General features: G+C 48.2%; 4 protein-coding genes across 9 annotated transcripts; 1 reads left to right on the plus strand and 3 right to left on the minus strand.

Moving 5' to 3' along the window:
• Nucleotides 1-15,177: 15,177 nt before the first annotated feature.
• adprhl1 (ADP-ribosylhydrolase like 1) lies at nucleotides 15,178-51,186 on the plus strand. The gene is made up of 7 exons (XM_067992445.1): nucleotides 15,178-15,486; nucleotides 34,327-34,491; nucleotides 34,613-34,738; nucleotides 36,947-37,087; nucleotides 45,562-45,689; nucleotides 48,929-49,061; nucleotides 50,391-51,186. Exons 1-7 carry the CDS (start codon nucleotides 15,273-15,275, stop codon nucleotides 50,552-50,554), a joined length of 1,071 nt encoding a protein of 356 aa, XP_067848546.1. The 5' UTR covers nucleotides 15,178-15,272; the 3' UTR covers nucleotides 50,555-51,186.
• A 1,165-nt stretch (nucleotides 51,187-52,351) lies between these two features.
• LOC137327055 (pleckstrin homology-like domain family B member 1) lies at nucleotides 52,352-378,896 on the minus strand. Of its 6 annotated transcripts, XM_067992447.1 has the most exons (25): nucleotides 378,787-378,896; nucleotides 361,867-361,919; nucleotides 354,578-354,723; nucleotides 352,418-352,546; nucleotides 341,188-341,262; nucleotides 334,296-334,419; nucleotides 314,540-314,722; nucleotides 247,133-247,255; nucleotides 215,228-216,561; nucleotides 183,614-184,111; nucleotides 161,391-161,534; nucleotides 157,593-157,730; nucleotides 140,786-140,941; nucleotides 137,689-137,799; nucleotides 129,549-129,638; nucleotides 114,387-114,527; nucleotides 111,895-112,000; nucleotides 98,641-98,655; nucleotides 95,913-95,948; nucleotides 86,884-87,070; nucleotides 81,075-81,165; nucleotides 78,151-78,297; nucleotides 65,856-66,075; nucleotides 63,501-63,586; nucleotides 52,352-56,449 (listed from the first exon to the last, which is right to left on the minus strand). In XM_067992447.1, the coding sequence occupies exons 4-25, from the start codon at nucleotides 352,427-352,429 to the stop codon at nucleotides 56,309-56,311; spliced, it is 4,158 nt and encodes a 1,385-aa protein (XP_067848548.1). In that variant the 5' UTR covers nucleotides 352,430-352,546; nucleotides 354,578-354,723; nucleotides 361,867-361,919; nucleotides 378,787-378,896; the 3' UTR covers nucleotides 52,352-56,308. The 6 variants fall into 6 exon arrangements, with proteins under 6 accessions (XP_067848548.1, XP_067848547.1, XP_067848549.1 ...); XM_067992446.1 differs by lacking the exon at nucleotides 361,867-361,919; XM_067992448.1 differs by lacking the exons at nucleotides 98,641-98,655; nucleotides 361,867-361,919.
• Nucleotides 378,897-400,055: 21,159 nt separating this feature from the next.
• plcxd2 (phosphatidylinositol-specific phospholipase C, X domain containing 2) lies at nucleotides 400,056-426,066 on the minus strand. Its single transcript, XM_067992259.1, has 4 exons — nucleotides 425,689-426,066; nucleotides 411,794-412,257; nucleotides 404,646-404,887; nucleotides 400,056-402,136 (listed from the first exon to the last, which is right to left on the minus strand). The coding sequence occupies exons 1-4, from the start codon at nucleotides 425,885-425,887 to the stop codon at nucleotides 401,974-401,976; spliced, it is 1,068 nt and encodes a 355-aa protein (XP_067848360.1). The 5' UTR covers nucleotides 425,888-426,066; the 3' UTR covers nucleotides 400,056-401,973.
• A 2,905-nt stretch (nucleotides 426,067-428,971) lies between these two features.
• Nucleotides 428,972-429,439, minus strand: LOC137326878 (uncharacterized; the record flags this gene model as incomplete). The annotated part of the gene is made up of 1 exon (XM_067992260.1): nucleotides 428,972-429,439. A coding segment is annotated over one exon (468 nt), but the record flags the coding sequence as incomplete, so codon positions are not given.
• Between the last annotated feature and the right edge of the window lie 11,124 nt (nucleotides 429,440-440,563).

Genomic DNA, 440,563 nt, shown 5'->3' on the forward strand with positions numbered 1-440,563 from the left:
AGCATAGGCTCTTTTTTAATTCATTCTCAGGATGTGGGTGTCACTATTTCATTGCCCATCCCTAGCCGCCCTGAGAAGGTGATGTTGGGCCTTCTTTTGTATATGGTATCCAAAATCAAATCCCTACCATTATATTTGGGAATGGCATCACTGGTTGGGCCTCGGCTGGAGTATTGTTTCCAATTCTGGGCACCACACTTTAGGAAGGATGTCAAGGCCTTAGAGAGGGTGCAGAAAAGATTTACAAGAATGCTTCCAGGGATGAGGGACTTCAGTTATGTGGAGAGACTGGAGAAGCTGGGATTGTTCTCCTTGGAGCAGAGAAGGTTAAGGGGAGATTCACAAGATGGGAAGTACCGAAGAACAAAATAATGATCGATTTTGATAGAGTCGATAGGGAGAAACTGTTTCCAGTGGCAGGAGGGTCGATAACCAGAGGACACAGATTTAATATAATTTGCAAAAGAACCAGAGGGGAGATGAGGAGAAATTTATTTACGCAGCGAGTTGTTATGATCTGGAATGCTCTGCCTGAAAGGATGGTGGAAGCAGATTGAATAGTAACTTTCACAAGGGAATTGGATAAATACTTGAAGGGGAAAAATTTGCAGGGCTATGGGGAAAGGGCAGGGGAGTGGGACTAATTGGATAGCTCCTTCAAAGAACCAGGACAGGCATGATGGGCCGAATGGCCTCCTTCTATGCTGTATGATTCTATGATTTAATTCGTACATTGCGATAGGTTTGCCTCAGTCCATCAAAAAGATTCATTTGGAGGCAATTCCCTACTAATTAATAAGCAGGTGGGATTCGCAAATCTTCATGAAATTTTAATTATTGGGAAGTTAAATTATAGAAATATCAAGTAGCTTCAAACATCTTGAAAACAGATCCAACACTGATCCTATTTCTGACATGACCTAGCAATGCCCAATACAGACAACACAACAAGGTAGGAGGTACCGAAGAACTGCTAAGAGAGTCAGTGCTGAAACAAACAGCTGCCCAAGTGATTGGGGTTCCTGGGACAATTACAAGCAAAAGTAGATTTCTGTGATAGAATGGTTACAGCACAGAAGGAGACCATTCGGCCCATCGAGCCCATGTCGGCTCTTTGTAAGAGCAATCCAGTTAGTCCCATTCCCCCGCTCTTTCCCCGCAGCCCTGCAAATTTTTTCCCTTCAAGTATTTATCTAATTACTGTTTGAAAGCCATGATTGAATCTGCTTCCACCATCCCCTCGGGCAGTGCATTCCAGATCATAACTACACGCTGCGTAAAAAAGATTTTCCTCATGTCGCCTTTGGTTCTTTTGCCAATCACCTTAAATCTGTGTCCTCTGGTCCTCGATCCTTCCACCAATAGGAACAGTTTCTCTTTATTTACTTTATCTAAACCCTTCATGATTTTGAACATCTCTATCAAATCTCCTCCTAACTTTCTCTGCTCTGAGGAGAACAGCCCAGCTTCTCCAGTCTCTCCACGTAACTGAAGTCCTTCCTCCCTGGAACCAGTCTAGTAAATCTTTTCTGCACCCTCTCTAAGGCCTTCACATCCTTCCTAAAGTGCGGTGTCCAGAATCAGCTCTCTTAGAGGCCTGAATGTGGGAAAACTATAGTATCGACAAACATTTTTTGCCCTCGTTCCAGTTGCCTCCAGTGGATGTAGCTGGAATCAGCAAAGGATTCATGTGAACTGCATGCTTCGTTTGACTTCTGTACGTACGTGGATCTCAGATCATCTGCAGACCATATCAACATGTTTCAGAAACAAATTTCATACCATAATTGCACTGCTCTGAGTTTCTCCTCCCTGATTAGCTCCTTGATGAGATCCTCCTCTTCTTTTGAGAAAAGAGGTGACAGAGCAAAGTCCTGATGTAAGACATACCAACCTCTGGCTCAGTGGTAGCACTCTCGCCTCTGAGTCAGAAGATCATGGATTCAAGTCCCACTCCAGAGATTTCAGCACATAATCTAGGCTGGCAATCCCAGTGCAGTACGAAGGGAATGCTGCATTGTTGGAGGTGCCATTTATCAGATGAGTTGTTAAACCGAGGCCCGGTCTGCCCTCTCATGTGGACGTAAAAGATCCCATGGCACTATTTTGAAGAAGAGCGGGGGAGTTCTCTTTGTGCCCTGGACAATATTTATACCTCAACCAACATCATTAAACAGATTACATAGAATTAAATGAAATGTACAGCACAGAAACAGGCCAATCGGCCCAACAGGACCATGCCGGTGTTTATGCTCCACATGAGCCTCCTGCAGCCCTGCTTCATCTAACCCTATCAACATATCATAAGAACATAAGAAATAGGAGCAGGAGTAGGCCAATCGGCCCCTCGAGCCTGCTCCGCCATTCAATAAGATCATGGCTGATCTGATACTAACCTCAAATCTAAATTCATGTCCAATTTCCTGCCCGCTCCCCGTAACCCCTAATTCCCTCTACTTCTAGGAAACTGTCTATTTCTGTTTTAAATTTATTTAATGATGTAGCATATCCCCAATTTGGTTATTGTCCGCAAATTTTGAAATTGTACTTCCAACTCCTGAGTCCAAATCATTTATCTAAATTGTGAACAACAGTGGTCCCAGCACCGATCCCTGTGGAACACCACTTCCCACCTTTTCCCGGTCTGAGTAACTACCTTTAACCCCTACGCTCTGTTTTCCGTTTTGTAGCCAGCTTGCTATCCATTCTGCACCTTGTCCCCTGACTTCACATGCTCTGACCGTAGTCATGAGTCTACAATGCGGTATCTTATCGAAGGCCTTTTGAAAATCCAAATATATTACATCTACTATATTGCCCTTATCTACCCTTTCTGTTACTTCTTCAAAGAATTCAATAAGGTTGGTCGAGCATGACTTTCCCTTTTGAAATCCGTGCTGACTATTCTTCATTATATCTTCAGTTTCTAGATGTTTTTCTATTACATCTTTGAGTAAGGATTCCATTATCTTTCCTATCACTGATTATCTTGTCATTTATTTCATTGCTGTTTGTGGGACCTTGCTATGCACAAATTGCGTTTCCTACATTACAACAGCGACTTCAACACTACTTAGAATCATAGAATCATAGAAGTTTACAACATGGAAACAGGCCTTTCGGTCCAACATGTCCATGTCGCCCAGTTTATACCACTAAGCTAGTCCCAATTGCCTGCACTTGGCCCATATCCCTCTATACCCATCTTACCCATGTAACTGTCCAAATGCTTTTTAAAAGACAAAATTGTACCCGCCTCTACTATTGCCTCTGGCAGCTCGTTCCAGACACTCACCACCCTTTGAGTGAAAAAATTGCCCCTCTGGACCCTTTTGTATCTCTCCCCTCTCACCTTAAATCTATGCCCCCTCGTTATAGACTCCCCTACCTTTGGGAAAAGATTTTGACTATCTACCTTATCTATGCCCCTCATTATTTTATAGATTTCTATAAGATCACCCCTAAACCTCCTACTCTCCAGGGAAAAAAGTCTCAGTCTATCCAACCTCTCCCTATAAGTCAAACCATCAAGTCCCGGTAGCATCCTAGTAAATCTTTTCTGCACTCTTTCTAGTTTAATAATATCCTTTCTATAATAGGGTGACCAGAACTGTACACAGTATTCCAAGTGTGGCCTTACTAATGTCTTGTACAACTTCAACAAGACATCCCAACTCCTGTATTCAATGTTCTGACCAATGAAACCAAGCATGCTGAATGCTTTCTTCACCACCCTATCCACCTGTGACTCCACTTTCAAGGAGCTATGAATCTGTACTCCTAGATCTCTTTGTTCTATAACTCACCCCAACGCCCTACCATTAACGGAGTAGGTCCTGGCCCGATTCGATCTGCCAAAATGCATCACCTCACATTTATCTAAATTAAACTCCATCTGCCATTCATCGGCCCACTGGCCCAATTTATCAAGATCCCGTTGCAATCCTAGATAACCTTCTTCACTGTCCACAATGCCACCAATCTTGGTGTCATCTGCAAACTTACTAACCATGCCTCCTAAATTCTCATCCAAATCATTAATATAAATAACAAATAACAGCGGACCCAGCACCGATCCCTGAGGCACACCGCTGGTCACAGGCCTCCAGTTTGAAAAACAACCCTCTACAACCACCCTCTGTCGTCTGTCGTCAAGCCAATTTTGTATCCAATTGGCTACCTCACCTCGGATCCCGTGAGATTTAACCTTATGTAACAACCTAAGTACTTCATTGACTGTAAAGCTCTTCGGGACATCCTGAGGTTGTGAAAGGTTCTATATAAATGCAAGTATTTTTTTCAAGGTTGAAAAGTGTTGAAACAGGTGTAGACGGTAAATCATAAAGTGATTTTCGGGAAAAGAAGAGTTTGTCGTAAAAGTTGAAACCAAGCTTCTTAGAAGCAGCAGGTCCAATGCTGTGGCCTTTGGTGACCTGAACAGTTATAAATGTAAGGACTTGCACAACATCAGGTTATAGTCCAACAGTTTTATTTTAAATCACAAGCTTTCGGAGCTTACCTCCGTCGTCAGGTGAGTGAAGGGTTCTAAAAACGCATAGCATATATAGTCAGAGAACAATGCCTGGTGATTACAGATAATCTTTCCAACTGCCCCCTATCACATCTCGGCTGGGAGACGATCACAGCAATCCCCCACCATCAACATCCTGGGGGTTACCATTGACCAGAAACTTAACTGGACCAGCCATATAAATACTCTGGCTACAAGAGCAGGTCAGAGGCTGGGTATTCTGTGGCGAGTGACTCACCTCCTGAATCCCCAAAGCCTTTCCACCATCTACAAGGCACAAGTCAGGAGTGTGATGGAATACTCTCCACTTGCCTGGATGAGTGCAGCTCCAACAACACTCAAGAGGCTCAACACCATCCAGGACAAAGCAGTCCGCTTGATTGGCACCCCATCCACCACCCTAAACATTCACTCCCTTCACCACCAGCGCACCGTGGCTGCAGAGTGTACCAGGATGCACTGCAGCAACTCGCCAAGGCTTCTTCAACAGCACCTCCCAAACCCACGACCTCTACCACCGAGAAGGACAAGGGTAGCAGGCACATGGGAACAACACCACCTGCACGTTCCCCTCCAAGTCACACACCATCCCAACTTGGAAATATTTAGTCGTTCCTTCATCGCCGCTGGGTCAAAATCCTGGAACTCCCTTCCTAACAGCACTGTGGGAGAACCTTCACCACACGGACTGCAGCGGTTCAAGAAGGCGGCTCACCACCACCTTCTCAAGGGCAATTAGGGATGGGCAATAAATGCTGGCCTCGCCAGCGACGCCCACATCCCATGAACGAATAACAAAAAAAGTATGTTACACACATTTATATCTTGGGTATAGCACACAATTTAGGCCATCACTGAAAAATGAATTTCATACCTGATGTTGTCACACCTCAATAACATTACAGAGCAAAACTCATGATTGGTTGAAACAAGCAATTGACTAAATGCGACACAAATTAAAACTATTTCCATTCCCTAAACGAGTCGGAAAGCCACTGATTAGCCACTAATGAGAAGACGCCACAAAATCACCCAGTCAAATCATTTGAATTTTTCTGAAACCCAGTAATCTAAAAACAGCAACCACCACAGAACAAAATCATTAAATTGGTCAAACAATATTTTTTCAAATTGCTTTCACATGTTGTTGTCGTTGCTTGCTCCCAACTACAGGCGAATCTTGATGTGTTGGGAGATTGGGCTCGTGACGGGCAAATGATGTTTAACCTGTCAAAGTGCGGTGTTACGCAGTGGGCAGGGAGAATGCTGAACATACATAGGAACACAGGAACAGGAGGAGGCCATTCAGCCCCTCGTGCCTGCTCCGCCATTTGATAAGATCATGGCTGATCTGTGATCTCGCTCCATATACCTGCCTTTGGCCCATATCCCTTAATACCTTTGATTGCCAAAAAGCTACCTATCTCAGATTTAAATTTAGCAATTGAGCTAGTATCAATTGCCGTTTGCGGAAGAGAGTTCCAAACTTCTACCACCCTTTGTGTGTAGAAATGTTTTCTAATCTCACTCCTGAAAGGTCTGGCTCTAATTTTTAGACTGTGCCCCCTACTCCTAGAATCCCCAACCAGCGGAAATAGTTTCTCTCCATCCAACCTATCCGTTCCCCTTAATATTTTATAAACTTCGATCAGATCACCCCTTAACCTTCTGAACTCTAGAGAATATAACCCCAATTTGTGTAATCTCTCCTCGTAACTTAACCCTTGAAGTCCGGGTATCATTCTAGTAAACCCACGCTGCACTCCCTCCAAGGCCAATATGTCCTTCCGAAGGTGCGGTGCCCAGAACTGCTCACAGTACTCCAGGTGTGGTCTAACCAGGGTTTTGTATAACTGCAGCATAACTTCTGCCCCCTTGTACTCTAGTCCTCTAGATATAAAGGCCAACATTCCATTGGCCTTATTGATTATTTTCTGCACCTGTTCATGACACTTCAATGATCTATGTACCTGAGCCCCTAAGTCCCTTTGGACATCCACTGTTTTTAACTTTTTACCATTTAGAAAGTACCCTGTTCTATCCTTTTTTGATCCAAAGTGGATGACCTCACATTTGTCTACATTGAATTCCATTTGCCACAGTTTTGCCCATTCACCTAATCTATCAATATCGCTTTGTAATTTTATGTTTTCATCTACACTGCTTACAATGCCACCAATCTTTGTGTCATCGGCAAACTTAGATATGAGACTTTCTATGCCTTCATCGAAGTCGTTAATAAATATTGTGAATAATTGAGGCCCCAAGACAGATCCCTGCGGGACTCCACTAGTCACATCCTGCCAATGTGAGTACCTTCCCATTATCCCTACTCTCTGTCGCCTTTCGCTCAGCCAATTTCCTAACCAAGTCCGTACTTTTCCCTCGATTCCATGGGCTTCTAACTTAGCTAACAGTCTCTTATGTGGGACCTTATCAAATGCCTTCTGGAAGTCCATATAAATAACATCCATTGACATTCCCCTGTCCACTACTTTAGTCACCTCTTCAAAAAATTCAATCAGGTTTGTCAGGCACGACCTCCCTTTCACAAATCCGTGCTGGCTCTCCCTGATTAACTGAAAATTCTCGAGGTGTTCAGTCACCCTATCCTTAATTATAGACTCCAGCAATTTCCCCACAACAGATGTTAGGCTAACTGGTCTATAATTCCCTGGTTTCCCTCTCTCTCCTTTCTTATTAAGCGGAGTGACGTGCAATTTTCCAATCGAGAGGGACAGTTCCTGAATCTAGTGAACTTTGAAAGATTATAGTTAGGGCATCTGCAATCTGCTCACCTACTTCCTTTAAAACCCTGGGATGGAAACCATCTGGTCCTGGGGATTTGTCATTCTTTAGTGCTATTATTTTCTTCATTACTGTTGCTTTACTTATGTTAATTTTATTGAGTCCCTGTCCCCGATTCAATATTAGTTTTCTTGGGATTTCCGGTTTTCTACTGTAAATCCTGACGCAAAGTAATTATTCAACATGTCCGCCATTTCCCCATTGTCAATGACAATATCCCCACTTTCAGTTTTTAAGGGGCCAACACTGCTCCTGACCACCCTCTTTTTCCTAATATAACTATAAAAGTTCTTCGTATTGGTTTTGATATCCCTTGCAAGTTTCTTTTCATATTCTCTTTTTGTAGCTGTTACTATCTGTTTTGTGACCCCTTGTTGATCTTTGTATCTTTCCCATTCGCCAGGATCTGTGCCATTTTTTGCCTTTTTGTATGCCCTTTCCTTATGTCTTCTACTGTCCGTTACCTCTTTAGTTGTCCATGGCTGTTTTTTTTGGCAAGTAGAGTTCTTGCCCCTCAGGGGTATAAACTGATTCTGTATCACGTTAAATGTTTCTTTAAACATTTCCCACTGATCATCAGTCGTTTTACCCATTACTAGATTTGCCCAGTTTACTGTGGACAGTCTCTGTCTCATCCCATTGAAGTCGGCCTTACCCAAGTCTAGAATCTTAGCAGCTGACTCACTTTTTTCCCTTTCAAACACTACATTGAATTACATTGAACGTTACCCCACCAGCGAACAAATGTTATCTGTTTTTAATATAACGGGTCAGTTGCTGTCTTTTCTATGTTTCTACCTCTCTATCTCTGTTTTTTTTTGTTTGTTGTTTTTTTTTGGTGATTTGTATATTCTGAGACCTGGCAGGTAACACCTGTCTGTCTGCACACTGATTGCCTTGGCAACGGGCAGTTGAAAAAACTGTCTGTACTCACCAAGCATTGTTCTGTGAATTATAAATGCGATTTCATTTCGAGGATTTCATTTCCACATCGTTCACCTGAGGAAGGAGGTAGCCTCCGAAAGCTTGTGAATTTAAAATAAAATTGCTGGACTATAACTTGGTGTTGTAAAATTGTTTACATTGAACTCGATCATGTTATGATCGCTATTGGATAGATGTTCACGCACAGTTAAGCTGTTAACTAAATCTGGTTCATTACTCATTACTAAACCTAATATGGCTTGCCCCTTTGTTGCCTCTAGGACATACTGCTGCAGAAAACTATCCCGGACACACTCAAGAAATTCACTACCTTTCTGACAGTTGCTAGTCTGCTTTTCCCAATCTATGTGAAGGTTAAAGTCCCCCATTAAGACCACTATGCATTTGTTACATGCTTGTCTAATCTCTGCATTTATACAATCTAGCACTTCAGAGCTTTTGCCAGGGGTCCTATACACAACTCCCACTATAGTCTTAGATCCTTTCCTATTTCTCAAATCAACCCATAAGGTCTCTGTTGGCTGCTTACCTCTCGTTATATCCTCCTGTATCATTGAAGTGATTTCATCTCTAATCACTAAGGCTACTCCTCCCCCTCTTCCATTTTCCCTATCTCTCCTGTCGACCTTATAACCCGGTATATTTAGTTCCCAATCCTGACCATCCTGCAGCCATGTCTCAGTAATAACTATCATGTCATACCCTCCAATTTGAATTTGAACCTGTAGTTCATTTACTTTATTCCTTATACTCCAGCATTTGTATATAGAACTCTTAGTTGGGCCACACACCCTAGCCTGACCTTCAGCTTTGATGCTGGGTTAATTGCCTTACGCCTTCTAGTTTTCACTTTATCTGTAGTGCCTAAAGTACACTTTCTTTCTGCTGCTCTACGCTTTTCCCTTTCAATTGTTCTTGAACAACTGTTTGCACTATTTGTATTGTAAATTTCCCCTGGGTCTTCCCCTCTCTTGCTGCTCTCAACTTTACTCCCTTCTGACTCCCCGCTCAGGTTCCCATCCCCCTGCCACTCTAGTTTAAACCTTCCCCAACAGCACTAGCAAACAACCCCGCGAGGACATCGGTCCCGGTCCTGCTCGGGTGTAACCCGTCACGCTTGTACAGGTCCCACCTTCCCCAGAACCGGTCCCAATGTCCCAGGAATCTAAATCCCTCCCTCCTACACCATCCCTGCAGCCACGCATTCATCCTGTCTATTCTCCTGTTCCTATACTCACTAGCACGTGGCACCGGTAGTAATCCTGAGATCACTACCTTTGAGGTCCTGCTTTTTAATTTAAATCTTAACTCCTTGAATTCACCTTGCAGGACCTCATCCCTTTTTTTACCTATGTCGTTGGTACCGATATGGACCACGACGACTGGCTGTTCACCCTCCCCCTCCAGAATGCCCTGCAGCCGCTCCGTGACATCCTTGACCCTAGCACCAGGGAGGCAACATACCATCCTGGAGTCACGTTTACGGCCGCAGAAACGCCTATCTGTTCCCCTTACAATTGAATCCCCTATCACTATAGCCCTGCCACTCTTCTTCCTCCCCTCCTGTGCAGCAGAGCCACCCGTGGTGCCACGAACTTGGCTCTTGCTGCATTCCCCTGATAAGCCATCTCCCCCAACAGCATCCAAAGCGGTATATCTGTTTGAGAGGGAGATGGCCCCAGGGGACTCCTGCTCTACCTGCCTAGTCCTTTTACTCTGCCTGGCGGTCACCCATTTCCTTTCTGCCTGCGTACTCTTTACCTGCGGTGTGACCACCTCACTGAACGTGCTATCCACGATAGTCTCAGCATCGCGGATGCTCCACAGTGAGTCCACCCACAGCTCCAGCTCCGAAATACGGTTAGCCAGTAGCTGCAGCTGGACACACTTCCTGAACACATGGTCACCAGGGACACTGTTAGTGTCCATGACTTCCCACATAGTGCAGGAGGAGCATATCACGGGTGCGAGCTGTGCTGCCTTCACTTGCCTTAGATTTACACTGCGTTCACCTCTCAGACTCTCCTCCCGCTCTCGGTCTCTCCTTTTACACTGTGCTCACCTCTCGGACTCTCCTGCCTCACCTGCGACGTCGCACAGTAGTTGTCTCTTGTTGCAGGTCTGCTGCTGCTTCTATCCCCACTCTCAGTCTTCTGCTGCTCAGGTCCAACTACAGGCGAATCTTGATATGTTGGGAGATTGGGCTCGTGACTGGCAAATGATGTTTAACCTGTCAAAGTGCGGTGTTACGCAGTCGGCAGGGAGAATGCTGAACATACATACACCCTTCAGGGAAAAGTACTGAAGCCGGTGCAGAAAGAAAGAGATCTGGGTGTTCTAGTGCATAGATCGCTAAAAGTTCATGAGCTACGCTGTGAAGCGATAGCTGGGGCAAATCGGGTGTTGAGGTGCATTTATAAGACATAAGATATACTATTTTATCCTTGAACGACCTTGCGGTGTGGCGAGGGCTCTCTAATGACGGATTATAAACTATGGATCAATTGCATTCTAGATTTCTCATGTTGAGACTCATTACTGTTACACTGGGCATTTCTGGTTGATTGAAAGTGCTTCCAAGTGTTTTTCAATCTAAATCATTTTTAAAGGTACATTATTATCTGTGATTTAATGTGAAGTGATGGCAGAGATTAGGCACCTCAGAAATGCTATTACCAATTCATATAAATGTGATTTATTATAAGAGCCAGATTTAAAGAGATTTTGGTAAGATAACGGGTTGGTGTGAACAGTATTTGTACTTCATTGGTTAGAAGGACCTCATAGGTCACTGGCGCCAATTAGTTGCAGTCCTCTCATCAATAAACTAGACATTGATTAACGGAAATCAGGAAGTGAGTTAAAGGGTAGACTGTGTGACATTTTAAATACAAGATTGAAGTCCAAGCAGTTTGCATTTCAAATAATGGATATTAGCCTGAATTCTCCGATGCTGGTCAGTTTATTCAATGACGGTAAGAAAATACACTCACAAGCAAAGTTTCGCTTATTCAAAGTTTAATCCTCTTAATGAGGTGAAGAACTTACAAACTAAGTGAACCTGGGACACAAGGTCTACCAAGTATACAACGCTTCAGGTCAAACAACCTGGGTCCAACCCAAAGTCCCGTTACAATTCGCCACCTTTTTATACCTTTCTGAACTACAAATCACTCATCTAAATGTCCTTATTAGGCATGCAACTACCTCTCTAAACCACAGGATGTGTATATATAGCTAATCTATATTCAGCAAGCCACTCAGTTGTATCAAACCACCAACAGTGGTTGAAGAAGAAGGCCCACCACCACCTGCTCAGGGCAACCAGGGATGGGCAATAAATGCCTGCCTTGCCAGTGATGCCCACATCCCGAGATTGGAATATATAAAAATACACTGTTGCAGATAAAATACTGTGACGAATCCTACCTTGACGCACCATCCACTGCACAGCGATTCAAACGTTACAATCAGTGCATTAAGTACCTTGGATCCTATTCTGTGGAGAACTGTACACTGATGGGCTCCAAATGGCTCCACTGAACAGATGGTGGTAGCAGAGTGTTGTAGTGGAGGACGGCTGTACGGCCAACACTAGCAATTCCCTTGGAGTTTCTCCTGCTGTATGTTTGGGTATAAACCTCGTTTACACACAAGCTGATGGTGGAGCAGGAGAAGCCCCAGGGAAATTACCAGTACAATATTCACAAGCCTGACAAGGGAGATCGCGATGTGGATTGGACTTGGTGCATTCCGTTCATGTGCTGTTCTCTATGGAGCAAAATGACTGTCATTTCTCATCTGCACAATTATTTCTTGGAGTTTATTACATTACATTAACCCTGCCTTATTAGAAACCTGAGGGTCAGGAGATTGAAGCAGGCTAGAAAATTAGGGTTGGACGATGCGTAGATTATTCCAGAAGTTTCTGTAGTGCTTTGGTCACATACACTGTTCTCCAATTGTCAGTGGGAAGGATCCATATTTTCCTTCTCTCTCCCACTTTCACATTTGCCAGGGGCTCCCCCTTCCTCAACTATTAACACACTCTCTATTTTGTTAATGCTTCAGACCAATTCTTGATTTGAGATGATCTGTTGCACCATTCATCATTCACCAACCGTTCCACTCTGAATTCCACAGTTTCTGTCCAATATAATCTCCAATTTCTGATTGTTAATCTGCCCATCAACCGCTTTCAGTTCTGGAGGATCTATACCTGAAACATTAACTTCAAATCTCTGTCATCACTCCCTCCTCAAAAAACCCACCCTTGACCCCTCTGTCCTCGCAAACTCCCACCCCATCTCCAACCTCCCTTTCCTCTCCAAAGTCCTTGAACGTGTTGTCGCCTCCCAAATCTGTGTCCATCTTTCCCGCAACTCCACGTTTGAATCCCTCCAATCAGGTTTCCACCCCTGCCACAGTACTGTAACGGCCCTTATCAAAGTCACAACTGACATCCTCTGTGAATGTGACCGTGGTGAACTATCCCTCCTCATCTTTCTCCACCTGTCTGCATCCTTTGATACAGTTGACCACACCATCCTCCTCCAGCGCCTCTCCTCCATCGTCCAGCTGGGTGGGACTGCCCTCGCCTGGGTCCATTCCTATCTATCCAGTCGTAACCAGAGAATCACCTGCAATGGCTTCTCTTTCCACTCCTGCATCGTTACCTCTGGAGTCCCCTAAGGATCTATCCTTGGCCCCCTCTTATTTCTCATCTACATGCTGCCCCTCGGCGACATCATCTGAAAACACATCAGATTCCACATGTACACTGATGACACCCAGCTCGACCTCACCATCACCTCCCTCGACTCCTCCACTGTCTCTGATTTGTCACACTGCTTGTCCCACATCCACTACTGGATGAGCAACATTTCCTCCAACTGGATATCAGTAAAACTGAAGCCATTGTTTTCGGTCCCTGCCACAAACTCCATTCCCTAGCCACTGACTCCATCCCTCTCCTTGGCCAGTCTGAGGCTGAATCAGACAGTTCGTAACCTTGGCATCCTATTTGACCCTGAGAGGAGCTTCTGACCCCATTATCCTCTCCATCGTCGAGACCGTCTACTTCCATCTCCGTAACATCATCCGTCTCCGCCCCGCCTCAGCTCATCTGCTGCTGAAAACCTCATCCATGCCTTTGTTACCTCCAGACTGGACTATTCCAATGCTCTCCTGGCCGGCCTCCCATCTTCCACTCTCCTTAAACTTGAGTCATCCAAAACTCTGCTGCCCATATCCTAACTTGCACCAAGTCCCGTTCACCCATCACCCCCTGTGCTCGCTGACCTACATTGGCTCCCGGTCCGGGGAACGCCTCGATTTTAAACTTCTCATCCTTGTCTTCAAATCCCTCCATGGCCTCACACCTCTCCATCCCTGTAAGTTCCAGCCCTACAACCCTCCGAGATCTCTGCGTTCCACCAATTCTGGCCTCTTGCTCATCCCCGATTTCCATCGCTCCAGCATTGGCGTCCGTGCCTTCAGCTGCCTAGGCCCCAAGCTCTGGAATTCCCTCCCTAAACCTCTCCGCCTCTCTACCTCTCTCTCCTTCTTTGAGACGCTCCTTAAAACCTACCTCTTTGGTCACCGGTCCTAATATCTCCTTAAGTGGCTCGGTGTCAAATTTTGTTTCGTAATCGCTCCTGTGAAGCGCCTTGGGACGTTTTACTATGATAAAGGCACTATATAAATGCAAAGTTGTGTTGTTGTTGTTTGGTCTGTTGTCCCCACGGTCGCTGACTGAACTGTGTGCTTCGTACAGTTTGTTTTTTTGCCAGATTTCCAGCATCTAGTATTTTGCTTTTAATACCATCCAGATTGGCTTTCTTTCAGGAACTGAGGGCAAATTCATGGCAACTGGTTTGCGAATGGATAACATTACAAACTAACATGACACCTGCCCAGACCCACCTTTAAAACTATCTAAAAGAATTTTAAACCCGAGAATCCATGATTAGAACGAAGAGATTCACACTGAGTATTAAACTGTTTTAAATGAGCCATGCTTTGTAATTCGCTGGTTTGTTTTTCCACTCAGTGACAGAACAAAAGAATTCAATTGAGATTTGAGTTCCTATCCCTTTTGAAATAATTAATTTTGATGGAACAGTTTCCTTGTTAAAACGGCTTGTTCAGATTCCACATAATTAGCGTTCAGAGACAGACAAAGAATATGAGATACCAAAATAACGGGCAGCTGATCCATCGAGCCTGTCCCAGACAGTCACGTTGTAACTAAGCATTGGGACTCCCAAGGCTGTCATGTACCAGCAGCCATCTAATCTCCTGGGAGAGGCAATAAAACAGATTTTAAAAAGACACCCTATGCCAATTCAGGGAAAAAAAGATATTTTGGGAAGTTCCTCTCTGACTCCCGAAGGTAATGCTGCAAGAGACCACCGTCACCATGCAGTACATCACCTGTAATCCCCCCTACCTTTTGTACGCGGTGATTTCTGCCCCAGCCAGGAACCCACCCAGCTCCCTTTTGAACACTTGCAGTGATTCCGTGCCATCGATCATTGTCACAATCTGTGAGCAGTCGCTGGGGCATGCTGTGGAAGCTATCTTGATCAGTTACCTGCCTGTGCCCCCCAGTGAGGTGGTACATCTGTACCCAATACTGCACCCAATGAATTGGCTGAGATGGGCAAACGTAGATAAACCTTAAATGAAAATCAAAGTACAGGTAGAGCAATCCTCGGTTTATGGCCTGAGCCGTTATCGTGGTGCTCGAGTTGTTGAGGAAGATAAGCTGTGTTATTCTCTGAGTTAGCCTTTCCAAAAATAATCCAGCATCATGCAGTACCCAGAGAACGCTGATAACAATTGCCAATCCACATAAGGTTGACGCTGCCTTTGATTGAGACACTATATATAAACAACTAACCAGTACAGAGAGCTGCTCCCGAGGGACTGTCTGCAGTGCCCGATACAGTGACCAAGACAAAGTGTCAGCAAACGTCCCCTCACAATGGAACATTACAAGGCTGCCATGGTGTTGGGGGGAGTCGGGGACGCTTTGGGCTATGGGAACTCCAAGTGGGAGAACTGTCCTTCAGGTGTGGTAATTGTAGCTGAATTGAAAGCGCTGGGTGGATTGGAAGGGATTACATTAACGGAAGATGACTGGCCAGTCAGTGACATTACAGTCATGCACACGGTAACAGCACAGGCACTCGTATCAGGTAAGAATTGCTTTATGTTTCATTGACTGTTCATAAGAACCAAAATGTCCTGTCAAACAGTTGGAATTCTGTCCAGAATACCAAGGTTTAGTAAATAAAATACCCACTTGTGTAAGACTAGAAAGAATGAACTTGCATTTATATAGCACTTTTCACAACCTCAGGACGACCCAAAGTGCTTTACAGCCCATGAAGTACTTTAGAAGTGTGGTCACTGTTGTAATGTAGGAAACGCAGCAGCCAATTTGCGCACAGCAAGATCCCACAAACAGCAATGTGATAAATAACCAGATACTCTGTTTTAGGTGTTGGTCGAGTGATAAATATTGGCTGGGACAACCCCCCTACTCTTCTTTAAATAGTGTCGTGGGATCTTTTACATCCCCCTGAGAGGCCAGTCGGTGCCTCGATTTAACGTCTCATCCGAACGACGGCACCTCCGACAGTGCAGCACTCCCTCAGTACTACACAGGAGTGTCAGCCTGGATTATGGGCTCAAGTCTCTGGAGCAGGGCTTGTAACCCACGATCCTTATAAGCTCAGAGGCGAGAGTGTTACCACTGAGCCAAGGCGGACTAGTGTTCCCTGTATTAGTGTTTGTTTATTTATAGCAGAGACAAATACTGATGTGCTTTACCCATAAGTACCTATTTAAGGCCTGTCTGTGATTGCACGAGCTGATTCATTATTGCACTTTACCAGTACAGGATTGCAGCGAGATGATCTTTGAGAGCCTCGTGCCCAGGGCATCAGCTGGTAGAGCATGGGGCCAATTTTCCAAAACCCAGTGAGAGCCTGACCTACAGGCGAGTCGTCGGAAGTGAGCCTACAATCACAGTGCTGATAAGCACAGTCATTGCGGAGACTCCTCACTGGCAGCGCATATCAGGAAAATCGGAACCTAACTCTTGACGTATTCCTGGCGAGTCACTGCAGTGGGTCTCAATCCGCACTCACCCCCATTCAACCATGGAGGTGGATTTCCTCGGAGGCTCTCCCCTTCCGCTGCGCTTCCAGCAGAGTTACGGCGCAGAGGGCAGGGAGTAACTGTGAGGAAATTCCCCCTCGTGATTCTGTAGCTTCATGGGATTATTGCCATTACATGGGAGAGGAAGAGTGCACTGCAATACAGGAACGATTGATCTCACTGCGCTCACACTGGGATCTATTTTGGATTTATCGGCGAGCCCGCTGGTCGAACACCCGTCCCGGCAGTGACGAGGCCCCCCGGCCTCGTTTAAATCTGGCAGGCGCCAAACAGAGGCCTTAAGATCGGGCCAGGGCAGGCGACCAGCGCGGTAAGTCGCGGGGGTGGGGCGGTGGTCACAATCACGGAGGTGGGGGTCCGGGGAGGCAGCAGCCCAAGTTATTTACTCTCCTCCGGGGCCCACAAAAATAATTTGACGCTCACCTTTGGCGAGGCCTCTTCTCCTCCATCACCCATGGGACTGGTGGGCGCGGCGCAAACTCCGCCCAGTTCCAATCTAAAATGGCAATCGGGGTCCTATTTACATCACTGGGCCCCGATTTCCATATTAAAAGGAGCCCATTGCCTGAAATTACTTTGGACACCTGGCAGTAGGCCCCCTTTCAGAATGGCCGTGTTCACGGGACGGTGAGGAGACCAACTCCATTCTGAGGCCATCACGGCCCCGTTAACGGAGGGCGAAGATGGCGGTGTGTGAACACAGTGTAAGTGCTGCCGTGACATACTGTGAGTGCCGTGTGCATTTGCAGTTCGCACGCTGTATCCACACTGTACTCATGCACCACCCGCCCAGTGGCCCCCATTGTGGTCTATGGTGCACACCAGGTGGTCGATGGGCCGAGTGGTCACACCACTGCCTGATGTTGTTGAAAGGCCTGAGCCATTTTGTCGGTGGTTCGGTGATCTGTCATTCACATAATGATGGGGAGCTTGCCCTTTAGGAGGGTGAGATATCTAGCAGCGCTGATGGGTATATAAAGGGTGCCTGCACCTCTCAGCGGGAGGTGCGATTATTGAACACGCAGGAAAACGTCGACTGCCAGTTCTCCTCAAGTGTCACTGGAGCAAGGTACGGCCAGGTGGGAGGTCCTCTCCCCTTCCAATGGCGAACATGTCAGCAGGCATGGAGAGAGGCTGTAGAGCTTCCAGGAGAAGAGCTCCAACAATGTGACCCGGACAACCAAGGTGAGAATTTGATCTCCAGCTGCCTTGATTCTGAATAAAGCCTTGCAATACCAAACCAGCACAGCAGACCCACTCCCCTGCTGTACGTGCTTCTCCTCCGCTACTCCAGCTCCTCCTGCTTACAATCAGACACTCACAAGCTGCTGCTGCCCACAGAACTGGCACCAACTACATTCTGCTGTTACCTGGTTGCAACTGGAATGTGTTTCCCTGTTCTGTAAACAACCACAACAACTTGCATTTATATAGCACCTTTAATGTTGTAAAACATCCAAAGCCGTAATCAGGCAAAAATTGCCAAAGAAAGAGATATTAGGACAGGTGTGCAAAAACTTAGTCAAAGACGTAAGTTCTAAAGAGCGCCTTAAGGGAGGAGAGAGAGGTTGAGAGGCGGAGAGGTTAGGCAGGGAATTCCAGCGCTTAGGGCCTAAGCAGATGAAGGCACGGCCGCCAATGGTGGGCCGAAGGAAGTGGGGGATGCGCAAGAGGCCAGAATTGGAAGAGGGCAGAGATCTCGGAGGGTTGTTGGGCTGGAGGAGGTTACAGAGATAGGGAGGGGGCGAGGCCATGGAGGGATTTGAAAACAAGGATGTGAATTTTAAAATCGAGGCGTTGCCAGACCGGGAGCCAATGTAGGTCAGCGAGCACAGGGGTGATGGGTGAACGGGACTTGGTGCGAGTTAGGAAATGGGCAGCAGAGTTTTGGATGAGTTGCAGTTTGTGGAGGGTGGAGGATGGGATGCCGGCCTGGAGAGCATTGGAATAGTCAAGTCTGGAGGTAACAAAGGTACAGGTGAGGGTTTCACACTTCACACTATAGAATATTTCACGCATACAGACACCTCCCCCTCTTGCTCACAACTTGCAGCTTCTCCTTGCACAGTAAATAAAAGTTGCATCATAATTCTGCACGACCCTTTCAAGGCTCACACACGAACCTACTCCCACGCCTCTTGCAGGACAAGCGGGCGAGCAACAGAAGGGAGAGGACCAGAATGGAGGGAGAGGCAGCCACAAACCAATGGAGGAAGCTGCCTTGGGCACAGATATTGGGGATTACCAGGCTGGTGGCCCAGTGCGGTCGGGTGCTTGGCTATTTTCATTTGCTGGTGCTGCATTGCGATGTTATTCAGCTGCCACTGCTGACCCTTCCCATGACCCGCTGACCCTTGTCCCTCTCTTTTTCTAGGTACATCCTATGACTTGGGCCCGACAACCGCATAGATGGAGGGGGACAGCCCGCCTGAAGATGAACTGTCACCGTGCTTTTATCTTTCCTAACACCAGGACAGAGGTTGGCACCCCAGGTGGTAGAGATGGTGGGTTAGAGGGGTCTGCACTTTATGTTCTTATAAAGGGAATTAGGGGTTACGGGGAGCGGGCAGGAAATTGGACATGAATTTAGATTTGAGGTTAGGATCAGATCAGCCATGATCTTATTGAATGGCGGAGCAGGCTCGAGGGGCCGATTGGCCTACTCCTGTTCCTATTTCTTATGTTCTTATGTGATTAACTGAGCACCAGTGAGATAGAAGAGGAGTGACTGGACAGCACAGGAATCAGCCTGCCGGAGAGGAAGCTCAGGTTCGAGCTCTGCTGCAGAGGACGGAGATGCAGATTTCAGGAGCCCGGTCTTTAAAAACAAAAGATCTCTCAGGTGCAGCAACAAATGCTCCTGGCATCGGACAGTCTGCCCAAGAACTGACGCACCATGTTGGGGAGCGTGGAGGAATCCTCTTCCAATTAGTGTGGGGTTATGGAGCATGGCATCAACACGCTACAGTCAACCCTGGAGCGTGCGGTCACTTCACTGGACTCTGCAGCTGGGCCGTCCCTGTAGGAGTCTGTGGCACTAGTCATGGTATCTCGCAGTGATGCTCACGTTGGGACTATACCGTTCTCTGGGCACCAATCTCTCAATAACAACAGCAACTTGCATTTATATAGCGCCTTTAACATAGTAAAACGTCCCAAGGCGCATCACAGGAGCGTAATCAGACAGAATCTTACGCCAAGCCACATGAGATATTAGGACAGGTGACCAAAGGCTTGGTCAAACGGGTAGGTTTTGAGGGGTGTCTTAAAGGAGGAGAGAGAGGTAGAGAGACGGAGAGGTTTAGGGAGGGAATTCCAGAGCTTAGGGCCTAGGCACTGAAGGCACGGCCGCCAAAGGTGGAACGATTAAAATCGGGGATGAGCAAGAGGCCAGAATTTGAGGAGCACAGAGATCTCGGAGGGTTGTAGGATAGAGGAGGTTACAGAGATAGGGAGGGGCGAGGCCATGGAGGGATTTGGAAACAAGGATGAGAATTTGAAAATCTGCTTCTCCTTGGACAGGCCAGAGGGCCGAATGGATAGGGGCTTCATTCATGTCACAAATCTATCACCTGCCGCCCTCCCTCAGCTGATGAATCAGTCCTCCTCCATGTTGAGCACCACTTGGAGGAAGCACTGAGGGTAGCAAGGGCACAGAATGTACTCTGGGTGGGGGACTTCAATGTCCATCACCAAGAGTGGCTCGGTAGCACCACTACCGACCGAGCTGGCTGAGTCCTGAAGGACATAACTGCCAGACTGGGCCTGCGGCAGGTGGTGAGAGAACCAACACGGGGAAAAACCTACTTGACCTCGTCCTCAACAATCTACCTGTCGCAGATGCATCTGTCCATGACAGTATTGGTAGGAGTGACCACCGCACAGTCCTCGTGGAGACGACGTCCTGTCTTCACACTGAAGACACAATCCAACGTGTTGTGTGGCACTACCACCGTGCTAAATGGGATAGATTCAGAACAGATCTAGCAGCTCTAAACTGGGCATCCATGAGGCGTTGTGGGCCATCAGCAGCAGCAGAATTGTATTCCAGCACAATCTGTAACCTCATGGCCCGGCATATTCCTCACTCTACCATTACCAACAAGCCAGGGGATCAACCCTGGTTCATTGAGGAGTGTAGAAGAACATGCCAGGAGCAGCACCAGGCATACCTAAAAATGAGGTGCCAACCTGGTGAAGCTACAACACAGGACTACATGCATGCTAAACAGCAGAAGCAACATGCTATAGACAGAGTTAAGCGATCCCACAACCAACGGATCAGATCAAAGCTCTGCAGTCCTGCCACATCCAGTCGTGAATGGTGGTGGACAATTAAACAACTAACGGGAGGAGGAGGCTCTGTAAACATCCCCATCCTCAATGATGGCGGAGTCCAGCACGTGAGTGCAAAAGACAAGTCTGAAGCATTTGCAACCATCTTCAGCAAGAAGTGCCGAGTGGATGATCCATCTCGGCCTCCTCCCGAGATTCCCACCATCACAGAAGCCAGTCTTCAGCCAATTCGATTCACTCCACGTGATATCAAGAAACGGCTGAGTGCACTGGATACAGCAAAGGCTATGGGCCCTGACAATATCCCGGCTGTAGTGCTGAAGACTTGTGCTCTAGAATTAGCCATGCCTCCAGTCAAACAGTTCCAGTACAGCTACAACACTGGCATCTACCCGACAATGTGGACAATTACCCAGGTATATCTTGTCCACAAAAAGCAGGACAAATCCAATCCGGCCAATTACTGCCCCATCAGTCTACTCTCAATCATCAGCAAAGTGATGGAAGGTGTCGTCAACAGTGCTATCAAGCGGCACTTACTCACCAATAACCTGCTCACCGATGCTCAGTTTGGGTTCCGCCAGGACCACTCAACTCCAGACCTCAATACAGCCTTGGTCCAAACATGGACAAAAGAGCTGAATTCCAGAGGTGAGGTGAGAGTGACTGCCCTTGACATCAAGGCAGCATTTGACCGAGTGTGACACCAAGGAGCCCTAGTAAAATTGAAATCAATGGGAATCCGGGGGAAAACTCTCCAGTGGCTGGAGTCATACCGAGCACAAAGGAAGATGGTAGTGGTTGTTGGAGGCCAATCATCTCAGCCCAGGGCATTGCTGCAGGAGTTCCTCAGGGCAGTGTCCTAGGCCCAACCATCTTCAGCTGCTTCATCAATGACCTTCCCTCCATCATAAGGTCAGAAATGGGGATGTTCGCTGATGATTGCACAGTGTTCAGTTCCATTCGCAACCCCTCAGATAATGAAGCAGTCCGAGCCTGCATGCAGCAAGACCTGGACAACATCCAGGCTTGGGCTGATGAGTGGCAAGTAACATTCGCGCCAGACAAGTGTCAGGCAATGACCATCTCCAACAAGAGAGAGTTTAACCACCTCCCCTTGACATTCAACGGCATTACCATCGCCAAACCCTCCACCATCAACATCCTGGGGGTCACCATTGACCAGAAATTTAACTGGACCAGTCACATAAATACTGTGGCTACAAGAGCAGGTCAGAGGTTATGCATTCTGCGGCGAGTGACTCACCTCCTGACTCCCCAAAGCCTTTCCACCATCTACAAGGCACAAGTCAGGAGTGTGATGGAATACTCTCCACTTGCCTGGATGAGTGCAGCTCCAACAACACTCAAGAAGCTCGACACCATCCAGGACAAAGCAGCCCGCTTGATTGGTACCCCATCCACCACCCTAAACATTCACTCCCTTCACCACCGGCGAACAGTGGCTGCAGTGTGTACCGTCCACAGGATGTACTGCAGCAACTCGCCAAGGCTTCTTCGACAGTACCTCCCAAACCCGCGATCTCGACCACCTAGACGAACAAGGGCAACAGGCGCATGGGAACAACACCACCTGCACATTCCCCTCCAAGTCACACACCATCCCGACTTGGAAATATATCGCCGTTCCTTCATTGTCGCTGGGTCAAAATCCTGGAACTCCCTTCCTAACAGCACTGTGGGAGAACCTTCATCACACGGACTGCAGCGGTTCAAGAAGGCGGCTCACCACCACCTTCTCAAGGGCAATTAGGGATGGGCAATAAATGCCGCCCTAGCCAGCAACGCCCACATCCCATGAACACATTAAAAAATATCTCCTGCGGTCTGCTCTCCCACACATTAGTGGGAGCAATGAGACGCAGCCCCAGGGGAGTGGCACGTGTTGTCCTCTCTCAGGAATGTCAGTGCGTTTGTTCCCTCACCACCCCCTCAGTCAATGCCCACCATGGTGCCAGAAAGCCAGCTGGGCCAGACTGCCCTGGCAGCAGCCGAGATGCTGCAATCTGCAGGCCGGGTCCTCTCAGGTTTGGGATCCTGCGGGAGGTCACCAGACACGAGTGTCTCAAGGGCATCTCTCTGAACCACAGCAGTGTCCCACCTCCCATGCTGAAGCCAGTGGGGAAGCACCTTGTAGGAATGATAGAGTAGGGGAAAAAAATATTTTAAAATCCTTTAGGCTCACACCTGGGTTAGAATTCTATTTAATGGCGTTTGTGTAAGCCATTGAAACGTAAAATGCAATTATTATTTTGTGTGTGGAGTGTTTCTGATCCTGGTGTCATGGACATCTTCTGCATTCTCCCAGACAGAAAGAGCCCCAGATCATGGGCATCTGCTGCATTCTCCCAGAGAGAGAGTGTCCCAGATCACGGCCATCTGCTGCAATCTCCCAGGTCGAGCAGGGTGGAAGGACTGGGAGAGATGTTGTTCCAGACTGTTAACGCTCAGGGGGCGGGACTATTTTAGCTAAAGTGCTGCATCTGCTGGTGCTGGGCTGGTGCCCACCTACTTCGACATCATTGTCATTGAGGTCTTCCTCACCAAGAGGCAGAAAGTCTTCATCCAATGGTGGCTCAATGTGTTGTCTGCACTGCAGAGCAATGTTGTGCAAAATGCAGCAGATGGCCATGATCTGGGACACTCTCTCTCTGGGAGAATGCAGCAGATGGCCATGATCTGGGACACTCTCTCTCTGGGAGAATGCAGCAGATGGCCATGATCTGGGACTCTCTCTCTCTGGGAGAATGCAGCAGATGGCCATGATCTGGGACACTCTCTCTGGGAGAATGCAGCAAATGGGCATGATCTGGGACACTCTCTCTGGGAGAATGCAGCAGATGGCCATGATCTGGGACACTCTCTCTGGGAGAATGCAGCAGATGGCCGTGATCTGGGACACTCTCTCTGGGAGAATGTAGCAGATGGCCTTTATCTGGGACTCTCTCTCTGGGAGAATGCAGCAGATGGCCGTGATCTGGGACTCTCTCTCTGGGAGAATGCAGCAGATGGCCTTTATCTGGGACTCTCTCTCTGGGAGAATGCAGCAGATGGCCTTTATCTGGGACTCTCTCTCTGGGAGAATGCAGCAGATGGCCTTTATCTGGGACTCTCTCTCTGGGAGAATGCAGCAGATGGCCATGATCTGGGACACTCTGTCTGGGAGAATGCAGCAGATGGCCGTGATCTGGGACTCTCTCTCTGGGAGAATGCAGCAGATGGCCATGATCTGGAACACTCTCTCTCTGGGAGAATGATGCAGATGGCCTTTATCTGGGACTCTCCCTCTCTGGGAGAATGCAGCAGATGGCCGTGATCTGGGACTCTCTCTCTCTGGGAGAATGCAACAGATGGCCGTGATCTGGGACACTCTCTCTGGGAGAATGCAGCAGATGGCCTTTATCTGGGACTCTCTCTCTGGGAGAATGCAGCAGATGGCCGTGATCTGGGACTCTCTCTCTGGGAGAATGCAGCAGATGGCCGTGATCTGGGACTCTCTCTCTGGGAGAATGTAGCAGATGGCCATGATCTGGGACTCTTTCTGTCTGGGAGAATGCAGAAGATGGCCGTGATCTGGGACTCTCTCTGGGACAATGCAGCAGATGGCCATGATCTGGGACTCTCTCTGGGAGAATGCAGCAGATGGCCGTGATCTGGGACACTCTCTCTCTGGGAGAATGCAGCAGATGGCCATGATCTGGGACACTCTCTCTCTGGGAGAATGCAGCAGATGCCCATGATCTGGGACTCTTTCTGTCTGGGAGAATGCAGAAGATGGCCGTGATCTGGGACTCTCTCTCTCTGGGAGAATGCAGCAGATGGCCATGATCTGGGACACTCTCTCTCTGGGAGAATGGAGCAGATGGCCGTGATCAGGGACTCTCTCTCCGGGAGAATGCAGCAGATGGCCATGATCTGGGACTCTCTCTCTCTGGGAGAATGCAGCAGATGGCCATGATCTGGGACTCTCTCTCTCTGGGAGAATGCAGCAGATGGCCGTGAACTGGGACACTCTCTCTCTGGGCGAATGCAGCAGATGGCCATGATCTGGGACACTCTCTCTCTGGGAGAATGCAGCAGATGGCCATGATCTGGGACTCTCTCTCTGGGAGAATGCAGCAGATGGCCGTGAACTGGGACACTCTCTCTGGGAGAATGCAGCAGATGGCCGTGATCTGGGACTCTCTCTCTCTCTGGGAGAATGCAGCAGATGGCCATGATCTGGGACTCTCTCTCTGGGAGAATGCAGCAGATGGCCGTGAACTGGGACACTCTCTCTGGGAGAATGTAGCAGATGGCCATGATCTGGGACTCTCTCTCTCTGGGAGAATGCAGCAGATGGCCGTGATCTGGGACACTCTCTCTCTGGGAGAATGCAGCAGATGGCCATGATCTGGGACTCTCTCTCTGGGAGAATGCAGCAGATGGCCATGATCTGGGACTCTTTCTGTCTGGGAGAATGCAGAAGATGGCCGTGATCTGGGACTCTCTCTCTCTGGGAGAATGCAGCAGATGGCCATGATCTGGGACTCTATCTGGGAGAATGCAGCAGATGGCCGTGATCTGGGATTCTTTCTGTCTGGAAGAATGCAGAAGATGGCCGTGAACTGGGACTCTCTCTCTCTGGGAGAATGCAGCAGATGGCCGTGAACTGGGACACTCTCTCTGGGAGAATGTAGCAGATGGCCGTGATCTGGGACTCTCTCTCTGGGAGAATGTAGCAGATGGCCGTGATCTGGGACTCTCTCTCTCTGGGAGAATGCAGCAGATGGCCGTGATCTGGGACACTCTCTCTCTGGGAGAATGCAGCAGATGGCCATGATCTGGGACTCTCTGGGAGAATGTGGCAGATGGCCGTGATCTGGGACACTCTCTCTCTGGGAGAATGCAGCAGATGGCCGTGATCTGGGACTCTCTCTCTGGGAGAATGTAGCAGATGGCCATGATCTGGGACTCTTTCTGTCTGGGAGAATGCAGAAGATGGCCGTGATCTGGGACTCTCTCTGGGACAATGCAGCAGATGGCCATGATCTGGGACTCTCTCTGGGAGAATGCAGCAGATGGCCGTGATCTGGGACACTCTCTCTCTGGGAGAATGCAGCAGATGGCCATGATCTGGGACACTCTCTCTCTGGGAGAATGCAGCAGATGCCCATGATCTGGGACTCTTTCTGTCTGGGAGAATGCAGAAGATGGCCGTGATCTGGGACTCTCTCTCTCTGGGAGAATGCAGCAGATGGCCATGATCTGGGACACTCTCTCTCTGGGAGAATGGAGCAGATGGCCGTGATCAGGGACTCTCTCTCCGGGAGAATGCAGCAGATGGCCATGATCTGGGACTCTCTCTCTCTGGGAGAATGCAGCAGATGGCCATGATCTGGGACTCTCTCTCTCTGGGAGAATGCAGCAGATGGCCGTGAACTGGGACACTCTCTCTCTGGGAGAATGCAGCAGATGGCCATGATCTGGGACACTCTCTCTCTGGGAGAATGCAGCAGATGGCCATGATCTGGGACTCTCTCACTGGGAGAATGCAGCAGATGGCCGTGAACTGGGACACTCTCTCTGGGAGAATGCAGCAGATGGCCGTGATCTGGGACTCTCTCTCTCTGGGAGAATGCAGCAGATGGCCATGATCTGGGACTCTCTCTCTGGGAGAATGCAGCAGATGGCCGTGAACTGGGACACTCTCTCTGGGAGAATGTAGCAGATGGCCATGATCTGGGACTCTCTCTCTCTGGGAGAATGCAGCAGATGGCCGTGATCTGGGACACTCTCTCTCTGGGAGAATGCAGCAGATGGCCATGATCTGGGACTCTCTCTCTGGGAGAATGCAGCAGATGGCCGTGATCTGGGACTCTTTCTGTCTGGGAGAATGCAGAAGATGGCCGTGATCTGGGACTCTCTCTCTCTGGGAGAATGCAGCAGATGGCCATGATCTGGGACTCTATCTGGGAGAATGCAGCAGATGGCCGTGATCTGGGACTCTTTCTGTCTGGAAGAATGCAGAAGATGGCCGTGAACTGGGACTCTCTCTCTCTGGGAGAATGCAGCAGATGGCCGTGAACTGGGACACTCTCTCTGGGAGAATGTAGCAGATGGCCGTGATCTGGGACTCTCTCTCTGGGAGAATGTAGCAGATGGCCGTGATCTGGGACTCTCTCTCTCTGGGAGAATGCAGCAGATGGCCGTGTTCTGGGACACTCTCTCTCTGGGAGAATGCAGCAGATGGCCATGATCTGGGACTCTCTGGGAGAATGTGGCAGATGGCCGTGATCTGGGACACTCTCTCTCTGGGAGAATGCAGCAGATGGCCGTGATCTGGGACACTCTCTGGGAGAATGCAGCAGATGGCCGTGATCTGGGACTCTCTCTGTCAAGGAGAATGCAGCAGATGGCCATGATCTGGGACACTCTCTGGGAGAATGCAGCAGATGGCCATGATCTAGGACTCTCTGTCTGGGAGAATGCAGCAGATGGCCGTGATCTGGGACACTCTCTCTCTGGGAGAATGCAGAAGATGGCCATGATCTGGGACTCTCTCTCTCTGGGAGAATGCAGCAGATGGCCGTGATCTGGGACACTCTCTCTCTGGGAGAATGCAGCAGATGGCCATGATCTGGGACTCTCTCTCTGAGAGAATGCAGCAGATGGCCATGATCTGGGACACTCTCTCTCTGGGAGAATGCAGCAGATGGCCGTGATCTGGGACTCTCTCTGTCAAGGAGAATGCAGCAGATGACCGTGATCTGGGACACTCTCTGGGAGAATGCAGCAGATGGCCATGATCTGGGACTCTCTCTCTCTGGGAGAATGTGGCAGATGGCCATGATCTAGGACTCTGTCTGGGGGAATGCAGCAGATGGCCATGATCTGGGACTCTCTCTCTCTGGGAGAATGCAGCAGATGGCCGTGATCTGGGACACTCTCTCTGGGAGAATGCAGCAAATGGCCGTGATCTGGGACTCTCTGGGAGAATGCAGCAGATTGCCATGATCTGGGACTCTCTCTCTCTGGGAGAATGCAGCAGATGGCCATGATCTGGGACTCTCTGTCTCTGGGAGAATGCAGCAGATGGCCGTGATCTGGAACTCTCTCTCTGGGAGAATGCAGCAGATGACCGTGATCTGGGACTCTCTCTCTGGGAGAATGCAGCAGATGGCCATGATCTGGGACACTCTCTCTCTGGGAGAATGCAGCAGATGGCCATGATCTGGGACACTCTCTGGGAGAATGCAGCAGATGGCCATGATCTGGGACTCTCTCTCTGGGAGAATGCAGCAGATGGCCATGATCTGGGACACTCTCTCTCTGAGAGAATGCAGCAGATGGCCATGATCTGGGACACTCTCTCTCTGGGAGAATGCAGCAGATGGCCGTAATCTGGGACTCTCTCTGTCAAGGAGAATGCAGCAGATGACCGTGATCTGGGACACTCTCTGGGAGAATGCAGCAGATGGCCATGATCTGAGACTCTCTCTCTCTGGGAGAATGCAGCAGATGGCCGTGATCTGGGACTCTCTCTCTGGGAGAATGTGGCAGATGGCCATGATCTAGGACTCTGTCTGGGAGAATGCAGCAGATGGCCATGATCTGGGACTCTTTCTCTCTGGGAGAATGCAGCAGATGGCCATGATCTGGGACTCTCTCCCTCTCTGGGAGAATGCAGCAGATGGCCGTGATCTGGGAGTCTCTCTCTGGGAGAATGCAGGAGATGGCCATGATCTGGGACTCTCTCTCTGGGAGAATGCAGCAGATGGCCATGATCTGGGAATCTCTCTGGGAGAATGCAGCAGATGGCCGTGATCTGGGACACTCTCTCTCTGGGAGAATGCAGCAGATGGCCATGATCTGGGACTCTCTCTCTCTGGGAGAATGTAGCAGATGGCCATGATCTGGGACTCTCTCTGGGAGAATGCAGCAGATGGCCATGATCTGGGACACTCTCTCTCTGGGAGAATGCAGCAGATGGCCATGATCTGGGACACTCTCTGGGAGAATGCAGCAGATGGCCATGATCTGGGACTCTTTCTGTCTGGGAGAATGCAGCAGATGGCCGTGATCTGGGACACTCTCTCTCTGGGAGAATGCAGCAGATGGCCGTGATCTTGGACTCTCTCTCTCTGGGAGAATGCAGCAGATGGCCGTGATCTGGGACACTCTCTCTCTGGGAGAATGCAGCAGATGGCCATGATCTGGGACACTCTCTCTCTGGGAGAATGCAGCAGATGGCCATGATCTGGGACACTCTGTCTCTGGGAGAATGCAGCAGATGGCCATGATCTGGGACTCTTTCTGTCTGGGAGAATGCAGCAGATGGCCATGATCTGGGACTCTCTCTCTCTGGGAGAATGCAGCAGATGGCCGTGATCTTGGACTCTCTCTGGGAGAATGCAGCAGATGGCCATGATCTGGATGCTGTGTCTGGGAGAAGTTCCCCAGGACTGTCCAGTCGGAGGAAGCATTGCTGGACCTCTCCAATGGCCTGCTCAGAGATGCCTCTTTCCTACACTTGGCTCTGGTTGTATCGAAGTTCAGCCAGTGATCATGAGTTTGATTGAGGTGTCATGAGCGTGGGGCGAAGGGACAGCCCTGGCCCCCAAACAGCCAACCTCTGACTTGCTGAGCAGGATCAACGATTGGGAGGGACAGAGGACTGGCTCAGTAAGAAGTCATCATGACAGCGGCCAGGAGGGTGGGCACAGACCTGAACGATGCATTGGTTGTGATCACACACTAGCTGAATATTAAGGGAATGGAAGCCCTTGTGGTTCACGAAGGCTGGTGGCTCGTTGCCTGGAGCTCTGTTGGTGACATTGGTGCAGTCAATGATGACCTGGACTTGGGGGAAACCTGCAAAATATACAAACCCCAGAGTCCGAGCCTGATGTTTCTGGTTGTCCGTGGGAACGTTATGACTTGTTGACAATTTGAGAAGGCTGTTATCCTTATAAATAGATGCATAGTGAACAAAGGCAAGGAAGTTATGGTAAACCCTTATGAATCACTGGTTGGGCGTCAGCTGGAGTATTGTGTTCAATTCTGGGCACCACACTTTAGGAAGGATGTGAAGACCTTAGAGAGGGTGCAGAGGAGATTTACTAGAATGGTACCAGGGATGAGGGACTTCAGTTACGTGGAGAGACTGGGGAAGTTGGGATTGTTCTCCTTCGAACAGAGAAGGTTAAGGGGAGATTTAATAGAGGTGTTCAAAATTACATGGGGTTTTGATAGAGTAGATCGGGAGAAACTGTTTCCACTGGCAGGAGGGTCGGTAACCAGAGGACACAGATTTAAAAGAACCAGAGGGGAGATGAGGAGAAGTTTTTTTACGCAGTGAGTTGTGATGATCTGGAATGCTCTGCCTGAAAGGGCGGTGGAAGTAGATTCAATAATAACTTTCAAAAGGGAATTGGATAAATACTTGAAAAGGAAAAATTTGCAGGGCTATGGGGAAAGAGCAGGTGAGTGGAACTAATTGGATAGAACTTTCAAAGAACCGGCACAGGCATGATGGGCCGAATGGCCTCCTTCTGCGCTGTATGATTCTATGATTCTGTGACTTGGTTTGCTTTATCAAATAGGGCATCAGTCACCTGCTTGATGCAGGCATGGACTGCAGATTGACTAATGCTACTAATATCCCCTGCTGCAACCTGAAAGGAGCCCAAGGAACACTATGGGCTGTTGTTACTTTCACTGCAAAAATGAATTGATTGCCAGCTGTGGCAGCAGGTTTCTGTGAGATCACTTAGTGTGAAGCCTCCCTGGGGAAGAGCACCATCCTTGCTGCTCCTCAGAAAGCTGGAGGTAGGTGACTCTGGGCCCAAAGGCCCTATGGGCATGGTAAGGGTGTCTACAGGCTGCCCCCCTCCTCTCTGGACTCAATGAGGCTATGCCACATGTTCCTCCAGCCAGAATGGAGTGACCAAACTGATTCCCATCTTCTGAAGTAGTCAGTACCTCCTTGAACTTTCTGAAGGGCTGTCAGTTACTAGAAACAAAAGTACAAACGATTTTACAGCCAAGAAGGACTGAGTAATGCAAACATGATGTCTCCCAGCATGATTCCAGCGAATGAGATGAGTGTCCCTTTAGATAGCACTGGAGCAGGCAGTTTCTGGCTGGTACGATGCTTGACTAGTGGGCGTGATTGGCATTGAGTGGGCACCTGGCTGATTGGAACCAGAATGGCTTCAGGTTCCTAACTACATCCTAGAACCCCGATTCGCAGAGAGTATTGAGGCTCCTGCCTTTCCCCGCCAGGAATGTTGTCTGTTTAAATCCAGAGAAGCTTGAAAATCACATTGGTCAGGAGAACAGGGGTGAGCTTTTTATTATTTTCATCTCGTTACTTCCCCGTTCATGCTGCAAAACTGGAAGATAGAGAGACGGAAATTGCCCACTATTCAGAGTATTGTCACAGTATCTGCAGAGTACTCCCACAGTATTCACACAGTATCTGCAGAGTATGCCCACAGTATTCACACAGTATCTGCAGAGTACTCCCACAGTATTCACATGGTACCTTCAAAGTACTCCCACAGTATTCACACAGTATCTGCAGAGTACACCCACAGTATTCACACAGTACCTGCAGAGTACACCCACAGTATTCACACAGTACCTGCAGAGTACTCCCACAGTATCCACACAGTACCTGCAGAGTACTCCCACAGTATTCACATAGTACCTGCAGAGTACTCCCACAGTATCCACACAGTACCTGCAGAGTACTCCCACAGTATTCACACGGTACCTGTAGAGTACTCCCACAGTATTCACACAGTACCTGCAGAGTACTCCCACAGTATTCACACGGTACCTGCAGAGTACTCCCACAGTATTCACACAGTACATGCAGAGTACTCCCACAGTATTCACACAGTACCTGCAGAGTACTCCCACAGTATCCACACAGTACCTGCAGAGTACTCCCACAGTATTCATACGGTACCTGCAGAGTACTCCCACAGTATTCACACAGTACATGCAGAGTACTCCCACAGTATTCACACAGTACCTGCAGAGTACTCCCACAGTATTCACAGTACCTGCAGAGTACTCCCACAGTATCCACACAGTACCTGCAGAATACTCCCACATTATTCACACAGTACCTGCAGAGTACTCCCACAGTATTCACACAGTACCTGCAGAGTACTCCCACAGTATTCACACAGTACCTGCAGAGTACTCCCACAGTATTCACACAGTACCTGCAGAGTATGCCCACAGTATTCACACAGTACCTGCAGAGTACTCCCACAGTATTCACACAGTACCTGCAGAGTACTCCCACAGTATTCACACGGTACCTGCAGAGTACTCCCACAGTATTCACACAGTACCTGCAGAGTACTCCCACAGTATTCATACGGTACTTGATGGTCAAATTGGTTAAAACATTTTTGGGTTTTGATTGTGTTTGAAAGCACTTTACACAAATCACTTTATTTGACTAATGTAAATGATCCATCATTGGACAGAGCTTATTTTAAGAGCTGAAAACAGGCATCACTCAAATGGCATGTGAGCTATCCTGTGAATTTGTGTTCAGTTATCAGCCTGGCAGCGGGATCCTGTTCTAGAGATAATTAACATTGTTTGAATATGGCTCTGGACACCCAGAATAGCATGTAGCAGATTAGAACCCAAAGGAGGTGAGTGCAGAAACTAATGTAACACAAAATAAACAGAAGCAAACTGGTTGTTGTGTATCATTCATTAACTATGAAGCTCAGTGACTGTAAATATTCACCCTGTTGAATCTTGCAAGCTGCCTGTCTGAAAACAGCCAATCAGGAACACATGCCGAGAAATTAGGGACAAGTGGCCAAAAGTGGAGACACCAAAAATAGGCGGAGAGGAAATTCACGTTGCCAACTGCTCAGGGATACTGGAGCCCGAAGGATGTCTCTCATTGGAACCTTGTCAAAGCCAACAGCTCCATTATCCTCACACGCTGGAGAGATCGGCTGTGGCTCACAATCAAACCCTGTGTCACTGGACAACTACAACCTCTGCACTTTCTTTTTTTATCCCCAACTTTCTTCTTTGTTACTCCTTTTTGCTTGAATCTCTTCCTCACAGTTGATTTATCTGTTTGTTGGTTGGTCTTTATTCCTCTCACTCCTGATTTATTTTTTGCGTTGTGTCTTTCAGTCCCGTTCGTTGCTTTTAACTGCTTCATCGCTCCACATTTTTCTGCTCCTGCTCCTGCTCTCCTTTCCTTGCTCTCTACACCTGGCCCTACTCTTTTTTTTCCACAATCACCAGCTCTTTGCCAGCTTTCCTTTCAATCCTCAGAAATTCAGTCCTTTCTATTCTCACTATTTTGTTCCCCTGCTGCAGAATGACACCAGGGGTTACGGGGTTCAGTTATGAGGACAGGTTGCATAAACTTGGTTTGTATTCCCTTGAGTTTAGAAGTTTGAGGGGTGATCTAATCGAGGCCTTTAAAGGCTCGAGGGGCTGAATGGCCTCCTTCTGTTCCTATATTCGTTTCTTCCATCCTATGTTCCTGCTCTCCTTTCTATCCTCTCTAGTTCTGCTTTTTTGATTTCATGTCTACTCAAGTACTTTGTTCCTTTGTCCCCATCACTCCTCTTGTGCCTCAGATACTCCTTCTTGCCTTCCATCGTGCACCATTGTGTCTGGACCCCCAGAATACTTCATGCACTGATTTCGCTCCCCGCTCCCCATGGACCTCGGCCGCTGTTATCATTTGACCACTCCTTATCTACCAATTTCTCACTTGAGTTGATCCCAGGAAATGCCTCCAAACCTCAGCTCAGCCCCTCGAACATTCCCTCCCACCCCACTGACAGGAAGAACTTCAATTAGCAACATCTCATCACACGGCCAACTTGTCTTCATGTACATTGTTCCATCAGTGATGTCTCATTAATAGAATATCCCTCCCTAAACCTGTCCAACTCTCTACCTTTCTCTCCTCCTTTAAGTCGCTCCTTCAAACCTACCTCTTTGACCAAGTCTTTGGTCACCTGCCCTAATGTGTTTTTACGTGATTTGGTGCTGAATTTGTCTGATTACACTCCTGTGAACATTTTTATTATGTTAAAGGCACTATATAAATGCAAGTTGTTGTTATTGAAGGTCCAACAACAACAACAATTTGCATTTATATAGCGCCATTAGCGAAGTAAAACATCCCAAGTTGCTTCACAGGAACATAATCAAACAAAAATTGATACCGAGTCAAAGAAGGAGATATTAGGACAGGTAACAAAAAGCTTGGTTTTAAGGAGCATCTTAAAGGAGGAGAGAGAGGTGGAGATGAGGGAATTCCAGAGCTTCGGGCCTAGGCAGCTGAAGGCACGGCCGCCAATGGTGGAGCGATGAAAATCGGGGATGCGCAAGAGGCCAGAGTTGGAGGAGCGCAGAGATCTCGGAGGGTTGTAGGGCTGGACGAGGTTACAGAGGTAGGGAGGGGCGAGACCATGGAGGGATTTTGAACATGCTTTATTCAAAGGGTTTTCAGAAACGTACTTTGTCTGTATTTGAATTCCCAGATTTTTGGTCCCTCGAAGACCTTTATCGAGAAATGGTGAAGGTTTACGTTGAGATCGTTGAAAAAATCCATAAGAGACGGCCAGATCCAGCTATAGTCGAAGGCTGTGCCCAGCTCAAGCCAGATAATTACCTCCTGGGATGGCACACACCTTTTAATGAGAGAGGTACGTGGACTCGTCTTCACATGTCACAGGGCGTTAACCTCACAAACAGGGGCACCTCGATATTTGATGACAGAACTGACTTCTCTTTCCACAGTTATGTTTTGTGTTCCTGTTTATGCAGGGTCAGGATTCGGTGCAGCCACGAAGGCCATGTGCATCGGGATGAGATACTGGCAACCTGAGAAACTGGATAATCTCGTCCAAGTTAGCATTGAATGTGGCCGAATGACTCACAACCACCCCACAGGTAAACTCCCCACAGATAATCTCCCCACAGGTAATCTCCCAACGGATAATCTCCCCGCAGGTAATCTTCCCACAGGTAATCTACCCGTGGGTAATCTCCCCACAGGTAAAGTACCCCACAGGTTATCTCCCCCTGGGTAATCTACCCCCGGGTAATCTCCCTCCGGATAATCTACCCCACAGGTAATCTCCCCCCGTATAATCTCACCATGGGTAAACACCCCATGATTAATCTCCCCACAGGTAATCTCCCTCCAGGTAATCTCCCCCTGGGTAATCTCCCCACAGGTAATCTCCACCCGGGTAATCTCCCCCCAGGTAATCTCCCCCTAGGTAATCTCCCCACAGGTAATCTCCACCCGGGTAATCTCCCCACAGCTAATCTCCCCCCCCCCCCCACCCCGGGCAATCACCTACAGGTAATCTCCCCACAGGTAATCTCCCCATGAGTAATCTCCCCACAGGTAATCTCTCTCCAGGTAATCTCCCCACAGGTAATCTCCCCCCAGGTAATCTCCCCCTAGGTAATCTCCCCACAAGTAATCTACCCCCCCATGTCCCCCGGGTCATCTCCCCACAGCTAATCTCCCCCGGGTAATCTCCCCACAGATAATCTTCCCCCCCCCCCCGGGTAATCTCCCCACAGGTAATCTCCCCCCAGGTAATCTCCCCCTAGGTAATCTCCCCCTAGGTAATCTCCCCACAGGTAATCTCCCCCCAGGTAATCTCCCCCTAGGTAATCTCCCCACAGGTAATCTCCCCATGAGTAATCTCCCCACAGGTAATCTCTCTCCAGGTAATCTCCCCACGGATAATCTCCCTCCAGGTAATCTCCCCACAGGTAATCTCCCCCCAGGTAATCTCCCCCTAGGTAATCTCCCCACAAGTAATCTACCCCCCCATGTCCCCCGGGTCATCTCCCCACAGCTAATCTCCCCCGGGTAATCTCCCCACAGATAATCTTCCCCCCCCCCCCCCGGGTAATCTCCCCACAGGTAATCTCCCCCCAGGTAATCTCCCCACAGGTAATCTCCCCCTAGGTAATCTCCCCCCAGGTAATCTCCCCACAGGTAATCTCCCCCTAGGTAATCTCCCCACAGGTAATCTCCCCCCAGGTAATCTCCCCCTAGGTAATCTCCCCACAGGTAATCTCCCCCCCCCCCCGGGTAATCTCCCCACAGGTAATCTCCCCACAGGTAATCTCCCCACAGGTAATCTCCCCCCCCCCCCGGGTAATCTCCCCACAGATAATCTTCCCCCCCCCCCGGGTAATCTCCCCACAGGTAATCTCCCCACAGATAATCTCCCCCGGGTCATCTCCCCACCGATAATCTCCCCCGGGTCATCTCCCCACAGGTAATCTCCCCCGGGTCATCTCCCCACAGGTAATCTCCCCACAGATAATCTTCCCCCCCCCCAGGTAATCTCCCCACAGGTAATCTCCCCACAGATAATCTCCCCCATGGTAATCTCCCCCTAGGTAATCTCCCCACAGGTAATCTCCCCCTAGGTAATCTCCCCACAGGTAATCTCCCCCTAGGTAATCTCCCCACAGGTAATCTCCCCACAGATAATCTCCCCCTAGGTAATCTCCCCACAGGTAATCTCCCCCTAGGTAATCTCCCCACAGGTAATCTCCCCACAGATAATCTCCCCCCAGGTAATCGCCCCACAGGTAATCTCCCCGCAGGTAATCTCCCCCCGAGTAATCTCCCCCCAGATAATCTCCCCCCAGGTAATCGCCCCACAGGTAATCTCCCCGCAGGTAATCTCCCCCCGAGTAATCTCCCCCCAGGTAATCTCCCCCTGGGTAATCTCCCCCCAGGTAATTTCTCCCGGGTAATCTCCCCCAGGTAATCCCCCACAGGTAATCTCCCCCTGGGTAATCTCCCCCCAGGTAATCTTCCCCCAGGTAATCTCCCCCCCCCGGATAATCTCACCACAGGTAATCTACACACAAGTAATATCTCCATGGGTAATCTACACACAAGTAATATCTCCATGGGTAATCTACACACAAGTAATCTCCCCACTGTTAACGTCGCCACAGATCTGTCCAATTCCCACTGCCCTGTTCTTTCCCCATAATCCTGTAATATTTCCTTTGCAAGTATTTATCCAATTATCTTTTGAAAGTTATTATTGAATATGCTTCCCCCCGCCCTTTCAGGCAGCGCATTCCAACATTTTTTCTCTCTGTCCGGGATAGGTTTCCTGGGATCGCTGTGCACAGCCCTGTTCGCATCCTACGCTGTCCAGCGCAAGCCCGTGGTGGAGTGGGGAAGGGAGATGTTGAAGGTTATCGGTGTGGCTGAGGCCTACTGCAGGAAAACCATTCGCCACATGGCAGGTAAGGGCTGTACTGGGGGAAGGAGCTGAAACTTCCAGCGTCTAAATTTAAGATCTGTTTTTGTGGGACTGATTCCATGAAACGTTTTTGCGGATTTTCCTCTGTTTATAGTGTGTGGGATTCGGGATAGGCGTGGGATTCGGGATAGACGTGGGATTCGGGATAGACGTGGGATTCGGAATAGGCGTGGGATTCGGGATAGGTGTGGGATTCGGGATAGGTGTGGGATTCAGAATAGGCGTGGGATTCGGGATAGGTGTGGGATTTGAGATAGGTGTAGGATTTGGGATAGGCGTGGAATTCGGGATAGGTGTGGAATTCGAGATAGGCGTGGGATTCGAGATAGGCGTGGGATTCGGGATAGCTTTGGGATTCGAGATAGGTGTGGGATTCGGGATAGGCGTGGGATTCGGGATAGGTGTGGGATTCGGGATAGGCGTGGGATTTAGGATAGGCGTGGGATTCGGGATAGGTGTGGGATTCAGGATAGCTGTGGGATTCGAGATAGGCGTGGGATTCGGGATAGGTGTGGGATTCGGGATAGGTGTGGGATTCGAGATAGGCGTGGGATTTGGGATAGGCGTGGGATTCGGGATAGGCGTGGGATTTAGGATAGGCGTGGGATTCGGGATAGGTGTGGGATTCAGGATAGCTGTGGGATTCGGGATAGGCGTGGGATTCGGGATAGGCGTGGGATTCGAGATAGGCGTGGGATTCGAGATAGGCGTGGGATTCGGGATAGGCGTGGGATTCGAGATAGGTGTGAGATTCAGGATAGGCGTGGGATTCGGGATAGCTGTGGGATTCGGGATAGGCGTGGGATTCAGGATAGGTGTGGCTTGAGTTGCTATGATGTGAACACTATGCGTGGACTTTCTATCAGTTCTGAAGATCAGCTCTGGCCACATTCACAACAACTTGCATTTATACAGCCCCTTTAACACAGGAAACTCACCCAAGGCGCTTCACAGGAACGTTATCAGACTTTGATATCAAGCTAAAGGAGATAATAAAAGGGGTGACCAAAAGCTTGGTCAAAGAGGTAGGTTTTAAGGAGCGTCTTAAAGGAGGAGAGAGGTGAGAGGTGGAGAGGTTTAGGGAGGGAATTTCAGAGCTTAGGGCCTTGGCAGCTGAAGGCACGGCCGCCAATGGTGGAGCGATGGAAATCAGGAATGCACAAGAGACCAGAATTGGAGGAGGGCAGAGATCTCGGAGGTTGTAGGGCTGGAGGAGGTTACAGAGATAGGGAGGGGGCGAGGCCACAGAGGGATTTGAACACAAGGATGAGAATTTTAAACTGAGGTGTTGTCAGACGGGAGCCAATGTAGGTCAGCGAGCACAGGGGTGATGGGTGAACAGGACTTGGTGCGAGTTAGGATACGGGCAGCAAAGTTTTGGATGAGCTCAAGTTTATGGAGGGTGGAAGATGGGAATCCAACCAGGAAAGCATTGGCATAATCAAGTCTAGAGGTAACAAAAGTATGGATGAGGGTTTCAGCAGCAGGGGCAGGGATGGAGATGGGTGATGTTACAGAGATGGAAGTAGGCAGTTTTGGTGATGGAGAGAATATGGTGTCGGAGCTCAGCTCAGGGTCAAATAGAACGCTAAGGTTGCGAACGGTCTGGTTCAGACTGAGACAGTGGCCAGGGAGAGGCACGGAGTTGGTGGCTAGGGAACGGAGTTTGTGGCAGGGACCAAAGACAATGGCTTCAGTCTTCTCAATGTTTAATTGGAGGAAATTGTGGCTGATCCAATAGTGGATATCGGAAAAGCAGCGTGACAAATCAGAGGCGGTGGTGGTGAGGTAGAGCTGGGTGTCGTCAGTGTACATGTGGAACCTGACGTGTTTTCTGATGTTGCCAAAGAGCAGCATGTAGATGAGAAATAGGAGGGAGCCAAGGATAGATCCTTGGGGGACTCCAGAGGTAACGATGCAGGAGCGGGAAGAGAAGCCATTGCAGGTGATTCTCTGGCTATGACTGGATAGATAAAAATGAAACCAGGCGAGGGCAGTCCCACCCAGCTGGACGATGGAGGAGAGGCGATGGAGGAGGATGGTGTGGTCACTGTGTCAAAGGATGCAGACAGGTTGAGAAGGATGAGGAGGGATAGTTCACCACGGTCACAGTCACATAGGATCTCATGTGTGCCTTTGATAAGGGCCGTTTCAGTACTGTGGCAGGGGCAGAAACCTGATTGGAGGGATTCAAACATGGAGTTACGGGAACGATGGGCATGGATTTGGGAGGTGACAAAACTTTCAAGGACTTTGGAGAGGAAAGGGAGGTTGGAGATGGGGCGGGAGTTTGCAAGGACAGAGGGGTCAAGGGTGAGTTTTTGAGGAGGGGGGTGATGACAGCAGATTTGAAGGAGAGGGGACAGTACCTGAGGAGAGGGAACCGTTAACAATATCAGCTAATGTGGGGGCCAGGAAGGGAAGTTGGGTGGTCAGTAGTTTGGAGGAAATAGGGTCGAGGGAGCAGGAGGTGGGTCTCATGGTCACGATGAGATCGGAGAGGGCATGAGGGGAGATAGGAGAGAAACTAAAGAAAGATGCAAGTTCAGGGCTAGGGCAGGGGGGAGCCATAGGGGAGGTTTGGCTTGGTGGGCTGGGGAAGGGAGGGAAGTGGCAGAGGCAGCTGAACGGATGGTCTCAATCTCAGTGACAAAGAAATCCATGAGCTTCTCGCACTTGTTGTTGGGGGTAGGATGGAGGAGGCAGGGGAGAGGGATGTTTGTAGTGGAGAAGAGAAGCCGGGAGTTATCTTTGATTTCCAGAATGGCCCTGGAATAGTGAATGGTTTTATCGGAAGAGAGCAGGACCCTATAATGCTTTATGAGATCCAGCCACATCTGGCGATGAATGGCTAAACCAGTTGTCTGCCATAAATGTTCAAGTCTGCATTCCTTGGACTTAAGGGAGTGGAGATGGGGGGTGTACAAGAGGGAATGACCAGGAATGGGAGAAAGTAAGTGTTTTACAGGGGACAAGGGCATCAAAGGCGGAGGTGAGGGTATGATTGAGCAGATCAGTAGCTGCAGAAATATAGTGGTGAATGGAGGGCCAAAGGATAGACGGTTGGGAATTTGAAAGTGCCGTTGTAAGTGAGTTGAGGCAGAGTTTTCTACAGTGGTGGACAAGGAAGTGGGATAGGAAAGGGAAAAGGGTTGAGGGATACAAGGACGTGATCAGAGATGGCCTTATCTGTGATTGACACAATGGGAGTAGAGAGGCCACATGAGATGGCAAGGTCGAGTGGGTGACTGTGAATATGGGTAGGCGTGTTTATATGGAGGGAGAGATTAAGGGAGGATAGGAGAGCAATGAACTCAGAGGAGAGAGAGCATGGTGATTTGAGATGGAGGTTGAAATCACTGAGGATGCGAAGTTGCTCAGTTCGGAGGTTGAGGGAGGAAAGCAGTGACGATATCTCGGTGAGAAACTTGATGTGGGCGATAGAGAATGAGGATTTTAAAGAGAGTTGAGAGGGATGGAACAAGGTGAGATGCTCAAAGGAGGAGAAGGAGCCAGAGGAGTAGGGAGACAGACCAAGGTGAGATATGGTGATAATGGCCACACTACAACTGTAGCGGTCTGGGCGGGGCATGTGGTGGATGGTATAGCCAGGCGGGGAGGCTTCATTAAGGGGAAGGTGTCATCACCTGTGAGCCAAATTTCTATCGAGGCCATGATGTCAATGCAATCATCCACAATAAGCTCAGGGATGGCAATGGCCTTGTTCACAAGTGAACGGACATTCTGGAGGGAGATGCGGAGAGGGGCAGTAATAGCTGATCCACTGGCAGAGTCCACAGGGTCAGCACTGGGAGAGGTGAATGGGACGGGGAGGAGGTTGGTAAGATTAGCCCCCAGCGGGCGTGCTGGGCGGGAAGGTTGGTGAGAGAGTGTACGATGGGGCAGTTGGGGTTGCTGCTCGTAAGGAGGCAGCGACGAGTGCCTCGATGGGCCCTTCAGAGGATACCGCATTCCCTACCAACTCATAACACAGAATGAAACTCCCACTGTGCAGGCACCGAGGCCTCCTCTGCTCTGGCCATTCTCCGCCTGGTCTTAGCAGCGGTTTACCAGACAAGGCCGGGGAGCCCACCTGAAATATGTACAATCGTCTGACCTTGCACTGTCAAACTCGAAAGACATTCGATCCATCAAATTAGCTGTAAGTCAATAGTATGAATAGAAAATGTGAGTCAAATCTAAGAGCATGGCTAAGGTTTCCTCTGAAATGGAAAATCAGGGCAGCTCCAAACTGACCAAAGAGAAGCTGTCTCACACCAACGGTGGCAGAGACTGTTGCTGGTCCATTGCACTGAACATGGGGTGACCAGGGACAGTTTACAGCCATCATCCCCCACACAGGAGGCAGACGCTGAGAATCTAAATAAAGGAAATTACGAAAGTATGAGGTGCGAGTTGGCTATGATAGATTGGGGAACTTTACTAAAAGGGATGACGGTGGATAGGCAATGGCTAATATTTAAAGAACGTGTGCAGGAATTACAACAATTATTCATTCCTGTCTGGCGCAAAAATAAAACAGGAAAGGTGGCTCAACCGTGGCTTACAAAAGAAATTAGGGATAGTATTAGATCCAAAGAGGAGACATACAAAATTGCCAGAAAAAGCGTCAAGCCTGAGGATCAGAAGCAGTTCAGAATTCAGCAAAGGAGGACAAAGAGATTGATTAAGAGGGGAAAGATAGAGTATGAGAGTAAACTAGCAGGGAACATAAAAACTGACTGTAAAAGCTTCTATAAATATGTCAAGAGATAAAGATTAGTGAAGACAAATGTAGGTCCCTTACAGTCAGAAATGGGGGAAATTATAATGGGGAACAAAGAAATGGCAGAACAATTAAAGGAGGACACAAATAACCTCCCTGAAATGTTAGGGAACCAAGGGTCTAGTGAGAGGGAGGAACTGAAGGAAACCAGTATTAGTGAAAAAAATAGTGCTAGGGAAATTAATGGGGCTAAAGGCTGACAAATCCCCAGGGCCTGATAATCTACATCCCAGAGTACTAAAGGAAGTGGCCCTGGAAATAGTGGATGCATTGGTGGTCATCTTCCAAAATTCTATCGACTCTGGAACAGTTCCTACAGATTGGAGGGTGGCAAATGTAACCCCACTATTTAAAAAAGGAGGGAGAGAAAAAACAGGGAATTACAGACCAGTTAGCCTAACATCAGTAGTGGGGAAAATGCTAGAGTCTATTATAAAAGATGTGATAACAGAACACTTGGAAGGCATTAATGGGATTGGACAAAGTCAGCATGGGTTTATGAAAGGGAAATCATGCTTAACAAATCTACTGGAGTTTTTTGAGGAGGTAACTAGTAGAATAGATAAGGGGGAACCAATGGATGTGGTGTACTTGGATTTTCAGAAGGCTTTTGATAAGGTCCCACACAAGAGGTTAGCGTGCAAAATTAAAGCACATGGGATTGGGGGGAATATACTGGCATGGATTGAGAATTGGTTGACAGACAGGAAACAGAGAGTAGGAATAAACAGGTCTTTTTCCGGGTGGCAGGCAGTGATTAGTGGGGTACCGCAGGGATCAGTGCTTGGGCCCCAGCTATTCACAATATATATCAATGATTTGGATGAGGGAACTAAATGTAACATTTCCAAGTTTGCAGACGACACAAAGCTGGGGTGGAATGTGAGCTGTGAGGAGGATGCAAAGAGGCTCCAATGTGATTTAGACAAGTTGGGTGAGTGGGCAAGAACATGGCAGATGCAGTATAACGTGGATAAATGTGAGGTTGTCCACTTTGATTATAAAAACAGAAAGGCAGATTATTATCTGAATGGTGATAGATTGGGAAAAGGGGAGGTGCAACGAGACCTGGGTGTCCTTGTACACCAGTCGCTGAAAGCGAGCATTCAGGTGCAGCAAGCAGTTAGGAAGGCGAATGGTATGTTGGCCTTCATTGCAAGAGGATTTGAGTACAGGAGCAGGGATGTCTTACTGCAGTTATACAGGGCCTTGGTGAGACCACACCTGGAGTATTGTGTACAGTTTTGGTCTCCTTATCTGAGGAAGGATGTCCTTGCCATGGAGGGAGTGCAACGAAGGTTTACCAGACTGATTCCTGGGATGGCAGGACTGACGTATGAGGAGAGATTGGGTCGACTAGGCCTATATTCACGAGAGTTTAGAAGAATGAGAGGTGATCTCATCGAAACATACAAAATTCTAACAGGATTAGACAGACTAGATGCAGGGAGGATGTTCCCGATGGCTGGGGAGTCCAGAACCAGGGGTCACAGTCTCAGGATACGGGGTATGCCATTTAGAACCGAGATGAGGAGAAATTTCTTCACTCAGAGGGTGGTGAACCTGTGGAATTCTCTACCACAGAAGGCAGTGGAGGCCAAGTCATTAAATATATTCAAGAAGGAGATAGATATATTTCTTAATGCTAAAGGGATCAAGGGATATGGGGAAAAAGCGGGAACAGGGTACTGAGTTAGATGATCAGCCATGATCATTTTGAATGGTGGAGCAGGCCCGAAGGGCCCAATGGCCTACTCTTGCTCCTATTTTCTATGTTTCTATATGTTTCTATGTTACCCCAAAGGGAAAGAGAAAAAAACTGAAGACCCAGTTGTCAGAGAGTGGTCTCATGGATCTTGTAACAGTCAGTCCTTGAGCAATGGGAGCCCAGGATAGATCTCCTGCCCCAGCCCTCACTAGAGGAGGCCCAGGGTAGATCTCCTGCCCCAGTTCTCACTAGGGGAGGCCCAGGATAGATCTCCCACCCCAGCTCCCACTAGGGGAGGCCCATGATAGATCTCCTGCCCCAGTTCTCACTAGGAGAGGCCCAGGATAGATCTCCCACCTGAGCTCCCACTAGGGGAGGCCTGGGATAGATCTCCCACTCCAGCTCCTACTAGAGGAGGCCCAGGATAGATCTCCTGCCCCAGCTCCCACTAGGGGAGGCCTGGGATAGATCTCCCACTCCAGCTCCCACTAGGGGAGGCCTGGGATAGATCTCCCACTCCAGCTCCCACTAGGGGAGGCCTGGGATAGATCTCCAACTCCAGCTCCCACTAGGGGAGGCCTGGGATAGATCTCCCACTCCAGCTCCCACTAGGGGAGGCCTGGGATAGATCTCCCACTCCAGCTCCCACTCGGGGAGGCCTGGGATAGATCTCCCACTCCAGCTCCCACTAGGGGAGGCCTGGGATAGATCTCCCACTCCAGCTCCCACTAGGGGAGGCCTGGGATAGATCTCCAACTCCAGCTCCCACTCGGGGAGGCCTGGGATAGATCTCCCACTCCAGCTCCCACTAGGGGAGGCCTGGGATAGATCTCCAACTCCAGCTCCCACTCGGGGAGGCCTGGGATAGATCTCCTGCCCCAGCTTCCACTCGGGGAGGCCTGGGATAGATCTCCAACTCCAGCTCCCACTAGGGGAGGCCTGGGATAGATCTCCCACTCCAGCTCCCACTAGGGGAGGCCTGGGATAGATCTCCAACTCCAGCTCCCACTCGGGGAGGCCTGGGATAGATCTCCCACTCCAGCTCCCACTAGGGGAGGCCTGGGATAGATCTCCAACTCCAGCTCCCACTCGGGGAGGCCTGGGATAGATCTCCTGCCCCAGCTTCCACTCGGGGAGGCCTGGGATAGATCTCCAACTCCAGCTCCCACTCGGGGAGGCCTGGGATAGATCTCCAACTCCAGCTCCCACTCGGGGAGGCCTGGGATAGATCTCCCACTCCAGCTCCCACTAGAGGAGGCCTGGGATAGATCTCCAACTCCAGCTCCCACTCGGGGAGGCCTGGGATAGATCTCCAACTCCAGCTCCCACTCGGGGAGGCCTGGGATAGATCTCCCACTCCAGCTCCCACTAGGAGAGGCCCAGGATAGATCTCCTGCCCCAGCTCCCACTAGAGGAGGCCCAGGATAGATCTCCCACTCCAGCTCCTACTAGAGGAGGCCCAGGATAGATCTCCTGCCCCAGCTCCCACTAGGGGAGGCCTGGGATAGATCTCCTGCCCCAGCTCCCACTAGGGGAGGCCTGGGATAGATCTCCAACTCCAGCTCCCACTAGGGGAGGCCTGGGATAGATCTCCAACTCCAGCTCCCACTAGGGGAGGCCCAGGATAGATCTCCTGCCCCAGCTCCCACTAGGGGAGGCCTGGGATAGATCTCCTGCCCCAGCTCCCACTAGGGGAGGCCCAGGATAGATCTCCTGCCCCAGCTCCCACTAGGGGAGGCCCAGGATAGATCTCCTGCCCCAGCTCCCACTAGGGGAGGCCCAGGATAGATCTCCTGCCCCAGTTCTCACTAGGGGAGACCTGGGATAGATCTCCAACTTATGTCGAGGAGTAATCAAGAAAATAAAATAGAGCAAGAAAAAGAATTGTCTTTGTTTAATAGTTGAGTTGGGTCCTGAGATTGTTTGTGAGAATGGACTCAATAAAATCCAACTTTTTCCTCAGAGTACCAAGAAAATTGGTTTTATTTCGAAACCAAATGGCAGTCGTATTTGAAAGAAAGAGGAATTGTAGAGGAAGGGCAGAACTCACCAACATTCCCTGACCGGTACGACGCAGAGACAAGAGATCAGGTTCGTGCAGCCACTTCAAAATTCTGAATTCAAGCTGCTCGTTTTTGAAACTCTACGGGGCGGATTTCACTTGTGCGGCTGCTCACAGCGGGCAGCTCGACCCACCAGCAGGGCAGCTCTACGCACCAGCAGGGCAGCTATACCCACCAGCAGGGCAGCTCTACCCACCAGCAGGGCAGCTCTACGCACCAGCAGGGCAGCTCTACCCACCAGCAGGGCAGCTCTACGCACCAGCAGGGCAGCTATACCCACCAGCAGGGCAGCTCTACCCACCAGCAGGGCAGCTCTACCCACCAGCAGGGCAGCTCTACGCACCAGCAGGGCAGCTATACCCACCAGCAGGGCAGCTATACCCACCAGCAGGGCAGCTCTACCCACCAGCAGGGCAGCTCTACCCACCAGCAGGGCAGCTCTACGCACCAGCAGGGCAGCTCTACGCACCAGCAGGGCAGCTATACCCACCAGCCGGGCAGCTATACCCACCAGCAGGGCAGCTCTACGCACCAGCAGGGCAGCTATACCCACCAGCCGGGCAGCTATACCCACCAGCAGGGCAGCTCTACCCACCAGCAGGGCAGCTATACCCACCAGCAGGGCAGCTATACCCACCAGCAGGGCAGCTCTACGCACCAGCAGGGCAGCTTGGGAAAGTGTGGGCTTACTGCCTACTATTTTGGATCATGGTTACCTTGCCTGTGATTGCCCACTCAGTCTGGTTGGGTACTGCTGGAGATGCTGGTCTCAGGGGTCTAGAGAAGGATAATCCTGGATTGTGGTGGACCAGCATTTAACGCACATTAAGGTCTTTGTATTCAGAGAGGCAGTGACACAGCCAAGAAACTATCCCTTCCCATCTCTGATTATGCAATCAGTTTACACATCTGTACATGTAGGAAGTTTACCAGCATAGCTCTGGGAATGTGGGATTGGTTGGTTTGATCTGTGATCTGGGAGTGTGGGGATTGGTTGGTTTGGTCTGTGATCTGGGAGTGTGGGATTGGTTGGTTTGGTCTGTGATCTGGGAGTGTGGGGATTGGTTGGTTTGATCTGTGATCTGGGAGTGTGGGGATTGGTTGGTTTGGTCTGTGATCTGGGAGTGTGGGATTGGTTGGTTTGGTCTGTGATCTGGGAGTGTGGGGATTGGTTGGTTTGATCTGTGATCTGGGAGTGTGGGGATTGGTTGGTTTGGTCTGTGATCTGGGAGTGTGGGGATTGGTTGGTTTGATCTGTGATCTGGGAGTGTGGGGATTGGTTGGTTTGGTCTGTGATCTGGGAGTGTGGGGATTGGTTGGTTTGGTCTGTGATCTGGGAGTGTGGGGATTGGTTGGTTTGGTCTGTGATCTGGGAGTGTGGGGATTGGTTGGTTTGATCTGTGATCTGGGAGTGTGGGGATTGGTTGGTTTGGTCTGTGATCTGGGAGTGTGGGGATTGGTTGGTTTGGTCTGTGATCTGGGAGTGTGGGGATTGGTTGGTTTGGTCTGTGATCTGGGAGTGTGGGGATTGGTTGGTTTGATCTGTGATCTGGGAATGTGGGATTGGTTGGTTTGGTCTGTGACCTGGGAGTGTGGGGATTGGTTGCTTTGATCTGTGATCTGGGAGTGTGGTGATTGGTTGGTTTGGTCTGTGATCTGGGAGTGTGGGGATTGGTTGGTTTGGTCTGTGATCTGGGAGTGTGGGGATTGGTTGGTTTGGTCTGTGATCTGGGAGTGTGGGGATTGGTTGGTTTGATCTGTGACCTGGGAGTGTGGGGATTGGTTGGTTTGGTCTGTGACCTGGGAGTGTGGGGATTGGTTGGTTTGGTCTGTGACCTGGGAGTGTGGGGATTGGTTGGTTTGGTCTGTGACCTGGGAGTGTGGGGATTGGTTGGTTTGATCTGTGATCTGGGAGTGTGGTGATTGGTTGGTTTGGTCTGTGATCTGGGAGTGTGGGGATTGGTTGGTTTGGTCTGTGACCTGGGAGTGTGGGGATTGGTTGGTTTGATCTGTGATCTGGGAGTGTGGGGATTGGTTGGTTTGGTCTGTGATCTGGGAGTGTGGGGATTGGTTGGTTTGGTCTGTGATCTGGGAGTGTGGGGATTGGTTGGTTTGGTCTGTGACCTGGGAGTGTGGGGATTGGTTGGTTTGATCTGTGATCTGGGAGTGTGGGGATTGGTTGGTTTGGTCTGTGATCTGGGAGTGTGGAGATTGGTTGGTTTGGTCTGTGATCTGGGAGTGTGGGGATTGGTTGGTTTGGTCTGTGATCTGGGAGTGTGGGGATTGGTTGGTTTGATCTGTGACCTGGGAGTGTGGGGATTGGTTGGTTTTTTCTGTGACCTGGGAGTGTGGGGATTGGTTGGTTTGGTCTGTGATCTGGGAGTGTGGGGATTGGTTGGTTTGGTCTGTGATCTGGGAGTGTGGGGATTGGTTGGTTTGGTCTGTGATCTGGGAGTGTGGGGATTGGTTGGTTTGGTCTGTGATCTGGGAGTGTGGGGATTGGTTGGTTTGGTCTGTGATCTGGGAGTGTGGGGATTGGTTGGTTTGGTCTGTGATCTGGGAGTGTGGGGATTGGTTGGTTTGGTCTGTGATCTGGGAGTGTGGGGATTGGTTGGTTTGTTCTGTGACCTGGGAGTGTGGGGATTGGTTGGTTTGATCTGTGATCTGGGAGTGTGGGGATTGGTTGGTTTGACCTGTGATCTGAGAGTGTGGGGATTGGTTGGTTTGGTCTGTGATCTGGGAGTGTGGGGATTGGTTGGTTTGATCTGTGATTGTGGGGATTGGTTGGTTTGACCTGTGATCTGAGAGTGTGGGGATTGGTTGGTTTGGTCTGTGATCTGGGAGTGTGGGGACTGGTTGGTTTGGTCTGTGATCTGGGAGTGTGGGGACTGGTTGGTTTGGTCTGTGATCTGGGAGTGTGGGGATTGGTTGGTTTGGTCTGTGATCTGGGAGTGTGGGGACTGGTTGGTTTGGTCTGTGATCTGGGAGTGTGGGGATTGGTTGGTTTGATCTGTGATTGTGGGGATTGGTTGGTTTGACCTGTGATCTGAGAGTGTGGGGATTGGTTGGTTTGACCTGTGATCTGAGAGTGTGGGGATTGGTTGGTTTGGTTTGTGATCTGGGATAATTTGAATTGAGAACTAATGTGTAACAGACAAAAATATAATATATTTGGTGCCACTGGGAAGGACTGAGGTGAATAATAAATTATATAAATTATGAATCTTAGTCAAAAGAATAATATGCAGTCAAATTAATCCATCAAAGGTGTACAAGGAATGGAGCTCAGAAGGTGTGGGTGGGAGGAGAGGACATGATGCTCCAATGATTGCCTACGATGCTCTCCTCTCTGCTGGCAGTCACTGGACAGAGCTGTGTAATCACGCCATATTTCATGGAGGTAAGTGGCTTCCATGCAATTATTTGAATTGAGATTCCCATTATAATAGGCATTTAATCAAATCAGCATTGAACCTCTCAGACTGAAGGACAGAAGTTAACTTTGGTGATCTCACTGTACGAATAATTAAATGAAATTCCTCTCCACACTGTTTTAATAGTAATGGCCCACTTAGCCTTTGTACACTGAAATCACTGATAGCAGGTTCACCAAGGAAAATGTCAAACTTACACCATACTCCTTCTTTACCGTCCTCTTTATGTATCAAAATTAAAGTTTGAAGCTATCAAATTATCATTTATGCTCATTAGGCACGGAACGTTTAAGAAAGTACAATCGAGGAAGTTTTTACATTTTTAATGCAAATCATTCTGATGCCATAGAGCCTGCTCCACCATTCAATTAGATCCTGGCTGATCTGTACCTCAACTCCATCTACCCACCTTTGCTCCATATCGCTCGATACCCTTACCCAACAAAAGTCTATCACTCTCAGTCTTGAAATTTTCAATTGACCCCCAGCATCCACAGTCTTTTGGGGTGGGGGGGGGAGAGAGTTCCAGATTTCCACACCCCTTTGTGTGAAGAAATGCTTCCTAATTTTCCTTCTGAACGGCCTAGCTCTAATTTTAAGGTTATGCCCCCTTGTTCTGGACTCCCCTCACCAGGGGGAATAGTTTCTCTCTATCTACCCTATCAAATTCCTTTATCATTTTAAACACCTCAATTAGATCACCCCTCAAACATCTAAACTCAAGGGAATACAGGCTTGGTCTATGCAACCTGTCCTCATAATTTAACCCTTTTAGCCCGGTATCATTCTGGTGAATCTGCACTGCACCCCCTCCAAGGCCAATATATCCTTCCTGAGGTGCGGTGCCCAGAACTGAACCCAGTATCTCCCGATGGGGTCTGACCAGATGAAATATAAAACTGAGGTCCCGTTTACCTGTTCAGGTGTTCTCCTGGCGTTGACTGTTATGCCCAATAAACCTTCAGTTGGTGTGGTAATGTAATGGCTGCTTTTATTTCAGACAGTCTGCAACATTCTCTCTGGATATAACATTCAATATGAAAGGAGACCCTGGTGTGTAATATCTACAAGATGCTTCTTCCCATCAGAGGGCCCACCAGTGCTTAATTAACAATATCCAAGTACAATCCATATCATTGGCCAACATACCTCACTTAACCAACGCCATCAAAACAGATTATCCGCTGTTTGTGGCATCTTCCTGTGCACAAATTGGCTGCCATGTTTGCCAGCACAACACTTCAAAACCGGCTGAGAACAAAGACTTAACCAAGCCTCTTACTTTATATCAACAGGTGAGAGTGCAGCCACTGGGTCAATTGCTGGCTGCCTCTACGGCCTACTTTTCGGAATGACGAACATTCCCAAAGGATTATACCAGAATTTAGAGTTCAGGGAGAGACTGGAGGAGCTTGCTGAAGAACTGTATAAAGCAGCAAATAACAGCATAACCCCTTGACTGGTATAACCGGGGGAAGTGAGAAGAAACCAGTCAATATGGTTTAAATTCCCTCAGATCGCCAGAACCTTTACATCGCTCACAAAGCTAGTCTCTAAACTATTAATAATAAATATTAATGGAACTAGGTTAAACAAGAAATAATAACTAGGAATGAGCACATAGCAGACAGCACTGTCTGTGGCTTTATAATGAACGTTGTGTGTACCTCATAATATACGGAGGGCACGAGTCTCCTCAGGACTTCTGCTGTGAGACAGAACTTTGCGTACGTGGAGTTTCTGCCCAACCTCCATTGAAGTTACAGCAGCAGATTGGGAGAAACACAGAGCAATGCACCCCTTAGTGTGTACTTTACAATATACATAATCTGTACTTCAATATATACATGGTGTGTACTTTACAATATACATAATCTGTACTTCAATATGTACATGGTGTGTACTTTGCAGTATATTTAGTGTGTACTTTATAATATACATGGTGTGTACTTTACAGTATATTTAGTGTGTACTTTATAATATAGTGTATACTTTACAGTATATGTAATGTGCACTTTCTAATATACATGGTGTGTACTTTCCAATATATGTAGTGTGAGCTTTCTAATATACATTATGTTCACTTTACAATATATGTAGTGTGTACTTTCCTGTATTTTGCTATAAACAAAGTGCTATGGCAGGAGTATGTTATAATCCCAGCCCCTCGATTACTGTTACCTGCCACACTTCCACCACATTCCACAATCCTGCCACATGACAGCAAGAACGATTTTTTAAAAATTTGTAAAACCAAAATGGCATACAGGGTTAGGTTATGAGGATGTGTTGTATAAACTTGGCCTGTATTCCCTTGAATTTAGAAGGTTGAAGTGGTGATCTAATTGAGGTGTTTAAGATGATTAAAGGATTTGATAGAGTAGCTGGAGAGAAACTATTTCCTCTGGTGGGAGAGTCCAGAACAAGGGGGTATAAACTTAAAATTAGAGCTGGGCCACTCAGGGGTGATGTTGGGAAGCACCTCTTCACACAAAGGGGAGTGGGAATCTGGAACTCTCTCCCCCAGAAGGCTGTTGATGCTGGGGATCAATTGAAATTTTGAAGACCGAGATTGATAGATTTTTGTTAGGTAAGGGTATCGAGGGACATGGAACAAAGACGGGTAAATGGAGTTGAGGTACAGATCAGCCATGATCTAGCTGAGTGGTGGAACAGGCTCGAGGGGCAGAATGGCCTACAATATATGTGTGGCCATCCTAGGCCCGTTCCTATGTAGCAATATACTAGTGCTGCAAAGAACTTAGATATCTGGATTTAACAGCACTGCACTCAACATCCACTCCCCCCAACACTGACCGTGGCTGCAGTGTGGACCATCCACAGGATGCACTGCAGCAACTTGCCAAGGCTTCTTCGACAGCACCTCCCAAACCCGCGACCTCTACCACCTAGAAGGACAAGAGCAGCAGGCGCATGGGAACAACACCGCCTGCACGTCCCCCTCCAAGTCACACACCATCCCGACTTGGAAATGTATCGCCGTTCCTTCATCATCGCTGGGTCAAAATCCTGCAACTCCCTTCCTAACAGGACTGTGGGAGAACCTTCACCACACGGACTGCAGCGGTTCAAGAAGGCGGCTCACCACCACCTTCTCAAGGTAACGAGGGATGGGCAATAAATGCCGGCCTCGCCGAGAATGAATAATAAAAAATAAATTTAATATCACTTGAAGCAGCATGTTTTACCGCACTTTCTGATCCTTAACTGAACAAAATGATAACTAAGAAAAGGAGATAATTCATTTTTTATTCAATCTTAGAGGATCCTTATAAGATATAACTGTATAACAAAGACATTTCAAATAGGAAAATAATCCAAATTGTGTAACATACAAAATTCCTTATATATTTGTAATCCTTAAATGTACTTTTAAAATAATACAGAATAAATAATGAACTTAGATGCATGTACGTAGGGGCAGCTGATCAACCAAATAATCTGATAACAGCAGCCACTGTAAGCTGATTGTGATATAATTACAGTTTGTTATATAACTCGACGATAAAATAAAATCTCCCTGACACTGTGACCCAATCGCAAATCTTTGGCCATTATACAAGAATAGGATGAGACAGTAAAAGTAAGATTTCCCATCTTAAGTGCTTTCCTCCTTTGTACAAAGTCTATTTAAATATCCTGAACTCACCAAGTCCCAAAGATCTGTGTTGCCTAATTGGCCCTTCTCCCCTCAAGTCTTGCTTTTTTTACAGGCGTAACAATAAAGAGACAGAAGGAGACAATAGGAATTTAGGTACAAATCTAACATTGAACTCCAGTGGTGGAGAGGAAGGAGGAAGGGAGGGAGGGAGGGAGCCTTGAGTGAGAAGGATGCATGAAGACTGTATAAATCTTCATTTAGAAAGGCATGGGTTTATCAAGGACAGTCAGCATGGATTTATTAAGGGAAGGTCGTGTCTGACTAACCTGATTGAATTTTTTTGAGGAGGTAACAAGGAGGGTTGATGAGGGTAGCGCGTTTGATGTAGTCTACATGGATTTTAGCAAGGCTTTTGGCAGATTGGTCAAAAAAGTAAAAGCCCGTGGAATCCAAGGGAAAGTGGCAAGTTGGATCCAAAATTGGCTCAGTGGCAGGAAGCAAAGGGTAATGGTCAACGGGTGTTTTTGTGACTGGAAGGCTGTTTCCAGTGGGGTTCCACAGGGCTCAGTACTGGGTCCCTTGATTTTTGTGGGATATGTTAATGATTTAGACCTAGATGTAAGGGGCATGATTAAGAAGTTTGCAGATGATACAAAAATTGGCCGTGTGGTTGATAGTGAGGAGGAAAGCTGTAGACTGGAGGAAGATATCAATGGACTGGTCAGGTGGGCAGAAAAGTGGCAAATGGAATTCAATCTGGAGAAGTGTGAGGTAATGCATTTAGGGAGAGCAAACAAGGCAAGGGAATACACAATAAATGGGAGGATACTGAGAGGTGTAGAGGAAGTGAGGGATCTTGGAGTGCATGTCCATTGGTTGAAAAGGCATTCGGGATACTTTCCTTTATTAGCCGAGGCACAGAATATAAGAGCAGGAAGGTTATGCTGGAACTGTATAAAACACTAGTTAGGCCACAGCTTGAGTACTGTGTACAGTTCTGGTCACCACATTACAGGAAAGATGTGATTGCACTAGAGAGGGTACAGAGGAGATTTACGAGGATGTTGCCAGGACTGGAGAATTTTAGCTATGAGGAAAGATTGGATAGTTGGGGTTGTTTTCATTGGAACAGAGGAGACTGGGGGGAGATTTAATTGAGGTGTATAAAATTATGAGGGGCCTAGATAGAGTGGATAGGGAGGACCTATTTCCCTTAGCAGAGGGGTTAGTGACCAGGGGGCATAGGTTTAAAGTAATTGGTAGAAGGATTAGAGGGGAGCTGAGGAGAAATGTTTTCACCCAGAGGGTGGTGGGGGTCTGGAACTCACTGCCTGAAAGGGTGGGAGAGGCAGAAACCCTCAACTCATTTAAAAAGTACCTGGATGTGCATTTGAAGTGCCGTAACCTACAGGGCTACGGACCAAGTGCTGGAAAGTGGGATTAAGCTGGATAGCTCATCTTCAGCCGGCATGGTCACGATGGACCGGATGGCCTCTTTCTGTGCCATTACCTTCTATGATTCCATGAAGACCACATTGATAGTTATTAGTGATGAAGGCAAAAGAAAAACTTAACAGCAGGTGATAGATTTGTTCAGAATATGGAGGTTGGAGCCTGGATGAGTGAAATATAAGGAACATGGGAAATCTGAAATGCGCATTCCCCTTAGTAGAAAGATCCAGAAAACACCAAAGGAGTTTCTCCAGATTGATGAGAAAGCGCCTGTGGTAAATTCAGTAATACCGCATTCCCAGTAGGGAGTTGGGCGTTCAGTGCTGTGCTCTGAGCCACACTCCCTCCGAGTGCCACTCCCCACAGGGAGGTTACAGAGATAGGGAGGGACAAGGCCATGGAGGGATTTAACACAAGGATGTGTTCAGTGGTGTTATGACTGTGTCCCACAGCATTGTGCCAGGGCCAAAGAAAGCACCCAAAAGAAATACTGGAAATGGGTAGGTTTCGGAGAGAGGAAATGGGTGGAGCTGGATTCTAAAACATTTTCTAAAGCAAAGGCAGCAGGATGGAGAACGGTGGTAATGAGAGGAGAAAAGGAACTGCAGATGAAAGGCAATTGGGGAAAGGATATAGATCATGTGGGGCTGATAAGCTTGGTGCTCTTAAAGGGACAGTGTCCTGTGGTGCTCTCCATTCTCGTTGCTAGATGTCCTTAGGACATGGAGGATGAATCAATGAGGGAGACTACACCCAGTGATTCCGAAATGTAGGATCAATCTCGGCCACAAACACATAAAGATCAGAAATAAATCCCAAACTTTTTGTCTTTTTCAGACCTCTGGAATCTTCCAGCAAAAGTCAGTTTAGTTTAAGATTTTCAGTTACAACTACTGGATATAACGAGGTCAGACGAGAAATTCATATGGTTTTGATAAATGCTCCTAATGATGTCAAGCAGTTTATGGTCAAGTTTTTAAAAGGATGAATTCTAAAGCAGGATTTTGCTGCTTTTGGGGAATGGGGTAGGTTCAAGGGGCTGAATGGCCTTCTCCTGTTCTTATGTTCCAATATATTTAAATACAATGGCCTTAATTTACGTTACCAGGTATCCTATTAGTCCGATCATGATAACAAATTTGGCTGTTTCGATTGAAGCAGCCATTTCCCTCCGTTATACATTACTATTAACGTATTAGTGCCAATTTTCTGAGCCCGCAGAGGCGGTGAGAAACCTCAGCCACTGCCAGCGGGTGCACCACCCGTGAGGTATGTGTGAGTGCTGGCAGTCAATATATAAGATTACTCCCATCATCTGACATTTATTTTAACAGTGCAAGTCCCCAGGGAGTACACTCTGTGAAGTAGGTGTTCCGAGATGCCTAGTGTAAGGCTCCTTACACACCCAGACCCCATCTCCTCATTCAGCAATATTTCAATATGCACCACGGGACATGAAAACTGGCTGATCACTTTGAAACGAAACACAGTTCTATCAATAGAAAAGGTTGAGAAATAAAGTGTTTGCTTTCTCAGTGGACAAAACGCCAACTTGACCTGATGTGGTACTCACAGAGACTCTTGGTAGTTTTAGAAACTGGGAATTTCACCCGATCGACCGCTGTAACTTTGGCGGAAACCCCTTTTACCCATCAATCTGGGGTTTGGCGCCCGATCGGGGACCCCTGAGGAAATCCCCATGTGGCAAAAGCGGATTATTAATTGAAATATATAAGCGTGATCTTATTATGTATAAAATAGACAGGCTAATGATCTAATGCTGTATCAAAAATAGACAAGGCTGCCCTTTTAAATCAGTCAGTCCATTTTGAAGTAAATTTTCCATCTTTAGTGTTCCTGGTGAGGGCCTCTTATGCCTGGGCCTGAACACTGGGAATAAGGAACCCTCTTGCATACCAGCATCTGCACCAGGTGAACTAAAGGCAGAAACCTGCCCCAATTTATCTAAAATAATTTGCTAATTTAATACTTAAAACTGTGTACGATTGTCACAAACTTCAAGATAACATAGATAAAGCTATGACAATGTTTTGTAGCAAAAGACTCTTGTTTCATACACATATATATATAAAAAAACTTTGCATGCAAAATGAGGTTACAATGATATGAAGTCCTCCTTTAAACCATGAACTGAGTATAACCTTCAGCTCCTGTCACAATGACATCCATCCAAATTCTCATCGTCTCAGGTGATGGTGCGACCATGTAGAAGATTCTGTCTCGAGTCTTTACACTGAACGTAAGTGAGGCATTGGGGCTCTGAGAAAAAGAGACAGTACTGTCATTACATGCCAGCATCGATAGATAGCACCTCCCAAACCTTACGACCTCTGCCACCCAGAAGGGCAAGGGCAGCAGGTGCATGGGAACACCACCACCTGCACGTTCCCCTCCCAGTCACACACCATCCCGACTTGGAAATATATCGCCGTTCCTTCATCGTCACTGGGTCAAAATCCTGGAACTCCCTTCCTAACAGCACTGCGGGAGAACCTTCACCACACGGACTGCAGCGGTTCAAGAAGCCGGCTCACCACCACCTTCTCAAGGGCAACTAGGAATGGGCACAGTCACCCGGATCCTGAGAATAAATATTTAAGAAAAACAACCCTTCGAAAGTACACCAACAGTAACTCCCAGACTGGAGACTCTGTGGTGAGAGGAAGGAATTGGGACACCTGTACGTAACTTAAGATGTGACAGTGTATGAAGCCCTTGAGATGTGGGCTTGTCTCAGATGGTCTTATTTAACTTTGTGCAGAGTGAGGGCTACTGGAACAGGCCTTATTATTTGCATTGTGAATACTGTTTCCAGTGTGACAAGTGGTCTGTACTGACAACCTCGCCTCTTGTGTTCCTGTAAGCTGATCTTTGCTTGATCCAGCACTCCAGAGTAACCAACAGATGATTGGGAATCTACTCGCCAAGAGTTATGTGCTTTGAACAAGCTTTCCCGCTCGCCCCCAAAAAAACAGCATTCCAAGCCTTAAAATACTTCATTTCTTTTTTGCAATGGGCTGAAGTCAGCCATTTTCTCGCCTTTCCTTGAGTCATGGTCATTAAATAATCTCAGTGCTGTTGTGGGTGTATCAGTGACACAACATTCAGAGCACAATGACTAACATGACTATCTTTCTGCAATGTTTCCACATTACACAGATCTATACCGAGCTCATATCCCAGAGGAATCTCACTGTCCCCTCCCTCGGCATGGCAGCCTGTTGCTTTGATGTTTATACACTTCTATCAGCATATTCCTGAATCCTGCTGCTATCTGTCCCCGTGCCCGGCTATCACTCTGGTGGTTTGTTTACTGGCAGTGATTTAAAGCGAGACTTTTAAAACAAAGGTTTTTGAAGAGACGCTGGGTTAAATTGAGGGAGGCTGCAGTCCAGCCGGCTGGACGGGAGCACAGCACAGGGAAATGTCTCCGACCCTCACTCCCATCCAACTCCGCTGGTGGCTCAACCTCACTGAATATGCTGACAGTGAATGAATAAGAGAGGTGCTCATTTTGACTCCAAAAATGCATCACGTTAACCCACTGTTTTCCAGTAGAAATTGCTGACTAGCCACAGGTGTTGCTATGGCGACACCGTTTTAGCCATGTGCACTAATTTTTAGTAGAAAACGCCTCACACACACTCACACAATCCAGGTAAAGAAGAACATAAGAAATAGGAGCAGGAGTAGGCCATACGGCCCCTCGAGCCTGCTCCACTATTCGATAAGATCATGGCTGGTCTTCGACCTCAACTTTCTGTGACTCGTGTACAAGAACACCTAAGTCTCTCTGAATACCAACATTTCTTAGTCTTCACATGTGTACATTTACTTAACAAACATTTACCACCATTCAGTAACCAAGGAAGTAAAGCAGCCACAACGATCAAAAAACACACTTGCACACTCTGCTTTTTGTCTTAATCATTTAACCAATAAATGTACAAAAGGGTTAAAGTTCACATGCACATGCCGAGTGAATCTGAGGATTGGGATCGCGTGCCCAACGATGGGGTCGATTACAGTCCCCACCGCTGATAGCGATTTGCCTGCTACACGCGATGGCCGGTATAACGGGGGGAGCGCTATTACAGTGCTCGACTACATAACAAGAATCGTCCTTCCATGGAGCGATGTTTTGCCCGGTTGTTTCTGACCTGCAGCTTTATTTAAACTCAGTCAGTGCTCGGTACAAACAGTAACTCCACGCCACTTCGAGGGGATTAGAAGGGCTTACTACACAACAGGTAATCGAACATTAACGAGGTGTTATTTACTTGTTTGTTCTTACATTCAGTGCACATTAATGCGGTGCTAACTGGTGAGTAAACACAGCTGTTTCTGCCCGAAATAAACAGAGCACTTAAGGTACAAGTTGGAAATTGACGTTAAGGCAAATTGCTTTAATTTAAGAATAAGGAGGCCACATACTGATTGGATAATAAGAGTCTAAATAGGATAGTGGAACAAAGGGATCTGGGGGTACAGATACACAAATCACTAAAAGTAGGGACGCAGGTTAATAAGGCCATAAAAAAAGCAAATCAAGCACTGGGGTTCATTTCTAGAGGGATAGAATTGAAAAGCAGAGAAGGTATGTTAAATAAAATGTCTTCACATGGTCCATCTCCGACTCGTCCCTTCCCTTCCTCGACTTTTCTATCTCTATTTCTGGGGATAGGCTGTCCACCAATATCTATTACAAGCCCACCGACTCCCACAGCTAACTTGATTACACTTCCTCCCACTCCACTTCCTGTAAGGACTCGATTCCCTTCTCCCAGTTTCTCCGTCTCCGTCGCATCTGTTCTGACGATGCCACCTTCCACACCAGTGCTTCCGATATGTCTTCCCTTTACCTCAATCAAGGATTCCCCTCCACTGTAATTAACAGGGCCCTCGACCGTGTCTGTCCTATTTCCCGCCATTCTGCCCTCGCCCATTCCCCTCCCTCCCAGAACCATGATAGGGTCCCCCTTGTCCTCACCTTCCTCCCCACCAGCCTCTACATTCAACGTATCATCCTCCGCCATTTCTGCCACCTCCAGCGCGATGCCATCACCAAACGCATCTTCCCCTCCCCTCCCCTTTTAGCATTCTGAAGGGACCCTTCCCTCCGGAGACACCCTGATCCACTCTTCCATCACCCCCAACACCCGCTCTCCTCCCCACGGCACCTTCCCGTGCGAGCACAGGAGATGCAACACCTGCCCCTTCTCCTCCTCCCTTCCCACCGCCCAGAGTCCCAAACATTCCTTCCAGGTGAAACAGTGAATTACCTGTAATTCTTTCAATTTAGTATACTGTATTCGCTGCTCACAATACGGTCTCCTCTACATTGGGGAGACCAAACGCAGGCTGGGTGATCGCTTTGCTGAACACCTCAGATCAGTCCACAAGTGTGACCCTGACCTGCCGGTCGTTTGCCATTTTAATTCCCCGTCCCACTCTCACTCTGACCTCTCTGTCCTCGGCCTCTTACACTGTTCCAATGAAGCTCAATGGAAGCTCGAGGAACAGCACCTCATCTTTCGTTTAGGCACTTTACAACCTTCCGGTCTCAACACTGGTTTCAATAACTTCAGATCAGAACCACTCCTCCCATTTATTTATTTTTTTGTGTGGGATTGCAGGTGCTGGTAATGATTCTGCTGTTGCCATTTACAGCTCCTCTAGATCCATCTTTTGTTTCTTTACTTGTCTCATTCCCACCCTCCTTGTCTTGCACCATCATCCCTTCTGTCATTTAATCACTCATGCCCTCCACCCCATCACAGACCTTCCATTTTGTTCTTATCCCCCCCGCCCCTTCCTCCTTTCCCTGGCTCTGTATTCGCTTAAAAACTCTTAACTCTTTAACTTCTTCCAGTTCTGATGAAGGGTCATCGACCTGAAACGTTAACTCTGTTTCTTTCTCCACAGATGCTGCCTGACCTGCTGAGTGTTACCAGCATTTTCTATTTTCATTTCAGATTTCCAGCATCCGCAGTATTTTGATTTAGAAGTTATGTTAAAGTCGTACTGAACCTTGGTTAGACCACACTTGGAGTACTGTGCACAGCTCCGGTCTCCATATTATAAAAAGGATACAGAGGCACTGGAGAAGGTGCAAAAAACATTTACTAGGATGATCCCAGAACTGAGAGGTTATAATTATCAAGAAATATTGAACAGGCTGAGGCTCTTTTCTCGAGAAAAGAGAAGACTGAGGGGTGATCTGATAGAGGTCTTTAAGACAAGGGTTTGATAGGGTAGATGCAGAGAAGATGTTTACATTTGCGGGGGAGACCAGAACTAAGAGCCATAAATATAAGATAGTCACTAATAAATCCAATAGGGAATTCAGGAGAAACTTCTTTACCCAGAGAGTGGTGAGAATGTGCAACTTGCTACCACAAGGAGTAGTTGAGGCAAATAGCATAGATGTATTTAAGGGGAATCTAGATAAACACATGAGGGAGAAAGGAACAGAAGGATATCCTGATAGGTTGAGAGGAAGTGGGGAGGGAGGAGGCTCGTGTGGAGCATAAACACCGGCACAGACCAGATGGGCCGAATGGCCTGTTTCTCTGCTGTAGACTCGATGTAACTCAATGTAATGGTTTTCACTTTTTGGCCGATATCAGTGACTGCCTGTTTTAAACCTGGGCACTTTAAGGGGTGGGGACTGTACTCATTTTTTGTTCTCTAATCAGAAAAGCAATTAGGGACTAGTGAGAAGGAGGAATTAAAGGAAATTAGTATTAGTAAAACAATAGTGCTGGAGAAATTAATGGGACTGAAAGTTGATAAATCCCCAGGGTCTGATAATCTGCATCCCAGAGTACTAAAAGAGGTAGCCATGGAAATAGAATCATAGAATCATAGAAGTTACAACATGGAAACAGGCCCTTCGGCCCAACATGTCCATGTCGCCCAGTTTATACCACTAAGCTAGTCCCAATTGCCTGCACTTGGCCCATATCCCTCTATACCCATCTTACCCATGTAACTGTCCAAATGCTTTTTAAAAGACAAAATTGTACCCGCCTCTACTACTGCCTCTGGCAGCTCGTTCCAGACACTCACCACCCTTTGAGTGAAAAAATTGCCCCTCTGGACCCTTTTGTATCTCTCCCCTCTCACCTTAAATCTATGCCCCCTCGTTATAGACTCCCCTACCTTTGGGAAAAGATTTTGACTATCGACCTTATCTATGCCCCTCATTATTTTATAGACTTCTATAAGATCACCCCTTAACCTCCTACTCTCCAGGGAAAAAAGTCCCAGTCTGTCTAACCTCTCCCTGTAAGTCAAACCATCAAGTCCCGGTAGCATCCTAGTAAATCTTTTCTGCACTCTTTCTAGTTTAATAATATCCTTTCTATAATAGGGTGACCAGAACTGTACACAGTACTCCAAGTGTGGCCTCACCAATGCCCTGTACAACTTCAACAAGACATCCCAACTCCTGCATTCAATGTTCTGACCAATGAAATCAAGCATGCCGAATGCCTTCTTCACCACCCTATCCACCTGTGACTCCACTTTCAAGGAGCTATGAATCTGTACTCCCAGATCTCTTTGTTCTATAACTCTCCCCAACGCCCTACCATTAACGGAGTAGGTCCTGGCCCGATTCAATCTACCAAAATGCATCACCTCACATTTATCTAAATTAAACTCCATCTGCCATTCATCGGCCCACTGGCCCAATTGATCAAGATCCCGTTGCAATCCCAGATAACCTTCTTCACTGTCCACAATGCCACCAATCTTGGTGTCATCTGCAAACTTACTAACCATGCCTCCTAAATTCTCATCCAAATCATTAATATAAATAACAAATAACAGCGGACCCAGCACTGATCCCTGAGGCACACCGCTGGACACAGGCATCCAGTTTGAAAAACAACCCTCTACAACCACCCTCTGTCTTCTGTCGTCAAGCCAATTTTGTATCCAATTGGCTACCTCACCTTGGATCCCATGAGATTTAACCTTATGTAACAACCTACCATGCGGTACCTTGTCAAATGCTTTGCTGAAGTCCATGTAGACCACGTCTACTGCACAGCCCTCATCTATCTTCTTGGTTACCCCTTCAAAAAACTCAATCAAATTCGTGAGACATGATTTTCCTCTCACAAAACCATGCTGACTGTTCCTAATTAGTCCCTGCCTCTCCAAATGCCTGTAGATCCTGTCCCTCAGATGACAACCAATAGTGGATGCATTGGTTGTCATCTTCCAAAATTCTATTGATTATGGAACAGTTCCTGCAGATTGGAGGGTGACAAATGTCTCCCCACTATTTAAAAAAGGAGGGAGAGAAAACAGGGAACCACAGACCGGTTAGCCTAACATCAGTAGTAGGGAAAATGCTAGTCTATTATAAAGGATGTGATAACAGGGCACTTAGAAAATATCAATGGGATTAGACAAAGTCAACTTGGATTTATGAAAGGGAAATCATGTTTGACAAACTACTGGAGTTTTTTGAGGATGTAACTGGTAGAATAGATAAGGGAGAACCAGTGAATGTGGTTTATTTGGATTTTCAGAAGGCCTTTGATAAAGTCCCACATGAGAGGTTAGTGTGCAAAATTAAAGCCCATGGGATTGGGGGTAATATACTGGCATGGATTGAAAATTGGTTAACAGACAGGAAACAGAGAGTAGGAATAAATGGGTCTTTTTCAGGGTGGCAGGCGGTGACTAGTGGGGTGCCACAGGGATCAGTGCTTGGGCCCCAGCTATTCACAATATATATCAATGATTTGGATGAGGGAACCAAATGTAATATTTCCAAGTTTGCTGACGACACAAAACTAGGTGGGATTGTGAGTTGTGTGGAGGATGCAAAGAGGCTTCAAGGGGATTTAGACAAGTTGAGTGAGTGGGTAAATACATGGCAGATGCAGAATAACGTGGATAAATGTGAAGTTATCCACTTCGGAGGGAAAAACAGAAAGGCAGAGTATTATTTAAATGGTGATAGATTGGGGAATGTTGATGTACAAAGGGACCTGGGTGTCCTTGTACACCAGTCACTGAAAATAAACATGCAGGTGCAGCAAGCAGTTAGGAAGGCAAATGGTATGTTGGCCTTCATTGCAAGAGGATTTGAGTACAGGAGCAAGGATGTCTTATTGCAGTTATACAGGGCCTTGGTGAGACCACACCTGGAGTATGAATGGCGGAGCAGGCTCGAAGGGCCGAATGGCCGACTCCTGCTCCTATTTTCTATGTTTTTATGTAGTCACATCTGGATTCCCAATTAGCCACATGTGGTCGACACTGTATGAAAACACAGAAGCCCCAGTACCTTGTGCGCACTCTTCAGGTGGTCGTAATAGACTTCTTCAATAGCTTGAAAATATATCACGCCTTTTAATTTAGTTTCATGTTTATCTGCAGAGAAATGAAAGTGAGCTGATCAACGCTGGCATTTCTCACAGTCACACACTTTAGCCTGGGTTTGAACTCCAGACGGAACTAGAGGAGGGGGCCGCCAGCCCTCACCCCTCCCACCCCCTCCCTACAACACCCTGCCCACACCCCATCCCCGCCCCTACCAACCCCTCCCACCCCCTCCCCACCAACCCACACCCAGCCCACACCCCCCACCCACTCCCCATCCCTACCAACCCCTCCCACCCCCTCCCCAGCAACCCACACCCTGCCCACACCCCCCACCCACTCCCCCACCCGCATGGGGAGAGTTTAACCCCCGGGCCTCATTTCCAGGTTGGCCTTCCATCTCCTGCCCCACCCAGTGGGAATCGCTGCCATGACCAGTGGGGGGGACAAGGGTCATCGGGCGGCAGGAGACCACCGCTGGGACCCGAGGGAACGGACCCCGCACTGAGGAAAGTGGTCGGTGGACAGGGTCTGGAGGGGGATCATGGTTTCAGGGGGAGGCCAGGGTTCCCCGGTGGGGCCCAGAGAAGCAGTCCTGCTCCCCCTATCCCACAAGGGAACCAAATGCAAATTACATTTATTTCCTTTTCTGGGTCTCCTCTGGCCCAGCTTTGACCGACAGGACAGGGCAGGACAGGGCGGGGGGCGGGAAACAGGAAGAGGGGGGACAGGGAGAGGGGGGGACAGGGTGAGGAGAGACAGGGGCAGGAGGGTCAGGGAGTGGGGGGACAGGGCGAGGGGGGACAGTGTGAGGGGGGACAGTGTGAGGGGGGACAGGGCGAGGGGGGACAGGGCGAGGGGGGACAGGGAGTGGTGGGACAGGGCGAGGGGGTACAGAGAGAGGGGGGACAGGGAGTGGGGGGGACAGAGAATGGGGGGACAGGGAGTGAGGGGACAGGGCGAGGGGGGGACAGTGTGAGGGGGGACAGGGCGAGGGGGGACAGGGCGAGGGGGACAGGGCGAGGGGGGACAGGGCGAGGGGGGACAGGACAGGGCGAAGCAGGTAATTTCTGGGCTGGCACCAGGAAAGTTACTATGGAACGAGCTGGATTGTCATAAAGCTCCAGCAGGGGATGAACCTGCGACAGGTGACTCCAGTCCCACACTGCATGGCGGACTCTCACGGGTCTGGGAAGTGGCCTGACAACTCACTCATTTGTATAAACATTCACTATTCAAGGAGAAGGCCCAACACGAGCTCCTCAGAGCAGATCAAGAGGGACAATAAATGACTTGGCAACATCACCCACATCCCGAGAACACAATAAAAAGTCAAAAGCCGATCGAAATCTTACACACTATATAGGAGCTCAAGTTAGAGTGTGATCCCATTAGAGGACAGAGACAGACTGGTGAAATGGGCAGACACGTGGCAGATGAAATTTAATGCAGAGAAGTGCGAAGTGATACATTTTGGTAAGAAGAACGAGGAGAGGGAATATAAACTAAATGATACAATTTTAAAGAAGGTGCAGGAACAGAGAGACCCGGGAGTGTATGTGCACAAATCGCTGAAGGTGGCAGGACAGGTTAAGGCTGTTAAAAAACCATATGGGATCCTGGGCTTCATAAATAGAGGCATAGAGTACAAAAGCAAGGAAGTTATGCTAAACCTTTATAAAACACTGGTTAGGCCTGAGCTGGAGTATTGTGTTCAATTCTGGGCACCACACTTTAGGAAGGATGTCAAGGCCTTAGAGAGGGTGCAGAAGAGATTTACTAGAATGGTGCCAGGGATGTGGGACTTCAGTTATGTGGAGAAGCTGGGATTGTTCTCCTTAGAACAGAGAAGGTTAAGGGGAGATTTGATAGAGGTGTTCAAAATTATAGAGAGTTTTGACAGAGTGGACAGGGAGAAACTGTTTCCAGTGGCAGGAGGGTCGGTAACCAGAGGACACAGATTTAAGGTGATCGGCAAAAGAACCAGAGGGGAGATGAGGAGAAATGTTTTTTTACGCAGCGAGTTGTTCTGATCTGGAATGCGCTGCCTGAAAGGGCGGTGGAAGCAGATTCAATAGTAACTTTCACAAGGGAGTTGGATAAATATTTGAAAAGGAAAAATTTGCAGGGCGATGGGGAAAGAGCAGGGGAATGGGACTAATTGGATAGCTCTTTCAAAGAGCCAGCACAGGTATGACGGGCCGAATGGCCTCCTTCTGTGCTGTATGATTCCATGAGGTGGAGCCTTTTACAAGTGGTCCTACAGCTGTTTCTGAAATGGAGTGGGTACAGTTGTAGAATGGTGCAGAGAGGAACCAACCTGCATAATAGGACAAGGTCCGCTTGGTTCGATCGAAAACAAACCAGCGCTTCTTCCAGGTTTTAATTTTGCCGCCCATTTTGACCAGGAAGCCTCGACACGTCTTCTCTGTGAGGGACACGTGGTAGCAGGTCTCCACAGTGTGGCCAGCTGCTTCGATGTGAGTTCGAAGGTCAAAGTCCTCTTTTCTGACCGGCAGGTAGCGAGTCAGGGGTCGGGCCTGCAAGGGGGGGCATCAGAAAATGAGCAGAGGTCACTTGCATCAAGTCACTGTGTCTTCCACATGCAAACAATTCGTTGCCTCACCTACATTTCGTGCAGGTTTCTTGCTGCGACATTACTCGTTTACAAGTTTTTTGCTTGAAACAGCAGAGTTTGTCAGAGAGAACTGCAAGCCCATCGGTCAACAAAGCCCACTGCCCCACCCTCTCCCCATAGCCCTGTATCAATCCCAAACTAATCCCACTGCCCCACCCTCTCCCCATAGCCCTGTATCAATCCCAAACTAATCCCACTGCCCCACTCTCTCCCCATAGCCCTGTATCAATCCCAAACTAATCCCACTGCCCCACTCTCTCCCCATAGCCCGGTATCAATCCCAAACTAATCCCACTGCCCCACCCTCTCCCCATAGCCCTGTATCAATCCCAAACTAATCCCACTGCCCCACTCTCTCCCCATAGTCTTGTATCTTCCTCTGCTTCAAATATTTATCCATTTTTCCTTTAAAAGATGCGTTGGTCTCTGCCTCAACCACTCCCTGTGGTAAAACATTCAATTTTCCAACAACCCTCTGTGTAAAGAATGTTCTCCTAATCTCTCTCCTCACTCTCTTAGTGATTATTTTAAATTAATGAACTCTCACCACTGACTCCTCAACCAGAAAAATATCTTTTCTTTAGTCACTCTATCAAACTCTTACAATTTTAAAAACCTTGATTAAATCTCCTCTTATCTTTCTCTGCTCTGGTGGAAATATTCCCAGTATCTCGAGTCTCTCGGAGGGTTGTCGGGCTGGAGGAGGTTACAGAGATAGGGAGGGGCGAGGCCATGGAGGGATTTGAACACAAGGATGAGAATTATAAAATCGAGGCGTTCCTGGACCGGGAGCCAATGTAGGTCAGCGAGCACAGGGGGTGATGGGTGAACGGGACTTGGTGCGAGTTAGGATACGGGCAGCAGAGTTTTGGATGAGCTCAAGTTTATGGAGGGTGGGAGATGGGAGTCCGGCCAGGAGAGCATTGGAATAGTCGAGTCTGGAGGTAACAAAGGCACGGAGGAGGGGTTCAGCAGCAGATGGGCTGAGGAAGGGGCGGAGACGGGTGATGTTACAGAGGTGGAAGTAGGCGGTCTTGGTGATGGAGAGGATATGTGATTGGAAGTTCATCTCGGTAAAATAGGACACCAACGTTGCAAACAGTCTGGTTCAGCCTCACAATGGTCGGGGAGAGGGATGGAATCGGTGGCTGAGGAACGGAGTTTGTGGCGGGGACCAAAGGCAACAGCTTTGGTCTACCTGATATTTAATTAGAGGAAATTGCAGCTCATCCAGGACTGGATGTCGGACAAGCAGCATGATAAATCAGAGACAGTGGAGGGGTCGAGGGAGGTGGTGGTGAGGTAGAGCTGGGTCAGCATACAACTCCAGCACTTACAGTCCTCTTTGTAACGGGGCCAATAATAAAACAACATTTTTTTTTTACAAACATCTCTCTTGTTCAGAGATCCATTCCACAGCCCGAGTCGCAAGCCTCCCCGCCCTGCCCCGGTGGGATCCACTCCACAGCCCGAGTCACGAGCCTCCCCGCCCTGCCCCGGTGGGATCCACTCCACAGCCCGAGTCGCAAGCCTCCCCGCCCTGCCCCGCGGTGTACACCCCATCTCACTGGGGTGTACCATCCTTCAGCCTAACACTGGGTCCCACGTAGGATGGGGAAGCGGGAACTCTCAGCTCTGGGAGTCCGAGCACAGGTTCCACTCCAGACAAAGTCTCCCAGGAAACTCCCAGCACCGTCCATCGGGGGCACTGAATATCGATGGGAGTTGGCCAGAAAACTTGTGAAACCTTTCTCCCCATTAATTCCCAATATCTTGAGCCGCAGACACAGTCAGATCTTGGGGCTTCGTTTGGGGATTTACCAACAGCACTAAGATCAGCCATTTCCAAACACCCAGGTCCATACGGGGTTAAACTGGTTAACCCCCAGGTGCAGGGGTCGCGGTGTGCGATTAATCCGCGCCTGGTCGTTCCGATGCAGGCAGCACAAGAGATTCACGCTGCCTGGTGATTGGCCTGAATCCAGCGCGAGCAGCCAGGCCTAGCCGTGCTGTTCAATAACTTCTCACCATCGGGGGGGGCCCAGATATCACGTGAGTGGCTCGCACCTCTCAAAGGCAGCCCGCACCTCTCAAAGGCAGCCCGCTCCTCTCAAAGGCAGCCTGCACCTCTCAAAGGCGGCCTGCACCTCTCAAAGGCGGCCTGCACCTCTCAAAGGCGGCCTGCACCTCTCAAAGGCGGCCCGCTCCTCTCAAAGGCGGCCCGCTCCTCTCAAAGGCAGCCTGCACCTCTCAAAGGCGGCCCGCTCCTCTCAAAGGCAGCCCGCTCCTCTCAAAGGCAGCCTGCACCTCTCAAAGGCGGCCCGCTCCTCTCAAAGGCAGCCCGCTCCTCTCAAAGGCAGCCTGCACCTCTCAAAGGCGGCCTGCACCTCTCAAAGGCGGCCCGCTTCTCTCAAAGGCAGCCCGCTTCTCTCAAAGGCAGCCCGCTTCTCTCAAAGGCGGCCTGCTTCTCTCAAAGGCAGCCTGCACCTCTCAAAGGCAGCCTGCACCTCTCAAAGGCAGCCCGCTCCTCTCAAAGGCAGCCTGCACCTCTCAAAGGCAGCCCGCTTCTCTCAAAGGCGGCCTGCTTCTCTCAAAGGCGGCCTGCTTCTCTCAAAGGCAGCCTGCACCTCTCAAAGGCAGCCTGCACCTCTCAAAGGCAGCCTGCACCTCTCAAAGGCAGCCTGCACCTCTCAAAGGCGGCCTGCACCTCTCAAAGGCAGCCCGCTTCTCTCAAAGGCGGCCTGCACCTCTCAAAGGCAGCCTGCACCTCTCAAAGGCAGCCTGCACCTCTCAAAGGCAGCCTGCACCTCTCAAAGGCAGCCTGCTTCTCTCAAAGGCGGCCTGCACCTCTCAAAGGCAGCCTGCACCTCTCAAAGGCAGCCTGCACCTCTCAAGGGCAGCCTGCACCTCTCAAAGGCAGCCTGCTTCTCTCAAAGGCAGCCTGCACCTCTCAAAGGCAGCCCGCTCCTCTCAAAGGCAGCCTGCTCTTCCTGTTTGCAGAATATAAGATACGGGTCCGCACGGATTCTGAATGGAGATCAGACATCGCACACGTAAAACACAAATGCTGGTCCCATCCCTATGTTTACAAACTGTTGTGTTAAAACATTGAATAAAGGATGTGCACTACTAAATCCCACATCCTCCGATCTGCCGATCTGAGTTTGTACCAGGCCTGCGAGAGTGCGTGCACCAAGGTTCTCTGCTGATGCACTAGAGACCTTGACGCAAGAGGTGGACAGAAGGAGGGACATCCAATAGCCGCAGGGGTGGGTGGGGGTGGGGTGGGGAGCAAGAGGCCCTCCAGACATATATCCAAAAGGCAGTGGGAGGCAGTGGGGGACGAAGTCAATGCCAGGTGCACAGCATCATGAACATGGTTGCAGTGCAGGAAGAAGTTCAATGCTTTGACACGAGTGGTCAAGGTGAGTGAGGTCAACTGTCAAGTGGTGTCTCCCACCAACTGCACCACACACTACACCCCCATCACCCACACACCAATAAACTCTTTCCATCAGCACTCAACTCTTCCAATCAGATGCTTCCTCTCAGCCTCACACATTACCACTGTTGCAAGCTGCCCACTCACAATTCTAAGATCACACACGCTGGCAGCTATTCAACCATGACAGGCACATCATCCAGACATTCTGCAGGACACTCACCGACACACGTCCCGCTTTCTTGCAGGAGAAGGTGGCGCATATCAGGAGGCAGCAAGTGGCAGTGGCATTTAGCCCCTCGAGCCTGTTCCACCATTCAATGAGATCACGATTGATCTGTGACCTAACTCCATATACCCGCCTGAGCCCCATATCCCGTATACCTTTGATTATCAAAAATCTATCAATCTCAGATTTAAAATTAACAACTGAGCTAGCATCAACTGCCATTTGCAGCACAGCGTTCCAAACTTCTCTCACCCTTTGTGTGTAGAAGCATTTCCTAACTTCACTCCTGCAAGCCCTAGCTCTAAATGTTAGGCTATGTCCCCGTGTCCTCGTGATCAAGTACAGGAGACCTCTAAAAACAGTTACAAATGCATCAACAGCCAGAAGCAATAATCCATCAACAGACCTGTAAATCCTGCATGGTCCCTTTAAATAGTGCTGGTTGGGGTCATCCAGGCCGTCTCCGACGTGTTCAACAGTTTGTGGTTCAGACAGTGCTTTGGCTGGAGCATTGAGTGCCAAAATGGTATCTATCCCTTCAAATCAGCATTGCACACCGATCGAACGCATATCCCCCCTACTTTACATGGTACTGGTGTTCGTTAACTCCACCTGGACAAACGCCTTTACCAAGATGGTGTCCGGCGCACTTTTGGACCTTAGAAGGCCGCGTAGCGCCTGAAAAACAGACGCTTTATAGCCCAAAGAGTCCAACCGGACGATGAAGCGAATAACATGGGCAGGCACTGGGTGAGAGGGTCCTGAGACATCGGAGGGTGTGCTCTCCTGGGTGAGAGTGTCCTGAGACTGGGGAGGGTGTGCTCTCCTGGGTGAGAGGGTCCTGAGACTGGGGAGGGTGTGCTCTCCTGGGTGAGAGGGTCCTGAGTCTGGGGAGGGTGTGCTCTCCTGGGTGAGAGGGTCCTGAGTCTGGGGAGGGTGTGCTCTCCTGGGTGAGAGTGTCCTGAGTCTGGGGAGGGTGTGCTCTCCTGGGTGAGAGTGTCCTGAGACATCGGAGGGTGTGCTCTCCTGGGTGAGAGGGTCCTGAGACATCGGAGGGTGTGCTCTCCTGGGTGAGAGTGTCCTGAGACTGGGGAGGGTGTGCTCTCCTGGGTGAGAGGGTCCTGAGTCTGGGGAGGGTGTGCTCTCCTGGGTGAGAGGGTCCTGAGTCTGGGGAGGGTGTGCTCTCCTGGGTGAATGGGTCCTGAGACTGGGGAGGGTGTGCTCTCCTGGGTGAGAGGGTCCTGAGTCTGGGGAGGGTGTGCTCTCCTGGGTGAGAGGGTCCTGAGTCTGGGGAGGGTGTGCTCTCCTGGGTGAATGGGTCCTGAGACTGGGGAGGGTGTGCTCTCCTGGGTGAGAGGGTCCTGAGTCTGGGGAGGGTGTGCTCTCCTGGGTGAGAGGGTCCTGAGTCTGGGGAGGGTGTGCTCTCCTGGGTGAGAGGGTCCTGAGTCTGGGGAGGGTGTGCTCTCCTGGGTGAGAGTGTCCTGAGACATCGGAGGGTGTGCTCTCCTGGGTGAGAGGGTCCTGAGACTGGGGAGGGTGTGCTCTCCTGGGTGAGAGGGTCCTGAGTCTGGGGAGGGTGTGCTCTCCTGGGTGAGAGGGTCCTGAGTCTGGGGAGGGTGTGCTCTCCTGGGTGAGAGGGTCCTGAGACTGGGGAGGGTGTGCTCTCCTGGGTGAGAGGGTCCTGAGACTGGGGAGGGTGTGCTCTCCTGGGTGAGAGGGTCCTGAGTCTGGGGAGGGTGTGCTCTCCTGGGTGAGAGGGTCCTGAGACTGGGGAGGGTGTGCTCTCCTGGGTGAGAGGGTCCTGAGTCTGGGGAGGGTGTGCTCTCCTGGGTGAGAGTGTCCTGAGTCTGGGGAGGGTGTGCTCTCCTGGGTGAGAGGGTCCTGAGACTGGGGAGGGTGTGCTCTCCTGGGTGAGAGGGTCCTGAGACTGGGGAGGGTGTGCTCTCCTGGGTGAGAGGGTCCTGAGTCTGGGGAGGGTGTGCTCTCCTGGGTGAGAGTGTCCTGAGTCTGGGGAGGGTGTGCTCTCCTGGGTGAGAGGGTCCTGAGTCTGGGGAGGGTGTGCTCTCCTGGGTGAGAGGGTCCTGAGTCTGGGGAGGGTGTGCTCTCCTGGGTGAGAGGGTCCTGAGACTGGGGAGGGTGTGCTCTCCTGGGTGAGAGGGTCCTGAGTCTGGGGAGGGTGTGCTCTCCTGGGTGAGAGGGTCCTGAGACTGGGGAGGGTGTGCTCTCCTGGGTGAGAGTGTCCTGAGTCTGGGGAGGGTGTGCTCTCCTGGGTGAGAGGGTCCTGAGACTGGGGAGGGTGTGCTCTCCTGGGTGAGAGGGTCCTGAGACTGGGGAGGGTGTGCTCTCCTGGGTGAGAGTGTCCTGAGTCTGGGGAGGGTGTGCTCTCCTGGGTGAGAGGGTCCTGAGTCTGGGGAGGGTGTGCTCTCCTGGGTGAGAGGGTCCTGAGACATCGGAGGGTGTGCTCTCCTGGGTGAGAGGGTCCTGAGACTGGGGAGGGTGTGCTCTCCTGGGTGAGAGGGTCCTGAGTCTGGGGAGGGTGTGCTCTCCTGGGTGAGAGGGTCCTGAGTCTGGGGAGGGTGTGCTCTCCTGGGTGAGAGTGTCCTGAGTCTGGGGAGGGTGTGCTCTCCTGGGTGAGAGGGTCCTGAGACTGGGGAGGGTGTGCTCTCCTGGGTGAGAGGGTCCTGAGACTGGGGAGGGTGTGCTCTCCTGGGTGAGAGGGTCCTGAGACTGTGGAGGGTGTGCTCTCCTGGGTGAGAGGGTCCTGAGTCTGGGGAGGGTGTGCTCTCCTGGGTGAGAGGGTCCTGAGTCTGGGGAGGGTGTGCTCTCCTGGGTGAGAGGGTCCTGAGTCTGGGGAGGGTGTGCTCTCCTGGGTGAGAGGGTCCTGAGACTGGGGAGGGTGTGCTCTCCTGGGTGAGAGGGTCCTGAGCCTGGGGAGGGTGTGCTCTCCTGGGTGAGAGGGTCCTGAGTCTGGGGAGGGTGTGCTCTCCTGGGTGAGAGGGTCCTGAGCCTGGGGAGGGTGTGCTCTCCTGGGTGAGAGGGTCCTGAGTCTGGGGAGGGTGTGCTCTCCTGGGTGAGAGTGTCCTGAGTCTGGGGAGGGTGTGCTCTCCTGGGTGAGAGGGTCCTGAGTCTGGGGAGGGTGTGCTCTCCTGGGTGAGAGTGTCCTGAGTCTGGGGAGGGTGTGCTCTCCTGGGTGAGAGTGTCCTGAGTCTGGGGAGGGTGTGCTCTCCTGGGTGAGAGTGTCCTGAGACTGGGGAGGGTGTGCTCTCCTGGGTGAGAGTGTCCTGAGACTGGGGAGGGTGTGCTCTCCTGGGTGAGAGTGTCCTGAGTCTGGGGAGGGTGTGCTCTCCTGGGTGAGAGGGTCCTGAGACTGGGGAGGGTGTGCTCTCCTGGGTGAGAGGGTCCTGAGTCTGGGGAGGGTGTGCTCTCCTGGGTGAGAGTGTCCTGAGACTGGGGAGGGTGTGCTCTCCTGGGTGAGAGGGTCCTGAGACATCGGAGGGTGTGCTCTCCTGGGTGAGAGGGTCCTGAGTCTGGGGAGGGTGTGCTCTCCTGGGTGAGAGGGTCCTGAGTCTGGGGAGGGTGTGCTCTCCTGGGTGAGAGGGTCCTGAGTCTGGGGAGGGTGTGCTCTCCTGGGTGAGAGGGTCCTGAGCCTGGGGAGGGTGTGCTCTCCTGGGTGAGAGGGTCCTGAGTCTGGGGAGGGTGTGCTCTCCTGGGTGAGAGGGTCCTGAGTCTGGGGAGGGTGTGCTCTCCTGGGTGAGAGTGTGCTGAGTCTGGGGAGGGTGTGCTCTCCTGGGTGAGAGTGTCCTGAGACTGGGGAGGGTGTGCTCTCCTGGGTGAGAGTGTCATGAGTCTGGGGAGGGTGTGCTCTCCTGGGTGAGAGGGTCCTGAGTCTGGGGAGGGTGTGCTCTCCTGGGTGAGAGGGTCCTGAGTCTGGGGAGGGTGTGCTCTCCTGGGTGAGAGGGTCCTGAGACTGGGGAGGGTGTGCTCTCCTGGGTGAGAGGGTCCTGAGTCTGGGGAGGGTGTGCTCTCCTGGGTGAGAGGGTCCTGAGTCTGGGGAGGGTGTGCTCTCCTGGGTGAGAGTGTCCTGAGTCTGGGGAGGGTGTGCTCTCCTGGGTGAGAGGGTCCTGAGACTGGGGAGGGTGTGCTCTCCTGGGTGAGAGGGTCCTGAGTCTGGGGAGGGTGTGCTCTCCTGGGTGAGAGGGTCCTGAGTCTGGGGAGGGTGTGCTCTCCTGGGTGAGAGGGTCCTGAGACTGGGGAGGGTGTGCTCTCCTGGGTGAGAGGGTCCTGAGTCTGGGGAGGGTGTGCTCTCCTGGGTGAGAGGGTCCTGAGTCTGGGGAGGGTGTGCTCTCCTGGGTGAGAGGGTCCTGAGTCTGGGGAGGGTGTGCTCTCCTGGGTGAGAGGGTCCTGAGTCTGGGGAGGGTGTGCTCTCCTGGGTGAGAGGGTCCTGAGTCTGGGGAGGGTGTGCTCTCCTGGGTGAGAGGGTCCTGAGTCTGGGGAGGGTGTGCTCTCCTGGGTGAGAGGGTCCTGAGACTGGGGAGGGTGTGCTCTCCTGGGTGAAAGGGTCCTGAGACATCGCAGGGTGTGCTCTCCTGGGTGAGAGTGTCCTGAGACTGGGGAGGGTGTGCTCTCCTGGGTGAGAGGGTCCTGAGTCTGGGGAGGGTGTGCTCTCCTGGGTGAGAGGGTCCTGAGTCTGGGGAGGGTGTGCTCTCCTGGGTGAGAGGGTCCTGAGACTGGGGAGGGTGTGCTCTCCTGGGTGAGAGGGTCCTGAGTCTGGGGAGGGTGTGCTCTCCTGGGTGAGAGGGTCCTGAGACATCGGAGGGTGTGCTCTCCTGGGTGAGAGGGTCCTGAGTCTGGGGAGGGTGTGCTCTCCTGGGTGAGAGGGTCCTGAGACTGGGGAGGGTGTGCTCTCCTGGGTGAGAGGGTCCTGAGTCTGGGGAGGGTGTGCTCTCCTGGGTGAGAGGGTCCTGAGTCTGGGGAGGGTGTGCTCTCCTGGGTGAGAGGGTCCTGAGACTGGGGAGGGTGTGCTCTCCTGGGTGAGAGTGTCCTGAGTCTGGGGAGGGTGTGCTCTCCTGGGTGAGAGGGTCCTGAGTCTGGGGAGGGTGTGCTCTCCTGGGTGAGAGGGTCCTGAGACTGGGGAGGGTGTGCTCTCCTGGGTGAGAGGGTCCTGAGTCTGGGGAGGGTGTGCTCTCCTGGGTGAGAGTGTCCTGAGTCTGGGGAGGGTGTGCTCTCCTGGGTGAGAGGGTCCTGAGACTGGGGAGGGTGTGCTCTCCTGGGTGAGAGGGTCCTGAGACTGGGGAGGGTGTGCTCTCCTGGGTGAGAGGGTCCTGAGACTGTGGAGGGTGTGCTCTCCTGGGTGAGAGGGTCCTGAGTCTGGGGAGGGTGTGCTCTCCTGGGTGAGAGGGTCCTGAGTCTGGGGAGGGTGTGCTCTCCTGGGTGAGAGGGTCCTGAGTCTGGGGAGGGTGTGCTCTCCTGGGTGAGAGGGTCCTGAGACTGGGGAGGGTGTGCTCTCCTGGGTGAGAGGGTCCTGAGCCTGGGGAGGGTGTGCTCTCCTGGGTGAGAGGGTCCTGAGTCTGGGGAGGGTGTGCTCTCCTGGGTGAGAGGGTCCTGAGCCTGGGGAGGGTGTGCTCTCCTGGGTGAGAGGGTCCTGAGTCTGGGGAGGGTGTGCTCTCCTGGGTGAGAGTGTCCTGAGTCTGGGGAGGGTGTGCTCTCCTGGGTGAGAGGGTCCTGAGTCTGGGGAGGGTGTGCTCTCCTGGGTGAGAGTGTCCTGAGTCTGGGGAGGGTGTGCTCTCCTGGGTGAGAGTGTCCTGAGTCTGGGGAGGGTGTGCTCTCCTGGGTGAGAGTGTCCTGAGACTGGGGAGGGTGTGCTCTCCTGGGTGAGAGTGTCCTGAGACTGGGGAGGGTGTGCTCTCCTGGGTGAGAGTGTCCTGAGTCTGGGGAGGGTGTGCTCTCCTGGGTGAGAGGGTCCTGAGACTGGGGAGGGTGTGCTCTCCTGGGTGAGAGGGTCCTGAGTCTGGGGAGGGTGTGCTCTCCTGGGTGAGAGTGTCCTGAGACTGGGGAGGGTGTGCTCTCCTGGGTGAGAGGGTCCTGAGACATCGGAGGGTGTGCTCTCCTGGGTGAGAGGGTCCTGAGTCTGGGGAGGGTGTGCTCTCCTGGGTGAGAGGGTCCTGAGTCTGGGGAGGGTGTGCTCTCCTGGGTGAGAGGGTCCTGAGTCTGGGGAGGGTGTGCTCTCCTGGGTGAGAGGGTCCTGAGCCTGGGGAGGGTGTGCTCTCCTGGGTGAGAGGGTCCTGAGTCTGGGGAGGGTGTGCTCTCCTGGGTGAGAGGGTCCTGAGTCTGGGGAGGGTGTGCTCTCCTGGGTGAGAGTGTGCTGAGTCTGGGGAGGGTGTGCTCTCCTGGGTGAGAGGGTCCTGAGACTGGGGAGGGTGTGCTCTCCTGGGTGAGAGGGTCCTGAGTCTGGGGAGGGTGTGCTCTCCTGGGTGAGAGGGTCCTGAGTCTGGGGAGGGTGTGCTCTCCTGGGTGAGAGGGTCCTGAGTCTGGGGAGGGTGTGCTCTCCTGGGTGAGAGGGTCCTGAGTCTGGGGAGGGTGTGCTCTCCTGGGTGAGAGGGTCCTGAGTCTGGGGAGGGTGTGCTCTCCTGGGTGAGAGGGTCCTGAGACTGGGGAGGGTGTGCTCTCCTGGGTGAGAGTGTCCTGAGTCTGGGGAGGGTGTGCTCTCCTGGGTGAAAGGGTCCTGAGACATCGCAGGGTGTGCTCTCCTGGGTGAGAGTGTCCTGAGACTGGGGAGGGTGTGCTCTCCTGGGTGAGAGGGTCCTGAGTCTGGGGAGGGTGTGCTCTCCTGGGTGAGAGGGTCCTGAGTCTGGGGAGGGTGTGCTCTCCTGGGTGAGAGGGTCCTGAGACTGGGGAGGGTGTGCTCTCCTGGGTGAGAGGGTCCTGAGTCTGGGGAGGGTGTGCTCTCCTGGGTGAGAGGGTCCTGAGACATCGGAGGGTGTGCTCTCCTGGGTGAGAGGGTCCTGAGTCTGGGGAGGGTGTGCTCTCCTGGGTGAGAGGGTCCTGAGACTGGGGAGGGTGTGCTCTCCTGGGTGAGAGGGTCCTGAGTCTGGGGAGGGTGTGCTCTCCTGGGTGAGAGGGTCCTGAGTCTGGGGAGGGTGTGCTCTCCTGGGTGAGAGGGTCCTGAGACTGGGGAGGGTGTGCTCTCCTGGGTGAGAGTGTCCTGAGTCTGGGGAGGGTGTGCTCTCCTGGGTGAGAGTGTCCTGAGACTGGGGAGGGTGTGCTCTCCTGGGTGAGAGGGTCCTGAGTCTGGGGAGGGTGTGCTCTCCTGGGTGAGAGTGTCCTGAGACTGGGGAGGGTGTGCTCTCCTGGGTGAGAGGGTCCTGAGTCTGGGGAGGGTGTGCTCTCCTGGGTGAGAGGGTCCTGAGTCTGGGGAGGGTGTGCTCTCCTGGGTGAGAGGGTCCTGAGTCTGGGGAGGGTGTGCTCTCCTGGGTGAGAGGGTCCTGAGTCTGGGGAGGGTGTGCTCTCCTGGGTGAGAGGGTCCTGAGACTGGGGAGGGTGTGCTCTCCTGGGTGAGAGTGTCCTGAGACTGGGGAGGGTGTGCTCTCCTGGGTGAGAGGGTCCTGAGACTGGGGAGGGTGTGCTCTCCTGGGTGAGAGGGTCCTGAGTCTGGGGAGGGTGTGCTCTCCTGGGTGAGAGTGTCCTGAGACTGGGGAGGGTGTGCTCTCCTGGGTGAGAGTGTCCTGAGTCTGGGGAGGGTGTGCTCTCCTGGGTGAGAGGGTCCTGAGTCTGGGGAGGGTGTGCTCTCCTGGGTGAGAGGGTCCTGAGTCTGGGGAGGGTGTGCTCTCCTGGGTGAGAGGGTCCTGAGACTGGGGAGGGTGTGCTCTCCTGGGTGAGAGGGTCCTGAGTCTGGGGAGGGTGTGCTCTCCTGGGTGAGAGGGTCCTGAGACTGGGGAGGGTGTGCTCTCCTGGGTGAGAGGGTCCTGAGTCTGGGGAGGGTGTGCTCTCCTGGGTGAGAGGGTCCTGAGTCTGGGGAGGGTGTGCTCTCCTGGGTGAGAGGGTCCTGAGTCTGGGGAGGGTGTGCTCTCCTGGGTGAGAGGGTCCTGAGACTGGGGAGGGTGTGCTCTCCTGGGTGAGAGGGTCCTGAGTCTGGGGAGGGTGTGCTCTCCTGGGTGAGAGGGTCCTGAGTCTGGGGAGGGTGTGCTCTCCTGGGTGAGAGGGTCCTGAGTCTGGGGAGGGTGTGCTCTCCTGGGTGAGAGGGTCCTGAGACTGGGGAGGGTGTGCTCTCCTGGGTGAGAGTGTGGACAGTCCGCGAGGATTTCAAATACCTGTGATCGCTGCTTCTCTCGCATTTTAACTTCCTTCTCGATGAGCTGTTGCCTGCGTTCAGTTTCCTCCTGTAACCTCCTCTCCAGCTGCTCCCTGCGACACCTCTCCTCTTCCAAAGCCTGTTTCTTTGCTTCCATTTCCCGCTCCTCAATCACAAAACAGAATTTTAATCGTACGGTTACTGCAGAAAATAACATTTTCTTTTGGTCCAAGAAATGTGGCTTAGAATTATAAAAAAATATACAAACATCCACAGGACAGAAACAAGTGACTCACTGTAAAACTACCTCCACCCATCAATCCCCCTCCTCTACCTCCGCCCATCAATCCCCCTCCTCCACCCATCAGTCCCTCTCCTCCTCCTCCACCCATCAGTCCCTCTCCTCCACCCGTCAGTCCCTCTCCTCCTCCTCCACCCATCAGTCCCTCTCCTCCTCCTCCACCCATCAGTCCCTCTCCTCCTCCATCCATCAGTCCCGCTCCTCCTCCTCCACCCATCAGTCCCTCTCCTCCTCCTCCACCCATCAGTCCCTCTCCTCCTCCTCCACCCATCAGTCCCTCTCCTCCTCCTCCATCCATCAGTCCCTCTCCTCCTCCTCCACCCATCAGTCCCTCTCCTCCTCCTCCACCCATCAGTCCCTCTCCTCTACCTCCACCCATCAGTCCCTCTCCTCCTCCTCCACCCATCAGTCTCTCTCCTCCTCCTCCACCCATCAGTCCCTCTCCTCCTCCTCCACCCTTCAGTCCCTCTCCTCCTCCTCCACCCATCAGTCCCTCTCCTCCTCCTCCACCCATCAGTCCCTCTCCTCCTCCTCCACCCTTCAGTCCCTCTCCTCCTCCTCCACCCGTCAGTCCCTCTCCTCCTCCTCCACCCATCAGTCCCTCTCCTCCTCCTCCACCCATCAGTCCCTCTCCTCCTCCTCCACCCATCAGTCCCTCTCCTCCTCCTCCACCCATCAGTCCCTCTCCTCCTCCTCCACCCTTCAGTCCCTCTCCTCCTCCTCCACCCATCAGTCCCTCTCCTCCTCCTCCACCCATCAGTCCCTCTCCTCCTCCTCCACCCATCAGTCCCTCTCCTCCTCCTCCACCCTTCAGTCCCTCTCCTCCTCCTCCACCCATCAGTCCCTCTCCTCCTCCTCCACCCATCAGTCCCTCTCCTCCTCCTCCACCCTTCAGTCCCTCTCCTCCTCCTCCACCCATCAGTCCCTCTCCTCCTCCTCCACCCTTCAGTCCCTCTCCTCCTCCTCCACCCATCAGTCCCTCTCCTCCTCCTCCACCCATCAGTCCCTCTCCTCCTCCACCCATCAGTCCCTCTCCTCCTCCTCCACCCTTCAGTCTCTCTCCTCCTCCTCCACCCATCAGTCCCTCTCCTCCTCCTCCACCCATCAGTCCCTCTCCTCCTCCTCCACCCATCAGTCCCTCTCCTCCTCCTCCACCCATCAGTCCCTCTCCTCCTCCTCCACCCATCAGTCCCTCTCCTCCTCCTCCACCCATCAGTCCCTCTCCTCCTCCTCCACCCTTCACTCCCTCTCCTCCTCCTCCACCCATCAGTCCCTCTCCTCCTCCTCCACCCATCAGTCCCTCTCCTCCTCCTCCACCCCTCACTCCCTCTCCTCCTCCTCCACCCTTCAGTCCCTCTCCTCCTCCTCCACCCTTCAGTCCCTCTCCTCCTCCTCCACCCATCAGTCCCTCTCCTCCTCCTCCACCCATCAGTCCCTCTCCTCCTCCTCCACCCATCAGTCCCTCTCCTCCTCCTCCCATCAGTCCCTCTCCTCTACCTCCACCCATCAGTCCCTCTCCTCCTCCACCCATCAGTCTCTCTCCTCCTCCTCCACCCATCAGTCCCTCTCCTCCTCCTCCACCCATCAGTCCCTCTCCTCCTCCTCCACCCCTCACTCCCTCTCCTCCTCCTCCACCCATCAGTCCCTCTCCTCCTCCTACACCTGTCGGACCCCCAGCATGGGCAATAACCCACCTCTGTTTTTTATGTTCTGAGCGGTTTTACCAGAACAAAGACCATCTCCTGGTTATGGAAGCAATGCAACTGATGCCCATTTGTCCCAATGGCCGCAGCGAGCAGGTTAATCTATCAGTCAATGCCTCCTCACTACCACACTGTGTATTCTCTGCACTTGATGAATCAGCTTACAGTGTTCAATATTAACCATGGAAAATGGACTGAAGATAATTGACGACAACAACAACAACTTGCACTTAAATAGCACCTTTAACGTAGTAAAACATCCCAAGGCACTTCACAGGAGCGATTATCAAACAACATTTGACTCCGAGCAATATAAGGAGATATTAGGACAGGTGACCAAAAGCATGATCAAAGAGATAGGTTTTAAGGGACCATCTTCAAGGAGGAGAGAGATGTAGAGAGGCGGAGAGGTTTCGGGAGGGAATTCCAGAGAATTTGGGCTAATGGTGGAGCGATTAAAATCGAGGATGTGCAAGAGGCCAGAATTGGAGGAGCGCAGAGATCTCGGAGGGTTGTAGGGCTTGGAGGAGGTTACAGAGATAGGGAGGGGCGAGGCCACAGAGGGATTTGAACGCAAGGATGAGAATTTTAAAATCGAGGCTTTGCCGGACCGGGAGCCAATGTAGGTCAGCGTGAACAGGGGGTGATGGGTGAACGGGACTTGGTGCGAGTTAGGATACGGGCAGCAGAGTTTTGGATAAGCTCAAGTTTACCACAGATACAAATGGCCCTTTTTGTCTCAGAAGGAAACGATGAAATGAATTTCATGTTTTTAATACCTTTCTTCCTGAGTTTTCAAACATGAGTTTACACCAAAAAAAAACATGTCGGAATAAAATCAATAAATGTAGGAAAAGGTGCAGATACACTGTTGACCTGTGTACACTGTGAAATCGTGTGCAGCAACCCCAACACCCAATATAAGACAACAGAGCTCACTTTGCTTTCAATTAGCCAGGCCCTTTCCGCCTGTGCCTCCTTTAACAGGCGTTCCATCTCTTCAAGTTTCGCGACATTAAACGTACTGGCACTGCGGAAAAACATACAAATCAAAATGAGTGCAGCGTATTCTTTTAAATGAAAAAGACTGAAACACGCTCTCTGACTTTGCACTCATGTAAACGTCATCCTAAAGTCAGTGATTGTTCTGCAAAGTTGCATAAACTCAGCAAGATAATGAAACAGGAACGGATATTTTGTAAGCCACAGTTTGATTGATTTCTTGTGAAACAGCTGTGCAGGCCATAATGTGTGATTTGGGGGAATTCCAGAAATCCTCTCCCAATACAAGTGTCACTTGGTCCATATTTAATCCACAGAACAAGACTTACTGATTCAGCTATGTGTCTGACCTTGGAAATGATAACTCAGGGTGATATTGGAAAGTCCGACAGTGTGCAACTAGATAACCAGATGAAAGGTTGTAAAATTAATGGCAGGAATCATGAAGCTGCATTAAGGAAAGAGAGAATAGAAAAATTTAAATTTTACAAGATTAAATTAAGAAAAGTGTTACTTTGCGGAGATATATTGAGCAGGGTGTCCCAGAGATCAGTATGGGGAGATGTACGGAGCTGCCTCTGTTGGGAGCACATTGGGTGCTGAGAGGGGAATATCTCTCCTGCAATATCCATATTGCTGGCTGTTGGCAGAACTGACTCCTGGTTAAATCTTGAATGGTGGAGATGGCAGGCAGTGGGTTGTGGCTCCGCATTTTGTTTTCTAGGGTCAGTTTGCGTCTCTCAGTGAGTCAGACCTGCCCCCTGACCCTTGCCCCCTGCCCTTTGCCCCTTCCCCCCGCCCTGTGCTGCCCTGAGTGAGAGGACTATGCATGAAACCAGCCTCTTTACCATCCAATCCAAACCCTCCTCAGCTACAGTGCGTTGCTGGCAAACCAGGTGATTCTGTGATGGTAAAAAACAAAAATCTACACCAAGATATCCCGTGGAAACTAGTTTCATTCAATAGTTGAGAACAAACCGTGAATACAGGGATTGTTAATTGACCAGTGGGAAAGATGGATTTTATGTGAGTTGCTACTTTACAAAGATTCTTATTGTCACGTTTGTGGAACAACAGACGTGTCAAAGATTGTGTCAAGAGCATAAATCTTTCACTGGACCTACGCTATAAAAGATAAAACTGACCAAAACAAAGGAAGCGCCCAGTGCCCATGCCCAGTCCCTGGTCCTGATCCTGGGCCTCTCCCCCATCCCGATCCTGGGCCTCTCCCCCATCCCGATCCTGGGCCTCTCCCCCATCCCGATCCTGGGCTTCTCCCCCCTCCTGATCCTGGGCTTCTCCCCCCTCCTGATCCTGGGCCTCTCCCCCCTCCCGATCCTGAGCCTCTCCCCCCTCCCGATCCTGGGCCTCTCCCCCCTCCCGATCCTAGGCCACCCCCCCTCCCAGTCCTGGGCCTCTCCCCCATCCCGATCCCGGCCCTCTCCCCCCATCCCGATCCCGGGCCTCTCCCCCCATCCCGATCCCGGGCCTCTCCCCCATCCCGATCCCGGGCCTCTCCCCCATCCCGATCCCGGGCCTCTCCCCCTCCCAGTCCTGGGCCTCTCCCCCCTCCTGATCCTGGGCCTCTCCCCCCTCCCGATCCTGAGCCTCTCCCCCCTCCCGATCCTGGGCCTCTCCCCCCTCCCGATCCTAGGCCTCTCCCCCATCCCGATCCCGGCCCTCTCCCCCCATCCCGATCCCGGGCCTCTCCCCCCATCCCGATCCCGGGCCTCTCCCCCATCCCGATCCCGGGCCTCTCCCCCATCCCGATCCCGGGCCTCTCCCCCATCCCGATCCCGGGCCTCTCCCCCATCCTGATCCCGGGCCTCTCCCCCTCCCAGTCCTGGGCCTCTCCCCCCCTCCCGATCCCGGGCCTCTCCCCCATCCTGATCCCGGGCCTCTCCCCCCTCCTGATCCCGGGCCTCTCCCCCCTCCTGATCCCGGGCCTCTCCCCCCTCCCGATCCCGGGCCTCTCCCCCCTCCCGATCCCGGGCCTCTCCCCCCTCCCGATCCCGGGCCTCTCCCCCCTCCCGATCTCGGGCCTCTCCCCCCTCCCGATCCCGGGCCTCTCCCCCCTCCCGATCCCGGGCCTCTCCCCCCTCCCGATCCCGGGCCTCTCCCCCCTCCCGATCCCGGGCCTCTCCCCCCTCCCGATCCCGGGCCTCTCCCCCCTCCCGATCCCGGGCCTCTCCCCCATCCTGATCCCGGGCCTCTCCCCCCTCCTGATCCCGGGCCTCTCCCCCCTCCTGATCCCGGGCCTCTCCCCCCTCCTGATCCCGGGCCTCTCCCCCATCCTGATCCCGGGCCTCTCCCCCTCCCAGTCCCGGGCCTCTCCCCCATCCTGATCCCGGGCCTCTCCCCCTCCCAGTCCCGGGCCTCTCCCCCATCCTGATCCCGGGCCTCTCCCCCTCCCAGTCCCGGGCCTCTCCCCCATCCTGATCCCGGGCCTCTCCCCCTCCCAGTCCTGGGCCTCTCCCCCCTCCTGATCCCGGGCCTCTCCCCCATCCTGATCCCGGGCCTCTCCCCCCTCCCGATCCCGGGCCTCTCCCCCCTCCCGATCCCGGGCCTCTCCCCCTCCCAGTCCCGGGCCTCTCCCCCATCCTGATCCCGGGCCTCTCCCCCTCCCAGTCCTGGGCCTCTCCCCCCTCCCGATCCCGGGCCTCTCCCCCCTCCTGATCCCGGGCCTCTCCCCCCTCCTGATCCCGGGCCTCTCCCCCCTCCTGATCCCGGGCCTCTCCCCCATCCTGATCCCGGGCCTCTCCCCCTCCCAGTCCTGGGCCTCTCCCCCCTCCTGATCCCGGGCCTCTCCCCCATCCTGATCCCGGGCCTCTCCCCCTCCCAGTCCTGGGCCTCTCCCCCATCCTGATCCCGGGCCTCTCCCCCTCCCAGTCCCGGGCCTCTCCCCCATCCTGATCCCGGGCCTCTCCCCCTCCCAGTCCTGGGCCTCTCCCCCCTCCTGATCCCGGGCCTCTCCCCCATCCTGATCCCGGGCCTCTCCCCCTCCCAGTCCTGGGCCTCTCCCCCCTCCTGATCCCGGGCCTCTCCCCCCTCCCAGTCCTGGGCCTCTCCCCCTTCCCAATTGCCGGGGACCGCCCCCAAGAGTCCCCAGCTGCGGCCTCCTGCCACTGGTTTTTCCTCCCGTGCGCCGGCCTGTCTGTCCATTTGGCCGGTTGTTGGGGAGGGGGGGAACTACAAGATGTTAATGAGGGCCTGCCGTTATGATCGACAGGACCTCCGCCTCTCGGGCCTTGCCGAGTTCTTCGGCCGATATCACCGTCCCCATAAATATCGGGGCCAATGTTTTTCACTGTCTACCTGATTTCTGACATTCGTGGACCCCTCTTGCCGGTTTTATTTTTTGGTCGTATTTAAGCCACCTTCCAATTCCTTCTGGGACTTTGATTTGTTCACTTTAGTGCTATCTCCACAATTAAACCTGTCTCACTGCCTACAAAGCAAATCTGCTCTGAAGAACTTGCATTTATATAGCGCCTTCCATAACCACAGGATGTCCCAAAGTACTTTACAGCCAATGAAGTACTTTTGAAGTATGGTCACTGTTGTAATGTAGGAAACGCAGCAGCCAATCTGCGCACAGCAAGATCCCACAAACAGCAATGTGATGATGGCCAGCTATTCAGTTTCAGTGGTGTTGGTTGAGGGATAAATATTGGTCAGTACACCGGGGAGAACTCCCCTGCTCTACTTCGAATACTGCCATGGGATCTTTTCCGTCCACCCGAGAGGGTAGACGGGCCCTCAGTTCAACGTCTTATCCGAAAGGCGGTACCTCTGACTGCGCAGCACTCCCTCAGTACTGCACTGGGAGTGTCGGCCTGGATTATGTGCTCAAGGCTCTGGAGTGGGACTTGAGATGAGTAAATTGGGAAAATCCTAAAATTACACTGCGCATAAGTGTTGAACATTACCCTGCAGTTAACAGGTTAAAGGATTTCAAAGTGATGAATGGAGCATGGAAGAATCTTCGTAAATGGCAGCATTGACCAATTGTAAACAAGAAACATACAGATGTTGCACGGAATCCAACAGGATTCTGGGTGAACTGTAATATTCCTACTGCAAGGGCACTTTTCAAACAGCCAGAATGGAAAAGACGGAATGAGGAAAACCTGCAAACAACATTCAGCACTTTACTCCCTAACTTAAAATTCAATGAACTGGAGCATCTCGCTGCCAGATACTTGAAACCAGTTATTACCTGCAGATGTTTTTGACTCGGTTTAGAATCAACAACCTTCTTGAGCATTTTGGCACCATATTTTATTGACTGATTAGAGACTTTTATCTGAAAGTATCAGATGTTTATCTACAAGAGTTAAATGTGCTGCTAAACTGAGTGTAGTGTCTAACACTAGTGTTAGTGTCGTCTGACGCTGGCTTTCCACAAAAGGTTTGGATGTAATTAATGGGAAGCACCTGGTTCTAACTGTTTATCAAAGGCAGGTTTCGATAACATCTGGGGTTTTAAACATCCCCACAGCTCACAACATCTCTTCAAGTCGCCAATGCCTTCTGTTCTTTTGTTTTGAACCTTCTTAACTGCCATATGCGGCCCATCAAACTGCCAGCATCGTTTGGTGATGGGACATTCGATTTATCACATTCAGCTGTGGGTTTTGGGTCTAATTTAATTCTCTCGTGCGCCAGTTTGTGTCAGCGTGAAGCAGTCTCACCTTGACAGCGGCAAACTGCATGGGGCTACACTTGGAAATGAGCTCAGTGAGATTGAATTCAGCTTTGCATCGTCTGCCCAGACAGAATACAACGTGTATATTAGCTGATATTGTTAAGGGTTCCCTCTCCTCAGGTACTGTCCCCCTCCCCTTCAAATCTGCTGTCATCACCCCCCTCCTCAAAAAACCCACCCTTGACCCCTCTGTCCTTGCAAACTACCGCCCCATCTCCAACCTCCCTTTCCTCACCAAAGTCCTTGAACGTGTTATCGCCTCCCAAATTCATGCTCGTCTTTCCCGCAACTCCATGTTTGAATCCCTCCAATCAGGTTTCCGCCCCTGCCGCAGCACTGAAACTACTCTTATCGAGGTCACAAATGACATCCTTTGTGACTGTGACCGTGGTGAACTATCCCTCCTCATCCTTCTCCACCTGTCTGCAGCCTTTGACATGGTTGACCACACCATCCTCCTCCAGCGCCTCTCCTCCATCGTCCAGAACTTAGCGTCTAGACAGTTGAAGGCACGACCGCCAATGGTGGGGCGAAGAGAGTGGGGGATGCACAAGAGGCCAGAATTGAAGGACCACAGAGATCTCGGAGGGTTGTAGGGCTGGAGGAGGTTGCAGAGAGAGGGAGGGGCGAGACCACGGAGGGATTTGAACACAAGGATGAGAATTTTAAAATCGAGGCATTGCCGGACTGGGAGCCAATGTAGGTCAGTGAGCACAGGGGGTGATGGGTGAACAGGACTTGGTGCGAGTTAGGATACAGGCAGCAGAGTTTTGGATGAGCTCAAGTTTACGGAGGTGGAAGATGGGAGGCCGGCCAGGAGATCACTGGAATAGTCGAGTCTGGAGGTGACGGAGGCGTGGACGAGGGTTTCAGCAGCAGATGAGTTGAGGCAGGGGTGGAGACGGAGGCGGAAGTAGGCGATCCTGAGCCACTGTTTGCTCCCATGCCTGGCCTTGTTAAGCAGGCAGGGTGGGGTTATTACTCCAAGAAGTTACTATTCATGGAGCAGTAGGACGGTCCCACAGAGAAAACTCTTACCTCGAAATATTGTCAGGAGAACAGGCGGAGAAGTTGGTGTCCGCACTGTCGGAACTATCAAGGCTCAGGGCGTCGAAGGCACTGTCCTTGTATCCATTGTCAGTGTAGGGGGAATGATCCGCACCAGCACTGGCATCGTCCTGGGCTCTCTGCCTCTGCTCATCATTGGCACGGTGATGGCGGGGTCCTGAGGGGAGCAAGGGGACAACATTTCAGTCAAACCCTTTCAATTTTCGGAACGAACTGCAGATACAAAAGCAGACCAACTGTCACACCAGGCTTGACGGGACACCGTATAAAAGAATTCCCCTGTGAGCACAAATAAAAACAAATCAGTAATAGGGGTCACGGCCCGGAGTCCATTGTTTGGCACAGATAATAATCTAACTACAATTGGAGATCATACCCATTATCCCTACTCTCTGTCTCCGACCTCCTCACCAATTCAGTGAGCGGCGGGAGAGAGCGAGACCAGAGCGGGGATAAAAACAGCGTGGAGAGAGCGAGAGTTCAGTCGGTGAGCGGCGGTAAAGAGCGAGACCAGAGCGGGGATAAAAACAGCGCAGAGAGAGCGAGAGTTCAGTCGGTGAGCGGCGGTAAAGAGCGAGACCAGAGCGGGGATATAAACAGCGCGGAGAGAGCGAGAGTTCAGTCGGTGAGCGGCGGGAGAGAGCGAGACCAGAGCGGGGATATAAACAGCGCGGAGAGAGCGAGAGTTCAGTCGGTGAGCGGCGGGAGAGAGCGAGACCAGAGCGGGGATATAAACAGCGCGGAGAGAGCGAGAGTTCAGTCGGTGAGCGGCGGGAGAGAGCGAGACCAGAGCGGGGATATAAACAGCGCGGAGAGAGCGAGAGTTCAGTCGGTGAGCGGCGGGAGAGAGCGAGACCAGAGCGGGGATATAAACAGCGCGGAGAGAGCGAGAGTCCAGTCGGTGAGCGGCGGGAGAGAGCGAGACCAGAGCGGGGATATAAACAGCGCGGAGAGAGCGGGAGTTCAGTCGGTGAGCGGCGGGAGAGAGCGAGACCAGAGCGGGGATATAAACAGCGCGGAGAGAGCGAGAGTTCAGTCGGTGAGCGGCGGGAGAGAGCGAGACCAGAGCGGAGATATAAACAGCGCGGAGAGAGCGAGACCAGAGCGGGGATATAAACAGCGCGGAGAGAGCGAGAGTTCAGTCGGTGAGCGGCGGGAGAGAGCGAGACCAGAGCGGGGATATAAACAGCGCGGAGAGAGCGAGACCAGAGCGGGGATATAAACAGCGCGGAGAGAGCGAGACCAGAGCGGGGATATAAACAGCGCGGAGAGAGCGAGACCAGAGCGGGGATATAAACAGCGCGGAGAGAGCGAGACCAGAGCTTACTCTGAGAGCGAGACTCTGAGACCAGCGGCAGAGTTCAGGGTGACGTCACCAGTCAGAAAGTGACGAGGCACAGGGGAGGCAGCTGATTGGTGAGTAGGTTCAGGTGAGTATTTCTACCATTTTACTGTAAGTAAAGTAATAAGAAAGGGAAGATCTGCAGGTTTTATAGCAGATAGTGTTTTTTTTTAGTGAACCTAGGTCCCTAGTATAGTTAACATTTTCTAATTTCAACGTAATTTAAAAGGGGTAACTAAGCTAAGGCAAGTCATGGCAGCAGACCTCGCACCCGTGATATGCTCCTCCTGCAAGATGTGGGAAGTCATGGACACTACCAGTGTCCCTGCCGACCATGTGTGCGGGAAGTGTGTCCACCTGCAGCTACTGACCGATCGTATCTCGGAGCTGGAGCTGCGGGTGGACTCACTGTGGAGCATCCGCGATGCAGAGAAACTCGTGCATAGCACGTTCAGCGAGTTGGTCACACCGCAGGTAAAGGGTATACAGGCAGGAAGTGAATGGGTGACCACCAGGAAGAGTAAGAGGTGCAGGCAGGTAGTGCAGGGGTCCCCTGTGGCCATCCCCCTCTCAAACAGATATGCCACTTTGGATGCTGTTGGGGGGGATGACTTATCAGGGGAAGGCAGCAGCAGCCAACTTCCTGGCACCACGGGTAGCTCTGCTGCACAGGCTGGGAGGAAAAAGAGTGGCAGAGCTATAGTGATCGGGGACTCAATTGTAAGGGGAATAGACAGGCGTTTCTGCGGCCGCAACCGAGACTCCAGGATGGTGTGTTGCCTCCCTGGTGCAAGGATCAAGGATGTCTCGGAGCGGCTACAGAACATTTTGGAGGGGGAGGGCGAACAGCCAGCTGTCGTGGTGCACATAGGCACCAACGATATAGGTAAAAAAGGGGATGAGGTCCTAAAAGCAGAATATAGGGAGTTAGGAGGTAAATTAAAAAATAGGACCTCAAAGGTAGTAATCTCAGGATTGCTGCCAGTGCCACGTGCTAGTCAGAGTAGAAATAGGAGGATATTTCAAATGAATACGTGGCTAGAGGAATGGTGCAAGGGGGAGGGATTCAAATTCCTGGGACACTGGAAACGGTTCTGGGGGAGGTGGGACCAGTACAAACCGGATGGTCTGCACCTGGGCAGGGCCGGGACCGCTGTCCTAGGAGGAGTGTTTGCTAGTGCTGTTGGGGAGGGTTTAAACTAAAGTGGCAGGGGGTTGGGAACCTGAGCAGGGAGAGAGAGGAAAGCGTAACAGGAAGGGACAGAAGGTATGGAGTAATAGGTAAAGTGTTAAAAAAGGAAAAAGCAGGAACTAAGCGTCACAAAACAGATTTGAAAGTTCTTTATCTGAATGCACGTAGCATTCGTAATAAAATGGACGAGTTAACGGCACAAATAACTACGTATGGGTATGATCTTGTGGCCATTACAGAAACATGGCTGCAGGGTGACAACGACTGGGAATTAAATATGCCAGGGTATTTAACAATCAGGAAGGACAGGCAGGAAGGAAGGGGAGGTGGGGTGGCTATGTTAATAAAGGAAGGAATCACTGTAATACAGAGAAATGATATTGGGACAAAGCATCAAGATAATGAAACAGTTTGGGTGGAGATAAGGAATAATAAGGGAAAAAAAACATTAGTGGGCGTAGTATATAGGCCTCCTAATAGTTGCAACTCTGCTGGAAGAAGTATTAATCAGGAAATAGTCGGGGCATGTAATAAGGGAACAGCCATAATTATGGGGGATTTTAATTATCATATTAACTGGACAAATCAAATTGGGCAGAGCAGCCTTGAGGACGAGTTCATTGAGTGCATCAGGGATGGATTTCTTGAGCAGTATGTAACTGATCCTGCAAGGGGGCAGGCAACCTTGGACCTGGTCCTGTGTAATGAGCCAGGATTAATTAATAATGTCCTAGTTAAGGATCCCCTTGGAACGAGCGACCACAACATGGTTGAATTCCATATCCAATTAGAGGGTGAGAAGGTTGATTCTCAAACAAGCGTACTGAGCTTGAATAAAGGAGACTATGATGGTATGAGAGCGGAATTGATTAAAGTGGACTGGGAAAATAGATTAAAGGGTAAGACGGTACATGAGCAGTGGTGTTCATTTAGGGAGTTATTTTACAACTTTCAAAATAAATATATTCCACTGAGGAAAAAAGGGTGTAAAAGAAATGACAGCCATCCGTGGCTAAGTAAAGAAATCAAGGATAGTATCCGACTAAAAACAAGGACATATAAGGTAGCCAAACTTAGTGGGAGGATAGAAGATTGGGAATTCTTCAAAAGACAGCAAAAAGTAACTAAAGGATTGATTAAGAAAGGGAAGTTAGATTATGAAAAGAAATTAGCAAAAAATATAAAAACAGATAGCAAGAGTTTCTATAGTTATATAAAAAGAAAAAGGGTGGCTAAGGCAAACATAGGTCCCTTAGAGGATGAGACCGGGAAATTAATGGTGGGAAACATGGAGATGGCAAAAATGCTGAACAAATATTTTGTTTCAGTCTTTACGGTAGAGGACACTAAGAATATCCCAACACTGGACAAACAGGGGACTCTCGGGGGGGAGGAGCTAAATACGATTAAAATCACTCAGGAGATGGTACTCAGTAAAATAATGGGACTCAAGGCGGATAAATCCCCTGGACCTGATGGCTTCCATCCTAGGGTCTTGAGGGAAGTGGCAGTAGGGATTGTGGATGCTTTGGTGATAGTTTTCCAAAATTCCCTGGACTCAGGAGAGGTCCCGGCAGATTGGAAAACTGCTAATGTAACACCGTTATTTAAAAAGGGTAGTAGGCAGAAGGCTGGAAATTATAGGCCAGTTAGCTTAACATCTGTGGTGGGTAAAATTTTGGAGTCTATTATTAAGGAGACAGTAACGGAACATTTAGATAAGCATAATTTAATAGGACAAAGTCAGCATGGCTTTATGAAGGGGAAGTCATGTCTGACAAATTTGCTTGAGTTCTTCGAGGATATAACGTATAGGGTGGATAAAGGGGAACCAGTGGACGTAGTGTATTTAGACTTCCAGAAGGCATTCGACAAGGTGCCACATAAAAGATTATTACTTAAGATAAAAAATCACGGGATTGGGGTTAATATTCTGGCATGGGTGGAGGATTGGTTATCGAACAGGAAGCAGAGAGTTGGGATAAATGGTTCATTTTCGGACTGGCAACCAGTAACCAGTGGTGTTCCACAGGGGTCGGTGCTGGGTCCCCAACTCTTTACAATCTATATTAACAATTTGGAGGAGGGGACTGAGTGTAACATATCAAAGTTTGCAGATGATACAAAGATGGGAGGGAAAGTAGAGAGTGAGGAGGACATAAAAAACCTGCAAGGGGATATAGACAGGCTGGGTGAGTGGGCGGAGATTTGGCAGATGCAATATAATATTGGAAAATGTGAGGTTATGCACTTTGGCAGGAAAAATCAGAGAGCAAGTTATTTTCTTAATGGCGAGAGACTGGAAAGTACTGCAGTACAAAGGGATCTGGGGGTCCTAGTGCAAGAAAATCAAAAAGTTGGTATGCAGGTGCAGCAGGTGATCAAGAAAGCCAACGGAATGTTGGCTTTTATTGCTCGGGGGATAGAATATAAAAACAGGGAGGTATTGCTGCAGTTATATAAGGTATTGGTGAGACCGCACCTGGAATACTGCATACAGTTTTGGTCTCCATACTTAAGAAAAGACATACTTGCTCTCGAGGCAGTACAAAGAAGGTTCACTCGGTTAATCCCGGGGATGAGGGGGCGGACATATGAGGAGAGGTTGAGTAGATTGGGACTCTACTCATTGGAGTTCAGAAGAATGAGAGGCGATCTTATTGAAACATATAAGATTGTGAAGGGTCTTGATCGGGTGGATGCAGTAAGGATGTTCCCAAAGATGGGTGAAACTAGAACTAGGGGGCATAATCTTAGAATAAGGGGCTGCTCTTTCAAAACTGAGATGAGGAGAAACTTCTTCACTCAGAGGGTGGTAGGTCTGTGGAATTTGCTGCCCCAGGAAGCTGTGGAAGCTACATCATTAGATAAATTTAAAACAGAAATAGACAGTTTCCTAGAAGTAAAGGGAATTAGGGGTTATGGGGAGCGGGCAGGAAATTGGACATGAAGCTGAGTTCGGATCGGTCAATGCCCTGTGGGTGGCGGAGAGGGCCCAGGGGCTGTGTGGCCGGGTCCTGCTCCGACTTCTTGTGTTCTTTAGATTTGTGGTTGGGATCAGATCAGCCATGATCTTATTGAATGGCGGAGCAGGCTCGAGGGGCCGATTGGCCTACTCCTGCTCCAATTTCTTATGTTCTTATGTTCTTATGTTCAATTCCCTACCCATGTCAACAGGTGGCCTCCAGTCCCATGCACTTCCATTTTTCCTAACAGTCTCTTATGTGGAACCTTATCGAATGCCTTCTGGAAGTCCATATAAATAATATCCATAGACACTCCCTTATCTACATCAGTTACCCCCTCAAAGCATTAAACTTACAGGACTTGCCCTTCACAAATCCATGCTGGCTCTCTGATCACTTCATGTTTGTCCAAGTGCTCAGTCACTCATTGGAACAAAGGAACTTTGTAATGGGCCTCACATTCCTCTGTGCCTGTTGGGAATCCACCCCTTCAGCTGGTGAGGTTAACTCCTGGGTGTGATCTCTCCGAACGGCTCCACTCGACTGCAGTTTGGAGAGGACATGATCACCTCACCTCACAGTCAATTCCATTTACAGTGGAGGTGCGGCGTTGTGTGCACTTTGACTTGTCGTGAGCAGCCCACGACAAAGCGATTGTGAGCAGCCCACCTTTCATCCTAGTGCATTAGTGTAAATGTGGGCCATTGCACAGCAATCCCCAGTGATAGGGCAGTGGGTCCTCTAGTCCCTCAGTGACTGAGAATCCGAGCCAGCTTCCATCCTCGGTCTGCACTGAGGTAGCCCATCTCAGATCTGGACACTACAACAGGTCTCCCTACCCCTGGGCTGGAGAGGGGAAATGGGCCTGGGTCCCAACCCTGGGCTGGGGAGGGGAAATGGGCCTGGGTCCTAACCCTGGGCTGGAGAGGGGAAATGGGCCTGGGTCCCAACCCTGGGCTGGAGAGGGGAAATGGGCCTGGGTCCCAACCCTGGGCTGGGGAGGGGAAATGGGCCTGGGTCCTAACCCTGGGCTGGAGAGGGGAAATGGGCCTGGGTCCCAACCCTGGGCTGGAGAGGGGAAATGGGCCTGGGTCCCAACCCTGGGCTGGGGAGGGGAAATGGGCTTGGGTCCTAACCCTGGGCTGGAGAGGGGAAATGGGCTTGGGTCCTAACCCTGGGCGGGAGAGGGGAAATGGGTCTGGGTCCTAAACCCTGGGCGGGAGAGGGGAAATGGGCCTGGGTCCTAACCCTGGGCTGGAGAGGGGAAATGGGCCTGGGTCCTAAACCCTGGGCAGGAGAAGGGAAATGTCCCCTGCTGGGTGCACATCTGCACAGATGTTGAGCGAGGCCAGAATTGGGCTTGGCTGTGATGCCTCCTGCAGTTGACTTGCCAGCACTCGATGGTGACACATGAATAATGACTGGGTGAGGGAAGATGAGAGCTGCACCCAGCGAGCTATTGCCTTGAGGGAATGGTAAATGGGGAAAATGTTTGTGGGATACGGAGACCATTCAAAAGCCATTGAGAATGTTCCAATAAAATGTGCACACTGCTGTGACATTCGAAAGCCAAAGGGCCAGATTTCAAATTAATTTACAAATGTATCTCTTAGTTGCGTTCTGGACAGTCCTGTCAGGGAAAATACAGTCCGACATTTACTGCAGCTCTTTATCATCTGTGAGTTTGATGGTTTCTTTTTTTTAAACCAGAGGGGGATTAGATGCACTTTGACTGATCAAACCTGGCATGGGGGGCATCACTGTGGGTTCTCACCACAAACAGCTCTGTTTGCCAGGTGTGTCATTGTGGTGCTGGATTCATGGCCTGATGATTTGACCCACCCTGTTGAACATGGCACGGAACAGCGGCAGGGAGCCCGAACTTTCCGTGTCGCTCCCACGGGCTACACCCACTGTACGGGGAGCTCCCCACACCCGTCTCACCCCGGGTAAATCCACAATCAGCAGGCACAGCACACTAAAAAAACTTTCGGCAAAAATCGATGAGGATGTTGGCACCATGGCCAAGCAGTAAAACTAACTGCTCAGGGACAGACTGACCCCAGGAGAGATGTGAGATGGGCAAAGAGAAAGGAACACTTGCTGTGTTCAGCCATCAGCTGGAGGCTGTCTGCGGCATTGAGCAATATCTAAACCTGCTTTAGACAGGCCTGTATCCCGGCAGAGATTTACGCTGCAATCAATTAGTCTGAAAACTCCAGGCTGGCATGGAATCTAAGTGTCCGAATAAACACCTTCCAGCTGGCGTCAATCTACCCAACTGTAAACAGACATCAGGAGCCCAAAACACAGTCACATGTTAAACTCAACAACCCCAACCTGGCAATGGAGGAGACAGCGAAGGTCAAATGGATAAGCAGCATATCCCAGCACTAAAGTCCAGGCACTGTCTAGTTGCAGAAAGCTCTAGATAGGAAATTCATCCAAATCTTTGTTTGCCACCAATCTCATTTCAAAGTTAATTGTGAGACTGCCTCCGAGTATAAAATGGACCCTCATGTGATAGAAACACATGGCCAGAACGAGGTCCCCCCCTAGAAATGATTCCACCTGTAAGACTCCCACAGCATGAAGAAAGACTAAGATTGAACTGTAAGACAATGTGTCTTAGTGTACGTCTCACACAAATCCAAACACACACTGAACTTTGAAATGATGCCAGTTTCATCAAAGACTCTGACGAAATGCCCATTTTGCAGCTGTCTGTAATGAGGTTTAGGAGCACCAATACCATTGCCCCTTCTCGCAAATATTTCCAATGTATAGAAGCTCCATCTAACTTAAATGTAAGGACTTGCACAACACCAGGTTATAGTCCAACAGTTTTATTTTAAATCACAAGCTTTCGGAGCTTACCTCCTTCGTCAGGCGAGTCACCGTTATAGAAACCCTCCCGTTACAGAACCCTCCCGTTACAGAAACCCCCCGTTACAGAAACCCCCCGTTATAGAAACCCCCCGTTACAGAACCCTCCCGTTACAGAAACCCCCCGTTACAGAAACCTCCCGTTATAGAAACCCCCCGTTACAGAACCCTCCCATTACAGAACCCTCCCGTTATAGAAACCCCCCGTTACAGAAACCACCCGTTACAGAAACCCCCCGTTATAGAACCCTCCCGTTATAGAAACCCCCATTATAGAACCCTCCCGTTATAGAAACCCCCCGTTATAGAAACCCCCCGTTATAGAAACCTCCCGTTATAGAAACCCCCCCGTTATAGAAACCCCCTCGTTATAGAAACCCCCCCGTTATAGAACCCTCCCGTTACAGAACCCTCTCGTTACAGAAACCCCCCGTTATAGAAACCCCCCGTTATAGAAACCCTCCGTTATCGAACCCTCCCGTTACAGAACCCTCCCGTTACAGAACCCTCCCGTTACAGAACTCTCCCGGTTCCCGTTATAAAAACTTCCCGTTTGTCACCCCAGGTCGTGAAGGCAAAAATCTCCCCAATCTTTCCAGGTGAAGGAGTTTACCTTTTCTGCGAGTTCCCTTGGAATGCGAGGCCAGCCCTAGAGAGGTTTCCAAAATAAGGACAGAAGATGGTTAAAAAAAATCAGAGCAAAACAATGAACTTTAACTGTCTCACTATTGAGAACCATTTAAAACACTGTGTTTTGTGTAATATCTGAATAACTTGCTCCCTATAAATTTCTGCTGCTGAATGTGAAATGCAGCGACAAAAATGTCAACATTTATAAGCCCAACAATATTCTTTACAAAGTCAGAAATTCTTAACTTTTGTGGTATCTACATTTTATTACTGATGAGGTCAGTGTCTGAGTTTTTCATAGTCAGAAATCATTTCAGATACATATTTTAACATGTCGCATTAAAAAATCATATTCATTTTAAATTTCATCAGATTTTATCCCTCTTTGTTTTTCCAAACGATTTCAAAATAATGAATTTTATAATCTTTCCTGAGGTAAGATTTCACAGGAAAGCTGTATTAAACTGCTTCTATTTTATTTCGGAGAGAGGTGCTCATCTCCAGCGAAAGAATTTACAAAGACGTTTCGAGGGATCCTGCTGAGAGGCAGTGTTTTCCGATAGGCTCCTGGAGAATTATTTGTGTTTCCCTTGCCCACTGTCACCAGATAACTGAACCGTTATGTAAACGACCAACTATTTTGAACTCAGTATAAACAAAATAAAGCACAGATGCTGTAACTTCCTGCCTCTGTATGTGTCTGTCTCGTTATAAACCTGCGTCACTCTGAATTAAAAAAATATATAAAACAGTTGAAACACCAAGTTTGTGATATTTAAAATAAAACTCTGATGAGGATATTGGTAACGTGCTATTTGTGTGTACAATACTGCTGGGATATGGAGGGCTCTTTAACAGTCAGCGCCCTGGGTAATAAAGTGACAAGTAGACTCCCATCACCATCTCGTCCCACTGACGTTTCCCGAAACCAACACCAGGGGTGAAAATCATATAAAAAAGGGGCGTTGTCCTTTCCCACGGACCGTGAAAGGTATCCACGGCAACCGCACCTGTCCCGTCACACGCCACCGCCTCATTAACGGTTGTTTGTGAAGCGTTACTGTCTTCCGAATCAAGATCTTCCTTCGAAACACCGGAAGAATGGATGAACTGGAAAAATACACGGCAGGTTCACACCCAGTCGAACAGGACTGTCTTAATAAGGAGAGATCTCAAGGTACGCATGATGTCATCATGTCAAGGGATGTTTAGAATGTTGGTCGTAACTCCAAGACATTTTTTTTCAACAAGGTGACAGATCCCTTTCAGGAACATAGGAACAGGAGGAGGCCATTCAGCCCCTCAAGCCTGTTCCGCCATTCAATTAGATCTTTGCTGATCTGTATCTTAACTCCATCTACCCGCCTTGGTTCCCTAACCCTTAATACCCTTACCTAACAAAAATCTATCAATCTCAGTTCTGAAATTTTCAATTGACCCCCAGCCTCAACAGCTTTTTCGGGGATAGAGTTCCAGATTCCCACCCCCCTTTCCATCACCCCTGAATGGCCTAGCTCTAATTTTAAGGTTATGCCCCCTTGCTCTGGACCCCCCCACCAGAGGAAATAGTTTCTCTATATCTCCCCTATCAAATCCTTTAATCATCTTAAATACCTCAATTAGATCACCCCTTAATCTTCTATATCCAAGGGAAGACAAGTCTGGTCTATGGAACCTGCCCTCATAATTTAACCCTTTTAGCCCCGGTATCATTCTGGTGAATCTGCACTGCACCCCCTCCAAGGCCAATATATCCTTCCTGAGGTGCGGTGCCCAGAACTGAACCCAGTATCTCCCGATGGGGTCCAACCAGCACTCTGTACAGCTGTAACATAATTTCCACCCCTTTGTATTCCAGCCCCCTTGAGATAAAGGCCAATATTCCATTAGCCTTTTAAATTATTTTTTGTACCTGTCGACCAGCTTTTAGTGATTTCTGTACTTAGACCCCTAAATCTCTCTGCTCCTCCACAGTTCCTGCTTCTCACCATTTAGAAAATACTCTGATTTATCTTTCTCAGGTCCAAAGTGGATGACCTCACACTTCCCCACATTGAACTCCATCGGCCCCAGTTTTGCCCACTCACTCAATCTCTCAATGTCGCTTTGCAACTTTCTGCTCCCGTCTACACTATTTACTGTGTCACCGAACTTAGTGTCAGCAAACCTGGATACACGGCTCTCTATTCCTTCATCCAGGTCATTTAAATGGGTATGTACTCACATCCTGTCAATTGGAGATCATACCATTATCCCTACTCTCTATCTCCCACCTCCTAACCAATTCCCTACCCATGTCAAAAGGTCGTTTTCAAATATATATGCTCTCACTTTTGTTAACAGTCTTATGTGAAAGTTCTGGAAGTCGATATAAATAACATCCATAGACACTCCCTTATCTACCACATTAGTTAACTCCTCAAAAATATCACCGAGGTTCATTAGACAGGACTTGCCCTTTACAAATCCACGCTCGCTCTCTCTGATCAGCTCATATTTACCCAAGTGCTCAGGCACTCTGTCCCTAATGATTGTTTTGGGGAAGTTACTACAAACTGACATTAGACTAATAGGCCTATAATTTCCTAGTTTATCTCTCCCACCCTTCTTAAATAACGGAGTGAAACAGAAAATTTAAGGTAATAGAAAAAGAATTACAGACCCGGGAGCGGAGAACCTAAGGAAACCAAGAGGGAAATCTGGACTCGTACCTTTTCTCGATTTCCCTGCAGACAAGACAAAAGTCAGACGGTTAGTCACTGATGTCACTGGGCGCTGGGTCAGATTAGCAGTGAGTTTAACCAGAATACAACCATCGAATAATGGCACACGACCAACATGCCTTGTTAAAAACAAGAGGCTCTTAGAAAAAGACTAAACAAATGCACAAATGTGAAATTCATATTGTCACATTAACCAGATGTTAGTAACATTCAGTCTGAGTACTGTTTTGTGTTGATAAAATCATCAGAACTTCCCCCAGATTATAATATTAAAACCCAAATCTGAATTAATTAGCCATCTGATAACGCACAGGAGGAAAGGATCGCAGATCCCATCAGGGTCGCCAACCCTCCAGGATTGCCCTGGAGTCTCCAGGAATTACAGATTAATCTCTAGGACACTGCTGGGAGTAACAGGAGAACATTCATAGGGACATTAAACAAAATTGGGCGTTTTTTCATTTTCTTTGAACACTTTTGTTTATTGGTTGTAAAAATATTGCAGGTGGGATCAAAGGCTATTTGAGCGGGCGAGGCAATTGGAGGTGAGAGGAAACCTTCAGGAATATGTTCAACCAGCGTTGGCAACCCTAGATCCCATGTTAACCCACCTCTAATTTATATCACACACAATGTGACACAAGCATCCCAGGGAGTCAGGAGTATAAAACCCATTGCGACTCTCTACTGGGTTTATCTTTGCCTCTTCCAGCGGTCACCAGCAGGTTCTAGTGAGTTGCTACAATAACCGTGTTGCCACACAGAATGAACACACCCTGACCCCACTCTCTCATGACACCCTCCCTCCAGTAAGCCTGACCCTATAATTACGGCCCACCTTGAGTGTTAAACATTGGCCGCTAAATTGGGCCGTGCAGCGCCCGTTGTTTCAGCGCTACACGGCCTCTCTGACATCCAAGATGGCGTCTTGGATGTACAGCCACGTTTCCAGCGTGACGTGCGCCGGACACCATCTTGGTACAGGAGTTAGCGCAGGCGCAGATAACGAACACTGGAATCATGTAAAGGAGGAAGAAAATGGCTTCAATCAGTGTGCAACGCTGATTTAAAGTGATAGACACCATTTTGGGACTTAACACACAGTCTTAACCCCGACATCTGAACGCGTCTTAGAGTGCCTGGAGGACCCCCCCACCGGCGCTATTTAAAGGGACCATGTGGGATTTACAGGTTAGTGGATGGGTTAGAGAGGTCAACTGTCAAGTGGCGTCTGGTGGTTCCAGATCAGCCATGATCTCATTGAATGGCGGAGCAGGCTCGAGGGGCCGATTGGCCTACTCCTGCTCCTATTTTTTATGTTTATGTTTATTGCTTCTGGCTGCCGAGACATTTGTAACTGTTTTTGGAGGTCTCCTAGACTTGAATACTAGGACACGGGGACATAGCCTAACATTTAGAGCCAGGACATGCAGGAGTGAAGTTAGGAAATGCTTCTACACGCAAAGGCTGGGAGATGTTTGGAACGCTCTTCTGAAGACGGCAGTTGATGCTAGCTCACTTGTGAATGTTAGATCTGAGATTGATAGATTTCTGTGAACCAAGGGTATTAAGGGATATGGGGCTAAGGCGGGTATATTGAGTTAGGTCACAGGTCCACCATGATCTCATTGAATGGTGGAACAGGCTCGAGGGGCTAAATGCCACTGCCACTTACTGCCTCCTGATATGCGCCACCTTCTCCTGCAAGAAAGCGGGACGTGTGTCTGGGTGATGTGCCCGTCATGGTTGAATAGCTGCCAGTGGGTGTGGCCTGTGAGTTGTGAGTGGGCGGCTTGCAACAGTGGTAATGTGTGAGGGTGAGAGGAAGCATCTGATTGGAAGAGTTGAGTACTGATGGAAAGAGTTTGTTGGTATGTGGGTGATGGGGGGTGTAGTGCATGGTGCAGTTGGTTGGAGACACCACCTGACAGTTGACCTCACTCACCTTGACCACTCATGTCAAAGCATTGAACTTCTTCCTGCACTGCAACCACGTTCATGATGCTGTGCGCCTGGCATTGACTTCGTCCCCCGCTGCCTCCCACTGCCTTTTGGATATATATCTGGAGGGCCTCTTGCCCCCCCTCGCGGATATAGGATGTCCCTCCTCCTGTCCACCTCTTGCACCAAGGTCTCGAGTGCATCAACAGAGAACCTTGGTGCATGCACTCTCACAGGCCTGGTACCAACTCAGATCGGCAGATTGGTGAGGTCTGGCGTGCAGATTGGAGGATGTGGGATTTAGTGCTGCGCAACCTTTATTCAATGTTTTAACATAACTCATCAGTGTGGAAACATAGGGATGGGACCTACATCTGTGTTTTACGTGTGCGAAGTCTGATCTCCGTTCAGACTCCATGCAGACAGTAGACTGTTATTTTCAGCAAATAACAGGTACCAGCTACCTTTAAGAAATGACTAAGAAACATCCTCCCTTTAAGAGATTGAGCTCCCCCTGGTGGTGGAAAGTGTGAATTGCATTGATTCCAGGTGCAAGGCCTGGAATGGAACACTGATTGCAGGTGGGTCATCGGGCCAGAGGAAACTTGGGGCCATTGGGCGCGGCATCACACGACCTACGCCCAAAAACAGCCCTTATCCAATTTTTCCCCCAATCTTTACTATGCATGGAGCAATTTTCCTTCTATGAGAAGAAAAGATTTGCAGGGCTATGTGGAAAGAGCAGGGGAGTGGGACTAATTGGATAGCTCAGGCACGATGGGCCAAATGGCCTCCACCTGTGCTGTAAGATTCTATGGGCCCAATATTGAAATGGAGGTGGGTTGGCAGCAGGGTGGGTGGGTGGGGGTGAAGGTGCTCGTGGCAAACCCGAATAAACAAAACTTATTCAGTCTGATTGACAGGCTGGCTGCCGTCAGGAGCTGCAACACCGAGGGGGAGGGGGAGAGAAAGAGAGAGAGCGAGATGTCATCCGGCATTGGTATGGAAGATCAGGGGGGAGAGGGGAAGATCGGGGGGAGAGGGGAAGATCGGGGGGAGAGTGGAAGGTCGGGGGGAGAGGGGAAGATCGGGGGGAGAGGGGAAGATCAGGGGGGAGAGGGGAAGATCGGGGGGAGAGGGGAAGATCGGGGGGAGAGAGGAAGATCGGGGGAGGAGAGGGGAAGATCGGGGGGAGAGGGGAAGATCGGGGGGTGAGGGGAAGATCGGGGGGTGAGGGGAAGATCGGGGGGGGAGGGGAAGGTCGGGGGGAGAGGGGAAGATCAGGGGGGAGAGGGGAAGATCAGGGGGGTGAGGGGAAGATCGGGGGGGGAGGGGAAGGTCGGGGGGAGAGGGGAAGATCAGGGGGGAGAGGGGAAGATCAGGGGGGAGAGGGGAAGATCGCGGGGAGAGGGGAAGATCGGGGGAGGAGAGGGGAAGATCAGGGGGAGAGGGGAAGATCGGGGGGAGAGGGGAAGATCGGGGGAGGAGAGGGGAAGATCAGGGGGAGAGGGGAAGATCGGGGGGAAGAGGGGAAGATCGGGGGGAGAGGGGAAGATCGGGGGGGAGGGGAAGATTGGGGCAAGAGGGGAAGATCGGGGCACGAGGGGAAGATCGGGGGGAGAGTGGAAGATCGGGGGGGAAGAGGGGAAGATCGGGGGGGAGAGGGGAAGATCGGGGGGGGAGAGGGGAAGATCGGGGGGAGAGGGGAAGATCGGGGGGAGTAGGGAAGATCGGGGGGAGTAGGGAAGATCGGGGGGAAGAGGGGAAGATCGGGGGGGAGAGGGGAAGATCGGGGGGGGAGAGGGGAAGATCGGGGGGAGAGGGGAAGATCGGGGGGAGTAGGGAAGATCGGGGGGAGTAGGGAAGATCGGGGGGAAGAGGGGAAGATCGGGGGGGAGAGGGGAAGATCGGGGGGAGAGGGGAAGATCGGGGGGGGAAGATCGGGGGACATTGGGGCGGTGAAGAAGGGGAGATTAGGAGGATATCAGGGGGGTGAAGAGTGGGAGATCGGGGATGGGTGAAGAGGGGGAGATTGGGGGGACATCGAGGAGGTGTCCGGAGAGGGAGACATCGGATATCGGAGCAGGGTGGAAAGGTGGGTTGATTTTGTGTTTTAACTTTGTGCAATGGTTTTTTATTTAATTTATTTTGTTTCTTTTTTCCTGATCTGGCCCTGGTTTCACCAGGTGTGAATCAGAAGCCGTGGGAAAGCCGCCCAGTTAAGTTAAAAATCGTTCTAACTACCTAATATGTCACAAGTAAAGTACCTTAAGTATCTCAATGAGGTACATTTGGTTCTTTAACTATCATCTCATCGGCTTTAATTGCCGGTGGGACTTCCGAATTCGGGAAGCGCATACACAGGCTCTTCTGTGGGGAACTCGGAAGTCAGCAGGTTGGAGCCGGCTTCTGAACCCGAATGGGATTTCCCCGATTTTCAGAGACACCCACCCCCAACGCACCCGCAATTTCCCAGGAAAATCGAGCACTATGATTCTAACGTTACACAAAGCAGGAACGTTATTGATATTACCAGCACAATGTCCAGTAATATTACACACAGCACAATGACCAGTAATATTACACACAGCACAATGACCAGTAATATTACACACAGCACAATGACCAGTAATATTACACACGGCACAATGACCAGCAATATTACACACAGCACAATGACCAGTAATATTACACACGGCACAATGACCAGCAATATTACACACAGCACAACGACCAGCAATATTACACACAGCACAATGACCAGCAATATTACACATGGCACAATGACCAGCAAATTACACACGGCACAATGACCAGCAAATTACACACGGCACAATGACCAGCAAATTACACACGGCACAATGACCAGCAATATTACACACAGCACAATGACCAATAATATTACACACAGCAGAATGTCCAGTAATATTACATACAGCACAATATCCAGCAATATTACACACAGCACCATGTCCAGCAATATTACACACAGCACAATGACCAGTAATATTACACACAGCACAATGACCAGCAATATTACACACAGCACAATGACCAGCAATATTACACACAGCACAATGACCAGCAATATTACACACAGCACAATGACAAGCAATATTACACACAGCACAATTACCAATAATATTACACACAGCAGAATGTCCAGTAATATTACATACAGCACAATGTCCAGCAATATTACACACAGCACCATGTCCAGCAATATTACACACAGCACAATGACCGGTAATATTACTCACAGCAGGAACATCACCAATATTACACACAGCAGGATGTTACTAATGTTACTTACAGCAGGATGTCACCAATATTACTCACAGCAGGATGTTATTAATATTGCTCACAGCAGGATATTACTAATATTACACACAGCAGGAACATTACCAATATTACACACAGCAGGATGTTACTAATATTACACAAAGCAAATGTTACTAATATAACTCAGAGCAGGAACATCACCAATACTACAGTCAGCAGGATGTTACTAATATTACACACAGCAGGAACATTACTAATATTACACACAGCAGTATGTTACCAATATTACACACAGCAGGATATTTAGCAATATTACACACAGCACGATGTTACTAATATTACTCACAGCAGGAACATTACCAATGTAACACACACCAGAATGTCATTAATATTACACACAGCAGGATTTTATTATTATTACTCACAGCAGGATGTTACTATTATTACCAACATTAGGATGTTACCATTATTACTCACAGCAGGCTGTCACTATTATTACTCACAGCAGGAACATTACTAATATTGTATGCAACAGGATGTTACCAATACTACAGACAGCAAGATGTTACTAATATTACATGCAACAGGATGCTACTAATATTACTCACAGAAGGAACATTACTAATATTGGACACAGCAGGGTGTTACTAATATTACTCACAGCAGGATATTACCATTATTACTCACAGCAGGAACATTACTAATATTGAATGCAGCAGGCTGTTACCAATATTACAAACAGCAGGATGTTACTAACATTACTCACAGCAGGAACATTACTAATATTACACAGCGGCAGTATGATACCAATATTACACAAAGCAGGATGTTGCTAATATTACTTACAGCAGGATCTTTAGCAATATTACACACCGCACGATGTTATTAATATTACTCACAGCAGGATGTTACTAATATTACTTACAGCAGTATGTTACTAATATTACTAACAGCAGTATGTTACTAATATTACTCACAGCAGGAAAAAGACCAATATTACACACAGCAGGGTGTTACTAATATTAATCACAGCAGGATGTCACCAATATTACTCACAGCAAGATGTTACTAATATTATGCACAGCAAATGTTACTAATGTTACTCACAGCAGGAACATTACTAAGAATACACACAGCAGGATGTTATCAATATTACACACAGCAGGATGTTACTAACATTACTCACATCAGGGTGTTACTAATATTACTCATAGCAGGAACATTACCAATGTTACACACAGTAGGAACATTGTCAATATTACACACAGCAGGCTTTATCAATATTACTCACAGCAAGATGTTACTAATATTACACACAACAGGAATATTACGAATATCACAAACAGCAGCATGTTAATATTATTACTGACAGCAGGATGATACTAATATTACTGACAACAGGAACATTACCAATGCTACACAGGTTAGGATGTTACTGATATTACACACAGCAGGATGTTACGAATCTTACTCGGAGCAGGATGTTAATAATATTCCTCACAGCAGGAACATTACCAATATTACCATTACCAGACAGCGAGCGGTGGGAAAGAGTGAGAGCAGAGCGGGGAGATAAACAGGGCGGAGAAAGGGAGAGTTCGGTCGAGGGGAGAGGGAGAGTTCAGTCGGGGGGATAGGGAGAGCTCTGTCGGGGGGAGAGGGTGAGTTCGGTCGGGGGGAGAGGGAGAGTTCGGTCGGGGGGAGAGGGAGAGTTCAGTCGGGGGGATAGGGAGAGTTCGGTCGGGGGGAGAGGGAGAGTTCGGTCGGGGGGAGAGGGAGAGTTCGGTCGGGGGGATAGGGAGAGTTCGGTCGGGGGGAGAGGGAGAGTTCGGTCGGGGGGAGAGGGGGAGTTCGGTCGAGGGGAGAGGGAGAGTTCGGTCGGGGGAGAGGGAGAGTTCGGTCGGGGGAGAGGGAGAGTTCGGTCGGGGGGATAGGGAGAGCTCGGTCGGGGGAGAGGGAGAGTTCGGTCGGGGGAGAGGGAGAGTTCGGTCGGGGGGATAGGGAGAGCTCGGTCGGGGGGATAGGGGGAGTTCGGTCGGGGGGAAAGGGAGAGTTCGGTCGGGGGAGAGGGAGAGTTCGGTCGGGGGAGAGGGAGAGTTCGGTCGGGGGGAGAGGGGGAGTTCGGTCGGGGGAGAGGGAGAGTTCGGTCGGGGGAGAGGGAGAGTTCGGTCGGGGGGAGAGGGAGAGTTCGGTCGGGGGGAGAGGGGGAGTTCGGTCGAGGGGAGAGGGGGAGTTCGGTCGGGGGGATAGGGAGAGTTCGGTCGGGGGGAGAGGGGGAGTTCGGTCGGGGGGAGAGGGGGAGTTCGGTCGGGGGAGAGGGAGAGTTCGGTCGGGGGCAGAGGGAGAGTTCGGTCGGGGGGAAAGGGAGAGTTCGGTCGGGGGAGAGGGAGAGTTCGGTCGGGGGGAGAGGGGGAGTTCGGTCGGGGGAGAGGGAGAGTTCGGTCGGGGGGAGAGGGAGAGCTCGGTCGGGGGAGAGGGAGAGTTCGGTCGGGGGGAGAGGGGGAGTTCGGTCGGGGGGGAAGGGAGAGTTCGGTCGGGGGGAGAGGGAGAGCTCGGTCGGGGGAGAGGGAGAGTTCGGTCGGGGGAGAGGGAGAGTTCGGTCGGGGGGAGAGGGAGAGTTCGGTCGGGGGGAGAGGGGGAGTTCGGTCGAGGGGAGAGGGGGAGTTCGGTCGGGGGGATAGGGAGAGTTCGGTCGGGGGGAGAGGGGGAGTTCGGTCGGGGGGAGAGGGGGAGTTCGGTCGGGGGGAGAGGGAGAGTTCGGTCGGGGGGAGAGGGGGAGTTCGGTCGGGGGGAGAGGGGGAGTTCGGTCGGGGGGAGAGGGGGAGTTCGGTCGGGGGGAGAGGGGGAGTTCGGTCGGGGGGAGAGGGAGAGTTCGGTCGGGGGGAGAGGGAGAGTTCGGTCGGGGGGAGAGGGGGAGTTCGGTCGGGGGGACAGGGGGAGTTCGGTCGGGGGGACAGGGGGAGTTCGGTCGGGGGGAGAGGGAGAGTTCGGTCGGGGGTACAGGGGGAGTTCGGTCGGGGGGAGAGGGAGAGTTCAGTCGGGGGGACAGGGGGAGTTCGGTCGGGGGGAGAGGGGGAGTTCGGTTGGGGGGAGAGGGGGAGTTCGGTCGGGGGGAGAGGGGGAGTTCGGTCGGGGGGAGAGGGGGAGTTCGGTCGGGGGAGAGGGGGAGTTCGGTCGGGGGGAGAGGGAGAGTTCGGTCGGGGGGACAGGGGGAGTTCGGTCGGGGGGAGAGGGAGAGTTCGGTCGGGGGGAGAGGGGGAGTTCGGTCGGTGGGACAGGGGGAGTTCGGTCGGGGGGAGAGGGGGAGTTCGGTCGGGGGGAGAGGGGGAGTTCGGTCGGGGGGACAGGGGGAGTTTGGTCGGGGGGAGAGGGGGAGTTCGGTCTCTGCCTCCCACCACAGTCTGAGAAAAATCCAAGTGAGACATCATAGGGAAACACGTAAGTGATTGGCTGGTGAGTAACTGACTCATTTCACTTTCAAAACGAGTGTAATTTAGTGATTGTCGGTTTTAGTGGGAGTAGAAGGTTTACTAGCAGTTGTAAAGCTAGTAGTAGTAGGGAGTTGTAGGGTTTATAAATTAATAATTTGATTAAAAAGAATAATAAATGAATGAACACATAATAAAGATGGCAGGGCAGGTGATGTGTAGCGACTGTGGACTGTGGGAGCTCCTGGAGCCCAGTGTGATCCGGGGCAAACACATCTGCAGTAAGTGTCTGCGGCTCGAGGAACTTCAGCTCAGAGTTATTGAGCTGGAGGCTGAGCTGCAGACACTGCGACACATCAGGGAGGGGGAGAAATACCTGGACATTCGGTTCCAGGAGACGGTCACACCATTTAAGATAAGGCTGTCTTAGTTGTTCAGTGTTCAGGGACAGGAGGGTGTAACTGCGAGCGAGACAGGTAAGGGGATCGAGAAGGTAGAAGTGGAGGAGTCTCAGCCTTTGCAATTGTCCAACAGGTTTGAGGTGCTTGCAGCCTGTATGGACAAAAGTGGGGGCTGCAGGGTGGATCAGCAAACTGACCGTGGCACCATGGTACAGGAAGTCATTCAAGCGGGGGGAGTTGGTCGGAATGTTGTGGTAGTAGGGGTCAGGGGGATAGACACAGTTCTCTGCAGCCGAGAACAAGAGTCCAGAAGGCTATGTTGCCTCCCCGGTGCCAGAGTTCGGGACATCTGCTCTGGGCTGGAGAGGAACTTGGAGAGGGAGGGGGAGGATCCAGTTGTTGTGGTCCACGTAGGTACCAACGACATAGGTAGGACAAGGGAAGAAACATAGAAACATAGAAAATAGGAGCAGGAGTAGGCCATTCGGCCCTTCGAGCCTGCTCCGCCATTCAATATGATCATGGCTGATCCTCGATCTCAATACCATTTTCCCATTCTTTCCCCATACCCCTTGATGCCTTTTGTGTCTCGAAATCTATCTAGCTCCTTCTTAAATATATTCAGTGAATTGGCCTCCACAGCCTTCTGTGGTAGAGAATTCCACAGGTTCACCACCCTCTGAGTGAAGAAATTTCTCCTCATCTCAGTCCTAAATGTCCTACCCCGTATCCTGAGACTGTGACCCCTCGTTCTGGACCCCCCAGCCAGGGGAAACATCCTCCCTGCATCCAGTCTGTCTAGCCCTGTCAGAATTTTATATGTTTCAATGAGATCCCCTCTCATTCTTCTAAACTCGAGTGAATACAGGCCGAGTCGACCCAATCTCTCCTCATATGACAGTCCTGCCATCCCAGAAATCAGTCTGGTGAACCTTCACTGCACTCCCTCAATGGCAAGTATATCCTTTCTTAGGTAAGGAGACCAAAACTGCACACAATACTCCAGGTGTGGTCTCACCAAGGCCCTGTATAACTGCAATAAGACATCCTTGCTCCTGGACTCAAATCCTCTTGCAATGAAGGCCAACATACCATTTGCCTTCCTAACTGCTTGCTGCACCTGCATGTTTGCTTTCAGTGACTGGTGTACAAGGACACCCAGGTCCCTTTGTACATCAACATTCCCCAATCTATCACCATTTAAATAATAATCTGCCTTTCTGTTTTTCCTTCCGAGGTGGATAACTTCACATTTATCCACATTATACTGCATCTGCCATGATTTTGCCCACTCACTCAACTTGTCTATATTACCTTGAAGCCTCTTTGCATCCTCCTTACAACTCACGATCCCACCTAGTTACGTGTCATCAGCAAACTTGGAAATATTACATTTGGTTCCCTCATCCAAATCATTGATATATATTGTGAATAGCTGGTGCCCAAGTACTGATCCCTGCGGTACCCCACTAGTCACCGCCTGCCACCCCGAAAAAGACCCATTTATTCCAATTTTCAATCCATGCCAGTATATTACCCCAATCCCATGTGCTTTAATTTTGCATACTAACCTCTTATGTGGGACTTTATCAAAGGCCTTCTGAAAATCCAAATAAACCACATCCACTGGTTCTCCCTTATCTATTCTACCAGTTCCATCCTCAAAAACTCCAGTAGGTTTGTCAAACATGATTTCCCTTTCATAAATCCATGTTGACTTTGTCTAATCCCGTTGGTATTTTCTAAGTGTCCTGTTATCACATCCTTTATAATCGACTATAACATTTTCCCTACTACCGAGGTTCTGCTTAGGGAGTATGAGCAGCTAGGGGCTAAAATTAAAAAGCAGAACCTCAAGGGTAATATTCTCTGGATTATTACCTGAGCCACGAGCAAATTGGCATAGGATAAATAAAATTAGAGAGTTAAATTCGTGGCTCAAAGATTGGTGTGGAAGAAATGGGTTTCAATTCATGGGGCACTGGCACCAGTACTGGGGAAAGAGAGAGCTGTACCATTGGGACGGTCTCCATCGGAACCGTGCTGGGACCAGTGTTCTAGCGAATCGTATAACTAGGGCGGTAGGGAAGGCTTTAAATTAAATAGTGGGGGCGAGGGATCAAGTAAGGGAAGATGTGATAAATTAAAGAAAGAAGACAAGGCAAGACAGAAAGGTAGCAAAAAGGGAAATGATAATCAGAGAGTGGCAGGAAGGGACAGAGCATGCAAACTTAAGAGTGCGTCAGCAAATAAGGCTCGAGGTTGCAAAAAAAGTAAAAAGACAGCACTGAAGGCTTTGTATCTGAATGCGTGTAGCATTCGTAACAAAATGGATGAACTGACAGCTCAAATAGAAATAAATATGTACGATCTGATAGCCAATACAGAGACATGGCTGCAAGATGACAAAGGCTGGAACCTGAATATTCAAGGGTACTTGACATTTCGGAAGGACAGGAAGCTCGGAAAAGGTGGAGGGGTAGCTCAGTGTTAATTAGGGATGACATGAGTATAATGGAGAGAAATGACCTTAGTTCTAAAGACCAAGATGTAGAATCAGTTTGGGTAGAGATAAGAAATAGTAAAGGCAAGAAGTCACTTGTGGGAGTAGTTTATAGGTCCCCTAACAGTAACCACACTGTAGGACAGGATATACAGGAAGAAATAATGGGGGCTTGTGAGAAAGGAACTGCGATAATCATGGGATATTTTAATCTACATATAGATTGGAAGAATCTGATTGGCAAACGTAGCCTGGAAGATGAGTTCATAGAGTGCTTTCGGGACAGTTTCTTAGAGCAGCACGTTCCAGAGCCAACCAGAGAGCAGGCTATTCTAGATCTGGTAATGTGTAATGAGACAGGATTAATTAATGACCTCATTGTAAAGGAGCCTCTAGGTAGCAGTGATTGAATTTTGCATTCAGTTTGAGGGGGAGAAGAGTAAGTCTAAGACTAGTGTTTTAAACTTAAATAAGGGCAATTATGAGGGCATGAAGACAGAGCTGGCTAAAGTGAACTGGGAACTTAGGTTAAGGGATAGGTCAGTAGAGATACAGTGACAGACATTTAATGAGATATTTCATAACACTCAGCAAAGATACATTCCAGTGAGAAAGGATGACTAGTCCAGTAACATAATCACTATGCTACCGTAGCCATCTCCCATTTAAGACGGTGATGAGGAGAAATTTTTTCTCTCAGAGGGTCGTGAGTCTGTGGAACTCCCTTCCCCAGAGAGCGGGGGAGGCAGGGTCATTGAATATTTTTAAGGCTGAGTTAGATAGATTCCTGATTAACAAGAGAGTCAAAGGTTATAGTAGGTAGACGGGAAAGTAGGGTTGAGGTCACAATCAGATCAGCCATGATCTTATCAAATGGCACAGCAGGCTCGAGGGGCCGAATGGCCTACTCCTGTTCTTAATTCATCTGTTTGTATGTTTGTATTACACACAGCAGGATGTTACTAATATTACTCACAGCAGGAAGTTTCTAATATTACTCATAGCAGGAACATTGCCAATATTACACACAGCAGGATGTTACTAGTATTACTCACAGCAGGATGTTACTAATATTATTCACAGCAGGAAGATTACCAATATTACACACAGCAGGATTTTACTAATGTTACTCACACAGGGTGTTTCTAATATTACTCACAGCAGGGTGTCACCAATATTACTCACAACAGGAATATTACTAATATTACTCACAACAGGAATATTACTAATAATACTCACAACAGGAATATTACTAATATTACTCACAACAGGAATATTACTAATAATACTCACAACAGGAATATTACTCATATTACTCACAGCAGTGTGTTTCTAATATTACTCACAGCAGGAAGATTACCAATATTACACACAGCAGGATGTAACTAATATTACACACAGCAAATGTCACTAATATTACTCACAGCAGGAACATTACTAATATTACACACAGCAGGAACATTAGCAATATTACACACAGCAGCATGTTACTAATATCACTCACAGCAGGATGTTACTAATATTACTCACAGCAGGATGTTACTAATATTACTCACAACAGGATGTTACTAATATTACTCACAGCAGGATGTTACTAATATTACTCACAGCAGGATGTTACTGATGTTACTCATAGCAGAATGTTAATAATATTACTCACAGCAGGAACATTATGAAAATTACGTACCTTTGTGCCCTTGTAGCCTCCTAATGTCCAGCTCCTTCACACTCGCTGACAGGTTGTGAGGTAGAATGTTACTGCAGCTGTTACTTTGCACCAGTGGTAAGTGAGACTGCCGGGACAGATAAAAGAAACAACTATTTTGTCACCAAGTAACAGGACGCATCCAAAATATTTCAATGAATGGCGTTTCTTTATTGGCAAGTGTAGTCCCTCTGTTCACATTAGTGGAGTTAGTGTTAGGAAATTAGATGGGGTCGGGCTTCTGGGCATGGCGTGGGATAAATTGAGTGGAGCTGCACTTGAAGGGAGTGTGTGTGTGTTGGAGACAGGGCTGCAATACCCTAGTCGTGATTCTTCGACCCTCATGCCCTTCAAGCAGAGATTCCCGCTCGGACTGCAGGACCAGTGAATTTAACATTGAACACTTACATCCTAAAATGATTACTTCGAAAATAAAATGATGAAAAAGTTCAAACATATCTTACTGCCGTTGCCAGTCTCACAATGGTAACTATACTGTCTGATGTGCAGTGGGCAGACGGGAGTTATATTGTAGAGTGTGCCTCGCTGCTGGTCACACAGAGATAGGTCAGAAGGGAGTGTGCACAGAGCCCAGCTCCCAGGTGGCGAATGTTAGGGGAGTGCGGGCAGCTTTAAAAACATCAGAAAGCACGAGGTAGAATTTCCGTGGCGGGTTCTCCAATCTCCCACTTCATCGGGATCCCAGCAGAAATTCCAGGCTTATGCCTGTAAACTGCTCAGGCAGCCGAAGAACATTCACACCCAGTATTTTATTACTGGAAAGGACAATTTGCCGGAAGTTTCCTCAGGGACATCTCCTGATCATCCGGCATAATCTCAGCGGAAAAGAAAGATTTACATTTATATAGCGCATTTCATAACCTCTGAACATCCCAAAGCACTTTATGACAATTAAATACTTTTGAAGTGTGGTCATTGTTGTAATGTAGGAAACGCAGCAGCCAATTTGCGCACAGCAAGATCCCACAAACAGCAATGTGATAATGACCAGATAATCTGTTTTAGTGATGTTGGTCGAGGGATAAATATTGGCCAGAACATCAGGGGAACTCCCCTGCTCTTCTTTGAATAGCGGCCATGGGATCTTTTACGTCCACCTGAGAGGGAAGGCGGGGCCTCGGTTTAATGTCTCATCTGAAAGACGGCACCTCCGACAGTGCAGCGCTCCCTCAGTCGTGCACTGGGAGTGTAAGCCTGGATTATGTGTCCCTGCCTCCAATAGGTGCGTGAATGGGGTTTCAATGACCAAGTGGGAGAATTCCTCAGGAAACTCCCAGCGATGTGTGTATATTGACGCAATGCACAACTGGTCACACACCACCATCAAAACTCAGCCAGATCTGAAAGGGGACAAGGCCACTTGTTCATAGCAGTGAACATGGAATAATTCACCGTGAGCCTTTACAAACAGGATCCATTTACAAGCCGCCCACTGACTGAAAACAAACTAAACCTCCCTCTTTCAGTTTTGCAGGGGTTCTGAGTGCATAAGCAGCAACAGTAGTCTGTATCCCTGCTTCTTCACCTCATATAGTTTGCAGAGTCACAGGCAAAAAAATATATATCGTTCCCCCTTAACATCGAGCTTTTGATTAAAGAAATGGCTTTCACCGTTCAACCCCAGGCAGTGAGTGCCCTACTGCCTTTGACTCCGGTTCGCAGCATCCTAACCTGGGTCAAATAGTAGGCCGGCCTTTAAATTAAATCCTCCTGTTCCATTTGCCCCAAGCCCCTGTTTCACATCCATGTGATAAATTAAACCAGGGCCCACGGGGTTATTTTTGATGTTCCCTCCTTTATTCCTGAGTTTGGAAGTTCTTTTAAATGAAATGTAATATATCAAAACGAGGCTCTCGAGAGCAAGTTTCCAAAGCAAGTGCTGTACAAGGGGATACAACAGCCGTCAATTCTTTCTAAAATTATTTAACACCTAAATCTATAATTACCATTCTAATTTGCAAAACAAAAACGCTGGGGAATTCTTGCTCGATGGGAGAGCAGATCGGAGAATGGTGTGAAGAGATGTGCTCCTGATTTTCGAGCCACTAAATTTAATGCTTGGATAAATTGCAGTGCGTGAATTGGATGCACAGGCCCGCAACTCTGAAAGGCACCGGACTAAATTTTCGGTGGAGGAGGAGCAGGAATACACCTCCCGTTCCCCCCCTCCCATGACTTCACAGTCCTGACGATAGCCACCACCACCCCCCCATCCCCCCAACTTCCGGAGGGCTGCTGCCCATGAGGGGAGCAGTCTGTGGGGGCTTCAGCCGAGGAGGTAGATGAAGCTCAAGGCCAAATTTCGGGCCTAGTCTAATTTCTACTCCAAAGAAGCACCAAATGAGTCTGTGCTATACAAGAGTCCGCTCGAGACAGGAGAATATCGCCACCATTTAGACCTTTCAGACAATCAGTGCCCTGTTTGTTAGCGGTTATTCCACTCGTAGACTGACCTTAGGGGCAGCACTGCGGCCCAGAGTCGCACTATTAAATTTGGATGCAGCAGCCGAGCTGGGCTTTTTCCTCGGGACCGTGTCGCTCAGATACAAACCCTCTTTCTGTTGTTTTTTCCTGTCCTCCAGAGTCCGGAAGTTCTTTGGAATGAAACGTAATATATTCAAATGAGTCCCTTGGACAAACAAGTGTCTCCGGAGCAAAATAGAACAGTGACTATCTAACATTCTAAAAGTACACACTTCCTGTCAGGATCACATTTACTTCCTGTAACACTTGCCCTGTCACACTTCATTGAAAATTTTCCGAGGGTTATAAAACAGCCCACTCTCCCATTCGCCAGGAGCACTGCCTCGGTTTAACGTCTCATCCAAAAGACGGTACCTCTGACAGTGCAGCACTCCCTCGGTACCACACTGGAGTGTCAGCCTGGATTATGAGCTCAAGTCCCTGGAGTGGGACTTGAACCCATACCCACTGAGCCATGGCTGCAAAACCACAAGACTAGAAGAGGTGACAATAGAAATAAATATGTACACAGCTCAATGATGTCCAGGTATTCACCATAAATATATATTTCAGAATAAAAATAAGTTATTCTCTGTATCCCAGTCTGAGAAATGTATGTGGAAATCTGTCCAGTGATGCTTTGGTCCTGTATTTGCAGATATCCAGAGGTTACAGCATATTTATTGATGTAGGATTCAAAGGCCCGAGGCTAGTCCTTCAGAGACCTATGTTGAGCCATGGAGCTCCCTTCAGGACAAGGCCTCGGTGAGAGAGCCTTGATTGCTGGATTCCCTGCTGGGCCAGTGCAGGAGCCACAGACAGCTGATGGTCCACCTCTCAATAATGGCAGTCATATTAATCGCTTCTATTACTTTACATGTACCACTTGTTCAGCAGGGGTAGTGGTCAGCAGTGGGCATCCCCCCCAACATTGGGGAAGCAAGTCAGCAGAGAATATATGGTGGCCATTTCAGAATGGCCACAAAGCTGCCAATTCTAACCAAATAACTATTAAGTTTCTCATGACAGGAAATGAAGGAGATCTCCATCGCTGCCTTACACCAACATCTAAAACTTCTGCTGGTGTGTTCCTATGATGATGTTGCTCTTGTCCTTCTCATTGATAGAGGTCACAGGGGAGAGAGGTGATGATGAGTTGCCGGAGATCGTACATACTGCAGCCACAGTGCGCCAGCGGTAGAGGGGATGGATATTGAGTCCAGGGACACCGATCAAGGGAACCGTTCTGTCCTGGATGGTGTCGAGCTTCGAGTGTTGTTGTGGCTGCATCATCCAGGTGAATGGTAAGTATTCCATCACACTGGTGACTTGAGCCTTGTAGATGGTGGAGAGGCTTTGAGGGGTCAGGAGGTGAGCCACTTGTCACAGAGTAGCCAGACTGCCGCTCTTGTAGCTACATTGTTGGTATTGCTGGTCCTGCTTCTGGTCAATGGTGACCCCCAAAATGTGGGTCCCATAAGTTTGCTCTTTTCATTTTGGCTGATCTTGTTTGAAGGAATGATTTAATTTTAAATATTTACAACAGACAAGTTGGGCCCAGATTTGCGTTGCTGCTGGGGAGATGGGTAGGACTGTGAAGCTGGAAACCTGATATATGATTGACGCTGCGGCAATGAGAATATGTTCCAGGCCGAACCAAACAGTATGGAAGTGGTTAGCACTACATGGGAGGCCAGGCCTGTATTCATCAGATTGCAGTTTAATGCATTCTTTGTGTGGCCAGCGTCACTTTGCATTTGAAACTTCTCCCTGCCTGTTTATTGGGTAATGTATTCTGAGTGAGTGGGCCAGTTGATTCTCTTTCGTCCATATGTATCTAAGAGATAATACACCAAAAAGCAGAACAGCAGAGAAAAGGTTAACTCAAAGGACAGAGATCATGGAAGGACTGTACCACCATCTGAGTACGATGGGGAGGTCTCCATTTTGACCTAGTGAGTAAACAGACACTCCAGCCTCATGAAACAGTCTGCTCATTGGGTGATTATAGGTAATATGTGACTGATTCTCTCGCTCGGGGAGATATTATATTGTATTTCGTGCCCCCACTCAGACAGGAAGTGTGGAATGAATGGTGATCTGGGACTTTTGGTTTACTGAGAAATGTCTATTTACTAAGTCGGTGACTGTTGATGGAATCATCTTGGTGCCAAATAAACGGCAAGACTCCTGTGTGTAACTAAGGGAGGGAGAGCATGAGATAGAGAGACAGACAGATACCTTCGAGGAAGGGAAAGGGAACAAATGTAGAAACACAATTGAATTAGAACCAGATAGATTGATGCTGGAGAGGCAGTGTATAAATACCCCCTGTAACATGCACCCTGTTTATCAATTCATAACCCCACACCAATCCAACAGATAAAAGTATTTCCCAGACTCATAGAGGAAAGGAGATGCATTAACACATTACCTGGTTACGCCTGCTATGTTTTTTAGCTGGAAGAGGAGGCGGAGTAGGAAGAGGAGGAGGAGGAGGAGGAGGAGGAGCAGGAGGAAGGGCAGCATCTACACAAGGTTCCACATCTTCAGGCCAATGCACCGTTGGTGGTTTAGGCACAGGGCGAGAGGAGAGGTGAGAAGGGGAGCCACATCCAGGACAGGGAGGAGATGACTTTGAATGCTAAACCAACAAAAGCAGGTAGAAAGACTCAGAACAGCGAAAGTGGGAGACAGTTTTAACACTGCTTGTCTACCTGCCTCAAATCATTTTACCGGCAACAACTAGGAGACTGTGAGTGAACTGATAAAGAAGGCAGCGATCCCAAAATTCCTCACGGCCTGGGGTGGTGTGGTGGAGGTGGGTGGAGATAGAGACGGGAGGGGGTAGGGGTGGGTGGGGATAGAGACGGGAGGGGGTAGGGGTGGGTGGGGATAGAGACGGGAGGGGGTAGGGGTGGGTGGGGATAGAGACGGGAGGGGGTAGGGGTGGGTGGGGATAGAGACGGGAGGGGGTAGGGGTGGGTGGAGATAGAGACGGGGGGTAGGGGTGGGTGGAGATAGAGATGGGAGGGGGTAGAGGTGGGTGGGGATAGAGATGGGAGGGGGTAGGGGTGGGTGGAGATAGAGATGGGAGGGGGTAGGGGTGGGTGGGGATAGAGACGGGAGGGGGTAGGGGTGGGTGGGGATAGAGACGGGAGGGGGTAGGGGTGGGTGGGGATAGAGACGGGAGGGGGTAGGGGTGGGTGGAGATAGAGACGGGAGGGGGTAGGGGTGGGTGGGGATAGAGACGGGAGGGGGTAGGGGTGGGTGGGGATAGAGACGGGAGGGGGTAGGGGTGGGTGGGGATAGAGACGGGAGGGGGTAGGGGTGGGTGGGGATAGAGATGGGAGGGGGTAGAGGTGGGTGGGGATAGAGATGGGAGGGGGTAGGGGTGGGTGGAGATAGAGATGGGAGGGGGTAGGGGTGGGTGGAGATAGAGACGGGGAGGGGGTAGAGATGGGAGGGGGTAGGGGTGGGTGGAGATAGAGATGGGAGGGGGTAGGGGTGGGTGGAGATAGAGATGGGAGGGGGTAGGGGTGGGTGGAGATAGAGACGGGAGGGGGTAGAGGTGGGTGGGGATAGAGATGGGAGGGGGTAGAGGTGGGTGGGGATAGAGATGGGAGGGGGAGGGGTGGGTGGGGATAGAGACGGGAGGGGGGAGGGGTGGGTGGGGATAGAGACGGGAGGGGGAGGGGTGGGTGGAGATAGAGATGGGAGGGGGTAGGGGTGGGTGGAGATAGAGATGGGAGGGGGTAGAGGTGGGTGGGGATAGAGATGGGAGGGGGAGGGGTGGGTGGAGATAGAGATGGGAGGGGGTAGGGGTGGGTGGAGATAGAGATGGGAGGGGGTAGAGGTGGGTGGGGATAGAGATGGGAGGGGGGAGGGGTGGGTGGAGATAGAGATGGGAGGGGGTAGGGGTGGGTGGGGATAGAGATGGGAGGGGGAGGGGTGGGTGGAGATAGAGACGGGAGGGGGTAGAGGTGGGTGGGGATAGAGATGGGAGGGGGAGGGGTGGGTGGGGATAGAGACGGGAGGGGGGAGGGGTGGGTGGGGATAGAGACGGGAGGGCGTAGAGATGGGAGGGGGGTAGGGGTGGGTGGAGATAGAGATGGGAGGGGGTAGAGGTGGGTGGGGATAGAGATGGGAGGGGGGAGGGGTGGGTGGAGATAGAGATGGGAGGGGGTAGAGGTGGGTGGGGATAGAGATGGGAGGGGGAGGGGTGGGTGGGGATAGAGACGGGAGGGGGTAGAGGTGGGTGGGGATAGAGATGGGAGGGGGGAGGGGTGGGTGGGGATAGAGATGGGAGGGGGTAGAGGTGGGTGGGGATAGAGATGGGAGGGGGGAGGGGTGGGTGGGGATAGAGACGGGAGGGGGTAGAGATGGGAGGGGGTAGGGGTGGGTGGAGATAGAGATGGGAGGGGGTGAGGGGTGGGTGGGGATAGAGACGGGCAGGGGTAGGGGTGGGTGGGGATAGAGATGGGAGGGGGTGAGGGGTGGGTGGGGATAGAGATGGGCAGGGGTGAGGGATGGGAGGGGGTGAGGGGTGGGTGGGGATAGAGATTGGAGGGGGTGAGGGGTGGGTGGGGATAGAGATTGGAGGGGGTAGGGGTGGGTGGGGATAGAGATGGGCAGGGGTGAGGGATGGGAGGGGGTGAGGGGTGGGTGGGGATAGAGATGGGAGGGGGTAGGGGTGGGTGGGGATAGAGACGGGCAGGGGTGAGGTAGGTGGTGCCCAGTGTCGTCAGTCTCTGCCTCTGGGGGTGGGGTTGCAGTGTTGTCCACTCTGTGACATCACAAAAGGAGGCGGGGCTGGAGGAACTCCCCGCGCCCCACCTCCCCCGCCCCAGAAGCACCTGACACAGGCAAGATTCAGTGGGAGAGCGCTCACGGGGCCTGCGAGAGTGTTCCGGGCGTGAGAGCGATCCGGAACATCCCGGAAGATATAATGCCGGCCCAAGTGAAATCGGCCCCAACTTCAGCCAGCTGCCAAGCGGCATTTTCCCTGGAGTGCCCATGAAGTGCCGACAGTTACAGGGGTCCCCGCCTGTATTATGGGCATTGCTTGAAGCTGGGGGCTCCGGGGAGCTGAAACGCCACAAGGTCTCTGCGGTCCAAGTTCCTTCGGGCCCCAAATCAGGCGCCAATCTGACGGTGCACGGCGACGGCCCGCCAGAACGGAGAGGCCCGAGGACTGAAGCAAATTCCTCAGAACAATTCAGGCCCCGGACGCAGCTTGGCAATCGGGAATTTCAGTCCAGGCCAAGGCCGGGGGGGAGAGGGGGGTGGGCACTCAAGAAAAGGGGAGAGGATGGGCTGGTAGTGGCCTGCGGTCGTTTTGTGGAGCCAGGAGGAGCATTCCCGCTCCTTCCAACTTCACCGAACATTAAACCTATTTGGGGCCTTTTTTTTTTTGAGCGGCCTCCAGCTATCCCTTTAATTGCCGCTGGTTAGGCTGCTCCACATCAGGAAATACCAATCAGAGCTTGCAGATCGCAAACCGCGACTGGGGCAAACCAATTTAGGAGTCTGGGCCTGAAACGAGAGCAGGGGCCTGATTTCAATATTGAAATGCAGCCTGGGCTCATTTCAGGCGGCCACCAGGGCACCTTAAAACAGGCCCTGCCCAATTCAGCAGTGGCCCGGACCGGGGTGGGCTTCTGCCCGGCTAAATTGGTTATTGTTGCACTCACTTTAGGCTCATAAAACGGGAGCAATAATGTTAGATTTACGCCCCTTTCTGTCGATAGAGCGGCCCATTTCCACTCTCTTCACCAGCCACGTGTTAATTTGGTAATTTGCCGAAACCAGATCAAGCAAACCAACCTCTCGATGATGAGCCTGGATTATCTGTTGGGGGACGGGAGCTTCACCGACTGGCTCAGGAGGCACAGCGACAGAATCAGAAGGGCAACTGGTCTTTGAGCTGCTGTACAACTGATTAATCTGGCTTACAGTAGTCACATAGTCCTGAAAAAAGGAGCCAAGGGCAGAAAGTGAAATGTTAAAAGGGGAAAGTACAGCGTAATAGCGACATCCAAGCAAAGCGTAGTTTCAATAGTTAAAAACTGCACGAGGACAGTATCAGAGAGAGAGAGAGAGAGGAGCTGAATTTCACCTCTGAATGGGAAATTAAAGTAGACAACCACACGGTGAAATAATAGAAGGTGACATGCTCACGGCAATTTCCCCGGGGAGTTTGTCCCGATCAGATGTTGTAGCTTCGGAGGAAGCCTCACTTATGCCGAACTTCCATCACAGTTTACAGCAGCCAAACCCTCTCCATCACCCCCACTCTCTCCCCCTCTCTCTTCCCCACTCTCCCCCTCTCCCTCTCTCTCCTCCATTCTCTCCCCTGCTCTGTCTTCCCCTCTCTACCCCCCTCTCTCTCCCCCACTCCCTCCCCTCTCTCCCTCCATTCTCTCCCCGCTCTGACTTCCCCTCTCTCCCCCACTCCCTCCCCCACTCTTCCCCTCCCTCCCCCTCTTCCCTCCCTCCCCCACTCTTCCCCTCTCTCCCCTACTCTCCCCCCTCTCTTCCCTTCTCTCCCCCACTCTGTCTTCCCCCTCCCTCACCCGCACTCCTCCCCTCTCTCCCCCACTGTCCCCCTCTCCCTCCTCTCTCTCCTCTCTCCCCCACTCTCTCCCTCTCCCTCCTCTCTCTCCCACTCTCCCCCTTTCCCTCCTCCTCTCTCCCACTCTTCTCCTCTCTCTCCCCCCCCCACTCTCTCCCATTCTCTCTCTCCCACCCTCTCCCCCAGTCCTCCCCTCTCTCACCCCCCACTCTCTTCCCCTCTCTCTCTTTCACTCTCCCCCACACTTTCTCCCCCTCTCTTGTAATCTCTCCCCCAATCATCCCACCACCTTCCCGAAGAAATTCCCAGCAACTATTTTTAGGGGTAAATTTTCTGAGTGAGTGGGGGTAATTTTAACCTAACTGACGGGCAGGGAACCCACTTTATCGGGGGCAATGCTGGTTTTACACCTCACCCAATATTGCTCTCCACTGACTTCAATGGAGGCTAAAATCAGGCAGGGTGTAAAACCAGCATTGCCCCCAATCCCGTCAGTTCCCCGACGGGCGGGTTAGGTTAAAATTGACCCCAGTGTCTCTTGCGTGTCTTTTATCAAGACATTCCGATGCTGGGAGTAGGACCTAACACTGGTGTCCTGACCAATGGCAGATGGTTGAGAAACAAGACTTCCAGATCTCACAGCTACCTGTTGAATTGGTGGAGTGAGATGTGCCCTCGCTTCTGTATGATATCACTCTATGAAAGTGAGGAGAGAGGTTTGGAGAAATGTCTGTGTGTTGAGAGGTGTTGGAGTGAGGAAGTGCCCTAAGACAGACACCACTGCATCTTTTAATTGGAGCTGAGAATTGATAGCTCCTCAACTCCGAGAGTTAAGCGTGCTGATTGGTGCCTCAAACATCAGCCAGTTGCACAACAGCAAAGCCCCACTGGATCAGCTGAAGATGTAGTGATTGGTGGACTGGAGACCGATGGAGGCTGTCGACGGGACAGTTTGATTTTGATATCAGAATCCTCAACTCTTTTAAAAAGTACCTGGACCTGCACCTAAAGTGCTGTGAGCTGCAGGGCTACGGACCGGGTGCTGGAAGGTGGGATTAGGATGGGCACCTGGTTGTTCTTCGAGCCGGCGCGGACACGATGGGCCGAATGGCCCCCTTCTGTGCTGTATCTGTTCCATGGTTCCATGGTTCTATGATACGAGCTGCGACGGTTTGACAGTGAAGGGTCCCAGATCGGCTGCAGCGCATCTCCCATTTGCTTGTCCTGACAGCTCTTTGGGCAAGGATATAGTGCCCTAAAAATGAGATGCATCAAGTCTCGAAGTTATGACTGGTGCTTGGGATGCCAGTCCAAATTAGCAGCTGCGTGCTTGATACCACTCCAATTGGCCAGGTCGCACTGCTCAAGCCTGTATGGAAGTGACATCATCTGCTACACTGTCCACTGGCCAAAAAATCTGAAATAGGATTTCCGGTAAGGTGAAAATATAAACAGCTCCCAGATTACTGTGGGAACTCGTTAGTTTAATTATTATTCCCAACTTAGAACTTACTTCAAAAATTTAACACTTTGATGAAAGGCAGCTCATAATGGGTAATGAAGAGACACCATTATCGATAGAGGGGAACAGAGGGTCGGGGGACGGGGAGAGGAAGGGTCTCAGTCTCGGGGAATGGGGAGAGGAAGGGTCTCAGTCTCGGGGAATGGGGAGAGGAAGGGTCTCAGTCTCGGGGAATGGGGAGAGGAAGGGTCTCAGTCTCGGGGAATGGGGAGAGGAAGGGTCTCAGTCTCGGGGAATGGGGAGAGGAGGGGTCTCAGTATCGGGGAATGGGGAGAGGAGGGGTCTCAGTATCGGGGGATGGGGAGAGGAGGGGTCTCAGTATCGGGGGATGGGGAGAGGAGGGGACTCAGTATCGGGGAATGGGGAGAGGAGGGGTCTCAGTATCGGGGGACGGGGAGAGGAAGGGTCTCAGTCTCGGGGAATGGGGAGAGGAGGGGTCTCAGTATCGGGGGATGGGGAGAGGAGGGGTCTCAGTATGGGGGATGGGGAGAGGAGGGGTCTCAGTCTCGGGGAATGGGGAGAGGAGGGGACTCGGTATCGGGGGATGGGGAGGAGGGGTCTCAGTATCGGGGGATGGGGAGAGGAGGGGTCTCAGTATCGGGGGATGGGGAGAGGAAGGGTCTCAGTCTCGGGGAATGGGGAGAGGAAGGGTCTCAGTCTCGGGGAATGGGGAGAGGAAGGGTCTCAGTCTCGGGGAATGGGGAGAGGAAGGGTCTCAGTCTCGGGGAATGGGGAGAGGAAGGGTCTCAGTCTCGGGGAATGGGGAGAGGAGGGGTCTCAGTATCGGGGAATGGGGAGAGGAGGGGTCTCAGTATCGGGGGATGGGGAGAGGAGGGGTCTCAGTATCGGGGGATGGGGAGAGGAGGGGACTCAGTATCGGGGAATGGGGAGAGGAGGGGTCTCAGTATCGGGGGACGGGGAGAGGAAGGGTCTCAGTCTCGGGGAATGGGGAGAGGAGGGGTCTCAGTATCGGGGGATGGGGAGAGGAGGGGTCTCAGTATGGGGGATGGGGAGAGGAGGGGTCTCAGTCTCGGGGAATGGGGAGAGGAGGGGACTCGGTATCGGGGGATGGGGAGGAGGGGTCTCAGTATCGGGGGATGGGGAGAGGAGGGGTCTCAGTATCGGGGGATGGGGAGAGGAAGGGTCTCAGTCTCGGGGAATGGGGAGAGGAAGGGTCTCAGTATCGGGGAATGGGGAGAGGAGGGGTCTCAGTATCGGGGGATGGGGAGAGGAGGGGTCTCAGTATCGGGGGATGGGGAGAGGAGGGGTCTCAGTCTCGGGGAATGGGGAGAGGAGGGGACTCGGTATCGGGGGACGGGGAGAGGAGGGGTCTCAGTATCGGGGGATGGGGAGAGGAGGGGTCTCAGTATTGGGGGATGGGGAGAGGAGGGGACTCAGTATCGGGGGACGGGGAGAGGAGGGGTCTCAGTATTGGGGGATGGGGAGAGGAGGGGACTCAGTATCGGGGGATGGGGAGAGGAGGGGTCTCAGTATTGGGGGATGGGGAGAGGAGGGGTCTCAGTATCGGGGGATGGGGAAAGGAGGGGTCTCGGTATCGGGGGATGGGGAGAGGAGGGGTCTCAGTATTGGGGGATGGGGAGAGGAGGGGACTCAGTATCGGGGGATGGGGAGAGGAGGGGTCTCAGTATCGGGGGACGGGGAGAGGAAGGGACTCAGTATCGGGGAATGGGGAGAGGAAGGGTCTCAGTATCGGGGGATGGGGAGAGGAGGGGTCTCAGTATCGGGGGATGGGGAGAGGAGGGGACTCAGTATCGGGGGACGGGGAGAGGAAGGGACTCAGTATCGGGGAATGGGGAGAGGAAGGGTCTCAGTATCGGGGGATGGGGAGAGGAGGGGTCTCAGTATCGGGGGATGGGGAGAGGAGGGGTCTCAGTATCGGGGGATGGGGAGAGGAGGGGACTCAGTATCGGGGGACGGGGAGAGGAGGGGACTCAGTATCGGGGGATGGGGAGAGGAGGGGTCTCAGTATCGGGGGATGGGGAGAGGAGGGGTCTCAGTATCGGGGGACGGGGAGAGGAGGGGTCTCAGTATTGGGGGATGGGGAGAGGAGGGGTCTCAGTATCGGGGGATGGGGAGAGGAGGGGTCTCAGTATTGGGGGATGGGGAGAGGAGGGGACTCAGTATCGGGGGATGGGGAGAGGAGGGGTCTCAGTATCGGGGGATGGGGAGAGGAGGGGTCTCAGTATCGGGGGATGGGGAGAGGAGGGGACTCAGTATCGGGGGATGGGGAGAGGAGGGGTCTCAGTATCGGGGGATGGGGAGAGGAGGGGTCTCAGTATCGGGGGATGGGGAGAGGAGGGGTCTCAGTATCGGGGGATGGGGAGAGGAGGGGTCTCAGTATCGGGGGATGGGGAGAGGAGGGGTCTCAGTATCGGGGGATGGGGAGAGGAGGGGTCTCAGTATCGGGGGATGGGGAGAGGAGGGGTCTCAGTATCGGGGGATGGGGAGAGGAGGGGTCTCAGTATCGGGGGATGGGGAGAGGAGGGGTCTCAGTCTCGGGGAATGGGGAGAGGAGGGGACTCGGTATCGGGGGATGGGGAGAGGAGGGGTCTCAGTCTCGGGGAATGGGGAGAGGAGGGGACTCGGTATCGGGGGATGGGGAGAGGAGGGGTCTCAGTATCGGGGGATGGGGAGAGGAGGGGACTCAGTATCGGGGGATGGGGACAGGAGGGGTCTCGGTATCGGGGGATGGGGAGAGGAGGGGTCTCAGTATTGGGGGATGGGGAGAGGAGGGGTCTCAGTATCGGGGGATGGGGAGAGGAGGGGTCTCGGTATCGGGGGATGGGGAGAGGAGGGGACTCGGTATCGGGGGATGGGGAGAGGAGGGGACTCAGTATCGGGGGATGGGGAGAGGAGGCGTCTCAGTATCGGGGGATGGGGAGAGGAGGGGTCTCAGTATCGGGGGATGGGGAGAGGAGGGGTCTCAGTATCGGGGGACGGGGAGAGGAGGGGTCTCAGTCTCGGGGAATGGGGAGAGGAGGGGACTCAGTATCGGGGAATGGGGAGAGGAGGGGTCTCAGTATCGGGGGATGGGGAGAGGAGGGGTCTCAGTCTCGGGGAATGGGGAGAGGAGGGGTCTCAGTCTCGGGGAATGGGGAGAGGAGGGGACTCAGTATCGGGGGACGGGGAGAGGAGGGGTCTCAGTATCGGGGGATGGGGAGAGGAGGGGTCTCAGTATCGGGGGACGGGGAGAGGAAGGGACTCAGTATCGGGGAATGGGGAGAGGAAGGGTCTCAGTATCGGGGGATGGGGAGAGGAGGGGTCTCAGTATCGGGGGATGGGGAGAGGAGGGGTCTCAGTATCGGGGGACGGGGAGAGGAGGGGTCTCAGTATCGGGGGATGGGGAGAGGAGGGGTCTCAGTATCGGGGGATGGGGAGAGGAGGGGTCTCAGTATCGGGGGATGGGGAGAGGAGGGGTCTCAGTATCGGGGGATGGGGAGAGGAGGGGTCTCAGTATCGGGGGATGGGGAGAGGAGGGGTCTCAGTATCGGGGGATGGGGAGAGGAGGGGACTCAGTATCGGGGGATGGGGAGAGGAGGGGTCTCAGTATCGGGGGATGGGGAGAGGAGGGGTCTCAGTATCGGGGGATGGGGAGAGGAGGGGTCTCAGTATCGGGGGATGGGGAGAGGAGGGGTCTCAGTATCGGGGGATGGGGAGAGGAGGGGGTCTCAGTATCGGGGAATGGGGAGAGGAGGGGTCTCAGTATCGGGGGATGGGGAGAGGAGGGGTCTCAGTCTCGGGGAATGGGGAGAGGAAGGGTCTCAGTATCGGGGGATGGGGAGAGGAGGGGTCTCAGTATCGGGGGATGGGGAGAGGAGGGGTCTCAGTATCGGGGGATGGGGAGAGGAGGGGTCTCAGTATCGGGGGATGGGGAGAGGAGGGGTCTCAGTATCGGGGGATGGGGAGAGGAGGGGTCTCAGTATCGGGGGATGGGGAGAGGAGGGGTCTCAGTATCGGGGGATGGGGAGAGGAGGGGGTCTCAGTATCGGGGAATGGGGAGAGGAGGGGTCTCAGTATCGGGGGATGGGGAGAGGAGGGGTCTCAGTATCGGGGGATGGGGAGAGGAGGGGACTCGGTATCGGGGGATGGGGAGAGGAGGGGACTCAGTATCGGGGGATGGGGAGAGGAGGGGTCTCAGTATCGGAGGCTGGGGAGAGGAGGGGACTCAGTATCGGGGGATGGGGAGAGGAGGGGTCTCAGTATCGGGGGATGGGGAGAGGAGGGGACTCAGTATCGGGGGATGGAGAGAGGAGGGGTCTCAGTATCGGGGTTGGGGAGAGGAGGGGTCTCAGTATCGGGGGATGGGGAGAGGAGAGGACTCAGTATCGGGGGATGGGGAGAGGAGGGGTCTCAGTCTCGGGGGATGGGGAGAGGAGGGGACTCAGTATCGGGGGATGGGGAGAGGAGGGGACTCAGTATCGGGGGATGGGGAGAGGAGGGGTCTCAGTATCGGGGGATGGGGAGAGGAGGGGACTCAGTATCGGGGAATGGGGAGAGGAGGGGTCTCAGTATCGGGGGATGGGGAGAGGAGGGGACTCGGTATCGGGGGATGGGGAGAGGAGGGGACTCAGTATCGGGGGATGGGGAGAGGAGGGGTCTCAGTATCGGAGGCTGGGGAGAGGAGGGGACTCAGTATCGGGGGATGGGGAGAGGAGGGGTCTCAGTATCGGGGGATGGGGAGAGGAGGGGACTCAGTATCGGGGGATGGAGAGAGGAGGGGTCTCAGTATCGGGGTTGGGGAGAGGAGGGGTCTCAGTATCGGGGATGGAGAGAGGAGGGGTCTCAGTATCGGGGTTGGGGAGAGGAGGGGACTCAGTATCGGGGGATGGGGAGAGGAGGGGTCTCAGTATCGGGGGATGGGGAGAGGAGGAGTCTCAGTATCGGGGGATGGGGAGAGGAGGCGTCTCAGTATTGGGGGATGGGGAGAGGAGGCGTCTCAGTATCGGGGGATGGGGAGAGGAGGGGTCTCAGTATCGGGGGATGGGGAGAGGAGGGGTCTCAGTATCGGGGGACGGGGAGAGGAGGGGACTCAGTATCGGGGGATGGGGAGAGGAGGTGTCTCAGTATCGGGGGATGGGGAGAGGAGGGGACTCTGTATCGGGGGATGGGGAGAGGAGGCGTCTCAGTATCGGGGGATGGGGAGAGGAGGGGACTCAGTATCGGGGGATGGGGAGAGGAGGCGTCTCAGTATCGGGGGATGGGGAGAGGAGGGGACTCAGTATCGGGGGATGGGGAGAGGAGGGGTCTCAGTATCGGGGGACGGGGAGAGGAGGGGACTCAGTATCGGGGGATGGGGAGAGGAGGTGTCTCAGTATCGGGGGATGGGGAGAGGAGGGGACTCAGTATCGGGGGATGGGGAGAGGAGGCGTCTCAGTATCGGGGGATGGGGAGGAGGGGTCTCAGTATCGGGGGATGGGGAGAGGAGGGGTCTCAGTCTCGGGGAATGGGGAGAGGAGGGGACTCAGTATCGGGGGATGGGGTTTAAACCACTGTTCACTGAATGACCACCAATGGAGGCATTGTACACGGACTGGAAAGTTTACTTGAAGCAGAGTGATTTTTGCTATGTTCAAATGGAACCTCCCCTTTTTATAACAGCGAGTTGAACTGCTTTATGTGATTAGCAGCCGCCCCTGCAACTTTCAAACAATCGTCAGAGAACTTAAATAGATCAAAGGGGCAGTAAGATCAGAGATGGCTTATTGATTTCAGCTGCTGGGTACTCACAGGACGTGGACAGACAGTGTGTAAACTCTCCCCCAGCGTGCATGGAAAGCTGCTCGACACATTTGGCAAATCAAATCCACCTTATCTGCTGTGTGAGGATGTCTAACAGCTGCCTCTCTCTCTCTCTCTACTGCTTCCCCCCCGTAGAGCACAGGAGGAGGCCATTCGGCCCATCGTGCCTATGCCAGCTCTTTGAAAGAGCTATCCAATTCGTCCCACTCCCCTGCTCTTCCCCATAGCCCTGCAAACTTTTCCTCTTTAACTATTTATCCAATTCCCTTTTGAAAGCCACGATTGAATCTGCTTCCATCGCCCTTTCAGGCAGTGAATTCCAGATCATAACAACTCGCTGCGTAAAAAAGTTCTCCTTATCGCCCCCCTGTTTCTTTTGCCAGTTATCTTAAATATGCCCCCTAATCCAACACTTCCCCCGGGGGGGGGGGATTTTAACTCTCCCCGCTTGGTGGGAAGAGCGGGCGAGCAGTTAAATTGGAGCGGCTCCATCTGCCTCCGAATTGAACTCTGCTGTTTTCTGGAGCTGGTGGACTCAGGCGGGAGGCTCGTGTGTAAGTGCTAATGGGGGCCCTTCTATATCCCAAGGACCCCGACGGCCGGGTCTGAGCAGGGGAACCGCAGCGCTGGCAGATTTTTCCGTCAGGCCAAAGCCGGTGGGACGAATGGAGAAGCCCTCCAGGGTGAGCGGGAAAGTTTCCTTCATGGGGCCGGGAAGAGTCGGAGTCTCCCGGTGCAGGCCGTGGGACCTGATGGGTCAAAAGTCAAAGAGCCAAATCCGAAAGACAAGTTAACCTTTAACCTGGAGAAATTGGAACTTTATGGAATCACCAGAATCACTGCCAATTTACAGCTTGCAATATGGGCGACAGCCGTCTGCTTTGCGCACGAGCGATGAGCCTTTACAGGGCCTGTTTGCACGGTCTGGGCGGCTCGGATCATGGCTGACTCCAGCCCGTCGGAATGGTCGGTATTCCAGGCCTCCACTCGAAGAGTTTGCAGAAACGTTGCGGTATGTTTCCAAACCGATTGTCCCACGTGTGATTGAACATCTTTACCGGAGCTCCTGGACAAAGGATGCCTTTTATTGGCGTTGATGGTTTTCTTTATGGTGCTGGGGGAACAGGAGCTGCTCCATTTGAGCGATATTCGTTAGACATCAGCGGTGTTTAAACCTTTTTAGACTGCTCGTCTCACACTGTGCACTCAACATAACATCTGGGAAAGTCGTGTGGTTAGAACGTTACCATTTAAAGGACAGTTCACATGGTTGGAAAGATGTAAGAATGTACTCACCTCCTTAAATGTGTTGGGATTGATGGGGAGGCCTGACTCACCAGTGCTCTCACAATACACCCTCTCCAAACTCATCAGGTTCTCTTTTTCCTGAGGGGAAGAAAAGAGTTTTGTCTCATTTTTAGCCGATTCGCGGTATCTAAAACAGTGATGTCCAATACATTAGCCACCAGCCACATGTGGGCAATTGGGAATCCAGATATGGCCAACTGCATTTCTGATTAGTAAATAAACATTGAGTGATAGACACCGTCTCTGGGCGTGTGATCTCAATCCTCATATTCGCACGGCGCATGTATGTGAACTTTAACCTTTTTGTGCGTTGGTTGGTAAAATGGTACGGCAAAAAGCAGAGTGTGCGAGTGTTTCATTGTGGCTGCTCTACATCTTGGTCACTGGATGGTGGTAAATGTTCGTTAATAAATGTACACATGTGAAGTACATTTACCTGGATTATGCGAGCCTGTGTGAGGTGTCTCTACTAAAATTAGTGCCTGTGGTTCACACGGTGTCGCCCTGTGGCTAGTCAGCAATTTCTATTGGACAACACTGGTCTAAATAAAGCAAGTTCACCGCAGAGCAGAGCCACACTCGAAGGCGGCATGGTTCAGAGTTTCAGCACTCCTGCATTCAACCCCTATCTCCCATCCGTTCTCCCTTCGCGGGTGAATTGACCCCCCCCACCCCGTGATGAGATTGATGGAACTGTGGTATCAATTATCAGTCCTAGGGTTGCCAACTCTGGTTGGATGTATTCCTGGAGGTTTGACCCGCCCGATCAAACAGCCTTCCTTCCCATCTCCGATATTTTTATAACTAATAAAGTGTTCAAAGAAAATGTTTAAAAATCACAATATTTTTAATGCCCCTATGATTTTTCTGCTGGGTTGCTCACAGCAGCGTCCAAGAGATTAATCTTTAGGTCCTGGAGACTCCAGGACAATCCAGGAGGGTTGGCAACCCCAGTCAGTTCTTGGCCTGGGTACAATCCCACCCCTTGTCCACACTGTGATTCATTCAAGTCAATGGGGCAGAAATTGGTCCTCATTGCACCTATTTTAGAGATGTAAAATGGAACATAGAAACAAGAGGCGGCCATTCAGCCCCTCGAGCCTATTCCACCATTCAATTAGATCATGGCTGATCTGTATCTTAACTCTATTTACCCGCCATTGCTCCATATCCCTCGATACCCTTACCCAACAAAAATATATCGCTCTCAGTCTTGAAAATTTCAATTGTCCCCCAGCATCTACAGCTTTTTGGGGGAGAGAGTTCCAGATTTCCACTCCCCTTTGTGTGAAGAAGTGCTTCCTAACATCGCCCCTGAACGGCCTAGCTCTAATTTTAAGATTATGCCCCCTTGTTCCGGACTCTCCCACCAGAGGAAATAGTTTCTGTATCGGGTCCCTTTATCGTTTTAAATACTATGATTAGGTCACCCCTTAATCTTCTGTACTCGAGGGAAAACAGGCTATGTTTATTCAATCTGTTTTACTGTTCTCTACTTGTTGAAAGATTTTCCCTCTTTCTGCAGGAAGAATGTTTGGAGCCATTCCTCTGCCTTGCATTGCCGCTGTTTTCATCCCACTGGGTGGAAGCTAAGGCCTCATCCTGTAATAGGAGACTCCTGTTGATTCTGATGCCATACTATCCCGCTGAAAGGAAAAGCTGATCTCTGGCAAACATAGCAGAAGCTGTCAGCCAGTGCTGGGAATTGAATCACTGACCACCGGCATTTGAGAGGAGCATTCCAGCCTAATCACAGTCTAAATCACTGTGACAGCTAAAAGTAATTAGCAACATTCAACAGTGCTGTGCGTACTGTGGGAACTGCTTCAATCTGCTAGTTATATAAAGACCACTGAGGTACTGTACTAGGAATAGTCAACACTGCCACTCTCACTGGGAGAACTAGTTCAGTCTGCTATTTATACTGAAGTCACAGCACTACTCATGTTTCCTTTCAAACTGAGAAACAAAGGCGATCTCCCAAAGCGCAGGAGATCACCAAGGTGAAAGGGCAAGGGCCATAGTGCAGGAGATCACCAAGGTCAAAGGGCAATGGCCATAGTGCAGGAGATCACCAAGGTGAAAGGGCAAGGGCCATAATGCAGGAGATCACCAAGGTGAAAGGGCAAGGGTCATAGTGCAGGAGATCATCAAGGTGAAAGGGCAAGGGCCATAGTGCAGGAGATCACCAAGGTGAAAGGGCAAGGGCCATAGTGCAGGAGATCACCAAGGTCAAAGGGCAAGGGCCATAGTGCAGGAGATCACCAAGGTGAAAGGGCAAGGGCCATAGTGCAGGAGATCACCAAGGTGAAAGGGCAAGGGCCATAGTGCAGGAGATCATCAAGGTGAAAGGGCAAGGGCCATAGTGCAGGAGATCACCAAGGTGAAAGGGCAAGGGCCATAGTGCAGGAGATCAGCACCATCTGACCACACAGAAGGGCGTTGATTTAATGCCTGACCCGCAACTCATGATAACTTATTCGAGAATTGACAAATTCAAACTCTAGGGAACACACGGAAGGTCTGACTAAGAATGGAGACCCATCAGTTCTGTCCTTGCCAAGCCCCACTGGTTCACCATCCCCAGGTATTAATGTCAAGGTTGTCATTTCCATTTTAAAATTCTGTCTCAGTCTTGCTCCAACTAATCTAAACCACCTTCTCCAATGTTACATCCTAGACCAGACCTTCTGATCCGGCTGTGTATTACTGCTCCTCCCTCATTCCCTCCAGTCCACCACTGAGACTGATCTTTCACACCCTTCACTCACGTGCTTTGGAACTCCCTTCCAAAGCCTCTCCGCCTTGCTACCAATCCCCTTTCCTTCAAGTGCTTCCCCCTCAACCTTTCCCTTTGATCATGCCGTTGGTTTGTCCCTCTTTAATCTTCCCTGTATCCTGCTTGGCACCTCCTCTCCCCTTCATAAAGGGCTCTAAATCCCATCCCTGTGTTCAAATCCTTCAATGGCCTCACCCTTCCCTATCTCCACCAGCCCTACAACCCTCCGAGATCTCTGTGCTCTTTCAATTCTGGCCTTGTGCGCATCCCTGAAACTTATCGCCCCACCACTGGCCTCTCCACCTCTCTCTCCTCCTTTAAAACACTCCTTAAAACCTACCTCTTTGACTAAGATTTTGGTCACCCGTCCTATTATCTCCTTATGTGGCTTCATGATTTTGAATACCTCTATTAAATCTCCTCACAACCTTCTCTGTTCCATGGAGAACAACCCCAGCTTCTCCAGTCTATCCACATAACTAAAGCCCCACATCCCTGGAATCATTCTAGTAAATCTCTTCTGCACCCTCTCTAAGGCCTTCACATCTTTCCTAAAGTGCGGTGCCCAGAACTGGACACAATACTCCAGTTGTGGCCAAATCAGTGCTTTATAAAGGTTCATCATAACCTCCTTGATTTTGTACTCTCTGCCTCTATTTATAAAGCCCAGGATCCCGCATGCTTTTTTAACCACTTTCTCAACCTTTTCTGCCATTGCCAACGATTTGTGTACATATACCCCCAGGTCTCTCTGTTCCTGCACTCCTTTTAGAATTGTATCATTTAGTTTCCATTGCCTCTCCTCACACTTTTATGCATTAAACTTCATCTGCCACGTGTCCGCCCATTCCACCAGCCTGTCCATATCCTCTTGAAGTCTATCACTATCCTCCTCACTGTTCACTACACTTCCAAGTTTTGTGTCATCTGCAAATTTTGAAATTGTGCCCTGTACACCCAGGTCCAAGTCATTAATATATATCAAAAAAAGCAATTGTCCCAGTACCGACCCCTGAGGAACACCACTGTACACCTCCCTCCAGTCCGAAAAACAACCGTTCACCACTACTCTCTGTTTCCTGTCACTGAGACAATTTCCTATCCATGCTGCCACTGCTCCTTCTATTCCATGGGCTTCAACTTTGCTGACAAGCCTATTATGCAGCACTTTATCAAACGCCTTTTGGAAGTCCATATACACCACACCAACTGCATTGCCCTCATCGACCCTCTCTGTTACCTCATCAAAAAACTCAATCAAGTTGGTTAAACACGATTTGCCTTTAACAAATCCGTGCTGGCTTTCCCTAATTAATCCACACTCGTCCAAGTGACTGTCAATTTTGTCCCGGATTATCGTTTCTAAAAGTTTCTCCACTACCGAGGTTAAACTGACTGGCCTATAGTTGCTGGGTTTATCCTTACACCCTTTTTTGAACAAGGATGTAACATTTGCAATTCTTCAGTCCTCTGGCACCACCCCCCTATCTACGGATGTTTGGAAGATTATGGCCAGTACCTCCGCAATTTCCACCCTTACTTCCCTCAGCAACCTAGGATGCATCCCGTCCAGACCGGGTGACTTATCTACTTTAAGTACAGCCAGCCTTTCTAGTATCTCCTCTTTATCAATTTTTAACTCATCCAGTATCTCAACAACTACCTCTTCACTTATTGTGACTCTGGCAGCATCTTCTTCCTTGGTAAAGACAGATGCAAAGTATTCATTTAATACCTCAGCCATGCCCACTGCCTCCATGCGTAGATCTCGTTTTTAGTCCCTAATCGGCCCCACCCCTCCTCTTACTACCCGTTTACATGCCTATTGAAGACTTTTGGATTCCCTTTTATGTTGGCCGCCAGTCTATTCTCATACTCTCTCTTTGCCCCTCTTATTTCCTTTTTTGCCTCCCCTCTGAACTTTCAATATTCTGCCTTGTTCTCACTTGTATTATCAACCTGACATCTATTATATGCCCCCTTTCTCTGCTTCATCTTATTCTCTATCTCTTTCGTCTTCCAGGGAGCTCTGGTTTTAGTTGCCCTATCTTTCCCCGTCATGGGAATGTACCTAGACTGTACCCGAACCATCTCCTCCTTAAAGGCCGTCCATTGTTCAATTATAGTTTTTCCTGCTGATCTTTGATTCCAATTTACCCGGGCCAGATCCGTTCTCATTCGATTGAAATTGGCCCTCCTCCAATTGAGTATTTTTACTTTAGAGTGGTCCTTGTCTTTTTCCACAGCTATTCTAAACCTCATGATACTATGATCGCTGTTCCCTAAATGTTCCCACACTGACACTTGCTCCACTTGGCCCACGTCATTTCCCAGAACCAGATCCAGCAATGCCTCCTTCCTCATTGGGCCAGAAACATACTGATCAAGAAAGTTCTCCTCAACACACTTCAGAAATTCCTCCCCCTCTTTGCCCTTTACACTATTACTGTCCCAGTTTATATTAGGATAGTTGAAGTCCCCCATTATCACTGCTCTATGGTTCTTGCACTTCTCTGTAATTTCCCTGTAAATTTGCCCCTCTATCTCCTTCCCACTAGTTGGTGGCCTACAGAATACACCCAGTAGTGTAATGGCACCTCGATTGTTTCTTAACTCTAACCAAATAGATTCTGTCCTTGACCCCTCCAGGAGATCCTCTCTCTCCAGTACTGCAATATTCTCTTTAATCAATACTGCCTCCCCTCCTTTCTTTCCTTCCCTATCTTTCCTGAACACCTTTCCTGACCAGAGTACCTTGCACAACCTCTGCATCAGTCAAACGGATTCCGATTGGTAGCTGCGGATTTTTCAATTGGCAACCAGTGACCAAAGAGTTCCCTTACATCACATTGAATTACAGAGAATGTACAGAGAACGTACAGCACAGGAATAGGCCATTCGGCCCATCAGGTTATTACATAGAATGTACAGCACAGGAACAGGCCATTCGGCCCATCAGGTTATTACATAGAATGTACAGCACAGGAACAGGCCATTCGGCCCATCAGGTTATTACATAGAATGTACAGCACAGGAACAGGCCATTCGGCCCATCAGGTTATTACGTAGAATGTACAGCACAGGAACAGGCCATTCGGCCCATCAGGTTATTACATAGAATGTACAGCACAGGAACAGGCCATTCGGCCCATCAGGTTATTACATAGAATGTACAGCACAGGAACAGGCCATTCGGCCCATCAGGTTATTACATAGAATGTACAGCACAGGAACAGGCCATTCGGCCCATCAGGTTATTACATAGAATGTACAGAGAATGTACAGCACGGGAACAGGCCATTCGGCCCATCAGGTTATTACATAGAATGTACAGCACAGGAACAGGCCATTCGGCCCATCAGGTTTATGCCAGTGTTTATGCTCCACACGAGCCTCCTCCCTCCCTACGTCAAATGCATCTATGCTATTCACCTCAACTACTCCTTGTGGTAGCAAGTTCCACATTCTCACCACTCTCTGGGTGAAGAAGTTTCTCCTTATTTCCCTATTGGATTTGTTAGTGACTATCTTATATTTATAGCCTCTAGTTTTGGACTCCCCACAAGTTGAAACATCTTCCCTACATCTCCGTGTTGTTGAGGGTGATCCAGTCATTGGGGTGGGGTGTTTTGTACCTCCTCTGGACCCACCTTTTGTTTCCATGTTTGTCTCATTATCACCCTCCTCGCCTTGCACCATCATCCCTTCTGTCATTTAATCACTCCTGCCCTCCACCCCATCACAGACCTTCCCTTTCGTTCTTTCCTTCCCTCCCCTCCCCCTTTCTCTGGCTCTGTACTTGTTTAAAAACTTTAACTCTTTAACATTTTCCAGTTCTGACAAAAAGGTCTGACTAATTTGATTGAATTTTTTGAGGGGGTGACTTGGCGTGTGGATGAGGGTAACGCAGTGGATGTGGTATACATGGATTTCAGTAAGGCCTTCGATAAAGTCCCCCACAGGAGACTGGTCAAGAAGGTACGAGCCCATGGAATCCAGGGTGCCTTGGCACTTTGGATACAAAACTGGCTTAGTGGCAGAAGGCAGAGGGTGATGGTCGAAGGTTGTTTTTGTGACTGGAAGCCTGTGGCCAGTGGGGTACCACAGGGATCGGTGCTGGGTCCCTTGCTGTTTGTGGTCTACATTAATGACTTGGATATGAATGTAAAAGGTATGATCAGTAAGTTCGCTGATGATACAAAAATTGGTAGGGTGGTAAATAGCGAGGAGGATAGCCTCAGTCTGCAGGACGATATAGATGGGTTGGTCAGATGGGCGGAACAGTGGCAAATGGAATTTAACCCGGAAAAGTGCGAGGTGATGCACTTTGGAGGGACTAACAAGGCAAGGGAATACACAATGAATGGGAGGACCCTAGGCAAGACAGAGGGTCAGAGGGATCTTGGTGTGCAAGTTCACAGATCCCTGAAGGCGGCGGAACAGGTAGATAAGGTGGTAAAGAAGGCATATGGGATACTTGCCTTTATTAGCCGAGGCATAGAATATAAGAGCAAGGAGGTTATGATGGAGCTGTATAGAACACTGGTTAGGCCACAGCTGGAGTACTGTGTGCAGTTCTGGTCGCCACACTACAGGAAGGATGTGATCGCTTTGGAGAGGGTGCAGAGGAGATTCACCAGGATGTTACCAGGGCTGGAGCGCTTCAGCTATGAAGAGAGACTGGGAAGATTGGGTTTGTTTTCCTTGGAGCAGAGGAGGCTGAGGGGGGACATGATTGAGGTGTACAAAATTATGAGGGGCACAGATAGGATGGATACTAAGGAGCTTTTTCCCTTCGTTGAGGGTTGTATAACAAGGGGACATAGATTCAAGGTAAAAGGCGGGAGGTTTAGAGGGGATTTGAGAAAGAACTTTTTCACCCAGAGGGTGGTTGGAGTCTGGAACTCACTGCCTGAAAGGGTTGTGGAGGCAGGAATCCTCACAACATTCAAGAAGCATTTGGATGAGCACTTGAAATGCCATAGCATACAAGGCTACGGACCAAATGCTGGAATATGGGATTAGAGTAGACAGGGCTTGATGGCCGGCGCGGACACGATGGGCCGAAGGGCCTCTATCCGTGCTGTATGACTCTATGACTCTATGACTCTATGACCTGAAACATTAACTCTGTTTCTCTCTCCACAGAGGCTGCCTCACTCGCTGAGTATTTCCAGCACTTTACGCAACTAACGTTCCCTGTGACCACCAGTCCCCACTGGGAAGGGAATCACTCCGTTAAAGAGCAGTGGCCGTACCAGGATCGTTTATCTTGAATCCTTTGTTTTTTTTGGGGAACACACAGAGTTTTCCAATACAGTATCTTGCTGCTCTCCTTGTGACACTTACTCTCTGGAGCATCACGAGTAAATTGTTCTTCTCTTTGGTGAAATGCTCGCACTCCAGCTCAGCTTGCTGCACAATCTGACCCATCTGACTTCTCAATGACGCTAGTTTTTTCTATTAGAGAAAAGCAGAAACCTCATGAGAACCATCTTCAAATAATTTCAATAACTGAATTTATTTTGAAAAAAATAATTACTAAGTAATTGAGTGACACAATTGGTTCTTGGGGTGTTGGCATTTATCGCCCATCCCTAGTTAGCCTGAGGGCAGAAAAAAATCAACCTTATAATGTGGGACTGAAGCCAGACCGGGTAGGGACTGGAGCCAGGCGGAGTAGGGGCTGGAGCCAGACGGAGTAGGGGCTGGAGCCAGACGGAGTAGCGGCTGGAGCCAGATGGAGTAGCGGCTGGAGCCATACAGGGTAGGGGCTGGAGCCATACGGGGTAGGGGCTGGAGCCAGATGGGGTAAGGGCTGGAGCCAGATGGGGTAAGGGCTGGAGCCAGATGGGGTAAGGGCTGGAGCCAGATGGGGTAGGGGCTGGAGCCATACGGGGTAGGGGCTGGAGCCAGATGGGGTAAGGGCTGGAGCCAGATGGGGTAGGGGCTGGAGCCAGATGGGGTAAGGGCTGGAGCCAGATGGGGTAGGGGCTGGAGCCAGTCCGGGTAGGGGGCTGGAGCCAGTCCGGGTAGGGGGCTGGAGCCAGACCGGGTAGGGGCTGGAGCCAAACAGAGTAGGGACTGGAGCCAGACCAGGTAGGGGCTGGAGCCAGACCAGGTAGGGGCTGGAGTCAGATGGAATAGGGACTGGAGCCAGACTGGGTAGGGGCTGGAGCCAGACGGAGTAGGGACTGGAGCCAGACGGAGTAGGGGCTGGAGCCAGGCGGAGTAGGGGCTGGAGCCAGGCGGAGTAGGAGCTGGAGCCAGGCGGAGTAGGGGCTGAAGCCAGGCGGAGTAGGGGCTGGAGCCAGACGGAGTAGGGGCTGAAGCCAGGCGGAGTAGGGGCTGGAGCCAGGCGGAGTAGGGGCTGGAGCCAGACGGTGGGTTCCCTTGTCATGATGGACACGAGTGATCCAGTTGGGTTTTTACAACAATCCAGCTGCTTCCCTGGTCATTCTCTCTGGTGCCAATCCACCAATTAGCAGATTTATTGAACTCAATTTCACAAGTGGCCGTGGTGGGATTCGAACTCACGGCCTCTGCGGGGGGCTTGTTCAGCACCATAACCACCAAACTACGGTTAAAAATGTGGCAAGTATATGATGCGAAGGCCAGGGATTTCCTCGGAGCGGCTCCCACCCTGCCCAAGAAAATCCCAGCCAAAGTGATCTCAAACAGGACTCGCTGAAAAGTAAACAGAACACGACTTTGAAAAAATATTGACATTGGCCATGGTGAAGTGTACACAGGTAGAGGTGCTGAAGGCAGTAAAACAATCTTACTTTATGAGCATGAACGATAGTTTGATTATGTATTACACCATCATTATCTATCTACATAACCCGTCCATCATCCATCTGTAATATATTAAAAATCTTACATTCGTGTACACTGCCTCTCAACTTTTTCCATGTCTCCATTCTTACGTCCCCATTTACAGTGGGAACAGCCTATGTAAACTTATCAGGGGTGAAATTGACGAAACGGGCTCAGAATCGGCAGCCCGTTTTACACCACGCCCTATTTCCTTTTCCAACCGGGCTGCCGATTCGCCACAAGCCCATTTCACCGCACCGGCACAGACCAATTACACCCGCCCACCGGCAGAGACACTCCAGCACCACCACAGGCAGGAGGTTATAATTACAGTGTGAAAGGCTTACACAGGCACCTTCAATTCGAAAGTAGTCATGATGTGGAGATGCCGGTGATGGACTGGGGTTGACAATTGTTAACAATTTTACAACACCAAGTTATAGTCCAGCAATTTTATTTTAAATTCACAAGCTTTCGGAGGCTTCCTCCTTCGAAGGAGGAAGCCTCCGAAAGCTTGTGAATTTAAAATAAAATTGCTGGACTATAACTTGGTGTTGTAAAATTGTTTTCAATTCGAAAAGCATTGACAGGGGCTTCCAAAGATGTCAACTCACTCTGACAGTCTGCTCTGCTGCGGATCAGTGGGAGTGCTGAGGGATTTGCTAAACATGGTTCACCGAGAGCTACACAAAACCCTGGTTAGACCGCACCTGGAGTACTGTGAGCAGTTCTGGGCACCGCACCTTCGGAAGGACATATTGGCCTTGGAGGGAGTGCAGCGTGGGTTTACTAGAATGATACCCGGACTTCAAGGGTTAAGTTACGAGGAGAGATTACACAAATTGGGGTTGTGTTCTCTGGAGTTTCGAAGGTTAAGGGGTGATCTGATCGAAGTTTATAAGATATTACGGGGAACGGATAGGGTGGATAGAGAAAAACTATTTCTGCTGGTTGGGGATTTGGGGATTCTAGGAGTAGGGGGCACAGTCTAAAAATTAGAGCCAGACCTTTCAGGAGCGAGATTAGAAAACATTTCTACTCACAAAGGGTGGTAGAAGTTTGGAACTCTCTTCCGCAAACGGCAATTGATACTAGCTCAATTGCTAAATTTAAATCTGAGATAGATAGCTTTTTGGCAACCAAAGGTATTAAGGGATATGGGCCAAAGGCAGGTATATGGAGTTAGATCACAGATCAGCCATGATCTTATCAAATGGCAGAGCAGGCACGAGGGGCTGAATGGCCTACTCCTGTTCCTATGTTCCTATGTTCCGAGATCTTGCAGCAAATGTCACAACCAGCACTGCACACAGCGCTCCAGGGAAGTAGTCAGGAGTCTGAAAGGGTGGTGGAAGCAGGTTCAAGACTAACTTTCAAAAGGGAATTGGATAAATACTCAAAAAGGAAAAATTTACAGGGCTAAGGGAAAAGAGCAGGGGAGTGGGACTAATTAGATAGCTCTTTCAGAGAGCCGACACAAGTACGATGGGCTGAATGGCCTCCTTCTGTGTTGTATGATTCGATGTAGGCGAAAATTAGCTTAATTTCTTGTATTTTTTAAAATTCTTCCCTTTCTCGCTCCAAGAGTCTGTGTGTGGGGCACACCTTTTCCCACCGAGACACTCACCTCCCTTGTTGCAATACTTTGTTGGTACTCTGCCATTTCACCCAGGAGCTGTTTAGAGAGGGTCTCCTTCTCTTCTTCAAGCCTGCTCTCATGTTCCAGCTGCTGAAACTCTAAATCGTCGTATCGTTTTACCTCGATATCCAACTGTTCACCGTCCTGTAGAAAAATAACTCGGTCAAATATTGGTTAAGCTGAAACCAGGATGGCTTCACTGTAAACTCTGCTCTCTCCGCCTTTTACCTTGTCACCCCCAGCCTTTTACATCCCTTCTCCTCAACAACACGTGCAGTTCCAAGGGACAATTCCCCAGTACACACAAAAACCAGGGCCTGCCGGGCCACGATTTCCTGACCAGGTCTCCCTGTGGTCGCCTCTCCTCACTGGGAGTACCTGATGGAGGGAGGGAGTGAGACCAATCACTTACTTCCAATGATGTTTTGGTACACAACCTGTGCAGCAGGAGGCACAGAGCCCCTTCCTGTCAATGAAGCAGCCAATCTCCACTCGATGCCTCCCCAGTGACTGAATAAGAGAGGGAGGTGGAAATGAGACATGAGCAGGAAACTCTAAGCTAGATACTCCGGTGGATAACGGAGATCGTGAAGTATTCAGGTGGCTCTCCATTTCGAAAGTTTCCAAACCAAGATGATTTTGGGCGGGGGCGCAGATTTTCAATTCCCTCCCCCACCCATTGCAGATTGGTTATCGAAAGCTCCTGATTTTCATCTCCGGGAAGCTGAAAATCTTCCCCCTCAAGTTTAATTCCATCTCCCTTTTCATTCTGCCTCATCTTTCCAGCTGTTCCACAGAGACTGGAATTGAGAGCTGGGATGTCAGGCCTGCTCCAGCCAGAGAATGCTTTGAAAATTCAAGTGGGACCATCAATTGGGGTAACTGCGTTGAGGCTCATCACATAATGACAGTTTATACTATTAAACTTTACTTTGGGGCAAACTTTTTAATCTCACTATAATTTCATCTCAGATTTATAAAGACATGGAAAAGTGTGTGAAGATAGACGAGCAATACAGCGGTTTATGTAATTTAATTACTCCGAGGTTTTCTTACAGAAACTTTACTTAATAATAAAAATCGATAGAATCCTTTGACACCAGTTGATTTCTCGTGGCATTGAACTCGAGATCAAAGGCAGTTTCCAGGTTCAGCCGGGTTAGAGAGTGGCAGAATAACAGGAGCAAAGGGGCAGGAGGGGAGAGAGAGAGAGAGGAGGGGAGAGGAAAGAAGGAAGGAGGCGAAAGGGAAAGAGGAGAGAAAAGCGGCAACCAATTTGCGCACAGCAAGGTCCCACAAACAGCAATGTGATAATGACTGGAAAATCTGTTTTTTAGTGCTGTTGATTATAGGGTAAATATTGTCCAGGGCACGAGGGGAACTCCCCTGCTCTTCTTCGAATAGAGCCGAGGGATCTTTTACACCCACCTCAGAGGGGAGATAGGGTTCATCTTCCCCCTGTGTACAGTAATTCTATCTGATCTCTCCATTCCCCTCCCTGTGTACAGTAATTCTATCCGATCTCTCCATTCCCCTCCCCCTGTGTACAGTAATTCTATCTGATCTCTCCATTCCCCTCCCTGTGTACAGTAATTCTATCTGATCTCACCATTCCCCTCCCCCTGTGTACAGTAATTCTATCTGATCTCTCCATTCCCCTCCCCCTGTGTACAGTAATTCTATCTGATCTCTCCATTCCCCTCCCCCTGTGTACAGTAATTCTATCTGATCTCTCCATTCCCCTCCCTGTGTACAGTAATTCTATCTGATCTCTCCATTCCCCTCCCTGTGTACAGTAATTCTATCTGATCTCTCCATTCCCCTCCCTCTGTGTACAGTAATTCTATCTGATCTCTCCATTCTCCACCCCCTGTGTACAGTAATTCTATCTGATCTCTCCATTCCCCTCCCTGTGTACAGTAATTCTATCTGATCTCTCCATTCCCCTCCCTGTGTACAGTAATTCTATCTGATCTCTCCATTCCCCTCCCTCTGTGTACAGTAATTCTATCTGATCTCTCCATTCCCCTCCCTGTGTACAGTAATTCTATCTGATCTCTCCATTCCCCTCCCTCTGTGTACAGTAATTCTATCTGATCTCTCCATTCCCCTCCCTGTGTACAGTAATTCTATCTGATCTCTCCATTCCCCTCCCTGTGTACAGTAATTCTATCTGATCTCTCCATTCCCCTCCCTCTGTGTACAGTAATTCTATCTGATCTCTCCATTCCCCTCCCTGTGTACAGTAATTCTATCTGATCTCTCCATTCTCCACCCCCTGTGTACAGTAATTCTATCTGATCTCTCCATTCCCCTCCCTCTGTGTACAGTAATTCTATCTGATCTCTCCATTCCCCCTCTGTGTACAGTAATTCTATCTGATCTCTCCATTCCCCTCCCTGTGTACAGTAATTCTATCTGATCTCTCCATTCCCCTCCCTCTGTGTACAGTAATTCTATCTGATCTCTCCATTCCCCTCCCTGTGTACAGTAATTCTATCTGATCTCTCCATTCCCCTCCCTCTGTGTACAGTAATTCTATCTGATCTCTCCATTCCCCTCCCTGTGTACAGTAATTCTATCTGATCTCTCCATTGCCCACCCTCTGTGTACAGTAATTCTATCTGATCTCTCCATTCCCCACCCCCTGTGTACAGTAATTCTATCTGATCTCTCCATTCCCCTCCCTGTGTACAGTAATTCTATCTGATCTCTCCATTGCCCACCCTCTGTGTACAGTAATTCTATCTGATCTCTCCATTCCCCACCCCCTGTGTACAGTAATTCTATCTGATCTCTCCATTCCCCACCCCTCTGTGTACAGTAATTCTATCTGATCTCTCCATTCCCCTCCCCTCTGTGTACAGTAATTCTATCTGATCTCTCCATTCCCCACCCCCTGTGTACAGTAATTCTATCTGATCTGTCCATTCTCCACCCCCTGTGTACAGTAATTCTATCTGATCTCTCCATTCCCCTCCCTGTGTACAGTAATTCTATCTGATCTCTCCATTCCCCTCCCTGTGTACAGTAATTCTATCTGATCTCTCCATTCCCCTCCCTCTGTGTACAGTAATTCTATCTGATCTCTCCATTCCCCTCCCTGTGTACAGTAATTCTATCTGATCTCTCCATTCCCCTCCCTGTGTACAGTAATTCTATCTGATCTCTCCATTCTCCTTCCCCTGTGTACAGTAATTCTATCTGATCTCTCCATTCCCCTCCCTCTGTGTACAGTAATTCTATCTGATCTCTCCATTCCCCTCCCTGTGTACAGTAATTCTATCTGATCTCTCCATTCCCCTCCCCTCTGTGTACAGTAATTCTATCTGTTCTCTCCATTCCCCTCCCCCTGTGTACAGTAATTCTATCTGATCTCTCCATTCCCCACCCTCTGTGTACAGTAATTCTATCTGATCTCTCCATTCCCCTCCCTCTGTGTACAGTAATTCTATCTGATCTCTCCATTCCCCTCCCTGTGTACAGTAATTCTATCTGATCTCTCCATTCCCCTCCCCCTGTGTACAGTAATTCTATCTGATCTCTCCATTCCCCTCCCTGTGTACAGTAATTCTATCTGATCTCTCCATTCCCCTCCCTGTGTACAGTAATTCTATCTGATCTCTCCATTCCCCTCCCCCTGTGTACAGTAATTCTATCAGATCTCTCCATTCTCCACCCTCTGTGTACAGTAATTCTATCTGATCTCTCCATTCCTCTCCCTCTGTGTACAGTAATTCTATCTGATCTCTCCATTCCCCTCCCCTCTGTGTACAGTAATTCTATCTGATCTCTCCATTCCCTCCCCCCTCTGTGTACAGTAATTCTATCTGATCTGTCCATTCCCTCCCTCTGTGTACAGTAATTCTATCTGATCTGTCCATTCCCTCCCTCTGTGTACAGTAATTCTATCCGATCTCTCCATTCCCCTCCCTGTGTACAGTAATTCTATCTGATCTCTCCATTCCCCTCCCCTCTGTGTACAGTAATTCTATCTGATCTCTCCATTCCCCTCCTTGTGTACAATAATTCTATCTGATCTCTCCATTCCCCTCCCTCTGTGTACAGTAATTCTATCTGATCTCTCCATTCCCCTCCCTCTGTGTACAGTAATTCTATCTGATCTCTCCATTCCCCTCCCCCTGTGTACAGTAATTCTATCTGATCTCTCCATTCCCCTCCTTGTGTACAATAATTCTATCTGATCTCTCCATTCCCCTCCCTCTGTGTACAGTAATTCTATCTGATCTCTCCATTCCCCTCCTTGTGTACAGTAATTCTATCTGATCTCTCCATTCCCCTCCCCTCTGTGTACAGTAATTCTATCTGATCTCTCCATTCCCCTCCTTGTGTACAATAATTCTATCTGATCTCTCCATTCCCCTCCCTCTGTGTACAGTAATTCTATCTGATCTCTCCATTCCCCTCCTTGTGTACAGTAATTCTATCTGATCTCTCCATTCCCCTCCCCCTGTGTACAGTAATTCTATCTGATCTCTCCATTCCCCTCCTTGTGTACAGTAATTCTATCTGATCTCTCCATTCCCCTCCTTGTGTACAGTAATTCTATCTGATCTCTCCATTCCCCTCCTTGTGTACAGTAATTCTATCTGATCTCTCCATTCCCCTCCTTGTGTACAGTAATTCTATCTGATCTCTCCATTCCCCTCCTTGTGTACAGTAATTCTATCTGATCTCTCCATTCCCCTCCTTGTGTACAATAATTCTATCTGATCTCTCCATTCCCCTCCCTGTGTACAGTAATTCTATCTGATCTCTCCATTCCCCTCCCTGTGTACAGTAATTCTATCTGATCTCTCCAATCCCCTCCCTGTGTACAGTAATTCTATCTGATCTCTCCATTCCCCTACTTGTGTATAGTAATTCTATCCAATCTCTCTATTCCCCTCCCTCTGTGTACAGTAATTCTATCTGATCTCTCCATTCCCCTCCCTCTGTGTACAGTAATTCTATCTGATCTCTCCATTCCTCTCCCTCTGTGTACAGTAATTCTATCTGATCTCTCCATTCCCTCCCTCTGTGTACAGTAATTCTATCTGATCTCTCCATTCCCCTCCCCTCTGTGTACAGTAATTCTATCTGATCTCTCCATTCCCCTCCCCTCTGTGTACAGTAATTCAATCTGATCTGTCCATTCCCTCCCTCTGTGTACAGTAATTCTATCTGATCTCTCCATTCCCCTCCCCTCTGTGTACAGTAATTCTATCTGATCTCTCCATTCCCCTCCCCTCTGTGTACAGTAATTCTATCTGATCTCTCCATTCCCCTCCCTGTGTGTACAGTAATTCTATCTGATCTCTCCATTCCCCTCCCTCTGTGTACAGTAATTCTATCTGATCTCTCCATTCCCCTCCCTCTGTGTACAGTAATTCTATCTGATCTCTCCATGTCACGCATAAGATAAAACGATTGAATATAACAGTCGGACCCCCTCCCTCCCCGCCTCGCCCCTGCACGCTCACTCAGGCTACGCAGAGTAACTGCTGCCTTGAGCCCTCCTCCTGTGTCTCCAGCATCCAATAGTACTTCCTCAGCCTCCTCCTCTTCCTCCAAATGGCAAACGGGGATGATGGGAGCTGAGAATCAGTCCCTCAAGGCACCCTCAAAATCGCCTTGTTGCACGCAGTGCAGGCAACTGCACCAAAGAATCTTATATACTGACGATAAAGTCCGCAATGAAATACAGCAAAATGGATAGTTATGGGCTGCCCCTTTAAATACTTTTGGATCCCGTGCACAGCCTGACAGCTTCTAATAGCCAATTCATCACCTGGATTAAGACCAGTATAAATGGAGGAATAGGATACTAAAGGTCTCACTATTGCATTATTTACATTTGATTATAATACCTCTGGATCAGTGGGTAGCCCTCTCGCCTCTGAATCAAAAGGTTGTGGGTTTGAGTCCCACTCAGGAGACTTGAGCACAAAATCTCGGCTGACACTCCACTGAGGGAGTGCTGCACTGTCTGAGGTGCCGTCTTTCGGATGAGACTTTAAACCGAGGCCCCGCCTGCCCTCTCAGGTGGATGTAAAACATCCATGGCACTATTTTGAAGAAGACCAGCTGAGTTCTCCCTGATTTCCTCGCCAATATTTATCCCTCAACCAACATCACTGGAACAGATTATCTGGTCATTATCACATTGCTGTTTGTGGGATCTTGCTGTGCAAAAATTGGCTGCTGCGTTTCCTACATTACAACAGTGAGTACACTTTAAAAGTAGTTATGGTACTTGTGTATTGTTAACTGAACACTAGATGCGCCCCTGATGGGAGTAAGCACATTGTAGCGATTACACTCTAAGGTCTTCTCCTGTACTGTTATTCTTTGATGGGAATGTTCTCGAGGGTCTGAAAACGAGTGATTATTCGGACATTACATACGTCATTGGCTGTGAAGTGCCCACGCGTATCCTGAGGTCGCGAAAAGCGTTATATAAATACAAGCCCTATCTTTTCCTTCCCTGCCTCTTTTAGCTGGGATCCTCCTGTGCCCCTCCATTTGGACCCCAGAAATGTGAGTCATGCTGATACGGGGCATTGCACCAGTGTTCAGGGTCTCCGCCTCTTTCTCCTGTTCGTTACGCTCCTGGAACCTGTGCACCTGGGCGTTAGGGGCAGGAAAGCTGGCCCAACACCCACCGTGTACAGGGGATTTAACCATTAGAAATTCATGGTCACCTTCCAAAAAGTTAACTGGCCCCTGCCACTCGACCCGTTCATGTCACGTCACGTCCTGCTCCATATCAGGGTTAATACAATTGGTAGAGCAAGTTATACGGAACAGTAATGGGGAGAAGGAGATTAGGATAAAATGACTCGTTAGGGGATCAATGTAGAGCAACTTGCAAACTCTCTCTATACCTTGTGGTTAGGACAGAATACATAGCAGGAGACACACCACGCTGGGCCAATCTTGGCCCCTGTTAGAATTGCTTTCCAGTCCAATGCCTCAGTGTACCAGAGTTGAAATGACGCCAATTCATCAGGTGGGTTTTGCACTCACTGATTGTCAATATGTGGAAGGGTTTGGGGACACACAGTACGTACACAACACTTTCAACACAGGCCGCAGTGTACTTGGTTCTCTACTCTGTGGAAAGCCTCTAACATCTGCTGACTTGCTAAACTGCTGCCTCACTTCTTTCTTTGAACTCCTCTTTCCCATCACATCACTCACCCATGCCATTCCACTCCCTGCCCCCTCGGTTCAGTCCCCATCTTTATGCCCTCAAGTCCCCAATGGGACTGTATCTCCTGTCTACAGACACTCCAAATGGGACTGTATCTCCTGTCTATAGACACTCCCAATGGGACTGTACCTCCTGTCTACAGACATTCCAAATGGGACTGTGCCTCCTGTACCCCCTCATTTTTAAACTGTGACCCCTAGTTCTAGTCTCTCTCACAAGGGGAAACATCCTCTCAGCATCTACCCCTTCTCGTGCCCTCAGGATCTTATATGTTTCAATAAGATCGCCTCTCATTCTTCCAAACTCCAATGTGTACAGGCCCAACTTGTCCAACCTTTCCTCATCCCAGGAATCAGTCGAGTGAACCTTCTTTGAACAGCCTCTAAAGCAATTATGTCCTTTCTTAAATAAGGAGACTAAAACTGCACACAGTATTCTAGATGTGGTCTCACCAATGCCCTGTACAACTGTAGCAAAACATCTCTACTTTTATATTCCATTCCTCTTGCAATAAATGACAACATTCCATTTGCCTTCCTATACCTGCATATACTTGCTGTACCTGCATACTATTTTGTGATTCATGTACTCGGACACCCAGATCCCTCTGTACCTCAGAGTTCTGCAATCTCTCTCCATTTAAATAATATACTGCTTTTCTAATCCTCCTGCCAAAGTGGACAAGTTCACATTTTCCCACATTATTCTCCATCTGCCAAATTTTTGCCCACTCACTTAACCTATCTATATCCCATTACAGACTCCTTATGTCCTCTTCACAATTTACTTTCCTACCTACCTTTGTGTCATCAGCAAATTTAGCAACCATACATTCGGTCCCTTCATCCAAGTCATTGATATAGATTGTAAATAGTTGAGGCCCAAGCACTGATCCCTGTGGCACTCCACTCGTTACATCTTGCCGACCTGAAAATGACCCATTCATGCCTACTCTCTGTTTCCTGTTAGCTAACCAATTCTTTATCCATGCTAATATGTTACCCCCTACACCATGAGCTCTTATTTTTGCAGTAGCCTTTGATGTGGCACCTTGTCAAAAGCCTCCTGGAAATCCAAGTACACCACATCCACAGGATCCCCTTTATCCACGTTGCTTGTTACTTCCTCAAAGAACTCTAACAAATTATCAAACACGAATTCCCTTTCACAAAGCCATGTTGGCTCTACCTGAGATTTTCGAAGTGCCCTGCTATAACCTCCTCAATAATAGATTCTAGCATTTTCCCTGTGACAGATGTTAAGCTAACTGGCCTGTAGTTTCCTGCTTTCTGTCTCCCTCCTTTCTTGAATAGAGGGGTTTCATTCGCTATTTTCCAATCTGATGGGACCCTTCCAGAATCTAGGGAATTTTGGAAAATTAATACCAATGCATCTACTATCTCTGCAGCCACTTCTTTTAAGACCCTAGGATGGAGTTCGTCAGGACCTGGGGATTGTCAGCTTTTAGTTCTAATATTCTTTTCAGAATCCTTTCCCTGGTGATTGTAAATGTTTTAAGTTCCTCCCTCCCTTTCACCTCTTGATTCACAATTATTTCTGGCATGTTATTTGTATCCTCTGCGGTGAAGATGGACACAAATCCGCCATTTCCTTATTCTCCATTATTAATTCCCCAGACTCACTCTCTAGAGGACCAACGCTCACTTTACTCACTCCAAATTCAAAGCTTTGAATAAATGTAAGAATGCATGGAATAAGAAATGGCCCCGGGCCAATCAAACACAACATTCTGCAGAGCGTGTCTGAACCACCTTATCTTGGTGTGTGTTTCATGGGTCGTGACATTTGTTTCTCAGGACTTTGAATTGCCAAATTAATTAAACAGGATCCAGCTCGACTTCCGACACCAGCGAGGCTCAATCCATTTAGTGCTTGCCTCACCTCAAACAGGTCAAGGACTACAACTGAATTGTGGTACCAACAATTTATTTTATCTCACCATTAACTCATCAAAGACAACACATCTGTCAATGTAAACATCACAAATTAAACAGGCACTAAACTTCAGAAATACACCACATCAATTACAAACTGTACGCCCACTCTCCAAAACGTAGCTCAAATCAGAATCATAGTATCACGCTTATCGCTGAGTTGAATTTACAACAGCATCCATTCAATCCTGAGGTTGACACTGTGTTTAGGGTAGTTAGACTTGTCCTTTTATAGGATAACATACTGTTCCGGTTTAGGTCTGTTCCCTGCACCAGGTGAATATTAAAGACATACAACTTCTGGAAACTGATGAACGGTTAAATCACAACAGGTGGCCCCTTCTCTGCAGGTCACTGGCTGCACTTCTCTTCCAGGTCTCGGCTGGCTCTCTCTTTCTGCCTTCCTCAATTTCCTGTTCCTCTCTCCCATCAAGCAGGTGCTACCTTCTAAATGCTTCACCTCCACTGCATTTCCCTCCCTCCCTCCCTCCCTCCCGGTGTCGGTAAACCAGTCAGGAGCACAATCAGTACTGAGAACCCATCGGGCTCCTTTAATGGAGTTCTCCTCACCTCTCACTACATGTGTTTGACTGAGCCTCATGATGGTAACGCAACCAACATTCTCTTACCCACCAATTCCTATTGAGAGACGGATTTCTGATGTCCTCCATAAACTGGGAGAAAAATCTTAAAGTGCCAGAGTTTAGATTGTAAAGGTAACCCCAGGCAATTTGCTATCCATCATTCACTGATGGTCAGAGTTGCAGTTTGCTCTAAAACGAATCACACACATCTGTCCAAGTAACTATCTCTGCCTGGTTCCTTACTTCTGCATAAATATTACAGAAACTGGAGCGTAGAAGGAGGCCATTCGGCCCATCATGCTAGCTCTTCAACTGGACCTATCTTGTTCTAATCCCATTTCTCCGCCCTTTCCCTTTCTTCCTTTCTCATTTTTCAAATATTTATTCAATTCCCTTTTAAACGAGGTTATGGTCCACTGCCTGGCTCATAACTTGAGGTAAAACATTCCAGTTAGCATGATGTGAGTCACTGTCATTGGATTCCAAAAACACTCCACTCACCGGTGCCAAATTCCTGGTCGAATTCTCAGATTTATTATTTCACCATTAAAGAGAGGCGCACTAAATTTTAATCAGCTCAGTTTCCAAGACTCGCCATCGTCCTACTGTCACTGACAGACTGACCAAGGCGCTTCACAGGATCGATTATCAGACAAAATTTGACACCGAGCCACTTATTAGGACAGGTGACCAAAAGCTCGGTCAAAGAGGTAGGTTTTAAGGAGTGTCTTAAAGGAGGAGAGAGAGGCGGAGAGGTTTAGGCAGCTGAAGGCACGGCCGCCAATGGTGGAGCGATGAAAATCGGGGATGCGCGAGAGGCAAGAATTGGAGGAGCGCAGAGATCTCGGAGGGTTGTAGGGCCGGAGGAGGTCACAAAAGCAGAAGCTACAAGTGTGTAATCAGTAAATCTGTTCTTTTCCCTCTCTCTCCTACACACACACACACACACACACACACACGCAGATTCATTGTTTAAAAAATACACAACCTAACTGTTTTTTAAAATATTCCGCTTATAATTTTACCTGAATAAGGTTTTTGAAATTTGTCCTCTAGCTGTTCTCAAAAAATTTCGAAAGAACAACTGAGCAGAAATTGCTTGAAGCTAAAGAAAGATATTCCAGCAGCTCAGCTATTGAATGGTACTGATGTATCCTGGGAAAACTGCTGCACTGCACATGCTCAGTGTGCACATTCTAAATTCATCTCACGTCATAGCTCTGGGAAAAAATATCAAGTCCAAGCCCAGGCTTTTGGGAAAGGCTGAGGACGTCAAGTGAAAAAATAGTCAAAGCAGTAAAATACAAAGGCCATTCTGTGGGCACATGTAATCATGATATTGTGAAATAAGTAATTTTTTGATTTGTTTTGTTTTGTTTCAACCCCTATTTTTGGCTATAAGAAAATTCAATTCATGAGGAACAAAATGGCAGTTGAAAATATTTTCAGAAAGCATTTCGATTTGAGTACCTTGCATGACACTCATTAAAACAGTGGGTGTTATGTGACAGGAGAGGCGTGACACCTCTTACAGTGAAAGACCCATCACAACGCCACCTATAAGTGTCACAGGGAACTGCAAAAAAAATGCACACTTTTATAATGAGATTGCCCATAGGAGCTGGTTAATGTGGGGAGTTTTCAGTGGAATGCACACGCCATGTACTGGATTTAATATATGGATTGCTTCGTAGAATTAGTAACCTGTCTTTAATTAGAATATAAATGGGCATAAAACACAAACTCAGGAACCAGTGATCTACTGACCCTCTCCAACTGTTCTTGTAAGCATTTTCTCATGGACTCTGGGCAGTTATCAAGCTTGATCTTCAACTCAGAGTAAACCTCTTGCAGCCTCTCTACTTTTTCTCTCTCAGTTTTCAAATGTGTTTTTTCCTGAAAGCAGAGCACAGAAATAACAAAAAAGGAAAGGTGACTTAAAATGAGTCCATGCACTCAGCGGGTACAATGCCCACTTCCCAGGGCTCGATGGCAGCACTAGATAGAGCAGCATTCAAACAAGCAGCTCTGTTATTGGCCTAAAAGGCGGGGGGGGGGAATCTTTTGCCATGCTTGCTAACCATTTAACAAGGGCATGTTTCATAGGAACAGAGGAACAGGAGGAGGCCATTCAGCCCCTCGAGCCTGTTCCGCCATTCAATTAGATCATGGCTGATCTGTATTTTAACTCCATCTACCCGCCTCGGTTCTGTAACCCTTAATACCCTTACCTAACAAAAATCTATCCATCTCAGTTTTGAATTTTTCAATTGACCCCCAGCCTCAACAGCTTTTTGAGGGGGGAGAGTTCCAGATTCCCACTCCCCTTTGTGTGAAGAAGTGCTTCCTGACATCACCTCTGAACGGCCTTGCTCTAATTTTAAGGTTATGCCCCCTTGTTCTGGACTCCCCCCACCAGAGGAAATAGTTTCTCTCTATCTACCCCATCGAATCCTTTAATCATCTTAAACACCTCAATTAGATCACCCCTTAATCTTCTATATTCAAGGGAATACAGGCCTAGTTTAGCTTCTACATAAGCAACATAACCCACCTTTCCAACAATGCAACACCAGCTAAAAGTAAACAGCAAATGCATGCAATATTGTGACAGATTACACAAGCAAAAGGGCACACAGCACCAAAGGGTAGCAAGGCTGCGTGCAGTTTATAAACCCTTCTCTGCAGGAATAAATTATGGTAAAGTACAGAGGGGATAAAGTTTGTGCTTCGCAATAAGATATGGCAATCAAAAGGTGAACAAAACAGCGATGTCCAAGGAATCCGGCACATTAGGTTTAAATTGTAACAGCAAAGGTTGTATCACAACTTGCATTTATATAGTACCTTGAATGTAGAACGGAGTCCCATTGTGCTTCACTGAGGTGTGAGGAAAAAACAGGTGCTGAGCCAAAGAAGGAGAAGGGGGGTGATTTTAAACCCCAAGAAGGGGTGGGTTGGGGGCGGGTGGGAGTTGAAAATAGTTGTTTTTTGGGTCACGACCACAACCCGGCTTTATTTCCGGGTTTAACGTCAGCGCGTAAAAGTCCAGGCTTCCCACTGGGAACGCAAAGTCCGAAAATGTTGCAGTTCCAACCCAAAAAAACAACTATTTTCAACTCCCACCCACCCCCAGTCAACGCATTCTTGGGGTTTAAAATCACCCCCAAGGAGTGGGGACCAAAAACCTGCTCAAAGAGGTGGGTTTTAAACCAGGTTTTAAAGGGAGAGAGGGAGATAGAGAGGCGGAGGAATTTAGGAAGGGAATTCTAAGTGTTGGGCTTAGGCAGCTGAAGGCACGGCCATCATTGGTGGCGTGAAGGAAAGTGAAGGCCAGAGACCAGGGTCTGACAAACAGAGAGTTCAAGGAATGCAGAGATCTCAGAGGGTTGTAGGGCTGGAGGAGGTTAGAGAGCGAGACCACAGAGGGATTTGAATATGAGGATGAGAATTTTAAATTCGAGGCATAATCAGCGAGCACAGGGGTGATGGGAGAACGGAACTCAGTGCAAGTTAGGATACGGGCAGCAGAGTTTTGGATGAGTTGCAGTTTGTGGAGGGTGGAGGATGGGATGCCGGCCAGGAGAGCACTGGAATAGTTCAGTCTGGAGGTAACAAAGGTAAGGATGAGGATTTCCAAAACATTTATTCCTAAGAATTCAAAGCTGTTTTTGCATTTAAAAAAAAACGTAATATCCAATAATTTGAAGTATTGGAAAATACACATCGAAGTGGGAATTTAAGTGCTAAATATTTTGATTAATAAAATAATTTGAGGATTAAAATAAAATAATAAGAGGAGTAAACTGTATCCATACGTGGGCAGGAAATAGATGGTAATAAAAGCCAGTATAATGCACAAAATCCATTGCCAGCTGCACAGGGACAGTCCTGCCTTGTGCAGAGAAAGTCTAATTCTCATCCTTACATTGAAATCCCTCCATAGTCTTGCTCGCTCCCTTGCTCTGTAATCTCATCCAGCCCAGAAGCCCCTCCTCATCCCCACAAACTCTCCATTCCTCTGACTCTGGCTGTTTGTTCAACCCCTTTCCCTTCGCCCCTCCATTGGCGGCCGCGCCTTCAGCCGCCCAGGCTCCACGCTCTGGAATTCCCTCCCTAAACCTCCCCCTCTCTCCACTATCGGTGATAATCGCCACTAGTAACAACGATCGCAACATCCCACGCACAGCGGAAACCGTATCTCAGACATTGAATCTTCGGCTTCACCTGTGACTATGGCAATCCCCATTCCATTACCCCAATCGCAGCAGCGGGACTTTCAAAACCATAACTGCCAGGTTCAGGGGCATTTCCTGAAAGCGGGCAGATGCCGGCACCAGTAGTGGCACATCTGGGGCGTCCGCTAGCGGCCTAAGGAAATGCCGGCACTGTCTACACGGGACCAGGACCCGATGGAACCAGGTCCCACCCCAAAGTCTGCCCCCACCGCTCCAATTGTACCCTAAACCTGCCTTAAGCAGGGCGCATTTCTCTCGTAGTGAGCTTCAAGGCGGTGGGAATGCCACCAACATTAAGGATTAATATTGAAATTTGGGTCCACAATCCTTAGCTGACATTTAGTCTTAGGCTTAACCGGTCACAAGTTTGGGTGGAGAACCACTTCTGCTCACCAGTCAGTCCCAGTCAGTCCCAAATACAATCTCCATAAACCACCACCTAAACTCCCGAATACTGGACAATGCAGCCAAACAGGGCCTCGGCCCAGGTGCCACATGAGCCAAATTAGTCCATTCTTTGAACGCAGTCAAATACACCCTCGGCCAGGAAATGGGAGGGGGTAAGGTCAGCAGAAGATCGGAGCAAACGGGGTTTCGTTAACTAAATCAGAAAATTGTCAAACGCTCAAAAAACCCACAGGCCTTGTGCCAATTCTGTCACCGTCCTGCGGAAACTTTCGGCACGCAGCCGACTGCTTTTGCTCGGTTTAACGAATCAAAACTTTGCCTTTGAGTTTCTTGTCACATAACCCTGTTCACTCTTGTCTGATTACAGACATCGGGCCAGAATTTGCTATCCAAAATAACGGTGAGTCTAATGGCGCTCGCTGTTATTAATGCGCAAATCGCACAGCAACTTCAAGCGAGGGGCAGATACACGGTTAAACACGAATATCCAAAAGTCAAAATCCTGGAACTCCCTTCCTAACAGCACTGTGGGAGAACCTTCACCACACGGACTGCAGCGGTTCAAGAAGGCGGCTCACCACCACCTTCTCAAGGGCAATTAGGGATGGACAATAAATGCCGGCCTCGCCAGCGACGCCCACATCCCATGAACGAATAAAAAAAGTCAGTCCAAGATGCGCTGCTCTGCCAATAGCTTCGTGAAAACGGCATCTCTCGGTCTGTGTCACCGTTGAAATGCATTGAATGGCATGAAGTTGATGTATTTGGACGGTAGATACGGACTAAACTCGCCACAGAAAGTTAAGTCTCGTTGCTCTGTGCCATTTTACTACTATGGCACAAACTTCTCTGAATATCACAACACCAAAATAAACAGATAAAGAATTAAAGAAAGAACTCGCATTTCTATATCGACTTTCACAGCCTCAGTCCATCCCAAAGTGCTTCACAGCCAACGAAGCACTAGAAATGTAGTCACTGTTGAAATGTAGGAAATACGGCAGCCAATTTGCACACAGCAAGATCCCACAATGAGATAATGACAAGATAATTTGTTTTTAGGTGTTGGTTGAGGGATAAATATTGGCCAGGACACCGGGGAGAACTCCCCTGCCCATCTATAGTGCCATGGGATCTTTTACGCCCACCTGAGAGGGCAGGCGGGACCTCGGTTTAACATCTGAAAGACGGCACCTCAGACAGTGCAGCACTCCCTCAGCTCTGGCACTAGGAATGTCAGCCTGGATCATGTGTTCAAGTCTCTGGAGTGGGACTTGAACCTACGACCTTCTGCACAATACTTATCCTAGGTAAATTTAATCTCTTCATGTCCAAGCCTGTTTGCAGAATCAAGTATCACCATTTCACTGGAAGCCATTGTTATCCATACTCACCAATTTTATTGGCCAGGTGCTCAAAGCTAACATTCCATCACTCAGAATTTGACTGCAGCGGTTGTAACCAGAATGCTTTGATTGTATTCAAAGGGGGCAGGGAAAGAACAAAAGGGTTAGGTCTGTGATAGGGTGGATAAATGGTTACAGAATGTCCGAGAGAAAATGAGAGCAGTGGTGATGATCTGAAGTTATTGAGATCAGTGTTGAGTCCGGAAGGTTGTAAAGTGCCTAAACGATAGATGAGGTGCTGTTCCTCGAGCTTCCCGTTGAGCTTCATTGGAACAGAGTAAGAGGCCGAGGTCGGAGTGGGAGTCGGAGTGGGAATGGGATGGAGCTCCCTTAATCTCTTAGACATTCTGTATCCATTTACACCTCCTCTGGACCCATCTTTTGTTTCTATATATGTCCCAGTATTACTCTTGCACCATCATCCCTTTTGTCATTTAATCACTCCTGCCCTCCACCCTATCACAGGCAATTTATTCTTTCGCTGCCCTCCTTTCCCCTGATTTTGCGCTTGCTTAAAAAGCTGTTCATCTCCAACAACTTCCAGTTCTGATGAAAGGTCATCGACCTGACACGTTAACTCTGTTTCTCTCTCCACAGATGTTGCCGGACCTGCTGAGGGTTCCCAACATTTTCTGTTTTAATTACACAAATTATTCACTTAGCACGTTCCCTATCTCTAATTCCCCGAGGAAATTTATCCCGGGACATTCTTTGTTACTGAACTGTAAAGTGTATTCCTCCCCCACTAGACTTGCATTTCTGGCCACTCAAGTTGTAAATTGGAGTCACCAGGGCTGATGACTCATTGACCGAGAAGGTGGATCAATGACAACATATTTTAAGGCTGTGAGACACCCAGTAATGTGTTTACTGGGTCTGAAAGCAGGTAAACAGTCCTTTATCCAAAACTGCCCATCTGCAGAAGGAAATAAATGTCACAATCAGTCTACCAGTACCTCACAGTACAACTCTCTTCAATTATTCCTACCTTAGCCTTTTCAGATACAACACCGGTTTCCAGGTCTGTTATCTTTTTATGAAGTTCCTCCAGTGTGTCTTTCTCATACTGGACGTGAGACATCTCTGAGTCCCGTTCCCCTTCCAACAGGGCACGTTCCATCTCCATCTGTGAAAACGCCAGACACACAAGGTCCTTTTCTCTTTTTGAATAACACAAGGCTACAAAGTCACAAGTGGAAAAACATTCCATTGGCACCTTTCGTTCTACTTCATCATTACCAGAGAGTGTGTCCGGAGATACTTGGCAGAAAAAAAATTCTCCAAACAAGCAACATTCTCCAGTCACTGTTCTAAATAATAAATCAGCAGCACTTCTCCACTCAACTAGTAACAAACCTCGATGAGGGAACAGAGAGGGTCGATGAGGGCAGCGTGGTTGATGTGGTGTATATGGACTTTCAAAAGGCGTTTGATAAAGTGCCGCATAATAGGCTTGTCATCAAGATTGCGGCCCATGGAATAAAGGGGCCAGTGGCAGCATGGATACAGAATTGGCTAAGTAACAGGAAACAGAGAGTAGTGGTGAAGGGTTGTTTTTCGGACTGGAGGGAGGTGTACAGTGGTGTTCCCCAGGGGTCAGTGCTGGGACCACTGCTTTTCTTGATATATATTAATGACTTGGACTTGGGTGTACAGGGCACAATTTCAAAATTTGCAGATGATACAAAACTTGGAAGTGTAGTGAACAGTGAGGAGGATAGTGATAGACTTCAAGAGGATATAGACAGGCTGGTGGAACGGGCGGACACATGGCAGATGAAATTTAACGTTGAAAAGTGTAAAGTGATACATTTCAGTGGGAAGAATGAGGAGAGGAAATATAAACTAAAGGACATAATTCTAAGAGGTACAGAAACAGAGAGATCTGGGGGTATATGTGCACAAATCATTGAAGGTAGCAGGGTAGGCTGAGAAAGCTTTATAAATAGATGCATAGAGTACAAAAGCAAGGAAGTTATATTGAACCTTTATAAAACACTGGTTCGGCCACAACTGGAATATTGTGTCCAGTTCTGGGCACCGCACTTTAGGAAGGATGTGAAGGCCTTAGAGAGGGTGCAGAAAAGATTTACTAGAATGATTCCAGGGATGAGGGACTTCAGTTACGTGGATAGACTGGAGAAGCTGGGGTTGTTCTCCTTAGAGCAGAGAAGGTTGAGAGGAGATTTGAGAGAGGAATTCAAAATCATGAAGGGTCTAGACAGAGTAGATAAGACCATAAGAGATAGGAGCAGGAGAAGGCCATTCGGCCCCTCGAGCCTGCTCCGCCATTTAATGAGATCATGGCTGATCTGATTTTTACCTCAACTCCACTTTCCCACTCTTTCCCCATATCCTTTGACTCCCTTGCTGATCAAAAATTGTCTAACTCAGCCTTGAATATATTCAATGACTCAGCCTCCACAGCTCTTTGGGGTAAAGAATTCCAAAGGTTCACAACCCTCTGGGAGAAGAAATTCCTCCTCATTTCCTTCTTAAATGGGCGACCCCTTATTCTGAGACTATGCCCCCTAGTTCTAGATTCCCCCATGAGGGGTAACATCCTCTCAGCATTTACCCTGTCAAGTCCCCTCAGAATCTTGTATGTTTCAATAAGATCTCCTCTCATTCTTCTAAACTCCAGTGAGTATAGGCCCAACCTGCTCAATCTTTCCTCATAAGACAAACTGTTCCCATTGGCAAAGGGTCAAGGGCCAGAGGGCATAGATTTAAGGTGATTGGCAAAAGAACCAAAGGTGACAACTTTTTTACACAGCGAGTGGTTAGGATCTGGAATGCACTGCCCGAGGGTGTGACAGAGGCAGATTCAAAAGGGAACTGGATAAGTACTTGAAAGCTAAAAATTTGCATGGCTATGGGGATAGGGCGGGGGAGTGGGACTAGCTGGATTGCTCTTGCATAGAGCCAGCACGGACTCGATGGGCCGAATGGCCTCCTTCCGTGCTGTAACCTTTCTATGATTCTATGACTCTGCTCCCAGTGCTCAATTCCCAGCGCTCCACATTCCCATTTTGCCCCTCACCTAACTTTCCACCACACCTTCTGCCTTTCTCTCCTCACATCAATTTATATATAATTATTAAAATAATACAATTTTTCCACATTTTTTCCAGTGCTGTGTTACACTTCCTGTCACACTTGGGCATCACATTTGCTTATGTACAAATTTCTTGCAGTTGATTGTTTGTTATGTTAATTTATTCACAGTGATTTGATAATATGCAAATGTCCTCAAAAATACTTTTTGAATTTTTTTTCATCCTGTGAAATCTTTTTACCTCAACCTGCCATCTACAGGCTCAAAATGATGTTTCTGCAACAACAAAAACATTTTAAAAATACATATTTCACAATAACAAAGAATCACAGAATTATACAGCATAGAAGGAGGCCATTCAGCCCATCGTGCCTGTGCTGGCTCTCTGAAAGAGCTATCCAATTCGTCCCAATTCCCTCCTCTTTCCCCATAGCACTGCAAATATCTCCTTTTTAAGTAAACTTACTTACAAACTCGCCTTTTATAACATTAAGCAGCTTCTTTAAGGCTTTTATTTGGAGGCCATAGCGTCTCCGAAAGCCTGGGCTTGGTGTTGGAATGATACCTGAGGACTGTCACTCCGTTAGCTGAAGGCTGGCGTCACCCACGCCTGGGCCTTCACTTCCAAGGCCAGGGTCTGAGCACGTGCACTGTGCAGAATTTCCGAGGATGTCTCAGTGGATCTCTGTTTCTCCATTAGTTGTAACAGTGTGTATCTGTTTGTTTGTTTTTCCAAATGATTTGAAGAAAAGCTGGAAGATCAATTTCAAAGCACCTTTCGCAGTGACGCTGTACCCCACTACACCCCAATACACCCCACCCCTCCCAGTGACGCTGTACCCCACTACACCCCAATACACCCCACCCCTCCCAGTGACGCTGTACCCCACTACACCCCAATACACCCCACCCCTCCCAGTGACGCTGTACCCCACTACACCCCAATACACCCCACCCCTCCCAGTGACGCTGTACCCCACTACACCCCAATACACCCCACCCCTCCCAGTGACGCTGTACCCCACTATACCCCACTACACCCCAATACACCCCACCCCTCCCAGTGACGCTGTACCCCACTACACCCCAATACATCCCACCCCCTCCCAGTGACGCTGTACCCCACTACACCCCAATACACCCCACCCCTCCCAGTGACGCTGTACCCCACTACACCCCAATACACCCCAATACACCCCACCCCTCCCAGTGACGCTGTACCCCACTATACCCCACTACACCCCAATACACCCCACCCCTCCCAGTGACGCTGTACCCCACTATACCCCACTACACCCCACCCCATCCCAGTGACGCTGTACCCCACTATACCCCAATACATCCCACCCCCTCCCAGTGACACTGTACCCCACTATACCCCACTACTCCCCAATATACTCCACCCCCTCCCAATGACGCTGTACCCCACTATACCCCACTACACCCCACCCCCTCCCAGTGACACTTACCAGTGCTGCTGTACCCCTCTACACCCCACCCCTTACCAGTGCTGCTGTACCCCTCCACACCCCATCCCCTCCCAGTCTGCTGTACCCCACTACACCCCAACCCCTCTCCAGTGCTGCAACTTAGCAGCAAAATAATAGTGAGCAATTCCACGGGAGATCTGCTATGGGAATTCTACCTAAGGAAAATCACGGTGACACATGCCCAGATTCCCGAAACATAAACTTGGAAAATGACCTGCACCCAGTTTCCGTCTAATACCTCTTGTGAAGACTCTTCCATTTGATTATCCAGCTCTTTGATCTTGAGGTTAATTTCTTCCACGTTGTTTAGGATGAAGACACATTCTTCTTCCAACTGAGCAATCTTTTCTTTCACGTTCCTCTCAGCCAATATCTCGTCCTCCTGAAAATACAAATCAGATGGGTTCAGTGAGCAAGATTAACGCCAATCAACTCCAAACTGGACAGCAGGTAGTGTAGACTTGGAAACACGATGGCACCAAGGAGTCTCGCGCTCACTCTTCTGTGGAAAAAAATACAACCCCTGGCCTGCAGTCCTCCAATTCTCCGTCCATAATGGGTGGAGAACCAGGTGCTAAGGGGCCAGTCCGTGCTGGGAATATATGATCAGCTCTACGGTGTCAGCCTTGGCTCAGTTAGTAGCACTCTTGCCTCTGAGTCAGAAGATCATGGGTTCAAGCCCCATTCCAGGGACCTAAGCGCATAATCTAGATGCAGTACTGAGGGAGTCCTGCACTGTTGGAGGTGCCGTCTTCCAGATGAGATATTAAACCGAGGCTCCGTCTGCCCTCTCAGGTGTGTTAATTGTATCCATTTGATTTATATCAATTAGTGTTAATTGTATTCAGGTGGTGCGCATCAATTGGGGACTCTCGTATCCATTTATAGGAGAGCTTATCCAGGGTGTGGAGTGTGTGATGTTGATCTCTGTGAATAAAGGCTTGGAAGCAACTGAAGACCAGGCTCTAGTAGTCTATCCTTCACCACCTGGCTATCCTGTTTATAACAAGGTGGACATAAAAGATCCCATGGCACTATTCGAAGAAGAGCAGGAGAATTCTCTCCAGAGTCCTGGTCAACATTTATCCCTCAACTAATGTAACTAAAACAGATTATCTGGTCATTATCACATTGCTGTTTGTGGGATCTTGCTGTGAGCAAATTGGCTGCCGCGTTTCCTACATTACAACAGTGACTACACTTCTAAAGTACTTCATTGACTGTGAAGCTCTTTGGGACGTCCTGAGCTCATGAAAGGTGCTGTGTAAATACAAGTTATTTTTCTTTTTACTGGAAGGTTCTTTCACACAGCACACTGCTAACCAGTAAAGAAGGGATTTTGATCCCATTAGTTTGGGTTACATTTGAACCCATGTCTGAGAGGATAAAAAATACATTGTCCTTTTAATTTTGGGGCTTCAACATGGTTTTAGCCCAAACTGATGGAAAAATCAGGGGTTAAATTGGATAGAGCGGGAATGACTGTCCGTGATTAACCCATGCCCGTTGATTGCGATGCAGACACACGGTAAATCTGTCCTGCCTGCTGATTAACTGATTGCTGCCTGCAGCCAGCGCCAAACACACTGCTCATTGGCTGCACACCTGAGGAGGGGGCCCGAGATCGGGAGGAACCCACACTATTTAAAGGCATCTCTTAAAGGGGAGGTGGATTGTGGCTGGGAATGCTGTGAGAAACTGAACTGAGAAACTTATCACATAAATGGCTGAACCTGGGAGAGAACCTGCACTGGAGGCCTTGGTGCAGGAGGGGGAGAGGAGGAGGGACAGCCTCTATCTCCGGGTGGAGGGGGGCCAGGAGGGGGAGAGGAGGAGGGACAGCCTCTCCCCCTGGGGGGCGCAGGAGGGGGAGAGGAGGAGGGACATCCTCCACCCTTGGGGGGGGGACTCAGGAGGGGGAGAGGAGGGTGAAAGCTCCTCAGCCAGTGGAGGAAGAAGAAGAGAGCAATGATGGAGAGACGCCATCACTCGATCTTACACTCACAGCCACCAGCTCAGGGACTGACACTGTGCGTACTTTAGAGGCTGGGATAGAGGAGGGATCTACATGTGGTGAGACACCGAGCACAAGTGCACAGGAGCCAGGGCAGAGGGAAAGGTCACCACAGGTACCAGCTCGTCGGAGGGCGAGGTCACTCACTCGTTCTGCTGCAGAGGACTCAGATGATGACTTCGATGGGCCAGGCTACAGGAGAAGGCTGATGGGCGAACACCCAGAAAGCCTTGGTGCACTGGGAAGCCTGCCGGAGAGCTTGGGCACAATGTCAAGGGGCTTGGAGGAGTCCAGCTGCAACTTGGTGCAGGGCTTTGCTCAGAGTTTGGAGCTCATCCCTTCTCACATGGAACGGGTGGTCACCTCCATCAGCACACCTGTGGAACCCACCATGATGGAGAGTCTGATGATGGATCTGACAGCGTCCATTGCAGCACAAAATGTTGCCTTGAATCTCAGACTGCTGCTATCGTGGCTCTGGGGGCCACTGTTGAAAGGGGCTTCCAGGGCATCAGAGCACTCCAGTAATCCAATTCTCCAGCAGATCACCAGGATTACTGAGACATTCCCCAGGAGAGTGACAGTGGCCCCATAGAACATGAACCTGCTGTCCTCTCTCAGCCTTTCTGCTCCCACCCTGCAACTCCGCTAGTGCCCTTGCTGTTTCCTGTCAGCCCACCAGGCCTGACTGCTGCAGCCCAGGCCGAGATGGTGCAGTCTGAAGGCCGGGCCCTCCCAGCCCAGAGCTGCTCGAGGTCGTCCTCCAAGGCCATCTGCAGTCTCCTCAATTGAAGGCCAGCAGCCTCCCACCACCCAGGCTGCAGCCACTGGGGAAACATCTCATAAGAGCACCAGGATAGGGGAAGGAACGGGGAAGACAGGCTCTAAAGGATTGCACAACGGTGTCTAGTTTCATTTTGTTTGCATAATGCGATGATTATTTTGATAAATTTTGATTGGAATGTGCTTTTGGTGTTGGTCTTTATGTCTGCAGTCAAGTGAGGGAGGAACCAATAAGTGTTGCCAGAGAGAGGACGATGTGATGGTTATTGAGAGAGGAAAGGTAAGGAGGGTGGGACTGCTGGTCAATGGGGAGCTGTGGTTCAGGTCAGTGGAAGCACTCCTCAATCAGCTGGTCTCTTAGACCCCTGGCAGGAAGGGGCTGTCGAGGCTGCTGCCTCTCCTCCTCCTCTTCCACCTCCTCCTCCACCTCCCCCTCCCCTCCTGCTCCTCCTTCTCTTCCACCTCCTCTTCCACCTCCTCCTCCTGCTCTTCCTCCATCTCCCCCTGCCCCTCTTCCTTTTCCACCTCCACCTCCTCCTTCTCTTCCTGCTCCTCCTCCACCTCCTTCTCCTATTCCACCTCCTCCACCTCCTCCTCCTCCTCTTCCTGCTCCTCCTCCTCCTCCTCTTCCACCTCCTCCTCCTCCTCCTCCTCCTCTTCCTCCTTCTCCTCCTCAGTTTGTGGGTTTGCAGGTGGCGGTAAGGACTGCTCCCTCATGATGGCAAAGTTATGAAGCATGCAGCAGATGATCAGTAATCTGGATACCTGCTCAGGAGTGTACTGCAGGGCTCCTCCTGAACGGTCCAGGCAGCGGATGCTTTGTTTGAGGACACTGATTGTCTGCTCGATGATGTTCCTTGTGCAGCATGGCTCTCATTGTAGGCCTGCTGTGCAGGTGTGTGTGGGTTCCTGACCGGAGTCATGGGCTATGTCAGGAGGGGATGACCCTTGTTGCCAGTCGCCAGCCTGTGACTAGGAGAGCTGGTTGGAATATAGGGGGCACAGAGGACTGACGCAGAATGACCGAGCCGAGACTGCTGCCAGGATAGTGGGCACAGACCTGCATGATGCGCTGCCTGTGGCCGCAAACCAGCTGTACGTCGAGGGAGTGGAATCCCTTTCTGTTCACAAAGATTCCCATGGGGAGCTCGCAAGGCAACGTGCGTTCAGTCACCGGCACCTTGCACCCCGGGGAAGCCTGCCATGTGGGTTAAACCTCGTGCTCTCTCCTCCTGCTTCTCGCTGGCAATAGGGAAGGAGATGTAAGTGTTTCCTTTGGTGCACAGAGCCTCGGTCACCTCCCTGAAACACTACGAACTGAGGAGATGTTGCTAATGTCTCCTGTTACAGCCTGAAAGGAGCCCATCGCATAGATGTTTAGAGCGACAGTGACCTTGAGGGCCACAGGCAGTGCTGTCCATGACCTGGTGCGAGGCTCGAGTTGTGGCTGCAGCAGGTGATAGAGCTCAGTAATAACCTCCTTGGTGAAACAAAGGCGCCTCGTACATTGCTGCTCACTGAAGCTGAGGTAGGAGAAGTGCTCCCTGAAGACCCTCTGTGGGTATGGCCTCTGCACAGTGCCCTCCTCCTCCTCCTCCTGAGGAAAATCAGGTGGAGGAGACATAGTGAGTGTGTTGGGATAGGTGACAGCCATGAGAGAGCGGTGGCATGGAGCTCAATCATAGAAGAGAGACAGGCCAGGAGAATGGAACGTCAACAGTGTCGAAACAAGCAGAGAGCTTCAGCAACACAAGAAGGGCGAGCAAGGCCGCAGTCACCCAGGACGTGGCCAGAGACTTTGAACAGTCCTGGCGCAGTATGCGGGTCAGAAACTGGACTGGCAAGACTCGAACAGGAGATGCTGAGGTGAGTGTGCAATTGGGTGGCAGTGACTCCCTCAAGCACATTGGAGAGAGATAGGATGGCAGTTTGAGAAGGTAGAGGGATCAAAATCTTTTGATGTAAGAAGGCGGTTTTGATAGCGAGGGGAACAATGACAAAGGAAGGCGAGAAGCTGAAACTGTCAGAACGCTGTGAAATGGTCGGGTTAAGTCTGGTATCGAAAGGTAAAAGGATGAATATAGAAAAAGGAAACCAAATTCTGTTGCACTAACCCTGCTGGAAATGTAGAAATGCCAACTGCAGAATGGATCAGTCAGGGCGAGCAATGTAGATTGTAGATTCATAGCCTGGAATTTTGGCTCAGTTACATTTGGGAGTTGGGGATGTTTTCCAGGTGGTCACTCATTGGCTGCAGCGGATGAATGAAGTTGGGAAGATTCCACAATGTTTAGACATCGTCAGCTGGAAGAAGTCAGCTTGACTCGTTCAATTTTACTCCTGACATAGAGACACCGAAACCTCTCCCAGGAACACCCTGGATAAAAATAACCACCAATACAACTGTGCTGATAAAAAAAGCAAAGCTAATGTGGAGGGTGTAGGAAGTGGGCAGATAAATCTCCAGGGCCCACGTCAGTTTCTCGCCCAGCTCAGTCCCTTGTAGATACCAGTCCCATCAGCCTCCAGTGTCCCTCACAACATTGAGTACAAGAGCAATTTGTAATGGGGCCTGTGTCACAAGTAACTCTACTGAAAAGAGAGGCAGTCAGCAGCTCACCACTGTGGGACAAGCCAAGCATGGCGGAGATTGAAATTGAATAAGTCACCTCTCAATTCAAGTCTCAGTCAAATAAGAATTGTTTGTCAGGTAATGAAGCCACAACTTACAGCATGATTGCTGCCCAAACTTGCAATATCAGGAACCTGCCCTCACAAACCGTGGTCTGGGTCACGGAAGCCATGTTCATGCTGAGAAATCGGGTTCACTGTCAATAATGACCCTGTCAGGCGAGGAATTACTCACTTCAAATTATCAATAAAACATCATCGCTACAGGGTGGTGCTGTTGACAGTGACGTTATATTAAATGTGGCACAGAACAGCATGAGGTCTGCCAAATTCTCAGACCATGTTTTGGAACATAGAGAGTACAGGGTCTCTCCATTCCCCTCCCTCTGTGTACAGTAATTCTATCTGATCTCTCCATTCCCCTCCCTGTGTACAGTAATTCTATCTGATCTCTCCATTCCCCTCCCTGTGTACTGTAATTCTATCTGATCTCTCCATTCCCCTCCCCCTGTGTACAGTAATTCTATCTGATCTCTCCATTCCCCTCCCCTCTGTGTACAGTAATTCTATCTGATCTCTCCATTCTGCACCTCTGTGTACAGTAATTCTATCTGATCTCTCCATTCCCCTCCCTGTGTACAGTAATTCTATCTGATCTCTCCATTCCCCTCCCCTCTGTGTACAGTAATTTTATCTGATCTCTCCATTCCCCTCCCTGTGTACAGTAATTCTATCTGATCTCTCCATTCCCCTCCCTCTGTGTACAGTAATTCTATCTGATCTCTCCATTCCCCTCCCCTGTGTACAGTAATTCTATCTGATCTCTCCATTCCCCTCCCCCTGTGTACAGTAATTCTATCTGATCTCTCCACTCCCCTCCCTCTGTGTACTGTAATTCTATCTGATCTCTCCATTCCCCTCCCTCTGTGTACAGTAATTCTATCTGATCTCTCCACTCCCCTCCCTCTGTGTACTGTAATTCTATCTGATCTCTCCATTCCCCTCCCTCTGTGTACAGTAATTCTATCTGATCTCTCCATTCCCCTCCCTCTGTGTACAGTAATTCTATCTGATCTCTCCACTCCCCTCCCTCTGTGTACTGTAATTCTATCTGATCTCTCCATTCCCCTCCCCCTGTGTACAGTAATTCTATCTGATCTCTCCACTCCCCTCCCTCTGTGTACAGTAATTCTATCTGATCTCTCCATTCCCCTCCCTGTGTACAGTAATTCTATCCGATCTCTCCATTCCCCACCCTCTGTGTACAGTAATTCTATCTGATCTCTCCATTCCCCTCCCTGTGTACAGTAATTCTATCTGATCTCTCCATTCCCCTCCCTGTGTACAGTAATTCTATCTGATCTCTCCATTCCCCACCCTCTGTGTACAGTAATTCTATCTGATCTCTCCATTCCCCTCCCTCTGTGTACAGTAATTCTATCTGATCTCTCCATTCCCCTCCCCTCTGTGTACAGTAATTCTATCTGATCTCTCCATTCCCTCCCTCTGTGTACAGTAATTCTATCTGATCTCTCCATTCCCCTCCCTCTGTGTACAGTAATTCTATCTGATCTCTCCATTCCCCTCCCTCTGTGTACAGTAATTCTATCTGATCTCTCCATTCCCCTCCCTCTGTGTACAGTAATTCTATCTGATCTCTCCATTCCCCTCCCTCTGTGTACAGTAATTCTATCTGATCTGTCCATTCCCCTCCCCTCTGTGTACAGTAATTCTATCTGATCTGTCCATTCCCCTCCCCTCTGTGTACAGTAATTCTATCTGATCTCTCCATTCCCCTCCCCTCTGAGTACAGTAATTCTATCTGATCTCTCCATTCCCCTCCCTCTGTGTACAGTAATTCTATCTGATCTCTCCATTCCCCTCCCTCTGTGTACAGTAATTCTATCTGATCTCTCCATTCCCCTCCCTCTGTGTACTGTAATTCTATCTGATCTCTCCATTCCCCTCCCTCTGTGTACAGTAATTCTATCTGATCTCTCCATTCCCCTCCCTCTGTGTACAGTAATTCTATCTGATCTCTCCATTCCCCTCCCTCTGTGTACAGTTATTCAATCTGATCTCTCCATTCCCCCCCTGTGTACAGTAATTCTATCTGATCTCTCCATTCCCTCCCTGTGTACAGTAATTCTATCTGATCTCTCCATTCCCCTCCCTGTGTACTGTAATTCTATCTGATCTGTCCATTCCCCTCCCTCTGTGTACAGTAATTCTATCTGATCTCTCCATTCCCCTCCCTCTGTGTACAGTAATTCTATCTGATCTCTCCATTCCCCTCCCCTCTGTGTACAGTAATTCTCTGATCTCTCCATTCCCCTCCCTCTGTGTACAGTAATTCTATCTGATCTCTCCATTCCCCTCCCTGTGTACAGTAATTCTATCTGATCTCTCCATTCCCCACCCTCTGTGTACAGTAATTCCATCACAAAAAGGGTGAACCAACCATGGCTAACCAAGGAAGTAAAGGATGGTATCAGGTTAAAAGAAAAAGCATACAACATGGCAAAGATTACTGGTAAGCCCGAAGATTGGGAAAACTTTAAAAACCAGTAAAGGATGACTAAAAGAATAATAGAGGGAGAAAATAAATTATGAGAGTAAACTAGCAAGAAATATAAAAACTGACAGTAAAAGCTTCTATAAGTATATAAAAAGGAAGAGGGTAGCTAAAGTAAACATTTGGTCCGTTAGAGGATGAGACTGGGGAAATAATAATGGAAAACATGGAAATGGAGAGGAATTGAACAGATATTTTGTATCTGTCTTCACAGTAGAAGACACTAATAATATACCAATAATAGTAGAAAATCAAGGGGCAAAGGGGAGGGAGGAACTAAAAACAATCACTGTCATTAGAGAAAAAGTACTAGGCAAACTAATGGGTTTAAAGGCTGACAAGTCCCCTGAAGCCGAGGGCTTGCTTCCGAGGGTCTTAAAGGAAGTGGCTACAGAGAGAGTGGATGCATTGGTTGTAATCTTCCAGAATTCACTAGATTCTGGAAAGGTCCCAGCGGATTGGAAAACCGCAAATGTAACACCCCTATTCAAGAAGGGAGTGAGACAGAAAGCAGGTAACTATAGACCAGTCAGCCTAACATCTGTCATTGGGGAAATGCTAGAATCCATTATTAAGGAAGTAGTAGCAGGACATTTGGAGACTCATAATACAATCAAGGAGAGTCAACATGGTTTTATGAAGGGGAAATCATGTCTGACAAATTTATTAGAGTTCTTTGAGGAAGTAACGGGCAGGGTGGATAAAGGGGAACCAATGGATGTAGTATATTTGGATTTCCAAAAGGCATTCGATAAGGTGCCACATAAAAGATTACTGCACAAGATAAGAGCTCATGGTGTTGGGGGTAATATACTGCATGGATAGAGGATTGGCTAACTAACAGAAAACAAAGAGTCGGGATAAAAGGGTCATTTTCAAAATGGCAATCTGTAACTAGTGGGGTGCCGCAGGGCTCAGTGCTGGGGCCTCAACTATTTACAATATATATCAATGACTTGGATGAAGGAAGAGAGTGTCTTGTGGCCAAATTTGCTGATGATACAAAGATAGGTGGAAAAGCAAGTTGCGAGAAGGTCACAAAGTGTCTGCAAAGGGATATTGACAGGTTAAGCGAATGGGCAAAAATTTGGCAAATGAAATATTGCAACAGGTGATCCGGAAGGCAAATGGAATATTGGCCTTTATTTCTAGGGGAATGGAGTATAAAAGCAGGGAAGTCATGCTACAACTGTACAGGGTGCTGGTGAGACCACACCTGGAGTACTGCGTACAGTTCTGGTGCCCTTATTTAAGGAGGGACATACTTCCCAACCCCTCTGTGTGTACTAATTCTATCTGATCTCTCCATTCCCCTCCCCTCTGTGTGTAGTAGTTGTTTCTGATCTTCCATTCCCCTCCCCTCTGTGTGTAGTAGTTGTTTCTGATCTTCCATTCCCCTCCCCTCTGTGTGTAGTAGTTGTTTCTGATCTTCCATTCCCCTCCCCTCTGTGTGTAGTAGTTGTTTCTGATCTTCCATTCCCCTCCCCTCTGTGTGTAGTAGTTGTTTCTGATCTTCCATTCCCCTCCCCTCTGTGTGTAGTAGTTGTTTCTGATCTTCCATTCCCCTCCCCTCTGTGTGTAGTAGTTGTTTCTGATCTTCGATTCCCCATCCTTTTTCTGATTCTCACCCCAAACCTCCTCATTGTCATTCTCGGGCCCATGGGAAATGTCCAACTTGTCGATACCCTTGATTATCCTCAATCACTCCACAAGATTCCCTCTCAGTCTCCTCTTCTCCAGTGAGAACAAACTCCCCATCTGCAGTCTCTCCCTGTAGCCCAGGTGTCTGATGCCAGGTCTTAAAGGGGTGACCTTTCCCTGCCCCTCTCTCCCAGTGGCCTGAAACCCTTCCCGTTGCACGGTGCCAAGAGCTGGACACTGTAATCCAGCAGGTGATGAACCAATGCCCTGTATGGGGGGCTCAGTAACACAGCTTGGGGTAGGGACAGGAAACGGGTGGTTGCGAATCGGCCACACGCTCAGCTCTCCTTGAAGTCCCCCCAGTGATCTGTGTAGCATTCCTTGTGCTGTACAGCCCAAGACCTGGTTTGTACACTCGAACAGTTTTAACGCCATTCGCCCCAAATCCTTTCCCCATCTGTGTCCCTTCTTACTGAGGCCAACAGAAAATTGCAGATCGTTTGGAAATGGCCATCACTGAGCAAAAACTGACATCCATCTCCCGGAAGTGTGCAGCTCTCCTCGGCGGTGGAGAGAAGGCCATTATCACGGTGATTAGAGGCTGCATCAAAGTCTACATGAGACGTGGGAATCCCACTGGACTGTGTACAGCTGTTTCCTCTTAGAAGTCGATATGAATGGCTGCGGCTGTTGTCACAAACCCATGTGCGTAATGTCACATTTCTTATGTCTACAGGGAAACTGCTGCAGATTCTGTTGCCGGACTGTGTCATATCACATTTTAGCCTGTTATAGATTTGCTACAACCCCTGTCTTCCTTCCGGACACCATATCTTTCTTAGCACAATATCATTACCCAGACAAATGTCTCTGTCATCCAGTCAAAGGCATATCGCTGCTTTTAAGGAGGAACTACAAACGATAAGCTACTTTCTGACCTCAGTCTAGAAGTGGGCCTCATTAACCTTCGACCAAGGGCCAGAATTCCCAGCAGCAAAAAGGCCAGTCTCTCAGACTCACCAATAAGTCTTTTTTTTAAGAATATTGCATCCACCACACCTTTTCATAGAATCACAGAAAGAGGCCATTCGGCTCACAGTACCTTTGAAAGAGCTATCCAATAGGCCCTGCTCTTTCCACATAGCCCTGAAAATGTTTCTTTTCAAGTATTTATCCAACTCCCTTTTGAAAGTTGCTATTGAATCTGCTTCCACCGTCCTTTCAAGCAGCGCATTCCAGATCAGAACAACTCACTGCGTAAAAAAAATTCTCCTCATCTCCGCTCTGGATCTTTTGCTAATTATCTTAAATCTGTGTCCGCTGGTTACTGGCCCTCCTGCCACTGGAAACAGTTTCTCCCTATCTACTCTATCAAAACCCCATGTAATTTTGAACATCTCTATTAAATCTCCCCTTAACCTTCTCTGCTCTAAGGAGAACAATCCCAACTTCTCCAGTCTCTCCACATAACTTTTATTTGTCACATTTCGGGAAGACTTGCATTTATATAGCGCCTTTCATATCCTCAGGATTCCCAACGCCCTTCACGGTTAATGGAATGCTTTTGAAGCCTTGTAGGCAAACGCGGCAACCATGGAAATAAGCAGCACCTCACAGCACTCAGCTTCTCCCAAACCAGCAGCCAGGACAAGCTTGCGGAGGGTGCAGCAGGTGAATCACAGTGTAAGTGTACGTGTAAGTGTAAGAGGAGCAAGTGACGATGGTGGAGGGAGCACAGGGATCCGGCTGGCCGGAGGAACAGCTCATTTCCTTCCTCAGCCTGGAGACTCAGACCTGACAGGGCCCGTTAAATAAAAGATTGCTGCCAGAACATGTTCATCAGCCGAGTTCATGTAAAGCACCCTATACAACATCGCAAGGAGTCCATTACCTGCAGCTGCAGAACCGCTTATGGAACTATGGAGTGGGACTAGCCGACTGGATGATCAAACTGCTACTGGAGATGCCTTGGACTCCAATCGACAAGAGGCTCGTTTGTCTGACTTCAAGATGCTGCTGATTAGATGGAGGGAACCTTGACTTCACTGTGGCCCAGAGGCAGATCATTGGACATGTTGAGGCAAGTGTCATGCAGTGAAATGAGGAACAGAAGGAGGCCAAGGGTAGATCCCTGGGGGACTCCAGGGGGGTAGGAAGAGAAGCAAAAAACCGTAAAATCACCGACTACATATAATGCAACTATAAATTGTACTATATTTGACCGTTGTCCTGATTAGAAGAAACCCAGGAGTCTTAGTAAAGTTAACGCTCACCATGTCCAACCAATGCAGAGCAGCAATCGAAAAAGCCAACAGGATTTTGAACTACAAGTCAGACGAGGTAATGATCAAACTGTACAGGGCTCTGGTCAGACTGCACCTTGAGTACTGGGTCCAGTTCTGGTCAGACTGCACCTTGAGTACTGGGTCCAGTTCTGGTCAGACTGCACCTTGAGTACTGGGTCCAGTTCTGGTCAGACTGCACCTTGAGTACTGGGTCCAGTTCTAGTCAGACTGCACCTTGATTACTGGGTCCAGTTCTGGTCAGACTGCACCTTGAGTACTGGGTCCAGTTCTGGTCAGACTGCACCTTGAGTACTGGGTCCAGTTCTGGTCAGACTGCACCTTGAGCACTGCGTCCAGTTCTGGTCAGACTGCACCTTGAGTACTGGGTCCAGTTCTGGTCAGACTGCACCTTGAGTACTGGGTCCAGTTCTGGTCAGACTGCACCTTGAGTACTGGGTCCAGTTCTGGTCAGACTGCACCTTGAGCACTGCGTCCAGTCCTAGTCAGACTGCACCTTGAGTACTGGGTCCAGTTCTAGTCAGACTGCACCTTGATTACTGGGTCCAGTTCTGGTCAGACTGCACCTTGAGTACTGGGTCCAGTTCTGGTCAGACTGCACCTTGATTACTGGGTCCAGTTCTGGTCAGACTGCACCTTGAGGACTGGGTCCAGTTCTGGTCAGACTGCACCTTGATTACTGGGTCCAGTTCTGGTCAGACTGCACCTTGAGTACTGGGTCCAGTTCTGGTCAGGCTGCGCCTTGAGTACTGGGTCCAGTTCTGGTCAGACTGCACCTTGAGTACTGGGTCCAGTTCTGGTCAGACTGCACCTTGAGTACTGGGTCCAGTTCTGGTCAGACTGCACCTTGAGTACTGGGTCCAGTTCTGGTCAGACTGCACCTTGAGTACTGGGTCCAGTTCTGGTCAGACTGCACCTTGAGTACTGGGTCCAGTTCTGGTCAGAGACACAAGGGAATCATTTAAGAAACAACTGGATGCAGCAATGCAGTATAAGGTTATTCTGGACGGATGAATTAAGATGGGCCAAATGGCCTTCCTCATCCCTAAGTATCTTGTGATCGTGTGAGAGTTTCTTTCTGATGGTGCAGACTAAGCTGGGCAGTACCACAAAGGATGGGCACAATGGCAGTTGAGTTGGTGCAGAAGACAATGTTGGGGACACTTGATTTAAGTACATGTGGATAGGAGGGTTCCATGAAGGGGAAGGATCAGGCATTAAATGAATGAGACCTCTCTGTTTTATTTTATTCATTCATGGGATGTGGGCGTCACTGGCAAGGCCAGCATTTATTGCCCATCCCTAATTGCCCTTGAGAAGGTGGTGGTGAGCCGCCTTCTTGAACCGCTGCAGTCCGTGTGGTGACGGTTCTCCCACAGTGAGAGGAGCCGAGCCGAGCGGAGGGAGCGTCCCATAAAAAGGCGGGATTTCGGAGGGAGCTGCGCCGGAGTTCGAAGTGACGTCAGGAATCAGATCGGGAGGCGACACAGGGGAGGCACCTGATTGGTGAGTAGGTTCAGGTGAGTATTTCTACTTATCGACAGTAACTAAAGTAAAAAGAAAGGGAAGGTCTGCAGGTCTGATAGCAAGTAGCGTTTTTTTTAGTGAATCAAGTTCCCTAGTGTAGTTAACATTCTCTAAATTAAGAATAATTTAAAGGAGTAAACTCCTTAAAGGGAGTGGTAAGTAGTTTTTCTTTCCTTTTTTTTCTCTTGACATTGTAGTTGTTGTTAAGCTAACTTAAGGGCTAAGTCATGGCAGGAGATCCCAGACCCGTGTCATGTTCCTCTTGTGGGATGTGGGAATTCAGGGATCCTTCCTGTGTCCCTGATTCATTCACCTGCGGGAAGTGTGTCCAGCTGCAGCTACTGTTTGACCGCTTGACGGCTCTGGAGCTGCGGATGGACTCACTTTGGAGCATCCGCGATGCTGAGGAAGTCGTGGATAGCACGTTCAGTGAGTTGGTCACACCACAGATAAAAATTACTGAGGGAGATAGTGAATGGGTGACCAACAGACAGAGGAAGAGTAGGAAGGCAGTGCAGGGGTCCCCTGCGGTCATCTCCCTCCAAAACAGGTATACCGTTTTGGATACTGTTGGGAGAGATGGCTCACCAGGGGAAGGTGACAGCGGCCAGGTTCATGGCACCGTGGCTGGCTCTGCTGCACAGGAGGGCAGGAAAAAGAGTGGCAGAGCTATAGTGATAGGGGACTCGATTGTAAGGGGAATAGACAGGCGTTTCTGCGGACGCAACCGAGACTCCAGGATGGTCTGTTGCCTCCCTGGTGCAAGGGTCAGGGATGTCTCGGAGCGGCTGCAGGACATTCTGGAGGGTGAGGGTGAACAGCCAGTTGTCGTGGTGCATATAGGTACCAACGATATAGGTAAAAAACGGGATGAGGTCCTACAAGCTGAATTTAGGGAGTTAGGAGTTAAACTAAAAAGTAGGACCTCAAAGGTAGTAATCTCAGGATTGCTACCAGTGCCACGGGCTAGTCAGAGTAGGAATGACAGGATAGCTAGGATGAATACGTGGCTTCAGAGATGGTGCAAGAGGGAGGGATTCAAATTCCTGGGCCATTGGAACCGGTTCTGGGAGAGGTGGGACCAGTACAAATTGGACGGTCTGCATCTGGGCAGGACTGGAACCAGTGTCCTAGGGGGAGTGTTTGCTAGTGCTGTTGGGGAGGGTTTAAACTAATGTGGCAGGGGGATGGGAACCGATGCAGGAAGTCAGTGGGAAGTAAAGTGGCGACAGAAACAAAAGGCAGTAAGGGAGAGTGTACAAAACATGACCGGACAGATGGTCTGAGAAAGCAGGGCAAAGACCAAGGGAAGTCTAGATTAAACTGCATTTATTTCAATGCGAGAAGTCTGATGGGCAAGGCAGATGAACTCAGGGCATGGATGGGTACATGGGACTGGGATGTTGTGGCTATTACTGAAACATGGCTAAGGGAGGGGCAGGACTGGCAGCTCAATGTTCCAGGGTACAGATGCTATAGGAAAGATAGAGCAGGAGGTAAGAGAGGAGGGGGAGTTGCGTTCTTGATTAGGGAGAACATCACGGCAGTAGTGAGAGGGGATATATCCGAGGGTTCGCCCACTGAGTCTATATGGGTAGAACTGAAAAATAAGAAGGGAGAGATCACTTTGATAGGATTGTACTACAGACCCCCAAATAGTCAACGGGAAATTGAGGAGCAAATATGTAAGGAGATCACAGACAGCTGCAAGAAAAATAGGGTGGTAATAGTAGGGGACTTTAACTTTCCCAACATTGACTGGGACAGCCATAGCATTAGGGGCTTGGATGGAGAGAAATTTGTTGAGTGTATTCAGGAGGAATTTCTCATTCAGTATGTGGATGGCCCGACTAGAGAGGGGGCAAAACTTGACCTCCTCTTGGGCAATAAGGAAGGGCAGGTGACAGAAGTGTTAGTGAGGGATCACTTTGGGACCAGTGATCATAATTCCATTAGTTTTAAGATAGCTATGGAGAATGATAGGTCTGGCCCAAAAGTTAAAATTCTAAATTGGGGAAAGGCCAATTTTGATGGTATTAGACAGGAACTTTCAGAAGTTGATTGGGGGAGTCTGTTGGCAGGCAAAGGGACGTCTGGTAAGTGGGAGGCTTTCAAAAGTGTGTTAACCAGGGTTCAGGGTAAGCACATTCCTTATAAAGTGAAGGGCAAGGCTGGTAGAAGTAGGGAACCTTGGATGACTCGGGAGATTGAGGCCCTAGTCAAAAAGAAGAAGGAGGCATATGACATGCATAGGCAGCTGGGATCAAGTGGATCCCTTGAAGAGTATAGAGATTGCCGGAGTAAAGTTAAGAGAGAAATCAGGAGGGCAAAAAGGGGACATGAGATTGCTTTGGCAGATAAGGCAAAGGAGAATCCAAAGAACTTCTACAAATACATAAAGGGCAAAAGAGTAACTAGGGAGAGAGTAGGGCCTCTTAAGGATCAACAAGGTCATCTATGTGCGGAACCACAAGAGATGGGTGAGATCCTGAATGAATATTTCACATCGGTATTTACGATGGATGTTAGGGAACTTGGGGAAATAAATAGTGATGTCTTGAGGAGTGTACATATTACAGAGAGGGAGGTGCTAGAAGTCTTAATGCGCATCAAGGTAGATAAATCTCCGGGACCTGATGAAATGTATCCCAGGACGTTATGGGAGGTTAGGGAGGAAATTGCGGGTCCCCAAGCAGAGATATTTGAATCATCGACAGCTACAGGTGAGGTGCCTGAAGATTGGAGGGTAGCAAATGTTGTGCCTTTGTTTAAGAAGGGCGGCAGGGAAAAGCCTGGGAACTACAGACCGGTGAGCCTGACATCTGTAGTGGGTAAGTTGTTAGAGGGTATTCTGAGAGACAGGATCCACAGGCATTTGGAGAGGCAGGGGCTGATTAGGAACAGTCAGCACGGTTTTGTGAGTGGAAAATCATGTCTCACGAATTTGATTGAGTTTTTTGAAGGGGTAACCAAGAAGATAGATGAGGGCTGTGCAGTAGACGTGGTCTACATGGACTTTAGCAAAGCCTTTGACAAGGTACCACATGGTAGGTTGTTACATAAGGTTAAATCTCACGGGATCCAAGGTGAGGTAACCAATTGGATACAAAATTGGCTTGACGACAGAAGACAGAGGGTGGTTGTAGAGGGTTGTTTTTCAGACTGGAGGCCTGTGACCAGCGGTGTGCCTCAGGGATCGGTGCTGGGTCCGCTGTTATTTGTTATTTATATTAATGATTTGGATGAGAATTTAGGAGGCATGGTTAGTAAGTTTGCAGATGACACCAAGATTGGTGGCATTGTGGACAGTGAAGAAGGTTATCTAGGATTGCAACGGGATCTTGATAAATTGGGCCAGTGGGCCGATGAATGGCAGATGGAGTTTAATTTAGATAAATGTGAGGTGATGCATTTTGGTAGATCGAATCGGGCCAGGACCTACTCCGTTAATGGTAGGGAGTTGGGGAGAGTTATAGAACAAAGAGATCTAGGAGTACAGGTTCATAGCTCCTTGAAAGTGGAGTCACAGGTGGATAGGGTGGTGAAGAAGGCATTCAGCATGCTTGGTTTCATTGGTCAGAACATTGAATACAGGAGTTGGGATGTCTTGTTGAAGTTGTACAAGACATTAGTAAGGCCACACTTGGAATACTGTGTACAGTTCTGGTCACCCTATTATAGAAAGGATATTATTAAACTAGAAAAAGTGCAGAAAAGATTTACTAGGATGCTACCGGGACTTGATGGTTTGACTTATCGGGAGAGGTTGGATAGACTGGGACTTTTTTCCCTGGAGAGTAGGAGGTTTAGGGGTGATCTTATAGAAGTCTATAAAATAATGAGGGGCATAGATAAGGTAGATCGTCAAAATCTTTTCCCAAAGGTAGGGGAGTCTATAACGAGGGGACATAGATTTAAGGTGAGAGGGGAGAGATACAAAAGGGTCCAGAGGGGCAATTTTTTCACTCAAAGGGTGGTGAGTGTCTGGAACGAGCTGCCAGAGGCAGTAGTAGAGGCGGGTACAATTTTGTCTTTTAAAAAGCATTTGGACAGTTACATGGGTAAGATGGGTATAGAGGGATATGGGCCAAGTGCAGGCAATTGGGACTAGCTTAGTGGTATAAACTGGGCGACATGGACATGTTGGGCTGAAGGGCCTGTTTCCATGTTGTAAACTTCTATGATTCTATGATTCTAGTGCTGTTAGGTAGAGAGTTCCAGGATTTTGACCCAGCGACGATGAAGGAATGGTGATATATTTCCAAGTCAGGATGGTGTGTGACTTGGATGTGGTGTTGTTCCCATGTGCCTGCTGCCCTTGTCCTTCTAGGTGGTAGAGGTCACAGGTTTGGGAGGTGCTGTCGAAGAAGCCTTGGCGAGTTGCTGCAGTGCATCCTGTGGATGGTGCACACTGAGGCCCCCCTAAACTGTACAGGCACCCGTAGCACTGCTTCACAATCTTAACGGTACGCTCCATCAGGATCCTGCTGGCTGCATGGGCCGGATTGCTTTTATCCTTGGCTACCTCAGCATTAAGTGAATATCAGCACTCTCTGAGTACCGCACTGACGTGCCAGCCTGGATTATGGGCTCAAGTCTTTGGAGTGGGGCTTGAACCCACGACCTCCTGACTTGGAGGTGAGAGTGCGACCCACTGAGCCACGGCCGACACTTTTGGGGGTTTAGATATGGTTGCTAAGGTAATGGCGAGTGTGAGCAGCCTCGTCTATTGTAATCAGGTCCCTCTGGTGCACTTACTTCAGTCTTCTTTAACCTCTTTTAGTGAATGCAATACGAGTGCAGCCCTGAATCAGAGGCCCGCAGCCTCTCCATGTTACCTCTCCATGTTTGTCTCCTTCCTACTTAAAACTCTTCGAGATGGATAGAATTGAGAAGCAGAGAAGTTATGTGAAACTTGTATTGAACCTTGGTTACACCACACTTGGAGTACTGTGAACAGTTCTGGTCTCCATATTATAAAAAGGTATAGAGGCACTGGAGAGGGTGCAAAAACGATTCACAAGGATGATACCAGAACTGAGAGGATATACTTCTCAGGAAATATTGAACAGGCTGGGGCTCTTTTCTCTTGAAAAAAGACTGAGGGGTGACCTGATAGAGGTCTTTAAGATTATGAAAGGTGTTTGGTGGGGTACACGTAGAGAAAAGGTTTCCACTTTTTGGGGAGTCCAAAACTAGAGGTCATAAATATAAAAAAATGGTAATAAATCCAATTGGGAATTCTGGAGAAATTTCTTTACCCAGAGAGTGGTTAGAATGTGGAACTCGCTCCCACAAGGAGTAGTTGAGATAAATAGCATAGATGTATTTAAGGGGAAGCTCGATAAACACATGGGGGAGAAAGGAATAGAAGGATATCCTGATAGGGTGAGATAAAGTAGAGAGGGAGGAGGCTCATGTGGAGCATAAACACCGGCATGGACCAGTTGGGCCGAATGGCCTGTTTCTGTGCTGTAAATTCTATGTAATTCTATGTAAACCTTCAGCTTGTGATAGGAATTTCCCAGATAATCTCCACCTGCAGAAGTATCACATGTCACTCTCCCCTATCACTCTCCCCTTGCTTTTCCAAATGCCTTTGACCTTCCATTTTTGACACAGGACTGGGCTCCACGAGCACCCTCCAGCTCTGGCCGACTGTGCACCTTGGATAACGAATGATGTGGAGATGCCGGTGATGGACTGGGGTTGACAAATGTAAAGAATCTTACAACACCAGGTTATAGTCCAACAGTTTTATTTGAAAATCACAAGCTTTCAAATGTCAATTCACCTGACGAAGGAGAAAGCCTCCGAAAGCTTGTGATTTTCAAATAAAATTGTTGGACTATAACCTGGAGTTGTAAGATTCTTTACATTGGATAATGAATAGTCCCTCTTCCCCCCCTCCCCTCCAAACTCTCACCCACTGGGGTCAATGTCAATATCAATGTCTGGTGTACCAATATCAATGTCCGGTGTACCAATATCAATGTCTAGTGTACCAATATCAGTGTCTGGTGTACCAATATCAATGTCTAGTGTACCAATATCAATGTCTGGTGTACCAATAACAATGACTGGTGTACCAATATCAATGTCTGGCATTCCAATATCAATATCCGGCGTACCAGTATCAATGTCTGGTGTACCAATATCTATGTCTAGTATACCAATGTCATTGTCTGGCACACCAATGTCAATGTTTGGTGTACTAATATCAATGTCCGGTGTACCAATAATAATGTCTGGTGTATCAATATCAATGTCTAGTTTACCAATATCAATGTCTGGTGTACCAATATCAATGTCCGGTGTACCAATATCAATGTCCGGTGTACCAATATCAATGTCCGGTGTACCAATATCAATGTCTGGTGTGCCAATATCAATGTCTGGTGTACCAATATCAATGTCCGGTGTACCAATAATAATGTCTGGTGTATCAATATCAATGTCTAGTTTACCAATATCAATGTCTGGTGTACCAATATCAATGTCCGGTGTACCAATAATAATGTCTGGTGTATCAATATCAATGTCTAGTTTACCAATATCAATGTCTGGTGTACCAATATCAATGTCCGGTGTACCAATAATAATGTCTGGTGTATCAATATCAATGTCTAGTTTACCAATATCAGTGTCTGGTGTACCAATATCAATGTCTGGCGTACCAATATCAATGTCTGGTGTACCAATACCAATGTCTAGTATGCCAATGTCATTGTCTGGCATACCAATATCAATGTCCGGTGTACCAATATCAATGTCTGGTGTACCAATATCAATGTCCGGTGTACCAATATCAATGTCTGGTGTACCAATATCAATGTCCGGTGTACCAATATCAATGTCCGGTGTACCAATATCAATGTCTGGTGTACCAATATCAATGTCCGGTGTACCAATATCAATGTCTGGTGTGCCAATATCAATGTCTGGTGTGCCAATATCAATGTCTAGTATACCAATGTCATTGTCTGGCACACCAATGTCAATGTTTGGTGTACTAATATCAATGTCCGGTGTACCAATAACAATGTCTGGTGTACCAATATCAATGTCTAGTTTACCAATATCAGTGTCTGGTGTACCAATATCAATGTCTGGTGTACCAATGGCAATGTTTGGTGTTTTGATTCTAAATGGCACCTGGTTGTACCACCCTTCAATTCCCATTGATATTCATCTTGTTAATCCCTTTGCATTTTCCCCTTTAAACACTTCATCTGGAGTTGAACTTGTTGTTACTGCTGGCAGCGCTTGGCCACAGGAACTAGTGAGGTCAACAACTTTGCATCTTTTAATGAAAGTGGAGGTAAATATTTGAAGCAGAGGAAGTTATAAGTCTATGGGGCAAGAGTCTTAGATTTCACTGTTAAAGAGCCACCACATATACGATGGGCTGAATGGCCTCTTTTTGCGCTTTAAACATCTATGGTTCAATGGAATTAGAAGAGTGGTGCCAATTCACAGCATTCCAATTCAGAGCCACAAGTATCGGTGTCCCGGGCTCTGCTCATCTACTATTTGACACTCAGTCGCCACTTAACATCCAGTTGGGTGAAATGCGCAATGGGCCAACTAGGTGTTAAGTCGCAGCTATTACTGTGAATGGCTAAACGGAACACGAACCTTTAGAGGCCGAGCAGATTAAAATGATTTTAAACAGCTTAAAACATGCAGTTTTTCTAAAGATAACTCAATAGTATTTAAAACGTTATTTTAAAAATAATAGGGGTGAAATTGGTGTCAGGCTGTAGCAAATTGACCGATCATTTCACACCTGCCCCTCCGTTTCACACACCCCCGTTTCACACCTCCCCCGTTTCACACCCCGCCCCGTTTCACCCCCGCCCTGTTTCACACCCCCCCGTTTCACACCACCCCCGTTTCACACCCTCCCCTTTTCACACCCCGCCCCTTTTCACACCCGCCCCGTTTCACACACACCCGCCCCTTTTCACACCCGCCCCGTTTCACACACACCCGCCCCGTTTCACACACACCCGTTTCACATCTGCCCCTCCGTTTCACACCCGCCCCGTCTCACACACCCCCGTTTCACACACCCCCGTTTCACACCTCCCCCGTTTCACACCCCGCCCCGTTTCACACCCGCCCCGTCTCACACACCCCCATTTCACACACCCCCGTTTTACACCCTCCCCGTTTCACACCCGCCCCTTTTCACACCCGCCCCGTTTCACACACACCCGTTTCACACCCCGCCCCCCCATTTCACACCCGCCCCTTTTCACACCCGCCCGTTTCACACCCGCCCCTTTTCACACCCGCCCCTTTTCACACCCGCCCGTTTCACACCCGCCCCTTTTCACACCCGCCCCTTTTCACACCCGCCCCTTTTCACACCCGCCCCTTTTCACAACCGCCCGTTTCACACCCTCCCCGTTTCACACCCCGCCCCTTTTCACACCCGCCCCGTTTCACACACACCCGTTTCACACCCCGCCCCCCCATTTCACACCCGCCCCTTTTCACACCCACCCCTTTTCACACACACCCATTTCACACCCGCCCCTTTTCACACCCTCCCCGTTTCACACCCGCCCCATTTCACACATACCCGTTTCACACCCTGCACCATTTCACACCCGCCCCCCATTTCACACCCTCCCCGTTTCACACCCGCCCCTTTTCACACCCGCCCCATTTCACACATACCCGTTTCACACCCTGCACCGTTTCACACCCGCCCCCCCATTTCACACCCTCCCCGTTTCAGACCCGCCCCTTTTCACACACCCCCGTTTTCCTTTCCTTTGAAGTCACTATTGGGCAGGGTGTAAACCACCTCCCAATCCGCTGTCGCCCATATCGTTGAAGATCGATTTCACCCCCATTGAGACTGAGATGACCCCAAATCATGCGACAGAATTTGGTTCGGATTTCCACAGATTTGGCCTCTCAATTCTAGAGGCCTTGCGATGAAATTCTCAGCTTGTGTAGGAAGGAAAACTCACCACATTACAAGCATCATCAGAGGCACCGCCGTCCAGATTGTCACCAAATCCACTTAATCGCTCTTCAGAACCATTCTGCCGGGGAGGTGGCTTTGGAGAATAAGATGACGCGGAATCAGCTTGATACTTCGGAGAATGTTCGGCTGAACTGGAAGATAACAGCTGCAGAGACCTCCCAACATGTGTACGGTTTAACTCCGCACAGCTGTCTGGTTCCATGGGACCAGAAAGCCTTGTTGATCTTCGATCTGATGGACTAAAATCAAACATGGATGTCGAACAGTGCAAGGTTCTTGCGCAAGCTCTTGCTTCAGTTTCATTACAGCTGTGGTCTTTGGGCTCCAGCTGTGGCGAGCGGGCTCTGTTTGGGGACAGCGCCAACTTGTGGAGCTCCTCGCCAATCTTCTCAATGTTGCTCACTGTGGCCACAGCTGTGCCATTATCCGTTTTGTTGTATTCCGAGCAAAGGTTCAGAATAGTTTCCAGACGTTGCCGTTCCTGCAAAGTGAGATCGTGACAGTTATTAAGGTGTTTCACTGAATCATTAAGGACAGATACATTAACAGAGTGGTTCTGAACACTAGGAATGGTACTAGGCCATTCAGCCCCTCGAGCCTGTTCCGCCATTCAATTAGATCATGGCTGATCTGCACTTCAACTTCAATCCCAACAAAAATCTACGGTTAGGTTATTAGGCTCGCAAGCCAAAGGTCATAAGTTCAAATCCCACCATGGCAAGCGATCAAACTAAAGTCAATAAAGCTGGCAATTTCTAATTTGAGGAAGAGTGACCATGCTGGATTGTTGTAAAAACCCAACTGGGTCACTAATGTCCTTTTGGGATGGGAACCTGCAGTCCTGACCCGGTCTGACCTATGTGTGACTCTAGTCCCACATTTAATGATTTCTGAAGGGCAATAATAATATTTTTTAAAATCAGCAGTCTACAAAAACTTTCTGAACTGTAATGCAACAAGAGAGAAGCAAGAAGATTAACAGCTGGTCTCCAAATCTGTCCTGACAGGATTCCTTATTTTCTGCTCATAAGATAGATGAAAAAGACCAAGGTCCATCTAGTTCACCTCTACCATCCTGGTAATCGCATGATCCAACGATAATGGAGTTGTTGACTAATCACAGAAAACAATTTCTATCAGTGAATCTCCAACAGACCCAGATATGAGGCGATGAAAACCCCAGTGGTGGACAGCTTTGGGAACCAGAGGTCTAAAGTCACCTGTTCCTCCCAAGCCTGTTACACTCATCACATGTCATGTCTCAAATTACTATTGCAATTGCAAAATCTGAAAGAAAGGGGAGGGTAATCAGGGAGGATCGCTTTGTGTCTTCTGTTTCCATTCCCAGCATTGGGTTTTGAGGAGAGGCTGTATTCCAAGCCCCAGTTCCTCTACACTGTGCTGGCCAATAGCAGTGTCTGAAGCTTGGCAGGCTGGGAATCCCCTTAATTGCAAATGACTGAAGGGTCTTCATGCTTGTTGAATTGCTCCCATGTCCCTTGCACAAAACATCTCCAGATCCAAGAAAACCAGGGGTGAAGTGCTCTGATGTTTCATGCAGGATCCTGGGCTTTATAAATAGAGGCATAGAGTACAAAAGCAAGGAAGTTATGCTAAACCTTTATAAAACACTGGTCAGGCCTCAGCTGGAGTATTGTGTTCAATTCTGGGCTCCACACTTTAGGAAGGATGTCAAGGCCTTAGAGAGGGTGCAGAGGAGATTTACCAGAATGGTTCCAGGGATGAGGGACTTCAGTTATGTGGAGAGACTGGAGAAGCTGGGGTTGTTCTCCTCAGAACAGAGAAGGTTAAGGGGAGATTTGATAGAGGTGTTCAGAATCATAAACGGTTTTGATAGAGTAAATAAGAAGAAACTGTTTCCAGTGGCAGAAGGGTCAGTAACCAGAGGACACAAATTTAAGGTGATCGGCAAAAGAACCAGAGGGGAGATGAGAATTTTTTTTACACAGCGAATTGTTGTGATCTGGAATGCACTGCCTGAAAGGGCGGTGGAAGCAGTTTTAATAGTAACTTTCAAAAGGGAATTGGATAAATAGTTGAAGGGAAAAAAATCTACAGGACCATGGGGAAAGAGCAGGTGAGTGGGACTAATTGTACAGCTCTTTCAAAGAGCCAGCACAGGCAATATGGGCCGAATGGCCTCTTTCTGTGCTATGATTCTTGTCCTTCCTACCTTATCACCATTTCACTTGACCACTTACACCTATTTCAGGCAGACATTTTGTGTTCCAGCTCAGGGAGACACTCGATGGCCATCTTATACAAAGCTGGACAACAGAATAAGTCACATTAACTGAACTCTGTTTCATAAAAGGACTTTTAAGAGTGACATTTCTGCTGATGATAAAGCAGATTGTGATAGCAATGCCTCAACAACTGTAAGGTTAGAGGCAAGTAACATTCGCGCCAGACAAATGCCAGGCAATGACCATCTCCGACAAGAGAGAGTCTAACCACCTCCCCTTGACATTCAACGGCATTACCATCGCCGAATCCCCCACCATCAACATCCTGGGGGTCACCATTGACCAGAAACTTAACTGGACCAGCCACATAAATACTGTGGCTACGAGAGCAGGTCAGAGGCTGGGTATTCTGCAGCGAGTGACTCACCTCCTGACTCCCCAAAGCCTTTCCACCACCTACAAGGCACAAGTCAGGAGTGTGATGGAATACTCTCCACTTGCCTGGATGAGTGCAGCTCCAACAACACTCAAGAAGCTCGACACCATCCAGGACAAAGCAGCCCATTTGATTGGCACCCCATCCACCACCCTAAACATTTACTCCCTCCACCACTGGCGCACCGTGGCTGCAGTGTGTACCATCCACAGGATGCACTGCAGCAACTCGCCAAGGCTTCTTCGACAGCACCTCCCAAACCTGTGACCTCTACCACCTAGAAGGACAAGGGCAGCAGGTACATGGGAACAACACCACCTGCACGTTCCCCTCCAAGTCACACACCATCCCGACTTGGAAATATATCACCGTTCCTTCATCGTCGCTGGGTCAAAATCCTGGAACTCCCTTCCTAACAGCACTGTGGGAGAACCTTCATCACACGGACTGCAGCGGTTCAAGAAGGCGGCTCACCACCACCTTCTCAAGGGCAATCAGGGATGGGCAATAAATGCTGGCCTTGCCAGCGACGCCCACATCCCATGAACGAATAAAAAACAATAGGTCAAATTTAACACTAGAGTAGACCTGTCTGAACCAAATTGTGGGCAGTTTATCGGTGTAACTATGGTTTTGTTGCTCAAATTGTAAAATACGTTGTAGTTTTGGTAGAGCAAATGGCTCAAAGTGTTCATAGACAATAACAACTTGCATTTATAGAGCACCGTTAACATAGTAAAACGTCCCAAGGTGCTTCACAGGAGCGTTATCAGACAAAAATTGACATCGAACCAAAGGAGGAGCTATTAGGACAGGCGACCAAAAGCTGGGTCAAAGAGGTAGGTTTTAAGGAGCGTCTCAAAGGAGGAGAGGTGGAAAGGTTTATCATAGAAGGAGGCCATTCGGCCCATCGTGTCTGCGCCAGATTAGGGATGGAATTCTAAAGTTTAGGGCCTGGACGGCTGAAGGCACGGCCGCCAATGGTGGAGCGATGAAAATCGGGGATGTGCAAGAAGCCAGAATCAGAGGAGCGCAGAGATCTCGGAGGGTTGTAGGGCTGGAGGAGGTTACAGAGATAGGGAGGGACGAGACCATGGAGGGATTTGAACACAAGGATGAGAATTTTAAATTAAGGCTTTGCTGGACCGGGAGCCAATGTAGGTTAGCGAGCACAATCACCTCCACTGGACATCTGTGCCTGTGTGTGGACAGGGCTGTGCTCGGTTGAGATACCCTCCTGCAGTCGAATATCCCAGTGGCGTATGCAGGATTTCTTTCAGGGGGGTGTTTGGATGTGAGCTTGCCAGAATAAACAAAACTACTTCAAAATGGTACAATTTTAAAGGGGGTGCAGGAACAGAGAGACCTGGGGGTGTATGTACACAAATCTTTGAAGATGGCAGGAGAAGTTGAGAAGGCTGTTAAAAAAGCAGAGGGAATCCTGTGCTTTATAAATAGAGGCACTGAGTACAAAAGCAATGAAGTTATTCTAAACCTTTATAAATCATTGGTTAGGCCTCAGCTGAAATATTGTGTTCAATTCTGGGCACCACACTTTAGGAAGGATGTGAAGGCCTTAGAGAGGGTGCAGAGGAGATTTACTAGATGGTACCAGGGATGAGGGACTTCAGTTATGTGGAGAGACTGGGGAAGTTGGGATTGTTCTCCTTCGAGATGAGAAGGTTAAGGGGAGATTTAATAGAGGTGTTCAAAATTATGAGGGATTTTGATCGAGTAAATAAGGAGAAACTGTTTCCAGTGGCAGGAGGGTCGGTAACCAGAGGACACAGATTTAAAATAATTGGCCAAAAATTTCAGTGGGGAGATGAGGAGAATTTTTTTTACGCAGTGAGTTGTGATGATCTGGAATGTTCTGCCTGAAAGGGCGGTGGAAGCAGATTCAATAGTAACTTTCAAAAGGGAATTGGATAAATACTTGAAGGGAAAAAAGCAGGGCCATGGGGAAAGAGCAGGGGAATGGGACTAATTGGATCGCTCTTTCAAAGAGCCGGCACAGGCACGATGGGCTGAATGGCCTCCTTCTGTGCTGTATCATTCTATGAAAAGGTTTATATTTCAAATAGGAATTTCACAACAAGGTTCAGATAGAATCATTATTACTACTACTAATCTAACAATTGAAAGCAAATGGAAAGAACAAGCAGTCTTGTGGAACAAACACTCTACAGCATGAAGTCCAAGAGCCAGGTGCTAGTAACTTCGCTACGATATCCCGGTGAACATTTAGAAGCACGAGCTAAACTAATAAGGTGAGAAAACAATTCGAATTGCGGACCTGACCAGCTCTGTAAGAACAAGCCTTGTCTCTGTGTCCTATCAACTGATCTAAGGCATGTTCTTTCAAAAGATGGAGGGATCTGATGGAAAAAAATCACCAAAATTTCAGGGAGGGGGGAGAGCTGTTTGAACACCCTGAGCACCCCTTCTGGTGATGGTTCAGGGGTGAACAACGCCCAAGGAGATATACCCCAGTGGGGAGATCACACTTGGGGAGAGGAGGGAAGTGAATTACTGGAAATCGCTGGGAAAATTCAAATAAAGGAATTTTACAGAAGTGGAGGAAGGGGAATTCTCAAACTACCTCATCAAATGGACCAGACGCTTAAACCAAATCCAGCCTCTGGTTTCATTTAAAGCACCAACATTCAGCACCAAAACCACACTGGTTATCGGTTAGTTAGACAAAGGCGCCAGGTCCCGGCAGAAACAAAGATTATTTAACAGAGGTAAGGCCTCAATTAAAACATATCTGGTGTTTCACAACATGCTGTCAATGGGTTTTCTCAGACTCACCTCATATGCCGATAATGGGGCTGCTAGTGGATTAAACCTCATGTTGATGGTTTCCCCTCTTGAATTAATTAAAATACTGATCAGCAAGTAGGCCTCACTGTCTTCCTTCTCACCCAGATTTTCAGTCTTTTAAGCAAGATAAATTAACGGCATAAAAATGCATCGATTTTAACCCTCCCTCCAACAACCTACTGGATGCTTCAAGTTGATATCCTGTCTTGACATCTCTCCATTCGCTCTCTAGTTTAAATCGACACGCAGTGAAACTCATTACGTTAAGCACACTCTCAAACAGCTGGGCAAGTGTAACACTATCCAAACTGGCCAGCCTTGGGATCTGGTGTCAGGAGATGTGCAAATATAGGAGCTCAATGATTGTGAGCTTCCGTTCACCCGTGTTTTAAACTTGATCTGTCAGCAGCTTCAGGCATTCGTTTCATGTTAAAGAACAGCTTTCCATTGGGGGCCTCCATTCGGCAGGTCATTACATCGAGTGAGGCCAAACCTAATGAGACTGTGTAACAGTGGATGCCATTTGATCATTAATCAGTGACAGGATTTGCCTGGGAGGTATGACTTTGGAATTGATGAAGCAGCAAACTATATCAGATAGGGTTAAATGAAGAGGGGAGGGAGGAGGCTCGTGTGGAGCATAAACACCGACACGGACCAGTTGGGCCGAATGGCCTGCGGCTGTGCTGTTAAATTCTATGTAATCCTATGGATATCCTTGAAACAGAGGCCTGAAAATCAGTTTGACAAAAATAAAGCCGGCAGCATTTTCACAGTGTGGAGACGTACAACTGATATCTTCCACAACCCCATCACAGGTCTTTCTAAGAAATCAACTTGGGTGTGATTTGTCCTGTGTAAATGGACATAGATACAATAAACATTACTGGTGTGAGAGATCCAGGTACCTTTATTTAAACAAGGCTCACACTATATTACACAGCAGTGCTGTCTGATTATGAAGCGTACAATGTGTAAATTCAGTCTATGATGCAGTACACAATGTTTTGTTCCAGAATGGAGAGGAGCCGTGCAGAGTTTAAAACAGAACACAATCTCTTCTTACTGTTACTGCGATTTCAAACCTAACTTGGTGCGTGAAGTTACAGGGCTGATAATTAAAACTTTAGTGACGGGCAATGATCAGGAGGAATCCATACTGATACCCTAAACCTTCAGGCTCGGTCATTCTCACTGAACGAACTCTCTCCGGTACTTGTCCGAATGACACTCAATTTCCATGCAATGAGCTGATGCACTGAAAGGTATCAGCCTGCTGCCATGTTGTAGTTTACCTGCTGCAACTGAACCGGACCGTTAGAATCCGTGTTCCATGAGTAAATCATACAGTGTCATCACTCCACACCGGACACAGCCAGCCTTTGGCTCAGTGGCAACATTCCTAGTGCAGGGTTCGAATCCCACTCCAGACGAGCGGAAACTGGAGCTCCAGACAGTCCCGGGGAGAGGAGACCGGAGCTTCAGACAGTCCCGGGAAGTGGAGACCGGAGCTCCAGAAGGTCCCGGGGAGCGGAGACCGGAGCTCCAGACAGTCCCGGGGAGTGGAGACCGGAGCTCCAGACAGTCCCGGGGAGCGGAGACCGGAGCTTCAGACAGTCCCGGGGAGTGGAGACCGGAGCTCCAGACAGTCCCGGGGAGGGGAGACCGGAGCTCCAGACAGTCCCGGGGAGTGGAGACCGGAGCTCCAGACAGTCCCGGGGAGGGGAGACCGGAGCTCCAGACAGTCCCGGGGAGTGGAGACCGGGGCTCCAGACAGTCCCGGGGAGTGGAGACCGGTGCTCCAGACAGTCCCGGGGAGGGGAAACCGGAGCTCCAGACAGTCCCGGGGAGGGGAGACCGGAGCTCCAGACAGTCCCGGGGAGCGGGGACCGGAGCTCCAGACAGTCCCGGGGAGCGGAGACCGGAGCTCCAGACAGTCCCAGGGAGCGGAGACCGGAGCTCCAGACTCTCCCGGGGAGGGGAGACCGGAGCTCCAGACAGTCCCGGGGAGCGGAGAGCGGAGCCCCAGACAGTCCCGGGGAGCGGAGAGCGGAGCTCCAGACAGTCCCAGGGAGCGGAGAGCGGAGCTCCAGACAGTCCCGGGGAGGGGAGACCGGAGCTCCAGACAGTCCCGGGGAGCGGGGACCGGAGCTCCAGACAGTCCCGGGGAGGGGAGACCGGAGCTCCAGACAGTCCCGGGGAGCGGAGACCGGAGCTCCAGACAGTCCCGGGGAGCGGAGACCGGAGCTCCAGACAGTCCCGGGGAGCGGAGACCGGAGCTCCAGACAGTCCCGGGGAGGGGAGACCGGAGCTCCAGACAGTCCTGGGGAGGGGAGACCGGAGCTCCAGACAGTCCCGGGGAGCGGAGAACTGGAGCTCCAGACAGTCCTGGGGAGGGGAGACCGGAGCTCCAGACAGTCCCGGGGAGCGGAGAACTGGAGCTCCAGACAGTCCTGGCGAGCAGAGGTCAGAGCCCCAGACAGTCCCGGGGAGCGGAGACCGGAGCTCCAGACGGTCCCGGGGAGGGGAGAACTGGAGCTCCAGACAGTCCTGGCGAGCAGAGGTCAGAGCCCCAGACAGTCCCGGGGAGCGGAGACCGGAGCTCCAGACAGTCCCGGGGAGGGGAGACCGGAGCTCCAGACAGTCCCGGGGAGTGGAGACCGGAGCTCCAGACGGTCCCCGGGGAGGGGAGAACTGGAGCTCCAGACGGTCCCGGCGAGCGGAGGTCAGAGCCCCAGACGGTCCCGGGGAGTGGAGACCGGAGCTCCAGACGGTCCCGGCGAGCGGAGGTCAGAGCCCCAGACGGTCCCGGTGAGCAGGGACCAGAGGTCCAGACGGTCCCGGCGAGCGGAGACTGGAGCCCTGGCTCTGAATTCCGGGTTGACATCTACTGGGATTCTCGTGTCCGGTGGGTGTGGGTGCCCCCCCACCTCATCATAGGGGTTGTGGGAGCTCATAAACCCCCCCCGCCCCCGCTGTATAGGACTAACCCCCCCAATCGGCTGGTATATCGATGGTGACCGGGGTCATGGAAGGAGTGTTACCATCGCGGCCTGTCAGTCTGTTAATCATCCTGTGAATCCTTCCACTACTTCACACTGTTCTCCAAGGGACGAGGGCGAAGATATGAAAACTCCACTCCATAATGAGCATCCAAGAGGAGGCGAAAAGCATGGAAAATCTGAACAAAAGCCGAGGCACCCCTGAGTCTTTAACAGGTGATCGGGACTCGGGATGAAATGGCTGTGAAGGTGGAACAGGAGCTTGGAGCAAACCATTGGAGTAAAGCTCTGGGTAAATACTGAACAGGGAAATCGGCCTCAGTTCCCCTTCGAGCACAGACCCCGCTTCACCTTCCCTCATTATTGTCTGCCCCTGCTCGGCCTCTGCTGCTCAGTTTAACCCCCAGGCAGAGGAAAATTGGATATTCTGGTCCACAAGGGAGTTATTTTGACCCCATTTATATTCAACGAGTCAACATGTTTTATATTAGGGAGAAAAACACAATAATGGGAAAAGCCGAAATCAACATTTGCCGGTCACGCTGCAGTTGGAGCCCTCCTGTCACTCGGTGGTGATGCACCCCCCGGCCAATCTCTCACTTTCTCAGCCTCTCCGGGTCATGTAACTCACTCGGGCGTCTCTGCTCTGTCTCTAATGCAGCAGGAAAACGGCAAGCGCATGAGGCCACCGAATGTATTTTAGTTTTGAAAGCCGAATAACAACCTAAACCATTTGTTATTTTTTTTAATCGAAAATAAATCTTTTGTATTTTTAATCTTTGACAGCACGACTGGCCATTCACAGAAGATGTTGACTGAAACCCTGCCACCCCCACCCCCCCACCCCCCAACCCCACCCCCCAACCCCACCCCCACCCCCCAACCCCCACCCCCACCCCCCAACCCCCACCCCTCAATCCCCCATCCCCATCCCCGACCACCCACCCCTCATCCTAACCCCCACCCCCACCCCCCAACCCCCACCCCCACCCCCATCCCTCAACCCCCACACCTCATCCCCAAACCCACCCCCCATTCCCCAATCCCCCATCCCCGACCACCCACCCCTCATCCCAACCCCCACCCCCCAACCCCCACCCCCCAACCCCCACCCCCATCCCTCAACCTCATCCCCCACACCTCATCCCAACCCCACCCCCACCCCCATCCCTCAACCCCCACCCCTCAACCTCATCCCCCACCCCCAACCTCATCCTCAACCCCATCCCCCATTCCCCAATCCCCCATCCCCGACCACCCACCCCTCATCCCAACCCCCACCCCCACCCCCCAACCCCCACCCCCACCCCCCAACCCCCACCCCCATCCCTCAACCTCATCCCCCACACCTCATCCCAACCCCACCCCCACCCCCATCCCTCAACCCCCAACCCCCACCCCTCAACCTCATCCCCCACCCCCCAACCTCATCCTCAACCCCATCCCCCATTCCCCAATCCCCCATCCCCGTCCCCGACCGCCCACCCCTCATCCCCAACCCCACCCCCCATCCCCATCCCTCACCCCCCATCCCTCATCCCCAACCCCCATCCCCATCCCTCACCCCCCAACCCCATCCCCCACCCCCATTCCCCAATCCCCCATCCCCGACCGCCCACCCCTCATCCCAACCCCACCCCCCATCACCCACCCCTCATCCCCAAACCCCTATTCCCCATCACCAACCCCCACCCCTCATCCCCCACTCCCACCCCATCCCCCATTCCCCACACCCCCCACCCCCATCCCTCAACCTCCCATCCCCCTCCCACCCCTCATCCCCAAGCTCCCATCCCCCTCCCACCCCTCATCCCCAGCCCCCATCCCCACCCCCCACCCCCACCCCCATCCCCGACCCCATTCCCCACCCACCACCCCCATCCCTCACCCTCATCCCCCACCCCCTGACCTTCACTCATTTCCAAGAGGGATTTGCTAGTTGAAGATAAAAATAAATCTTATTGAAGTGGTCCTGTGTTCATTCAGTGTTCATGAGTTGTTGAGATCCCAGAATGTTATGTAATGACATGAAATTTGCCTGTGCTTTTGACAAAACTTTGTGTGTTACGTGATATATCAGCCCTATCGTAAGACTGTGTATCCATAACTCAATTGGAGGGATATTGTGCATTCCCCAGCCTGCGATTATCCCCCATTCATTTCAATGGAGACGAACACGTTGAGGGTTCTATAACAAGGGGACATAGATTCAAGGTAAAAGGCGGGAGGTTTAGAGGGGATTTGAGAAAGAACTTTTTCACCCAGAGGGTGGTTGGAGTCTGGAACTCACTGCCTGAAAGGGTTGTGGAGGCAGGAACCCTCACAACATTCAAGAAGCATTTGGATGAGCACTTGAAATGCCATAGCATACAAGGCTACGGACCAAATGCTGGAATATGGGATTAGAGTAGACAGGGCTTGATGGCCGGCGCGGACACGATGGGCCGAAGGGCCTCTATCCGTGCTGTATGACTCTATGACTCTATGACTAACACCATAGGCTGATGAGGATGAAATGAAAACCCCAGCTAATGAGCAATGCTGTGGAGATCAGCCAATAATATATTAAAAATGGTACATCTAGTACACAGACCGAATGCTGTAGATGTCACATTTTGATGCAGACATGAAACAATCTGAAGTACCTTACATCTCCCCCCATGCTCATCCCATTCTGCTCCCTCAATCATATCCTCATATAAGTCCTGATTACTTAAACTCTCCATCTTGGCTGGTCAACAGTTCCCTTTCCTTGGGCGCTGTCCCTCTCTCTCTTCAAAACTGCCATCACCCACTCCTCAAAAAGAAAACATCCTTCGCCCATCCATTGTCTCCAACTACTGCCCAATCTTCAACCTCATCTCATGGGCTCCAACCCCTGAGCCCATCTCTCGCATATTTCCTTGTCCAAGTCCTTCCAGTCTACCTTCTGTCCTTCTCGTCACTGAAGCAGCCACAGCCAAAGTCATGAACGACCTCCTCTATGTCGGTGACTGGTTGACCACACTATCATCTTCCAGTGCTTCTTCTCCACCGTCCAACTCCATGGAACTGCCCTTGCTTGGGTCTACTCTTACCTATGCACAGTCAGTGCATCTCCAGCAATGGCTTCTCTTACCTCCCCTACAAGAGAGAGTCTAACCACCTCCCCTTGACATTCAACAGCATTACCATCGCCGAATCCCCCACCATCAACATCCTGGGGGTCACCATTGACCAGAAACTTAACTTGACCAGCCATATAAATACTGTGGCTACAAGAGCAGGTCAGAGGCTGGGTATTCTGTGGTGAGTGACTCACCTCCTGACTCCCCAAAGCCTTTCCACCATCTACAAGGCACAAGTCAGGAGTGTGATGGAATACTCTCCACTTGCCTGGATGAGTGCAGCTCCAACATCACTCAAGAAGCTCGACACCATCCAGGACAAAGCAGCCCACTTGATTGGCACCCCATCCACCACCCTAAACATTAACTCCCTCCACCACCGGCGCACAGTGGCTGCAGTGTGTACCATCCACAGGATGCACTGCAGCAACTCGCCAAGGCTTCTTCAACAGCACCTCCCAAACCCGCGACCTCTACCACCTAGAAGGACAAGAGCAGCAGGCACATGGGAACAACACCACCTGCACGTTCCCCTCCAAGTCACACACCATCCCGACTTGGAAATATATCGCCGTTCCTTCATTGTCGCTGGGTCAAAATCCTGGAACTCCCTTCCTAACAGCACCGTGGGAGAACCATCACCACACGGACTGCAGCGGTTCAAGAAGGCGGCTCACCACCACCTTCTCAAGGGCAATTAGGGATGGGCAATAAATGCCGGCCTCGCCAGCGATGCCCACATCCCATGAACGAATAAAAAAAACACTATCACCTCTAAGGGCCCCCAAGAGCACATATCTACATGATGTCCCACGGTGATATCAGCAGGCACGTGGTCAGCTTCTACATGTTGTAAGGATGGACATGTTAAGGAAGATTCAAGCAAGAGCCCATGAAGATATGGTGTACATATAATTTTAATCACCCTGTCTGGCAATGAAACAGTTAAAACTAAAATGCTGAAATAACTGGTGCTTAGCTTAGCTACTGTAGTCCTAGGTAATGTCTTTAAAGTAATTTAGGAAGAATGTTTTATTGAGATAAGCTGTTCATCATATCATTCTGGTACCATACGGCCCCTCGAGCCTGCTCCGGCATTCAACCAGATCATGGCTGATCTTCTACCTCAACTCCACTTTCCCGCCCTATCCCCATATCTCTTTGATTCCCTTGGTGTCCAAATATCCATCGATCTCAGTCTTGAATATACTCAATGACACAACATCCACAGCCCTCTGGGGTAGAGAATTCCAAAGATTCAAAACCCTCTGAGTGAAGAAATTCCTCCCCATCTCAGTCTTAAATGGCCGACCCCTTATCCTGTGAGTTCTGGACTTTCTAGCCAGGGGAAACAACCTTTCAGCAGTTACCTTGTCAAGCCTTTTAGGAATTTTCTACACTATATATTCCAGTAGCCTTTTTGATTATTTTTTGTACCTGTCCACTAGCTTTCAGTGATTTCTGTACTTAGACCCCTAAATCTCTCTGCTCCTCCACAGTTTCCTGCTTCTCACCATTTAGAAAATACTCTGATCTTTCTCAGGTCCAAAGTGGGTGACCTCACACGTCCCCACATTGAACTCCATCTGCCCCAGTTTTGCCCACTCACTCAATCTCTCAATGTCCCTTTGTAACTTTCTGCTCCCATCTACATTATTTACTGTGCCACCTAACTTAGTGTCAGCAAACCTGGATACACGGCTCTCTATTCCTTCATCCAAGACATTTATAAATAGTGAAAAGCTGAGGACCTGGTACAGATCCCTGGGGGACAATTTCCTCACCTGCATCTCTGGTATTTTATCCTCATTCTGTGCTGTGAAGATCGATACACAGTAACATTTAGCAAGTCTGCCATTTCCTGATTTTGAATTTCAATCTCACCTGTGTCTGTCATTAAGGGGCCCACATTACTCTGAACCACTCACTTTCTCTTAATGTATTTGTAAAAACTTTTAGTATTGTCCTTGATGTCCCTCACAAGCTTTTTCTTATATTCCCTTTTTGCTGATCTTTATATCTCTCCCAGTCTGTGGGATCTCCACGATTCTTTGTATTTGTATAAACCCTTTCTTCTAGTTTTATATTATCTCTCACTTCCCTTGTTGACCAAGGTTGTTTAATTATACAAGTAGACTCTTGCCCTTTAGGGATATGTACAGGTCTTGGATTCTACCAAATGAACACCTCCCACTGTTTATCCGTAGTTTTATCCGTTAATAGTTCTGCCCAGTCAATTCTGGTCAATTCCTGCCTCATCCCTCCAAAGTCAGCCTTACCTAAATTGAGGTAAGCCTGTTCCCTCTCTAACACTTCCCTTGACCCCTCCCCACCTCCATGGTATCAGAGTGCTTCTCGACTACAAATCCTGCATGAGTTATAACTTCCTACAACTCAACACTGGGAGGAACTGTCTTTGGGCCCTGCCACAAACCCCGCTCCCTTGCTACTAATTCCATCCCCTTCCTGGCTAAGCTCTGAGGTTGTTCACAACCTTGCAGTCCTGTCTGACCATGAGCTAAGCTTCAAACCCCATATCCTCCCCATCACCAGACCAATTACTTCCACCTCTATAATATTATCCACCTCCACCCTTACGTCTGCCCCTCTGGTGCTGATCCAATTATGCCTTTGTCACCTCCAGACTGCAGTAGTCCATTGTACTTCTTGATGGCCTCCCACCTTCCACCTTCTATAAGGTCCAACTTGCCCAAGACCTTGCCACTTGTACCCTATCCCGCACTAAATCCTGCTCATCCACCACAAAAATTCAAATCCTGTCAAACGCAATAAATCAGAGCTCAGAACTCAAGAGAAATGTCAAAAATCGAACAATTAAAAAAAAACAGAAACTCGACCAATCAAATCACAGGATCATTGAAACTGACAGCACAGAAAGAGGCCATTCAGTCCACCTTGTCTGCTCTTTGAAAGGGTTAGCCAATCAGTCACACTCCCCCTACTCTTTCCCGACAGCCAGACAAATTTTTCCCCTTCAATCTCAAAAAGAATTGTGAAATGTTTTTGGTAGCCATTTTATTTTTCAGTAACTGAAATTTTCAATGCAAAACTAAGAATGCAACAGCGATTAAAAATTACACACTCAAAGTAACACGATGAAGCTTAAAAACTTACATTTCATGTTCTCAAGTACCTTCATTAAGGTTTTTACTTGGAGGCCACGTTCTCGAGCAGCACGTCAAGTTAATATTCGTCTCAGGACTATCACCGTGTCCACTGAGGCGAGTTAACAGCGAGACTCGTGTCTGCGATTTCCAGTCTGAGCATGTGCAGTGTGGACAATCTCCCAACACGCATCATTAGGATTCTCGAAATGCAACAATTTGGAGAGTATCTCTCTTCAAAGTAATAATGAGTGCACTTTTCCAAATGATTTCAAAACAAACTAGAACGTCAAGTTTTTATTTGGGGGGGTGGGGGGAGGGGTAAATCGTCCCAGAAAAACCATTTTTCAGTGCTTATTTTTTTACATTTGAGCAAGAGAGATGGCTGAGACAGACAGACAGCAATGGTTCCATCACTGTGCTTTATTTTTCTTCATACAGTGAATTAAAAAGCAATGACACAATAATTATTTTCCAGGCACCAATCAAGAAACACTTGCTTCACTGTCTCTGGGCAGATCTCTTACAAAGTCCTTTGGAAATCCTGTGCTGTGAGATGTGCAGTGTTCCCCCAGAATCCCCACCACTCCATGCTTCAGAGACAGAGGCTGAGAGAGACAGGCTGGGTAGGACGAGAGAGAGGCTGAGACAGGCTAGGAGGGAGAGAGAGAGAGAGACAGACAGAAAACAATAATGAGAGCACATGTCTTTGAAAATAGCTGTTTGTTTTAAACATACCAGATTTATTGAAGCTGCAGTGTATTTATCTATTTATCAAGCTGCACTGGGGATGGAAACATTCATTATTTATTTTCCAAGAAGCAATGAAAAAAGCTAAGTTCACTGTCAAACAACTCTTGCAAACTTCTTTCCAATACCTTTCCCCAGAGATGGAGACTATTACCCCATCTCCACACCTCCGCACTCAGTCCCTTACGACAGAAAGACAGGCTGGCTGAGACAGACAGAGGCAGGCAGACAGACAGGCAGGAAGAGACTGACAGACAGAAACACCTCCCAAACCCGCGACCTCTACCACCCAGAAGGACCTGCACGTTCCCCTCCAAGTCACGCACCATCCCGACTTGGAAATATATCGCCGTTCCTTCATCGTCGCTGGGTCAAAATCCTGGAACTCCCTTCCTAACAGCACTGTGGGAGAACCTTCACCACACGGACTGCAGCGGTTCAAGAAGCCGGCTCACCACCACCTTCTCAAGGGCAATTAGGGATGAGCAATAAATGCCGGCCTCGCCAGCGACGCCCACATCCCATGAACAAATAAATAAGTAAACACAGGATGATAACAGCATTCCAAGCTGTGAATTTAACTTCAATTGTTTTTATGAAGACTGATTGATCACAGCTGTGGTATCCAGCACAGGGGATAAAAAGAGAATGATCCCAGGAAAGAACGTTGGAGGGCAGAGAGCAAAAGAGGGAGATAAAGAGAATTTATCTTATACAGATCTGCTATCTTACACACTCACTGCTCCCTGTGATCTTACACACTTTCCCCTCTCCCTGTGAACTTACACACTCTCACCTCTCCCTGTGAACTTACACACTCTCCCCTCTCCCTGTGATCTTACACTCTCCCCTCTCCCTGTGATCTTACACACTCTCCCCTCTCCCTGTGATCTTACACACTCTCCCCTCTCACTGTGATCTTACACACTCTCCCCTCTCACTGTGATCTTACACACTCTCCCCTCTCCCTGTGATCTTACACACTCTCCCCTCTCCCTGTGATCTTACACACTCTCCCCTCTCCCTGTGATCTTACACACTCTCCCCTCTCACTGTGATCTTACACACTCTCCCCTCTCCCTGTGATCTTACACACTCCCCCTCTCCCTGTGATCTTACACACTCTCCCTGTGATCTTACACACTCTCCCCTCTCCCTGTGATCTTACACACTCTCCCCTCTCCCTGTGATCTTACACACTCTCCCTGTGATCTTACACACTCCCCCTCTCCCTGTGATCTTACACACTCTCCCCTCTCCCTGTGATCTTACACACTCTCCCTGTGATCTTACACACTCCCCCTCTCCCTGTGATCTAACACACTCTCCTCCTCTCCCTGTGATCTTACACACTCTCCCCTCTCCCTGTGATCTTACACACTCTCCCTGTGATCTTACACACTCCCCCTTCTCCCTGTGATCTTACACACTCTCCCTGTGATCTTACACACTCTCCCTGTGATCTTACACACTCTCCCCTCTCCCTGTGATCTTACACACTCTCCCTGTGATCTTACACACTCCCCCTTCTCCCTGTGATCTTACACACTCTCCCTGTGATCTTACACACTCTCCCTGTGATCTTACACACTCTCCCCTCTCCCTGTGATCTTACACACTCCCCCTTCTCCCTGTGATCTTACACTCCCCCTTCTCCCTGTGATCTTACACACTCTCCCTGTGATCTTACACACTCTCCCTGTGATCTTACACACTCTCCCCTCTCCCTGTGATCTTACACACTCTCCCTGTGATCTTACACACTCCCCCTTCTCCCTGTGATCTTACACACTCTCCCTGTGATCTTACACACTCTCCCTGTGATCTTACACACTCTCCCCTCTCCCTGTGATGTTACACTCTCCCCTCTCCCTGTGATCTTACACTCTCCCCTCTCCCTGTGATCTTACACACTCCCCCCTCTCCCTGTGATCTTACACACTCTCCCTGTGATCTTACACACTCTCCCCTCTCCCTGTGATCTTACACACTCTCCCCTCTCCCTGTGATCTTACACTCTCCCCTCTCCCTGTGATCTTACACACTCTCCCCTCTCCCTGTGATCTTACACTCTCCCCTCTCCCTGTGATCTTACACACTCTCCCCTCTCCCTGTGATCTTACACACTCTCCCCTCTCCCTGTGATCTTACACTCTCCCCTCTCCCTGTGATCTTACACACTCCCCCTCTCCCTGTGATCTTACACACTCTCCCCTCTCCCTGTGATCTTACACACTCTCCCCTCTCCCTGTGATCTTACACACTCTCCCCTCTCCCTGTGATCTTACACTCTCCCCTCTCCCTGTGATCTTACACACTCTCCCCTCTCCCTGTGATCTTACACACTCTCCCCTCTCCCTGTGATCTTACACACTCTCCCCTCTCCCTGTGATCTTACACACTCTCCCCTCTCCCTGTGATCTTACACACTCTCCCCTCTCCCTGTGATCTTACACTCTCCCCTCTCCCTGTGATCTTACACACTCTCCCCTCTCCCTGTGATCTTACACACTCTCCCCTCTCCCTGTGATCTTACACTCTCCCCTCTCCCTGTGATCTTACACACTCTCCCCTCTCCCTGTGATCTTACACACTCTCCCCTCTCCCTGTGATCTTACACACTCTCCCCTCTCCCTGTGATCTTACACTCTCCCCTCTCCCTGTGATCTTACACACTCTCCCCTCTCCCTGTGATCTTACACACTCTCCCCTCTCCCTGTGATCTTACACTCTCCCCTCTCCCTGTGATCTTACACACTCTCCTCCTCTCCCTGTGATCTTACACACTCCCCCTTCTCCCTGTGATCTTACACACTCTCCCTGTGATCTTACACACTCCCCCTTCTCCCTGTGATCTTACACACTCTCCCTGTGATCTTACACACTCTCCCCTCTCCCTGTGATCTTACACACTTTCCCCTCTCCCTGTGATCTTACACTCTCCCCTCTCCCTGTGATCTTACACTCTCCCCTCTCCCTGTGATCTTACACACTCTCCCCTCTCCCTGTGATCTTACACTCTCCCCTCTCCCTGTGATCTTACACTCCCCCTTCTCCCTGTGATCTTACACTCTCCCCTCTCCCTGTGATCTTACACACTCTCCCCTCTCCCTGTGATCTTACACACTCTCCCCTCTCCCTGTGATCTTACACACTCTCCCCTCTCCCTGTGATCTTACACACTCCCCCTTCTCCCTGTGATCTTACACACTCTCCCCGTGATCTTACACACTCTCCCCTCTCCCTGTGATCTTACACACTCTCCCCTCTCCCTGTGATCTTACACTCTCCCCTCTCCCTGTGATCTTACACACTCTCCCCTCTCCCTGTGATCTTACACACTCCCCCTTCTCCCTGTGATCTTACACACTCTCCCTGTGATCTTACACACTCTCCCCTCTCCCTGTGATCTTACACACTCCCCCTTCTCCCTGTGATCTTACACACTCTCCCTGTGATCTTACACACTCCCCCTTCTCCCTGTGATCTTACACACTCTCCCTGTGATCTTACACACTCTCCCCTCTCCCTGTGATCTTACACACTCCCCCTCTCCCTGTGATCTTACACACTCTCCCCTCTCCCTGTGATCTTACACACTCTCCCCTCTCCCTGTGATCTTACACACTCTCCCCCTCTCCCTGTGATCTTACACACTCCCCCTTCTCCCTGTGATCTTACACACTCTCCCTGTGATCTTACACACTCCCCCTTCTCCCTGTGATCTTACACACTCTCCCTGTGATCTTACACTCTCCCCCTCTCCCTGTGATCTTACACACTCTCCCCTCTCCCTGTGATCTTACACACTCTCCCCTCTCCCTGTGATCTTACACTCTCCCCTCTCCCTGTGATCTTACACACTCCCCCTTCTCCCTGTGATCTTACACACTCTCCCTGTGATCTTACACACTCTCCCCTCTCCCTGTGATCTTACACACTCCCCCTTCTCCCTGTGATCTTACACACTCTCCCTGTGATCTTACACACTCTCCCCTCTCCCTGTGATCTTACACACTCCCCCTTCTCCCTGTGATCTTACACACTCTCCCTGTGATCTTACACTCTCCCCCTCTCCCTGTGATCTTACACACTCTCCCCTCTCCCTGTGATCTTACACACTCTCCCCTCTCCCTGTGATCTTACACACTCTCCCTGTGATCTTACACACTCTCCCCTCTCCCTGTGATCTTACACACTCCCCCTTCTCCCTGTGATCTTACACACTCTCCCTGTGATCTTACACACTCTCCCCTCTCCCTGTGATCTTACACACTCCCCCTTCTCCCTGTGATCTTACACACTCTCCCTGTGATCTTACACTCTCCCCCTCTCCCTGTGATCTTACACACTCCCCCTTCTCCCTGTGATCTTACACACTCTCCCTGTGATCTTACACACTCTCCCCTCTCCCTGTGATCTTACACACTCTCCCCTCTCCCCATGATCGTACACACGCACACTCCTCTCCTCGAGCTCCCTTACACACACACTGCCTCCCCTGAGCTCCCTTACACACGCACTCCCCTCTCCCTGTGCAGCCTTACACACTCACTGCCCTCCCCGAACTCCCTTACACACACACTGCCCTCTCCCTGTGCTCCCTTACACACACACTGCCCTCCCCGAACTCCCTTACACACACACTGCCTTCCCTGAGCTCCCTGACACACGCACTCCCCTCTCCCTGTGCTGCCTTACACACTCACTGCCCTCCCCGAACTCCCTTACACACACACTGCCCTCTCCCTGTGCTGCCTTACACACACACTGCCCTCCCTGAACTCCCTTTCCCTGCACTCCCCTCTCCCTGTGCTCCCTTACACACTCACTGCCCTCCCCGAACTCCCTTACACACACACTGCCCTCTCCCTGTGCTCCCTTACACACACACTGCCCTCCCCGAGCTCCCTTACACACACACCGCCCTCCCTGAACTTCCTTACACACGCACTCCCCTCTCCCCGAACTCCCTGACACACACACTGCCCTCTCCCTGTGCTCCCTGACACACACACTGCCCTCCCTGTGCTCCCTTACACACACACTGCCCTCCCCGAGCTCCCTTACACACGCACTGCCCTCCCTGAACTCCCTTACACGCACACTGCCCTCCCTGAACTCCCTTACACACGCACTCCCTTCCCCGAACTCCCTTACACACACACTGCCCTGCCCGAGCTCCCTTACACACACACTGCCCTCCCCGAGCTCCCTTACACACACACTGCCCTCCCCGAGCTCCCTTACACAGACACTGCCCTCTCCCTGAGCTCCCTTACACACGCACTGCCCTCCCCGAACTCCCTTACACACGCACTCCCTTCCCCGAACTCCCTTACACACACACTGCCCTCTCCCCGAACTCCCTTACACACACACTGCCCTCCCCGAGCTCCCTTACACACACACTGCCCTCCCTGTGCTCCCTTACACACACACTGCCCTCCCTGAACTCCCTTACACACACACTGCCCTCTCCCTGTGCTCCCTTACACACACACTGCCCTCTCCCTGTGCTCCCTTACACACTCACTGCCCTCCCCGAGCTCCCTTACACACACACTGCCCTCTCCCTGTGCTCCCTTACACACACACTGCCCTCCCTGAACTCCCTTACACACACACTGCCCTCTCCCTGTGCTCCCTTACACACACACTGCCCTCCTTGAGCTCCCTTACACACACACTGCCCTCTCCCTGTGCTCCCTTACACACGCACTCCCTTCCCCGAACTCCCTTACACACACATTGCCCTCCCTGTGCTCCCTTACACACACACTGCCCTCCCTGAACTCCCTTACACACACACTGCCCTCCCCGAGCTCCCTTACACACGCACTCCCTTCCCCGAACTCCCTTACACACACATTGCCCTCCCTGTGCTCCCTTACACACACACTGCCCTCCCCGATGTCCCTTACACACACACTGCCCTCCCCGAACTCCCTTACACACACACTGCCCTCCCTGTGCTCCCTTACACACACACTGCCCTCTCCCTGTGCTCCCTTACACACACACTGCCCTCTCCCTGTGCTCCCTTACACACGCACTGCCCTCCCCGATGTCCCTTACACACACGCTGCCCTCCCTGAGCTCCCTTACACACACATTGCCCTCCCTGTGCTTCCTTACACACACACTGCCCTCTCCCTGTGCTCCCTTACACACACACTGCCCTCCCCGATGTCCCTGACACACACACTGCCCTCCCTGAGCTCCCTTACACACACATTGCCCTCCCTGTGCTCCCTTACACACACACTGCCCTCTCCCTGTGCTCCCTTACACACACACTGCCCTCCCCGAGCTCCCTTACACACACACTGCCCTCTCCCTGTGCTCCCTTACACACACACTGCCCTCCCTGTGCTCCCTTACACACGCACTCCCCTCCCCGAGCTCCCTTACACACACACTGCCCTCTCCGAGCTCCCTTACACACACACTGCCCTCTCCCTGCGCTCCCTTACACACGCACTGCCCTCCCCGAGCTCCCTTACACACACACTGCCCTCTCCGAGCTCCCTTACACACACACTGCCCTCTCCCTGTGCTCCCTTACACACGCACTGCCCTCCCCGAACTCCCTTACACACGCACTGCCCTCCCCGAACTCCCTTACACACACACTGCCCTCTCCCTGTGCTCCCTTACACACGCACTGCCCTCCCCGAACTCCCTTACACACGCACTGCCCTCCCTGAACTCCCTTTCCCTGCACTCCCCTCTCCCTGTGCTCCCTTACACACTCACTGCCCTCCCCGAACTCCCTTACACACTCACTGCCCTCCCCGAACTCCCTTACACACACACTGCCCTCCCTGAACTCCCTTTCCCTGCACTCCCCTCTCCCTGTGCTCCCTTACACACACACTGCCCTCTCCCTGTGCTCCCTTACACACACACTGCCCTCCCCGAGCTCCCTTACACACACTCCCCTCTCCCTGAGCTCCCTTACACACACATTGCCCTCCCTGAGCTCCCTTACACACACACTGCCCTCCCCGAGATCCCTTACACACACACTGCCCTCCCTGTGCTCCCTTACACACACACTGCCCTCCCTGAACTCCCTTACACACACACCGCCCTCCCTGAACTTCCTTACACACGCACTCCCCTCTCCCTGAGCTCCCTTACACACACACTGCCCTCCCCGAGCTCCCTTACACACACACTGCCCTCCCCGAGCTCCCTTACACACACACTGCCCTCTCCCTGAGCTCCCTTACACACGCACTGCCCTCCCCGAACTCCCTTACACACGCACTCCCTTCCCCGAACTCCCTTACACACACACTGCCCTCTCCCCGAACTCCCTTACACACACACTGCCCACCCCGAGCTCCCTTACACACACACTGCCCTCCCTGTGCTCCCTTACACACGCACTCCCCTCCCCGAACTCCCTTACACACGCACTCCCTTCCCTGAACTCCCTTACACACACACTGCCCTCTCCCTGTGCTCCCTTACACACTCACTGCCCTCCCCGAGCTCCCTTACACACACACTGCCCTCTCCCTGTGCTCCCTTACACACACACTGCCCTCCCTGAACTCCCTTACACACACACTGCCCTCTCCCTGTGCTCCCTTACACACACACTGCCCTCCCTGAGCTCCCTTACACACACACTGCCCTCTCCCTGTGCTCCCTTACACACGCACTCCCCTCCCCGAGCTCTCTTACACACACACTGCCCTCCCCGAGCTCCCTTACACACGCACTCCCCTCCCCGAACTCCCTTACACACGCACTCCCTTCCCCGAACTCCCTTACACACACACTGCCCTCCCTGTGCTCCCTTACACACGCACTCCCCTCCCCGAGCTCTCTTACACACGCACTCCCTTCCCCGAACTCCCTTACACACACATTGCCCTCCCTGTGCTCCCTTACACACACACTGCCCTCCCCGAGCTCCCTTACACACGCACTCCCCTCCCTGAACTCCCTTACACACACACTGCCCTCCCTGTGCTCCCTTACACACGCACTCCCCTCCCCGAACTCCCTTACACACGCACTCCCTTCCCTGAACTCCCTTACACACTCACTGCCCTCCCCGAGCTCCCTTACACACACACTGCCCTCTCCCTGTGCTCCCTTACACACACACTGCCCTCCTTGAGCTCCCTTACACACACACTGCCCTCTCCCTGTGCTCCCTTACACACACACTGCCCTCCCTGAACTCCCTTACACACACACTGCCCTCCCCGAGCTCCCTTACACACGCACTCCCTTCCCCGAACTCCCTTACACACACACTGCCCTCCCCGAGCTCCCTTACACACACATTGCCCTCCCTGTGCTCCCTTACACACACACTGCCCTCCCCGATGTCCCTTACACACACACTGCCCTCCCCGAACTCCCTTACACACACACTGCCCTCCCTGTGCTCCCTTACACACACACTGCCCTCCCCGAACTCCCTTACACACGCACTGCCCTCCCTGTGCTCCCTTACACACACACTGCCCTCTCCCTGTGCTCCCTTACACACACACTGCCCTCTCCCTGTGCTGCCTTACACACACACTGCCCTCTCCCTGTGCTCCCTTACACACGCACTGCCCTCCCCGATGTCCCTTACACACACACTGCCCTCCCTGAGCTCCCTTACACACACATTGCCCTCCCTGTGCTTCCTTACACACACACTGCCCTCTCCCTGTGCTCCCTTACGCACACACTGCCCTCCCCGAGCTCCCTTACACACACACTGCCCTCCCTGTGCTCCCTTACACACGCACTCCCCTCCCCGAGCTCCCTTACACACACACTGCCCTCTCCGAGCTCCCTTACACACACACTGCCCTCTCCCTGTGCTCCCTTACACACGCACTGCCCTCCCCGAGCTCCCTTACACACACACTGCCCTCCCCGAACTCCCTTACACACGCACTGCCCTCTCCCTGTGCTCCCTTACACACGCACTGCCCTCCCCGAACTCCCTTACACACGCACTGCCCTCCCCGAACTCCCTTACACACGCACTGCCCTCCCCGAACTCCCTTACACACGCACTGCCCTCCCTGAACTCCCTTTCCCTGCACTCCCCTCTCCCTGTGCTCCCTTACACACTCACTGCCCTCCCCGAACTCCCTTACACACTCACTGCCCTCCCCGAACTCCCTTACACACACACTGCCCTCCCTGAACTCCCTTTCCCTGCACGCCCCTCTCCCTGTGCTCCCTTACACACACACTGCCCTCTCCCTGTGCTCCCTTACACACACACTGCCCTCCCCGAGCTCCCTTACACACACACTCCCCTCTCCCTGAGCTCCCTTACACACACATTGCCCTCCCTGAGCTCCCTGACACACACACTGCCCTCCCCGAGATCCCTTACACACACACTGCCCTCCCTGTGCTCCCTTACACACACACTGCCCTCCCTGAACTCCCTTACACACACACCGCCCTCCCTGAACTTCCTTACACACGCACTCCCCTCTCCCTGAGCTCCCTTACACACACACTGCCCTCCCTGAACTTCCTTACACACGCACTCCCCTCTCCCTGAGCTCCCTTACACACACACTGCCCTCCCCGAGCTCCCTTACACACACACTGCCCTCCCCGAGCTCCCTTACACACACACTGCCCTCTCCCTGAGCTCCCTTACACACGCACTGCCCTCCCCGAACTCCCTTACACACGCACTCCCTTCCCCGAACTCCCTTACACACACACTGCCCTCTCCCCGAACTCCCTTACACACACACTGCCCTCCCCGAGCTCCCTTACTCACACACTGCCCTCCCTGTGCTCCCTTACACACGCACTCCCCTCCCCGAACTCCCTTACACACGCACTCCCTTCCCTGAACTCCCTTACACACACACTGCCCTCTCCCTGTGCTCCCTTACACACTCACTGCCCTCCCCGAGCTCCCTTACACACACACTGCCCTCTCCCTGTGCTCCCTTACACACACACTGCCCTCCCTGAACTCCCTTACACACACACTGCCCTCTCCCTGTGCTCCCTTACACACGCACTCCCCTCCCCGAGCTCTCTTACACACGCACTCCCTTCCCCGAACTCCCTTACACACACATTGCCCTCCCTGTGCTCCCTTACACACACACTGCCCTCCCTGAACTCCCTTACACACACACTGCCCTCCCCGAGCTCCCTTACACACACACTGCCCTCCCCGAACTCCCTTACACACACACTGCCCTCCCTGTGCTCCCTTACACACACACTGCCCTCCCCGAACTCCCTTACACACGCACTGCCCTCCCTGTGCTCCCTTACACACACACTGCCCTCTCCCTGTGCTCCCTTACACACACACTGCCCTCTCCCTGTGCTCCCTTACACACACACTGCCCTCCCTGTGCTCCCTTACACACACACTGCCCTCTCCCTGTGCTCCCTTACACACGCACTGCCCTCCCCGATGTCCCTTACACACACACTGCCCTCCCTGAGCTCCCTTACACACACATTGCCCTCCCTGTGCTTCCTTACACACACACTGCCCTCTCCCTGTGCTCCCTTACACACACACTGCCCTCCCCGATGTCCCTTACACACACACTGCCCTCCCTGAGCTCCCTTACACACACATTGCCCTCCCTGTGCTTCCTTACACACACACTGCCCTCTCCCTGTGCTCCCTTACACACACACTGCCCTCCCCGATGTCCCTTACACACACACTGCCCTCCCTGTGCTCCCTAACACACACACTGCCCCCTCCCTGTGCTCCCTTACACACACACTGCCCTCCCCGAGCTCCCTTACACACACACTGCCCTCTCCGAGCTCCCTTACACACACACTGCCCTCTCCCTGTGCTCCCTTACACACGCACTGCCCTCCCCGAGCTCCCTTACACTCACACTGCCCTCTCCGAGCTCCCTTACACACACACTGCCCTCTCCCTGTGCTCCCTTACACACGCACTGCCCTCCCCGAACTCCCTTACACACGCACTGCCCTCCCCGAACTCCCTTACACACACACTGCCCTCTCCCTGTGCTCCCTTACACACGCACTGCCCTCCCCGAACTCCCTTACACACACACTGCCCTCCCTGAACTCCCTTTCCCTGCACTCCCCTCTCCCTGTGCTCCCTTACACACACACTGCCCTCTCCCTGTGCTCCCTTACACACACACTGCCCTCCCCGAGCTCCCTTACACACACATTGCCCTCCCTGAGCTCCCTTACACACACACTGCCCTCCCCGAGATCCCTTACACACACACTGCCCTCTCCCTGTGCTCCCTTACACACACACTGCCCTCCCTGAACTCCCTTACACACACACCGCCCTCCCTGAACTTCCTTACACACGCACTCCCCTCTCCCTGAGCTCCCTTACACACACACTGCCCTCCCCGAGCTCCCTTACACACACACTGCCCTCCCTGTGCTCCCTTACACACACACTGCCCTCCCTGAACTCCCTTACACACACACCGCCCTCCCTGAACTTCCTTACACACGCACTCCCCTCTCCCTGAGCTCCCTTACACACACACTGCCCTCCCTGAACTCCCTTACACACACACTGCCCTCCCTGAACTCCCTTACACACACACCGCCCTCCCTGTGCTCCCTTACACACACACTGCCCTCCCTGAACTCCCTTACACACACACTGCCCTCCCTGTGCTCCCTTACACACACACTGCCCTCCCTGAACTCCCTTACACACACACCGCCCTCCCTGAACTTCCTTACACACACACTGCCCTCCCTGAGCTCCCTTACACACACACTGCCCTCCCTGTGCTCCCTTACACACGCACTGCCCTCCCCGAGCTCCCTTACACACACACTGCCCTCTCCCTGTGCTCCCTTACACACACACTGCCCTCCCTGTGCTCCCTTACACACACACTGCCCTCTCCCTGTGCTCCCTTACACACACACTGCCCTCCCCGAGCTCCCTGACACACACACTGCCCTCTCCCTGTGCTCCCTTACACACACACTGCCCTCCCTGTGCTCCCTTACACACGCACTCCCCTCCCTGTGCTCCCTTACACACACACTCCCTTCCCCGAACTCCCTTACACACACACTCCCTTCCCCGAACTCCCTTACACACGCACTCCCCTCCCTGTGCTCCCTTACACACACACTCCCTTCCCCGAACTCCCTTACACACACACTGCCCTCCCCGAGCTCCCTTACACACACACTGCCCTCTCCGAGCTCCCTTACACACACACTGCCCTCCCTGTGCTCCCTTACACACACACTGCCCTCCCCGAACTCCCTTACACACACACAGCCCTCCCTGAGCTCCCTTACAGACACACTGCCCTCCCCGAGCTCCCTTACACACACACTGCCCTCCCTGTGCTCCCTTACACACACACTGCCCTCTCCCTGTGCTCCCTTACACACACACCGCCCTCCCCGAACTCCCTTACACACACACTGCCCTCCCCGAGCTCCCTTACACACACACCGCCCTCCCTGAGCTCCCTTACACACACACTGCCCTCCCCGAGCTCCCTTACACACACACTGCCCTCCCCGAGCTCCCTTACACACACACTGCCCTCCCCGAGCTCCCTTACACACACACTGCCCTCCCCGAGCTCCCTTACACACACACCGCCCTCCCTGAGCTCCCTTACACACACACTGCCCTCCCCGAGCTCCCTTACACACACACTGCCCTCTCCCTGTGCTCCCTTACACACACACTGCCCTCTCCCCGAGCTCCCTTACACACACACTGCCCTCCCCGAACTCCCTTACACACACACTGCCCTCTCCCTGTGCTCCCTTACACACACACTGCCCTCTCCCTGTGCTCCCTTACACACACACTGCCCTCCCCGAACTCCCTTACACACACACTGCCCTCTCCCTGTGCTCCCTTACACACACACTGCCCTCTCCCTGTGCTCCCTTACACACACACTGCCCTCCCCGAGCTCCCTTACACACACACTGCCCTCCCCGAACTCCCTTACACACACACTGCCCTCCCCGAACTCCCTTACACACACACTGCCCTCCCTGTGCTCCCTTACACACACACTGCCCTCTCCCTGTGCTCCCTTACACACACACTGCCCTCCCCGAACTCCCTTACACACACACCGCCCTCTCCCTGTGCTCCCTTACACACACACTGCCCTCCCCGAGCTCCCTTACACACACACTGCCCTCCCCGAACTCCCTTACACACACACCGCCCTCTCCCTGTGCTCCCTTACACACACACTGCCCTCCCCGAGCTCCCTTACACACACACTGCCCTCCCCGAACTCCCTTACACACACACTGCCCTCCCCGAGCTCCCTTACACACACACTGCCCTCCCCGAACTCCCTTACACACACACTCCCTTCCCCGAACTCCCTTACACACACACTGCCCTCCCCGAGCTCCCTTACACACACACTGCCCTCCCCGAACTCCCTTACACACACACTGCCCTCCCCGAGCTCCCTTACACACACACTGCCCTCCCCGAACTCCCTTACACACACACTCCCTTCCCCGAGCTCCCTTACACACACACTGCCCTCCCTGTGCTCCCTTACATACGCACTCCCCTCCCCGAACTCCCTTACACACACACTCCCTTCCCCGAACTCCCTTACACACACACTGCCCTCCCCGAGCTCCCTTACACACACACTGCCCTCTCCGAGCTCCCTTACACACACACTGCCCTCCCTGTGCTCCCTTACACACACACTGCCCTCCCCGAACTCCCTTACACACACACTGCCCTCCCCGAACTCCCTTACACACACACTGCCCTCCCCGAACTCCCTTACACACACACTGCCCTCCCTGTTCTCCCTTACACACACACTGCCCTCTCCCTGTGCTCCCTTACACACACACCGCCCTCCCCGAACTCCCTTACACACACACTGCCCTCCCCGAGCTCCCTTACACACACACCGCCCTCCCTGAGCTCCCTTACACACACACTGCCCTCCCCGAGCTCCCTTACACACACACTGCCCTCCCCGAGCTCCCTTACACACACACTGCCCTCCCCGAGCTCCCTTACACACACACTGCCCTCCCCGAGCTCCCTTACACACACACCGCCCTCCCTGAGCTCCCTTACACACACACTGCCCTCCCCGAGCTCCCTTACACACACACTGCCCTCTCCCTGTGCTCCCTTACACACACACTGCCCTCTCCCCGAGCTCCCTTACACACACACTGCCCTCCCCGAACTCCCTTACACACACACTGCCCTCTCCCTGTGCTCCCTTACACACACACTGCCCTCTCCCTGTGCTCCCTTACACACACACTGCCCTCCCCGAACTCCCTTACACACACACTGCCCTCTCCCTGTGCTCCCTTACACACACACTGCCCTCTCCCTGTGCTCCCTTACACACACACTGCCCTCCCCGAGCTCCCTTACACACACACTGCCCTCCCCGAACTCCCTTACACACACACTGCCCTCCCCGAACTCCCTTACACACACACTGCCCTCCCTGTGCTCCCTTACACACACACTGCCCTCTCCCTGTGCTCCCTTACACACACACTGCCCTCCCCGAACTCCCTTACACACACACCGCCCTCTCCCTGTGCTCCCTTACACACACACTGCCCTCCCCGAGCTCCCTTACACACACACTGCCCTCCCCGAACTCCCTTACACACACACCGCCCTCTCCCTGTGCTCCCTTACACACACACTGCCCTCTCCCTGTGCTCCCTTACACACACACTGCCCTCCCCGAGCTCCCTTACACACACACTGCCCTCCCCGAACTCCCTTACACACACACTGCCCTCCCCGAGCTCCCTTACACACACACTGCCCTCCCCGAACTCCCTTACACACACACTGCCCTCCCTGTGCTCCCTTACACACACACTGCCCTCTCCCTGTGCTCCCTTACACACACACTGCCCTCCCCGAGCTCCCTTACACACACACTGCCCTCCCCGAGCTCCCTTACACACACACTGCCCTCCCTGTGCTCCCTTACACACACACTGCCCTCTCCCTGTGCTCCCTTACACACACACTGCCCTCCCCGAACTCCCTTACACACACACCGCCCTCTCCCTGTGCTCCCTTACACACACACTGCCCTCCCCGAACTCCCTTACACACACACTGCCCTCCCCGAGCTCCCTTACACACACACTGCCCTCCCCGAACTCCCTTACACACACACTGCCCTCCCCGAGCTCCCTTACACACACACTGCCCTCTCCCTGTGCTCCCTTACACACACACTGCCCTCTCCCTGTGCTCCCTTACACACACACTGCCCTCTCCCTGTGCTCCCTTACACACACACTGCCCTCTCCCTGTGCTCCCTTACACACGCACTGCCCTCCCTGTGCTCCCTTACACACACACTGCCCTCCCCGAGCTCCCTTACACACACACCGCCCTCTCCCTGTGCTCCCTTACACACGCACTGCCCTCCCTGTGCTCCCTTACACACACACTGCCCTCCCCGAGCTCCCTTACACACACACTGCCCTCTCCCTGTGCTCCCTTACACAAGGAGACTGTTTATTTTTGTTGCATCTCCAGTAAATGCAATAACCACCTCAATGTTGTGAATTGCCTTCAATAAAAGGCTGATGAGAAGCAGACTGAATGGAAGCCACTGAGAGCTGTTACATCGCGAGAGGCAAAGGCACATTTTTAGTTGCGTAAAATTTGGCAAATTTAGAACTGTGTCAATTTTTTTTATCATTCTCAGGATGTGGGCGTCGCTGGCGAGGCCGGCATTTATTGCCCATCCCTAATTGCCCCTTGAGAAGGTGGTGGTGAGCCGCCTTCTTGAACCGCTGCAGTCCGTGTGGTGACGGTTCTCCCACAGTCCTGTTAGGAAGGGAGTTCCAGGATTTTGACCCAGGGACCCAATCACAGTGACAGAGTGCGGAACTCCCGACCCAGAATCACACATCTTAACTTCCATTAAAACTCTTCGACCAGCATTACCCAAATACTCCCATTCAGACAAAACCCTCGGCTCGGCTGGGTGCTCAGAAATAGGTGGGTGTATAGGACCAGCCTGAACCCACAGAAGCGGGGGCCCATCAGCAGATCATTGAGTGTGAGTACAGGTATCTCCTGTTACTGTGGGACGACAATGCCCATTCGTTCCCCAAACTCTTTCCCATTACTTACCAGACGCTCCATTTCCTGCTCACGGAGCCTCTCTTCCTTTTGCCGTTGATGGTAATCCATTAAATCCTCTTCGTTTCCCCCGATCGAGCTGATGCTGTTGGTGCGTTTGCGGAACGCGGGTGACACAGAGCGCTGTGCCGCTGCGGTTACCGTTAGCTTTGCCGTATCCCCGGCACAGAACAGCAGCGGGCTGCTCGAGACACTCTTTCTCAACAACGTCTGTTCGAGAACATCCAAAGGGAAGGCCTCCCCTCCGTTCTGAAACTCCTTTCTCCCGTGGTCAAGGGTAAAGGGACTGTCCCTTCCGTGTGGATGGGATGAAGTTAAGACCATTTTCTGAGCAAAGTTTGGGCTTCTTGCGACATGACACTCCTCATGCCCTTCCCCTGTGCTGCTTGTGTACGGCAGCACTGGTTGCTTTGAACGTGTGTAATGAGATTCTTTCATGGGTAGAGGGAAATATTTTGGTCCCAGATCCCCAGCTTCATCTCTGGCGTTCCTCAGTTTGAGGCAATCCACCGACTGGATCGGTGCAAACGGTACCAGTTGGTTGTCTCCGGACTTGTTCAGTCTCGGCATGGAGCGACTGTGCGCTCCCATTTGCCGGAGGCAATTCTCAGAAGCTCCCTTCGCTCGGGAACCGGATCCAAAATCCCCTCTGCCCACGACAAGCTTCTCCCTCCCCGAGGGGCCATAGTCGGTGGGTCCGCACAGCAGGTGTAGTTTACGAGCAATCCTGGGGCTTGACGGCATGCTGGCCGACTCCTTGGCGCGGTTTGTGGTGAGGCGTTCAGTCATTGGGCTCAGGCGGACACTTTCCCATAACTTTGTATCGTCCCACCCGCCCAGTTTGGGGAGGCTCTCTGTGGAGGGGTTTCCGTAAGCAAGGGTCGGAGCCCTCGAGCCGTTCCACTGCTCTCTTCTCCTCCCCCAGTACGTGTCGAAGGGGGCAACCATTGGCGATGGGGGGCTCTGCGGTGGACTTGGCGAGCCAGATGGGTGAACTGGTGACCCGGCGGGAAGCAGGCGGTGGAAATCGCGGTTTGTTGTGGTAAGCGATGGCTGGGGATAAAATGGCGGAGTTGGGGTGTTGCGATTGGCGGGCGTGACACGGGAACCTGTGAGAGTGGGTGGTCTTCCTTCAGCGGGTGAGATCTGTGAGGGGCACCTGATCTGCCCATCAGTACACCCAATGTATTTACTAGTTTTCATCAGGTTATCCATGTTGTGAACGGCGTTGTCATCTGCGTATCCACGGCAACTCGTTTCCCATCCGAACGGTCTTGAGGTTAGGCTGTGCTTTGCTGCCTGGGACTCTCTGCCGTTGGGAAAATCTGTCAGAAATAATAAATAATTAGAACCAGAATTGGGTTTTGTTTCTGCCCAGGAGAATCCTCCTTGCTCAGGGTATTAACAACAATCACACCTGATGTGAGTGGGGAAACGTAGTGTCCCCAGCACGGAGCTGCACCCCATGGCTCAGTGGTGTCACTCTTGCCTCAGAGTCAGAAGGTCATGGGGTCAAACCCCACTCCAGAGCCTTCAGGCAATAAAACAGACTGTCACTCCCGGTGTGATCACTGAGGGAGTGTTTCGATCGTCACTCCCGGTGCGATCACTGAGGGAGTGTTTCGATCGTCACTCCCGGTGTGATCACTGAGGGAGTGTTTCGATCGTCACTCCCGGTGTGATTACTGATGGAGTGTTTCGATCGTCACTCCCGGTGTGATCACTGATGGAGTGTTTCGATCCACACTCCCGGTGTGATCACTGAGGGAGTGTTTCGATCGTCACTCCCGGTGTGATTACTGAGGGAGTGTTTCGATCCACACTCCCGGTGTGATTACTGAGGGAGTGTTTCGATCGTCACTCCCGGTGTGATCACTGAGGGAGTGTTTCGATCGTCACTCCCGGTGTGATCACTGAGGGAGTGTTTCGATCGTCACTCCCGGTGTGATTACTGAGGGAGTGTTTCGATCGTCACTCCCGGTGTGATCACTGAGGGAGTGTTTCGATCGTCACTCCCGGTGTGATCACTGAGGGAGTGTTTCGATCCACACTCCCGGTGTGATCACTGATGGAGTGTTTCGATCCACACTCCCGGTGTGATTACTGATGGAGTGTTTCGATCGTCACTCCCGGTGTGATTACTGAGGGAGTGTTTCGATCGTCACTCCCGGTGTGATCACTGATGGAGTGTTTCGATCCACACTCCCGGTGTGATCACTGAGGGAGTGTTTCGATCGTCACTCCCGGTGTGATCACTGAGGGAGTGTTTCGATCCACACTCCCGGTGTGATTACTGAGGGAGTGTTTCGATCGTCACTCCCAGTGTGATCACTGAGGGAGTGTTTCGATCCACACTCCCGGTGTGATCACTGATGGAGTGTTTCGATCGTCACTCCCGGTGTGATTACTGAGGGAGTGTTTCGATCGTCACTCCCAGTGTGATTACTGATGGAGTGTTTCGATCGTCACTCCCAGTGTGATTACTGATGGAGTGTTTCGATCCACACTCCCGGTGTGATTACTGAGGGAGTGTTTCGATCGTCACTCCCGGTGTGATTACTGAGGGAGTGTTTCGATCCACACTCCCGGTGTGATCACTGAGGGAGTGTTTCGATCGTCACTCCCGGTGTGATTACTGAGGGAGTGTTTCGATCGTCACTCCCGGTGTGATTACTGATGGAGTGTTTCGATCGTCACTCCCGGTGTGATCACTGATGGAGTGTTTCGATCGTCACTCCCGGTGTGATTACTGAGGGAGTGTTTCGATCCACACTCCCGGTGTGATTACTGAGGGAGTGTTTCGATCGTCACTCCCGGTGTGATTACTGAGGGAGTGTTTCGATCCACACTCCCGGTGTGATCACTGAGGGAGTGTTTCGATCGTCACTCCCGGTGTGATCACTGAGGGAGTGTTTCGATCGTCACTCCCAGTGTGATCACTGAGGGAGTGTTTCGATCGTCACTCCCAGTGTGATTACTGAGGGAGTGTTTCGATCGTCACTCCTGGTGTGATTACTGATGGAGTGTTTCGATCGTCACTCCCGGTGTGATCACTGAGGGAGTGTTTCGATCCACACTCCCGGTGTGATTACTGAGGGAGTGTTTCGATCCACACTCCCGGTGTGATCACTGAGGGAGTGTTTCGATCGTCACTCCCGGTGTGATCACTGATGGAGTGTTTCGATCGTCACTCCCGGTGTGATTACTGATGGAGTGTTTCGATCCACACTCCTGGTGTGATTACTGATGGAGTGTTTCGATCCACACTCCCGGTGTGATTACTGAGGGAGTGTTTCGATCGTCACTCCCGGTGTGATCACTGAGGGAGTGTTTCGATCCACACTCCCGGTGTGATTACTGAGGGAGTGTTTCGATCCACACTCCCGGTGTGATTACTGAGGGAGTGTTTCGATCGTCACTCCCGGTGTGATCACTGATGGAGTGTTTCGATCGTCACTCCCGGTGTGATTACTGATGGAGTGTTTCGATCGTCACTCCCGGTGTGATCACTGATGGAGTGTTTCGATCGTCACTCCCGGTGTGATCACTGAGGGAGTGTTTCGATCGTCACTCCCGGTGTGATCACTGAGGGAGTGTTTCGATCGTCACTCCCGGTGTGATTACTGATGGAGTGTTTCGATCCACACTCCTGGTGTGATTACTGATGGAGTGTTTCGATCGTCACTCCCGGTGTGATTACTGATGGAGTGTTTCGATCCACACTCCTGGTGTGATTACTGATGGAGTGTTTCGATCGTCACTCCCGGTGTGATTACTGATGGAGTGTTTCGATCCACACTCCTGGTGTGATTACTGATGGAGTGTTTCGATCGTCACTCCCGGTGTGATTACTGAGGGAGTGTTTCGATCGTCACTCCCGGTGTGATTACTGATGGAGTGTTTCGATCGTCACTCCCGGTGTGATCACTGAGGGAGTGTTTCGATCCACACTCCCGGTGTGATTACTGAGGGAGTGTTTCGATCCACACTCCCGGTGTGATTACTGAGGGAGTGTTTCGATCATCACTCCCGGTGTGATCACTGAGGGAGTGTTTCGATCGTCACTCCCGGTGTGATCACTGATGGAGTGTTTCGATCGTCACTCCCGGTGTGATTACTGATGGAGTGTTTCGATCGTCACTCCCGGTGTGATCACTGATGGAGTGTTTCGATCGTCACTCCCGGTGTGATCACTGAGGGAGTGTTTCGATCCACACTCCTGGTGTGATTACTGAGGGAGTGTTTCGATCGTCACTCCCGGTGTGATTACTGATGGAGTGTTTCGATCGTCACTCCCAGTGTGATCACTGAGGGAGTGTTTCGATCGTCACTCCTGGTGTGATCACTGAGGGAGTGTTTCGATCGTCACTCCTGGTGTGATCACTGAGGGAGTGTTTCGATCGTCACTCCCGGTGTGATCACTGAGGGAGTGTTTCGATCGTCACTCCTGGTGTGATCACTGAGGGAGTGTTTCGATCGTCACTCCTGGTGTGATCACTGAGGGAGTGTTTCGATCCACACTCCCGGTGTGATCACTGAGGGAGTGTTTCGATCGTCACTCCTGGTGTGATCACTGATGGAGTGTTTCGATCCACACTCCCGGTGTGATCACTGAGGGAGTGTTTCGATCGTCACTCCCGGTGTGATTACTGATGGAGTGTTTCGATCCACACTCCCGGTGTGATCACTGAGGGAGTGTTTCGATCGTCACTCCCAGTGTGATTACTGATGGAGTGTTTCGATCCACACTCCCGGTGTGATTACTGATGGAGTGTTTCGATCGTCACTCCCGGTGTGATCACTGAGGGAGTGTTTCGATCCACACTCCCGGTGTGATCACTGAGGGAGTGTTTCGATCCACACTCCCGGTGTGATCACTGAGGGAGTGTTTCGATCGTCACTCCCGGTGTGATCACTGAGGGAGTGTTTCGATCCACACTCCCGGTGTGATCACTGAGGGAGTGTTTCGATCCACACTCCCGGTGTGATTACTGAGGGAGTGTTTCGATCGTCACTCCCGGTGTGATTACTGAGGGAGTGTTTCGATCGTCACTCCCGGTGTGATCACTGAGGGAGTGTTTCGATCCACACTCCCGGTGTGATCACTGAGGGAGTGTTTCGATCGTCACTCCCGGTGTGATTACTGAGGGAGTGTTTCGATCCACACTCCCGGTGTGATTACTGATGGAGTGTTTCGATCCACACTCTCGGTGTGATTACTGATGGAGTGTTTCGATCGTCACTCCCAGTGTGATTACTGAGGGAGTGTTTCGATCGTCACTCCCGGTGTGATTACTGAGGGAGTGTTTCGATCGTCACTCCCGGTGTGATTACTGATGGAGTGTTTCGATCCACACTCTCGGTGTGATTACTGATGGAGTGTTTCGATCGTCACTCCCAGTGTGATTACTGAGGGAGTGTTTCGATCATCACTCCCGGTGTGATTACTGAGGGAGTGTTTCGATCCACACTCCCGGTGTGATTACTGAGGGAGTGTTTCGATCATCACTCCCGGTGTGATTACTGAGGGAGTGTTTCGATCCACACTCCCGGTGTGATTACTGAGGGAGTGTTTCGATCATCACTCCTGGTGTGATTACTGATGGAGTGTTTCGATCGTCACTCCCGGTGTGATTACTGAGGGAGTGTTTCGATCCACACTCCCGGTGTGATTACTGAGGGAGTGTTTCGATCGTCACTCCCGGTGTGATTACTGAGGGAGTGTTTCGATCGTCACTCCCGGTGTGATCACTGATGGAGTGTTTCGATCGTCACTCCCGGTGTGATCACTGAGGGAGTGTTTCGATCGTCACTCCCGGTGTGATTACTGAGGGAGTGTTTCGATCCACACTCCCGGTGTGATTACTGAGGGAGTGTTTCGATCGTCACTCCCGGTGTGATTACTGAGGGAGTGTTTCGATCGTCACTCCCGGTGTGATCACTGATGGAGTGTTTCGATCGTCACTCCCGGTGTGATTACTGAGGGAGTGTTTCGATCATCACTCCTGGTGTGATTACTGATGGAGTGTTTCGATCGTCACTCCCGGTGTGATTACTGAGGGAGTGTTTCGATCCACACTCCCGGTGTGATTACTGAGGGAGTGTTTCGATCATCACTCCCGGTGTGATTACTGAGGGAGTGTTTCGATCCACACTCCCGGTGTGATTACTGAGGGAGTGTTTCGATCGTCACTCCCGGTGTGATTACTGAGGGAGTGTTTCGATCGTCACTCCCGGTGTGATTACTGAGGGAGTGTTTCGATCATCACTCCTGGTGTGATCACTGAGGGAGTGTTTCGATCATCACTCCCGGTGTGATTACTGAGGGAGTGTTTCGATCATCACTCCTGGTGTGATCACTGAGGGAGTGTTTCGATCCACACTCCCGGTGTGATTACTGATGGAGTGTTTCGATCGTCACTCCCGGTGTGATTACTGATGGAGTGTTTCGATCCACACTCCCGGTGTGATCACTGAGGGAGTGTTTCGATCGTCACTCCCGGTGTGATTACTGAGGGAGTGTTTCGATCCACACTCCCGGTGTGATTACTGAGGGAGTGTTTCGATCCACACTCCCGGTGTGATCACTGAGGGAGTGTTTCGATCCACACTCCCGGTGTGATTACTGAGGGAGTGTTTCGATCGTCACTCCCGGTGTGATTACTGAGGGAGTGTTTCGATCCACACTCCCGGTGTGATCACTGAGGGAGTGTTTCGATCCACACTCCCGGTGTGATCACTGAGGGAGTGTTTCGATCCACACTCCCGGTGTGATTACTGAGGGAGTGTTTCGATCCACACTCCCGGTGTGATTACTGAGGGAGTGTTTCGATCGTCACTCCCGGTGTGATCACTGAGGGAGTGTTTCGATCGTCACTCCCGGTGTGATTACTGAGGGAGTGTTTCGATCCACACTCTCGGTGTGATTACTGATGGAGTGTTTCGATCCACACTCTCGGTGTGATTACTGAGGGAGTGTTTCGATCGTCACTCCCGGTGTGATTACTGAGGGAGTGTTTCGATCCACACTCCCGGTGTGATTACTGAGGGAGTGTTTCGATCGTCACTCCCGGTGTGATTACTGAGGGAGTGTTTCGATCCACACTCCCGGTGTGATTACTGATGGAGTGTTTCGATCGTCACTCCCGGTGTGATCACTGATGGAGTGTTTCGATCCACACTCCCGGTGTGATTACTGATGGAGTGTTTCGATCGTCACTCCCGGTGTGATTACTGAGGGAGTGTTTCGATCCACACTCCCGGTGTGATTACTGAGGGAGTGTTTCGATCGTCACTCCCGGTGTGATTACTGAGGGAGTGTTTCGATCCACACTCCCGGTGTGATTACTGATGGAGTGTTTCGATCCACACTCCCGGTGTGATTACTGATGGAGTGTTTCGATCGTCACTCCTGGTGTGATTACTGATGGAGTGTTTCGATCGTCACTCCCGGTGTGATTACTGATGGAGTGTTTCGATCGTCACTCCCGGTGTGATTACTGATGGAGTGTTTCGATCCACACTCCCGGTGTGATCACTGAGGGAGTGTTTCGATCGTCACTCCCGGTGTGATTACTGAGGGAGTGTTTCGATCCACACTCCCGGTGTGATCACTGAGGGAGTGTTTCGATCGTCACTCCCGGTGTGATTACTGAGGGAGTGTTTCGATCCACACTCCCGGTGTGATTACTGAGGGAGTGTTTCGATCATCACTCCTGGTGTGATTACTGATGGAGTGTTTCGATCGTCACTCCCGGTGTGATTACTGATGGAGTGTTTCGATCCACACTCCCGGTGTGATTACTGATGGAGTGTTTCGATCGTCACTCCCGGTGTGATCACTGAGGGAGTGTTTCGATCGTCACTCCCAGTGTGATTACTGAGGGAGTGTTTCGATCCACACTCCCGGTGTGATTACTGAGGGAGTGTTTCGATCATCACTCCTGGTGTGATTACTGATGGAGTGTTTCGATCGTCACTCCCGGTGTGATTACTGAGGGAGTGTTTCGATCCACACTCCCGGTGTGATTACTGAGGGAGTGTTTCGATCGTCACTCCCGGTGTGATTACTGATGGAGTGTTTCGATCCACACTCCCGGTGTGATCACCGATGGAGTGTTTCGATCATCACTCCCGGTGTGATTACTGAGGGAGTGTTTCGATCATCACTCCTGGTGTGATCACTGAGGGAGTGTTTCGATCCACACTCCCGGTGTGATTACTGAGGGAGTGTTTCGATCCACACTCCCGGTGTGATTACTGAGGGAGTGTTTCGATCGTCACTCCTGGTGTGATCACTGAGGGAGTGTTTCGATCCACACTCCCGGTGTGATTACTGAGGGAGTGTTTCGATCATCACTCCTGGTGTGATCACTGAGGGAGTGTTTCGATCCACACTCCCGGTGTGATTACTGAGGGAGTGTTTCGATCGTCACTCCCGGTGTGATCACTGAGGGAGTGTTTCGATCGTCACTCCCGGTGTGATTACTGAGGGAGTGTTTCGATCCACACTCCCGGTGTGATCACCGATGGAGTGTTTCGATCCACACTCCTGGTGTGATTACTGATGGAGTGTTTCGATCGTCACTCCCGGTGTGATCACTGAGGGAGTGTTTCGATCCACACTCCCGGTGTGATTACTGAGGGAGTGTTTCGATCGTCACTCCCGGTGTGATTACTGAGGGAGTGTTTCGATCGTCACTCCCGGTGTGATTACTGAGGGAGTGTTTCGATCGTCACTCCCGGTGTGATTACTGAGGGAGTGTTTCGATCGTCACTCCCGGTGTGATTACTGAGGGAGTGTTTCGATCGTCACTCCCGGTGTGATTACTGAGGGAGTGTTTCGATCGTCACTCCCGGTGTGATTACTGAGGGAGTGTTTCGATCGTCACTCTCGGTGTGATTACTGAGGGAGTGTTTCGATCCACACTCCCGGTGTGATTACTGAGGGAGTGTTTCGATCGTCACTCTCGGTGTGATTACTGAGGGAGTGTTTCGATCCACACTCCCGGTGTGATTACTGAGGGAGTGTTTCGATCATCACTCCCGGTGTGATTACTGAGGGAGTGTTTCGATCCACACTCCCGGTGTGATCACTGAGGGAGTGTTTCGATCGTCACTCTCGGTGTGATCACTGAGGGAGTGTTTCGATCGTCACTCCCGGTGTGATTACTGAGGGAGTGTTTCGATCGTCACTCCCGGTGTGATCACTGATGGAGTGTTTCGATCCACACTCCCGGTGTGATCACTGATGGAGTGTTTCGATCCACACTCCTGGTGTGATTACTGAGGGAGTGTTTCGATCGTCACTCCCGGTGTGATCACTGATGGAGTGTTTCGATCCACACTCCTGGTGTGATTACTGAGGGAGTGTTTCGATCGTCACTCCCGGTGTGATCACTGATGGAGTGTTTCGATCCACACTCCCGGTGTGATCACTGATGGAGTGTTTCGATCGTCACTCCCGGTGTGATCACTGAGGGAGTGTTTCGATCGTCACTCCCGGTGTGATCACTGAGGGAGTGTTTCGATCCACACTCCCGGTGTGATCACTGATGGAGTGTTTCGATCGTCACTCCCGGTGTGATTACTGAGGGAGTGTTTCGATCGTCACTCCCGGTGTGATTACTGAGGGAGTGTTTCGATCGTCACTCCCGGTGTGATTACTGAGGGAGTGTTTCGATCGTCACTCCCGGTGTGATCACTGAGGGAGTGTTTCGATCGTCACTCCCGGTGTGATTACTGAGGGAGTGTTTCGATCCACACTCCCGGTGTGATTACTGAGGGAGTGTTTCGATCATCACTCCCGGTGTGATTACTGATGGAGTGTTTCGATCCACACTCCCGGTGTGATTACTGATGGAGTGTTTCGATCGTCACTCCCGGTGTGATTACTGAGGGAGTGTTTCGATCGTCACTCCCGGTGTGATCACTGAGGGAGTGTTTCGATCCACACTCCCGGTGTGATTACTGAGGGAGTGTTTCGATCGTCACTCCCGGTGTGATTACTGATGGAGTGTTTCGATCCACACTCCTGGTGTGATCACTGAGGGAGTGTTTCGATCGTCACTCCCGGTGTGATTACTGAGGGAGTGTTTCGATCGTCACTCCCGGTGTGATCACTGAGGGAGTGTTTCGATCGTCACTCCCGGTGTGATCACTGAGGGAGTGTTTCGATCGTCACTCCCGGTGTGATCACTGAGGGAGTGTTTCGATCCACACTCCCGGTGTGATTACTGAGGGAGTGTTTCGATCGTCACTCCCGGTGTGATCACTGAGGGAGTGTTTCGATCGTCACTCCCGGTGTGATCACTGAGGGAGTGTTTCGATCGTCACTCCCGGTGTGATCACTGAGGGAGTGTTTCGATCGTCACTCCCGGTGTGATCACTGAGGGAGTGTTTCGATCCACACTCCCGGTGTGATCACTGAGGGAGTGTTTCGATCGTCACTCCCGGTGTGATTACTGAGGGAGTGTTTCGATCGTCACTCCCGGTGTGATTACTGAGGGAGTGTTTCGATCCACACTCCCGGTGTGATTACTGATGGAGTGTTTCGATCGTCACTCCCGGTGTGATTACTGAGGGAGTGTTTCGATCGTCACTCCCGGTGTGATTACTGAGGGAGTGTTTCGATCCACACTCCCGGTGTGATTACTGAGGGAGTGTTTCGATCCACACTCCCGGTGTGATTACTGAGGGAGTGTTTCGATCCACACTCCCGGTGTGATCACTGAGGGAGTGTTTCGATCGTCACTCCCGGTGTGATTACTGAGGGAGTGTTTCGATCATCACTCCCGGTGTGATCACTGAGGGAGTGTTTCGATCGTCACTCCCGGTGTGATTACTGATGGAGTGTTTCGATCCACACTCCCGGTGTGATCACTGAGGGAGTGTTTCGATCGTCACTCCCGGTGTGATTACTGAGGGAGTGTTTCGATCGTCACTCCCGGTGTGATCACTGATGGAGTGTTTCGATCCACACTCCCGGTGTGATTACTGAGGGAGTGTTTCGATCGTCACTCCCGGTGTGATCACTGAGGGAGTGTTTCGATCCACACTCCCGGTGTGATTACTGAGGGAGTGTTTCGATCCACACTCCCGGTGTGATTACTGATGGAGTGTTTCGATCCACACTCCCGGTGTGATTACTGAGGGAGTGTTTCGATCCACACTCCCGGTGTGATCACTGAGGGAGTGTTTCGATCCACACTCCCGGTGTGATTACTGAGGGAGTGTTTCGATCGTCACTCCCGGTGTGATCACTGAGGGAGTGTTTCGATCGTCACTCCCGGTGTGATTACTGATGGAGTGTTTCGATCCACACTCCCGGTGTGATCACTGATGGAGTGTTTCGATCGTCACTCCCGGTGTGATCACTGAGGGAGTGTTTCGATCCACACTCCCGGTGTGATTACTGAGGGAGTGTTTCGATCGTCACTCCCGGTGTGATCACTGAGGGAGTGTTTCGATCCACACTCCCGGTGTGATTACTGATGGAGTGTTTCGATCGTCACTCCCGGTGTGATTACTGATGGAGTGTTTCGATCCACACTCCCGGTGTGATCACTGAGGGAGTGTTTCGATCCACACTCCCGGTGTGATCACCGATGGAGTGTTTCGATCATCACTCCCGGTGTGATCACTGATGGAGTGTTTCGATCGTCACTCCCAGTGTGATTACTGAGGGAGTGTTTCGATCGTCACTCCCGGTGTGATTACTGAGGGAGTGTTTCGATCGTCACTCCCGGTGTGATTACTGATGGAGTGTTTCGATCCACACTCCCGGTGTGATTACTGAGGGAGTGTTTCGATCGTCACTCCCGGTGTGATTACTGAGGGAGTGTTTCGATCCACACTCCCGGTGTGATTACTGATGGAGTGTTTCGATCGTCACTCCCGGTGTGATCACTGAGGGAGTGTTTCGATCGTCACTCCCGGTGTGATCACTGAGGGAGTGTTTCGATCGTCACTCCCGGTGTGATCACTGATGGAGTGTTTCGATCCACACTCCCGGTGTGATCACCGATGGAGTGTTTCGATCGTCACTCCCGGTGTGATTACTGATGGAGTGTTTCGATCCACACTCCCGGTGTGATTACTGAGGGAGTGTTTCGATCATCACTCCCGGTGTGATCACTGATGGAGTGTTTCGATCGTCACTCCTGGTGTGATCACTGAGGGAGTGTTTCGATCCACACTCCCGGTGTGATCACTGAGGGAGTGTTTCGATCCACACTCCCGGTGTGATTACTGAGGGAGTGTTTCGATCGTCACTCCCGGTGTGATTACTGATGGAGTGTTTCGATCGTCACTCCCGGTGTGATCACTGAGGGAGTGTTTCGATCCACACTCCCGGTGTGATCACTGAGGGAGTGTTTCGATCCACACTCCCGGTGTGATTACTGAGGGAGTGTTTCGATCGTCACTCCCGGTGTGATCACTGAGGGAGTGTTTCGATCCACACTCCCGGTGTGATCACTGAGGGAGTGTTTCGATCGTCACTCCCGGTGTGATCACTGAGGGAGTGTTTCGATCCACACTCCCGGTGTGATTACTGATGGAGTGTTTCGATCGTCACTCCCGGTGTGATTACTGAGGGAGTGTTTCGATCGTCACTCCCGGTGTGATCACTGAGGGAGTGTTTCGATCCACACTCCCGGTGTGATCACTGAGGGAGTGTTTCGATCGTCACTCCCGGTGTGATCACTGAGGGAGTGTTTCGATCGTCACTCCCGGTGTGATCACTGAGGGAGTGTTTCGATCGTCACTCCCGGTGTGATCACTGAGGGAGTGTTTCGATCCACACTCCCGGTGTGATTACTGATGGAGTGTTTCGATCGTCACTCCCGGTGTGATTACTGAGGGAGTGTTTCGATCGTCACTCCCGGTGTGATTACTGATGGAGTGTTTCGATCCACACTCCCGGTGTGATTACTGATGGAGTGTTTCGATCCACACTCCCGGTGTGATTACTGATGGAGTGTTTCGATCGTCACTCCCGGTGTGATTACTGAGGGAGTGTTTCGATCGTCACTCCCGGTGTGATTACTGAGGGAGTGTTTCGATCCACACTCCCGGTGTGATTACTGATGGAGTGTTTCGATCATCACTCCCGGTGTGATCACTGATGGAGTGTTTCGATCATCACTCCCGGTGTGATCACTGATGGAGTGTTTCGATCGTCACTCCCGGTGTGATTACTGATGGAGTGTTTCGATCCACACTCCCGGTGTGATTACTGAGGGAGTGTTTCGATCCACACTCCCGGTGTGATTACTGATGGAGTGTTTCGATCCACACTCCCGGTGTGATCACTGAGGGAGTGTTTCGATCGTCACTCCCGGTGTGATTACTGATGGAGTGTTTCGATCGTCACTCCCGGTGTGATTACTGATGGAGTGTTTCGATCCACACTCCCGGTGTGATCACTGAGGGAGTGTTTCGATCGTCACTCCCGGTGTGATTACTGATGGAGTGTTTCGATCGTCACTCCCGGTGTGATTACTGATGGAGTGTTTCGATCCACACTCCCGGTGTGATCACTGAGGGAGTGTTTCGATCGTCACTCCCGGTGTGATTACTGATGGAGTGTTTCGATCGTCACTCCCGGTGTGATTACTGATGGAGTGTTTCGATCCACACTCCCGGTGTGATTACTGATGGAGTGTTTCGATCGTCACTCCCGGTGTGATTACTGATGGAGTGTTTCGATCGTCACTCCTGGTGTGATTACTGAGGGAGTGTTTCGATCGTCACTCCCGGTGTGATTACTGATGGAGTGTTTCGATCGTCACTCCCGGTGTGATCACTGATGGAGTGTTTCGATCGTCACTCCCGGTGTGATTACTGATGGAGTGTTTCGATCGTCACTCCCGGTGTGATTACTGAGGGAGTGTTTCGATCCACACTCCCGGTGTGATTACTGATGGAGTGTTTCGATCGTCACTCCCGGTGTGATTACTGAGGGAGTGTTTCGATCCACACTCCCGGTGTGATCACTGAGGGAGTGTTTCGATCCACACTCCCGGTGTGATTACTGAGGGAGTGTTTCGATCGTCACTCCCGGTGTGATTACTGATGGAGTGTTTCGATCGTCACTCCCGGTGTGATTACTGAGGGAGTGTTTCGATCGTCACTCCTGGTGTGATCACTGAGGGAGTGTTTCGATCCACACTCCCGGTGTGATCACTGAGGGAGTGTTTCGATCCACACTCCTGGTGTGATCACTGAGGGAGTGTTTCGATCCACACTCCCGGTGTGATCACTGAGGGAGTGTTTCGATCGTCACTCCCGGTGTGATTACTGAGGGAGTGTTTCGATCCACACTCCCGGTGTGATCACTGAGGGAGTGTTTCGATCGTCACTCCCGGTGTGATCACTGAGGGAGTGTTTCGATCGTCACTCCCGGTGTGATCACTGAGGGAGTGTTTCGATCCACACTCCCGGTGTGATTACTGATGGAGTGTTTCGATCCACACTCCCGGTGTGATTACTGATGGAGTGTTTCGATCATCACTCCCGGTGTGATTACTGATGGAGTGTTTCGATCGTCACTCCCGGTGTGATTACTGAGGGAGTGTTTCGATCCACACTCCCGGTGTGATTACTGAGGGAGTGTTTCGATCCACACTCCCGGTGTGATTACTGATGGAGTGTTTCGATCCACACTCCCGGTGTGATTACTGAGGGAGTGTTTCGATCCACACTCCCGGTGTGATCACTGATGGAGTGTTTCGATCCACACTCCCGGTGTGATCACTGAGGGAGTGTTTCGATCGTCACTCCCGGTGTGATTACTGATGGAGTGTTTCGATCCACACTCCCGGTGTGATTACTGAGGGAGTGTTTCGATCATCACTCCCGGTGTGATCACTGAGGGAGTGTTTCGATCCACACTCCCGGTGTGATTACTGATGGAGTGTTTCGATCGTCACTCCCGGTGTGATCACTGAGGGAGTGTTTCGATCGTCACTCCCGGTGTGATCACTGAGGGAGTGTTTCGATCCACACTCCCGGTGTGATCACTGAGGGAGTGTTTCGATCGTCACTCCCGGTGTGATTACTGATGGAGTGTTTCGATCCACACTCCCGGTGTGATCACTGATGGAGTGTTTCGATCGTCACTCCCGGTGTGATCACTGAGGGAGTGTTTCGATCGTCACTCCCGGTGTGATCACTGAGGGAGTGTTTCGATCGTCACTCCCGGTGTGATTACTGAGGGAGTGTTTCGATCGTCACTCCCGGTGTGATTACTGATGGAGTGTTTCGATCGTCACTCCCGGTGTGATTACTGATGGAGTGTTTCGATCCACACTCCCGGTGTGATTACTGATGGAGTGTTTCGATCGTCACTCCCGGTGTGATTACTGAGGGAGTGTTTCGATCGTCACTCCCGGTGTGATTACTGATGGAGTGTTTCGATCCACACTCCCGGTGTGATTACTGATGGAGTGTTTCGATCGTCACTCCCGGTGTGATTACTGAGGGAGTGTTTCGATCGTCACTCTCGGTGTGATCACTGAGGGAGTGTTTCGATCGTCACTCCCGGTGTGATCACTGAGGGAGTGTTTCGATCGTCACTCCCGGTGTGATTACTGATGGAGTGTTTCGATCCACACTCCCGGTGTGATCACTGATGGAGTGTTTCGATCGTCACTCCCGGTGTGATTACTGATGGAGTGTTTCGATCGTCACTCCCGGTGTGATTACTGAGGGAGTGTTTCGATCGTCACTCCCGGTGTGATTACTGAGGGAGTGTTTCGATCGTCACTCCCGGTGTGATTACTGAGGGAGTGTTTCGATCGTCACTCCCGGTGTGATTACTGATGGAGTGTTTCGATCGTCACTCCCGGTGTGATTACTGATGGAGTGTTTCGATCCACACTCCCGGTGTGATTACTGATGGAGTGTTTCGATCGTCACTCCCGGTGTGATTACTGAGGGAGTGTTTCGATCGTCACTCCCGGTGTGATTACTGATGGAGTGTTTCGATCCACACTCCCGGTGTGATTACTGATGGAGTGTTTCGATCGTCACTCCCGGTGTGATTACTGAGGGAGTGTTTCGATCGTCACTCTCGGTGTGATCACTGAGGGAGTGTTTCGATCGTCACTCCCGGTGTGATCACTGAGGGAGTGTTTCGATCGTCACTCCCGGTGTGATTACTGATGGAGTGTTTCGATCCACACTCCCGGTGTGATCACTGATGGAGTGTTTCGATCGTCACTCCCGGTGTGATTACTGATGGAGTGTTTCGATCGTCACTCCCGGTGTGATTACTGATGGAGTGTTTCGATCGTCACTCCCGGTGTGATCACTGATGGAGTGTTTCGATCCACACTCCCGGTGTGATTACTGATGGAGTGTTTCGATCGTCACTCCCGGTGTGATCACTGATGGAGTGTTTCGATCCACACTCCCGGTGTGATTACTGATGGAGTGTTTCGATCGTCACTCCCGGTGTGATCACTGATGGAGTGTTTCGATCCACACTCCCGGTGTGATTACTGAGGGAGTGTTTCGATCGTCACTCCCGGTGTGATCACTGAGGGAGTGTTTCGATCGTCACTCCCGGTGTGATTACTGATGGAGTGTTTCGATCGTCACTCCCGGTGTGATTACTGATGGAGTGTTTCGATCCACACTCCCGGTGTGATCACTGATGGAGTGTTTCGATCGTCACTCCCGGTGTGATTACTGAGGGAGTGTTTCGATCGTCACTCCCGGTGTGATCACTGATGGAGTGTTTCGATCGTCACTCCCGGTGTGATTACTGAGGGAGTGTTTCGATCGTCACTCCCGGTGTGATCACTGAGGGAGTGTTTCGATCATCACTCCCGGTGTGATTACTGAGGGAGTGTTTCGATCCACACTCCCGGTGTGATTACTGAGGGAGTGTTTCGATCGTCACTCCCGGTGTGATCACTGATGGAGTGTTTCGATCGTCACTCCCGGTGTGATTACTGAGGGAGTGTTTCGATCGTCACTCCCGGTGTGATCACTGAGGGAGTGTTTCGATCCACACTCCCGGTGTGATTACTGATGGAGTGTTTCGATCGTCACTCCCGGTGTGATTACTGATGGAGTGTTTCGATCGTCACTCCCGGTGTGATCACTGATGGAGTGTTTCGATCGTCACTCCCGGTGTGATTACTGATGGAGTGTTTCGATCCACACTCCCGGTGTGATCACTGAGGGAGTGTTTCGATCCACACTCCCGGTGTGATTACTGAGGGAGTGTTTCGATCGTCACTCCCGGTGTGATTACTGAGGGAGTGTTTCGATCGTCACTCCCGGTGTGATTACTGAGGGAGTGTTTCGATCCACACTCCCGGTGTGATCACTGAGGGAGTGTTTCGATCGTCACTCCCGGTGTGATTACTGATGGAGTGTTTCGATCCACACTCCCGGTGTGATCACTGAGGGAGTGTTTCGATCGTCACTCCCGGTGTGATTACTGAGGGAGTGTTTCGATCGTCACTCCCGGTGTGATCACTGAGGGAGTGTTTCGATCCACACTCCCGGTGTGATTACTGAGGGAGTGTTTCGATCGTCACTCCCGGTGTGATTACTGAGGGAGTGTTTCGATCCACACTCCCGGTGTGATTACTGATGGAGTGTTTCGATCGTCACTCCCGGTGTGATTACTGAGGGAGTGTTTCGATCCACACGCCCGGTGTGATTACTGAGGGAGTGTTTCGATCGTCACTCCCGGTGTGATTACTGAGGGAGTGTTTCGATCCACACTCCCGGTGTGATTACTGATGGAGTGTTTCGATCGTCACTCCCGGTGTGATCACTGATGGAGTGTTTCGATCCACACTCCCGGTGTGATCACTGAGGGAGTGTTTCGATCGTCACTCCCGGTGTGATCATTGAGGGAGTGTTTCGATCCACACTCCCGGTGTGATCACTGATGGAGTGTTTCGATCGTCACTCCCGGTGTGATTACTGAGGGAGTGTTTCGATCGTCACTCCCGGTGTGATTACTGAGGGAGTGTTTCGATCGTCACTCCCGGTGTGATTACTGATGGAGTGTTTCGATCGTCACTCCCGGTGTGATTACTGATGGAGTGTTTCGATCGTCACTCCCGGTGTGATTACTGAGGGAGTGTTTCGATCGTCACTCCCGGTGTGATTACTGAGGGAGTGTTTCGATCGTCACTCCCGGTGTGATTACTGATGGAGTGTTTCGATCGTCACTCCCGGTGTGATTACTGAGGGAGTGTTTCGATCGTCACTCCCGGTGTGATTACTGAGGGAGTGTTTCGATCGTCACTCCCGGTGTGATTACTGATGGAGTGTTTCGATCGTCACTCCCGGTGTGATCACTGAGGGAGTGTTTCGATCGTCACTCCCGGTGTGATTACTGATGGAGTGTTTCGATCGTCACTCCCGGTGTGATCACTGAGGGAGTGTTTCGATCGTCACTCCCGGTGTGATTACTGATGGAGTGTTTCGATCGTCACTCCCGGTGTGATTACTGATGGAGTGTTTCGATCGTCACTCCCGGTGTGATTACTGATGGAGTGTTTCGATCGTCACTCCCGGTGTGATCACTGAGGGAGTGTTTCGATCGTCACTCCCGGTGTGATTACTGATGGAGTGTTTCGATCGTCACTCCCGGTGTGATTACTGATGGAGTGTTTCGATCGTCACTCCCGGTGTGATTACTGAGGGAGTGTTTCGATCCACACTCCCGGTGTGATTACTGAGGGAGTGTTTCGATCGTCACTCCCGGTGTGATTACTGAGGGAGTGTTTCGATCCACACTCCCGGTGTGATTACTGAGGGAGTGTTTCGATCCACACTCCCGGTGTGATTACTGAGGGAGTGTTTCGATCGTCACTCCCGGTGTGATCACTGAGGGAGTGTTTCGATCGTCACTCCCGGTGTGATCACTGATGGAGTGTTTCGATCCACACTCCCGGTGTGATCACTGAGGGAGTGTTTCGATCCACACTCCTGGTGTGATTACTGATGGAGTGTTTCGATCCACACTCCCGGTGTGATTACTGAGGGAGTGTTTCGATCGTCACTCCCGGTGTGATTACTGATGGAGTGTTTCGATCGTCACTCCCGGTGTGATTACTGATGGAGTGTTTCGATCCACACTCCCGGTGTGATTACTGAGGGAGTGTTTCGATCCACACTCCCGGTGTGATTACTGAGGGAGTGTTTCGATCGTCACTCCCAGTGTGATCACTGATGGAGTGTTTCGATCGTCACTCCCGGTGTGATTACTGATGGAGTGTTTCGATCGTCACTCCCGGTGTGATTACTGAGGGAGTGTTTCGATCGTCACTCCCAGTGTGATCACTGATGGAGTGTTTCGATCGTCACTCCCGGTGTGATTACTGAGGGAGTGTTTCGATCGTCACTCCCGGTGTGATCACTGAGGGAGTGTTTCGATCCACACTCCCAGTGTGATCACTGATGGAGTGTTTCGATCGTCACTCCCGGTGTGATCACTGAGGGAGTGTTTCGATCCACACTCCCGGTGTGATTACTGATGGAGTGTTTCGATCCACACTCCTGGTGTGATCACTGAGGGAGTGTTTCGATCGTCACTCCCGGTGTGATTACTGATGGAGTGTTTCGATCGTCACTCCCGGTGTGATTACTGAGGGAGTGTTTCGATCCACACTCCTGGTGTGATTACTGAGGGAGTGTTTCGATCCACACTCCCGGTGTGATTACTGAGGGAGTGTTTCGATCGTCACTCCCGGTGTGATTACTGATGGAGTGTTTCGATCCACACTCCCGGTGTGATTACTGAGGGAGTGTTTCGATCGTCACTCCCGGTGTGATTACTGAGGGAGTGTTTCGATCGTCACTCCCGGTGTGATTACTGAGGGAGTGTTTCGATCCACACTCCCGGTGTGATTACTGATGGAGTGTTTCGATCCACACTCCCGGTGTGATTACTGATGGAGTGTTTCGATCGTCACTCCCGGTGTGATTACTGAGGGAGTGTTTCGATCGTCACTCCCGGTGTGATTACTGAGGGAGTGTTTCGATCCACACTCCCGGTGTGATTACTGAGGGAGTGTTTCGATCGTCACTCCCGGTGTGATCACTGAGGGAGTGTTTCGATCCACACTCCCGGTGTGATTACTGAGGGAGTGTTTCGATCGTCACTCCCGGTGTGATTACTGAGGGAGTGTTTCGATCCACACTCCCGGTGTGATCACTGATGGAGTGTTTCGATCCACACTCCCGGTGTGATCACTGAGGGAGTGTTTCGATCCACACTCCCGGTGTGATTACTGAGGGAGTGTTTCGATCGTCACTCCCGGTGTGATTACTGATGGAGTGTTTCGATCGTCACTCCCGGTGTGATTACTGAGGGAGTGTTTCGATCCACACTCCCGGTGTGATCACTGATGGAGTGTTTCGATCGTCACTCCCGGTGTGATCACTGAGGGAGTGTTTCGATCGTCACTCCCGGTGTGATTACTGAGGGAGTGTTTCGATCGTCACTCCCGGTGTGATTACTGAGGGAGTGTTTCGATCGTCACTCCCGGTGTGATCACTGAGGGAGTGTTTCGATCGTCACTCCCGGTGTGATTACTGATGGAGTGTTTCGATCGTCACTCCCGGTGTGATTACTGAGGGAGTGTTTCGATCCACACTCCCGGTGTGATCACTGATGGAGTGTTTCGATCGTCACTCCCGGTGTGATTACTGATGGAGTGTTTCGATCGTCACTCCCGGTGTGATTACTGATGGAGTGTTTCGATCGTCACTCCCGGTGTGATCACTGATGGAGTGTTTCGATCCACACTCCCGGTGTGATCACTGAGGGAGTGTTTCGATCGTCACTCCCGGTGTGATCACTGAGGGAGTGTTTCGATCCACACTCCCGGTGTGATCACTGAGGGAGTGTTTCGATCCACACTCCCGGTGTGATCACTGAGGGAGTGTTTCGATCGTCACTCCCGGTGTGATTACTGATGGAGTGTTTCGATTGTCACTCCCGGTGTGATCACTGATGGAGTGTTTCGATCCACACTCCCGGTGTGATCACTGATGGAGTGTTTCGATCGTCACTCCCGGTGTGATTACTGATGGAGTGTTTCGATCGTCACTCCCGGTGTGATTACTGAGGGAGTGTTTCGATCGTCACTCCCGGTGTGATTACTGAGGGAGTGTTTCGATCCACACTCCCGGTGTGATTACTGAGGGAGTGTTTCGATCGTCACTCTCGGTGTGATTACTGAGGGAGTGTTTCGATCGTCACTCCCGGTGTGATCACTGAGGGAGTGTTTCGATCCACACTCTCGGTGTGATTACTGATGGAGTGTTTCGATCGTCACTCCTGGTGTGATCACTGAGGGAGTGTTTCGATCCACACTCCCGGTGTGATTACTGATGGAGTGTTTCGATCGTCACTCCTGGTGTGATCACTGAGGGAGTGTTTCGATCCACACTCTCGGTGTGATTACTGAGGGAGTGTTTCGATCGTCACTCCTGGTGTGATCACTGAGGGAGTATTTCGATCGTCACTCCCGGTGTGATTACTGAGGGAGTGTTTCGATCGTCACTCCCGGTGTGATCACTGAGGGAGTGTTTCGATCCACACTCCCGGTGTGATCACTGATGGAGTGTTTCGATCGTCACTCCCGGTGTGATTACTGATGGAGTGTTTCGATCGTCACTCCCGGTGTGATCACTGAGGGAGTGTTTCGATCCACACTCCCGGTGTGATCACTGAGGGAGTGTTTCGATCGTCACTCCCAGTGTGATTACTGATGGAGTGTTTCGATCCACACTCCCGGTGTGATCACTGAGGGAGTGTTTCGATCGTCACTCCCGGTGTGATTACTGAGGGAGTGTTTCGATCGTCACTCCCGGTGTGATTACTGATGGAGTGTTTCGATCGTCACTCCCGGTGTGATCACTGATGGAGTGTTTCGATCGTCACTCCCGGTGTGATTACTGAGGGAGTGTTTCGATCGTCACTCCCGGTGTGATTACTGATGGAGTGTTTCGATCGTCACTCCCGGTGTGATCACTGAGGGAGTGTTTCGATCCACACTCCCGGTGTGATCACTGATGGAGTGTTTCGATCGTCACTCCCGGTGTGATCACTGAGGGAGTGTTTCGATCCACACTCCCGGTGTGATCACTGAGGGAGTGTTTCAATCCACACTCCCGGTGTGATCACTGAGGGAGTGTTTCGATCGTCACTCTCGGTGTGATTACTGATGGAGTGTTTCGATCGTCACTCCCGGTGTGATCACTGAGGGAGTGTTTCGATCGTCACTCCCGGTGTGATTACTGAGGGAGTGTTTCGATCGTCACTCCCGGTGTGATCACTGAGGGAGTGTTTCGATCGTCACTCCCGGTGTGATTACTGATGGAGTGTTTCGATCGTCACTCCCGGTGTGATTACTGATGGAGTGTTTCGATCCACACTCCCGGTGTGATTACTGATGGAGTGTTTCGATCGTCACTCCCGGTGTGATCACTGAGGGAGTGTTTCGATCGTCACTCCCGGTGTGATTACTGATGGAGTGTTTCGATCCACACTCCCGGTGTGATTACTGAGGGAGTGTTTCGATCGTCACTCCCGGTGTGATCACTGAGGGAGTGTTTCGATCGTCACTCCCGGTGTGATTACTGAGGGAGTGTTTCGATCGTCACTCCCGGTGTGATCACTGAGGGAGTGTTTCGATCGTCACTCCCGGTGTGATTACTGATGGAGTGTTTCGATCCACACTCCCGGTGTGATCACTGAGGGAGTGTTTCGATCGTCACTCCCGGTGTGATTACTGATGGAGTGTTTCGATCCACACTCCCGGTGTGATTACTGAGGGAGTGTTTCGATCGTCACTCCCGGTGTGATCACTGAGGGAGTGTTTCGATCCACACTCCCGGTGTGATCACTGAGGGAGTGTTTCGATCGTCACTCCTGGTGTGATCACTGAGGGAGTGTTTCGATTGTCACTCCTGGTGTGATCACTGAGGGAGTGTTTCGATCATCACTCCCGGTGTGATCACTGATGGAGTGTTTCGATCGTCACTCCCGGTGTGATTACTGAGGGAGTGTTTCGATCGTCACTCCCGGTGTGATCACTGAGGGAGTGTTTCGATCGTCACTCCCGGTGTGATCACTGAGGGAGTGTTTCGATCCACACTCCCGGTGTGATCACTGATGGAGTGTTTCGATCGTCACTCCCGGTGTGATTACTGATGGAGTGTTTCGATCCACACTCCCGGTGTGATCACTGAGGGAGTGTTTCGATCGTCACTCCCGGTGTGATTACTGATGGAGTGTTTCGATCCACACTCCCGGTGTGATCACTGAGGGAGTGTTTCGATCGTCACTCCCGGTGTGATTACTGATGGAGTGTTTCGATCCACACTCCCGGTGTGATTACTGAGGGAGTGTTTCGATCATCACTCCCGGTGTGATCACTGATGGAGTGTTTCGATCGTCACTCCCGGTGTGATTACTGAGGGAGTGTTTCGATCCACACTCCCGGTGTGATTACTGAGGGAGTGTTTCGATCGTCACTCCCGGTGTGATTACTGAGGGAGTGTTTCGATCCACACTCCCGGTGTGATCACTGATGGAGTGTTTCGATCATCACTCCCGGTGTGATCACTGAGGGAGTGTTTCGATCGTCACTCCCGGTGTGATTACTGATGGAGTGTTTCGATCGTCACTCCCGGTGTGATTACTGATGGAGTGTTTCGATCCACACTCCCGGTGTGATTACTGAGGGAGTGTTTCGATCGTCACTCCCGGTGTGATTACTGAGGGAGTGTTTCGATCCACACTCCCGGTGTGATTACTGATGGAGTGTTTCGATCCACACTCCCGGTGTGATTACTGAGGGAGTGTTTCGATCGTCACTCCCGGTGTGATCACTGATGGAGTGTTTCGATCCACACTCCCGGTGTGATTACTGAGGGAGTGTTTCGATCGTCACTCCCGGTGTGATTACTGATGGAGTGTTTCGATCGTCACTCCCGGTGTGATTACTGATGGAGTGTTTCGATCCACACTCCCGGTGTGATTACTGAGGGAGTGTTTCGATCGTCACTCCCGGTGTGATTACTGAGGGAGTGTTTCGATCCACACTCCCGGTGTGATTACTGATGGAGTGTTTCGATCCACACTCCCGGTGTGATTACTGAGGGAGTGTTTCGATCGTCACTCCCGGTGTGATCACTGATGGAGTGTTTCGATCCACACTCCCGGTGTGATTACTGAGGGAGTGTTTCGATCGTCACTCCCGGTGTGATTACTGAGGGAGTGTTTCGATCCACACTCCCGGTGTGATTACTGAGGGAGTGTTTCGATCGTCACTCCCGGTGTGATCACTGAGGGAGTGTTTCGATCCACACTCCCGGTGTGATCACTGAGGGAGTGTTTCGATCGTCACTCCCGGTGTGATTACTGATGGAGTGTTTCGATCGTCACTCCCGGTGTGATTACTGAGGGAGTGTTTCGATCCACACTCCCGGTGTGATCACTGATGGAGTGTTTCGATCGTCACTCCCGGTGTGATTACTGATGGAGTGTTTCGATCGTCACTCCCGGTGTGATTACTGATGGAGTGTTTCGATCGTCACTCCCGGTGTGATCACTGAGGGAGTGTTTCGATCGTCACTCCCGGTGTGATCACTGAGGGAGTGTTTCGATCCACACTCCCGGTGTGATTACTGATGGAGTGTTTCGATCGTCACTCCCGGTGTGATCACTGAGGGAGTGTTTCGATCGTCACTCCCGGTGTGATCACTGAGGGAGTGTTTCGATCCACACTCCCGGTGTGATTACTGAGGGAGTGTTTCGATCGTCACTCCCGGTGTGATTACTGATGGAGTGTTTCGATCATCACTCCCGGTGTGATCACTGAGGGAGTGTTTCGATCGTCACTCCCGGTGTGATTACTGATGGAGTGTTTCGATCATCACTCCCGGTGTGATCACTGAGGGAGTGTTTCGATCATCACTCCCGGTGTGATCACTGAGGGAGTGTTTCGATCCACACTCCCGGTGTGATTACTGAGGGAGTGTTTCGATCGTCACTCCCGGTGTGATTACTGAGGGAGTGTTTCGATCGTCACTCCCGGTGTGATCACTGAGGGAGTGTTTCGATCGTCACTCCCGGTGTGATTACTGATGGAGTGTTTCGATCCACACTCCCGGTGTGATCACTGATGGAGTGTTTCGATCGTCACTCCCGGTGTGATTACTGATGGAGTGTTTCGATCGTCACTCCCGGTGTGATTACTGATGGAGTGTTTCGATCGTCACTCCCGGTGTGATCACTGAGGGAGTGTTTCGATCGTCACACCCGGTGTGATCACTGAGGGAGTGTTTCGATCGTCACTCCCGGTGTGATTACTGAGGGAGTGTTTCGATCCACACTCCCGGTGTGATCACTGAGGGAGTGTTTCGATCGTCACTCCCGGTGTGATCACTGAGGGAGTGTTTCGATCCACACTCCCGGTGTGATTACTGATGGAGTGTTTCGATCATCACTCCCGGTGTGATCACTGAGGGAGTGTTTCGATCCACACTCCCGGTGTGATTACTGAGGGAGTGTTTCGATCGTCACTCCCGGTGTGATCACTGATGGAGTGTTTCGATCGTCACTCCCGGTGTGATTACTGAGGGAGTGTTTCGATCGTCACTCCCGGTGTGATTACTGATGGAGTGTTTCGATCATCACTCCCGGTGTGATCACTGAGGGAGTGTTTCGATCCACACTCCCGGTGTGATTACTGATGGAGTGTTTCGATCGTCACTCCCGGTGTGATCACTGATGGAGTGTTTCGATCGTCACTCCCGGTGTGATTACTGATGGAGTGTTTCGATCGTCACTCCCGGTGTGATCACTGAGGGAGTGTTTCGATCATCACTACCGGTGTGATCACTGAGGGAGTGTTTCGATCGTCACTCCCGGTGTGATCACTGATGGAGTGTTTCGATCGTCACTCCCGGTGTGATTACTGAGGGAGTGTTTCGATCGTCACTCCCGGTGTGATCACTGAGGGAGTGTTTCGATCGTCACTCCCGGTGTGATTACTGAGGGAGTGTTTCGATCCACACTCCCGGTGTGATCACTGAGGGAGTGTTTCGATCGTCACTCCCGGTGTGATCACTGAGGGAGTGTTTCGATCCACACTCCCGGTGTGATTACTGATGGAGTGTTTCGATCCACACTCCCGGTGTGATCACTGAGGGAGTGTTTCGATCCACACTCCCGGTGTGATTACTGATGGAGTGTTTCGATCGTCACTCCCGGTGTGATTACTGAGGGAGTGTTTCGATCGTCACTCCCGGTGTGATTACTGATGGAGTGTTTCGATCGTCACTCCCGGTGTGATTACTGATGGAGTGTTTCGATCCACACTCCCGGTGTGATTACTGAGGGAGTGTTTCGATCGTCACTCCCGGTGTGATTACTGATGGAGTGTTTCGATCCACACTCCCGGTGTGATTACTGAGGGAGTGTTTCGATCGTCACTCCTGGTGTGATTACTGATGGAGTGTTTCGATCGTCACTCCCGGTGTGATTACTGATGGAGTGTTTCGATCCACACTCCCGGTGTGATTACTGAGGGAGTGTTTCGATCGTCACTCCCGGTGTGATTACTGAGGGAGTGTTTCGATCCACACTCCCGGTGTGATCACTGAGGGAGTGTTTCGATCGTCACTCCCGGTGTGATCACTGAGGGAGTGTTTCGATCCACACTCCCGGTGTGATTACTGATGGAGTGTTTCGATCATCACTCCCGGTGTGATCACTGAGGGAGTGTTTCGATCGTCACTCCCGGTGTGATCACTGAGGGAGTGTTTCGATCCACACTCCCGGTGTGATTACTGATGGAGTGTTTCGATCGTCACTCCCGGTGTGATCACTGATGGAGTGTTTCGATCGTCACTCCCGGTGTGATCACTGAGGGAGTGTTTCGATCGTCACTCCCGGTGTGATTACTGAGGGAGTGTTTCGATCGTCACTCCCGGTGTGATTACTGATGGAGTGTTTCGATCGTCACTCCCGGTGTGATTACTGAGGGAGTGTTTCGATCGTCACTCCCGGTGTGATTACTGAGGGAGTGTTTCGATCCACACTCCCGGTGTGATTACTGATGGAGTGTTTCGATCGTCACTCCCGGTGTGATTACTGAGGGAGTGTTTCGATCGTCACTCCCGGTGTGATCACTGATGGAGTGTTTCGATCGTCACTCCCGGTGTGATTACTGATGGAGTGTTTCGATCCACACTCCCGGTGTGATCACTGATGGAGTGTTTCGATCCACACTCCCGGTGTGATTACTGAGGGAGTGTTTCGATCGTCACTCCCAGTGTGATTACTGATGGAGTGTTTCGATCGTCACTCCCGGTGTGATTACTGAGGGAGTGTTTCGATCCACACTCCCGGTGTGATCACTGATGGAGTGTTTCGATCGTCACTCCCGGTGTGATCACTGATGGAGTGTTTCGATCGTCACTCCCGGTGTGATCACTGAGGGAGTGTTTCGATCGTCACTCCCGGTGTGATTACTGATGGAGTGTTTCGATCGTCACTCCCGGTGTGATCACTGATGGAGTGTTTCGATCGTCACTCCCGGTGTGATTACTGATGGAGTGTTTCGATCGTCACTCCCGGTGTGATTACTGATGGAGTGTTTCGATCGTCACTCCCGGTGTGATTACTGATGGAGTGTTTCGATCGTCACTCCCGGTGTGATTACTGAGGGAGTGTTTCGATCCACACTCCCGGTGTGATTACTGATGGAGTGTTTCGATCGTCACTCCCGGTGTGATTACTGATGGAGTGTTTCGATCCACACTCCCGGTGTGATCACTGAGGGAGTGTTTCGATCGTCACTCCCGGTGTGATCACTGAGGGAGTGTTTCGATCCACACTCCCGGTGTGATTACTGAGGGAGTGTTTCGATCCACACTCCCGGTGTGATCACTGAGGGAGTGTTTCGATCGTCACTCCCGGTGTGATTACTGAGGGAGTGTTTCGATCGTCACTCCCGGTGTGATTACTGAGGGAGTGTTTCGATCCACACTCCCGGTGTGATTACTGATGGAGTGTTTCGATCGTCACTCCCGGTGTGATTACTGAGGGAGTGTTTCGATCCACACTCCCGGTGTGATTACTGAGGGAGTGTTTCGATCGTCACTCCCGGTGTGATCACTGAGGGAGTGTTTCGATCCACACTCCCGGTGTGATCACTGAGGGAGTGTTTCGATCGTCACTCCCGGTGTGATCACTGAGGGAGTGTTTCGATCCACACTCCCGGTGTGATTACTGAGGGAGTGTTTCGATCGTCACTCCCGGTGTGATTACTGATGGAGTGTTTCGATCGTCACTCCCGGTGTGATCACTGATGGAGTGTTTCGATCCACACTCCCGGTGTGATTACTGATGGAGTGTTTCGATCGTCACTCCCGGTGTGATTACTGAGGGAGTGTTTCGATCGTCACTCCCGGTGTGATTACTGATGGAGTGTTTCGATCCACACTCCCGGTGTGATTACTGATGGAGTGTTTCGATCATCACTCCCGGTGTGATCACTGAGGGAGTGTTTCGATCGTCACTCCCGGTGTGATCACTGAGGGAGTGTTTCGATCCACACTCCCGGTGTGATTACTGATGGAGTGTTTCGATCGTCACTCCCGGTGTGATCACTGAGGGAGTGTTTCGATCCACACTCCCGGTGTGATTACTGATGGAGTGTTTCGATCATCACTCCCGGTGTGATCACTGAGGGAGTGTTTCGATCGTCACTCCCGGTGTGATCACTGAGGGAGTGTTTCGATCCACACTCCCGGTGTGATCACTGATGGAGTGTTTCGATCGTCACTCCCGGTGTGATCACTGATGGAGTGTTTCGATCGTCACTCCCGGTGTGATCACTGAGGGAGTGTTTCGATCGTCACTCCCGGTGTGATTACTGAGGGAGTGTTTCGATCGTCACTCCCGGTGTGATTACTGATGGAGTGTTTCGATCGTCACTCCCGGTGTGATTACTGAGGGAGTGTTTCGATCGTCACTCCCGGTGTGATTACTGAGGGAGTGTTTCGATCGTCACTCCCGGTGTGATTACTGATGGAGTGTTTCGATCGTCACTCCCGGTGTGATTACTGATGGAGTGTTTCGATCGTCACTCCCGGTGTGATTACTGATGGAGTGTTTCGATCGTCACTCCCGGTGTGATTACTGAGGGAGTGTTTCGATCGTCACTCCCGGTGTGATTACTGAGGGAGTGTTTCGATCCACACTCCCGGTGTGATTACTGATGGAGTGTTTCGATCGTCACTCCCGGTGTGATTACTGAGGGAGTGTTTCGATCGTCACTCCCGGTGTGATCACTGATGGAGTGTTTCGATCGTCACTCCCGGTGTGATTACTGATGGAGTGTTTCGATCCACACTCCCGGTGTGATCACTGATGGAGTGTTTCGATCGTCACTCCCGGTGTGATTACTGAGGGAGTGTTTCGATCCACACTCCCGGTGTGATTACTGAGGGAGTGTTTCGATCGTCACTCCCGGTGTGATTACTGAGGGAGTGTTTCGATCGTCACTCCCGGTGTGATTACTGAGGGAGTGTTTCGATCGTCACTCCTGGTGTGATCACTGATGGAGTGTTTCGATCGTCACTCCCGGTGTGATCACTGAGGGAGTGTTTCGATCCACACTCCCGGTGTGATCACTGAGGGAGTGTTTCGATCGTCACTCCCGGTGTGATCACTGATGGAGTGTTTCGATCCACACTCCCGGTGTGATTACTGAGGGAGTGTTTCGATCATCACTCCCGGTGTGATTACTGAGGGAGTGTTTCGATCGTCACTCCCGGTGTGATTACTGAGGGAGTGTTTCGATCGTCACTCCCGGTGTGATTACTGATGGAGTGTTTCGATCGTCACTCCCGGTGTGATTACTGATGGAGTGTTTCGATCGTCACTCCCGGTGTGATCACTGAGGGAGTGTTTCGATCGTCACTCCCGGTGTGATTACTGATGGAGTGTGCCGGCCGGTACAGAAGGTGACGCTGTTTCTCCGATCGAACGTCCCTTTGCCGGTGGAAACATGTGCTGCCGCCTCGAGGGGCCGGGAGAGCTGGTCAATTCCACATCAGCCTTTTAATGGTTAATGGTGGAATTCCTGTTGACCGATCACCTTCCCAAACATGGGGTCGTCTCCTTCCAGCTCGACGGCTGACCCCGCACCGGGGCCAGGGGGGGCAGTCATTGGACCAAAACATGCACGGACGGTCCAAGGATTACCACAAACCGACAGGGGCCATTCATTAAACTGTCCAAAGTTAGTAGCTTTTTGCTATTTCTGTTCGTATAGAATGAAACCGCACAGAAAGAGGCCATTCGGCCCATCGTGCCTGTGCTGACTCTTTGAAAGAGCTATCCAATTAGTCCCGCTCCCCCGCTCTTTCCCCAGAGCCCTGCAATTTTTTTCTGACCAAGTATTTATCCAGTTCCCTTTTGAAAGTTATTCCTGAATCTGCTTCCAACGCCCTTTCAGGCAGCGCATTCCAGATCACAACAAGTCTCTGCATAAAAAAAGTTCTTCTCATCTTCCCTCCGCTTCTTTTGTCAATAACCTTTAATCCCTGTCCTCTGGTGACCGACCGGCCTCGCAGTGGAAATAGTTTCTTCTTATTAAGTCAATCAAAACCCCTCATAATTTTGAGCGCTAAGTAACACCCGAAAAGGGGCTTGAACACGGGACCCTCACATTAAAAGTTTGAGGCTTTACCGACTGAGCTATCCAGGCTTTTTCACATCAGTTTTAAATGTGCCTTTTCCCTGAACATTAAGTCCCTCAATTTTTGCCATGGCACAAGTTGGAGAGTTAAGTCAGTAATAACACAGTGCCAAGCGGACATCTGAAAACAGCAAGCGTCTTCTCAAGGTCTGGTGAACTGCTATGGGTTATTGGGGAAATGTGGTCAATTGCCAGTCACGGACTACAGCAGGGATGGCTCTCAGTTTACCAAAGATAAGGAGGAAAAATAAAACCTTTGGATGAGAGAAACTCTTTGATTATGTTTGCTGAAATTCTGCTAAACACTTCTGCATGTGAAGGAGCATGCTTCAGATCTGGGTTGTAACCAATCTTGGGAGCCAGTTTATGAATGGTATTCTCCAAGAGGGCCACAGCTTGAGTACAGCGTACAGTTCTGGTCACCACATTACAGGAAAGATGTGATTGCACTAGAGAGAGTACAGAGGAGATTTACGAGGATGCTGCCAGGACTGGAGAATTTTAGCTATGATGACAGATTGGATAGGCTGGGGTTGTTTTCCTTGGAACAGAGGAGGCTGAGGGGTGATTTGATTGAGGTGTATAAAATTATGAGGGGCCCAGATAGAGTGGATAGGAAGGACCTATTTCTCTTAGCGGAGGGGTCAGTGACCGGGGGTGTAGATTTAAAGTAATTGGTAGAAGGATTAGAGGGGAGCTGAGGAGAAATGTTTTCACCCAGAGGGTGGTGGGGTCTGGAACTCACTGCCTGAAAGGGTGGTAGAGGCAGAAACCCTCAACTCATTTAAAAAGTACCCGGATGTGCACCTGAAGAGCCGTAACCTACAGGGCTACGGACCAAATGCGGGAAAGTGGGATTAGGCTGGGTGGCTCGTTTCTCAGCCGGCGCGGACATGATGGGCCGAATGGCCTCCTTCTGTGCCGTAAATTTTCTATGATTCTATGAGGAAATGAAATCATTCAAAGGAGAAGGAGAGCGTGGACAGAGAATCTCCGAGCAGTACAATACTCAAAGTGAGTGGAGCAATCCCGTACGCACTAATGGACAAAACTGCCCACTGCTGCCCTACCCTGCCCGCTGGGTTTGATCCAGATCACTGTGGCTGGCTCCAAATATTCATGAACTTTCTCTTACCTGGAAGGAAGCTGGGTGATGAGATTAAGATCTCATTGTCGGGCTTCATGTTCTTTATCCGTCTGGCTTCTACAGGATGGTTGAATCGAAAGTAGTTGGATTGGCCCAGACACAGAATGCAACCTGCAGTAAATCAGTGCGAGAAGAGTTTTATTAATCGTCCTGTCTGTGAGCTCCTACTCTTCCACCACCTCCTCCACTCACTTTCCTGGGTTTCTGATTGCTCCCTGACAAGCAGATGACCAGTAATACGGTGGGATTAACTTGCAACAATCAGATTGCAGAATCATAGTCAGGGTGCAGCCATGACACTTTGGCGCAGACCCCTGTGGCTGAGCTGCTGAAGGCCGTCTGTGGGAGTGGTGTAAATCGGGCGGGTGATAGCGGACAATGGGGGCAGTTCTGTCCCGTCACGGATCAGCCCACTCTGTGCTCTGGGGCCGGGAGAGGGTGGGGCCAGTGGAGAAGGAAACAGGGGAACGCTTCATTTAAATATTAATTTGGGGCGGAGTCATCCTGCATTCGGGAGTGGAAGGTGTTCAAGTGTAAATCACATGGGCGGCCAAGGGTGGTAGATGGTACAGACAGGCAGACAGAGGCACACAGACAGTCACTCAAACAGACTGACACACAGACAGTCACACACACAGACAGACAGTCACACACAAAGACATACACAAACACACAGACAGACAGTCACACACACAGACAGTCACACACACAGACAGACAGTCACACACAAAGACATACACAAACACACAGACAGACAGTCACACACACAGGCACACAGACAGTCACACATGCAGACAGACACACACTGTGACACATACACGCACACACACAGTGACACACAGACATAGAAACACAGACACAGTGACACACACACACAGACATACACACACACAGTTACGGACAAACACAAACAGACATACAAACAGACAGACTGACACCAACACAGGCATAGCGTGCAAAGAGATTGAGTGAGTGGGCAAAACTGTGGGCGATGGAGTTCAATGTGGGGAAGTGTGAGGTCATCCACTTTGGACCTGAGAAAGATAAATCAGAGTATTTTCTAAATGGTGAGAAGCAGGAACTGTGGAGGAGCAGAGAGATTTAGGACAGAAATCACTAAAAGCTAGTGGACAGGTACAAAAAATAATTAAAAAGGCTACTGGAATGTTGGCCTTTATCTCGAGGGGCTGGAATACAAAGGGGTGGAAGTTCTGTTCCAGCTGTACAGAGTTCCAGTTAGATCCCATCTGGAGATACTGGGTTCAGTTCTGGGCACCGCACCTCAGGAAGGATATATTGACCTTGGAGGGGGTGCAGTGCAGATTCACCAGAATGATACCGGGGCTAAAAGGGTTAAATTATGAGGGCAGGTTGCATAGACTAGGCTTGTATTCCCTTGCGTATAGAAGATTAAGGGGTGATCTAATTGAGGTGTTTAAGATGATTAAAGGATTTGATAGGGTAGATAGAGAGAAACTATTTCCTCTGGTGGGGGGAGTCCAGAACAAGGGGCATAACCTTAAAATTAGAGCTAGGCCGTTCAGGGGTGATGTCAGGAAGCACTTCTTCAAACAAAAAGTAGTGGGAATCTGGAACTCTCTCCCCCAGAAGGCTGTTGATACTGGGGGTCAAGACTGAGATCGACAGGTATATGTTGGGTTAGGGCATCAAGGCGATATGAAGCTAAGGCGGGTGGATGGTGTAGAGAGGGAGATATGCCATGAATCAGGCTCGAGGGGCTGAATGGCCTGCTTCTGTTCCTATGTTTCGAAGGTTCCAGTCAGTCTGCCAAGCAGGGCTGTTCTCGAAGTATCTTCCTGCTGTCGGGAAGCTGCTGTCATGCAGCACGAATCTCAGATCATCTCAGTCACTCCGGCCAAGCCCAGAGGCCACGAACAGAACAGAGAGTCCATTCGCGATATCCCACAGTGCATTTTCTCAAAACGACCTAACCTACCCCGTCCCTGTCTACTGTTGGATGTTGGATGATCTCGATTTCCAGCTGGGCAGTTAGTCCGTCAGTTATAACAGCAAAACAATCCGAACTCGGGGTATGTAATAACTAATCACAGCAAAACAATCCGAACTCAGGGTATGTAATAACTAATCACAGCAAAACAATCCGAACTCAGGGTATGTAATAACTAATCACAGCAAAACAATCCGAACTCAGGGTATGTAATAACTAATCACAGCAAAACAATCCGAACTCGGGGTATGTAATAACTAATCACAGCAAAACAATCCGAACTCAGGGTATGTAATAACTAATCACAGCAAAACAATCCGAACTCAGGGTATGTAATAACTAATCACAGCAAAACAATCCGAACTCAGGGTATGTAATAACTAATCACAGCAAAACAATCCGAACTCGGGGTATGTAATAACTAATCACAGCAAAACAATCCGAACTCGGGGTATGTAATAACTAATCACAGCAAAACAATGCGAACTCGGGGTATGTAATAACTAATCACAGCAAAACAATGTGAACTCAGGGTATGTAAAAACTAATCACAGCAAAACAATCCGAACTCAGGGTACATAATAACTAATCACAGCAAAACAATCCGAACTCGGGGTATGTAATAACTAATCACAGCAAAACAATCCGAACTCAGGGTACATAATAACTAATCACAGCAAAACAATCCGAACTCAGGGTACATAATAACTAATCACAGCAAAACAATCTGAACTCGGGGTATGTAATAACTAATCACAGCAAAACAATCCGAACTCAGGGTATGTAATAACTAATCACAGCAAAACAATCCGAACTCAGGGTATGTAATAACTAATCACAGCAAAACAATCTGAACTCAGGGTATGTAATAACTAATCACAGCAAAACAATCCGAACTCAGGGTATGTAATAACTAATCACAGCAAAACAATCCGAACTCAGGGTATGTAATAACTAATCACAGCAAAACAATCCGAACTCAGGGTACATAATAACTAATCACAGCAAAACAATCCGAACTCAGGGTATGTAATAACTAATCACAGCAAAACAATCCGAACTCGGGGTATGTAATAACTAATCACAGCAAAACAATCTGAACTCAGGGTATGTAATAACTAATCACAGCAAAACAATCCGAACTCAGGGTATGTAATAACTAATCACAGCAAAACAATCCGAACTCAGGGTACATAATAACTAATCACAGCAAAACAATCTGAACTCGGGGTATGTAATAACTAATCACAGCAAAACAATCCGAACTCAGGGGATGTAATAACTAATCACAGCAAAACAATCCGAACTCAGGGTATGTAATAACTAATCACAGCAAAACAATCTGAACTTAGGGTATGTAATAACTAATCACAGCAAAACAATCCGAACTCAGGGTATGTAATAACTAATCACAGCAAAACAATCCGAACTCAGGGTATGTAATAACTAATCACAGCAAAACAATCTGAACTCAGGGTATGTAATAACTAATCACAGCAAAACAATCCGAACTCAGGGTACATAATAACTAATCACAGCAAAACAATCCGAACTCAGGGTACGCAATAACTAATCACAGCAAAACAATGCGAACTCGGGGTATGTAATAACTAATCACAGCAAAACAATCCGAACTCAGGGTACGCAATAACTAATCACAGCAAAACAATGCGAACTCGGGGTATGTAATAACTAATCACAGCAAAACAATCCGAACTCAGGGTACATAATAACTAATCACAGCAAAACAATCCAAACTCAGGGTACGCAATAACTAATCACAGCAAAACAATCCGAACTCAGGGTATGTAATAACTAATCACAGCAAAACAATCCGAACTCAGGGTACATAATAACTAATCACAGCAAAACAATGCGAACTCGGGGTATGTAATAACTAATCACAGCAAAACAATCCGAACTCAGGGTACGCAATAACTAATCACAGCAAAACAATCCGAACTCAGGGTACGCAATAACTAATCACAGCAAAACAATGCGAACTCGGGGTATATAATAACTAATCACAGCAAAACAATCCGAACTCAGGGTACGCAATAACTAATCACAGCAAAACAATCCGAACTAGGGGTATGTAATAACTAATCACAGCAAAACAATTCGAACTCAGGGTATGTAATAACTAATCACAGCAAAACAATCCGAACTCAGGGTATGTAATAACTAATCACAGCAAAACAATCCGAACTCAGGGTATGTAATAACTAATCACAGCAAAACAATCCGAACTCAGGGTACATAATAACTAATCACAGCAAAACAATCCGAACTCAGGGTATGCAATAACTAATCACAGCAAAACAATGCGAACTCGGGGTATGTAATAACTAATCACAGCAAAACAATCCGAACTCAGGGTACGCAATAACTAATCACAGCAAAACAATCCGAACTCAGGGTACGCAATAACTAATCACAGCAAAACAATGCGAACTCGGGGTATGTAACAACTAATCACAGCAAAACAATCCGAACTCAGGGTACGCAATAACTAATCACAGCAAAACAATCCGAACTCGGGGTATGTAATAACTAATCACAGCAAAACAATCCGAACTCAGGGTATGTAATAACTAATCACAGCAAAACAATCCGAACTCAGGGTATGTAATAACTAATCACAGCAAAACAATCCGAACTCAGGGTATGTAATAACTAATCACAGCAAAACAATCCGAACTCAGGGTATGTAATAACTAATCACAGCAAAACAATCCGAACTCAGGGTATGTAATAACTAATCACAGCAAAACAATCTGAACTCAGGGTATGTAATAACTAATCACAGCAAAACAATCCGAACTCTGGGTACATAATAACTAATCACAGCAAAACAATCTGAACTCTGGGTATGTAATAACTAATCACAGCAAAACAATCCGAACTCGGGGTATGTAATAACTAATCACAGCAAAACAATCCGAACTCAGGGTATGTAATAACTAATCACAGCAAAACAATCCGAACTCAGGGTATGTAATAACTAATCACAGCAAAACAATCCGAACTCAGGGTATGTAATAACTAATCACAGCAAAACAATCCGAACTCAGGGTATGTAATAACTAATCACAGCAAAACAATCCGAACTCAGGGTACATAATAACTAATCACAGCAAAACAATCCGAACTCAGGGTATGTAATAACTAATCACAGCAAAACAATCCGAACTCAGGGTACGCAATAACTAATCACAGCAAAACAATCTGAACTCAGGGTATGTAATAACTAATCACAGTAAAACAATCCGAACTCTGGGTACATAATAACTAATCACAGCAAAACAATCTGAACTCTGGGTATGTAATAACTAATCACAGCAAAACAATCCGAACTCGGGGTGTGTAATAACTAATCACAGCAAAACAATCCGAACTCAGGGTATGTAACAACTAATCACAGCAAAACAATCCGAACTCAGGGTATGTAATAACTAATCACAGCAAAACAATCTGAACTCAGGGTATGTAATAACTAATCACAGCAAAACAATCCGAACTCTGGGTACATAATAACTAATCACAGCAAAACAATCTCAACTCTGGGTATGTAATAACTAATCACAGCAAAACAATCCGAACTCGGGGTATGTAATAACTAATCACAGCAAAACAATCCGAACTCAGGGTATGTAATAACTAATCACAGCAAAACAATCCGAACTCAGGGTACATAATAACTAATCACAGCAAAACAATCTGAACTCGGGGTATGTAATAACTAATCACAGCAAAACAATCCGAACTCAGGGTATGTAATAACTAATCACAGCAAAACAATCCGAACTCAGGGTATGTAATAACTAATCACAGCAAAACAATCCGAACTCGGGGTATGTAATAACTAATCACAGCAAAACAATCCGAACTCGGGGTATGTAATAACTAATCACAGCAAAACAATCCGAACTCGGGGTATGTAATAACTAATCACAGCAAAACAATGCGAACTCGGGGTATGTAATAACTAATTACAGCAAAACAATGTGAACTCAGGGTATGTAATAACTAATCACAGCAAAACAATCCGAACTCAGGGTACATAATAACTAATCACAGCAAAACAATCCGAACTCAGGGTACATAATAACTAATCACAGCAAAACAATCCGAACTCAGGGTACATAATAACTAATCACAGCAAAACAATCCGAACTCAGGGTACATAATAACTAATCACAGCAAAACAATCCGAACTCAGGGTATGTAATAACTAATCACAGCAAAACAATCTGAACTCGGGGTATGTAATAACTAATCACAGCAAAACAATGTGAACTCAGGGTATGTAATAACTAATCACAGCAAAACAATCCGAACTCAGGGTACATAATAACTAATCACAGCAAAACAATCCGAACTCAGGGTACATAATAACTAATCAGAGCAAAACAATCCGAACTCAGGGTACATAATAACTAATCACAGCAAAACAATCCGAACTCAGGGTACATAATAACTAATCACAGCAAAACAATCTGAACTCGGGGTATGTAATAACGAATCACAGCAAAACAATCCGAACTCAGGGTATGTAATAACTAATCACAGCAAAACAATCCGAACTCAGGGTATGTAATAACTAATCACAGCAAAACAATCCGAACTCAGGGTATGTAATAACTAATCACAGCAAAACAATCCGAACTCAGGGTATGTAATAACTAATCACAGCAAAACAATCCGAACTCAGGGTATGTAATAACTAATCACAGCAAAACAATCCGAACTCAGGGTACATAATAACTAATCACAGCAAAACAATCTGAACTCAGGGTATGTAATAACTAATCACAGCAAAACAATCCGAACTCGGGGTATGTAATAACTAATCACAGCAAAACAATCCGAACTCAGGGTACATAATAACTAATCACAGCAAAACAATCTGAACTCGGGGTATGTAATAACTAATCACAGCAAAACAATCCGAACTCAGGGTATGTAATAACTAATCACAGCAAAACAATCCGAACTCAGGGTATGTAATAACTAATCACAGCAAAACAATCCGAACTCAGGGTATGTAATAACTAATCACAGCAAAACAATCCGAACTCAGGGTACGCAATAACTAATCACAGCAAAATAATCCGAACTCAGGGTATGTAATAACTAATCACAGCAAAACAATCCGAACTCAGGGTACATAATAACTAATCACAGCAAAACAATGCGAACTCGGGGTATGTAATAACTAATCACAGCAAAACAATCCGAACTCAGTGTATGTAATAACTAATCACAGCAAAACAATCTGAACTCAGGGTATGTAATAACTAATCACAGCAAAACAATCCGAACTCTGGGTACATAATAACTAATCACAGCAAAACAATCTGAACTCTGGGTATGTAATAACTAATCACAGCAAAACAATCCGAACTCAGGGTATGTAATAACTAATCACAGCAAAACAATCCGAACTCAGGGTACATAATAACTAATCACAGCAAAACAATCTGAACTCGGGGTATGTAATAACTAATCACAGCAAAACAATCCGAACTCAGGGTATGTAATAACTAATCACAGCAAAACAATCCGAACTCGGGGTATGTAATAACTAATCACAGCAAAACAATCCGAACTCAGGGTATGTAATAACTAATCACAGCAAAACAATCCGAACTCGGGGTATGTAATAACTAATCACAGCAAAACAATCCGAACTCAGGGTATGTAATAACTAATCACAGCAAAACAATCCGAACTCAGGGTATGTAATAACTAATCACAGCAAAACAATCCGAACTCAGGGTATGTAATAACTCATCACAGCAAAACTATCCGAACTCTGGGTACATAATAACTAATCACAGCAAAACAATCTGAACTCTGGGTATGTAATAACTAATCACAGCAAAACAATCCGAACTCGGGGTATGTAATAACTAATCACAGCAAAACAATCCGAACTCAGGGTATGTAATAACTGATCACAGCAAAACAATCCGAACTCAGGGTACATAATAACTAATCACAGCAAAACAATCTGAACTCGGGGTATGTAATAACTAATCACAGCAAAACAATCCGAACTCAGGGTATGTAATAACTAATCACAGCAAAACAATCCGAACTCAGGGTATGTAATAACTAATCACAGCAAAACAATCCGAACTCAGGGTATGTAATAACTAATCACAGCAAAACAATCCGAACTCAGGGTATGTAATAACTAATCATAGCAAAACAATCCGAACTCAGGGTACATAATAACTAATCACAGCAAAACAATCTGAACTCGGGGTATGTAATAACTAATCACAGCAAAACAATCCGAACTCAGGGTATGTAATAACTAATCACAGCAAAACAATCCGAACTCGGGGTATGTAATAACTAATCACAGCAAAACAATCCGAACTCAGGGTATGTAATAACTAATCACAGCAAAACAATCCGAACTCGGGGTATGTAATAACTAATCACAGCAAAACAATCCAAACTCAGGGTATGTAATAACTAATCACAGCAAAACAATCCGAACTAAGGGTATGTAATAACTAATCACAGCAAAACAATCCGAACTAAGGGTATGTAATAACTAATCAGAGCAAAACAATCCGAACTCAGGGTACATAATAACTAGTCACAGCAAAACAATGCGAACTCTGGGTATGTAATAACTAATCACAGCGAAACAATGTGAACTCTGGGTATGTAATAACTAATCACAGCAAAACAATTCGAACTCGGGGTATGTAATAATTAATCACAGCAAAACAATCCGAACTCAGGGTACATAATAACTAGTCACAGCAAAACAATGCGAACTCTGGGTATGTAATAACTAATCACAGCAAACAATGTGAACTCGGGGTATGTAATAACTAATCACAGCAAAACAATGTGAACTCGGGGTATGTAATAACTAATCACAGCAAAACAATCCGAACTCGGGGTATGTAATAACTAATCACAGCAAAACAATCCGAACTCAGGGTATGTAATAACTAATCACAGCAAAACAATCCGAACTCGGGGTATGTAATAATTAATCACAGCAAAACAATCCGAACTCAGGGTATGTAATAATTAATCACAGCAAAACAATCCGAACTCAGGGTCTGTAATAACTAATCACAGCAAAACAATGCGAACTCTGGGTATGTAATAACTAATCACAGCAAAACAATCCGAACTCAGGGTATGTAATAACTAATCACAGCAAAACAATGCGAACTCAGGGTATGTAATAACTAATCACAGCAAAACAATGCGAACTCTGGGTATGTAATAACTAATCACAGCAAAACAATCCGAACTCAGGGTATGTAATAACTAATCACAGCAAAACAATGTGAACTCGGGGTATGTAATAACTAATCACAGCAAAACAATCCGAACTCAGGGTATGTAATAACTAATCACAGCAAAACAATGTGAACTCGGGGTATGTAATAACTAATCACAGCAAAACAATCCGAACTCGGGGTATGTAATAACTAATCACAGCAAAACAATCCGAACTCATGGTATGTAATAACTAATCACAGCAAAACAATCCGAACTCGGGGTATGTAATAACTAATCACAGCAAAACAATCCGAACTCAGGGTATGTAATAACTAATCACAGCAAAACAATCCGAACTCAGGGTATGTAATAACTAATCACAGCAAAACAATCCGAACTCAGGGTATGTAATAACTAATCACAGCAAAACAATCCGAACTCAGGGTATGTAATAACTAATCACAGCAAAACAATCCGAACTCAGGGTACATAATAACTAATCACAGCAAAACAATCCGAACTCAGGGTATGTAATAACTAATCACAGCAAAACAATCCGAACTCAGGGTATGTAATAACTAATCACAGCAAAACAATCCGAACTCAGGGTATGTAATAACTAATCACAGCAAAACAATCCGAACTCAGGATATGTAATAACTAATCACAGCAAAACAATCCGAACTCAGGGTATGTAATAACTAATCACAGCAAAACAATCTGAACTCAGGGTATGTAATAACTAATCACAGCAAAACAATCCGAACTCTGGGTACATAATAACTAATCACAGCAAAACAATCTGAACTCTGGGTATGTAATAACTAATCACAGCAAAACAATCCGAACTCGGGGTATGTAATAACTAATCACAGCAAAACAATCCGAACTCAGGGTATGTAATAACTAATCACAGCAAAACAATCCGAACTCAGGGTATGTAATAACTATTCACAGCAAAACAATCCGAACTCAGGGTATGTAATAACTAATCACAGCAAAACAATCCGAACTCAGGGTATGTAATAACTAATCACAGCAAAACAATCCGAACTCAGGGTACATAATAACTAATCACAGCAAAACAATCCGAACTCAGGGTATGTAATAACTAATCACAGCAAAACAATCCGAACTCAGGGTATGTAATAACTAATCACAGCAAAACAATCTGAACTCAGGGTATGTAATAACTAATCACAGCAAAACAATCCGAACTCTGGGTACATAATAACTAATCACAGCATAACAATCTGAACTCTGGGTATGTAATAACTAATCACAGCAAAACAATCCGAACTCGGTGTATGTAATAACTAATCACAGCAAAACAATCCGAACTCAGGGTATGTAATAACTAATCACAGCAAAACAATCCGAACTCAGGGTATGTAATAACTAATCACAGCAAAACAATCTGAACTCAGGGTATGTAATAACTAATCACAGCAAAACAATCCGAACTCTGGGTACATAATAACTAATCACAGCAAAACAATCTGAACTCTGGGTATGTAATAACTAATCACAGCAAAACAATCCGAACTCAGGGTATGTAATAACTAATCACAGCAAAACAATCCGAACTCAGGGTACATAATAACTAATCACAGCAAAACAATCTGAACTCGGGGTATGTAATAACTAATCACAGCAAAACAATCCGAACTCAGGGTATGTAATAACTAATCACAGCAAAACAATCCGAACTCGGGGTATGTAATAACTAATCACAGCAAAACAATCCGAACTCAGGGTATGTAATAACTAATCACAGCAAAACAATCCGAACTCGGGGTATGTAATAACTAATCACAGCAAAACAATCCGAACTCAGGGTATGTAATAACTAATCACAGCAAAACAATCCGAACTCAGGGTATGTAATAACTAATCACAGCAAAACAATCCGAACTCAGGGTATGTAATAACTCATCACAGCAAAACTATCCGAACTCTGGGTACATAATAACTAATCACAGCAAAACAATCTGAACTCTGGGTATGTAATAACTAATCACAGCAAAACAATCCGAACTCGGGGTATGTAATAACTAATCACAGCAAAACAATCCGAACTCAGGGTATGTAATAACTGATCACAGCAAAACAATCCGAACTCAGGGTACATAATAACTAATCACAGCAAAACAATCTGAACTCGGGGTATGTAATAACTAATCACAGCAAAACAATCCGAACTCAGGGTATGTAATAACTAATCACAGCAAAACAATCCGAACTCAGGGTATGTAATAACTAATCACAGCAAAACAATCCGAACTCAGGGTATGTAATAACTAATCACAGCAAAACAATCCGAACTCAGGGTATGTAATAACTAATCACAGCAAAACAATCCGAACTCAGGGTACATAATAACTAATCACAGCAAAACAATCTGAACTCGGGGTATGTAATAACTAATCACAGCAAAACAATCCGAACTCAGGGTATGTAATAACTAATCACAGCAAAACAATCCGAACTCGGGGTATGTAATAACTAATCACAGCAAAACAATCCGAACTCAGGGTATGTAATAACTAATCACAGCAAAACAATCCGAACTCGGGGTATGTAATAACTAATCACAGCAAAACAATCCAAACTCAGGGTATGTAATAACTAATCACAGCAAAACAATCCGAACTAAGGGTATGTAATAACTAATCACAGCAAAACAATCCGAACTAAGGGTATGTAATAACTAATCAGAGCAAAACAATCCGAACTCAGGGTACATAATAACTAGTCACAGCAAAACAATGCGAACTCTGGGTATGTAATAACTAATCACAGCGAAACAATGTGAACTCTGGGTATGTAATAACTAATCACAGCAAAACAATTCGAACTCGGGGTATGTAATAATTAATCACAGCAAAACAATCCGAACTCAGGGTACATAATAACTAGTCACAGCAAAACAATGCGAACTCTGGGTATGTAATAACTAATCACAGCAAACAATGTGAACTCGGGGTATGTAATAACTAATCACAGCAAAACAATGTGAACTCGGGGTATGTAATAACTAATCACAGCAAAACAATCCGAACTCGGGGTATGTAATAACTAATCACAGCAAAACAATCCGAACTCAGGGTATGTAATAACTAATCACAGCAAAACAATCCGAACTCGGGGTATGTAATAATTAATCACAGCAAAACAATCCGAACTCAGGGTATGTAATAATTAATCACAGCAAAACAATCCGAACTCAGGGTCTGTAATAACTAATCACAGCAAAACAATGCGAACTCTGGGTATGTAATAACTAATCACAGCAAAACAATCCGAACTCGGGGTATGTAATAACTAATCACAGCAAAACAATGCGAACTCAGGGTATGTAATAACTAATCACAGCAAAACAATCCGAACTCAGGGTATGTAATAACTAATCACAGCAAAACAATGCGAACTCAGGGTATGTAATAACTAATCACAGCAAAACAATGCGAACTCTGGTTATGTAATAACTAATCACAGCAAAACAATCCGAACTCAGGGTATGTAATAACTAATCACAGCAAAACAATGTGAACTCGGGGTATGTAATAACTAATCACAGCAAAACAATCCGAACTCAGGGTATGTAATAACTAATCACAGCAAAACAATGTGAACTCGGGGTATGTAATAACTAATCACAGCAAAACAATCCGAACTCGGGGTATGTAATAACTAATCACAGCAAAACAATCCGAACTCATGGTATGTAATAACTAATCACAGCAAAACAATCCGAACTCGGGGTATGTAATAACTAATCACAGCAAAACAATCCGAACTCGGGGTATGTAATAACTAATCACAGCAAAACAATCCGAACTCAGGGTCTGTAATAATTAATCACAGCAAAACAATCCGAACTCAGGGTATGTAATAATTAATCACAGCAAAACAATCTGAACTCAGGGTATGTAATAACTAATCACAGCAAAACAATCCGAACTCGGGGTATGTAATAACTAATCAGAGCAAAACAATCCGAACTCAGGGTATGTAATAATTAATCACAGCAAAACAATCTGAACTCAGGGTATGTAATAACTAATCACAGCAAAACAATCCGAACTCGGGGTATGTAATAATTAATCACAGCAAAACAATCCGAACTCGGGGTATGTAATAATTAATCACAGCAAAACAATCCGAACTCGGGGTATGTAATAACTAATCAGAGCAAAACAATCCGAACTCGGGGTATGTAATAACTAATCACAGCAAAACAATCTGAACTCAGGTTATGTAATAATTAATCACAGCAAAACAATCTGAACTCAGGGTATGTAATAACTAATCACAGCAAAACAATCCGAACTCGGGGTATGTAATAATTAATCACAGCAAAACAATCCGAACTCGGGGTATGTAATAACTAATCACAGCAAAACAATCCGAACTCGGGGTATGTAATAACTAATCAGAGCAAAACAATCTGAACTCAGGGTATGTAATAACTAATCAGAGCAAAACAATCTGAACTCAGGGTATGTAATAATTAATCACAGCAAAACAATCTGAACTCAGGGTATGTAATAATTAATCACAGCAAAACAATCTGAACTCAGGGTATGTAATAACTAATCACAGCAGAACAATCCGAACTCGGGGTATGTAATAACTAATCAGAGCAAAACAATCTGAACTCAGGGTATGTAATAATTAATCACAGCAAAACAATTCGAACTCGGGGTGCGTAATAAATAATCACAGCAAAACAATCCGAACTCGGGGTCTGTAATAACTAATCACAGCAAAACAATCCGAACTCGGGGTACGCAATAACTAGTCACAGCAAAACAATCCGAACTAGAGGTATGTAATAATTAATCACAGCAAAACAATCCGAACTCGGGGTATGTAATAAATAATCACAAAAAAACAATGCGTACTCAGGGTATGTAATAAATAATCACAACAAAACAATGCGAACTCGGGGTATGTAATAACTCATCACAGCAAAACCATATTACTTGGGGGTAATATATTGGCTCGTATAGAGGATTGGTGAACTAACAGAAAACAAAGAGTCGGGATAAAAGGGTCATTTTCAAAATGACAATCTGTAACTAGTGGGGTGCCTCAGGGATCAGTGCTGGGGCCTCAACTATTTACAATATATATCAATGACTTGGATGAAGGAACAGAGTGTCTGGTGGCCAAATTTGCTGATGATACAAAGATAGGTGGAAAAGCAAGTTGCGATGAGGACACAAAGTGTCTGCAAAGGGATATTGACAGGTTAAGGGAATGGGCAAAGATTTGGCAGATGGAATATAATGTGGGAAAATGTGAAGTCATCCACTTTGGGAGGAAAAATAAAAAAGCAAAATAATATTTGAATGGAGAAATACTACAAAATGCTGCAGTACAGAGGGATCTGGGTGTCCTCGTACATGAAACACAAAAAGTCAACATACAGGTGCAGCAGGTAATCCGGAAGGCAAACGGAATATTGGTCTTTATTTCTAGGGGGATGGAGTATAAAAGCAGGGAAGTCATGCTACAACTGTACAGGGTGCTGGTGAGACCACACCTGAAGTACTGCGTACAGTTCTGGTGCCCTTATTTAAGGAAGGACATACTTGTATTGGAGGCAGTTCAGAGAAGGTTCACGAGGTTGATTCCGGGTATGGAAGGCTTGTCTTATGAGAAAGATTGAACAGGTTGGGTCTATACTCACTGGAGTTTAGAAGAATGAGAGGAGATCTTATTGAAACATACAAGATTCTGAGGGGACTCGATAGGGTGAATGCTGAGAGGATGTTACCCCTCATGGGGGAATCTAAAACTAGGGGGCATAGCCTCAGAATAAGGGGTCGCCCGTTTAAGATGGAAATGAGGAGGAATTTCTTCTCCCAGAGGGTCGTGAATCTTCAGAATTCTTTACCCCAAAAAGCTGTGGAGGCTGAGTCATTGAATATATTCAAGGCTGAGTTAGACACATTTTTGATCAGCAAGGGAGTCAAAGGATATGGGGAAAGGGCGGGAAAGTGGAGTTGAGGCAAAAATCAGATCAGCCATGATCTCATTAAATGGGGGAGCAGGCTCGAGGGGCCGAATGGACTACTCCTGCTCCTATCTCTTATGGTCTTATAATCCGAACATGGGGTATGTAATAACTAATCACAGCAAAACAATCCGAACTCGGGGTATGTAATAACTAATCACAGCAAAACAATCCGAACTCGGGGGATGTAATAACTAATCACAGCAAAACAATCTGAACTCAGGGTATGTAATAACTAATCACAGCAAAACAATCCAAACTTGAGGTATGTAATAACTAGTCACAGCAAAACAATCTGAACTCAGGGTATGTAATAATTTATCGCAGCAAAACAATCCGAACTCGGGGGATGTAATAACTAATCACAGCAAAACAATCCGAACTCAGGGTATGTAATAACTAATCACAGCAAAACAATCCAAACTTGAGGTATGTAATAACTAGTCACAGCAAAACAATCTGAACTCAGGGTATGTAACAATTTATCGCAGCAAAACAATCCGAACTCGGGGGATGTAATAACTAGTCACAGCAAAACAATCCGAACTCTGGGAATGTAATAACTAATCACAGCAAAACAATCCAAACTCAGGGTACATAATAACTTGTCACAGCAAAACAATCCGAACTCTGGGAATGTAATAACTAATCACAGCAAAACAATCCGAACTCGGGGAATGTAATAACTAATCACAGCAAAACAATCAGAACTCGGGGTATGTAATAATTTATCGCAGCAAAACAATCCGAACTCGGGGGATGTAATAATTTACCATGGCAAAACATTCCAAACTCGGGGGATGTAATAATTTACCATGGCAAAACATTCCAAACTCGGGGGATGTAATAACTAATCACAGCAAAACAATCCAAAGTCTGGGAATGTAATAACTAATCACAGCAAAACAATCCGAACTCTGGGAATGTAATAACTAATCACAACAAAACAATCTGAACTCTGGGAATGTAATAACTAATCACAGCAAAACAATCCGAACTCTGGGAATGTAATAACTAATCACAGCAAAACAATCTGAACTCGGAGTATGTAATAACTAATCACAGCAAAACACGCACTGGGGGGAAGAAAGGGCGAAATACTCTGAATTCCTGGTGCACAGGGTGATTGGGAATTCTGACACAGGGGCCGGCAGAGTCAAACCGCGGCTCAGTTTTCCGTGAATTCGCATGAACAGATTGAAATGCGTCGAGGCCATGGATCGGGCGCTGCCCTTGAACCCCTCAAACCCAGTGCTGCCCCACAAAGCCCTGCGTTGAGAGCCTTAAAATGGCAACGTTTACCTTCTGCTTCTAAATAATCACAGGCAGCCAAGGATCCCGTACTACTGATCTGCTAAAATGACCGGGAGGAAGACAGAAAAGTTGCTTCATCGAGTCCCAGCCGTAGAATCTCTGTGAGAAAGGTTTATTATTCATACACAGCCGCAGACATCTGGAAAGCATTCGATCTTCTTTAGACGCACCAGATGTTCGTTCATGGACTGTTTGCCAAGTTTCCCTTTAAACTCCAATTTTTTTTTGAAACCACATCGTTTACAATCTGTACAAAGTCAGTGCAAAAAACGCAGGAGAATTCCTGAGATGTTCGATTGCCCACTCATTGGATCTTAAAGCAGTAAAAAGGCATGGCATGGGGAATCATGGAATCCCATCCATCGCCATATTTGGTCAGGGACAAAGGAAACATATTTTGAATGGAATGATTCACTCCTTCAGCACTCCAGTCAGAACGATTATTCTTGGCCTCAGATACACCGGGCCAAATCTTGTTGGAAAACTAACAGCAAATCGACCAGCAGGTTCAGGGGATGAAGAGATACACTCGGAATCTCCACAACCTGCTGAGATACACTGGGAATCTCCACAACCTGCTGAGATACACTGGGAATCTCCACAACCCGCTGAGATACACTGGGAATCTCCACAACCTGCTGAACGATTCACTGGGAATCTCCACAACCCGCTGAGATACACTGGGAATCTCCACAACCTGCTGAACGATTCACTGGGAATCTCCACAACCTGCTGAACGATTCACTGGGAATCTCCACAACCTGCTGAGATACACTGGGAATCTCCACAACCTGCTGAGATACACTGGGAATCTCCACAACCCGCTGAGATACACTGGGAATCTCCACAACCCGCTGAGATACACTGGGAATCTCCACAACCTGCTGAGATACACTGGGAATCTCCACAACCTGCTGAGATACACTGGGAATCTCCACAACCTGCTGAGATACACTGGGAATCTCCACAACCTGCTGAGATACACTGGGAATGTCCACAACCTGCTGAACGATTCACTGGGAATCTCCACAACCTGCTGAGATACACTGGGAATCTCCACAACCTGCTGAGATACACTGGGAATCTCCACAACCTGCTGAACGATTCACTGGGAATCTCCACAACCCACTGAGAGACACTGGGAATCTCCACAACCTGCTGAGATACACTGGGAATCTCCACAACCCGCTGAGATACACTGGGAATCTCCACAACCTGCTGAGATACACTGGGAATCTCCACAACCTGCTGAACGATTCACTGGGAATCTCCACAACCCGCTGAGAGACACTGGGAATCTCCACAACCTGCTGAACGATTCACTGGGAATCTCCACAACCTGCTGAGAGACACTGGGAATCTCCACAACCTGCTGAGATACACTGGGAATCTCCACAACCCGCTGAGAGACACTGGGAATCTCCACAACCTGCTGAGATACACTGGGAATCTCCACAACCTGCTGAGATACACTGGGAATCTCCACAACCTGCTGAGATACACTGGGAATCTCCACAACCTGCTGAGATACACTGGGAATCTCCACAACCTGCTGAGATACACTGGGAATCTCCACAACCTGCTGAACGATTCACTGGGAATCTCCACAACCCGCTGAGATACACTGGGAATCTCCACAACCTGCTGAGATACACTGGGAATCTCCACAACCTGCTGAACGATTCACATTTGTAAATCCTCCTCTGTTAGTTTCACACAAATGGCATCTCACCCTTAGCCTCCCCGTTATTTATGAGAGCTCACTGGATTTGCACATTAATTGTCCATTAAACTCGCCACAGAAAGTTAGGGCTGGTAATTAAGAGTGTAAGAACCTTTTTAACCAGCGATTCTTGTTAATGTATTGCCAATCAACCTCTCTGGCCTGGAAATTGAACAATTAAAAGCAAGGGGCTCAATTTTGAAATGGTGGCATGTTGGCAGCGGCGGTGGTGGGGGCGGCGTGGGGGGTGAAGGTGCGTGTGGCCACTTGCTGCCTCCTGATATGCGCCACCTTCTCCTGCAAGAAATCGGGACATGTGTCGGGTGATGTGCCCATCATGGTTGAATAGCTGCCAGTGTGTGTGGCCTTGAGTTGTGGGTGGGCGGCTTGAAACAGTGATAATGTGTAAGGGTGAGAGGAAGCATCTGGTTGGAAGAGTTGAGTACTGATGGAAAGAGTTTATTGGTATGTGGGTGATGGGGGTGTAGTGTGTGGTGCAGTTGGTTGGAGACACCACTTGACAGTTGACCTCACTCACCTTGACCACTCGTGTCAAAGCATTGAACTTCTTCCTGCACTGCCTCCATGTTCATGATGCTGTGCGCCTGGCATTGACTTCGTCCCCCGCTGCCTCCCACTGCCTTTTGGATATATGTCTGGAGGGCCTCTTGCTCCCCACCCCCTGCAGATATAGGATGTCCCTCCTTCTGTCCACCTCTTGCACCAAGGTCTCGAGTGCATCAGCAGAGAACCTTGGTGCATGCACTCTCGCAGGACTGGTACCTACTCAGATCGGCAGATTGGTGAGGTCTGGTGTGCAGATTGGAGGATGTGGGATTTAATGCTGCGCAACCTTTATTCAATGTTTTAACATAACTCATCAGTGTGTAAACATAGGGATGGGACCTACATCTGTGTTTTACGTGTGCGAAGTCTGATCTCCGTTCAGACTCTGCGCAGACAATAGACTGTTATTTTCATCAAATAACAGGTACCAGCTACCTTTAAGAGATTTCGAAGAAACATCCTCCCTTTAAGAGATTGCGCTCCCCCTGGTGGTGGAAAGTGTGAATTGCATTGATTCCAGGTGCAAGGCCCAGAATGGAACGCTGATTGCAGGTGGGTCATCGGGCCAGAGGAAACTTGCATCCAGGGGCCACTGGGCGGGGGGTAATAGCACATCCTGCTACCCGCGCCCAAAAACGGCCCTTATTCAATTTTTTTCCCCCCAAAGTACCTTAAACACCTCAATGAGGTACATTTGGTTCTTCAACTATCATCCCATCGGCTTTAATTGCTGGCAGGACTTCTGGATTCGGGAAGCGTGGGCTTCCGTGTGTCCGTGGGGAATCCGGAAGTCGGTGGATTGGAGCCCGGCTTCTGAACCCGCTCGGGATTTTCGCCATTTTCCTTCCCCCCCACCCCCACAATTTGATTTTAAAATTGAGCCCGTGGGGGTCTCATTCCTTCAGGTAGTGAATTGTTGTTGGAGATTTTAAAAATGTCAAATTTAATTTTTTTTTTCTTACTTTTCCTTTCTCTCTCTCTTAAACTAATCTTTCCCTCTCTTTATTTCTCTTTCTGCACCTGATTTGACTCTAATTCACCCGATTTCCTCCTCAGTCCCTCCTGTTTCTTTCTCAATCCTTTAATCTCATTGATTAAGGAGATACCCTGTTGGTCCCGTCGTTCACTAAGGTCCCCGTTGCCCAGTTGCCCCGTTATCAGCTCGCACTCCCAGCAAGATACAGGGCAAAAAACATTTAGAGCTGAAGGGTGAGGGAATTCTTAACGTCCACAACAAGTCGAATGGGTAATGTTTGGGCTAATTTGGGGCAGGCGAGCGGAGCTGAGCGATTAACACTCTCCATCCTCCAGAGCTCCAGCTTTGAGGAACGAAAGCAACAACGGGGACTCGGCAGGCGGTGTGTGTGAGGAGGGAGAGCCCATGGCACAGCAGCCCCCAAACTCACCGGTTAAATGGGCCAGGCCGCAGCTCGATCCCCAACCCCTGCCCCCGCCCCCGCGCCCCTTACTGAAGGTGGATTTCAGAACCAAAGTCAAAGGTCAGTGCATTTTGGACCATAATCTGAATTCAGTGAGAATGTGAAGAAATAGCAGAATTACAGCAAATTATTTAAATGACCTTCAGACACAAAACACTGACAGGGATCATGGACAAATATCAAACTCCTGGGACAGGGGTACAAGCAGGGCCGAACTGTGTGATAATATTTAATAAAATCAGGTCTAACTGTGTGATAATATTTAATAAAATCAGGTCGAACTGTGTGTTAATATTTAATAAAATCAGGTCTAACTGTGTGATAATATTAAATAAAATCAGGTCTAACTGTGTGATAATATTTAATAAAATCAGGTCTAACTGTGTGATAATATTTAATAAAATCAGGTCTAACTGTGTGTTAATATTTAATAAAATCAGGTCTAACTGTGTGTTAATATTTAATAAAATCAGGTCTAACTGTGTGTTAATATTTAATAAAATCAGGTCTAACTGTGTGATAATATTTAATAAAATCAGGTCTAACTGTGTGATAATATTTAATAAAATCAGGTCTAACTGTGTGATAATATTTAATAAAATCAGGTCTAACTGTGTGATAATATTTAATAAAATCAGGTCTAACTGTGTGTTAATATTTAATAAAATCAGGTCTAACTGTGTGATAATATTTAATAAAATCAGGTCTAACTGTGTGTTAATATTAAATAAAATCAGGCCTAACTGTGTGTTAATATTTAATAAAATCAGGTCTAACTGTGTGATAATATTTAATAAAATCAGGTCTAACTGTGTGATAATATTTAATAAAATCAGGTCTAACTGTGTGTTAATATTTAATAAAATCAGGTCTAACTGTGTGATAATATTTAATAAAATCAGGTCCTAACTGTGTGTTAATATTTAATAAAATCAGGTCTAACTGTGTGTTAATATTTAATAAAATCAGGTCTAACTGTGTGATAATATTTAATAAAATCAGGTCTAACTGTGTGTTAATACTTAATAAAATCAGGTCTAACTGTGTGTTAATACTTAATAAAATCAGGTCTAACTGTGTGATAATATTTAATAAAATCAGGCCTAACTGTGTGATAATATTTAATAAAATCAGGTCTAACTGTGTGTTAATATTTAATAAAATCAGGTCTAACTGTGTGATAATATTTAATAAAATCAGGTCTAACTGTGTGTTAATATTTAATAAAATCAGGTCTAACTGTGTGTTAATATTTAATAAAATCAGGTCTAACTGTGTGATAATATTTAATAAAATCAGGCCTAACTGTGTGATAATATTTAATAAAATCAGGTCTAACTGTGTGTTAATATTTAATAAAATCAGGTCTAATTGTATGATAATATTTAATAAAATCAGGTCTAACTGTGTGATAATATTTAATAAAATCAGGTCTAACTGTGTGTTAATATTTAATAAAATCAGGTCTAATTGTGTGATAATATTTAATAAAATCAGGTCTAACTGTGTGTTAATATTTAATAAAATCAGGTCTAACTGTGTGTTAATATTTAATAAAATCAGGTCTAACTGTGTGATAATATTTAATAAAATCAGGCCTAACTGTGTGTTAATATTTAATAAAATCAGGTCTAACTGTGTGATAATATTTAATAAAATCAGGTCTAACTGTGTGATAATATTTAATAAAATCAGGTCTAACTGTGTGTTAATATTTAATAAAATCAGGTCTAACTGTGTGTTAATATTTAATAAAATCAGGTCTAACTGTGTGTTAATATTTAATAAAATCAGGTCTAACTGTGTGTTAATATTTCATAAAATCAGGTCTAACTGTGTGTTAATATTTAATAAAATCAGGCCTAACTGTGTGTTAATATTTAATAAAATCAGGTCTAACTGTGTGTTAATATTTAATAAAATCAGGTCCTAACTGTGTGATAATATTTAATAAAATCAGGTCTAACTGTGTGTTAATATTTAAGAAAATCAGGTCTAACTGTGTGTTAATATTTAATAAAATCAGGTCTAACTGTGTGATAATATTTAATAAAATCAGGTCTAATTGTGTGATAATATTTAATAAAATCAGGTCTAACTGTGTGTTAATATTTAATAAAATCAGGTCTAACTGTGTGTTAATATTTAATAAAATCAGGTCTAACTGTGTGTTAATATTTAATAAAATCAGGTCTAACTGTGTGTTAATATTTCATAAAATCAGGTCTAACTGTGTGTTAATATTTAATAAAATCAGGCCTAACTGTGTGTTAATATTTAATAAAATCAGGTCTAACTGTGTGATAATATTTAATAAAATCAGGTCTAACTGTGTGATAATATTTAATAAAATCAGGCCTAACTGTGTGATAATATTTCATAAAATCAGGTCTAACTGTGTGATAATATTTCATAAAATCAGGTCTAACTGTGTGTTAATATTTAATAAAATCAGGTCTAACTGTGTGATAATATTTAATAAAATCAGGCCTAACTGTGTGATAATATTTAATAAAATCAGGTCTAACTGTGTGTTAATATTTAATAAAATCAGGTCTAACTGTGTGTTAATATTTAATAAAATCAGGTCTAACTGTGTGTTAATATTTAATAAAATCAGGTCTAACTGTGTGTTAATATTTAATAAAATCAGGTCTAACTGTGTGTTAATATTTAATAAAATCAGGCCTAACTGTGTGATAATATTTAATAAAATCAGGCCTAACTGTGTGATAATATTTCATAAAATCAGGTCTAACTGTGTGATAATATTTCATAAAATCAGGTCTAACTGTGTGTTAATATTTAATAAAATCAGGTCTAACTGTGTGTTAATATTTAATAAAATCAGGTCTAACTGTGTGTTAATATTTAATAAAATCAGGTCTAACTGTGTGTTAATATTTAATAAAATCAGGCCTAACTGTGTGTTAATATTAAATAAAATCAGGTCTAACTGTGTGATAATATTTAATAAAATCAGGCCTAACTGTGTGATAATATTTAATAAAATCAGGTCCTAACTGTGTGATAATATTTAATAAAATCAGGTCCTAACTGTGTGTTAATATTTAATAAAATCAGGTCTAACTGTGTGTTAATATTTAATAAAATCAGGTCCTAACTGTGTGTTAATATTTAATAAAATCAGGTCTAACTGTGTGTTAATATTTAATAAAATCAGGTCTAACTGTGTGTTAATATTTAATAAAATCAGGTCCTAACTGTGTGATAATATTTAATAAAATCAGGTCCTAACTGTGTGTTAATATTTAATAAAATCAGGTCTAACTGTGTGTTAATATTTAATAAAATCAGGTCTAACTGTGTGTTAACATTTAATAAAATCAGGTCTAACTGTGTGATAATATTTAATAAAATCAGGTCTAACTGTGTGATAATATTTAATAAAATCAGGTCTAACTGTGTGTTAATATTTAATAAAATCAGGTCTAACTGTGTGATAATATTTAATAAAATCAGGTCTAACTGTGTGTTAATATTTAATAAAATCAGGTCTAACTGTGTGTTAATATTTAATAAAATCAGGTCTAACTGTGTGTTAATATTTAATAAAATCAGGTCTAACTGTGTGTTAATATTTATAAAATCAGGTCTAACTGTGTGTTAATATTTAATAAAATCAGGTCTAACTGTGTGTTAATATTTAATAAAATCAGGCCTAACTGTGTGATAATGTTTAATAAAATCAGGTCTAACTGTGATAATATTTAATAAAATCAGGTCTAACTGTGTGTTAATATTTAATAAAATCAGGTCTAACTGTGTGATAATATTTAATAAAATCAGGTCTAACTGTGTGTTAATATTTAATAAAATCAGGTCTAACTGTGTGATAATATTTAATAAAATCAGGTCTAACTGTGTGTTAATATTTAATAAAATCAGGTCTAACTGTGTGTTAATATTTAATAAAATCAGGTCTAACTGTGTGTTAATATTTAATAAAATCAGGTCTAACTGTGTGTTAATATTTAATAAAATCAGGCCTAACTGTGTGTTAATATTTAATAAAATGAGGTCTAACTGTGTGTTAATATTTAATAAAATCAGGTCTAACTGTGTGTTAATATTTAATAAAATCAGGTCTAACTGTGTGATAATATTTAATAAAATCAGGTCTAACTGTGTGTTAATATTTAATAAAATCAGGTCTAACTGTGTGTTAATATTTAATAAAATCAGGTCTAACTGTGTGATAATATTTAATAAAATCAGGTCTAACTGTGTGATAATATTTAATAAAATCAGGTCTAACTGTGTGTTAATATTTAATAAAATCAGGCCTAACTGTGTGTTAATATTTAATAAAATCAGGTCTAACTGTGTGTTAATATTTAATAAAATCAGGCCTAACTGTGTGTTAATATTTAATAAAATCAGGTCTAACTGTGTGTTAATATTTAATAAAATCAGGTCTAACTGTGTGTTAATATTTAATAAAATCAGGTCTAACTGTGTGTTAATATTTAATAAAATCAGGTCCTAACTGTGTGTTAATATTTAATAAAATCAGGCCTAACTGTGTGATAATATTTCATAAAATCAGGTCTAACTGTGATAATATTTCATAAAATCAGGTCTAACTGTGTGATAATATTTAATAAAATCAGGTCTAACTGTGTGTTAATATTTAATAAAATCAGGTCCTAACTGTGTGTTAATATTTAATAAAATCAGGCCTAACTGTGTGTTAATATTTAATAAAATCAGGTCTAACTGTGTGATAATATTTAATAAAATCAGGTCCTAACTGTGTGTTAATATTTAATAAAATCAGGTCTAACTGTGTGTTAATATTTAATAAAATCAGGTCCTAACTGTGTGTTAATATTTAATAAAATCAGGTCCTAACTGTGTGTTAATATTTAATAAAATCAGGTCTAACTGTGTGTTAATATTTAATAAAATCAGGTCTAACTGTGTGATAATATTTAATAAAATCAGGTCTAACTGTGTGATAATATTTAATAAAATCAGGTCCTAACTGTGTGTTAATATTTAATAAAATCAGGTCTAACTGTGTGTTAATATTTAATAAAATCAGGTCTAACTGTGTGATAATATTTAATAAAATCAGGTCCTAACTGTGTGTTAATATTTAATAAAATCAGGTCTAACTGTGTGTTAATATTTAATAAAATCAGGTCTAACTGTGTGATAATATTTAATAAAATCAGGTCTAACTGTGTGTTAATATTTAATAAAATCAGGTCCTAACTGTGTGTTAATATTTAATAAAATCAGGTCCTAACTATGTGTTAATATTTAATAAAATCAGGTCCTAACTGTGTGTTAATATTTAATAAAATCAGGTCTAACTGTGTGTTAATATTTAATAAAATCAGGTCCTAACTGTGTGTTAATATTTAATAAAATCAGGTCCTAACTGTGTGTTAATATTTAATAAAATCAGGTCTAACTGTGTGTTAATATTTAATAAAATCAGGTCTAACTGTGTGATAATATTTAATAAAATCAGGTCCTAACTGTGTGATAATATTTAATAAAATCAGGTCCTAACTGTGTGTTAATATTTAATAAAATCAGGTCCTAACAGTGTGTTAATATTTAATAAAATCAGGTCTAACTGTGTGTTAATATTTAATAAAATCAGGTCTAACTGTGTGATAATATTTAATAAAATCAGGTCCGAACTGTGTGATAATATTTAATAAAATCAGGTCTAACTGTGTGTTAATATTTAATAAAATCACGTCTAACTGAGTGTTAATATTTAATAAAATCAGGTCCTAACTGTGTGTTAATATTTAATAAAATCAGGTCCTAATTGTGTGTTAATATTTAATAAAATCAGGTCTAACTGTGTGATAATATTTAATAAAATCAGGCCTAACTGTGTGATAATATTTAATAAAATCAGGCCTAACTGTGTGATAATATTTAATAAAATCAGGCCTAACTGTGTGTTAATATTTAATAAAATCAGGTCTAACTGTGTGATAATATTTAATAAAATCAGGTCCTAACTGTGTGTTAATATTTAATAAAATCAGGTCTAACTGTGTGATAATATTTAATAAAATCAGGTCTAACTGTGTGTTATATTTAATAAAATCAGGTCTAACTGTGTGATAATATTTAATCAAATCAGGTCCTAACTGTGTGTTAATATTTAATAAAATCAGGTCGAACTGTGAGTTAATATTTAATAAAATCAGGCCTAACTGTGTGTTAATATTTAATAAAATCAGGTCTAACTGTGTGATAATATTTAATAAAATCAGGTCCTAACTGTGTGTTAATATTTAATAAAATCAGGCCTAACTGTGTGTTAATATTTAATAAAATCAGGCCTAACTGTGTGATAATATTTAATAAAATCAGGCCTAACTGTGTGTTAATATTTAATAAAATCAGGTCTAACTGTGTGTTAATATTTAATAAAATCAGGTCCTAACTGTGTGTTAATATTTAATAAAATCAGGCCTAACTGTGTGTTAATATTTAATAAAATCAGGTCTAACTGTGTGATAATATTTAATAAAATCAGGTCCTAACTGTGTGTTAATATTTAATAAAATCAGGTCTAACTGTGTGTTAATATTTAATAAAATCAGGTCCTAACTGTGTGTTAATATTTAATAAAATCAGGTCCTAACTGTGTGTTAATATTTAATAAAATCAGGTCTAACTGTGTGTTAATATTTAATAAAATCAGGTCTAACTGTGTGATAATATTTAATAAAATCAGGTCTAACTGTGTGATAATATTTAATAAAATCAGGTCCTAACTGTGTGTTAATATTTAATAAAATCAGGTCTAACTGTGTGTTAATATTTAATAAAATCAGGTCGAACTGTGTGATAATATTTAATAAAATCAGGTCCTAACTGTGTGTTAATATTTAATAAAATCAGGTCTAACTGTGTGTTAATATTTAATAAAATCAGGTCTAACTGTGTGATAATATTTAATAAAATCAGGTCTAACTGTGTGTTAATATTTAATAAAATCAGGTCCTAACTGTGTGTTAATATTTAATAAAATCAGGTCCTAACTATGTGTTAATATTTAATAAAATCAGGTCCTAACTGTGTGTTAATATTTAATAAAATCAGGTCCTAACTGTGTGATAATATTTAATAAAATCAGGTCCTAACTGTGTGTTAATATTTAATAAAATCAGGTCCTAACTGTGTGTTAATATTTAATAAAATCAGGTCTAACTGTGTGTTAATATTTAATAAAATCAGGTCTAACTGTGTGATAATATTTAATAAAATCAGGTCCTAACTGTGTGATAATATTTAATAAAATCAGGTCTAACTGTGTGTTAATATTTAATAAAATCACGTCTAACTGAGTGTTAATATTTAATAAAATCAGGTCCTAACTGTGTGTTAATATTTAATAAAATCAGGTCCTAATTGTGTGTTAATATTTAATAAAATCAGGTCTAACTGTGTGATAATATTTAATAAAATCAGGCCTAACTGTGTGATAATATTTAATAAAATCAGGCCTAACTGTGTGATAATATTTAATAAAATCAGGCCTAACTGTTTGTTAATATTTAATAAAATCAGGTCTAACTGTGTGATAATATTTAATAAAATCAGGTCCTAACTGTGTGTTAATATTTAATAAAATCAGGTCTAACTGTGTGATAATATTTAATAAAATCAGGTCTAACTGTGTGTTATATTTAATAAAATCAGGTCTAACTGTGTGATAATATTTAATCAAATCAGGTCCTAACTGTGTGTTAATATTTAATAAAATCAGGTCGAACTGTGAGTTAATATTTAATAAAATCAGGCCTAACTGTGTGTTAATATTTAATAAAATCAGGTCTAACTGTGTGATAATATTTAATAAAATCAGGTCCTAACTGTGTGTTAATATTTAATAAAATCAGGTCCTAACTGTGTGTTAATATTTAATAAAATCAGGTCCGAACTGTGTGTTAATATTTAATAAAATCAGGTCCTAACTGTGTGTTAATATTTAATAAAATCAGGTCTAATTGTATGATAATATTTAATAAAATCAGGTCTAACTGTGTGATAATATTTAATAAAATCAGGTCTAACTGTGTGTTAATATTTAATAAAATCAGGTCTAATTGTGTGATAATATTTAATAAAATCAGGTCTAACTGTGTGTTAATATTTAATAAAATCAGGTCTAACTGTGTGTTAATATTTAATAAAATCAGGTCTAACTGTGTGATAATATTTAATAAAATCAGGCCTAACTGTGTGTTAATATTTAATAAAATCAGGTCTAACTGTGTGATAATATTTAATAAAATCAGGTCTAACTGTGTGATAATATTTAATAAAATCAGGTCTAACTGTGTGTTAATATTTAATAAAATCAGGTCTAACTGTGTGTTAATATTTAATAAAATCAGGTCTAACTGTGTGTTAATATTTAATAAAATCAGGTCTAACTGTGTGTTAATATTTCATAAAATCAGGTCTAACTGTGTGTTAATATTTAATAAAATCAGGCCTAACTGTGTGTTAATATTTAATAAAATCAGGTCTAACTGTGTGTTAATATTTAATAAAATCAGGTCCTAACTGTGTGATAATATTTAATAAAATCAGGTCTAACTGTGTGTTAATATTTAAGAAAATCAGGTCTAACTGTGTGTTAATATTTAATAAAATCAGGTCTAACTGTGTGATAATATTTAATAAAATCAGGTCTAATTGTGTGATAATATTTAATAAAATCAGGTCTAACTGTGTGTTAATATTTAATAAAATCAGGTCTAACTGTGTGTTAATATTTAATAAAATCAGGTCTAACTGTGTGTTAATATTTAATAAAATCAGGTCTAACTGTGTGTTAATATTTCATAAAATCAGGTCTAACTGTGTGTTAATATTTAATAAAATCAGGCCTAACTGTGTGTTAATATTTAATAAAATCAGGTCTAACTGTGTGATAATATTTAATAAAATCAGGTCTAACTGTGTGATAATATTTAATAAAATCAGGCCTAACTGTGTGATAATATTTCATAAAATCAGGTCTAACTGTGTGATAATATTTCATAAAATCAGGTCTAACTGTGTGTTAATATTTAATAAAATCAGGCCTAACTGTGTGTTAATATTTAATAAAATCAGGTCTAACTGTGTGATAATATTTAATAAAATCAGGCCTAACTGTGTGATAATATTTAATAAAATCAGGTCTAACTGTGTGTTAATATTTAATAAAATCAGGTCTAACTGTGTGTTAATATTTAATAAAATCAGGTCTAACTGTGTGTTAATATTTAATAAAATCAGGTCTAACTGTGTGTTAATATTTAATAAAATCAGGTCTAACTGTGTGTTAATATTTAATAAAATCAGGCCTAACTGTGTGATAATATTTAATAAAATCAGGCCTAACTGTGTGATAATATTTCATAAAATCAGGTCTAACTGTGTGATAATATTTCATAAAATCAGGTCTAACTGTGTGTTAATATTTAATAAAATCAGGTCTAACTGTGTGTTAATATTTAATAAAATCAGGTCTAACTGTGTGTTAATATTTAATAAAATCAGGTCTAACTGTGTGTTAATATTTAATAAAATCAGGCCTAACTGTGTGTTAATATTAAATAAAATCAGGTCTAACTGTGTGATAATATTTAATAAAATCAGGCCTAACTGTGTGATAATATTTAATAAAATCAGGTCCTAACTGTGTGATAATATTTAATAAAATCAGGTCCTAACTGTGTGTTAATATTTAATAAAATCAGGTCTAACTGTGTGTTAATATTTAATAAAATCAGGTCCTAACTGTGTGTTAATATTTAATAAAATCAGGTCTAACTGTGTGTTAATATTTAATAAAATCAGGTCTAACTGTGTGTTAATATTTAATAAAATCAGGTCCTAACTGTGTGATAATATTTAATAAAATCAGGTCCTAACTGTGTGTTAATATTTAATAAAATCAGGTCTAACTGTGTGTTAATATTTAATAAAATCAGGTCTAACTGTGTGTTAACATTTAATAAAATCAGGTCTAACTGTGTGATAATATTTAATAAAATCAGGTCTAACTGTGTGATAATATTTAATAAAATCAGGTCTAACTGTGTGTTAATATTTAATAAAATCAGGTCTAACTGTGTGATAATATTTAATAAAATCAGGTCTAACTGTGTGTTAATATTTAATAAAATCAGGTCTAACTGTGTGTTAATATTTAATAAAATCAGGTCTAACTGTGTGTTAATATTTAATAAAATCAGGTCTAACTGTGTGTTAATATTTATAAAATCAGGTCTAACTGTGTGTTAATATTTAATAAAATCAGGTCTAACTGTGTGTTAATATTTAATAAAATCAGGCCTAACTGTGTGATAATGTTTAATAAAATCAGGTCTAACTGTGATAATATTTAATAAAATCAGGTCTAACTGTGTGTTAATATTTAATAAAATCAGGTCTAACTGTGTGATAATATTTAATAAAATCAGGTCTAACTGTGTGTTAATATTTAATAAAATCAGGTCTAACTGTGTGATAATATTTAATAAAATCAGGTCTAACTGTGTGTTAATATTTAATAAAATCAGGTCTAACTGTGTGTTAATATTTAATAAAATCAGGTCTAACTGTGTGTTAATATTTAATAAAATCAGGTCTAACTGTGTGTTAATATTTAATAAAATCAGGCCTAACTGTGTGTTAATATTTAATAAAATGAGGTCTAACTGTGTGTTAATATTTAATAAAATCAGGTCTAACTGTGTGTTAATATTTAATAAAATCAGGTCTAACTGTGTGATAATATTTAATAAAATCAGGTCTAACTGTGTGTTAATATTTAATAAAATCAGGTCTAACTGTGTGTTAATATTTAATAAAATCAGGTCTAACTGTGTGATAATATTTAATAAAATCAGGTCTAACTGTGTGATAATATTTAATAAAATCAGGTCTAACTGTGTGTTAATATTTAATAAAATCAGGCCTAACTGTGTGTTAATATTTAATAAAATCAGGTCTAACTGTGTGTTAATATTTAATAAAATCAGGCCTAACTGTGTGTTAATATTTAATAAAATCAGGTCTAACTGTGTGTTAATATTTAATAAAATCAGGTCTAACTGTGTGTTAATATTTAATAAAATCAGGTCTAACTGTGTGTTAATATTTAATAAAATCAGGTCCTAACTGTGTGTTAATATTTAATAAAATCAGGCCTAACTGTGTGATAATATTTCATAAAATCAGGTCTAACTGTGATAATATTTCATAAAATCAGGTCTAACTGTGTGATAATATTTAATAAAATCAGGTCTAACTGTGTGTTAATATTTAATAAAATCAGGTCCTAACTGTGTGTTAATATTTAATAAAATCAGGCCTAACTGTGTGTTAATATTTAATAAAATCAGGCCTAACTGTGTGATAATATTTAATAAAATCAGGCCTAACTGTGTGTTAATATTTAATAAAATCAGGTCTAACTGTGTGTTAATATTTAATAAAATCAGGTCCTAACTGTGTGTTAATATTTAATAAAATCAGGCCTAACTGTGTGATAATATTTAATAAAATCAGGCCTAACTGTGTGATAATATTTAATAAAATCAGGTCTAACTGTGTGTTAATATTTAATAAAATCAGGTCCTAACTGTGTGTTAATATTTAATAAAATCAGGTCCTAACTGTGTGTTAATATTTAATAAAATCAGGTCCTAACTGTGAGTTAATATTTAATAAAATCAGGCCTAACTGTGTGTTAATATTTAATAAAATCAGGTCCTAACTGTGTGTTAATATTTAATAAAATCAGGTCCTAACTGTGAGTTAATATTTAATAAAATCAGGCCTAACTGTGTGTTAATATTTAATAAAATCAGGTCTAACTGTGTGATAATATTTAATAAAATCAGGTCCTAACTGTGTGTTAATATTTAATAAAATCAGGTCTAACTGTGTGTTAATATTTAATAAAATCAGGTCCTAACTGTGTGTTAATATTTAATAAAATCAGGTCCTAACTGTGTGTTAATATTTAATAAAATCAGGTCTAACTGTGTGTTAATATTTAATAAAATCAGGTCTAACTGTGTGATAATATTTAATAAAATCAGGTCTAACTGTGTGATAATATTTAATAAAATCAGGTCCTAACTGTGTGTTAATATTTAATAAAATCAGGTCTAACTGTGTGTTAATATTTAATAAAATCAGGTCTAACTGTGTGATAATATTTAATAAAATCAGGTCCTAACTGTGTGTTAATATTTAATAAAATCAGGTCTAACTGTGTGTTAATATTTAATAAAATCAGGTCTAACTGTGTGATAATATTTAATAAAATCAGGTCTAACTGTGTGTTAATATTTAATAAAATCAGGTCCTAACTGTGTGTTAATATTTAATAAAATCAGGTCCTAACTATGTGTTAATATTTAATAAAATCAGGTCCTAACTGTGTGTTAATATTTAATAAAATCAGGTCTAACTGTGTGTTAATATTTAATAAAATCAGGTCCTAACTGTGTGTTAATATTTAATAAAATCAGGTCCTAACTGTGTGTTAATATTTAATAAAATCAGGTCTAACTGTGTGTTAATATTTAATAAAATCAGGTCTAACTGTGTGATAATATTTAATAAAATCAGGTCCTAACTGTGTGATAATATTTAATAAAATCAGGTCCTAACTGTGTGTTAATATTTAATAAAATCAGGTCCTAACAGTGTGTTAATATTTAATAAAATCAGGTCTAACTGTGTGTTAATATTTAATAAAATCAGGTCTAACTGTGTGATAATATTTAATAAAATCAGGTCCTAACTGTGTGATAATATTTAATAAAATCAGGTCTAACTGTGTGTTAATATTTAATAAAATCACGTCTAACTGAGTGTTAATATTTAATAAAATCAGGTCCTAACTGTGTGTTAATATTTAATAAAATCAGGTCCTAATTGTGTGTTAATATTTAATAAAATCAGGTCTAACTGTGTGATAATATTTAATAAAATCAGGCCTAACTGTGTGATAATATTTAATAAAATCAGGCCTAACTGTGTGATAATATTTAATAAAATCAGGCCTAACTGTGTGTTAATATTTAATAAAATCAGGTCTAACTGTGTGATAATATTTAATAAAATCAGGTCCTAACTGTGTGTTAATATTTAATAAAATCAGGTCTAACTGTGTGATAATATTTAATAAAATCAGGTCTAACTGTGTGTTATATTTAATAAAATCAGGTCTAACTGTGTGATAATATTTAATCAAATCAGGTCCTAACTGTGTGTTAATATTTAATAAAATCAGGTCGAACTGTGAGTTAATATTTAATAAAATCAGGCCTAACTGTGTGTTAATATTTAATAAAATCAGGTCTAACTGTGTGATAATATTTAATAAAATCAGGTCCTAACTGTGTGTTAATATTTAATAAAATCAGGCCTAACTGTGTGTTAATATTTAATAAAATCAGGCCTAACTGTGTGATAATATTTAATAAAATCAGGCCTAACTGTGTGTTAATATTTAATAAAATCAGGTCTAACTGTGTGTTAATATTTAATAAAATCAGGTCCTAACTGTGTGTTAATATTTAATAAAATCAGGCCTAACTGTGTGTTAATATTTAATAAAATCAGGTCTAACTGTGTGATAATATTTAATAAAATCAGGTCCTAACTGTGTGTTAATATTTAATAAAATCAGGTCTAACTGTGTGTTAATATTTAATAAAATCAGGTCCTAACTGTGTGTTAATATTTAATAAAATCAGGTCCTAACTGTGTGTTAATATTTAATAAAATCAGGTCTAACTGTGTGTTAATATTTAATAAAATCAGGTCTAACTGTGTGATAATATTTAATAAAATCAGGTCTAACTGTGTGATAATATTTAATAAAATCAGGTCCTAACTGTGTGTTAATATTTAATAAAATCAGGTCTAACTGTGTGTTAATATTTAATAAAATCAGGTCGAACTGTGTGATAATATTTAATAAAATCAGGTCCTAACTGTGTGTTAATATTTAATAAAATCAGGTCTAACTGTGTGTTAATATTTAATAAAATCAGGTCTAACTGTGTGATAATATTTAATAAAATCAGGTCTAACTGTGTGTTAATATTTAATAAAATCAGGTCCTAACTGTGTGTTAATATTTAATAAAATCAGGTCCTAACTATGTGTTAATATTTAATAAAATCAGGTCCTAACTGTGTGTTAATATTTAATAAAATCAGGTCCTAACTGTGTGATAATATTTAATAAAATCAGGTCCTAACTGTGTGTTAATATTTAATAAAATCAGGTCCTAACTGTGTGTTAATATTTAATAAAATCAGGTCTAACTGTGTGTTAATATTTAATAAAATCAGGTCTAACTGTGTGATAATATTTAATAAAATCAGGTCCTAACTGTGTGATAATATTTAATAAAATCAGGTCTAACTGTGTGTTAATATTTAATAAAATCACGTCTAACTGAGTGTTAATATTTAATAAAATCAGGTCCTAACTGTGTGTTAATATTTAATAAAATCAGGTCCTAATTGTGTGTTAATATTTAATAAAATCAGGTCTAACTGTGTGATAATATTTAATAAAATCAGGCCTAACTGTGTGATAATATTTAATAAAATCAGGCCTAACTGTGTGATAATATTTAATAAAATCAGGCCTAACTGTGTGTTAATATTTAATAAAATCAGGTCTAACTGTGTGATAATATTTAATAAAATCAGGTCCTAACTGTGTGTTAATATTTAATAAAATCAGGTCTAACTGTGTGATAATATTTAATAAAATCAGGTCTAACTGTGTGTTATATTTAATAAAATCAGGTCTAACTGTGTGATAATATTTAATCAAATCAGGTCCTAACTGTGTGTTAATATTTAATAAAATCAGGTCGAACTGTGAGTTAATATTTAATAAAATCAGGCCTAACTGTGTGTTAATATTTAATAAAATCAGGTCTAACTGTGTGATAATATTTAATAAAATCAGGTCCTAACTGTGTGTTAATATTTAATAAAATCAGGTCCTAACTGTGTGTTAATATTTAATAAAATCAGGTCCGAACTGTGTGTTAATATTTAATAAAATCAGGTCCTAACTGTGTGTTAATATTTAATAAAATCAGGCCTAACTGTGTGATAATATTTAATAAAATCAGGTCCTAACTGTGTGTTAATATTTAATAAAATCAGGCCTAACTGTGTGTTGATATTTAATAAAATCAGGCCTAACTGTGTGATAATATTTAATAAAATCAGGCCTAACTGTGTGTTAATATTTAATAAAATCAGGCCTAACTGTGTGTTAATATTTAATAAAATCAGGCCTAACTGTGTGTTAATATTTAATAAAATCAGGTCTAACTGTGTGATAATATTTAATAAAATCAGGTCCTAACTGTGTGATAATATTTAATAAAATCAGGTCTAACTGTGTGATAATATTTAATAAAATCAGGCCTAACTGTGTGTTAATATTTAATAAAATCAGGTCTAACTGTGTGTTAATATTTAATAAAATCAGGCCTAACTGTGTGTTAATATTTAATAAAATCAGGTCTAACTGTGTGATAATATTTAATAAAATCAGGTCCTAACTGTGTGATAATATTTAATAAAATCAGGTCTAACTGTGTGATAATATTTAATAAAATCAGGTCTAACTGTGTGTTAATATTTAATAAAATCAGGTCTAACTGTGTGATAATATTTAATAAAATCAGGCCTAACTGTGTGATAATATTTAATAAAATCAGGCCTAACTGTGTGTTAATATTTAATAAAATCAGGTCTAACTGTGTGTTAATATTTAATAAAATCAGGCCTAAGTGTGTGTTAATATTTAATAAAATCAGGTCTAACTGTGTGATAATATTTAATAAAATCAGGTCTAACTGTGTGTTAATATTTAATAAAATCAGGTCTAACTGTGTGATAATATTTAATAAAATCAGGCCTGTGTGATAATATTTAATAAAATCAGGCCCAACTGTGTGTTAATATTTAATAAAATCAGGTCTAACTGTGTGTTAATATTTAATAAAATCAGGTCTAACTGTGTGATAATATTTAATAAAATCAGGTCTAACTGTGTGTTAATATTTAATAAAATCAGGTCTAACTGTGTGTTAATATTTAATAAAATCAGGTCTAACTGTGTGATAATATTTAATAAAATCAGGTCTAACTGTGTGATAATATTTAATAAAATCAGGTCCAACTGTGTGATAATATTTAATAAAATCAGGCCTAAGTGTGTGATAATATTTAATAAAATCAGGTCTAACTGTGTGTTAATATTTAATAAAATCAGGTCTAACTGTGTGTTAATATTTAATAAAATCAGGTCTAACTGTGTGATAATATTTAATAAAATCAGGCCTAACTGTGTGTTAATATTTAATAAAATCAGGCCTAACTGTGTGATAATATTTAATAAAATCAGGCCTAAGTGTGTGTTAATATTTAATAAAATCAGGTCCTAACTGTGTGATAATATTTAATAAAATCAGGTCTAACTGTGTGTTAATATTTAATAAAATCAGGTCTAACTGTGTGATAATATTTAATAAAATCAGGTCTAACTGTGTGATAATATTTAATAAAATCAGGCCTAACTGTGTGTTAATATTTAATAAAATCAGGTCTAACTGTGTGTTAATATTTAATAAAATCAGGTCTAACTGTGTGATAATATTTAATAAAATCAGGCCTAACTGTGTGTTAATATTTAATAAAATCAGGTCCTAACTGTGTGTTAATATTTAATAAAATCAGGCCTAACTGTGTGATAATATTTAATAAAATCAGGTCTAACTGTGTGTTAATATTTAATAAAATCAGGTCTAACTGTGTGATAATATTTAATAAAATCAGGCCTAACTGTGTGTTAATATTTAATAAAATCAGGTCCTAACTGTGTGATAATATTTAATAAAATCAGGTCCTAACTGTGTGTTAATATTTAATAAAATCAGGTCTAACTGTGTGATAATATTTAATAAAATCAGGTCTAACTGTGTGATAATATTTAATAAAATCAGGTCCTAACTGTGTGTTAATATTTAATAAAATCAGGCCTAAGTGTGTGATAATATTTAATAAAATCAGGTCTAACTGTGTGTTAATATTTAATAAAATCAGGTCTAACTGTGTGTTAATATTTAATAAAATCAGGTCCTAACTGTGTGATAATATTTAATAAAATCAGGCCTAACTGTGTGATAATATTTAGTAAAATCAGGTCTAACTGTGTGTTAATATTTAATAAAATCAGGTCTAACTGTGTGTTAATATTTAATAAAATCAGGTCTAACTGTGTGATAATATTTAATAAAATCAGGTCTAACTGTGTGTTAATATTTAATAAAATCAGGCCTAACTGTGTGTTAATATTTAATAAAATCAGGTCTAACTGTGTGTTAATATTTAATAAAATCAGGCCTAACTGTGTGATAATATTTAATAAAATCAGGTCTAACTGTGTGTTAATATTTAATAAAATCAGGTCTAACTGTGTGTTAATATTTAATAAAATCAGGTCTAACTGTGTGATAATATTTAATAAAATCAGGTCTAACTGTGTGTTAATATTTAATAAAATCAGGCCTAACTGTGTGTTAATATTTAATAAAATCAGGTCTAACTGTGTGTTAATATTTAATAAAATCAGGCCTAACTGTGTGTTAATATTTAATAAAATCAGGTCTAACTGTGTGATAATATTTAATAAAATCAGGTCTAACTGTGTGTTAATATTTAATAAAATCAGGCCTAACTGTGTGATAATATTTAATAAAATCAGGTCTAACTGTGTGTTAATATTTAATAAAATCAGGCCTAACTGTGTGATAATATTTAATAAAATCAGGTCTAACTGTGTGTTAATATTTAATAAAATCAGGCCTAACTGTGTGTTAATATTTAATAAAATCAGGTCTAACTGTGTGTTAATATTTAATAAAATCAGGTCTAACTGTGTGTTAATATTTAATAAAATCAGGTCTAACTGTGTGTTAATATTTAATAAAATCAGGTCTAACTGTGTGTTAATATTTAATAAAATCAGGCCTAACTGTGTGTTAATATTTAATAAAATCAGGTCTAACTGTGTGTTAATATTTAATAAAATCAGGCCTAAGTGTGTGATAATATTTAATAAAATCAGGTCTAACTGTGTGTTAATATTTAATAAAATCAGGTCTAACTGTGTGTTAATATTTAATAAAATCAGGTCTAACTGTGTGATAATATTTAATAAAATCAGGTCCTAACTGTGTGTTAATATTTAATAAAATCAGGTCTAACTGTGTGTTAATATTTAATAAAATCAGGCCTAACTGTGTGTTAATATTTAATAAAATCAGGTCTAACTGTGTGTTAATATTTAATAAAATCAGGTCTAACTGTGTGATAATATTTAATAAAATCAGGCCTAACTGTGTGATAATATTTAATAAAATCAGGTCTAACTGTGTGATAATATTTAATAAAATCAGGTCTAACTGTGTGTTAATATTTAATAAAATCAGGTCTAACTGTGTGATAATATTTAATAAAATCAGGTCTAACTGTGTGTTAATATTTAATAAAATCAGGTCTAACTGTGTGATAATATTTAATAAAATCAGGTCTAACTGTGTGATAATATTTAATAAAATCAGGTCTAACTGTGTGTTAATATTTAATAAAATCAGGCCTAACTGTGTGTTAATATTTAATAAAATCAGGCCTAACTGTGTGATAATATTTAATAAAATCAGGTCCTAACTGTGTGTTAATATTTAATAAAATCAGGTCCTAACTGTGTGTTAATATTTAATAAAATCAGGCCTAACTGTGTGTTAATATTTAATAAAATCAGGCCTAACTGTGTGTTAATATTTAATAAAATCAGGTCCTAACTGTGTGTTAATATTTAATAAAATCAGGCCTAACTGTGTGTTAATATTTAATAAAATCAGGCCTAACTGTGTGATAATATTTAATAAAATCAGGTCCTAACTGTGTGTTAATATTTAATAAAATCAGGTCCTAACTGTGTGTTAATATTTAATAAAATCAGGCCTAACTGTGTGTTAATATTTAATAAAATCAGGCCTAACTGTGTGTTAATATTTAATAAAATCAGGCCTAACTGTGTGTTAATATTTAATAAAATCAGGCCTAACTGTGTGATAATATTTAATAAAATCAGGTCCTAACTGTGTGTTAATATTTAATAAAATCAGGTCCTAACTGTGTGTTAATATTTAATAAAATCAGGCCTAACTGTGTGATAATATTTAATAAAATCAGGCCTAACTGTGTGATAATATTTAATAAAATCAGGTCCTAACTGTGTGTTAATATTTAATAAAATCAGGTCCTAACTGTGTGTTAATATTTAATAAAATCAGGCCTAACTGTGTGATAATATTTAATAAAATCAGGCCTAACTGTGTGTTAATATTTAATAAAATCAGGTCCTAACTGTGTGTTAATATTTAATAAAATCAGGCCTAACTGTGTGTTAATATTTAATAAAATCAGGCCTAACTGTGTGTTAATATTTAATAAAATCAGGCCTAACTGTGTGATAATATTTAATAAAATCAGGTCCTAACTGTGTGTTAATATTTAATAAAATCAGGTCCTAACTGTGTGTTAATATTTAATAAAATCAGGCCTAACTGTGTGTTAATATTTAATAAAATCAGGCCTAACTGTGTGTTAATATTTAATAAAATCAGGTCCTAACTGTGTGTTAATATTTAATAAAATCAGGCCTAACTGTGTGTTAATATTTAATAAAATCAGGCCTAACTGTGTGATAATATTTAATAAAATCAGGTCCTAACTGTGTGTTAATATTTAATAAAATCAGGTCCTAACTGTGTGTTAATATTTAATAAAATCAGGCCTAACTGTGTGTTAATATTTAATAAAATCAGGTCTAACTGTGTGTTAATATTTAATAAAATCAGGCCTAACTGTGTGTTAATATTTAATAAAATCAGGTCCTAACTGTGTGATAATATTTAATAAAATCAGGCCTAACTGTGTGTTAATATTTAATAAAATCAGGTCCTAACTGTGTGTTAATATTTAATAAAATCAGGTCTAACTGTGTGTTAATATTTAATAAAATCAGGCCTAACTGTGTGATAATATTTAATAAAATCAGGTCTAACTGTGTGTTAATATTTAATAAAATCAGGTCTAACTGTGTGTTAATATTTAATAAAATCAGGTCTAACTGTGTGTTAATATTTAATAAAATCAGGTCTAACTGTGTGTTAATATTTAATAAAATCAGGCCTAACTGTGTGTTAATATTTAATAAAATCAGGTCTAACTGTGTGTTAATATTTAATAAAATCAGGTCTAACTGTGTGTTAATATTTAATAAAATCAGGTCTAACTGTGTGTTAATATTTAATAAAATCAGGTCTAACTGTGTGATAATATTTAATAAAATCAGGTCTAACTGTGTGATAATATTTAATAAAATCAGGTCTAACTGTGTGATAATATTTAATAAAATCAGGTCTAACTGTGTGTTAATATTTAATAAAATCAGGTCTAACTGTGTGTTAATATTTAATAAAATCAGGTCCTAACTGTGAGTTAATATTTAATAAAATCAGGTCTAACTGTGTGTTAATATTTAATAAAATCAGGCCTAACTGTGTGATAATATTTAATAAAATCAGGTCTAACTGTGTGTTAATATTTAATAAAATCAGGTCTAACTGTGTGTTAATATTTAATAAAATCAGGCCTAACTGTGTGATAATATTTAATAAAATCAGGTCTAACTGTGTGTTAATATTTAATAAAATCAGGTCTAACTGTGTGTTAATATTTAATAAAATCAGGCCTAACTGTGTGATAATATTTAATAAAATCAGGTCTAACTGTGTGTTAATATTTAATAAAATCAGGTCTAACTGTGTGTTAATATTTAATAAAATCAGGTCTAACTGTGTGATAATATTTAATAAAATCAGGTCTAACTGTGTGTTAATATTTAATAAAATCAGGTCTAACTGTGTGTTAATATTTAATAAAATCAGGTCTAACTGTGTGATAATATTTAATAAAATCAGGTCTAACTGTGTGATAATATTTAATAAAATCAGGTCTAACTGTGTGATAATATTTAATAAAATCAGGTCTAACTGTGTGATAATATTTAATAAAATCAGGTCTAACTGTGTGTTAATATTTAATAAAATCAGGTCTAACTGTGTGATAATATTTAATAAAATCAGGTCTAACTGTGTGATAATATTTCATAAAATCAGGCCTAACTGTGTGTTAATATTTAATAAAATCAGGCCTAACTGTGTGATAATATTTAATAAAATCAGGTCTAACTGTGTGTTAATATTTAATAAAATCAGGTCTAACTGTGTGTTAATATTTAATAAAATCAGGTCTAACTGTGTGATAATATTTAATAAGATCAGGTCTAACTGTGTGATAATATTTAATAAAATCAGGTCCTAACTGTGTGTTAATATTTAATAAAATCAGGCCTAACTGTGTGATAATATTTAATAAAATCAGGTCTAACTGTGTGATAATATTTAATAAAATCAGGTCCTAACTGTGTGTTAATATTTAATAAAATCAGCTCTAACTGTGTGATAATATTTAATAAAATCAGGCCTAACTGTGTGATAATATTTCATAAAATCAGGTCTAACTGTGTGATAATATTTAATAAAATCAGGTCTAACTGTGTGATAATATTTAATAAAATCAGGCCTAACTGTGTGATAATATTTAATAAAATCAGGTCTAACTGTGTGATAATATTTAATAAAATCAGGTCCTAACTGTGTGTTAATATTTAATAAAATCAGGTCTAACTGTGTGATAATATTTAATAAGATCAGGTCTAACTGTGTGATAATATTTAATAAAATCAGGTCCTAACTGTGTGTTAATATTTAATAAAATCAGGCCTAACTGTGTGATAATATTTAATAAAATCAGGTCTAACTGTGTGATAATATTTAATAAAATCAGGTCCTAACTGTGTGTTAATATTTAATAAAATCAGCTCTAACTGTGTGATAATATTTCATAAAATCAGGTCTAACTGTGTGATAATATTTAATAAAATCAGGTCTAACTGTGTGATAATATTTAATAAAATCAGGCCTAACTGTGTGATAATATTTAATAAAATCAGGTCTAACTGTGTGTTAATATTTAATAAAATCAGGTCTAACTGTGTGTTAATATTTAATAAAATCAGGCCTAACTGTGTGATAATATTTAATAAAATCAGGTCTAACTGTGTGATAATATTTAATAAAATCAGGCCTAACTGTGTGTTAATATTTAATAAAATCAGGTCTAACTGTGTGTTAATATTTAATAAAATCAGGTCTAACTGTGTGTTAATATTTAATAAAATCAGGTCTAACTGTGTGTTAATATTTAATAAAATCAGGTCTAACTGTGTGATAATATTTAATAAAATCAGGTCTAACTGTGTGATAATATTTAATAAAATCAGGCCTAACTGTGTGATAATATTTAATAAAATCAGGTCTAACTGTGTGTTAATATTTAATAAAATCAGGTCTAACTGTGTGTTAATATTTAATAAAATCAGGCCTAACTGTGTGATAATATTTAATAAAATCAGGTCTAACTGTGTGTTAATATTTAATAAAATCAGGTCTAACTGTGTGTTAATATTTAATAAAATCAGGTCTAACTGTGTGATAATATTTAATAAAATCAGGTCTAACTGTGTGATAATATTTAATAAAATCAGGCCTAACTGTGTGATAATATTTAATAAAATCAGGTCTAACTGTGTGTTAATATTTAATAAAATCAGGTCTAACTGTGTGTTAATATTTAATAAAATCAGGTCTAACTGTGTGATAATATTTAATAAAATCAGGCCTAACTGTGTTAATATTTAATAAAATCAGGTCTAACTGTGTGATAATATTTAATAAAATCAGGCCTAACTGTGTGTTAATATTTAATAAAATCAGGCCTAACTGTGTTAATATTTAATAAAATCAGGCCTAACTGTGTGATAATATTTAATAAAATCAGGCCTAACTGTGTGTTAATATTTAATAAAATCAGGCCTAACTGTGTTAATATTTAATAAAATCAGGCCTAACTGTGTGATAATATTTAATAAAATCAGGCCTAACTGTGTGTTAATATTTAATAAAATCAGGTCTAACTGTGTGATAATATTTAATAAAATCAGGTCTAACTGTGTGAAAATATTTAATAAAATCAGGTCTAACTGTGTGATAATATTTAATAAAATCAGGCCTAACTGTGTGTTAATATTTAATAAAATCAGGTCTAACTGTGTGATAATATTTAATAAAATCAGGTCTAACTGTGTGAAAATATTTAATAAAATCAGGTCTAACTGTGTGATAATATTTAATAAAATCAGGTCTAACTGTGTGATAATATTTAATAAAATCAGGTCTAACTGTGTGATAATATTTAATAAAATCAGGCCTAACTGTGTGTTAATATTTAATAAAATCAGGTCTAACTGTGTGATAATATTTAATAAAATCAGGTCTAACTGTGTGATAATATTTAATAAAATCAGGCCTAACTGTGTGATAATATTTAATAAAATCAGGTCTAACTGTGTGATAATATTTAATAAAATCAGGCCTAACTGTGTGATAATATTTAATAAAATCAGGTCTAACTGTGTGTTAATATTTAATAAAATCAGGTCTAACTGTGTGTTAATATTTAATAAAATCAGGTCCTAACTGTGTGATAATATTTAATAAATCAGGTCTAACTGTGTGTTAATATTTAATAAAATCAGGTCTAACTGTGTGATAATATTTAATAAAATCAGGTCTAACTGTGTGTTAATATTTAATAAAATCAGGTCTAACTGTGTGTTAATATTTAATAAAATCAGGTCCTAACTGTGTGATAATATTTAATAAATCAGGTCTAACTGTGTGATAATATTTAATAAAATCAGGCCTAACTGTGTGATAATATTTAATAAAATCAGGTCTAACTGTGTGTTAATATTTAATAAAATCAGGCCTAACTGTGTGATAATATTTAATAAAATCAGGCCTAACTGTGTGATAATATTTAATAAAATCAGGTCTAACTGTGTGATAATATTTAATAAAATCAGGCCTAACTGTGTGATAATATTTAATAAAATCAGGTCTAACTGTGTGTTAATATTTAATAAAATCAGGTCTAACTGTGTGTTAATATTTAATAAAATCAGGTCTAACTGTGTGTTAATATTTAATAAAATCAGGTCTAACTGTGTGTTAATATTTAATAAAATCAGGTCCTAACTGTGTGATAATATTTAATAAAATCAGGTCTAACTGTGTGTTAATATTTAATAAAATCAGGTCTAACTGTGTGTTAATATTTAATAAAATCAGGTCTAACTGTGTGATAATATTTAATAAAATCAGGTCTAACTGTGTGATAATATTTAATAAAATCAGGTCTAACTGTGTGATAATATTTAATAAAATCAGGCCTAACTGTGTGATAATATTTAATAAAATCAGGCCTAACTGTGTGATAATATTTAATAAAATCAGGCCTAACTGTGTGATAATATTTAATAAAATCAGGTCTAACTGTGTGATAATATTTAATAAAATCAGGCCTAACTGTGTGATAATATTTAATAAAATCAGGCCTAACTGTGTGATAATATTTAATAAAATCAGGCCTAACTGTGTGATAATATTTAATAAAATCAGGTCTAACTGTGTGATAATATTTAATAAAATCAGGCCTAACTGTGTGATAATATTTAATAAAATCAGGCCTAACTGTGTGTTAATATTTAATAAAATCAGGTCTAACTGTGTGATAATATTTAATAAAATCAGGTCTAACTGTGTGATAATATTTAATAAAATCAGGCCTAACTGTGTGATAATATTTAATAAAATCAGGTCTAACTGTGTGTTAATATTTAATAAAATCAGGCCTAACTGTGTGTTAATATTTAATAAAATCAGGTCCTAATTGTGTGTTAATATTTAATAAAATCAGGTCTAACTGTGTGTTAATATTTAATAAAATCAGGTCTAACTGTGTGTTAATATTTAATAAAATCAGGTCCTAACTGTGTGTTAATATTAAATAAAATCAGGTCTAACTGTGTGTTAATATTTAATAAAATCAGGTCTAACTGTGTGTTAATATTTAATAAAATCAGGCCTAACTGTGTGATAATATTTAATAAAATCAGGTCTAACTGTGTGTTAATATTTAATAAAATCAGGCCTAACTGTGTGATAATATTTAATAAAATCAGGTCTAACTGTGTGTTAATATTTAATAAAATCAGGCCTAACTGTGTGATAATATTTAATAAAATCAGGTCTAACTGTGTGTTAATATTTAATAAAATCAGGTCCTAACTGTGTGTTAATATTTAATAAAATCAGGTCTAACTGTGTGATAATATTTAATAAAATCAGGTCTAACTGTGTGATAATATTTAATAAAATCAGGTCTAACTGTGTGTTAATATTTAATAAAATCAGGTCTAACTGTGTGATAATATTTAATAAAATCAGGTCTAACTGTGTGTTAATATTTAATAAAATCAGGCCTAACTGTGTGTTAATATTTAATAAAATCAGGTCCTAATTGTGTGTTAATATTTAATAAAATCAGGTCTAACTGTGTGTTAATATTTAATAAAATCAGGTCCTAACTGTGTGTTAATATTTAATAAAATCAGGTCTAACTGTGTGATAATATTTAATAAAATCAGGTCTAACTGTGTGATAATATTTAATAAAATCAGGTCTAACTGTGTGTTAATATTTAATAAAATCAGGTCTAACTGTGTGTTAATATTTAATAAAATCAGGTCTAACTGTGTGATAATATTTAATAAAATCAGGTCCTAACTGTGTGTTAATATTTAATAAAATCAGGTCTAACTGTGTGATAATATTTAATAAAATCAGGCCTAACTGTGTGTTAATATTTAATAAAATCAGGTCCTAACTGTGTGTTAATATTTAATAAAATCAGGCCTCACTGTGTGATAATATTTAATAAAATCAGGTCCTAACTGTGTGTTAATATTTAATAAAATCAGGTCCTAACTGTGTGTTAATATTTAATAAAATCAGGTCCTAACTGTGTGTTAATATTTAATAAAATCAGGTCCTAACTGTGTGTTAATATTTAATAAAATCAGGCCTAACTGTGTGATAATATTTAATAAAATCAGGTCCTAACTGTGTGTTAATATTTAATAAAATCAGGCCTAACTGTGTGTTAATATTTAATAAAATCAGGCCTAACTGTGTGATAATATTTAATAAAATCAGGCCTAACTGTGTGTTAATATTTAATAAAATCAGGCCTAACTGTGTGATAATATTTAATAAAATCAGGTCCTAACTGTGTGATAATATTTAATAAAATCAGGTCCTAACTGTGTGTTAATATTTAATAAAATCAGGCCTAACTGTGTGTTAATATTTAATAAAATCAGGTCCTAACTGTGTGTTAATATTTAATAAAATCAGGTCCTAACTGTGTGTTAATATTTAATAAAATCAGGTCCTAACTGTGTGATAATATTTAATAAAATCAGGTCTAACTGTGTGTTAATATTTAATAAAATCAGGTCCTAACAGTGTGTTAATATTTATTAAAATCAGGGGCTCAATTTTCCAGGGAAATTACGGGTGCAATGGGGGCAGGGGGGCTCCAAAAATCGTGGAAATCCCGAGAGGGTTCGGAACCTGGCTCCAACTCGCTGACTCACTGACGCGTCTCGGTGCCGCACGCCTCCTGAATGCAGAAGTCCCACCAGAAATTAAAGCTGGCGGGACGATAGTTAAGACACTTATTTAAATGCTTAAAGTACTTAATTTTGTCCATATTAAGGCAGGGGTGCGATTTTGAAACATCCTCAGCGTGTTTCCCGTACTGTGGGAAACACTCCATGTTCTACCAGACGTGTTTCAGCCAGTTGGACATTCAAATGCTTGTGTGACAGATGGGGAGAAAAGGTGAGTTCTTGCTGCAGGGCACTCAGTTCTTTCACACAAACTTTTGGCTGCGAGATCTGTGTGTTTTCACTGAAAATTCTTACTTTCCACTCAAAATTCTTTTGTTCACACATTTAACTACTTTTCGGACCCCCTCAAACTCACACCGTCAGGATGGGGGGATGCCATGGCTGCATTCATCACTTCATCCGAGGATGAGCAACATCACCAGCCTCGCCAGGCACGGTGCCCACCTCCGCCACGTGGAGCTCCACAACACAGTGCTGCGCCCCAGGCACCTGCACAAGAGCACGGAGGGCAACAACAGAGAGGGGTGCCGCTTGAGGAGGCTCCATCCACATCTGCTACCCACACGGAGGAGGAGGAGGAGGAGGAACTCATGGGCAGAGCAGCGGCTCACCTGGCTGCTCATGAGGCCAGGGAGTCACTGATACTTGAACAGTTCTCCTAACATCAGAAAGTGTGAAGAGTCCAGTCCTCACCACCCGGACAGAGCAGCGCCCACACCAGGCCGCCCACCCCTCCCTGCACAAAACTGTCCTGCAACTTCACAAACACCCACTGTAGAGTGACCCAATGGGTGGCATCAAGTGTCGGCATTCATGGTGAACCTCATGAAAGGGACTTATTACACAAGCCAGTGAAGAATGGGCAAAAGGTGGCAGTAGTGGTGAGAATGTCACTTTAACAAAAACTAAGTACAAATGAAAAACACCCTTGTGCATCCTCTTTGTGCTCACAAAACCATCGCCTTTCGCTTCTGACTACTCCGACGTGGTGCATCCCCTGTGGCTGCAGCAGAGGTAGTGACAGGTTGCTCTTGTTCATGCCCTGACCGATTAGATGTTTTGGGCCTACGCCCTCTGGGTTTTGGTGCCTGTGAGGACCCCTCCAAAGACTGCTCCACCTGCAACTGTGCAGGGGCAGACTCGGCCACCTGGAGAGGAGGCAGCATTGTGGGTACTGGTTGAGAGGGGGATAACGGGTGAGACGTGGGAGGGCTTTGAGTGGCGTCCCCACTTCCATGTCCCCTTTCGCCATCGTCCCTCTCCTGGGCCAGGCCCACAACACTCCTACCACTCTGCTGGATGACAGTTTGGAGGACATGTGTGAAGCCTTGTAAGGCCAGTGCCAGAGTATCTGTCTGCCTGTTTAAGGTGGCAGAATATTGTTCACCCTGAGTCCGAAGGGCCGTTGTCAGGGCCTGAATGGACTCACTGGTGAGCTGCGCTTGAAGCTCGATGGAGGCTAGCCTTCCCTCCATCACAGATATTCCCGCACTTACCCGCGACACTATCTCAGAGATTCCCTCATGTCCCTGTGACACTATCTCAGAGATTCCCTCATGTCCCTGTGACACTATCTCAGAGATTCCCTCATGTCCCTGTGACACTATCTCAGAGATTCCCTCATGTCCCTGTGACAGTATCTCAGAGATTCCCTCATGTCCCTGTGACAGTATCTCAGAGATTCCCTCATGTCCCTGTGACACTATCTCAGATTCCCTCATGTCCCTGTGACAGTATCTCAGAGATTCCCTCATGTCCCTGTGACAGTATCTCAGAGATTCCCTCATGTCCCTGTGACACTATCTCAGAGATTCCCTCATGTCCCTGTGACACTATCTCAGAGATTCCCTCATGTCCCTGTGACACTATCTCAGAGATTCCCTCATGTCCCTGTGACACTGTCTCAGAGATTCCCTCATGTCCCTGTGACACTATCTCAGAGATTCCCTCATGTCCCTGTGACACTATCTCAGAGATTCCCTCATGTCCCTGTGACACTATCTCAGAGATTCCCTCATGTCCCTGTGACACTATCTCAGAGATTCCCTCATGTCCCTGTGACAGTATCTCAGAGATTCCCTCATGTCCCTGTGACACTATCTCAGAGATTCCCTCATGTCCCTGTGACACTATCTCAGAGATTTCCTCATGTCCCTGTGACACTATCTCAGAGATTCCCTCATGTCCCTGTGACACTATCTCAGAGATTCCCTCATGTCCCTGTGACACTATCTCAGAGATTCCCTCATGTCCCTGTGACAGTATCTCAGAGATTCCCTCATGTCCCTGTGACACTATCTCAGAGATTCCCTCATGTCCCTGTGACAGTATCTCAGAGATTCCCTCATGTCCCTGTGACAGTATCTCAGAGATTCCCTCATGTCCCTGTGACACTATCTCAGAGATTCCCTCATGTCCCTGTGACACTATCTCAGAGATTCCCTCCTGTACCTGTGTCACCATTCCACTCGTGCAAAGTTGGACTCCTCTATCCTCTGCGCGATTGTGGAGACTGCGCGTGGCACCTGTTCCAGCACCTCGCAAATGTGCTGCTGCCCCTCGATCATTCTCATTTTAAAGGATGGCCCCCAGGGTTCAGCATCTGCATCCAGCTGAGCAGAGCCTGGAGAGGAGTGCTCCCACCGACATGGACTCTCCACAGCTGCCCCTGCCAACTGTGTCTGCTCGTGCTCACGTGTGTGGTGACTCACCATGTGCGACTCCAACTAAGTGAGGACGGGGACCCACCGAGGTGTGAGTATCTGCGCTGGTGGATGGTTCGGTCAGATATGACGGTGCATCTTCAGAGGCCAGCAGGTCCTCTGAGGAATCGCCCTCTATCGTTGCAGCAGTCGCTGAAGGCCCAGGTGCTGAAGATGACAAGGCATGTTAACATCAATTCATATTGTGTGATGAATGTTAAGGCTGTGTCACCAGATGTTTGCCAGGTGCTAGTATAGGCGTCCCCGACAGACAGGCACTCGAGGGTGCGGCTCAGCTCCAGCGCCTCCTGCTCCGTGTCTGTGAGCATGACTATCTGTTGCGGCCCCCCCTCCGGTCCTCACCCTCTCCCGTGCATTCTGGGCTCTCTTCTCCTGTAAGGGGAGAAAGTAGAGAGGCGTGAGTGAGGGATGGTGACATGGCCAACCGATGAATGCATTAGTTTGGGTGAAGTTGACCGTGAAAGAGATGCATCAGAGGGTGAGTATGAATCAGAGTATGACATTGAATGAGGATTGGGTTGAGTGGTAGTGGTGGGGTGAGTAATGGGGAGGTGAGGAAGTGCTGAGGAAATGCAGGTAAGTTGAGGATGAGGTTTGAGTGGGTGTGAGGAGTGATGTGATAGAGTAGTGTGGGCAGTGCAGAAGGAGTTGTGGGGTGGGGGTGGTGATGTGGAGGACGGAGTGTAGGAGAATCAGTAAGTGTACTCACTTTGACTGACCTAGTTAGGTCATTGAAACGCTTCCCGCACTGGATCCATGTGCAGGAGACGTTGCTGCTGCTGGTGACCTCCTCTGCCACCTCGAGCCAGGCCTTCTTGGTGGCAGAGGCAGGCCACTTCCCCCAGTCCGCCGGGTAGAAAATATCCCTCCTCCTCCTCACCCCATCCAGTAGCACCTGGAGTGAGGTCTCGCTGAATCTTGGAGCAGCCTTTCCCCTGGGCTGCTCCATTGTGGTCTGTAGGCGTTTGCTCCAGGAGCAGCCATTGGAGGACTGCCCCTTTAAATAGAGCCACTCCAGCTGACAGCCTGTGATGTGGGTGCGCAGTCCACGCACTGCGCAGCTTTCCGACGGCAAACCCGGAAGCCACGGTAAGTGGCTCCAATTGACTTGCAATCGCATGGGAAACGGACAGATTTTATTGGTCGGGTTACCCGCGCGCCCATTCACCCCCTCACTGCCATCCCTCCTCCCCGCTAATATCAGGGCCCAGGTCCTGTGTATTAATATTTAATATAATTAGATTCTAACTGTGTTAATTTTTAATAAAATATGGTCCTTATTGTGTTAATATTTAATAAAATTAGGTCCTATGTAAATATTTAATAAAGTCAGATCCTAACTGTGCATTAATATTTAATAAAATCAGGTCCTAACAGTGTTAATTTTGAATAAAATCAGGATCTAACTGTGTGTTAACCTTTAATAAAAACAGGTCCTAACTGTGCATTAAATGTTAATAAAACCAGGTCCTAACTATGTGTAAATACTTAATAAAACCAGGTCCTAACTATGTGTAAATACTTAATAAAATCAGGTCCTAACTGTGTTAATATTAATGAAACCAGGTCCTAACTGTGTGTTAATAAGTAATAAAATCAGGTTCTATGTGTTACTATTTAATGGAATCAGGTCCTAACTGTGTGTTAACCTTTGTAAAATCAGGTGCTGTGTCAACATTTAATAAAATCCGGTCCAAATTGTGTTAATATTTAATAAAATCAGGTGATTTGTTAATATTTAATAAAATCAGGTCCTAATTGTGTGTTAATATTTAATAAAATCAGGTCCTAATTGTGTGTTAATATTTAATAAAACCAGGTCCTAATTGTGTGTTAATATTTAATAAAACCAGGTCATAACTGTCTGTTAACCTTTAATAAAATCAGGTCCTAACAGTGTGTTAACCTTTAATAAAATGAGGTCCAACTGTGTTAATATTTAATAAAATCAGGTCCTGTGCCTCAACACTTAATAAAATCAGGGCCTAACAGTATATTCATTTTTAATAAAATAAGGTGCTAACTGTGTTAATATTAAATATTAAAACAATTAGGACTGGATGTTAATATTCAATAAAATTTGGTCCGAACTGTTAATATTGAATAAAATCAGGTCATATCTGTGTGTTAACATTTAATAAAACCAGGTCCTGACAGTGTTAATATTTAGTAAAATCAGGTTATAACTTTGTTAATATTGAATAAAATCAGGACCTAACTGTGTATTATTGTTTATTGAAATCAAGTACTAGCTGTGTGTTAATAATTAGTAAAATCAGGTCCTAACAGTGTTAATATTTAGTAAAATCAGATCAGTACTGTGTTAATATTGAATAAAATCAGATCCTGTGTGTAAACATTTAATAAAATCAGGTCGTAACAATATATTAATATTTAATAAAATCAGGTCCTAACTGTGTTAACATTGAATAAAATCAGGTCTTACCTGTGTGTTAGTGTTTCATAAAATCAGGGCCAAATTGCGTAAGTAATTAATAAAATCAGGTCCTAACAGCACTAATATTTAATAAAATGAGGTTGTAACTTTGTTAATATTGAATAAAATCAGGTCCCAACTGTGTATTAATATATAATAAAATCAGGTTTTAGCTGTGTGTTAATGATGAATAAAATTATGTCCTAACTGTGTGTTAACATTTAATAAAATCAGGTCCTAACTGTGTGTTAATATTAAAAAGCAAGGTCCTAACAGTGTGTTAATATTTAATAAAATAAGGTCCTATGTGTTAATATGTAATAAAATCAGGTCCTAACTATGTGTTAACATGTAATAAAATCATGTCCTTACTGGGTGTTAATAACAGAGGGACAGTGAATATTTTTCTGGAGCTGATTCAGGCCTCTCTAAATACACAAGTGAGAGGGTGTCACTTGATTGTCCATGTGAGAGTGCGCTACACATGGGGAGGGAGAGGAGAGCCAGGAATGAGCTGATGTTGAAATCGAGGTGAAATGTCAGATATGCTGTACAAACAGCACATCAAACATACTCTTATCTTAGTTTAACTCGATTCAATAAAAACTGTGAAAATGACCTTTGATAAAGTCAATCTTATACCTTTTGTGAAGTTAGATTCAATAAACATTATTTTTGTCCTGCCCAATATTTATCCCTCAAACAACATCACTAAAAAACAGATTAGCCTCGAAATTTGTTTGCGTATCACCCATTTCTCAAGCTCTAAACGGCCTCCTAAGCCTCCAATATGGCGGGCAGGTAACGCACGCTCATTACCAGCTGGAAGTGAGCCGCCCGCCATATTGGTAAAGGTCAAACGCCATATTGGTAAAGACCAAACCCGAATAAAAAAAAGTGCCCGGGCCTGAAACAGATGCAAATAAAGGGCCTGATGCCTGTTTGAGGCCCCCACGGCTTGCTGGCTGCTTTCAGGAAACCCAGGTCCACATGAGGCCTAATAGGCAGCCCTTAAAGGGACCATTGCAGGATGCAACCAACAAGGTAAGTGTTCAAAATATAGTGACCCCACCATTCCCGGTCCCCAACTCCCTCCCCCACCATTCCTGCTCCCCCCAGCATTCCCGTTTCACCCTCCCATCGTTCCCGTCCCCCCTGCCCACCATTCCACCCCCCCCCGACCATTCCCATTCCTCCCCCGCCACCATCCCCGGATGGCCCCCTGACCACTCCTGTTCGTCTCCCCCGCCCCTTCCCCTCTCCTCCCCCCCCCATTCCCCCTAACTGTTGCTCTCACTGGCTCGATGGTGATCAGGCCCAAGGCCCAATATCGGGGACACCTTGGGCTGCGCCATTCAGGTCCAGGGGTCGTACCCCGCGCCCGACTTTCTAGGCCATTATCTGATCATTTATCACATTGCTGTTTGTGGGATCTTGCTGTGTGCAAATTTGTTGCCGTGTTTTCTACATTACAACAGTGACCACACTACAGTACTTCATTGGCTGTAAATGACTTTGGGACGTCCTCAGGCTGTGAAAGGTGCTATATAAATACAAGGGCTCAATTTTGAAAGGGTGGCCGGTTGGCGGCAGCGGGGCGGGGGCGGGAGGGGCGGTGAAAGTGCGCGTGGCAAACCCGAATTAAAAAACACTTACCGTTTCCGACACGGTCGCGGTGTAATTGATGGTAATTAAAGTTCTTCCTGGGTTTTGCACCCAGCAGTCAGCCTGATTGACAGGAGCTGCAACACTGTGGTGGGGGGAGAAAGGGAGAGAGCGAGACGCCATCCAGCACCGGAACGGAAGACCAGTGGGGGGGGGGTGGAGATCGGAGAGGGAGACATCGGATATCGGAGCAGGGTGGAAAGGTGGGTTGATTTTGTGTTTTAACTTTGTGCAATGGTTTTTTATTTAATTTATTTTGGTTTTTTTTGCCTGATCCGGCCCTGGTTTCACCAGGTGTGAATCAGAAGCCGTGGGAAAGCCGCCCAGTTAAGTTAAAAATCATTCTAACTACCTAATATGTCACAAGTACCTTAAATACCTCAATAAGGTACATTTGGTTCTTTAGCTATCATCCCGTCGGCTTTAATTGGATTCGGGACGCCCGTGTCTGTGGGGAGCTCGGGAGTCGGGGGGTTTGGAACCGACTTCTGAACACGCTCTGCATTTTTGCAACTTTCGAACCCCCCCGACCCCACAACGCACCCGCAATTTAAGTTTAAAATTGAGGCCAAGTTCTAAAACGTAACACTCGGCCACATAAAAGTGGATTGTAAACTCCCTGAAATGTCATTTCGCAGGAAGGCCTGAGGAGGTTTAAATTCACAGCTGAATCCGATCGACATAAAATCACACAGACGGGTCATGCTTCACGTGGTCTGCTGTATTGGGGACTGGCGGTGAGTGTGGGTCGGAGATTGTGAACATGAGCGGTGTGAGAATAGAAGGGATCTGGAAAATAACAGTGCGCACAGGAAGAAGTTGTGAGTGAAAGGGAAAGAACAATAGAAAAATAGGAAAAGAACTTCACAACATCCCAAAACAATTCACAGACAATGAAGTACTTTTGAAGTGTAGTCACTGTTGTAATGTAGGAAACACGGCAGCAAATTTGTACACAGCAAGATCCCACAAACAGCAATGTGATAATGACCAGATAATTTGTTTTAGGAGTTGGTTGAGGGATAAATTTTGACCAGGACACCGTGGAGAACTCCCCTGCTCCTCTTCAAATGGTGCCATGGGATCTTTTACATCCACCTGAACAGGCAGACAGGACCTCTGTTTAACATCTCATCTGAAAGACAGTGGGCCCGATATTAGCAGGGCGGCGGGTTCTCAGCGGGGGGTCGACTGGGCGCGTGGGTAACGCGCCCGGTGAAATCAGGGTGACCCGCACGCAATCGCAGGCTAATTGGAGCCATTTACCTGTTGTTCCGGGTTTCGCGCTGGAAAGCCACGCAGCGGGTGGGCTGCGCATGCGCAGTAAGGTCTGTCAGCTGGAGGAGCTCTATTTAAAGGGGCAGTCCTCCACTGACTGATGCTGCAGGAAATAGGAAAAATTACAGCATGGAGCAGCCCAGGGGGAAGGCTGCTCCCAGTTTAATGATGCCTCACTCCAGGTATCAATACATGGGGTGAGGAGGAGGGAGAGGACAGAGATCTTCCCCCCCGGCGGGCGGGAGGATGCGGCCTGCCTCTGCCACCAAGGCCTGGCTCGAGGTGGCAGAGGAGGTCACCTGCACCACCAACATATCGCCCACCTGCATACAGTGCAGGAGGCGCTCCAATGACCTCAGTAGGTCAGCCAAAGTGAGTACACTTACTCATTCCCCTACACTCCGTCTGCCACATCACTGCCCCCACCCCACATCTCCTTCTGCACTGCCAACACTACTCTGTCACATCACCCCTCATACCCACTCAAACCTCATCCTCATCTTACCTGCACTTACTCACCTCGCCAGTACTCATCCCGCCACTACCACTCAACCCAATCCTCATACAATCTCATGGCTCTATCTCATACTCACCCTCTCGTGCATCTCTTTCACGGTCAGCCTCACTCAACCTGCCACTACCTGTGCTGCAGCCACAGGGCATGCATCACATATGTGCAGTAGGCAGCGTAAGGCAAACGTGTCGTGAGCATGAAGGGGATGCACAAGGGTGTTTGAGGGTTTGTCATGGTTTTTAATTATATTGAATTTCTGACCAACTCACATCACATATTATATTGGCACCACTACTGCCACGTCTTCGCGGATCTTGTCTGGTTTGTGCAATAATGCCCGTTCCTGAGGATTACTATGAAGACCCACAACTGATGCCACCCATTGTGTCACTGCAGAGTGGGTGTAGGTGTATTTGCAGGGCTCTTTTGTGCAGACGACTGAGAGATGTCGGCGATGTCCCCGCTGGCACCCTGGAAGGATGCGGAGGAGAAGTTGTTGAGGGCAGTGGTGACTTTGACAGCGACAGGTAAGAAGATGGTGCTCGGGCCAGCCAGGAGCAGCTCGGCATGAAAGAGGCTGCAGATGTCCACGACTACATGTCGAGTGACTCTGAGCCTCCGTGTGCACTGCTGCTCAGAGAGGTCCAGGAAGCTGAGCCTCGGTCTGTGGACCCTGTGGCGAGGGTAGTGCCCCCTGCGACGCATCTCTCTCTGCGGTAGCCCTCCCTCCTGCTGTACAGGTGGATGTGTCACAGCACTGTGTTGTGGAGCTCCACGTGTCAGAGGTGGACGGCGTGGATGGCGAGGCTGGTGATGCTGTTCGCCCTCCGAGGAGGTCATGACTGCAGCTACGGCGGCCCCCGTCCGGAAGATGTACATCTGAGGGGGTCCGCAAGGTAGGTACATGTCTCTGGACCCCGGGGTAAGTGTGCAAGTTGGTGACTTTGATTGTCAGGAGGAGGGTGGTGGAGGCCAAACTTTGTCCCAAGTGACAGAGTGGCCTCCTGCAATGAGTGAGGGTCTCCCCCCACCCCCACCTGTCAAATGGACCTTTGCAGCTGCCACAGGCTGGTGGCTGCAACACGTCCATTTCAACTGGGAGTGTTTCCCCCAGTACGGGAAACAGTCTCAGTTCATTGCTAAATCCCACCCCTCCTAAAATATCAGATCAATAAACAACCTGAAGTGCCTGTTTAATTACTTTAATTGGCACCCCACCGGCTTTAATTGCTGGCAGGAGTCCCACATGCGGGGGCTGCGCGCACATGTCAGTGCATCACTGGGGAACCCAGAAGTGGGCGGGTTGGAGCCGGGCTCCAGACCCGTCCCGGGAATCCCCGATTCTCACAGCCCCCCCGCCCCCGCCACGAACGCACCCGCTCGGGGGGTGCGAAAATCGAGCCCAGTATTTCTGACAGTGCAGCACTCCCTCAGTACTACACTTGGAGTGTCAGCCTAGATTTTGTGCTCAAGTCTCTGGAGTGGGACTTGAACCCATGACCTTCTGACTCAGAGGCCAGAGTGTTATCACTGAGCCACGGCTGTCACCTTCGAAACAACTGGTGTTTTGATCAGTGTACAAACAATCGAAAGTGGGGCGATCAGTTCAGAGGTGAAACTACGAGTGACCGGATTAATACAACAACTAAACTCGATGTATTTCAGTTTGTCCACGTGTTTTGAAGTGGGTGCAGTGATCTCTGCCTGATGCTGATCACTGGCATGTTCATGAAAATGTGAACAGTTTATTGAAGAGGAGATAGAATCATACAGCACAGGAGGAGGCCATTCGGCCCATCGTGCCTGTGCCAGCTCTTTGAAAGAGCTGTCCGATTAGTCCCACTCTTCAGGGGTCAGTGATGGCTTTTCACCACTGGGACATCCAGCAAGAGTCCAGGACTAGGCCGCAGCCTGATTCTGGGGGAGAGCGGGTGGAATTCCCCACGGTGGGGGGCAGGTCCAGGCCACATGGATCTGGCATGCCGTCACCTCAAACATCAATGCAGCGTCAGAGCAGGTTTACAAACTGCTCGGGGGGTGGGGGGTCTGTGGGGCCTACTGGGTGTGTTAGGCAACTTACCCCAAGCTCCCTCAGATAGACTGTGAGTGAGGACGCTCCCAACTGCTCTTAGTACAGCAGGGAGCAGGGCCCTGCACACGTGACAGGGAGCGAGGGGCCGGGTGGCGGAGACGGAGGGGCCGGGTGGCGGAGACGGAGGGGCCGGGTGGCGGAGACGGAGGGGCCGGGTGGCGGAGACGGAGGGGCCGGGTGGCGGAGACGGAGGGGCCGGGTGGCGGAGACGGAGGGGCCGGGTGGCGGAGACGGAGGGGCCGGGTGGCGGAGACGGAGGGGCCGGGTGGCGGAGACGGAGGGGCCGGGTGGCGGAGACGGAGGGGCCGGGTGGCGGAGACGGAGGGGCCGGGTGGCGGAGACGGAGGGGCCGGGTGGCGGAGACGGAGGGGCCGGGTGGCGGAGACGGAGGGGCCGGGTGGCGGAGACGGAGGGGCCGGGTGGCGGAGACGGAGGGGCCGGGTGGCGGAGACGGAGGGGCCGGGTGGCGGAGACGGAGGGGCCGGGTGGCGGAGACGGAGGGGCCGGGTGGCGGAGACGGAGGGGCCGGGTGGCGGAGACGGAGGGGCCGGGTGGCGGAGACGGAGGGGCCGGGTGGCGGAGACGGAGGGGCCGGGTGGCGGAGACGGAGGGGCCGGGTGGCGGAGACGGAGGGGCCGGGTGGCGGAGACGGAGGGGCCGGGTGGCGGAGACGGAGGGGCCGGGTGACGGAGACGGAGGGGCCGGGTGACGGAGACGGAGGGGCCGGGTGACGGAGGAGGGGCCGGGTGACGGAGACGGAGGGGCCGGGTGACGGAGGAGGGGCCGGGTGACGGAGGAGGGGCCGGGTGACGGAGGAGGGGCCGGGTGACGGAGGAGGGGCCGGGTGACGGAGGAGGGGCTTGCATGTTGACTATTTTTATCAAGAAAGATCAGAACAATGAGGTTTGTGTTGACATCACGGCAGCAACAATCTGGAATTTTTCAAACATCTTTAACATCTCATGGTGCTTCACAAAGTGACAGACGTGAGCCTTAGTGACAGAGTTAGGAGGAGTGACTGAAATCATGGTCAAAGATGTGGCTGTCAGGAGGCGGAGAGGTGGGGCTGTGGACTGGGTGTTCAGAGATAGTCACAGGGTCCGTGCTGAACTGAGCAACTCAGTGCTGAATCAGGTCGATTGAGGCCAAAGATGGACAGAGACTGGCTCGGGTTTTGGTTTTAAAGTGATTGTGTGTGAGGGATTATTTGATTTACTCTGTAGAGGGTTAGGCTGTGCAACTAATTGTGAGACTCCATACACTGCAGCACTTTTAAACAACCCCCGAGTGTTAACACACGCTGTACAGGTCAGGCCAAGTCTCAGGACTTGGAGCTGATGGGGAGAGTCATCATGGTATGAACAGAGGTGCTTTGCAGCATCTGTGGAATAAGGGGACTGTAAATCAGCCCTACGTACGCCCTACACTAAGATCCCATCCCTTAACAATCACTTAGTAAAATGGCTGGGAGACTGTTTTATAGAATTGCATAGAATGTACAGCACAGAAACAGGCCATTCGGCCCAACAGGTCCATGCCGGTGTTTGTGCTCCACATGAGCCCCCTCCCACCCTTCTTCATCTAACCCTATCAACATGTCCTTCCATTCCCTTCTCCCTCATGTTCTTATCTAACTTCCCTTTAAACACATCTAAACCAGTCGTATACATGTCAAAAAGAGCACACCAATGCTGCATACAGGACGAGTACACACTTCGAGAGACTTATACACTGAATCCCAGCACTGGCCACTGCTTCTCTCATCACTCCAGTAAGACAAACAAACCAGAAAGCAGGAGCTGCCTCAAATACTTACTCACAAAGAGGTCAACGAACTCGACCAGTGCTTTACACTGGGATCGATCACCACCGAACAGCAATCACTGTTTCAAAGGAAATGAATGGTGTTTCTCGACACATCAGCACTCAACGTAAAATCAGCCCAAGACAGTGTGTTCATCACAGATCCTATCCTCCTTTAGAAGGACTTTAACAGAAATTTGGCCACACACACCCCCTCCCATTTCTAGAAATCCTCACATTCCCCCCCCCACCTGCCTGTTCAGGATGAAACTCTCAGTATAACCGTGTTATGCCCTGAGTGTTCTGTGATCACCACACAATCAACATTCGGGGAAGTCCTGCAGAGTTCCTCCGTCTGCAATCACTGACCTCCGCTCTAGCCCCGAGCTGGATGCTTCACTCCACGCTGTCTAATCGACTCGCAGAGGCGCACAGCTCCTCCGGTCTCGGGGGCTGCAGTCAGCACTCGTTGGAAGGCGATCTCAGGCAGCTCCAGTCACTTCATGGATTGGGAGCAGTTTGAAGGGGAGGTTTGACCTCCTCCGCAGGACTGTACCACCCGTCATCAGGACAATCAGAGAGGGGAAGACCCGAAATCACCACCAAACCTAGCCTGCCTACACTAAACACGGGCTTCCTCTTGACCCTGGCATCTGACCGTAAGGACTTTCCTTTCAATTAGGGAAAAAAAAAATCCCGGTGCAGAAATAGAAAAAGAAAAAGAGGGCTTTGTTGGTTTTAAACTGTCTGCAAAGTAATGGAACATTCTGAAGTTCCGCATGTTCCTTTAATCCTGTCCCAGTTGGGGCAGAGTGGAAGATTACAAACCAAACATTTATTAAACACAGCCCACTCCTGTTCATTAAAACTCCTTTATTGTGCTGCAAAGAATGTGAATAATCCAATAATTAACAGGAGCTGCTCTAATTAGGGATGCATATTTCCACAATAAAATGCTGAGCTTCAAACAACATTGCAGGATAAGGATCCAGTGGGTTTTTATGCCAAAGACTCCCTCACACAATTGGGTTCTTTAAAGAAAAGTGTGGGGCTCAGATTGGTCTGGGATGGTAGCCAATCGCAGCCCGGTTTACAACCTGCACAATTTCCTTTTCCATTGGAAAATTGGTGTCAGCCTCTGCCTGACTCAGAGTCCTGGGAAGCACAGAGGGCTGTTTCCCGATGTTAAAGGCACTCTCTCTCAGAGTCCTGGGAAGCGCAGAGGGCTGTTTCCCTATGTTAAAGGCACTCTCTCTCAGGGTCCTGGGAAGCACAGAGGGCTGTTTCCTTATGTTAAAGGCACTCTCTCTCAGAGTCCTGGGAAGCACAGAGGGCTGTTTCCCGATGTTAAAAGGCACTCTCTCTCAGGGTCCTGGGAAGCACAGAGGGCTGTTTCCTTATGTTAAAGGCACTCTCTCTCAGGGTCCTGGGAAGCACAGAGGGCTGTTTCCCTATGTTAAAGGTACTCTCTCTGTGTCCTGGGAAGCGCAGAGGGCTGTTTCCCGATGTTAAAGGCACTCTCTCTCTCAGAGTCCTGGGAAGCACAGAGGGCTGTTTCCCTATGTTAAATTGTAAACAATTTTACAACACCAAGTTATAGTCCAGCAATTTTGTTTTAAATTCACAAGCTTTCGGAGGCTACCTCCTTCCTCAGGTGAACGATGTGGAAATGAGGAAGGAGGTAGCCTCCGAAAGCTTGTGAATTTAAAATAAAATTGCTGGACTATAACTTGGTGTTGTAAAATTGTTTACAATTGTCAACCCCAGTCCATCACCGGCATCTCCACATCATCCCTATGTTAAAGGCACTCTCTCTCAGGGTCCTGGGAAGCACAGAGGGCTGTTTCCTTATGTTAAAGGTACTCTCTCTCTCAGAGTCCTGGGAAGCACAGAGGGCTGTTTCCCTATGTTAAAGGCACTCTCTCTCAGAGTCCTGGGAAGCACAGAGGGCTGTTTCCCTATGTTAAAGGCACTCTCTCTCTCAGAGTCCTGGGAAGCACAGAGGGCTGTTTCCCTATGTTAAAGGCACTCTCTCTCTCAGAGTCCTGGGAAGCACAGAGGGCTGTTTCCCTATGTTAAAGGCACTCTCTCTCAGGGTCCTGGGAAGCGCAGAGGACTGTTTCCCTATGTTAAAGGCACTCTCTCTCTCAGAGTCCTGGGAAGCGCAGAGGGCTGTTTCCCTATGTTAAAGGCACTCTATAAATGCAACTTATTGCTGGTAGTTGGGGTGTAAAACGGGCCGCTGATTCACTATCACCGGCCTTGCTCTACTGCCCAAGACCAGTTCCACTCGGGGAGTTGCCAATCGGCACTGCCCGGACCTCTGTGTCGGACTCCTCATTCTGGAGGGTCTGATAACATAAAACAGGGCATGCCACAAGCAGGTCTAATCCTCTCAGGGCCCCACGCTTCACTCTGGGACACACAGGGTGTCCCAAACTAGCCCATGCTGGCCAGTCACCAAAAGTACGGTTATTGATTCTCAGGATTTGTGCAACTCTGGCAAGATTGCATTTATCGCCCATCGCGAGTGGCTCTGAGGGCTTAGTGTCCACATAGAATCATAGAAAGGTTACAGCACGGAACGAGGCCATTCGGCCCATCAAGTCCGTGCCGGCTCTATGCAAGAGCAATCCACTAGTCCCACTCCCCCACCCTATCCTCATAGCCCTGCAAATTTTTTCCCTTCAAGAACTTATCCAATTCCCTTTTGAAGGCCATGATTGAATCTGCTTCCACCACCCCCTCAATCAGTGCATTCCAGATCATAACCACTCGCTGTGTAGAAAAGTTTTCCTCATGTGACCTTTGGTTCTTTTGCCAATCACCTTAAATCTATGTCCTCTGGTTCTTGACCCTTCTGCCAATGGGAACAGTTTCTCTCTATCTACTCTGTCCAAACCCTTCATGATTTTGAACACCTCGATCAAATCTCCTCTCAACCTTCTCTGTTCCAAGGAGAACAACCCCAGCTTCTCCAGTCTATCCACGTAACTGAAGTCCCTCATCCCTGGAATCATTCTAGTAAATCTCTTCTGCACCCTCTCTAAAAGCAAGTGCGGTGCCCAGAACTGGACACAATACTCCAGTTGTGGCCGAACCAGAGTTTTATAAAGGTTCATCATGACTTCCATGCTTTTGTATCTGTGCCTCTATTTATAAAGCCCAGGATCCCGTATGCTTCTTAACCGCTTTCTCAACCTGCCCTGCCACTTTCAACGATTTGTCCACATCTACCCCCAGATCTCTCTGTTCCTGTACCCCTTTTAGAATTGGATCTCATGTTCAAGGGGCAAGTTATTGACAAGCACCTGATTGCCTGTTTGTATAGTAACTATGACCAGGGTTCATACCCACCCCGAAATCGGCGACTCCCCCCCCCCGAAATCGGCGACTCCCGCCCCATGAACAGCGCTTTAAATTTCCTGCTGCAATGCCCCCTCTCCCCCCCCCCCACCCCAGACACCGCTCCGATGTCACCAGCTAATGCTGAGAGAAGTCTCCAGCTCGGTGATGACACCTGCCCTCCATCGCAGAGAGACCCGACAGGCTGGTGTGTCGGGAACAGTCGGGAGAGAGGCTGCGGAGGGTCGGGAATCGGGGCTCTGGGAGACTGGGGAATGGGATGGCCATGGCAACCAGCATTTCCCGCACAGCCGGGAGCAGCAGCAGCAGCAGCAAGGTGGTGAGTGGGAGCGGCACTGAGGGAGGAGCAGCCTGTAAAGGGCCGAGTGAAACCTGGGAACCTTACTGTGGGTAAAGAGTGAGATTGATTCCACTGGTGGACGAATGGGGAACAGAGACCGAGGATTGTCACTGGAAAAACTAAGGAGGAAGGGAGGAGGAAGGTTCTTGATCTGAGGGCTATTAGACCATGAGATCCTTCACCACATGTGGCTATTGAGGTAGAGACAAAAACATAATTTCAAAGAGATGGGGATAAATCTTTGAAAAGAAGGAATAAAAAAGGATCTGTGGGGAAATGGGGTTACAGGAGAGAGGGCCAGCACCGGGGGGCCGAATGGCCTCATCCTGTGCTGTAATTTCAATCATTCCCTGAAAACTCTCCTTTATTGAGTCCCAGCCTGAGGAATGGTTTAGAAATGTTGGTGCTGAGCTGAGTTCAGGACGATGTGCCCTGTGAGCAGTGCCCCAATCACTGAGCCCACTGCCCTTTGTGCGATCTCTTGGTTTGGTTCAGGTCAGTCTGTACCGGCCGGTTTTGACCTGTGAAGTCCAAGCACAGATCGGCTCTGATTGAGGTTCCCAGTCAGAGTGTCACCTTCACAAGGAACTAGAGTCCAAGGAGATAGGGAGAGATGGGGCCTATTAAAAGTGGCATTGACTTTACAGCAGAGAAGGTTAAGGGGAGATTTGATAGAGGTGTTCAAAATCATGAGGGGTTTTGACAGAGTAAATAAGGAGAAACTGTTTCCAGTGGCAGAAGGGTCGGTAACCAGAGGACACAGATTTAAGGTGATCGGCAAAAGAGCCAGAGGGGAGATGAGGAAACATTTTTTTATGCAGCGCATTGTTATGATCTGGAATGCACTGGAAGCAGATTCAATAGTAATTTTCAAAAGAGAATTGGATAAATACTTGAAGGGAAAAAATTTACAGCGTTATGGGGAAAGAGCAGGGAAGTGGGTCTAATTGGATAGCACTTTCAAAGAGCCGGCGCAGACAGGATGGGCCGAATGGACTCCTGTGCATTGATTCTATGTTTCTATGATATTTTAATAGGGAGGTTTCAGTCCTGCTATGGATTCTGGTATTGCCCACCTCCATTGCATTCTACTGCTTTCTCTTGCTGGAGATCGAGGGGAAACAGGAGCAAAGGATAGTGGAATTCACACCTGAAGCCAGGTAGATTGTAAAGAGAGAAAAGAATAAAAGACAGAGAAAAAGAGAGATATAAATAAATAAATCTCTTGATGCCAGACTTATACAACAAACAACAACAACTTAAGAATACAGGAACAGGAGGAGGTCATTCAGCCCCTCGAACCTGTTCCGTCATTCAATCAGATCATGGCTGATCTGCACCTCAACCCCATTTACCCACCTTTGATCTATATCCCTGACTTAACTTGCATCTATATAGCACCTTTAACGTAGAAAAACATCGCAGGGCACGTCACAGGAGCGTAATCAGACAAAAATCAAAGCCAAGCCAAACTGGGAGATATTAGGAGGGGTGACTGAAAGCTTGGTCAAAGAGTTGGGTTTTAAGGAGGGTCTTAAAGGAGGAGAGGGAGATGAGTTTGTTCCCTAAACATTTAATGTCACAGAGAGATGGTCAGGTTTACAAAGCCCCCCGTCAGGATCAAACTTCCACTGACTTATCTATTAGTAAATGAAAAGCTTTTACAAATTCCAGCATCCAATAACCTGCCATCTTATCACACCCTGGCCTCAGAAAAAAGGAAGGAAAGGCAAATTCTCTCACCCTGAAATGTGTACACCACCTTCTCATGGGCTATAAACAACAGACAATGAAAACTTGACGTTAATCGGACAGGAGCATTTGCACAGGTCGTCCTCAGAATGCTGTGCCTTGGACCCACAATGTGTCTCTTCGTCAATGACCTCATCTAAAATCACCCAGCTCCATTTGCTCTTTCACCAAACCTCGACAGAATAGGCAAGTCCACATCCAACAAAACCACATCACTTGGCGTAGACCTGCGCAGAGTTGGGCAGTGAGTGGATAAGTGCAACATCACATTCAACATTGAGGGGGTAATTTCTCACAGGGGCTCCCCCCCCCACCTCATTCTCTCCATGGTAACATTGGCGAAGAAGTTGCAGAAAGTGGCAGAACCCCTCTCCAGGAGAAAATCACCCCCTAAGCATACAACCAGCATCCACAATCTTAGTCTCACCCACTAGGAGCAGAGACCTCCAGATTGCTGGCACAACCCAGCAATGGACACTTAAACTTTGCTTGAAGGAAAAACAGTTCATACACCAAAGAGCAAAGAATAGATACAGCACTATCTCTAGGATATTAAAATCTTATATCTAGCACAAAAGTTATTTTGTACAAGTCAAGCAAGACATCTGACTGGTGTGAGGCAGCATAGCGTGTTCATTATTTTTGTATAATTACATGAAGACAATTCCAGTAGACAAAGCTTTAACCTGGACACACATCATTCAGATTTCACTGCACTCTCACCAAAACTTCAAGTGTCCATTTCATTTGTTCATAGACACAGTTAAGGACCTAAACAAGTTGAAAATGAAGGTCCCCGTCAATACTTCAGGATTTTTGTTCATTGTTTTCTTCACTGAAAGGATGTTGCAAAAGAGTTACATTAAATGTTGGGTATTGAGAGTAAAGTGTATTCACATAATTATATTTTAAAAAGCATTGAGATGAGACATAGTGTAAGTGCAAATGAGCAAGGCACGGAAATTATTTCCCCAAAGACAATGAGTGATTCATTAGGCTGTGTCGGTAATTAACAAGCACCTCACACCCATTGTATTGGGAAGTCCTTGGTCCCAGACGCTCGGTAGGGGTAGCCTGGTATATGCTCTCCCTTCTCATTGTGAACACAGGCAGATGAAATGGGGAGAGAAACTCACATTGGCTATCAGGTTCTTCTACAGAAAGCTGTTCAGGAAGGTTTTCACCAGGCTCAGAAGGTTAGAATGCAGGAAAGTAGGTTAACGTTATTTTGTACAAGTAAAGCAAGACATCCAACTGATGTGAGGAAGCTTAGCATGCTCATTATTTTGTATAATTTGTTGAAGACAAGTTGTAATGATTGAAATAAGTTAGTTGGATCATAACTGTTGCTCTGTACATTCACAGAAACAGAGAGACCTGAGGGTTTAAGTAAATAAATCTTTGAAGGTGGCAGGACAAGTTGAGAAGGTTGTTAAAAAACATATGGAATCCTTGGCTTTATAAATAGAGGCACAGAGTACAAAAGCAAGGAAGTTATGCTGAACCTTTATAAAACACTGGTTAGGCCACAACTGGAGTATTGTGTCCAGTTCTGGGCACCACACTTTAGGAAGGATGTCAAGGCCTTAGAGAGGGTGCAGAAGAGATTTACTGGAATGGTTCCAGGGATGAGGGACTTCAGTTATGTGGAGAGACTGGAGAAGCTGGGATTGTTCTCCTTAGAGCAGAGAAGGTTAAGGGGAGATTTAATAGAGGCATTTAAAATTATGAGGGGTTTTGATAGAGTAGATAGGGAGAAACTGTTTCCAGTGGCAGGAGGGTCAGTAACCAGAGGACACAGATATAATATAATTGGCAGAAAATCCAGGGGGAGATGAGGAGAATTTTTTTTACGCAGCGAGTTGTTATGATCTGGAATGCTCTGCCTGAAAGGGCGGAGGAAGCAGATTCAGTAGTAACTTTCACAAGGGAATTGGATAAATACTTGAGAAGGAGAAATTGCAGGGCTATGGGGAAAGAGCAGGGGGAATGGGACTAATTGGATAGCTCTTTCAAAGAGCTGGCACAGGTACGATGGGCCGAATAGACACACCCTCCAGCCTGACACACTGCGCACACACCTCCCAGCCTGACACACTGCACGCACCCTCCAAACCGACACACTCACACACCCTCCAGCCTGAAACACTCACACGCCCCCCAGCCTGACACACTCACACGCCCTCCAGCCTGACACACTCACACAGACCCCTCATATTTCAAGACATTGTTGGAAGACAACAGAGATTAATATGATTATTAAAACGGCACCTACCTTGTGTCAGCTGAGTGGGTCCTCTCACCAGAAACCCATCCATTGTGCAGCAGTTCCCACACGGGTACAGCTTGATCAGCCCCTTTCTATTTTCGATGTAACAGTGTTCAGCAGCCACGTCCGCCCCTTGTATTATAATATCCTGAGGTACTGGTGCGTCTTCACTGCCAATCTTTGTCTTACCTGAGAACCAATTACAAACCATCACATTAGGGCCAATTGTGTTGAAATGGTCCTCAGTCCAGGTGCCAGGATGTTAGTTGTAATGATGATGCTGAGGTGATTTCCCCGTCTCAAACACACGGTCTTGTATCGACATTCCAAATATCATTCCTTGGTGCTGTTCGCCTGAGTTTACCATAGAATTACATCGAATGTACAGCACAGAAACAGGCCATTCGGCCCAACAGGTCTATGCCAGTGTTTATGCTCCACACGAGCCTCCTTCTCACCCTACTTCATCTAACCTTATCAATATATCCTTCTATTCATTTCTCCCACCTGTATTTATTTAGATTCCCCATAAATGTATCTAGTCTATTCGCCTCAACCACTCCTTGTGTTAGCGAGTTCCACGGTCTCACCACTCTCTGGGTAAAGAAGTAAAGTTATATCAGATGGGAGTAGAATGATGTCAGTGGTAAGAACTCAAATGAATTTGCAACTATTCCAAGTAGTTGGAGAATTAAGAAATACTACTGATTAATATTGTAAGACATTTACAACAACTTGCATTTATAGGAACATAGGAACAGGAGTAGGCCATTCAGCCCCTCGTGCCTGCTCCGCCATTTGATAAGATCATGGCTGATCTGTGATCTAACTCCATATACCTGCCTTTGGTCCATATCCCTTAATACCTTTGATTGCCAAAAAGCTATCTATCTCACATTTAAATTTAGCAATTGAGCTAGTATCAATTGCCGTTTGCGGAAGAGAGTTCCAAACTTCTACCACCCTTTGTGTGTAGAAATGTTTTCTAATCTCGCTCCTGAAAGGTCTGGCTCTAATTTTTAGACTGTGCCCCCTACTCCTAGAATCCCCAACCAGCGGAAATAGTTTCTCTCTATCCACCCAATCCGTTCCCCTTAATTTTTTTTTTTTTATTCGTTCATGGGATGTGGGCATTTATTGCCCATCCCCAATTGCCCTCGAGAAGGTGGTGGTGAGTGGCTTGCTAGGCCATTTCAGAGGGCAATTAAGAATCAACCACTTTGCTGTGGGTCTGGAGTCACATATCGGCCAGACCGGGTAAGGACGGCAGGTTTCCTTCCCTAAAGGACATTAGTAAACCAGATGGGTTTTTACGACAATCCGATAGTTTCATGGCCATCACTACTGATACTAGTATTTTAATTCCAGATTTTTATTTAATTAATTGAATTTAATTAATTAATTGAATTTAAATTCACCAGCTGCCGTGGCGGGATTTGAACTCGTGACTCTGGATTTTAGTCCAGGCCTCTGGATTACTAGCCCAGTAACATAACCACTATGCTACCGTACCGTACCTTAATATCTTATAAACATCGATCAGATCACCCCATAACCTTCTAAACTCTAGAGAATACAACCCCAATTTGTGTAATCTCTCCTCGTAACTTAACCCTTGAAGTCCGGGTATCATTCTAGTAAACCTACGCTGCACTCCCTCCAAGGCCAATATGTCCTTCCGAAGGTGCGGTGCCCAGAACTGCTCACAGTACTCCAGGTGCGGTCCAACCAGGGTTTTGTATAGCTGCAGCATAACTTCTGCCCCCTTGTACTCCAGTCCTCTAGATATAAAGGCCAGCATTCCATTAGCCTTATTGATTATTTTCTGCACCTGTTCATGACACTTCAATGATCTATGCACCAGAACCCCTAAGTCCCATTGGACATCCATAGTTTTTAACTTTTTACCATTTAGAAATTACCCTGTTCTATCCTTTTTTGATCCAAAGTAGATGACCACACATTTGTCTACATTGAATTCCATTTGCCACAATTTTGCCCATTCACCTAATCTATCAATATCACTTTGTAATTTTATGTTTTCATCAACACTGCTTACAATGCCACCAATCTTTGTGTCATCAGCAAACTTAGATATGAGACTTTCTATGCCTTCATCTAAGTCGTTAATAAATATTGTGAATAATTGAGGCCCCAAGACAGATCCCTGCGGGACTCCACTAGTCACATCCTGCCAATGTGAATACCTTCCCATTATCCCTACTCTCTGTCGCCTTTCGCTCAGCCAATTTCCTAACCAAGTCCGTACTTTTCCCTTGATTCCATGGGCTTCTAACTTAGCTAACAGTCTCTTATGTGGGACCTTATCAAATGCCTTCTGGAAATTCATATAAATAACACCCATTGACATTCCCCTGTCCACTAATTTAGTCACCTCTTCAAAAAATTCAATCAGGTTTGTCAGGCACGACCTACCTTTCACAAATCCATGCTGGCTCTCTCTGATTAACTGAAAATTCTCGAGGTGTTCAGTCACCCTATCCTTAATTATAGACTCCAGCATTTTCCCCACAACAGATGTCAGGCCAACTGGTCTATAATTCCCCGGTTTTCCTCTCTCTCCTTTCTTAAAAAGCATGGAGAAACATCCCGAGGTGCTTCACAGAGTTGTTATCAGACGAAGGAGATATTAGGAGGGGTGACCAAAAGCTTGGTCGAAAAGATAGGGTTTAAAGAGGGTTTTAAAGGGGGAGAGAGAAGTGGAGGGGTTTATGGAGGGAATTCGAGAGTGTAGGACCACGGTGGCTGAAGGCATGGCCATCAATGGTGGGGCAAAGGGAGAGGGGATGAACAAGAGGCCAATGTCAGAGAAACAGAGTTTGGAGGAGGGCAGATCATACAGCTGGAGGAGGTGACAGAGATAGGGAGAGGCGAGACCATGAAGGGATTTAAACATGAGGATGAGAATTTTAAATTGCAGGTGTTGGAGGTCATCAAGCACAAGGATGATGCGTGAGGGGGACTTGGTACAAGTTAGGATTCCATTTGTATGGCAGATTTCTGACTTAGGGACTGACACTCCTACTTGTTACCTTACTTGTTTTTTTTATTTGTTCATGGGATGTGGACGTCACTGACAAGGCCAGCATTTATTGCCCATCCCTAATTGCCCTTGAGAAGGTGGTGGTGAGCCGCCTTCTTGAACCGCTGCAGAACATGGTGAAGGTTCTCCCACAGTGCTGTTAGGAAGGGAGTTCCAGGATTTTGACCCAGCAACGATGAAGGAACGGCGATATATTTCCAAGTCGGGATGGTGTGTGACTTGGAGGGGAACGTGCAGGTGGTGTTGATCCCATGTACCTGCTGCCCTTGTCCTTTTAGGTGGTAAAGGTCGCGGGTTAGGGAGGTATTCTGATCCTGAATAGCATAACTTGAGATATACACCACCCAGACCCTGAATACTATAACCTGAGAAATACACCACTCAGCTCCAGTTTTATAGAATCATAGAATCATAGAAGTTTACAACATGGAAACAGGCCCTTTGGCCCAACATGTCCATGTCGCCCAGTTTATACCACTAAGCTAGTCCCAATTGCCTGCACTTGGCCCATATCCCTCTATACCCATCTTACCCATGTAACTGTCCAAATGCTTTTTAAAAGACAAAATTGTACCCGCCTCTACTACTGCCTCTGGCAGCTCGTTCCAGACACTCACCACCCTTTGAGTGAAAAAATTGCCCCTCTGGACCCTTTTGTATCTCTCCCCTCTCACCTTAAATCTATGCCCCCTCGTTATAGACTCCCCTACCTTTGGGAAAAGATTTTGACTATCGACCTTATCTATGCCCCTCATTATTTTATAGACTTCTATAAGATCACCCCTAAACCTCCTACTCTCCAGGGAAAACAGTGATTGATATAATGGCAATAATGTAGCTAATTTACTGGGCTGAATTGCCTCAGTGTCTGATCTCTATTTAGTAAGGTAAACAATTTATCTTAATTCTCCATCCCTCTGGAATTTATATTTAGTTGAGGTGCTTGACGATGAGTTAGGGGCTGGGAACCTGCAGGATGAGCCCATTTTAGGCCCAGCACAACAATGTTAATTTTGGACCCCTTTAATTCTCTGAAGAGCCATTGAGTGAAGGGGGTTCAACTGGTGAGGGGTTGCCGAGGGACCTGAGCAGGGGCCAGGTTAAAAATTCCAGAGACTCTTCGGATATTTAAATTCAAATGATTCGATCCAGCTTCCCTGGACCCAAGCGGGTCCCTTGTCCCCAACCCCTCCCCTACCCCCACTCCCTCCCCTCCCCTGCCCTGCCCTCCACACCCTCCCATCCCCCCACACCCTCCCCTCTACACTGTCCCATCCCCCCACACCCTCCCCTCCACACCCGCCCACACCCTCCCCTCCAAGCACCCCAACCCTCACCTTTCAATGTAAACATATCAAGGTCACTTAGGCCTTTGAGTAAACCACCAGAACAAGAGTTGCTGCAAACTGACGTCTCTCCCGAACTGTTTTATTTTGTATCCTGTGTACAGATTGTGGGTTTATACAGCACTGGACACAGCGCCATGTGTTACAGCACTGGACACAGTGCCATGTGTTACAGCACTAGACACAGCGCCATGTGTTACAGCACCGGACACAGCGCCATGTGTTACAGCACTAGACACAGCGCCATGTGTTACAGCACTAGACACAGTGCCATGTGTTACAGCACTAGACACAGTGCCATGTGTTACAGCACTGGACACAGCGCCATGTGTTACAGCACTAGACACAGTGCCATGTGTTACAGCACTAGACACAGCGCCATGTGTTACAGCACTAGACACAGCGCCATGTGTTACAGCACTAGACACAGTGCCATGTGTTACAGCACTGGACACAGCGCCATGTGTTACAGCACTAGACACAGTGCCATGTGTTACAGCACCTGACACAGCGCCATGTGTTACAGCACTGGACACAGCGCCATGTGTTACAGCACTAGACACAGTGCCATGTGTTACAGCACTAGACACAGTGCCATGTGTTACAGCACTAGACACAGTGCCATGTGTTACAGCACTAGACACAGCGCCATGTGTTACAGCACTGGACACAGTGCCATGTGTTACAGCACTAGACACAGTGCCATGTGTTACAGCACTAGACACAGTGCCATGTGTTACAGCACTAGACACAGTGCCATGTGTTACAGCACTAGACACAGTGCCATGTGTTACAGCACTGGACACAGCGCCATGTGTTACAGCACTAGACACAGCGCCATGTGTTACAGCACTGGACACAGCGCCATGTGTTACAGCACTAGACACAGCGCCATGTGTTACAGCACTAGACACAGTGCCATGTGTTACAGCACTGGACACAGTGCCATGTGTTACAGCACTAGACACAGTGCCATGTGTTACAGCACTAGACACAGCGCCATGTGTTACAGCACTGGACACAGCGCCATGTGTTACAGCACTGGACACAGTGCCATGTGTTACAGCACTAGACACAGTGCCTTGTGTTACAGCACTGGACACAGTGCCATGTGTTACAGCACTAGACACAGTGCCATGTGTTACAGCACTGGACACAGTGCCATGTGTTACAGCACTAGACACAGCGCCATGTGTTACAGCACTGGACACAGTGCCATGTGTTACAGCACCGGACACAGTGCCATGTGTTACAGCACTAGACACAGCGCCATGTGTTACAGCACTAGACACAGCCCCATGTGTTACAGCACTGGACACAGCGCCATGTGTTACAGCACTGGACACAGCGCCATGTGTTACAGCACTGGACACAGCGCCATGTGTTACAGCACTGGACACAGCGCCATGTGTTACAGCACTGGACACAGCGCCATGTGTTACAGCACTGGACACAGCGCCATGCGTTACAGCACTAGACACAGCGCCATGTGTTACAGCACTAGACACAGTGCCATGTGTTACAGCACTGGACACAGTGCCATGTGTTACAGCACAGGACACAGTGCCATGTGTTACAGCACCAGACACAGTGCCATGTGTTACAGCACCAGACACAGCGCCATGTGTTACAGCACTAGACACAGCGCCATGTGTTACAGCACTGGACACAGCGCCATGTGTTACAGCACTGGACACAGCGCCATGTGTTACAGCACTGGACACAGCGCCATGTGTTACAGCACTGGACACAGCGCCATGTGTTACAGCACTGGACACAGCGCCATGTGTTACAGCACTAGACACAGTGCCATGTGTTACAGCACCAGACACAGCGCCATGTGTTACAGCACCGGACACAGCGCCATGTGTTACAGCACTGGACACAGCGCCATGTGTTACAGCACCAGACAAAGTGCCATGTGTTACAGCACCAGACACAGTGTCATGTGTTACAGCACTGGACACAGTGCCATGTGTTACAGCACTAGACGCAGAGCCATGTGTTACAGCACTAGACGCAGCGCCATGTGTTACAGCACCAGACGCAGCGCCATGTGTTACAGCACCGGACGCAGCGCCATGTGTTACAGCACTAGACACAGCGCCATGTGTTACAGCACTAGACACAGCGCCATGTGTTACAGCACCAGACACAGCGCCATGTGTTACAGCACCAGACACAGTGCCATGTGTTACAGCACCAGACACAGTGCCATGTGTTACAGCACCAGACACAGTGCCATGTGTTACAGCACCAGACACAGTGCCATGTGTTACAGCACTAGACACAGCGCCATGTGTTACAGCACTGGACACAGCGCCATGTGTTACAGCACCAGACACAGCGCCATGTGTTACAGCACCAGACACAGCGCCATGTGTTACAGCACTAGACACAGCGCCATGTGTTACAGCACTGGACACAGCGCCATGTGTTACAGCACTGGACACAGCGCCATGTGTTACAGCACTGGACACAGCGCCATGTGTTACAGCACTGGACACAGCGCCATGTGTTACAGCACTGGACACAGCGCCATGTGTTACAGCACTGGACACAGCGCCATGTGTTACAGCACTGGACACAGCGCCATGTGTTACAGCACTGGACACAGCGCCATGTGTTACAGCACTGGACACAGCGCCATGTGTTACAGCACTGGACACAGCGCCATGTGTTACAGCACGGGACACAGCGCCACGTGTTACAGCACCAGACACAGCGCCATGTGTTACAGCACCAGACACAGTGCCATGTGTTACAGCACTGGACACAGCGCCATGTGTTACAGCACCAGACACAGTGCCATGTGTTACAGCGCCATGTGTTACAGCACCAGACACAGTGCCATGTGTTACAGCACTAGACACAGCGCCATGTGTTGCAGCACCAGACACAGCGCCATGTGTTACAGCACCAGACACAGTGCCATGTGTTACAGCACTGGACACAGTGCCATGTGTTACAGCACCAGACACAGCGCCATGTGTGACAGCACTAGACACAGCGCCATGTGTTGCAGCACCAGACACAGCGCCATGTGTTACAGCACCAGACACAGTGCCATGTGTTACAGCACCAGACACAGTGCCATGTGTTACAGCACCAGACACAGTGCCATGTGTTACAGCACTAGACACAGTGCCATGTGTTACAGCACTAGACACAGTGCCATGTGTTACAGCACCAGACACAGTGTCATGTGTTACAGCACTAGACACAGCGCCATGTGTTGCAGCACCAGACACAGCGCCATGTGTTACAGCACTAGACACAGTGCCATGTGTAACAGCACTAGACGCAGCGCCATGTGTTACAGCACCAGACACAGTGCCATGTGTTACAGCACCAGACACAGTGTCATGTGTTACAGCACTAGACACAGCGCCATGTGTTACAGCACTAGACACAGTGCCATGTGTTACAGCACCAGACGCAGTGTCATGTGTTACAGCACTAGACGCAGCGCCATGTGTTACAGCACTGGACACAGTGCCATGTGTTACAGCACTGGAGACAGCGCCATGTGTTACAGCACTTAACACAGCGCCATGTGTTACAGCACTAGACACAGTGCCATGTGTTACAGCACTAAACACAGTGCCATGTGTTACAGCACTGGACACAGTGCCATGTGTTACAGCACCAGACGCAGTGTCATGTGTTACAGCACTAGACGCAGCGCCATGTGTTACAGCACTGGACACAGCGCCATGTGTTACAGCACTAGACACAGTGCCATGTGTTACAGCACTAGACACAGTGCCATGTGTTACAGCACTAAACACAGCGCCATGTGTTACAGCACTAGACACAGTGCCATGTGTTACAGCACCAGACACAGCGCCATGTGTTACAGCACCAGACACAGTGCCATGTGTTACAGCACTGGACACAGTGCCATGTGTTACAGCACCAGACACAGCGCCATGTGTTACAGCACTAGACACAGCGCCATGTGTTGCAGCACCAGACACAGCGCCATGTGTTACAGCACCAGACACAGTGCCATGTGTTACAGCACTAGACACAGTGCCATGTGTTACAGCACCAGACACAGTGCCATGTGTTACAGCACTAGACACAGCGCCATGTGTTGCAGCACCAGACACAGCGCCATGTGTTACAGCACCAGACACAGTGCCATGTGTTACAGCACCAGACACAGTGCCATGTGTTACAGCACCAGACACAGTGCCATGTGTTACAGCACTAGACACAGTGCCATGTGTTACAGCACCAGACACAGTGCCATGTGTTACAGCACTAGACACAGTGCCATGTGTTACAGCACCAGACACAGTGTCATGTGTCACAGCACTAGACACAGCGCCATGTGTTGCAGCACCAGACACAGCGCCATGTGTTACAGCACTAGACACAGTGCCATGTGTAACAGCACTAGACGCAGCGCCATGTGTTACAGCACCAGACACAGTGCCATGTGTTACAGCACCAGACACAGTGTCATGTGTTACAGCACTAGACACAGCGCCATGTGTTACAGCACTAGACACAGTGCCATGTGTTACAGCACCAGACGCAGTGTCATGTGTTACAGCACTAGACGCAGCGCCATGTGTTACAGCACTGGACACAGTGCCATGTGTTACAGCACTGGACACAGCGCCATGTGTTACAGCACTAAACACAGCGCCATGTGTTACAGCACTAGACACAGTGCCATGTGTTACAGCACTAAACACAGTGCCATGTGTTACAGCACTGGACACAGTGCCATGTGTTACAGCACCAGACGCAGTGTCATGTGTTACAGCACTAGACGCAGCGCCATGTGTTACAGCACTGGACACAGCGCCATGTGTTACAGCACTAGACACAGTGCCATGTGTTACAGCACTAGACACAGTGCCATGTGTTACAGCACTAAACACAGCGCCATGTGTTACAGCACTAGACACAGTGCCATGTGTTACAGCACCAGACACAGTGCCATGTGTTACAGCACCAGACACAGTGCCATGTGTTACAGCACTAGACACAGCGCCATGTGTTACAGCACCAGACACAGTGCCATGTGTTACAGCACCAGACACAGTGTCATGTGTTACAGCACCGGACACAGTGCCATGTGTTACAGCACTAGACGCAGAGCCATGTGTTACAGCACTAGACGCAGCGCCATGTGTTACAGCACCGGACGCAGCCCCATGTGTTACAGCACCGGACGCAGCGCCATGTGTTACAGCACTAGACACAGCGCCATGTGTTACAGCACCAGACACAGCGCCATGTGTTACAGCACCGGACACAGCGCCATGTGTTACAGCACCGGACACAGCGCCATGTGTTACAGCACTAGACACAGTGCCATGTGTTACAGCACTGGACACAGCGCCATGTGTTGCAGCACCGGACACAGCGCCATGTGTTACAGCACCGGACACAGCGCCATGTGTTACAGCACCGGACACAGCGCCATGTGTTACAGCACCGGACACAGTGCCATGTGTTACAGCACCGGACACAGTGCCATGTGTTACAGCACCCGACACAGCGCCATGTGTTACAGCACTAGACACAGCGCCATGTGTTACAGCACCAGACACAGCGCCATGTGTTACAGCACCAGACACAGTGCCATGTGTTACAGCACCAGACACAGCGCCATGTGTTACAGCACCAGACACAGCGCCATGTGTTACAGCACCAGACACAGTGCCATGTGTTACAGCACCGGACACAGTGCCATGTGTTACAGCACCAGACACAGTGCCATGTGTTACAGCACCAGACACAGTGCCATGTGTTACAGCACTAGACACAGTGCCATGTGTTACAGCACTAGACACAGCGCCATGTGTTACAGCACCGGACACAGCGCCATGTGTTACAGCACCAGACACAGCGCCATGTGTTACAGCACCAGACACAGCGCCATGTGTTACAGCACTAGACACAGCGCCATGTGTTACAGCACTGGACACAGCGCCATGTGTTACAGCACTGGACACAGCGCCATGTGTTACAGCACTGGACACAGCGCCATGTGTTACAGCACTGGACACAGCGCCATGTGTTACAGCACTGGACACAGCGCCATGTGTTACAGCACTGGACACAGCGCCATGTGTTACAGCACTGGACACAGCGCCATGTGTTACAGCACTGGACACAGCGCCATGTGTTACAGCACTGGACACAGCGCCATGTGTTACAGCACTGGACACAGCGCCATGTGTTACAGCACTGGACACAGCGCCATGTGTTACAGCACTGGACACAGCGCCATGTGTTACAGCACTGGACACAGCGCCATGTGTTACAGCACTGGACACAGCGCCATGTGTTACAGCACTGGACACAGCGCCACGTGTTACAGCACCAGACACAGCGCCATGTGTTACAGCACCAGACACAGTGCCATGCGTTACAGCACTGGACACAGCGCCATGTGTTACAGCACCAGACACAGTGCCATGTGTTACAGCGCCATGTGTTACAGCACCAGACACAGCGCCATGTGTTACAGCACTGGACACAGCGCCATGTGTTACAGCACTGGACACAGCGCCATGTGTTACAGCACCAGACACAGTGCCATGTGTTACAGCACTAGACACAGCGCCATGTGTTGCAGCACCAGACACAGCGCCATGTGTTACAGCACCGGACACAGTGCCATGTGTTACAGCACTGGACACAGTGCCATGTGTTACAGCACCAGACACAGCGCCATGTGTTACAGCACTAGACACAGCGCCATGTGTTGCAGCACCAGACACAGCGCCATGTGTTACAGCACCAGACACAGTGCCATGTGTTACAGCACTAGACACAGTGCCATGTGTTACAGCACTAGACACAGTGCCATGTGTTACAGCACTAGACACAGTGCCATGTGTTACAGCACCAGACACAGTGCCATGTGTTACAGCACTAGACACAGCGCCATGTGTTGCAGCACCAGACACAGCGCCATGTGTTACAGCACTAGACACAGTGCCATGTGTTACAGCACCAGACACAGTGCCATGTGTTACAGCACCAGACACAGTGCCATGTGTTACAGCACTAGACACAGTGCCATGTGTTACAGCACCAGACACAGTGCCATGTGTTACAGCACTAGACACAGTGCCATGTGTTACAGCACCAGACACAGTGTCATGTGTTACAGCACTAGACACAGCGCCATGTGTTGCAGCACCAGACACAGCGCCATGTGTTACAGCACTAGACACAGCGCCATGTGTTACAGCACTAGACACAGCGCCATGTGTTACAGCACTAGACACAGCGCCATGTGTTACAGCACTAGACACAGCGCCATGTGTTACAGCACTAGACACAGTGCCATGTGTTACAGCACTAAACACAGCGCCATGTGTTACAGCACTAGACACAGTGCCATGTGTTACAGCACTAGACACAGCGCCATGTGTTACAGCACTAGACACAGCGCCATGTGTTACAGCACTAGACACAGTGCCATGTGTTACAGCACCAGACAGTGCCATGTGTTACAGCACCAGACACAGCGCCATGTGTTACAGCACTAGACACAGCGCCATGTGTTACAGCACCAGACACAGCGCCATGTGTTACAGCACCGGACACAGCGCCATGTGTTACAGCACCAGACACAGTGCCATGTGTTACAGCACCAGACACAGTGCCATGTGTTACAGCACTCGACACAGTGCCATGTGTTACAGCACTAGACACAGCGCCATGTGTTACAGCACCAGACACAGTGCCATGTGTTACAGCACCGGACACAGCGCCATGTGTTACAGCACTGGACACAGCGCCATGTGTTACAGCACTGGACACAGTGCCATGTGTTACAGCACTGGACACAGTGCCATGTGTTACAGCACCAGACACAGCGCCATGTGTTACAGCACCAGACACAGCGCCATGTGTTACAGCACCGGACACAGCGCCATGTGTTACAGCACTAGACACAGCGCCATGTGTTACAGCACTAGACACAGTGCCATGTGTTACAGCACTAGACACAGCGCCATGTGTTACAGCACTAGACACAGTGCCATGTGTTACAGCACTAGACACAGCGCCATGTGTTACAGCACTAGACACAGCGCCATGTGTTACAGCACTAGACACAGCGCCATGTGTTACAGCACCAGACAGTGCCATGTGTTACAGCACCAGACACAGCGCCATGTGTTACAGCACTAGACACAGCGCCATGTGTTACAGCACCAGACACAGCGCCATGTGTTACAGCACCGGATACAGCGCCATGTGTTACAGCACCGGACACAGTGCCATGTGTTACAGCACTGGACACAGTGCCATGTGTTACAGCACTCAACACAGTGCCATGTGTTACAGCACTAGACACAGCGCCATGTGTTACAGCACCAGACACAGTGCCATGTGTTACAGCACTGGACACAGTGCCATGTGTTACAGCACTGGACACAGCGCCATGTGTTACAGCACTGGACACAGTGCCATGTGTTACAGCACTGGACACAGCGCCATGTGTTACAGCACCGGACACAGGGCCATGTGTTACAGCACCAGACACAGTGCCATGTGTTACAGCACTGGACACAGTGCCATGTGTTACAGCACTAGACACAGTGCCATGTGTTACAGCACTGGACACAGTGCCATGTGTTACAGCACCAGACACAGTGCCATGTGTTGCAGCACTAGACACAGCGCCATGTGTTACAGCACTCGACACAGTGCCATGTGTTACAGCACTGGACACAGTGCCATGTGTTACAGCACCAGACACAGTGCCATGTGTTACAGCACTAGACACAGTGCCATGTGTTACAGCACTGGACACAGTGCCATGTGTTACAGCACTGGACACAGTGCCATGTGTTACAGCACTGGACACAGTGCCATGTGTTACAGCACTGGACACAGTGCCATGTGTTACAGCACTGGACACAGCGCCATGTGTTACAGCACTCGACACAGTGCCATGTGTTACAGCACTAGACACAGCGCCATGTGTTACAGCACCAGACACAGTGCCATGTGTTACAGCACTCGACACAGTGCCATGTGTTACAGCACCAGACACAGTGCCATGTGTTACAGCACTGGACACAGTGCCATGTGTTACAGCACTGGACACAGCGCCATGTGTTACAGCACTAGACACAGTGCCATGTGTTACAGCACTGGACACAGTGCCATGTGTTACAGCACCAGACACAGTGCCATGTGTTACAGCACTAGACACAGTGCCATGTGTTACAGCACTGGACACAGCGCCATGTGTTACAGCACTAGACACAGTGCCATGTGTTACAGCACTAGACACAGCGCCATGTGTTACAGCACTAGACACAGTGCCATGTGTTACAGCACTAGACACAGTGCCATGTGTTACAGCACTAGACACAGTGCCATGTGTTACAGCACTGGACACAGTGCCATGTGTTACAGCACTGGACACAGCGCCATGTGTTACAGCACTAGACACAGTGCCATGTGTTACAGCACTAGACACAGCGCCATGTGTTACAGCACTAGACACAGCGCCATGTGTTACAGCACTAGACACAGTGCCATGTGTTACAGCACTAGACACAGCGCCATGTGTTACAGCACCAGACACAGCGCCATGTGTTACAGCACTGGACACAGTGCCATGTGTTACAGCACCAGACACAGCGCCATGTGTTACAGCACTAGACACAGCCAGAGAGAGTGAGAAAGAGTGTGAGTGAGAGAGGGAGAGAGAGAGAAAGAAAGAGAGACAGAGACAGAGACAGACTTAGTGAGAGAAAGAGAGAGAAAGAGAGGCAGAGAGATTGAGACAGAGCCAGAGAGAGTGAGAAAGAGTGTGAGTGAGAGAGGGAGAGAGAGAGAGAAAGAGAGACAGAGACAGAGACAGACTTAGTGAGAGAAAGAGGGAGAAAGAGAGGCAGAGAGATTGAGACAGAGCCAGAGAGAGTGAGAAAGAGTGTGAGTGAGAGAGGGGGAGAGAGAGAGAGAAAGAGAGACAGAGACAGAAACACTGAGAGACAGAGAGAGAGAGGAGGGAGAGAGTGAGAGACAGAGACTCTTTCAACATGATACAGAACTGGTTTATACCCCTCAGGTGCAAGAGCTCCACTTGCCAAAAAAAACAGCCATGGATGACAATAGAGGTGAGGGACAAATTAAAACTAAAAGAAAAGCATAAAAAATAGCACAGATCCTGGTGACTGGGAGAGATACAAAAAACAGCAAAGGGTGACAAAATAGATAGTGAGAGCTACAAAAAGGGAGTATGAAAAGAAACTTGCAAGGGATATCAAAATCAACACAAAAAGTTTTACAAATATATTTGTAAAAAGAGGGTGGTCAAGAGCAATGTGGGCCCCTGAAAAACAGGTAATGGTGATATTGTAAATGAAAATAAGGAAAAGGCAGACACGTTAAATAATTACTTTGCATCAGTATTTACAGTAGAGGAAGAGGAAGGCATGCCGGATACCCCAAGGAAACTAATTCTGAATCAGGGACGGGGACTCACCATAATTAAACAAATTAACAGTAATGAAGAAAATAATGGCACTAAAGAGTGACAAATCCCCAGGACCAGATGGTTTCCATCCCAGGGTTTTAAAGGAAGTAGGTGAGCACATTGCAGATGCCCTAACTATAATCTTCCAAAGTTCTCTTGATTCAGGAACCGTTCCTTTAGATTGGAAAATTGTACATATCACTCTGCTATTTAAGAAAGGTGAGAGAGGGAAACCAGGGAATTATAGACCAGTTAGTCTAACATCTGTGGTCGGGAAATTACTGGAGTCTATAATTAAGGATAGGGTGACTGAACACATTGAAAATTTTCAACTGATCGAAGAGAATCAGCCTGGATTTGTAAAGGGGAGATCATGATGAACCTGATTGAATTTTTTGAGGAGGTGACTGAAGTAGTGAACAGGGGAATGTCTATGGATGTTGTTTATATGGACTTCCAGAAGGCATTCAATAAAGTCCCTCATAAGAGACTGTTATCTAAGGTTGAAGCTCATGGAATTGAGGGCAAATTATTGACCTGGTTAGGAAATTGGCTGAGCAGCAGGAGACAGAGAGTAGGGATAATGAACAGGTACTCTAAATGGCAGGATTTTTTTTTGTTTGCTTTTTTTGTTTCTTTTAATTCATTCATGGGATGTGGGCGTCGCTGGCGAGGCCGGCATTTATTGCCCATCCCTAATTGCCCTTGAGAAGGTGGTGGTGAGCCGCCTTCTTGAACCGCTGCAGTCCGTGTGGTGACGGTTCTCCCACAGTGCTGTTAGGAAGGGAGTTCCAGGATTTTGACTCAGCGACGATGAAGGAACGGCGATATATTTCCAAGTCAAGATGGTGTGTGACTTGGAGGGGAACGTGCAGGTAGTGTTGTTCCCATGTGCCTGCTGCCCATGTCCTTCTAGGTGGTAGAGGTCGCGGGTTTGGGAGGTGCTGTTGAAGAAGCCTTGGCGAGTTGCTGCAGTGCATCCTGTGGATGGTACACACTGCAGCCACAGTGCGCCGATGGTGAAGGGAGTGAATGTTTAGGGTGGTGGATGGGGTGCCAATCAAGTGGGCTGCATTGTCCTGGATGGTGTCGAGCTTCTTGAGTGTTGTTGGAGCTGCACTCATCCAGGCAAGTGGAGAGTATTCCATCACACTCCTGACTTGTGCCTTGTGGATGGTGGAAAGGCTTTGGGGAGTCAGGAGGTGAGTCACTTGCTGCAGAATACCCAGCCTCTGACCTGCTCTTGTAGCCACAGTATTTATGTGGCTGGTCCAGTTAAGTTTCTGGTCAATGGTGACCCCCAGGATGTTGATGGTGGGGGAATTTGGCGATGGTAATGCCGTTGAATGTCAAGGGGAGGTGGTTAGACACTCTTTTGTTGGAGATGGTCATTGCCTGGCACTTGTCTGCGCGAATGTTACTTGTCACTTTTCAGCCCAAGCCTGGATGTTATCCACATCTTGCTGCATGCGGGCTCGGACTGCTTCATTATCTAAGGGGTTGTGAATGGAACTGAACTCTGTGCAATCATCAGTGAACATCCCCACTTCTGACCTTATGATGGAGGGAAGGTCATTGATGAAGCAGCTGAAGATGGTTGGGCCTAGGACACTGCCCTGAGGAACTCCTGCAGCAATGCCCTGGGCTGAGATGATTGGCCTCCAACAACCACTACCATCTTCCTTTGTGCTAGGTATGACTCCAGCCACTGGAGAGTTTTCCCCCTGATTCCCATTGACTTCAATTTTACTCGGGCTCCTTGGTGCCACACTCGGTCAAATGCTGCCTTGATGTCAAGGGCAGTCACTCCCACCTCACCTCTGGAATTCAGCTCTTTTGTTCATATTTGGACCAAGGCTGTAATGAGGTCTGGAGCCGAGTGGTCCTGGTGGAACCCAAACTGAGCATCGGTGAGCAGGTTATTGGTGAGTAAGTGCCGCTTGATAGCACTGTCGACGACACCTTACATCACTTTGCTGTTGATTGAGAGTAGACTGATGGGGCGGTAATTGGCCGGATTGGATTTGTCCTGCTTTTTGTGGCCAGGACATACCTGGGCAATTTTCCACATTGTCGGGTCAATGCCAGTGTTGTAGCTGTACTGGAACAGCTGGGATAGAGGCGTGGCTAGTTCTGGAGCACAAGTCTTCAGCACTACAGCCGGGATGTTGCTGGGGCTCATAGCCTTTGCTGTATCCAGTGCACTCAGCCGTTTCTTGATATCACGTGGAGTGAATCGAATTGGCTGAAGACTGGCTTCTGTGATGGTGGAGATATCGGGAGGAGGCCGAGATGGATCATCCACTCGGCACTTCTGGCTGAAGATGGTTGCAAACACTTCAGCCTTGTCTTTTGCACTCACGTAGGATGTGACTTGTGGTGTCCCACAGGGATCTGTGTTGGGGCCTCAACTATTCACTGTATTTATTAACGTGTTAGAGGCCTACAATGTTGCCAAGAAGAGTAGTAAGCCTGAGAATTGGCAGAGTTATAGAAACCAGCAAAGGGTGACCAAAAAATTGATAAAAAGGGAGAAAGTAGAATATGAGAATAAACTAGCGAGAAATATAAAAACAGATTGTAAGAGCTTCGCCAGGTATGTAAAAAGGAAGAGAGTAGCGAAAATAAACGGTTGTTACACAAGATAAGGGCTCATGGGGTTGGGGGTAATATATTAGCATGGATAGAGGATTGGTTAATAGACAGAAAACAGAGAGTAGGGATAAACGGGTCATTTTCAGGTTGGCAGGCTGTAACTAGTGGGGTACCACAAGGATCGGTGCTTGGGCCTCAGCTATTTACAATCTATATTAATGACTTAGATGAAGGGACCAAGTGCAATGTATCCAAGTTTGATGACGATACAAAGCTAGGTGGGAAAGTAAGCTGTGAGGAGGACACAAAGAGTCTGCAAAGGGATATAGGCAGGTTAAGTGAGCGAGCAAGAAGGTAACAGATGGTGTATAATGTGGGGAAATGTGAGGTTATTCACTTTAATAGGAAGAATAGAAAAACAGAATATTTTTAAGATGGTGAGAAACTATTAAATGTTGGTGTTCAGAGAGATTTGGGTGTCCTCGTACACAAAGCACTGAAAGTTAACATGCAGGTACAGCAAGCAATTAGGAAGGCAGTTAGATGATGGGATAGAGATCCATTTATCCAATGACGCAAAGATAGGCAGCATTGTAAGCAGTGTGGATGGAACCGTAAAATTACAGCAGATATTAATAGATTAGGTGAAAAACTCAAAACAGTGGAGATCCAAAGAGACTTAGGGATCCATGTACATAGATCATTAAAACGTCATGGACAGGTACAGAAAATAATCAAAAGGGCTATTGGAATGCTGGCCTTTATATCTAGAGGACTAGAATACAAGAGGGTAGAAGTTATGCTGCAGCTGTACAAAGCCCTGGTTAGACCGCACCTGGAGTACTGTGAGCAGTTCTGGGCACCGCACCTTAGGAAAGATATATTGGCCATGGAGGGAGTGCAGCGTAAATTTACTAGAACAATACCTGGACTCCAAGGGTTAAATTACAAGGAGAGATTACACAAACTAGGGTTGTATTCCCTGGAATTTAGAAGGTTAAGGGGTGATTTGATCAAAGTTTTCAAGATATTAAGGGGAACTGATCGGGTGGATAGAGAGAAACTATTTCCGCTGGTTGGGGAGTCTAGGACTAGGGGACATAGCCTAAAAATTAGAGCCAGGACTTTCAGGAGTGAAGTTAGGAAACACTTGTACACACAAAGGGTGGTAGAAGTTTGGAACTCTCTTCCACAAACAGCGGTTGATGCTAGCTCAATTGTTAATTTTAAAACTGAGATTGATAGATTTTTGTTAACCAAAGGTATTAAGGGATATGGGGCTAAGGCGAGTTTCTGGAGTTAGGTCAGAGATCAGCCATGATCTCATTGAATGGCGGAACAGGCTCGAGGGGCTAAATGGCCTCCTCCTGTTCCTATGAGACAGCGAAAGAGAGAGACAGAGGGTGAGCCAGAGAGAGACAGAGACAGAGAGAGAGGAGGGAGAAAGAGAGAGAGAAAGAGAGAGAGAAAGGGACAGAGGGAGTGAGACAGAGCGAGAGAGTAAGAGAAAGAAAGAGACACAGATAGAGAGAGACAGAGGGTGAGACAGAGAGACAGAGACAGAGAGAGGAGGGAGAAAGAGAGAGAAAGAAAGGGACAGAGGGAGTGAGACAGATGAGAGAGTAAGAGAAAGAAAGAGACAGAGAGAGAGAGATACAGAGGGTGAGACAGAGAGACAGAGACAGAGAGAGAGGAGGGAGAAAGAGAGAGAAAGAGAGAGAGAAAGAGAGAAAGGGACAGAGGGAGTGAGACAGAGCGAGAGAGTAAGAGAAAGAAAGAGACACAGATAGAGAGAGACAGAGAGCCAGAAATAGAGAAAGGAAAGAGGACTCATGTTTTCTCTGTGAAAGGTTAATCAAACTCTTTTAGAAACTTGTAACGAGCAGAGCGGCTGAACCTCAGACTATTATTAAAGACACAGCTGGTGATCAGGAGTTGGAACTCTGGCTGACTCTCCCCTCCCTAACCCAGGGGAGCTGAGCCTAATTGTAGCCCCCGAGGCCCTACTTCCGCCCTGGCTGGGATGGACACGTTCTGTTTGCCTCCTCTTTCTGTTACCAGTGGGCACTCTGGTGAACCCCAGTGGTCAGCGTATGTTGTCGTATTGATTAATTGCAGAGAAAGATTAATGATAGTGATTGGAAATGAGTACAGTTACTTTACACTCTATTACATGTCAGTACGTTGGGGTAATTGCTTTGTAAAAACCAGGTGGAGAGTCAACCCAGATATCCGTTTGCGCAGTTTTCGTTAGTACAAAGATTCCAGGCATCTGTTTAATACCTTCATTAATCGGCAACAGTGTTATGGCGATACTGAGCCGACCACGACCCAGGCTCACTAAATGAGGTCTCTCCGACTGCATCTTCAAGCCTTTTCCAATATCAATAATGTCCAATGATGTGCTCTGTAAATAAACGCAAAACCAGTGTCACCTCCAATAAAAAGATTTACATTTTTATAGCGCCTTTCACGACCTCAGGACATCCCAAAGCGCTTCACAGACAATTAAGTACTTTCGAAGTGTAATCACTGTTGTAATGTGGGAAACGCAGCCGCCAATTGCGCACAGCAAGATCCCACAACAGCGATGCGATAATGACCAGATAGTCTGTTTTTTAGTGCTGTTGGTTGAGGGATAAATATTGGCCAGGACACCAGGGAGAACTCCCCTGTTCTTCTTCAAATAGTATCATGGGATCTTTTACCTGAGAGAGCAGGCGGGGCCTCAGTTTAATGTCTCATTTGAAAGACGACACCTCCGACAGTGCAGCACTCCCTCAGTACTGCACTGGGAATGTCAGCCTGGATTTTGTGCTCAAATCTCTGGTGGGGAACTTGAACCCAGGACCTTCTGACTCAGAATAAATTAGTGACCATCAGCAACATCGTTTAACGATGGCATAACTTAAAATGGAATCCAATAGCATTCACCATTAGATCTCTGCAAAGGGCAACTTAAACAGCAGATGTGCAATCAACCTCTCCCCCACACACCTGGAGTAAAAATTCAGCAAATCCCACTCAGAGTTTTTAAGGGATGGTCCCTCACTCCCGTCTACATTATGTACAGTTTCAACACTCTGCAGGTTACAATACATCCTCCAATTCAATTTCTCCGTTGTGGTCCAAGAGACAGAAAGCCCAGCAAACGCCTGGAGGGATACCTCGGTAACGGTTATGTAAGCAGAGGACTAGGTTAGATGTTAGGCGGTTTTTCATTTTCCAGAGAGTCACTTATTATGGAATAAGTTGCCATGTCACACAGTGAGTGAGGATTTGCTGCAAACATTTAGAGGGAGCTGGTGGAGGGGTGATACCTCACACCATGCCCCGTTCACCCATCACCCCTGTGCTCACTGACCGACATTGGCTCCTGGTCTGGCAATGCCTCGATTTTAACATTCTCATCCTTGTGTTTAAATCCCTCCATGGCCTCGCCCCTCCCTATCTCTGTAACCTCCTCCAGCCCTACAACCCTCCGAGATCTCTGTGCTCCTCCAATTCTTGCCTCTTGCGCATCCCCGATTTTAATCGCTCCACCATTGGCGGCCGTGCCTTCAGCTGCCTAGGCCCTAAGCTCTGGAATTCCCTCACTAAACCTCTCCGCCTCTCTCTCCTCTTTTAAAACGCTCTTTGAAATCTACCTTTTTGACCAAGCTTTTGGTCACCTGTCCTAATAACTCCTTATGTGGCTCATGTCAAATTTTGTCTGATTACGCTCCTGTGAAGCGCCTTGGGACGTTTTACTACGTTAAAGGCGCTATATAAATGCAAGTTGTTGTTGATATCTCCGCGTACAAAAGGTGTGGGGGGGTTGTGTCAGGTGATGGAGCTGATGGTCACTGTTATCTCCTGGAACCTGTTTTGATCTCCTTCAGGGGTCGGAGAAGAATTTCCCTGAATTCCTTTCTCCCTGAATTGGCCCTGGGTTTTTATCTTTTTTTTGCCCCTCCCAGGAGATCACATGGGTGCCGATGGGTGGGAGGTTGTTGGGGGTCCTGTTGTCTGGCAGCGACACAACTGAACGGGACAGGCCCGAAGGACCAGCTGGTCTTTATCTGTCCGTCTTTTTTTGGATGCTCGTACGTCTCTGCCGTGCAGAGCAGATCTCCAGGATGGACCTGTCAGATCCGCAAAGGTCAAATGCTTTCTGAATTTGATACCACTAACACATCCCTGAATTCCACATCAACTCTTATACCACTCGCAACCCCCACCCCTTCCCTGAGCTCTTATCACACACTACAGTAATTATCAGTGAAACTCAATCCCTGTAAAGTTAGAGTTTAAACCTGTCATGTAATGGTTATGTTACCGGATTAGTAATCTAGAGACCGTGAGTTACATCCCACCAGGGCAGTTTGAGAATTTGAATTCAGTTTAGAAAATCTGGAAATAAAAACTGATATCAACAAAAGTGACCCAGAAGTTGTCAGATTGTCGTAAAAACCCATCTGGTTCACTAATGTCCGTTAGGGAAGGGAACCTGCCGTCCTTACCCGGTCTGGGCCTATATGTGGCTCCAGTCCCACACCAACGTGGTTGACTCTTAACTGTCCTCTGAAGAGACCATGCAAGACACGCAGTTACCACTACCTTCTCAGGGCAAGTGGGGATGGGCAATGAATGCCAGCCTTGCCAGCGACGCCCAAAATCTGAGAATGCTTTTTTTTAAAAAAATACGACTATAGGACAATGCACCTGGATCATTAGGGATAGAGAGGGGGGAATGGCTGGGAATCTCGGTCATGATCCAGACAGCAACATTAGGGATAGAGAGAGGGGAATGGCTGGGAATCTCAATGATGATCCAGACAGCAACATTAGGGATAGAGAGGGGGGAATGGCTGGGAATCTCAATGATGATCCAGACAGCAACATTAGGGATAGAGAGGGGGGAATGGCTGGGAATGTCGGTCATGATCCGGACAGAAACATTAGGGATAGAGAGGGGGGAATGGCTGGGAATCTCGGCCATGATCCAGACAGCAACATTAGGGATAGAGAGGGGGGAATGGCTGGGAATGTCGGTCATGATCCGGACAGAAACATTAGGGATAGAGAGGGGGGAATGGCTGGGATTCTCGGCCATGATCCAGACAGCAACATTAGGGATAGAGAGGGGGGAATGGCTGGGAATCTCAATGATGATCCAGACAGCAACATTAGGGATAGAGAGGGGAATGGCTGGGAATGTCGGTCATGATCCAGACAGCAACATTAGGGATAGAGAGGGGGGAATGGCTGGGAATCTCAATGATGATCCAGACAGCAACATTAGGGATAGAGAGGGGGGAATGGCTGGGAATGTCAGTCATGATCCAGACAGCAACATTAGGGATAGAGAGGGGGGAATGGCTGGGAATGTCAGTCATGATCCAGACAGCAACATTAGGGATAGAGAGGGGAATGGCTGGGAATGTCGGTCATGATCCAGACAGCAACATTAGGGATAGAGAGGGGGGAATGGCTGGGAATGTCGGTCATGATCCAGACAGCAACATTAGGGATAGAGAGGGGGGAATGGCTGGGAATGTCAGTCATGATCCGGACAGAAACATTAGGGATAGAGAGGGGGGAATGGCTGGGATTCTCGGCCATGATCCAGACAGCAACATTAGGGATAGAGAGGGGGGAATGGCTGGGAATGTCGGTCATGATCCAGACAGCAACATTAGGGATAGAGAGGGGGGAATGGCTGGGAATCTCAATGATGATCCAGACAGCAACATTAGGGATAGAGAGAGGGGAATGGCTGGGAATGTCGGTCATGATCCAGACAGCAACATTAGGGATAGAGAGGGGGGAATGGCTGGGAATGTCGGTCATGATCCAGACAGCAACATTAGTTCACCACAATTGTACCTATCACCAGACAAGCGAAATCAAGTTCCAAGATCATCATTTCGAACAGCATTTTCTGCCGATCTTGAAGCTCCAGATGGCTAACTGTTGAAATGCACACCCACACCCCGATTGGTTTGCCATGTTCCTTTGATCAGTGCGTAGGGTAAATTGTGCCCGACACATTATGCATTGTGCAATCGGTGCGTACTGTCAGACCGAAGAGACAAAGGAGTCAAGTCCCAGTTACCTTGGTATCGCGACGGAGCTACAAACAGTGGGACCCCATGCTGGAAGCAGGAAATTCGGCCATTGTCCAGGTCGGCTGGAAACCCCCCTCTTCAGAGCTTGACCTCTGCACTGAACAGCGGGCAGGGGGACCAACGCTTGCGCCATTGTTTAAACTATGGATGAGTGGGGATAGACTGGACGTTGGGCGGTTCTTCTATTCCCAGAGAGTAGTGAGTCTCCGGAATGTGTTGCCGGCTGGTGTGGTGGGTGCTGAGTCTCTGCCTTCAAGAGGGAGCTGGACTGGTTCCTGACTGGGGCAGAGATCACATCATATAGAAGGGAAGTGTCTTTATAGATAACACTCGGTCCGTGTGATCTCCTGGACTGGTTTCGATCGTCTGAGGGGGTCGGAGAGGGATTTTACAGAGTACTTTTTCTGTTATTGGCACTGGGGTTTGTCTGTTTTTTTGCCTTTCCCAGGAGATTACATGGCTGTGTGGGGGGCGGGGGGCTGGGGGCTGGTGGAGGGGGGGGAAGAGAGGGAGGGAAGTCTTTATTCAGGATGCTTCGGCCATCATGGTGTGGGGGCGAGCTTGATGGACCAGCTGGTCTTTTCCTGCCAATAAATTACGTATGTTCATATTTTATGGATGTGGGCTACCAGCGGGGAGCCGTGTCTGCTGGGCTGGGCATGGGGCTGGAGGGAGCCATGTCTGCTGGGGTGGGCACGGGGCTGGAGGGAGCCGTGTCTGCTGGGCTGGGCATGGGGCTGGAGGGAGCCATGTCAGCTGGGCTGGGCATGGGGCTGGAGGGAGCCGTGTCTGCTGGGGTGGGCATGGGGCTGGAGGGAGCCGTGTCTGCTGGGCTGGGCATGGGGCTGGAGGGAGCCGTGTCTGCTGGGCTGGGCACGGGGCTGGAGGGAGCCGTGTCTGCTGGGGTGGGCACGGGGCTGGAGGGAGCCGTGTCTGCTGGGGTGGGCACGGGGCTGGAGGGAGCTGTGTCTGCTGGGGTGGGCACGGGGCTGGAGGGAGCCGTGTCTGCTGGGCTGGGCATGGGGCTGCCCATTCCCTTCAGTGGACAGTTACTTGTGGGCAGTTCCATTACAATTTCCGGCCATGCGCGGTTACAGGCCTGTGCTGCACACTCGTAAAATCCAACCATAAGCACTCGCCCGCTAAAATTGCTGAGACTCATTTCTCGATTGTGATGTCCACACACTCAATCAAAACTGCCGGATTGTTCTGTACCATTTCTACTAACGGCACTGTCTGCGAAGAGCTCGTAACACTGGCATTACCCCAGCATTTTTACCAAGAGCCCCCCCACCCCAGTTTATATTCTCTCGGAGAATTTTGTGCTCGTGGTTTAAGGCTGTTGGTGTGGAGATCTGGAACGGTTTCTTACTCCCAGGGTTGTACAGCTCCCTCTACGCTGTCCCTCCGGCAACCCCAAGTTCACAACTGCTCCCGTGTGACATTTCTTTCCCCCTATTTCCCACACCGGCTGTCCTATGACCCCTCTGAGTGAGGTGGCCAATCGAGCGGTAAGTTCAGGGCAGTTCTGTGTTGAGGCCATCAACGAGTGGGCTGAGTCTGCACAACCTCATTCCACAAAGGCCCCTTAGAGAAAGAGGAGCTGTTCAATCGACCAGTTTAGGCAGGATTGAGACCGGGGGAGTGAAAGACCAATGTGTTGGTATATTGGGGCAGAAGCTGGGTCTCGTTATGCCTGTTTTGCGGGCGTTAAACGTGCAAAACGAGGGCCAATTTCTGGGACCAACGACCCGCCCCCAAAGGACGCCCGAAAGACCTCCCACCTGATATTGAGTCAGGCCATTTTCCAGGCGGCCACCTTACATATGTAAATGAGGGCAATAACAAGTGAATTAGACGCCCTTACCAAAACTGAAGATCACAGGAGCCAGGCCTGCTCTGCTCAGGATTCTGTGCTTGCTGCTAAGGTTTTCTTTGAATTAAAAGCTGTCACTGTGGAGACAGGAATAGCAGGATTGCTCCCCCAACCCCACAGTGCCCTGATAGCCTGTCCCCATCGCTCCTCCCTCCCTCCCTCCCTCCCCATCCCACTCCACTTCCACTCCTGCGACTTACCTTCAGGCTTGTGAGGCAAGTACCCCGATATTCATTAATGATTTCAGGCTGGCCATTTCAGGCAGTTCCACCCCATTCAGGCCTCCAGCCATGAATCACGAACACGGATCTCCTACTGGAGAAGGTCAAGGAGAAGAACTACGGCAACTTTGCAATTGGGCATTTAGTGGCTTGTGAGCAAAGTTACTTTCTTCCCCCCAGTGTCCAAAAGTAGATCTGGCTCTTTTCTTTGCTGGGAGCAAAGGGAAATTAAGTGTGAAAGGCAAAACCTGCCCACCTGATCTGACAGCGAGAGAGGTTCCTCAAGAGGGAATAATAAAGGAACATTTCCCATCACCACCTCACCTCAGCTTGAATCTCTGGTTACTCTCCCAACGTTCTTAGTAAGGTTGCCAACTCTGGTTGATTGTATTCCTGGAGATTTCGTCACATGACCTCCTGCCTCCAACTGCCCCGCCCCCCCCACGCGCCCATCCTCGCAGTGCATCGCCTTCCCACGGCCAATTGGAAAGCCAACAGACTCTTCATTGGATGATTCTTGACTGTCGGTCAAACAGCACTTTTTCCCATCTCTAATATTTTTATAACTAATAAACAGACGTGTTCAAAGAAAATTAAAAAATAAACAGTTTTTTTTTGAATGCCTCTACTCTTTTTCTCCTGGGTTTCTCACAGCAGTGTCCAGGAGATTAATTTTCAATTCTTGGAGTCTCCAGGTCAATCCTAGACAGTTGGCATCCCATTGGCTCTCTGAAACACAGGCTGGGAATTTCCCACTCCACCACCAAAAGTGCGGGATTTCTGGCACACGTCTGATGAAGTTAGAGTGGCAGAACAGGAAATTCCCGGCCGTTACTCAGCACAGACTTTCCAATATACTAAACAAAGGAAGCAGTCGCAGCCAATCATTGTTGAACGTTACTCTGTCTTATGCTTTCCTTTAATTGTGTTTCTTGTCAGCGACATAATTCTCAACATGATACACTCACTTTCACTATCCCCAGGTCATTCTGTGGAGCCTCCTTTACTTCCGATTCATCTCCGTCTTCAGACTTTTCCATCTCCTGTATGTTTTGTAAAGACACATTCAAGTTTTGGTTACAGGCCCACACAACAGGACATCTTAGAATCATAGAATCTTACAGCACAGAAGGCCACCATTCGGCCCATCGTGTCTGTGCCGGCTCCTTGAAAGTTCTATCCAATTAGTCCCACTCCCCCGCTCTTTCCCCATAGCCCTGTGAATTGTTCCATTTCAACTATTTATCCAATTCCCTTTTGAAAGTTACTATTGAATCTGCTTCCACTGCCCTTTCAGGCAGTGAATTCCAGATCATAACAACTCACTGCATAAAAAAAAAATCTCCTCATCTCCCCTCTGGTTCTTTTACTGATCACCTTAAATCTGTGTCCTCTGGTTACTGACCCTCCTGCCACTGGAAACAGTTTCTCCCTGTCTACCCTATCAAAACTCTCTATAATTTTGAACACCGCTATTAAATCTGAACCTTCTCAGCTCTAAGGAGAACAATCCCAGTTTCTCCATATAACTGAAGTCCCACATCCCTGGTACCATTCTAGTAACTCTCCTCTGCACCCTCTCTAAGGCTTTGACATCCTTCCTAAAGTGTGGAGCCCAGAATTGAACACAATACTCCAGCTCAGGCCTAACCAGTGATTTAGAGTCTCACCCACAGGTATGATGGGTAAGAACAAAGGAGCAGCAGTAGGCCGTGCGGACCCTCGAGCCTGCTCCGCCATTCAATCAGATCATGGCTGATCTTTAGCCTCAACTCCACTTTCCTGCCCTTGATCCCCCTGGAGTCCAAAAATCTATCTTTCTCAGTCTTGAACATATTCAACGAATCAGCATCCACAGCCCTCTGGGGTAGAGAATTCTAAAGATTCACAATCCTCTGAGTGAAGAAATTCCTCCTCATCTCAGTCCTAAAGGGCCGCCCCCTTATCCTGCGACTATGCCCCCTAGTTCTAGACTCTCCAGCCAGGGGAAACGTCCTCTCAGCATCAATCCTGTCAAGCCCCCTCAGAATCTTTTATGTTTCAATGAGATCACCTCTCATTCTTCTGAACTCCAGAGTATAGGCCCATTTTAATCAACCTCTCCTCATAGAACAACCCTCTCATCCCAGGAATTAATCCAGTGAACCTTTGTGGCACCACCTCTAAGGCAAGTATATCCTTCCTCAGATAAGGAGGTCAAAACCTTACGCAGTACTCCAGGTGAGGTCTCACTAAAGCCCTGTACAATTGTAGTAAGACTTCCTTACTCTTGAACTCCAGCCCCTTGCAATAATGCCATTTGCTCTCCTAATTGCCTGCTGTACCTGCATGCTAACTTTTTGTGTTTCTTGTACCAGGACACCCAAGTCTTTCTGGACACCAACATTTAATAGTTTCTCACCATTTAAAAAATATTCTGTTTTTCTATTCTTCTTACCAAAGTGAATAACCTCACATTTCCCCACATTATACTCCATCTGCCACCTTCTTGCCCACTCACTTAACCTGTCTATATCCCTTTGCAGACTCTTTGTGTCCTCCTCACAGCTTACTTTCCCACCTAGCTTTGTATTATCAGCAAACCTGGATACATTACACTCGGTCCCTTCATCTAAGTCATTAATACAGATTGTAAATAGCTGAGGCCCAAGCACTGATCCTTGCGGCACCCCACTAGTTACAGCCTGTCAACCTGAGAATGGCCCGTTTATCCTACTCTCTGTTTTCTGTCTATTAACCAATCCTCTATCCATGTTAATATATTACCCCCAACCCCATGAGCCCTTATCTTGTGTAACAACCTTTTCTGTGGCACATTACCGAATGCCTTTTGAAAATCCAAATACACTATATCCACTGGTTCCCCTTTATCTACCCTGTTAGTTACATCCTCAAAAAACTCTAATAACTTTGTCAAACACGATTTCCCTTTCATAAAACCATGTTGACTCTGTCTAATCATATTATGATTTTCTAAGTGCCCTGTTACCACTTCCTTAATAATGGATTCCAGCATTTTCCCGACTATTGATGTCAGGCTAACTGGCCTGTAGTTCCCTGTTTACTCTCTCCCTCCTTTCTTGAATAGCGGGGTTACATTTGCCACCTTCCAATCCGCTGGGACTGTTCTAAAATCTCAGGAATTTTGGAAGATCATAACCAATGCATCCACTATCTCTGCAGCCACCTCTTTTAGAACCCTTGGATGTAGGCCATCAGGTCCAGGGGATTTATCGGCTTTTAGTCCCATTAATTTCTCAAATACTTTTTCTCCACCGATAATAATTATTTTAAGTTCCTCACTCTCATCAGCCCCTTGATTCCCCACTATTTCCGGTATGCTTTTTGTGTCTTCTACTGTGAAGACAGATACAAAATATTTGTTCAACGCATTTGTCATTTCCTGATTCCCCATTATAATTTCTCCAGTCTCAGCCTCTAGGGGACCAACGTTTACTTTTGCTGCTCTCTTCCTTTTTACATATTTGTAGAAGCTCTTACAACCAGTTTTTATATTTCTTGATAGTTTACTTTCATATTCTACTTTCTCCCTTTTTATCAATTTTTTGGTCATCCTTTGCTGGTTTCTAAAACTTTCCCAATCCTCAGGCTTACTACTCTCCTTGGCAATATTATAGGCCTCTTTAAATATAATACTGTCCTTAACTTCTTTAGTTAGCCACGGGTGGATCACTTTTCCCGTGGAGTTTTTATTTCTCAATGGAATGTATATCTGTTAAGAATATTGAAATATTTCTTTAAATGTTTGCTATTGCTTGTCAAACGTCAAACTCTTTCATTTAATTTCCCAATACCTTAGCCAACTCGCCCCTCATACCTATGTAATTGGCTTTATTTATGTTTATGACTCTAGTTTCGTACGTCACTCCCAAACTCAATGCGAAATTCTATCATATTATGATCACTCTTCCCCAGAGGATCCTTTACTGTGAGATTACTAATTAACCCTGTCTCATTACACAATACAAGATCTAAAATAGTCGGTTCCCTGGTTAGTTCCATGATGTATTGCTCTAGGAAACCATCTCCAATGCATTCCATGAACTCGTCCTCCAAACTACCTTTGCCAATTTGATTTGTCCAGTCTATATGAAGATTAAAGTCCCCACGATTATTGCATTACCTTTGTTACAAGCTCCTCTTATTTCATGATTAATACTCTGTCCAACAGTTTAACTATATTAGGGGGGTCAAAAAGCTACTCCCACCAATGTTTTCTGTCCTTTGTTATTTCTTATCTCCACCCATACTGATTCTACTTCCTGATCCTCCGAGCTAAGGTCCTTTCTCACCACTGTCCTTATGTCATCCTTTATTATTAGGGCAACACCCCCTCCTTTTCCATTCTGCCTGTCTTTTCTAAATATCATGTACCCTGGAATATTTAGTTCCCAACCTTGGTCACTTTGCAACCATGTCTCTGTAATGGCTACGAGATCAAACCCATTTATTTCTATTTGTGCCACTAATTCATCTACTTAATTATGAATGATCCATGCATTCAAAGAAAGAGCCTTTAATTTTGACTTTTTACTATTTTTTCCTGCTTTGACCTTATTCGCTGATGCACTATTATTGGTAAACTCTCTGTCCCTTCCTGCCACACTCTGCTTATCTTTACCCAAATCACTACACTGCTCTGTTGCCTTGACTTTTATCATTAGATTTCTAAATTTCCCCTCACCTGACCCCTCCCCCCCTTTTTTAGTTTAAAGCCCTATCTACAACCCTAGTTATTCAATTCACCAGGACATTGGTCCCAGCCCGTCCAAACGGGACAGCTCCCTCTGTCCCCAGTACTGGTGCCAGTGCCCCATGAACCGAAACCCCTGTCTCTCACACCACTCTTTCAGCCACGCATTTAACTCTCTGATCTGTTTGCCCCTATGCCATCAGTAGTAGGGAAAATGTTATAGTCCATTATAAAGGACGCGATAACAGGACACTTAGAAAATATCAACGGGATTAGACAAAGTCAACATGGATTTATGAAAGGGAAATCATGTTTGACAAACTACAGGAGTTTATTGAGGATGTAACTGGTAGAATGGATAAGGGAGAACCAGTGGATGTGGTTTATTTGGATTTTCAGAAGGCCTTTGATAAAGTTCCACATGAGAGGTTAGTGTGCAAAATTAAAGCCCATGGGATTGGGGGTAATATACTGGCATGGGTTGAAAATTGGTTAACAGACAGGAAACAGAGAGTAGGAATAAACGGGTCTTTTTCAGGGTGGCAGGCAGTGACTAGTGGGGTACCACAGGGATCAGTGCTTGGGCCCCAGCTATTCACAATATATATCAATGATTTGGATGAGGGAACCAAATGTAATATTTCCAAGTTTGCTGACGACACAAAACTAGGTGGGATTGTGAGTTGTGAGGAGGATGCAAAGAGGCTTCAAGGCGATTTAGACAAGTTGAGTGAGTGGGCAAATACATGGCAGATGCAGTATAATGTGGATAAATGTGAAGTTATCCACTTCGGAAGGAAAAACAGAAAGGCAGAGTATTATTTAAATGGTGATAGATTGGGAAATGTTGATGTACAAAGGGACCTGGGTGTCCTTGTACACCAGTCACTGAAAGCAAACATGCAGGTGCAGCAAGCAGTTAGGAAGGCAAATGGTATGTTGGCCTTCATTGCAAGAGGATTTGAGTACAGGAGCAAGGATGACTTACTGCAGTTATACAGGGCCTTGGTGAGACCACACCTGGAGTATTGTGTGCAGTTTTGGTCTCCTTACCTAAGAAAGGATATACTTGCCATAGAGGGAGTGCAGCGAAGGTTCACCAGATTGATTCCTGGGATGCCAGGACTGTCGTATGAGGAGAGATTGGGTCGACTCGGCCTGTACTCACTCGAGTTTAGAAGAATGAGAGGGGATCTCATTGAAACATATAAAATTCTGACAGGGCTGGACATTTAGGACTGAGATGAGGAGAAATTTCTTCACTCAGAGGGTGGTGAACCTGTGGAATTCTCTACCACAGAAGGCTGTGCAGGCCAAGTCACTGAATATATTTAAGAAGCAGCTGGATAGATTTCTAGACACAAAAGGCTTCAAGGGGTATGGGGAGAGAGTGGGAATATGGTATTGAGATAGAGAATCAGCCATGATCATATTGAATGGCGGAGCAGGCTCGAAGGGCCGAATGGCCTACTCTTGTTCCTATTTTCTATGTTTTTATGCCAATTTGCACGTTGTTCAGGTGGTAATCCAGAGATTATTACCTTTGAAGTTCTGCTTATTAATTTGGACCTTAGCTCCTCAAACTGTCTCAGCAGAACCCCATTCTTAGTTCTACCTATGTTGTTGGTTCCTACATGGGCTGCGACAATTGGATCCTCCCCTTCATACACCAATTCTTTTCCAGCCACAAGGAAATGTCCTTAACCCTGGCACCGGGCAGGCAACACAGCCTTTGGGACCCTTGGTCACAGCTGCAGAGAACACTATCTATCCCCCTGACTATACTATCCCCTACCACTACCACAGGTGACCAAAAGCTTGATCAAAGAGGTAGGTTTAAGGAGCGTCTTAAAGGAAGAGAGAGAGGTGGAGAGGTTTAGGGAGGGAATTCCAGAGCTTATAGCCTAGGTAGCTGAAGGCACGGCCACCAATGGTGGACCAATGAAAATCGGGGATGGGTAAGAGGCCAGAATTGGAGGAGCACAGAGATCTTGGAGGGTTGTAGAGCTGGAGGAGGTCACAGAGATAGAGAGGGGCGAGGCCAGGGAGGGATTTGAAAACAAGAATGAGAATTCTGACACAATGATTACTAAGTTTGAGGAGATGTAACACTGAATGTGTGTTTGCTGCGATGTGTCACTGTGATTTGCCATGTGTTATGAATCCTTGGGCGTTGTGTACTTTCCAACATCTAAGGGACGTAGGAGAAGGAATAGGGATGGAAGGTTACTGAAAGGCCTGACGTGGACCAACATCTAATTCACTCGCACACCTAGATGCTCCTGCCTGTGTGCAAGGAACGGCCTGTTCTACTGTGGATCATGGCCTTGTATGCTTTGGAGTACCTCTCTCATCACTTGCCCACATGCAGGTTCTGGCAATGCCTTGAGGCCTGCTCTTGGGCATGCTCACACTCACTGCTTCACTGCCGCTGAATCCCTCCCTCACAGCTTTCCCTCTTGTTTTATTAAACTGGATTCTAGTCTGTGGATTTCAACACTCAAAAAGCATTATAGGAAAGGCTTGTGAGAGGCTGTGCTCACCATCAGTTAGCCTGAGGTGGCACTGGGGTCGCCAACTTTGGGTGGACCGTGTTACGGGTGTTTTCATCACATGACTTCCCACCTACAATCGCCCCACCATTACACTCCCATCATTGGTTGCCCGACAGGTCAATCCTCGAGGCAATCAGTCAATAATGGTGGCTACAATGCCCACAATCCTCTGCGCTCCAGAAACCACTCTATCCATCAGGCTGGTACACCTGGTCCCCACTGTGTGACACTGTGGCCCCGTGAGTCCGGCCGGAGCAGAACGGAGGAAGAAAATGTCCCTGTGATTCTTCTCCCGGGTTCCTTGCAGGAAGTTAAACTTGAATTCCAGGAGACTCCAGGACAATCTGGGAGGGTTGGTAGCCCTAGGTGTCGCTGACGCTGCATCCTGCTCAATGGCAGTCTGCAGAGCACAGACCCCTTCCTGCTTAATTGGGTAGCAAGTTTGGCAAATAGAGTTAGTTGCATGTTCTGCAATGAGGTAAGTGAGTACCACAGCCTCCTCTGCTCTCTGTGGACTTGGTTTTACTTTAAGGCCCTTCGACATTGTGCTCAGACTGTCTTATTAATAGTCCTGTAGTATGAAGAATCCCAGCTGTCGCCAAGCAAGTATTAACTTTGTATCTCCAGCAAGGCTGCATTAGGCGTCCTGGCGTCCTATTTGACCCTGAGCTGACCCCATATCCTCTCCATCACCAAGTCCGCCTACTTCCACCTCCGTAACATCGCCCGTCTCCGCTCCTACCTCAGCTCATCTGCTGCTGAAACCCTTATCCATGCCTTTGTTACCTCTAGACTTGTCTATTCCAATACTCACCTAGCCGGCCGCCCATCTTCCACCCTCTGTATACTTGAGCTCATCCAAAACTCTGCTGCCTGTATCCTAACTCGCACCAAGTCCCGTTCACCCATCACCTGGTCCAATAAGGCCTTGATTTTCAAATTCTCATCCTTGTATTCAAATCCCTCCGTGGCCTCGCCCCTCCCTATCTCTGTCGCCTCCTCCAGCCCTACAACCCTCCGAGAACTGTGTGTTCCTCGAACTCTAGTCTCTTGCGCATCCCCCATTCCCTTCGCCCACCATTGGCGGCCGTGCCTTCAGCTGCCTGGGCCCTAAGCTCTGGAATTCCCTCCCTAAACCTCTGCCTCTCTACCTCTCTCTCCTCCTTTAAGATGCTCCTTAAAACCTATCTCTTTGACCAAGCTTTTAGTCACCTGCCCTATTATCTCCTTCTTTGGCTCAGCGTCAATGTTTGTCTAATTACACTCCTGTGAAGCACCTTGAGACGTTTTACTATGTTAAAGGCACTACATAAATGCAAGTTGATGTTGATTTGAAGGACCAAGCATTGTCATCGAACCAATTTGAAATGGAGCCATACAAACGGCAAAGAATCTTAACTCACGGGCTTTTCAAACGGCTCTTCCGAATGGGCCTATAGGAAGGGATTCATCGTGAGTTGATTTTGCAGATGGAGCTTTTGCTTTGATATTGAGTTAAGTCTCCTGGCATCTTGTAGAAATTGATGCATTGCTGGCTGGGACACTTACTCATATGATGTGATAAACTTCAAGAAATTAGGTCGTTTCCTTTCACAAGCCCAGCTGAGCTGGCTAAGAGACAGCACTGATCCCACATTTTCCAACCCGTTCTCTGGGCTCCCCTTCTGAAGCCAGCCTACCCCTGGAATTCTGCCATTGCCAAGAATTCTCCTCCCAATGGAATGTTCTGTGCACAAAACCATGACACGATAGTAAACGGACTCGCCAAAAAACGGAACAATGCAGGCCTCAAGTCTCAATAACTCAGCTGACTTGAGCGGGGTTAGTGATAGAGTGATAATTATTGGCCTCTGAACCCCCATACTAAGTTGGGGGGGGGGGGAATTAAAAAACTCAGCCAGTGCAGTGATCCTATGTGAGAAGGTGCTCATCTGAGGGCAGGGTCAGAATCTGCTTCGAAACCTCCCATTCACTGTATCTTTGGCATTGAATCATAGACCCAGAGACATTTGCTGCTCAGAAGGTGGCCATTCGGCACATCGTGGTCTGTGCCAGCTCTTTGCTGGAGCAATCCGAAAACTAATCCCATAGCCCCACCCTCTCCCCATAGCCCTGTATCAATCCCAAACTAATCCCACTGTCCCACTCTCTCCCCATAGCTCTGTATCAATCCCAAACTAATCCCACTGCCCCACTCTCTCCCCATAGTCCCGTATCAATCCCAAACTAATCCCACTGCCCCACACTCTCCCCATAGACCCGTATCAATCCCAAACTAATCCCACTGCCCCACTCTCTCCCCATAGCCCTGTATCAATCCAAAACTAATCCCACTGCCCCACTCTCTCCCCATAGCCCTGTATCAATCCCAAACTAATCCCACTGCCCCACTCTCTCCCCATAGCCCTGTATCAATCCCAAACTAATCCCACTGTCCCACTCTCTCCCCATAGCCCTGTATCAATCCCAAACTAATCCCACTACCCCACTCTCTCCCCATAGCCCTGTATCAATCCCAAACTAATCCCACTGCCCCACTCTCTCCCCATAGCCCTGTATCAATCCCAAACTAATCCCACTGTCCCACTCTCTCCCCATAGCCCTGTATCAATCCCAAACTAATCCCACTGCCCCACTCTCTCCCCATAGCCCTGTATCAATCCCAAACTAATCCCACTGTCCCACTCTCTCCCCATAGTCCTGTATCAATCCAAAACTAGTCCCACTGCCCCACTCTCTCCCCATAGCCCTGTATCAATCCCAAACTAATCCCACTGCCCCACTCTCTCCCCATAGCCCTGTATCAATCCCAAACTAATCCCACTGTCCCACTCTCTCCCCATAGTCCTGTGTCAATCCCAAACTAATCCCACTGTCCCACTCTCTCCCCATAGTCCTGTGTCAATCCCAAACTAATCCCACTGCCCCACTCTCTCCCCATAGTCCTGTGTCAATCCCAAACTAATCCCACTGCCCCACTCTCTCCCCATAGTCCTGTGTCAATCCCAAACTAATCCCACTGCCCCACTCTCTCCCCATAGCCCTGTATCAATCCCAAACTAATCCCACTGCCCCACTCTCTCCCCATAGCCCTGTATCAATCCCAAACTAATCCCACTGCCCCACTCTCTCCCCATAGTCTTGTATCAATCCCAAACTAATCCCACTGCCCCACTCTCTCCCCATAGCCCTGTATCAATCCCAAACTAATCCCACTGCCCCACTCTCTCCCCATAGCCCTGTATCAATCCCAAACTAATCCCACTGTCCCACTCTCTCCCCATAGCCCTGTATCAATCCCAAACTAATCCCACTGCCCCACTCTCTCCCCATAGCCCTGTATCAATCCCAAACTAATCCCACTGTCCCACTCTCTCCCCATAGCCCTGTATCAATCCCAAACTAATCCCACTGCCCCACTCTCTCCCCATAGCTCTGTATCAATCCCAAACTAATCCCACTTCCCCACTCTCCCCATAGCTCTGTATCAATCCCAAACTAATCCCACTGCCCCACTCTCTCCCCATAGTCCTGTATCAATCCCAAACTAATCCCACTGCCCCACTCTCTCCCCATAGCCCTGTATCAATCCCAAACTAATCCCACTGCCCCACTCTCTCCCCATAGCCCTGTATCAATCCCAAACTAATCCCACTGCCCCACTCTCTCCCCATAGTCTTGTATCAATCCCAAACTAATCCCACTGCCCCACTCTCTCCCCATAGCCCTGTATCAATCCCAAACTAATCCCACTGCCCCACTCTCTCCCCATAGCCCTGTATCAATCCCAAACTAATCCCACTGTCCCACTCTCTCCCCATAGCCCTGTATCAATCCCAAACTAATCCCACTGCCCCACTCTCTCCCCATAGCCCTGTATCAATCCCAAACTAATCCCACTGTCCCACTCTCTCCCCATAGCCCTGTATCAATCCCAAACTAATCCCACTGTCCCACTCTCTCCCCATAGCCCTGTATCAATCCCAAACTAATCCCACTGCCCCACTCTCTCCCCATAGCCCTGTATCAATCCCAAACTAATCCCACTGCCCCACCCTCTCCCCATAGCCCTGTATCAATCCCAAACTAATCCCACTGCCCCACTCTCTCCCCATAGCTCTGTATCAATCCCAAACTAATCCCACTTCCCCACTCTCCCCATAGCCCTGTATCAATCCCAAACTAATCCCACTGCCCCACTCTCTCCCCATAGCCCTGTATCAATCCCAAACTAATCCCACTGCCCCACCCTCTCCCCATAGCCCTGTATCAATCCCAAACTAATCCCACTTCCCCACTCTCCCCATAGCTCTGTATCAATCCCAAACTAATCCCACTGTCCCACCCTCTCCCCATAGCCCTGTATCAATCCCAAACTAATCCCACTGCCCCACTCTCTCCCCATAGCTCTGTATCAATCCCAAACTAATCCCACTGTCCCACTCTCTCCCCATAGCCCTGTATCAATCCCAAACTAATCCCACTGCCCCACCCTCTCCCCATAGCCCTGTATCAATCCCAAACTAATCCCACTTCCCCACTCTCCCCAAAGCATTCCGTGATTCAACATCCCTCTGTGTAAAGAATTTTCTCCAATCCCTCTCCTCTCAGTGACAATTTTAAATTGATGATCCCTCACCACTGACTCCCAACTAGAGGAAATAGTCTTTCCCTATTCACTCTATCAAAACCCTTCACCATTTTAAAACCTTGATTAAATCTCCTCTTAGCCTTCTCTGCTCCAGTGGAAATAGTTCCAGTATCTCAAGTCCCTCCTCATAACTATAGTTTCTCATCCCTGGCATCATCCTGGTGAACCTACACTGTACGTTCTCTATGGCTTTAATGTCCTTTCTATAATGGGGCACCGAAACTGCACACATGAAGTAACAGCGCTGAATTAATCCCACCCAACAAAGGTGGTTGTACCTGTACATCCATTGTCTTTGTCCCCACGATTTGTTTGTTTTACTCCATCCTGTGACAGGGCTGGGCCTGTGATTCCTGGTGGGCGAATAAACCTCTCCTTATTTCAGTAACTCACAAGCTTCCACACCCCTGTTGCAACAGAGAGATAGAGCACTCAGCCGGTGCAAACTTCTTATAGACAGCAGGCTGCACACCAGCCAGTAACAGAGAACGAAACATCTTGAGGGGCAGCTTGGAGAGCAGTGAAGGGAACTTAGCTGAGGTTTTCTGCCTGTGCCTTGCCAGCTCCTGGTTTCTGTGCAATCCTTTACTGCTGCCAGATTTGGGGGTCTGTGCGGACAGCCTCCATTTACAGGATGAGCTTTCTCTTTTCTACTCAGCCCCGGTTGGAGTATTAGCTCAGTGGTGTCACTCTCGCCTCTGGGTCAGGAGGTCGTGGGTTCAAGTCCCACTCCTGCAATTTGAGCACGTAATCTGGCCTGACACTTCAGTGCAGTATTGAGGGAGTGCTGCACTGTTGGTGGTGCCGTCTTTCAGATGAGATTTTAAACTCTCAGGTGGACTATTCGAAGAAGGGCAGGGAAGGGGAGTTCTCCTTGGTGTCCTGGCCAATATTTATCCCTCAATCAACAGAACTGAAACAGATTATTTGGTCATTATCACATTGCTGTATACAAATTGGCACAAAAGAGGAATATTAAAAGGTACGGGGAGTGAGCAGGGGAGCAGGGGAGTGGGATTAGACTGGGTGGGATATTAAAGGGTATGGGGAGTGAGCAGGAGAGTGGGATTAGACTGGGTGGGATATTAAAGGGTATGGGGAGTGAGCAGGAGAGTGGGATTAGACTGGATGGGATATTAAAGGGTATGGGGAATGAGCAGGAGAGTGGGATTAGACTGGGTGGGATATTAAAGGGTATGGGGAGTGAGGGGGAGAGTGGGATTAGACTGGGTGGGATATTAAAGGGTACGGGGAGTGAGCAGGAGAGTGGGATTAGACTGGGCGGGATATTAAAGGGTATGGGGAATGAGGGGGAGAGTGGGATTAGACTGGGCGGGATATTAAAGGGTATGGGGAATGAGGGGGAGAGTGGGATTAGACTGGGTGGGATATTAAAGGGTATGGGGAGTGAGCAGGAGAGTGGGATTAGACTGGGCGGAATATTAAAGGGTATGGGGAGTGAGCAGGAGAGTGGGATTAGACTGGGTGGGATATTAAAGGGTACGGGGAGTGAGCAGGAGAGTGGGATTAGACTGGGCGGGATATTAAAGGGTATGGGGAGTGAGCAGGAGAGTGGGATTAGACTGGGCGGGATATTAAAGTGTATGGGGAGTGAGCAGGATAGTGGGATTAGACTGGGCGGGATATTAAAGGGTACGGGGAGTGAGCAGGAGAGTGGGATTAGACTGGGCGGGATATTAAAGGGTATGGGGAGTGAGCAGGAGAGTGGGATTAGACTGGGTGGGATATTAAAGGGTATGGGGAGTGAGCAGGAGAGTGGGATTAGACTGGGTGGGATATTAAAGGGTATGGGGAATGAGCAGGAGAGTGGGATTAGACTGGGTGGGATATTAAAGGGTATGGGGAATGAGCAGGAGAGTGGGATTAGACTGGGCGGGATATTAAAGGGTATGGGGAATGAGGGGGAGAGTGGGATTAGACTGGGCGGGATATTAAAGGGTATGGGGAGTGAGCAGGAGAGTGGGATTAGACTGGGTGGGATATTAAAGGGTACGGGGAATGAGCAGGAGAGTGGGATTAGACTGGGCGGGATATTAAAGGGTATGGGGAATGAGGGGGAGAGTGGGATTAGACTGGGCGGGATATTAAAGGGTATGGGGAGTGAGCAGGAGAGTGGGATTAGACTGGGTGGGATATTAAAGGGTATGGGGAGTGAGGGGGAGAGTGGGATTAGACTGGGCGGGATATTAAAGGGTATGGGGAATGAGCAGGAGAGTGGGATTATAAATGCAAGTTGTTGTTATTGTTGTAGGTGCGCCCACCTTCCCTGAACGGTAAGGTGAACAAAGTATCAATGTTAATCGAGATGTGCAGAGTGCAGTGAAGATTCACCTGCTATCCCTCCTCCGTTTAGACCTTTCTCCGGCCAGGAGCTCTGCCTCTTGTACACAGAAGTTTAAAAGATGAATCGGTCTTACCTGCTGAACCATCGTTGCTGATCTCAGCACCAGGTTTGTGGGCTTTGGTCACAGGTGCCTCTGTGCAATGTTCCAAACACGGAGGACAAATTCAGGAGACGTCTGGTCGTGTTGCTGTCACGTCCAGCACCTTCCAGCTCTACCACCTGGTACACAAAAATTATATTCAACATCAACAAATATACAGATAGTAAATATACAGATAATACAACATGCATCTGCAAAAATCTGTTGAGTTCAAACAGGAACATAGAATCATAGAATAGAATCATAGAAGTTTACAACATGGAAACAGGCCCTTCGGCCCAACATGTCCATGTCGCCCAGTTTATACCACTAAGCTAGTCCCAATTGCCTGCACTTGGCCCATATCCTTCTATACCCATCTTACCCATGTAACTGTCCAAATGCTTTTTAAAAGACAAAATTGTACCCGCCTCTACCACTGCCTCTGGCAGCTCGTTCCAGACACTCACCACCCTTTGAGTGAAAAAATTGCCCCTCTGGACCCTTTTGTATCTCTCCCCTCTCACCTTAAATCTATGCCCCCTCGTTATAGACTCCCCTACCTTTGGGAAAAGATTTTGACTATCGACCTTATCTATGCCCCTCATTATTTTATAGGGTGAGGTGGGGGTTCCCGTGTAACCTCGTTTGACTGAAGCTGGGGTCCCAGTATTGGCCCTATAGAATTCTCGCGCTATCTCAGACCCACTCCCCCCCTACAGCGCTGTCCCATGGCCAGGAGTGGAACTGCACAGAATGACCCCTTGTTACAAGTTAAGGGGTGTTGCCGTGGATAATTTCTCAGGTGTGGGTATTGTCACTTCCTGCTTGCGGTGCCAGTGACTCAGGTTTAGGGAGCACAAATTGGCTGCCGCGTTTCCTAAACTACAACAGTGACTACAGTTCAAAAAAAAGTACCTCATTGGCTGTAAAGCACTTTGGGACGTCCTGAGGTTGTGAAAAGCGCTGTATAAATGCAAAACTTTCTCTTTTTTTAAGTGTAACAGGCTTGGGAGGAACAGGTGACTTTGGACCTATGGTTCCCAAAGCTCTCCACCACTGGGGGTTTTCCTCACCTCATGTCTGGGTCTGTTGGAGATTCACTGATAGAGATTGATTTCTGTGATTAGTCAACAACTCCATTATTGTTGGATCAGGCGATTACCAGGATGGTAGAGGTGAACTAGATGGACCTCGATCCTTTTACCTCCAACAATTCCTATGTTCCTATACTCTGTAGGTGCTGTGACAGGAGATCCTTCAAACAAAGGTGGTCTTTTTTAGAAGTGAGTGTCACCCTGCAGTGAACAGCAGAGTGAATAATCACATCATTTACCGAACCTGGGAATAGCTGAGGAGGAAATTTGATGGCTTCAAGAAGGCTCAGAAGGTAAGTACTCTTCACATTGTGATTCAATTCACAATGCACCTCAACAGCACTGCACTGTGAGCTTGGTGCAGCTTCACAGTGAGAGACCGTCCGATAAATGGTTCCAAATGAAAATAGGCGCAGGTTTTAAATGGGCACTCTGCATTGCTGCCTTGACCAAAGTGTTTGCACTGCACCTTGGTAAGTGTGACAAGCAACAAAGGCCAAACATGAACCTGTATGTTCATAAGCTCTCAGAACTAAAGGAAAGGACTTGCATTAATATTGTGCCTTTCACGACCTCAGGACGTCCCAAAGAAGTACTTTTTGAAGTGTGGTCAATGATGTAATGTAGGAAACATGGCAGCCAATTTGAACTCAGCAAGATCCCACAAATATCAATGAGATAAATGACCAGATAACCTGTTTTAGTGATGTTGGTCGAGGGATAAATATTGGCCAGGACACCGGGGATAAATCCCCTGATCTTCTTCCAATAATGCAATGGGATATTTTACATCTACCTGAGGGGGCAGATAGGGCCTCAGTTTAACGTCTCAACCGAAAGTAGGGCTGGGCGTAGTCCTGGAGGTTTCATCACATGACCTCCCGCTTCCGACTGCCCTGCCCCCACACTCCCACCATTGGTTGTCCGACACGCCCATCCTCACGATGCTCCGCCTTCCCATGGCAAATTGGAAAGCGAACAGACTCCTCGTTATCCAATTGGATGACTGTTGACTGTCAGTCAAACAGTGTTTTCTCCATTTGGAACACTTGCCAGTGTGTTGGGAACGTCCCTTCTGTGATGCTGCTCTAAATGTAAACTGCAGTGCTGCTAAAATTAAGCACAAAGCGAGCATTAATGACCGTGGCAACCTTCCTAAGATCAGCAGGTTTCTCCTTCACCTGCCCCAGGTTCAGTACGCAGGTGAGGCAGACATACAGCTATGTCCAGAAGATGGACCCTCAGTTGCAAAAAGCACCTCCCTTCTTCAAATCTGCTTCATGAAACGGAGCCGTTCGGACATTTGCTGTCACCATTTCTTCCTCCAATTCAGGATCAGGGCAGTTTTCATGGAGACCAGCAGGGCTTTAAGAGCTGCATAACTCACCCCTTGATCTAGGAGGCACTCTCTGACATCATGAGCTGCACGCACTGTAAATTTATTTACATGAGTTGACCTTGCTTTACAACGCAAGGTCACTGCACTAGACGTGTACAGCACGCAAAGAACAGCAGTCAATGTGCCTCCATGTTAGGACTGTGTTGTTGGCCTTGCAGAGTCGTGTGGGACTGTGCTCTCCCTTTTGGATACTAATGTCCTCACATGACTCCCTTTCTGCCATCATTCACCTTGCTTTGGAAAGATACTTTCATGCAGAAATCATACAACACAGAAGGAGGCCATTTGGCCCATCGTGCTTGTGCCAGCTCTGTGAAAAACATGTCCAATTAGTCCCACTCCCCTGTTCTTTCCCCATAGCCCTGCAAATTTTTCTTTTTCATGTATTTATCTAATTCCCTTTTGAAAGTTACTATTGAATCTGCTTCCACCGCCCTTTCAGGCACAGCATTCCAGATCATAACAACTTGCTGCGTAAAAATATTTCTCCTCATCTCTCCTCTGGTTCTTTTGCCAATTATTTTAAATCTGTGTCCTCTGGTTACCGACCCTCTTGCCAGTGGAAACAGTTTCTCCCTATCTACTCTGTCAAAACCCCCCTCATGATTTTGAACATCTCTGTTAAATCTCCCCTTAACCTTCTCTGCTTTAAGGAGAACAATCCCAGCTTCTCCAACCTCTCCACTTAACTGAGGTCCCTCATCCCATGTATCATTCTGGTAAATCTCTTCTGCACCCTCCTAAAGTGCATCCTTCCTAAAGTGCGGTGCTCAGAATTGGACACAATTCTCCAGCTGAGGTCTAACCAATGTTTTATAAAGGTTTAGTGTAACTTCCTTGCTTTTGTACTCTATGCCTCTTTTAATAAAGCCCAGGATCCCATATGCTTTTTTAACAGCCTTCTCAACTTGTCCTGCCACCTTCAAAAATTTGTGTACGTGAACCCCAGGTCTCTCTGTTCCTGCACCCCCTTTAAAATTGTACCATTTCGTGAGTTATCACAAAAAATGACATTTGATAGTAAAAAGTAAAAGGATAGATAAAGGAAGGGTGAGGCCGATTAGGGACAAAAAAGGAAATTTTGAGGAGGCAGAGGGCATGAGTGAGGTACTGAATGAGGACATTGTATCAGTCTTCACTAAAGCAGAGGATGAAGTTAATGTCTCAGTAGCGGAGGAGGGAGTAGAGATATTGGATAGGATAAAAATAGATAGAAAGGAGGTGCTAAATATTTTGGCATCACTCAAAGTTAACAAATCACCCGGTCCAGATGGGATGAATCCTAGATTGCTGAGGGAAGTAAGGGTGGAGATAGCAGAAGCTCTGACCACAATCTTTCAATCCTCCTTGGATATGGGAGTGGTGCCAGTGGACTGGAGGAATGCTACACCCCTATTCAAGAAGGGGAGAGGGATAAACCTGGTAACTACAGGCCAGTCAGTCTAACGTCAGTGGTGGGAAAACTACTAAGGACCATTGTCAAGGACAAAATTAATTCCCACTTAGAGAAGCATGAGTTAATGAGGGACAGCCAGCACAGATTAGTTAAAGGCTAAACGAGTTCTTTGATGAAGTAACAAAGAGGGTTGATGAGGGTGGTGCAGTAGATGTTGTATATCTGGACTTTCAAAAGGCAGTTCATGAAAGTGCCACATAACAGACTTGTTTAAAAAATAGAAGCACATGGGATTAAAGGGAATGTGGTAACTTGGGTACGTAATTGGCTAAGGGATAGGAGGCAGAGAGTAGAGGTGAACGGATGTTTTTCTGACTGGAGAGAAATATGCAGTGGGGTCATTCAGGGGTCGGTATTAGGACCATGGCTTTTCCTGTTATATATAAATGACCTGGACTTGGGTATAGAGAGTACAATTTCCAAGTTTGTGGATGATACAAAACTTGGCAATGTAGTAAACAATGAGCAGGATAGTATCAGATTTCAGGAGGACATAGACAGACTGGTGAAATGGGCAGACACATGGCAATTTAATGCGGGTAAGTGTGAAGTGATGCACTTTAGGAGGAACAACATGGAGAGGCAATATAATCGAAATGGTTCTATTTTGAGGGGGGTGCGGGAGCAGAGGGACCTGGGGGTACATATTCACAAATCTTTGAAGGTGATAAGGCAAGTTGATAAGACGGATAAGAAAGTGTATGAGATATTTGGCTTTGTAAAAAGGGGCATTGAATAAAAAACAAGGAAGTTATGCTAAATCTTTACAAATCACTGGTTAGACCTCAGCTGGAGTATTGTGTACAATTTTCCACACTTTAGGAAGGAAGTCAAGGCCTTGGAGAGGGTCCAGAGGAGGTTTACCAGGATGATACCAGGGATCAATTATGTGGAGAGATTGGAGGAGCTGGGATTGTTCTCCTTAGAGCAGAGAAGGTTACAGGGAGATTTAATAGAGGTGTTCAAAATGGTGAGAATAGGAAGTAGGGAGAAACTGTTTCCTCTGGCAAGTGGGTCGGTAACCAGAGGTCATAGATTGAAAATAACTGGCAAAAGAATAGAGGGGAAACGAGAAATGTTTTCACACAGAGGGGTGTTAAGATTTTTTTAAAATTAGTTCATGGGATGTGGGCGTCGCTGGCAAGGCCGGCATTTATTGCCCATCCCTAATTGCCCTTGAGAAGGTGGTGGTGAGCCGCCTTCTTGAACCGCTGCAGTCCGTGTGGTGACGGTTCTCCCACAGTGCTGTTAGGAAGGGAGTTCCAGGATTTTGACCCAGTGACGATGAAGGAACGGCGATATATTTCCAAGTCGGGATGGTGTGTGACTTGGAGGGGAACGTGTGCCTGCTGCCCTTGTCCTTCTAGGTGGTGGAGGTCACGGGATTGGGAGGTGCTGTCGAAGGGCTGCACTACCTGAAAGGGTGGTGGAAGTAGATTCTAGAGGAACTTTCAAAAGGCAATTGGACATGTTATCAAAGAGGATTAATTTGCAGGGTTATGAGATTGATGGATTTTTGTCAACCAATGGTATTAAGGGATATTGGGCTAAGGCGGGTATATAGGGTTAGGTCACAGATCAGCCATAATCACATTGAATGGCAGAACAGGCTCGAGGGGCTAAATGGCCTCCTCCTGCTCCTATGTTCTTATGTCCTATGTTCCTGTGTTATGGGGAAAAAGCTGGAGTGTGGGACTAAATTGGATAATTCTTTCAAAGAGCTGGCAAAGGCTCAATGGGCTGAATGGCCTCCTTCCGTTCTGTAAGATTCTATATTCAGCCCTGGGTGATGTCGCTTTGCACTAACTTGAATTAAACAGCTGGCTGCACGTTTGCTCCTCAGACACTGAAACCTATTCCTTTCTGCCCTGCTCTGCCCACAGTCCATGAGCAACAGCTGGGCAGAGCACAAAACAAGTGGAATATTTTGTCTGTCTCCCTGAATAAACATGCTGTGACCTGCTGGTGACCCGTACAATAAAAGGCTAATGAACATCGCTCACTGCCAAATGACTCTTGTCCACCAGACTGTTCTCAGTTTAAGTTCTGGGGGTCACTTTCGATGGGACTCACGTTTGAGGGCAGAATGTTGTCCCAGTGTAAATGGCAATCGAAACGCTGCCAACTTAGATCAGTAATAAAAAGAGAAAGTGCCAGAAACACCCAGTCGGTCCGTTGACCTCTAGATTTCTGTTTTTATTTGACTCCCATATGCAGTTCGCTTCCTCTTAACTTGTATCACCAGTGCCCTAAAACTGCGGCCCATTTGAAACACAGAGTCTAACTCTAAACCGTGCCAGCTGTGGCTCAGTGGTAGCACTCTCACCTCTGAGTTCGTAGGTCATGGGTTCCAGTCCCACTCCAGAAACTTGAGCCCCTAATCAACACTCCAGTGCAGTAGTGAGGGAGTGCTGCACTGTCAGAGGTGCTGCCTTTCGGATGAGTTGTTAAACCAAGGCCCTGACTGCCCTTTCTGGTGGATGTAAAAAATCCCATGGCACTATATGAAGAACAGCAGGTGAGTTCTGCCCAGTGTCCTGGCCAATATTTATCCAACATCACTAAAGCACAGATGAGCTGGTCATTATCTCATTGCTGTTTGTGGGATCTTGCAAATTGGCTGCTGCGTTTCCTACATTACAACAGTGAGGACACTTCAAAACTACCTCACTGGCTGTAAAGTGCTTTAGGACATCCTGAGGTCGTGAACAGCGTTATCTTTCTAAACACACACACAGTTATAACACTGCGTCAATTGTGAATTAATCCTCTGTCGTTTTAGTACCAGATACTGTATGTTAAGAGCTCAGTTTCACAATAGTTGAAATGTTTTCGATCTATATACACCCAGCAGTGTCCCAACCACAACTATTTCAGACCGGGTGGCCAGTTATGGTTGCAATTAATGATTTATTTTTTCGCGCATTCCTTTTCCTAAACAGGCCAATCGCAGGCAGTGTCCCTTTACACAATAATATTCTACCAGGCTGCAACTTTCAGCCCAGACGTCTGGGAACAGGAGAGCTGCAACAGGAATTCCCCACACTCTCCACTGTCAGCTCAATGGGTTATGTTTTCTGCAACGAGAGATTGATGACATTACAAAAGGAGTTTCTCACGATAGTTACACGGGGAATGAGCCCTGAGATTGCTGCCGACTGTAAACAGATGCCTCCGGCCTCTAGGCCATGTCAATGGCCGTGAAAATCAATCAGTCGACGGTGTTTGGAAGCTGCCTTAAAGAGTGGTGATTTACGATGGAGAATGTGATTATAATCGTGACGTTAAATTATCCCTATAGCTGAGATGGATGGTCCTTGAAATTCCTCACCATCTAAATCTGTCCAACAGATTATTCCCACTCTGTGTTTTTGTTAGACGTTTCTGTAAAATAAAAAAAATTTGGATTTATAGAATCATAGAGCACAGGAGGACACTCGGCCCATCGTGCCTGAGCTGGCTCTTTGAAAGAGCTATCCAATTAGTCCCACTCCCTGCTCTTTCCCCACAGCCCTGCAAATGTTTTCCCTTCAAGTATTTATCTAATTCCCTTTTGAAAGTTACTATTGAATCTGCTTCCACCGCCCTTTCAGGCAGTGAATTCCAGATCATAACAACTCATTGCATAAAAAAAATTCTCATCTCCCCTCTGGTTCTTTTGCCAATCACCTTAAATCTGTGTTCTCTGGTTACCGACCCCTGATCAGACCCTGAGAGGGTTGTAAATTCACGGCAGGGATGAACAGTCCTCTCTTACGTTCAACATTCTATGGCCTACAAATGAGTTTGTGCTGGCCTGCCAGTGACAGATTGGCCGAGTGCCTCAGACTGGCGAGCAGCAGACACCTGCTGGGCTTTCCTCAGACAGCTCGTCTGCGAGCAGCAGGCACCTGCTGGGCTTTCCTCAGACAGCTCGTCTGCGAGCAGCAGGCACCTGCTGGGCTTTCCTCAGACAGCTCGTCTGCGAGCAGCAGACACCTGCTGGGCTTTCCTCAGACAGCTCGTCTGCGAGCAGCAGGCACCTGCTGGGCTTTCCTCAGACAGCTCGTCTGCGAGCAGCAGGCACCTGCTGGGCTTTCCTCAGACAGCTCGTCTGCGAGCAGCAGGCATCTGCTGGGCTTTCCTCAGACAGCTCGTCTGCGAGCAGCAGGCACCTGCTGGGCTTTCCTCGGACAGCTCGTCTGCGAGCAGCAGGCACCTGCTGGGCTTTCCTCAGACAGCTCGTCTGCGAGCAGCAGACACCTGCTGGGATTCCCCAGACAGCACGCCAGTGAAGACCATTCCAATTTTGGGCTGCTGTGTCATGGGCAGGTAGGTCTTGGAAGGGGTGGGGGGGGTGGTAAGCAATGGAGAGGGAGTGTGGGGGTGCAAGCAGTGGCCCATGGTTTTAATGTGGGGTCAGGGGGAGCACTCCTGCACCTCCCACCTCCATATTCAGGTAAGCATTTTCTTTTCAGGATCATTAGATTAATTCCTGGGATGAGAGGGTTGTTCTATGAGGCGAGATTGAGTCGAACGGGTCTATACTCTCTGGAGTTTAGAAGAATGAGAGGTGATCTCATTGAAACAAATAAAATTTTTTAGAGGGCTTGACAGGGTAGACGCTGAGAGATTGTTTCTCCTGGTTGGAGAGTCTAGAACTAGGGGACATGGTCGCAGGATAAGGGGTCGACCATTTATGACCAAGATGAGAAGGAATTTCTTCACTCAGAGGGTTGTGAATATTTGGAATTCTCTACCCCAGAGGGCTGTGGATGCTGAGTGATTGAATATATTCAAGACTGGGATCGATAGATTTTTGGACTCTCGGGGAATCAAGGGATATGGAGATTGGGCGGGAAAGTGGAGTTGAGGTCGAAGATCAGCCATGATCTTATTGAACGTCGGAGCAGGCTCGAGGGGCCATATGGCCTACTCCTGCTCCTATTTCTTATGTTCTTAAAGTTACCTATTTGGTGGCGGCCTGCAGCGGTCCCATTAAGGACCCCCCCCCCCACCACCTCCACTTTCCCCTTCCCCAGATTAGGCCACGTGTAGACCCGGTTATCTTAAATGCAGCCGTCCCAGCACCGCCTGCCTCCTTTGGTAATGGAGGCCTCAGATAGGCGAAAGGGCCTTTGAATATGCAAATAGGGTCCCTAACACCTGTTTCAGGCGCGTGCCCTGGACGCTTCTTTTGATGCCTTTACCAATATGGCAGGCGGCGCACTGCCAGCTCAGAATGTACACACCTGCCACGGCCGCCATATTGGACGCAACTGTGCCCGTTTTAAGCCTGTAATACGGACGCAACGTCATCGGATTTCTAGACCTACTTCCTAGGCTGAAATGTGACCTTTCAGACCTGAGCCTCCTCGGAACTTTTAGTGGAGTCCATTTTCAGGACACTGCTCCTGGCCACAGAATTTCACTTGACGCTGTGGCCAACATGGAGAATCGAGAACCGTTCCGCAATGCCCCTACCCCCACCGCCCAATGATCTCAGGTCATGAATTTGACACCAGTGCCAAACTGTGGTAGATGCTAAGCATCTGATGTCACTGTGGGTTGGAGCTGGTTAAGGGAGAGGGGAGGGCGACAATCCAGAGGGTGGGTATTGGTGGGGTGGGGGAGGAGAATCTTTAAGGGGCAGGAGGGGCTTTATGGGACCACTGGTTAGGCTGCTCTATGCCAAGTGCCAATGGACGGAGTCAGCGCAGCATTCAATCCACCCAATTAGAATCATAGAATCATAGAAAGGTTACAGCATTGAAGGAGGCCATTCAGCCCATCAAGTTGGTGCCAGCTCTTTGCAGGAGCAATCCAGCTCGTCCTGCTCCCCCACCCTATCCCCGTAGTCCTGAATTTTTTTTCCTTTCAAGAACTTATCCAGTTCCCTTTTGAAGGCCATGATTGAATCTGCCTCCACCACCCCCTCGGGCAGTGCATTCCAGATCCTAACCACTCACTGTGTAAAAAAGTTTTCCCTCATGTCACCTTTGGATCTTTTGCCAATCACCTTAAATCTATGTTGTCTGGTTCTTAACCCTTCTGCCAATGGGAACGGTTTCTCTCCATCTACTCTGTCCAGACCCTTCACGATTTTGAACACCTCGATCAAATCTCCTCTCAACCTTCTCTGTTCCAAGGAGAACAACCCCAGCTTCTCCAGTCTATCCACGTAACTGAAGTCCCTCATCCCTGGAATCATTCTAGTAAATCTCTTCTGCACCCTCTCTAAGGCCTTCACATCCTTCCTAAAGTGCGGTGCCCAGAACTGGACACAATATTCCAGTTGTGGCCGAACCAGTGTTTTGTAAAGGTTCATCATGACTTCCATACTTTTGTATCTATGCCTCTATTTTTAAAGCCCAGGATCCCGTATGCTTTTTTAACCGCTTTCTCAACCTGCCCTGCCACTTTCAACAATTTGTGCAAGTATACCCCCAGATCTCTCTGTTCCTGTACCCCTTTTAGAGTTGTGCCCTCTAGTTTATATTGCCCATCCTCGTTCTTCCTACCGAAATGTATCACTTCGCATTTTTCTGCGTTAAATTTCATCTGCCACGTGTCTGCCCATTCCACCAGCCTGTCTATATCCTCTTGAAGTCTATCACTATCCTCCTCACTGTTCACTACACTTCCAAGTTTTCTGTCATCTGCAAATTTTGAAATTGTGCCCTGTACACCCAAGTCCAAGTCATTAATATATATCAGGAAAAGCAGTGGTCCCAGCACTGACCCCTGGGGAACACCACTGTACACCTCCCTCCAGTCCGAAAAACAACCATTCACCACTACTCTCTGATTCCTGTCTCTTAGCCAATTCTGTATCCATGTTCCTACTGCCCCCTTTATTCCATGGGCCGCAATCTTGATGATAAGCCTGCTGTGCGGCACTTTATCAAACGCCTTTTGAAAGTCCATATACACCACATCAACTGCATTGCCCTCATCAACCCTCTCTGTTACCTCATCAAAAAACTCTATCGGGTTAGTTAAACAGGATTTGCCTTTAACAAATCCGTGCTGGCTTTCCCTAATCAATCCACACTCGTCCAAGTGACTGTTAATTCTGTCCCGGATTATCGTTTCTAAAAGTTTCCCCACCACTGAGGTTAAACTGACTGGCCTGTAGTTGCTGGGTTTATCCTTACACCCTTTTTTGAACAAGGGTGTAACATTTGCAATTCTCCAGTCCTCTGGCACCACCCCCATATCTAAGGATGTTTGGAAGATTATGGCCAGTACCTCCACAATTTCCACCCTTACTTCCCTCATCAACCTAGGATGCATCCCATCCAGAGTGGGTGACTTTAAGTTCAGCTAGCCTTTTTAGTACCTCTTCTTTATTAATTTTTAGCCCATCCAATATCTCAACTACATCTTCCTTTACTGAGACTCTGGCAGCATCTTCTTCCTTGGTAAAGACAGATGCAAAGTACTCATTTAATACCTCGGCCATCCCCTCTGCCTCCATAAGTGGATCTCCTTTATGGTCCCGAATCGGCCCCACCCCTGTTGCTCTCTCTGTACTCTCACAGAGGCAATAATACCCTTTCTCTGACTAGGTTAGCTGACCCGTATACAATGTTGAATTATATGAGGTTTACTGTTATCCTCTCCCCCCGGGGATGAGGTTAGCAGAAAAGGAGAATGAATTCAACACTCAAAGATCACAATCGTGACGATATGGCACCAAGTTACCGGAGAGGATTCCTTACCTTTTCCTTAAGACTGAAAGTGATAGCCAGAATGAGTGTTGTTGCTCCCTCTGTACTCTCACCGAGGCAGTAATACCCTTTCTCTGACTAGGTTAGCAGACCTGTATACAATGCTCCAGAGGGGCCTGATCAAAGCCATATGCAGCCGAGTGTTGAGCTGACGGTTTCACAGATTTATCAATGACAACCCTCAGCTGTCATTCCGTTTATCACATACCAGTTGTAATTCTGGTATCCTGGTCCAGTTTTTATAAAGCACCAATCTGTGCGGCAGGTCAATAGTGTAAAGCAATCTGATATCATTCAAAGGGACCTGGACATAGGCAGATGAATATTGGGTGAGGCACAAAATGTAGGATAGCGTATAGTGTAATAGGTTAACAGCCTGGCATAGGTAAAGATCCTCATGGAATTGTTAGCGTAAAGGGTTACATTAAAGGGTGAAGTATAGAAACCACAGGTGTATATTGGACATGATTCTGCAGAAAGTTTAAAACGTTCAGTAATAAATTAGTAAAATAGCTTCACAATACAGAAGTCAGTATTAATTTCTGTGTATGATGAATTTATTCTGTGTGATGGAGACTAACACATGGTTTAGATTAGGTCGCTCGGCTCCTGCACACAAAAGCAAGACGGAATGTGTTGGAAAGTTCAGGGCAATTTAAGGAGAAAAGCAGGTTTGATTAAAGGATCTGTGTAAAGAATTATGGCCTAGTTTGGAGACGATGGCCTAGAAATTTGTTGACGCTGTGCCCGTTTTACAGCGTTCAATATGGCGGGCGGCGTGTGCGTACATTCTGTCCAGAAGTGCACCGCCCGCCGTATTGCTAAAGGCTCCATATTGGCGTCTAGTGCCCGCACCTGCATGAGGTCCCCGTCCCGAAATCGGTATGGTCTGGACGCAGCTGGCACCGGCCTGGTACGTTCAGTACAACCAGGTCCATGTGCAGCCTAACCGGTGCTCCTTAAAGGGACTGGTGGAGACCGCCACCAACAAGGAATGTTTTTTTAAAATACTTATGTGGAATATGGTGCCAGGAGGAGCAGGAGTACTTCTCCCATCTCCACAGTAGCTCCCCTCCCCCTTCTCCACCTTCCTCCCTCCCCCGATCGCTCCCCTCCCCCGATCGCCACCTTCCTCCCTCCCCCCTTCTCCACCTTCCTCCCTCCCCCGATCGCTCCCCTCCCCCCTTCTCCACCTTCCTCCCTCCCCCGATCGCCTCCTCCCCCAATCACCACCTCCCTCCCTCCACCGATCGCTCCCCTCCCCCCTTCTCCACCTTCCTCCCTCCCCCGATCGCTCCCCTCCCCCGATCGCCACCTTCCTCCCTCCCCCCTTCTCCACCTTCCTCCCTCCCCCGATCGCTCCCCTCCCCCCTTCTCCACCTTCCTCCCTCCCCCGATCGCCACCTTTCTCCCTCCCCGATCGCTCCCCTCCCCCCTTCTCCACCTTCCTCCCTCCCCCGATCGCCACCTTTCTCCCTCCCCCGATCGCTCCCCTCCCCCCTCTCCACCTTCCTCCCTCCCCCGATCGCTCCCCTCCCCCCTCTCCACCTTCCTCCCTCCCCCGATCGCTCCCCTCCCCCCTTCTCCACCTTCCTCCCCCCCCGATCGCTCCCCTCCCCCCTTCTCCACCTTCCTCCCTCCCCCGATCGCCACCTTCCTCCCTCCCCCCTTCTCCACCTTCCTCCCTCCACCGATCGCTCCCCTCCCCCCTTCTCCACCTTCCTCCCTCCCCCGATCGCCTCCTCCCCTGATCGCCTCCTCCCTCCCTCCCCCGATCGCTCCCCTCCCCGATCACCACCTCCCTCCCTCCACCGATCGCTCCCCTCCCCCCTTCTCCACCTTCCTCCCTCCCTCCACCGATCGCTCCCCTCCCCCGATCACCACCTTCCTCCCTCCCCCGATCGCTCCCCTCCCCCGATCACCACCTTCCTCCCTCCCCCGATCGCTCCCCTCCCCCGATCACCACCTTCCTCCCTCCCCCGATCGCTCCCCTCCCCCGATCACCACCTTCCTCCCTCCCCCGATCGCTCCCCTCCCCTGATCACCACCTTCCTCCCTCCCCCGATCGCCTCCTCTCCCTCCTCCCCTGATCGCTCCCCTCCCCCGATCACCACCTTCATCCCTCCCCCGATCACCACCTTCCTCCCTCTCCCGATCGCCTCCCTCCCCCTCCCCCGATCGCCTCCCTCCCCCAATCGCCTCCCTCCCCCCTCTCCCGATCGCCTCCCTCCCCCTCCCCCGATCGCCTCCCTCCCCCAATCGCCTCCCTCCCCCCTCCCCCGATCGCCTCCCTCCCCCCTCCCCCGATCGCCTCCTTTCCCCGATCGCCTCCCTCCCCCGATCGCCTCCCCCATCCTGATTGCCACCTTCCTGCCTCCCAATCGCCTCTCCCTGCCCCCCTGATCACCCCCCTCCCTCCCTCCCTTCCGATCAGCTCCAGCCCCTCCCAGGGCCTATCTGATGACCACTGCCGGGGGAGACAGCCGGACTAACTTTGTTCTCGGGGAATTGGCGAGCTGCCTCTGGATGCCCAATTGACCCCCGCAGCTCGTCGGCTGATGAGGCCCGAGGCTCAATTTCAGGTGAGCCTCCGCCTGTCTGAGCGTACCGCGTATCTCAGCCAGGAAAATGAACGAATTTCCACCTGAACATGTCTGAACTGGGTTAATAATATTCTGTAACAAATGTGGATGTTTACAATCGTGTAAGTCTATCTTATCTTATCTTCTACTGATAAGAGAAGCCATTTACATTCCAGTAAGAATGAAGTGTACATGGTACAACATTGTCACCTAGTGGTGTAGTAGCATATCAAACACAAGGATTACATGGCAGCAGTCTTCGGGTTAATAGGTTCAACACAAGTCACCTGATGTCGCTTAGGAATTGTCCATCAGATGTATATATATGCATGAGTGAATTTTTAGAACAAATGTAGACTCAAGACTGTGAACTGCCTGGTGAGGTGTAAGTTTGTAATTCCTGGTGGGTATCCTATGTGTGAGTATATGGATGTATTGAAGTCTATAACTAGCAAACATCTGTCAGATATGTCACAATCTCATGGGTTTTGAATCTGTTCATTAAAGGAAAGATAAGGAGCAGGAGCAAGAGCACTAAGCCTGATTCAGTAAAAAATCCAATATGTAAGGGCTGATTTTCCTGGTCCCCTTCTGCCCTCGCACATAACAGGAACAGCACCAGGCTTCGTTGCCCCCCTGCCTGCACCAGCAAAGCCCTAGAAGTCCCAGGGCACCATTAAAGGGGCGGAGGCACAATGAGTCAGGTCTCTGTCCCTTCTTCCTGACTCCTGCACCTTGGGAAAATTCAGTCCTCCAGTCACGAAGATTGGGAAAATTAGCCCTATAGAATTATACGGAGTGGCCATTCAGCCCATTGCCCCCTGCCCTCTTTCTGAAAGGGCTCTCCCTTTCGTCCCATTCCCATGCCCTTTCTCCATTTGGCCCATTGCCTCTATGCCTGCTGTCTGAAAGAGCTCTTCCTGTAGTCCTGTTCCCATCCAGTGTCCTAGGCCAAACCATCTTCAGCTGCTTCATCAATGACCTTCCCTCCATCATAAAAGTCAGAAATGGGGACGTTCGCTGGTGATTGCACAGTGTTCAGTTCCATTCACAACCCTTCAGATAATGAAGCAGTCCATGCCCGCATGCAGCAAGACCTGGACAACATCCAGGCTTGGGCTGATAAGTGGCAAGTAACATTCGCACCAGACAAGTGCCAGGAAATGACCATCTCCAACAAGAGAAAGTCTAACCATCTTTCCTTGACATTCAACGGCATTACCATCACCGAATCCCCCACCATCAACATCCTGGGGGTCATCATTGACCAGAAACTTAACTGGACCAGCCACATAAATACTGTGGCTACAAGAGCAGGTCAGAGGCTGGGCATTCTGCGGCAAGTGGCTCACCTCCTGACTCCCCAAAGCCTTTCCACCATCTACAAGGCACAAGGCAGCAGTGTGATGGAATACCCTCCACTTGCTTGGATGAGTGCAGCTCCACCAACACTCAAGAAGCTCGACACCATCCAGGACAAAGCAGCCCGCTTGATTGGCACCCCATCCACCACCCTAAATATTCACTCCCTTCACCACCGGCCCACTGTGGCTGCAGTGTGTACCATCCACAGGATGCACTGCAGCAACTCACCAAGGCTTCTTCAACAGCACCTCCCAAACCCTGACCTCTACCGCCTACAAGGACAAGGGCAGCAGGCACATGGGAACAACACCACCTGCACATTCCCCTCCAAGTCACACACCATCCTGACTTGGAAATATATCGCCGTTCCTTCATCGTCACTGGGTCAAAATCCTGGAACTCCCTTCCTAACAGCACTGTGGGAGAACCTTCACCACACGGACTGCAGTGGTTCAAGAAGGCGGCTCACCACCACCACCAAGGGCAATTAGGGATGGGCAATAAATGCTGGCCTTACCAGCGATGCCCACATCCCATGAACGAATAAAAAAAAAATACCCTTTCAACAAAGTTAATCACATAGGGGTGCAATTTCAGAGCATTCGATTATACGTTGAAAATGGTTGCTTAAACTGCGCAATTAGTTGGTAAATCCACACTAAAAATGCTAAATGTTGGGCTCCTGCCCTCAGAGGGACACTGATACACTGCAAACAGGATGATTCCAGAGCTTAAAAGCAAAAAAGATTACAGCAGAACAATGTCGCTGTCTCATTTTGCCATTCTTTCAGCTTTCCAGAGACCATTCCCTTCATGACACCGTTGTTCTCTCTCCCACCACCTCCTCTCCAGCTCTCCTTCCCCTGGTGCCTTCATGTGCAACCACAGGAGAAGAAAGAATGAACTTATATATAGAATGAATTTATATAGCACCTTTCACAATCTCAGAATGTGACAAAGTGCTTCACAGCCAATGCAGTACTTCTGAGGTGTAATCACTGTTGTAATGTAGGAAACATGGCAGCTAATTTGTGTACAGCAAGATCCCACAAATAGCAATGAGATGAATGGCCAGATAATCTGTTTTAGTGATGTTGGTTGAGGGATATTGTCCAGGACACCGAGGAGAATTCCCCTGCTCTTCTTCCAATAGTACCATGGGATGTTTTACATCCACCTAAGAAGGCAGACAGGGCCCTCGGTTTAATGTCTCATCTGCAAGACAGCACCTCTGACAGTGCAGCACTCCCTCAGTACTGTACTGAAGAATCAGCCTGGATTATGTGCTCAAGTCTCTGGAGTGGGGCTTGAACCCATGACCTTCTGACTCAGAGGCGAGAGAGTCACCCACTGAGCCAAGGCTGACACAGCTCTTACAATTAATATAAATTTTAGAAACTACCAATGATATGACTAGCATTTTGCATACACTCCTCTCTCCAACATTTCACATTCATTGGCTAACAGTGCTGGCAAACCATTTATGTATGAATTCCACGTATGAATTTTCTGTTCAAGTGTAGCATGTCAGTGCTAAGGAATTAAACACTTTCCATTCTGGGCATCCAGCGCTAGCGTCAAACATTCCCAGTCAGACCACACATGGTTAGATTCAGAGTAAAGCCCCCTCTACTATTCCCCAACAATCTACCCCAGAAAACACTGCTCCCGGCTACGTGAAAGGTTAGTGTTTTACGCCTAAATATTTTATCTCCCACACCGTGACAGCATGAAGAATGTCTCGAGCAGCTCTGTAACCATCCAACTTAAAGCAACCTCATTAAAGAACAAATTAACAACAGAAAATACTGGAAACATTCAGCAAGTCAGGCTGCATCTGTGGAGAGTGAGACAGAGTTAAAGTTTCAGGTCGACGACCTTTCATCAGAACCAGTAGAAGTTAAAGATTTAACAGTTTTTAAGCAAATACAGAGCCAGGGAAAGGGGAGGGGAGGGAGGAAAGAACAAAAGGGAAGGTCTGTGATAGGGTGGAGGGTAGGAGTGATTAAATGACAGAGGGATGATGGTGCAAGGCGAGAGGGTGGGAATGGGACAAGTAAAGAAACAAAAGATGGGTCTAGAGGAGCTGCAAATGGCAACAGAATGTCTAGGTCAGGCCTACAACAATCCAACTTAAAGCCAACCTCAGCAAAGAATCCAGCACGCTGCCATCACCAAACACATCTTCCCCTCTCCTCCCCTTTCAGCATTCCAAAGGGTCCACTCCCTCCTCGACACCCTGGTCCACTCTTCCATCACCCCCAACGCCACCTTCCTGTGCGAGTGCAGGAGATGCAACACCTGCCCTTTCACCTCATCCCTTCCCGCCGTTCGGGCCCCAAACACTCCTTCCAGGTGTTGTATTCACTGCTCATAATGCGGTCTCCTCTACATTGGGGAGACCAAACACAGACTGGGTGATCGCTTTGCTGAACACCTCCGCTCTGTCCGCAAGCGTGACCCTGACCTGCCGGTCACTCGCCATTTTAATTCCCCGTCCCACTCCCACTCTGACCTCGGCCTCTTACTCTGTTCCAATGAAGCTCAACGGAAGCTCGAGGAACAGCACCTCATCTTTCGATTGGATATTTTACAACCTTCTGGACTCAACACTGATTTCAATAACTTCAGATCATAACCACTGCTCCCATTTTTTCAGACAGGAGGTGCTGGTAATGGTTCTAATGTTACCATTTACAACTCCTTTATACCAATTCTTCACTCTTCTCATTCCCACCCTCCTTGTCTTGCACCATCATCCCTTTTGTCATTTAATCACTCCTGCCCTCCACCCCATCACAGACCTTCCATTTTGTTCTTTCCTCCCCCCTCCTCCCCTTTCCCTGGCTCTGTATTTGTTTATAAACTGTTCAATCTCTAAGATCTTCCAGTTCTGACGAAGGGTCATCGACCTGAAACGTTAACTCTGTTTCTTTCTTCACAGATGCTGCCTGACTTGCTGAGTATTTCCAGCATTTTATTTTCCTTTTTTATTTCAGATTTCCTGCATCTGCAGTATTTTGCATTTGTCTCATCAAAGAATGTCCAGGTCAGGTCTAGAACCATCCAGGTTAAACCCAACCCCATCAAAGAATGTCCAGGTCAGGTCTAGAACCATCCAGGTTAAACCCAACCCCATCAAAGAATGTCCAGGTCAGGTCCAGAACCATCCAGGTTAAACCCAACCCCATCAAAGAATGTCCAGGTCAGGTCTAGAACCATCCAGGTTAAACCCAACCCCATCAAAGAATGTCCAGGTCAGGTCTAGAACCATCCAGGTTAAACCCAACCCCATCAAAGAACGTCCAGGTCAGGTCTAGAACCATCCAGGTTAAACCCAACCCATCAAAGAATGTCCAGGTCAGGTCTAGAACCATCCAGGTTAAACCCAACCCCATCAAAGAATGTCCAGGTCAGGTCTAGAACCATCCAGGTTAAACCCAACCCCATCAAAGAATGTCCAGGTCAGGTCTAGAACCATCCAGGTTAAACCCAACCCCAAAGAATGTCCAGGTCAGGTCTAGAACCATCCAGGTTAAACCCAACCCCATCAAAGAATGTCCAGGTCAGGTCTAGAACCATCCAGGTTAAACCCAACCCCATCAAAGAATGTCCAGGTCAGGTCTAGAACCATCCAGGTTAAACCCAACCCCATCAAAGAATGTCCAGGTCAGGTCTAGAACCATCCAGGTTAAACCCAACCCATCAAAGAATGTCCAGGTCAGGTCTAGAACCATCCAGGTTAAACCCAACCCCATCAAAGAATGTCCAGGTCAGGTCTAGAACCATCCAGGTTAAACCCAACCCCATCAAAGAATGTCCAGGTCAGGTCCAGAACCATCCAGGTTAAACCCAACCCCTTCAAAGAACGTCCAGGTCAGGTCTAGAACCATCCAGGTTAAACCCAACCCCAAAGAATGTCCAGGTCAGGTCTAGAACCATCCAGGTTAAACCCAACCCCATCAAAGAATGTCCAGGTCAGGTCTAGAACCATCCAGGTTAAACCCAACCCCAAAGAATGTCCAGGTCAGGTCTAGAACCATCCAGGTTAAACCCAACCCCATCAAAGAATGTCCAGGTCAGGTCTAGAACCATCCAGGTTAAACCCAACCCATCAAAGAATGTCCAGGTCAGGTCTAGAACCATCTATTCACACTTAAACCCAACCCCATCAAAGCCCGACTGTATCATTCCTTTCATCCGCCATTCATTCTGTTGGCATCTCTGAGCACGATAGCCCCCATTGGTACCAAGTCTGCAGGCAATTTCTGCTAAAAAAAGAATCTCAATTACTGCACAGAGTTGGCCGTGTGTTTTCGCCCAGGATCGGGAAGGGGATTTGTACGGGCAAAGTTAATCTGATTGAAACATGAAAGGAACTGTTTCTCACAGGACAAGACGTTATGCTGGGTAAATGTTGAACTGAATAGCTCCAAAGGCTCCACAGGTGGACAAACATAATACTATCATGAATATTGACGTATTTTTATCTGTTTAAACTTGAACACATCATTGCATAGGGGACCACCAAACACATGGTCTGTTTAATGTTTTAATCCACATACTGCTCAATGTAAGCAATCCTGCACTTAGACATTTAAACAGGAAATGATAACCATCACATGGCATAGCAAGGTATTACCCAACTAGAACCTCGTCAGAGGACCTTGTGTGTGTTTGAAACACCAGGCAGTTCTTTCTGATGTGCGAGCTGATTACGTTGGATTGTAAGATGTGGATCAGCTACATTCTTTCACGTCAAGATGAGAACCAAACTGTAAAGTCAAGTCTACCCACACACCTTATAACAAAGAACCCGACATATAACAAACAACGTACTGATAATCAGAATGTAGAAAGCTTCGGGAATCATATCTGAGCTTTGCAATAATCACCAATCTGTGATCTCTCTCCAAAGCTCCAGTATTCCGAAGTTGTTGGGGTTTTTTTTGTGCAGCTGCTGTCAGTCTCAATAAATGGCCTAAATCCCTTTGATCCAAACCACATTTGTGTCACATTATCACAGGCCTTTTTATCTGTGTTTGTAAAGGTCGGTGGAAACAGGGGGGAAAGTTGGCCATCTTTGCCCAGGTTCCTTGTCCAACAGTAAATCACATAAGACACAGCTCCATTCCATCCAGTCAAGGTTTTGCTCCAGTGCTTGTTTAAACACGTATGTTTAAACATGTATGTTTATCAGTTTTGAAGGAGAATTACCAAGTAGATGATCAGAGATATTCAGACCAAGAGAAAAACATCCCAAAGCAACCTTACATTCCAGAGTACGGTTTGATGGATTCTTGTTACTTCTCTGGGATGGATATTATATCACCCAAAGTATTTCAGTGCTTTATCTGTGTAGTACAACCCACATCATGCCTTGTCCGTTCCGACAATCCTGGATTTGGTGCCGGCTCAGGCTGATATTAGCTGAGGCAAAGAAACCCTCAACTCATTTAAAAAGTACTTGGATATGCACTTGAAGTGCCGTAACCTACAGGGCTACAGACCAAGAGCTGGAATGTGGGATTAGGCTGGGTGGCTCATTTTCAGCTGGTACGGACTCGATGGACTGAATGGCCTCCTTCTGTGCCGTAAATTTCTATGGATTCTATGGGACGAAGCTCGACTCTGACATTTGGCTGGATGGGTGAAATCACTCTGGGGTAACTATAGGCCCCAATCTGTCCCTGTCCAGCACGACAGTGGCAATCTTACTCAACCAGACTATAGGAGGACTGAAGTGGGAAACAGGAACCTCACATTGTGACAGTACACAAGGGTTACACCCAGGGGCTCAAACAGATCATTCTAGAAAGTGCAAGTGCAGCTAGATAAAGGCATAAAAAAGGCCAACAGGATTTTGGGTTTCATAAATAGAGGCATCAAGTACAAGAGTAAAGAGTGGGATTAGTCTGGGATTGATACAGGGCTATGGGGAGGGAGTGGGACAGTGGGATTAGTTTGGGATTGATACAGGACTATGGGGAGAGAGTGGGAGCAGTGGGATTAGTTTGGGATTGATATAGGACTATGGGGAGAGGGTGGGACAGTGGGATTAGTTTGGGATTGATACAGGACTATGGGGAGAGAGCGGGGCAGTGGGATTAGTTTGGGATTGATACAGGGTTATGGGGAGAGAGTGGGGCAGTGGGATTAGTTTGGGATTGATACAGGGTTATGGGGAGAAAGTGGGGCAGTGGGATTAGTTTGGGATTGATACGGGACTGTGGGGAGAGAGCGGGGCAGTGGGATTAGTTTGGGATTGATACGGGACTGTGGGGAGAGAGCGGGGCAGTGGGATTAGTTTGGGATTGATACGGGACTGTGGGGAGAGAGCGGGGCAGTGGGATTAGTTTGGGATTGATACGGGACTGTGGGGAGAGAGCGGGGCAGTGGGATTAGTTTGGGATTGATACGGGACTGTGGGGAGAGAGCGGGGCAGTGGGATTAGTTTGGGATTGATACAGGGCTATGGGGTGAGAGTGGGGCAGGGGGATCATTTTTGGATTGCTCTCGCAAAGAGCCAGTACAGACATGATGGGCTGAATGGCCTCCTTCTGTGCTGTAAACTTCTCTGGTTCTATGAACTCATCTGGCTCCCTTTAATGAACTCTCAGGAGGATCATCTTCGAAGGATAAGGCTTTCTTCCCTTTTTTAAACAGGCTGTGAAACTACTGAGAGAAATTATTCACCTTTTGAGTGTAGCCTTGTCAAACTTTTTTTGTTAAATTTCATTCATTCTCCACTTCTGTGAGTCAATTGAATCAGGATTCCTGAATCACACCTAGCCTTATTTGGACAAACACCACCCAACCCTAGTTGCTCTCAGGGAATTCGGGGTCAATGATGTGATGTGGGACTAGAGTCACATGTAGGCCCAGACTAGGCAGGAGGGGCAGCTTCCCTTCCCTGATCCAGTTGTGTTTTTACAACAATCCAGCGGTTTTCACGGTTATTTCGTGGTGTCAGCCCACAGATTACCAGATTTATTCGATTCACTTTCACAACTTGCCACAGTGGCATTTGAACTCCCCACCTCTACGATTGTTAGTCCAGTACCATAACCACTAGGCTACCACCCTCACCAAGACTCAAATATTCCTCAATAGCTTTAAGAATGATTACCAAAGACCCTTCTCTCATAAATAATTAATTACATTAATGATAAGCCTGTTTTCACTGCCCCTTGACTCCTTTGTACCTGTTCCAGCTGTTGCTCCTATCTGACCCCTCTGGATGACCTCCCTCTCTGCACATCTCATTTTGCACTTGCAACTGGCTGTGCACTGCTCGTTCTGAGTTCCGTCCCCCATTAATGACTCATCCGAGCTTCGATTTATTCGACTCACTGTTCCAAAGCCTCCTTCTCACCGCGCTGGTTACGAGCTGTTTCCCCACGATGAGGAGCTCATCTCACTCCTTGCCTTCATCAATGGCTCTCGGGTTGTCAATCTTAGGTCGTCCTTGCCCCATGTAAGAGCCATGTCGTACACCCTCAGTCTCTCACCTGCTCTTTGCACTTTCCAGCTTTCTTGTCCATTTGCCAACCTGGGGATCACTTTTAATATTTTTCACTCTCGGGATGTGGACGTCACTGGCAAGGCCGACATTTATTGCCCATCCTGAGTGTCTTGCTCGGCCACATCAGAGGGCAGTTAAGAGTCAACCATGTCGGTGTGGGACTGGAGTCACATATAGGTCAGACTGGGTAAGGACGGCAGGTTTCCTTCCCTAAAAGGACATTAGTGAACCAGTTGGGTTTTTATGACAATTCACTTGTCCCTGCCACCATCTTGGCACTTTATCGGGCCAGGGGATTGTTCCTTCTTTCTTTACAAAACCCATCCCTTTCACCTCTGTCTACACAAAACCCATGGATTCTAAACCACTATCCCCACCCCGGCTTTGAGCAGTTCTGGGGTAGTTTTAATGTTAGTCGTGGCTCAGTGGGTAGCATTCTTGCCTCTGACTCAGAAGGTCGGTGGGTGCAAGTCCCACCCTAGAGACTGGAGCACAAAATCCAGGCCGGCACTCCAGTGCAGTACTGAGGGAGCGCTGCACTGTCGGAGGTGCCGTCTTTCCGATGAGACGTTAAACCGAGGCCCCATCTGATCCCATGGCCACTATTCCAAGAAGAGCAGGGGGAGTTCTCCCCGGTGTCCTGGCCCAATATTTATCCCTCAACCAACATCAGTAAAACAGATTATCTGGTCATTATCCAGTTGCTGTTTGTGGGACCTTGCTGTGCGCAAATTGGCCCCCGTGTTTCCCACATTTCAACAGTGAGTACACTTCAAAAGTACTGCATGGGCTGTAAGGCGCGTTGGGGGGTTGTGAAGTTGTGAAAGTTACTATATAAAAATGAAAGTCTTTCTCAGCCGACAGTTTGGGGTTGAGTCGGGGAGAGGGAGTGAATGGAGATCTTGCCTGATGTGCGGAGACTGTTTCCCATTCGCAGGGGCTGACTTTAGGAGCTGCGAACTGCCTCCTCTCCCAGTTATGGGCAGGCTGTGCTGGCTCAGCTAATTGTTAGTTTACCCAGCAGAAATTACACCGGGACCATCCCTTTAATTACAGCTTGTACTCACAGTGACTCCGGGGCTGGCTCCCTCTCACACACCGAGCGCAGTGCGGCTCCAGCCCGCCGCTCCCGCTCCCGATCCCGATCCCCCTTTCACTGCGGCCACGTAGCGCCGGGAGGCGGGGGCTGAGCGACTGGGGCCAGCGCTGTGCGCACACTCGGGGCAAGCCAAGGAAGGTAGTGTGTGCAAATCATCAAATCAGTGTGTAAATCACCGAGAGAGTGCAAATCATCAAATCAGTGTGTGTAAATCACCGAGAGTGAGCAAATCACCAAATCAGTGTGTAAATCACCGAGAGAGTGGGCAAATCATCAAATCAGTGTGTGTAAATCACCGAGAGAGTGGGCAAATCACCAAATCAGTGTGTGTAAATCACCGAGAGAGTGCAAATCATCAAATCAGTGAGTGTAAATCACAGAGAGAGTGGGCAAATCACCAACTCAGTGTGTGTAAATCACCGAGAGAGTGCAAATCACCAAATCAGTGTGTGTAAATCACCGAGAGAGTGCAAATCACCAAATCAGTGCGTGTAAATCACCGAGAGAGTGCAAATCACCAAATCAGTGTGTGTAAATCACCGAGAGAGTGGGCAAATCACCAAATCAGTGAGTGTAAATCACCGAGAGAGTGGGCAAATCACCAAATCAGTGAGTGTAAATCACCGAGAGAGTGGGCAAATCACCAAATCAGTGAGTGTAAATCACCGAGAGAGTGGGCAAATCACCAAATCAGTGAGTGTAAATCACCGAGAGAGTGGGCAAATCACCAAATCAGTGAGTGTAGATCACCGAGAGAGTGCAAATCATCAAATCAGTGAGTGTAAATCACCGAGAGAGTGCAAATCATCAAATCAGTGTGTGTAAATCACCGAGAGAGTGCAAATCACCAAATCAGTGAGTGTAAATCACCGAGAGAGTGGGCAAATCACCAAATCAGTGTGTGTAAATCACCGAGAGAGTGCAAATCATCAAATCAGTGAGTGTAAATCACCGAAAGAGTGGGCAAATCACCAAATCAGTGAGTGTAGATCACCGAGAGAGTGGGCAAATCACCAAATCAGTGTGTGTAGATCACCGAGAGAGTGCAAATCACCAAATCAGTGTGTGTAGATCACCGAGAGAGTGCAAATCACCAAATCAGTGAGTGTAGATCACCGAGAGAGTGCAAATCACCAAATCAGTCAGTGTAGATCACCGAGAGAGTGCAAATCACCAAATCAGTGAGTGTGAATCACAGAGTGGGCAAATCACCAGATCACTGTGTGTAAATCACAGAGAGAGTGGGCAAATCACCAAATCAGTGAGTGTAAATCACCGAGAGTGCAAATCACCAAATCAGTGAGTGTAGATCACCGAGAGTGCAAATCACCAAATCAGTGAGTGTAGATCACCGAGAGAGTGGGCAAATCACCAAATCAGTGAGTGTGAATCACCAAGTGGGCAAATCACCAAATCAGTGAGTGTAAATCACAGAGAGAGTGGGCAAATCACCAAATCAGTGAGTGTAAATCACCGAGAGAGTGGGCAAATCACCAAATCAGTGAGTGTGAATCACCGAGTGGGCAAATCACCAGATCACTGTGTGTAAATCACAGAGAGAGTGGGCAAATCACCAAATCAGTGTGTGTAAATCACCGAGAGAGTGCGCAAATCACCAAATCAGTGTGTGTAAATCACCGAGAGAGTGCAAATCACCAAATCAGTGTGTGCAAATCACCGAGAGAGTGCAAATCAGCAAATCAGTGTGTGTAAATCACCGAGAAAGTGTGCAAATCAGCAAATCAGTGAGTGTGAATCACCGAGTGGGCAAATCACCAGATCACTGTGTGTAAATCACAGAGAGAGTGGGCAAATCACCAAATCAGTGAGTGTCAATCACCGAGAGAGTGGGCAAATCACCAAATCAGTGAGTGTAAATCACCGAGAGAGTGGGCAAATCACCAAATCAGTGAGTGTAGATCACCGAGAGAGTGGGCAAATCACCAAATCAGTGAGTGTAGATCACCGAGAGAGTGCAAATCACCAAATCAGTGAGTGTAAATCACCGAGAGAGTGGGCAAATCACCAAATCAGTGAGTGTAGATCACCGAGAGAGTGGGCAAATCACCAAATCAGTGAGTGTAAATCACCGAGAGAGTGGGCAAATCACCAAATCAGTGAGTGTAGATCACCGAGAGAGTGGGCAAATCACCAAATCAGTGAGTGTAGATCACCGAGAGAGTGCAAATCACCAAATCAGTGAGTGTAGATCACCGAGAGAGCGCAAATCACCAAATCAGTGAGTGTGAATCACAGAGTGGGCAAATCACCAGATCACTGTGTGTAAATCACCGAGAGAGTGGGCAAATCACCAAATCAGTGAGTGTAAATCACCGAGAGTGCAAATCACCAAATCAGTGAGTGTAGATCACCGAGAGAGTGGGCAAATCACCAAATCAGTAAGTGTGAATCACCGAGTGGGCAAATCACCAAATCAGTGAGTGTAAATCACAGAGAGAGTGGGCAAATCACCAAATCAGTGAGTGCAAATCACCGAGAGAGTGGGCAAATCACCAAATCAGTGAGTGTGAATCACCGAGTGGGCAAATCACCAGATCACTGTGTGTAAATCACAGAGAGAGTGGGCAAATCACCAAATCAGTGTGTGTAAATCACCGAGAGAGTGCGCAAATCACCAAATCAGTGTGTGTAAATCACCGAGAGAGTGCAAATCACCAAATCAGTGTGTGTAAATCACCGAGAGAGTGCAAATCACCAAATCAGTGTGTGTAAATCACCGAGAAAGTGTGCAAATCAGCAAATCAGTGAGTGTGAATCACCGAGTGGGCAAATCACCAGATCACTGTGTGTAAATCACAGAGAGAGTGGGCAAATCACCAAATCAGTGAGTGTCAATCACCGAGAGAGTGGGCAAATCACCAAATCAGTGAGTGTAAATCACCGAGAGAGTGGGCAAATCACCAAATCAGTGAGTGTAAATCACCGAGAGAGTGGGCAAATCAACAAATCAGTCAGTGTAAATCATCGAGAGAGAGCAAATCACCAAATCAGTGAGGGCAAATCATCAAATCAGTGTGTGTAAATCACAGAGAGAGTGGGCAAAACACCAAATCAGTGAGTGTAAATCACCGAGAGAGTGGGCAAATCACCAAATCAATGAGTGTAAATCACCGAGAGAGTGGGCAAATCACCAAATCAGTCAGTGTAAATCATCGAGAGTGGGCAAATCACCAAATCAGTGAGTGTAGATGACCGAGAGTGAGCAAATCACCAAATCAGTGTGTGTAAATCACCGAGAGTGGGCAAATCACCAAATCAGTGAGTGTAAATCACAGAGAGAGTGGGCAAATCACCAAATCAGTGAGTGTAAATCACCGAGAGAGTGGGCAAATCACCAAATCAGTGAGTGTAAATCACCGAGAGAATGTGCAAATCACCAAATCAGTGAGTGTAAATCACCGAGAGAGTGGGCAAATCACCAAATCAGTGAGTGTAAATCACCGAGAGTGTGAGCAAATCACCAAATCAGTGTGTGTAGATCACTGAGAGGGTGGGCAAATTACCAAATCAGTGAGTGTAAATCACCGAGAGAATGTGCAAATCACCAAATCAGTGAGTGTAAATCACCGAGAGAGTGGGCAAATCACCAAATCAGTGAGTGTAAATCACCGAGAGAGTGGGCAAATCACCAAATCAGTGAGTGTAAATCACCGAGAGAGTGGGCAAATCACCAAATCAGTGAGTGTAAATCACCTAGAGAGTGGGCAAATCACCAAATGAGTGAGTGTAAATCACCGAGAGAGTGGGCAAATCACCAAATCAGTGAGTGTAAATCACCGAAAGAGTGGGCAAATCACCAAATCAGTGAGTGTAAATCACCGAGAGAGTGGGCAAATCACCAAATCAGTGAGTGTAAATCACCGAGAGAGTGGGCAAATCACCAAATCAGTGAGTGTAGATCACCGAGAGAGTGCAAATCATCAAATCAGTGAGTGTAAATCACCGAGAGAGTGCAAATCATCAAATCAGTGTGTGTAAATCACCGAGAGAGTGCAAATCACCAAATCAGTGAGTGTAGATCACCGAGAGAGTGGGCAAATCACCAAATCAGTGTGTGTAAATCACCGAGAGAGTGCAAATCATCAAATCAGTGAGTGTAAATCACCGAAAGAGTGGGCAAATCACCAAATCAGTGAGTGTAGATCACCGAGAGAGTGGGCAAATCACCAAATCAGCGTGTGTAGATCACCGAGAGAGTGCAAATCACCAAATCAGTGTGTGTAGATCACCGAGAGAGTGCAAATCACCAAATCAGTGAGTGTAGATCACCGAGAGAGTGCAAATCACCAAATCAGTCAGTGTAGATCACCGAGAGAGTGCAAATCACCAAATCAGTGAGTGTGAATCACAGAGTGGGCAAATCACCAGATCACTGTGTGTAAATCACAGAGAGAGTGGGCAAATCATCAAATCAGTGAGTGTAAATCACCGAGAGTGCAAATCACCAAATCAGTGAGTGTAGATCACCGAGAGTGCAAATCACCAAATCAGTGAGTGTAGATCACCGAGAGAGTGGGCAAATCACCAAATCAGTGAGTGTGAATCACCGAGTGGGCAAATCACCAAATCAGTGAGTGTAAATCACAGAGAGAGTGGGCAAATCACCAAATCAGTGAGTGTAAATCACCGAGAGAGTGGGCAAATCACCAAATCAGTGAGTGTGAATCACCGAGTGGGCAAATCACCAGATCACTGTGTGTAAATCACAGAGAGAGTGGGCAAATCACCAAATCAGTGTGTGTAAATCACCGAGAGAGTGCGCAAATCACCAAATCAGTGTGTGTAAATCACCGAGAGAGTGCAAATAACCAAATCAGTGTGTGCAAATCACCGAGAGAGTGCAAATCAGCAAATCAGTGTGTGTAAATCACCGAGAAAGTGTGCAAATCAGCAAATCAGTGAGTGTGAATCACCGAGTGGGCAAATCACCAGATCACTGTGTGTAAATCACAGAGAGAGTGGGCAAATCACCAAATCATTGAGTGTCAATCACCGAGAGAGTGGGCAAATCACCAAATCAGTGAGTGTAAATCACCGAGAGAGTGGGCAAATCACCAAATCAGTGAGTGTAGATCACCGAGAGAGTGGGCAAATCACCAAATCAGTGTGTGTAGATCACCGAGAGAGTGCAAATCACCAAATCAGTGTGTGTAGATCACCGAGAGAGTGCAAATCACCAAATCAGTCAGTGTAGATCACCGAGAGAGTGCAAATCACCAAATCAGTGAGTGTGAATCACAGAGTGGGCAAATCACCAGATCACTGTGTGTAAATCACAGAGAGAGTGGGCAAATCATCAAATCAGTGGGTGTAAATCACCGAGAGTGCAAATCACCAAATCAGTGAGTGTAGATCACCGAGAGTGCAAATCACCAAATCAGTGAGTGTAGATCACCGAGAGAGTGGGCAAATCACCAAATCAGTGAGTGTGAATCACCGAGTGGGCAAATCACCAAATCAGTGAGTGTAAATCACAGAGAGAGTGGGCAAATCACCAAATCAGTGAGTGTAAATCACCGAGAGAGTGGGCAAATCACCAAATCAGTGAGTGTGAATCACCGAGTGGGCAAATCACCAGATCACTGTGTGTAAATCACAGAGAGAGTGGGCAAATCACCAAATCAGTGTGTGTAAATCACCGAGAGAGTGCGCAAATCACCAAATCAGTGTGTGTAAATCACCGAGAGAGTGCAAATAACCAAATCAGTGTGTGCAAATCACCGAGAGAGTGCAAATCAGCAAATCAGTGTGTGTAAATCACCGAGAAAGTGTGCAAATCAGCAAATCAGTGAGTGTGAATCACCGAGTGGGCAAATCACCAGATCACTGTGTGTAAATCACAGAGAGAGTGGGCAAATCACCAAATCAGTGAGTGTCAATCACCGAGAGAGTGGGCAAATCACCAAATCAGTGAGTGTAAATCACCGAGAGAGTGGGCAAATCACCAAATCAGTGAGTGTAGATCACCGAGAGAGTGGGCAAATCACCAAATCAGTGAGTGTAGATCACCGAGAGAGTGCAAATCACCAAATCAGTGAGTGTAAATCACCGAGAGAGTGGGCAAATCACCAAATCAGTGAGTGTAGATCACCAAGAGAGTGGGCAAATCACCAATTCAGTGAGTGTAAATCACCGAGAGAGTGGGCAAATCACCAAATCAGTGAGTGTAGATCACCGAATGAGTGGGCAAATCACCAAATCAGTGAGTGTAGATCACCGAGAGAGTGCAAATCACCAAATCAGTGAGTGTAGATCACCGAGAGAGCGCAAATCACCAAATCAGTGAGTGTGAATCACAGAGTGGGCAAATCACCAGATCACTGTGTGTAAATCACCGAGAGAGTGGGCAAATCACCAAATCAGTGAGTGTAAATCACCGAGAGTGCAAATCACCAAATCAGTGAGTGTAGATCACCGAGAGAGTGGGCAAATCACCAAATCAGTGAGTGTGAATCACCGAGTGGGCAAATCACCAAATCAGTGAGTGTAAATCACAGAGAGAGTGGGCAAATCACCAAATCAGTGAGTGCAAATCACCGAGCGAGTGGGCAAATCACCAAATCAGTGAGTGTGAATCACCGAGTGGGCAAATCACCAGATCACTGTGTGTAAATCACCGAGAGAGTGGGCAAATCACCAAATCAGTGTGTGTAAATCACCGAGAGAGTGCGCAAATCACCAAATCAGTGTGTGTAAATCACCGAGAGAGTGCAAATCACCAAATCAGTGTGTGTAAATCACCGAGAGAGTGCAAATCACCAAATCAGTGTGTGTAAATCACCGAGAAAGTGTGCAAATCAGCAAATCAGTGAGTGTGAATCACCGAGTGGGCAAATCACCAGATCACTGTGTGTAAATCACAGAGAGAGTGGGCAAATCACCAAATCAGTGAGTGTCAATCACCGAGAGAGTGGGCAAATCACCAAATCAGTGAGTGTAAATCACCGAGAGAGTGGGCAAATCACCAAATCAGTGAGTGTAAATCACCGAGAGAGTGGGCAAATCAACAAATCAGTCAGTGTAAATCATCGAGAGAGAGCAAATCACCAAATCAGTGAGGGCAAATCATCAAATCAGTGTGTGTAAATCACAGAGAGAGTGGGCAAAACACCAAATCAGTGAGTGTAAATCACCGAGAGAGTGGGCAAATCACCAAATCAATGAGTGTAAATCACCGAGAGAGTGGGCAAATCACCAAATCAGTCAGTGTAAATCATCGAGAGTGGGCAAATCACCAAATCAGTGAGTGTAGATGACCGAGAGTGAGCAAATCACCAAATCAGTGTGTGTAAATCACCGAGAGTGGGCAAATCACCAAATCAGTGAGTGTAAATCACAGAGAGAGTGGGCAAATCACCAAATCAGTGAGTGTAAATCACCGAGAGAGTGGGCAAATCACCAAATCAGTGAGTGTAAATCACCGAGAGAATGTGCAAATCACCAAATCAGTGAGTGTAAATCACCGAGAGAGTGGGCAAATCACCAAATCAGTGAGTGTAAATCACCGAGAGTGTGAGCAAATCACCAAATCAGTGTGTGTAGATCACTGAGAGGGTGGGCAAATTACCAAATCAGTGAGTGTAAATCACCGAGAGAATGTGCAAATCACCAAATCAGTGAGTGTAAATCACCGAGAGAATGTGCAAATCACCAAATCAGTGAGTGTAAATCACCGAGAGAGTGGGCAAATCACCAAATCAGTGAGTGTAGATCACCGAGAGAGTGGGCAAATCACCAAATCAGTGAGTGTAAATCACCGAGAGAGTGGGCAAATCACCAAATCAGTGAGTGTAAATCACCGAGAGGATGTGCAAATCACCAAATCAGTGAGTGTAAATCACCGAGAGAGTGAGCAAATCACCAAATCAGTGAGTGTAAATCACCGAGAGAGTGGGCAAATCACCAAATCAGTGAGTGTAAATCACCGAGCGGATGTGCAAATCACCAAATCAGTGAGTGTAAATCACCGAGAGAGTGAGCAAATCACCAAATCAGTGAGTGTAAATCACCGAGAGAGTGGGCAAATCACCAAATCAGTGAGTATAAATCACCGAGAGTGTGAGCAAATCACCAAATCAGTGTGTGTAGATCACTGAGAGGGTGGGCAAATTACCAAATCAGTGTGTGTAAATCACAGAGAGAGTGGACAAATCACCAAATCAGTGAGTGTAAATCACCGAGAGAGTGGGCAAATCACCAAATCAGTGAGTGTAAATCACAGAGAGAGTGGGCAAATCACCAAATCAGTGAGTGTAAATCACCGAGAGAGTGGACAAATCACCAAATCAATGAGTGTAAATCACCGAGAGAGTGGGCAAATCACCAAATCAGTGAGTGTAAATCACCGAGAGGATGTGCAAATCACCAAATCAGTGAGTGTAAATCACCGAGAGAGTGAGCAAATCACCAAATCAGTGAGTGTAAATCACCGAGAGAGTGGGCAAATCACCAAATCAGTGAGTGTAAATCACCGAGCGGATGTGCAAATCACCAAATCAGTGAGTGTAAATCACCGAGAGAGTGAGCAAATCACCAAATCAGTGAGTGTAAATCACCGAGAGAGTGGGCAAATCACCAAATCAGTGAGTGTAAATCACCGAGAGTGTGAGCAAATCACCAAATCAGTGTGTGTAGATCACTGAGAGGGTGGGCAAATTACCAAATCAGTGTGTGTAAATCACAGAGAGAGTGGACAAATCACCAAATCAGTGAGTGTAAATCACCGAGAGAGTGGGCAAATCACCAAATCAGTGAGTGTAAATCACAGAGAGAGTGGGCAAATCACCAAATCAGTGAGTGTAAATCACCGAGAGAGTGGGCAAATCACCAAATCAATGAGTGTAAATCACCGAGAGAGTGGGCAAATCACCAAATCAGTCAGTGTAAATCATCAAGAGTGGGCAAATCACCAAATCAGTGAGTGTAGATGACCGAGAGTGAGCAAATCACCAAATCAGTGTGTGTAAATCACAGAGAGAGTGGGCAAATCACCAAATCAGTGAGTGTAAATCACCGAGAGAATGTGCAAATCACCAAATCAGTGAGTGTAAATCACCGAGAGAGTGGGCAAATCACCAAATCAGTCAGTGTTAATCACCGAGAGAGTGGGCAAATCACCAAATCAGTGAGTGTAAGTCACCGAGAGAGTGAGCAAATCACCAAATCAGTGTGTGTAGATCACTGAGAGGGTGGGCAAATTACCAAATCAGTGTGTGTTCATCACCGAGAGAGTGAGCAAATCACCAAATCAGTCAGTGTAAATCACCGAGAGTGGGCAAATCTCCAAATCAGTGAGTGTGAATCACCGAGAGTGGGCAAATCACTAAATCAGTGTGTGTAAATCACCGAGAGAGTGGACAAATCACCAAATCATTGTGTGTAAATCATCATGAGTGTGTGAAAATCACCAAATCAGTGTGTGTAAATCACTGAGAGAATAGGCAAATCACCGAGGGAGTGGACAAATCACCAAATCAGTGTGTGTAGATCACTGAGAGGGTGGCAAATCACCTAATCAGTATGTGTAAATCACCGAGAAGTTGGAAAATCACCTAATCAGTGTGTGTAAATCAAAGAGAGTGTGCAAATCACCAAATCAGTGTGTGTAAATCACTCAGAGAATGAGCAAATCACTGAGAGATTGGGCAAATCACAAAATCAGTGTGTGTAAACCACTGAGTAGTGAGCAAATCACAGAGAGAGTGGGTAAATCACCTAATCAGTGTGTGTAAATCGCCAAGAAAATAGCCAAATCACCGAGCGTGTGTGTAAATCATCAAATCAGAGTGTGGAATACACCGAAAGAGTGAGCCAATCACCGAGAGTGGGCAAATCACCAAATCAGTATGTGCAAATCACCGAAAGTATGTGCAAATTACCAAAAGTATGTGCAAATCACCACATTAGTGCGTGCAAATCCTTGAGTGTGAGCAAATCACCAAATCAGTATGTACAAATCACCAAATTAGTATGTGAAAATCAGCAAATGCATGCAAATCACCAAATCAGTGTGTGCAAATCACAGTGTGTGTGTGAAAATCACCGACAGTGTATGCAAATCACCAAATCAGTGAGTGTAAATCACCGAGAGAGTGGGCAAATCACCAAATCAATGAGTGTAAATCACCGAGAGAGTGGACAAATCACCAAATCAGTGAGTGTAAATCACCGAGAGAGTGGGCAAATCACCAAATCAGTGAGTGTAAGTCACCGAGAGAGTGGGCAAATCACCAAATCAGTGAGTGTAAATCACCGAGCGGATGTGCAAATCACCAAATCAGTGAGTGTAAATCACCGAGAGAGTGAGCAAATCACCAAATCAGTGAGTGTAAATCACCGAGAGAGTGGGCAAATCACCAAATCAGTGTGTGTAGATCACTGAGAGGGTGGGCAATTTACCAAATCAGTGTGTGTAAATCACCGAGAGAGTGGACAAATCACCAAATCAGTGAGTGTAAATCACCGAGAGAGTGGGCAAATCACCAAATCAGTGAGTGTAAATCACCGAGAGAGTGGGCAAATCACCAAATCAATGAGTGTAAATCACCGAGAGAGTGGGCAAATCACCAAATCAGTCAGTGTAAATCATCAAGAGTGGGCAAATCACCAAATCAGTGAGTGTAGATGACCGAGAGTGAGCAAATCACCAAATCAGTGTGTGTAAATTACCGAGAGTGGGCAAATCACCAAATCAGTGAGTGTAAATCACAGAGAGTGGGCAAATCACCAAATCAGTGAGTGTAAATCACTGAGAGAGTGGGCAAATCACCAAATCAGTGAGTGTAAATCACCGAGAGAATGTGCAAATCACCAAATCAGTGAGTGTAAATCACCGAGAGAGTGGGCAAATCACCAAATCAGTGAATGTAAATCACCGAGAGAGTGGGCAAATCACCAAATCAGTGTGTGTAAACCACTGAGTAGTGAGCAAATCACAGAGAGAGTGGGTAAATCACCTAATCAGTGTGTGTAAATCGCCAAGAAAATAGCCAAATCACCGAGCGTGTGTGTAAATCATCAAATCAGAGTGTGGAATACACCGAAAGAGTGAGCCAATCACCGAGAGTGGGCAAATCACCAAATCAGTATGTGCAAATCACCGAAAGTATGTGCAAATTACCAAAAGTATGTGCAAATCACCACATTAGTGCGTGCAAATCCTTGAGTGTGAGCAAATCACCAAATCAGTATGTACAAATCACCAAATTAGTATGTGAAAATCAGCAAATGCATGCAAATCACCAAATCAGTGTGTGCAAATCACAGAGTGTGTGTGTAAATCACCGAGAGAGTGAGCAAATCACCAAATCAGTGAGTGTAAATCACCAAGAGAGTGGGCAAATCACCAAATCAGTGTGTGTAGATCACTGAGAGGGTGGGCAAATTACCAAATCAGTGTGTGTAAATCACCGAGAGAGTGGACAAATCACCAAATCAGTGAGTGTAAATCACCGAGAGAGTGGGCAAATCACCAAATCAGTGAGTGTAAATCACCGAGAGAGTGGGCAAATCACCAAATCAATGAGTGTAAATCACCGAGAGAGTGGGCAAATCACCAAATCAGTCAGTGTAAATCATCAAGAGTGGGCAAATCACCAAATCAGTGAGTGTAGATGACCGAGAGTGAGCAAATCACCAAATCAGTGTGTGTAAATCACCGAGAGTGGGCAAATCACCAAATCAGTGAGTGTAAATCACAGAGAGAGTGGGCAAATCACCAAATCAGTGAGTGTAAATCACTGAGAGAGTGGGCAAATCACCAAATCAGTGAGTGTAAATCACCGAGAGAATGTGCAAATCACCAAATCAGTGAGTGTAAATCACCGAGAGAGTGGGCAAATCACCAAATCAGTGAAAGTAAATCACCGAGAGAGTGGGCAAATCACCAAATCAGTGTGTGTAAACCACTGAGTAGTGAGCAAATCACAGAGAGAGTGGGTAAATCACCTAATCAGTGTGTGTAAATCGCCAAGAAAATAGCCAAATCACCGAGCGTGTGTGTAAATCATCAAATCAGAGTGTGGAATACACCGAAAGAGTGAGCCAATCACCGAGAGTGGGCAAATCACCAAATCAGTATGTGCAAATCACCGAAAGTATGTGCAAATTACCAAAAGTATGTGCAAATCACCACATTAGTGCGTGCAAATCCTTGAGTGTGAGCAAATCACCAAATCAGTATGTACAAATCACCAAATTAGTATGTGAAAATCAGCAAATGCATGCAAATCACCAAATCAATGTGTGCAAATCACAGAGTGTGTGTGAAAATCACCGACAGTGTATGCAAATCACCAAATCAGTGTGTGCAAATCACCAAGACCCTATGCAAATCGAGTTACATCGAAACTACAGCAGAGAAACAGGCCATTCGGACCAACTGCCCTATGCCGGTGTTTATGCTCCACATGAGCCTCCTCCTTCTCTACTTCCTCTCACCCTATCAGCATATCCTTCTCTTCCTTTCTCCCCCATGTGTTTATCTAGCTTCCCCTTAAATACATCTATGCTATTTACCTCAACTACTCCTTGTGTTAGCGAGTTCCACATTCTTACCACTCTTTGGGTAAAGAAGTTTCTCCCGAATTCCCTATTGGATTTATTAGCAACTTTTTAATATTTATGACCTCTAGTTTTGGACTCTCCCACAAGTGGAAACATTTTCTCTCCATCTGCCCTGCCAAACCCTATCACTATCTTAAAGACCTCTATCAGGTCACCCCTCAGTCTTTTTCCTAGAGAAAAGTGCCCCAGCCTGTTCAGCCTTTCTTGATAAGTATATACTCTCAGTTTTGATTTCATCATTGTGAATCTTTTTTGCACCCTCTCCAATGCCTCTATACCTTTTTATAATATGGAGACCAGAACTTGTGCATAGTACTGCAAGTGTGGTCTCACGAAGGTTCAATACGAATTTAACATAACTTCTCTGCTTTTCAATTCTATCCCTCTAGAAACGAACCCTAGTGCTTGATTTGCCTTTTTTATGGCCTTATTAACCTGTGTCGCGACTTTTAGTGATTTGTGTACCTGTACCCCCAGATCACTTTGCTCCTCTACCCCATTTACACTCTTATTATCCAAGGAGTGTGTGGCCTCCTTATTCTTCCTACCAAAATGCACCAATTCACACTTATCTACATTGAAATTCATTTGCCAATTACATGCCCATTCTGCAAGTTTTTAATGTCTTCATGCATTTTGATGCATTCTTCCTTTGCATTAACTACAATTTGGTGTCGTCCGCAAATTTTGAAATTGTACTTCCGATTGCCGAATCCAAATCGTTAATGTAAATTGTGAACAGCAGTGGTCCCAGCACCGATCCCTGTAGAACACCACTTCCCACCTTTTGCCAGTCTGAGCAGCTGCCCTTAACCTCTACTCTCTGTTTTCTGTTTTGTAGCCAGCTTGCTATCCATTCTGCTACCTGTCCCCTGACTCCACACGCTCAATCTATGCGGTACCTTATCGAAGGCCTTTTGAAAACCCAAATATATTACATCTACTGCATTACCCTGTCTACTCTTTCTGTTACTTCTTCAACATGGGTATGGTAGCATAGTGGTTATGTTACTCAACTAGTAATCCGGAGATATGAGTTCAAATCCTACCACAGCAGGATTCAGTTAAATTCAGTTAATTAAAATAAAATCTGCAATAAAAAGCAATGGTGACCGTGAAACTACTGGATTGTTGTAAAAACCCATCTGGTTCACTAATGCCCTTTAGTGGAAGGAAACCTGCCGTCCTTACCCGGTCTGGGCCTATATGAGACTGCAGACCCATAGCAATGTGGGTGATTCTTAATCGCCCTCTGAATAACAAGCCACTCGGTTGTACAATCCCGCTACAAAAAGTCATAATAAGAATAAAACTGGATGCATCATCCAGCATCGGACCATTAGGCACCAGACACGACAACGGCAAACCAAGCCCAGGCGACCCTGCAAAGTCCTCCTCACAAACATCTGGGGACTTGTGCCAGAATTACGAGAGCTGTCCAACAGCCTGTCACAGACAGAATCATATCTTCCAGCCAACATCCCAGACTCTTCCATCACCATCCCTGGGTATATCCTATCCAACTGGCAGGACAGACCCACCAGAGGTAGTGGTACAGTGATATACAATCAAGAGGGAGTGGCCCTGGGAGTCCTCAACATGAAATCTCATGGCATCAGGTCAAACATGGGCAAGGAAACCTCCTGCTGATTATCACCTACTGCCCTCCCTCAGCTGATGAATCAGTCCTCCTCCATGTTGAGCACCACTGAGAGGTAGCAAGGGCACAGAATGTACTCCGGGTGGGGGACTTCAATGTCCATCACCAAGAGTGGCTCAGTGGCACCACTGCTGGCTGAGTCCTGAAGGACATAGCTGCCAGACTGGGCCTGTGGCAGGTGGTGAGGGAAAAACCCACTTGACCTTGTCCTCACCAATCGACCTGTCGCAGATGCATCTGTCCACGACAGTATTGGCAGGAGTGATCACCGCACAGTCCCGTCTTCGCACTGAGGACACCGTCCATCATGTTGTGTGGCACTATCACCGTGCTAAATGGGATAGATTCAGGACAGATTCTAGCAGCTCAAAACTGGGCATCCATGAGGGCCATCAGCAGCAGAATTGTATTCCCCCAAAATCTGTAACCTCATGGCCCGGCATATCCCTCACTCTATCATTACCATGAAGCCAGGGGATCAACCCTGGTTCAATGAGGAGTGTAGAAGAGCATGCCAGGAGCAGCACCAGGCGTACCTAAAAATGAGGTGCCAACCTGTAGGAGCTACAACACAGGATACATGCATGCTAAACAGTGGAAGCAACATGCTATAGTCTATACACAGAGTTAAGCAATCCCACAACCAACAGATCAGATCAAAGGTCTGCAGTCCTGCCACATCCAGTCCTGAATGGTGGTGGACAATTACACAAGCTGAATTATTAATAACCATTTTCATAGAATCTCGTGTGCAGGTTGCATCTTCACACTGGTCTAAGACCTTCAAACCTAGGAATGAGACCAAGGCACCAGTGGGATAGGAACATAGGAACAGGAGGAGGCCATTCAGCCCCTCGTGCCTGCTCCGCCATTTGATAAGATCATGTCTGATCTGTGATCTAACTCCATATACCTGCCTTTGGCCCATATCCCTTAATACCTTTGGTTGCCAAAAAGCTATCTATCTCAGATTTAAATTTAGCAATTGAGCTAGTATCAATTGCCGTTTGCGGAAGAGAGTTCCAAACTTCTACCACCCTTTGTGTGTAGAAATGTTTTCTAATCTCGCTCCTGAAAGGTCTGGCTCTAATTTTTAGACTGTGCCCCCTACTCCTAGAATCCCCAAATCCCCAACCAGCAGAAATAGTTTCTCTCTATCCACCCTATCTGTTCCCCTTAATATCTTATAAACTTCGATCAGATCACCCCTTAACCTTCGAAACTCCAGAGAACACAACCCCAATTTGTGTAATCTCTCCTCGTAACTTAACCCTTGAAGTCCGGATATCATTCTAGTAAACCTACGCTGCACTCCCTCCAAGGCCAATATGTCCTTCCGAAGGTGCGGTGCCCAGAACTGCTCACAGTACTCCAGGTGCGGTCTAACCAGGGTTTTGTATAGCTGCAGCATAACTTCTGCCCCCTTGTACTCCAGTCCTCTAGATATACAGGCCAGCATTCCATTAGCCTTATTGATTATTTGATTATTGATGAAAGATACCATCTGTTACACAACTAATGGGAGGAGGAGGCTCTGTGAACATCCCCATCCTCAATGTGAGTGCAAAAGACAAGGCTGAAGCATTTGCAACCATCTTCAGTCAGAAGTGCCGAGTGGATGATCCAGCTCGGCCTCCCGAGATCCCCTCCATCTCAGAAGCCTGTCTTCAGCCAATTCAATTCACTCCACGTGATATCAAGAAACGGCTGAATGCACTGGATACCATGATGTGGAGATGCCGGTGATGGACTGGGGTTGACAATTGTAAACAATTTTACAACACCAAGTTATAGTCCAACAAATTTATTTTAAATTCTACAAGCTTTCGGAGGCTTCCTCCTTCCTCAGGTCCACACCGTTCACCTGACGAAGGAGGAAGCCTCCGAAAGCTTGTGGAATTTAAAATAAATTAGTTGGACTATAACTTGGTGTTGTAAAATTGTTTACAATTGCACTGGATACAGCAAAGGCTATGGGCCCCAACAACATCCCGGCTGTAGTGCTGAAGAGTTGCGCTCCAGAACTAGCCGTGCCTCTAGCTGAGCTATTCCTGTACAGCTACAATAGCACTGTAGGAGAACCTTCACCACACAGACTGCAGCGGTTCAAACAGGCGGCGCATCACCAACTTCTGAAGGGCAATTAGGGATGGGCAATAAACGCTGGCCTTGCCAGCGACACCCACATCTCATGAACAAATAAAAAAAAATTCAGTAAGGTTGGTCAAGCATGACTTTCCCTTCTGAAATCCGTGCTGACTATTCTTCATTATATTTTTGGTTTCTAGGTGTTTTTCTGTTACATCTTTGAGTAAGGATTCCATTATCTTTCCTACCACTGACGTTAAGCTAATTGGTCTATAGTTCCCTGGACTTGTTCTATCTCCCTTTTTAAATATAGGAATCACATTACCTGTCCGCCAGTCCTCTGGCACTGTTCCCTTTTCTAATGAATTTTTATATATATGTAAGAGTGCCTCTGCTAGCTCTTCCTTAACTTCTTTTAATATGCGTGGATGCAATCCATCCGGACTTGGGGATTTATCCTCTCTCAGTTTGATTAGTTTATCAATTATCTCCCCCCCCTTCTATCTTAAATGTCTTTACATCTTTTTTGATCTCTTCTTCTAATGTCATTCCCACCGTGCTAGTCTCCCTGGTAAATACTGAAGCAAAGTAATTATTCAATATTTTTGCCATTTTGCTGTCATTACCTGTGAGTTTATTGTGTGTATCCCTTAATGGCCCTATCCCTATCCCTATCCTTATCCTGATTTTTCTTTTGATATTTATGTATCTGTAGAATACTTTACTATTTCTTTTTATAATCTTTGAAAATTTAATCTCGTAGTTCCTCTTTGTTTTCCTAATTGTTTTTTTTTTACTTCTTTCCGAACCTCTTCGTATTCCCTTTTATCATCCTCTCCTTTATTGTCTGTGTACTTAGAGTATGCCTATTTCTTCAGTTTCAATTTTACTCTTATCTCTTAATTCATCCATGGTGTTTCATTATTGGCTCGTTTGTTCTTGTTTATTAGAGGAACGTATTTCTCCTGAACTCGAATGATCACCGTTTTAAATCTATCTGTTCTATCTCTTTGTCTGTCATTTCTCCCCCCAGTTTACCTTCCCTACTTCCAGTCTCATCCCCTCAAAATTAGCTTTTTTCCTATTTAGAAAAAAAAAGACATAAGTAATATTAAGATAGAAACAGAATCCATATGAATTGAGACAAAGGATAAGAAGGGATCGATCACATATTGTACAGGCCAGCTAATAGTGGAAGGGAAGTGGAGGAAGAAATATATAGGCAAATCTAGGAGATGAGTAAAAAACATTGAATAAGAATAATAAAATCTATTATTTTGGTCTTTGTCTTACTTATGTCTTTCGCAATCATTATTTTAAACCTTATGTTATGATCGCTATTGCCTTGATGTTCCCCTGGGCTTACTTCTCTTCTCTGCTCTGGTTCATTTCCCATTACTAGATCCAGCAGTGATTCTTATCTTGGGCTTCTCACATGTTGGGTAAGAAAGGAATCCTGTATACACTGTAAAAACTCCATTCCCTTTTCCCCTTTCCTTATCTCTCCTTGACAGTTTATTTGGGGGTAGTTGAAATCACCCATGATTCTTATTCTATGTTTTTTTTACTCGTTTCATAGATTTGCCTATATAGTTCTTCCTCCACTTCCCTTCCACTATTAGTTGGTCTGTAGAATATCCCTATTAACATGATCGATCCCTTCTTATCCTTTGTCTCAATCCATATGGATTCTGTTTCTATCTTATTACTTACGTCCTTCTTTTCCTAATACCGTTATATTATCTCTAATTAGTAAAGCTACCCCCCTTCTTCTTTCCCTATACTTTCTAAATACGTTATATCCTGCAATATTTAACTGCAAGTCCTGTTCTTTATGTAGCATGTTTCAGTTGTCCCTACTACATCTGATTCCTAGCTATGAATTATTGCCTCCAGTTCCCCCTGTTGTGTTTCAGATGCTGTACAGGCAATTCAACTTGTTTTTAATAATTGTTCCTCTCACTTTATTTTTTAACAGTTATTTTGTACTCATGTTCCATTATATTGTATTCAACTGTATTTGTTCCCTGACCGTTTATATTACCCTTGTTCCTTACCTTGGTCTGAACTTTACTCTCATTTCCCATTTCTTTTATCTTCAGACTTATGTTCTCTTCACCACATCCCTCCCCTGTCTTACTAGTTTAAAGCCCTATCAATCATGATTCAATCATGGTCTTCAAAAGGGAACTGGATAAGTACTTGAAAAGAAAATATTTGCAAGGCTACGGTTAAAGGGCGGGGGAGTGGGACTAGCTGGATTGCTCTCGCAGAGAGCCGCGCGGACTCGATGGGCCGAATGGCCTCCTTCTGTGCTGTAACCTTTCTATGATTCTATAAAGATTTATGGTCTAGATTATATTTAGTAGAAGGATTTTAGCTTGATTTTAAATTAATTAGTAATTAATTGTTCTGAATGTTTATTTTTTCACTATAAACTGTAAATAAATAGCTAAGTATATAGTGTGTAGAGTAAATTAAAGACTTAGTTTAATTTCCTTGGGTTCCGTCGCTCCCACCTCTGCTGACTATGATGTCACCGTTTGAGAGTTTCCCCTGGGTTTGTTTAATTGCTCTGGTTTCCTGCTCTTTTTAACTGTTTGTTTAGCTTCAAGGCTATTTACCTGTTTAACTAACGTTAACACATGAACCACTAAAAACACTAACTAACCACTAAAGACACTAAACAATAACCACTAAAAACACTAATCAATAAACTAAATACTTAGACTGACTTACCATCGGCACTCCTCTGTAACGTCACTTTTTGACTTTTTAAAAAATGTTTTGATTCCGCTCTCGCTTTATGGTCACCAAATCAGTGTAAGCAAATCAGTGTATGCAAATCACTGAGGGAGTGTGCAAATAACAGAATGGGTGCAAATTAACAAATTAGTATACGCAACTCAAGTGTGTGCAAATCACCAAATCAGTGTGCAAATCACCGAGTATGTGAAAATCACCAAATTAGTGTGTGCAAATCAGTGTTTACAAATCACCGAGTATGCAACTCACCAAATCAGTGTATGCAAATCACGGAGGGAGTGTGCAAATAACAGAATGGGTGCAAATTAACAAATTAGTATATGCAACTCAAGTGTGTGCAAATCACCAAATCAGTGTGTCCAAATCACCGAGTATGTGAAAATCACCAAATTAGTGTGTGCAACTCAACTGTGTGCAAATCAGTATGTACAAATCATCAAATGAGTGCATGCAAATCACCAAATCAGTGTGTGCAAATCACCAAATCCGTGTTTGCGAATCAATCAGAGTGTGTGTAAATCACCAAATCTGTGCAAATCACTGAATTTGTGTGCGCAAATTGTCAGTTATGGGTATATGCAAATCAACAAACCAGTGCATATGCAAATCGCCAGCTCAGCTCAGTGTGCAAATCACCAAACTATTGCATGTGCAAATTATCAGGTTAGAGTATACAATTTACCAAACCAGTGTGTGCAAATTGTCAGCTCATTGCATGTGCATATTAAAACAAATTTTAACAATATTTTGTTTTTCTATTCTACCTACCAAAGTGAATAATCTCACATTTCCTCACATTATACTCCATCTGCCACCTTCTTGCCCACTCACTAAACCAGTGTATATCCCTTTGCAGACTCTTTGTGTCCTCCTCACAGCTTACTTTCCCACCTAGCTTTGTATCATCAGCAAACTTGGATACATTACACTCGGTCCCTTCATCCAATTCATTAATATAGATTGTAAATAGCTGAGGCCCAAGCACTGATCCTTGCGGCACCCCACTAGTTACAGCCTGCCAACCTGAGAATGACCTGAGAGTTTATCCTACTCTCTGTTTTCTGTCCGTTAACCAACCCCGAGGGAGCGTGGGACTGAGGAACAGCTAAAACCAACAGAGGGAAAAGTTAGAAAAGTGATGGAACAGAATCCTGCATTTTTAAGATGAACCCAGTCAGGTTCAGAAAGGAAAAGCTGACCGGAAAAGTTAAGCTAAAAGACAGCGTGCCCTGTTGTTACAAAGGAAGTTAAAATTCATGATTTACTACTCTGTCCAGTCACGTGTAACTTGCAAATTAAAGCAGCTGCTCGTTCCTTGTCTTTCCAGAGTGTTCGTCACTGCAGTTCTACTCTTGGAAGAGCGGAGACACAAACAGGTGATTGCACAGGCATCCAGTTTATCTACATGGGGCTTTAATTGTTCCCGCCCTAGGTCATGCTGTGTGATTAGTTATCGGGCAGTAACGGTGAACTCCTGATAATATGGGACGTGAGGTCCGCTTGTGGGATATACCAGTGACGCCAAACCTGACAGAATATCGGGAGCAGACCTGGAATTTGTAACAATGACCATGAGCCAAAAAAATACGAACCCTGAAATTCAACAGTTTCTCCCACTGCCCTTGAAAATATTTAATTGAATACCAGAAAGTCATCTTTTGCTCATTTGCATAAAGAGAAATTTACAGCAAATATCTTCTCACTGTTCATGAAAACTACAGTAATCACATTCACAAAAATTAAATAATATTCCTGAAATTGATTTATGACAACTATCATTCCCGATTAAACATTTGATTCTCAAGTACCAACAAATACTATGTAAACATCAGAAATGACTTGTGAAACTAACGATAGAAACATAATACAGCTCCAGTGGCCAAAGCTGATGGATTTCAAGATTATTCTCCCAGTGTGGAAGTGAAGGGTGTCACACAGTAAGTTGATTGGTCCGTTAACTTTACACTCCAATTTTTATGTTCTTTAGGATTTATTTTTCAGTTGCTCCAATAGGGGCCGATCTTTCTGAATGTGCATTCCCAGTAGGGTCGCCAACCCGCCAGGACTGTCCTGGAGTCTCCAGGAGTTAAAGATTAATCTGGACACTGCTGGCAGCAAAGGAGAAAAATCCATCGGGGCGTTAAAACAGTTGTTATTTTTCATTTTCTTTGAATATTTTTGTTCATTGGTTATAAAAATATTGGCGAGGGGAAAATAAAAGGCTGTTTGACTGACAGCCAAGAAACATCCAATAGAGTAACAAAGGGCTTGTTCACTTTCCGATTGGCCATGGGAAGGCAGAGTGTCACGAGGATGGTCGTGTCGGGCGACCATTGGCGGGAGAGTGAGAGGGCGGGGCAGTTGAAGGCAGGAGGTCATGTGACGAAACCTCCAAGTATACGTCCAACCAGAGTTGGCGACCCTAAATCCCAGCGGGCGCGCTGGCACCATTTTCTGTCCATAGGTGTTAATTATTGGGCGTCTGTAATTACCCTGACGTGCGAGCGGTGGGCGAGACTACTGTGGGCATCATGGCAGCAGTCAGGCACTTTCAGAAAATCCACCCCAATGTTCCTCCTTGTGATTGCACAGCTGAGTAAAAGCTACTGAGGTGACAGTTAAAGAAATAGCACAAACAGATAGCGACACACCTCCTGCATTTGAAACTCCTTCACCAGTGTTAACTCACTGACCAGCGTCTGGTCATTTCTTAAAGGTGAACTGCTTACAAAAAAAGTGCGAGGCAAATATTTTTTTCAATGTAGACAAATATTTGCCGCAATGGCATAAATGTCACTGAGTGCATCATCACATTGCAAATCCGTTTCATAGAAATCACAGCACAGGAGGCCTTTCGGCGCATCGTGCCTGAGCCAGTGCTAGCTCTTTATCTACTCCAACTTTATCAACACCATCATGAAAATTGCAAGCAAAAAAGTGCTTGGCTGCATACTTTATCAGGAGGACAAAAGCATTGCTTAAGACAGTTTTATAATCAAAGGACATCCGTGTTGCTAAATGCAAAGAATGAATTTTGCAAACAATACGCAATGCAAATATTTTCTTAATTTACACTAAAGAGATGGATCAACGCACATGCCTAGAAAGGAACCCGGCCAATTTTCCTCTATTCTCTCTTCCTATGCAATCCAGTAGTCCCGAGCACCAGTCGGGGGGGCTCTCCCCTGCTCCCCGGCGGGAGCTCTCCCCTGCTTCGCGAGGTGATGCAGTCACTCTCCAGCACTGCACTCAGAACCCACGCAAAGGAGATATTCTGATCAGATCGCAATAACGTTCCCATTTATCCTGAAGCTAAGTTACTGCACAGCAGTACATCGATTTTACATTCATTTTGATTGTATTCCATTAAATAAAATGTAATAATTAAAAGTATCTCTGAGATGAGGCATTCAGACTCATTGTTCCCTGTTGAATTTGTTGGTCTTTAAACTTTAATTTTACTATATATACACACAAATGCCAAAATTACAACTGGTGATAAAAGATTCAAGTAAAGTTGGAGTGTATTTTTCACTGTTTTCACACCATCCAAATTTAAAAAATTTAAAATATTAATTTTCCAAAGCAACTTTTCAAAAACACCCTATGGTTTTAATAGTAAAAATCACTGTCATTTCTAAATATAAATATATAATATATTAAAACCATTATGTCCAATGTACTGCCTGCCATCTTTTTCTATTATAAATTCCTATGTCCACATTTATAATAGAACCTGCCTATATAAACTTGTCACGCTGTAATTACACCCTCCCACCAGTGCCACCACTAGAATGTAACTACGGTGTGACTAGTTTACATAGGTAATTTCCATTATAAATGGGGACACTGGAATTTATGATAGAAATATAAAAATAAGGACAGAATGTATGCCTTTAAAATGGGGGTTGAATTATGTCTACACGCCCTGGTCCAATCAGCCCCCATTGTCTAACCCGCTTCACCTGAAAACTACACTTGGTTGTGACTCCACATGTGCAATGCCTCGGGAGATCGATGCGTAATTTTCGACACCAGTTAAAATAAGGAAGCGTGCTAAACGTGCTTGTGTTTGGTCCCGCCTTGCAGGAGCAAGTTGTTTAGCTCGATCACAGTAGTAGCAAAGTCAACAAGTTCCACAAAGTCTGAGGTGATGATGTTGACACCATTTACACCGGGCTTCTGACACTTCACCCAGTTCATTATTATAGGAAGATTTCTATAAGAAAAACAAAATGAGGGCATATGAATGTTTATCATGCTTTACAATGTATATTTTAAATACAAATTATGCACATCAACTACATATCAGAGTCATATTTTCCTTCTGCGTGAGATTGGTTGGGGTGATTCACATCCTGGACTCCTCTTGGCACTGATGGCTAAAACTGGGAAATAACTGTGTGAGTATCACAGTCAAAAATAATTTTGGGGGATTTGAGACGGTAGATCTTTCCCTTATTTTTTCCATGTTGTTTTATTACTGTTTAGTGGTCCACCTAGTGGATTGGCCCAGAACTGACAGGCAAAAAAAAAGATTAGCTGGGCTTGGACGATTCAAAAGACGGGAAGGTGGACTGGGTCCAAGAAGCAAATCTCTCAAAGCCGTACTCGACAGAGGATTCCTGCGAATGACGTTCATTTCACTTGTGCACTATTTACACCATAGCTGTGGGAAGCATTATTACTAAAGGTTTAATAATACAAGGTGGTGAATCCATTGCAATATGCAACCTTATGTTGACTTTGTACTTGTCTCATCCGTGCCTTTGTTACCTCTAGACCTGACTATTCCAATGTTCTCCTGACCGGCCTCCCACCTGCACCTTCCGTAAACGTGAGCTCATCCAAAACTCTGCTGCTCATATCCTAACTCGCACCAAGTCCCATTCACCCATCACCCCTGTTCACGCTGACCTACATTGGCTCCCGGTCCAGCAACACCTCGATTTTAAAATTCACTTCCTTGTTTTCAAATCCCTCCATGGCCTCGCCCCTCCCTATCTCTGTAACCTCCTCCAGCCCAACAATCCTCAGATCTCTGCGCTCCTCCAATTCTGGCCTCTTGCGCATCGCCGATTTTCATCGCCCCACCATTGGCGGCCGTGCCTTCACCTGCCCAGGCCCTAAGTTCTAGAATTCCATCCCTAAACCTCTCCGATTCTCTACATCTCCACATCTCTCTCCTCGTTTAAGTTGCTCCTTAAAGCCTACCTTTTTGACCAAGCTTTTGGACACCTGTCCTAATAGCTGATAATATGGTTCGGTGTCAAATTTTGTTTGATAATCGCTCGTGAAGCAACTTGGGACGTTTTATTATGTTAAAGGCACGATATAAATGCAAATTGTTGTTGTAGTCAAAAGAACGTATCACATCCTTGACCAGCAGTCACACCCCTATCTCACTCTACTCTTGACCAGTAGTCACACCCCCATCTCACTCTACTCTTGACCAGTAGTCACACCCCCATCTCACTCTACTCTTGACCAGCACTCACCCCCCCCATCTCACTCTACTCTTGACCAGTAGTCACCCCCCCCCATCTCACTCTACTCTTGACCAGCAGTCACACCCCCATCTCACTCTACTCTTGACCAGTAGTCACACCCCCATCTCACTCTACTCTTGACCAGCAGTCACACCCCCATCTCACTCTACTCTTGACCAGCAGTCACACCCCCATCTCACTCTACTCTTGACCAGCAGTCACACCCCCATCTCACTCTACTCTTGACCAGCAGTCACACCCCCATCTCACTCTACTCTTGACCAGTAGTCACCCCCCCATCTCACTCTACTCTTGACCAGCACTCACCCCCCCCCATCTCACTCTACTCTTGACCAGCACTCACCCCCCCCCATCTCACTCCACTCTTGACCAGCAGTCATCCCCCCCATCTCACTCTACTCTTGAAATGCTACTAGTGAGCCAAGGTCAACAACTGAATAACAATTGAGTATCAGAGCCTCACAGCACCAAGTACCTTTATGGGAACGGTGAAGAGGGGCACGGTTCCCGATTTTCAACTCTATTATGTCTCTCTTTGAAAAAAAATGAAAGATTATTTTCTTCAGTGAGACAGTTTCAAAAAAAAAATGGCAGCGAATGCTCAGAATAGAACATGAGAACATAAGAAATAGGAGCAGGAGTAGGCCAATCGGCCCTTCGAGCCTGCTCCGCCATTCAATCAGATCATGGCTGATCTGATCCTAACCTCAAATCTAAATTCATGTCCAATTTCCTGCCCGCTCCCCGTAACCCCTAATTCCCTTTACTTCTAGGAAACTGTCTATTTCTGTTTTAAATTTATTTAATTATGTAGCTTCCACAGCTTCCTGGGGCAGCAAATTCCACAGACCCACCACCCTCTGAGTGAAGAAGTTTCTCCTCATCTCAGTTTTGAAAGAGCAGCCCCTTATTCTAAGATTATGCCCCCTAGTTCTAGTTTCACCCATCCTTGGGAACATCCTTACCACATCCACCCGATCAAGCCCCTTCACAATCTTATATGTTTCAATAAGATCGCCTCTCATTCTTCTGAACTCCAATGAGTAGAGTCCCAATCTACTCAACCTCTCCTCATATGTCCGCCCCCTCATCCCCGGGATTAACCGAGTGAACCTTCTTTGTACTGCCTCGAGAGCAAGTATGTCTTTTCTTAAGTATGGACACCAAAACTGTATGCAGTATTCCAGGTGCGGTCTCACCAGAAGATTAAAAACCAACCTTGCAACAAGGGAATCCCGTAGTCCAACAATCAATCCCCGGATGACCGTTTTGGCTTGTGGTGTTAGGATAGCCTGTGATACATGAAAGGTTCCCCGCATTGCCCGCTCACTCAGGGTTGTCTCCAGGAACTGCACCAGTTTCTGTGCGTCGGTGGTGTTTGCCCAGGGTGCTGGCATCTTATGCCCTGACCAGAGGAAGGGAAAGTCATGGGCCATGGGGTGGTGATAAAACACCAGTACCTGGATTTCGATTCAAAAAGAAGAATAAGGAAGTTACCAATACAGAATACGTGGGAATCACTAGTATCTTCTTTTAGACTGGTTGGACCATCACTCAAGTCTAACTAGTTATCTCAGGACAGTGACACGGAATGCACACATTTCTTTTTACTAAATTCAGCACGGGTTGCTTCTATTCTGAGCTCTGGAATTCCCTCCCTAAACCTCTCCGCCTCTCTCTCCTCCTTTAAGGCACTCCTTAAAACCTCTCTCTTTGACCTGTCTTAACATCTCCTTATGTGGCTCGATGTCAAATTTTATCTGATAACACTTCTGTGAAGCGCCGAGGGATGTTTTACTCCATTAAAGGCGCTGTATAAATGCAAGTTGTTGTTGTTATTTACTAAGATCTTCTTTGTCCTGCGAAAGGCGGAACAATGAAAGCAACAGATTGGCAGGAAAGAAAAGCAGTCTACCTTTAAAGTGTTCCCTTGCTGACAATCGTTGAAATGGACGTGCTTCTTGTGAGTGAGATATCACGGGCTGCCTCATTTCATTGACATAGGAATGAACTTATAGAATCATAGAAATTTACGGCACAGAAAGAGGCCATTCGGCCCATCGTGTCCGTACCAGCTGAAAAAGAGCCACCCAGCCTAATCCCACATTCCAGCACTTGGTCTGTAGCCCTGTAGGTTACGGCACTTCAAGTGCACATCCAAGTACTTTTTAAATGAGTTGAGGGTTTCTGCCTCTACCACCCTTTCAGGCAGTGAGTTCCAGACCCCCACCACCCTCTGGGTGAAAACATTTCTCCTCAGCTCCCCTCTAATCCTTCTACCAATTACTTTAAATCTATGCCCCCTGGTCACTGACCCCTCTGCTAAGGGAAATGGGTCCTCCCTATCCACTCTATCTAGTCCCGTCATAATTTTAAAAACCTCGATTAAATCTCCCCTCAGCCTCCTCTGTTCCAACCTTTCCTCATGGCTAAAATTCTCCAGTCTGGCAACATCCTCGTAAATCTCCTCTGTACCCTCTCTATTGCAATCACATCCTTCCTGTAATGTGGTGACCAGAACTGTACACAGTACTCAAGCTGTGGCCTAACTAGTGTTTCATACAGTTCCAGCATAACCTCCCTGCTCTTATATTCCATACCTTGGCTAATAAAGGAAAGTATTCCATATGCCTTCTTAACCACCTTATCTATCTGTCCTGCTACCTTCAGGGATCTGTGGACATGCTCTCCAAGGTCCCTCACTTCCTCTACACCTCTCAGTATCCTCCCATTTATTGTGTACTCCCTTGCTTTGTTTGCCCTCCCCAAATGCATTACCTCACACTTCTCTGGATTGAATTCCATTTGCCACATTTCTGCCCATCTGACCACTCCATTGATATCTTCCTGCAGTCTACAGCTTTCCTCCTCACTATCAACCACAAGGCCAATTTTAGTATCATCTGCAAACTTCTTAAATCATGCCCCCTACTTTTAAGTCCAAATCATTGATATAGATCACAAAAAGCAAGGGACCCAGTACTGAGCTCTGCAGAACCCCACTAGAAACAGCCTTCCAGTCACAAAAACACCCGTCGACTATTATCCTTTGCTTCCTGCCACTGAGCCAATTTTGGATCCAACTTGCCACTTTCCCTTGGATCCCATGGGCTTTTACTTAGGGAGGAAATTGCGGGTCCCCAAGCAGAGATATTTGAATCATCGACAGCTACAGGTGAGGTGCCTGAAGATTGGAGGGTAGCAAATGTTGTGCCTTTGTTTAAGAAGGGCGGCAGGGAAAAGCCTGGGAACTACAGACCGGTGAGCCTGACATCTGTAGTGGGTAAGTTGTTAGAGGGTATTCTGAGAGACAGGGTCTACAGGCATTTGGAGAGGCAGGGACTGATTAGGAACAGTCAGCATGGTTTTGTGAGTGGAAAATCATGTCTCACGAATTTGATTGAGTTTTTTGAAGGGGTAACCAAGAAGATAGATGAGGGCTGTGCAGTGGACGTGGTCTACATGGACTTTAGCAAAGCCTTTGACAAGGTACCGCATGGTAGGTTGTTACATAAGGTTAGATCTCACGGGATCCAAGGTGAGGTAGCCAATTGGATACAAAATTGGATTGACGACAGAAGACAGAGGGTGGTTGTAGAGGGTTGTTTTTCAAACTGGAGGCCTGTGACCAGCGGTGTGCCTCAGGGATCGGTGCTGGGTCCGCTGTTATTTGTTATTTATATTAATGATTTGGATGAGAATTTAGGAGGCATGGTTAGTAAGTTTGCAGATGACACCAAGATTGGTGGCATTGTGGACAGTGAAGAAGGTTATCTAGGATTGCAACGGGATCTTGATAAATTGGGCCAGTGGGCCGATGAATGGCAGATGGAGTTTAATTTAGATAAATGTGAGGTGATGCATTTTGGTAGATCGAATCGGGCCAGGACCTATTCCGTTAATGGTAGGGCGTTGGGGAGAGTTATAGAACAAAGAGATCTAGGAGTACAGGTTCATAGCTCCTTGAAAGTGGAGTCACAGGTGGATAGGGTGGTGAAGAAGGCATTCAGCATGCTTGGTTTAATTGGTCAGAACATTGAATACAGGAGTTGGGATGTCTTGTTGAAGTTGTACAAGACATTAGTAAGGCCACACTTGGAATACTGTGTACAGTTCTGGTCACCCTATTATAGAAAGGATATTATTAAACTAGAAAGAGTGCAGAAAAGATTTACTAGGATGCTACCGGGACTTGATGGTTTGACTTATAGGGAGAGATTGGATAGACTGAGACTTTTTTCCCTGGAGAGTAGGAGGTTTAGGGGTGATCTTATAGAAGTCTATAAAATAATGAGGGGCATCGATAAGGTAGATAGTCAAAATCTTTTCCCAAAGGTAGGGGAGTCTATAACAAGGGGGCATAGATTTAAGGTGAGAGGGGAGAGATACAAAAGGGTCCAGAGGGGCAATTTTTTCACTCAAAGGGTGGTGAGTGTCTGGAACGAGCTGCCAGAGGCAGTAGTAAAGGCGGATACAATTTTGTCTTTTAAAAAGCATTTGGACAGTTACATGGGTAAGATGGGTATAGAGGGATATGGGCCAAGTGCAGGCAATTGGGACTAGCTTAGTGGTATAAACTGGGCGACATGGACATGTTGGGCCGAAGGGCCTGTTTCCATGTTGTAAACTTCTATGATTCTATCCCTTGATACCTTGACCTAACAAAAATCTATCAATCTCAGTCTTGAAAATTTCATTGGCCCCCAACATCCACAGCCTTTAGAGGGCGGGGGGGGAAAGAGTTTTCCAAATTTCTACCAGCCTGTGTGTGAAGAAGTGCTTCCTGACATCACCCCTGAACGGCCTGGTTCTAATTTTAAGATTATGCCCCCTTGCTCTTGATTCCCCCACCAGAGGGAAGTTTCTCTGCATCTACCCTATCGAGTCCCTATATCATTTTAAATACTTTGATTAGGCCATCCCTCAACCATCTAAACTCAAGGGACTACAAGCCAAGTCTATGCAACTTGTCCTCATAATTCAACCCTTTAAGCACTGGTATCATTCTGATGAATCCGTGCTGCACCCACTCCAAGGCCAATATATCCTTCCTGAGGTGCAGTGCCCAGAACTGAACACAGCACTCCAGGTGAAGTCTGACCAAGGCTCTGTACAACTGAAGCAAAACTTGCTTCCCTTTGTAATCCAGCCTGCTTAAGATAAAGACCAACATTCCATTAGCCTTTTTGATTACTTTTTGCACCTGTGCACTAATCACTGGCCAGAGTTCGGTCTGGTCTCCTCTGAAGGCAGATGTGGGCATTGAAGGTTAAGAGCAAAGTAATACTCCAACAACAAAGAACCTTTGAATAATTGTAGCTGGATCGATGCTCCTTTAGTTCGATCATAGAGTTTTTTTTTTAAAACAGCTGAATTCAGAATATGTCCCCGGCCTTGGGAGCCAAACTTCCCCTACAGTTCTCACTGCCCTAGCCCTGAACTCGCATCTTTCTCTAGTTTCTCTCCTAGCTCCCCTCATGCCCTCTCCAAGCTCATCTTGACCATGAGACCCAGCTCCTTCTCCTTCAACCCTATTCCCACCAAACTGCTGACCACCCAACTTCCCTTCCTGACCCCCATGTTAGCTGATATTGTTAACAGTTCCCTCTCCTCAGGTACTGTCCCCCTCCCCTTCAAATCTGCCATCATCACCCCCGTCCTCAAAAAACCCACCCTTAACTCCTCTGTCCCTGCAATCTCCCACCCCATCTCCAACCTCCTTTTCCTCTCCAAAGTCCTTGAACGTTTTGTCGCCTCCCAAATCTGTGCCCATCTTTCCCGTAACTCCATGTTTGAATCCCTCCAATCAGGTTTCCTCCCCTGCCACAGCACTGAAACGACTCTTATCAAAGTCACAAATGACATCCTCCGTGACTGTGACAGTGGTAAACTATCCCTCCTCATCCTTCTCCACCTGTCTGCAGCCTTTGACACAGTGACCACACCATCCTCCTCCAACACCTCTCCTCCATCGTCCAGCTGGGTGGGACTGCCCTCGTCTGGTTCCATTCTTATCTATCCAGTCGTAACCAGAGAATCTCCTGCAATGGCTTCTCTTCCCGCTCCCATACTGCGACCTCTGGAGTTCCTCCGCGGATCTATCCTTGGACTCTTCCTATTTCTCATCTACAGGCTGCCCCTCAGCGACATAGTCAGAAAACACGTCAGGTTCTACATGTACACTGATGACACCCAGCTCTACCTCACCACCACCTCCTTTGACCCCTCCACTGTCACTGATTTGTTACGCTGCTTGTCCGACATCCAATAATGAACGAGCAGAAATTTCCTCCAATTAAATATTAGGAAGACCGAAGCCATTGTCTTCGGTCCCCGCCACAAACTCCGTTCCCTAGACACCGACTCCATCCCCCTCCCCAGCCACAGTCCGAGGCCGAACCAGACCGTTCGAAAACTTGGTGTCCAATTTGACCGAGATGAGCTTCTGACCCCATATCCGCTCCATCACCAAGACCGCCTACTTCCACCTCCGTATCATCGCCCGTCTCCGCCCCGCTTCAGCTCATCTGCTGCTGAAACCCTCATCCATGCCTTTGTTACCTCCAGATTCGACTATTCCAATGCTCCCTTGGCTCCACCATTAGCAGCTGTGCCTTCAGCTGCCTAGGCCCTCAGCTCTGGAATTCCCTCCCTAAACCTCTCCGTCTCTCTAACTCGCTCTCCTCCTTTAAGACGCTCCTTAAAACCCACCTCTTTGACCAAGCTTTTGTTCATCTGTCCTAATATCTCCTGCTTTGGCTCGGTGTCAAATTTTGTCCGATAACGGTCCTAGAGATGTTTTACTACGTTAAAGGCACTATATAATTGCAAGTTATTGACCCAAAATCAATACAAATGTTGTGAGGACAATTTGGCCAGTCTCCATCCTCACGCCAGCTTGTGGAAGGAGCAAAGCCATACAATTCAAACAATAGCAACTCTATGATTTGTTCAGTTATGTTTACAACTGGGAGCTAATTTTGAACTTAGCTGATAGTTATTCAAAGCCACGAAACTCTGGCAATTGTGTTGGAGATATTTAATTAGCTTAGACTGTTCAAATCAGAAAGAAAGCCTCTCCGGAACTTTGAGGAAATATGTCAGTTATTAAGAGTAGAAGGAAAGAACAACTGAAAATATTTTTTATAATATTATAAAATATATAGTTTAGTGTAGAGATTAATTGGTTTCCACTTTTTGAAAAGTTAGCAAAGTCTAGTATCTACTGTAAATATATGATTGATTACTGGTTTTTATTCCCTCGTTCTTCTATTGTTCATTAAATTAATTAAAGTCTAATTCGAGGTTGGTGTTGTAATATCCTGCTGCTTCTCAGTAGGATCCTGTGCAGGCACAGGGTAGGTCCATAGTGAAGGGAATCACAGGAACGTTCCTCTGTTTGCTATCCTGTTCCTGTTATCAGGGCTCACCTGGAGAGCAGGCCCAGGGTAGATTCTGAAGAAGTTGCCTGAACTAGGACTCCACGTTGAGAGGAAAAATACGAAAGTAGAAAAAGTAAAAGGAGAGCAGAAAAGAAAAATCCAAAAAGATGTAAGTTCTCGTGTGGCCCAATCTGAAACTCAGATAGAGCGATTCCCATTGGAAGAGCATTATGATGGGCATTCATTTCAGTTGCAGTACAACTGAGGTAAAAGGCGCAAAGAGGTGCAGGAGGTGTTAGAACAGCACTCCTGCATCATTTACATATGACAATGAAACATGACTGCGTCACTGCACCACTCCATTGCTGCGTCACTCCATTACCGCGTCACTGCGTCACTATATTACCGCGTCACTGCGTCACTATATTACTGCATGATATCACTATATTATAATTGCTATATTACTGTCATTCCATTACTACATTACTGTGTCATTACATTATTATGATGTGGAGATGCCGGTGATGGACTGGGGTTGACAATTGTAAACAATTTTACAACACCAAGTTATAGTCCAGCAATTTTATTTTAAATTCACAAGCTTTCGGAGGCTTCCTCCTTCCTCAGGTAAATGTTTACCTGAGGAAGGAGGAAGCCTCCGAAAGCTTGTGAATTTAAAATAAAATTGCTGGACTATAACTTGGTGTTGTAAAATTGTTTACAATTACATTATTACATTAGTGTCATTGTATTACTACATTACTGACATTACATTACTACGTTACTGTGTTACATTGCTATTATATTACTATGACATTAGTCATTACATTACTATATTATTGTGTCACTGTTACTACATTAGTATGTCTTGACGTTATATTATTGTGTCTCTCCATTACAAATTACTACATTGCTATGTTACTACATAGCTAGTTGTAGGTTTTAATACAGTACTATATTTGAATGGAAGCTGGAAGCACTAACCTGGTACTTGTGCTCCCATAAATATTGGAGTGTTATTTCCTCAACTAATTTGGCTCTGCAGAGTTTGGATCCAAAAGTCTCTTTAAGCATTCGGATAAGATATGCATGGTTTGAGTCCTGCATTGCATAATAGTGATTGAAATCCAGAAAGATCACCTCTTTGCTATGAGCTGTCAAGAAATTGTTAATTTCCATCAGACCGTCAGAAACTTTACTACCAAACAATCCGTGTATGAAATAAAGCTCGTCCTCTTCTCCCGGTTTTGTGGAAACTCGAAGATCAAAATAACGTATGCCGGCTTCAAGCTGCTCTCCAAAAGTCAAACTTTGTGTCACGGACCACTTCTTCATCATTCTTTTCCAGAGAGATCGGAAAATTCCAGCCAGATGCCTTACTACGACTGGTTGATCTGGGCCGACGGGAGATTTTTCATCAATCCAAAAGCTGAAAGAATCGTGAGATCCTAAAAAGAAAACAAGGGTAGCAGGAGAAAGTTTGTTTATTATTCTCTGAATACATCACTTGCTCTCAACCTACGTAATCTTTTTGTTTTCTCTGTGTACTTACACGCCCATTAGCAACTTGTGCTGACAAGCAGGAGACAGACCCCCACCCCCTGCAGAAATACAAGATGGTGGCAGAGTTGGGGCACGACAGAAACGTCCTCTGCAGCCACCTAGTGGTCAGAGCATCGTGACGGTTGACATGGCAAAATTGAATGGAAAATGTTGGTGTAGCAATTTACAGTAGTAAACATTGACAGCAAAGCGTGACCAAAAATTGTCACAACAGGAAGTAAGTGTTGTGACAATTTCTACACTCTGTCTGTCCAGTGATGTATCAATTCAGTGAGGCTGCACCCAGGACATCTCTCCACAGGAGCACGAATCAGAGATAGATCTATAACACTATTACTCTGATTCTTTGACCAGCGCTCCTGCCTTGCAAGGCCTGGCACCAGGAGTGCAGTCTCACTGCATGGGCCCTGTGCAATAAGTTTCTTTACAGCTTGGGGATTCTAGATAAAAGGATTGCAGGCCCATTTCACCACAAAACTTGTGGAATACAAACGGGGTGGAAGTTATGTCACAGCTGTACAGAGCTCTGGTTAGTCCCCATCTGGAGATGCTGCGTTCAGTTCTGGGCACCGCACCTCAGGAAGGATATATTGACCTTGGAGGGGGTGCAGCGCAGGTTCACCAGAATGATACCAGGGCTAAAAGGGTTAAATTATGAGGGCAGGTTGCATAGACTAGGCTTATATTCCCTTGGGTATAGAAGATTAAGGGGCGATCTAAATGAGGTGTTTAAGATGATTAAAGGATTCGATGGGGTAGATCGACAGAAACTATTTCCTCTGGTGGGGGAGTCCAGAACAAGTCCATAACCTTAAAATTAGTCCCATGCCATTCAGAGGTGATGTCGGGAAGCACTTCTTCACACAAAGGGTAGTGGAAATCTGGAACTCTCTCCCCCAAAAAGCTGTTGAGGCTGGGGGTCAATTGAACATTTCAAAACTGAGATTCATAGAATCATAGAAAATTACAGCACAGAAAGAGGCCATTTGGCCCATCTTGTCCATGCTGGCCGAAAAAGAGCCATCCAGCTTAATCCCACTTTCCAGCACTTGGTCCGTTGCCCTGTAGGTTACGGCACTTCAGGTGCACATTCAAGTACTTTTTAAATGAGTTGAGGGTTTCTGCCTCTACCACCCTTTCAGGCAGTGAGTTCCAGACCCCCACCACCCTCTGGGTGAAAAAAATTCTCCTCAGCTCCCCTCTAATCCTTCTACCAATTACTTTAAATCTATGCCCCCTGGTCACTGACCCCTCTGTTAAGGGAAATAGGTCCTCCCTATCCACTCTATCTAGGCCCCTCATAATTTTGTACACCTCAATTAAATCTCTCTTCAGCCTCCTCTGTTCCAAAGAAAACAACCCCAGCCTATCCAATCTTTGCTCATAGCTAAACTTCTCCAGTCCTGGCAACATCCTCGTAAATCTTCTCTGTACCCTCTCTAGTGCAATCACATCTTTCCTGTAATGTGGTGACCAGAACTGTACGCTGTACTCAAGCTGTGGCCTAACTAGTGTTTTATACAGTTCTAGCATAACCTCCCTGCTCTTATATTCTATGCCTCAGCTAATAAAGGAAAGTATCCCGTATGCCTTTTTAACCACCTTATCTACCTGTCCTGCTACCTTCAGGGATCTGTGGACATGCTCTCCAAGGTCCCTCTGTTCCTCTACACCTCTCAGTATCCTCCCATTTATTGTGTACTCCCTTGCCTTGTTTGCCCTCCCCAAATGCATTACCTCACACTTCTCCGGATTGATTTCCATTTGCCACTTTTCTGCCCACCTGACCAGTCCATTGATATCTTCCTGCAGTCTACAGCTTTCCTCCTCACTATCAACCACACGGCCAATTTTTGTATCATCTGCAAACCTCTTGATCAAGCCCCCCACATTCAAATCCAAATCATTAATATATACCACAAAAAGCAAGGGGTCTAGGACTGAGCCCACTGGAAACAGCCTTCCAGTCACAAAAACACCTGTCACCCACTGCTTCCTGCCACTGAGCCAATTTTCGATCCAACTTGCCACCTTCCCTTGGATCCCGTGGGCTTTTACTTTTTTGACCAGTCTGCCATGTGGGACCTTGTCAAAAGCCTTGCTAAAATCCATGTAGACGACATCAAACACGTTACCCTCATCGACTCTCCTTGTTACCTCCTCAAAAAATTCAATCAAGTTAGTCAGACACGACCTTCCCTTAACAAATCCATGCTGACTGTCCTTGATTAACCCTTGCCTTTCTAAATGACGATTTATGCTGTCCCTCAGTATCGATTCCAATAATTTGCCCATCACCGAGGTTAGGCTGACTGGCCTATAATTACTCGGTCTCTTTCTCCCTTTTTAAACAACGGTACAACGTTAGCAGTCCTTCAATCCTCCGGCATCACGCCTGTAGCCAGGGAGGATTGGAAAATGATGGTCAGACCTCCGTTGCTTCTCTTAGCAGCCTGGGATACATTTCATCCGAGCCTGGCGATTTATCTACTTTCAAAGATGCTAAACCCCTTAATGCTTCTACTCTCACTATGTTTATCCCATTGCAGTATTGAGCTCTCGGTGTCTGACATAAGCTTCCCTTTTTTGCCTTATCTTACCCTGTGTGCTCCTCGTCATCCAGGAGGCTGTATGTTTGGCATTCCACCCTTTATCTTTGTGGGAACATGTTTACTCCGAACCCCTTGAATCTCCCCCTTGAATGCCTCCCACTGCTCTGACACTGATTTACCTCAAGTAGCTGTTTCCAGTCCACTTTTGCTAAACCGCTTCTCAGCTTAGTAAAATTGGCCTTTCCCCAATTGAGAACTTTAACTCCTGTTCTATCTTTGTCCTTTTCCATAACTATGCTAAATCTAACTGAATTATGATCACTACCACCAAAATGCTCTCCCACTGATACTCCTTCTACCTGCCCAGCTTCATTCCCTAAAACTAAATCCAGAACTGCCCCTCTCTTGTTGGGCTTGCTACGTACTGGCTAAAAAAGTTCTCCTGAATGCAATTTAAGAATTCTGTGCCCTCTATACCTTTTACACTGTTTGTGTCCCAGTTAATATTCGGGTAGTTGAAATCCCCTACTATTACTGCCCTATTGTTATTGCACTTCTCCGAAATTTGCCATGTATTTGATCTTCTATCTCCCTCTGGCTGATGGGGGGTCTACAGTACACGCCCAGCAAAGTCATAGAGTCATAGAGTTATACAGCACAGATAGAGGCCCTTCGGCCCATCGTGTCCGCACCGGCCATCAGCCCTGTCTACTCTAATCCCATATTCCAGCATTTGGTCCGTAGCCTTGTATGCTATGGCATTTCAAGTGCTCATCCAAATGCTTCTTGAATGTTGTGAGGGTTCCTGCCTCCACAACCCTTTCAGACAGTGAGTTCCAGACTCCAACCACCCTCTGGGTGAAAAAGTTCTTTCTCAAATCCCCTCTAAACCTCCCGCCTTTTACCTTGAATCTATGTCCCCTTGTTATAGAACCCTCAACGAGGGGAAAAAGCTCCTTAGTATCCATCCTATCTGTGCCCCTCATAATTTTGTACACCTCAATCATGTCCCCCCTCAGCCTCCTCTGCCTCTTTTTTGTTCTTTAGCTCAACCCATATGGCCTCATTTAAAGATCCTTCTAACATATCATCCCTCCTCACAGCTGTAATTGTTTCTTTAACCAATATTGACAACACCCCTCCTTTTTTATCTCTCTCTCTATCTCATCTGAAAACCCTGTAACCAGGAACGTTGAGCTGCCATTCCTGCCCCTGTTTAAGCCATATTTCTGTAATAGCTAAGATGTCGTACTTGATAGATTTTTGTTAGACGAAGGTATTAATGGTTATGGAACCGAGGCGAATAGATGGAGTTAAGATACAGATCAGCCATGATCTAATTCAATGACGGAACAGGCTCGAGGAGCTGAATGGCCTCCTCCTGTTCCTATCTGTCAATGCAAAGTAGTTTTAGCTTCACACTGACAGAAACTGTGCAGTGTCGGTAAGTTGCAAAGTCACCCAGAGCATGCTGAAGTAAAAAAGTACAAGATCATCTCTGGGAGGGTGTTCCACACCCCCTGGGCTTCACACATGCAGCGGTATAACTGCCGCTTGCTACACGATTAACTTTAAAGAGTTCCCAGGTTGTGCACTTTGGTATCAGATCAGATTTAATGTGAAAAGGTAGTCATAAAATAGATTTATACCGAAGTGTAATCATACGACAGGCTTGCTTCATTTCATATACGTGTAAGTTTAATATTAGCAGATTCTGAGTTAAAATACTGTGTCCGGTAACTTGTAGCCGACCTCATGACACTTGTAGTCTAATTATCCCATTGATATAGACAGATCCTGTAGCTAGTTGAACAAGACCATGGCAGCGTAGAGGCCTGAGTGGCCGTAGACACCACAGCACCTTGAAGGCTATTCATCTTTCCAGCTTCACAGGGAAACAGGAGACAGTGACATCTTTATGATAGTTAGATATCTGCAAGCCCCATGTAACAGGAAAGAGATGCAAGGATGAGGCATGAACATCATTCCACTGTCTAGTCAATGGCAAGGCCATATGTTGTAGTTCCAATTAATACATGAAGCACAACACTTAAATGGCTGGTTTGTGTAAACGATTACATACAAAGACAACCTTACAAGGCTACATCTGTCAAAGGAATGCAACTCAGTGTGATATGCAAGTAATACCCTCGCAGAGTTTTACAGAGCCTTTGTTAGTTCATTAATTTGACTCCTCGTATATTTTACTCTGTAACTGTCCTACAGCCTAATGATTTGATTAACGGACATAGGCTGTACTTTTCAGGCCTTAAATAGAGAGACAGTTTGTAGCTTAGGCTGGAGTGTGTCTCGGGAGAAGAACACTGACAGCCTACAGCCAAGGTAGGACATCTTCCGGTGCCTCCCAGGCCTGGTAATTATTGCTCTGTTTAGTTTACAGACACAGCTCGTTAAGTTATGAAACTTACTAGGTAACTATAATATATGAATATTACAATAACTATTCCTTTGTAGAATCTCTTATGTGGTGAATAGTCTGTGCTCGTTTAGTGTGTGAGTTGTGTTATTATGAAATCTGCATAATGAAAACAAAGCCTGTTCTTGGGTATTAAGGGGTGTGCAGTGTGTCATTGAGTGTCTCGAACTGAACTAGAAATAAGTGTAATGTATAACAACTTAGAACCTTCTTAATGTTAGCTGACAATGTATTTGGCTGTCATGGAACATTAAAGTTTAACTGGCACTCAGCTGGTGGTGAGCAGAGATCTGCACATATGTACAGCTGTGCTGTCCTGGTCAGAGATTGAGGCACAAGCCAGTAGTATAACTGGGGTCTGATGACTCCTAGCTCACATAGTGTAAAGAGGGATTTGGTGCTGGTTGATGTGCACACATTACTAATAGCTTACGTCAATCTCCAATTGAGAGGAAGCATTCTCAAAGGTATGGGACTCCCACATGAGAGTGATATAAGAAACAATCTAGGGTAAGAAGGGTAGAAAAGACCCAAAAATGTTCAATTTCTACCTATCCAATCGCCAGAGAATCTCCTGCAATGGTTTCTCTTCCCACCCCTGCACCGTTACCTCTGGAATCCCCCCAAGGATTTATCTTTGGTCCCATCCTCTTCATCATCTACATGCTGCCCCTTGGTGACATCATCTTAAGACATGGAGTCAGGTTCTACATATATGCTGATGACACCCTGCTCCACCTCTCTCGACCGCCCGCCCCCCGCCACTATGTTGTCAGGCTGCTTGTCCGATATCCAGTCCTGGATGAGTCACAATTCCTTTCAGCTTAACATCAGGATGACTGAAGACATTGTCTTCGGCTCCTGCAATAACTATGTTGTCTTGCCAAAGGTATCAGCCTCTCCTTAGCCACTGTCTCAGGTTGAACCTGATTGCTAGCAACCCTGATCCTGAGCACGGTCTTTTTTTTTATTCGTTCATGGGATGTGGGCGTCGCTGGCAAGGCCAGCAATTATTGCCCATCACTAATTGCCCTCGTCTCAGACTCCATATCCACACAGAGACAAAGACCACTTCCATAACATTGCCCGCCTCTGCCCCACCTCACTCCATCTGAAACCCTCATCCAGGCCTTTGTCACCTCCAGACTTGACTACTCCAATGCTCTCCTGGTCGGCCTCCCATCCTCCACCAGCCAGAAACTCCAAAGTTCTATCCCCACGTTGAGTCCCACGTGCCCATCACTGACCGAATTGGCTCCCAGTCCCCCAATGCACTAAATTTTAAATCCTCATCCTTGTCTTTTAGATCCCTCCAAAGTCTCGACCTATCCTATCTCTGCACCTTCCTCCAACCCGAACTCTTGCCCCCCCAGACTCTGAACACTCCATGCCTCTGTGCATCCCCTGCACCTCACCCCCCACCATTGACAGCCTTCAGCCACCTGGGCCTTACTCTGTGTAACTTGGTGGATGCTGATTCGCTGAATCCCTTCAAGCGAGAGCTGGACCTGTTTCTGGCTGGAGTGGAGATCACTTCTTACAAAAGGTAGGTAATGCAGAGAAATATCAGGGCCAGAGTGATCTCCTGGAGTAGTTTTGATCGCCTCAGGAGTCGGAGAGGAATTTCCCAGATTTTCTCCCCCAAATTGGCCTGGGTTTTTAATCTGGTTTTCTGCCTCTCCCAGGAGATCACATGGTTTTGGGTGGGGAGTTTATATATTGTGATATACAAGGTATCACAATCGTATGGGATAGGCTGGGTGGACCACAGAGTCTTTTCCTATTTGTCATTGTTCATAATTCTCTCTCTAAAACTTTCCACCTCCTGCTCCTAAAAACCTCCTCAAAACCCATCCCTTTAACCAAGCTTTCGGTCACCTTCCCTTCCTGGCTCAGCATCCACTTTCCTTATCTCTATCTGTCAAGCATCCTGGGAAAATTCTTCGCTTTAAAGGCGCTACATAAACGCAAGCTGTTCTTAGAGAGCGTCCAGCTGAGGCAGGCGTTGACTCTGTGATATGCGACTGGGGCAGGCAGCACAGAATTGTGAACGTCACATACGCATTCACTAAGGGAAGGGGAAGAGAAGACAAGGGAGCAGAAACACCAACTCATTCATGCAGTTTCTTCTATCTCCAAGAATGAGGAGCAACACCTAAAGGAAGTGGTTGCTTCAATACAGAGACTATCCAGAGAGTGCCCATCCTAGTCATAGGTTGTCATTGCATTATCAGACCTTTGTGTCTTTGATAAGGCAACTCACTGGAGCATAACTCGAGTCACAGGACTAAATGCAAACTGATGCTCACACCAATCAAAGTTAATTTATTGCCCAGAACAGCAACAACTTGCATTTACATAGCACCTTTAATATAGGAAAACATAAGAAACATAAGAATAGGAGCAGGAAGAGGTCATTCGGCCCCTCGAGCCTGCTCCGCCATTCAATAAGATCGCGGCTGATCTTCGACCTCAACTCCATTTTCCTGCCCGATCCCCATATCCCTTGATTCCCTTAGTGTCCAAAAATCTATCGATCTCAGCTTTGAATATACTCAATGACTGAGCGTCCAAAGCTCTCTGGGGTTGAGAATTCCAAAGATTCACAACCTTCTGAGTGAAGAAATTCCTCCTCATCTCAATCCTAAATGTCCGACCCCTTAAACTGAGACTATGCCTCCTAATTCTAGACTCTTCAGCCAGGGGAAACATCCTCTCAGCATCTACCCTGTCTAACTCTCTCAGAATCTAATATGAGATCTCCCCTCATTCTTCTAAACTCCAGAGAGTATGGGCCCATTCTACTCAATCTCTCCTCATAGGACAACCCTCTCATCCCAGGAATCAATCTAGTGAACTTTCGTTGCTACACCTCTAAGGCAAGTATATCTTTCCTTAGATAAGGAGACTAAAACTGTACAGTACTCCAGGTGAGGTCTCACCAAAGCCCTGTACAACTGTAGCAAGACTTCCTTACTCTTGTACTCCAACCTTCTTGCAATAAAGCCAACATGCCATTTGCCTTCCTAATTGCTTGCTGTACCTGCATGTTAACTTTCTGAGCTTCATGTACGAGGACACTCAAATCCCTCTAATCACCAACATTTAATAGTTTCCCATTGTTTAAAAAATATCCTGTTTTTCTATTCTTCCTACCAAAGTGAATAGCCTCACATTTCCCCACATTATACTCCATCTGCCACCTTCTTGCCCACTCACTTAACCTGTCTATATCCCTTTGCAGACTCTGTGTCCTCCTCACAACTTACTTTCCCACCTAGTTTTGTATCGTCAGCAAACTTGGATACATTACACTCAGTCCCTTCATCTAAGTCATTATCATAGATTGTAAATAGCTGAGGCCCAAGTACTGATCCTTGTGGCACCCCACTAGTTACAGCCTGCCAACACAAAAACATCCCGAGGCGCTTCACGGGAGCATAACCGGACAAAAATTGACACGAGCCAAAGAAGGAGATATTAGGATGGATGACTAAAAGCTTGGTCAAAGAGGTAGGTTTTAAGGAGGGTCTCAAAGAGGAGAGGTGGAGGTGCGAAGAGGATTAGGGAGGGAATTCCAGAGCTTAGAGCCTAAAAGGCTGAAGGAATGGCTGCCAGTGGTGGGGCGAAGGAAGTGGGGGATGCGCAAGAGGCCAGAGTTAGAGGAATGCTGAGATCTCGGAGGGTTGTAGGGCTGGAGGAGGTTACAGAGATAGAGGGGCCAGGCCATGGAAGGATTTGAACACAACGGTGAGAATTTCAAATTTGAAGTGTTGTCAGAGCGGGAGCCAATGTAGGTCAGCGAGCACAAGGGTGATGGGTGAACAGACTTGGTGCGAGTGGGATACAGGCAGCAGAGTTTTGGACGAGCTGAAGTTTAAGCAGGGTGGAAGATGGGAAGCCGGCCAGGGGAGTATTGGAATTGTCTTATGCCATCTGCTAATAGTGGCCAAACAATATAATATATAGAATAATCCATCCTGAATGCCTCACATCTCACTCTATAATGCTGAGACAGTTGATTCTCATAATCGCTAAACAAATACCGATTTACTGAAGAATAAAAATGTAAATGAACTACGCCAATGAAGAATCTAATCAACGCAACCGAGGCTGGAGATGATGTAGGAGTCTGTGATAAATGAAGTGTACAGATTCACATAATACAGGAGAGATTACCCTAAAGTCCCAGGCAATACCAGAGTGTCTGGAACATGTCAAAATGCAAACTAAACATAAAACGGCATGGGTTTTTGAACAGGTTTAAGAAGGCGACTCAGGAGTAAGGAGCCAGGGCATGAGCTACCAACTCAACCTAATTCATTTACAACCTAAAACTGAGGTCAGTGGAAGATGGCACAGAAAACAGATCTGTAGCTCCTGACTAAACAGTCCTTCTTACCAAAACAATACATTCCTTCATAAATACTAAAGCGCGTTCCAGTTTGCACTATCTCCACTAAGTGAATAAAACCATCTTAACTCTCGTCGTGCCAAGTATTTGAAAGCAGATGGTTGCTGCTTTAATGACACTGCTCGATGTGGGATTTAGGTAATCTCATTTCTAATCGGTTCTGACAGTATTAAATGTGTCATCTGTAAAAACAGTTTCAATTTGACAGCCGACCAAAAATAGAGCAATTAAAAAGTACACCCTAACGAGGGGGTATAATTTCTATTTGCTTAATCAACGTTTAAATCCTGATTGTACACAAAAGTTTAACCACTGTAACATTATCTTCAGTCGATCCATTTTTGATTAAGCAAATTAGTGGATTAACTCTGCAAATAGTATTTCTAGGGGCTCTGACCTTGGCAACAACATTCTCACTGGTGAGAAGGAAAGGTTCAAGTATCAATGAACGAGTCAACTGGAGAGGGTGGATCTCAGAGGGCTTTCTATTCATCTCCAGAGACTCCGGCAGTACAGATATACAGCATACATATACTATCTGCACAGACACATAGTTACATACATTATCCATATACTATAGCACAGACACATAGTGTACACACAGTAGATACATATAGTTTTCATATACTATATGCAGACACATACAGAATACAGAGTAGATGCAGTGTACATATACTATATGCACAGACAGTACAAATACAAACAAGGTACACACAGTAGAGATTTTTTTTTCCTCAGCTCCCCTCTAATCCTTCCACCAATTACCTTAAATCTATGCCCCCTGGTCATTGACCCCTCTGCTAAGGGAAATAGATAGAGTTGTCAGGAAGGACCTAAGTCCCTCATAATTTTATACACCTCAATTAAATGACCCCTCAGCCTCCTCTGCTCCAAAGAAAACAACCCCAGCTTATCCAATCTTTCCTCATAGCTAAAATTCTCCAGTCCTGGCAACATGGTCGTAAATCTCCTCTGAACCCACTTTAGTGCGATCACATCTTTCCTGTAATGTGGTGACCAGAAATGTACGCAGTATTTAAGCTGTAGCCTAACTAGTGTTTTATACAGTTCCAGCATAACCTCCCTGCTCTTATACTCTATATCTCAGCTAATAAAGGAAAGTATCCCATATGCTTTCTTAACCACCTTATCTACCTGTCCTGCTACCTTCAAGGATCTGTGGACATGCACTCCAAGGTTCCTCTGTTCCTCTACACCTCTCAGTATCCTCCCATTTATTGTGTATTCCCTTGCCTTGTTTGCCCTCCCCAAATGCATTACCTCACACTTCTCTGGATTGAATTCCATTTGCCACTTTTCTGCCCACCTGATCAGTCCATTGATATCTTCCTGCAGTCCACAGCTTTCCTCCTCACTACCAACCACACGGACAATTTTTGTATCATCTACAAACTTCTTAATCATGCCCCCTACATTTAAGTCTAAATCATTAATATATTTCACAAAAAGCAAGGGACTAGTACTGAGCCCTGCGGGACCCCACTGGAAACAGCCTTCCAGTCACAAAAACACCCGTCGACCATTACCCTTTGCTTCCTACCACTGAGCCAATTTTAGAACCAATTTGCCACTTTCCCTTGGATCCCATGGGCATTTACTTTTTTCCCCAGTCTGTCATGTGGGACCTTGTCAAAAGCCTTGTGAAAATCCATGTACACTACATCAAACACACTACCCTCCTTGTTACCTCCTCAAAAAATTCAATCAAGTTAGTCAGACACGACCTTCCCTTAGCAAATCCATGTTGACTATCCTTGATTAATCCATGTCTTTTTAAATGACAATTAATACTGTCCCTGAGAATTGATTCCAATAATTTGCCCACCACTGAGGTTAGACTGACTGGCTTGTAATTACTAGGTCTATCCTTTTCTTCCTTTTTAAACAATGGTACATTAGCAGTCCTCCAATCCTCCGGCACCACGCCTGTACCCAGTGAGGATTGGAAAATGATGCTCAGAGCCTCCGTTATTTCCTCCCTTGTTTCTTTTAACAGCCTGGGATATGTTTCATCCAGGCCTGGCGCTATATCTACTTTCAAAGATGCTAAACCCTTTAATACTTCCTCTCTCACGATATTTATCCCATCCAATATTTCACACTCCTCCTCCTCAACTACAATCACTGCATTGACCCCCTCCTTTGTGAAGACAGACGCAAAGTATTCATTAAGAACCAGACCCACATCTTCCGCCTCCACACACAGGTTACCTTTTTGGTCCTTAATAGGCCTTTCCTTAGTTATCGTCTTGCTCTTTATGTATTTATAAGACATTTTTGGGTTTTCCTTGCCAATATTTTTCATGCCCTCTCTTTGTGCAGGATATGCAAAGTAAATATATACAGTGTATACACAGCACAGATACATGCCAATATATTTTTGAAGTGGAGTCACTGTTGTAGAATAGAATCATAGTAATGTAGAGAAACGTAGCAGCCAATTTGCAAGCAGCAAGATCCATCCAGTATACACACAGCAGATATATACAGCATTCAACAGTGCAAATATATACATTGTACACACGGTATAAATAAATAGTGTATACACAGTACAGACACACACACAGTGTATACACAGTACAGACACACACACAGTGTATACACAGTACAGACACACACACACTGTATACACAGTACAGACACACACACACTGTATACACAGTACACACACACACACTGTATACACAGTACACACACACACTGTATACACAGTACACACACACACTGTATACACAGTACACACACTGTATACACAGTACACACACACACTGTATACACAGTACACACACACACACTGTATACACAGTACAGACACACACACACTGTATACACAGTACAGACACACACACACTGTATACACAGTACAGACACACACACACACTGTATACACAGTACAGACACACACACAGTGTATACACAGTACAGACACACACAGTGTATACACAGTACAGACACACACACAGTGTATACACAGTACAGACACACACACACTGTATACACAGTACAGACACACACACACTGTATACACAGTACAGACACACACACACTGTATACACAGTACAGACACACACACACTGTATACACAGTACAGACACACACACACTGTATACACAGTACAGACACACACAGTGTATACACAGTAGACACACACACACTGTATACACAGTACAGACACACAGTGTATACACAGTACAGACACACAGTGTATACACAGTACAGACACACAGTGTATACACAGTACAGACTCACACACACTGTATACACAGTACAGACACACACACACTGTATACACAGTACAGACACACACAGTGTATACACAGTACAGACACACACTGTATACACAGTACAGACACACACAGTGTATACACAGTACAGACACACACACACTGTATACACAGTACAGACACACACAGTGTATACACAGTACAGACACACACAGTGTATACACAGTACACACACACAGTGTATACACAGTACAGACACACAGTGTATACACAGTACAGACACACACACACTGTATACACAGTGCAGACACACACACAGTGTATACACAGTGCAGACACACACAGTGTATACACAGTACAGACACACACAGTGTATACACAGTACAGACACACACAGTGTATACACAGTACAGACACACACAGTGTATACACAGTACAGACACACACTGTATACACAGTACAGACACTGTACAGGTACATAGTAAACACACCGTGCAGTGTACACACAGTAGACACATACAGTGTGCACACAGCCGGACATGAAGACTATTTCTGTTGTGTCAGTGAAACGCTGCCGGCAAACCGGGAACAGCGGCGGGAGCAAACACTGCGACCCACCCCGACCCCGGCCCCCACCCGGCCCGACCCCCACCCCGACCCCTCCTTACCAGGCACGGCCAGGTTGGCCAGGGGCAGGGTGCTGAGCGAGTGCGGGAGGCTCCCCATCCAGTCGGCGTTCGGGCAGCCCGAGCTCACCCCCGGCTCCCGCTCCCGGTCCCGCTCCCGGTCCCGGGGCGGCTGCGGCCCGCGAATCTGCAGCTCTCCCCACACAACCGGACCGGCCCCGGCCCCGGCCCCGGCCGCCATCACCACCCGGCGAGCCCCAACTGAACCGAAGGCGAAGAGGAGCCGGGTCCGGGCCGGAGCGCCTGAGAGCGAGTGGATTAAGCGGGGCCCGGGACCTTGAGCCGGCCTCTAATCCTCACCCTGTCACAGCGGATTACCCGCCCGCCGCTCCCACACACCCCGCACCCAACTCACCGACACACGGGGGGGGGAGGGGGGGGGGGGCTTTGAGGGGGGGGGGGGGGAGAGAGGGGGGCTTTGAGGGGGGGGGGGAGAGAGGGGGGCTTTGAGGGGGGGGGGAGAGAGGGGGGCTTTGAGGGGGGGGGGGAGAGGGGGGCTTTGAGGGGGGAGAGAGAGGGGGGCTTTGAGGGGGGAGAGAGAGAGGGGGGGGGAGAGAGAGGGGGGCTTTGAGGGGGGGGGGGGGAGAGAGGGGAGGGGGAGAGAGGGGGGCTTTGAGGGGAGGGGAGAGAGGGGCTTTGAGGGGGGGGGGAGAGGGGGGCTTTGAGGGGGGAGAGAGAGAGGGGGGGGGGAGAGAGAGGGGGGCTTTGAGGGGGGGGGGGGGAGAGAGGGGGGGGGAGAGAGGGGGGGGGGAGAGAGGGGAGGGGGAGAGAGGGGGCTTTGAGGGGAGGGGGGAGAGAGGGGGGCTTTGAGGGGGGGGGAGAGGGGGGCTTTGAGGGGGGGGGGAGAGGGGGGCTTTGAGGGGGGAGAGAGAGAGGAGGGGGGAGAGAGAGAGGGGGGGGGAGAGAGAGGGGGGCTTTGAGGGGGGGGGGAGAGAGGGGGGCTTTGAGGGGGGGGGGGAGAGAGGGGGGCTTTGAGGGGGGGGGGGGAGAGAGGGGGGCTTTGAGGGGGGGGGAGAGGGGGGCTTTGAGGGGGGGGGGAGAGGGGGGCTTTGAGGGGGGAGAGAGAGAGGGGGGGGGAGAGAGAGGGGGGCTTTGAGGGGGGGGGGGGGAGAGAGGGGGGGGGAGAGAGGGGAGGGGGAGAGAGGGGGCTTTGAGGGGAGGGGGGAGAGAGGGGGGCTTTGAGGGGGGGGGAGAGGGGGGCTTTGAGGGGGGGGGGGAGAGGGGGGCTTTGAGGGGGGGGGGGAGAGGGGGGCTTTGAGGGGGGAGAGAGAGAGGAGGGGGGAGAGAGAGAGGAGGGGGGAGAGAGAGAGGGGGGGGGAGAGAGAGGGGGGCTTTGAGGGGGGGGGAGAGAGGGGGGCTTTGAGGGGGGGGGGAGAGAGGGGGGCTTTGAGGGGGGGGGAGAGGGGGGCTTTGAGGGGGGGGGGAGAGGGGGGCTTTGAGGGGGGAGAGAGAGAGGGGGGGGGAGAGAGAGGGGGGCTTTGAGGGGGGGGGGGGGAGAGAGGGGGGGGGAGAGAGGGGAGGGGGAGAGAGGGGGGCTTTGAGGGGGGGGGGGGGGAGAGAGGGGGGCTTTGAGGGGGGGGGGGAGAGAGGGGGGCTTTGAGGGGGGGGGGGAGAGGGGGGCTTTGAGGGGGAGAGAGAGGGGAGGGGGGCTTTGAGGGGGGGGGAGAGAGGGGGGCTTTGAGGGGGGGGGGAGAGAGGGGGGCTTTGAGGGGGGGGGGAGAGGGGGGCTTTGAGGGGGGGGGGAGAGGGGGCTTTGAGGGGGGAGAGAGAGGGGGGCTTTGAGGGGGGAGAGAGAGAGGGGGGGGGAGAGAGAGGGGGGCTTTGAGGGGGGGGGGGGGGAGAGAGGGGGGGGAGAGAGGGGAGGGGGAGAGAGGGGGGCTTTGAGGGGAGGGGAGAGAGGGGAGGGGGGCTTTGAGGGGGGGGGAGAGAGGGGGGCTTTGAGGGGGGGGGGGAGAGAGGGGGGCTTTGAGGGGGGGGGAGAGGGGGCTTTGAGGGGGGGGGGAGAGGGGGGCTTTGAGGGGGGAGAGAGAGAGGGGGGGGGAGAGAGAGGGGGGCTTTGAGGGGGGGGGGGGGAGAGAGGGGGGGGGAGAGAGGGGGGGGAGAGAGGGGAGGGGGAGAGAGGGGGCTTTGAGGGGAGGGGGGAGAGAGGGGGGCTTTGAGGGGGGGGGAGAGGGGGGCTTTGAGGGGGGGGGGAGAGGGGGCTTTGAGGGGGGAGAGAGAGAGGAGGGGGGAGAGAGAGAGGGGGGGGAGAGAGAGGGGGGCTTTGAGGGGGGGGGAGAGAGGGGGGCTTTGAGGGGGGGGGGAGAGAGGGGGGCTTTGAGGGGGGGGGGGAGAGAGGGGGGCTTTGAGGGGGGGGGAGAGGGGGGCTTTGAGGGGGGGGGGAGAGGGGGGCTTTGAGGGGGGAGAGAGAGAGGGGGGGGGAGAGAGAGGGGGGCTTTGAGGGGGGGGGGGGGAGAGAGGGGGGGGGAGAGAGGGGAGGGGGAGAGAGGGGGGCTTTGAGGGGAGGGGAGAGAGGGGAGGGGGGCTTTGAGGGGGGGGGAGAGAGGGGGGCTTTGAGGGGGGGGGGGAGAGAGGGGGGCTTTGAGGGGGGGGGGAGAGGGGGGCTTTGAGGGGGGGGGGAGAGGGGGGCTTTGAGGGGGGAGAGAGAGGGGGGCTTTGAGGGGGGAGAGAGAGGGGGGCTTTGAGGGGGGAGAGAGAGAGGGGGGGGGAGAGAGAGGGGGGCTTTGAGGGGGGGGGGAGAGAGGGGGGCTTTGAGGGGGGGGGGGAGAGAGGGGGGCTTTGAGGGGGGGGGGGTGAGGGGGGGGGAGAGAGGGGGGCTTTGAGGGGGGGGGAGAGAGGGGGGCTTTGAGGGGGGGGGAGAGGGGGGCTTTGAGGGGGGGGGGGCTTTGAGGGGAGGGGGGCTTTGAGGGGAGGGGAGGGGGGCTTTGAGGGGGGGGAGAGAGGGGGGCTTTGAGGGGGGAGAGAGAGGGGAGGGGGGCTTTGAGGGGGGGGGAGAGAGGGGGGCTTTGAGGGGGGGGGGAGAGAGGGGGGCTTTGAGGGGGGGGGGGAGAGAGGGGGGCTTTGAGGGGGGGGGGAGAGGGGGGCTTTGAGGGGGGAGAGAGAGAGGGGGGGGGAGAGAGAGGGGGGCTTTGAGGGGGGGGGGGAGAGAGGGGGGGGGAGAGAGGGGAGGGGGAGAGAGGGGGGCTTTGAGGGGAGGGGAGAGAGGGGAGGGGGGCTTTGAGGGGGGGGGAGAGAGGGGGGCTTTGAGGGGGGGGGGGAGAGAGGGGGGCTTTGAGGGGGGGGGAGAGGGGGGCTTTGAGGGGGGGGGGGAGAGGGGGCTTTGAGGGGGGAGAGAGAGAGGGGGGGGGAGAGAGAGGGGGGCTTTGAGGGGGGGGGGGGGAGAGAGGGGGGGGGAGAGAGGGGGGGGAGAGAGGGGAGGGGGAGAGAGGGGGCTTTGAGGGAGGGGGGAGAGAGGGGGGCTTTGAGGGGGGGGGAGAGGGGGGCTTTGAGGGGGGGGGGGAGAGGGGGGCTTTGAGGGGGGGGGGGGAGAGGGGGGCTTTGAGGGGGAGAGAGAGAGGAGGGGGAGAGAGAGAGGGGGGGGAGAGAGAGGGGGGCTTTGAGGGGGGGGGAGAGAGGGGGGCTTTGAGGGGGGGGGGAGAGAGGGGGGCTTTGAGGGGGGGGGAGAGGGGGGCTTTGAGGGGGGGGGGAGAGGGGGGCTTTGAGGGGGAGAGAGAGAGGGGGGGGGAGAGAGAGGGGGGCTTTGAGGGGGGGGGGGAGAGAGGGGGGGGAGAGAGGGGAGGGGAGAGAGGGGGGCTTTGAGGGGGGGGGGGGAGAGAGGGGGGCTTTGAGGGGGGGGGGAGAGAGGGGGGCTTTGAGGGGGGGGGGAGGGGGGCTTTGAGGGGGAGAGAGAGGGGAGGGGGGCTTTGAGGGGGGGGAGAGAGGGGGGCTTTGAGGGGGGGGGGAGAGAGGGGGGCTTTGAGGGGGGGGGGAGAGAGGGGGGCTTTGAGGGGGGGGAGAGGGGGGCTTTGAGGGGGGAGAGAGAGGGGGGCTTTGAGGGGGGAGAGAGAGAGGGGGGGGGAGAGAGAGGGGGGCTTTGAGGGGGGGGGGGGAGAGAGGGGGGGGGAGAGAGGGGAGGGGGAGAGAGGGGGGCTTTGAGGGGAGGGGAGAGAGGGGAGGGGGGCTTTGAGGGGGGGGGAGAGAGGGGGGCTTTGAGGGGGGGGGGGGAGAGAGGGGGCTTTGAGGGGGGGGAGAGGGGGGCTTTGAGGGGGGGGGGAGAGGGGGGCTTTGAGGGGGGAGAGAGAGAGGGGGGGGGAGAGAGAGGGGGGCTTTGAGGGGGGGGGGGGGAGAGAGGGGGGGGGAGAGAGGGGGGGGGAGAGAGGGGAGGGGGAGAGAGGGGGCTTTGAGGGGAGGGGGGAGAGAGGGGGGCTTTGAGGGGGGGGGGAGAGGGGGGCTTTGAGGGGGGGGGGAGAGGGGGGCTTTGAGGGGGGAGAGAGAGAGGAGGGGGGAGAGAGAGAGGGGGGGGGAGAGAGAGGGGGGCTTTGAGGGGGGGGGAGAGAGGGGGGCTTTGAGGGGGGGGGGGAGAGAGGGGGGCTTTGAGGGGGGGGGGGAGAGAGGGGGGCTTTGAGGGGGGGGGAGAGGGGGGCTTTGAGGGGGGGGGGAGAGGGGGGCTTTGAGGGGGGAGAGAGAGAGGGGGGGGGAGAGAGAGGGGGGCTTTGAGGGGGGGGGGGGAGAGAGGGGGGGGGAGAGAGGGGAGGGGGAGAGAGGGGGGCTTTGAGGGGAGGGGAGAGAGGGGAGGGGGGCTTTGAGGGGGGGGAGAGAGGGGGGCTTTGAGGGGGGGGGGGAGAGAGGGGGGCTTTGAGGGGGGGGGGAGAGGGGGGCTTTGAGGGGGGGGGGAGAGGGGGGCTTTGAGGGGGGAGAGAGAGGGGGGCTTTGAGGGGGGAGAGAGAGGGGGGCTTTGAGGGGGGAGAGAGAGAGGGGGGGGGAGAGAGAGGGGGGCTTTGAGGGGGGGGGGAGAGAGGGGGGCTTTGAGGGGGGGGGGAGAGAGGGGGGCTTTGAGGGGGGGGGGTGAGGGGGGGGGAGAGAGGGGGGCTTTGAGGGGGGGGGAGAGAGGGGGGCTTTGAGGGGGGGGGAGAGGGGGGCTTTGAGGGGGGGGGGGCTTTGAGGGGAGGGGGGCTTTGAGGGGAGGGGAGGGGGGCTTTGAGGGGGGGGAGAGAGGGGGGCTTTGAGGGGGGAGAGAGAGAGGGGGGGGAGAGAGGGGGGCTTTGAGGGGGGAGAGAGAGAGGGGGGGGAGAGAGAGGGGGGCTTTGAGGGGGGGGGGGAGAGAGAGGGGGGCTTTGAGGGGGGGGGGGAGAGAGAGGGGGGCTTTGAGGGGGGGGGGGGGAGAGAGAGGGGGGCTTTGAGGGGGGGGGGGGGGAGAGAGAGGGGGGCTTTGAGGGGGGGGGGGGAGAGAGGGGGGCTTTGAGGGGGGGGGAGAGAGGGGGGCTTTGAGGGAGGGGGGAGAGAGGGGGGCTTTGAGGGGAGGGGGGCTTTGAGGGGAGGGGAGAGGGGGGCTTTGAGGGGAGGGGGGCTTTGAGGGGAGGGGGCTTTGAGGGGAGGGGAGAGAGGGGAGGGGAGGGGGGCTTTGAGGGGAGGGGAGGGGGGCTTTGAGGGGGGGAGCAGAGAGGGGGGCTTTGAGGGGAGGGGGGCTTTGAGGGGAGGGGGGCTTTGAGGGGAGGGGAGAGAGGGGAGGGGAGGGGGGCTTTGAGGGGGGGAGGGGAGGGGGCTTTGAGGGGGGGAGGGGAGGGGGGCTTTGAGGGGGGGAGGGGAGGGGGGCTTTGAGGGGGGGAGCAGAGAGGGGGGCTTTGAGGGGGGAAGAGAGAGGGGGGCTTTGAGGGGGAGGGGGGCTTTGAGGGGAGGGGGGCTTTGAGGGGGGGGGGAGAGAGGGGGGCTTTGAGGGGGGGGGGAGAGAGGGGGGCTTTGAGGGGGGGGGGAGAGAGGGGGGCTTTGAGGGGGGGGGGAGAGAGGGGGGCTTTGAGGGGGGGGGGAGAGAGGGGGGCTTTGAGGGGAGGGGGGCTTTGAGGGGAGGGGAGGGGGGCTTTGAGGGGGGGGGAGAGAGGGGGGCTTTGAGGGGGGAGAGAGAGAGGGGGGGGAGAGAGAGGGGGGCTTTGAGGGGGGGGGGAGAGAGAGAGGGGGGGGAGAGAGAGGGGGGCTTTGAGGGGGGGGGGGAGAGAGGGGGGCTTTGAGGGGGGGGAGAGAGGGGGGCTTTGAGGGGAGGGGGGCTTTGAGGGGAGGGGAGGGGGGCTTTGAGGGGGAAGAGAGAGGGGGCTTTGAGGGGAAGAGAGGGGGGCTTTGAGGGGAAGAGAGGGGGGCTTTGAGGGGAGGGGAGGGGGGCTTTGAGGGGAGGGGCTTTGAGGGGAGGGGAGGGGGGCTTTGAGGGGGGGGCAGAGAGGGGGGCTTTGAGGGGGGGGGGCAGAGAGGGGGGCTTTGAGGGGGGGGGGCAGAGAGGGGGGCTTTGAGGGGGGGGGAGAGAGGGGGGCTTTGAGGGGGGGGGGAGAGAGGGGGGCTTTGAGGGGGGGGGAGAGAGGGGGGCTTTGAGGGGGGGGGAGAGAGGGGGGAGAGAGGGGGGCTTTGAGGGGGGGGGAGAGAGGGGGGCTTTGAGGGGGGGGAGAGAGGGGGGCTTTGAGGGGGGGAGAGGGGGGGCTTTGAGGGGGGGGAGAGAGGGGGGCTTTGAGGGGGGGGAGAGAGGGGGGCTTTGAGGGGGGGGAGAGAGGGGGGGAGAGAGGGGGGAGAGGGGGGGCTTTGAGGGGGGGGAGAGAGGGGGGCTTTGAGGGGGGGAGAGGGGGGGCTTTGAGGGGGAGAGGGGGGGCTTTGAGGGGGGGGGAGAGGGGGGGCTTTGAGGGGGGAGCGGGGGGCTTTGAGGGGGGAGCGGGGGGCCTTTGAGGGGGGGAGAGGGGGGGCTTTGAGGGGAGGGGGAGAGAGGGGGGAGGGGGGATTTGAGGGGGGAGGGGGGCTTTGAGGGGGGGGGAAGAAAGAGGGGGGCTTTGAGGGGGGGAAGAGGGAGGAGGGCTTTGAGGGGAGGGGGGCTTTGAGGGGGGGAGCAGAGAGGGGGGCTTTGAGAGGGGGGGAGAGAGGGGGGCTTTGAGGGGGGCAGAGAGAGGGGGGAGAGAGAGGGGGGCTTTGAGGGGGAAGCAGAGAGGGGGGCTTTGAGGGGGGGGTGGAGAGAGGGGGGGAGAGAGGGGGAGAGAGGGGGGCTTTGAGGGGGGTGGAGAGAGGGGGGGAGAGAGGGGGGCTTTGAGGGGAGGGGGGCTTTGAGGGGGGTGGAGAGGGGGGGCTTTGAGGGGGGGGAGAGGGGGGAGCAGAGAGGGGGGGAGAGAGGGGGGGAGAGAGGGGGAAGAGAGAGGGGGCTTTGAGGGGGGGGGAAGAGAGAGGGGGGCTTTGATGGGGGTGAAGAGAGAGGGGGGCTTTGAGGGGGTGAAGAGAGAGGGGGGCTTTGAGGGGGGGGAGAGAGAGGGGTCTTTGAGGGGGGGGAGAGAGAGGGGTCTTTGAGGGGGGGGAGAGAGAGGGGTCTTTGAGGGGGGGGAGAGAGGGGGGCTTTGAGGGGGTGAAGAGAGAGGGGGGCTTTGAGGGGGGGAAGAGAGAGGGGGGCTTTGAGAGGAGGGGGGATTTGAGAGGAGGGGGGATTTGAGGGGAGGGGGGATTTGAGGGGAGGGGGGCTTTGAGGGGGGGAGCAGAGAGGGGGGCTTTGAGGGGGAGCAGAGAGGGGGGCTTTGAGGGGGGGCAGAGAGAGGGGGGGGAGAGAGAGGGGGGGGAGAGAGAGGGGGGGAGAGAGAGGGGCTTTGAGGGGGAAGCAGAGAGGGGGACTTTGAGGGGGAGAGGGGGGGAGAGAGGGGGGCTTTGAGAGGGGGGGAGAGAGGGGGGAGAGAGGGGGGAGAGAGAGGGGGGCTTTGAGGGGGGGGAGAGAGGGCGGCTTTGAGGTGGGGGGGAGCAGAGAGGGGGGCTTTGAGGGGGTGGGAAGAGAGAGGGGGGCTTTGAGGGGGTGGGAAGAGAGAGGGGGGCTTTGAGGGGGGGAAGAGAGAGGGGGGCTTTGAGGGGGGGAAGAGAGAGGGGGCATTGAGGGGGGGGTGGGGGGCATTGAGGGGGGGGTGGGGGGCATTGAGGGGGGGGGTGGGGGGCATTGAGGGGGGGGGCTTCGAGGGGGGGGGGTGGGGGGCTTCGAGGGGGGGGGGTGGGGGGCTTCGAGGGGGGGGGGTGGGGGGCTTCGAGGGGGGGGTGGGGGGCTTCGAGGGGGGGGAAGAGAGAGGGGGGCTTTGAGGGGAGGGGGGCTTTGAGGGGGGGAGCAGAGAGGGGGGCTTTGAGGGGGGGAGCAGAGAGGGGGGCTTTGAGGGGGGGGAGAGAGGGGGGCTTTGAGGGGGGGGAGAGAGGGGGGCTTTGAGGGGGAGGGAGAGAGAGGGGGGGAGAGAGAGGGGGGGGAGAGAGAGGGGGGGGAGAGAGAGGGGGGGGGAGAGAGAGGGGGGGGGGGAGAGAGGGGGGGAGCAGAGAGGGGGGCTTTGAGGGGGGAGCAGAGAGGGGGGCTTTGAGGGGGGGGAGCAGAGAGGGGGGCTTTGAGGGGGAAGCAGAGAGGGGGGCTTTGAGGGGGAAGCAGAGAGGGGGGCTTTGGGGGGGGGGAAGAGAGAGGGGGGCTTTGGGGGGGGGAAGAGAGAGGGGGGCTTTGAGGGGGGGGGAAGAGAGAGGGGGGCTTTGAGGGGGGGGGGAAGAGAGAGGGGGGCTTTGAGGGGGGGGGAAGAGAGAGGGGGGCTTTGAGGGGGGGGGAAGAGAGAGGGGGGCTTTGAGGGGGGGGGGAAGAGAGAGGGGGGCTTTGAGGGGGGGGAAGAGAGAGGGGGGCTTTGAGGGGAGGGGGGCTTTGAGGGGAGGGGAGGGGGGCTTTGAGGGGAGGGGAGGGGAGGGGGGCTTTGAGGGGAGGGGAGGGGAGGGGGGCTTTGAGGGGAGGGGGGCTTTGAGGGGAGGGGGGCTTTGAGGGGAGGGGCGGGGAGGGGGGCTTTGAGGGGGGGAGCAGAGAGGGGGGCTTTGAGGGGGGGAGCAGAGAGGGGGGCTTTGAGGGGGGGAGAGAGGGGGCTTTGAGGGGGGGGAGGGGGCTTTGAGGGGGGGAGGGGGCTTTGAGGGGGGGGAGGGGGCTTTGAGGGGGGGAGAGGGGGCTTTGAGGGGGCGGAGAGAGGGGGGCTTTGAGGGGGGGGAGAGAGGGGGGCTTTGAGGGGGGGGAGAGAGGGGGGCTTTGAGGGGGGGGGGAGAGGGGGGCTTTGAGGGGGGGGGGAGAGGGGGGCTTTGAGGGGGGGAGAGAGGGGGCTTTGAGGGGGGGGAGAGAGGGGGCTTTGAGGGGGGGGAGAGAGGGGGGCTTTGAGGGGGAGGGGAGAGAGGGGGGCTTTGAGGGGGAGGGAGAGAGAGGGGGAGGGAGAGAGAGGGGGGGGAGAGAGAGGGGGGGGAGAGAGAGAGGGGGGGAGAGAGAGAGGGGGGGGAGAGAGAGAGGGGGGGGGAGAGAGAGGGGGGGGGGAGAGAGAGGGGGGAAAGAGAGGGGGGGGCTTTGAGGGGGGCGCAGAGAGGGGGGCTTTGAGGGGGAAGCAGAGAGGGGGGCTTTGAGGGGGGGAGAGAGGGGAGAGAGGGGGGGAGAGAGGGGAGAGAGGGGGGGAGAGAGGGGGGGAGAGAGGGGGGCTTTGGGGGGTGGGAAGAGAGAGGGGGGCTTTGGGGGGGGAAGAGAGAGCGGGCTTTGAGGGGGGGGGAAGAGAGAGGGGGGCTTTGAGGGGGGGGAAGAGAGAGGGGGGCTTTGAGGGGGGGGAAGAGAGAGGGGGGCTTTGAGGGGAGGGGAGGGGGGCTTTGAGGGGAGGGGAGGGGGGCTTTGAGGGGAGTGGAGGGGGGCTTTGAGGGGAGGGGAGGGGGGCTTTGAGGGGGGGAGCAGAGAGGGGGCTTTGAGGGGGGGAGCAGAGAGGGGGGCTTTGAGGGGGGGAGCAGAGAGGGGGGCTTTGAGGGGGGGAGAGAGGGGGGCTTTCCGGGGGGGGGAGGGGGCTTTGAGGGGGGGGAGGGGGCTTTGAGGGGGGGAGGGGGCTTTGAGGGGGGCTTTGAGGGGGGGAGAGAGGGGGCTTTGAGGGGGGGGAGAGAGGGGGGCTTTGAGGGGGAGGGGAGAGAGGGGGGCTTTGATGGGGGGGAGAGAGGGGGGCTTTGATGGGGGGGAGAGAGGGGGGCTTTGATGCGGGGGGAGAGAGGGGGGCTTTGATGCGGGGGGAGAGAGGGGGGCTTTGATGGGGGGGGAGAGAGGGGGGAGAGAGGGGGGGATTTGAGGGGGGGGGAAGAGAGGGGGGCTTTGAGGGGGGGGAGAGAGGGGGCCTTTGGGGGGGGAGGGGGCTTTGAGGGGGGGGAGGGGGCTTTGAGGGGGGGGAGAGAGGGGGGCTTTGAGGGGGGGGAGGGGGCTTTGAGGGGGGGAGAGAGGGGGGCTTTCAGGGGGGGGGGGAGAGGGGGGCTTTGAGGGGGGGAGAGAGGGGGCTTTGAGGGGGGGGAGAGAGGGGGGCTTTGAGGGGGAGGGGAGAGAGGGGGGCTTTGAGGGGGAGGGGAGAGAGGGGGGCTTTGATGGGGGGGAGAGAGGGGGGCTTTGATGGGGGGGGAGAGAGGGGGGCTTTGATGGGGGGGAGAGAGGGGGGGGGAGAGAGGGGGGAGAGAGGGGGGATTTGAGGGGGGGGGAAGAGAGGGGGGCTTTGAGGGGGGGGGAGAGAGGGGGCCTTTGAGGGGGGGAGCAGAGAGGGGGGAGAGAGGGGGTTTTTGAGGGGGGAAGAGAGAGGGGGGCTTTGAGGGGAGGGGGGCTTTGAGGGGAGGGGGGCTTTGAGGGGGGAGGGGGGCTTTGAGGGGGGGGGAAGAGAGAGGGGGCTTTGAGGGGAGGGGGGCTTTGAGGGGGGAGCAGAGAGGGGGGGGGAGAGAGGGGAGGGGGAGAGAGGGGGGGGGAGAGAGGGGGGGGAGAGAGGGGGGGGAGAGAGGGGGGCTTTGAGGGGGGGAGAGAGGGGGCTTTGAGGGGGGGGAGAGAGGGGGGCTTTGAGGGGGAGGGGAGAGAGGGGGGCTTTGATGGGGGGGAGAGAGGGGGGCTTTGATGGGGGGGAGAGAGGGGGGCTTTGATGCGGGGGGAGAGAGGGGGGCTTTGATGCGGGGGGAGAGAGGGGGGCTTTGATGGGGGGGGAGAGAGGGGGGAGAGAGGGGGGATTTGAGGGGGGGGGAGAGAGGGGGCCTTTGAGGGGGGGAGAGAGGGGGGCTGTGAGGGGGGGAGCAGAGAGGGGGGCAGAGGGGGGGAGAGAGGGGGTTTTTGAGGGGGGGAAGAGAGAGGGGGGCTTTGAGGGGAGGGGGGCTTTGAGGGGAGGGGGGCTTTGAGGGGGGAGGGGGGCTTTGAGGGGGGAAGAGAGAGGGGGCTTTGAGGGGAGGGGGGCTTTGAGGGGGGAGCAGAGAGGGGGACTTTGAGGGGGGGAGAGAGGGGGGCTTTGAGGGGGAGAGAGGGGGGCTTTGAGGGGGGGGGAGAGAGGGGGGCTTTGAGGGGGGGGAGAGAGGGGGGCTTTGAGGGGGGGGAGAGAGGGGGGCTTTGAGGGGGGGGAGAGAGGGGGGCTTTGAGGGGGGGGGAGAGAGGGGGGCTTTGAGGGGGGGGGAGAGAGAGGGGGGGAGAGAGAGGGGGGGAGAGAGAGGGGGGCTTTGAGGGGGGGGGGAGAGAGAGGGGGGCTTTGAGGGGGGGAGCAGAGGGGGGGGAGAGAGAGGGGGGCTTTGAGGGGGGAGCAGAGAGGGGGGGCGCAGAGAGGGGGGCTTTGAGGGGGGGGAAGAGAGGGGGGCTTTGAGGGGGGGGAAGAGAGGGGGGCTTTGAGGGGGGGAAGAGAGGGGGGAGAGAGGGGGGCTTTGAGGGGGGGGAGAGAGGGGGGCTTTGAGGGGGGGAAGAGAGGGGGGAGAGAGGGGGGCTTTGAGGGGGGGGAAGAGAGGGGGGAGAGAGGGGGGCTTTGAGAGGGGGGGAGAGAGGGGGGCTTTGAGGGGGGGGGAGAGAGGGGGGCTTTGAGGGGGGGGGAGAGAGGGGGGCTTTGAGGGGGGGGAGAGAGGGGGGCTTTGAGGGGGGGGGAGAGAGGGGGGCTTTGAGGGGGGGAGAGAGGGGGGCTTTGAGGGGGGGAGAGAGGGGGGCTTTGAGGGGGGGAGAGAGGGGGGCTTTGAGGGGCGGAGAGAGGGGGGCTTTGAGGGGGGGAGAGAGGGGGGGGGAGAGAGAGGGGGGGAGAGAGAGGGGGGGAGAGAGAGGGGGGCTTTGAGGGGGGGGAGCAGAGAGGGGGGCTTTGAGGGGGGAGCAGAGAGGGGGGCTTTGAGGGGGGGGAGAGAGGGGGGCTTTGAGGGGGGGAGAGAGGGGGGCTTTGAGGGGGGGAGAGAGAGGAGGGCTTTGAGGGGAGGGGGGCTTTGAGGGGGGGAGCAGAGAGGGGGGCTTTGAGAGGGGGGGAGAGAGGGGGGCTTTGAGGGGGGGAGAGAGAGGGGTATTTGAGGGGGGGGAGAGAGAGGGGTCTTTGAGGGGGGGAGAGAGGGGGGCTTTGAGGGGGTGAAGAGAGAGGGGGGCTTTGAGGGGGGGAAGAGAGAGGGGGGCTTTGAGAGGAGGGGGGATTTGAGGGGAGGGGGGATTTGAGGGGAGGGGGGCTTTGAGGGGGGGAGCAGAGAGGGGGGCTTTGAGGGGGAGCAGAGAGGGGGGCTTTGAGGGGGGCTTTGAGGGGGGCAGAGAGAGGGGGGGGAGAGAGAGGGGGGGGAGAGAGAGGGGGGGGAGAGAGAGGGGGGAGAGAGGGGGGGGGAGAGAGGGGGGCTTTGAGAGGGGGGAGAGAGGGGGGCTTTGAGAGGGGGGAGAGAGGGGGGCTTTGAGGGGGGGGAGAGAGGGGGGCTTTGAGGGGGGGGGAGAGAGGGGGGCTTTGAGGGGGGGGGAGAGAGGGGGGCTTTGAGGGGGGGGGGAGAGAGGGGGGCTTTGAGGGGGGGGGAGAGAGGGGGGCTTTGAGGGGGGGGGAGAGAGAGGGGGAGAGAGAGAGGGGGGGAGAGAGAGGGGGGCTTTGAGGGGGGGGGGGAGAGAGAGGGGGGCTTTGAGGGGGGGAGCAGAGAGGGGGGGCGCAGAGAGGGGGGCTTTGAGGGGGGGGAAGAGAGGGGGGCTTTGAGGGGGGGGAAGAGAGGGGGGCTTTGAGGGGGGGGAAGAGAGGGGGGCTTTGAGGGGGGGAAGAGAGGGGGGAGAGAGGGGGGCTTTGAGGGGGGGGAGAGAGGGGGGCTTTGAGGGGGGGAAGAGAGGGGGGAGAGAGGGGGGCTTTGAGGGGGGGGAAGAGAGGGGGGAGAGAGGGGGGCTTTGAGGGGGGGGGAGAGAGGGGGGCTTTGAGGGGGGGGGAGAGAGGGGGGCTTTGAGGGGGGGGGAGAGAGGGGGGCTTTGAGGGGGGGGAGAGAGGGGGGCTTTGAGGGGGGGGGAGAGAGGGGGGCTTTGAGGGGGGGGGAGAGAGGGGGGCTTTGAGGGGGGGGGAGAGAGGGGGGCTTTGAGGGGGGGAGAGAGGGGGGCTTTGAGGGGGGGAGAGAGGGGGGCTTTGAGGGGCGGAGAGAGGGGGGCTTTGAGGGGGGAGAGAGGGGGGGAGAGAGGGGGGCTTTGAGGGGGGGGGGGGAGAGAGAGGGGGGCTTTGAGGGGGGGGAGAGAGAGGGGGGCTTTGAGGGGGGGAGAGAGAGGGGGGCTTTGAGGGGGGGAAGAGAGAGGGGGCTTTGAGGGGAGGGGGGCTTTGAGGGGAGGGGGGCTTTGAGGGGAGGGGGGCTTTGAGGGGAGGGGAGGGGAGGGGGGCTTTGAGGGGGGGGAAGAGAGGGGGGGAGAGAGGGGGGCTTTGAGGGGGGGGGGAGAGAGAGGGGGGCTTTGAGGGGGGGAGAGAGAGGGGGGCTTTGAGGGGGGGAGAGAGAGGGGGGCTTTGAGGGGGGGAGAGAGAGGGGGGCTTTGAGGGGGGGAGAGAGATGGGGGCTTTGAGGGGGGGGAGAGAGAGGGGGGCTTTGAAGGGGGGAGAGAGAGGGGGGCTTTGAGGGGGGGGAGCAGAGAGGGGGCTTTGAGGGGGGGGGAGCAGAGAGGGGGCTTTGAGGGGGGGGAGAGAGAGGGGGGCTTTGAGGGGGGGGGAGAGAGAGGGGGGCTTTGAGGGGGGGAGCAGAGAGGGGGGCTTTGAGGGGGGGGTTGAGAGGGGGGCTTTGAGGGGGGGGGAGAGAGGGGGGCTTTGAAGGGGGGGGAGAGAGGGGGGCTTTGAGGGGGGGGGAAGAGAGGGGGGCTTTGGGGGGGAAGAGAGGGGGGCTTTGGGGGGGGGGAAGAGAGGGGGGCTTTGGGGGGGGAAGAGAGGGGGGCTTTGGGGGGGGAAGAGAGGGGGGCTTTGGGGGGGAAGAGAGGGGGGCTTTGAGGGGGGGGAAGAGAGGGGGGCTTTGAGGGGGGGGGAGAGAGGGGGGCTTTGAGGGGGGGGGGGAAGAGAGGGGGGCTTAGAGTGGGGGGAGAGAGGGGGGCTTTGAGGGGGGGAGAGAGTGGGGGGAGAGAGGGGGGCTTTGAGGGGGGGGGAGAGAGAGGGGGGCTTTGAGGGGCTTTGAGGGGGGGAGAGAGAGGGGGGCTTTGAGGGGCTTTGAGGGGGGGGGAGAGAGAGGGGGGCTTTGAGGGGGGGGAGAAAGAGGGGCTTTGAGGGGGGGAGCAGAGAGGGGGGCTTTGAGGGGGGGGCAGATAGGGGGGCTTTGAGGGGGGGGAGAGAGGGGGGCTTTGAGGGGGGGGAGAAAGAGGGGGGCTTTGAGGGGGGGGGGAGAGAGGGGGGGGGGGAGAGAGAGGGGGGCTTTGCGGGGGGAGAGAGAGTGGGGCTTTGAGGGGGGGAGCAGAGAGGGGGGCTTTGAGGGA

Source organism: Heptranchias perlo, chromosome 11, assembly GCF_035084215.1.
Source record: "Heptranchias perlo isolate sHepPer1 chromosome 11, sHepPer1.hap1, whole genome shotgun sequence".
Lineage (NCBI taxonomy): Eukaryota > Metazoa > Chordata > Chondrichthyes > Hexanchiformes > Hexanchidae > Heptranchias > Heptranchias perlo.

What these genes read in the sequence shown, in the direction of transcription:
- LOC137327055 (XM_067992446.1), bottom strand. An exon ending in ACCCACTCAGCTGACACAAG is followed by an intron (nt 247,256 to 314,539) that starts GTAGGTGCCGTT and finishes GATTTACTGCAG; the next exon opens with GTTGCATTCTGTGTCTGGGC. An exon ending in AGCAGGAAATGGAGCGTCTG is followed by an intron (nt 184,112 to 215,227) that starts GTAAGTAATGGG and finishes CTCACTTTGCAG; the next exon opens with GAACGGCAACGTCTGGAAAC.
- adprhl1 (XM_067992445.1), top strand. Translation starts at nt 15,273, where the DNA reads ATGGAACATTACAAGGCTGCCATGGTGTTGGGGGGAGTCGGGGACGCT. An exon ending in CACACCTTTTAATGAGAGAG is followed by an intron (nt 34,492 to 34,612) that starts GTACGTGGACTC and finishes CTGTTTATGCAG; the next exon opens with GGTCAGGATTCGGTGCAGCC. An exon ending in ACGCAGAGACAAGAGATCAG is followed by an intron (nt 45,690 to 48,928) that starts GTTCGTGCAGCC and finishes AATCCATCAAAG; the next exon opens with GTGTACAAGGAATGGAGCTC.
- plcxd2 (XM_067992259.1), bottom strand. Translation starts at nt 425,887, where the DNA reads ATGGCGGCCGGGGCCGGGGCCGGGGCCGGTCCGGTTGTGTGGGGAGAG. An exon ending in GGCCAACCTGGCCGTGCCTG is followed by an intron (nt 412,258 to 425,688) that starts GTAAGGAGGGGT and finishes TTTTCTTTTTAG; the next exon opens with GATCTCACGATTCTTTCAGC. An exon ending in TATGGGAGCACAAGTACCAG is followed by an intron (nt 404,888 to 411,793) that starts GTTAGTGCTTCC and finishes ATCGAAATCCAG; the next exon opens with GTACTGGTGTTTTATCACCA.